The sequence below is a fragment of the Lissotriton vulgaris genome, chromosome 3_1 (genome assembly GCF_964263255.1).
Source record: "Lissotriton vulgaris chromosome 3_1, aLisVul1.2, whole genome shotgun sequence".
NCBI classification, from domain to species: domain Eukaryota; kingdom Metazoa; phylum Chordata; class Amphibia; order Caudata; family Salamandridae; genus Lissotriton; species Lissotriton vulgaris.
The window spans coordinates 567,119,151-567,695,866 of NC_141689.1; positions in this window are offsets into that span (position 1 = coordinate 567,119,151).

Sequence of the window (576,716 nt, forward strand, 5' to 3'; positions counted from 1 at the left end):
TCCGTCTCGAGCTCACGTGCAGCGAGGAGGTGCAGCTTCTGAGCACAGGAACAAGAGGATGCTTTCTTGGCTTGTTGCTCCTTTTATCCGTCTTCAGGGCGGGCGTAAACCCGCCCCTGCCTGCCCCAAGGGCGTGGCCGGCCGCGTCAGTGTCTAGGCCAGCCCACTCCAGGGCGGGAAAAAGGCGCGCCCTGGCTACGCCGCTACGGGCATACCAGCCGAGACTCGCCTCCCGCCCAAGATGGCTTCCCGGGGGGATCGTGGTACTCCGCCATACGTTCGGGGGGACCGAATGGTCGCCCCTTTCCATAAGAACAATACACTATTGGGATATAGACTGAGAACTCTATTTCCCATGAACATCAGCGCCTGGGCGACTGGATGAAGCACAGTTTGTGCGTGCAACAAGAAACAACAATAAAACAGCAGAGCAGTGTCCGCGTCAGTACCTCCACTCCTGCTCAACTTTTTGTGGCTGGGTACCGACGGACAGGTGAGTTCTCTTTTGCGTCTCTTTCACAATATGCTAGTATAGTTTTATAAATGGAGATTACCATTCGTGAAGAGCGATTGTTCACGCTCTGACTGTGTGGATGGGACTAGAGTATCTAGCAAAGCATATTACCGCTGCAGCGTGACCGCTACTTTGGTAATTATAAATAAACTAAAAGGAAAATGGTATGCTTATAACGATACTTTTCAGACAAACATATAATCAATTAGAGCAGATCAATACTATCGTTGTAAATTTACAAACACGGACGTGAGTCTTCGCTAATGTTTCCTCAATAATAGCTTGTGCACAAGAACACAAGAGTTCTCTCGAATAATCGCACGTTTATTTAATAGATACACGCAGCAATGAGCTTTCTTTAATCTGTGATAGCATGAATAAATCAGAACATGCTATCCAGTCAACCTTTATCTTTTATAACTGGGGGTCGTTCAGACTTCATTGCAAAGTATGGTTCTTGGACATTTTATTAAGAAACCAACTTGAATATATTGGTGATTCGATAACACCAACGTTTTTCTGTATAAACCAACAACATTTGGTTGTTCCTTGTTTTACAGATCGGGGCCTCATAAATACTTAACTTGACCCGGTGCCGAGTGAGGTGAGGCTTATCCATAATCAAGTAATGGTAAGCATATTACAATTAAAGTCCATATGACAAATGTAATTTAATACTAGATATGTGAATATTGGTGAGTAATGGCTCCCATAAATATGTATTTATGTATTTTTTCATAGAGGGAGTTCACCCTTCATACTTTCACAAGGAGATTGGACTCGACGATCATAACAGTAAAACTGTATGTATGATCTTCTCTGTGTATATATATTATTTATAAAGGCAGTGACAACAGAAATACTTTGGTCCTGAAGAAAGCTGGGGAGAGTTGTCCCCTAAGGCTAAAACATGTTGACCGCCAATGCAGCAATTAGTTTTAAGCTGCAACATTCTTAAATTTGCCTTGCACTTTTCACCTTGTTTTTAAGAGGAGAACTATGAGAGAGTGTTATAACAATCTGCATTAAGAAAGATATAGGATCTCATTAGTTCATTCTTTTTAACATTCACACTATATTCACATTGAATAATTACTTGCACTGCACCTCAAAGATTACCCTAACCTTGACAAACACATTCAAATTGTTTTTCCTTCTGGAGAGAAGTATCGCACAGAAGGATACAGTTTAATTCTTTGTCCTCTCTGAGTCATAAGAGAGACAGGTAGAGAACTGTTTGGATTCCCATATGATGACACTGGGCAAAGAATGTGTATTGATGGGATACCAGCTATCCTGAGGCGATCCTGAGTACCATGATCTTTTGTGTTGCTTTTTCTTTCTCTTTTCACATTTCACATTGAGCGAACTAGTACAGTTCAAGAGATATATATTGTAATACTCTCTTTGATAGTCCTTTGGATTCTGATTGTTTTGCATTAGCACCAGTGTCAGCCAGAAATGAAATGGGGTGGCCATTTACTTCACTATCTATAAATGGACCACCTCCAAGACTACACCAAGCACGCATATTTCCTCCCCCCTCAGGCACCATCAGTCAGACTGATAGGAGCCATAATTGTCAACCGTATCAAACATGGGAAACTACTGACAGGCATTGTTATTCTGGAACCATTCTGTTTCATTTTGAGACCTTTGTCTCTGCACATTTTGTGAATGTACAGGGCTATTATTCTGAGTCTGTGCAAACCCTGAAATTTGACCCTGATTAGCAGGTATAAAATGATATTCTTAATTGCAATTCCCCAAATTATTGCAATAATGGCGGGGTTGGACTTCTTCAAGGTAGCTACATCTATTCCAAAAACTTGGGTCAATTGGGACACCACGACCTATACTTTGTGGCTGGAATCTACATCCACCTTGCAATTTCATCATTACAGTACTTTGCATATTTCAAAATCTCATCAACCAACTTATTTTGCCAACAAATCAAATACTGCTGAATCATAATTCCAACATCAGGCCCCTATCCTGTCACAAACCTGGACACAAAATGTCCCATATCCTTGAGCTCCAGCATCGCCATCTCACTATACTGCTTGAATGCCTGCAGTAATCTTTAATAATATGCATGAATGGAATCCTTTGGTTTTTGGGTCATCCTGTCAATCCTGACCCAGTCAATATCTTGGGATGATACATTAGATTTCAACCATGTCATCACCTGGTTAAACTTTCACATTACTGTGGGTGATGGACCATTATTCAATGGAGCTCAGCTCTGTTTCGGGCCATTCCGTGGCTATTTTACATTCTATACACAAATCACTTGGAACTACAACATCAAACAAGGTATTCAGACAAGTCCACGCCTTTAAGATTTTTACAACCCACTCAACTTGTTTGTACCATTCAACAGGATTCTCTCCTAATTTTGGGAAATCATTTGTGAATGACGCAAGATCACTCCTACTCCAAGATGCACGGACACAGGTTTCACTGGGAGCATCCCGTAAAGGGAAACTTGTCATACCCGCTCCCTCTCCTACTGGCGGAGGTGGTTCTCCCATAGACCTCTTTGGACCTTTCCTCCTTGCTCATTTATCTTCCAATGTATCTAGTGCACTCCAGATTCAAATGTTTTTAATCAATTCCTGGATTTTCAATTTAATTCCTAGTATTCTCATACACTCCAGGACCGTATCACTAAATCAGAGTCAGTGGCTTTTCTGTAAGGGTTTAGCCTGATTCAGATCTACCTCATATTTCTGGGATGATTTAGATAATTAATCATTGACTTGCCTCCCCGTCTGGTCACATCCATACTCTTAAACAAAAGTTCATTTTCTTGGAAAGTATCTAATTGGGCCAATTCAAGACTTCCATTTATCATTTCATCTAATTCTAGTTTCAATTTAGCTACAGCCACTAAATTCACCCTCAATGATGACTGAATCATTCCTTGACTCAAATCTGAGCTTTCACTTTCATTTGAAGAGGCCTTGATAACCTTCAACCCTTCATCTATTTCTTGAGCGCTAAAACTAGGCTGCACTCCAGTGGTTTGAGGTACTGCCCTCTCTTTGGGAGTGCTACTATGTGCATTTGGGGTGACTCCCAGGTAAGCTTACCCAGATTTGGGAATTACCTTAAAGCTCCAAATCCTGTCTTGTTAATCATGGGGTCTGCACTCGCACCAAAAGGGGAATTCGTTAGATTTAAAGGAACAAATCTTCCCACATTTGAACTTGTAGGAGCATTCTTTTGGGCTGTTAACCTGGCAGTGACAGCCAAATTGTGATTTCTACTTCCTTCAGATCTAGGGTTGTATATAGGAACCACATGACCAATGGTAACCAGGACAATAAGAGCATCTGGAGCATTATGAGCTGTAGAGATCCAGAGGCACAAATATATGGACTCCCTCCCATCTGATTTTTATTTGTATAAACAGGGATGGGTCCCAGAGCATTAAAACTCACATTTACTGGTGCAGTAGCTACTCTAGAATCTCCATTACCATTAGCGCCTCAACAGCCCATTAATTTGGTCCCATTAAATGTAGGTCTGAGTTTTGACAACAACTCATTAAGAAGACCATTGCTAGAGTTACTGTCACTGTTTTTGATTCTCTCATCTGTTTCCTTTGACTTGTCTATTTTTCATTCCCTTTTCCTCACCTTCCCTTTCTCAAATTCTCACTTGTTAATGTGGGTTAAAATGTGTCTCCCTCTATGTCAGTCTCTACTTTCTTTGTTCTGCATTCCACTTTGCATCAGTGTAAGTACACACTACCTTTCTAGTTCTTTCCTGATACCTTTATTTTTCCCTTACATGAGCCGCATGCTCCTAAGCATTTAGAGCTTCAAACAGTGCAGTTCTCGGCTGTTGTTTTATCTCATATAATATTCTCCTCAAATGTTCAATGATTCTCGTTTCTATAGCGTGGAAAAGTCAGTGTACCTTCTTTCTCTGCGATCTTGTGCCATTGTTTAAGCCAAATACATGTGCAAAGCCCTACATTTATTGCCATATAATCACCTGAGGTATCTTCCGCTGGTGCCTCTTCTTCCTCTGTAACAGGTATTGTCACATCTCCCCTCAGCAAATCTCATATAGCTTTAAAACATTTCATTTTCCTAGCCAAATGTCAATAAACACAAATAAAATTTTGTTTCAGAGCAGGAAATAATGGTTTACCCACAATCTTCATTCAGAATTAATAACCAATACCAGTGCAACATTCTATGACCAATAACAGCGCAGCGTTACACCAACCGACCAATCTCAGTGCTGCACACCATGAGCTGAATCTTACTCCTTGCTGCAGTTCACCCTCCTTTATACTTTTCACGAACACACTCGTCTCAGCAATACACATGCAAAACAAATACAAAGCAATTGAAATAAATTCCTTTGTCTTTGCCACTAAAAACATTTGCAGTATTGACTCATACAAGAAATGGTTTGGAAAAACGCTTTCCAAACCTACTCAGACACACTCGAATGAGATCTCAGCCTGTGGGGAATCACCCAATAGTACTGCATCTCCCTGGCAAAAAGGGTCCACCCCACAAATCAGACTTCACTTTCACACACACAAAATGCATGTCCCTATCTCAGTTATGCTGTCCACAACGTCTCATAACAAGCACAACAAAGTTTTAGCAGACGATTACAATACAATGTCTTCTACACTGCTTAGTATCATGCAGGGATCTTAGGCCACAACAAACCTGATAAAAACTTCACCTTCTCTGTGCTAAACACCACATTCACATGACATTCGAAACATCTCTGCAAAACATCACGCAATCTCCATTAACACCACAAACTAAGCATAAGCCATTAGAATGTGCAACTCTATTAATACTCACACCTCTGCAGTTGCAACTCTTTCTCTAACTGCTGGAACTCCGCCAAACCTCCAAACCAAAACGTAGGCTCTATGGCTGGGGATTGGATCTGAACGACTCTAAAAAAGTATTATAAGTTCCCTATTCCAGGATCTAACCATCCTCATTTTGCTACTATCTAACAGAGCACTGAGCCAAATTTCCAAATTTTCTTGCTATGAACCTTTTTAGATGCCTGAGAAATAAAGAGGAGATAACATCATCCAAGAGTTCACTTTACAGTGTAACCCATTTGGCTACACATTGAGGACCTAAAAGTCAACTAATGGGATTAAATGTAGGTATATAAAAAAAATCTAATTCAAAGGCAAACTAATGTATTCAAACTTAAAGAATATATTGTAACAATACAGACTCACTACTGGCAGTCCAAATCGTCGGACAAAGTGTAACCTCAGTAGCATAAAGCATTCAAGGAATTCAGTAATAACAATACAGAAAATAAGGAACAACGGGGCATATTACCAAGCAATAGCGATAATTATCGCTATTGCTTGGTTAGAGACAAAAATTTACAGCTGAGCTGCGGCGATTTTTACCGCAAATAAAACTTGGTATTACCAAGGTTTATCGCAAATGCGATAAAAATCGCCGCAATGCATGAATATCGCTGAAAAGTCAGCGATATTCATGCATTATCGAGCTAATGCTCTTAGCCATGTTATCCACCTCCCATTGGATAACATGGCTAAGAACTGCTCAGGGCAGGTGTTAGCTTTCGGAGATATTCACGCTTAGCGCGAATATCCCCAAAAGTTGGTAATAGGAGATAGCGATGTTAGCGACTGTTTTCAGTCGCTAACATCTTGGCACGCCCACTTTGCATGTCATTAGTGATAAATATCACTGACATGCAAAGCGGGGCCCAAGATGGTCGCTATCTCCTACTAGGTAATAGGGAGATCATTTTATCTCCGCTTTCTTGGCTTTTAAAGCCAAAAAAGCGGAGATAAACCCCCTTGATATTATGCCCCAACATTTGGTGGTCAGTGTATAAACATGAGTAAATCTAAGTTACCTGACTATGCCTGAGCTAATTAGAATTTGTTGTGGAAGCTATAAATAGATCCAGTAAAGCAGGAAAGTGTAAGCATTGTAAAGACTTCTGTAGAAGTTGTCCAAAATCAGGAATATTGCATAGCATAAAGCCACACAACAGAAATATAGAAAAGAGGCATGTACTCCTCTCAGTCTATCTAGATCCAGTAAAGCAGGAAGGTGTAAGCATTGTAAAGACTTCTGTAGAAGTTGTCCAAAATCAAGAGTATTGCATAGCATAAAGCCACACAACAGAAATATAGAAAAGAGTTCTGTACCCCTCTCAGTCTAAAAGTAATCAGTCTAAAGCTAAAGTGTGACCACCAACTAAAACCCAACAGAACAGTCAAGAATCCCACATCATGAGTTTCAGTACTTTTCCACCATCTCACAGTAGAACTTGGCAACTGAATTCAATACTCCCATCTCCAGGTCCAAACATCAGAACTTGCTTGGATCCTTCCCGTCGCTAGACATAAAATGAATCTGGGTCTTCCCTTTGTTCGGTAGCACCTCTCATCCATGCCAACAGTTATCCTCCAGAGTCTCACTATTTCTCATTCACATTGTACTTTTCACTAAATATGAGATCATATCAACGCATCAGCAAAAAAGAAGAAAACCGCGCAAACTTTCATGTTGAAGTGTATACATTCGTGGACAAATACTTAATGCCTTTGGTCAAGCTAACGTAGCAGCTTTAACGGCTTAGCTGCGGCCGAAATTCCCCCGCGGTGCTGAAAAAATTGATGTGTGTGCGGTTCGGACGGCCCCCGGCCATCCTCCGCACACGCCCACCGTGACGTCCCACAGCTGGAGACCGTCCAACGCACGGAAGTGGTTAAATGCTACGGTTATTGATACACATACAGTTATAAAATAAATACAGCATACTATTCAAATTAATATGTGAATATATATAGAGTTAACGAATGTACTCAAACTACACAAATGCAGATGGATATGAAATCTGTAATTAGGTATCACTGCAAGGAAGCATAAGTATGCACACTCATGTACATGTATTAATAATATAGCAAAAGCACCTTCAGTATTTCAGTCAAGTACACCACTTTACATTAATTATTAAAGCACACAAATATATGGTAGTACATGCATATGACATAGTCGAGACATGAAAGGGCAAAGTCCAAATTACGCTGCTCCAAGGCTTATGATTATTGTAAACATGAACATCTTTATATCAGCTTGAAAGCACAGCTTTCTGCAACCCATATTGTTAACAAATCTTTAAACTAAAGGTAGAGTGGGTTGTGGCTCCTTGGAGAAGCTCCACTTGTTCACCTAATGATATTGGTGATTTGGGGTGTCTGTCTGATTTCCAGGAAGTGCTTTCATTGGAAGACATGTGGGTCTATTTTCCATCTGAGCAGTGCATTCAAACATCATGCTACCTATAACATTTAATGCTGTACCTCCTATGTGCATTTTATATGGAAAACAAAACCTTTATTCTACTTTTTCAGCATTGGCAAAGCTAAAAGGATAAGATTTAAAACAGCATTGGGACATACTTCTTTTATCTGCTCAATAATAATGGTGCTTAGAGTAGTTTCATCTGTGATTTGAGTTTGGAATGAAATGTTTTTAGGGATGTATGTATCCCATTTGTTTGTTGGGTGTATGTTATGTGTTGGGATAGGTTACCTCAGGCATTGCTTAAACTGTATTGCTAAGCGAGATGGATCTTTCATTCTCTATTGTTTTCTTTTTTTAGGTTCTTTTTGTTCCTTTTTGGGATCTTATTTAGTATAGTATTTACACTGGGGTGGTGTACTTTGTGGATTCCTTTATATTTCATTACAGTTGTTTTTCATGTATTATGAACATTTAAAAAAAGAAATGTATAAAAAAAATAGCATTTCTGTAAAAATCGTCACTGAACAATTATACTTTAACTGATGGACCATTGACTTTTTATTGAAGATGTGATGTGTAATTTTCTTGTTATACTGTTTTGAAGTAAAAAGAAGATATCACTTACCTGAATTTTTATTATTATTTATGTGTCATTGTCGCTATACTAGCTAAACAATATGAATGTTGTACATTTGATGCATTAACAAACACACAAATAGACTCATAACAATAATGGTCTCAGATATCTATATATGTTGAGTGCTCCACTATTCAGTTGTGTCTGAAGTTATGTTATGTGTTTTTGTAAACCGCATTACCTGTTACCTTTTTTTTGCTAAAGTTGCAGAATCACATGTCAACCAGCAGTTGATGAGATATATCGATGAGAAAGAGATCCTGCATGAAACTCCATCAGGGTTCTGGTCACATTTTAGTACAGAATCTGCAATTCTGTTGGCTTCAGAGTCTCTGAGACCTACTGCTAATAAGGACAAGACAGCAGCCCTGATCATGTTATACCTAAGTGCGGCCTTCAATACCATGTTGCATGGCCTCCTATTAGACCAACTGCAGCATCACGGCATGGGGTTGTGTTATTGAGTTCAGATTATCTCCGGAAACGCACCTTTTAAGTGCTAGAGCAGCCATGCACCTCTGACATTCTTCCTCTGCAGCAGTGAGTGCCACAGGCTTTCGCCCTGAGTTTGACCCTATTCAACCTCTATATGCGTCCTCTTACTGAGGTGATTGAGCATCATCGGTTTAAGATGGTGTCATATGATGATGACACTCACTTAATCATCACTGGCGCAGGATGAAGACAATGCAACAGCCAGCTTTAGATCTTGCCTAGTGTATCTAGCCGAATGGATGGATCTCTGCTACCTTAAATTCAATGCTGAAAAAACTGAAGTCATAGTGGTGGGGAAATAACCCTCAATATGGTCTAAACCGCGGTGGCCAGACGATCTTGGCCCAATGTCGACACCCAAACTAAAAGTTAAAAATGTGGTTATTGTATTTGACTGCACCTGTTTTGGCATTCTAACACTCCTTAGGAAGATACTCGGTTTCTTACCTAAATCAGTTAAAGGTTTCCAAGGATAGACTGAAAATGCTTCAGAGAATTCAAAATGTGGCCGCACAGCTGCTCTTGAACATTCCCAGATACTCTTTCACAGGTTCAGCTCTACGCAGGCTCCACTTGCTACTGATAAAGGAGTCTCATTCAAACCGTTTTACTTTTGTCAGAAGATCCTGAATCAGAAAGGTCAGTGATATCTTCTTCCCTTGATTAAGTAATACCTTCCCAATAGGTGCCTCAGATTATTGGGGTCAGCACTGGCTGAGGTCCCCAAGGTAAAGAAAGCACACCTGGGTGCAAGTTTCTTTAGATATGTGACTGCTAAACTTTGGAACTCTCTCCCGCTGGAGATGAGACTGGAATGTCCAGAAATCGCCTTGTGTTAAAAAACTTGAAACCTGGGGGCATATTATCAAGAAGCTCGTTAATATTATAGCAGTATTAGCGGTAGGAAACTGACGCTTAAACAGCGATAATGGGCTTGCTAATATGCGTTATAGCATTCCAATAGAAGCCCAGGTTAGATGTCGTGCACATCTAACCTGGGCTTCCATTGGAATTCTAAGAAGCATATTAGCAAGCCCATTATCGCTGTTTTAGCAGCAGTTTCCTGTCGCTAAAGTGGCGATAATTTTAATGAGGTTCTTGCTAATATGCCCCCTGGTTTTTCTCACAAGTTGAGTGAATAGAGAACAGTATGGTTGACCTGCAGGTTTCTTGGAAGCCTACCATGGGGGCACTCTGACTGGAGTAATGATGTGCTCTACAAATTCCTAGCATAACTCATAATATGACATTATCACCCGCGAGGGAATCCTGACACTGAGTGGGGTGAGCTGTGAAAACCTGACAGTTATTTTGTACCTGATCTTTTAGATGTTATAAAGCTATAATATACTGATATGTGCTTTCTGCAGGGAGGGTGCTCTACTCGGCGTGGCATCACCTCTGTTGTATCATTTTATTTTCAGTGCAGTAATAATACTCATTAACCTTACATAGCACTCTTTAAAATTTGTTACAGCTCTAAGAGCCGATAACAGGTAGCAAGTACTAATTCTTTCAAGTGGTAATTGTTACTCAATTCAATAAAAGTCTGGACAACCCCACAGGATTTATGTGACCTTTATTTTACACTCAGATCTACACAGTGAATGCCTTACCTCACGGAGCCATCTTTCGGGCTAATGTTGACTCCACTGCAATAGTAAAATACTGAAATATAGAAACGAGATATTTGATGAATGCACGTTAGAATGTTAATTCACACTTGTGTCTATTTTCTAAGTCAATGGTGCTCTGGGTGTTCCATGAATATGACTGATTTCACTTTGATAACTTTATTTCGGTCAATGACCATAAAAATGCAATAAAATATGTACAGGCACAGAAATAAAACATAAATACATTGAAATTAAAAAGTTATTAAACTTTGGTTATCAAAGATAAGAAAAAAGTGAGAAGCAATAGTCAGTTATTTCTTATTAATAAAAACAGTTCTTCTCCGCCACATGCTAAGTAAAAATCGAGAGACAGCAAAAACAATGGGAGGGGCGGTATCGTAAGTTAAAACTCTGCAAGCTTGTACAGAATGTCTGAAACCCAGGTTTTTGCATAGTGGGATAATCCAACATTTCCGAATTTCACTATATGCCGGACAAAAAAAGAAGATATGTACAATGTCTTCCCTACAGTATTTACAAGCAGGGCAGTTAGCCTCCATCGTTTTTGCCCATCTGGATGTCAATACCCCAATCGGTATAGAGCCGTGCCTCAGTTGGATGTATAGTTTTCTTGCAAGTGGAGGCTGCACTAGGTCCAGAAACACCTGATGCCTGTGTACACTATTGTTACAGTGCCTGCTTTGTCATTCCACCTGTGACACACTCACTCAACAGAAAAACTCTCATCCCTCCCACCGTTGCCATTTGGGGCTAGTGCCTTCTCACCTTTGGAGTCCTGTGCTTTCTGCCAACTGTTGCACATTGAGTTCTGCCTAGAGCCCAGGGTGCCTCAGCTAACCCTATTTTCAAACAGAAACATGACCAGAAGAAAGACACTTCCATGGGTGGGGTGTGGAAAGAATGGAGAACACAATTGATAGTGTAACAACTTCAGCACCTAATACCGCTCTGATTACAAGTTGTAAATCAGTGGGGAACAGACATTCTAGTTAATAGAGCTCCTGCAACAATGCGATATGTATGGTTTCAGGGTGAAGAAATAATACTGCAGTCATAACATTATGGGGAAGTCTACTTGTGTTGCTGATGAGATAGCTGTATAAATTGATTTGTGGATTTACCAGGAGAATTAACATAAAACAAATGCAAGATTCATTGTGTTTAAATATCTGAGCACAAGGTTCAATGAATTTTGTAAATGTTCCATTGGTAGGCATGGAATATTTACTCTGGTGCGAAGATTGATATTTTGGAAGCTACAACATAGAGTACCAACATATATTGAGTCATAAATGCATAAAAGCCAATACATCGACTAGAAAGAAATTTGCAAACTACATACATAATGTAATTTGTGAATATATCAGCACTAATATGTTCACATCACATCTACATTGATCCTCAAAATTAACATTAAAACTTTGTGTTACCCTAAGACTGAGAGAAACACAAAAACTGACCCTAGCCCTTGTACATCTTCACTCTGTCACTCATTGCCTCCCTTAACCTTACTCCTAACCTATGTCTAAACCTAGACATTACCATGATACCAAACTTACACATAACTGGAATCCTATTCTTAAACCTAACCACAACCTAAATCTTAAATTAACATTAACCCTAAACCTTAGCTTATGCCTAACACAAAAAATTACTATACTCTAACATCAATCCAAGCCTAAACTACGCCTCATCCTACCTCTTGTACTTACTCTAAATCTCACTCTAACCTGATCAGTGTTAGCGTTGTTGAGGTAGTGGTATCCAGATGTCTTGTAAAGTAAAATCGGTTAATGCTGTGGTTTCTATTTAATCAACATGTGGTACAGAAGTTGATATTTTGAGAGTGCTTAGACCAATCTACTTGAACAACACGGTGAAAGAAAGGATTTGTTCCGGGCAGAGGAGTTGATTGGGGTTTGCTGACTAATTAGATGTGTCTGTAAACATTTTTTATAAGTGTATTCAGTTCATCATAGCTTTTAATTCTACGATGTTTGAAATATTTGTTTACTTTTATTCTACAGATCAGAGTTTTGAATCCGAGTATCTTTTTAGGTCTCGCATCAGCGAAAGACCTATTGCTGCCGGCTTGCCGGGAATGTTGGAAAGGGGAAGGGCACGCGCTTTCCCTCTGTGACTTCATCGCCTGTACGCGCATGCCCATCATGGCACCGTGCACATCCCCTGTCCCACATTCAGAGAGCAAGTCAGCCTTTCGAAATCATGCGCACACGCACACAGAGACACACACACATACACACGCACAGCTACACACATGCACACGCACACCACCTCCCACCCCCCCTACAACTAAGCCCCACCCTCCCCACTCACCAGGCTACAGGATCTGTCACGCGGGGCTTCCGATTTAGAAGGCTCTGTCCAGCACTTAGAGCAACCAGTTGCCGCATGCGCAGTGACCAGACGCTTAAGCAAAAGCAGCTCTGCGCCTCCTCGCACCTGGCCCATACAAAACTTGGGAGGCTACAATAACCTTTCCCAGTCTCCCCTGGCACCCCCTATATTCACCCGTTGGTGCTGCTTGAACTGTACCACGGCCCTCAGGCCTCGCGAAAGTGCCTTGACTACCTACGCTCAGAGCACACACTGGACCTGCAATGGCCCAGCTCAATCCAAGATCCACATTGTAAGCAAAAATCCCCTATGCCCTCTTTCCAATTACAGATGAAAAGAAGAGCAACAGAAACAGGAGCTAGCCCTTGTTACATATCAGGCCACGCAGTACAAAGGGACGGAACTCAACCAACAAACCCATGCAAAAGCAAGCGACCGACAACACGCTATCATTATTGTAAAAACAGCAAACAGACAGCGCGAACACCGGAACCTGCGGGGAAAGAAGTACGCCGAAACTAGCTTCCTTACCCCGCTGTAAATTAATAACCCGGTTACCTGACGGATGGGCAACAACCACAATACTGCCCCCCCACCCCCTCCCTCATCCAGCACCCTAGAAACGGCTCCGAACTTAATAAGAGAGACCCACAGCCAGGGCTGGACTGGCCGTAGGGTGCACCGGGCGTTTCCCTGGAATGTTCCACACCGCTTTTTTATTTGTTCATTTTTTTTGTTTCTGCTGCATGGTGGTGGGCACGCCCAAGGGGTTACGTAAAAAAAGACCATGCCCTTCCAGAACCCTAACTATTGGAGCTGTCTTATAAGTAACAGCGACAGGGTTTCACGTTTTATTTGAAATGTCTCCTTAGAAAAAAAAACACATCTGTAGTGGATCAGAGGCGTGATACGCCCACTGCGGAGATCTTTGTGGTCACACCTCCAGGCTCCAAACCTTTAAAACACATGTGCGGGGGACTTTCAGCGACAGGTTCCAACGCAGGTAAAACATCTGAGTCGGTAGCCCCTCCTACAGTGTGTAAGTAGCATGTTACAATGCGAGCCACTGCTCAAAGTTTCATCTTTCCTCAGTTGATAAAATAAACACTACTGCGTTGATTGTTAGAACCGGTGGCTATACACTATTTACAAAGGTTAGGTAGGAAACTGCGAAATCGGCGGCAGTGGCTCGCGCAGAATCAGTTTTTGAGGTGTATCTATATTATTTTGATATATTTTATTGAGTCAAAAAAACGAAAATAAATACTTGTTCCTATAAATGCATTTCTCTACCTACCAGCAAGCAAGCAGTTGTTTTCCCGTCTCTGTCACCGTGTTCATAAAGGGCAGTCGTAACCTATGTAAAACCATTGATTTTATTTTTGTTTAAATGTAAATCATTCCATATCAAGCCGTGTGGTTCCAGCCTGCAGGCGGCTGCACCGCTCTGCGACCAGACGTTTGAAGCCCATGTTTTGGGCCAAGCAGTACCCCGTCACATATAAACACAGCCACGTGTATTGAAAATAGATAAAACAACAGAATGCGTCTTGTGACACTAGAACTGGATGTACAGACGATTCAAGGGCTTCCAAGGGGATTATAATCCTGCAGTGCCGGTCTAAATCTAGCTGCTATGAAGTGCAGGTGCGTCATTCATGCTGAAGTAACCAGGAACTTCCACACATTGGACACTGCGCTGCCTCACACACACTGTGCTGCCTCACACACACTGTGCTGCCTCACACACTGCGCTGCCTCACATACACACTGCCCTCCCTCACACACACTGCACTGCCTCAAACACACTGCGCTGCCTCACACACACTGCGCTGCCACACACACACACTGCGCTGCCACACACACACTGCGCTGCCTCACACACACACTGCGCTGCCTCACACACACTGCGCTGCCTCACATACACACTGCCCTCCCTCACACACACTGCGCTGCCTCACACACACTGCGCTGCCTCACACACACTGCGCTGCCTCACACACACTGCGCTGCCTCACACACACTGTGCTGCCTCACACACACTGCACTGCCTCACACACACTGCGCTGCCTCACACACACTGCGCTGCCTTACATACACACTGCCCTCCCTCACACACACTGCGCTGCCTCACACACACACTGCGCTGCCTCACACACACAGTGCACTGCTTCACACACACACTGTGCTGCCTCACACACACACTGCGCTGCCTCAAACACACACTGCGCTGCCCTCCCTCACACACACCACGCTGCCTCTCACACACACACACCGCTGCCTCTCACACACACACTGCACTGCCTCACACACACACACACTGCGCTGCCTCACACACACACACTGCGCTGCCTCACACACACACACTGCGCTGCCTCATACACACACTGCACTGCCTCACACACACACACTGCGCTGCCTCACACACACACACTGCACTGCCTCACACACACACACTGCGCTGCCTCACACACACACACTGCGCTGCCTCACACACACACTGCACTGCCTCACACACACACACACTGCGCTGCCTCACAAACACAAACACACACACCGCTGCCTCTCACACACACACTGCACTGCCTCACACACACACACGCTGCGCTGCCTCACACACACACACTGCGCTGCCTCACACACACACACTGCGCTGCCTCATACACACACTGCACTGCCTCACACACACACACTGCGCTGCCTCACACACACACACTGCACTGCCTCACACACACACACTGCACTGCCTCACACACACACACTGCGCTGCCTCACACACACACTGCGCTGCCTCACACACACACACACTGCGCTGCCTCACAAACACAGTATGTAGTCACACACTGCTGTGTGTCACTCACACTGTCCTATCACACACTGCGCTGTTACACACACACTGCCCTGTGACACACACACTGCACTGCCTCACACACACACTGCACTGCATCACGCACACACTGCCCTGCTACACAATGCGCTGTCTCACACACACTGCGCTGCCTCAACACAGTGCGCTGCCTCAACACACACTGCGCTGCCTCACACACACTGCGCTGCCTCACACATTGCGCTGCCTCACACACACTGTGCTGCCTCACACACACTGCGCTGCCTCACACACACTGTGCTACCTCACACACACACACACTGCGCAGCCTCACACACACTGTGCTGCCTCACACACAGCGCTGCCTCACACACTACGTAGTCACACACTGCTGTGTGTCACTCACACTGTCCTATCACACACACTGCACTGCATCACACACACTGCCCAGCTACACACTACACTGCCTCACACACACACTGTGCTGCCTCACACACGCACTGCGCTGCATCACACATGCACTGCCTCACACACTGCGCTGCCACAAAACACACTTTGGACTGGGTAAGAGTGGTCTGCTTAATTCAGACACTCTGTTCATCACCACCCCCTTTTCTGAATCGTTTTTGGCCACTATAGGTGTGGCAGGGTATACTCAGACATGAGTCCCTTTCTCACTGCACCATCAGGATTCAAGTAAGCCGGGCCGAAGAAGGCTGAAATGCCAGAAACCGGTCCCCGGTAGCTTGTCTCCTTTCTGGTGAAGAATTGGCTTGGTAGTTTAGTCTGCCCTGTTCCCATGATGCACTGGGCCAGGGACAGACTGATTTGCATATAGCCAGGTTCTGAGCTGGGATGGTGCAGTGAGATAAATAACGGTGATGGATCAAGCCCTGATCTTTGGACTGGGTAAGAGTGGTCTGCTTAATTCAGACACTCTGTTCATCACCACCCCCTTTTCTGAATCGTTTTTGGCCACTATAGGTGTGGCAGGGTATACTCAGACATGAGTCCCTTTCTCACTGCACCATCAGGATTCAAGTAAGCCGGGCCGAAGAAGGCTGAAATGCCAGAAACCGGTCCCCGGTAGCTTGTCTCCTTTCTGGTGAAGAATTGGCTTGGTAGTTTAGTCTGCCCTGTTCCCATGATGCACTGGGCCAGGGACAGACTGATTTGCATATAGCCAGGTTCTGAGCTGGGATGGTGCAGTGAGATAAATAACGGTGATGGATCAAGCCCTGATCTTTGGACTGGGTAAGAGTGGTCTGCTTAATTCAGACACTCTGTTCATCACGACCCCCTTTTCTGAATCGTTTTTGGCCACTATAGGTGTGGCAGGGTATACTCAGACATGAGTCCCTTTCTCACTGCACCATCAGGATTCAAGTAAGCCGGGCCGAAGAAGGCTGAAATGCCAGAAACCGGTCCCCGGTAGCTTGTCTCCTTTCTGGTGAAGAATTGGCTTGGTAGTTTAGTCTGCCCTGTTCCCATGATGCACTGGGCCAGGGACAGACTGATTTGCATATAGCCAGGTTCTGAGCTGGGATGGTGCAGTGAGATAAATAACGGTGATGGATCAAGCCCTGATCTTTGGACTGGGTAAGAGTGGTCTGCTTAATTCAGACACTCTGTTCATCACCACCCCCTTTTCTGAATCGTTTTTGGCCACTATAGGTGTGGCAGGGTATACTCAGACATGAGTTCCTTCCTCACTGCACCATCAGGATTCAAGTGAGCCGGGTCGAAGAAGGCTGAAATGCCAGAAACCGGTCCCCGGTAGCTTGTCTCCTTTCTGGTGAAGAATTGGCTTGGTAATTTAGTCTGCCCTGTTCCCATGATGCACTGGGCCAGGGACAGACTGATTTGCATATAGTCAGGTTCTGAGCTGGGATGGTGCAGTGAGATAAATAACGGTGATGGATCAAGCCCTGATCTTTGGACTGGGTAAGAGTGGTCTGCTTAATTCAGACACTCTGTTCATCACCACCCCCTTTTCTGAATCGTTTTTGGCCACTATAGGTGTGGCAGGGTATACTCAGACATGAGTCCCTTTCTCACTGCACCATCAGGATTCAAGTAAGCCGGGCCGAAGAAGGCTGAAATGCCAGAAACCGGTCCCCGGTAGCTTGTCTCCTTTCTGGTGAAGAATTGGCTTGGTAGTTTAGTCTGCCCTGTTCCCATGATGCACTGGGCCAGGGACAGACTGATTTGCATATAGCCAGGTTCTGAGCTGGGATGGTGCAGTGAGATAAATAACGGTGATGGATCAAGCCCTGATCTTTAGACTGGGTAAGAGTGGTCTGCTTAATTCAGACACTCTGTTCATCACCACCCCCTTTTCTGAATCGCCACAAAACACACTGCGCTGCCACACACACTGCCTCACACACACACTGCACTGCCTCACACACACACTGCGCTGCCTCACACACACACACACTGCGCTGCCTCACACACACACACACACACTGCGCTACCTCACACACACACACACGCTGCCTCACACACACACACACTGCGCTGCCTCACACACACGCTGCCTCACACACACACACTGCCTCACACACACAATGCGCTGCTTCGCACACACACACACTGCGCTGCCTCACACACACACATACACACACTGCGATGCCTCACACACTGCGCTGCCTCACACACACTGCACTGCCACATAATTACACAGCTCTCAATGCAACATACACTCCAAATACCACTCAGTGCCACATAATTATATGCTACATAATTACACTGCACTCAATGCAACATACACTCCAAACAATACGACTCAGTGCCACAAAAATGACATGCTACATAATTACACTGCACTCAATGCAACATACACTCCAAATACCACTCAGTGCCACATAATTACAAGCCGCATAATTACACTGCACTCAATGCAACATACACTCCAAACAATACGACTCAGTGCCACAAAATTAAACACAACACAAGTACACTCTACTGAATACAACATACACTCCACACAATACCACTCAATGCCACATAATTACATGCTACATATACCACTCAGTGCCACATAATTACACTGCACTCAATGCAAAATACACTCCAAATACCACTCAGTGCCACATAATTACACGCCACATAATTACACTACGCTCAATGCAACATACACTCCAAATACCACTCAGTGCCACATAATTACACACCACATATTTACACTGCACTCCATGCAACATACACTCCAAATACCACTCAGTGCCGCATAATTACACACCACATAATTACACTGCACTCAATGCAACATTCACTCCAAATCCCACTCAGTGCCACATAAGTACACTCTACTGAATGGAACACACACTCCACACAATACCACTCAGTGCCACATAATATGCTACATAATTACACTGCACTCAATGCAACATACACTCCAAATACCACTCAGTGCCACGAATTACTCTACTGAATACAACATACACTCCCCATATTACCACTCAGTGCCACATAATAACACCCCATATAATTACTCTTCTCAATGCAATGTAAATACACTCCACATAATACCACTCAGTGCCGTATAATTACACAACTCATACTTACACTACTCAGTGCAACATAAATACACTCTATCTATCTATCTATCGCACTCACTCTATCTATAGCCATCACTCTATCTATGTATCGCCCTCACTCTATCTATCTATCGCTTCCCCACAGCATCACTCAGCACCACCACAGCATCACTCATGGGAAATACAACATCACTAGGCGCTACCACAGCATCAATGAACGCCACAGCATCACTCGTCGCCACCACAACATCACTCAGCGCCACCACAGCATCAATCTGTGCAACCATTCAACAACTGGTTCACATATGTTCTCTCAATGTTTCAAGCTTTATTACAAATATCACAAAAAGATGCTAATATTTCACTTCTGTTCTTGGATTTTCGTCACAATAAAATACAATTAACATAATCTTCCCAATTTTTTTTACAAAAGTTTAAGCTATTGCTATTATAAATTACAATAACTTTTATTTAAGTATTAATTATTAAAAAATGTAAAAGCCATTGTTATTTCAAATATCAATACATCTAAGTCACGTAAATACAACACATATTGCATTACAAATGCTATAGGTGTCACATTTGCAAAAGTTAAAACTATTGGCATTGTAAATGACAAAGCTATTAAGTTTGCTATTTTCAAAACCAACACATAAATAGAAAAATGTGTCATTTACAATACCAATAGCTCAAACTTTGCTAATGGGAGACCTATTGCATTGAAAATGCTTGTCTAAGTTGTACTGAGTACTACCTGGTTTGTAAGTGTAACACTTGACATGTACAGCATTATCAACAGGTGAACACCTTGTTGTATGCTTTATGTAGAAAACATGCATGAAAATAATTTGTTAAAGAGATAAATTCATAATATTTGCTTATTGATGTCAGCCATTTTTCTCTTCACAACTAGCTAGGTTACACCTAGATAAAATACCTTGCTTTCACTGATTCAAAAACTACATTTATTTGTTATTTAGAACTTGTACTTCACTAAATGCCTACAGTCCTCTAGTTGATAATGCAAAGCAGTTATGGTCTCATAATGCAACACGGAGTTCACATATACTTGTCATTCCGGTAGGTTACACATATAGACACCCAGATGCCACAGTGGCAAAAGTAGTTTACCACTGCAGTGCTCAGGTTGGCTGAAAAAAAGAACCTGTATCTAGAACACATCAAAGTTTTGGGAAATGAATATTTAAATTGTTATTTGTAAATCTTTATTTCCTAGGTGGAATTATACTTAAGCCGATACTAGATCAAAGCTCTGTTTCATGTGCATGGGCAAGGTGATTTAAATTGATAGTGAGGTGTCCCATCAACCCTTTTGCAAGAGACTGGATTGCGGTTTACTGAACCTCAGGGTGACAACAAGGATGGGATATTATGTAAAACCTGAGACCCGAAGAACATGAGTGCCACATGTGTCTCAGTCAAAGTGAAAATTTACAATTGGCATATGTGGAGTCGAAGCATAACTCCAGTCAGTGCAAGGTATGTGAAGAATGTGAAGGCCTTACAGTAAGATTTTGTTTGTCGTTGGCTGGAAAATTTGTAAGTAAGGTTAAGACAAGAAATACTGTCCCACAACATAACACAGCAGAGCTGTCATTCATTCAGTACAACAACGTTAAAGGCAGCAACAACCAGGTACAGTGAAGAGGCGAAGGCAGCGATTGTGGAGTGCAAGGAAGAATTAAAACCAGAACACATTTCTAAAGCACAGTAATGCTAAAAGCCGGAGAAAACAAATACTGTACAAAAAGGCGAGAAAGGTGAAGAACCCGTGCAAGAAACAAAGCCGCTACTCACTGCCAAAGAAGAAGACAGCCCCTCACAGCCTCAGAGCAGACACGATGACCCAGGTGGTAGCATGTGGACAATGCTTGACAAAGGTGCCAGTACAAGCAGGCAGAAAACACTGCCGGAGAGAGCTCAACTCCACAGGTTATGATGCTGCCCCATTCCTACAACCACCGCCTCCCTTCAATACCTCCAAAAAGCTGAATATTGGTGACAGATTGACTACCTGAATAGAAACGTTTGATGATTTCATCAATGCACTGGGACAAACGGGTAACAAAAAGATTGCCAAATACCTCAAAAATCTTGCCAGCGAAGGAGTAAAAGAGGTAACAGAGAAATCACAGTATACTGACAAAATCAAATACAGTCAAATCAAAGAAGCATTAAAGAGAGACTTGATATGCTCATCAGACATTGTAAGTTCTATGAATTCAATGATGATGAAGATACAGGTCTACGAGTTATCAACGGATGTCCGTCAGATTCATTTGTAGGACAAAAGTTGAGTGAAAACCTTCTTCTGGAGCGAGTTTTCATGGCTGCCAGAGCTGAGGAATGTGCAGATCAACAAGCTGCTGATATGGAGGCCGAAGGTGCCCAGAGTAAGGGTGGGCGTAAAAACGGTTTCGCGGGCTAATTTGCGGATTTTCCGCGATTTCGCGATCCGCGAATCTCGCGAAATCGCGGTAAAATCCACGAATCAGCGGGGACGAATTTTCAGCCAAGCAAGGGTTACAGTAGCAGATGCAAAAGTTGAACCTAATTTCTTTGTAACCTTTTACAAAAGGGTTGCAAACAAATTAACTTCAACTTGGACACCTGCTGCTAATTGCTTCCTGGCGCCTCGTTGCCTACTTGTAACTATTCTCTGACCCTGCTCTGACCCTTGAAGCAGGGTCAGAGAATAGTTACAAGTAGGCAACGAGGCACCTGTCCATGGAATTAAACCTCATCAGGAAGCACTTACAGATATAAAAAACAGGAAGAAGGGAGAGGATGGCAAATACACCCATTTTGAGTTGTCAGGAGGGGTTAAACTAAAAGAGACCTTTACAGCACAATTTTCATATGCATTTTGCTAAAAATAAAAATCTGTATGTTCTGTAGGGGCAGCTCAGGAATCTGGCCCTTCAGAGATCCGGCCTCTCTTTCTTTCTCTTGTTCTCTCTCTTCCTCTCTCTTCCTCTCTCTTTCCCTCTCTTTCTCTATCTATCTATCTATCTATCTATCTATCTATCTATCTATCTATCTATCTATCTATCTATCTATCTATCTATCTCTATCTATCTATCTATCTATCTATCTATCTATCTATCTATCTATCTATCTATCTATCTATCTATCTATCTATCTATCTATCTATCTATCTATCTATCTATCTATCTATCTATCTATCTATCTATCTATCTATCTATCTATCTCTCTCTCCCTCTCCCATAAACGACTGCATGGGTAACTTCGCTATGCAAGCGGCTCGCGAAGACGCAAAAAGCCCCGCGAACACGCAAAAAACCCCGCAAACACGCAAAAAAACAAAAATCTGCAAATTCGCACAAATTCGTGAATTTTGCGGATCGCGAATTCGCAAATCCGCAAATTCGCAAATCGCGAATTCGCAAAATTCGCCCATGCTTAGCCCAGAGTGAATCAGTCATGAATATGAAAAGTAAGCAGAAGCACATATCTGAAGGATACAAAGTGAAGTACTCAAAGCAAAAGAAACTGTGCCTCAAATGTTGATTTTCATTTCCACATGAAGGGAAATGTTCCACCATTAGACAAGTATGCAAAGACTATGGGCATGAGAACCATTTTGCAACTGTGTGTCACAGCGAGAAAACAAAATGGATGCCTGGTCGTTCCAGAAGCGACTTCCTACGCATGCCCACAAGGCCAAGTGGCAACATCATCTGAGGCAAATAGTCACTAAACAAAGTTGATCGTCCTCTAAATCTTTGTCCAAGAGTTATTCCTTTTCATTGTCAAGTGACAGTGAGGAAGATGGATGCACAATGTCGATGTTTACATCAGAAAAGCGTGTGAGTGCAGAGAAGAATATAAGTCAAAGAAAGGTTGATTGGTAAAATCAGAAAAGTCATTCAAACATTGTCTGAAAATTACCCTTAAATAAACAGTTTCTCCACACCTTTTATTATTGACAGTGGTGCATCAACACACGTTCTGCCTAAGGAGAAATACAATGAACTGTCTCCACTGCCTCGTCTTATACATGGGTCACTTCGACACCCTTAAAGATTCAAGGTTCATTTGTAGCAACCTTGGTCACATAAAGACAAAAGTACAAGCACACATTCATGTAGTTAAAGGTACTGCATCAAGTGCCTCTTTACTCAGTTTTAGTACTGCTGCTGATAAGAGACTGATATATGTAAACTACAATATGAATGCTCCACATGAAAAAGTAAGTCAGTTCTGGTTTTTGTTTTATAGATTAGGAAAACTTAAGATCATGAAAGTGCAGCTATATAAAGAATGGGAACCAGGAGTGTTAAAAACCCAGCGCATTTCCTCCTTGCAATAATGAAAATATAAATGAGGTGTGCATTTCCTCATCAAAGAAGACTATTCCAGGGAAATTATTCCAGGAAAAGGACTATGCTCTAGTTGGAGCATATGCCCTAACACACCCAAATGGGTGTCATGATTCATCATTGGGCTAGCTCTTCATCGGGCTAGCACTGTGTCGTGTCGGTCAACCCAGGAAACCACGCAGAACGAGGTCTTGGTAAACAGGTACTCCTTTATTCTTTCTGTTACATCATGTCCAGAGCGCGACCTCTTCCCCCGAGGTCCAACAGCCGAGTGTTCCCTCTCCCCACCCCTTGACCGGATGTGGTGTCCGGTGTCCCCTCGCCCATGCGCTGTCCCAGGGTCCTAGTGCCCTTGTCCTGGACAGGACATCTCCCCCCTTGTTGCAAAACAAACATTTTTTTTTTTGAAAAAAAAGAGAGAGAGAGAGAGAGAGAGAGAGAGAGAGAGAGAGATGTTGTTCGATGGCCCATAGGCCTCTTCATTTACACCTCCTCAATTAGTCTCTTTGGTTCCATGTGTTTCCTTCTTGATCGCTGTTTTCTGATATCCGCTTGAGCTTCTTCCTTTGATGTGTCTTTCTAAAGTTCTTGCTTTGACCTTTCCGCTTCTCTTGCTTCTGCCTTGCTGACATGTGAAAAGTGCCCTGTGACGTGACACTGGCCAAACTGCCGCCTTTGCCATCCGTTCTTTTTCTTTTGTCATCTTCAACTTGCCTCCTGAGATCTCGTTGCTCCATTTCCTCGCTTGTCCTTCTTTGACCATCGCGATGCCTCCTTTCTTTCTTTTTCGTTTCGTCGCATGTCTTCCTTTCTTTTCATGGACCTTTGTTGTTGCGTTTGCTGTTTGGGCTCTTGCAGCAGTATCTTCTTGTTCCACTCTTTTTACCCTTCTTGTGTGTGACAGTCTCACTCTTCTTGATATCCTCATCGCCGTTCCATTTCTGCTTTCTTGTTCCACCACTTGTCTTCGGTGATTTTTTTTTGTTGATGTTGTGTCACCTTTGCTACCAGTTCCATTTTGTTGCCATCCGAATTTGGCTCTCTGCGCAGCCTCCGGTCAGCGTGTGCTGGGTCGTCCACAGCCGTCATGGCAAATCTGATCTCTTTCAATTCTTTGTGGTGGTCTTCGGTCCCTGTGAAACGTTTTCCTTTGTTTGTTAGCACCCTCAGTGGGGTGCTTGTGGCAGCATCATCTTCTTCCAGTCTTTCAGTTGCCATGAGACCCATCATTTGCGTTGTGATGTTGCTCAACAGGCACGGCGCTGTTTCTTCTGTGAACTTTCCTCGCTCCATTTCCTTTGCGTCTGCTGTCGCTCTAGCCTCCGCTCTTGCTAGGGCCAGGATGTTTTCTAGTGACATTGGCTCTTTTAGTATTTTTGCACGGAACCCCGTGTCACGGCAGCCTTCTATGATTCGCAGTCTTATTGCTTGGGTGTTGTCAAATTTGTCAAATTCACAATGTGTTACAAGTTTCCTCAGTCTGGTCGCAAAGTCATCTGGTGTTTCGTCTATTTGTTGAGACGCAGTTGCGAAAGCGTATCGTTCAAGATCAATATTTCTTTGCTGGCCAAATTTCGCTGTTAAACATTTCTTTAGTTTTTTATAAGTGGTTGTTTCCTTTGTTGGTAACATCACTAGGAGGTCCTCAATGTCATCGCCTGCACAATCTAGTAATATACCCAGTTTCTTTGCCTCTGTCACATCAGTCTCTTCCATGTATCTCTCCAGACGTCTGATCCAATTCTCCCACCTTATTCCTACTTGTGGCTCCGACAAGTTGAATGGTGGTGGTTTTCTGTATTGTGCACTTTGTCTTTCTGGCTTGGGGTCTGTCATTTCTTCTTTTCTGTCTTCTGTGCTCTCCCTGGCACTCTTCTATTCTCCATGCTCTTTCGGCACTCTTCTATTCTCTGTGCTCTTTCTGGCACTCTTCTTTTTTTTTTCCTATTGTCTTTTTCTTTTGTCCTCTTTTCTTTATTCTCTTCTGTCTTCTGTGCTCTTCCTGGCACTCTTCTATTCTCTGTGCTCTTTCTGGCACTCTTCTCTTTTATTCTATTGTCTTTTTCTTTTGTCCTCTTTTCTTTATTGCCTGTGCTTGTTTCTTTTCCTGGTGCTCAACTCAGCACTTTTTCTTTTTAGTCAGCACTTTGCCGTCTTTATTTCCTCTTATGTGTCTTTATTTTCTTTTCTTTCCTTTTATTTGTTGTCCTTTTCCTCTTATGTACTGTTTTTGTCTTTGCTTGTGCTTTATTGGCACTAAATTCCCTTAGTTCTATTCTCTTATTCGTCCTTGTCACCCTTTGTTCTTTCTTTGTTTTACTTTATTTGGCCTCTTCTGGGCTTTCTTAGTCCTTTTTCCTTATATTATCTTTTTCTCTTTGTGATCTTTTGTCCCTTTTTCTTCCTTTGTTTTACTTTATTTGGCCTCTTCTGGGCTTCCTTGGTCCTTGTTTCTTTTATTCTCTTCTTATTATTTCTTTGTCTCTTTGTTTTATTTCTTTGTCTTCTCCTTTACTTATTTCTGCGACACCACGTGTCCTTGGTGCTGTTTCTGTACCTCTTTTGTCCTTTTGGGTCACTTCTGTGACTTATTTCCCTTTAAATTTACTTTAAATCACTCTTTTTGTCACTTCTTTTTCACTTTTCTTTTGTCACCACTTGTTGTTCTTGTCTTCTTTCTTTTCCACTTCTTTTGTCTCTTTATGTTTTTGTGCCCCCTTTTTGCCTTTACTTGTGCTTATTTATTCCTTTATCTTTGGTTTCCTTGTGTCTTTTCTTTCTTGTTTCTTCTTCCTTTTATTTGCCCCTTTTTCCTTTACATATTCTTCTTATGTCCACTGTTGCCACTTATTTGCCTTTATTTGTCCTTATGTGTGCCTTTTTCTCTTTAATCGGCACTTTCTTATCCTTTTCCCCTTTGCCTGACTCCAAAATGGCCGCCGCGCTGTTCCTCGTTCCTTATTGGTCACTTTGCCTGACTCCAAGATGGCCGCCGCTACTCTCGCGGGATTTTGCAGCCAATCGGGACGCTGCCTGATTTCAAAATGGCCGCCTCTCTATTCTTCGCTCTTATTGGCTTTCGCGCCTGATTTCAAAATGGCCGCCGAGACTCTCGCGAGAGCTCGCGCCAATTCTTCAAACTTCGCGCCTGTAAACAGCTTCTTACCGGCACTCGTCTATTTCGTTTGCAGCGATCGGGGTGGGCTCCCACGTCGCTGTTCTTCTCTTTTGGGTCAATTTTTCCTTCAGTTGTCCTTTTGTGGGCAGGATGCGATCCAGGGTGGGCTCCTCTTTTAAATTGCCATTATTTCTTCTCGTCGATCGTCGATGGCCACACACGATGAGATCGTCGCCGCCCTCGTCGCCAGATGTCGTGTCAGTCAACCCAGGAAACCACGCAGAACGAGGTCTTGGTAAACAGGTACTCCTTTATTCTTTCTGTTACATCATGTCCAGAGCGCGACCTCTTCCGCCGAGGTCCAACAGCCGAGTGTTCCCTCTCCCCACCCCTTGACCGGATGTGGTGTCCGGTGTCCCCTCGCCCATGCGCTGTCCCAGGGTCCTAGTGCCCTTGTCCTGGACAGGACACACTGCAATGCTGAGATGGGCACCCAAAAGGGGGCACTTTGCTGGAGATCTTTTAATTAGCGATATGGTGAAGTGAGAGTATGTGGGCTAAAAAAGGGCAGTGTAGAATAGTGACACAAGTGAATTACAATGTTATGTTATGTTATGTTATTATGTTTTTATAAAGCGCCTTATCACCCAGAGGTATCTAAGCGCTGACAGTGGACACACAACACCAGTAAGACCGCCACGTCACCCACTACAGTGGCCCCCATGCTTCCAGAAAGAGCACCGTCTTCAGTTTCTTTCTGAAGATAAGAAGATTAGTTTCTTTCCTTAGTGTGACTGGAAGAGAATTCCATGCTCGGGGGGCCGTGCTTGAAAAAGCTCTGCCACCCTTGGACACCAGGTTGAACCTAGGGCACATCAGATTGCATGCCTCAGTAGACCGAAGGGTCCTGTTTGGTGCATATTTAGTCAGTTGTTCCTTAATATAAGTGGGAGCTGAACCATGGACCGCTTTATGCACAATACAGAGGCTCTTGAACGTGACTCTCTGAGCAATTGGCAGCCAGTGTAGGCCCTGAAGTAAAGGCGTTACCCTGGTACACCGAGGCTTATTAAAAATGAGTCCGGCCGCATCATTCATTACTACCTGGAGTCTGGCTAAGAGATTATTTGGTAGACCCAAATATAGGGAGTTACCGTAATCCAGCCGCGCCAAAATCAAAGCGCAGACAGTCAGCCTAAGAGTGGAGACGGACAGCAGTAGGGAAAGTTTCCGGAGCTGGCGTAGTAGACAAACACAAGTGCCTACCACCGCCAACACCTGCTGTGTCATGGATAACAGGGCATCAATTTTGATTCCCAGGCTTTTTACTGCTACCGCAGATTGTGGACATGGCCCCAATTCGGGTGGCCAAAACAGGTCATTCTATGGCTTGGTTGCTGTGGTAACTGCAAGGACTTCCGTCTTTTCTGGGTTGATTTTCAAACAATTATCCGACATCCAGTTAATTGTAAATTTGAGAATGTCTTGCATTCTCAAATAGGCCGTCGATGAGTGTTCAAACTGGATTAAGATCTGGGTGTCGTCGGCATAATTATAGACCATGCAGTCCAACTTGTTCAGGGCTGAAATCAAAGGATGAAGATATATATTAAAAAGCAAGGGCGAAAGGGCTGAACCCTGGGGCACTCCACATGTCAATTTGGCTGGATTTGACATGAGGTCAGACAGTTGGACTCGCTGCGAGCGATCCTTCAGAAAGGAGGTCAACCAGGCTAGGGCTGTACCCTGAATCCCTAAGTCCTCAACCCGCGACAGAAGTTGACAGTGGTTCATGGTATCAAGTGCCGCGGATAAGTGTAGAAGGACCAGGGCACATGGATTTCTTTTGTTGGCCTTCAGTCTCAGGTCATTCAGCACGGAGAGCATCACTAATTCCGTGCTGTGATGAGCTCTGAAACCTGCCTGATTAGACTCAAAAAGATGGTAGTTTTCTACGAAACATGTAAGAGAGTGCAATACATGTTGCTCCAAGATCTTAGAAAGAAAGGGTAGCTGTGAAATTGGCCTAAAGTTCTTTAGGTTTTTAGGGTCGGCACCAGGTTTCTTTAGGAGGGGGATCACCCGCGCTTCATTGAAGTTAGAGGGGACAAGTCCCTCTTCTAAGGAGCAGTTCAACAGGGTGAGAACTTTGTCCTCCATACCAGACCAACCCAGTTTGAAGATCTTGGGCGGGCAGGGGTCTGCTGGGGATCCTGACTTCACTCAGTTCATTATAGTAAATAGTGACTCCATTGTGAGGGCTGACAGCTCCGTCAGGGAGCCCAGTATTGGTCTCGGGGATATAGGGGGTGACTCAATAGAGCAAAGGAAATGCTAGGTGAGGTGATACTCAGGATCAGCCAATTTAATGAATGAGGACTTAGAACCGACCCTTAACTACACAGTGCCTGGTTTCAGTAAGTGTAACTACTCTGACCAAGATAGCTAGTCATGCAACAACTAATGTGGTAAATAATGTGCCTTCAAAGAAGCAGAGCTGGTGTAGGTCTTGTGGTAGAGGCCATTCTATGCCTCATTCCTCATTTATATTTTCATGAAAGTGCAACCTCATATCATGACCTGCTGCTCAAAGACATAGATGAATTGCATTTCATCTGCAAGAAGCTGTTGAGAAAGAGCTTGAGACATTACTAAAGCATGATATCATTGAGCAATCTGTTGTTCCGACTCTGTGATTTCGCCCATAGTAGTATGGCCCACAAAGGGCAGTGAAGGAGCTGTATGCACCTGTGTTGATATACGTCAAGCTAGCAAGGCAATTGAAAGAGAACAACATCCCGGTTCGCACATTGACGACATGATCACACAGCTAAATGGTGTCAAATTCTTCTCTTGCCTTGATCTGACCAAGGAATGTCATCATTTGGAGCTCAAAGAAAATTGCAGGCACATTGCCACCTTTTGTACTCATATTGGATTGTTCAGCTATAGACGATTATGTTTCAGTGTGTCATCAGCTGCAGAACTTTCTCAAAATCTCATTTGACATATCATACAACCTGAAATAAATGATTTCAATTACAGTGATTACATATTTTTCGGAGCCACACAAAAGGAATATGATAACGCTCTTATACAAGTGTGTTGTTTACTTGCTGCTACAGGTTTAACTTTGAATGCTGAGGAATGTAAGCTTCACTAAACAAAACTCAAATTCTTTGGCCATATCAATCCGTCAATTCACTTTATTCGATACTTATATTATGCGATCATAAAAGTACAGATAAACACAATTGAAAAACATCCATGCAAAGAAAAATGATTTACAAAGCCAGTTAAAAATTGTAAAAAGCTTCATAGCAATCATAGTTAAGAGACAATTGGGAAAAACCCAGCTAATAGAAACAAAGGTTTAAAATTCATTCTCGGATATTATACAATCGTCTGATCTTTCATGATTGATTTAAAAAACACGCCACAGAGTAACAAACCATGGGGTTAAGCAAAGATTGTAAAAAGTAAATTGCTACACATTTGCCCATATCTTTTCTGATGGGGGTATGATGTCGGATCCAGCTAAAGTATAAGCTTTGTCAGTCAACAATCTCCCACAGGATGTTACCATGTTACTTTCATTTTTTGACATTGTAGGTTACTGTTCCAGATACATATGTGACTTTTCCAAAGTAAGTGCTCCCTTAAGAAGCTTAAGAAACGTAACAAAAAAAAACGCTTCATTTTACTGGCCACATAAATATCAACAAAGTTTTAAGTAAATCAAGTATGCAATTGAGAATGCAACTGAAATGGCCTACTTTGATCTGAAGCTTCACACAGAGGTTGTTGTTGATGAAAGCCTGGTTGGGTTGGGCACGATCCTTGCCCAACAGAGTGGATGCTGAAATGCTCAAAGGCATATTGTGGCTTATGCAAGTAGAACTTTGTGCCTATTCACAATTTGTAAAAGGAAGTGTAGCAGTGGTGGGGAATTTTGACCATTTCCTGGTTTTCATAAATGGAAAATCTTTCACTCATGTGATAGATCATCAAGCACTGCTTACCATCTTTGCCAATACAAAAGTCAAGATGCCTCCTAGATTTGAATGCTGGGGTTTATGACTAAAGGAGTATGACTACACTATCGCACTAGGATTAGGGAAAGATCAAAACACTGCTGACTACTTTTCAAAAGTGCCAGCAGTGTGATGGTACCCCTTCCAAAGCCGATGAAGACTTCATTAACTGAATTCATTGCAAAGTCCATTACACCTGCTGCTATTTCAATGGAACAAATCATTACTACAATCAGCAAAGATAGTGACATTTGATACTAAAAGACATTATTGCACATCAATACTGGAAATAGCTAATTCGACCTCTCACATTTGACAGTGAATATCAGAAGTTTAAAAATATGAAAGATGAACGGTCCATTACTCAAAAATGTATTATCTTATGAGGTTTGAGAATTGGTATAACAGAGAACCTGCGACAAGAAGTATTTGAAGTAGCCCATGAAGGACGTTGTGAGATGGGTGTCACCAAACGAGCTCTCCGAGACAAAGTTTGGTTTCCTCATTTTGACGAGATAGTTGAAAGATATTTGAACATTGGAGAAGCTTGATCTGGAATCAGCTGTTCATGCTGCTATTCGAGCTTACCAGTTAACTCCTCATTCAACTACAGGTGAAAGTCCTGCTACCCTAATGTTCAGGAGAGATATGACAACCAAGTTACCACAATGGACCAACAGAAGATCTACAACAGATGGTGTACTTCGTCAAACAGACTTGTGCCAATGAAAGATGAAAGTATATGACGAAAAGTGTCAATTTGCCAAGAACCTTACTTTCAATGAAGTAGATTAAGTATTGAAGCGACATCAGAGAAAACGTGAATCCGATGCTTCCTTTGATGCTGAACTCTTCAAAGTTGTGACTAGTAAAGGATACATGGTGACTGCTCACAATCCTGGAAGTCCATATGCAAGATTCTTCACACTTCAGCGATCTTTCTCTTTATTTTCTACTCCCTTATGTCAGAGGGGAGACTGGTTTGATTGAAACTGTAGAAAGTCGCCTGACTGCATCTGTCCCTACATCACCAGTGGAAGACATGGAGGCTTCGCTTGTCTCTTCTCAGCCTCAGAGGACACAAGCACAGGAACCTTGGGTGCACACTGCATTGTGAGACAGGTTTATAAATCTGGGCCAATGAATTCAGTGATATCAGATCTGGTGATGAGCTTACCAATTATTCTAGCCCCTCAGAGGGTTTCAGCACATGGATCCTCTATCTAATCAGAGATTACATAGAGCATTTGTAACACCTATTTTCATGTCTATCAAAAGAGACATCATGTGGTTATCGGTTACATAATTTCTGAACAAATCTAGTTTATTGGCAAAAGTTATAAAAAAATTCTACTGAAGACATACACTAACCTCTAGAACATTATTATACTTAAATGATAGCAGCTTTACACTTAGAGTACATTATTAATTTGTATATCCATAATTATTTAATTTGCCTGCACTTGTTATTCTATTGAAACAATATTGAAGTATTTTTATATTTCTATATTTCATTAACCTTATATGTTATCTTTTATTTATATGTTCTTACCATTTTTATTATTAGATAATTGCATTTCTCTCACTGTTTTCTTTCTCTCTATACACATCTTTCTTTATCTGTGAACTTATTCTTCTGTAGGCTTTAATATGTTATAAAATCTTTGTTAAATCTTCCTTTCATTCCTTTTCATTCCAGTATTCCATTTTATCAATCCCCAGCATGATTTACTGCATGTTTACTATATATTCTTGTAATTGATACCATGGTCTTTCTTTATCGTGTTTCCATAATTATGAATCCCTCATAAGCTTCAAATGTAAATGAAAAAAATTGGGAATGAAGGCAGCTTGAATTAACTGAAATGCATGACAAATTAAAAGTTGTTTCAGTTGGGGGCCCAAAATACGTCTTAAGATTACACTAATTCTCCAGCTACTGTTATATATTACTCGATCATGAAAACATAAGCGTTGTACCAAAACAACACTGACAAACTCTAACGAGTCATTGTCTTAGATGACGTCTACCATGTTACATACCATTAACCATGACTTTCAATAGTCTCTAGTGGATGCACTTTAGCAGAGATCTCCTTCAAAATAACCTGTGCCATGCCTTGGGCACTCATAAAACAGAACCTGGACAGTATGTGCAGCCAGCAGATTAAAAGAACAAGCTACACATGCAAACAAAGGATGTATAGGAAGCAAGATGAAGGATCGGAATCAAAAACTCAACCTGTGGCTGTGGGTTTTTATCTGATAAAGGATCACTTTTGACAATGCCCAGCCTGGGAGTATCACAAAATGCAAGCATGTTTGTTAACCATGATTTTTTGCATTATTCTCGGTTGGACTTGATTATTTTTGTTTGCACTATGTGTGATATGCGCATCTGTGCTAACTTCAATAGATGGCTCTGGAAAAAGATGATAATAAGGGGCAGTATCATGATGGTCTTGTGTGACACAGTGGAGAGCCGGCCACCTGTTTAAGGCGTCTGCATGGTGTAAACTGAAACCATTTGATTGGAAGTATGACTCTGGCAGTATGGCACACAGTTTATTATGCCTAGAAGTACAGATATGACCATGAGCACCTTAACCCTTAACCAAGTGACAGTTCACAGCAGAAGAAGAACACACTGTATTGCGTTTTCCCTAAACTGCATGATACAGTAATCCCAACAATATCTTAAAACAAAACAAACACAGAACAGAATTCAACAAATATAAATAATACGAAGAATACATTGATCAATACCAGGAAACAAGAAGATAAAATTATAACTTTACAGTTTACCGCCACATAATCTTTAAATCTGAGAAGATGTGGCGTAGCAACCAGAGCGGTCGACATTTGAAACTAGGGAACCTGGTTCGAGTCTCAACGTCAGCTCAACATTCTGTAATTCTGGGCAAATCTCCCCATGCCTTCAACAAAGGAATGCGTCTTTGTGTAATTTAACTAGTGCTCATGTACAGCGCTCCAAAACCTTTGGGTTGAGTTTGCCCTATAAATAAAAACAAAACACCTTGAAAATGAGAAACGTATTGGATCAGGGGCTTCATGGCAAATGGATGTAGACTGGGTCCCACAGAATCAGTGTGTCTCATCTGCATTATCACCATTCCAACTTTGTCAGAAAGAACCACGACAATCCTGTTTTGGTTCCAGACACAACTGTCATTTTTACACACCACAATAGAAAAAACTTGCACAACCTGCACTGGGGAAAAAACCTGTATTCACCTTTTACCATGTGCCCAGGTTTTTTCATTCTGACCCAACTTCCTTTTCTCACATCCACCCTGTTGACCCTTTAAAGTATGGTTAAAGCGTTCACTAAACTGTTACTCCTGCAGTGAGTTATGGATGCGGAAAATTTCATACTCAGATAGAAATGTCTTCATTTCTTCAGAAACCAATTGCGTACCATTATCGCTCACCAACTCACTGATATAACCTTTTGTAGCGACCACATTCTGTAAAAATTCAGTTACAGTGTGAGTCTCAGTATTAGTCACAATTACCACTTCAGGCCACTTGACCACTTGGACACATGGTCAATTAATACCAATACATATTTAGGAAGCTCACTAAGGATCATGAGTGGATCAGCAATATCAAATCTCTAATTGGACAATGGAGACATGTCTCGCTCAATAGGAATTACTGGAGGTGGTTTAGTTAAATTGACTTTTGTCACTCATCATACAACTTTCAAAACCACTAAAAAAGATTCAACAGCCTTGTTGACCCCAGGACAATAATATTGGCCAGTGGTTTGCGATCTACCCAAATGTTATGATTTACGTCACACAAATCCATGCACAACCTCATGGTTTTGTTAATCTTACGAACTAACACAACTGGAGACAATCATGCTAAACCTTGAATGGGTTTAATGATGTCAAGACTACACAAGTGGTTTACCTCATTCTGTAACTCACCCCTCAAACATAGTGAAACTCTAAGAAGCCTGTAAACCACAGGTTTGGCATTATCTTTCAGCACAAAATCCCTATCATTTTCCAAGATTACTACTAAATACTTCATAACATTTTTCATCCAGTGGTCACCAACTAAGACACTCATGAAATGTGCATATTTTCCTGGGTTTAACTGCCATCTTGGTTTAACTCTATTTGGATGACTGGAGTCTATGAGCCCGTCTAGTCCCCCTTGATCGTTCCACCCTAAAAAATGTATCTGGCTACTTATACTACAAACAAAACCATCTTCTCCTCAAACTCACAACATCTGTCCAATTCACCTTCAACCTCAATCTTTGTCCCCCCATAAGCAAACATTTCCAAACTTGAAGGTCTTAATTCAAGAGGGTGAAGTTATTTTAACACTTCTGGTCCAATGATAGTAAACTGTGTCCCTGAAACAGTTTCTATTTGAACAAATATGCCATTCACATGCATGTCACAATTTTTTTTTTTTTTTTTAGTGTATCTTATATAGCGCACGGCTACCCCAACGGGGTGTCCCGGCACTTGCATTGGGAACCCGTCCTGGCTTTTCCCTGTGAGATAACCCATACTGGGCATCCCCAAGGTGAAAGCCAGGCATCCCGCCGCAGGGGGCCGTAGTGGAGATTAAGCAAGCTATTGCCCAGAGTTGCAGAGTGAGAACCCGTGATTCGAGTAGGCACCGAAGTGAGAATTATCGAGTCCGTGGACACTTGGTCTCAAACCCTGCCGCGTCGGGAATTGAACCCTGGTCCCGGGTCTGACCTCAGCTTCCGGGTATGCCTCCTCTAACCATTGAGCCACACTTCTCCCTTGGAGGTTTCCTCCTTGCATTACATACTATATTTTTGGCAGCATCACTTTAAACAATATTTATATTTCCTTGAGCATCTAAAACTGCAGTACACTAAACAACATCCTTATCATCCTCACTGTTGTCATCGTACTCAATATTGGATATCATTTCCTTACGTGCCCCAGGCAAGATGACACTTTTTGTTTCATTTAAAACCCTTTGGATAAAGGATGGCAATTTTTAGCTGACAATGTGTGGTTTTTGCTACCAAACCTAAAACACAATGTGATATTTTTGGATTGCATATAGCCATATTTCGAGTCATGTTGAAGTTCAGCTCTGGGTCCTACCATGCTTTTGTGGTCTTTGATCGGACCCGTCCGTTGACGACTTAAACTTTCATCACGCAGAGCTGTATCACTAGTGGCAGAGAGTCCCTTAAAAGACGCATCAGCATTTTCTATTGCCATTTCAAGATCAGGATTGTCAGAACAAAGTAAGCATTCCTGAAAATTCTTATTACAAGTTATCTCAAACAACTGGCCTCTAATATTTAGGATGAATATAATGCTAGTTGCATGTGAGGGCTTATATTCTAAAGGCCATGTATTATTGAAACATTGTTTCAAGTTCTGCAGGCCAAATGCTGTGTAATGCCTTGTGAACAATGCATAGAGCTTTGAAGACAATACATTTGTTTACAGGTAGCCATTGGAGCTCAGATATCCCTTCCGAGACGGATTGATATTTAGGAATGCCGAGAATTAGTCTTGCTGCCATATTTTGTACCAGTTGGAAATTGGCCACAGCAGTCTTTTTGATATCCAAATAGAGTGCATTACAGTAGTCCAGCCTGAATGACATCAACCCAAGAGGGATATAGGGAAACCCGTGCCTGAGAGTTCTGATAACCCAAGAGCAGATTAAGACAGTTTGATTGGCCTACTGGCCAAACAACAGATTGATGTCAATCAGCCCTCCAAGATTTTCTGCTGAATCAGAGGGAGTGGGTAACATGCCCAGCTTTTTTGGTGAACAGAAGTATTTCAGATGTATGGTTGGTTCCCAAAGATCAAGACCTCAGTCTTAGCTTCATTGAGTCTGAGATAGTTTTTGCCCATCCAGATGGATAGTACCTGCATGCAGTTTCTGAAGTTGGTGGAAATTGCCTCTGTATCTTTGGGGATTGACCCGATGATTTGCTTGCCATCGGCATACGAGAGACCCTAAAACCCAAAATACCTTATGAGCTTACCCAGTGGGGAGACATATATATTGAACAACATCAAGCTCAAAGAGGAACCCCACATGGCAAGATGATAGGTTCAGTATGTTAGACCTGGCCTCTCTGGCGTGTTTCCCCTTTCTTTTTTACTTTCTGACCTCCTGTTTTTGATAGTATTCTGGACCGCATTTTTGCTGGTTTAGTGTCTCTGTGCACTTTTTACTGCTATTCAGTGCTAACGTGCAAGTGCTCCTACTGTAAATTGTGTTATGATTAGTTTCGATGATTGGCATATTTGATTTACGAGTAAGTCCCTAGGACAGTGCACTGTGTGTGCCCAGGGCCTGTAAATCAAATGCTACTAGTGGGCCTCCAGCAGTGGTTGTACCACCCACACAAGAAGCCTTTCAGAGCTACCTCAGACCTGCCACTGCAGTGTCTGTGTACAGTTTTTACTGCCATGTCAACCTGGCAAGTGCACCCATTTGCCAGGTCTTAACCTGCCCTTTTCTTACATTTAAGTCACCCCTGAGGTAGGACCAATGTATCCACATGGGCAGGGTACAGTGTAGGTGAAAGGTAGGACATATACTGAAATGTGCTACATGTCCAGATTGTGAAATACTGTGTATTTCGTTTTTCACTCTTTAAAAGCTGTCTGCCCCATGGGATATCATGGGAGCTACACTTTAACATTTTACATGTATAACTTTCAATTGGGACAAGGTAGAGTTTGGGCTCTCTAAACTCAGAATTCGATAATGCATCTTTTAGCAAAGATATATTTTATATTGTGTGTTTGAAAATGTCCCTTTTAGAAAGTGGGCATTTTCTTGCTTAACTTTCCTGTCTGCTTCTGCCTGCATGTCTCTTCACCGTCTGGTTTTGGAGTGGCAGGAGATGGAGATGTGCATTCCAACTAGAAAGTCACAAGGGGAGTTGAGGTGTGTCCTGCCAGTGATGGGTGACTCGTAGCCAGGCTGAATGTACCTTTTCCTCATATAGAGTGGAGGAAGCAGTTTTCACTAGCACCTGAATAGGCTGTGTCTGATCGGTACAATGCTGTCTCCACCTCCAGTAGTGAAGTTGGACTAGCGAGGACAGAACACTGTTTTACTGAGCTCAGAGACTTTCTGACAAAAACTTCAAAGGGAAAATGAGCATAAATATTGGGGCTCTGACCCCAAACCTTTAGAACTATTTTGGACTAAGGAACCTACCAAGAAGAAGAGCTGGAGAAGCTGTGTGGTAGAACTACCACTTTGCTGTGTGCTTTGTTCTTTTGGCCTGCAGTGGCTGCTTCTGTCTTGGGCAGTGAAAGGACTGACTGGACTTTCTGCAACTTATTTTCCTGAGTTTCTCCAAGGGCTAAAGGTAGATCTTTCCCCTGTTCAAGAAGTCTCAGGAACAGCAAAGACTTCAATTTCATCTGCTACCAGCACTGAGAACTGTGTGATTTGTGCTGCAACAGAGGAAAATGAAGGGAGGGTATGTGAAGAGCACTCCTATTATGTAGTCTTTTTAGAACTCCTTATAAATGGTGCAATGATTGTAGAGGGTTGTCACTCCTAGGTTCAACAGTAGTTAAGACTAGCCCAACGGGGGAGGAGCTTAGTGCGCATCCAAGATGGTCGCGTGAGCACAGGGCCCCCCGGACCCTCGCCACCCTTCGCAATCTATCCTGCAATAATCCTGATTTCTTGGACGGATTCTTTGAGATGAACCTCGGCTGAGTTCATAACTCTTTTCAAATCTTAAATTGGACTTGGGCAACCGAAACTGTGATGATCTGAACTTCTTGGGCCCACCGGGAGGCAAGCCGGGGACTGGGCGACTCGTGGATCCGGGACGGAATCGAACAACAACGGCAGTGGGGTCTCCTCAGTTGCCCCCTCATCACTTTCGGTTTCGTTTCTGGATCCCGACACGGTCTGATTGTGAGACCGTATCCCTCGGCTCAGGCCATTCCAGCTTCTAGTTAATGCTAACACTGCCTTAACTCTACAGTCATTTGGATCACTTTTGTACTTTTGTTTTGGCAGTACGAGCCGGCCTTTGGGGTCTATTGGTGCCCAGCCTGACGGCAGCCATTTTCACCAGATCTCGCGGGCCCCTCTGGGGCGCATCTTCCACCATGGCTGGTAAGGGTGACGCTGAGAAGCGGAAGACGAAGGCACCTTTTCGTGGGGGACTGGTCCAGACTAATGTCATCGATCGCTACACTCAGCCCAAAGGATCCCCTGGACTCTCCAGTCATACCCCAGAGGATGCCAAAGAAGACCCTTCCGCCCCTGTTGATCTGTCCCTGCAGGACATCATAGGCGCCATCTCTAATATGAAGGAGATCATCGGTCAGCAATACGAGGCACTGGCTCGTTAAAACGACACAGTCGCCATCGATGTTACCCTGATCAGGGCCGACCTGTCCAAGACCAACAAAAAAGTGAAGTCATTGGATCTGAAGACTTCCAGCCTCACGACCGATGTGTCGGAACTTCAGACAGAAGTTGGTAACTTGAAATCGGCCAATGATTTGTTGTCCCATCGGCTTGAGGATTTTGAGAACAGGGCGCGATGCAACAACATTCACCTCATAGGTGTGGCAGAAAATCCCGAGCCTCACTCGGTGGATCTCCTGGTCGAGGATCTTGTCCTGAAACACCTTTCTCCCTCTGGACTCAGCAAGTTTTTCGCTGTGGAGCGTGCACATCGTGTGCCGGGTGGAAAGCCCAAGCCGGGCGCTCCTCCGCGGCCCATCATTGCGAAACTCTTCCACTTCAGAGATCGGGACGCGATCTTACAGGCTTCGAGAGTACATGGCCCGGTAAACTTCGAGAACTCCTCTGTCAACTTCTTCCCGGACTTTACCCAACATGTCCAGAGACAAAGAATCGCCTTCCAGGGGGTAAAACGACGGCTTCGGGTCCTTGGTATGAAGTACGCTATGCTCTTTCCTACTAGGCTTCGAGTGGAGTATGAGGAGCGGACTTTCTTTTTTGATCGGCCGGACAATGTAAACAACTGGCTGGACACCCTACCTGGCCGAGGTGATCGGACGGAGCACCCTGGCGGTGCCGAAGGTGGTGAGCCTACACGGAATTGACTTTTTTGGTCCCTGACCTCCGAACATTAGACTATTTTCAGCTGGGTTCTGTTTCTTTCCTAATATGTTTCATTGCGGTCCACGTCTGGGTGGCAAGGTGGCGACAGGCCTCTTTCCTCCTCCGGGGTCTTTTTGTAGAGTGGGGTTCTTAGGGCGACAGGCACACTGCATGTTGGGGTGGCATTTTGGTCTATTGCAGGGATGCAGGGAGCGGGGAGTTGTAACGGGTGTTGGTTGGGGGTGGTTTGGGAGTGTGTTTTTTCCTTTCAAGGCGACAAATTGATCTTTTCCTTGCTTCAGGTGTCCGGCTCTTTGTGGGGTGACCCATGCTTCACTTGTGGGGATGGGGGGTAGTGGGTTGAGGTTGGTATCATGGAACGTCAATGGATTGGGGGATCGTATCAAATGGGGTGTTGTGTTGCAATATTTGCGTCGTTTGTTTCCTGATGTGGTACTCTTGCAGGAAACGCATTTGGTGGGAAATGTGTGTCATGCTTTAAACAGGTGGGGTTACCGACTGGTTGCACACTCGGGGTTTACGACTGGTTCTAGAGGGGTTGGTATCTTGATCCGGTCTTCTCTACCCATCGAGATAGATAGTGTTATCCTTGATGATAGAGGGCGCTACGCCGCTATCACCGGTAGGTGGGAGGGTAAAACTCTTTCCTTGGTTACAGTATACATTCCCCCAGGTCTCCAAACCTCTACTTTCTCTGATGTTGGCCGGATGATGCTGGGCCTCCCTGACAGTCTCCTTCTTATGGGTGGGGATTTTAATTCTGTGCTTTCAGGCAGGTTGGATCGCCACCCTCCCAGGACGCTTCCCACTTCCCAATCTTGGCTTGGTGGGTTCATAGACACTTTTGGCCTGGTGGACTGCTGGAGGTTAATGCACCCGACGCAATGTCAGTACACCTTCCATTCCGGGGCTCATGGGAGTCTATCCAGGCTCGATTATGTCTTTATGCCTGCGGTCCAGTCCTCTTATGTCGGGGAGATCAGACATTTGGCCCGAGGTATTTCTGATCATTCTCCTTTGTGGCTTAGTTTTGACACAGGGACACACGCCGCGGGGCGAATTGCCCCTATCAATCCATGGTATTTGCGCAACCCCAAGACCCGTAGTAGTCTGATAAAGTCCCTAGACTCTTACTTCCTGGAAAATGAGGGGTCGGTCTCGTCCTCTGTGTCCCTGTGGGAGGCATTCAAAACTGTCATTCGTGGTCAGGCCCTATCCTTAGTAGCTGAGACCAAGAAGGCTCGAAATATGGAGGTTGAGATACTTGAATTACAGGCCGACCTGGAATTAGGCGTCACCCGGGAGACACTCCACGCCCTTAGTTTGAAGCAGTTTGATTATAAATCCCATGTTACTGATGCTGCCAAGACAATGTTCAGGGAACAGCAGGGTAGATGTTGGTGATAAGGCGGGCAAATTGATTGCATTGCTTGATAGAAAGGAAAGAGCGAATCGTGTGGTTCCCGTGATATTGACTTCGGATGGTGTGTGCGTGACTGACCCTGGCGAGATTGAGGAATGTTTTGCCGATTATTTTCGTGGGGTTTACTCCCCGGTGTCCGACAGAGATGAAGATGACTCTCATTTGCTGCTGAGGGACATTGCTTTGCCTTGTCTGTCTGAGGAGGACCGAGAGTGCATGGAGGCCCCGTTGTCGGTTGATGAGATTGCTGCCGCAATCCGCTCCCTCCGTTCTGGTAAGGCCATGGGCCCTAATGGCCTCCCTGTCGAACTGTATAAACTACGCCCGGACAAAGTTGCGTCCTACCTTGTGATTCCTAAGGAGGGCAAGCCTCATGAACGCTGTGCGTCGTATCGGCCTATTTCCCTACTGAATGCCGAGCCTAAGATCCTTGCCAAGGTCCTCGCCAATCGCTTAATCACTGTAATTTGTGACCTGATCCACCCGGATCAATCCGGTTTCATTCCGCACCGAAACACTGCTCTCAACCTGCGGCGCCTACACGGTGTTCTCGCTAGGGCGGAGTTTCTATCGGAGTCGGCCATCTTGGCTTCCTTGGACGCCACGATGGCCTTTGATACGATCGAATGGCCATATCTTTGGGCCACTCTGGCGAAATTCGGTTTCGGTGCGGACTTTATCAGTTGGGTTAAGCTTTTGTATACGGATCCGTTAGCTCAGGTCATCGTCAATGGCAGAGTGTCCCGGCCCTTTGCTCTCGGGAGGGGTACGCGGCAGGGATGCCCGCTGTCCCCCTTGCAGTTTGCTCTTGCTCTCGAACTGCTTGCTGCCTGGCTCCATTGGGAGTCTTCGATAAAGGGCAGCTAGTGGTCCCCCGATTTTGAAGATCGTGTTTCGTGGTATGCCGACGATATCCTTTTATACCTTACCTCCGCTCGTAAATCCCTTAACGTCCTGTTTGATGTTCTCACTTCCTTTGGCAAAAACTCCGGCCTGATTATCAATTGGTCCAAATCGTGTGTTTATGTCATCTCGGGCGACCTTCCCCCCTTGCCGAGTAGGTTTCCCATTCAAATCTCGCAATCAGGCTTCAAGTACCTGGGAGTCTATATATCGTTGGACCCGGTTGCCTGCTATGAGCACAATATCCTCCCTCCTCTCCGACGACTTAAGGTGGGCGTTGCTCGGTGGCGTAAACTGCCGTTGTCGCCACTTGGTCGAGCGGCACTCTTTAAAATGATGTCGCTACCTCGCTTTCTCTATGCGCTTCAAAATTCCTTTGACGCTATTCCGGCGGCGTACTTTCGGGAAGTGGAAGGTTTGCAGAGGAGGCTCGTGTGGGACGGTCGTGCTCGCATTGCTCTTGCAAAACTCACTCTCCCCTGGTATGACGGGGGCATTGCGCTCCCGGACATCAGGAGGTATTACTGGGCCTCTAAGTTGTCCGCCATCAACCATGCTAAGTATGAACCCGGTCCGGCTCCTGCATTCGAGATGGACAAGCATCAGTTGCCCGGCGGTAACTTCAATAGAGCACTCTACTCTCGGACCGCGGGGAGGAACCTCACGGGACCCACTAAGGTAGCGGTGCGCGTGTGGAGAGATGCGAATGCGGCTATGGGATGGAATGATCGATTGACGCAAGCGACCCCATTGTATGCATCGGAACAGCTGGGATGCCTCTGGACAACGAAAGGTTTTGAGAACTGGGACATGATTGGTATCAGCAGAGTGGGTGATCTTTGGGTGAGGGGAGCAGTGAAGACCTTTGCGATGCTTCAAAGTGAGTACGAGTTGGGAGAACGAGAGTTCTTCAGGTATGTACAGGTTCGCCACGCTTTGCTGTCTGTCTTCACAGATGGTGAATCGGTTCCTGAGTCATCCCCACTCGAGGACCGTATACTTGATGGTCATCTGCCCGATAGTACGATCTCCTTGATCTACAAGAAATTAATTAACAATCGGGCAGACCTTCTTGTGCGTCTCAGAGAGGTCTGGTCCGGAGACGGGTTGGAATTGGATGACGAGGACTGGCAGGCAGCCTTGTCCTCTCCCAAAGAAGTCGCCATTCCGGACCATCTCCGTCTTGTCCAACTCAAGATTCTCCACCGTGTATATGTTATTGGTCCTCGTTTGGTTCCGATGGGTTTTTCCCTGGATGGGCTGTGTAGGCGTGGATGTGGTATGAGTGCTACCTTCCTTCACATCCTCTGGGAGTGCCGGGAAGTGGCGACGTATTGGCAGCGGGTGCATGCGGTCATGGAGGGTGTTACCGGGGTTGCTTTGCTGCCTGAGGCCTGTAGATGTCTGTTGAATGTGTGGGAGCCGAATGATTATAATATTGCGCAGGCCCGGTGGGCGGCACTGGGGAACATGATTGCGAAAAGAGATATTGCGCAGTTGTGGGGTTCCCCGCGGCCTCCCACCGTGTCGGCATGGAAGGAGAATATGGACTGGTGTATGTTTAGAGAGAAGACGGTGTATGTGGCAAGGGGCAAACCTAGGCCGTGGAGCAAGATCTGGGGTCAGTGGAACGCCTACCGAGGGAACATTTGCACCCCCCCCTCGTGGACGCTCTGGACATTCCATCCTCCCCCTGATCCGGAGGTTCCTGTAACGATTTATTCCCTTTTTTTCCTATTTGTCTGACTTCCCCACTGCCTCCCCCCTTACCGATTGTATTTCATGCCCTCCTGATCTGTTATTTTGTACTGTGGGTCCCCCCCATCGGAGCTTGACAGCGTCTATAATGTTCTTCGCCTTGAGTCTTTTTCCTTTGTTTTCTTTCTTCTTTTTCTAAAAAATTAAACATTTCTATATCCTGCCTGCATCCTGTGTTGCCGAAAAGGTATCCTGTGTTACTTTGGACCACAGTAGAGCGGTCGCTGCTTTGTGAACCACATACATTGCCTTACATGTCCTAGTGGCTGGCCCCTGTAGTTGTAGGCCCATACTTGTAATGCTATTTTTTGCACAATAAAGTTTTTCAAAAAAGACTAGCCCAAGGGTTAGTCCAATCAAACACTGTTCACTCGGTGTTTTCCCACACCTAGTCTGCTTATCACTTTGAATTAATGCATAATACCATAATTCTTCATCCTTTTTAATTGTCCTTAGTTTCAACAAAATTCATATTCAATAGCACAAATCACTTTGCTTCACAGCGCCACCCTGGTATTACTGACAACAACGCTTTCCGCCAACACCAATGCCTACACTGTGGCCTGAGGACACCACTCGTAAGTTACTCAATACGCCTCACTTACTGATGTATGCGCCATCAACTCCAGATAATCTAATGACGAAAGTGCTTCAGCCACAACACTGCCGCTGCTTGCACTGTGGCCTGCCAGCAACCGCAATGAGCATTGCCCTACTTCGCATCACAGCCCTGGTCCCACCAGCGCAACTGGCTGCCGTCACCGAGCCGCTGGACCGCTCCACTACACACCGCAGCAGCGACATCTGCAGGTGTTCCTGCTCCTGACTTCAACGTCATGGAGTTTGATCTGCAATGCATGTGACTTCAAGAGCCCAATGACTCCTACACCAGTCTCCAGAACCCACAACACTTATTCAGAGCTCATTGCAGAGTTCACAACGCCCTGCAATTCCAAGGTACTGTTTGCAGGTCTTCCCGACACTGTATCTGGCCCACAACACCGTAGCCGGCCTGGACTTCTGGATTTGTTTATTCATGATGTTGTGATAGCATAGAACGGAGCTATCAACTTCACGGAACTCTATTTTAAGTCTATTTTTGTAATATTCATATTTTGATTACTGTATGCTGGATCCTTATAATTTTGGTCTTGTTTTACATAGATAAATATTGGCTATTTTTCTAAAACTGATGTGGTGTCCTTTTGTAGCGTTTTCACTGTATTACCTTGTGTTATGTGCAAATGCTTTACACATTGCCTCTAAGATAAGCCAGGCTGCTCATGTCACTTGGACAAGGTGCATACCACCGCCAACTAGAGGCCCCGTTTTTAACAGAAGAGAATTGATCTAAGATTACCATCTGCACATGTCACTGAGGAAAAAAAAAAGTTACAACTTGAGTGCTGAGTCCATGAGCCCCAGCTCCTTCAGCCATTCTGCGAGCAGGGTCAGACAGATGGTATCGAAGGCTACAGAGAGACCTAAAAGGATCAGTGTCACAGCCTGCCCTTCATCACGCTCCCAAACGCCACCTCCGATCAGCCAGCCACGCCCTCGCCGCCGTCCCACGCATCCGTAGAGCGACAACAGGAGGAAGGTCCTTCTCCTACTTGGCCGCCAAGACCTGGAACTCCCTCCCGACCGACCTGCGCCTGACCCAAGACCACCTCTCCTTCAGGAAGAAGCTCAAGACCTGGCTGTTCGAGCAGTAACGGCACCCCCCCCCTCCCCCAGTGCCCTGAGACCCGACGGGTAAGTGGTGCGCTCTATAAATGTCTTTGATTGATTGATTGATCAACCATGGTTCAAATGTTATTAACTGCCAAAACCAGAGTACTTTTGGTCCCACAGTTCTCCTGAACCTGCATCCAGTAGTTCATGTTATTCCATCAGCTGGGATTTCAGGTGTTTTTCCAGGATTTTGGATGGTATGGGCAACAGGAGATAGGATTGTAACTTTTTAAGTCAGAGTGGAATAAATTGTTGTTGTTTTTTTTAAGAAGAGGCTTCACCGCAGCTTTTTTCCATAGTTGTGGGTAACATCCTGAAATGATGGACCTATTACGTTTTGCTGTCAGATGAGGGGCAATGGTTGTGGCTGCCAGCTGCCAAATCTTGGGAGGGCAAGTTTCAAAGGTTGAGCCCAACTTCATTCTCAGTAGATGAGATTCCATCTGCTCAGGTGTCAACATGGTAAAGCAGATTATCCTGTTTACAATAGCCTCCGAAGGACGTGCCTCTGCAAAGGTGTCCCCCTGTCAGAGAATTAGGAGAGTCTGCAATAGGGAGAACAAGTTCCACATTTGGATATGAAAAAATGGTGTCAATCGGTTACAGAAATCCTGAGATAAGTCCATGCTAGAGGAGCCTGAGGGTGTGGAAAACTGATTGACCATGGTGCAAGGTTCCCTACATTGAAATTCAGTTGTTTTCATGGAAGAAGGGACACCTTTCATCACAGAAACAATCATTACGCCAGCCCTTGGGGGGCGTAGGCTTTTGACTCACTCCCAGGTTTACAGCATGTTGTAAATCTGAGAATGTGTCAAGTGTCTTGGGTGTTATCTGGAAACACCCACCATAGTGCGCCTCTGGAGCATCATTAACTTGTCGTTACGTTGACACATTCGGCTTGTAAATGAGCCCCTGTGAATGGTACAATACATGGGGGGCCTGGGTTTCATTTTGGGAGACCCCGGCCTGCATGATGAAAAATGAGGAGAGGAGGTAGAGGAATTCCCCCTGACAGATTTGTGTAATGCTGCATTCCTGTAAGCTGGGTGGGACACACACTGGAGAGGGGAGAGATAGACATCCCCCTCTTTCATTCAGAGAGTGATCACAAGGAAGTGGCCTAGGAACAGCTCCAGAAGGAGATGGGGCTGCAACCATAAGGAGTAGGGCGGAGGCCCTGGGCTAACCTTTTGATAAATTTATCAATATGACTGTCATTCAAGTGTGAACTCTAGTCCCTCCCAAGTGTTGTGAGGCTATCAGTTATGGAGTCACTCCTGCTGTGACTGACTGCTTCCAAGAGGAAGAGAGGGTGAAGGAGTGAGCACTTCAAAAGAAGCAAACCCCCAATATAAACTTCAAAGACTCAGACTATAAATTACATTTGGTGTCTTTAAATGGACCATAAGAAGGGGAGTTGAGATACTAAAAATTGTCATCTGTCAAGCAACCAGATGAGCTGTCTGAGAAGGAAAAGCATTGAAGACTTATGCCTGTGACCAGAACTAGAGGCCAAGACCTGCTAGTCTCCGTCTTGGGTGAAGGGACACCACCCGGGGAATCCAAGACCTCCTGCCTTTGAGCCTGTATTACCAACACCTGTCTGCTTGCCACAACCAGTGTGCCCTATGAGAAAAAGGAGAGTAGTGGAGGGAACAAGGTCCTGTGGAGAGCCTTGTTTTGTGGACTCCCGTTGCAAAGGATGAGAAGATGACTGCTGCACTGATCGTGAGAAAGTCAGCAACTCTCATATGCCAGAGGAGGGCCACCGAGAATTGAAGCATGTGCATTACTACCCCGATTGGACCAGTAAGCCCGGCTGTAGCCTTTGTGCAGTGGTTAGTTGTGACCTCTTATTCCAGGAGGAGCCGCCGCAAGGAGACTGCTGTGCTGTCAAGGCCTTAGCTCTTGTGCAGTGGTAAGCTGTGGTCCAGTATGCCACTAGGCGGACTATGCTGGGCCTAACAGGTTGCTGCCTGTGTAGAAGGAGGATACGGTGACCCGGTATGCCAAAGGAGGTCACTAGGAGCAACAACATTACAAAAGGGGGTTGAACCCATGCAGTCACGGGGACCTTGGCGTTGTGTGGTAAATGTAAAGGAAGGGTCCCCGTGAGGAGAACGTGTAAACACACAATATCACAATTGCAAAATTCAAAATAAAGATCAAAAGTAATTCTTGTAAGAATGTTGTCATTTATTTAACAACACTACCTTTGATTTTAGTGAAGCATTTTACAATCACTATTTGAGAGAGTGAAAAATTTAAAAATTGAAATAGCCCCAAGTTGGGAAGGGAAGGGAAGAGAGGGATGGTGCTCAAGGGCTGTGAAAAAGTTAGGGAAAGTACACAGACTTAAACAGGAAATAGATATATACAAAAATCAAATCAGGAATTGGAATTATTCCAAAAACCAACAGCCTATATAAATTATGGCAAAGGTTGAAATCACAATTCAACTGAGGACATTCTACTGTCACATATATAGTTTAGTGTAATCCTGGGGATGAGCCGGATGTCCAAAAGTTAAAAGTCGTCGACGTTTCGACCCCTATGTGTAGGCTAAGTTAAGTCCTTTTCCGGGGCCTTCATCAGGACAATTACAGTGGGGGAAGGGACGAAGTGGGCCGTCCTATCTGTAAGATTAAAAACCAATATCAAAAACTTTAAATTAACTGGACATCACAGTCACTGTCCTGTAAACCATAATGGTTGAATAATCAAGACCAAATTGTACAAATGGAGTCCGGGTCACTAGGGCCTCTGGACAAAAGGAACAAGGAGCGGAGTACGCAATACATCATGCTCAAGCTCAATAGTATAAATCTTAATTGCCGAGGAAAACAGTAGCCAACAGGAATTTTAAAGAAGACATATACAATAAACAATAAACAACATTGTCTGAGGGAAAGACTCACTTGGAGTGGAGGAGAGACAGTGCAATAGACAATCCAATTGATGTACTGCTCCCAGTAGGAAAAAACTTCTTCGAGAAGGCTGTCAACTATGGAATGAACCACAAGTGTTCATTAGTACAGGTATGGGTGTATAGTGGTAAAATACCATTACACGGACAAGATATAATTGGCTGCAAGGCCAAATTATAAATTCCGAATTCCAAATGTAGGAGCAAGTAGGGGGAGCTAAAATAAGGTGACAAATTACCTTAATTTTAACTGACACCATGAAGATATATGTCAGCGGAGACAAATGCTGCCACGACTTGTGGGCGGCGTACTGGTCTGCTGCAGATGTATCTGGCAACCCTAGATGGAACCATACAGGTCTAGATATTAGAATTTATACGTGATGGTGCAAGATAGAGGCCAATATTAATGTTGAGGGCATACGCGGTCCAGCTAGACCTAAACGTCATACATTAAATGGGCACTAAAAGCACAATGGATATATCCCCAAAAAAACGGGAGAGTTGCAGTTAATAGTACCATACGTGCGCTATGGGGCACAGAGGGCATTTAATACAACTGACAGTTTCGCACAAAAAATAAGATGTAAGACAAAGTTACTAACTTGTATAGGTCTACTCAGCTCTTAGGTGGAAAGAAACCGGCAGGTCCCGGCGGCGACCGCCATGATAAAATTGGCCGACTGGGTGCTGTCACGAACGAATCCTAGAGATCAAAGAATATCGAAATGAGCGAACGTATTCCTGTTTCTACCAGAGTTAGTGTGGTCGGGGCGCAGGGAAATGGACACTTACTTGCAGCAATTGAACCGAGGCGTAATCCTTCAATACGACTCAGGTACACAGAACTCCGTCTACCGCTACGCGGAGTTTGGGGCGGAGCCTCCACATAACATGGGTAGTGGAAATAGAAAAAATACTACAGCGTGTCGCCGGAGAAGACAACCTTCTTCTGAATGACAACAAAAACAGTGAAGTCGATCTAATTGCAGCGGTAGTGTGGACCCACTTAAAATGACGGATAATGCAAGTTAAAATTATTTGATACTTGCATCGGATATTTGGACAAAAAGGAGAGGGGGTGTCAGATAATGCCACAAAAGCTTGCATGCCTCAACCATGAAATGTGTACGGGCACAATGCAGTGTGTGATAATCATATCATACATCAGTTAGAATGTTTGGTAAACAAGCACACGGCATGTGAATATGATATTGAATTAAATCTCATGCATGTGTTAGGCTGGGTGACATGATCAAAAAGTCATAGTATATAGCGCTCACGCACTACCCAAACATGGGAGTGTAGGCGAGCAAGCACATCATAAACCGGGATCATTTAATATGAGAGAGCCATATTTGTTAAACTCGTCACCTACCAAACATGGTGGTGTAAACGAGTGAGCCATGGGGGTAACAGATCCAAAAGTGCTAGTACATAGTGATCACGCACATGGGAGTGTAGGTGAGCTAACAAAAGGGATAACTCATACATATCTCAAGCATAAGGGTACAGACAGTTGAACCTAGGATGCAGGGAGTTACATCATCTTAGTGCTGCCAATTGCGCAAGACTGCCGTCCTGCTCATTCAAACCATTTCTAATTGAATCCAGGAGGGACATCCATTTACATTCTCGTAAGTTCAGGACAGATGCTAGGTTCCCACCTCTCCTACCCAGGGACACCTTCTCAATTACCAACCACTTTAAATCTGACACTGTGTGTCCAGTGCTCTGCCAGTGGTCCACCAAAGGGGCACCTAGGACCTTGCAACGTAGCCTGCTACAATGTGAAAAAATCCGAGATTTTATCTTTTGCTGGGTTTGTCCAACATACACTTTGTTGCACGGACATGTTATAATGTAGATAACACTATTTGTGTTGCAGTTGGAAGGTTTGACGGTTTTAGTCTGAATGGTGGCCTCACAAGCTGTACAAGTGCCACATCTGAAGTGACCTATCACTGGTGGTAGATTCCATAGGCTTGTAAGTGTGGGAGGGTTCTCAGGTTCCAAATAGGAATGTACCACCATGTCTCGAATATTTTTAGACCTCCTAAAGGAATGGAGGGGAAGCTGTGGTTGGTCAATCTCATCAGCTATAAGAGGCCAATTCTTGTTAATGACTTGTTTCACTTCGTTACTTCTTGTGGTGAACGTGGTGACACAAATCATCCGATTCAACTCAGTGGCATCACGGGCTTCAGGATTCAACAAATTCACTCGCGGGTTGTACCATGCTCGTTTTCTAGCACGTCTAACCATACGAGCAGGGTAGCCACGTGATATGAGGCGCTCTTGTAAAATCTCTGACTCATTGATGTAATTGGTGCGTGTGGAACAGTTTCTTCTAATTCTGAGAAACTGGCCTACAGGTAGGTTGTCTCTAAGGCCCCTCGGATGGTGGCTTCCATACTGTAACAGAGAGTTCCGCTCTGTCGGCTTTCTGTAAAGTGTGGTCAGGAGGTGATCGTTCTCCACATAAATGGAGATGTCCAAAAAGGGTATGGATTTGTTGCTTGATTCCAAGGTAAATTGGATGTTGGGGTTCCGCTGGTTCAGCCAAACATGGTAATCCTTAAGTCGGTCGCTGTTACCTTGCCAAATGCATAGAACATCATCGATGTATCTGACCCAAAGGGTCAACATTGATGAGAAGGGATTGTTTGGCGAAAAAACATGTTCCTGTTCGAAATGGTCCATGTAGATGATGGCTAAATTGGGGGCAAAGGTTGCGCCCATGGCCACGCCCTTGGTCTGTACATAGAATTTTGCTTGGAAGATGAAGAAATTTTTCTTCATGGCAATGCACAATAAATCAATTATAAAATCAGTAGGAACTTGGAACGGCACTGGTCTTTGGTTTAATACCGCTTCCATCACATCCAAAGCATCCTGTTGTGGGATGCTAGTATAGAGTGATATAATATCACAAGTTACCAAAAGTGTGGTCTTTGGATCGAATGGTCTTTCATCGATCAGTTGAATCACTTGAGTGGTGTCACGGAGATAGGCTCTTGTGTTGAGGGCAATGGGCTTCAGGAAGAAATCTATGTATTTACATAGCGGCTCTAGCATGGACCCACAACCAGACACTATAGGACGTCCTGGGGGGGTGTCAAGATTCTTGTGAACCTTGGGTAAGGTGTAAATAGTTGCCAATGTGGAGAACGATCACCTCCTGACCACACTTTACAGAAAGCCGACAGAGCGGAACTCTCTGTTACAGTATGGAAGCCACCATCCGAGGGGCCTTAGAGACAACCTACCTGTAGGCCAGTTTCTCAGAATTAGAAGAAACTGTTCCACACGCACCAATTACATCAATGAGTCTGAGATTTTACAAGAGCGCCTCATATCACGTGGCTACCCTGCTCGTATGGTTAGACGTGCTAGAAAACGAGCATGGTACAACCCGCGAGTGAATTTGTTGAATCCTGAAGCCCGTGATGTCACTGAGTTGAATCGGATGATTTGTGTCACCACGTTCACCACAAGAAGTAACGAAGTGAAACAAGTCATTAACAAGAATTGGCCTCTTATAGCTGATGAGATTGACCAACCACAGCTTCCCCTCCATTCCTTTAGGAGGTCTAAAAATATTCGAGACATGGTGGTACATTCCTATTTGGAACCTGAGAACCCTCCCACACTTACAAGCCTATGGAATCTACCACCAGTGATAGGTCACTTCAGATGTGGCACTTGTACAGCTTGTGAGGCCACCATTCAGACTAAAACCTTCACACATGGCGACCAGGTCTTTACATTAAAACACCATACCAACTGCAACACAAATAGTGTTATCTACATTATAACATGTCCGTGCAACAAAGTGTATGTTGGACAAACCCAGCAAAAGATAAAATCTCGGATTTTTTCACATTGTAGCAGGCTACGTTGCAAGGTCCTAGGTGCCCCTTTGGTGGACCACTGGCAGAGCACTGGACACACAGTGTCAGATTTAAAGTGGTTGGTAATTGAGAAGGTGTCCCTGGGTAGGAGAGGTGGGAACCTAGCATCTGTCCTGAACTTACGAGAATGTAAATGGATGTCCCTCCTGGATTCAATTAGAAATGGTTTGAATGAGCAGGACGGCAGTCTTGCGCAATTGGCAGCACTAAGATGATGTAACTCCCTGCATCCTAGGTTCAACTGTCTGTACCCTTATGCTTGAGATGTGTATGAGTTATCCCTTTTTTAACAAGTTGTTAGCTCACCTACACTCCCATGTGCGTGATCACTATGTACTAGCACTTTTGGATCTGTTACCCCCATGGCTCACTCGTTTACACCACCATGTTTGGTAGGTGCACGAGTTTAACAAATATGGCTCTCTCATATTAAATGATCCCGGTTTATGATGTGCTTGCTCGCCTACACTCCCATGTTTGGGTAGTGCGTGAGCGCTATATACTATGACTTTTTGATCATGTCACCCAGCCTAACACATGCATGAGATTTAATTCAATATCATATTCACATGCCGTGTGCTTGTTTACCAAACATTCTAACTGATGTATGATATGATTATCACACACTGCATTGTGCCCGTACACATTTCATGGTTGAGGCATGCAAGCTTTTGTGGCATTATCTGACACCCCCTCTCCTTTTTGTCCAAATATCCGATGCAAGTATCAAATAATTTTAACTTGCATTATCCGTCATTTTAAGTGGGTCCACACTACCGCTGCAATTAGATCGACTTCACTGTTTTTGTTGTCATTCAGAAGAAGGTTGTCTTCTCCGGCGACACGCTGTAGTATTTTTTCTATTTCCACTACCCATGTTATGTGGAGGCTCCGCCCCAAACTCCGCGTAGCGGTAGACGGAGTTCTGTGTACCTGAGTCGTATTGAAGGATTACGCCTCGGTTCAATTGCTGCAAGTAAGTGTCCATTTCCCTGCGCCCCGACCACACTAACTCTGGTAGAAACAGGAATACGTTCGCTCATTTCGATATTCTTTGATCTCTAGGATTCGTTCGTGACAGCACCCAGTCGGCCAATTTTATCATGGCGGTCGCCGCCGGGACCTGCCGGTTTCTTTCCACCTAAGAGCTGAGTAGACCTATACAAGTTAGTAACTTTGTCTTACATCTTATTTTTTGTGCGAAACTGTCAGTTGTATTAAATGCCCTCTGTGCCCCATAGCGCACATATGGTACTATTAACTGCATCTCTCCCGTTTTTTTGGGGATATATCCATTGTGCTTTTAGTGCCCATTTAATGTATGACGTTTAGGTCTAGCTGGACCGCGTATGCCCTCAACATTAATATTGGCCTCTATCTTGCACCATCATGTATAAATTCTAATATCTAGACCTGTATGGTTCCATCTAGGGTTGCCAGATACATCTGCAGCAGACCAGTACGCCGCCCACAAGTCGTGGCAGCATTTGTCTCCGCTGACATATATCTTCATGGTGTCAGTTAAAATTAAGGTAATTTGTCACCTTATTTTAGCTCCCCCTACTTGCTCCTACATTTGGAATTCGGAATTTATAATTTGGCCTTGCAGCCAATTATATCTTGTCCGTGTAATGGTATTTTACCACTATACACCCATACCTGTACTAATGAACACTTGTGGTTCATTCCATAGTTGACAGCCTTTTTGAAGAAGTTTTTTCCTACTGGGAGCAGTACATCAATTGGATTGTCTATTGCACTGTCTCTCCTCCACTCCAAGTGAGTCTTTCCCTCAGACAATGTTGTTTATTGTTTATTGTATATGTCTTCTTTAAAATTCCTGTTGGCTACTGTTTTCCTCAGCAATTAAGATTTATACTATTGAGCTTGAGCATGATGTATTGCGTACTCCGCTCCTTGTTCCTTTTGTCCAGAGGCCCTAGTGACCCGGACTCCATGGTACAATTTGGTCTTGATTAATCAACCATTATGGTTTACAGGACAGTGACTGTGATGTCCAGTTAATTTAAAGTTTTTGATATTGGTTTTTAATCTTACAGATAGGACGGCCCCACTTCGTCCCTTCCCCCACTGTAATTGTCCTGATGAAGACCCCGGAAAAGGACTTAACTTAGCCTACACATAGGGGTCGAAACGTCGACGACTTTTAACTTTTGGACATCCGGCTCATCCCCAGGATTACACTAAACTATATATGTGACCGTAGAATGTCCTCAGTTGAATTGTGATTTCAACCTTTGCCATAATTTATATAGGCTGTTGGTTTTTGGAATAATTCCAATTCCTGATTTGATTTTTGTATATATCTATTTCCTGTTTAAGTCTGTGTACTTTCCCTAACTTTTTCACAGCCCTTGAGCACCATCCCTCTCTTCCCTTCCCTTCCCAACTTGGGGCTATTTCAATTTTTCAATTTTTCACTCTCTCAAATAGTGATTGTAAAATGCTTCACTAAAATCAAACGTAGTGCTGTTAAATAAATGACAACATTCTTACAAGAATTACTTTTGATCTTTATTTTGAACTTTGCAATTGTGATATTGTGTGTTTACACGTTCTCCTCACGGGGACCCTTCCTTTACATTTACCACTAGGAGCAACAAGACATGTGATCTGATCGACCTCCCTCTGCCAGTGAAGTGAGGCTGCCATAGAAGTACCTATGCACCATCACCAAGACAAGGGACCCTCTTCAGGATTATTGAAGCCCTTTCCCCCACCGTAGAATTGATCAGATGCTTACCTTGCTAGGAGAAATTGTAAAGAAACTCCCATTGCTTAGGTGGTGCAACTGCATGTGAGGACATCTGCGCCCGCTGAGTGCAACCTGCCAGGGGCCACATGTGGCAAAGTCAACTGTTTAAGTTGCTGCTGCTCCAAGTGCCCATTGGATGGGGCACATTCAGGAACTTCAGACACTCCAAGCCTGAAGATGCAGGTAAGACTGACTTTGAGCTAATAGGCCTCGGGGAAACTTGATTGCCAGTTAGCGCTGCAGCCCAACAACACTGTTGACTTTTAGAGAGAGTCAGAGTGGACTCTTGAGACTCAGACTACTAGTGGGGCCTGCCCTGGATGTTGCCTATAGTGAATGGTAGACTAACCAATATCGCTAAGCATGAGGAGGGAGTGGTACCGGGATACACTATAGCCGTGACCGCATGGCGACTGTGTAGTTGTTTGTGAATGTTGTATTTTTCCTTTGCATTTTTAGCGGTAGAATTAAAATACTTCTCTTTTTTTTTTATAAAAGTGAGTATGTGGCTCTACAACTATATATTGCTGCTGCTGCATGCATTTTGAGTTATGAGCCTGTATTCCCTCCGCTGTATCCACCTTCCACCAAGCTGAAGGGGTAGTTGGTCCTCTTGCTCGGAATCCATAGTATGCCAGGCCCTGGGACATCAGGAGTAAATGGTCTCAGCCCCCACGTTTGTGCCCAGTAGCCCCTGCTTGCCCCGTGCCCCCATGAAAAGAGTTCTGACATTCAAAAAAATATTAGGTTTGATGAATTCACTTTACAGCCAGCAGGTGCATAAAAAAGGTACTCAGCTCTGCGCTGTCATGTAAGCCTATCATGCTCTGGCACAAGGTGTATATGTGACAGAAATATGACTTTAAATCGGCTAATCAATTTCTGCTCAGGAGCATGTGCTCATGGTACAATGTCTAGAGCATTAAAACCACGATTCACCCTTGTAATTCAGTTATTTTGCATAAGTATATGCCTAACATTTCCTTCTACTTAGATTCTAAATTCACATTGTTAACAAATTGTTTGAAATCAGAGCATTCTGTTGAGATTGGATTTACAAAGCTGGACAGCAACGTTGCTGCAAAGCATTGCGTCAATGGGAGAAACCAGAAGTGTGCCATATAGAAGAAAAAAAAAGTGGTGCAGTTCTGTTCTCTCTCTCTGCTAGTGCACTTACAGCAGCCACGCTCCAATGCAGGCATTCTTGCACCATGGTGCAAGGGTGTATGGGTGGGGTAAGCATAGTTTTGTGTGTTCCTTGCTGTACAAAAACTATGCTCAAAATAAATTCCTCTTTTTATATGTACTGCAGAATGAAAATCAAAGTTTACAAGCATTTGTAGATATGGATTTGCATCAAAGTCCATGCGTGGATGCACAGGAACACCCAAGACACACCCATCTCCTTGAGTGAAACTAATCAAGGCAGTGCATTGCGCTGTGTTGTGTTACTTTTGGTTACATACCGATGCAATTCGCCATTTGCATTGGTTTGAAAATACCAGTCACAAAATCTTTGCAAATCATAGCCTTGTTTTTCGGGAGTGAGTTTCTTTTGTCAATGTTCTATCACTTTATGGTTAATCTAATGCGTTTTGTGCACCGTTGGTGTATAATCTTTAGACAAAAGTGTCTCCATGGGTATTAATTGATGGTTACTTGCAGCAGTAAGAAATATAAATGTTCTCATTATGGCCCTCCTTCGGCCCAGCTTGAGAAGTTAAACTCCAATCAAAGGTAATGTGTAGTCTGTCTACTGGGAGCATTGAATAAAATCAGATGTGAGCTTGGCAGTAGTCCCCTGGAAAGACACTTCATTTGGTCGATGAAACATGAACACTGAGGTCTAAAATGAATGAATCATTCAGAAGAAAATGTCCCAAGATATGATATCTGGTGCCAGGAGGAAAAATAAGCTTTTTTCTGGGATACAGCATGGCATGTACAGTAGTTGCTTTTGACTATGAAAGATGTAATTTAAACCAGTGCTAACTCAGCACAAAAGATCTTGCGTCATCAGTTTAAGTTCCATTATCAGTGCAACAAACCCAGATTGTTAGTCTTGGAGTGCAAAACAGCAGTCAAATAATGTGAAATGTAGATTCCATTTCCTATATGCCATGATTTTGCCTGATTCATGTTCCCTTGGCACAGGCTGCAGCGGGGACCATTCAAACCATCACAATGTATATAAAACATGTTCATTAGCCAGATTTAAGACAGAGCTAATTCTGCATGCTTCCAAACTGTCATTTTAGAACAGTCAGCATTACGCCTTAGCAGCAGATTCTAACAGCCTTGCATCGAAGTTGGAGTTTTCATAAAAACTGGGGTGAATCCATCTCCACCATGTTTACCTATTGTGTAATAAGTGAAGGAGCACATTGTATTTGTCGAAAGCGAAACTTTCTCGACAGGACGAATTATGGAGTGAAGAGATTTGACACCACTTTAACAGCGTATGTATGTTAGGAAATTTAGAAAACAAATGTTTTCCACTATTCAAATTAGGAAGTTGTGACTACGGGCCAGATGTAGGTAATTCATATTTACCGACTCTTAAATACCGAATTTTACCGATTCTGTATTTAAGAGTCGGTAAATATGAAGGGGGGAGATGTAGGTATTACAGATTCTGTAAATACCGAATCGTTAAGATTCGGTATTTACCGAATCTGTAAATACCAATTCGGTAATGCCCATTGATTCCTATGGGCATTGAAGCCCATAGGAATCAATGGGCATTACTGAATCGGTATTTACCGATTCGGTAAATACCGAATCCTGCAAGGGTGCAGGGGGTGTCACTTTGACACCCTCTAGCACCCCAATTCCGGACTTGTGTGCCATGTGGCACACAGACATGCCCTAAGGGCATGTCTGTGTGTCACATGGCACAGGTGTGCATGCACAGATGTGCATGCATACCTGAATTCGGTATTTTACCACCCAATTAAATTGGGTGGTAAAATACCAAATCTGTAAGGCCTTTGGGACTCAGAAGAGTCCCACCTACATATAGAAGTTACCGAATCGGTAAAAATACTGATTCAGTATTTTACCGATTCGGTAAATTTACCGATTCGGTAAATTTACTGAATCAGTAAAATTGGCCCCCTACATACCAAACACCCATTTACCGGTCGGTAACGGCCGAAATCGGCCATTACCGGCCGGTAAATGGCCACCTATATCTGGCCCTACGTGCGGAAAATTCATCTTCTCCTATTTTGTAATACATAGCAAAATCTACTAAACGACATTAATCTCTTTTTTAAAGAAGGTTCTTTTAAGAGCTAGAATTTCTTCCTCAAAATGTCTGTTACACACGTGAAATGGTTTATAAACTATACAGGCGTCACTTTTGTTTAACAATGGTGTCAAAATAATTTTCCTCCATTTTCGTGATATCGTGCAAATTTTGTTTCTGTAGTATAGACTGGAGTAAAAACTCATTGTGCCATTTTATAAGAAATAATTAGCAAAAATTGTGCAAATTGGTTGCCGTTTTTTTTTCTACTAGTGCTGTATCATAATCATATGCGTAAGTGTACTAAGAGCACTGATGGTGTTTTTCCGAAAATTGGTCTGTCAACATTGCATGTGTTGCTGTCGACGACATAGGAGGGATATATACACAATGCAGGCAGATGCCCGTTTGTTTAAGAATGAAAAATTTCCTAGCTATGGTGACGAAGAGTTTCAATTCTATTAAGGACTCAGAGGCGAGGATTATGCCTTCTTTCTCCACTTTTATTATACAGTACCCACATTTTTTAAAAACAGTATTTTTAAAAGTACAAACTACATTTTCCAGAAACCAATGGGAAAATGTAAGGATAAAGAAAAAAATAGCATTGTCCAATGAGCACATCCGTGGACCATCCAATAAGGATACTGTTCCCTTGATGTAGTCTGCCCTCACTGGCCCATCGTCCTCTTTCGGCGCGCAAAGTTAGCAGTTAGATAATATTCACGCGTCTTGTTTGGAGGTATCAGCACCTACAAGAACAGAGGATAAATCATCATACCGAACAAGGCTATCATCACAAAGCTAGAACATCAAAACAGTGAGGCAGATTGTATAAGCAAGACACAAAGCAATTTCTCACAGATTTCAATCATAAAAAGAAACATTCTCAAAGAAGAGCTACTTTCTCCAATTAGTGGTGGGTCGTTATTCAGAAACCTAGGGGGGATAATCCTCACCTCCGAGTCCTTAATAGAATTGAACATTTCTGTTACGAAAGCTAGGAAATTTTTCATTCTATGTCAGGACTGGAGGCGAGGATTACCCTAGTTCAAAGCCTGCTCACCACGAGGTGAACCATATCTAAGACTGGCTTGAAGTAGAACCTCTTAAAGGTAGAGTCCGAAGACCAGTCAGGCTTGTTGAGTATATCCTCTAAATGGACACCCAAGCCAAAAGCTTTCAAAGCCATAGAACCAATGCTGAATGTGCTCCAGAGATCCTGAGGTTAATGCCTGCTTCCTGCATTACCCACCTGACCCGCCTAGCAAGGTGGAGGAAGACACAGCCCTAAAAACTTTGCATAGAGCATTAAGAAGTTGGCGCTATCCAGGGGAGGGTACTCCTCTGTCATCTCCTCATATGCCTTGAGGCACTGAACCACACACAACTTTGGAGAGTCTGGAAATTCTGGGTCTTTTGTGACACTTCGTCCTTCTTTGAAGGGTAAAGGTGACTCCAGTCGGCGTGAACATTCTAGATGTCACATCTAAAGCCCGTACGTCTGAAACTCGTCTACTGGAAATAAGACAAAGCAACATCACTAATTTCGCTGACAACTCTTTCCTAGTCAAAAACCAATTAGGTTGCCATGACAAAAACACATTAAGGACCTGGTTTACAACCCATAAAGAGGAGTAACAAGGCTCCGGAGGAAGGGATAGTCTGATCCCACGAAGAAGTTTATAGACGAGCGGGTGTTCACCCACCGCTAACTTGATTGGGAGGTGACCCGTTGAGATGGCCGACCAAAAGGTATTGTTGGACCTGTAGGCCAACCTGCTCGATATTAGGTTAGCCAAAAAAATTCAAGATATGAACAACATTGGTGTCCATGGGATTGAGACTCCGTCGCACACACCAGCGGCACCATCTGCCCCAAGCGGACTTGTAACGCTTGGTGGTGCTGTCTGCCCAAGCCTTAGATATGAGCTCCTCAGCCTTTGCTGATATACCTGGGACATCCCAGCATCCCCCGTCATCCTCCACGCCATGAGACACAACAAGCCCTCCAGAACTAGAGGGTGAGGAGACCCATTGGGATCCAGGAGCAGATCTGGAAAGAGGGGGAGCAGGATTGGAGAATCCCAGGAAAGTTCCAGAAGAACCGGAAACCATACTTGCGACCTCCAAAATGAGGTGAGAGCCACCATTTCTGCTCACTGCCTTCTGATCAGGGCTGTCACTCTCATGATCATTGCAAATGGGGAAAATGAAAATCCCCTCTCCTGCCTTAAGTCCTGGAGGAAGGAGTCTGTTGCCTCTGCCCATGGTCCGGTCTCCAGCTGAAGAACCGGGGAAGCTAGTGGTCTAACCTTGAGGCAAAAAGATTAATCGAAAATGGACCCCAGAAGGAGTTCAACCTCCGGAAAATCTCCAGATTCAATTTTCATAGGTTGGAGTCGCTGATGTGGTGGGTCTGAAAATCCGCCACCGAATCCTCCCGGACGGGAAGATATTCTGCCATCACAGAGATGTGGTTGTCCAAGTAGTACTACCAAAACCCGGCGGCTAAGTTGGAGAGGGCTTTGGACCTCATGCCTCCCAAATGATTGATATGTTGTCTGTTTTAAAAATGACCGAAGATTGAATGGATTACCTTGTCCAGCAACGAATGGCGAACAAGCCTGTCAAATCTGGTGTGGAGCCAAAAAATCGCCCAACCGTTCCAGGCCTCCATGTGTTGTAACCACCAAAGAATCTCTTCCCGGGCCTCCTCAGAAAGTAAAACTTTGTAAGAATAAGGGCACCCTCTGCGCAAGAGAAGTGCCTTGAGGCCTTGCAGCGCCAGATAATGAAGTGACCCCGGGAAGATTGCCTGTTTGGAAGCTGAAAGTAGACCTACCAGACGGGCGATGTCCCTGAGAGAGACTTGACACTTTGTCAGGGACCGTCGCAACTCATGCTTGATCTTGGAGATCTTCCTGGTCTGTAAACTAAGGGCACCCTCTGCGCAGGAAAAGTGCCTTGAGGCATTGCAGCGCCAGATAATGAAGTGACCCCGGGAAGATTGCCTGGATGGAAGCTGAAAGTAGACCTACCAGATGAGCGATGTCCCGGAGAGAGACTTGACACTTCGCCAGGGACCGTCGCAACTCATGCTTGATCTTGGAGATCTTCCTGGTCTGTAAACTGAGGGTGGATGTTGTGGAATCTATCACGAAGCCTAGAAAGGTAAGAGACTGAGAGGGCTTGAGCGAAACCCAGGCTTTGGAGAAGGTCCACAGTCATTCAAAGATGACAAAGAAGCAGAAGAGGACACAAATCCATCAAAAGAAGATCGTCTAAGTAGACAATCATCCGAACGCCCCGGGACCTCAAAAATTCCACTACCAGCCTGAGGACCTTGGTGAAACACCAAGGGGCCGAGGGTAGACCGAATGGAAGGGGTGCAAACTCGTAGATCCGCTACCGCCATAGGAACTGAAAATAACACCTGTGGGGAGGAAAAATTGGGACGACTAAGTAAGCGTCCTTTAAATTCAGACGTACCATCCAGTCGGAGGGGCATAAGACATCCCTACGGAGATGGATTCCTTCCATCTTGAAGTGGTGGTAAACCACCCATTTGTTGAACCCACTGAGATTTATAACGGGACGCTTGCCACCATCCAGAAAAATTTTGCGACAAAACTGTTGGGGTGAAGAGAAGAGGGAACAATAGCCCCTTTGGACAGTAGGGAATCGACCTCTAAATCCACGAGGTAAGAGTCTTGAAGAGATAAATGAATGGAATGTGGTCTGTAGAGTTAGACGGGATCGCTAAGTAACTCTATGTGAAAACCCTGGACTGTTTGTAACACCCATGGAACCCTGTTGATAGAAACCCAGGTCTGGAAAAAAATAATCCGGTCTCCCCCCTACTTTTAGTTGGGAAGTGTGGAAACTTGGCAGAGATTACTGTTAGCATGAGCTGAAGCCATTTTGTTTTTAGCATCCATTTTGGTTAAGTCATGTGCTTGCCATGTCCTTTCCCGTCTTCGCTGTTGCCTGCTTCTTTATTGCGCCTGAGTCATCATCTATAGTTAGCTCCTGCAGCACTGAGCCCGAGAACTGCGCATGCTCAGAGAGGTTTTAGTTGCTGGAATGCACCTATTACAGATTTAACTGTTAGGATATTTTAAATAATGTCGGCAAATTGTAACTCCTCTCACTCTGTTGACTGAGCAATTCTGATTTATCCTTGTATTTAAAGTCTATTTGTGTGTACAGTTGTACTGCCTCTTTTTGAGGTCCATCCTTACACTGCACTTACTACAATATATAAGGCCCATGGTTTCTGTACTCCATGTGCTGACTCATACATTGCCTGAGGGTTCTGTATCGATGTAATTCCACTCATGAGTCCTAATAAACAATTTTCTTGATATTACAGCTTCCGTGCCAATCTCTACTTTGTCAGTCCAAAGGACCAGTGTGCAAAAGGGCGAACCCCTGCACCAGGTGGCCCCTGAGTAGGCTCATCCCCACAAATTGACCCCCGTTACGCGGGGCTCATCAGCGATGAGGATACCCGACGGAGTAGTCTTGACGGAGGTTTGGAATCTTGATAAGGATGTACACTGCATGAGGAGGCTCTTGTCTTTGCAGTCCGGAGTGCTTTTCCGGTTTTCCCGATTTAACCCTCAGGTGGTGCCGGACTCCGACTGAGATCCCTTTAGGCGTTCATCTTACAGTGACTATTTGGTCGATTCAGAGCTTGGCAGTTGGAGGCTGGAGACTTTTGCTTGTTAAGGTCACTCAATGCGACACTTTTTGTTTGGATTTGCTTGTCCAAGATACTGGTTTGGTTTGGGCCTATATAAATTGCAATTTATAAAGACAGGCAATGTGGAGATTTTTCTCTAATTTTTGAATTCTTGTATGGTACAATATTTGTGTTAAGTACTACTTTCTTGTAATATTATATATACAATAATACTTTTGTCATGCCTGTTTCAAGCACACTTCGAAGGATGTGTTGCTTTCTTGGAGGTACCAATATGATTTAGAACGAAATCAGCCGGCTCCCCCAGAGGGGACACCAAATAGGGATATGTACATTAAAAATGGTATTTCTTCCGTAATGTATAGTGCACTACGGAATAAATATACTAGAAAGGATCCTGATTTACGATGGCCAATACATGGGTCATTCGATATTAGAAAAATTCAGTATGTGGAACAATGTGTGTTTAAGCGTAAAAGTAGACCAGATATGTTTGATTGTGTACGAATGTGGGTGAAAGAAGCGCATGAGAGAGTGAGGAAAGCGCAAGCTTTAGCAGACAAAGAACAGCGAAAAAACATCTATCTAAAAGCGCAGGAAATGAAAAATAAAGAAATGGAGGAAATAAAAGAAGAAAAGGATAGGAAGCGCTGTCTACAGGTAGATGGCCAATACTCTCTATCCTCTACTTAATAAACCACAGGATGATTCAATCTTGTTAGATCGCTCTCCACAACCTTATACTTTCCCTCTGCTCACAAGGTAGATTCTGATGATGATAAATCTTACCCAGATCAGAAAGGGACAGCGTTAGACCCTAAACGACATACTCGCTCCTTTTTGACCGCTGACCATGCAGCCACTCTCAGATCTGCTGCTCGTAAGGCAGCTCGTGGTGACGCCTCTGCTCCAGACTTTTTAGCGGATGTTCATCAATGGCCGGAGTCAGGGCTGTTATATTTTACAGAGTTGTTTACTGGAGAAGTAATTGCAAATTTTAGGAAACATTCCAACAAATTAGAGCCTGCTGATATACAACATGATCATAAGCAATTGAGCGGCAGTCTTTTTCACCCTTCCCAAGTGACCAATTTAATTAGATGTGTGGTTTAACTAGGAACTGATGCGTTCCGTTTGTGAGAGGAGAAATAGGCAGCTGCTGCAGCTGAACAAACAGCTCAGACCCTGTTTTGCAGGAGGTAGTTCCAGGGACAGATAAGGATACTGTAGTTCATGGGAAACTAATGCGTAAAGCTGAGCCTTTATATGTCCCTCATACGGTGCCGGAACAAGTGATAATAAATATTCAGCAGATGTGAAAGGATATTTTGTTTACAATTGGGTTATACTCCTTGGAGTAGAGCGGATGTCATGGCTCTTAAAGCTGCTCTGCCTGACCCGCAGAAAGATATGGCTGATTTTTATGAAGAAGTTGAAGGAACTATTAGTTCTTGAAGTATGACTTTTCCCTGATATTGACAAGGTTCTGGGCTTATTTTACCCCTGATATGTGGAGATTGATTCGGAAAGTAGATGATCGGACAACATTTGGAGATATGTGGACAGAAATAGAGAGAAAAGATGCAGAAAAGGCACCCGCACAGAAACCACAACAAGACATATTAGACCTCCCAAAGGCTATCATAATTAAGATGAAAACCATTATACCTCCTAAAAAGATAGGCTGGACTATGTTAGCATCCTGTAAGCAAAAGGCGGATGAGTCGGTTTCTGATTTGTTTGCACGGTTTGAGGAGACATTCCATGATTTTAGTGGGCAGGCATTGACAGATGACATGGGCAAGCATCTGTTCGTTGACAAATTTGTTGCCAACATGTTGTCAGGAATAGCTAGTCGCCTAAAGGCCAGTGAGAGTTCATGGACAACGTTTTCCCCAGTTTCCCTTTTGACTATGGCCCAGTATTATGAACATCAGGTATTGGAAGAAAAAGGCAAGGAGGATAAATAGACTAAGGATTAAAAAACAAAAGTGATGTTAGCTGAGGTTTATGGTCCATCTTATAGAGGTGGTGAAAGAGGCGAACGTGCAATGTTTCGTCCTGGTGCACCCTCTATTCCTCGAGCTACTTTGTCTTCTGATCATTGTGCTTATTGTAAGGAGATAGGGCATTGGTGCTCTGAGTGCCCACTTTTGTGAGGTCAGCAGTATCAGCGTGGTATAGGACAAATGAGAAGCTGCAGAGGGAACTCAGGAAATAGAGGAGGTATGGATAATTGCGCAAGGTTTGAGGCAGTAGAGCATACTCAAAATTCTTCTAATACTTTTGACAGGCGTAATCAATACCAAATGTCTGATTATTCAACTGATGATTTGAAGGATTCTAACTATGCATAGGAATGCCTAGGATGGGGTAAGGAATCAGTTGAAGTCCCAGTTGATCAGAAGGGTCCCTATGTTAATGTAAACATTTTGGGTTCTACTGATCGGTTTTTGGTTGATACAGGAGCTACTCATAGTGCCCTGTCTAAACAATTGGTTCCTAGGGCTCCCCTGTCTGTATTCTCAATAACATTGATAGGATATGATGAGATACCTTCCCGTAGCCCATTGTCACAACCACTTGCATTCCATGTTGATAAATTAACTGCTGCATGTCCATTCTTGCTTTCCCCTAACACCGGATAATATTGTGGGTCTCGATATGTTCAAACATTTTCGTGTCACAATACGATGTTCCCCAGGAGGTGTGCATGTTATTTTGAATGATAATTACCCTTTTGCTGAAAGATCTTGTCTCCTTAGAGAACATATTGCTTTGGTTTCACTACCTAGTACTTTGTGAGCTACATCAGACACTGATGTGGGGCAAATGGTTATCCCACCGTGCACATTCAAGTAAAGGAAGGTGCTTAACTACCACGACTGCCTCCAATATAAAATATCTCGAGAAGGTGAAGAGGCACTGGTACGTATTGTTCAAGATTTGATTGCAGTCGGAGTTGTAGAAGAAGTCCCTTACAATATTTGTAATAGTCCCATCCTTCCGATTTAAAAAAAAAGACACTGATAGTAAAATATACAGGTTTAATATTGATTTGCGAGAGGTTAACAAGATTGTGGTGCCCCAATATCCAGTAGTGTCTGACATCACGACGCTTCTTACCATGCTTTCTCTAACCGCTAATACATTCAGTGTGATCGACTTGAAGAACTCTTTCTTCTCGATACCTATTCATCCTGACAGCTGCTATTTGTTCGGCTTCACTTTGAATAATCGATCCTTTAGATTCTATAGAGCTCCACAAGGGTATACAGGGAGTCTTGTTGGCTGCAGATTGCCCTGAATGGTGTGAAGAAGGAACACTGTCATTGCTTTCCTTTCTTGCATCTCACCATCATAAGATTTTCCGGAAGAAATTGCAATATTGTAGACAGCAGGTTACCTATGTAGGTTACCTCCTGTCTAAGGAGGGACGTGCACACACACCTGATCGCATTTCAGCTATTTTGGACATGCCTGTGCCCCATATTCAGACTGATCGGCCTTACTTCTTTCTGTAGGCAGTGGATCCCTAGCTTTTCGCATATAGTTAAACCCTTGTTGGTCGTTTTCACTAAAGACACTCCAATGCCTCTCTCATGGACTAGTGAATGCCAGAATGCTTTCCAACAGTTTCGTCAAGCTCTATGTTCTATACCAGTATTAGGCACTACAGACTACTCCAAGGCCTTCACACTCTATGTACACAATAGGGATGGCTGCGCTCTCTCAGTTGTAACTCAGACGCACGGTGATAAGCAGCGTCCCTGTGCATATTTTTCAGCTATTTTCGATCTAGTCTCTCGTGCGTTGCCTGGGTGCTATCACTCTGTGGCAGCGGCAGTTGTGTCCATACATCAGTATGAGGGGATAGTCTTGTCACATAAATTGCTCGTGTAAGTACCCCATGCAGTTGATGCCCTTTTAAATCAGACAAAAATACAGCATTTAACTAGTGCTCGCTTGACAGGATATGAATTGACACTTTTGGCCCCTTATATCACCTTGAAAGGATGTTCGACTATTAATCCGTCTACTCTATTGCCATTCCCAGCTACTCAGTCCCAGTCACCAGAGTCCCATGACTGTATATTCCTTACTGAGGAACAGACAAAGGGTTGTGTTGAGCTTCAAGATACGCCCCTTTCAAGTATTGATTGGGAATTGTGGGTTGTTGGGTCCTGTTTGAAATTGCCAGACGGCACAACATCAGCTGCATATGCAATCACAACACTTCAGATAGTAGTTGAGATAGCTCGCATTCCACAGAAATTAGCTCAGGCAGCTGAGTTGATAGCATTAAGGAGGTCATGGGAACTTAGCACTGACTTGTCTGTTAACATCTACACCGATAGCCGATAAGCCTTTGGAGTGGCTCACAATTTTGGGCTACTCTGGAAGGAAAGAGTCTTCCTTACATCACATGGGATACAAATAGTGCATGGTGAATTAGTGCATAATCTCCTTACTGCCTTGACATATCCTAAGAAAATAGTGATTGTTAAATGTAGTGCACACAAGAAAGTGACCGGAAAAAAAGGACAGGGCAATGCCTTCGTATATCACTCAGCCCATGAGACTGAAATACAGCAAAGCACTACATCTTTGTATGTGGTGAAATCACTGGCCGAACGTTGGCATGATGCCAGGCAAGAAGTGCTGGACATGCAGCGATCTGCCTCTGCTGAAGAATTGGACCAATGGTCTAAGGAGGGAACATTGGATGGTGAGGGTTGTTGGAGAAATAAAGACATGACCACATGGGAATTGCCCACAGCCTATTTACACCCCATGATTAATATGTCACATGGGCCGGCACATGTTGGAGCATCCTCAATAGCGAAGCTACTTACACAAGTTTGGGATCATCCTGAAATTGCTGGCACAGCTAAAAAGATAATACAGGCTTGTCTGATTTGTCTCCGGTATAATCCTGGAAAGGGAACACGAACTCCAATAGGAGGGTTTGCCACACCAACTGTAACTTTTGAGGTTCTGCAAAAGGATTACATCCAGCTAGAACACTGTAAAAAGCTGAAGTGTGTTCTAGTAGTGGTATGTGCCTTTAGTAAGTGGATCGAGGCATATGCTACAAAGGATAATACGATTCAGAAAAGGGGGTGGTGATGAACAGTCTTTGTTTCCTTCCCAGTATAAGAATTGGCTTGGTAATTTGGTTTGCCCTGTTCCCATCATGCACTGGGACAGGAACAGGCTAATTAGCATGTAGCCAGGTTCTGAGCTGGGATGGTGCAGTGAGCTAAAAAACGTTGATGGATCAAGCCCTGATCTTTGGACTGGGTAAGAGTGGTCTGCTTAATTCAGACACTCTGTTCATCACCACCCCCTTTTCTGAATCATTTTGTCCACCATAAGCGTGGAAGGGTGTACTCAGATGTGAGTCCCTTGCTCATTGCACCATCAGGATTCAAGCAAGCCGGGCCGACGATGGCTGAAATGCCAGAAACCGGTCCCCGGAAGCTTGTTTCCTTCCCAGTATAAGAATTGGCTTGGTAGTTTGGTTTGTCCTGTTCTCATCATGCACTGGGACAGGAACAGACTAATTTGCATGTAGCCAGGTTCTGAGCTGGGATGGTGCAGTGAGCTAAAAAACGGTGATGGATCAAGCCCTGATCTTTGGACTGGGTAAGAGTGGTCTGCTTAATTCAGACACTCTGTTCATCACCACCCCCTTTTCTGAATCATTTTGTCCACCATAAGCGTGGAAGGGTATACTCAGATGTGAGTCCCTTGCTCATTGCACCATCAGGATTCAAGCAAACCGGGCCGACGACGGCTGAAATGCCAGAAACCGGTCCCCGGGAGCTTGAATAAGAATTGGCTTGGTAGTTTGGTTTGCCATGTTCCCATCATGCACTGGGACAGGAACAGACTAATTTGCATGTAGCCAGGTTCTGAGCTGGGATGGTGCAGTGAGCTAAAAAACGGTGATGGATCAAGCCCTGATCTTTGGACTGGGTAAGAGTGGTCTGCTTAATTCAGACACTCTGTTCATCACCACCCCCTTTTCTGAATCATTTTGTCCACCATAAGCGTGGAAGGGTATACTCAGATGTGAGTCCCTTGCTCATTGCACCATCAGGATTCAAGCAAACCGGGCCGACGACGGCTGAAATGCCAGAAACCGGTCCCCGGGAGCTTGAATAAGAATTGGCTTGGTAGTTTGGTTTGCCATGTTCCCATCATGCACTGGGACAGGAACAGACTAATTTGCATGTAGCCAGGTTCTGAGCTGGGATGGTGCAGTGAGCTAAAAAACGGTGATGGATCAAGCCCTGATCTTTGGACTGGGTAAGAGTGGTCTGCTTAATTCAGACACTCTGTTCATCACCACCCCCTTTTCTGAATCATTTTGTCCACCATAAGCGTGGAAGGGTATACTCAGATGTGAGTCCCTTGCTCATTGCACCATCAGGATTCGAGCAAACCGGGCCGACGACGGCTGAAATGCCAGAAACCGGTCCCCGGGAGCTTGAATAAGAATTGGCTTGGTAGTTTGGTTTGCCATGTTCCCATCATGCACTGGGACAGGAACAGACTAATTTGCATGTAGCCAGGTTCTGAGCTGGGATGGTGCAGTGAGCTAAAAAACGGTGATGGATCAAGCCCTGATCTTTGGACTGGGTAAGAGTGGTCTGCTTAATTCAGACACTCTGTTCATCACCACCCCCTTTTCTGAATCACAAAGGATAATACAGCTCTTTTGTACAGCAAAGGTGCTCCTAAAGGAGTTTTTTCCCTGATTCGGCTTTTGCCGACTTTTGTGGAGTGTCAACGGACCTCATTTTATGGGGCAAGTTGTTGAGTATGTACTGAAAGGATTGGGAATCAAACAGAAGATCCATGCTGCTTTTTACCCACAATCAGCAGGGCTAGTAGAATGATATAATTCTACTCTCAAGCTTAAATTGGCTAAAATCCAGGCTTCCACATCTCGGAAAGGCCTGATGCATTACCCCTTGCTCCGCTTTCCATTAGATCAGCGCCACATACACGATCTGGCCTCACACCGTATGAGGTAGTATTTGGCAGGCCCATGAATATCTGGGGGATTCCTAAGCCACACCCTATACATGATATACCTTGTGTCTTGATGAGTGACTATCTGTCACAGTTGACTGACAGCTTGCCTTCTATTCACCAACAGGTTCGATAAGCTCTTCCTGACATGTCGAAAGGTGATGGCCATGATCTACGACCCGGCGATCAAGTTATGGTGAAAGTTTTTATGGGGTCGAAAAGTCTAGAACCAAGGTGGTGCTGCCCTGAGCAGGTGCTTCTGGCGACCAGAGCTGCAGCCCGGGTGACCAATCGGAAGAATTGGATCCATTTCACCCACTGCAAAAAGGTGCCATCAACCCTGGTGGAGCCCGCTGCACTCACGATCATCGAGACATCCTGGTCACAGAGAGAGGCCAAGCCATATCACCTGGAGGACCTGAGGAAGTCTTCCCGGACCACACGACCTCTGGTGCATCTCGATATCAGTTGCGACCGCAGAGAGAAACTGCACTGTTGAGAAAGACTGGTTGAGCAACTGTTCTGGGTTAGTGAAAGGCTGAGCCGAGGAGGGGGGGGTCCTTTTCTTAGTGACACCTGTCTAAACTGTTAGTGAAGAAACCAACAGCTGCCCATGACATTAGAGCTCCATCTGCTTTGTTATTTCAAAGTCTAGATAAAAATGCCTATGGAGAAGACATCAACTGCTGCAAAAGTTTGTGACAGAAAGGTCATGTTTATTGTTCGGCTCACTTCTGTTGTCATCATCATTGCTATGATAACTTGGGTTGCAGAGGAAGCAGCTTCTGTTCGACAAACACTGATTGCCACTTCTCCAGCCTTCATTGAGCACCAGTATTTCTCCCTTCCCTATCATGAGCAGCAGCATAGAATGTCCTATCTCAATAGAACGTTCATTCAGATGTTGCACCACACCCATAATGCTACGAACGTCACCAACTGTTGGATGTGTGGAATGATGCCAGCTCATAAGAAAAAGGGAGGAACACCTTTCATTCCTCTTCCGTTTTCACACAATGGTTCTTGTAAGGCTTGGTTTGCATTGCTGTGGGCTTCTGTAGTCGCTAATATCGCCTATGCTGATGTAGGGAGACTGGATTTTCAGATAAATAAAGTGTGTTACCCTGATGAGGATGGAGATCCACGGGCAAACGGAACTGTATAGGAGATACAGGAGTATCGCCGAGGAAACTCCTCCATGCGCTATGTTTTCTCAAATACCCGAACAGCCAAGGGAAATTACCCTCCTGTTATAGCTATTACTAGAGCCAGAGCAGACTTGTGTGTAAACAGTGTTGGAAGAATTCCTGTGGTGAAGAGCGACTGTACCTTGGTACTGAATATTACTGGGGGATTAACAGTAGCTTAATGTCATCCCACAATACTTTCTACATCTGTTGGAGTAAAGGATACTACCATCTACCCATTGGATGGCCAGGAACATGCTATGGGTCCTTTTTGATGCCACCTGTGTTTTTGGCTCCTGCATCCTATCACAGGGACTATAGACTGTTTAATGACATTTCCAAGAACCGGTATGAGACGACAATAAATCATGATGAGGTGGATCAGACTGACACTGCTTTGCAGCAATATGTTGACTTTAATTTGGTATTGTTCTTCTTTGTTGGTGCTCCCTTAAACAGTCAGAAAATCAGATGCTTAACACCTGTTGTAGAGGCTGTGACCAACCAGACAGCTATGGCACTTGGACACATCACGGAAGAAATACAAATTGCGAGATTGTAGTGCCCCGAAGTAGAATGGTCCTCGATGTTGTGTTAGCTGATCGCGGTGGTGCATGTCGCATCATCGGGAGCAGTCGCTGTGTTTATGCTCCTGATCATGCCCCTTCTGTTTTTGATGCAATCTCTAAACTGCATAAAATTGCTGCTGAGATTCACTATGGGCAGTATTTGTTACCTGGGGCTGGAAACTATTGACGATTCTATGGTTCTTCTTTGCAATTCTACTATTATGTTGCTTATGTCTACAGTGTGGCCCTATGCTTTGTTGCCTCTGTATCACTGCTTGTATACCTACTAAGTGCAACGTTACGAATGTAAATGTCCCATATGTATTAGACCAAGAAGTTAAATCAAATGATGTTGATTGACATACAAGATGTTTTGTTTGCTCCTTCTAAATCATAGATGTCTTCAGCTAATGCTAATAGGGTCGTCTGTGGAAACTTGCCAGAGATTAATGTTAGCATGCGCTGAAGCCATTTTGTTTATAGCATCCATTTTGGTTAAGCCATGTGCTTGCCATGTGCTTCCCCGTCTTTGCTGTTGCCTGCTTCTCTATTATGCCTGAGTCATCATCTATAGTTAGCTCCTGCAGCACTGAGCCTGAGCACTGCACATGCTCAGAGAGGTTTTAGTTGCTTGAATGCACCTTTTACAGATTTAACTGTCAGGCTATTTTAACTAATGCCAGCAAATTGTAACTCCTACCACTCTGTTGAATAAGGAATTCTGATGTATCCTTGTATGTAAAAGTCAATTTGTGTGTACACTTGTACTGCCTCTTTTTGAGCCTCCATGCTTAGACTGCACTTACTACAGCATATAAGACCCATGTTTTCTGTACTCCATGTGCTGCCTCGTACATTCATACACACAAGAAGGGGTGGAGAGACTCAAAAAGACATATAACACCACAAAACAGAGAAAATATAACTGTTTTGAAAATACTGCCCTCACTCACACACCGATGTGTGTGACATGCTTCATCATCAGGTGTGCTTACAATGCGCCCAGGTGTAGCAACACTCAGGACGGAGCATAAGGGAGAGGATAAACATAAAAGACCAAAAGACACAAAACAAAACCGAACAACATATATATATATATTCACAGAAAAAACCACAGGTTATAGTCCATATATAGTTACGAATTTGCATTTACAAAACCTTGAAAATTCAATGAAAAAACCATAGGTTATAGACCATATATAGTTGGGGATTAGCATTTACAAAACCTTATTTTACTCGCATAAAACCATTGAAATGCGCATATATAGTTAGTTGCGCTAACTATATATCGCGCACCCGCAATCCACTGCTGATGATGTCACATATTACATCATTCATGACATGGTCAGTGACATCACTGATGACATCACTGATGGCATCTCAAATGACATCCCTGATGACATCACTGATGACATTATCCAGTGACTGTATGTTTCTGTAAAGTTAAAATATGTATTACATATTGAAGAATGAGTGGATGTATAAGTGTCTGGATGAAGGATTTAGTAGGTGCATGACTGACTGTATAAGTGAGTGATTAAATGTGTCTCACTGAGTGCATGGGTTAGTGACTATTAAATGTGCATCATTATGTCTGTTGTTCTGTAAACTGCTGCATGTGTTGATCAGTAGCTATATGAGTAACTATATGGGTTATTGATTGGTTGCCCACGTATTTGTATGGGAGACTGAGTGTGTGTGGGGGTGGCTGGGAGGTGTATGACTGTGCATAGATGTGTGAGCAGTTGATTCACTAGATGTATGGGTTCAAAAGTGCATGTGGAAACAGCTGTATGGGCGGTTGACTGTGTGCATGAGTGTATTGGTGAGTGAATGGATATCTCAGTGCTACATGTCAAAGTAAGTACATATGTAAAACACAGTACATGTGAGAGTTGACATATATAAATAACTGTGCATAAGAGCCAGTGAATGTGTGAGTGGCTGTATGGATCATTGTGAACTTGTATCAGGGATTGTATAAGGGAGTAAATATGTGTTAGTATATGTTTGAATAAGTAAGATGTGTATAACTGTATAGTTGAGGAAATGGAGGTGTGATTGATTCTTTGCATGACTGACTAGGTGTGTGAGTAACTCCATGGATGAGTGACAGTCTGTGAGTGTCTGTTTACACTGAGTGTATCTAAGGTTATATCAGAGTCTGAAGAGGTTCATTGTATAATCACATGAATGATGTCATCAGTGATGCGATCAGTAATATCAAATGAGATGTCATCAGTGATGTCATCAGTGATGTCATTTAAGATGTCATCATTGATGTCATTAGTGATGTCATTTGAGATGTCATCAGTGATGTCATCAGTGATGTCATTTGAGATGTCATCAGTGATGTCATCAGTGATGTCACTGACCATGTCATGAATGATGTAATATGTGACATCATCAGCAGTGGATTGCGGGTGCGCGATATATAGTTAGCGCAACTAACTATATATGCGAATTTCAATGGTTTTATGCGAGTAAAATAAGGTTTTGTAAATGCTAATCCCTAACTATATATGGTCTATAACCTATGGTTTTTTCATTGAATTTTCAAGGTTTTGTAAATGCAAATTCCTAACTATATATGGACTATAACCTATGGTTTTTTCTGTGAATTTCAATGGTTTTTTAATAGCAAATATCAAAAGCTGTCAAATGTCAAGTACGTGATAGGTAAAAACGTTTTCGTGTTTATGCACACTGATGTGCTTTGAACGCTGCCCCCCCCCCTCCCCTCTTTACTCTTAGTAGTACTCTCTCTTTGCAGATAGTGAAGGGTAGTTAACGCAGACCTTTAACCCCGTTGTAATCCGTCGTGCCTGCTTGTCTCTCCATTTGATTGATTGTTATCCAAGCATTTACTGTTTTAGAATTGGTTCTCTTTGGTTCATTCTCTATTTACAAACAAGCACAAAGTCGCAATACTCTGTTTAGTCTTTGCAGATACTGAAAAATCGTGTAAAAAAAATAAAAGTAATCGAGCAAAATCAGTAGGCCACTAATTGGATCTCTTTTTGACGTTGCTAAAATAGAAACATTAGGAACAACCCTTCATGAAAAATACGAAAATAGTGAGATGAATTGAGCTCCACACCATGAGGGCTGCAAGACAGCTCAGCTCCGTCACCCACCCCGCCCAAAATAACGACAAACCCTATGCAAATTTTTTAAAATATATACAACACAGCAGAAAAGTAACAGGGAAAAACATTTTATTAAATAACTATTTACATAACTATTTTATACTTTTTGTTGCCCGATCCGGCTAGCTCAATCGATCGAGCATGAAACTCATGCACTCTGATAGCAAGCGTTGCTGCTGATGCTATGCAGACCAAAACTGGTTTTCAGTTTGTACATTTTTCTAGATTTTTCCATCCGAGGTTGGTTGAGTTTGTAGAACAATGGCTTCAGATTTTCCACATACGGTGTGGTGGCGCGGACTGGGAGGGGGCGCTTCGCTCCTGCCCCCTCCCCAAGTAAGATTTTCATACGTGAAAGTACGTTAATGGTTTTGGTCCCTGAGTTGCTTCGATGTCACTGCCATTCTCAAATGGCATAAGTTCTGGATGTTGGGTGCCATAGTTCAGAGTTCTGAGCAGCGCTTGTAACACTGTCTGAAGCTGAATTCCACCTACTGCAGCTTCACTATTCTCAAAGTAAGTGAGGGTCGTTTGTGGACCTGACTGCATTTGAAAACAATGTGATATAGTACCTCCCTAAACCGCTTGACGGAGGCCCCCGAGGGGCGGTGTGATGGGACGGACTCGGAGAAGATGCTTGGCTCCGACCCCCTCCCCAAGTCTTATAGCACTGGTGTAGCCTGAGATCGCCCCCGACATAGGCGGCCGGCTCCTGGGGTCCGGCGGAACTTTTTGCCTTTTGATGACTCTTCTATTCTGGACCTTGTCCCACAATCCATTTGACCTGAAGACACGCTGTAGTGGGGCGCCCCTTTACCGTTTTAGTTGCCATTCCGCTCGCTTTTGCTACACTGTGCCTCTTCCGCCATTCAGCTGTTTACCGCCCGCTCTTGCGACTACAGCGTCTCGCTCACCATGTAGTTGAGTTGCTTCCGCTCTTGCGATGCAACGATAAGCGGCTGCCACAGGACTCTCAAAATGGCGGCCGGCTCTTCAGATTTGGGCGTGGTCCACTAAAATGGCCCTGGGACACCTTGGAACTCGGACGCTTCCCTGATAGGGCTTGGGTCCCATTCTCGAAAGCGTCCCCTCAGCCGTGAAGATACTACAAAAGTCTTGGGGGCCCCCGACTCCCGCAGGCTTCTGGTGGGGAGCGGCTGCCATGTTTGCTCGTGGAATGGCCACGACGGAGCTACGAGATGGTGGTGCTCTCATGCTGACGCCAGCTTTAGTCTGAAACATCCAGAAACACTGTAGACTACCAATTCGATCAGTTCCGGTAGTGCCCCAACATGACCCGGTAGAAAAGAACTTGCCCTCCCCTCTTTGACTGATGGTTCTTGTTGCCTGTCCCCTCTGTTGTCATTTAACAGAACTTTTTGGACTGCTGAAAGGGGTTGTGTTCCGAACGCTGGTTGGTGGAGACATTTTGACTATATTCTTGACCTACATTGTCGCGTAATGCGTTATATGACACGCCGCGTTAGCGCACCTGGAAGTGATCCGGGGCGCGGCGCGCAGCGCGTAACGTAAGCATAACAGGTCATGTGACTTGTTAATAAAACTTTTCATTGGTTCATTTTACTTTTGTTATTCTAATGATGGAAGGCTTGGTCATATGACCTAAAAATTACGCTTTTTATTGGTTTCGAACATTATTTTTTCTTAAACATATATGTTATAATGTTCCAGGCTAATGTACCGTCCCGGAAAATTTACAACTGTCCTGCAAGTAAAATATATTCCTTTTTCGAGAAAAAGGGCGTTTCTTCGTCCCATGACGGAGCCGTTGAGTAAAAGAGGCTCGGCCTGCTGTCTTAGTCGCCGATACGCCTGATTATCAGATTCTTATCGATCACTTTATGTTGCATGAGTGGAAAACACAACTGCCCTTGACCATTTATCTTTACTGCGTTCCTGCGTATTATACCTTTTATCCGTCATGTTATTGGACTGCTTTATTTCACTTGCCTTTTACTGATTCGAAAACAGTGACTAAAAGTAAAAACTTTACCAATGTAAATACTACTACCATGTTTTGTTTTAAAAAACTTTATTGTGAAAATGTCAGTATACAAATACGGGCCTATAACCACGTGGGCCGGCCACGGAGCAAACTGAAATCGTATATGATGGGGATACATTTACACTGTAGAGGAACGTAACGAGCGGGCCATTAGGTTGCAAGAACTAAGGTGTCTAACAGTTGCGGAATCGGTGGACGTACATTTTGTAATTAAAATACGACAAAGCCACTTACAAAAAAATCATCTAGATATACATTTGCGGGCAAGTACCATGGGTGACGTTAATTCGAACTTTTAATAGTACAGTAATCAATAACACATCAGAACTTAATATCAATAGGGATGTCGAAATATTCAATCAATTCTCGTCCCCGCCCGCCATGAGCATCAACACTACATTCATATCTCGTGATATCAAGGTTGTTCAATCAGTACACAACAAGGAGTTACGAGTCCCATTTATACCGGCGCCATTTTGGGCGAGGCCGGGCAGGTCCAAGATATAGTCAAAATGTCTCCACCAACCATCGGCCAGACCAGAACCCCTTTCGGCCCTTTATGCTACAAGATGGTGTCTTCCATTTAGAAAATATTGTTGGCAGCATTTTGAAAGGAAAGATAAACAGCCGTTCTCCTAGTGAGTCTCAAATTGTTACATTTAGGAAGAATGTTGAAGAGTAGTATGTTGAAAATCTGAAGACATTGTTCTACAAACTCTCAACCAGCCTTGGATGGAAAAAAAAATCCTGAAGAATGTACAAACTGAAAACCAATTTTTGTCTGTATAGCATCAACAGCAACGCTTGAGTCAGCTTTGTGTGAAGCCGCCATTTTGATTCAATCAATAGCGTCCCCCTGCACACATTCAGGGACCTGGTCGTGTCTTCAGGTCAAACGGATTGTGGGACAAGATGCAGAATGGAAAAGGGAAAAAGTTCCGCCGGACCCCGGGAGCCGGCCGCCTATGTCATGGGCGATCTTTGGCCACACCAGGACAATAGTGAAGCTGCAGCAGGTGCAAATCAGCTTAAGACAGTGTTACAAACACTGCTCAGAACTCTCAACGATGGCACTCAACATCCAGGACTTGCCATCCGGATCTTGGCGCCTTGTGCTGGTTCCGACCTATTCACACATCGGTCCACTACTGACATCACCTTATAAGCCAACGGGGCACCCCACACCGACTTTCGGCGCAGCATTGTAGGATGGCCACACCAGTCCGGCAACTTGCTGGACACAACCTCGGTGCCATCCGGATCTCGGCGCGTTCGAGTCACTGTACCGCAAGAGTGACCGGAACTCAGCTGGACACGCCGTCTTTCGGTGCAGCATTGTAGGATGGCCACACCAGTGCGGCAATTTGCTGGACACCACCTCGGGCAATAGTGAAGCTGCAGCAGGTGCAAATAAGCTTCAGATAGTCTTACAAGCACTGCTCAGAACTCTCAACTATGGCACTCAACATCCAGGACTTGCCATTCGGATCTTGGCGCCTTGTGCTGGTTCCGACCTATTCACACATCGGTCCACTACTGACATCACCTCATAAGCCAACGGGGCACCCCACGCCGACTTTCGGCGCAGCATTGTAGGATGGCCACACCAGTGCGGCAACTTGCTGGACACAACCTCGGTGCCATCCGGATCTCGGCGCGTTCGAGTCACTGTACCGCAAGAGTGACCGGAACTCAGCTGGACACGCCGTCTTTCGGCGCAGCATTGTAGGATGGCCACACCAGTGCGGCAATTTGCTGAACACCACCTCGGTGCCATCCAGATCTCGGCGCGCTGTGATGCCTTCGGCCTACTGTAGCCGCAAGTGCGGACGCAACTCAGTTGGACGGCGAGTGAAAAGATAAGGGGCGCCGCACTGCAGCCGAGGAGCCTCCATCTTGGGGGAGACGCACAGCCCCCACTGACTGACGCGACCTCACAGGCCAACGGGGCGCCCCACGCCGACTTTCGGCGCAGCATTGTAGGATAGCCACACCAGTGCAGCAACTTGCTGGACACCAACACGGTGCCATCCGGATCTCGGCGCGTTGTGCTGCCTTCGGCCTATTCGCACATCGGTCCGCTACTGACGCCGCCTCACGTGCCAACGGATTTTCTACGCTTTTTGTAGCCCTATGCCGCGTAACAGGTCATGTGATTTGTTTATAAAACTTTTCATTGGTTCATTTTACTTTTGGTTTCCTAAAGATGGAAGGCTTGGTCATATGACCTAAAAATAACACTTTTCATTGGTTTAGAACATTTTTTTTTCCCAAACGATGAAAGCCCCACCTTGTTTCTGGATGTTTCAGACTGAAGCTGGCGTCAGCATGAGAGCACCACCATCTCGTGGCTCCGTCGTGGTCATTCCGCGAGCAATCATGGCCGCCGCTCCCAACCGGAAGCCTGCAGGAGTCGAGGGCCCCCAAGACTTTTGTAGAATCTTCACGGCTGAGGGGACGCTTTCGAGGATGGAGCCCAAGCCCTAGCAGGCAACCGTCCGAGTTCCAAGGTGTCCCAGGGCCATTTTAGTGGACCAGGCCCAAATCCGAAGAGCCGTCCGCCATTTTAAGAATCCAATGGCAGCCGCCTATCGCTGCACCGCAAGAGTGGGTGCAACTCAACTACATGGTGAGCAAGATGCTGTAGCCGCAAGAGCGGGCGATAAACAGCTGAATGGAGGACGAGGCACAGTGTAGCAAAAGCGGGCGGAATGGCAACTGAAACGGTAAAGGGGCGCCCCAGTACAGCAGACGAGCCTCCACCTGGGGACGCCCGTTCACGCCGCCTCCCCCACGCCTCCCACCCCCCCCGGGGCGCCCCACGCCGTTTTTTGGAGCAGCATTGTAGGATACCAAAACCAGTGCGGCAAGTTACTGGACATCACCTGGGTGCCATCCACATCTCAGCGCGTTCTGCTGCCTTGGGACTATTCGCACAACAGACCGCTACTGACGAGGCCTCCCCACGCACCACCCGGGACGCCCCACGCTGTTTTTCTGAGCTGCATTGTAGGAAACCAAAAACCAGTGCGGCACCCAGGTAACATCACCTGGGTGCCGTCCATAACTCAGCACGTTATGCTGCCTTGGGACTATTCGCACAAAAGACAGCTACTGACCATTGTTGCTTCTTTTTGCAAAAAAATGTTTAAATGTATTTACAGTTTTTGTTGCGTTCGATATATTTATAAAGTTAATAAAGTTTTATAATCCTACTTTGTTGGAGTACTATATATTTTTAAAAAATCGGGTGAATGGGGCCTTGAATCGGGTTATTGTCATGTATGGGGTAGTGAATAGGGTGAAAGGGAGGTGTCGGGCGGGCACAGGGTGTGATTCTCACGGAAGAGCAGCGCAGATGGGGGGAAGTTTATGGCCCATGCATGAGAGAGAGAGCGGGGGTGACCAGTGCGTGGGGGAGATGCTTGCGAGGGTGGGGAGCCGTGCTGAGGATCGGCGGCGTGCAGAGAGTGGGTCTGGTCAAGGCATCTAAAATGGCTGCCGTGCACGACAAAATTGTGGCATTGGAAAAAAGGCAAGATGGCGCAGACAATGTTTATCAATAAGGATTCATTTATAACAAAATATTTTATCGCAGTGACAAATTGGCGGTCAACACTTCCTGATTTCCATCGAATCGAACGTTAACAGACGTCACGCAGCAAAAAAAAAAAACGCTCACGCACAGCCGCTGGAAGACATGTATCAACATATATGAGCCTCCTCAGCCACCCTCAGAAAACATAAGGGATCAGGATACGTCTCCCGCACCCCCTTATACCTAGTAATTTAATTAAAACGAAACACAAAATGGCGAATTCCCGTTTCGCTACCAGTTTGTGGCCCAGTTCGCGGCCCGAGAAGCGCTTCTACCGTGAAAAATCAATTTTTTTTATTTTCCCCACGGGACCCTTTAATAACCCCAACATCATTCCTAGGGGGTCAAGAGGGGTCTACCTTGCCCCCTTTCATTAAATTCCCCCTTCGTTTTTCTCCTCCTCTTGTCTCTCGATCCTACCGAGAGACAAGATGGCGGCCGCACCGGACTGTTTAGAATGTTGACAGACACCGGAGAGCCAATCAGCTTCGCTACGCAAAGCTCCGTTACGCGAAAAGTAAGCGGACCGGAGCGCAGCCCGGAGCGCTGTTACAGATATATACCTTGTTTTGAACGTTAATTTCTCAAAATCCACTGGAGCACATATATTGAGACTTAGCAAAGGCACATCAGGCTAACAGTCCCTACAATTTTGCCAAGTTTCGTGCAAATCCATTCAGCCGTTCGAGCTAAAAGTGAGGCCAACCGCCCTATGGAAATTAACATGGGGAAAACGCGTTTTGGGACCCCCCTTTTTTCTCGGCCCCCCCTTGACGAAACCCCCCCAAATTTTAAAGGGCTGCTCAGAAACAAAATGTGCCATTTTCCTGAAATTTTCAGCCGATTCCGTCCACAAACGCCAAAGTTATTAGACATAAAATTTTCAAAAATCCCATAGGGAAAAAATCCTAACTATATATACCTACTGGCGAGACGACAGTAGGTAATATATATATATATATATATATATATATATATATATATATATATATATATATATATATATATATATATATATATATATATATATATATATATATATATATATATTCACTGAATAAACCATAGGTTATAGACCATATATAGTTAGGGATTAGCATTTTAAAAACCTTATTTTATTTGCACAAAACCATTGAAATTCCATATATAGTTAGTTGCACTAACTATATATCGCGGACCCGCAATCCACTGCTAATGATGTCACATATTACATCATTCATGACATGGTCAGTGACATCACTGATGACATCTCAAATGACATCACTGATGACATCACTGATGACATCACTGATGACAACACCCAGTGACTGTATGTTTCTGTAAAGTTAAAATATGTCTTACATATTGAAGAATGAGTGGATGTATAAGTGTCTGGATGAAGGATTTAGTAGGTGCATGACTGACTGTATGAGAGAATGATTAAATGTGTCTCACTGAGTGTATGGGTTAGTGATTAAAGTGTCTTAATTTGGCAATCATTATTTATGTTGTTCTGTAAACTGCTGCATGTTTAAATCAGTAGCTATATCAGTAACTATATGGGTTATTGAATGGTTGCCCAAGTATTTGTATGGGAGACTGAGTATGTGTGTGGGTGGCTGGGAGGTGTATAACTCTGTGCATAGATGTGTGAGCAGTTGATTCCCTAGGTGTATGGGTTCAAAAGTGCATGTAGAAACAGCTGTATGGACAGTTGACTGTGTGCATGAGTATATTGGTGAGTGAATGGATATCTCAGTGCTACATGTCAAAGTAAGTACATATGTAAAACACACTCCATGTGAGAGTTGACATATATAAATAACTGAACATAAGAGCCAGTGAATGTGTGAGTGGCTGTATGAATCATTGTGAACTTGTATCAAGGATTGTATAAGAGACTAAATATGTGTTACTATATGTTTGAATAAGTAAGGTGTGTATAACTGTATAGTTGAGGAAATGGAGATGTGATTGATTCTTTGCATGACTGACTAGGTGTGTGAGTAACTACATGGATGTGTGACAGTCTGTGAGTGCCTGTTTACACTGAGTGTATCTAAGGATATATTAGAGTCTGAAGATGTATTATCACATAAATGATATCATCAGTGATGTAATCAGTAATGTCAAATGAGATGTCAGTGATGTCATCAGTGATGTCATTTGAGATGTCATCAGTGATGTCATCAGTGATGTCATTTGAGATGTCATCAGTGATGTCATCAGTGATGTCACTGACCATGTCATGAATGATGTAATATGTGACATCATTAGCAGTGGATTGCAGGTCCGCGATATATAGTTAGTGCAACTAACTATATATGGAATTTCAATGGTTTTGTGCAAATAAAATAAGGTTTTTTAAATGCTAATCCCTAACTATATATGGTCTATAACCTATGGTTTTTTCAGTGAATTTTCAAGGTTTTGTAAATGCAAATTCCTAACTATATATGGTCTATAACCTATGGTTTTTTCTGTGAATTTCATTGGTTTTTTAAAAGCTAATATCTATAGCTGTAAAATATATTCTTTATTAAGTGACGTATCACGTAGCCCGTGAGACGCCTCATGATGCATCGCATAACCGTGACGTATCGTCTCTGCAGCGCAAACCAAACCCAAAACGTAAGCGCGCCAGAACACGCTTAAAGATATATATATATTTTTTTAACCTTAATTAGACAAAATCCACACGTGCACATATCACAAACGTTCAAAAAACACAATATGTCGGACTCCCGTTACGCTGCCGGTTAGCTGCCCGGTTAACGTACCAGGAAGCACCTTTACCGCGAAAAATCGCAATTTTTTTTTTCTTTTGCCCCGCAGGGAACTTTAATAGCCCCCTCATCAATCCTAGGGGTTCAGGAGGGGTCTGCCTTACCCCTTTCATTCATTTACACCTTTTTTTTCCCACCTCTTGTCTCTAGATCCTACCGAGAGACAAGATGGCGGCCGCTCCGGACTGTTTACAATGTTGACAGCCAATCAGCTACTCCTCAGACTCCCGTTACACTGCCGGTTAGCTTCCCGGTTAGCTGTCCGGTTAGCTGCCCGGTTCGCTTACCAAGACGCGTCTCTACGGCGAAAAAATCAGATTTTTTTTTTTTTTGGGGGCCCCGCGTGGCTCTATAATATCCCCCTCATCAATCCTATGGGGTCAGAAGGGGTCTACCTTGCCCTCTTTCCTTCATTTCCCCCTTTGTTTTGGTCTCCTCTTGTCTCTCGATCCTACCGAGAGACAAGATGTTGGCCGCTCCGGACTGTTTACAATGTTGACAGCCAATCAGCTACTCCTCAGACTCCCGTTAAACTGCCGGTTAGCTTCCCGGTTAGCTGCCCGGTTCGCTTACCAAGACGCGTCTCTACGGCGAAAAAATCGGAATTTTTTTTTTTTTTTTGGGGGGCCCCGCGTGGCTCTATAATATCCCCCTCATCAATCCTAGGGGGTCAGAAGGGGTCTACCTTGCCCCCTTTCCTTCATTTCCCCCTTTGTTTTGGCCTCCTCTTGTCTCTCGATCCTACCGAGAGACAAGATGGCGGCCGCTCCGGACTGTTTAGAATGTTGACAGACACCGGAGAGCCAATCAGCTTCGCTTCGCAAAGTTCCGATACGCGAAAAGTTTGCTAACCGGATCGCTGCCCGGAGCGCTGTTACAGATATATATCTTGATTTAAACGTTAATTTCTCAAAATCCACTGAAGCACATATATTGAGACCTAGCAAAGGCACATCGGGCTAACAGTCCCTACAATTTTGCCAAGTTTCGTGGAAATCCATTCAGCCGTTCGGGCTAAAAGTGAGTCCAACCGCCCTATGGAAATTAACATGGGAAAAACGCGTTTTGGGACACCCCTTTTTTCTCAGCCCCCCCTTGACGAACCCCCCCCAAATTTCAAGGAGCTGCTCAGAAACAAAATGTGCCATTTTCCTGAAAATTTCAGCCGATTCCGTCCACAAACGCCAAAGTTATTAGACATAGAATTTTCAGAAATCCCATAGGGAAAAAATCCTAACTATATATACCTACTGGCGACCGCCAGTAGGTAATATATATATATATATATATATATATATATATATATATATATATATATATATATATATATATATATATATATATATATATATATATATATATATATATATACATATATATGTATATATATATATATAAATAAACGCTCCAGGCGCACCATTTACGAGTCATTCCAGCAGCGGGTGCCGTTTTTCGCGGTGGTGCTCCGCGATGGTAAATTATTGCTCGACTTCTTCCCAGAAATATCCCAGCCGGGATTAAGACAAAGTACAGCACTCACGGGGTTCTTTGTGTTCAGCAGCGGGGTTTATTAGTTTCCAGACGCGTTTCGGGAGAAAGCTCCCTTCGTCAGTGTTATATATATATATTTTTTTAATAATGAGCACATCCAAATACAAATGGGAAAGGCTATGATGCCAATGTGAAATTTGTATTCCTCTTAGGTTTCCCCCAAAACAAAGAGTGTTGTACATATGATCAATATCAATTATTATAATATTCTGGACAACCCAATGTTTTTAAATTGCACGAGTACTTTTTATACACCATTTATTCCCCCATGTATATTTTTTATAAAGGATATTCAAACTAAATGTTGCACGTTATAAGATGGCCGCCGATCTGGCGTGATTCAGTCCTCTTTCTATGTTGGGGAGGAGGTGGGGATATAATGGCGTTTTTTATCACAATCAGGTTGACACTGACGAAGCCCTAGTGGCGAAACGCGTTTGTCGAGGGGGCAGGGGGTCTGCCAAATAAAATTCTTTTCTTGGATGAAAGACTTGGAGTGCCGTCTATTCTTTCGTTGGAAAACGAAGCGTGACGAACATATATATATATATATATATTCACAGAAAAAACCATAGGTTATAGACCATATATAGTTAGGAATTTGCATTTACAAAACCTTGAAAATTCACTGAAAAAACCATAGGTTATAGACCATATATAGTTAGGGATTAGCATTTAAAAAACCTTATTTTATTTGCACAAAACCATTGAAATTCCATATATAGTTAGTTGCACTAACTATATATCGCGGACCCGCAATCCACTGCTAATGATGTCACATATTACATCATTCATGACATGGTCAGTGACATCACTGATGACATCACTGATGACATCTCAAATGACATCACTGATGACATCACTGATGACATCACTGATGACAACACCCAGTGACTGTATGTTTCTGTAAAGTTAAAATATGTCTTACATATTGAAGAATGAGTGGATGTATAAGTGTCTGGATGAAGGATTTAGTAGGTGCATGACTGACTGTATGAGAGAATGATTAAATGTGTCTCACTGAGTGTATGGGTTAGTGATTAAAGTGTCTTAATTTGGCAATCATTATTTATGTTGTTCTGTAAACTGCTGCATGTTTAAATCAGTAGCTATATCAGTAACTATATGGGTTATTGAATGGTTGCCCAAGTATTTGTATGGGAGACTGAGTATGTGTGTGGGTGGCTGGGAGGTGTATAACTCTGTGCATAGATGTGTGAGCAGTTGATTCCCTAGGTGTATGGGTTCAAAAGTGCATGTAGAAACAGCTGTATGGACAGTTGACTGTGTGCATGAGTATATTGGTGAGTGAATGGATATCTCAGTGCTACATGTCAAAGTAAGTACATATGTAAAACACACTCCATGTGAGAGTTGACATATATAAATAACTGAACATAAGAGCCAGTGAATGTGTGAGTGGCTGTATGAATCATTGTGAACTTGTATCAAGGATTGTATAAGAGAGTAAATATGTGTTACTATATGTTTGAATAAGTAAGGTGTGTATAACTGTATAGTTGAGGAAATGGAGATGTGATTGATTCTTTGCATGACTGACTAGGTGTGTGAGTAACTCCATGGATGTGTGACAGTCTGTGAGTGCCTGTTTACACTGAGTGTATCTAAGGTTATATTAGAGTCTGAAGATGTATTATCACATAAATGATATCATCAGATATGTAATCAGTAATGTCAAATGAGATGTCAGTGATGTCATCAGTGATGTCATTTGAGATGTCATCAGTGATGTCATCAGTGATGTCATTTGAGATGTCATCAGTGATGTCATCAGTGATGTCACTGACCATGTCATGAATGATGTAATATGTGACATCATTAGCAGTGGATTGCGGGTCCGCGATATATAGTTAGTGCAACTAACTATATATGGAATTTCAATGGTTTTGTGCAAATAAAATAAGGTTTTTTAAATGCTAATCCCTAACTATATATGGTCTATAACCTATGGTTTTTTCAGTGAATTTTCAAGGTTTTGTAAATGCAAATTCCTAACTATATATGGTCTATAACCTATGGTTTTTTCTGTGAATTTCATTGGTTTTTTAAAAGCTAATATCTATAGCTGTAAAATATATTCTTTATTAAGTAACGTATCACGTAGCCCGTGAGACGCCTCATGATGCATCGCATAACTGTGACGTATCGTCTCTGCAGCGCAAACCAAACCCAAAACGTAAGCGCGCCAGAACACGCTTAAAGATATATATATATTTTTTAACCTTAATTAGACAAAATCCACACGTGCACATATCACAAACGTTCAAAAAACATAATATGTCGGACTCCCGTTACGCTGCCGGTTAGCTGCCCGGTTAACGTACCAGGAAGCACCTGCCACTTGCCCCAAGAGGAACGCTTTCCATTTAAAAAGGTAAACATAACATCAAAGACACTAAAATGCCTTCTAAATATGACCCCAAACAACCTATGAAGCTCTAAAAGTACATATCAAGAAATGTAATTGTTTATCACAAATGCGATTAAAAACAGCCGCAATGCATGAATATCGCTGAAAAGTCAACGATATTCATGCATTATCCAGCAAATGCTCTTAGCCATGTTATCCACCTCCCATTGGATAACATGGCTAAGAACTGCTCGCAAATGCAAAAAAAAAAAGCCGCAATGCATGAATATCGCAGAAAAGTCAGCGATATTCATGCATTTTCCAGCAAATGCTCTTAGCCATGTTATCCACTTCCTATTAAATAACATGGCTAAGAACTGCTCAGGGCCCCATGAGGAACGCTTTCCATTTAAAAAGGGAAAAATAACATCAAAGACACTAAAATGCCTTCTAAATATGACCCCAAACAACCTATGAAGCTCTAACAGTACATATCCTGAAATTTAATTGATTTCAAAATTCGTTTTTAAACACAGCATATAAATCAATTGTATACCTGCATTCATGAAGAAATGACTAAAAATGTCCTTGAGACACATGAAAGTGTTTTCTGGAATGCCCTAGCACCATTTTTGGGACACTATTAACATGGCTAGGTAACTCCCATAATCAAAATCTAAATTTGCCAAGCACAAGTGGGAGCGTATTTACAAGACACTTGCCCCATGAGGAACACTTTACATTTTAAAAGGAAAACATAACATCTTAGACACTCAAATACCTTATAAATATGGCTCAAAACAACCTATGAAGCTCTAGCAGTACATATCCAGAAATGTAATTGATTTCTTAAATCGTTTTTAAAAACAACATATCTGTTTCAGCTTACATAACAGACCATGGAATGGGCTCCATGTACCACAATAACTTGTGTTACTGCATGCCAGAATGTTACACCAAATATGCAATTACAATTTCTCTATGAAACTAATTCTATTAGTATATCACTAGAGACAAAACCACATTTTAAAAACACAGCTTTCTTCATCATTTTCTCCTTAAATCATACTATTCTCTATCTAAATTAAATAAATCTTTTCTCACCTTAGCAAATATTTTTTGAGTTTTGAAAACAGTCTCAGAAATACACCAAATTGTCTTCAGCAGAAGAAAAAGGATGCACTCCAAAGGCTGCAGCTATTGAAAGCACAGAAATACAGATATTCATTTCACATATCTCTCATATTAGCCAATCATACCTCTTCCCTCACTTTTTTCAAATCAAAACCCTTCCCCCCTCTGCCCTCTCTGCCTTGTTTCCATAGCAACCACCTCCTGGAAGACCTCTCATGTTTGCAAATTCACACAACAATGTTTCAATTGAACTCTGAACTCTCAGTGCACCTGCGTATCCAGAGCAATCTTTCATTAAATGTTTCTTCCTTGACCATTCAAATTACATGTTTCAAAGAACACATCCATGCACCCTAACTTTCTGTTTTCAGAAATGGAAATGCACCAATCACTGCTAATGAATCATTAGCATTGTAAATCCACAGTTTTTTTTCTTTAGAAACTCCTACTGTTTCAACTGCCCTTTCATTACCACACTTCATCTGACTGCAGAACAACCTTCTCCCACCATGTTTAAGGTCTGGATTGTTGGACATAGTTACATCCACTGGGCTCAAAGGTATGCTGAGAGCAGAAATTTACCTAACCTCAATTTACAAGATGTGGAAATTAAGTGGTTGGGCCAAAGAGGATTAAAATGTCACCAATTGATACCATTGGTGAAAACCTTTATGCATTTGCCAAAACCTGACCTGTTAATAGTGCACTGTGGAGGTAATGATTTGGGCACTTTGACAGGGGTAGGTCTGGAAATGCTTTTAAAGGACACCTTTGAGCAATTAATGGCACTTTTTCCTCAAACTGCCTTGGTATATTCCAATATATGCCAAAGACAGAAATGGAGGTGGTCCAACCAATTTTGTCCACAAATTGAGAAAGCGAGGAAGCATGTAAACAAATCTGTTTCAGCTTACATGAGAGACCATGGAATGGGCTCTCTGTACAACAATAACTTGCGTTACTACATGCAAGATATCTACAGAGGAGATGGAGTTCACTTCTCAGATGAGGGCAGCAGAATTTTCATTCTGAATTTAAGACTGTGCATTGATACCTACTTATAAGTACCTAAACGTACCATAAACCCAAAAGCTCTTCTCAGAGCTACCCTACATCTGATCACTCACAATTATTATTTTTCTCTAACTTTTTTCACTAATTTTCCACAAAATTCGCTCCCCGGAGCGCTACCCGGTTCGCTAACCGAAAGCTAACCTCGCGGATTTTTTTAAAAAATGTTTTTTTTCCGCACATATAAGCCTCCTCAGCCACGCTCAGAAAACCTAGGGGGTCAAGATAAGTCTACCATGACCCCTTCTACCCATTCTAAACATTATTTGCCCTCCATCTTGTATCTTAATGCGACCGAAACACAAAATGGTGGACTCCCGTGACGCTTAAGGTTCGCTAACCGGGCCGCTTTCCGGAAAGCGGTCCTAAAAAAAGGTGGGAAAGTAATTTACAGAAAAACGACTAGAGACACTCTCACCAAATATAGATTAGCTCATACTACATAACAATCCCTTCCATTCTCACAAATTTCATTGAAATTTCATTGAGCCATTTAGCCTGTAGACCTCTCCAAGTACCGTGAGGTAAATTACTTCACAAAACACATCTGAATTGTTGGAATTGACAACCAATGAAAATGTTACTTTCATTTTCTACTTTTATTACCTGACATTTGATTGGTTATATACCTGTATATATATAAAGGGAGAGAAGGAAACACAGCCATTTTGACTACTACTTCTTGTTGTACCTCCTATTTCAATAGCTTCAAAAAACTTCAACTTCTTTGTGAAGGTAAGTTATAATTTAATATATTGTGCACTATAACTTAATATAGTAGACTTTTTCTGCTAGATATACACTATCCCTCTGTAGTAGTAATGTATTTAGATAGACTTCTCTGTTATAGTTATGAATGGAGTAAGGCTTGTCTTGGTTAAATCACATACACTTTTTTATAGTCCTATTTCCACTCTCATACTATACACTGCCAAAAGATAAATTCACTGATAAAAACTGCCTATCTAAAATTAATCCCAACAGTGCCCTATCTCTACTAATATATATTTTTTTAATCCAAATTTCAGGCAAAATGGAAGGCGAGCAGCAAGTTTCTTTTGAGATGGACCTGCAAGAGAGCAGCCAGGAATTAATTGAACAAATTGACATGGAATTTATGGATGAAAGCTTGGATAATGAACTGCTGCAATGTGTCCAAGCAGTAGATGTCCTCCTTGCAAATGAGGACATTTTGCAACCTCACAGATTGCAAACAATATTTCAAGAAAATAATGACATTTCAGACACTGAAATGTTAGAAAGTTTAATAAATTATGAAAAAGAATCAAAATAAAAAAAACACTTTAAAAAAAAGAAAACAAAAAAAAACAAGAAAAACAACAAACAATTAACATACAGTATTAGAAAAGTCTTTCATTCTTTTATCCATAAAGTTCGCTGCCCAGAACGCTTTCCGGTTCGCGAACTTGGCGCTTACCACGCAAAAAAAAATTTTTTTTTTTTTTTTTGGACCCTCCTAGGCCCTTTTAAAACCTCCACATAAAACCTAGGGGGTCAACGAGGATCTACTATGCCCCCTTATGGTAATTTCCCCCTTTGTTTTGGCCTCCTCTTGTCTCTCGATCCTACCGAGAGACAAGATGGCGGCCCCTCCGGACTGTTTAGAATGTTGACAGACACCGGAGGGCCAATCAGCTTCGCATCGCAAAGTTCCGATACGCGAAAGGTTCGCTAACCGGATCGCTGCCCGGAGCGCTGTTACAGATATATATCTTGATTTAAACGTTAATTTCTCAAAATCCACTGAAGCACATATATTGAGACCTAGCAAAGGCACATCGGGCTAACAGTCCCTACAATTTTGCCAAGTTTCGTGAAAATCCATTCAGCCGTTCGGGCTAAAAGTGAGTCCAACCGCCCTATGGAAATTAACATGGGAAAAAGGCGTTTTGGGACCCCCCTTTTTTCTCGGCCCCCCCTCCACAAAACCCCCCCAAATTTTCAAGGGCTGCTCAGAAACAAAATGTGCCATTTTCCTGAAAATTTCAGCCAATTCCGTCCACAAACGCAAAAGTTATTAGGCATAGAATTTTCAGAAATCCCATAGGGAAAAAATCCTAACTATATATACCTACTGGCGACCGCCAGTAGGTAATATATATATATATATATATATATATATATATATATATATATATATATATATATATATATATATATATATATATATATATATATATATTATACATGTGACCAAGGCCTCTGGGAGCCGAAACGTTATGCTTCCATTTGTTGCAGAATAAATTAACTTTTACTCACGGAAATACTTGGTCTCCTGTTCTTTGGCGGCGCTGCGGTGAGATTAAGACTACGGCGTTTTTTGTGAGAACCTGTGTGGATATATATATATATATATATATATATATATATCCAACCTGAGTTGCCCTGCAGCTCGAAGACGCCACTCCACACAGGATGGTTCACAGAACCCTTTTATTCCAAAAACCGGCATTCACTTTACAAAGTAGTTTTAGAAGTTTTCTGTCTCTTACGCGTTTCGGAGCTGCCTGCTCCTTCATCTGAGAGAAAAACCTGGCAGTCATGTGACTCCGCATTTTCACCAATTTACATAGTTCTTTCCTTGATTAGTCACGTGTCTTTAGCCTGCTGGGATTTGTAGTTCGCTGCTATCCCATGACTGCGTGCTGGTTAAATATTTACATTTTTAGCCCTCCAGTGGGCATTGGAAAGTGAACCCAGTTTGCAATTAGGAAATCCTTTGCGCTGATGACAAGATTCACATACTTTGAACCCTGCAGACCCACACTTCTGACACGTGACTATGTTTACTAATGCCTTAAGTGGGAGTGACTATTTAATGTGAAAATGAACTGGCGCCAAATAGATTGACAAAGGCTTCATTGAAGCCGAAACGCGTCTCTTTGGTCTGGGGGTTGAAGGTGACCTGATACAATAAAAGAAGCCGTATACCATCAACCTGATGTCCGTGCCTTCTTCATTTGGAAATTCCTGTTGAAGTTAGGTGTTCTGTTCATATATATATATATATATATATATATATATATATATATATATATATATATATATATCGAAAGAAACCCGACCGCCTCTAACTGCGGTCACAAGCGGGGGCAGACCTCCTCTCCTCCAGTAAATTTAACACAATGTCACCAACGCCATCACACAATTAGAGTGTCAGCAGTGCAGATTTCATTGCTGTTCATGTCAGAGCAAGTGCCCTCCCTGACGCGTTTCGCTCCGCAGACGGATCTTGGTCACATGACGCGTCAGGAGTAGGCAGAGCAATATAAAGTGAATAAAAGCCCATGCGCCTAAAGAAACAGGACGCATGGGTAAACAACGATACAATACAAGCATTAAAGTGACTATTTGCATGAATTAAAGGGCAAAATGAAACAAGAAAAAGAATTATAGCATAGTGCTCATGAATACTCATTTAGAATCATTATCATATAATCATAAATGGTTTCCAAAATCCAAATAGTAAATGTATATGAGAGTGCTCAATAGAATATTAAACAGTTCGTATCAAAAAGTGCTAAAGTGCTGATGCATTAATGTATACAATATTGCACATATTTATAGCTTGATAAAGTCAAATGCAAGTGCATGGAAGTTTATAATGAATTGCACCACTCATATTAGATTCAATCCTGCTTGTTCATATATATCATGCCTACTTTTCAATGCTTGGTTATATAAAGTGCAAGTGCTACAAAACGTGAAATGAAATTCATAATCTAACAAAATTATTAAAAATTCACAAGGCTGATAACCCTTCTTGAACCTATAACATGGCTTTTACTGTGTTCCTGGAACAACATCTTGATTATAAAATTCATTATTGTCATTGAAATCTAATTATTCAGCAATGTTTCAAACAGACAATGTTTACCTCAATAAAGAATAGCCCAATAGATTACCACATTACAGATAGTGATGTAACTCATCAACAGCATTCAAACCATTGGGGATCTTGTGTCAAGCAACAAAATGAAATATGCTTCCCTCTGCCTAAGAAGTCTTTCTCGGTCACCACCACGTCCAGGGTTAGGGACTGAGCACAATAAAGTGTATTTCAAATCCTTTAGTTTTTTATCATGCACTGCCTTAAAGTGGCGAGCCACCGGATAATTCATATCTGAGTTCACTATTGCCTGTATATGCTGCAGAATACGCTGGTTGGCTGGCAACTTAGTGCTCCCAATATATGAAAGTAAGCATGTGCAGGTGAGTTGGTAAATGACAAAATTGCTGCGGCAAGTTAGATGTTCATTGATTTTTATGGGTTTATCGCTAAAGGCTGATGTATAATGAGTACCATTGACCGCAAAAGTGCATGCCCGGCAAGACGTGCATCTGAAAAAACCTGGTTTGGCAAACCAAGGACTTTTAAGAGTAAGCTCCGGTTGAGTTTTGTCCAATGCATCTTTCATGGACGGGGCCCTCCTAAATGTGATTGCTGGTGTCTTAGGTAACATGGGGCCTAGAATAACATCCGTTAACATAATCGGCCACTCTGCCTTGATAATTTGTCTTAGTTTACGCACCTGAGAACAAAAGGTGGTGATCAATTGGACAGATCCCCCAGATATTGATTCCGAGGTTACATTGGATCTGGGGGTCAAAAGTTCATCTCTCGAACGTCTTACTGCTTTCGAGAGTGCGCGGTTTAAAAGAAAAGAATGCTGCCTGTTCCTGTGTACCTTTCCAGATGATAAAAATATCATCTATAAATCTCCAATAGTGGGCTAGATGTTGGAGCCAGTGACCGTGGGCCCCATGGAGAACGTGCTCCTCCCACCAGCCAACATGAAGACATGAATAACTGGGGGAGAAGCATGAACCCATAGCGACCCCACGTTCTTGATGGAAAATGTATATATACACCAAAAAGTGATCAGTGAGTGTCACCCTGTGACTAGAACTGGTGTACAACAAGTGCAGTTGAATAAGGAAGTGCTTTAAAACTGGTTTGAGGATACCAAACAAACCTTTATTAATAGGTTCCACAATCAGGATTAAAAAGAGAAAGAAGGATGGGTAGTGTTTCCAAGAGAAAATTAGAGTTCTCAAAACAACCTTCCTAATACCGCTTGTGTCAACATGTTTCGACCGACTTACTGCGCCTTAAAGGTCACCCCGGTCTTCTTCAGGACGTATGTCGGTACCAGTCCTGATGTTGGTCTGACCGTAGTTCGGTCAAAGTACCAAATGGCTGATCATAAAAGATTCCAATTGAATCATCACGTGTGGAGGGGATCCCAACAACACGGGACACAAAAACAAGTTTATCCTAGTCGTAAACTCGACATGGCGCCCTGCAGGAAGGTGTACCAAGAACACAACTGTTCCGAGGGGAAGACCTCGCACAACTGCCTGCTTCCGGATCGCCGCGTAGTCAAAAAACCTCATACATTGCCTGAGGGTTCTGTATCGATGTAGTTCCACTCATGAGTCCTAATAAACAATTTTCTTGTTATTACACCTTCTGTGCAAATCTCTACTTTTTCAGTCCAAAGGACCAGTGCACAAAAGGGCTAACCCCTGCACCAGGTGGGCCCCTGAAAAAGCTCATACCCACAGAAGAAGGGAGAATACTCACCAGCATTGTTTGATGATGCCGCTCCTCTGTATCCTTTGCCTTTTCCACAACGGCCTTTGGTCGGGTAGAAGTTACCAAAACAGGACTGATTCTGGTATTGTCCCTGTCTGGAGCCTTGCCCTCTTGGGTGTTGGTTGGAATCACGGCTGGCCGAGAGGCCCTTACCTCGGCCGGCCTCTCTGAAAACCCGGGGAAAAACCTTCTTTATTGTCTATTGTGCCCTGTCCAGGGAGGTAAAGGTGTTAACAAACTTGCCTGCTTCTCGATCAAACGGCTCTTCAAAGAGACCTCACTGGGCCACATGGCCCACCTCAGAATCAGCAAGATCTCCCAACTTCGGGTCAACTTTAATAAGCAAGGAGCAACAGCGCTCCATTGAAAGGGCACAATTGGCATTGCCCAAAAAGATTATTGTTCTCTGAGCCAACCCAGAAAGGGACTCAGGGGAGATAAGGGACCTGAAGTTTAGGCTTCTTCAGCCATATCTAATATTTTGGTGAGAGGCCCTAAGACATCCAGGAGAAAGTCCTGGCATGTGCGCCAAGATCTATCAATCCCCTTCTTTGGGTCCGCACACATTTCTGGAAGAAGGTAGCCATGCAGGTATCTATTTCTGGGGTGAGAGCCACTCTGTCGTCCAGAGAGGGACGAGGGCATTCTGCCCTAAGGCAGTTGTGGGCATCCTTATCAAAGGGCTTCCTAATCGGCTGGAGCCCAGACAGATGAACGGAAATTAATAATGTCATCAGGATTAAACATATCAGCCGAGGCATCCAACACAGTCGAAGGGCCTGGATTGGAAGGGTCAGGGTCAGAGTCAGCGTTCACTGTGGCGTTCTGAGGAGTCGGAGGACCAACACCAGAAGATGGTAGACCAGGTTGTGTGGCTAAGAAAGCTTGCTTTAATCTTTCAAAGGCGGAGGTATCCACCGCAGTCTCATGGGTGCGTTTAGTGGGGGAGGGGTAAGATTGGAGGGCAGGGAAGGAGCGGGGTGCTCAGTCTGGAGAGGAGCCAAACTGGGGTAAGTCGAGTGAGAGCTTTATCAAACTTGCGGGACAGTCTGTCCTCTAAGGGGGCCATAGCTTCGCCCACAGCCTTTTAAATTGATGCGTCCACAGCATCATAAAAGTCGTTGTCCCAGGGAAGGTCAGCAAAGGCATTCTATTCCCCCTGAAAATCATCCTCGTAGTCCATATCCATGCCTGGACAAAGGGACGCCATTAACACAGAAGGTTCTGTTAGGAAATAGGACTGGGTTCACTCACTGCAATTTAGTGAGGGCTGGGTGTCAGCCTGTGCTATAAGTACAAAGGACAGCCGAAAATTCAAGAGGCTGAAGCCAGAAGGCTGAAGCCTCAGGCACAGTAAAATCTGGTGCAGAAAAATATACACAAGAAACGGCCTGGGAAGTGCCAACATAAGGCTTAGAAGCATTGATACAGACCCACACAGGGCGTGCAAATGAGGGAAATAATTGGTACAGACTCCAACTGCAATGTGTGCCAGAAGCAGCGAAGTGTGGGATAATTAGTTCTACAACCTCAGTGAGGCGTACATCAAGGCCGGAGCTCGAGAGGAAACTCTGGAGTGCCGTTCAACCCCTCAGGCAATGAACGCGCGTGCCGATTTCCAGAGTCCGCCCTCTAGCGAGCGCACCAGAAACGGCAGCGTAGGAACGATAGAACGTTCCTGCGGTCAAGTAACCTGTGGCACAACAGGAAAAGATAAACTGCTCCGAAAGAATGTAAGTGGGAGATGTAAAGAAAGCTGCAGTTGCCATTAGCCGCACCATATGAAAGGCACGCTGAAGCAGTGACAGAAACTAAACGCATACGCAATAGAGCTCACAGCAACGACAAAGAGTGCGCGAGCACTACAAGCTAGATAAGGCCCCAATGCACAGTGCAACTGTCATAAAACGACTAAGCCATAATCAATATAACAGTAAACATGGGGGCAATAAAGCACACTTCACAAGATTATGAGATAAACGCTCAAGCAGAAAAGAACACTTAACTTGGCTGCGCAGCAGTGAAGAAAGAGGACGATGGGCCAGTGAGGGCAGACTACATAAAGGGAACTGTGTACTGATTGGCTAGTCCACGGATATGCTCATTGGACAATGCTATTTTGTTCTTTATCCTTACATTTTCACATTGGTTTCTGGGAAATATAGTTTGCACTTTTAAAAATACCATTTAAAAAAAAATGTGGCTGCTATATAATGAAAGTGGAGAAAGAAGGCATAGTCCTCGCCTCCAGTCCTGACATAGAAATGTCTTTACTGAAGTGCAGAGTAATTGATTGAAAACTTCATGAATACAGATCACTTTTACTTTACTAGTTCATTCATGAGAATCTTTTCTGAGAGATTTGAGAGAACTTTTTAGTCCTAAGAGAGGAAGTGAAAAAAAGATATCCAAAACCTCAAGCAAGACAAACTGGGAAACAGGGTCTCTGCACCAAAACAAACATGGGGGACACAAAGAATTAGGAAGTTGAGGATCTATGATAGGGGGTCCTCTCCCTGAAAGAGTAAGCAATAGATCTGCCTCCTAGAAGATGTATCTAAAAGACATTCAAAAGCATTTGAGGATGCAAAACACGCAGATTAAAGCAGTCCCAAGGAAAGGACATGGAAGCATGCTCTTTAAGTACATCCTACAGCACCATAAGGCTGAAGTCCTTCTGCTGGACCTCACACATTGGGTGGGTTGAGGAAGAGAGGACAACCTGAACCCTGACATCCTGACCTGTGTCCACTACTTCCGGCAAAATGAAGACATCATGGGAGGGGCCAGAAAAATTGGTCAAGTCATCTTTAAGGGCAACAGGATTGGAGACTTTCAGACTCTCTTGGTTGTCACCCTTTAAATGCTCCACAAGTTTTGACTGGTTAAAGACATTTTGAGGGATAGGGTAATCAAATCCAGAGACACCCCTTTTTTATTATATTCGTATGGGAGGGAATACTGTGCAATTTGAGGTCCCTGATGGAGACCTGTCAGGTTCTGGGACTTAGGGATCCTCTGTGGCGAGTCAGGCTCCCACAAGAACAATACAGATGAGTGGCAGCAGACCTACCAGACCTGGCAGGTGGAAGAAAGTTCAAAATGCCCATATGTTCAAAATGCAAGAGCAGTGCAGGGTTTTTAGGATATGGAAGGTAGGGAGGCCTGACAAGCAAAAGTGTAGCAGTTTGTGGCCAAATGGGGGGGCATGTAGGTATTTGATATCGTGGTTCCTGTTTAAGTTAGGGAAGATCACGAAAGAGCTGAGGAAGGGTCTATCTGCACCCTTAATAATGTATATCAGGTCATGCTTCTCATACACCATGGGAAATATGAATATTGGGGTTAGCAACAGCAGGGACAGACAGTGTGATCTCCAAAACAATACTTCAATGGTGCTCTATGGGGGAGATTAAAATTACTTGTCTAAATGTCAGAGGGTTGAACAAATCAGTAAAGGACACCAACTGTTAGATATGTCTTCTACAGGACACCCATTTGCTCAGGAAAGATTGACATACAGTGAGATCAAAATAGAATTCCAGGCTCTTTTTTCCTCAGAACTGACAAAAAAGGTTGGTGTACTATTCTGCTGGTGAGCTAATTAAAAGGTAGGTGAGTGTAGGAGAGTAGGGTCTGCTTCCTATGGTCACCCCGCTTTTTGCTGTGATTCTCTGGTTTTTCGACTTTAGTGTGGCTGTGGGCCTGCTAATGTGTGTGTGTGTAGGCATTTATATAGCGCACTGCTACCCGTAGGCGTCCTGGCGCTTCGACCGCCGCGAAACCCTTCCTGGCTTCCCTGAGAGATGGTCCCTTAATGGGTATCTCCAGGGTGAGACCAGGCATCCCCGGCGGTCTGGGGGGCCGTTAGTGAAGATGAGGCAAGCTAATGCCCAGAGTTGCCGAGTGTGATCGCTGATCAGAGTGGGCACCGAGGCGAGAGAATTATCGAGTCCGCTGACCCTGGTCCAGAAACCTGCCGCGCCGGGAATCGAACCCTGGTCCCGGGCCGTCCTCTGCTCTCGGGTCTGCCGCCTCTAACCAGTGAGCCACACTACTTCACACTAATCAGACCGACAGCCCAGCTGTTCTCTCTCTAAATTGATACCATGTACTTTAGGTACATACCAGATTGGTTACTGGGACACCCTTGTGAGCCCCTGTATAGTGTACCCTAGGTACCCAGGGCATAGGTGCCCCCTAGGCCTACCAGGGGCTGCAGCATGTATTGTGCCACCCCTGGTTTGCCTTCCAAACTGACACCACAGGTCTGTTCACACAGCCTGGGTAAGGTAGTGTAATCACCCCTTACTTAGCTATACTATACCTATATCTACCTTTACATAGAGACACATATACACCTATAAGTCACTCCTATGGTAGGCCTCGACAATCCTGGAGGCAGAGTGCTTGGTTTTATGTAAGCGGGTGCCCTAGCATGAGCTGAGCCCCTCTACAGCTTTTGAAACCATCTCCTTATAGCTGTTCTATGATATAGCCATATCATATACTCTTACGTGCATTATAATCCTCATGGTTAATGCTAACTTTGGTTTGGCTTTATGAAAACATGTCCTGTAAGGTGTCAAACACTTTGGAATACTTGCCCCCCCACCGCCAATTCTGGCAGCCGGGGTAGCATTTCACCCTTCTAGAGGGAGAAGACATGTAGTTACTGCTTTACCCGGTTAAAGTTAAACAGAGCCTCAGCATCACAAAATGGATGATGCTGCCACAGATATGAGTCTGACCTCCTGTTGCTGGACAAAACTCCAGCAGGGGAGGCCTGGACAATAGGTTTCCTGTCCAGGGAGGTGCCAGCACCTCCTCAGACAGGGCTTTGTGTATTGGGGCAGGGAGGGCTGCATCAGCAGATGCTTTTTCAGACACTGCCTGGGGCACACAAGGTGCTCCATGCATAGCCCGGTTCAAACCAGTTGCTGGGGCACTCCAGCCCTGCTCTGGTGCAAAACTGGACAAAGGGAAAGGGGTGTAACCACCCCCTTCTCAGGTCCACCCATAGGAGGGACCTAGTCAGGTAATCCAGCCCCATTCCTAGTATAAGTATAGGAGCTGTGTCCCCAGGACTTTAGATTATCCTGTACGAATATTTGAAAGACCTATCTTGGACCTTCGACATTCCATTCAGACTGGAAGATGGAATACATCTCCCTTGTGGTCAAGGAGTGACCACCCTGTGCAAATAGGCACCAACAGCAACTTCGCCAGTCTGCAGTTTCAAGGCACCTGTCGGAACCTGAAGACTCTGCGACTCAAGAACTAGAATTCCAGACTTCTCTGACCCCGACCCACATCCACAGCAAAGCTGAGACCCGTGGCAGACACGAGAGACGTAGGACCAGACATCTTGGACATCCTGCATTTTGCTACCTGCACTCTTTTCCTGAAGACTCAATAAGTTGTGCATTGGGGTACGAGAAGCCCCAGCCCCGAACACCATTTGCACTGAAGCCCAGGCCCCCAAACTCCGCGAGCTTCCCGTGGGCCCCGCCTTTGCATTTGAGCTTGATGCATCTTCCTGGTTCCTTGCCCTTGCTGGTCTGCAATAGAGCTAATCTTGACATCCTACATGGGTTGCTGTTGCCAAGGCTTGTTGGGTTTAATCCGGATACCAACACCACAGTCATCTAGATCCATTGTGGGATAGCTCGAATCCAGTGCCTTGTCATTGTCGATGCCGCCTGGACCTCGTGGCTGAAGAGACAAACTCACCTTCTTCACCTTCAAGCACCCAACATCGCCTGGTTCCTTCCTGGTACCTTCCTGTTCACTGGCTAGTGACCCTGACTCTGTCCCCTCTGCTTTCAGGTTCTTCACATCACCGATCCACCCTTGGATCCATCAGGACACTTTTCCTCTGGTCGCCTGCAGCACTTCTTTGCAGCTCTCCATAGAAAATGATGACGAAACCCGACACGAAAAGATACCTATGCACCCGGCTTCCCTGGGTGAGGTAACACGAGTACTCCGGTGCTCCAGTGGTAAGCATGGGCGGAAAATCCGTTTCGCTCGCGGATTTTGCGGATTTTCGGTAAATTCGCAATCCGCGAGATTCGCGAATCTCCCGCAAAATCCACAAATCCGCGAGCAGCGGATTTCATGGCTTGCTCGCACTGTTCGCGTGAGTTCGCGGCTTCCCAGTACAACTTCGCGCCCCGCGAATAAGCGCAAAATTGCAGAAATACGATCTTAGCAAAACTGAAACTACTTACCAGGTTCAAAAGTTCAGGCTCATCATTAGTAGCCATTTCCTGTAGTGCTTCCTGAGGGGCCCCTCCAGAGTTCAGTTGCCAGTTGCAACTATTATGTGACCCTGCTCTGAACCTCAGAATAGTTACACTGTAAACAAGCAGAACGCACATGGAGGAAAGGGTATTCAGAGCAGGACAGGGCTATCTATAAAGGCATCTTACTGGAATATAAGCTCCAGTTAAGAAATGCCAAAGCCAAATTCTTGGAAGAGACATTGGCAAAGGCATCGAATAAATCACAGACCCTGTTCAAATTGGTAAAGAGCTTAGCCAACCCTACATGTGCCATACCATCTCCACCGGTGTCACAGGAGCTTTGTGACTCTTTAGCCACAGCTTTTGATGACAAAATTAGGAACATTCTGAAGGGCCTTGAGGGTTCTATGCAGCCTATGCCACCTGGTTCTTGTCCCTCTGTGTCCCCAGGCCACCCGGCTTCTGAGTCAAGTATGAACAAGGAGCCTGCCTGTCAGTTGCCGAGTTTTCCAATACCCTCGCTGGAGGAGTTTTGTGCTCTGGCTAACTGTGTATCATCTGGCTCTCCTCTTGATCCCATGCCGCACAAGATCTGGAAGGCCTTTCAGGGCGAGCTGTTTCCCCCGCTCCACTCAATCTGTTGCCAATCGTTAGCTACTGCATCTGTACCAGACTGCTGGAAATTGGCTATTGTAACACCTTTGCTAAAAAAGGCTACTTTGGACCCCCTCTGCCCAGCCAATTATAGGCCTATTTCGCTGCTACCATTCGCGATAAAGATCTTAGAGAAGTGGGTTACGAGAGCCTTGGCCAACTTCCTGGAATCCAACTCCAGTCTGGATGTAGCTCAATTTGGCTTCAGACTGGGCCACGGTACTGAGACTGCTCTGGTTACCGTGTTGAATGATCTGCGAACGCGTGTCGACAGGGACAAGTCAGCATTTTTAGTACTGCTTGACATGTCGGCCGCGTTCGACACGGTGAACCATGAGGTCCTTCTGGGCCGTCTCGGTAAGGCGGGAATAACGGGCTCAGCACTAGCCTGGTTATCATCATATCTGGATAACAGACAACAGGCAGTAACATTACCACCGTTCCGCTCTGCCATACGCCAGGTGAACCAGGGTGTCCCCCAGGGTTCGGCGATAAGTCCGATTCTTTTTAATCTGTACCTCCGCCCCCTGATACAACTTATAAGATCTTTCGGTATTCAAGTCATCAACTATGCCGATGATACCCAATTGATTTTTTCTTTTGAGGGTTCAGAGGCAGTGTCGAGGGAACAGGACTGTTGGGACATGTATGGGCCTGATCCGTGCTCTACGGAAGATACTGCCGCTTCTCCCGCGGGAAGCCAGAGTAGAAGTAGTGCGTAGTACCATCCTCAGTAGGTTAGACTACTGCAACGCACTACTTCTAGGAGCCCCAAAGGTTTTGATCCATAAATTACAGAGGGTTCAAAACATGGCGGCTAAACTAGCCCTATCCCTGCCTCGCTCGGCTTCTTCTGTCGGAGCCCTGGCAATCTTACATTGGTTACCGGTCCAGCAGAGGATCTCCTATAAGGCTTTGTGCCTGGTTTTTGGAGCACTGCATGGTCAAGGACCAATACCATTGCAAAATCTCTTTTCGTGGTATCAGGCTGCCAGACCTCTGAGATCTGCCTCAGCGTTCTTAGTGAAAGTCCCAAGAATAAACAGAGTGAGAATGGGCGGCCGCGCCTTCAGTTTTACGGCCGCCACAATGTGGAACACTCTACCTCTAACACCGAGGAGCAGTCAAAATTTGATTCTATTTAAAAAGGACCTTAAAACCTTTCTCTTCCCTAGAGCAGAATAAATTGTAGAACTGATGGTGGAACTGATCTCAGCGCCAGGATACCCGCTGGGTGACAGCTGCGCTTAATAAGCATTAAAATACATACATACATACATACATACATACACATATGCCACAAAGGTCCTGAATTACAGCTAAGGGAGACAAGCAGGAGCCAGGCTGGAAGTTCAAATCCATTAATCAGCCCCTAATTCATTATTGTCAGTTAGGGCAGGGCAGGTGTTGTAACTAATTTTGCAACAATGAAAGCACTTAGCAAGTGCAAAAGATCACTAATCAGGAAGCACTAAGGAAGAAGGTGCCAGCTAAAAAAATATTCTGTGACACATTAATCAGCCCCAAATTAATTCAGGTCACTTGAGGCAGGGAAGGTGTGCTTGCGTTGCCACAATAATGTACACTGACTGGACAACCAGAGGGTGCTGTGATGAAACAGAGGGTGGCATGGGTGGGCCAGAGGGTGGCATGAGTAGTCAGAGAGTGGCAGTGGTGACAGAGAGTGGCAGTGATGAAGAAGAGTGTCCCAAACAGGCTGGACACGTAGAAACAACAAGATCGCGAAACTTGCGACCCGACAGGTAAGTTCGCGTTTTGTGAAATTGTACAAAACCCTCGCGAACTGGCAGAAACCCGCGCGAACACAAAAAAAAAAATCCGCAAATTCGCGAGAATTCGCGGATTTTGCGGATTGCGAGTTCGCAAATCCGCAAAATTCGCGAACGCGAGATTCGCAAAATTCGCCCATGCTTATCCAGTGGGTCTTGACTCTGGAAGTGTCCTAGTTTAAAAGGGTTCCATCCTAGTCCATCCGGAAGTGTCCTTAAATTGCATATTTGTTACTTCTTCTTTTCCCATAGAAAGTCAATGGTAACCCGCGTCTGTGTTTAGACACTGCACGCGTCTCCCGTGGGCCTCCTACTTCCTCACCTTTGCTTGTTTAGTGTAGCTCCAGCGATTCCACAGGCCCCAGACCTGCTACCTAACTCTCATGTGGTACTTATACCACTTTCTTAGTGTATGGTTTGTGAGGCCCCTAGGTCATAATGGATACTGTGCAACTTATCATATATTAACTGTGTGACTTGTATTGTATTTTTACCTCTGAACTCATAAAGAGTGCAGAGGGGTCTTGTTTAGATTAAATACATATATATTTGATATATACCTTTTGTGGTGTCCTTTCATTTGGTATTCAAGGGATTATATATGGTAAAACTACTTGCTTAACTCGCCTACTGAATTCTTAGCATGAAGACTGCTGGTTCATGCTACCACTAGGATAGCTTTCTATAAGGTTGACTTTACAACCACCATCAATAAGGGTCGATTATACTGGTGCAAGGTGCCCACTAGAACTAGTGGACATCATATGCCAGGCTAACTTCTCATAGTGAGGAAGACAATAATGGATGTCAGAGGTAGGTTGCTAGCCTGATAGATGTCTCCTTCACGGTGGTGACAGTGTGTGCACCGAACATAGGACAAGAAGAATTTCTAGTATCAGTCATTCTGAACGTTATACAAGCATCAGACAAAGACATTATAATTAGAGAGTATCTCAACATCTTTCATGTGTAATGAGATGGGCATATCAACACATAGGTCTGGGCTGGTGGCTCTGTGGACTATTGCGTCCACTGCAGGGGCCTGTGTTCGACCTCATGGTCACAGGTTCAAATCCCGGCGGGTCCACTCAGCCTTTCATCCATCTGAGGTCGATAAAATGAGTACCATTGAGTTGGGTAACAATAAACATCTGTTATTCAGCGCCAAGAAACCGCTGGGTGAACGTGCGCTTTACAAATACACATGTTATGTTATGTTTATGAAGAGATGTCTCCAAATGGCATGGACTGGCTTGTAGACCGCGGCCTAGTAAGCACATGGCATACCAAATATCCTGATGCTAAGGACTTCACACATTTTTCAGCATCACGCAAAACAGGTTAGATTACTTCTTCAGTTCTTCTCACTTGATAGGTGAAATAGTAGCTTTCGAAGCAGGGGTGCTATATTTGTCTGATCATGCGCTGATTCAGGTGATAATACAAGTTCATAAACCACCAAAATGCCTCACCAACAAGTGACGACTGTACATATCACAGAACAAATCAGAATTGCCATGACACTATGCCCCACATGCATCAATGCAAAAACTGTTAGCAAACGGGCAAATTCTCAGAATCTGCCCCTTTGCGACCGGTATTGTTGCATTTGGGATGCATCATCCCAAATGCAAAAATGGCAGTTTAAGTAATCTCTAAATTGCGATTACTTAAATTGCCATTTCATTTAAGGAATCACAAATTGAGATTCCTTAAATGCAATGCATTAAAGTAAAAAAACTAGCAATTTCGCTAATAGGGGGAGCATATTACCATGAAGTTGAACTTCATGGTAATTTGCAAAAACTTTGAAAAATGCACTATAGTGCATTTTTCAAAGTTCCATTTTACACACACACACATGCCCTTGGGGCACGTGTGTGTGCAAGATGTACTCATATGCAGATTTCAGGGGTGCAACAGTGTATCCTTTTGACACCCGGGCACCCTTGAAATTTTATTCTCAATTTTCAATTCTCTAATTGAGAATCGCAAATTGTGAATGTCTTCCCATTCATTCCTATGGGCCTCTAGGCCCATAGGAATGGGCAACTCGCAATTTGAAAGTCGCAATTAAGGAATGTTAAGAAATCACTGTTTTAAAAAAGATTTCTACATGCATAGCCTTTTGCTATTCCTTATTAGCGAATCCTTATTTTTCGCTATTAAGGAATCGCAAATGGCATTGTTGATGCATATGCCAGTTAGTCTCTAGTTTCAAACTCCTTCAAATTCATTGAACATTTCAAAATGTAAATTTTTAGATTTTGCTTCTTTATTTATATGCACTTTAGTAATATTTTATTATCATTTAATGTTGTCAGCAATCGTGGATGCCTTAGGTAGGCGTTGTATATCCCCCCGGGGTCTCTGGGGACACCAGGGTGACAGGTTGAGAACCACTGATCAAGAGAGATACTTTTTTCTTTTTAGCAAAGAGAGACTTCTCTATTAATAAGATATTGTGCACATCACTCTCACGGCGCTTACCACTAAGCTCCATTCGTATTTCGCAAGACTTAAATTTCTATTTTACACATGATCGGTACAACAAATGCAAATAAGAGACATGAAAGTTTATTCTTTTCTTGTCAGTCCAAACTTTAATTTCTAGCAGAGATGAAAGATCCAAACCCTCATTTTTCCATCACTTGTAAAATGCTGTCAGAATGAATAGGACAAGTTGAAATATATATCTTGTAATTGTAACTTGCATTTATATACAGCTTACAACCCCTGATGAGGTATTGAAGCACTTTGTGGGAAGTATCACGGTACTCAGAAACCCAAGGGTAGAGGTAAAAAGGCAGTAGATTAGTAACAGTACTTTTTTCTTTCTTTGTGGATTAGTTGTGGTATGTGTGTTAAGTGTGGGCTCTTGAAAGCTCATGCATTAATGTATTGTTTTGAAAGTGACTGACTGAAGTGGATTAGTAAAAGAAAAATGTGAATTGTTATTGGGAACGTCGTGCGCCTGTTGAAAGAATTGGATAAAGAAGAGAAGAGTTTGGGGAGGATGTATGGGAGTCGATAGTAGTCAGAAAGGTTTGTAATGAGTTGAAGAGTGTAGGGATAGGCAAAGGTTGAAAGGAAAAAATATATAGTTCCTTTCTCGCAATAAGTAAAAATCAATATATAAAAGAATAGAGAAAGTTCTTCCTTTCTGTATTCACAGTCTTTAACTGAAATTAGATTGTTCTTAATGGAAGGATATGTTTCAGTTGTTAATTAAGCTCTAAATGAAATGTAACCTATACCTTGAAAAAATATGAGATAATCTATTAACATAGAAATACAGCAGGATTGATGTTATTTTTTTTGTTCATCTTGCAGATGAAGTCAGAAAAAGTCCAGAGGTTTCCTCTATATATTTAAAAAGCTTTAGGCAGGCTGAGCTTCACTTATGTTTCAGCGGCCCTGGATAAAATACATGTTTAATTGTGATGTTAAAGGATGGAGCAACATTGGCAGTAACATTGGCAATAATTATTTTTAATAGGAAAACTCAAAGAGTCCTACATGGGACCCTATCTACACACAATTATTGTATTTATGGAGCCTTTAAGAAAACTTATAAATGATATTTAGACGGATGTACAAAGCCCTTTTGGGGGTTGCAAGCCCTGCAGTTCACAAATTCACAGACTTTCTGACCGCAAGAGTGCTTTATACAATATAAACAAGACCTTTATGAGTTAAAAAAAGTCTTTGTGGTTTGGAAAAGGGCTTACTATCAATTGAAAGTATCTCTTCTTCAATTGGTAACACTTTCTCTATAGCTGTCATGCCTGGAGCTAAGTAAACTTTGATTATAATTATACCAATCACATCCCATTCTTCAAAAGAGAGTGAACTGTCAGACTTAGGCCATTACGATAGCAGGAGACCGCCCGAGAAGCAGGCGGCAGTCCGACTGCCGCATTATGATGCGACTGCCATGCTGCAGTCGAGAAAGTGCTCTGTTTCACAGCAGCTTGTGCTGCGGGTCAGGAAAAGGGAAGCAGCAGAAGCCACCATGAAAAGCAGCACTTCCTGCATGTCCATGGACAATATGCCAGTCACCATTTTGGTCTGGCACACACACAGTACCTGGAGGTGTGTGGGGGCACCACATGTGCCCCCAAGGTCACTTTCACAGTGGCTCTTGAAACAATGTGGGCCTTGTCTGGGGCCCAGCAAATTATGTTTCCAACAGCCTTTTCATAGCCTTCTTCCAGCCAAGAAAAAGGCTGCCGGGAAGGGCTATCATATTCCCGACACTGTGCCTGACTCGGCACTGACACTATTCAGGACTACGAATCCGACCACTGCCCGCAAGCTCACTGATCCTGCTCGAGGGTGCGGTCTTCCCCCGATCGCTGTGGGTGCCACTGTCGGAATTGCAACCAGGCGGTCAGATCGAGGGCTGTCAGTGGGTGGTCTACCACTGATGGCTTGTCAGTGGCGGTCCGCCCCATATCTTAGTTAGCTCCTTAGTCTCAATATGAGTGAAGGAGCAAATGTTTTAGGTTAACAAAAGAGACGAGCTCCCAACTGATCTATCCTATAAAGACATAATAATAGCATGATAGAAAATTCGAACACTATATAAAGAAGGAGCATGTATAGAGATCCTGTTTCTCAGCCACCCACATTAGTTAAGTTGCAAAACCCATTGATATAATTGCAGAATTTTTTTCACTATCTGGCATATATGCTGGACAAATTATGGAGCCCAGTACTCCAACACATGGCGGTGTGGTCCCAAGTGAAGAGAATTCCTGAAAGATCTTGAGATATTCCCCTTTGGTAGGATCCCAGAGAACTTGTCTTGGATGCACAAGACAGAAAACTAATAACTCAATTGTTGATAACTAAAATGCCTCAAAGTATTGTTTGGGGAACAGTACAGTGTGAAAAGAAGCTATAACTCATACTTTCACCATGTACTGCTAATTGCCCAACATATTGCATCACTCATGACATGTTTTATGACATCTGAATTGACATAATTGATAACAACACTGAGCATGGCGAAGACATGAGTTATAGTTGCTTTCGGGCACAAATTAAAGTTAATTGAAATAACTATAATTGGTGAATTTCAGTGGTTTTGTTCGCTTAAAAGGCTACGTTTTAAATGGCATTTTCTTCTTTTGACTTAACTACAAGGCCTCTTTAACCTTTTCAGTGAATATATTTATATATATATATATATATATATATATATATATATATATATATATATATATATATATATATATATATATACATATATATATATATATGTGTGTATACACACACACATATATATATATATATATATATATATATATATATATATATATATATATATATATATATTACCTACTGGCAATAGCCAGTAGGTATATATAGTTAGGATTAATTCCCTATGGGATTTCTGAAAATTCTATGTCTAATAACTTTTGCGTTTGTGCACGGAATCGGCTGAAATTTTCAGGAAAATGGCACATTTTGTTACTGAGCAGCCCCTGAAAATTTGGTGGGGTTTCGTCAAGGGGGGGCTGAGAAAAAAGGGGGGTCCCAAAACGCGTTTTTTGCATTGAGTTTTCCATAGGGCGGTTGGACTCACTTTTAGCTCGAACGGCTGAATGGATTTGCACGAAACTTGGCAAAATTGTAGGGACTGTTAGCCCGATGTGCCTTTGCTAGGTCTCAATATATGTGCTTCAGTGGATTTTGAGAAATTAACGTTTAAATCAAGATATATATCTGTAACAGCGCTCCGGGCAGCGATCCGGTCCGCTTACTTTTCGCTTATCGGAACTTTGCGCGCAGAAAGCTGATTGGCTCTCCGGTGTCTGTCAACATTCTAAACAGTCCGGAGCGGACGCCATCTTGTCTCTCGGTAGGATCGAGAGAGAAGAAGAGGTGAAAAACGAAAGGGGAATTTAATGAAAGGGGGCAAGGTATCCCCCTCTTGACCCCCTAGGAATGTTGTTGGGGTTATTAAAGGGTCCCGTGGGGAAAATAAAAAAAAAATGATTTTTCACGGTAGAAGCGCGGCCGCGAACTGGTAGCGAAACGGGAATTCGCCATTTTGTGCTTCGTTAATTAAATTACTAGTTATAAGTGGGTGCGGGAGACGTATCCTAATCCCCTATGTTTCCTGAGGGTGGCTGAGGAGGCTGATATATGTTGATACATCTCTTCCAGCGGCTGTGCGTGAGCTTTTTTTTTTTTTTGCTGCGTGACAGTCCGGAGCGGCCGCCATCTTGTCTCTCGGTAGGATCGAGAGAGAAGAAAAGGTGAAAAACTAAGGGGGAATTTAATGAAAGGGGGCAAGGTATCCCCCTCTTGACCCCCTAGGAATGTTGTTGGGGTTATTAAAGGGTCCCGTGGGGAAAATAAAAAAAAAATGATTTTTCACGGTAGAAGCGCTTCACGGGCCGCGAACTGGGCCGCAAACTGGTAGCGAAACGGGAATTCGCCATTTTGTGCTTCGTTAATTAAAGTACTAGGTATAAGGGGGTGCGGGAGACGTATCCTAATCCCCTATGTTTCCTGAGGGTGGCTGAGGAGGCTGATATATGTTGATACATCTCTTCCAGCGGCTGCGCCATCTTGCCTTTTTTCGAATGCCACAATTTTGTCGTGCACGGCAGCCATTTTAGTTGCCAGGCTGGTCCCAGTCTATCACCTAACCCTGCGGATGTAGTTTATGGCCCCAGCTGTAGAGAATTCAGACATGCCAATCCTCCTGATTCAGGCGTGTGACTACTGATTTCAGTGCTAGTCTCCCGCCTCCCGATTTCTGCAAGCAAAAACCTGGGGGCATATTACGAACAACTAGCGATAATTTTTGTCTCTAACTTGTTTAGAGACAAAAATTATCGCCGCACATCGGCGATTTTTATCGCAGATAAACCTTGCTATTATCGCAGAAAAGTCAGCGATATTCATGTATTATCGACCTAATACTCTTAGCCATGTTATCCACCTCCCATTGGATAACATGGCTAAGAACTGCTCAGGGCAGGTGTTAGATTTTGGAGATATTCGCGCTTAGCGCGAATATCTCCAAAAGTTGGTAATAGAGGGTAGCGATGTTAGGGACTGTTTCCAGTCGCTAACATCTTGGCACGCCACTTTGCATGTCATTAGTGATAAGTATCACTGACATGCAAAGCGGGGCCCAAGATGGTCGCTATCTCCTTTTAGCTGTCACTAACTGGTGTTAGCGACAGCTTGGTAATAGGGAAATAATTTTATCTCCGCTTTCATGGCTTTTAAAGCCAAAAAAGCGGAGATAAACCCCCTTGATAATATGCCCCACGATTCCTTGGGGGTTTCAGCTGACAGGGCTTGGTATTGTGTTACATGGTAATTTTTCCATGAAACGTCAGAGGGTCGATGCAGGGGTTCTAGAAGAGGTGATAAACCATTTAAGCCTCATGAACAAGCGCATGGTCTTTTAAAGATTTGTGAAGTACTCGGGGCGGCGGTGTGTGTGTGCCCTCTTTCAGGAGCGGGCGGGGGGGCACTGCCAGCAACTTGCCAGGTCAGGTAGTGTTCAACACGTGCATCACCCTTTCTCTGCCTGCTATTGCGCTCCATGCTTCGGAAAGGTAAGAAAAAGAACGTGCATTTGAGTTTGAAATGTCCGATCCTGCAGCAGCACACTTCCAAAGCCCACACATGACAATAACCCGATTCAAGGCCCCATTCACCCGTTTTAAAAAAAATAGATAACACCCCCACAAAGTAAGGTTATAAAACTTTATTAACTACTAACTTTAACGAACGGAACAAAAACTAAAAACATTTAAACATTTCTCAACACAAAAAGCAACAATGGTTAGAAGCTGTCTTTTGTGCGAATAGTCCCAAGGCAGCACAACGTGCAGAGTTCTGGACGGCACCCAGGTGATGTCGCCTGGGTGCCGCACTGGTTTAGGGATCCTACAATGCTGCTCCGAAAATTGGCGTGGGGCGTCCCGGGTGGGGCGGGGGGAGGCCTCGTCAGTAGCGGTCTGTTGTGTGAATAGTCCCAAGGCAGCACAACGTGCAGAGTTCTGGACGGCACCCAGGTGATGTCGCCTGGGTGCCGCACTGGTTTAGGGATCCTACAATGCAGCACAGAAAAACAGCGTGGGGCGTCCCGGGTGGTGCGGGGGGAGGCCTCGTCAGTAGCGGTCTGTGTCCAGTGTCACATGGCTGACACAACATGTACGACAGGCACCCAGGTGATGTCCAGTAAACTGCCGCACTGGTTTTGGTATCCTCCAATGCTGCTCCGAAAATTGGCGTGCGGCGGCCCGGGGGGGGGCGTGGGGGAGCCGGCGTGAACGGGCCTCCCCAGGTGGCGGCCATCTAGCTGAGTTGCGCTCGCTCTTGCGGCCACAGCGTCTCGCTCACCATGTTGTTGAGTTGCTCCCACTCTTGCAGTGCAGCGATAGGCGGCTGCCACATGGCTCTTAAAATGGCGGACGGCTCTTCGGTTTTGGGCCTGGTGCACTGAAATGGCCCTGGGACACTTTGGAACTCGGACGCTTGCCTGCTAGGGCTTGGGCTCCATTCTCGAAAAGCGTCCCCTCAGCCGTGAAGATTGTATAAAAGTCTTGGGGGCCCCCGACTCCCGCAGGCTTCCGGTGGGGAGCGGCTGCCATGATTGCTCGCGGAATGACCACGACGGAGCCACGAGATGGTGGTGCTCTCATGCTGACGCCAGCTTCAGTCTGAATGATCCAGAAACAAGGTGGGGCTTTCATCGTTTGGGAAAAAAAAATGTTCTAAACCAATGAAAAGTGTTATTTTTAGGTCATATGACCAAGCCTTCCATCTTTAGGAAACCAAAAGTAAAATGAACCAATGAAAAGTTTTATAAACAAGTCACATGACCTGTTATGCGGCATAGGGCTACAAAAAGCGTAGAAAATCCGTTGGCACGTGAGGCGGCGTCAGTAGCGGACCGATGTGCGAATAGGCCGAAGGCAGCACAACGGGCCGAGATCCGGATGGTACCGAGGTGGTGTCCAGCAAATTGCCGCACTGGTGTGGCCATCCTACAATGCTGCGCCGAAAGACGGCGTGTCCAGCTGAGTTGCGGTCACTGTTGCGGTACAGTGACTCGAACGCGCCGAGATCCGGATGGCACCGAGGTGGTGTCCAGCAAATTGCCGCACTGGTGTGGCCATCCTACAATGCTGCGCCGAAAGACGGCGTGTCCAGCTGAATTGCGGTCACTGTTGCGGTACAGTGACTCGAACGCGCCGAGATCCGGATGGCACCGAGGTGGTGTCCAGCAAATTGCCGCACTGGTGTGGCCATCCTACAATGCTGCGCCGAAAGACGGCGTGTCCAGCTGAATTGCGGTCACTGTTGCGGTACAGTGACTCGAACGCGACGAGATCCGGATGGCACCGAGGTGGTGTCCAGCAAATTGCCGCACTGGTGTGGCCATCCTACAATGCTGCGCCGAAAGACGGCGTGTCCAGCTGAGTTGCGGTCACTGTTGCGGTACAGTGAGTCGAACGCGCCGAGATCTGGATGGCCCCGATGTTGTGTCCAGCAAGTTGCCGCACTGGTGTGGCCATCCTACAATGCTGCGCCGAAAGTCGGCGTGGGGTGCCCCGTTGGCTTATGAGGTGATGTCAGTAGTGGACCGATGTGTGAATAGGTCGGAACCAGCACAAGGCACCAAGATCCGAATGGCAAGTCCTGGATGTTGAGTGCCTCAGTTGAGAGTTCTGAGCAGTGCTTGTAAGACTGTCTGAAGCTTATTTGCACCTGCTGCAGCTTCACTAGGTCCGGCGGAACTTTTTTCCTTTTCCTTTCTGCTTCTTTTCCTACAATGCGTTTCATCTGAAGACACGACCAGGTCCCTGAATGTGTGCAGGGGGACGCTATTGATTGAATGAAAATGGCGGCTTGACACAAAGCTGACTCAAGCGTTACTGTTGGTGCTATACAGACAAAAATTGGTTTTCAGTTTGTACATTCTTCAGGTTTTTTTTTTCCATCCAAGTCTGATTGAGAGTTTGTAGAAAAATGGCTTCAGATTTTCCACATACTACTCTTCAACATTCTTCCTAAATGTAACAATGTGAAACTCACTAGGAGAACGGCTGTTTCTGTTTCCTTTCAAAATGCTGCCACCAATATTTTCTGAATGGAAGACACCATCTTGTAGCATAAAGGGCCGAAAGGGGTTCTGGTCTGGCCGATGGTTGGTGGAGACATTTTGACTATATCTTGGACCTGCCCGGCCTCGCCCAAAATGGCGCCGGTATAAATGGGACTCGTAACTCCTTGCCCGCAAATGTATATCTAGAAAATGTTATTGTAAGTGGCCCTGTCGTATTTTAATTACAAAATGTACGTCCACCGATTCCGCAACTGTTAGACACCTTTGTTCTTGTCACCTAATGGCCCGCTCGTTACGTTCTTCTACAGTGTAAATGTCTCCTCATCATATACGATTTCAGTTTGCTCCATGGCCGGCCCACGTGGTTATAGGCCCGTATTTGTATACTGACATTTTCACAATAAAGGTTTTTAAAACAAAACACGGTAGTAGTATTTACATTTGTAAAGTTTTTACTTTTAGTGACTGTTTTCGAATCAGTAAAAGGCAAGTGAAATAAAGCAGTCCAATTACATGACGGATAAAAGGTATAATATGTAGGAACGCAGTAAAGATAAATGGTCAAGGGCAGTTGTGTTTTTCATGTCTGCAACATAAAGTGATCGATAAGAATCTGATAATCAGGCGTATCGGCGACTAAGACAGCAGGCCGAATCTCTTTTACTCAACGGCTCCGTCATGGAAGGAAGAAACGCCCTTTTTCTCGAAAAAGGAATATATTTTACTTGCAAGACAGTTGTAAATTTTCCGGGAAAGTACATTAGCCTGGAATATTATAACATATGTTTGAAAAAAAAATATTGTTCGAAAATAATAAAAAGCGTAATTTTTAGGTCATATGACCAAGCTTTTCATCATTAAATTAACAAAAGTAAAATGAACCAATGAAAAGTTTTATTAACAAGTCACATGACCTGTTATGCTTACGTTACGCACTGCGCGCCGCGCCTCGGATCACTTCCGGGTGCGCTAACGCGGCGTGTCATAAAACGCATTACGCGACAACGTAGGTCAAGAATATAGTCTACTTGTCTCCACCAACCAGCGTTCAGAACACAACCCCTTTCAGCAGTCCAAAAAGTTCTGTTAAATGACAACAGAGGGGACAGGCAACAAGAACCATCAGTCAAAGAGGGGAGGGCAAGTTCTTCTCTTCCGGGTCATGTTGGGGCGCTACCGGAACTGATCGAATTGGTAGTCTATAGTGTTTCTGGATGTTTCAGACTAAAGCTGGCGTCAGCATGAGACCACTACCATCTCGTAGCTCCGTCGTGGCCATTCCACGAGCAATCATGGCAGCCGCTCCCCACCAGAAGCCTGCGGGAGTCGGAGGCCCCCAAGACTTTTGTAGAATCTTCACGGCTGAGGGGACGCTTTTCGAGAATGGGACCCAAGCCCTAGCAGACAAGCGTCCGAGTTCCAAGGTGTCCCAGGGCCATTTTAGTGGACCAGGCCCAAAACCGAAGAGCCGGCCGCCATTTTGAGAGTCCTGTGGCAGCCGCCTATCGCTGCACCGCAAGAGCGGGCGCATCTCAACTACATGGTGAGCGAGACGCTGTAGTCGCAAGAGCGGGCGGTAAACAGCTGAATGGCGGAAGAGGCACAGTGTAGCAAAAGCGGGCGGAATGGCAACTAAAACGATAAAGGGGCGCCCCACTACAGCTTGTCTTCAGGTCAAACGGATTGTGGGACAAGGTCCAGAATTGAAGAGTCATCAAAAGGCAAAAAGTTCCGCCGGACCCCGGGAGCCGGCCGCCTATGTCGGGGGCGATCTCAGGCTACACCAGTGCTATAAGACTTGGGGAGGGTGTCGGAGCCAAGCGTCTTCTCCGAGTCCATGGCCATCACACCGCCCCTCAGGGGCCTCCGTCAAGCTGTTTAGGAAGGTAACATATCACATTGTTTTCTAATGCAGTCAGGTCCACAAACGACACTCACTTACTTTGAGAATAGTGAAGCTGCAGTAGGTGGAAATAAGCTTCAGACAGTGTTACAAGCACTGCTCAGAACTCTTAACTATGGCACCCAACATCCAGAACTTATGCTATTTGAGAATGGTAGTGACATCGAAGCATCTCAGGGACCAAAACCATTAACGTACTTTCACGTATGAAAATCTTACTTGGGGAGGGGGCAGGAGCGAAGCGCCCCCTCCCAGTCAGCGCCACCACACCGTATGTTGAAAATCTGAAGCCATCGTTCTACAAAGTCAACCAAACTTGGATTGAAAAATCTAGAAAAATGTACAAACTGAAAACCAGTTTTGGTCTGCATAGCATCAGTAGCAACGCTTGAGTCAGCTTTGTGTCAAGCCGCCATTTTGATTCAACAAAGCACAGGCATTGAAAAAGGCTGAAATTCAGAACTCTAAACTATGGCACCCAACATCCAGGAGCTTGCCATCCGGATCTTGGAGCCTTGTGCTGTTTTCGATCTATTCACACATCGGTCCACTACTGACATCATCTTATAAACCAACGTTATGTAAATAGTTTTTTAATAAAATGTTTTACCCTGTTTCTTTGCTGGTGTGTTGTCTATATTTTTAATATTTGCATAGGGTTTGTCGTTATTTTGTGCGGGATGGGTGATGGAGCCGAGCTGTCTTGCAGCCCTCATGGTGTGGAGCTCAGTTCATCTCACTATTTTCGTATTTCTCATGAAGGGTTGTTCCTAATATTTCTATTTTAGCGAGGTCAAAAAGAGATCCAATTAGTGACCTACTGATTTTGCTCGATTACTTTTATTTTTTTACACGATTTTTCACTATCTGCAAAGACTAAACAGAGTATTGCGACTTTGTGCTTGTTTGTAAATAGAGAATGATCCAAAGAGAACCAATTCTAAAACAGTAAATGCTTGGACAACAATCAATCAAATGGAGAGACAAGGAGGCACGACGGATTACAACGGGGGTAAAGGCCTGCGTTAACTACCCTTCAGTATCTGCAAAGAGAGAGTACTACTAAGACAAAAGAGGGGAGGGGGGGGGGGGTGCAGCGTTCAAAGCACATCAGCGTGCATAAATACGAAAATGTTTTTATCTATCACGTACTTGACATTTTAAAGCTTTTCATATTTGCTATTAAAAAACCAATGAAATTCACAGAAAAAACCATAGGTTATAGTGGATATATAGTTAGGAATTTGCATTTACAAAACCTTGAAAATTCAATGAAAAAACCATTGGTTTTAGGCCATATATAGTTAGGAATTAGCATTTACAAAACCTTATTTTACTCGCATAAAACCATTGAAATTCCATATATAGTTAGAAGCGCTAACTATATATCGCGCACCCGCAATCCACTGCTGATGATGTCACATATTACATCATTCATGACATGGTCAGTGACATCACTGATGACATCACTGATGACATCTCAAATGACATCACTGATGACAACTCAAATGACATCACTGATGACATCTCAAATGACATCACTGATGACATCACTGATGACAACTCAAATGACATCACTGATGACATCTCATTTGTCATCACTGATCACATCACTCATGTGATAATACAATGAACCTCTTCAGACTCTAATATAACCTTACATACACTCAGTATAAACAGACACTCAAAGACTGTCACTCATCCATGGAGTTACTCACACACCTAGTCAGTCATGCAAAGAATCAATCACACCTCCATTTCCTCAACTATAAAGTTATACACATCTTACTTATTCAAACATATAATAACACATATTTATTCTCTTATATAATCCCTGATACAAGCTCACAGTGATCGATACAGCCACTCACACATTCACTGGCTCTTATGTTCAGTTATTTATATATCTCAACTCTCACATGTATTGTGTTTTACATACGTACTTACTTGCACATGTAGCAATGAGAAATCCATTCACTCACCAACACACCCATGCATAGTCAACCGCCCATATAGCTGTTTCCACATGCACTCTTGAACTCATACTCCTAGTGAATCAACTGCTTACACATCTATGCACAGAGTCACGCACCTCCCAGCCACCCACACACACACTCAGCCTCCCATTCAAATACTTGGGCAACCAATCAATAACCCATATGGCCACTCTTATAGCTACTGATCAACACATGCAGCAGCTTACACAACAACAAACATACTGATGCACAAATTAAGACAGTTTAGTCACTAACCCATGCACTCAGTGAGACACATTTAATCACTCACTCATACAGTCAGTCATGCACCTACTAAATTCTTCATCCAGACACTTATACATCCACTCATTCTTCAATATGTGAAACATATTTAAACTTTACAGACACATACAATCACTGGATGTTGTGATCAGTGATGTCATCAGTGATGTCATTTGAGATGTCATCAGTGATGTCATCAGTGATGTCACTGACCATGTCATGAATGATGTAATATGTGACATCATCAGCAGTGGATTGCGGGGTGCGCGATATATAGTTAGCGCTTCTAACTATATATGGAATTTCAATGGTTTTATGCGAGTAAAATAAGGTTTTGTAAATGCTAATTCCTAACTATATATGGCCTAAAACCAATGGTTTTTTCATTGAATTTTCAAGGTTTTGTAAATGCAAATTCCTAACTATATATCCACTATAACCTATGGTTTTTTCTGTGAATATATATATATATATATATGAAAAACAAATTGCCCTTCAGCAGCGGGAGGGCACTCAAGTCCCAGCATACTATTGGGCTCAATGTTGCCACGCCCACTATTGAATGCGATGATATAAAATAAAGTAAATAACAATGGTGAGCCCACAGTGTTTCTGAAGTCTACCTAAGAAGAAGAGGCGCAATGCCTCGAAACGCGTCGGCTTTATTCATGAATTTAAGGGGCACAGAGAGGCGAGCTGCAGTGAGGCTGACACTGACAGAGAGCGCCGTTGAGTGCCCTCCCGCTGCTGAAGGGCAATTTGTTTTTCATTAATTTCACGGCGGCCCGTGCCGTGGGGATTGAGCACCATTTTCTCTCACGGAAGAAAAGGCTGTGGAGTGGAACTTTCTTCAAACCACGAGGCACGACGCTCCCATGCACAAAAAGAAGCCTGCATCTCTGTATCCCGTCCTACCAAGGAACAAACGGACTGAATTTGACTTTTGAAACTATGTACCCACTAAAGGTCAGTTACTAGCACTCACCATTTGGACTATAAGTCCCAGCATACTATTGGGCTCAATGTTGCCACGCCCACTATTGAATGCGATGATATAAAATAAAGTAAATAACAATGGTGAGCCCACAGTGTTTCTGAAGTCTGCCTAAGAAGAAGAGGCGCAATGCCTCGAAACGCGTCGGCTTTATTCATGAATTTAAGGGGCACAGAGAGGCGAGCTGTAGCGAGGCTGACACTGACAGAGAGCGCCGTTGAGTGCCCTCCCGCTGCTGAAGGGCAATTTGTTTTTCATTAATTTCACGGCGGCCCGTGCCGTGGGGATTGAGCACCATTTTCTCTCACGGAAGAAAAGGCTGTGGAGTGGAACTTTCTCCAAACCACGAGGCACGACGCTCCCATGCACAAAAAGAAGCCTGCATCTCTGTATCCCGTCCTACCAAGGAACAAACGGACTGAATTTGACTTTTGAAACTATGTACCCACTAAAGGTCAGTTACTAGCACTCACCATTTGGACTAAAAGTCCCAGCATACTATTGGGCTCAATGTTGCCACGCCCACTATTGAATGCGATGATATAAAATAAAGTAAATAACAATGGTGAGCCCACAGTGTTTCTGAAGTCTGCCTAAGAAGAAGAGGCGCAATGCCTCGAAACGCGTCGGCTTTATTCATGAATTTAAGGGGCACAGAGAGGCGAGCTGCAGCGAGGCTGACACTGACAGAGAGCGCCGTTGAGTGCCCTCCCACTGCTGAAGGGCAATTTGTTTTTCATATATATATATATATATATATATTACCTACTGGCGGCCGCCAGTAGGTAGTTATAGTTAGGACCTAGTTTCCATAGGAAATCCTCAACATTCTATTTGGAATAACTTTGGCCCTGGTTGAAGAATCTTAGCGAATTTCTCAAAGAAGATGGCTCGGTCCGCTGTGCTCCTTCCCTAAAAGTTTGGGGGGGATTGGTCAAGTGGGGGCTGAGATAAAAGGGGGGTCCCAAAACGTGTTTTCTCCTTGTTATTTTCCATAGGACCTTTAGACTCGGCTACAGGTCGAACGGGTGAATGGATTTATAAGAAATTTGGCAAAACTGTACAGTCCGGCTCGCCGATTACGCTTTTTTTGGAATGGTGTAAATCCGTTCAGTAGTTGCTGAGGAAATTAAAGTTAAAGTCAATTATATATCTATACGCGCGCACATGTGCGCGCACCCAAACGGCTGCGCGCACGAGCGGAATTTTGTTGCGTGACGTCTGTTAACGTTCGATTCGAAGGAAATCAGGAAGTGTTGACCGCCATTTTGTCATTGCGAGTAAATATATTGTTGATTTCAAAGCGTTGGAATATGGAAAGGGGAGAAGGTAGAGATTGTTTTGCTGCGTAGGTTTTCTCAGGGTGTGCAGTAAGGCCCTTAAAGGCGAAAATATATATATATATTTTTTTTTTAAAGTTGCGTGGTGCGCGCACTCTGTCGCGCACACCTTTTTACAAGAGTGTGAAAATGGAGATAAATCAGAAGTTTGAGTGCTTAGATATAAGGTGGCTCTGAAAAGAGCCATTGTGTTAATTGAGTGTTTTCTGCATTTATAAGTAAGTACCGATGCAGAGCCTGATGTTGCAGAGGAAGATTCTGTTTCCCTCATTCGTGAAATGAACACCGTCTCTCCTATAGACGTCTTGCATGTGGTATCGCAAGTTGTTGTGGTAAATAGAACCCATGCTATAATCTCTGAGGAACGCAGAAACAGATTTATTTACATGTCTCCTTGCTTTCTCAAATTGTGCACAATGGTGATTGGACCAATTCCATTTCTGTCTTTGGCATATATTGGAATATACCAAGGCAGATCGAGGAAAAAGTGTCATCAATTGTCGAAAGGTGTCTTTTAGAAGCATTTCCAGACCTACCCAAGTGATTGTGCCTAGATCGTTCCCACCAAAGTGCACAATTATAAGGTCTGGTTCTGGGAGATGCATAAAAGTTTTCACCAATGGAATCATTTGGTGACATTTCAATCCTCTTTTGGAAATCCATGTTATGTGTACATTTGGTAAGCTGAGGTTGCAAATTCGTCTGCTTACTGCATATTTTTCACTCCAGTGAATATAACTGTGTCCTATTAGCCAGACCTTCATTTTCAAGGGATTTGTAGTCGTCCTCCGATCGGTTCTGGAAGTGGAATGGTAGTTAGAAGTTGAAATTCTAAATAAAGAAAAAGGAAGAGGCTGGGTGTGGTTTAAAAAATAAAAATGATTGGTTGATTGTAAGAAGTGGAGATTGAACAGTACGTTGCATGTTAATGTTTATGTTAAACGAAAAGTACTATTGGGTGTGAAAAAAAAAGACATGTAACAGAGCTGTGGATTGGCAGGTGTTTCTGGAGGGAAAACAGTGTTGTTACTTTGCTGTAGAACGTTGAGATATGAACTTTTGACCTGTGCCTTCAGCCAGGTGCAGAATGAGGTGTTACCATGGAAACAGCCAGAGATGGCAGTGGGTGATGGGTGACTTTTATGTGACATTGAAAATATTGTGAGGGAGAACCAACTGAAATGTAATTGCTTACGTTACGCGCTCCGCATTGCTTCCGGGAAGCTGCGCTTCGCGCCTCGCGCACCGGAGCACTTCCGGGTGCGCTAACGCGGCGCGTCATATGACGGATTACGCAAGAACGCGATACGTCGTTGGGGCTCCACCGGAACTGATCGAATTGGTAGTCTACAGTGTTTCTGGATGTTTCAGACTGAAGCTGGCGTCAGCATGAGAGCACCCCGTGGCTACGTCGTGGCCATTCCGTGAGCAATCATGGCAGTCGCTCCCCACCGGAAGTCTGCAGGAGTCGGGGGCCTCAGTGACTCTTGTAGAATCTTCAAGGCTGACGGGACGCTTTTGGGAATGGGGCTCATGCCCTAGCAGTCAAGCATCCGAGTTCCAGGGTTGCCCAGAGCCATCCTTGCAGGCCAGGCCCAAGTCTGTGGAGCCGACCGCCATTTCCTGAACTCCGTGGCAGCCGCCTGTCGCTGTATCGGAAGAGTGGGTGCAATTCAGCCGATGGCGGGTGAGACGGTGTAAATGTGATGGTTGGACCAGGGCACCGCAGGACGTGTCTTCAGGTCAAACGGATTGTGGGACAAGGTCCAGAATGGAAGAGGCATCAAAAGGCAAGAAGTTCCGCCTGAACCCGGGAGCCGGCCGCCTATGTCGGGGGCGATCTTAGGCCATACCAGGGGAACAAGACTTGGGGAGGGGGCAGGAGCCAAGAGCCCCCTCTGAGTCCGCGTTTCTTGGACCCTGAAGTATGGCACTCAACATTCAGAACTTATGACATTTGTGCAAGGCAGGGACATCGAAGCCTCTCAGGGACCAAGTATATCCAGAGTCCTTCCTACAGAAGGTGGTGGGGGAGGCGGCATTAGCAAGGCATCCCCCCACACAACTTGTCGGACCCTGAAGTATGGCTCTCAACATCCAGAACTTATGACATTTGTGCAAGGCAGGGACATCGAAGCCTCTCAGGGACCAAGGATATCCAGAGTCCTTCCTACAGAAGGTGGTGGGGGTGGCGGCATTAGCAAGGCATCCCCCCACACAACTTGTCGGACATGACCTCTGGATGTACTGGGTGTTCAATTTCAGAATTGAAACTACTAAGAAGCAATTAGAAGTGTTGTTTTCATGTTGCAGTAGGTTCCATGTAAATAGTTATTTAATAAAACGTTTTATCCTGTTACTTTGCTGGTGTGTTGTATATATTTATAATATTTGCATAGTGTTTGCCGTTATTTTGGGCGGGGTGGGTGGCGGAGCCGAGCTGTCTTGCAGCCATCATGGCGTCGAGCTCGGTTCCTCTCTCTAGTTTCATGTTTTTTCTAACGATTTATATGTTATAGTTTGCTAGCACGATACAGCGGATAGTCCGCATTTTATATATATGTCCTTTTTATTAGGGGGGTCCTCCAGTGGAGTCGGACGATCTACCTCTAATAAACGGTCCGGGTTGAACCAACTACCAACAAATGGGGCAGAGATAGGCATGACGGGTTACAAAGGGGACAAAAGTGTGCACTACCTATCCTTCACTATCTGCAAAAACTAAATAGAGTATTGCGACTTTATGCTTATTTGTGAACAGAGAATGACCCAAAGAGAACCAATTTCGAACAATCATAGGCTATTGGCAGTGGGCAGAGAGGCCATGACACAGAAAATGGCTGTTACTTACGTGCATGATGGGGCCTAAAAGGGACTAGATAGCGTGGCCACTGTTTCGCGACTTTCACTTTACTTTTAACAATGTCTGTGGTGAACATAAATGAACGCCGCTTATGTATACCTAATTTTAGTCATTTTCCACAAAAAAGCTTTTGATATTTGCTATTAAAAAAACAAAGAAAATCACTCAAAAAACCATAGGTTATAGACCATATATAGTTAAATATCTGAAGTCCATCTCTGCACTCCATGGAGATACAGGTCGTCGATCAGAAGATGTGCTGGCCACCTCTAATGGTAATAGCGTGGCCAGGGCTCTTGTCGTTGCCTCTGCAAATTGCAGAGGGTGCACTTGTTTGACATGCCGCACCATGGTATGTATGGAAAAGAAATATTTTTTTGCTGGATTTCTTCTTGAGAGAACCAAGTCACATATCGTGCAGGTTACTTTTGGTGCATTCACTTTCTTTTGATCTTCAGGATAAGTGAAAAATTGCCAGATGAAAGATTTATTTTTTCTTATTAAAGGTAGTGGATCATTTTGGTCAGATTCGGAAGATGAATGAGATACGGTAGCCATTTCACCAAAGTCTTCTGAAAGATGTAGGACGTTGTTGTCTCTTGAGAGTAGAAAAGATAGTGAGGGAAGTGGGTGGAGTGCTGCGTGTAAATTCCAGAATTGAAACTATTAAGAACCAATTGAAAGTGTTGTTTTCATGTTGCAGTAGGCTGCCATGTAAATAGTTATTTAATAAAACGTTTTACCCTGTTACTTTGCTGGTGTGTTGTGTATCTTTATAATATTTGTCGTTATTTTGGGTGGGGTGGGCGGCGGAGCCGAGCTGTCTTGCAGCCATCATGGCGTCGAGCTCGGTTTCTCTCACTAGTTTCATATTTCTCATGAGGGGTTGTTCCTAATTTTTCTATTTTAGCGAGGTCAAAAAAAGATCTCATCAGTGGCCTACTGATTTTGCTCGATTCCTTTTGTTTTTTCTAACGATTTATATGTTATAGTTTGCTAGCACGATACAGCGGCTAGTCCGCATTTTATATGTATGTCCTTTTTATTAGGGGTGTCTTCCGGTGGAGTCGGATGATCTACCTCTAATAAACGGTCCGGGTTGAACCAACTACCATCCTGATTTTGTATATCTTCTGAGCTGGATTTAAGCACACAATTGTTAAAGTATGAAACGTTTTATATTTCTAAAAAAAATACCAAGGTGTGTACATCTGGTAACGCACGAAAGTTTAAAAAGACATTCGGCTCCATTTACTGAAAAGTTTCATAAGAATAAAAAAGAAGTCTAGGTACAGTCTCTTTGACGTACTATAAGTTCTTTGAGGGGTGTATAAAGAAATTCAATAAGTTCAAATCGCAAGGTTTTTACGAAATCTATAGGCTTGTGCGCGCACACGGTCGCGCACGAAAGCCTGGAAATGCGATATCCATTTTATTGACAACTGTTGCCGAGAGTGCGCAAACCGGGTCGCGCACGAAAGTTTAGTAAGGCTATTTTTATTTACAGACAAATTTTAATGTGTTTAAAAAAAGGCAAGGTACAGACTTTCGAATTCTGTATTGCTTTACAAGGAGTCTCTATGCAACTTGAACAGTGAAGAAAACGGCTTGTTTTCGAAAAAAATATTGCCAGAACTTTATTGCCAAAAGTATAGGTTGCATACACGACATTTTTCTGAATTAGCATTTTAAAAACCAATGAAATTCACAGAAAAAACATAGGTTTTACACACGTTATAGTTAGGAAGTAGCATTTAAAAAACCTATGAAATTCACTGAAAAAACCATAGGTTTGACACATGTTATAGTTAGCTGGAAATTTTACTGACATAAAACCAATGAAATTCCACGTTATAGTTAGTTGGACTCACTATAACTTGCGCGTGCAATGCACTGCTGATGACGTCACATATTACATCACTCATGACATGGTCAGTGACATCACTGATGACACCATCCTTGTGACATAGTGACAGACCTCCTTTCACTGTAATGTAACCCTTGAAACACATATTCAAAAATAGAAACTGAAATTTAAAAAAAAATGCAGATACCCATATCAGTTACAACAAGTAATTCAGTAATTCCACCATCTATATACACATCCACTCATACATATACTCACTCATCATATGAAATGATACACCTATACATCCTGTTACACACCGACAATCATCGAAAAGTTACTCACAGACATACTCACACGTGCAAATAAACTATTGAACATCCATTTATTTGAATATAGAGTTATACACACACTTCCACCTTACTTCTATTGAAAATTACACATATTTATTCTCTTAAACAATCACTTATAGAAACACATACTTATTTAAACAGGAACTCTTTCAATCTCTTACTCTCACATATACTCACTTATATACATCAATATTCACATATACTAGATTAAAACATATGTCGTTACTGATGAAGACACTAGTGAGACAGTCATTCACTCACTAACAAACACATATACACACTCATCCACCCATACAGTCCTGCACATATGCTGTCTTCAAAACACATACAAACAGAGAGTCAGTCACTCATGCATCTATGTGCTAAGTAATACCCCCACCAAACCATATAGACACTCATACTGATACTAAGAGAAACATCTAATAACCCATATACATACGCATGTAGCTACTTACCAACACATGTAGCCACTTATACACAAAGTGAAACACTAATATATATATTTAAATATTTAAACATTACTCACTAATATTTATTTTTCAAAAAGACACATATTCACTGGATGGTGTCATCAGTGATGTCATGAGTGATGTCACTGACCATGTCATGAGTGATGTAATATGTGACGTCATCAGCAGTGCATTGCACACGCAAGTTATAGTGAGTCCAACTAACTATAACGTGGAATTTCATTGGTTTTATGTCAGTAAACTTTCCAGCTAACTATAACATGTGTCAAACCTATGGTTTTTTCAGTGAATTTCATAGGTTTTTTAAATGCTACTTCCTAACTATAACGTGTGTAAAACCTATGGTTTTTTCTGTGAATATATATATATTTATATATATTTATATATATTACCTACTGGCGGTCGCCAGTAGGTAGTAATAGTTAGGACCTAGTTTCCATAGGAAAATCCGCAACATTCTATTTGGAGTAACTTTGGCACCGGTCGACAAATCTTTGCGAAATTCTCCAAGAAAATGGCCTGCTCCGCTCTGCACGAATTTGGGGTGATTCATGAACCGGGAGCCAAGAAAAAAGGGGGGTCCCAAAACGTGTTTTCCCCATGCAATTTTCCATAGGGACTTTTAGCCAGGGCTACAGCTTGAACGGCTGAACGGAATTACACCAAATCTGGCAGAGAGGTAGAGTTTGGTTCGCAGATTGTGCTTTTTGTTAAATAGTGTAAATCCGTTCAGTAGTTTCTGAGAAAATTACAAGTAAAATCATAGCGATATCTAGAGACAGAGTTCTACACGCGGACTGAGATCCGTTCAATTACGAGCACGAGCGGCATGCTGATTGACTGTCGGATGTCTGTCAACACTCGAAACCAGGAAGTGTCAGTGGCCATCTTGTGCCTCGGTAGACCTGAGTCACAAGAAAACAGTAAAACAATGTTGAGAAATAAGGGAAGTGGGCAGGCTACAAACATTCTGACCCTCTAGGCTTGCTCAGGGGGTCGTACATGGATGGTTAGGCTCTATTTATTTATTTTTTTTTTTAAAAAAATAGCGGTGTATGCGTGCGGAAATATGTACAATTTCGAGCATGAGCTGCATGCTGATTGGCTGTCAACACTCCAAACCAAGAAGTATTGGCAGCCATCTTGTTTGTCGCGAGAACCGAGTCACAAGAAAACAGTAAAACAAAGTTGAGAAATTAGGAAAGGGGCAGGGTAGAAACATTCTGACCCTATAGGCTTGCTCAGGGGGTGGTACATGGATCTTTAGGCTCAATTTTTATTTATTTTTTTAAATAAAAAATCGTGGGGTACTCGTGCAGTACTCGTACACGGTGGAAAAGGTGAAAAAAAAACTAGAAGTCTGTTTTATTCAATAGGTCCCGGGGGGGGCAAATTACGGGGGCATTTTCTTTCCATAATGGGGGGCTTGTAAGGTGCCCCGAGCACTGGGGAACGCCACTCGTCTGATTTTATTTTGAAGTATGCAAGGAGATGTACGGTTTTACTCCCCGCAGTCTCGGGGAGCGTCACCCCTCGGGCTTTTTAAAAAAAATATGTTTTGAGCTCTCCCTCCCTCTCACCCAATACACGTGGCGGGGAACGCCACCTTTCTCGGGCAGTAATATGTAAAATGACCTTCCAGCTCCGGGTACCTGCACTGTCTGGGTTTTATTAATAATGTTGGGAGGGTGTCGTGCGGCCACCTTAGTGGAACCATTGATGGTCCTGGGGAGCACCATTTCACCATTTCTCACTCTTGCAGTGTGTCGGGGTGCGTACTCCCGGGACACTGCTGTTGGTATGGTAGTGCGGTACCGTCGCCGCTCCCACTTTACTACAGCAAACCGTTTTTCTATTTGAAAGAGAGAGCAAGTTAATCTGCTCTCTCTTTCAAGTAGGAAAGGAGATTGGTAGGAAGTGGGGAGCCGTCTGGGATCGTGGGGGCATTTTGGCAAAAAGAAAAAAAAAGGGCTATATTATCAAGCAAGGGCAATACATTATTGCCGCTGTTATCGGCAGGAATCTGCCGCTAAAACAGTGATAATGGGCTTGATAATATGGCCTTGTAAATTCCCATAGAAGCCTAGGTTAACAGATTTGATGAGATCATAGTCTCATTGAATCAAATCAAAGAAGAACTCCAAGCACTCAAGGATCGTCTCTCGAAACAACCTTGGGGAATTAGAGCAACAAGACATCTCAAAACTAGTTAGGCCAGAATTCAACCTACAACGAACATGAATCCCTACCACCCCAATTGGCCCTCCATCCCTTTCTACAACAATTCATGTCGGCCAATTAGAAGCACCAATCCGCTTTCAGAGAGTGATTCACTCGCCCTGTTGAACTCATATGCCTCTGCCCCAATGAAGCCTACCACACCGGCTTCATCGCTGATTCCTACTATCGCCACCAATCCCCATAGAACCAGCAAACCAAACTCTAGAGGCATCATTAACAACAACCTTAGAAGAATTTCTATGACTCAGGAACCTTCCTCAAGCATCAGTATGCTCAAACTCAAATGTATACTCCTAAACTGCAGATCGGCTGCCAGACATGCAGCAGACATAGCTGACCTCATCCTCACACATGAGCCAGACCCGGTAATGTTAACCGAAACCTGGCTAAAAGAATCCTCCACACCAATCATTGACATTTTAGTCCCACCTAATTACAACATCATCAGGCTAGATAGAGACAGATCTGATAAGTCCGGTGGAGGTATATCCTGCATACATCATATGAGTATCTCAGTAAACAGAGCCATTTCCCCTTCTTTCCAGTCATGCGAATACATGTACCTCAACATCACTAGCAAGGGCAAACCTGTCTGTTCTCTGCACATCATCTATCACCCGCCAGGTGAAAAACTCACCTTCATTGAACATTTCATGGACATGGTATCTGCAAACACAGGGCGACAAAATACCCAAATATTCCTTGGAGACCTCAATCTCCATTGGGACGACCCTAATGATACATGCAGTAAACAGTCTCAAGAATTTCCTTATTGACCTTGACTTAACGCAATTCTGCAACAGCCCAACACACGACAAAGGTTCTATTCTGGACTTGGTAATCTCTAAACTTGACTCCATTCAGCTAGAATCGACCCAACCATGTGACTGGTCAAACCACCATATCATCACTTTCACCATTAAGGAACAGGTGAAATTGAACTCGGTGCAATCCACAAGACCTAAAGTGTGGAAAAGAGACCTGAGAAAACTCAACCTCAACTCCCTGCCTTCCTCCTGCCCCAACCTTCTGCTGCCGCCCGTAGGATCGTCCAAAGTACACGATCTAACCAACCACTACCTCTCTACCATGACATCGATAATAGAAGAGGGGGCACCTCTTCAACTATAAAGAACCTCTTTGAAAGACTCAAAACCTTGGTACAACGGTATACTCAATGAGGACAGGCGTTCGCTCAGAACATTGGAACGGGCCTGGAGATCTATACCATTCCCCAACCCCCTCAAGATCCTCAGGACAAAAAGAAACGCATATTTCCGAAAGATCAAGCGCACCAAAGCCGACTTTTTCAGCCTTCAACTTGACCAGGCAAGAAATCGTCCCAAAAAACTCTTTGATCTGATCAAAACTCAAACTAAGGAGGCCCCTCATCGTCCACAAGAGTTACAATCCCGGCAGCCAAACTGTGTAGAATTCTCCACCTTCTTTACCTTGAAATCAGACACTATCAAGAAAGGCCTCCTAAATGATCTATCCTTATACGCAAGACCCAATACACAAACCCCCCCCTGTTCCCCAAACCGCTCCAAGCCAACTCCTATCAAAGCCCAACCCAAAAAATAAAGCAGCCTGGTCATCATTTACCTCCTACTCTGAAGAGGCCATAGGCAAAATTCTCAGTGCACTGAAACCAGCCAACCACCTCTCTGACCCGCTTCCAGCAAACGCAGTTAAAGACCTCATTCCACTGCTTTTACCTCTTTGGTCCAAGATCATAAACAGCTCTCTTCAACAAGGATGCATTCCAGATACCCTCAAAGTAAGTCAGGTTTCACCGATTCTAAAGAAGCCCACGGCAGACCCCACGGACCTTTCCAACTATCACCTTATCTCCAATATCCCCACCTTAGCCAAGCTGCTGGAAAGATGTGTGCACCTACAGCTAATATTGATCACTTCAATCTTCTCAACAATCACCAATCAGGCTTCCGTGCAGGCCACAGCACAGAATTAGCCATGACTCACATCATTGACGACGCACTGCAAATACTCAACCAACATAGCTCCTGCCTACTCATCCTACTGGACCTCTCATCGGCCTTTGATACGGTCAAACATGAGAACTTGTTAGACCTCTTGAAACACAGAATGGGTTTGTCTGGGACAGGTTCACTTCATTTCTCCAAAATCGGACACAACAATTCAAAGTGAATAACACTCTCTCCAAACCCGTCCCAGTATCTTTAGGTGTCCCACAAGGATCCGCACTATCCCCAACACTATTTAATCTCTTCCTAGAACCGCTCACTGAAATCCTACAAGCTTCTAACGTGCAATTCCACATGTACGCCGACGATACTCAACTCTACCTCAAGATACACACCCTAGAGGACGTTAAACTACTTAATACAGCGCTTAGGAGCACCCAAACTTGGCTTGCAGAAAATCATCTCAAACTGAACGCCCTAAAGACTGAATTCCTACTAATAGCGCCCCCTGCTCAAATCCCCAAAATGCAAGATTGGATCAAACATATTACGGCTTTTAACGTTAAACCTACCATCGTAGACTCTGTGAAATCACTAGGAATCACTCTGGACAGTAACCTCAACATGCAAAAACATATCAGCAATGCTACAAAGGGAGCCAACTTTCATATAAACGCCTTGAGGAAAATGAAACCCTACTTACCACACAATGACTTCACACAGGCAGTACAAGCCCTGGTTATACCCAGAGTGGAATATGGATGTGTCTCTCTCTGTGGCCTACCCAAAACATCAACTGCACCACTCATAGCATCCATCAACGCTGCAGCAAGACTCATAACTGGATCTAAACGTACCTCCCACATTTCCCTGGACCTTCAATGCTTGAACTGGCTACCCCTGAAGGCTAGAATCCAGCTGAAAATTGCCTGCATGACACACAGAGCCATGCATCACAAGTCACCCAGCTATTTGGCACAGAAATTGACGATCTCAGGTGGTCCCAGATCCTCAAAAAGTGCGGCAAAACTACTACTAAAACCACAAAAATTCCATAAGAAAAAAACCTATAACAGATCCTTCTCTGGGATGGCACCCAGAATTTGGAATGCCCTACCCCCAGAAACCAGACTCAACCCATCCACTACCTTTTTAAAAAAGGAAGTTAAAGCCATTCTCATGGTCAAGTTCACATGATGCTACTGAACCTACTGAAGTCCTGTGACGAAACGCACATGTGCCCCCAACCCCCAAGACACTTTCTTTCCTTTGATGTTACACCTAACTAGGCAGTTTTTTACTATTTCCCTGTACATATGTTTCTGATCTGCTTTGGTTTTCTGTTTAAGTAACATTTACTGTATGTACAGCGCTCTGATATCCGCTAGGATCTTGTTCGCGCTTTATAAAACTTTCAAAATAAATAAATAACCTGGGCTTCTATGGGAATTCACAAGGGCATACTATCAAGCCCATTATTGCCGCTTTATCGGCTGTTTCCTGCTGATAAAACGGCGGTAATGTATCGCCTTTGCTTGATAATATTGCTCATGGTTCTTTTTGAGAATAGGGGGCATATTATCAAGGACCGGTGATAAAATTATCGCCGTTTTATCTGCATGAAACTGCCGATAAAACGGCGAAAATGGGCTTGATAATACGTCCTTGTTAATTCCCATAGAAGCTCGTGTTCTGGTGTTAACATAGGCTTCTATGGGAAATAACAAGGCCTTATTATCAAGCTCATTATCGCCGTTTTATCGGCAGTTTCCTGCTGATAAAAGCGGTGATAATTTTAACACCGGTCCTTGATAATATGCACTTAAGTTTACTCATCAAAAAAGAGGTATATTTCTATGATAGTATGTAAAAACTTTCCGTTTGTTGTTTTGTGCAGCAGTTGTACTCTCAATTTTTTTTCTTTTTCTTCAAGTTCAACAAGCAAACCTTTCTTTATTTCTGGTATTAAATTTGCTGCTTTCTTTTCCCGGGTCGTGTGTGTCATCTGCTGCTGTACTTTATTAATATACTAATAATCATACTTTATCTATATTTATTTGAAACGTAGTGCCGAGGCACCAAACGCTGATTACGTACTCCGCCCATCACCATTTTAGTAGTTTTTCACCGTTATTTTTACTATATCTGTTACTTTCATTTAGCCGTCCTCCTATTTTCTCTGTGATCGATGAGATTTCCTGCCACAGACACCATGGTGTTTGTCCTTGGCCTCTGATGTTATACTCCGTCCACCGCCATTTTAGTAGTTTTCCTCCTTGCTTTTTATTATATCTGTTACTTTCATTTTACCGTCCTCCTATTTTCTCTGTGATCAATGAGATTTCCTGCCACAGACAACACGGTGTTTGTCCTTGGCCTCTGACGTTATCAAACTTGGTCACACGTATACGTAAAAACTAATTTGAAAGACGTAAGCCACAGCCATTACAACACATGTCAGTCAACATAAAGACATTATTAGGATTATGTGTTTATCATGCGTGGTAAATGCATAGTAGTTTTAAAAGTTTGTGTGGTAAAGGCATGCGTGGTAAAGCTATATGCGTGCTAATGGCTAATGTGGTGATGATCACGCGTGCTTATGACCGCATTGTAATGGCTGTTTCCCCCAGGACACTGCAGCAACCAAGTCTGGGTGTCGAGGACTCCAGGGCAGTAGGCGGAGTGTCACGCAGCTCCTCATACAGTATAGAAATCTTTGTGGGGTGATTGTTTCTGTGGTTTGAGGGGCGTGATTGAGGTCCACACATTTTGTAGTGGGGTAAGTTTTGCACGGGAAAATGTGGCATGAGGTTTGTAAATGTGGTACACATTGTTTCGTATTTTTTTTATTTATTTTGTAAGTTGTAGTCTATCCAGAGGAAATATAACTCAGTAGTTTTCAATCCTAGTCTTGAACATCTTACAATAGTATTTCAAAATTATTTTTATTGTGGACCGTCATACCCCCCCCAAAATAAAAGAAGTATATAGTTTTTTTATGAACTATTATTAAACCAATAACTGTAAACGAAACTTAATTATAACTATTAGAAGCAACTAGAAAAATAACTTTAAAAAAAAATATTATAAACAAATTGTGAAATGGACTCCAAAATATGTCCGATTGGTAATCTGCAAAACAAAAAAGAAAATTAGAGTTTAGAATTATGTAGATGTGAGTAAATGAGCTAAAGCATTACAAGTCAAGGTAACTCTATGCTTTTACGTGTGCAGTGTGCCTGGTAAAATTCACTTCTGTTATAATGCCGCCATTAATTAGTGTCCCTATGGAATTGCCTACTGTGTTACTGACAGAAAAGTGGCACAACGGGATTGTAAAGATGCCGACTTATTTCTAAGGCATTGCTATGAAGGCATTGTATATGTAGGCTGCTGTGCTTACCTTGTATAAACAGTGAAGACATCGGACTTCACAACTTGACTTGAACTCTTCTGCTATACGTAAAAGTATATTCAATACGTTGCAGAGAATTCCATTGCTGCTGCTCGATAGGCCATGATTGTTTCTTAAGGATGTTTGGTGAAGGAAACAAAAGGACATTTTGATTAATCATTGTAAACTGAGTTGCGAAACTACTGTCAAGAGTGAATTTTAATGTGGGTTCTTAATATCCGTACTTAGACTGTTGCAGCCCATTGAGTCGCAGAGTTATGGAGTTGAGAGTTTTTCTTGAAAAGTCAGACGCAGATTTACAAGCTCCTTGCGTCACTTTCCCCATGTTAAAAGTAACAGAAAAGTGGCGTAATAAGCTTGTAGATCTATTTGTCAGACTGTTGTAACCTATCTGTTGTCACTTGTCAGAGGTAATTATACATTTCCACACTGTGAAACTGCTGTAGACTACCTAGTCTTTCCTTTCACCAAATATTTTGTTTTTGTTTTGGAAAGAAAGGGCCACATTATCAAGCAAGGGCGATACATTATCGCCTCTTTTATCGGGAGGAAACTGTTGATAAAGCGGCGATAATGGGCTTGGTGATATGCCCTTGTGAATTCCCAAAGCAGCCCAGGTTAACACAAGAACCTAGTCTGCTATGGGTATTCACAAGGGCATAATATCAAGCCCATTATCGCCGCTTTATCAGCAGTTTCCTGATGATAAAAGTGGCGATAATGTATCACCATTGCTTGATAATATGGCCCTCAATTCTTTGTCACCTAGCGCCATCGAGGTGATTGAAAGATGGTGCTATATGTCTGGAAGAAGTATTCACTGTAATCAAGATAGTTAACCACGTTATTTCAGATAAGGTTGTATTCGGCAGAGTGGAGATAGTATTGTCGAAAACTTTAAAAAAGGAAGAGAAACAATGTGAGAGAGTAAGAAAGAGAAAGTGAAAAGGGGACTTAAAAACGTGGGAGACACACGCACACGACAGGGGGGTGTACGTGAAGCCAGAGGCGCAACCACAGTAAAAAAAAATTTGGGGGGGGCTTAAGTTCAAACAAAAAGAAGAGTGGAGCTGCAGGGGCTTTAAGCGGGGGGGTCATCAAAGCCTCATTAACAAGCAAAATGTCTTTAAAAGACCTGTGACGTACTCTGTGCGACTGTGTGTGGGTGCAGGAAGGTTTGTCATCCTGACAGGGGGGTGTACGTAAAGCCAGAGGCGCAACCACAGTCAAAATTTTGGGGGGGGCTTAAGCTCAAACAAAAAGAAGAGTGGAGCTGCAGGGGCTGTAAGCGGGGGAGGGATCCTCAAAGCCTCATTAACAAGCAAAATGTCCTCAAAAGACCTGAGACGTACTCGGGTGCGAGTGTGTGTGGGCGCAGGAAGGTGTGTCATCCTAGCTGAAGCCTTGTTAGCCCAATGTGTGTTTTGCACGCCTGCTGCATACTATAGATTGTCTCCTTTTACAGATAAATTGTTGTTTCAGAAACACGCTTTTTTGCTCACCTTGTGCTATTGCCGTCGTCATTGTTACATGATCCATCGTGAAGTTGTACATCTAAAAGGAATTAAAAGAAAGATGTTATGATTGTTAATTGTTGCTATATTAATTTGGAGATAGATAATAGCTCCGTTTTATAGACGTTCGTTGTCATATTTGTACGTACCAGGGGGCATATTATCAAGGACCGGTGACAAAATTATCGCTGTTTTATTGGCAGAAAACTGCTGATAAAACGGCAATATTGGGCTTGATAATTCGCCCTTGTTAATTCCCATCGAAGCCCATGTTCTGGTGTTAACATGGGCTTCTATGGGAATCAACAAGGGCCGAATTATCAAGCCGATTATTGCAGATTTATCGGCAGTTTCCTGCCGATAAAACACCGATAATTTTAACACAGGTTCTTGATAATATGTCCCTGTTTGTATTGTGCCTATATTCCGGACATTTCAGTGATTATAAAAACGTTAGTGCTATTGCGAAAAAAAATTATACATGTAAATTGATACATTATATAGGAGTGCGTTCATCTAAAATATTAAGTCGCATTTTTGTATGTAGTCAGCTACAACCCTTTGACTCCTTCTGATGCGTACTTAAGTGTCACTACTCACCTTTTGGGGAAAAGACAGTTTCTTCATGATGTAGTCACGATCTCCAACAAAGAAGTGTCATATATGGGCCCAAGTCTTGATATCTCTATGGCTAACGACATACTCATGCTCCCATCATCATCATCATCGCAGGTTCTTGACCCGCTCAGTGCTTCGGGCACTACTAACTCAGTGACCAAAGAGGCCACGCATGTAGTAGTGGGCCCCTTGTTCGGTGCTTTGGGAACAACTCTAAAATGGCGTACAACACGTGCGCTCTGTCTTTTTTATAGATAGGGTCACATGTGTAGTGACAAATGCGCTGGATGGGTGTGGTGTGGGTGTATACTAGCCATGAGGGAGTGTGTGTGTCGATCTGACAACTAGACCTGCAACTAAGAAATCACTACAATGGAAGTTTGGGACTTGTACTTTTGTTGTGTTTTCCGAGTAGCGTAAGAGTGGCCTTCTTTTTTCTATGTGACGTTATAGAGCCAGCATGCATGTAGCCTATTTTGTGACGCATTTTATTGTACAATGCGTTTCAAAAACTAGTTGTGGTAGGTTGCTTTTAAATTAAACTGTGTACTCTGCTTACGAGTTTGTTGAGTGTAGAAGTATATATATTTTTTTCTATTTTGTATTCTATCATAATTGTGCTGACATATAAGCTGCTCTCTGTGAGGAATAGCAATGCCGGCTCCCGCAGGAAGTGGGGAGCCGGCTGGGATCGTGGAGGCCTTGGGGCTGTTTCCACGGTCCGCAACGTTAGATTTGAGCCCCGGGAGATGGGGTCCTCGTGAATTATAGAAAATGAGTGATAAAGGCTATTTTTTTATATGGTAGATTTATCGTACGCGTACCAAGCACGTTTGGACGATGTGCAGCTGGAATATTGGAAGTCGTCCAGTAAGCGTACGTAAGCAAGAAAAATAAAAATAATTTAAGATATTTATGAAGTGTATTTCTTTATGTGTTATGCGGCTCTAAAAAGAGCCCTTGTGTTTATTGGGAGATTTTAGTACCTACAAGTAAGTACTGATGCAGAGTCTTAAGTTTATGAGGAAGACTCTGTTCCCCTCATCCGTAAAATGTACACCATCTCTCCTATAGATGTCATACATATTGAAACGCAGATTGTTGTGGTAGATGGACCCCATTCGATAGTCTCTGAGAAAGTCAGAAACAGATTTATTCACATGTTTCCTAGCTTTTTCAATCTGTTGACAATAGTGGTTGCACCAGTTCCATTACTGCCTTTGGCATATATTAGAATAGAAAAAGGCAGTTTGGGGGAAAAGTGCCATGAATTCTCTAAAGGTGTCCTTCATAAGCATTTCCAGACCTACCCCAGTCAAAGTGCTTAGGTCATTGCCACCACAGTACACAATTATGAGGTCAGGGTGTTGGAGATGTAAAAAGGACTTCACCAATGGCATCAATTGATGCCACTTTAAGCCTCTCTGTCCAATCCATTTAATGTCTACATTTGGTAAACGTAGGTCTTTGTGAATTATTTTCTGTTGTGTGTACCTTTGACTCCAGAAAATATAGCTGTGTCCCACAATCCACAATGTAAGCATTGTGAAGAGAGGTCTGGATGCACTCTGATGGTCCATGTAAATAAAATGGCAGTTTGAAAAGTAACATTTTTCTAAAATGGTGGACAACATGCAGTTTTGAAAAAAGAAAAGAAATGATTGGCTGTTTGACAACATTTTACAAAAAACTAGGGTGCATGTTTCTGTTTTTTAAAAGCCTTATTTTAATTGGTTAAGAAAAACTGATAGAACAGAACGTTACATAAGATAAGCTGGTATATTCTCAAGCCAAGCAAACTTGCTGTTTCAATTTGCAACAATGTATGATGAACTTTTCACCTGTGTGCTGAGTCAGGTGTTCCATGAAGTGTTTCTATGGTAACTGGCAGATTGTGGAATGGGGGAAGGGTTGAAAGTTTTGTCTGTTGGAAAGGGTGCAAAAGTTCAAGCAATATAAAAGTGTGTTTCTTTTTTAATTTAATGTGGGAATAAATTAGATTTTTTATTTATTTCTGTATGTGTGTAGATTGAGTGTGTAGATTGATCGGAAAAGTTTGCTATTTGCAATAGGACTTCCTGATCCCGTAGGACTGCTTAGGGGGATTTACAATGATCTCCAAGGTCACAATCTTTGATGGCCTTTGTTGAGCCTTTGATGCAGGGCACGGAACGAAATTCATTTTATTAATTTAATTGTTTACTTACCTGCAATCATCCAAATTTCATTGATTATCACCACCCACCCTGCCCTTCCCCCGCCCCGCCTGCCTGCCCCACCGCAACTCCCTCCACGGGCCGCGGCTGAAAGACGCGGTAGTGATCTAGTCATTTACCACAGATTTGTGGGGAATCCTTGGTGAGGCGCGCGCTCACTAATGAGTGCGCACTTCACCGAAGACGTTCCAGAGTTCAGACTCATTTTCAATTGCTCCTTAGACATTCCTGAAGAGAAAGTGCAAATATTTCTGAGAGAGTTAAAGAACGTTGTATGACAAGTTAGTGAGTAAGTAAACTTACCTGACATTATAGACAATATTGAATGTATTGAGTCAATGTATTTTCTATAACTTAAAATAAGAAACAATAACATTCGTGTTAAGCAAGGTCTTAAGGGAAAAGAACACATTGAGTAAGAAATACTAGACAGACTTTTGAATTAGGTAGGAACATTAGTGAAAAACACAAAATATTCAAGGATTGATAGAATAGATGGCAAGAAACTGCATAAAGAAAGGTTAGTAGAAGAACACAAGGAAATTAATAGTATAAAAATTATACAATAAACTGAGAGGGCTAGGTTAATGAATGTTAGGTAATTATAGGTTATAAGCAGTGAGAAAAATAAAGATCCGCAAGCTACAAGGTTGCAGATAAATACTAGAGGGGAGGCTAGTTTGGAAGTTGAAGGGGTAGGTAATTAGTAGGGTTAGACTAAGTTATAGATGAGGAATAGAGATAGAGTAAACACAAAGTAGTGTGATAATGATGTCTAAATATACACATATACACAGTGTTATTCTGGACAATGAATAGTATCTTTTGCATTTTAGTAAAACATATTTAGTATTTTGGAATGGGTAAGGTGAATAGACATATTCTACAATATTTAGTTGTGTATTTTACTATAACAGCCTGAGTCTTTTCCTATAGTCCTATGGATTGATATGTTTCAAAATTTAAGAAAAGCTAAGAACAGGATATCTTTATAAGTAATTATATTTATATAACTTTGCAAAGGACTAAAACTCTACTAATGGAATGTTATTAGATAATAGTATTTATATAGTATTTTTTGGAGGACAAAATAGGTGAAAATAGTAGTTTTGTATTATACATTACGAAAAGTGATACAATTAACTGTTTATATTTTTATACAAGGAGCAAGAACATAAAGGAGAAATTATGGAAGGAGAGCAGCCTCATACTCAGGAGATTTTGAATATTATCTTAAGTATAAATGAAGAAGTAATCGTATCTGTCACAGGCAATGACAGTGAAAAAGGAGAAATTAGTGCTGCAGACGTGAGGTGTGATTTTGAAAATAAAAGCTTTGATGGAGATTTTCTGGAAGTATCAAATTATGTTGAAAGTTTAGAACAAATTAATTCAGAAACTGCTAACGAGGGAATTGATCTGAATGCCATACCTGATGAACTTCTATTGGAATGTTTGTTAAATTATGAGATGTTAATAGAATAAATGTATTGTTTAAAAATAATACAAGTTTGAGCATTCCCTATGAATGTATTTATTGTACTAAAAGTGAAGCACTTATAGATTCAGTTATATATTCTTTAAATTTTTGTATTGATTTAAAATATGCAAAGTCGGTCTGAGGGAATGGATTGCTTAAAATCGGTATGGAGTATACATGCAGTCTTGTATGCACCCACAAACTTGTTTTTTGTGCCTTCAATTCCCCAGTCTGTATCCTTAGACTTCCTCCAAACACTCTGACACTGCTGTTTTAGTATTGTTTTGAGCCAGTCAGCAGTATGTTCTTTTCCATTGTACCATGGTAAAACTGAAGCTGCAATAAATTTAGTGAGGAACTTTCTTTGCAGTAGTGTAATGATCCAGTTAGTATCTAGATACTCATGGATTAAAAGATTAAAAAGAGGCTTTAGTCCATAGGTTGTTTCAAACCTCTATAGACTGTGCATGCACTGTTCTATGCACCAGGAAACTTATGTTTCATATGTTCAATTCCTCAATGTGTTTCCTTATACTTGCAGCAAACATTCTCACACAACTGTATGAATATTGTAGTGAGCCATTCAGCAGTATGTGTTTATCTGTATACTGTGGTAAAACTGAGGCTGTTATAAATTCAATCAGGTTCTTTCCTTGCAGAACTGTAACCATCCACTCACTACCTAAGTACTCATGCATTAAAATAGGCCTCAGTGCATAGACTGCTTAAAACCCTTATAGACGATGTATGCAGTCTTCTATGTACTTGTAAATTTGTCTTTTAATACGTTCAATTTACCAGTTTGTATCCTTACACTTCCACCAAACACTCTGTCACTGTTGTTTTAGTTTTGTAGTGACTCATTCATCGGTATGTAGTAATCTATTCACTATATTAAAACACTAATGGGCACATATACAATAACTGGCATATCCCCAGGAATATGTCAGTTATTGTGCTCCGTGACACCACCACCATGGATGTGCCGTATTTATAATGCGGTGCACCATGAGACAAAAATGGCACACATATGTGATGTATCTGTGCTGTAAAGGTGGTGCATTGTTTGAGTTATGTTGCAAGTGCAACGCATCTGCAGCAATGCTCTGGGGGCCCTATGCTCAGACTGTTGTGTCAATCCTTACAGCTGCTTCAAGGTAGTGCAGTGACAAAGTGAAATCTTGCAGATTTCAGTCAGCCACTTTTAGGAGGTGTTCCTGTGCCGGAACAGCCCCCCCTCCCCCGTGTAGGAATGTCCTCTTCTGGTACAGGGATTTACAATGTGACGCACCTCCCAGATACGTCACATTCTAAATACCTTCATCAGAAAAGTGATGCAACGGCGGTGTAAAAGAGGTGCAAGGGTGTTGTTAATCTGCCTCTAACAAACACTTAGAAATTCACCCAGGCAGTTTCACTAGCAGTGCATTCTTTTTGAATTTACTTTTGCTATTATTTTACATTGAAAATATGAAATGCAACTTTAATAATAAAATATATATAAGTATTTATAGTAAAAATGTAGGAAATTACTATAAAAAGAAAGAAATATAATAATTAGCACATTTTAAAATTATCATTTACAAAACCTTAGAAATTCACTGAAAAAACGATAGGTTTCAGCCACGTTATAGTTAGGAATTCGCATTTAAAAAACCTTTGAAATTCGCTGAAAAAACCACAGGTTTCACACACGTTATAGTTAGAAATTAGCATTTAAAAAACCTTAGAAATTCACTAATAAACCATAGGTTTCACACATGTTATAGTTAGCACTTTAACACTGGGTGTATCAAAGGTTATATTAGAGTGTGAGGAGGTGCATCGTATTATCACATGAATAATATCATCAGTGATGTGATCAGTGATGTCAGTCATGTCAGTCATGCAAAGAATCAATCACACTTCCATTTCCTCAACTATACAGTTATACACACAACACCTTACTTATTCAAACATATACTAACACATACTTACTCTCTTATACAATCATTGATACAAGTGCACAATGATCCATACAGCCACTCGCACATTCACTGGCTCTCATGTATAGTCATTTATATATGCCAACTCTCACATGTACTGTGTTTTGCATATGTACTTACTTGGACATGTACTGAGATATGCATTCACTCACCAACACACCCATGCACACAGTCAACCGCCAATATAGCTGTTTCCACATGCAATCTTGAACTCATACACCTAGTGAATCAACTGCTCACACATCTATGCACAGTCACACACCTCCCAGCCACCCACACACACACTCAGTTTCCCATTCAAATACTTGGGCAACCAATCAATAACCCATATAGCCACTCATATAGCTACTGATCAACACATGCAGCAGCTTACACAACAACAGACATACTGATGCACACATTCAGACAGTTTAGTCACTAACCCATGCATTTAGTAAGACACATTTAATAACTCACTCATACAGTCAGTCACGCACCTACTAAATCCTTCATCCAGACACTTATACATCCACTCATTCTTCAATATGTAAAACATATTTAAACTTTACAGAAACACACAGTCACTGGATGATGCCATCAGTGATGTCATCAGTGATGTCAAATGAGATGTCATCAGTGATGTCATCAGTGATGTCACTGACCATGTCATGAATGATGTAATATGTGACATCATCAGCAGTGGATTGCGGGTGCGCGAAATATAGTTAGTACAACTAACTATATAGGAGCAATTTCAATGGTTTTTTAAATGCTAACTCCTAACTATATAAGGCCTGAAACCTATGGTTTTTTAAGTGAATATATATATATATATATATATATATATATATATATATATATATATATATTACCTACTGGCGATAGCCAGTAGGTATATATAGTTAGGATTTTTTGTCTATGGGACTTTTGAAAATTCTATGTCTGATAACTTTGGCGGTTGTGGACGGAATCGCTGAAATTTTCAGGAAAATGGCACATTTTGTTTCTGAGCAGCCCCTGAAAATTTGGTTGGATTTCGTCAGGGGGGGCCGAGAAGAAAGGGGGGTCCCAAAACACGTTTTTCCCATGTTAATTTCCATAGGGCCTTTTGCCTCACTTTTAGCTCGAACGGATTTGCACGAAACTTGGCAAAATTGTAGGGACTGTTAGCCCGATGTGCCTTTGCTAGGTCTCAATATATGTGCTCCAGTGGATTTTGAGAAATTAACGTTCAAAACAAGATATATATCTGTAACAGCGCTCCGGGCTGCGCTCCGGTCCGCTTACTTTTCGCGAAACGGAACTTTGCGATGCGAAGCTGATTGGCTCCCCGGTGTCTGTCAACATTCTAAACAGTCCGGAGCGGCCGCCATCTTATCTCTTTGTAGGATCGAGAGAGAAGAAGAGGTGAAAAACGAAGGGGGAATTTAATGAAAGGGGGCAAGGTATACCCCTCTTGACCCCCTAGGAATGTTGTTGGGGTTATTAAAGGGTCCCGTGGGGAAAATAAAAAAAAAAATATTTTTCACGGTAGAAGCGCTTCACGGGCCGCGAACTGGGCCGCAAACTGGTAGCGAAACGGGAATTCGCCATTTTGTGCTTCGTTTTAATTAAATTACTAGGTATAAGGGGGTGCGGGAGACGTATCCTAATCCCCTATGTTTTCTGAGGGTGGCTGAGGAGGCTCATATATGTTGATACATCTCTTCCAGCGGCTGTGCGTGAGCTTTTTTTTTTTTTGCTGCGTGACGTCTGTTAACGTTCGATTCGATGGAAATCAGGAAGTGTTGACCGCCAATTTGTCAGTGCGATAAAATATTTTGTTATAAATGAATCCTTATTGATAAACATTGTCTGCGCCATCTTGCCTTTTTTCCAATGCCACAATTTTGTCGTGCACGGCAGCCATTTTAGATGCCAGGCCGGTCCCAGGCTATCACCTAGCCCTGCGGATGTAGTTTATGGCCCCAGCTGTAGAGAATCCAGACATGCCAACCCTCCCGATTCAGGCGTGAGACTACTGATTTCAGTGCTAGTCTCCCGCCTCCCGATTTCTGCAAGCAAAAACCCGGGGGCATATTACCAACAACTAGCGATAATTTTTGTCTCTAACTTGTTTAGAGACAAAAATTATCGCCGCACATCGGCGATTTTATCGCAGATAAACCTTGCTATTAGCAAGGTTTATCGCAAATGCGAAAAAAAATGGCCGCAATGCATGACTATCGCTGAAAAGTCAGCGATATTCATGCATTATCGAGCAAATGCTCTTAGCCATGTTATCCACCGCCCATTGGATAACATGGCTAAGAACTGCTCAGGTCAGGTGTTAGCTTTTGGAGATATTCGCGCTTAGCGCGAATATCTCCAAAAGTTGGTAATAGGAGATAGCGATGTTAGGGACTGTTTCCAGTCGCTAACATCTTGGCACGCCCACTTTGCATGTCATTAGTGATAAATATCACTGACATGCAAAGCGGGGCCCAAGATGGTCGCTATCTCCTTTTAGCTGTCACTAACTGGTGTTAGCGACAGCTTGGTAATAGGGAGATAATTTTATCTCCGCTTTCTTGGCTTTTAAAGCCAAAAAAGCGGAGATAAACCCCCTTGATAATATGCCCCACGATTCCTCGGGGGTTTCAGCTGACAAGGCTTGGTATTGTGTTACGTGGTAATTCTTCCAGGAAACGTCAGAGGGTCGATGCAGGGGTTCTAGAAGGGGTGATAAACCATTTAAGCCTCATGAACAAGCGCATGGTCTTTTAAAGATCTGTGAAGTACTCGGGGCGGCGGTGTGTGTGTGTCCTCTTTCAGGAGCGGGCGGGGGGGGGGGCACTGCCAGCAACTTGCCAGGCCAGGCAGTGTTCAACACTTGCATCACCCTTTCTCTGCCTGCTATTGCGCTCCATGCTTCGGAAAGGTAAGAAAAAGAACGTGCATTTGAGTTTGAAATGTCCGATCCTGTAGCAGTACACTTGCAAAGCCCACACATGACAATAACCCGATTCAAGGCCCCATTCACTCGATTTTTTAAAAATATATAGCACTCCAACAAAGTAGGATTATAAAACTTTATTAACTTTTAAATATAATGAACGGAACAAAAACTGTAACAAACATTTAAACATTTTTGACAAAAAAAGCAACAATGGTCAGAAGCTGTCTTTTGTGCGAATAGTCCCAAGGCAGCACAACGTGCTGAGTTCTGGACGGCACCCAGGTGATGTCACCTGGGTGCCGCACTGTTTTTTGGTTTCCTACAATGCAGCTCAGAAAAACAGCGTGGGGCGTCCCGGGTGGTGCGGGGGGAGGCCTCGTCAGCAGCGGTCTGTTGTGCGAGTAGTCCCAAGGCAGCAGAACGCGCTGAGATGTGGATGGCACCCAGGTGATGTCCAGTAAACTGCCGCACTGGTTTTGATATCCTACAATGCTGCTCCGAAAATTGGCATGGGGCGGCCCGGGGGGGGGCGTGGGGGAGGCGGCGTGAACGGGCCTCCCCAGGTGGCAACCATCCAGCTGAGTTGCGCCCGCTCTTGCGGCTGCAGCGTCTCGCTCACCATGTAGTTGAGGTGCTCCCACTATTGCAGTGCAGCGATAGGTGGCTGCCACAGGACTCTTAAATTGGCGGCCGGCTCTTCGGTTTTGGGCCTGGTACACTAAAATGGCCCTGGGACACCTTGGAACTCGGACGCTTGCCTGCTAGGGCTTGGGCTCCATTCTCGAAAGCGTCCCCTCAGCCGTGAAGATTCTACAAAAGTCTTGGGGGCCCTCGACTCCTGCAGGCTTCCGGTGGGGAGCGGCTGCCATGATTGCTCGCGGAATGACCACGACGGAGCCACGAGATGGTGGTGCTCTCATGGTGACGCCAGCTTCAGTCTGAATCATCCAGAAACAAGGTGGGGCTTTCATCGTTTGGGAAAAAAAAATGTTCTAAACCAATGAAAAGTGTTATTTTTAGGTCATATGACCAAGCCTTCCATCTTTAGGAAACCAAAAGTAAAATGAACCAATGAAAAGTTTTATAAACAAGTCACATGACCTGTTATGCGGCATAGGGCTACAAAAAGCGTAGAAAATCCGTTGGCACGTGAGGCGGCGTCAGTAGAGGACCGGTGTGCGAATAGGCCGAAGCTAGCACAACGCGCCGAGATCCGGATGGCACCGAGTTAGTGTCCAGCAAGTTGCTGCACTGGTGTGGCTATCCTACAATGCTGCGCCGAAAGTCGGCGTGGGGCGCCCCATTGGCCTGTGAGGTCGCGTCAGTCAGTGGGGGCTGTGCGTCTCCCCCAAGATGGAGGCTCCTCGGCTGCAGTGCGGCGCCCCTTATCTTTTCACTCGCCGTCCAACTGAGTTGCGTCGCACTTGCGGCTACAGTAGGCCGAAGGCAGCACAACGCGCTGAGATCCGGATGGCACCGAGGTGGTGTCCAGCAAATTGCCGTACTGGTGTGGCCATCCTACAATGCTGCGCCGAAAGACGGCGTGTCCAGCTGAGTTTCGGTCACTCTTGCGGTACAGTGACTCGAACGCGCCGAGATCCGGATGGCACCGAGGTTGTGTCCAGCAAGTTGCCGCACTGCTGTGGCCATCCTACAATGCTGCGCCGAAAGTCGGTGTGGGGTGCCCCGTTGGCTTATGAGGTGATGTCAGTAGTGGACCGATGTGTGAATAGGTCGGAACCAGCACAAGGCGCCAAGATCCGAATGGCAAGTCCTGGATGTTGAGTGCCATAGTTGAGAGTTCTGAGCAGTGCTTGTAAGACTATCTGAAGCTTATTTGCACCTGCTGCAGCTTCACTATTGCCCGAGGTGGTGTCCAGCAAATTTCCGCACTGGTGTGGCCATCCTACAATGCTGCGCCGAAAGACGGCGTGTTCAGCTGAGTTCCGGTCACTTTTGCGGTACAGTGACTCGAACGCGCCGAGATCCGGATGGCACCGAGGTTGTGTCCAGCAAGTTGCCGCACTGGTGTGGCCATCCTACAATGCTGCGCCGAAAGTCGGTGTGGGGTGCCCCGTTGGCTTATGAGGTGATGTCAGTAGTGGACCGATGTGTGAATAGGTCGGAAGCAGCACAAGGCGCCAAGATCCGGATGGCAAGTCCTGGATGTTGAGTGCCATCGTTGAGAGTTCTGAGCAGTGCTTGTAAGACTGTCTGAAGCTTATTTACACCTGCTGCAGCTTCACTATTGCCCTGGTGTGGCCAAAGATCGCCCATGACATAGGCGGCCGGCTCCCGAGGTCCGGCGGAACTTTTTTCCTTTTCCTTTCTGCTTCTTGTCCCACAATCCGTTTCACCTGAAGACACGACCAGGTCCCTGAATGTGTGCAGGGGGACGCTATTGATTGAATGAAAATGGCGGCTTGACACAAAGCTGACTCAAGCGTTGCTGTTGATGCTATACAGACAAAAATTGGTTTTCAGTTTGTACATTCTTCAGGATTTTTTTTTCCATCCAAGGCTGATTGAGAGTTTGTAGAAAAATGGCTTCAGATTTTCCACATATTACTCTTCAACATTCTTCCTAAATGTAACAATGTGAGACTCACTAGGAGAACGGCTGTTTATCTTTCCTTTCAAAATGCTGCCAACAATATTTTCTGAATGGAAGACACCATCTTGTAGCATAAAGGGCCGAAAGGGGTTCTGGTCTGGCCGATGGTTGGTGGAGACATTTTGACTATATCTTGGACCTGCCCGGCCTCGCCCAAAATGGCGCCGGTATAAATGGGACTCGTAACTCCTTGTTGTGTACTGGTTGAACAACGTTGATATCACGAGATATAAATGCAGTTTTGATGCTCATGGCGGGCGGGGACGAGAATTGATTGAATATTTCGACATCCCTATTGATATTAAGTTCTGATGTGTTATTGATTACTGTACTATTGAAAGTTCGAATTAACGTCACCCATGGTACTTGCACGCAAATGTATATCTAGATAACTTTTTTGTAAGTGGCCCTGTCGTATTTTAATTACAAAATGTACGTCCACCGATTCCGCAACTGTTAGACACCTTAGTTCTTGCAACCTAATGGCTCGTTCGTTACGTTCCTCTATAATGTAAATGTCTCCTCATCATATACGATTTCAGTTTGCTCCGTGGCCGGCCCTCGTGGTTATAGGCCCGTATTTGTATACTGACATTTTCACAATAAAGGTTTTTAAAACAAAACATGGTAGTAGTATTTACATTGGTAAAGTTTTTACTTTTAGTCACTGTTTTAGAATCAGTAAAAGGCAAGTGAAATAAAGCAGTCCAATTACATGACGGATAAAAGGTATAATATGTAGGAACGCAGTAAAGATAAATGGTCAAGGGCAGTTGTGTTTTCCACTCCTGCAACATAAAGTGATCGATAAGAATCTGATAATCAGGCGTATCGGCGAGTAAGACAGCAGGCCGAGTCTCTTTTACTCAACGGCTCCGTCATGGAACGAAGAAACGCCCTTTTTCTCGAAAAAGGAATATATTTTACTTGCAGGACAGTTGTAAATTTTCCGGGAAAGTACATTAGCCTGGAATATTATAACATATATGTTATAAAAAAAAAAGTTCGAAATCAATAAAAAGCGTATTTTTAGGTCATATGACCAAGCTTTTCATTATTAAAATAACAAAAGTAAAATGAACCAATAAAAAGTTTTATTAACAAGTCACATGACCTGTTATGCTTACGTTACGCGCTGCGCGCCGCGCCCCGTATCACTTCCGGGTGCGCTAACGCGGCGTGTCATATAACGCATTACGCGACAACGTAGGTCAAGAATATAGTCAAAATGTCTCCACCAACCAGCGTTCGGAACACAACCCCTTTCAGCAGTCCAAAAAGTTCTGTAACATGACAACAGAGGGGACAGGCAACAAGAACCATCAGTCAAAGAGGGGAGGGCAAGTTCTTCTCTACCGGGTCATGTTGGGGCGCTACCGGAACTGATCAAATTGGTAGTCTACAGTGTTTCTGGATGTTTCAGACTAAAGCTGGCGTCAGCATGAGAGCACCACCATCTCGTAGCTCTGTCGTGGCCATTCCACGAGCAGACATGGCAGCCGCTCCCCACCAGAAGCCTGCGGGAGTCGGGGGCCCCCAAGACTTTTGTAGAATCTTCACGGCTGAGGGGACGCTTTCGAGAATGGGACCCAAGCCCTATCAGGGAAGCGTCCGAGTTCCAAGGTGTCCCAGGGCCATTTTAGTGGACCACGCCCAAATCTGAAGAGCCGGCCGCCATTTTGAGAGTCCTGTGGCAGTCGGCTATCGTTGCATCGCAAGAGCGGGAGCAACTCAACTACATGGTGAGCGAGACGCTGTAGTCGCAAGAGCGGGCGGTAAACAGCTGAATGGCGGAAGAGGCACAGTGTAGCAAAAGCGGGCGGAATGGCAACTAAAACGGTAAAGGGGCGCCCCACTACAGCGTGTCTTCAGGTCAAACGGATTGTGGGACAAGGTCCAGAATAGAAGAGTCATCAAAAGGCAAAAAGTTCCGCCGGACCCCGGGAGCCGGCCGCCTATGTCGGGGGCGATCTCAGGCTAAACCGGTGCTATAAGACTTGGGGAGGGGGTCGGAGCCAAGCGTCTTCTCCGAGTCCGTGCCATCACACCGCCCCTCGGGGGCCTCCGTCAAGCGGTTTAGGGAGGTACCATATCACATTGTTTTCAAATGCAGTCAGGTCCACAAACGACACTCACTTACTTTGAGAATAGTGAAGCTGCAGTAGGTGGAAATAAGCTTCAGACAGTGTTACAAGCGCTGCTCAGAACTCTGAACTATGGCACCCAACATCCAGAACTTATGCCATTTGAGAATGGCAGTGACATTGAAGCAACTCAGGGACCAAAACCATTAACGTACTTTCAGGTATGAAAATCTTACTTGGGAAGGGGGCAGGAGCGAAGCGCCCCCTCCCAGTCCGCGCCACCACACCGTATGTTGAAAATCTGAAGCCATTGTTCTACAAACTCAACCAACCTTGGATGGAAAAATCTAGAAAAATGTACAAACTGGAAACCAGTTTTGGTCATCAGTGATGTCATTTGAGATGTCATCAGTGATGTCATCAGTGATGTCACTAACCATGTCATGAATGATGTAATATGTGACATCATCAGCAGTGGATTGCGGGTGCGCGATATATAGTTAGTGGAACTAACTATATATGAAATTTCAATGGTTTTGTGTGAGTAAAATAAGGTTTTGAAAAGGCTAATCCCTAACTATATATGGTCTATAACCAATGTTTTTTTCAGTGAATATATATATATATATATATATAAGACCTAGTTAACATAGGAAAATCTCAACATTCTATTCCCAATAATTTTGACGCCGATTTACAAATCTATGCAAAATTTTCAAAACTCGTGGGATGCTCCGGTCCGCTCCTATCTTGAAAGTTTCGGGGTGATTTGGCAAGCGGAGGCCTAGAAAAAAGGGGCTCCCAAAACATGTTTACTCCATGTATTTTCCTTAGGAAAATTTAAACAAGGCTACAGCCCAAACTGCTGAACGGAATTACACCAAATTTGGCAAAAAGGTAGCCCTTGGTTCAGAAAGAACTGTTTTTGCCAAATGGTGTAAATCCATTCTGTAGCTCCTGATAAATTGATTGGCTGTAAGCACTGGGGGGCATATTACCAAGCAATAGCGATAATTATCGCTATTGCTTGGTCAGAGACAAAAATTTACAGCTGAGCTGCGGCGATTTTTATCGCAGATAAACCTTGGTATTACCAAGGTTTATCACAATGCGATAAAAATCGGCCGCAATGCATGAATATCGCTGAAAAGTCCGCGATATTCATGCATTACCGAGTTAATGCTCTTAGCTATGTTATCCACCTCCCATTGGATAACATGGCTAAGAACTGCTCAGTTGGTAATAGGAGATAGCGATGTTAGCGACTGTTTCCAGTCGCTAACATCTTGGCACGCACACTTTGCATGTCATTAGTGATAAATATCACTGACATGCAAAGTGGGGCCCAAGATGGTCGCTATCTCCTACTAGCTGTCGCTAACTGGTGTTAGCGACAGCTAGGTAATCGGGAGATAATTTTATCTCCGCTTTCTTGGCTTTTAAAGCCAAAAAAGCGGAGATAAACCCCCTTGATAATATGCCCCTTCATCCTGGATTTTCTGGCAGCCATCTTGGGACCAATATACATGATATTACCCCATTGAAATGCATTGTAGTGAATCGAAGATTTTGAGGGTCACTAAAAGGAGAACTATAAAGGGTGATAACAGACTTTAGTTACATTAGAATTCATTTGTTGATGGTACCATACCATACTAATTTCAGGAATTGTGGTGTGTTCTAAGGTGATTTTACCCAGTGAAAAACCTTTGGCTGGGATATCAAGAATCATGTTTGAGAGAAAACTATTTTCACATGCTTGTCCCATGGAGTTTTGGAAGGTGCTCCAGAAGCTAAAATGGGAGCATATTTTCTGTAAATTCACATTATCTTTCTCAGTCATGTGAGAATGAAGTTTGACATTCTCTTTAAAACATGTACATCCAAAAGGGCAGAGACTGTCAGTTGATTCCTTTGTGTTCTACTGCAGCTTCCCAGAGTGTTCTAAAGAACAACTAGAGCGCTAACAGCCTTACTTATGACAAAAGTATTGCACACCTAAAACCATCTTGATTGGAATAAACTAGTAACACTTAAAACATTTAATTTGAAAAGGAACAAAAGGAGGGGGTTCATTTTGCCATAGAAATTATGGTTAGTGCTGCAGAAAGAAAACGTAGGGCATGTTTTAAGTGAGATCTCAAATCCTCTTCTATTTCATTAGAAAAATCTGACATGCAGACTGAAACAATCACTTTCAATACCGGCAGTAGACTTCCAGTTAACTGGTGAGCAGTAGCTTTACTACAGTGATCTAATGAACAACTAGAGTGCTAACATTCTGAATTTATGGCAAATGTGTGACACATCTGAATGCCTTCTTGATGGAATCAAAGTAAAAAATGAAAGCATTTCCTACTGAGGAGACTGCAGTAAATGAGGAAATTAGGAAACATCATAACAAATAAGTCTCGCAAGATCGCCACCAGAGAAAAAAAACCACAAATATAGCACAAATATCACCCAGATGTAGCCCACATATAGCCCAATGACAGAAGTATGCAAAACACTTTTTATTTTTAGTTTTTCTGCAGTTTTATATAGTGCAGACTGGTCAGGTATTGGACCGTTACATCTTATTTGGACCCCTTATTGATATTTTGCACGAAGTACATGAGATTGATCCTGCGAAACATTGAACTTTATGATTTTGTTAACCTGAAGTTGCTCTGAACCGGGCTTTGTAACACCTGTTTTTACTTACTGAGGTTAATTAATTGTCACTGTATTGTATTAGGAAAGAGGATTTAATGTTTTTATGTACACTTTTATGATCTATGTTTCTAAATCAGATCGAATAAAGTTTAATGAATTCTATGGCAGGACGGAGGCGAGGATTATGCATATCTTTCCTCACTTTATTTGCTTAGCAGTTCAAATAAAAAGTAACACAACAATCATTAAACAAAAGACTAAACAACCCATGAACCATTAGGGGTGTAGTCTCAAATGCAACTATAGTCCAATCATATCACTGTCCATTGTCCGATTGTGGACAGTGTCCACTCGGACATGTTCGAGCCTATCCAAATTTACCATCCTAGGTCGGCGGAGTGGACACCTGAGTATGTGGTGGGGAAAATCCATCAACCCCTTGAAAGGGAGGTTAGGAATAGGATGAGAGGAGTATGCCCCAGGCCCTCACTGAAGGGGAAGGTGGCACACATGCCTGAATTTGATGAGAAATTATGTACCTTTTTCTCCAAGTATATGAGGGATCCCAAGAAAGGAATTGATAGGTCTTGGATGTGATAGGGCCCTTGACCCAATTTATTCAAATCGTGGAGCACTCAAAAGAGTCAGGATCCCCTTTGTCCACAGATAGTGTGGCTGGTTGGGCGTACTACCCTAAACCCTAAAACACTACCCCCTCCACTACCCAAACACCACTGCACTACCCTAAACCCAAAACACTACCTCAAGCATGACACCCTACACTACCCAAACATAACTGCACTACCCTAAACCCTAAAACACTACCACCAGCACAACTCCCTACACTACCTAAACACCACTGCACTACCCTAAACCCTACATCTACCCCCAGCACAACCCCCTACACTACACAAACACCACTGCACTATCCTAAACCCTAAAACACTACCCCGAGCATGACCCCCTACACTACACAAACACCACTGCACTACCCTAAACCCTAAATATACCCCCAGATTGACCCCCCACACTACACAAACAACACTGCACTACCCTAAACCCTAAAACACTATACCCAGCACGGCCGCCTTCACTTCCTAAACACAACTGCACTACCCTAAACTCTAAAACACTACCCCCAGGATGACCCCCTTCACTACCCAAAAACAACGACACTACCCTAAACCCAAAAACTCTACCCCCAGCACGACCCCCTACACTACCCAAACACCACTGCAAAACCCTAAACCCTAAAACACTAGAACCCAGCACAACCCCCTACAGAACACAAACACCACTGAACTACCCTAAACCCTAAAAACTACTCCCTACACTACACAAACACCACTCCACTACCCTACACCCTAAAACACTACTCCTTGCACGGCCCCCTACACTACCCAAACACCACTGCACTACCGTAAACCCAAAACACTACCCCCAGCAGGACCCCCTACACTACCCAAACACCACTGCACTGCCCTAAACCCTAAAACACTACCCCCAGCATGACTCCCTACACCACACAAACACCACTGGACTACCCTAAACCCTAAAACACTATCCCCAGCACGACTCCCTACACTACCCAACCACCACTGCACTACACTAAACCCTAGATCTACCCCCAGTATGACCTCTCACACTACACAAATGCCACTGCACTACCCTAAACCCTAAAACACTACCCCCAGCACAACCCCCTACACTACCCAAACAACACTGCACTACCCTAAACCATAAAATGCTACCCCAGCATGAACCCCTACACTACACAAACACCACTGCACTATCCTAAACCCTAAAACACTACCACCAGCATGACCCCCTCACTACTCAAACACCACAGCATGACCCTAAACCCTAAAGCACTACCCCAGCACACCCCCTACCCTACCCATACACCACTGCACTACCCTAAACCCTAAAGCACTACCCCCAGCATGACCCCCTACACTACACAAACACCACAGCACTACCGTAAACCCAAAATACTACCCCAGCACTGCCCCTACACTACCCAAACACCACTGCACTACCCTAAATCCTAAAACACTACCCCTAGCACGACTCCCTACACTACCATTACACCACTGCACTACCCTAACCCCTAAAACACTACCACCAGCATGACCCCTCACTACTCAAACACCACTGCACTACCCTAAACCCTAGAACACTATCCCCAGCACGACTCCCTACACTACCCAAACACCACTGCACTACACTAAACCCTAGATCAACCCCCAGTATGACCTCTCACACTACACAAACGCCACTGCACTACCCTAAACCCTAAAACACTAAACACCCGGCACGACCCCCTACACTACCCAAACACCACTGCACTACCCTAAACCATAAAATACTGCCCCCAACATGACCCCGAAGCGTGTCTACTCACGTGCGCACTAGGTTCAAGTCACGTTTTTTTCAAATCCTGCTTCGAATTGATTTAATTGTCTGAGTCAGATACCTAGGGATAGGCATTTTTGACACTCGTATGAATAAAGCTTGTTTGTTTTTTTGAAAAAAATCAGGACTTGAAAAAAACGCGACTTGAACCTAGTGCGCACGCGCGTAAACACGCTTTGCTTAAATACCCAGCTCACACCAGTTCCGTAAAATTAATTGAACGGAAACCGCGAGGAGAGTAGAAGCCACATCACTCGCACGCGCAAGGTAAGACACGCTATAGAATTGCTTAGAAAGTGGAGTGGCAGCACCACTTAGAAGCCTTTGTAGAGCGTTAGTAGCAAGCTGTCAGCGGCCCGTTAAAAGGCATTCTCTAGTAAGAACAAACGTGTGTGTACCGTGATAGAATCCCTGGGAGCGAACTGGGTGGAGTAGCCCACATTAGTATTATCTTGTAAGCAAAGGAGTACGCGCAGCGAGCAGCGGAGCCTAAACATGGGAATCCCAGAGCTTAATTAGCAGCTAACAAACAAGCGATAAGCAACAGCGCGTCACACACTGATAGTAGCATTTCACTGGGACTGTCATTAAACACATTTCTAAGAATGTTTATTTGTATATTCCAGATTTCCCTGATGAAGGTGATTTTTGCACCGAAATGCATTGGAATTCTACAAAAATGCAAGATATGAAAACGCTTTTTTGGAACATGTGATTATAACATGCTAAGATGGAATGAATAAGCCAATAAATTGAACTTTGATGAAATGATACACGAAGCTTAAGGTGAAATTATTTAAATTAAACCTTCATGCTGAATATTATTCAACCACAACACCAGTGCCTAGGGTGAGAGACCTATGGAGTAATAGGTCTGCTACACTATGAGTTATCAGACACACTCCTGGAGGTGAGTGATACCCCAGAGCACAGATTAATTAGAACTTAAGACAAGGCGGTGCACATCCCAAGACCTTGAGCCATGTCATCAGTGATGTCATGAGTGATGTCACTGACCATGTCATGAGTGATGTAATATGTGATGTTATCAGCAGTTTATTGCGGGCAGGCAAGTTATACTTAGCTGAACTAACTATAACGGTGGAATTTCTATGGTTTTGTACGAGTGAATTGTCCATCTATATATATATATATATATATATATATATATATATATATATACATATTCATATATATATATATATATATATATATATATATATATATATATATATATATATATATATATATATGTGTATGTATATTACCTACTGGCGGTCGCCAGTAGGTAGTTATAGTTAGGATTTTTTTCAATGTTAAATCTCAAAATTCTATTTGGAATAACTTTGGCGCCGGTTGATGAATCTGCCTGAAAATTTCCTCAAAATGGCCTCGTCAAGCTCCGGTCCTTCCCTGAAAGTTTGGGGGGATGCGTCAAGCGGGGGCCGAGATAAAAGGGGGGTCCCAAAACGCGTGTTCACCATGTTAATTTCCATAGGGCGGTCGACCTCACTTTTAGCCCGAACGGCTAAATGGATTTACACCAAATTTGGCAAAATTGTAGGGACTGGTAGCCCGATGTGCCTTTGCTATGTCTCAAGATATGTGCTACAGTGGATTTTGAGTAATTTAGGTTAAAAAAAAATATATATCTATAAGCGCGCCCCGGTACGCGCTCCGGGGAGCGCTCCGGGGAGCGCTCCGGGCGCGACATGCGACTTGCGCGCAGAAAGCTGATTGGTTCTTGGGTGACTGTAAACATTCGAAACAGTCCGGAGCGGCCGCCATCTTGTGTCTCGGTAGGATCAAGACACAAGAGGTGGCCAAAACAAAGGGGGAATTGACCATAAGGGGGCAGGTTAGACCCCCCTGACCCCCTAGGTTTGATGTGGGGGCTATAAAAGGGTCCCGCTGGGCACCAGGGAAAAAAGAGAATGGCAGAGTTTAAAAATGTAAGTCATTTTATATAAATGGGAGGTAGTTCTGAAAAGAACTGTTTTTTTTCTTTTTGTTGTTTTATATATTTTTGTTGTTTTTTTGAACATTTTTTTGGGGGGGATTTTCAGAACAATTTTATATTTTTTTTTGTTTTTCTGGGGTGAAACAAAAGGCAGGGAATTGCAAACAGCTCAACTGGAGCAAACAAATAGAAACAAATTAAGGTTGTTGCTGCAGTGATGGTTGTCTGCAGCTCAATTAAGTAAAGTGATGCTCTGCTCACCATAAGATATAGTTTTGTTGCAATATATGCAAACAAATTTAAATTTGGAAAACTTAGTTTGAACATTAGGGACCATCTCCCTAGCCTCTGCACCCGATGGAGTGGGTTGGTTGGAGGTGCCTGAAGTTGAAGGTTGGGGAGGTTTCTTGCTCAGTTGCCTGACTTCTGCTCTTGAGTAATTGTTTGGGTGCTTCCTCTGCATGTGCCTTATCATTGTGTGGTTCCCAAACGAATATTTCCTGTTTGGGTTCCCTCTTGACAGTTCTTGGTCACAGATCAGGCAAGTCACCTTTGCTGCATTTACTTTTTTGGCAGCCCTTGGCATTTTGAAAAACTCCCAAATAAAATGTTCTTTGGGTTTGTATGGGGGAGTGTCCTCAGGCAGATATTGCCTCTCCTCCTGCTCCTCTTCGTCCTCCTCTTCTTCATGACCACCAATGTGGTCTTGTGGTGGTCTTTGTGGTGGTGGAGGAGGTGGTGGTGGTCCAGATGCACCTGCAGCTGCTACTACTGAAGCCATTTTTCACAGTCCTCTTCACTCAAACAACAAAGTGAAAATGAGGAAAAAAGGTGGGGTCTTTCATCATTTGGAAAACAAAACTGTTGTGAACCAATCAAAAGTGTTATTTTCAGGTCACATGACCCGGCACGCTTACGCTACACACCCCGGGGCGCGCCCAGGGGCGCGTCGCGTAAGTGCGTCGAATGCTTCCGGGTGCGTTTACGCCGTGCATATCACGCGGACGCGGCTACGCGATACGTCACGATCATGTTTTCGTTCGCGTCATTGGCGCTAACTGGACGTTTCCCGGTTCGCGCACCGGGGCGCTTCAAATGAGTACGCTCTCCGGGTCGCTCACCGTGGCGCGCACCGGGAGTGCTCCGAGGCAAAAATAAAATAAAAAATAAATAAATAATTTTTTTTTTAAAAAGGGAAAAATTGTAGGGACTGGGAGCCCGATGTGCCTTTGCTATACTCAAGTGGTTTTTATGAAATGTAACTTTGAAAAAAATATATATTGTGCTACATTGGGCTATATATATGTTAGAGCCCAAATGTAGCCCAAATGTAGCCCAATGTAGCCCAAAGATGGCCACCAGAGACAAAAAAAAACAAATGTAGCCCAAATATCAGCCATATGTAGCCCAACTATAGCTCAATGATAGAATGTACCAGAGTGTTCTAAAGAACAACTAGAGCGTTAACAGTCTTACTTATAAAGTGAGACTTATAGTTAGGAATTAGCATTTAAAAAACCTATGAAATTCACTGAAAAAACCATAGGTTTCACACCAGTTATAGTTAGGAATTAGCATTTAAAAAACCTATTAAATTCACTGAAAAAAACATAGGTTTCACACCAGTTATAGTTACCTGTAAATTTTAGTGACATAAAATCATTGAAATTCCACGTTATAGTTAGTTGGACTCACTTTAACTTGCGCGCCTGCAATGCACTGCTGATGACGTCACATATTACATCACTGGTGTGGTAAATGCATAAAGGATTTTACCAATGGTATCAGTTGGTGACTCCTCAATCCTCTCTGTCCAATCCATACAATGTTCACATTTGGTAAATCAAGATTGTAAATACCTCTGGTAGCAGTGTATTTTTGACTCCAGTAGACATAGCTATGACCTATAAACCAGACTTTTTTCATGTTGGAGGTAGATGTGCTTCTAGTTTTAGTTGTGGAAATGAAATGGCAGTTTGATTATGACAAAAAGTGTTTGAGAATCAGTGCAGTTGAATAACCAGAAATGATTGGAGCTTTCTTAAAAATCTCCACTGAAAATTAGGGTGCATGCTTTTTTTTGTTGTAAGAAGTCATTTCAATGGTTGAGAAAAAGTCATTTAAACAAACATTGCATTTCATTATCTAGTAGATTGAGAGGTCAAACAGCCTTGATGGATTTTTTGCAACATAGTATGATGAACTTGTGAACTGTGGGGTGGTTTATGAGGGAGTTACCATGGTTACTTGGTGAATGAGCACTGGGGAGAGGGGTGAATGTTATGTGAGTTTCAAAGTCTTGAAATGTACAACCAATTAAAATGTGCAGTTTGATTTTGAATTTGTGTGGAAATAATTTTGATAGGTTATGTACAAGTATATGGCTGTGAAATGAGAAAGAATCTATACCATTACTCTCTGGCTCAAGTGAAGGAAGCATTGTTCAGACATTCTGCTTAAGAATATCTGTTGACTGTGACTGACACTGTTTTTCATCTTCCAAAGCATTTTTAAGGTGAGTAATGATTCTTTTAGAAAAGATAGACAGCATAAAGATTTTTGACAAGTATCACAGTGAGTGTCTGTGTGAATTAAGGAATTATATTTTTACCATTTTCCATAATGTTAGCTGTGTGTTTATAAGGTAGAATTCTTTTTAAATTGTTTTTTATGCTTGGATTCAATGCTGGTTTAGAAATTGTGTAATGGCTTCATTAGACTTGTAAATATGCTCCTTTTTTTGAAGCACCTTGTGCAACCTTTAACATGGGTGGAAGCAGTGAATGTATGGAGAGGGATAGGAATAGCAGATAGAAAACCATATGAAATGGTGTGGGAGATGCATAAAGTATTTCAGTAATGGTATCAATTGAGTTGGAATATAAGGTATAGAGGGGCATATTTACAAGCCACGTGCACAATGTTTAACATTAATGCTGGTCCAGAGATACTGTATTGGTTTCATTGGCCTATTTATAAGCCACGTGCACAATGTTTAATATTAATGCTGGTTCAGAGATACTGTATTGGTTTCATTGGCCTATTTACAAGCCGCGTGCGCAATGTTTAACATTAATGCTGGTCCAGAGATACTGTATTGGTTTCATTGGCCTATTTACAAGCCGCGTGCGCAATGTTTAACATTAATGCTGGTCCAGAGATACTCTATTGGTTTCATTGGCCTATTTACAAGCCGTGTGCGCAATGTCTAACATAAATGCTGGTCCAGAGATACTGTATTGGTTTCATTGGCCTATTTACAAGCCGCGTGCGCAATGTTTGACATTAATGCTGGTCCGGAGATACTGAATTGGTTTCATTGGCCTATTTACAAGCCGTGCGCGCAATGTTTGACATTAATGCTGGTCCAGAGATACTGTATTGGTTTACTCCCCTTTTACACACTCTTCTCTTACACTCACCTTCTTTCAGACCTTCTCCTTTATTTTCTTTCCTTTCTCTTTTCTTACTTCATTCTTTTACTCTTTTACCTTCCTTTACTCTCCTACTCCACTTCACTTACTCCTTCTCTTTCCTTTCCTTGAGTTAGTACGCCCCCTTTGCATACATTATACGTGACGCAGGTATATTGTGGCACAGGGGTTTACAAAGTGACGCATCTACCTAGATGTGTCACTTTGTAAATATGACTCAACAAGGTACAATTTTTACACCACTGGTGCGTCACAAAAAGTGACGCACAGGCGGCGTAAAAGTGACGCATAGCCTCATAAATGAGGCCCTGAAGCGCACCACAGGGAAAAACAGTGTAAAAAATTGTAGTAAAAAAATAATTTCCAGCAGTGTATCCTTTCACATGGGGCAAGCCCCATGTGAAAGGGCCTGCGTCAGTCTTATGCGTGCTGTGAGGCAGGCGCAAGATTTTGGCACAACAGTGTCGTAAATGTGACGCAGTAAAATGTGATAGATTTCACTGCGTCACTTTTACAACCCTTCCTTGCGTCAATACGCCCCCTTTGCATACATTATACCTGGCGCAGGTAAAATGTGGCACAGGAGTTTACAAAATGACACACCTACCTAGATGTCTCAGTATGTAAATATGACTCAAAAAGGTCCTTTTTTACACCACTGGTGCGTCACAAAAAGTGACGCACCGGCGGAGTAAAAGTGACGCATGGCCTTATAAATGAGGCCCTCAGTCTTCTACTCTCACTTTTTCTTTCACTTTCCCTGTCTCTTTACTCCCTTACTCACCTTGTCTCATAGTAGAATTACCAAAACTGTACTTCCTTCTGGGGTCTCCTCTGGAAAGTACAGTATGGCAGATCTTGCACTCCACCTTTGGAGCATTAAATTTCACTGTCTTCTGAAAGTACACAAAATGGCGGCGATAGTGTACATTAGAGAAAGACAGTGAGAGAAAGAAGGCATGAGATGAAGAAGAGATGTGAAATACACATTGGAGAAAATATAGTGGGAGAAGGGAAGTAACTGTGAGTAAACTTACTATGTAACAAAGAAATGTTACACTCTATACTATAAGTCTCAATTTATAGCGCAATCATTTCGCTATTATCTCATAAATTACAAATAGAATAATAAAAAATGTCTCAAACAATTTATAATTTCTAAATATAAATTTATTCTTCTGAATTTTCATAATTTAAAAGAACTTCTAACATTAACTGATCAGGAATCTCCTCATCAGAAGTCTCCATACATGAGTCCTGGAACTCAATATAGTCCAAACATTCGATTAATTCAGCATCCAAAGTCTCATCATTAAAATCCCCCATTCCATCTCCTCTCATAAAAAGGTCTTCTTCATGGATAGTGTTATCAACAGGATCATTCAAGACCTCAATAAAACTCGCCTCAACAAAAGTCGCAGAAATTTCAATATTAATATCAACGGTGTCCTCATTCAGATCCATATTCTTTTCAAATTTTTTGCTGTAAATTGTAGAAAAAAAATCACTTTAATTTATAGTTTTTAGTAATAGATAATATAAAACTAGCTTTATCAAGTATTAAATTCCCCTTACAAATTAACAACTCACCTTTTAGAAAGCAGTAGAAGAGTTAGTACTGTGTAAATTTCACACCAGAAATAGAACACCAAAAATTCCTCAGAAATGTACCTCAAAGAGTACTATCACAAAATGGCTGTGTTTCCTTCTCATTTGTCATGTATATTCATGTAGAAAAACAATGAAACTTCATCACACGCAAATTCAAAGTCAAAGAAACATTTTAATTGGTTCTAAATTTCAAAAGCTAATTGGCTCTTGGGTGTCTGTAAAAATTCTAAATGGTCTGCATAGTCCGCCATCTTGTGACTCTGTAGAACAGAGACACAAGAGGTGAAAAATAAAAGTGGAAAACATTGATAGGGGGCAGGGTAGAGACACCCTGCCCCCCTTATGTTTGATCAGGGGGGTCTTGGAGAACTCAAAAGAGTAAAAAAAGTTTTAGTTTTTTAAAAATAAATTCGCGGAGTAAGCTCACGGTGCGCGCACTTGGGCGCTTACCGTTTATGCGTACCCTGAGCGCACCACGGGGAAAAAAAGAATTGTAAAATATGTAAAGAATGCACTTAAAAATTGTAGTTTTCAAACTCGTTAAAGTTACGAATTAGCTTTTTAAAAAAGTTGCAAATTCACTAAAAAACATAGGTTTCACACACGTTAAAGTTAGGAATTAGCTTTTAAAAAACCTTTGAAATTCACAGAAAAAAACCTAGGTTTCACACATTTTATAGTTAGTAATTAGCTTTTCAAAAAACCATAGAAATTCACAGAAAAAAAACATAGATTTCACAATCGTTATAGTTAGGAATTAGAATTTAAAAAACCTTTGAAATTCACTGAAAAAAACCATAGGTTTCACATTCGTTTAAGTTAGGAATTAGCATTTAAAAAACCTTTGAAATTCACAGAAAAAACCATAGGTTTCACACCAGTTATAGTTAGCTGAACCTTTTACTCACACAAAACCATTGAAATTCCCACGATATAGTTTGTTGGACTCACTATAAATTGCGCGCCCACAATCCACTGCTGATGATGTCACATATTACATCATTCATGACATGGTCAGGGACATCACTGATGACATCACTGATGACATCTCAAATGACATCACTGATGACATCACATGTTACTGTTGATTTCAGCGCCAAGAAACCAATCGGTGATAGTGCGCTTAATAAATGCCTTATTAACATAACATAACATAACTGATGACATCTCAAATGACATCACTGATGACATCACTGATGACATCATCCAGTGAATGTGTGTTTCTGAAAAGTAAATATATGTTTAATATATTGAGGAATAAGTGGATGTATGAGTGTCTGGATGAAGGATTCAGTAGGTGCGTGACTGACTGTATGAGTGAGTGCTTCAATTTGTCTTACTAAATGCATTGGTTAGTGACTAAACTGTCTGAATGTGTGCATCACTATGTCTGTTGTTGTGTGAGCTGCTGCATGTGTTGATCAGTAGCTATATGAGGGGCTATACGGGTTATTGATTGGTTGTCCAAGTATTTGTATGTGAGGGTGAGAGTGTGTGTGGGTGGCTGGGAGGTGTGTGACTCTGTGCATATATGTGTGAATAGTTGATTCACTTGGAATTTGGGTTCAACAGTGCATGTGGAAAGAGCTGTAAGGGTGGTTGACTGTCTGCATGGGTGTGTTGGTGAGTGAATAGCTATTTCTCTGCTCCATGTCCAATTAATTACATATGTAAAACACAGTGCATGTGAGAGTTGGCATATATAAATGACTATACATGAGAGCCTGTGATTGCGTAAGTGACTGTATGGATCAATGTGTACTTGTATCAGTGATTGTAAAAGAGAGTAAGTATGTGTTAGTATATGTTTGAATAAGTAAGGTTTAGTGTGTTTAACTGTGTAGTTGAGGAAATGGGAGTGTGATTGATTCTTTGCATTACTGATTAGGTGTGTGAGTAATTCTGTGGATGAGTGTCAGCGTGTGTGAGTGTCTGTATAGGTGTATGAGTGGATATGATAGTGTTCTATTGATGAGTGACTGTATGTATGAGTGACTGTATAGGTGAATGAGTGGATGTTTGTTTAAACCTAGGAAACAGTGAGTGCGTATGTAGTTACGGGTATTGGTGTGTCAATAATTTCAGGAATGGTAGTTTGTATTTAACACTGGAAGTATCAAAGGTTAGATTAGAGTGTGAGGAGGTGCATCGTATTATCACATGGATGATGTCATCAGTGATGTCATTTGAGATGTCATCAGTGATGTCATCAGTGATGTCATTTGAGATGTCGTCAGTGATGTCACTGACCATGTCATGAATGATGTAATATGTGACATCATCAGTGGATTGCGGGCGCGCGAGTTATAGTGAGTCCAACTAACTATAACATGGGAATTTCAATGGTTTTGTGTGAGTAAAATGTTCAGCTAACTATAACTGGTGTGAAACCTATGGTTTTTTCAGTGAATATATATATATATATATATATATATATATATATATATATATATATATATATATATATATATATATATATATATATATATATATATATATATATATATAAATCCAAGCAATCCTGGCAGCTATCAACGCGGACTCGAGCACGCGCGACCTCTTCTCCTTGAATTCAGCTTACTTAATAAAGCGCCATCACACCGTCAATCGTGTTAGCAGTAATTTTAATGTTAGCAATCATGGAGCAAGTGCTCTCCTCGACGCGTTTCGCTCCACAGGAGGAGCTTGGTCACATGACGCGCCAAAAGTAGGTGTTGCATTATAAAGTGTTTTAAAAGCTCAATCACCCATAAAAAAGGATGAAATGCAAACATAAGCAAGATGACATAGTCGCAGCTGTACAAATAATCATGACAGGTAGTATAAAATACAAACAGGATAAAGTGCAAAACAGCAATGAGAGCAAAGTGCTCCTATCTCAATTTGATAGTGTGGCCAGTAAGAGTTCTCGCATGATGGCAAGTGCCTGATCGCAGAGATTTAGCAAAAGCAAAATTATCCATACCTGGTTAATAGCAGTACAAACAAATTCCCACCATATATATTCACTGAAAAAACCATAGGTTTTAGCCTCGTTATAGTTAGGAATTAGCATTTAAAAAACCTTAGAAATTCACTGAAAAAACCATAGGTTTCACACATGTTATAGTTAGGAATTAGCATTTAAAAAACCTACCAGGTTAGTTTAGAACTACAGAAGGTCTCATGGGATTACATGGACGGTCCCATACCTCTGGTACTCAGCAGTAGTGGATCACATTGAGTTCTGCACAAACTGTCAGGATACCCATGTTCTCCAACTGTGTCTAATTATGCCTCCACAATGCATTATTAAACGTACCAGTATCAGACGTGGCCACACCTGCACATGTGTGAACGTGCGAGGATCATTCCGAATAACAGACACAGTATCCAAGATAACCTTGATGTTCCATGCTCTCACTATACACACTAAACTAGCGAGGCAGTCTAGAAATGTAGCATAATACATTTTTCTCATGTGAAAGAAAATACTCAGTCTTCTCTAAACAATATCAAAATTGCGTGTTGTGGTCAAAGCAGAGCAGGAAAGCAAAAATGACATTTAAGCTTCTAATGAACCCATGCTAACATAACACGGTGTGAGTGCAAGGCTCAGCCCACGACACCCTCCCTCGATGGAACCACGTGATATAAATGTGGGCGAACTAGGAACGCAGAGTCCAAGGCTGAAAAGCAGAGTCAAGTTCAAATTTGCATAAAAACTTATTCGCTGTTTGATAGAAAACAGTAACTAAATAATAAAGAATAGGTAGAAAAATCAAAGAGTCTTATTCCAACAGCGTATAAGCACAGTATGTAGCAACAGCCTCCAAGAGGAAGTCATTGTTCTCATCTGAAAACATTGCAGCCATCCAATTCAATAGTGAGAATGAACATACATGTTCCTCAACGACCGGGGCCTCTATCACCATCGGAGGAAAACTTGGGTCATCTTCAATGTAACAGAGTGCCAAGAAGTCATGCACCACTGCAAAAACATTCCAACGTCCCATTATTCCATGTATTGCTGCTAAGGCCATAATCCCGCCGCCAGAACAGAGCAAGTCATGAACAACTAAGGGGCTCATCAGCTGGTCATAATCTGCGTTGGGAGACACTGTACTTCAGAGACACAAATCCAGGGCCCAGTCGAAATTGCAGCTCAAGCAATGGAAGACAGGTTGAATGCATGTGAAAAAGGAAAATCGAAACGATAATTCATAAGCTGCACTCAATGTAGCCAGAGGCAGCGCTCTGTAATAACTAAGCATTCGGTTGCGGAGGAGCAACAGCCGAGAAATATTGTCGTGTTCTGGAGTATGTGCATCCATATTTAAGTAAACAAATTAATAGAAGCATACCTGCAACTAATGCAACTATTAAGGGGAATCCACCAAAGGTGCTGAAAAAAATTCTAATGAAAAAATGCTGAAAAGACACCAAATACAGTTTGAAAAGAAGTCACAAGACCACTGCTTCTAACTTTAAAAAATTAAGGTAACCCCGTAGTCAAGGACGCATTAAAGATACTCTGAATTAACTTCCCAAAATACAAAGGCAAGTCTGTATTTAAAAAATCATACACTTCTGTGTGGATGTTTACTACATGAAGGACAAATGTTTCTCTGGCAGATGTAAGAGCGACCTCTTTTTGAGACAATAGTGCTCTTATACGGCTCACTTGGTTGACTCTTCTTTCAAGGTCGGTATCGACGGCCAGATGGAAACATCCAGCTTCCCATTCAGAGGAGTAAACACAACTTCTTTTTAGCAAACCACACGCTCAGTTACCGTAATCATGTAACCGATGCCTGGTAACATTGCACAAAAATCTGCATTATTTCAAATTAAATAACTCACGTTTCCAGTAAACTGAACGATGGTTTGATAGCAGGTGTCGCAGTGCCTTTCAAAACTCACACCAAATTAGGCGCATCTTGATTACAAGAGCCATGCAATTGTATGTGTCAACAAATTAAGGAGTGATGTAGTGCTATTGTGCAATCCTTGTCATTCACATAGACTTCTTTTCCCTCCCTCAGGCACCTATATGCAAATGATAATAACCAATCTTCATGGAGATAAGCGCTGCCTAAACATCCATATCTGCCTATTGCATAATATTACATGCAAACCTCAAACTTAAACAGGCTAAAAAGTAATGTTATGATACCGTGGATAAGCCACACAGCTGAATCGGATTTCCAATGAGTGACCACTTCTAACCATTCTCATAGCGCGCCCTGTGCTCTGATTTGACAGTGAGAGAGTGATCGCACCATAGTTTGTACTGCTAATCATTCTCAGCATACGCTACGAATACACTTTCACGTTACACGTCACATGAAAGCTTCCATGTGACGCCATGTACAGCGCCCCATACACAAAGATGCAAATGTTTTTAATTGTTTAAAAACATATATTTATGTATTTATTGAACATACTAACAGAACTCATTATCTAGGATAATTATGAAAAAATATTTTTTTAAGTTCCAATAATCCTACATTACTTTTAAAAGCAATTACACCAATCGCGGTGAAAAGTCATGTGTACTCACATCCTAAGAACACCGTAATAACAGCGTAATTGTATGCAAAGCCATGTGACTTTAAAAGAAGAAACTTCATTGGTTCATATCACTTCCTATTACAACTGTTGAAACTTCCGTCCCATTTTAAAAATTCTTCTTTGACTTTCTAAAAAAAAACATCTCTTCTGAGAATCTTGTCAAATAGAACGAAGTTTACCATGTTAACAGCAATGAACTCATCTTCCAGCCATTCTTCAGAAGAATATTTCATTCCTAAAGAAACTCCAAAGAAGAGGAAAGAAGATCTAATTTGGCAGTTTGTTACTTTTCCAGAAGGGCAAAAAAAGGTTAATGCTCCAAAAGTAACCTGTAAAATTTTCCAAACTCTTTCAAGGGGTGATCCATCACAAAAATACTCCTTTAGCACAGCAAATATGGAGCGACATGTAAAGAACTTACACCCCAACAACTTTGCTCGAGCTGCAACACAGAGGTTGAAGGACAACCAACTTGCTACTGCACCAAGCACATCAAGTGCTGCACCAGCATTTTCAGCAAACTGTCCACACAGACAAATTCATCCTGATTTTGCTCAAGTTAAAATTCGATGCATTTATTGCAATAAACCTTTGTGTTATGGGAAGCAGTCTATTGACCTGATAAAACGCTGGAAGCAGGAGCATCACTGTCCTCGATATTACTTTTTTTTCATTCTTTTCTTCATGTTGGACACTTCCAAGCCCCCCATTATAGAAAAAAATTCACCCCCGGGAGCTAATTAGGAATAAAACAAACTTCTAGTTTTTTTTCCTTTTCCACCGCGTATGAGTACAATACGTGTTCAACATGTTTTTTATTTAAAAAAAAAAATGTTTGCACCTAAACATCAATGTGAGACCGCCTGAGCAGGCCTAGAGGGTCAACATGTTTCTGCCCTACCCCCTTTCCATATTTTTCAACTTTGTTGTACTGTTTTCTTGTGACTCAGTGCTACGTGGCACAAGATGGCTGTCAACACTTCCTGGTTTTGAGTGTTGACAGACAGTTGACATCCAATCAGCATGCAGCTCGTGCTGGTAATTGTACGGATTTCCGTACAGTAATTCGTCTCTAGATATCACTATGATTTTACTTTTGATTTTCTCAGGAACTACTGAACAGATTTATACCATTTAACAGAAAGCACAATCTGCGAGCACAATCCCGGGGTGACGAAAAGCAATGTCGGCTCCCGAAGGACGCGGGGAGCAGGATGTGACCGTGGGGGCTTTGGGGCTCATAAAAAACAGTTCTTTTCAGAACTAACTTTACTGGTCAAAAAAAGAGCTATATTTTTATGATAGTATGTAAAACTTTCCTAGTTTTTTTTGCACCAGTTGTACTCTCTACGTATGCGTAGCCTCGTTTCCAAACCCACGTTTCTTTGTTTTTCTTCAAGTTCGCCTAGCAAACCTCTCCTCATTTCAGGTATTACATTTTCCGCTTTCTTCTGCCAGGTCGTGTGCCTCATCCGCTGCTATATTTTTGTAATATATTAATAATCATATTCTATCTATATTTATTTGAAACGTATTGCTGTATGGGTGAATGAGTGGATGTTTGTGTAAACCTAGGAAACAGTGAGTACGTATGTAGTTACGGGTATTGGTGTGTCAATAATTTCAGGAATGGTAGTTTGTATTTAACACTGGAAGTATCAAAGGTTAGATTAGAGTGTGAGGAGGTGCATCGTATTATCACATGGATGATGTCATCAGTTATGTCATTTGAGATGTCATCAGTGATGTCACTGACCATGTCATGAATGATCTATTATGTGACATCATCAGCAGTGGATTTTGGGGGCGCGAGTTATAGTGAGTCCAACTAACTATAACGTGGGAATTTCAATGGTTTTGTGTGAGTAAAATGTTCAGCTAGCTATAACTGGTGTGAAACCTATGGTTTTTTCAGTGAATATATATATATATATATATATATATATATATATATATATATATATATATATATATATATATATATATATCCAAGCAATCCTGGCCGCTATCAACTCGGACTCAAGCACGCGCGACCTCTTCTCCTTGAATTCAGCTTACTTAATAAAGCGCCATCACACCGTCAATCGTGTTAGCAGTAATTTTAATGTTAGCAATCATGGAGCAAGTGCTCTCCTCAACGCGTTTCGCTCCACAGGAGGAGCTTGGTCACATGACACGCCAAAAGTAGGTGTTGCATTATAAAGTGTTTTAAAAGCTCAATCACCCATAAAAAAAGGATGAAATGCAAACATAAGCAAGATGACATAGTCGCAGCTGTACAAACAATCATGACAGGTAGTATAAAATACAAACAGGATAAAGTGCAAAACAGCAATCAGAGCAAAGTGCTCCTATCTCAATTTGATAGTGTGGCCAGTAAGAGTTCTCGCATGATGGCAAGTGCCTGATCGCAGAGATTTAGCAAAAGCAAAATTATCCATACCTGGTTAATAGCAGTACAAACAAATTCCCACCATATATATTCACTGAAAAAACCATAGGTTTTAGCCTCGTTATAGTTAGGAATTAGCATTTAAAAAACCTTAGAAATTCACTGAAAAACCATAGGTTTCACACATGTCATAGTTAGGAATTAGCATTTAAAAAACCTACCAGGTTAGTTTAGAACTACTGAAGGTCTCATGGGATTACATGGATGGTCCCATACCTCTGGTACTCAGCAGTAGTGGATCACATTGAGTTCTGCACAAACTGTCAGGATACCCATGTTCTCCAACTGTGTCTAATTATGCCTCCACAATGCATTATTAAACGTACCAGTAGCAGACGTGGCCACACCTGCACATGTGTGAACGTGCGAGGATCATTCCGAATAACAGACACAGTATCCAAGATAACCTTGATGTTCCATGCTCTCACTATACACACTAAACTAGCGAGGCAGTCTAGAAATGTAGCATAATAAATTTTTCTCATGTGAAACAAAATACTCAGCCTTCTCTAAACAATATCAAAATTGCGTTTCGTGGGCAAAGCAGAGCAGGAAAGCAAAAATGACACTTAAGCTTCTAATGAACCCATGCTAACAAAACACGGTGTGAGTGCAAGGCTCAGCCCACGACACCCTCCCTCGATGGAACCACGTGATATAAATGTGGGCGAACTAGGAACGCAGAGTCCAAGGCTGAAAAGCAGAGTCAAGTTCAAATTTGCATAAAAACTTATTCGCTGTTTGATAGAAAACAGTAACTAAATAATAAAGAGTAGGTATAAAAATCAAAGAGTCTTATTCCAACAGCGTATAAGCACGGTATGTAGCAACAGCCTCCAAGAGGAAGTCATTGTTCTCATCTGAAAACATTTCAGCCATCCAATTCAATAGTGAGAATGAACATACATGTTCCTCAACGACCGGGGCCTCTATCACCATCGGAGGAAAACTTGGGTCATCTTCAATGTAACAGAGTGCCAAGAAGTCATGCACCACTGCAAAAACATTCCAACGTCCCATTATTCCATGTATTGCTGCTAAGGCCATAATCCCGCCGCCAGAACAGAGCAAGTCATGAACAACTAAGGGGCTCATCAGCTGGTCACAATCCGCGTTGGGAGACACTGTACTTCAGAGACACAAATCCAGGGCCCAGTCGAAATTGCAGCTCAAGCAATGGAAGACAGGTTGAATGCATGTGAAAAAGGAAAATCGAAACGATAATTCATAAGCTGCACTCAATGTAGCCAGAGGCAGCGCTCTGTAATAACTAAGCATTCGGTTGCGGAGGAGCAACAGCCGAGAAATATTGTCGTGTTCTGGAGTATGTGCATCCATATTTAAGTAAAAAAATTAATAGAAGCATACCTGCAACTAATGCAACTATTAAGGGGAATCCACCAAAGGTGCTGAAAAAATTCTAATGAAAAAATGCTCAAAAGACACCAAATACAGTTTGAAAAGAAGTCACAAGACCACTGCTTCTAACTTTAAAAAAGTAAGGTAACCCCGTAGTCAAGGACGCATTAAAGATACTCTGAATTACCTTCCCAAAATACAAAGGCAAGTCTGTATTTAATAAATCATACACTTCTGTGTGGATGTTTACTACATGAAGGACAAATGTTTCTCTGGCAGATGTAAGAGCGACCTCTTTTTGAGACAATAGTGCTCTTATACGGCTCACTTGGTTGACTCTTCTTTCAAGGTCGGTATCGACGGCCAGATGGAAACATCCAGCTTCCCATTCAGAGGAGTAAACACAACTTCTTTTTAGCAAACCACACGCTCAGTTACCGTAATCATGTAACCGATGCCTGGTAACATTGCACAACAATCTGCATTATTTCAAATTAAATAACTCACGTTTCCAGTAAACTGAAAAATGGTTTGATAACAGGTGTCGCAGTGCCTTTCAAAACTCACACCAAATTAGGCGCATCTTGATTACAAGAGCCATGCAATTGTATGTGTCAACAAATTAAGGAGTGATGTGGTGCTATTGTGCAATCCTTGTCATTCACATAGACTTCTTTTCCCTCCCTCAGACACCTACATGCAAATGATAATAACCAAGCTTCATGGAGATAAGCGCTGCCTAAACATCCATATCTGCCTATAGCATAATATTACATGCAAACCTCAAACTTAAAAAGGCTAAAAAGTAATGTTATGATACCGTGGATAAGCCACACAGCTGAATCGGATTTCCAATGAGTGACCACTTCTAACCATTCTCATAGCGCGCCCTGTGCTCTGATTTGACAGTGAGAAAGTGATCGCACCATAGTTTGTACTGCTAATCATTCTCAGCATACGCTACGAATACACTTTCACGTTACACGTCACATGAAAGCTTCAATGTGACGTCATGTACGGCGCCCCATACGCAAAGATGCAAATGTTTTTAATTGTTTAAAAACATATATTTATGTATTTATTGAACATACTAACAGAACACATTATCTAGGATAATTATGAAAATATATTTTTTTAAGTTCCAATAATCCTACATTACTTTTAAAAGCAATTACAACAATCTCGGTGAAAAGTCATGTGTTCTCACATCCTAAGAACACCGTAATAACAGCGTAATTGTATGCAAAGCCATGTGACTTTAAAAGAGGAAACTTCATTGGTTCATATCACTTCCTATTACAACTGTTGAAACTTCCCTCCCATTTTAAAAATTCTTCTTTGACTTTCTAAAAAGAAAGATCTCTTCCGAGAATCTTGTCAAATAGAACGAAGTTTACCATATTAACAGCAATGAACTCATCTTCCAGCCATTCTTCAGAAGAATATTTCATTCCTAAAGAAACTCCAAAGAAGAGGAAAGAAGATCTAATTTGGCAGTTTTTTACTTTTCCAGAAGGGCAAAAAAAGGTTAATGCTCCAAAAGTAACCTGTAAAATTTTCCAAACTCTTTCAAGGGGTGATCCATCACAAAAATACTCCTTTAGCAAAGCAAATATGGAGCGACATGTAAAGAACTTACACCCCAACAACTTTGCTCGAGCTGCAACACAGAGGTTGAAGGACAACCCACTTGCTACTGCACCAAGCACATCAAGTGCTGCACCAGCATTTTCAGCAAACTGTCCACACAGACAAATTCATCCTGATTTTGCTCAAGTTAAAATTCGATGCATTTATTGCAATAAACCTTTGTGTTATGGGAAACAGTCTATTGACCTGATAAAACGCAGGAAGCAGGAGCATCACTGTCCTCGATATTACTTTTTTTTCATTCTTTTCTTCATGTTGGACACTTCCAAGCCCTCCATTATAGAAAAAAATTCCCCCCCGGGAGCTAATTAGGAATAAAACAAACTTCTAGTTTTTTTCCCTTTTCCACCGCGTATGAGTACAATACGTGTACAACATGTTTTTTATTTTTAAAAAAAAACGTTTGCACCTAAACATCCATGTGAGACCGCCTGAGCAGGCCTAGAGGGTCAACATGTTTCTACCCTACCCCCTTTCCTTATTTTTCAACTTTGTTGTACTGTTTTCTTGTGACTCAGTGCTACCGTGGCACAAGATGGCTGTCAACACTTCCTGGTTTGGAGTGTTGACAGACAGTTGACATCCAATCAGCATGCAGCTCGTGCTGGTAATTGTACGGATTTCCGTACAGTAATTCGTCTCTAGATATCACTATGATTTTACTTTTCATTTTCTCAGGAACTACTGAACAGATTTACACCATTTAACAAAAAGCACAATCTGCGAGTACAATCCCGGGGTGACGAAAAACAAGGTCGGCTCCCGAAGGACGCGGGGAGCAGGATGGGACCGTGGGGGCTTTGGGGCTCATAAAAAACAGTTCTTTTCAGAACTAACTTTACTGGTCAAAAAAAGAGCTATATTTTTATGATAGTATGTAAAACTTTCCTGTTTTTTTTTCCACCAGTTGTAGTCTCTACGTATGCGTAGCCTCGTTTCCAAACCCACGTTTCTTTGTTTTTCTTCAAGTTCTTCAAGTTCGCCTAGCAAACCTCTCCTCATTTCAGGTATTACATTTTCTTCTTTCTTCTGCCAGGTCGTGTGCTTCATCCGCTGCTATACTTTTGTAATATATTAATACACATATTCTATCTATATTTATTTGAAACGTATTGCTGAGGCGTCAAACATTAATTACATACTCCTTCGTCCGCCATTTTAGTAGTGTTCCTCTGTTATTTTTACTATACCTGCTACTTTCAATTTCCTGCCACAGACACCACGGTGTTTGTCCTTGGCTTCGGATCATATCAGACTTGGTCACACGCATACCTAAAAACTAAATTGAAACAGGAAAGGCACAGCCATTAGAACGTGTGACCATCAGCACAAGCCATTACCGTGCTTATGCCTTTATCATGCATTATGCCCTATTGCCTTCCACTGACAATTTAGCCTTGCTTCGCACAGCAAGATCCAAATACCACAAGCACATCTTCCTTGAGAAAGCGACGCACTTCAAAACCCTCCTTGATTCCGCCAAAAATAGACCCAAAAATCTATTCGATCTCATCAAGACTCCAAGCTGCTCTCCCCCAACTTCCAAGGTGGAGGATTCTACAAAGAGAGCAGAGGTTTTCGCTATTTTCTTCAATGGAAAGGTGAAATCACTTGTGGATCAGGTTGCTCATCCTACACCTCCAGAGGAGCGCAAATCCTTAGCCATTTGGCAGAGCTTTGACCCCATATCTGAAGATGCCCTTCTCAAGTGCATACGCGAAACAAAGCCCTCCAACCATTCTCTTGACCCTATCCCCAGTGCCATTGCCTTTGACTTCTATACCCATTCCCTCTCCTATTGGACCACTCTGATCAACATCTGCCTCTGGCAAGGCTCCCTTCCTGTCTCCTTCAAAACTGGGCAGGTCACCCCTCTGCTGAAAAAGCCCACTGCTGATGCGAATGACATCAACAACTTCCGCCCCATCACCAACCTTCCCTTTCTTGCGAAGATCACGGAAAGATGTGTAGCCAAACAACTCTCTCGTCATATCAAGGGCAATGATCTTCTTGACAATTGTCAGTCCGGCTTCATCCAAAACTGCAGCACTGAAACAGCCCTACTGCAAGTGGTTGATGATGCGCTGAGGATACTCGACTCAGGGGGGTCCTGTCTGCTAATTCTCCTTGACCTTTCCGCAGCCTTCGACACTGTTAATCACAACACCCTCCTCAATATTCTCCAACAGAGAATGGGCTTGGAGGGCACTGTGCTTAAATGGTTTGCATCCTTCCTCTCTGACAGATCTCAAATGATCAAAATAGCGAACAGTCTTTCTTCTCCTGTGGCGGTGGGTCAAGGTGTTCCCCAAGGCGCTATACTTGCACCCACATTGTTCAATCTCTACTTAGAACCACTGGGAAACCTCCAAAGCAAATCCGGGATTCACTATCATCTCTATGCAGATGACACTCAACTCTACCTCAAGGTTGCCTCCACTCATGACCTCTCCATCCTAAGCTCCACTCTCGACTCCATTCAAAACTGGATGTCATCTCATCAATTGATTCTGAATCCCTCCAAAACTGAATTCCTCCTCTTCTCCTCCTCACTCTCTCCTCCCCCGGTTCAATCATGGATGGATCAGATGAATCTACTCAACAATAAACCCATCATTGTCGACAGCGCAAAATCCCTTGGTGTCATTCTAGACAAAAAACTCAATCTAACTCACCACATCAATTCTATTGCAAAATCTGCTCGCTACCAACTGCGCCTTCTTTGGGGAATCTGTCGCTTCTTCCCGGGGCAGGACCTTATAACCCTGGTGCAATCGCTGGTCCTCTCCAGACTAGACTACTGCAATTCTCTTCTTACTGGCTCCCCAAATCTCACCTGTCCCACTTAAGTCTGTCTTCCATTCAGCAGCTCGTTTCATTTATGGGGCCAAAAGAAGCGATCACATCACACCGATGTTATCCACCCTCCGCTGGCTTCCCTTCGAGGCTAGAGCTATCTACAAGACCGCTTGTATCACCCACAAAGCCTTGCACTGCTCCTCTCCCTGCTACCTGGCAAATAAACTGAAACTCTCTGGAGGCTCTAGACCTTCACGCAATGCGGAGAATCTACTGCTTGAACCTCCCACTTTCAAGAAGGAAAGAACAATGGCCCAATCCTTTTCAGGCAACGCAGTGAGAATCTGGAACTCGTTTCCGCCTCAGCTCCGGACCACCTACTCCTCCCAGGCCTTCAAAAGGGACCTCAAAGTTCTCCTCCTCCAGAGACACCTCCAAAAGTAATTCACGTCCTCTTGCTATTTGGAGGAAGACTCCCCACTACTGATATTTTCTACTTTCCATGACAATGGAAGTGCCTTCCCGGTGTTTGTCCTGTGGTTGGAGTGTCTGCCTTTTTGCAGTATTCTCCATGTACTTGTGTTCGGTGCCCTTTTGTAACATGCACACACCACTTTGCCCTTGTAACACACGGTTGCTACCTCTCACATGTTTTTACCTTTGATACTTGCACAAGTGCCACCTTGCCTACGTAACGCTTGTTCTTCTGCCTAGCACTTATTGCAGTATTATACCTCAAATTATACTCTGTTTTCTCTTATAACTACACACTTGTCACTTTTCCTCTTGTGCACTTTTGACTACCTCATGTATTTTTGGTTGCTCACAATTTTTACTACCTCAAGTATTTTGTTTGCTCACAATTATCACTATTACTTTTAATACCTCATGTATTTTTGGTTGCTCACAATTTTTACTACCTCAAGTATTTTGTTTGCTCACAATTGTCACTTTTACCTTTACTACCTCATGTATTTTTGGTTGCTCACAATTTTTACTACCTCATGTATTTTGTTTGCTCACAATTGTCACTATTACCTTATGTAAGTAACGTATGCTTTTGTAATCTGCTCTTTTGTAATGTTTCTCATTATGTTTCATTTCTGTTCCTAATGTGAAGCGCTCTGACGCCTTCGGGTAAAGTCTGCGCTATATAAAAATGCATAAATAAAATAAATAAATAATGCATGGTAAATGTATAGTAGTTGTATAAGCATGCGTAGTAAAGGCATGCGTGGTAAAGGCATATACGTGCTAATGAATTTGTGGTGACGGTCATGCGTGTTTATGATCACGTTGTAATGGCTGGTTCTTCCCAGGACACTGCAGCAACTGGGTCTGGGCGTGGCGGACTCCAGGGTATCAGGTGGTGGGCCACGCAGCCTCCCTCACACAATATAGAAATCTCTGCAGGGTGGTTGTCTACATGGTTTGAGAGGCGTCATTGAGGCCCATACAGTTAAGTTTGTAAGGGGGTAGGTTTGCAAGCGAAAATGTCGCAAGAGGTTTGTAAATGTGGTACACATTGTTTTGTTTTACTTTGATTTCCTTTCTATGTTGTAGTCCATCCAGAGAAAATATAACTTATTGTACAGCCAGTACTTTTCAACCCTACTGTCAAACATCTTACCATAGTACTTCAAATTATAAATATTATTTTTGTTGTGGACCGTTACCCCCACCAAAAAAAAAATCAAGTATATAGTTTTTTTAAATAACTTTTATTAAAACAACAATAACTGTAAATGTAACTTAAAGATAATATAATAAACAACTAGAAAAATAACTTTTATAAAACAGTAATATACACAAATTGTGATTTGGACTCCAAAAGATTTAGGATAGGTAATCTGCAAAACAAAAAAGAAAATTAGATGTTAAAGTTATGCAGATGTGACTAAATAAGGTGAAGCATTACAAGTGAAGGTAACACTACGATTTTACATCTGTAATGTGCCTAGTACATTTCACTTCTGTTATAGTCCCAAGTTCAAGTGGTGTCTATATGGAAGTGCCTTCTGCGTTACTGACACAAAAGTGGCGCAACAGGATTGCAAATACGCCGATTTATTTCTAATGCATTGCAATGGAGGCATTGTATATCTAGGCCGCTGTGCTTACCTTGTATAAACACTGCGGTCACCAGAATTCCCACCTTGAATTCAACTCTGCTTCTATACATCAAAGTATATTCAATACGTGGCAGACAATTCCATTGCTGTTGCTCGATATGTCGTGATTGCTTCTAAAGAATGTTTAGTGAAGGCAAAGAAAAGAACATTTGATTAATTACCATAAACTGAGTTGCGAAACTTCTGACAAAAGTAATTTTTAATGTAAGTTCTTAAACTTCCGTACCTATACTATTGCACCCCATTAACTTGCAGAGTCTGGAGTTGAGAGTTTTTCTTGAAAAGTCAGATGTAGATTTACAAGCTTCTTGCGCCACATGTTAAAAGTGTCACAAAAGTGGCGCAATAAGCTTATAGATATGTTCCTCAGACTGTTGTAACCTATCTGTTGTCACTGTTCGGAGGTACACACTCTCTCCTTTCACAGATAACTTGTTGTTTTTTCGGAAACAAGCTTCTTTGCTCACCTTGAGCCGTTGCTGTCATTCAAAGAGGGTGCGCCATGTCAGTCATTGTTGCAATGGCCATGCATCATCGCAGAATACACGAACGTAGAGCTTTGTAGGTTTCTTTTTGCAGGGGGTTCGTCAATTTGTACTACACAACCTATAAGATAAAAAGGTAGATAACATTGTGTGTAATTTTTTTATGAAACGAGAGAAGAAATAAGAGAGTGACTGAAAACAATACTCGCAGCTCACCTTTCTTGCACCGGTGTTTTTTTTACCACGTGCCGGACATAATGCACTCTGAAGCTCTACATCTAAAAGACAATAAAAGAAAGATAATATGATTGGTAATTGTTACTATATTAGTTTGGAGTTAGATAACATTGCGTTTTTATACACGTTCCTTCTCACATTTCTACAAACTAGTTGTATTGGTAATTTTCCGGACATTTCAGCGAGTATAAAAACGTTCCTGCTATTGAGAAAAAATGTTATACATGTAAATTAAACACTATATAGGAGTGCGTTCGTCAAAAATAGTAAGCCGTGTTTTTGTATCTAGTCTGCTACAACCCTGACTCCTTCCGATGCGTACTCAAGCCTCACTGCGCACCTTTTCGTGGATAAGACACCTTCTGCATGATGTAGTCCCGATCTCCAACAAAGAAGTCTCATATATGGTGCTGAGTCTTTATATCTCTATGGCTAACGACATACTCGTGTTCCCATCATCATCATCATCGCAAGTTCTTCACCCGCTCAGTGCTTTGGGCACCACTAATTTAGTGACCAAAGAGGCCGCGCATGTAGTAGTGGGCCCCCTTGTTCGGTACTTTGGGAACAACTCTAAAATGGAGTACAACACGTGGGCTCTGTCTTTTTTATACATAGGGTCACCTATGTAGTGATGGATGCGCTGAATGGGTGTGGCGTGGGTACATACCAGCCATGAGGGAGTGTGTGTGTCAATCTGTCAACTAGACCTGCAACTAAGAAATCACTACAATGGAAATTTGGGACTTATACTGTTGTTGTGTTTTCCTGGTAGCATAAGAGTGGCATGTACTAACGTATTCAGTATTAATTTACCATCTCCCCCCGGGGCTTTTAAATGTTGGGAGAGGGGCCGCGCGGCTCGGGGACACTGCAGGAGCTGGCTGTGGGGCGTGGCAGTCTGTAGAACCTTTGAGGGCTCTGGGCATAGGGTCACGCATTTTACCTCATACAATACACTAAAAAAGAAGACAAAGTGATGAGAGATGATTTGTGACATGTTTAAGTGGAGAGTCTGGATAATCATTGAATGGGGTCTGGCAAAAAAGTGTGTACTTTTTTGGGAACAAGCCTTTCGGGGCTTGCGAAAGCAAGTCATCTTTAATAGTTCCCTCTCGCTTCGTGTACATGCCAAAATATCTGATTTACTCGTATGTTAAAAACAAAAACTTTTTACACCTGTTTTTTGATTGGTTGTGAAGGATTATAAGAGAACGTACTAGCGATCAATCCCTTTCCTTTCGCAGATTTTGAAAAAAATGTGATTGGCTGTTGTCTACTTCCGTCTATGTTCTTCATGCTAATTTTGATTGGCTTTCTTTTTTCTATGTGACATTACGATACAGTCACCATGTAAGTAGCCTATTTTGTGACGTATTTTATTGTACAATGCGTTTCAAAAACTAGTTGTGGTAGGGTGCTTTTAACTTAAACTGTGTACTCTGCTTACGAGTTTGTTGAATGTAAAAGTGTTAGATCTGGGGGTCTCTAATTGGTAGAGGTAAGTACCTTAGACCAAGTAGGGACCCTTGCTTCTTGTCAGGGTGAAGGAATACACACAGTAGATAACCTCCGCTCTCCCTCTAGGTAGCTTGGCGCGAGCAGACAGGCTTATCCCCAAGGCAAAGTGTATAATAAATGCACTTAACACAACAGTAATCCCCAATCCACCACAAACTGAGACCACACAGGTAAGTATATATAAAAATATAACTTTATCTAGTTTCAGCAAGGTAAATAAAGCAGTTGCACGATAATCACTTCTTCAGGAATATGTTGCACTTAATCTTAATGGTTGCTTTTGTCATTAGGAAGTTTTTATATCATTAACTGTCTCAAGTCTCTTAAATCAGTACAGCAAAATGCTGATACCAGTTTATCTCTTATTTGCCCCAAAAACGAGTGGTTGCATTAATGCCAATGTACTGGGTTATCCAACAATCGGCCTTGTAGAAGTAATGAGCCCCCAAGCGCTGCCAGAGCGCCTCACCAGTGGTCTTCTGGGACTCCTTTGTGATGATCAGCGTGGCCTCGCACCCCAAGGACTTCAGGTGCACCGCGCCGCACAGAGCACACTCGCTCCCAGCCCCAGCCGGTCCCGGCAGCCCACCGCCCGCTCTCTGATCCTCGAGGAGCGGCGGGGAGGTGCTCCGAGCAGGGACAGGCAGGCCGGGGGCTGGGGGGCACTCACGGCGTTCCCTCGGCGAGGTCGGGTCGAACAGCTGACTCCCCGGCTTCGTTACAGCACACGGCTCTCGCGGAGATCGTAGTCACGTGGGCCAATCCGGTCGCGGCACACAGGCAAGACTCCACAGATGCCCGGGAGTCAGCCAATGATAGCACGGCTCCCGGGACAGGCCTGCGATGACGTTCTTGGCAACACCCAATCACCGTACAGCAACAGTGATGACGCTACGCCGCACGGGCCAATCCCGTTGCGGCGTTTGTGAGGGGCTCGGCTCCTTCCACCAATGGGAGCGCGGCGTCTTCGATATTCGGCCCCGCAGCTCCGATCAGGACGGCAGATGGGAAAGAGGTTTTCTGGCCCTGGGCAGCAGCAGTGAACAGGCGGCAGATGATTTTCGAGGGCGCAGGTCACGAATAGACCACCCCTCGGCCTCACAACCACTTTGGAGCAGATTTCACGAGGGGGGCACCACAGACCTCCGACCCTCGCTGGGAGTGTGCCGATGAGCACACCGTTCCCTTACTCACGCTCCGCAGTCGGGCACCACACGCTCCAGGTCACAACAGCACGGTCTTGCAGCAATTCTTGGCAAAGCTTTAGGAACCTTTAACCCTGGGTTCCAAACAGGAGGCCAGCTCTTCTCAGGCCCTTGGAGATTCAGTTCAGGAGGCACAGCACACAGCAAAGTCTCTGTAGTTTCAAGCAGGCAGGGTCACAGCACGCAGCAAAGTCCCTTTCTTCTCTTCGGCTTTCAGTTGAAACAGCAGAACAGGTCAGCCCTTAAAGCCCACAGCAAGGCAGTCTTCCTTCATTTCTCCAACCGTCCTTCTTCCAGCAGAGGTTCCTCTTGATTGTAGAATCTGATTTTGTATTGTATTGTATTGTATATGGATTTGTTAAGCGCGATTGCTGCCCAAGGGCGTCCAAGCGCTGAGTAAGTAGACAGAGATGGGCGGTGCAGAAGAGATTAGAACTCGGTGGATTTGGCAAACAGTAAGGTTTTCAGCTGTTTGCAGAATGAGAGCAGGTTCGAGTTGGACCGGAGTTTTAGAGGAAGTGCATTCCATAGCTTTGAGGTGTTCAAGGAGAACATCCTGCCTCCGGCCCTGGCTCTCCTTACTCTGGGAATCACCGCCAGGAAAGCCTCTGTGGAGCGAAGGTTTCTATTTGGGTGGTAAGGAATGACTAGATTGTCATTGATTGCTGGGCCTGTCTTCCAGAAGGCCCGGTGCGCAATACATAGTGCCTTAAATGCCACTCTCTGCCTTACTGGCAACCAATGAAGACTTTTTAGTCCGGGTCTAGCTGACTGGGTTCGCGGGATCTGTAGCAGGGTACGGGCTGCACAGTTCTGTACCACCTGCAACTTCCGAAGAGTCATCTCAGGGGCCCCCACATATAGGGCATTGTTTGAGTCTAGACGGGACTGGATCAGGCCTTGTACTGCCACCTGTTTGGCTTCCAATGGTAGAAGCGGGAGAACCTTCCTCAGGGTTCTGAGTAAGCCAAAACATATGGCGGACAACTTGGTGGCCTGGGTGGAGAAGGAGAGATTTTTGTCCAGCCATACTCCTAGGCTCTTTACACTTTCCTTAGACAAATTTTCCATTGTCAGGGGTCCTTCTCTTATACCCCAAAAAGTCTTTGAAGTCCTTTGAAGTCTTTGTGCAAGTGGGCCCTGAGCCTGGTCCAAACCAGTTCTGGGTGTTGCTGGGGCTCTGGGGGTTTCCTGGCTTCCTTCTCTCTCGCAGTATCAGGGACAGAGGTGACAGTCGCCCAGCGGGGGGTGGAGCCAGAATTGTGGTCAGGCAGGCACAGCCCTTCACTATCAGGTGCTATCTCCTCCCACTTCCCTGGCAGCAGATGCTGCCTTTCATCCACGGCCCGGCTCAGATAACCCCCTGGGAGCTCTGCAGCCCCTGTCATCCTCAACCCAGACAGTCAATCCACAAACAGTCCCAGGCACACAGAAAGGTTAGACAAGAGAACAGCCACTTTCTAAAAGTACTATTCTCAAACACAGAATTTAAAAACCACCTTTCCTAAAAGATGTGTTATTAAATTCTGAGTTCAGGGATATCACTCACTTATGTCCCATCTTGTTCCTATGGGAAGATAGGCTGGTATCCATTGGGACCAGCCTCCCCCATGTTAATCTATGGAGCAAGATAACCTTGCAGCAGTGAGCACACAAAATGGCTGCTGCTCACTACCAGAGCATGTTACCTGCACTAGTACATGCTCTACCTTACCCATACACTGCACCCTGCCCAGGGGGGTACCTTGAGCCTTCCAGAGGGGTGACTGATGTGCACAGACAGGGAAGGGTTGGGCCCAGCCAGTGGGGACACTGGCCAGGCGGACATGGCAGTCCACTGACTGCACACAGGCCCTGCGCTGGCAGGCCTGAGACACTATTTTAGGGCTACTTATGTGGGTGGCGCAATCTGCGCTGCACGCCCACTAGTAGCATCTGACATCGCCAGCCCTGGCACACACAGTGCACTTTACTAGGGACTTCATGGAGATACAAATATGCCAATCAGGTATACCCAATCAATATGACAATTTACAGAGGGAGCACTTACACTCTGGCACTGATCAGCAGTGGCAGAGGGTCCAAAGCATCTAAACCAGCAAAAACGAAATCCAGCACAGCATCAAAAATACAGGAGGCAGAGGCAAAAAGATGGGGGAAAATCACGCCAAGAATGTCAGGTCTAACAAAAAGTATTTAATTTTTTTTATTTTCTATTCTACCATATTTGTGCTGACTTTTCTCCTTTAGCGTGCAGTACTATATTATTTTATAAAATGTATACCTCTTGAAATCATCTTTGAAAGAAAAATGTAAGCATGTAAGCTGCTCTCAGTGACGAAAAGCAATGCCGGCTCTCGAAGGAAGTGAGGAGCCGGCTGGGACCGAGGGGGCCTTGGGGCTCCTCTCACGGTCCCAACGGTTATATTTGAGCCCCGGGGGATGGGGTCCTCGGGGATTATAAAAAAATAGTGATAGAGGCTATTTTTTATGGTAGATTCATCATACGCGTACCATGCACGTATGGACTACGTACAATGCGAAGATTCAAAGTCGTCCCATAAGCGTACTGAAGGAAGAAAAATAAAAATATTTTTCAGATATTTATGATGTGTATGTGTTTAGATGTTGGGTGCACTTGTGTTTATTGGGAGATTTTAGTACCTACAAGTAAGTACCAATGCAGAGTCTAAAGTGCAAGAGGAAGACTCTGTTTCCCTCATCTGTAAAATGTACACCGTCTCTCCTATAGATGTCATATATTTAAACGGAGATTGTTGTGGTAGATGGACACCATTCTATAGTCTCAGAGAAAGGCAGAAACAGATTTATCCACATGTTTTCTAGCTTTTTCAATCTGTGGACAATAGTGGTTGGACCAGTTCAATTTCTGCCTATGGTATATATTAGAATAGACAAAGACAGTTTTAGGGAAAAGTGTCATCAAGTGTCCAAAGGTATCTTACATAAGCATTCCCAGTCAAAGTGCCTAGGTCATTGCCACCACAATTATGAGGTCAGGGTGTTGGAGATGTAAAAATGATTTCACCAATGGCATCAATTGGTGCCACTTTAATCCTCTCTGTTCAATCCATTTAATGTGTACATTTGGTAAACCTAGGTCTTTGTGAATTCCTTTCTGTTCTGCGTACCTTTGGCTCCAGAAAATATAGCTGTGTCCCACAATCCACACTCTAAGCATCTCGAAGAGAGGTCTGGATGCACTCTGATGGTCTCTAAAATTGTGGACAACATGCAATTTTGAAAAAAGAAAAGAAATGATTGGTTGTTTGACAATATTCTACACAAAACTAGGATGCATGTTTCTGTTTTTTAAAAGCTTGATTTTTATTGGTTAAGAAAAACTGATAGAAAAGAATGTTACATAAGATAAGCTGGTATATTCTCAAGTCAAGCACACTTGCTGTTTTAATTTGCAACAATGTATGATGAACGTTTCACCTGTTTGCTCAGTTAGGTGTTCCCTGAAGTGTTTCTTTGTTAACTGGTAGAATGTGAAATGGGGGAAGGGTTGAAAGTTTTGTTAGTTGGGAAGGGTTCAAAAGTTCAAGCAATATAAAAGTGCGTTTCGTTTTGATTTAATGTGGGAATAAATGTGATTTTTTATTTATTTGTATATGTGTGTAGATTGAGTGTGTAGATTGATATGAAAAGTTTGCTATTTGCTATAGGACTTCCTGACCCCCTAGGACTGCTTAGGGGGTTTTACAATGATCCCCAAGGTTAAAATCTTTGATGGACTTTGTTGAGCCTTTGATGGCCCTGGGGACCACCACCTCCCAGGGCCGGCTACTGTAGAGTTACGGGGTGCCTATCCCCGGGACACTGCTGTTTGCTATGGTAGTGCAGGAGCTTACTTTCAAGTAGGAAAGCAGATTGCTTTTCATCAGAGAGAGCAGCATGTAATCTGCTCTATCTAACGAAAAGCAATGCCGGCTCCCGAAGGACGCAAGGAGCTGACTGGGATGGTGGGGGTTTTGGGGCTCCCCCACAGTCCTGAACGTTATATTTGAGCCCCGGGGATTTGGTCCCCGGGGATTGTAAAAAAATAAGTGATGGAGGCTATTATTTTTTACGGTAGATTTACCGTAAGCGTATCATGCACGTACGGACGACGTACACTGCAAATTCTTTAAGTCGTTCCATAAGCGAACGGAAGCAAGAAAAAAACAATTAAAAATATATATTTTACAGATATCTATCAAGTTTATGTGTTTATATGTTGATTGGTTCTAATGAGACCTTTTCTCTTTATTGGTACTTATAAGTAAGTGATTATACATAGTCTAAATTTGTTGAGGATCAGTGATTTATAGAGTGCTGAACTTTTGACGTTTGTTGATAGTTGACGTTTGCATGATCTGTTGGGGGTAGGGTGGCACGTTATGTCAGTTGGAAAGGTTTGAAATGTTGAACCAATAGAAATGTGTGTTTCATTTTGAATTAATGTGTGAAGGATTTTATTTTGTTATTGACATGTATATATGTGTAAATCAAGAGAGAAAATGTACCATTTCTTGGTTCTGCTGCAAACACTAAACTAGAGAGATTCTGTATACGAATATCTACTGTGTGAGTGGCATTCTTCTTAATCTAGAAATCAATTTCAAAGGTGAGTTGATAAGTTGTATGGGAATGTATGTGGTTCATTTTTTTTAGTTAGAGTAATGTATTCTCTGTATTTGGATAAATATTGTGATAAAATCATTTGGTAATTTATTTTGTTTAGTGAGTCACCTTTGTGCAATAAAGTGCAGTACTAAAAAATGTAGAATGTGTGTAGTCACTTTTTCAGTTGTAGAGTAGTTAATAGTGTTGCTTCTCCTCATATTCCTTCTATCTCCTCATTTTCCCGCCTCTCTGTTCATACTTCATCTTTCTCTTCATACTCCCTGATCTGTCCTCTTACTCTTCCCTCGCTCCCTTCATATACTTTGGGGCAGATTTACAAGCCCCTTATGTGTCTTTGTTGTTATATTGTGTCACATTTTTTGATGTGATGTTGGCAAAAGTAATGTAGTAAATTGCATATGTATTTGCAAAATGAGTCAGGGTTGTTCACTGAAATGTAGTAATTATATACATGTAATGTGTACAGTTACTTAACCGTTTTACAGTAGTAAATGTGTTTTGGTAAAATGCATGGTCTCATATTTTTTTCTCTAATATCACAGTGTGCATCTGTGTACATTAGGGAATTATATTTGTCCCTTTTTCCATATTTTCTACCCTCTCTTGTCATACTTCCCCCTCTCTCCTCTTACTCCTTTTTCTCTCCTGGTACTACCCTCCTTTTCTTAGATTCTCCTCTGTCCTCATACTGCCCTTCTTTGTGTTTATATTTCCCTGTCTCTCGTCATATTCTAGCTAGCTCCTCATTTTCTTACCTCTCTCTTCATACTTCATTTTTCTGTTCATACTCTCTGTTCTCTCCTCTTTCTCCTTTCTCTCTCTCTATATATAGTCTGGGCATATTTACAAGCCCCTTGTGCATTTTGGTTGTTTTATTGTGTCACTTTTTTTGATGTAATGTTGGCAAAAATATTGTAAATTGCATATGTGTTTGCAAAATGATTCAGGGTTGTTCACTGAAATATAGTAGTTATATACATGGAATGTGTATAGATACTTAAACGTTTTACATTCGTAAATGTGTTTTGGTGAAATGCATGGTCTCATATTTTTTTGTCTAATATCACACTGTGCATCTGTGTACATTAGGGAATTATATTTGTCCCTTTTTCCATATTTTCTACCCTCTCTTGTCATACTTCCCCCTCTCTCCTCTTACTCCTTTTTCTCTCCTGGTACTACCCTCCTTTTCTTAGATTCTCCTCTGTCCTCATACTGCCCTTCTTTGTGTTTATATTTCCCTGTCTCTCGTCATATTCCAGCTGGCTCCTCATTTTCTTACATCTCTTTTCATACTTCATTTTTCTGTTCATACTCTCTGTTCTCTCCTCTTTCTCCTTTCTCTCTCTCTCTATATACTCTGGGCAGATTTACAAGCCCCTTGTGCATTTTGGTTGTTTTATTTTGTCACTTTTTTGATGTAATGTTGGCAAAATAATGTAAATTGCATATGTATTTGCAAAATGATTCAGGGTTGTTCACTGAAATGTAGTAGTTATATACATGGAATGGGTATAGATACTTAAACGTTTTACATTCGTAAATGTGTTTTTGTATAATGCATGGTCTCATATTTTGTTGTCTAATATCACACTGTGTGCCTGTGTACAATAAGGAATTATATTTGCCCCTTTTTCCATATTTTCTAACCTCTCTTGTCATACATCCCCCTCTCTACTCTTACTCCTTCCTCTCTTTGGTACTACCCTCTTTTTCTTATAATCTCCTCTGTTCTCATACTGCCATTCTTTGTTTTTATATTTCCCTGTCTCTCACCATATTCCAGCTGTCTTCTCATTTTCCCCCTCTTAGTTCATTCTTCATTTTTCTGTTCATACTCTCTGTTCTTTCCTCTTTCTCCTTTCTCTCTATCTCTGTATACACTCTGTGGAGATTTACAAGCCCCTCGTGCGTTTTTGTTGTTTTATTGTGTCACTTTTCTTTAATGTAATGTTGGCATAAATAATGTTGTAATTTGCATATGTGTTTTTAAAATGAGTCAGTGTCGTTTACTGAAATGTAGTAATTATATACATGTAATGTGTACAGTCACTTAACCGTTTTACAGTAGTAAATGTGTTTTGGTAAAATGCATGGTCTCATATTTTTTGTCTAATATCACATTGTGCATCTGTGTACATTAAGGAATTATATTCGCCTCTTTTTAAATGTTTTATAGTAGTGAATGTGTTTTGGTACAATGAATGGTGTTATATTTTTTTGTTTAATATCACATTGTGCTTCTGTGTACATTAAGGAATTATATTTGTCCCTTTTTCCATAATTTCTACCCTCTCTTGTCATACTCCCCTCTCTCTCCTCTTACTCCTTCCTCTTTCCTGGTACTACCCTCTTTTTCTTATATTGTCCTCTGTCCTCATATTGCCCTTCTTTGTCTTTATATTTCCCTGTCTCTTCTCTTATTCCTTCTATCTCCTCATTTTCTTCCCTCTCTCTTCATATTTAAATGTTTGTCTTGATGCTCCCTGTTCTGTCCTCTTTCTCCTTTCTCTCACTCTGTATATACTCTGGGAAGATTTACAAGCCCCTTGTGCGTCTTTGTTGTTTTATTGCGTCAGTTTTTTTGATGTATTGTTGGCTGAAATAATGTACTAAATTGCACATGTATTTTGAAAATGAGTCAGGGTTGTTCACTGAAATGTAATAATTATATACGAGGAATATGTATAGTCACTTAAACGTTTTTCAGTAACATACACAGTCTCATATTTTTTTGTCTAATATCACACTGTGCATGTGTGTACATTAAGGAATTATATTCGCCCCTTTTTAAACGTTTTACAGTAGTAAATGTGTTTTAGTAAAATGCATGGTCTTATATTTTTTTGTCTAATATCACACTGTGCATCTGTGTACATTAAGGAATTATAATCGCCTTTTTCAATATTTTCTACACTCTCTTGTCATACTTCCTCCACTCTCATCTTACTCCTTCCTCTCTCATTGTACTATCTTCTTTTTCTTATATTCTCCTCTCTTTTATACTTTTTTCTCTTCATACTTGCTCCTGTTTTTGCATATTTCTCCTACTCTTTATATTCTCTCTTGTCTTTATATGCACCACTGTCCTCATAGTTCTTACTGTCTCCTCATAGTACTCGCTCTCTCTTTATACACTCAGTCTTCTCTTATCTTTGTCTTTTCTCCACATTTTTTGTGTCTGTCTCTCTTTATATTTATTTTTGTAATGTTATATATATTTTTTATAATAGATTCTGTTTATCAACACTGAAAAAAATTCACCATGCCTACAAAAGCTCAAAAGAGGAAACAACAAAAGAAAGGTGTTTATTAAGTCATCCACAAGATTTACATGAAGAACAATGTGTTAACAAAAAGAAAAAAAGTCCTGGTAAGAGAACGAATACTTTTCTGAGGATAAGACTAAGAGTAGTGTGCACAAAGAGAAAAATACTATTAGTATATCTACAACGAAAAAGAAAAAGAAGAATGAAGAGAACAATCATGGAAAATCAACTTCAGAAAAAACAGTGTATAGTAAAAGAAGGAAAAACCTATTTATGGAAATTAGGAAAAAAAATGTTATAATAGAGTTGTGTCAAATTTGATAAAGGAAGTTAAGAAATTAAAAAAAAACAGCATTTTATAAGAAGAAGAAACGTATAGAAAATGTAGTTGAGAAAGCTTTGGAATTGAAAAAGAAATTATTTGTTTTAGTAATCAATAGAATTCGATCACTAGATAAGCCAATCCATTTAAGAAAGGCCAAAAGTAAGTGGAGAATAGTAATTAACAGAAGTAATTTTTCAGAGGTTTTTTTGGGTGAATGGAAACTATGAGGCCTATTAGGATGGCGGACGGAAACAGGTTCCGTCCGCCATGGTCGCGGCAAAAATACTCCCGACCGCACCGCAGATAATTTGCGGTAGCGATTAGGATATTTCTGTCATCACACACCGACCGCGGCGGACGGATCATATCAAAAACCGCCGCAAGCGGACGGTACCACAGAAACTCTGTCTGCCGCGGATGCATTGACCACGGAAACAGGCCCAACCGCCGCCAGACCTGCGGAAGGTCGGGACGCACGATAAGGATAACCCCGCCATCCCAACGGAACTCATCACCCTCCTCGACCGCCGCGGAAAAAAAGCACCAACAAACGGAGCATGACTGCGGAAGGACCAAACGAACATCACCCCTGCCGTCAAACCGATTAAAAAATGGTGGACGGAAGTAAATATAAAACACAAAAAACAGGACACAACCCTCCTGAAACACCCACCCCCAACAACTACACGCCCCAATGCCACCCCCCTAATTACAAACAAGAGCACCCAAGTCACCACATCCGCAGAACACCTGACTGGCAACATCCATTGGGACACAACCACCACACAGAGTATAAAAAGAATCCCTCCCATTACCACAATCCTTTGCATCTCAGCACAGCTGGAAGAAAGAGGCATAATAGCACAAACAGCAGACACACAAAAACACACATACAACTTGCACACCAACACACCCACCACACACGCCCCCACAACACCATCCCTAAATACCACACACCTGCATACCCCACCCCACCCCACTAAAACTTTGCACATCACACACCATGGCACCCAAGAAAAACCCCAAGTTCTCAGAGGGTGAGTTGAAGGTCATGGTGGATGAAATCATCCGTGTCGAACCACATCTGTTCGGTACCCTAGTCCAGCAGACCACCTTGGCAACTAAAACCACCATGTTGGACAGGATAGTGATCAGAGTGAATGCTTCAGGGACCGTGCCACGCACCAAACACGAAATCCAGAGGCGGTGGCACGACCTCAAGGCAAGGGTGAAAGGCATCAGGGCCAAGAACCACCTGCGGGCACAACACACTGGCGGCGGCACTCCCTCGGAGCCTATACCATTTTCCGAATGGGAGGAGATGGTGCTGGGCATACTGCACCCTGAGAGCCTGGAAGGAATAGAAGAGGGACTTGAGGCTGGTAAGTAAAAACCAATGACCACTATTACACTGTTGTGGTCTGCCTTGCACAACTGCCAATACACATCTCTCAGGCTTCAATCCATGCATGTGGACCACACAGTCACCCAAATGTGAAGTCCAGGGCTCAAATGCATCCACCATGATCAACTACAAATGTTGCCTCCTACGTTCCCATGCTTGCATGTTGTCAAAGCAGCTAACACCACAACTCCCAACATGCCCCCATGTCCACAGGGAGGGTGGGGGTGGGTGGGTGAGAGTCCAGCACTACAACTCCCAACAGGCCCACATGTCCACAGGGAGGGTGGGGTTGGTGGCTGGCTTGCGTCCAGCACTACAACTCCCAACAGGCCCCCATGTCCACAGGGAGGGTAGGGGTGGGTGGGGGGTGGGTCCAGCACTACAACTACCAACAGGCCCCCATGTCCACATGGAGTGTGGGGGTGGGTAGGTGAGAGTCCAGCACTACAACTCCCAACAGGCCCCCATGTCTACAGGGAGGGTGGCGGTGGGTGGGGGGTGTTTCCAGCACTACAACTCCCGACAGGCCCCCATGTCCACAGGGAGGGTGGGGGTGGGTGGGTGAGAGTCCAGAAATACAACTCCCAACAGGCCCCCATGTCCACAGGGAGGGTGGGGGGGTGGGTCCAGCACTACAACTCCCAACAGGCCCCCATGTCCACATGGAGGGTGGGGGTGGGTGGGTGAGAGTCCAGCACTACAACTCCCAACAAGCCCCCATGTCTACAGGGAGGGTGGGGGTGGGTCCAGCACTACAACTTCCAGAAGGCTCCCATGTCCACAGGGAGGGTGGGGGTGGGTGGGTGAGAGTCCAGCACTACAACTCCCAACAGGCCCCCATATCTACAGGGAGGGTGGGGGTGGGTGGGTGAGAGTCCAGCACTACAACTCCCAACAGGCCCCGATGTCGACAGGGAGGGTGGGGGTGGGTGGGGGGGATGGGTCCAGCACTACAAGTCCTAACCGGCCCCTATGTCCCATCCCAGAGCAAGATGGAGTCCGCCCACCATTTGCTGACCAGTGCATCTACCCCTTCAAACTTACAGGTAGTTAGCCATCTTCACAGGGGCACCATCCAATAGCAGGACCAGACCACACATATCCAAGTATTGTCTCCCCCCTCCACACCACTATAATGCCCAGTACTGTCTACCACACCAACATGACTCCCTAGAAATTTGTAATGTAACAACAAGAAACCTGTCATGTCCACAGCATTGATTCTTAAATTCTTGTCCCTCAGGTGATCGCAACTTGACAGGCGAAACCAGCAACCGCCAGCACCACTCGCCCCCTCACAGTCAGGACTCTCCGGTGAAGATTCCATGGACACCTCGGGTGCAGAGGATGATGCTGGCCCAAGCACACTCCCAGGGCCATCAGGATCCAAGGGCATCCCTGCCTCCACCACCTTGGCCAGTGTAACAACACCAACACCTGCCATTGTGAGCTGTGCAGCTACCACCAACACCACCACCACCAACACCACCACCACCACTCCTGCCAGTGCCACCCTGCCTGACCCATCGTCCGATGATGGGCCATCAACTTCTCAGGCTAGCAGGGAGAGTGGACGGGGAGGACACAGGTGAGGCCACAGCTCACAAACAGGAGTGCAGGTGCAAGGCGAGGTCGGGAACAACACCCAGCCCATCCTGGGACCAAGACCCTGGATGCCATTGCCAGAGTGCAAGCCTCCTACGAGCGGTCGCAGGCACAGGCGGATCGGGCACACCAAGACTCGAATGGGACAAATTGTTGACCTCATGGGGCAGCAAACAGCTCTTTGGATGGAGTGGTTATCCCGCGCAACACCACCTCCCCCTCCCCCAAGTGGCCAGCGGGACAGGGCACCAACACCACCTCCCCCTCCCCCAAGTGGCCTGAAGGACAGGGCACCAACACCACCGCCACCATCACCTGAGGCCACTGACAGGGAGGTGGTCCCAGAACAACCTGCCCCCATAGCTGGCTCCGCTCCGGCTCCGATACGTAGGGGCCGTCCGAGGCTGGATCCAGCACAAAGCAGTGGAAATGCACCATCCACCCGCTCGAAGAGGGGCCGCCAATGACTTAACCCTTCCTTGAGCCTGGCATTCACTCTGCGGACTATCTTGCCCCCCAATGCCAAGCATTGGCACACGTCTGTTGGACTAGGTGTACATCACACAATGTGGTGTCCCCACAGTGCTGTCATCTGACATGAACTTCAACTCACACTTCCCCCCAACACCTATTTGTAAATATGCACTAACAGTAATGCACACCCGGTCAATAAAAATCACGGAAACACTCAAGGCTGTGTGATCTCCATGTTGAAACACAGATTTGTCTCAGTTGTTGTCATCACCAGGTGCAGGCATTAATGTTGTCTGGAATCATGGCTCTGTGTGAGTGACCTATGGACAATCAGAGAACAACAAGCACAGGTCAGGAAACTGAATCACACCCATCACGCAACAACGTACTGCAACATCCCACATCCGACAATCATCTCAAAGTAAGCGGATCACAGGAAACACATCAGGGAGCATTGCTCGTGCACCATGTCCCACACCCATGTGCAAACAGAACATAACAGGCAGCATTCACACACCAAATCCACCCATCACCAGCAGACATACGTCACGCATTGAACAGCAGCACAAGAGGTAGTTACTCACAGTCAAGGAAAGTAGCGAGCAATGAGCTGACGCCTCTGGTCCACACCTTCTTTCTCCCCACTATCCTCATCACTGAACATGGGTGGTATGGGAAGCAGAGCAACCTGTTGGTCTGCAGGGTCCATGATCAGTTCAATGTTCTTGCGTAAGCCTAGGTTGTGGAGCATGCAGCAGGCAATCAGTATTTTGCATACTTTGCTTAGCAGCCACGGGCTGTTTGGGTACGCAGAGTTGCCTAGGTGGGGGGATGACAGACACATACATCATTACCAGGATTGGTGGGAACAGCATTGCACACATACAACACAGTAGTCATCACAACACAATCACCTACAAGCCACGCACATTCTTAACGCACATTAGCCATCAGTTGGGGAACAATGCTGCTCCGCAGGATGTGGGCGTCATGTGCGGACCCGGGAAATCTGGCACACACATGGGAGATGATGTTGTCAGCCAGGCATACCACTTGCACATTGATGGAATGGTAGTGCTTCTGATTGCGATAGATGGGTTCACGTGCATGGGGTGGAATCAGACCACTATGTGTGCCATCAATGGAACCTACTACGTGTGGAATCTGGCCCAGGGCATAGAAGTCACCTATCACTGCAGCCAGCTCTGCCGGACGTGGGAAATGGATATAATCATCCTTGAAACGCATCATGGCTTGCAGCACATCCCGCAGGACCATGCTGAATATGGAGTGGGACATCCCCCCGGCATGACCAACTGTGTACTGGAAAGTGCCTGTGGCGAAGAAGTGAAGTGCCGCCATCACCTTTGCTGTGGGTGTAATTGCTCCTGGATATGACTTGCGTGGCTGCAGATGAGGTGCCAATTGGGCTACAAGGTCCTGCAATGTCGGTCAGTCAAGCCGGAATTTGCGGATTACCTCCTCTTCAACCATGTCCTCCAGCACAGTGTGTGGTCGATGCACATTTGGAGCCCTCCTGTGTGGGAGTAGTTGGGAGCAGATGTCAATTGACCAACACCACACAGCTGTGCCACACTATCACATCTTGACAAACACAATACAAATAATACATGTTGCAGACACTGATTGTATGTGTGACATGACCGAAATATGAGGACACGGGCCATTGACATGACATAATGATTCTTGACGCATTCCGGACATGGCCTGACACACATGTACACCTATGAACATTACATGTGTGCGGAGTTATGCAGTGTGTGTACACAATGCATCCGGGTACGCCTTCCGCCAACACAGAAGATGATCCTTGATACTGCAATTGTGCGTAATATTTGCTGCATGGTCAAGGACCATCAGGGTCACACCCCGCCAACCGCATGTTCGCACTACCGCGATGTTGCATCATTTGAAAATCACCACTCACTGGTTTTGCAATGGCGGAGCACGCATTCCAGCGGTGTGGGGCAGGCTATCACATACACTTGAATATTCAAGTGGAAATGGCAGTTGGTATCCCCACTTTCAGTCACATAGCAGCACCCACCGCAGACCGCTGGGTGCGGGTGGTCACCCACCGCCGGGTACGGGCAGTCACCCACTACTGGGTGCGGGCGGTGGGTGACCGCCCTGTGTATTGATGTTACCCTGGCATGGATGGCCATGGCCGGTCACCCACCGCCGGGTGCGGGCGGTGGATGGCCTCCCTGTGTATTGAGGTTACCCTGGCATGGATGGCCATGGCCGGTCACCCACCGTCGGGTGTGGGCGGTCACCCACCGCTGGGTGCGGGCGGTCACCCCCTGCTGGGTGCGGGTGGTAGGTGACCACTCACACCTGGCGGTGGGTGACCGGCCACGGCCATCCATGCCAGGGTAACCTCAATACACAGGGCAGTCACCCACCGCCTGCACCCGGCGGTGGGTGACCGCCCGCACCCGACGGTGGGTGGCAACCGGCACCCGGCGGTGGGTGAATGCCCGCACCCAGCGGTGGGTGACCGGCCATGGCCATCCATGCCAGGGTAACCTCAATACACAGGGCAGTCACCCACCACCCTCACCCAGCGGTGGATGACCGCCCGCACCCGGCGGTGGGTGATCAGCCATGGCCATCCATGCCAGGGTAACCTCAATACACAGGGTGGTCACCCATCGCCCGCACCCGGTGGTGGGTGACCGCCTGCACCTGGCGGTGGGTGACTGACCGCACCCAGCAGTGGGTGACCAGCCATGGCCATCCATGCCAGGGTAACATCAATACACAGGGCGGTCACCCACCGCCCGCACCCGGCGTTTAGGTAGGGTGCACTGGTGTTGTAGAGTACTTTGTAAGTGAGGGTGAGGAGCTTGAAGATGATCCTCTTGTTGATGTCGACGTGGTGCCAGTGTAGGTGTCTGAGGTGGTGGGAGATGTGGCTGCGGCAGGGGACATTGTTGATCAGTCGGGCAGAGGTGTTCTGGAGTCGTTGGACTCGTTGTAGGTGTTTGTCCGATTTCAGAATTAGAAAGTTGATTCTTATGCAGTTGGTTATGTCTTTCGGTGGTATGTGGCCCCTTGGTGAGGGAGAAGATGAGTTGGGTTTCGCTGTCTTAGTAGATAATGTTGAGGTTGTGATAGTGGGCCGCTTGTGTAAGGATGCCATGTAGATGTTGAATAGCGTCAAGTTAAGGGATGAGCCCTGGAGGACGTTGCAAATGACGTCAGTGGTTTTGGATCTGAAAGGTGGGAGAAGGATGCGGAGGATTACTATTGAGGAACTTCTTTACTAAGAATTTGAGATATACTATTTGGCCATGTGGAAAAGTATATAACACCATTAAAGACTATTTGTTGTATATTTTCTCAGCATATATTTAAAAGTAACTTTGTTTACAGTGTATGAAAATTAATGATAGTGTTTTGGTATTTTAAGATTCTTTGAGATATCTCATAGATACGTAAGAAATTGTTGTTTGAAAAAAACATTTAACATATGTTTTATTTCAATTTTTTCGATTGTTATTGAGAATGTTGAATGTCAAAGTCAAAAAAAACTTTATTCGAATGTTCATAGTAACATCCATAAAAGCACATTTCAGTAAACATACATTAACACATAAAATCCAGATATTATTAAAAACGACATAGAATAGAGGATCACAAGCAGAATATACAGTAAAGCATTTTTTAGATATAAATAATTATGTTAGTTACAATATTTCTCCCAGCAACACAGTTACCCCTCCATGCTTTTCCTAAATGTAATTGCAAGTTTTAAAAAGCTACATACAAATAAAGTGCAATCACAGCTTAAAAGTTGGAGGTAATAAAGTGCTGGTCTGATTTGTGCAAAATTCATTTGTTTGAGGCATGGTTTTAAATATAGCTTCCGTGGTACAATATAGAAGGGACAGATGAATAAAAAGTGTGCCAGATCTTGCGGAGACTTTTCGTCGCAGCCGCAAGCTGGCAACACTTGGCCTCGATGGGCCCCCCTCTGTACGGCCAATAATAGATGGATTAAATCTAGACGAAACCTCGTGAGCAGAAAGCGATCATAACCTGACAGGGGCCATGACAGGTACGGTTCCATGCGCAGAGAGGTTTTTAATAGCAAATTGTTTCCGGACGCTGTCTTTCTTTAGTTCGACCTCCTCCCGAGCTAAGTACCTGGATGCAATGAAGGTCTTCTTCACAAAAATAACATCAGATTTAGTGATAAGCTCTGGGGTTGCAAAAAGATTGGGACGCCCTAGTTCAGAAAAACATTTACTGATATATGTATTCCAGGGGACTTTGAACCCGTTTTCCCATGTTAGTGCTTCTTTCAAGATTTGTTGGGTGAGGGGTATGTCAGTATTTATCCAACAGTTTAGCCAACAAAGTAAGGGATTTACGGCTATCCTATCACATAAATAGGGCATGCCCAACTCTTCATGGGCAGAAAAGTTTGCTGTTCCCCTCGGAACCCTCAAAACCCGTTTTAAAAAACTATTTTCTGCAACCTCCAGGCCTCTAGAGGAGGTGTACCCCCATAGCTCACTTCCATAGCATGCAATAGCAGTGCTCTTAGCTTGATAAAGTTGGAGCAATGCGGCCACCGGACTATTACCCATTTTTCTTGCGAAGTCAAGTATTGCTGCGTTGGCTCTAGTTACCTCTCCCATTTTCCTCTGTACTGCGGGTCCCCAATTTAGCTGGTGGTCAAAGAGGACACTGAGGTAGGAGAATGTTTTGGCTACAGGAATTTTTTCCCCATTAACATTAAATGAGTTTGGCTTTTTTTTCCCTAGGCCTACCTTCATGACATAAGATTTTGAGTTGTTGATACTCAGGTCCCGGGACTTCATAAAAACATGGAAAGAATTTAGCAGGGCTTGTAGGCCTGTTGCAGTCCTAGATATCAGGACTGCGTCGTCCGCATAGAGCAGAACCGGCAGGCCTTTCCGGCCGACATAGGGGTAATCCACTCCTGTGCTTAAAAGATGCTCTTCTAGATCATTGATGTATAGGTTGAAGAGGAATGGGGCTAGAATACACCCTTGGCGGACGCCCCGACGTATTCCAAAATCCCTCATTACTTTTAAGCCTTGTGTATATCTGACATTTGCTCTTGTGTCAGAGTGCATGTCGGCTAGTAAGTTAATCAGGTTCTGCTCTACACCCATTTTTGCCATGGCATCCCATAGCCTACCTTGGTCTACACAGTCGAAAGCCGACGATAGGTCCATGAATGCCATGTGAATTGTACCTTGTCGGGCCATGGTGTATTTTCCTATGATCATGTACAGGTTCAAACACTGGATAACCGTTGAGTGTCCAGGCCTGAAGCCGTATTGAATTGGAGAGATTACATTATTTTCATCTGCCCATGCTACTAACCTGTTTAAAATTACACCCCCCACTACTTTTACTACAGAGTTAATTAGAGATATTGGTCTGTAGCAGAGTGGGCTACTGCGGTCTCCTTTTTTAAATACGGGTACTATAGTGTAAATCCCCCACGACTTTGGGCAACCAGAAGCTGCTGCTGCATTAACTACAGCGGTAAGAACAGGGGTCTATAGTGATGGACAAGATTTAAAAAGATCTGGTGGAAGGCCGTCAGGCCCTGGTGCCTTAGTATAGGTTAGGCCTTGAATTCCTTTTTCAACCTCATTAATTGAAAAATGCAGGAGATTCTCCATAGGAGTGATAGAGTTATACTCAGCTTGTGGCTCGTTACTTTTAAAAATAGTACTGAAATGGGTGACCCACTCTTCCTCTGGGATATTTGTGCCAAGAACAATGTTACTTGGATGATCAAACAGAGGTTTATTGATGATTTCCCAGAACTTGGCACTGTTACCCAAACTTTTAGGATCTAAAAGGGTGCCTTTACCTCTTTTTTCCGTGTCGCAAGGGATTTATTATAGTTGGCGCGCATAGCCTTGATACGTGCCGAGTTTCTGGGTCTAGCTTTTAGGGCCGTCTTAAGGTCTCGGCTGGCTTTGGAGCTGGAGTGGTCAAACCATTTTGGGTTATTGCCAGCATGCCCATTTGCTGGCACCATCAACAAGGACCCTACTGTTGCTACGAACCCTTCAAATGCAGACAAAGTTTGTCCAGGAGATGATGTAGATGACACACAGATTGAAAGTTTGGAGGTACATAGATTATTGATTGAGGTATACAAATTATCACAATTCACCATTGTCCATTTCAGGCGGCGCTTTCCATTTGTGTACTTCATGGTTCCCCGGCCTTCACAGCGCTTTCGCAGTTCAAAGATGCCTCCACCCAGTTTGATGGAGATGGGGTTATGATCACTATGGACGTTCATTTGAATGCGAAAATCTGAGGCAAAGTTGGCAAGGTCCGTAGATAATAGGATATGGTCTATATATGATCCGTTTGAATTACCTTTATGGAACATGGAAAAGTGTGTGCTCCGCCGTCTCAGACATGGCTACAACTAAGTTGTTTTCATTCATCAAAATGTTAAGTTGAGTTCCACGCCGAGAATGGTCAAAGTGAAAGCCTTTCATGCTATTACACCCTAGATATCCCATGGGCGTCACTCCTGGATTCCCACAGGGATGGGTATTAAAATCACCATCAATCAGCAATTTGCTTGACAAGTTCCCCACATTGTCTCTCAGAAAGTCACAAAGCTGCAGTAAATTACATTCTCCATATTGGTTTACTGCATTATAAAAATTGAACAGGGTCAAGGTATGTTCACCCCTCTTTAGCTCTAGGACTTGGATATTCCTATTGCCTGAGTGACGGATGTTTTTATGACAGATAAGAGCCAAATCTATGTAGATTGCCAGACCCCCCTTTGCTCTTCCACTACTCGAAGGTTCGGCTGGGGTGAGGAAGCTTTGATATCCCTCGATGTGAACATATTATTTTTCTGCCAGCCATGTTTCTTGGAGGCATATCACTGCGTATTGTTTGACAAAAGACAGCCAAGTAGGATCGCAAGCTTTATCGGCCAAGCCTGCCGTGTTCCAGGAGACCAGGCTTGTGCTACATGATGGTGTTGTGTCTGCATCTGTTGCTATATATATATGTTTACATTGTTAGATATATTTGAGTCAATAAACTCTGTTCGTGTAACTACCTGTCCTTCCATGGTATTGTGGTTATGTTCTATATTGGTTAGGTCACGGCTAAAGGCCTCTAAATAGTCTGTGGGCGAACTTCACCAATTTTGTAGAAGCAAACTCTCTGATGAGGTTCTTGTTTCTGGGCCCGTCTGGTCAATTAATATTAATTTCTCTGAGGTAATATGAATTTTTATGGTCAATTGTGTCCCCTAACGTAGACCCCAACGGCTCCATGTACGTGCTTCAAGTACATGTATGTTCCCTCCACAACCAGCTATGAAGACGAAAATACATTTGCGTCCAACGTTAACATGTCCTCTTTCAGATCCACCATGAATGGGTCGAATATTCAGTTCCTAAGTATGCCTTGCCACCGTCTTTACATGGTGCACTTTCACGTTTTCCTGGCTCTGGCGAGTTAGGCCCTGATTCCTGCCATCGAGCCCTTTCTGCCTTCTGTCTCTGAAAGCTGCAGCCTGCCGCTTCCATGACCCTTGCCTTACTCCCTGTGCGGCGAGCGGTGCCTGGCTCGACCTGCTTGCCTGCCAAGACTGTATTTTGCCTTCAAGTTATCTGCTCCGCTCCTCGAAAATACATTCCTGTTTAGTGATTTAGGAAAACATCTCCCCAGCTGCAGAGCAAAGGGCCCGGCCTTTCTGTCTCCATGCAAGTAATTCATAGCTCCCGTTACCATGGTAGGCCCATGGACCCTTGCTTTACACGTAGACACGTAGTCGCATATGCACGCACTAGCAGTCAGTATAGAATAGCCTCTGCCCGAGAGACCTTTTCTTCTAGATAATACAGTTCCTCAAACACAAGATATTAGATATGATTTGGGTTTAGGTTGTTCTGACACACCAGACTTCTGTCTCCTAATGTAGGGCTAAATGTCAAGTCCCCTTCACCCTCCAGTTCCACGTCAATCACACGTCATGCTGCTGCGCGCGCATCTCTGCCATGTATTTCTGCTGCCACTGCAGGATTCCTCTATGGATCCACCTACCTGTGACACTTTCATATGACGTTGTCCAGCACACACCTCCGTGTACGCCCTAATGCACGCCTTCTGTTACGTACATGTGTTCTTATCTCTTTTCTCTCAGCTGTTACGCCTTCTGTATCCATCGCCATTAAAATGCATTTACTATATATATTGTAACCTGTTAATAAAGCATTGTCTATCCCTTCCTGAACCCTTGTGGTGATGGAACATGATACCTGGTTCGAACCAATTCCATTTTATGGAATAAAACCCTTATAAACTCAGATGCCACGGACTCTGCCTCTCATTTTTGACTGAGCTATTCTTATTGAACTTTACCGCATAGAAATTCCGTATAGGTAATTTAAATTTACCACATAATTGGCGCCCGAATAGGGACCCCTCCCCCACCTTACGCGCCGGCGGTGCGTTGCAGGCCTGGTCCCCTGCCACAGCCGTGACGGACAACTACGCGTACCCGCAGGATTTCCTGTATCTCCCTCAGGCCAACGGAGGTGACTGAGGCTGCGATCGACACCCAGACGAGGCGGTGAGGAGTGCGGAGGATCCCGACCAGAGCCCAGCTGAGAGAGCAAGGTCCCAGGTGTTCAGAGGCCCACCAGTTCCGAAGTTCCGAAGTACCTACGTCACGAGTCGAGTCCAGTCCGGTCCAGTCCAGTGTCGAGTTTCCGAGGCCTTCCGTTCCGTGCTTCCCGGTGAGTACCGTTGCTGGGGACGCATCTAGACGGGTGCATTAATTTGTGTCCGGTCAAGACGGGTTTGGGTACACAGATCCGGTCTGCACTGTTTAGCAGTGTATCTGTACTGTTTAGCAGTATATCCAGTATTCCGCTATCAAGTTATTGTTCGTTTTCCGAAATGTTTTTATGTGTTTTTAATGTCGTGGTATGAGTGATTGTTTGATTTTCATTACTGTGTTTATTGTATTAGTGTCCAAATACGAGTAAGTATCAAGTACCAAGCATCACGGCTAAAAAATGCCGCTGTTTTCGAAACTGAAACAGATAGGAACTAGGAAAGGAATACTCGAGGAAGCTGTTCCCATCCCACCCAGGGACACTCCGGGGTATTTTATGTACCACAAACACGGCTTAGATGCTGTATTATATCTCGACTTGTGGGTGGACTACACCAAAGATCTGGCAGAGAATCAGAGATGGCCCGTTACAGGGACATGGGATGCCGAGTGCATCTTGAGAGTAGAAGAAGCATTATGGAAAAAGAAAGCCAGACAGTCACAGAAAGATGCCATTGAATTATGGTGTAAAGAATCACACAGACGGACAGAGAAAGCACTCAGAAAAGCAGAGAGAAGTAAAGAGGATTCCGAAAAAGCCAAAGAAAAAGAACTACTAGAAGAAGGAGAACGAGTTAGGATAGAACAACACGATAGACGTAGTAATGCTTTTATGACAGGATTGTATCCAGTCCTGGCCGAGGGCCTGCCCAAGGCGACCCCGGAAGTACCGAAAGATCAGCCCCCTCCATTGGTTCCGACTAAATTACGTCACAAGACCGCAGCAGAGATTTTCCTTTCTTCTTATTTAGACGATGTAGCACCCGCATACACCAATGTTCCACCTGCACCTATACCACCCACTAATAACCTTCCCCAACGACAGACCACTCCTCCACCACTTCCTGCACCCCCTACTAATCCGCTTAATCCTTTTGGAATTCCGTTGCAGCCGCCACCGACCCTACAGACAGATCATGCTCAAGCCTCTGCCACAGGAGGTGCAACAGGGGGTTACCATACCCCGCCACCAGTACGCCGATTAACGGTTAGAGAACTAGCGATGGAACGCACTCCGAAACCAGCCACAATGGAAAAACTTAAAGAGCTTCTTACAGACTGTAGATATGACCCATTTCCAGGCAAAGACGATTGCATGATATTAGCCTCAATACGTATAAGACGTGCTGCAAACTTTTTGGTTTTATTTCCAGGAATGCAAGATTACCTAGACAGGATATATCATTTTCTTCAGACAGGGGAGGGTCAGGAATGTATTCACGAGGCTATGGCCCATCAGAAAGTAGACCTTCAAAGTGTACTATTAAGATTCCTCATAAACTGTTTCATAAGAGAACGAGACCGGCCTGGTGTAAATAAAGAAGAGATGGAGGTACTAACTACGTGGGGTCAGAATATTTCAGAGGGAAAACATGATAGAAAGGCATGTATAGCGACCATGTACAGGAAAATTCGTAAAGAAATAATAGTATTTCATGCAAAAGAGAAAGCTGAAAGAGAATCAGACGAATCAGACACGAATAAATCCTCAGGGGAGGAAGAGCCAGAAGATAGAGGAACGATAGCATATGTAGGAAAGGGTAGATCCTTTAATAAACCGATACGCCCAGAAAGCAAGAGACTTTTTCACTCCGCTATGTCAAACCTGAAGTCTCCTGAACATCTATTTCAGGCTACCGATAAAATACTTCAAGAACGAATGGGGTACCATGTAGGATGAACAAGAATTAGCCAGGTCAGCAGTACAATGGGCTGACAATTCTGATAAATATAGTGATGACGCATTAGCGCAGACCTTTTTGAATCTTTCCCCAGACGAACAACGATTAGCTAGTATGTATATGATACAACACCTTCTTATATTGTATAAGAGCAACATTCTGATCCAGGTCCCTTACCTGATGTATTAATAGAGTTACTCATGAATAAATGGAGGGGCCTGGGTACCGATTTAATTAAGGTAATTCTAGAACATCGACACAGATATTTAGGGCCCGATGTAGGTAGGGCTTTACCGATCGGTATCGGCCGAAAATACCGATTTTTGGCCCTTACCGATCGGTAAACAGCCATCGAGATGTAGGGAACCAAAAACAGAACGAATCGGATAGAAAACCGATTCGGAATGAGTACCGAATGGGAAAGAATCCGATACGTACATACCGAAAATCGGATATGTAACGAATCGGAAAAACACCGAATCGGTTACAAGGACCGAATCGGTCCTTGTACCGATTCGTTAGTGACACCGAATCGGAAAATCACCGATTCGGTCCATGTACCGAATCGTTAGTGACACCGAATCGGAAAATCACCGATTCGGTCCATGTACCGAATCGTTAGTGACACCGAATCGGAAAATCACCGATTCGGTCCATGTACCGAATCGTTAGTGACACCGAATCGGAAAATCACCGATTCGGTCCATGTACCGAATCGGAAAAAATACCGATTCGGACATGAGCCGAATCGGAAAACATGCCGATTCGTATGAATCTCCGATCGGGAAATTCCCCGATTCCGACAGTTGGGGAGATGTAGGGAGGCACAGAAACACCGAAATCGGCTCAAAATCGGTAGAATTCACTCGGTATTTACCATGGATTGCAATCAGGTGGTAACCAACTCCAACCCATATAAACAGTCCCAAAATGCATTGCAACTTGCAGGATGGCAGCTTTCTATGTCATTGCGAGGCGGCTACGGCTACAGCAGGAAGGACAGAGGGAATGGCTAAGAAATTAACAGGTCTACAGACAGAGGATAACCCTGTTCATGCTCACTGAGGCTGAGATCCTACAGAGATACAGGCTGGACTCTGACACCATACTTGAGCTCATCAGGGACCTTAAGCCATACTTGGACCACCACACCCCAAGGGCACACGCCATCCCTGCGCACGTCCAGGCGCTATGCAGCCTACACCTGGTAGCGTCTGGTAGCTATCAAAGTGGAGCAGCAGCAGCAGGAGGGGTGAGCCAGAGCAGCCTGTCAAGGTTCTTCCACATATTCCTTGACGCCATGATAGACAGGATGGACCAATACATCTCATTCCCTGCAACCCACGCAGAACTGCTACAAACCAAAGCAGACTTCTACCAGATGGCACAATTTCCCCAAATCATCGGGTGCATAGATGGCACGCATATTCCGATTTGCCCACCAGCGGACACCGAATACATATACCGCAATCGGAAATCTACACACACCATCAACGTGCAGGTGATCTGCAATGCCAAGTGCACCATCACAGACCTGGTAGCAAAATTTCCAGGAAGTACCCATGACTCCTATATATTCCAACAGAGCGGCATATATGCACGGCTGATGGCTGGCGATTTTGGAGAAGGATACCTCCTAGGTGAGCCACATCATCAGACCCCCATAACACATAGTAGGTAGGTGTAATACATGTATGCATGTGTCTAATGTGACCCCTTTCTCTTCCAGGCGACAGTGCATATGCCCTCCGCTCATTCATACTCACCCCCTACCTCAACCCCTCCACACCCAGCCAAAGGAGGTATAACCGGGCCCACATACGCACCAGGAATGTTGTTGAACGGACCTTTGGCATCTAGAAAAGTAGATTCAGATGCCTGCACAAGAGTGGAGGTGCAAGGCAGTATACCCCCATCACCTGCTGCAAGATCATAGCTGTATGTGCAATGTTACACAACCTTGCGGTCAAGAAGGGCACTGAGGTGGAGTTGTCTGACTACGAGGACTATGACGACGACGAAGCTGTGCCACTGACACAGCCAGCTGGGGTGTGTACGCCAAGTGATGGCAGATACAGACGTGAGGAGATCACTGAGAACTATTTCTGACTGAGTACAGATGCAAAGACAGCTAAATGTTGCTTGGAAAATTTTTTTTTAATAGTGATGTACCACAGTTACAGCACTGATGTGCATCAAAAAATGGAGATTGTAAACTCAAATAAAGTCCAGGGTTCTGGTTTGCTCATCCCCCCTTGCCAGCCTATTTTTTGGCCCGCTTTCCAGACCCACTGGGGTGTCCCTCGGCCCCCTCCGAATGGCCAGCAGCATCAGCGGATCGCCTGGTGCTCCTCCTTGGCTCTGATGCAGCGCTGGCCGGGCTGCTGCGGCTGCTGCTGTCTCCAGCATCACCCAGGTCCAGGGCAGGATTGGAGGCGGCGTTTGATATTAACATGGCCTCCATGGCCGTGGTGATCCTGGCCATCCCCCTAGTCAGCTCAGCTGTATGCTGACTGAGCACCGATTCCTGATTTGAGCTGCGATGGCACAGCTGTGCGGTCGCCGCTGCAAGGCGGGCCATGGCCCGGTTGAGCACCCGGGCATCCCTCCTGCGCGCAACCTCATGCTCCTCCTGCCTGGCAGAGGAGTGGGTGATGGCAGTGGTCAGCCTGCCCAACCCTGCTGCCACCTCCTTGTTGCTGTCCACAACAGCCTGGAAACCCTTCACCAACTCCCCCATCTGCATGTTGTGCTGCAGGAGCTGGCGTTGGCAGGCCATGGTGGATCTGGCCTGTTGGCGCTGGATTTTGACCATCTGGCCCTCCAGGCCCAGGAACACACTGCCCTCCCGTGCAGGTGCAGCAGTGGTGGTGGTGGTGGTGGTGGCACGGCGTCTGGCACTGCTGCCTCCGGCCTGCTGAGTGGGCAGGGGTGCCACTGGTGGGGGTGTGGTGCTGGCCGGTCCCGGAGCCCCTGCTCCCAGGACAGGTTGGATGGGTGGCAAGGCCACGGTTGTGGCAGGGGCTGGTGTCGGCGGAATGGTCTGCCTTGTAGGGGAGTTTTCCGGTGAAAATTGCAAGGGGGGTGTGCTGGCCAGTACTGGGGAGTGCACTGCTTGGTAATCAATCACCAGGACTCCCTCCATTCCAAGCCCTGGGGTGTCTCCTTCCTCATCCTCATCCTCCTCCTCCTGGCCAGCCTGGCTGGTGCTCGGCCCTGCGACTGCAGTGTCTGACGTTGATGCTCCCTCTGCTGTCACAGTGTTGCCGCCTGATGGTGCCCCTAGGTACAAAGAAGCATTAGTAAACTGAGTGCCGATGTATTACAGTCAGTACAATTATGGCATTCCACATGTCCTTGCATCTCCTTACACCGTGTCACACTGTTTCCTGTCTTGTGATTCTGCACTGACATATTTGGCTAACTTCTGCTGACTACATGTACCATGATGCTTGTCTCTTGTATGTTGGTGACAGTACAGTGCTGGTGTTTGCCTATGCATTGTGTCTAATGGGGAGGTGTCTGGTAGGGTGTGTCATGATGCGCATGCTTCTTACCTGTAGCTGTGGCTCTCGCAGTGCTGTCCAGGGTCCCGATCCCTACGATGCTCTCCCTCTCGATGGTGCTGGAGACAATTTCCTCCAGCTCGGTGAGGGGTGGCGCCGGGTTCTTGCCTCCTCCGGTGAGATCAGCCTGCCTTTGAAGGTCAGCCAGCTTCCTCTTCGTGAGGCTGCGGAGGTCGTAAAACCTTTTCTTCAGTTCCTCAATGGACCTGGGGGTGACACCAGCAGCATTGACCTTCTGGGCGATGTCGGCCCACAATCTCCTCTTGGTGCTGTCTGGCACGTTGAGGGACAGCTTGCCAAAGAGCTGGCGGTGCACCCTCACCACCTCCTCAACCAGCACCTGAAGTTCGGTGGTGGTGAACTTGGGCTTCCTCTTTTGGGAGGACTTCTGGCTTCCTGCCTGATCTGCCATTTTCTCCTGCTCAGTTTGCAACCTCCTTCTCCCACTGCTGCTAACTGTGTGTTGGGCTCAGGCAGGCTTTCCAGAAACTTCTAGAAACTTCTTAATTGGCTGCACCTGCCAGGGTTGCCACTCCCTGTTTGGGTGGGGGAGGGGGAGCCACCTCATTGGCTGAATCGCCTATTGCCGAATCGGCTTTTACCGATTCGGTAATATCCGATTCGGTAAAATCCGATTCGGTATTATCCGATTCGGTAAAAGCCGAATCGGTTCATGCAATGCATTCCTATGGGCTTTTTCGCCATGGGTCTATGATTGCCGATTCGGTTTTTACCGAATCGGCTTTTACCGAATCGGTATTCGCCGAATCGGAAATATCCGATTCGGTGGTAGCCGATTCGGTGTTTTCCGATTCGTTGTTGGCCGATTCGGTAATTTCCGATTCGGACCGAGCTGAATCGGAACGTACCGAATCTCATTACCGATGCCGACCGAATCGGTTTTCATTCGGTATTTTTTTCCTACATCTCGTTTTCCGATTTCAGAATACCGATTCGGCCCGCCTCGGTATTTTGAAATCGGAAAATCGCGTTTACCTACATCGGGCCCCTAGTGCTTTCCTGAATCCACAGTTTGTTTCAGCTCCACCCCCAGAAAGAAAAATGTTTTACATAGACAGACAAAATCCCTTGCGAGAAGTGCATCCAGTCAGGAATGCTGATAATACCTTTAGACGTGTGTTTGTGTACACGCCCATAACTAAAATGGAATTATTGGAAATGAAGAAACTAGTGCCCAGTCACGATAAAGACCCTGCAGGTTTCCACCGTGAAATAAAAGACATGTTACTTATGGGTGATTATACCTATCCCGACATCATGAAAATATTGAAAGTATTATTGCCTGCCGGTATTTACGAGAAACTCGAAGAAAAAGAATGGGAGGTGGGAGAGCAAAAGATTGATTGGGCTGCATTAGAGAACGAAGAAAATACTCGAACCCCAGGCCTAGGGCTTGGGGATAAAACTAAAGCATTACCAGGATTGTTAGTACAAGTATTGCCACGTTTATTAGCAAAGAAAAAGGAGGACTGGGATGCAATCTCAGCCTGCAAACAGAAACCCGATGAAGACACTAGTGATTTTTATTCCCGATTTGAGAAATGTTTTATTATTAATAGTGGCCTGAAAGCAAGTAGCGAGTCATATCCACACCTTTTTGTATCCAAGTTAGTCGAAAATTCCCTGCCCAAAGTTAAGAATCGTGTACTGAAAGTCGAGAGCACCTGGCAAGCAAACACGCCTTCCCAAATGTTACAAATGTTACAGTACCACCAGAACAGAATTAGAGAAGAACATGATCACGAACAAAGACGTATGAAAGATACGAAAATGAAAATGTTAGTAGCCCAGTCAGTTCCAGCTGACGGTCAGAAAAAGGGCATGACACAGTCCAATAATTCAGTAGCTCCTGTTAAAGGGACATGCAACTATTGTAAACAGCCAGGTCACTATATAAACGATTGTGCAGTTTTGAAACACAATATAGCTACAGGTAAAACTAAAGAAAGACCGCGTCAACCTAGACAGGATCAGGTCCAACAACAAGTACCACAGAATATCCAGCCTATGCAGGCTCCACAACAGACAGTACAGACCGTAGCGGTACCACAGCCACAACCGATTGCCGCAACACAACATGCAACTCAGCAGATGTACCAGTATGCCCAAACAGATTATCCTGACTATCAGCGATACACATGAAACAGCCTAGAGAGGGAAGTTGGCTTGCCTCTTATTGAGGTTCCTGTAGATCAAGAGGGTCCTTACGTACATAGCCAAGTGTTAGGAAAAGATAGAAAGTTTTTGATTGATACAGGGGCAAGCAGGACGACAATAAGTCACGACGAGGTTCCAGGGGCACCCCTCTCAGGCTCCCAGAATGTTTCCCTTGGATTTTCAGGCAAACCTATTGTAAATGAAGTATCGAAACCAGTACCTCTTTTAGTTGGTCCGTTGTCTCGCACTACAGATTTGATATTAACGAAATCATGTCCAGAAAACTTGTTAGGTATCAAGACACTGAAAGCTCTAGGAGCTGTGATTTGCTGTTCTCCGGAAGGAGTAAGACTGTTTTTGCGTGACTTCAAGGGTCACTATGTGTTGAGAGATATTGATCCCAGATTACAGAATGTTCCTGCACATTTATGGGCACAAGGCCCCACTGATGTAGGTTGTATGCACATCACTCCATACCGTGTCACACTCAAGCCAGGAGTAGTACTACCACGAATCCGACAATACAAGTTACCCCCAGATGCTGTAGTGGCTTTACTGAAAATCATTGACGAGCTCATTGCACAAGGAGTGGTTGTCGAAACAGACTCGAGTCTATGTAACTCCCCTATCATTCCAATTCTTAAACGTACTGATCCAAATGCACCCCAGTTTATCGATTAGTGATCGATCTACGAGAATTGAATAAATGCATTATACCACAGTATCTTGTGGTCCCAGACATCTCGTCTCTATTGACTGCCATTGATTCCGAAGCAACGTTCTTTACTGTAATTGATCTGAAGAACGCCTTCTTTAGTGTCCCAATCGATCCGGAAAGCCAATATCTCTTCGGATTCTGTTTAAGTGGTCGAAGCTTCAAATTTGCACGGGCACCTCAAGGATTCACAGAAAGCCCCAGCATCTATAGCCAAGCACTGAAAAGACAACTTAACAGTATACACATGTCTGACAACACTGCCCTGCTACAGTATGTCGATGATCTACTGATCACCGCCCGCAGCAAACCTGAATGTGAGCAAGCATCACTGACGGTTTTGCATTTCTTGGCTGACAAGGGGCACAAGGTGTCCCCTTCGAAGCTGCAATTCTGTGTTCAACAAGTGGTTTACCTTGGGCACTTGCTGTCCAAAGGGGGGAGACAGCTAACACCTGACCGTATCCAGTTAATTGTAAACATGTCACAACCCAAGACACAAAAGGAGGTACGGGCTTTCATAGGCCTCACTTCTTACTGTAGACAATGGATCCCTCAGTATGCATTTCTAGCGAAACCACTCATACAGTTGACAACCCAGGAGGCAGCGACATCGACTGTCCTCCCTTGGACTCAGGAACATACACAAGCTTTTGACGAATTAAAGAAAGCCTTATGTCAAGCACCTGTTTTAGCGACACCATGTTACAGCAAGCCTTTTACACTTTTTGTCACAGAACGTGAAGGTACCGCATTGTCAGTACTCACTCAGGATCAAGCAGGTTCATACAAACCGTGTGCTTATTTTTCTAGTACATTGGATCCAGTAGCCCAGGCGCTGCCTGCGTGCTTGAAATCTTTAGCAGCAACAGCTCTAGCAATCAGACAAAGCGATTCCATAGTGTTAGGACATCAATTGACAGTACAAGTTCCACATTCCATGGAAGTTCTTTTAAATCGAACACAGACTCAGCACTTGACTATAGCACGACTTACAGGTTATGAATTGACATTGTTTCAGCCACACATAGAAATCAGACGTTGTAATACATTGAACCCTGCTACACTTCTGCCATTAAGTGAGACAGGTCCATTGGCACATGATTGTATTGAAGTCATTACCATTACGACGAAACCCAGACAAGACTTGACAGACACTGCATTACCAGATCCAGACCTGACACTTTATGTGGATGGTTCATGTATGAGAACAAGTACAGGGGAATTAGTGGCTGCCTACGCAGTCACGACAGAAACTGAAGTCATAGAAACGAATTGTATTGACACCCTGTCAGCTCAAGCAGCAGAGCTCATCGCTCTGACACAAGCCTGTATTCGAGCAAAGAACAAGAGAGTTAACATATACACAGATTCACGTTATGCTTTCGGAGTCGTACACGACTTCGGAGTACTCTGGCGAGAGAGAGGTTTTTTGACTTCTCACGGGGCCAAAATTCAGCACGGTCCACTCATTCAAGCTCTGTTAGACGCAATACATCTGCCTACAGCGATATCCATCATGAAGTGCAAGGCACATACGAAAGTCACAGATACAATTTCCCAGGGTAACGACCTGGCAGACCGAACAGCCAAGCATACAGCTCAGACTCAGACCCACACAACTGATCTGACAAAGACAATAGTCCCGACACCGACACATTGTATGACAGTTAAGGATCCCGCCCTAGATGTAATTGACATACAGACACATGCTACACCAGACGAAATCAAGAAATGGATTGAACTAGGAGGGATCCAGACAGAACAGGGATGGATGACGAAGGGAAAATCTACATGGTTTCTCCCCGACTCTATGGTTCAAGTTATCATTAACACAGTACACAGTCCTGCACATTTAGGAGAAAAAGCCATGTTAGACAGTATTCAAAACCTCTGGTTCAATAAACATTTACGAGCAGCAGCCAAACAGAAAGTGCGTACTTGCATGATCTGTTGTCAGTTCAACCCAGGTAATAGCATTCCCGTAGAGCAAGGTGGATTTCATCCTCCCGATCATCCTTTTGAAGTCCTCCAGATGGATTATATCCAGATGGAACGTTGTCGAGGATTCAAATATGTCCTCGTAGTTGTATGTGCACTCTCCCGTTGGACAGAAGCATATCTTGTCCCAGATTACACTGCTCCGACCACTGCCAAACAGCTGGTTCGTGAATTCTTCCCCAGGTATGGCTTGCCCCGTATCGTATACTCAGATAACGGTCAGCCATTCTCGTCCGAGCTTATGAAGCAGGTATCACTCCTGCTAGGCTATCAATGGAAATTCCACTGTGTCCGACATCCCGAGGCAGCAGGTCTTGTGGAACGTCATAATCAGACTCTGAAAATTCGTCTTGCCAAGATCTGTAGAGAGAAAGGCGTCGACTGGATAGTAGCTTTACCAGTTGCACTCTTTTATATGAGAATGGTCGCACACTCTAGAACAGGGCTATCCCCGTACGAGGTGGTCTTTGGTAGGCCACCGAATATGTGGGGGACGCCTCTGCCGAGAAAAATTACTGATGTTGACTGTAACATGCTGACAGATTACCTTGCTTCCTTGATGTCTGCACTACAATCATGTCGTTCACAGGTTGCTGCAGCCTTTCCCGACAACACCGAGGTGAAGCCACATGAGGTTGTTCCGGGGGACCTGGTGTTCGTGAGGAACTTCGACAGGAGAAGTCCGCTGGAGCCCCGTTGGCAGGCGCCGAAGCTAGTACTATTGACTACAAGGACTGCGATTAAAGTCGAGGGCCGTAAGGGCTGGCTTCACTCGAGTCATGTTAAAAAATGCCATGGACTGCCGCCAGACTTAGACTCCCAGCCCTGCCCACCTCCACAGACTGACTCAAAACTCCCCCTGGTAGAGAAAACTTCTTCTCAGGAGTATAAATTAAAGTTGAGGTCTAGCAAGTCAGACAGTTTAATTGTTTAAGTCCTCCCCTAGGTGAATCGGTTAGACAAGTTTCTGACATGTATCCCCTAGACCCCAATAGAGAGAGAGATAGACAGAAACAGCTCAAGAAACGTGAATATTGTAAATCACTTCGTAGTCACTGTATTGTGACACTATTGATTATGTTTTTTCTGAGTCTTTTGATTATTGCTGCAAGTATACTGTTACATATATAATATCCTATTTTCAAGCATGCACATTCTTCCTTAAATGTCACTGCCGAGCACACTTTCAGTGAACTGCCCCCGCATGAGTTATCTTACTGACTTGCGCTGCGCAACAATACATTCATTAGTATGTTACATCATTCCCATCAGACCAGCAATGCTACTAATTGTTGGATATGTGGCCGACTCCCTCCCTATCAGAAATACAAGGGAGTTCTGCCCCTCTTTCCGTACCCGTTCACACACAATGGTTCCTGTGGTGCATGGTTTAGTTTAATGAACTCCTTAGATTCCAATTCCGTAGTTTACCAGGGCAATTGGGTATGGGGAAATTTGAACACAGTTCTGCATAAAGTATGTTTCCCTGACAAGGAGGGTCTTCCCAAAAGGACAGGGACTGATCTAGAAAACGAAGTATATGGATTAGGTAACTTTACACTTAACCTCATGATTCTGAATGTTGAATCCGAAACCGAACCAGTCTTGCCCGCTATGTCCGTATTACCAGTCAAAGGTGAATTATGTGTCAGAAAGAATGGTTCAGTACACCTGGATCATAGTAGATGTACTACTGTGATCGAATTCAGTGATAAAGGCAAGTCTACATTTAAAGCTTCCCGTCATTCCTATTTCATTTGTGGTCATACCGCATATATACGCTTACCTCTAGATTGGGATGGTACCTGCTACATTGCATTCCTTCTGCCACCTGTTTTCCTATCCCCTCCTGATTATCATAGGGACTCCCATCTAGTACACGTTAGACCCAAGAGAGATCTCCCGATTGTCGACTACACTGAAACGGCATGGGAGCAGTATACAGACTTCAATAAAGGTTTCTTTCCCTATTTAGGTGCTGTCTTTAATAGTAAACTGATACGTAAATTAACTAGAACCCTCGAAGCAGTAGTGAATGAGACTACTTCCGCCCTAGGCAACTTAACGGAGGAGCAGTCTGCTATGCGGATTGTTGTTCTTCAAAATCGTCTTGTCCTTGACGTCATCCTGGCCGATAGGGGCGGAGCTTGTAGAGTCATCGGATCGAGTTGCTGTGTTTTCATTCCAGAAAACGCGCCATCAGTATATAGAGCCATAACCCGTCTTCACAAGATTGCAAGTCAGATACACCAGAATCCAGGCACCTGGACTTGGTCCGGTTGGTTCTGGAGCGTGTTATCAGCCTGGGGATGGAAAGTCCTATCCTTCCTAGGAATAGCCCTTCTCATAGTATTCAGTTGTTGCCTATGTCTGCAACGTGGGCCAGCGATTTGCGGCTTGTGCGCCACATCATGTATTCCTCATTCAAGTCCACGTTCAAAATACCGTAAGAAGAAAGAAGAGCAAATGATGTTACATGAACAGATTGATAGATTAATGAGGATTGATATATCATGAAGGGTCCGTAGGGGACAAGGAGGGAATGAGGTAATATGAATTTTTATGGTCAATTGTGTCCGCTAACGTAGACCCCAACGGCTCCATGTACGTGCTTCAAGTACATGTATGTTCCCTCCACAACCAGCTATGAAGACGCAAATACATTTGCGTCCAACGTTAACATGTCCTCTTTCAGATCCACCATGAATGGGTCGAATATTCAGTTTCTAAGTATGCCTTGCCACCATCTTTACATGGTGCACTTTCATGTTTTCCTGGCTCTGGCGAGTTAGGCCCTGATTCCTGCCATCGAGCCCTTTCTGCCTTCTGTCTCTGAAAGCTGCAGCCTGCCGCTTCCATGACCCTTGCCTTACTCCCTGTGCGGCGAGCGGTGCCTGGCTCGACCTGCTTGCCTGCCAAGACTGTATTTTGCCTTCAAGTTATCTGCTCCGCTCCTCGAAAATACATTCCTGTCTAGTGATTTAGGAAAACATCTCCCCAGCTGCAGAGCAAAGGGCCCGGCCTTTCTGTCTCCATGCAAGTAATTCATAGCTCCCGTTACCATGGTAGGCCCATGGCCCCTTGCTTTACACGTAGACACGTAGTCGCATATGCACGCACTAGCAGTCAGTATAGAATAGCCTCTGCCTGAGAGACCTTTTCTTCTAGATAATACAGTTCCTCAAACACGAGATATTAGATATGATTTGGGTTTAGGTTGTTCTGACACACCAGACTTCTGTCTCCTCATGTAGGGCTAAATGTCAAGTCCCCTTCACCCTCCAGTTCCACGTCAATCACACGTCATGCTGCTGCGCGCGCATCTCTGCCATGTATTTCTGCTGACATTGCAGGATTCCTCTATGGATCCACCTACCTGTGACACTTTCATATGACGTTGTCCAGCACACACCTCCGTGTACGCCCTCATGCACGCCTTCTGTTAGGTACATGTGTTCTTATCTCTTTTCTCTCAGCTGTTACGCCTTCTGTATCCATCGCCATTAAAATGCATTTACTATATATATTGTAACCTGTTAATAAAGCATTGTCTATCCCTTCCTGAACCCTTGTGGTGATGGAACATGATACCTGGTTCGAACCAATTCCATTTTATGGAATAAAACCCTTATAAACTCAGATGCCACGGACTCTGCCTCTCATTTTTGACTGAGTTATTCTTATTGAACTTTACCGCATAGAAATTCCGTATAGGTAATTTAAATTTACCACATCTCAGTAATGGTAAGTTCATTCAGGCCCTTTGTATCAACGTCTATGCCGGGTGTTATATCATGGTTTACGTAATCATTATGTACAGGGGGGATTTGCTTTACGGGTAGTCAGTCGACCCCCTCCAGGCCACACTGTTCATAGAAGGCATTAAACCTGTTTGAAATAGGAACATTGTACTGGTTATTCAGGTAGGTTGAATAGGGATATTCGAGTTGGAGTACTTGGTATGAATCTTCCCTCCTCTCTGGGTACATTGCAAGGTGATTTATGGTTTTGTAATCCCTGGGTATGGCCCGACCTGAATATAATCGGTCGTCTGGGGTGCAGTGGCCATAATTACCTATAGTATCCCAGTTTTGGTGTTGGTTAGTGAGGGTATAAAGTTTCCCCTGTTCCAGTACAAGATGTGTGTGCATGTTATTTGACCCGGAACCGTTTGAGGGATAGAAGTAGCTGAGGTCCATAGTACGAATCAGACTATTAGTGGGGCCATCCCTCCATCTGCTAATATGACTTGCCACGCGAATGTCTCTAAAAGTTACAATAATGCACTCGCCCTTGGTAGACTTAAACCTATGACCCACCCAATCTACCCTCCTGACATGGGATATTTGCCCATTGAAATGTGAGGGAAGCGGCCTATGTGTAGTTAGCCAATGGCTCACTTTATTTTTTAGTTCCCCATATATTTCTGTTTTCCCCTCTTCCAGTTTCGGGAAACCTATCATTACTATTGTGTAGGGATGAGACTCAGGGGGAAGGTTGATGTGGATTGGCTTTTTAGCTGGTATCCGGTTTGAGGGTTTCTCAGGGTGGTCGTTTGTGGGCATATTTTGGGATACTGTGGGCCTTACAGTTCCGGGCTGGTCGTTTTGTTTGTCAGTACATAGACCCTCTGCCGCCCATTCGCTCTCATCATTTTCAGTTGGAGGGGACTCAGAAGCTATATTGGGGTCTAGAACTACTACTGGTGAAGTATTTTCGCGAGCGCGCTGGAGTTTTTGTTTGAGACGTTTGGGGCTAATGCTGCAGATAGAGGGGGTAGTGTCTGTTTGATGTTACCGTTGTAAGGTGGGTTCTTTGATCGTACGGTCTTATTATTAGTCGGTTTTGATGGACATTTAACCAATGTGGGGTTCTCTTTTGATGGCGGTGATCTGAGTATTTTTAACATTGTTGCAGTGTTTTTATTTTGTGTAACTTCAAATTTCTCAATGGTTTCCTCCAGCTTAATAATTCTTTCTCGTATAGGCAACAGGAGGGACCTTATTAAGTGTTCCAGTTGGGTCAAAAGTGTGTTATCACTTAAAGTTAATAAATCAGTCTGGCATGACTGGTCTATGCTAACTGTTATGTTTTCTGCCCATGGCTCTATTGGCTGTTGGGATGCCATCAGACTAGGTGGTAGTGGGGTCTGGTGGTTAGGTATATTACTTATCAGTTTGGCCGATCTGAAATTGGACCAAGTGTCCTTCGCTGAGAGCTTGTGTTTACAAAGGGGTCGGGAGATTATCCTCACGTTTGATTTTAATTTTTTCCTATTCCGCCTTTTTGGCTTAGTTGTCGGGCTGCCTTTATCGCGGGCGGAATTATTTATAGGTGGTGGTCTCCCCGAGTATTCTTCACATGGTAAAACTAAAGACATAGCTCTAGAAGGAGGAGGAGGGCCCCAATTGTCCTGTGGGCTACAAGTCGGCAGCGGACTGCTTTCCCCGCTGTTACAAATTAATGGTGTACTTGTATCTGGTAATGAGGTTTCTCTGACTTGGGTGTTAGGCAACCCTGTAAAGGATTGCCTTAAAAGTGATTCCTGGGAATTTATAGTGATGTCAGAGGTATTAATGGTGGTGGTGTTATGTAGTGAAAGATTAGGGAAACACAAATTAGGAGTTAGCGAAAGACGTCTCTCTGTATTTTGGATAGCGTCTGCCACAACGCCTAAAGTTTTCTGCAGCATTATGTCAATAGCAGTGAGGGTAGGAAGAGGTGTAGTAGGGGCCACTTTATTCCTAGTGGAGGATCTTGTGGCGATGGGTGTTTTTTTGACTTTCATCATGTTATTGGTGATTAACGTTAATTATTGAATTTGTCTGCTTTGATACAGTTGCCTCTACTTAGATGCATAACATTAATCAAAGTTAAAATACCACTGTGCATTCAACCAAAAAGAGAGGTATTTGTTTTTAGTGTACAGTCACCTTGTGCCGTAGTTCAAGTAGCTGGCTGAAAGGGGGGTGGCCAGTCCCGTCCTCATTGGGCCTCTGAGGGCCTCAGAGGACCCGCCCTTTCCCAGGGCTTCGCCCGGCGCTCCCGCGCTGCAGGGGCTTCTGTCAGATATGTAGTGAGCGTGGTGGGCGGGTCCGAGCTGGGGAACGCTGACCAGGTGTTACAGGTCACGCAGGGACTCCTGGATGTTGGAGTCCCTGCAGCGCTCACAGTCGCCGGCTCTGCCCCCTTCCGCAGCCCACAGCACTGCGCCCGACTCCCTAAGCTTCCCCCGGTGTCTTAGCTTCTGAAGCGGCACCTACGCAGCGGGTGCGGCGAAGTGTGGGCTCATTCCCTTTAAAATCCTTCGGCGAAGACCTTCTCACTCAAGGGTCCATGACAGTCAAGAGGTGCAACAGATTCCCACAAGAGTTCAGGAAGCACCTGCTTTTCAGCAGCGTGGTGGGCGGGTCCGAGCTGGGGAACGCTGACCAGGTGTTACAGGCCACGCAGGGACTCCTGGATGTTGAAGTCCCTGCAGCGCTCACAGTTGCCGGCTCTGCCCCCTTCCGCAGCCCACAGCACTGCGCCCGGACTCCCAAAGCTTCCCCCGGTGTCTTAGCTTCTGAAGCGGCACCCACACAGCGGGTGCGGCAAAGTGTGGGCTCAGTCCCTTTAAAATCCTTCGGCGAAGACCTTCTCACTCAAGGGTCCACGACAGTCAAGAGGTGCAACAGAATGTTGAATGGGTTTTTTAAGATAATGTTATTGATTGTCTCTTTTTTTGCCCGCTGTTATGTGATGAGTACTATTGAACTCACTATTTCTAGTGAAATTCAATACATTCTGAGAACAGCAAAAGAGACAAAAGAAATGCTCTACAAATTATTTGGTGTTGTAAAGGATATATTGTAACTGTATTTTTTTTTGTCTTCCACAGATGCTTATTTTATAATATATCATTTTATTATTATATGTATTATGTTTAAGGTAAGTATAATTAACTGTTAAGAATGACTAATGGAGTGTGCTTCTACAGAGGTGAAATAACAAAACATGGATGGAGTACATAAGTGTTCAAAGATGGTTTGTATTTTTTGTATACATTTGAAAACCCTAAAATATAAATATACTGAGTGTACCAGTATTCTTTGCATTTTACTACAACACATCTGCTACTTTCGACCAGGTATGGTAAATAGACATATTTTACTTTTTTTAGTACCGCATTTTAGAATAACAGCCTGGGTTTTTTTTCCATAATTTAAGAAACTTTAAAAACTGAACATTCATATAATGTTATAAAATAGTTGACATTGGTATCTGTATAATATTTTTTAGAGGGAAATTAGTCGATAAAGCTAGTTTTGTGTTCTGTATTAGGAAACCTGCTCTCTCTTCCAAATAGAAAAGCATACTACTTTTCATCAGGGAGAGCAGCATGTAAGCTGCTCTCTCTGATGAAAAGCAATGCCGGCTCCCGAACGACGGGGAGAGCCAGCTGGGACTGTGGGGGCGTTGGAGCTCCCTCCATGGTCCCCAACATTTTATTTGAGCCCCGCGGGATGGGGTCCCCGAGGATAAAAAAAATTAGTGATGGGGGCTATTTTTTTTAACATTAAATTTACAGTGTGCGTACCAAGCGCATCTGGATAACGTATGGTGCAAGGTTCCTAAGTCGTCCCTCCCGTACGCGTACCTAAGTAAGAAAAAAAGAATTTAAAAAATGGTTTACAGATATCTATCAAGGTTATTTGTTTAGATATTGGTCGGTTCTTAGAAGACCTTTTCTCTTTATTGGTACTTATAAGTAAGTACCTTTTCCAGAGTCTAAACTTGTTGAGGAGGAGTGTTTTACAGTGTGCTGAACTTTCGACCTCTGTGGACAGTTGACTTTTGCATGATGTGTTGGGCGTAGGGTTGAAAGTTTTTTCAGTTGGAAAGGGTTCAAATGTTCAACCAATAGAAATGTGTGTTTGGTTTTGAATTAATGTGTGAAGCAATTTGATTTGTTATTAATATGTATATATTTGTAAATTGAGAGGGAAAATGTGCCATTTTTGGTTTTGCTGTGAACACTGAAGTAGAGAGATTCTGTATAAGAATATCTACTGTGTGACTGGCATTTTTCTTAATCTACAAATCAATTTGAAAGGTGAGTTGATAACTTGTAAGGGAATGTATGTGGTGCATTTTGTTTTTAGTAATAATAATGTGTTTATCCTTCTAAAGTATGTAGAATCATATTCTGAGTTTGTCTGCATTTGGATAACTATTGTGATAAAACCATTTGGTAAGTTAATGTGTTTAGTGAGTAAGGTTTGTGCAATAAAGTGCAGTACTAAAAAATGTAGAATGTGTGCAATCACTTTTTCAGTTGTAGAGTAGTTAATAGTGTTGCTTGTTTAGAATTAGGCTTGTGTTTTAAATCTACAATTTTCCTGTCAGTAAACATACACTATTGTAAATTCTCTGGGATATATTTACAAGCCTCTTGTGCGTCTTTTTGCTGCCATTGCGTTACTTTTTTGATGCAATGTTCGCACAAATAATGCAGCAAATTGTTTATGTATTTGCAAAATGACTCGTGGTTGTACAGTAAAATGCAGTAATTAGATTTCTGAAATGTGTGCACCCATATTAACCCTTTAAGAGTAATTAATTGTGTTTGTTTACTAGAATCAGACTTTTGTTTAAAATCTACAATTTCACAGTTAGTATACATACACTGCTGCATATACTCTGGTGCAGATTTACAAGCCCCCTTGTGCCTCTTTGTTGTTGTATTGTGTCACATTTTTGATGTAATGTTGGCATAAAAATGCATCAATATGTTTAAGTACTTGAAAAAGGAGTCAGGATTGACCACTGAAATGTAGTGGTTATATAAATGGAATGTGTGCAGTCACTTAACTGTTTCTAGACTAGTAAATGTGTTTTGGTAAAATGCAAGGTCCTATATATTGTTCTGAGAGAAGCATTTGTACATGTTTTGATGTTTTCAGATACATAAGTGCTTATAAAGCGATCCTTTTTTCTAGTTTTGATAGAATTAAACACCGGTTATTGGTTTTGTATTTGCAAAATTACTCATGGTTGTACAGTAAAATGGAATAATTATATTTCTGTAATGTGTGCAGTGATATTAGCCCTCCAACAGTAATTAGTAGTGTTGTTTTTTTCTGGAATCAGACTTGTGTTCTAAATGTATAATTTCCCATGTAGTAGTTATATACATGGAATATGTGCAGTCACTTAACCGTTTCTAGACTAGTAAATGTGTTTTGGTAAAATGCAAGGTCTTATATTTTTTGTCTAGAATCACACTGTGCGTTTGTGTGCATTTAGCAATTATATTTGCTCCTTTTTCCACATTCTCCCCTCTTTCTCCTTATACCTCCTCCTCTTTCCTCATGCACACCCCTTTCTCCTTATACTCCCTCTCACTCCTCATACTCCCCCACTCTCTCATTATACCACAAGCTATCTGGTAAAGCTTGTTGTGAAGTTTCAAAAGTCTTGAAGAAAATGAAACTTCTCATTATAGATGAGGTAAGAATGGTATCAAACTTAATGCTTGCCTTTGTGCATTTAAGAATGCAGCAAATTCTTAAGACAGAGTATGACGTATTATCTGGAGGAAAACACATCATAGTTTTTGGAGATCTACTACAACTTCGTCCTGTAAAAGGACAACTAGTGTTTAAAACACTGATGCATGAAGATACCAGAAAGTCTTTGGGGAGCATTGGAAATGCTAATATTTGGTCATATTTTGAGTATAAGGAACTTATTACAAATATGCGACAGGCAAATGATGCTGATTATGGAACTATTCTTCAAGATATAAGAATTGGAAAAGTGCCTGAACATGGCAAACAAGCGTTACAGAGAAGATTACTTTCCAATTTGTTTCCGAATGAAAATATTGTTCCTGAGAAAATATATATGAGAATAGAAGAAAACAAATCTGTAATCTGCTTAATGCCAACACTGTGTGAATGTTCTATATTCAATGAAGAAATTTTAAAGTTGGAAAATGAAGAAATTATAAAATTGGAAGCTATTGATAAAATAGAGCATGAAGGAATCACTAATATTTTGACAGAAAAGTTGAAGAGGAAATTGGATTCTTTAGAAAAATCGATAAGTAAAACTGCTGGTTTAGAAAAGAATTTATATGCATGTTTAAACTGTAGGGTAATTTTACGACATAATTTGAATGTGAAAAAAAGGTTTAGTAAATGGAGCATGGGTAAAGTTGTTGATTTAGTTAATTACGTAAATAGAGATGGTATTGAATTTTTGAAAATCAAATTTGATCAAATTGAAGAAGTACAACAATTTAGTCATTGTTCACATCGTTTTTGCTTGTGAAAGATTTGTATGTTCGCAGAAAACAGTTTCCTGTTACTTTGGTGTATACAGATTCATAAATCTCAAGGTTTAAGTGTAGATAGTGCTTTAGTGGATATTGGAAGTACTGTGTTTAAAGAGGGTATGGCATATGTTGCTTTGTCTCGAGTCAGAACTTTATCTGGTTTGTACTTAATTGATTTTGATGAGAGAAAGATTAGTGCAGATGCAAATTGTGTGAACGAGTATAATAGGTTAAGAAGAGAATATGCTCCCAATTTAGGTCAATATCCAGTATTTGAAAAGCGTGTGGTAGGTAGAAAAAGAAGATATGAGAATATCTGTAGTAAAGCTGTAGAGAAAGAAAAAAAAGATGAATTTGTGATTGCAAGCAAAAAGAAAAAGGACACTGTTAAAGAGAGTGTTGGTTATCAGTTTGAAAATAGTTCTGTTGTCAACTGCTATGCTAATGTAGTTGTTAATGTTGTTTTTTTTCTTGAAAGTTTGCAACAGCAAATTGTTGAAAATGAAAAAAAAAGATTTTGTTCGTTGCTGTATTTTGTTTATGAGAAATGTAGTAGTGATAAAAGTAAAATACAAAGTGTTTCTGATATTCTAAATGTTTTGGACATATGTTCTGGTTCTACTCAATTTACGAGGAATAATCAGCAAGATTGTCAGGAATTTCTAATGTATATGCTTGTTGTATTGGAAGATGAAGGTATAGATATTAAAAATCTTTTTGGCCTTTCTTATAAATGGCAACATGACTGTGAAAATTGTTTGTTTATATGTAGTACTAACATAGACACTGAAAGATTTATATATTTGACTTTACAAGACTGTGAATCAGTGTCTTTTTACAATCTAGTTAGAGGAGCAAGTCAAAACATGGGGTGTAGCCAATGTAAATCACAAATGTCATCAAGATTAGTTATACAAAGATGTGGACAGTATGTAATTTTAATGCTGCATCGTTGTAGAGCTGATTGAAGAAAATTGCAACTTTAATAAAAAAAATTGTAGCTACTCAAGTATCAATATAAAGGAGAACATTTGTAGCTGTAGCAATTATTTTTCATGATGGTCCTTCTACAACATCTGGACATTACACAGTTTATTTAAAATGCCCGAAAGGTTGGATATATTGTAATGATAGTCAATTGTTCATTAAACAACGTTTGAGTTAAGAGTTACCAAATTCTTACTTAATATTTTTAAAGCCAAAATTTTAGGAACAAAATTTGGCCTTTCAGGATTACTGTTGTTAAGGTAGGCTAGTCTTGTGTTGTATAGTACTTTGTGAGTGAGGGTGAGGTGCTTGAAAATGATTCTCTTGTTGATGTTGAGGCAGTGCAGGTGTATCAGGTGGTGGGTGATGTGGCTGCAGCAGGAGGTATTTTGGATTTGTTGTAGTCGTTGTAGGTGTTTGGCTGGAATTCCTGTGTAGAGTGTGTTGCCATAGTGTAGTCTGCTGCTGATAAGGGCATGTGTCATTGTTCTTCTTTTGGTTAGGATCCACGTGTAAATGTTGCGGAGCATGCGTCGGGTGTTGTAGCAGTATGAGGAGACAGTGTAGACTTGCTTACACATGGAGAGGAAGGAGTTGAGGATGAATCCTAGGTTGTGTACATGGTCAGTAGGTGCTGGTACTGTTCACAGTGTAGTCGGCCACTAGGAATCATCCCAGGCTGAGGGGGTGGGTCCGAGAATCAGTATTTCTGTCATGTCCGAGTTGAGGTTTAGAGAGCTGATCCTTATGCAGTTGGCGACGTCTTTCATTCTCTCTTGTAGGTTGCTTTTGGTGGTATGCGGGTCCTTGGTGAGGGAGAGGATGTGCTGGGTGTCATCGGCTTAGGAGATAATGTTGAGGTTGTGATGGTGGGCCACTTGTGTGAGGGTGGCCATGTAGATGTTGAATAGCGTCGGGCTGAGGGATGAGCACTGGGGGACGCCGCAAATGATGTCCGTGGTTTTGCATCAGAAGGCTGGGAGGCGGATGCTCAGGATTACTATTAAACAACTTCCAAACTAAGAATTTGACACGAACTATTTGAGGAAAAGTATCTGAAAACATTAAGGACTGTTTGTTGTATATTTTATCAGCATATATTTACAGTGTATGAAAATTAATCATAATGTTTTGTAATTTTATGATTGTTTGAGATGTCTCATATTTACGTAAGAAATTGCAATTAGAAAAAAACATTTAACATATGTTTTTTTTCCATTTTTTAGATTGTTATTGAGAATGTTGAATGTTTTTTTTAAAGATTATCTTATTGATTGTCTTTTTTTTGCCCGCTGTTATGTGATGAGTACTATTGAACTCACTCTTTCTAGTGAAATTCAATATATTCTGCGAACAGCAAAAAAGGCAAATGAAATGCTTTACAAATTATTTTGTGTTTCCACAGATGCTAAATTAATAATATATACTTTTTTTTATTATTTATTATTTTTAAGGTAAGTGTAAGTAACTTTAAAAAATAGTCAATGGGATGTGGTTCTACAGAGCTGAAGGAACAAGAGATGGACGGAGTACATATCTGTGCAAAGATGGCTTGTATCTTTTAAAGACATTTGAGAAAGTTAACATATATACTAAGTGTACCTGAGGGCCTACTATCTTTGAACATATATTTAAAAAATGCCAGAGACTTTTTTTATAGAGATGTATAAAAGGGAACATGGCTTCAGAAGAGCTTTCTGCAACGTACCAGTATGGTATTGAATAGAAAGACATCTTTTGCTAGTACAGACCAGAGAGTTTCAGGATTAAAAGAGATCAAATTGTTCTACATAAAATATGACACAGAGAGTGTTTTCAAATACTCTTATATGTTTAGAAGGACAGGATAAGGTATTGTGTGTAGTTTTACTTCTCTATATAAATATGTCTTCATCATACACAATACTTTGTGTTGAAGTGGCGTTCTATACCTGTTGCTGTGAGTATTTTCAACTTATATAAGGAATCACTACTTTCTTATTAGGTTAAAAGGTGAGTACTGGATAGGTCTTTAAGAATTGATGTGTGGTACAGGGTATATTTATAGGGTTAAGATGGGTTAGTGTTTAAGGGTGTTGGGGTATTTTAAGGAGTAAGGGTGGGTTATGATTATGGGGTGCAGTGGTATTTAAAGGGAGAAGGGAGGGATTAGCACACAATATGAGACATGGCATGAAGGGCGGAATGTACCACATGCCCCCAGCGTTTGTCACACCCCCAGCACACGCCCACAGCACAATGCAGACACGCCCACAAGGGACTACTTTGCTGGCACGGTTCTTTTACCTTTTAAATGCATATGGTGGGAGTCTGCATAGCCTATGTCCTTCTGTTGCAACTGCCCTTTCCAATGCTGTATTGGGTGTTGTGATTGGTGCTGTGGTTCCTGAGATTACCCACCTCAAAGGTTTGGGCTCTCTATTATATTAGTATAGATATGCTGGTATATAGGTACAGTGTCTGCTTCCCTTTTCTCTGCCTTTTTCTGTTCTTCCTGTTATGTTATGAGTTTGGTGCGCAATTCAAAGCGTCGGGACACTCTTCCAAGTAGCCGTACGCTATATAAAACCCCGGTATAACATAACATAACATAACATAACATAACATAACATAACAGTGTATAGTGTACTCCTACTATGCGCTCCCTAACCAAGGAGCCTATTAGGATGACGGGCGGACTTTGTCTGCCCACCATCCTGTCGGACAATGGGACAGACCTCCATAAGGGCGGGGGTCCCTTCCTTGGAATTAGGATGCACCCGCCACAGTGACGGGTGCATCCCGCATTTTTAACATTGCAGCGGACGGTGCTGAAAGCACCGCCCGCCGCAATGCTAAAAAAGCATGTTGTGCGTTTCAGAGCACATTATGACAGGCACCGCATGGTGCCTGCCATGTTGCACTTTGAATTGCGGGGGTACCATAGGTACCCCCCATGTGCACCCCCCCCACACCCCCGGAGTGCCAGGGGTCCCGCAACGGGCACCTGCAGGGAGTCTCCGCATGCCTTGGAGAGTCGCATTGCCTTGCCGCCACGGAAAGGCACTCCCCAAAGCCCAACCTAATGTGGCTGGCGGTGTCTGATAGACACGCCACCATATTAGACCTTTCTGTCCGTCCGTCGCGGAGTCCGCCCGCCATCCTGTCGGACAATGGGACCGCCCGCCATAAGGGCGGGGGTCTCGTCCTTGGACTTAGGATGCACCCGCCACAGTGGTGGTGCATCCCGCATTTTTTACATTGCAGCGGGCGGTGCCTAAAGCACCGCCCGCCGCAATGCTAAAAAAGCATGTTGTGCATTTCAAAGCACAACATGACAGGCACTGCCATGTTGCACTTTGAAATGCGGGGTACCATAGGTACCCCCCATGTGCACCCCCACGCCCCCTAAGTCCCAGGGGTTCTGCAACGGGCACCCACAGGGAGTCTCCGCATGCCTTGGAGAGTCGCATTGCCTTGCCGCCACGGAAAGGCACTCCCCAAAGCCCATCCTAATATGGCTGGCGGTGTCTTATAGACACGCCACCATATTAGACCTTTTCCGTCCGCCGCGGAGCCCCCAGCCATCCTAATGTAGCGGGGGGTCATTTCTGTGCAGATGGCTTGCGGATTGCCCCCGCCAGGCCGGCAGTGGCTATCGCCAGCCTGGCGGGGGCGACTTGCCCGCCATCCTAATGGGCCCCTAGTTACCTAGGGGATGCGATCTGCCAAAATCTTACTTGTGGGGGAATGTGTTGAGGTCACAGGTTGGACATCCCTCCTCGCTGAGGGAAAACAGGAATCAGTTGGGCTGAGACTCCAAAAAACAGTGACCTCACAGTGACAGCTGAGTGCTCCTCTGATTATAAAACAGAATGCATGTGTATACATAAGAGCAACAAGCATGCTTCCGTGCCGAGATCTAACCCAGACTGACAGTGTTTATCCTTTTGTGATAGCTATGTCGCCCTACGGATGAACAACAAACAACAATATTTGAACAATCTACAATTTGGCCTTGTACCAAATGTTTAAGGTGTAACGATAGTGTGCCTACGAACATGGACATCAAATCTCCGAAATGCCAGTGGTAGCGAAGTGACATTGCATGCCCATTTACCTCCATTTTCTCTCACAAATACATACTTGCACATACACACAAATTAACACATATACACTCCCTCACACATAAATACAGTCTCTCACCCAAGCGGGCACACAACATACATTTAAATGCATTTTTTACTTACCTCAGATGCCATGGAAGGGCATGTTCAAGCTTATTCTACTCCACTTTTATTACATTATTAGTGAATAATATATTTTGTTTATTCACTATTAGTGTAATAAAATAATTGACAGAAAGAAAGCGGAGTCCCAGATGTCTCTGTGTTCCTAGCACTGAATTTGTCACCTCTGAGGCCAGGGGTAGCAAAGGCAATGCTAGGGGTAGGAAAGGGAAAGCCAGGGGTTGCAGCTGTGAGCCCTGGTGAGCCCTAAATGACCTCCCTGCCTACAAAATGGGAATGTAAGCATTGTGGTTTCAGAGAAACTAATCCTGTACTGTCAGCAAGCAAATGTGTGACAAACATCATCATGTAGAAATAAAGGCTACTTAAGAAACGTGTGTTTGTAAAATGGCACTTTTTCTTCTCAGGCGTAACCCAGCCAGGAGACAGTAGTTATCTCAACCTTGTTTCACACTGTGAAGCTCACCTTCGCCCCTAACTTGGCCAAGGGAGGCCTGCACCTCAGTGAGATTGCTGGGGTGTTTGCTACCCCAACAGTTGTTGTAAAGAGAATCCTGTTCCAGTTCTACGTAGTTGTAGTTAGTATTTATAAACAGAACTTTTGTCTTTACCGTGTAAGAACAGGCATTAGGGATGTTGTGTCTTCCATCACTCCACGTAAATTTTGAGACTTTGAATTATGCTGGCCAGATAGCCATCTTTCTATACACTGGAGCTGTGCAGCCAAGTAATATATTCCATGTTGGGTGCACCGTATCCCCTTCTCATGCTCAGTAGTTGGAGCATGCTGAGGGACACCCTGTGTCTTTTCCTTTGCCATACAAATTCAGATAGCACAAGGTCTATTTCTTTAAAGAAACAATGGGGAAAGGACAGCGGCAGTGGCAAACTAGAGAAAAAACAGATAAATCTCAATAGGAATCCCTTTTTAGCAACGGAAAACCCAGCTTTCGCCTAGAGAGTGGTCAATTGTTCCAGATAATCTTCGCCTGAGTCTTAAGTAATTTACCCCCAATTAGATCCTCATCCTAGTGGTATACTTAGATCACTAGCTATTTAAATGTGGTGTGATGCCAAGTCAATGGGAGGATAGGCAGTTTCTGCTTTTCGAGATCAGACATTATTTGTAATGGGAAAAGACAGGATTTGCCTAGATTCAGTCTAAGGCTTGATAAATCTCTGAAACGATTGTTGAGATAGAGCAGTAGGTCATTTGCAAATAATGATATTGTATGGACATAACTCCTTTGCGTAATTAATCAAGGGGCAAAGATCTCCAGCTGAGGATAGTAGCCAGCGCAACCAGGAATGCTTCCTACGGCTGGCAGGAAGCCTACCTGACCCCTGTTGCATTAAAGCAGGAATGGTTCAGATGTAATTCAGACTGTATTTACTCTAGTTTTCCGGGCTGAATATAGTAACTGTATCCAACCCATGATCTCAGTGTGAAAGCTCATCAGTTGAAGAACCACAAAAAGAGAGATCCCAGTTGAGTGTGTCAAAGGCATTCTCGTCAGATGCCTTCTGTTTGTCAATTGAAACTGCTGTTAGGTTACCAGCTGTGTGGCCCCTTTTGACATAGAGAACTGACTGTGCAGGTGTTTGCAACGGTGCATCTCTGTAGCATAAGGGAACCCCATGCAGTTGAACCTGGGGTGGAAAGATAATTTTATAGAACAATGGTTCGGAGTAGGCCTTATGTGGTCCTTAAAGGAAAACAGGGTAACAGCGAGTATTTAATAAATCGCTAGGGAGCATTGGTAGTAGGAAAAATGAGTTATTTATTTCTACTTTTTACTCTTTTCTTATATCAAAACACAAAATATTAAAAAATATATATACACTGTATTTCAGGTGCTCAGGTGAGTAGTACGGTGCAGGACGTGACATAAGTGAGCAAAGTGAACGAACTGTCACACACAACAAGGATAAACACACACAACAATTATCTACAATGATACACGTGAAATTCCTTGGGTAGGTCGACGGCGTTTCGATCTATATTATTTTAGATCTTCATCAGGACAGTTGAGCCTCCTGAAACTACAGAAATTTCGATTATACTCTCTTTCTTATATGTGTTTTACTGGTTTTCCTACAATTTTAAGTATAGCATTGTTTTTGGTGCTCCCAGAGAAAATTAAAAATAAAATTAAACATAACAATGAATTCTCAAGCATGCACATGTTCAAATTAACAAGCATGCATTTGTTCCGTAAACCTACGGAACGCAATACCCTCCTGCAATACCATAGTGCACACCCCAGGGCTCTGAGGGATGGTTTGCCCTATGGACAGTTCCTGAGAATCAGGAGAAACTGTAAATACAAAGGAGACTTCTTCACTGAAGCAGAAATCCTCTGTAAAAAATTAACTACAAGAGGTTACCCACGCAAATTGGTACGAAGAGCTATGAAAAGGGCCTGGTACACACATAGAGAATGTTTACTTGAACCGCAGCCAAAGAAAACTTTATGTAAGATCACATGTGTCACCACCTTTAACACGGCCAGCAATAAACTTACCAAAATGATTAAAAAACATTGGAATGTACTAGATCCCCTAGAATTGAATACCGGTCTCCCACTGTTCTCATTTAAACGTGGTCGCAATCTAAAAGACCATCTGGTAAGAGCAGCCACTAACCCACCAGCTAGTAATACTATTGAAACTAGGTTGAATCTTCCACCAGTACTAGGACATTTCAAGTGTAGTAAATGCATGGCATGCAAATTCACCACCAACACAAAAGTGTTCGAGTATGGATGTATTAGGCACAATCTCAATTTTTTCACTAATTGCAATTCTAAGAATGTGATTTATTGTATTGAATGTCCATGCAAACTACTATACATCGGACAAACAACGCAACAGATAAAGACCAGAATATCGCAACACCGAAGCAGGATCCGATGTAAGGTAACAACAGCCCCCCTAGTGGAACACTATCTTGAACTAGGACACTCGGAAAACGAGATGAAATGGCAGGTGATTGATAAACTGATGCCCAATGCCAGAGGTGGCAATCAACAAACAATATTAAATCGCCTGGAATGCAAATGGATTTTTCTGTGTAAAACAATCGAGAAAGGACTGAACACCCTCGACGAATGGAATATGTGTACTTGACTCAACGGGCACTACCATGGAACATTGTCACGAGAACCCATTTAAAGTAATGTACACACATTAATGTATAATTACTTGCCAATGCCAAGTTTTGTCCCACAAAACAAATATTGTTCCTAATATTGTGTTAAATTGTGCATTAAGAATGTGTAATTTTTCTAATTACTCAAATTTCACTTTTGTACAAATCGTTGTTTGCTTAAACTTCCTCCCAGTTAAATTGCCTAAAGTACTGCGTGATCGGGCATTCCACGCATGCACTCAGCCAAGACACTAACCAGGAACACATGCGTAGAGCAACCCCCACCGCGCATGCTCGGCCCGGACACGCTTCCTTGTCTGCGCGCGCACCGCCCCCGGCACGCTTGTAATGGAGTCCGGGACGCTCACTCAGTTGTGAGCTGCTAGGAAGAGGTACTCTGACCCCCCGCCTGCTGCACCGTCCTGATAAAATTAAGTAAGTGAATCACCCACCCCCTAGCTACTCGGTCATCGCGCTAACATTATTAGACTTGTATTCACCGCGCTTTAACCGGTAACGTTCTTTTAGTTTTCAGGCTTCTACAAAAGCGACGAATGCGCTGTGTCAAAAAAACCCCGATTAATTACGTAAGTGTATCGCCGATACAGTGGCAGCAACCACCTGTATCTTTAAATAAACTTAACCATTTACTGAACAGCCTTGTCTTTTAGTTTCAGACAATTTTTCCTACCATAGCGGCGAACGCGCCTTGGCAGCGATTTTGATTATGTATTAAAACCCAATTTTCAGTAAGTAATAAAAAATCCCCCTTCTACTCGAAAAATGACTATGAACACTCATAGAGCTCTAATAACTTTTATTCCTCTGGTTTTATTTTTCCATAAATCCAAGTAATTTCCACGCACTGGAAGAAACAGCTACCACCAGAATCCCCAAGTAGAGCTTGGAATCTAACTTAATTTAATGTGAGTCTTCGGTTTATAAATAACTATGGCTATTCCTTAGCCTCTCCTCTAGCGATAATCTATTGAATATTCACAGCTACTGAGCCCTAACCACGGTCATTACACTACCTACAGATTCCTTGAGAAGCTGCGACATGCGCCCAGCTGCTCTGCACAAGTGACCATCCTTGCCCTTTCCCTTGGCAAGGTATAGGAAGCATATTAATTTATAACATCCATTCGCTTTACATGCATGTGCGCATCACCTAAGCCTTAAAAAGCGCAGCGCACCTGGGTGAAATTAGATCATCAGCCCCCCAACTATTCCATCTCACAAATGCATGCTTGTTAATTTGAACATGTGCATGCTTGAGAATTCATTGTTATGTTTAATTTTATTTTTAATTTTCTCTGGGAGCACCAAAAACAATGCTATACTTAAAATTGTAGGAAAACCAGTAAAACACATATAAGAAAGAGAGTATAATCGAAATTTCTGTAGTTTCAGGAGGCTCAACTGTCCTGATGAAGATCTAAAATAATATAGATCGAAACGCCGTCGACCTACCCAAGGAATTTCACGTGTATCATTGTAGATAATTGTTGTGTGTGTTTATCCTTGTTGTGTGTGACAGTTCGTTCACTTTGCTCACTTATGTCACGTCCTGCACCGTACTACTCACCTGAGCACCTGAAATACAGTGTATATATATTTTTTAATATTTTGTGTTTTGATATAAGAAAAGAGTAAAAAGTAGAAATAAATAACTCATTTTTTCTACTACCAATGCTCCCTAGCGATTTATTAAATACTCGCTGTTACCCTGTTTTCCTTTAAGGACCACATAAGGCCTACTCCGAACCATTGTTCTATAAAATTATCTTTCCACCCCAGGTTCAACTGCATGGGGTTCCCTTGTATATAACAAACATTGTATGCGCAGTGGCTACACTGCAAGGGTATCACTCATTGAGTGGTTTTTCTTCTCCATTATATAAAAAACCAAAAAAAAACCAGATCCTTCTCCTAGATAATGTCTACAAACACAGCTGGCACATACACAGAAGAATATATTGCCTCAAAACTTGCAGGTCCATCATTGTTTAAAGGTCCTGTAACCAACTCTAGGGCCCCCACAGATACAGCCAGCGAGAAACTAGCTCAACTAGAACATTTAAGAAAAAAACATATTCGCACGGAACTCCATGCCCGCATGTTAACAGATTACTTAAGAGCAGAAGTTATCCCAATAGGGCTCCAAGTACGCAACGTACCAGCCATCTTTATCCAAGATCCCAAATTCAAATTGGGTTTCTCACACATAGGAACAACGTGCTCAAGACACTGGATGGTGTTAGGCATCGACACCGCCCTTGAACATAGCAAAAAAGAGCTAGAGGAAATTGCGGCTTTGGAACAGGCAATCCGAGACCTAGACAGTTTGGCAGACGCTAAATCGGCTTTAGAAAAAATAGACCGCACTATTAAGGATTTTGAGAGTTTTGAACACCATAAAAAAACAACTAAAGTTACCAAAGATATCAATCAATACAATAAAGAAAAAACCTACCCATACCTTCGGGAAGATTTTTTCACTGCAGGTCCCCAAGACCAGCAAAAGGTTCCCACTGGTTCGTGGGGCAGGTTCAGAAACCGTGCACCAGTGACTTTTTCCGAATCCTCAGCAGAATCGGAAGACTCTGAAGGTACGGAGGGACCTGGTACCTCCGCTGGCACTAACCCCCTTTTTTTAGGGAGAGGCCAGTTGAGGCACACAGACCCTCCCAGGGGGAGAGGGAGAGGGAGAACACGACCCAAACCCAGGTACAACTTCCCCCCGGGGGAACGTCAAACCCGGAACAGGTTCTACCAATGGGGCTACCAATACTAGACAGGGAACTAGCCTTGAATACCAACACAATGGGGCTACCAATACTAGACAGGGAACTAGCCTTGAATACCGACACAGAAACAATACCGATATTTAACCTGTCCCAGCACCAGCTAAATTCTACTGACGTAGCCCTTTTAAGTAGAGGTCTCTCATTTGTGATAGCTGAAAAACCCAACTGGTTCAATATCCAAGCAGAAATGATGCAGTTTTTCAGGAAAATAAGACTTCAGACTTTCTTTAAAAATCGAGATGGTCAAAATAAGAATGACATTACAGGCCTACGCCCACCGTCCACTTTCCGTCCATCTAGTGGAACCATGCCACCAGAAGTAATCACTTTTGAACACTTAGTGTTACGTGATCTGAACAAAATAAAAGAAAATTATAGATTCACACCCTACAACATCAGCAAGGAAGAGAGGAACAGTTTGAATTCCCTTAAACAGAACCAAGACATCGTCATAAAACCATGTGACAAGGGCGGCGGTATAGCCATACAAGACCGCGCCTCCTATGACAATGAAATTTTACGCCAGATCAACAATAAAGACCACTACGAAAAACTAAGAGGCAACCCCATTAAAGATATAAGTGAGACAATCCTCAATGTCACCCAAGAAGCACTTGAATCAGGTTTTCTGAGTAAAAACGAATTCCTATTCCTAAATAATAAGAACCCACGTACCCCTGTGCTTTACACATTGCCTAAAGTCCACAAGGACACCGAACACCCCCCAGGAAGACCAATACTTTCAGGTTGCGGGTCCATTGTGGAACCCTTGGGTAAATATATTGATTTCTTCATTCGCGATATGGTCCAAGACACGATATCATATGTCAAAGATACCACACACCTGATCAATCTCATCGAGGCACATTCATTCGACCCAGATAATGAGATCCTAGTGACTCTAGACATAGAGTCACTTTATACCAATATTCCCCAAGAAAAAGGTATCAACGTAATTAAGAAACACCTAGATAACCGCCCGGCTCCACACCAAGTCCCTACAGCATTCATAATCAAGCTTCTGGAAATAGCCCTGTCTAAGAACTACTTTCTATTCAAAGACACCTTTTATAGACAGTGTAAGGGCACCTCCATGGGAGCCATTTTTGCTCCCAATTTTGCGATTCTTTTCGTGGATGACTTAGAAACTAACATCATCCTTAACAACACAAACCCATTCCGCAATCAAATAAAATCCTGGCATCGATACATCGATGATGTCCTAATGATCTGGAGGGGTACAGAAGAGTCACTAAATGACTTCTGTATTTGGCTAAATACTAACCAAACTGACCTCAAATTCACTTACTCATATAATAGACACCAAATTGACTATCTTGATGTAACCATTAAATGTGAGGAAAACCAACTGTACACCACCCTGTTCCGTAAACCTACGGAACGCAATACCCTCCTGCAATACCATAGTGCACACCCCAGGGCTCTGAGGGATGGTTTGCCCTATGGACAGTTCCTGAGAATCAGGAGAAACTGTAAATACAAAGGAGACTTCTTCACTGAAGCAGAAATCCTCTGTAAAAAATTAACTACAAGAGGTTACCCACGCAAATTGGTACGAAGAGCTATGAAAAGGGCCTGGTACACACATAGAGAATGTTTACTTGAACCGCAGCCAAAGAAAACTTTATGTAAGATCACATGTGTCACCACCTTTAACACGGCCAGCAATAAACTTACCAAAATGATTAAAAAACATTGGAATGTACTAGATCCCCTAGAATTGAATACCGGTCTCCCACTGTTCTCATTTAAACGTGGTCGCAATCTAAAAGACCATCTGGTAAGAGCAGCCACTAACCCACCAGCTAGTAATACTATTGAAACTAGGTTGAATCTTCCACCAGTACTAGGACATTTCAAGTGTAGTAAATGCATGGTATGCGAATTCACCACCAACACAAAAGTGTTCGAGTATGGATGTATTAGGCACAATCTCAATTTTTTCACTAATTGCAATTCTAAGAATGTGATTTATTGTATTGAATGTCCATGCAAACTACTATACATCGGACAAACAACGCAACAGATAAAGACCAGAATATCGCAACACCGAAGCAGGATCCGATGTAAGGTAACAACAGCCCCCCTAGTGGAACACTATCTTGAACTAGGACACTCGGAAAACGAGATGAAATGGCAGGTGATTGATAAACTGATGCCCAATGCCAGAGGTGGCAATCAACAAACAATATTAAATCGCCTGGAATGCAAATGGATTTTTCTGTGTAAAACAATCGAGAAAGGACTGAACACCCTCGACGAATGGAATATGTGTACTTGACTCAACGGGCACTACCATGGAACATTGTCACGAGAACCCATTTAAAGTAATGTACACACATTAATGTATAATTACTTGCCAATGCCAAGTTTTGTCCCACAAAACAAATATTGTTCCTAATATTGTGTTAAATTGTGCATTAAGAATGTGTAATTTTTCTAATTACTCAAATTTCACTTTTGTACAAATCGTTGTTTGCTTAAACTTCCTCCCAGTTAAATTGCCTAAAGTACTGCGTGATCGGGCATTCCACGCATGCACTCAGCCAAGACACTAACCAGGAACACATGCGTAGAGCAACCCCCACCGCGCATGCTCGGCCCGGACACGCTTCCTTGTCTGCGCGCGCACCGCCCCCGGCACGCTTGTAATGGAGTCCGGGACGCTCACTCAGTTGTGAGCTGCTAGGAAGAGGTACTCTGACCCCCCGCCTGCTGCACCGTCCTGATAAAATTAAGTAAGTGAATCACCCACCCCCTAGCTACTCGGTCATCGCGCTAACATTATTAGACTTGTATTCACCGCGCTTTAACCGGTAACGTTCTTTTAGTTTTCAGGCTTCTACAAAAGCGACGAATGCGCTGTGTCAAAAAAACCCCGATTAATTACGTAAGTGTATCGCCGATACAGTGGCAGCAACCACCTGTATCTTTAACTAAACTTAACCATTTACTGAACAGCCTTGTCTTTTAGTTTCAGACAATTTTTCCTACCATAGCGGCGAACGCGCCTTGGCAGCGATTTTGATTATGTATTAAAACCCAATTTTCAGTAAGTAATAAAAAATCCCCCTTCTACTCGAAAAATGACTATGAACACTCATAGAGCTCTAATAACTTTTATTCCTCTGGTTTTATTTTTCCATAAATCCAAGTAATTTCCACGCACTGGAAGAAACAGCTACCACCAGAATCCCCAAGTAGAGCTTGGAATCTAACTTAATTTAATGTGAGTCTTCGGTTTATAAATAACTATGGCTATTCCTTAGCCTCTCCTCTAGCGATAATCTATTGAATATTCACAGCTACTGAGCCCTAACCACGCTCATTACACTACCTACAGATTCCTTGAAAAGCTGCGACATGCGCCCAGCTGCTCTGCACAAGTGACCATCCTTGCCCTTTCCCTTGGCAAGGTATAGGAAGCATATTAATTTATAACATCCATTCGCTTTACATGCATGTGCGCATCACCTAAGCCTTAAAAAGCGCAGCGCACCTGGGTGAAATTAGATCATCAGCCCCCCAACTATTCCATCTCACAAATGCATGCTTGTTAATTTGAACATGTGCATGCTTGAGAATTCATTGTTATGTTTAATTTTATTTTTAATTTTCTCTGGGAGCACCAAAAACAATGCTATACTTAAAATTGTAGGAAAACCAGTAAAACACATATAAGAAAGAGAGTATAATCGAAATTTCTGTAGTTTCAGGAGGCTCAACTGTCCTGATGAAGATCTAAAATAATATAGATCGAAACGCCGTCGACCTACCCAAGGAATTTCACGTGTATCATTGTAGATAATTGTTGTGTGTGTTTATCCTTGTTGTGTGTGACAGTTCGTTCACTTTGCTCACTTATGTCACGTCCTGCACCGTACTACTCACCTGAGCACCTGAAATACAGTGTATATATATTTTTTAATATTTTGTGTTTTGATATAAGAAAAGAGTAAAAAGTAGAAATAAATAACTCATTTTTCCTACTACCAATGCTCCCTAGCGATTTATTAAATACTCGCTGTTACCCTGTTTTCCTTTAAGGACCACATAAGGCCTACTCCGAACCATTGTTCTATAAAATTATTCTCTGTAGCATAAAACATGATTGATCAGGATGGACCAATGAACAATAAAGAGGAGATTCAATTGGCTTATGCATTGCCCAAGAGCATGCAGTCTACAATAAACATGCTCTGCAGCTGATATGATGCCCCCTCTAGAGGATCACAGTTTTTTGGACAACATCTCTATTATGGCTTCACTTTTGGAATGTGGCAGGGAGCCCCATTCCCTGGTCTCAGCATCAGTATAGAGCTCTAAAAGTCTTGGAACTGGTAAGGCACTGTTAATGGCATAGAATTATTCTGATAATAAAGCATCATTCTCTGGAGTCCTATACTTTGCCAATGCTTTATTTGCTGCCCTTATCTCATTAAGTGTTTGCAGTGTATCCAAGTCCAATTTATTCTGGGGTTAGTGTCTCCACTCTTGTCTCATTGACATAATGTTCTGGATTACTGCCTCATTTCAGTTTAGCATATGGGTGATGATAGCATGCGAACACAACCTTGTTTATGTCACTCTGCATTATAGCCACTTTACCATGCAGGGTGTCTAAGTGACCAGTTTTGTCACCCTCTCTGTGCTGTTGGGTAACAAATTCCCTATGCTCAATGTAGTTGTTCTGCTGCCTCCGTGTACTCTGCCCTTGCCTGCTTGATGGTAGCTTTGACTCACTCAGGGGCGGCTCATTCGCAATATTCTATCATTGTTTTATTTTTCACCTGCTGGCTGAGCCAGAGTGTGTGGGGAGGGGTGGGGCCGGGCCATGGGGGTGGAGGATGGAAGTGCACTTCAAGGTGCGCATGTCTGTTAAGCCGGCCATCTTAGGAATGTCAAACAGACATACTCAGTTAGGTTTCTCGAACACAGCTGTATTGGAAGCTGGGTTAGAGAAACAGAATAGACCTGAGTGGAGCATCAAACCAGCCCGCCCAGGCCAATCTCTGCACTGCTCTCATAGTATAAAAGCAGAGCGGGGATTGCACAGGGAGTCTCTGCTGCTGTTCCAGTGTCTGCTGGTAGCAGGAAGCAGCAGAACATCGTGGCACGAGGAGCAATGCGACTGGCAGCTTCAGGTAAGTGGTTTTAAAAAAAATTATTATTAACTCCTATGCTCCCCCAACCACGCCTCCTCCAACCGCCTCACCACCTCTTCATTGTGTCGGCCGCCACTGGACTCACTGCTCCGATATTGCCTTTACTTCCAGGACCCTAGAGTGGATCCTGACAAACAGTGTCAGAATAGCCCACGAGGCAATCAAGCAGTGCCTAACGGGCTTGTCTGACAGGTCAGTGTGTGGGACGTTTTTTGGCTGTTTGTGGGCCTGTTTTATGGTCTAATGGGTTTATGGTTTACTATTGATTTCTTTGATATTCACACAAACATTGCCTGCAACATGCTCAAATGCATTCAGTCTCCGCGACTTTGCAACACACCTATAACTCGTGGCTTTACAAGTGCAAAATGTCCCCAATAAGCTAATGTGGACCACTTTTTTAGCTATTTTATTCAGTAATAGAGGTTACCTTCATTTTCGTGCCTTGGCCCATTTTCTATCCTGGACCGACCCTGCGGGCAAACCAGTGTGGAATCTCCATAGAGCACAGAACTCGTACTACGCCTCATCCCAGGTCTGAAAAGAGGTCATGGTGACAGGCTTGAAGGACCTGGACCTACATCAAGAGGCTTCTGCTTCAGTACCCTCCAAGCAAGCACACAACATCTCCAGAACACTACTGTATTTTGCTTCGTTCAGTTACAAATGGTTTCAGAAAAGGTTATTGCAAGACTCCAGTCTTGACATGTCTGTCTCTCTACATCTCTGACGAAAAGCATCGTGCAGAAAATTCTAAAACGGATGGAATTTCCAGGTAGCATAGGGGCATGTTCCCATGCTTGCACGAAGGATCTTAGCATCCATGCCTGCTCCACCGCCCAGATCAATACATATTTCACATACAGGGACAATGAAATTGAACACCATGCCATCAATTACTCTTTTAAAACAAATATAGGAATTTGATTTGGTATATTGCACACCAGAATTCAGGTCTCTGGCTCTGCACGTTTTTAACATCAGTCCACAGTATGAACACCATGATGGAATAGTGAATGTATTTTCATTTAGAATAAAGTAAGCATTGAATGTTTGCTTTGAATGTTTTAGACAAAGCATGGTGGTCTCCACGGTTGCTTAGCAGAAACGGCATCCGCACAGGAGGAGAAGGGTGTGGCGCAGCGGTGCAACCACAGCACTCGTGATCTGCAGGGGCATGAGATCACACAGGGAAGTTGTGGTCTTCGGCCAACTGTTTTCAAACGCGCATCAACATGGAAAGAAGGATATTAAAAAGGCGCACTCCTTATGTAAACCCTAGCATTAGTTTGGAGTTATCCTTAGACAGTATTGTTTTGTCAACTCTATATGTACAAATGAGTTGTAGTATAGTAAACTGGGACTATACTTTCTGTAGGAACTGGTCAAACCAGTCAGTGATTTAAAAACGTGCTGCTGAGATTTATATGCCAGATAAAAGGAGCACGTTCGAATTCTGGCATGGCAGAGCACAGCATTCATCCTTCTAGCGCTGATAAATGCAGTACTCTACAGGTCATGCTTGCTGTTTACTGCTGCAGCGCTAGGAAACCTGATAGCAGGAGCTACGTGATAAAGGCCCACATGCATCAATATCGGCTTTTGCGATTTCTAAATTGGAAAAATAGCGATTCGCAATTTAGAAATCGCAAAAGCCTATGCATGAATATTTTTTCATTTTTTATGCAATTCGGTAAAATGCGATTTTCAAATTGCGAACTCGCAATTCCCATTCATTCCTATGGGCCAAAAGGCCCATAGGGATCAATGGGAATTGCGAATTCGCACTTTGAAAATCGAAAATCCTGATTGCATTTCAAGGGTGGTGAGGGGGGTTCAAATGAACCCCCCCTGCACCCATGAAATGTTGTTTTCGCATCATGTTGCACACACACATGTCCTACGGACATGTGTGTCCGTAACATGAATGTTAAAAAAATGCTTTTGCTGCATTTTTAACACTTTTTGCAAATTTACCGAGTGGTTCAACCACTCGGTAAATTTGACACCCTAATTGCGAATTCGCAATTTTAAAACTAATCATGCATTGCTTTTAAGAAATCGCAAATTTGCGATTTCTTAAAAGCAATCGCAATTTCAGAAATCGCAAAAATGTTGCGATTTCTAAAATTGCTTGATGCATCTCAAAAAGCATTTTTGGAATCGCAAACGGCCGATTTTAAGGAATCGCACCATTTGCGACTCCAAAAATGCTTGATGCATGTGGGCCTAAGTGTTATTGTCCACTGTTCAACTATTGGTGGTGAGCACCATGCTTAAGAGGGCCTCGCTGTACGGGACAGGCACGAAGTGGAAAAATCATTAAAGAATGGTGCAGTTACAGTGCTTAGTATCATAAAAAAGCTATGATCACATAAGTGAATGTTTATTACACCTAACTCGCCAAGTGTCACGAACAGATGCGATAGGCTGAAATTTAGTCTTTGATGATAAACGACAGCAGCAGGTGTTTGCATGTATTAATGCAAGCAAAACAATAAAACACGCTTGATGATTGTGCAAAATGAATTGTACGCAAAGGGAAACGTGGAGCAATAATTATGCACCTGGCAGCATGCACAAGGGTTGTGCCAGGCTCTGTGCTTTCCGTGGGCTCCCTTCCCATTAGCACATCCTAACGGTGCTGGGTGAAAAGGGGACAAATACACGCCTTGTGTGCGGAGTGTATCACTGTACCCTAGCTCTCGTGGAGGGTAAGAGTGGATATCCCTTCTCTTGTGGAGGGTAAGAGTGGCATCCCTCCTCTCATGGAGGGTAAGCGTGGCATCCCTCCTCTCATGGAGGGTAAGCGTGGCATCCCTTCTCTCATGGAGGATAAGCGTGGCATCCCTTCTCTCATGGAGGGTAAGCGTGGCATCCCTTCTCTCATGGAGGGTAAGCCTGTATCCCTTCTCTCATGGAGGGTAAGAGTAATATCCCTTCTCTCATGGTTGGGTAAGAGTGGCATCTCTTCTCTCATGGAGGGTAAGCATGGTATCCCTTCTCTCGTGGAGGGTAAGAGTGGCATCCCTTCTCTCATGGTTGGGTAAGAGTGGCATCTCTTCTCTCATGGAGGGTAAGCATGGTATCCCTTCTCTCATGGAGGGTAAGCGTTGTATCCCTTCTCTCGTGGAGGGTAAGAGTAGTATCCCTTCTCTCGTGGTGGGTAAGAGTGGTATCTCTTCTCTCATGAAGGGTAAGCATGGTATCCCTTCTCTCATGGAGGGTAAGAGTGGCATCCCTTCTCTCATGGAAGGTAAGCATGGTATCCCTTCTCTCATGGAGGGTAAGCGTTGTATCCCTTCTCTCGTGGAGGGTAAGAGTAGTATCCCTTCTCTCGTGGTGGGTAAGAGTGGTATCTCTTCTCTCATGAAGGGTAAGCATGGTATCCCTTCTCTCATGGAGGGTAAGAGTGGCATCCCTTCTCTCATGGAAGGTAAGCGTTGTATCCCTTCTCTCATGGTGGGTAAGAGTGGCATCTCTTCTCTCATGGAGGGTAAGCATGGTATCCCTTCTCTCATGGAGGGTAAGCGTTGTATCCCTTCTCTTGTGGAGGGTAAGAGTAGTATCCCTTCTCTCGTGGTGGGTAAGAGTGGTATCCCATCTCTCGTGGAGGGTAAAAGTGGTATCCTTCTCCTAACCGAAGGCTATGAAAAAAATTCTCATTTTTGTACCTCTACAAAGGTTACCTTGAAAATATGCTCCACAATCCAGATGGACCAACAGACGTGTGTCTGTTGACATTAGCATGCCTTTTCCACTGTCCTCTGGTTAGGGGCATCCAATGAATACCAATGCAATGCATTTAAGGATTGAAGGACATTATTGCCAAAAAGAACTTACACAGCAAATCAAGACATTCGGCGTGATGGCTCCCTATGGAAATTGGGACTGCAAACAGGTATAGTAAATTCATTGACCTTGAAAGACCAGTTGGAGAAAGCATAGGTCTATCTGCTGGTGGAGGCTAAGGGACTTATTTAGAGTTTGGCATATAAGGGGCATCCACCAAAAAGTGGCAGAGGTCCCGTCTGCCCTGTGCAGAGGTCCAATGCACAAAAACTAAATAAGCTGCTGTAAGTATGTTCCAGTTCTATCGTTTACAAGATGAAAAGTTAAACAGAGACATTCTGGCCCAGTTTCACTCAAATATTTGCATCTGATTGTGTCACTTATTTGACGCAACTTCAAAGCTGTATTTATTTTGGGATTTACAAAGCCACACAAAGCCTAATTTACGTGGATTTATAAAACAATAGTAATGTAAGGCAGCGTTTTGCATTACCCCGCGTAGAGTAAGTGTTAAATGGTTGCACCATGGGTGTTCATGTGCATCCACCCAAGTATTTTGATGTATTTTGATGCAAACCATTGTCAGAATTCCTTTCATAGGGCTACGGGGCACACAGGAGCTACTGAGTCCGATCGTGTTGGTTGAGGCCTATTACTACTGAAGTTCAGGGGCCTAACTCACTATGGATCCTGCTCAATTGGGCTAAGTACACCTTGGGAAATTGATTTGAGTGCCAGCTTTGGTCAAGAAGTCAAGGCTCCATCGGGGAGGGAAGTAGATAATGGTAAGTGAACACGACTCATAACTCAAAACGCAAACAGTGCAAATAATTAATCAATGGCCAGCCAAACAATTGCTTTTATAAGAACAAGTAGGATTTTATTTCTAATTCTACACATGCAAATAGATGCAACATTAAAATGGAATAACACACTCCCCCTTCAGGTGGGGCTCTAGTAGTTGTCAGATGAATCCCTGTCCCACCTTCCTTTGTGTAACATGTTCAGGGTTATTCCCCATTCACTGGTGGCCACATCAGAGGATGCAAACTATTAGACCATACTCAAGACTTCTTCCTTCTGACCTTTTAGGAATTTATTCAAATGTGTCTATGGTGCCACAGCACCATTAGTAGCAAGTACACTTGGACGCCAAAGGTCCGGTTTCAGTCTTAACCACTCTGGTAGTAAGGCAGTGTTCAGTGGTGCAGCGAGTGCCCTGTCCTCAGGCGCTCCTAAGCCTGGATCCTGTATGGCAAAGTCAGGCCACTTGGGAATGTATGTGGCAGCAACTGGCTGGTCAGACTCTTCCTGTCACGCAGGTTTCCAGTGATCAGAGCTGTCCTGCTCAGCAGACTCAAAAGGTAATTTCCTCTTCCCCCTAGCAGAGGCAGGGCTGATGTGAACCTCCGGCACTGACTACAGGTCCGACGATGGTGTGATGTCCTTACGGCGTCTCAGTGAATGTCAGGGACTACGACAGGTGCAGATCATGGGATGTTGAACCACCTTCACTTCTACTTAGATCCAGGCGACTGTCTGAACTCTAGACCAAAGTGGTACCTGCAGCCCCTCCCAACATACAGGGTTACTGCTGAAATCATGATCTGTGGGCAGACTCTCCTTATGCGATTGCACTCACTATGGCGGACGCTCCTGGTATATGGGGTCACCAACCTCGGCAGTCATAGGTCTTGTGCACATGGCTCAAACTCAGTTCATCTTTGAGGCCCCGCTGGTATACAGGATTATTCTAGTGCGGTGGTGCAGCTAGGTGTTTTCTGCCCAGTGCTTCCGATATGGCTCAGGACAATGCAGCCCTCTCCTGGCATATGAGGGTCAAAGAGCTGATACTTCACATGGCCAACGTTCTGATCGGTGCACAACCTCACACTTCACTAAGGGAATTCTTGTACAGGGTTTCTTAATTGACCTTGCTCCTCCCAACACTCTCCTCTCCCTAACAGGGCACTCTGGACTTGGCAAGCAGGCAGGCGATGATGCTCCAGGTTCAGGTCAGGTCATCTTTTGTGTCCTGGGTGATGCCCCCTCAACGAACAGGGAGACTAGAAATCCTTTGTCCCATCCTGGTCACAGCAAGTAGCCTTGCAGAGCGTCCCCTTCTCACACAGCCCATCTGGCTTCTTGGCAGATGACAATTTTTGGGGACTAAACCTCCCCTTTTTATAGTCCTTTTCCACACACCAAATGTAATTTAAGGTCTGGGTCTTTGAAGTTTTGTGTTAGGGTTCTGCTTCTTTTGAAGTGGGCACTTTTCATCTTCCTTCATGAAAGACGTCTGTCACAGCAGGCACGACTCCGAAGCTGAATGTACCCAACATAGTTCATGGGAGGGGCCAGATGTTACACCTGGATGTCAGGCACAGTGATATGTGCATGAAAGGGTTAATCCCAGACCTCAGGCCCTGAGATGTGTGTAGGTGCCTTTCGTCTGATCTATCACTGAATTACAGAGCAATCTTTTGTAATATAAGGAAAGTCTCTTCTTTCCCCCCAGTGTGTCCTCACCCAGCTCACAGGAATGCAGCAATACACAAATCTTCCTGATGGAATTCCTCTCCAACTTGTGCCTCTCCCAGGCAGGTCTGGGCTTCCCAAAATGGAACTCAGGGTCCTCCGTACAATGTACCATTGCAGGCACATTTGCTCAGTGTCCATTGATAGCACACTTCTGTTCAGCACTAATACTTCTATGCATTGTACCCTTACGTGTACACTTGAATTCTGGAGAAGTGCGGCTCAATGATTAGAGCGGCAGACCCTGATGCAGAGGTCTAGCCCGGGACCAGGGTTCATGGAGTCCCACTCTGCAACTGTATGACAAAAAATCAGCATTAGGGATCCAGACAACAGTACATTTGGGCACTGGTGGCAGGGGTACACGACTTCAGCCATGTAGAGGACTTTTACGTTCTAACACTCATATTTACAAGTCAGTAAACATGGGTTTGAGCCAAAATGGTGCACCTACTAGAGGCTGGAGTAATGAGGATAAATATCTACATTTCTCCTTATTTCTTCCTTTTTGCATATGTAATACATTCTGTCAGTGTGTCTCCTGAAGACAGCCCTTTAGGGGAGGGAAGGGGAGTTCTGTAGTTCCCTAGAAATCCCCTTGCAGGGGGATCTCTGTCCCCCCTTGAAATGCAGGAGGGTATTGTCTGCACAGTAAGTTGGAGCGGTTGCTTCAATCAGTCACTCTGCCTTTCAGTACTGTGCTGTCGCTAGAGCAGGTGAGAGTTCAGAGCTGCCCTGGGGGCAGCACATTAACTGCAATAGAGTGCACTGAACCTGTTTGTGCGTGGTATACCTGTTTAACGGTACACGTGGCGCAAACAGGGACAGTGCTCCAATCACATAATTCTGGCCGGATGCCCAGGGTTGGCCTCCTTGAACTGGATTGTATTAAACCCAACTGAAATAAAAGAGTGTGGAGGTAAATCTATGCCCCATTAAACTTCCTCCCCCTGGAGTTCTCTCTGTCTATTTCTATGCAATTACCTCACATCACCTCTATCTAAAACAGCGGAAGACACCTCTTCCTGCAAGTGTTTAATCCTCAACCACTATTAATGCATCTGTCAATACACTCTCACTCTTCAGGTTTCTAGGGCTGTGTAGCAGCCTTCATTCATAGAGTCATCTTTTAAAACCTTTCAAATAAAACAAGATTAATGAAACCATATGTTCACGGCAAACTCCTGGTAACCTCGTGGCCATTCTATGCCATTCATTTGGAAAGGTACGTTATCATTAGGTAATTTGTCCTCATGAAGACCCTGGTGTTAAGCCTTTCAAAGGCTGCAATGTACGGATGACAAGGAGTAGCACATTTCTAAAATCTCACCAATGTTTGCCTTATGAATATGGACTCAAAATATGTAAATGTGTTGTGCACTCGAGGCAGAAATAAACAGGCAGCATTAAAGCAGAGACGTTGTAAGGTATGGGCAAAGTGGGCTCTGGCCGAGGGCCACAGAATGTTGGTGGCCTCCTGAGCCAGCCAGCTATGTTGTGCAGAGTCTTTCCCTGATGACCTTGAATAATTCTTAAACAAATTGTTTCAAATACCTTTTTTGCTGAATTTATTTTAATGTGGGTGACCATGATAGTCTATTACAGACATTTTTCAGAGAAATGTTGTGTTTATGTTTCATGCAACATCCATAAAATGTTTATTTTAGTTCAAAACAAGTTCTGGGTGTCACTTAGAATATTTGCAGTAATATTAGTAGGCTGTTGCTGTGTTACAATATTACAATATTACAAAAAAAGTCACCACCTCTGAATATTAGATGTGAACATATTTAGAATTTGGACCAGTGTGCCTGTGCACTGTCAGTAACCTGGACATTGAGAGCATGAAAAAGCTGAAATTGATTGATATATTCAAAGCGGATCTGAACAGGGTTCCTCCAAATCCGTTTGGCCAAGGGCCCCCAAAATCCTTGAAATGTCCCAGATTTAAAGAGCACGTGTTCCAAACCTACAGCTTCTTGATACCCATATGATAGAAAAGCCAACTTTGTTTTTCTTGAAATATTAAAAATGAAAGGGGATTCTTGACGTAGGCCCAGCAGTTTCTGTTAAGGCAATTTCACTTAAATGAGATCTCAATTTGCTTTGCCGTTCTTCTTTAGCTGCAGTGTTATAGTTCTAGGGAGATGTTACAGGTACTCCGAGTAACTCTTACATGGCTTGTAATAGGGATTCATGATTGTCTTGGCCCCTTTTGATGGGTGGTCTATGACTTAAAACTGAGTGAGCTTTTGTTAGCTATAATGTATACAGTTGCAAATGTTCTTTTATGACCTGAGTGTCACAAAAGCTGCTCTTTAAAAGGCTGTAAATGGTTCAATACCACATCTAGCTGATTTAATACAAATAATATACCCTTGCTGCTTTTAGTACAATGTCTGAGACATGGAAACCTCACCCTTTTTCGGCCGAACCTGGCTAGAGCATGTGCTGCTCTGCGAGGCATGCTGTATTTAAGTATAGAGTTGAAGCTCCGCCCATATTTTTAATTGGCTTGTGTCATTGTCCTTTGCAAATGCTGGCTTCTTATTCTTTAATAGGCTTGTTAGTCCCTCCTCTTTGTAAATGCTGGCTTCTGATTCGTTAATAGGCTTGTTAGTCCCTCCTTCGTACCACCTTGTCTCCATTTGTAACCTCCCCTATCAGGACTGGCCCTTTTACTTCTGTTGTCACACAGTATGTCTTATTTACTCAGTAAGCACTATTTTCTTAAATGAGTTCCTCCTGTTGAAGGCACGACGTGCCTTCCTACAACATTCAAAGCTCCATGCGCTCTTTTACTTTCTGAGCAGCCCGGGACAATGGCGCCCGCTTCATTAAATATGTCTTGCATTTACAAAAGTTTGAACTATTGGCATTGTAAATGACAATACCTTTTATTTATGTGTTCATTTTGCAATGCCAATAGCTTAAACTGTCGCAAATGTGTGACCTATTGCATTGCAAATGCTTCTTTCGTCACTGCACATGGTACTTGAGAGGTGAAAGTAAATATCTTTTATTTCGTTTAGAATGTTTCCGTTTTGGGTACCAGGGGATTGTACCAGGAAATATGTAGCATAGGATAAAGTTTAAAATTGGCACCCATCTCTTTTTTAGCTGTAATTTTACCAGTGATTTGTGGCATGCATTTATGTGTAAGCTATCATGTGTTGGTCGAACCACATATGCAGCCAACTGTATGGACTTAATTGACTTTGGTGTATTGTAATTTATTGTTTACTTCTTTTCTTTTTGCATGATTTTTAAACTGTAGTGAGAAATTGCCAATGCATTCATAGAGACAATTGTTCTAAAAAAAAAACATCAAATCCACATCTCCTTTGTTTATTTTTGGGTAAAATTATTCCCTTACTTAGAAACCCCTCCTTCATTAGCTCTAGATCTGCCACTTATGTCCTGTATTCCCTCATATATCCCGGACACTACTTTAAAGTCCCGTGAACTAATAAACCGTACTGATTGTTTGTTAGTATGTATTGCAGATTCTCTCAGCTGGTTGATAACATAGTCTGTTACAAGCCTCATTATCTATTCCATCAAAAAAGTGTGAGTGATGCATGTCTTGTATTTCACAAACAGGCGAGTTAATCAATCAATCAATCACCAATCAATCAGGATTTATATAGAGTGGCTAATCACTCTACAGGGTATCCAGTATCCAGGTCACGAGTGACTGGCAAATCTTCTCTAAATGCTTAAGATGGCTACAGACGAAATGACTCAATATACTTTTGATTGTTCATGAGGCCATTTTTGGTAATTCATCAAAGTATCTGACAAGCCTGGCAAATATCTACCAGCAGTCCTTACTGAAGACATCATTCTGTATAGACATTACCAACTCGTTCAGTGTTCTCAAAATATTATATGATCCAATTTACAGGTGACACCTTACCTCTGTGTAGCTGTCGGGCAAATTTACAAATTTTTCATGTAACGCATTGTAGCAGCCTTATTTGTGGCATTGTGATGTGGAAGAGGGAAAAACAGCAAAGGTCCATGGCTACTAAGACTGAAGGTTGTTTTTATATAGTGCGAACTCGACCTGAAGGTGTTGGAGCACTTTACATGATCACATGTTACATTACACAAGGATGTATAGGCATTTATATAGGCATTTATATAGCGCACTACATACCCGGAGGGTCCCAAGGCGCTTCGACCGCTGCGAAACCCTTCCTGGCTTCCCTGAGAGATGGTCCCTTAATGGGTATCTCCAGGGTGAGACCAGGCATCCCCGGCGGTCTGGTGGGGCCGTTAGTGAAGATGAGGCAAGCTAATGCCCAGAGTTGCCGAGTGTGATCGCTGATCAGAGTGGGCACCGAGGCGAGAGAATTATCGAGTCCGCTGACCCTGGTCCAGAAACCTGCCGCGCCGGGAATCGAACCCTGGTCCCGGGCCGTCCTCTGCTCTCGGGTCTGCCGCCTCTAACCAGTGAGCCACACTACTTCATGTTATTTGGTTGGCATGGAGAGATTAAGTGATTTGCCCAGAATCATAGGATGTTGAGCGGACACCGAGACGCAAACCTGGCTCCCCAGCTCCAAGGTAGGCAGCATGTGCTGGTAGTCAAACTAGGCTGCCTTTGGTGACACACATCATCACACCATGGATTAATAACTAGTATGAGTAGCACCAGTATCTTCCAGGAACTCATGTTTCCCCCCACTAGCTGTACAGTAACATAGGGGTCAGCTTTATTAACTTGTTAATGAACCTTCTTCTGCCCTTCCTAGATGGCCCTATGGAGGGTATTCAAAGGTATTATAATCAAATGTTAGTAGCCATCATTGTACAAGCTTCTGTCTGTTTGTATGCTTATAGTCCAGAAATCTCTGCTATCATATTTTGACCGTATAAGTACTTTCATAAACATAGGCAAGTAATCGCCTCAAATTGTAAAGCGCTCTGATATCCTTCGGGATCAAGTTTGCGCTATATAAAACGTTATCAATAAAAAATAAATAAATGGTGCAGAGGAGAGGGAGTGTTTTCTACCATAGGATCTGTTCTAGAAGCATATAACACAAACTCATATGTCCAGACAAATATAGAATGATTTCGTTTTATTTACAATCCAAAGACCCCCAACAGATGAGAAAGGTAAAGTATTTCACTACTTTTAAACAGTCTGTAATTTGGGGTCCCACGTTGTCCCCTACATAAAGGACATGAGCCCTCACCCACAAACCTTGGTGGCATGCTACATCATCAGGCATGCTCCTCATTCCGACCCCTTCTATTACCTTCGAAAGCAAATTGGAGATCTTTTGTAGGGGTTACATTAGTAGTGTATGTAAGCTTGTCTTCAGATATCCCTATTTACTTTCATTTGATGTTACTTATGACAAAAATAAAAATTGAAAGGTCAATGTAGAAACTGTAAATGATTCCCCATTCTTTACCTACATCAAAGTTTTAAAACACTTTATGAATGTATTGGATAAAATCTTGCACTTATCGAACTTACGATTTTATAGAAGCGGGACATATAGTGTGTTTAAAAAACAAGTTATTATTATCATTAGTAGTAGTATTAATATTATTGTTAGTATTATTATTATTATTATCATTATCATTATGAAAAAGAAAATCAGAAAAGGCCATAGAAAAAACTGTGGCTAAGACTTCTCCTACCTAATTTATGCACAAATACACAGAAGTACCTTATTGTATGTCTTTCCGCGCACCAACTGCGTATTATTTCCAAGAACAAGCCCAGACACCTTTGTCTGGGCAATCTAGCAATGTTAAGAAGCAAAGGGCAACCAGCATGCAACATATGAATTGCAAAGCATAGAAAATGAACCGAGTTTGAATTCTACACCATACATGCCATGGAAACAGACACATTTTCACTTCAAAACTATCCTCCCACCGCGGACTGGCATCTCGATTAGGGAGCAAAGCTAAAAGTAAGCATTGTCTTTTGAGAATATATCTTGAAGAATCAAATTAGGTACTATGTTCACCAATGTCTGCCTTCAGTTCCACGCTTTGCTCCTGATGCTGTTAGTGGGATGTAAACAAGCGGCTCTTACTTTTTAGAATCCCTGCAAGATTGTTTACAGAGTTTGTAAATGCAAGGTCTAGAAATGGCACTGAATAGGTCTAGTTCACATAAGCCAATGATGAAAGGTAGATGGTCCAGTGTCCACTCTCTGCGTATTGTACATAAGAGGTTGGTTTCCGGGATCTAACAATGGAAAAGGTCTAGCTGCCCAGTGGAGCACCAAAAAGAATATATCTGAAATCAGTATTTTCACAATGAAATTAAGTTCTGCTCCTGAGTAAGGCTTATTGCCACAAAGTTATCAAATCAATGAATTGAAGAAAATTGTATAGCACTTCAATCAAATGCGCCTTTAATTAGTAAAGATACCCCTGCATTTTTTATATTTTGAAGTCTAACTATAATAAAAAATTTTAATGTTATGTAAAAGAAAAGCTAAATGGGCGGCTACATCAATTATGCTCAGAGCAGTTTACGCTTCCTTGAGGGGTACCGCAGGGCTCCTCGTTGAGTCCCACATTGTTCAACTTGTATGTGACCCCCTTGGCTGATATAATTATGCAGTTTGGCTTTTCGTTGGTCTCCTACGCGGACGACACTCAAATAGTGGCGTCCATTTCAAGCAGTGTGTAGGAAACTGTGGATCGTTTTAGCCCATGCATGTCCCGCATAGACAATTGGATAAGTGCGAACTATCTAAAGATTAACGGAGGAAAAACAGAGTGTAAAGATGTTATCTTTACTGATGTTCTGTGTGCCAGCGCGCACAGGACATTACTTGTGTATTCTATGTTCTGTGCTGGAATGTCTGCTTTGGATTTGTCGGCAGTTGCTACCGAAAGAGCTACGCATCGACATCAATAAAGAAGAGCTCTACTCCTACCTGGTATCCTCTTCTTTTCACAGAGGTTCTCCTGTTGGGCTCTGAAACATCTTACTGGTCTCAGGACTGGTGACCTCCACCATTCACTTGTTACTGCCGGCGGCACACAGAATAATAAAATAGTAATGGCCATTTTATTATTCTTTGTTTACTGCTGTGCTCGCAGCCAGTGGACGATGCTCTTCTGCCTATGAAGAGAAACCACCCCAGAATTAGTTCATAGCCCGTAGAATCAGTATTTTAACAATGGATTCCAATTCCTGAAAGCTAAATGTGAATCCAGCATAAGAGATGTCGAGGCCTTTGAGGTGCATTGTTACATGTCATGGACCATTTACTGGTTTTGTCTGCTTAAGCATCCTGGCCTCTCAGCCAGTTCTGCAATGCATATTGGGCTAAGAGGACTACAGCCCTTTGGCCCATGGCGCTCCAAAGGCTGGATTTTCTAGATTGGGGCTGTCAGAGTAACTTGCATGACAGTCACATTAAAGTATTTCTCCTATCTTCCTCGGGACATTTAACCTGGACTATCAGTCATTTGGTTTATACATCTCTTTCAGAACATAACAAGTTCCTGCCGGCTACCCAACTCTGCTTCATGGTTTCCTTTAGTGAAATATCACAAGCGGAGACATGGGCAGGTGTGAAAGCAGTGCCAGAGACATAAGCTGCTACTAGTTCCCGCCCAATCCACAAATACCCATCAGGGTACCCTCCAATGGTTCCTGCAATAAAAGACAGGCAGGGAACTCCCCTCACGTGGCATTTAATGGACAGAGATAGTGATATGCCTTAAGAATGATGCCTTCTAAGGGAAGAATGACTTTATCATATAAATATTAGTGGTAGTTTATTTTAACTTCTTAGTGTTGTGAGACGACTCATAACATAAAAAGCTACATAAGTATTAAATACATTTAGGTTCATTGACATCTGGCTAAATGAAGAATGTTTTGTCATCATTCTACTTAATAAATATAGAGATATTAAGCGCTATATAAAGGAAATTGGGAAGCATGCACAAAATATGCATCCATAGGTAAGCTTATGTGCCTTCTTCCAATATCTAAAAACCACAGGAAATGGGTTGCATTCCAACAGGCACATCGCAGGACTTCATCATTCTAAAATTGATAAATAGGTTTCACTACAGAAAATTTACAAAACAGCTACAAAACTGTAAAGTCTGCAGCAGAATGCTGCTATGTAGAAAAATAATTATATATGTTAAATAAAGAATGTTTTTGCAAACATTAGATCGCATAACTTACTACAACCCCTACACAGAGACAAAGTCAAAACTAATGAAATGCATCATTTAAGTTGCTATTCAAAAGCGTTGCCCTTTACACATATATTAATCCTTCCTTAATATAGCCTTATAGCCCGCCGTAGCGGGCTATACCGGCTATTAAAGGCCCTCTGAATCGTTAAAGGCCCGAGCCGAAAGCGAGGGACTTTAACGAGACAGGGGGACTTTTATTGCCAGTATAGCCCTGCTACGAAGGGCTATAAGGCTATTAGAACATTCTGCCACAGGGTAAAATGGTTCTGTTCGCTACTCCTGCCTTCCACCATTATGAGGGTAGCACTTTGGGCATCCCTCCCAGTCCAACAAGACCAGAATCTGTGAGACAGGCATATATCATGGCGCACACACATGATCTGTGTTCGCCTATGACAAACCAAATCCACAATAGGGATCCCGACAACAGTACAATTGGGCACTTAGGGCAGGGGTACACATCTCTTACCATGCAGAGAACCTTTCCATCCCAACATGCTCAAATGTTCTATGTTGATTAAAATGTACATTGGTTACTTTAAAAGTGCATCCTTTGAAGCCAATCCACATTAGATTAGGCTCAGTTTGACATGTAACAGTTACTTTCTATTGTTGCATGGTTGGCATAAAGTATTTGTTGTGCTGAAACAGATCTACAATTTTTAATCCACTCTTGGCTGTATGTTGTGATCTGAGTGTGCTGAGTATGCCAACACTAATCTTTGTGACATTACTATGATTTTTCACCATTACTACCACTGATATTCAAGCACTGGTGGGTTTGGACTTGGCACTCTTCTGCTAAGACACAGTAGGATTGACCTTGGGACAAGAAAGTCAAACACCCATAGATCCCACAGCTGAGGCCCAGTAGCCCAGGCCTTCCTTGTGGTTACCCCCAAAAGCCATATTACAATACAAAACATACAAAGCTGTGACGTATATGTAATGTTACAAACAACATAAACAAGCTTCATCAAAACAGTTACAAGATGCTTTCTTTGACACATTCAAGCAACTAATAACACATATCAACTTTAAAAAAAAGTATAAATGTATTAAAGTGTATGTGCCTAAGAAATTGGCTTCATAAACTCATTGGTGGACAGTCCCTGAAAATCAGTTGTCCATTCTTGTTGTAACACAACATGCACACGTAGGTCGGTAAATGTATGGAGCACAAAAAGCCACTATTGACACATAACCAAAATACTCTTCTGGTAAAAAAAGAAACGCATTTTCCCTAAAAATATGCTAAAAATAAACATCAGGAATTTGCACAACTGATAGATTTATAAAATCACTAACAGGATACATCAAATAAAAAATGTTAGCCAATCTCAAATACTCAGTTCAATGTTGCAAGATAATAAGGCCGTCACTTAAACCTTGAATGAACATGTAAGTGTGAACACACTTGGATTAACATAATATCTCCAAACTCCATATCACACTGACTGTATGTCCTTCTACAAAGAATAAAGAGATATTGTAAGGGACATTCATTCACAAGCCTTCACTATGTATCAATAGGCCATTCTATGTATATGACTTCAAATAAAACCAGGACCCTACATTACATCGGCATGGAGAAGAAAATTAGTGATGAGGTGCCGGAATATACAAGCGTCAATAAAAGGGTCAATACTCATATCATATGAATTTATATAAAAACAACTATAATTTTACAATATGTATGACCTCTTTTTATTAAGGTGGCACTTCAAGATCACAGTAATCTGCCTTAACAGCATTGTTGACTCTGCTTTCCGATACAAGATCCCTAGCCTTTAGTGGGTACAGAACTCTTCCCAATGAGGAAGATATGGGTGACCAGCCTGGCTCGTTAGGTTTGACTCGCAGGTGTCCATATCCTCTCCCTGTACCTGACGTTACAAGACCGGGGAACATCCAGCAGAGTCCTGTCCCCAATACCAATGTCAGTGCTCAATCAATCAGGGGCATTGTAAGCAGGCTACTCACTCGTGAGGGTCTCAAGGTGCTGAGGGGGGGGGGGGGGGGGGTGCGGGGATACGCAGATCTGTTAGTCGAAGAGCCAGGTCTTGAGAGTCTTCCTGAAGGTGTTCAGGGAGGGGGCGCGTCAGATGTCGGCCGGTAGCTCATTCCAGTTCTATGCTGCAATGTGAGAGAAGGATCTTCTGCCTGCTGCTGCCCTGTGGATGCGTGGGGTTTAGGCCAGTGCAAGTTTGGCAGATCTGAGGTTTTGAGTCCGTGGTTGTGTAGGCATTTGTAGGCATGAGTGAGGGTTTTGAAGGTGACTCTTTTCTCCACAGGGAGCCACTGGTGACTACATAGCTGTTGGTTGATGTATTTGTGCCGTGGGATGCCGAGGACGAGTCTGGCGGTGGTGTTCGGTATAGTCTGGAGTTTGTGGAGTAGAGACTTGTTGATGCAGGCATAGAGGGCGTTTCCGTAGTCCAGTCTGCTGGTGATGAATGTGTGGGTGGCTGTCTTCCTTGACTCACAAATGTGGATCCATTTGAAGGTCTTGCGAAGGATGCGGAGGATATTGAAGCAGCTGGAGGTGACAGCGTTGATCTGTCGGTTCATGGTGAGTGATGAGTTGACTACGATGCCGAGGTTTTAGGCGTGATCTTTTTATGTTTCATATAGGTACCCTTATATAGGTCTGTGTAACATCATACCCTTTCACCTGCCTTACCTCCCCTACACTACACTATAACAAGCCTTTTTAGGATTTAACTTTTTACCTAGTTCTAGTCCTGGGTGCAGAAGGAGGGTTTCTCCTAAACAATAGAGTCCTATAACTCCATCAATACACTCACACAGTATGAATGAATATTGAGAAGGCTGGGGCTGCACCACCTTCCTGCCCATATCTACGTTCACAGTTCATCCCATATGTCATACTCAAATCCAACAATTGGCTAATACAAGCAACAAGGGACAAAGGAGCCCTAGATTCTTTCTGTAAAAATATAGCACCTCCTGCTAGTGTTAGTTAGAGAGAACCAAGATTTCCAGGCCGACACATTAACCAGAGACGCTGAGGCTCCTGCATGCAGATGATCCAGCTGACAGTGGTCTGAACATCCCTCGCAGGGTGTCCAATTCGAGACCAAGAAGGGCTCCTACATCCTCACACTTCAGGTAATGGGGTTCGACTAACATCCGAGGTACACTTAGGTACAACTAGATAGGCATTGTAGGAGTACGAGCACTTTTGTCATGCATTTTATATTCATGTATTTATTCATGCTTATTGCAAGATGGTAGAACTTTAATATCCTTTTATATTCACTTTTCTGCTAATCAGATATCTCTGCTACTGTCTAATAGTTGTTGCAGCTCATATATTTTACACAAGTATAACAACTGTTCAATAAACCCTTATTGAAGCGCCCTGACTTTTTATTCTGTGTGTCTCTGAGATAAACTAAAAGAGCACAAGTGAAAAGTAGTACACTGTTTCCACGATCTTGAGGGTTCAGGGTTGTCATATTCTAAGGTTACTAGAAACGAATCTCTCCCGATAAGATGAGACACTAGTGGCACTGTCAGCTAGCTTAAATGCAAACAGGCTAACATTTCTCGGTAGGGGTGTACGGAACCAGTCTGCTACCAATCCCACAGTTTATGTTATCTAAACGTGCAAATCCTGCATGGGTACTATTGGAACTACACGACAGTCTGAGGGGGTATGTGAGCTTCCGAGGCGGTCGGCCACCAGGTTTGTTCCATGCTGAAGGAGTCTCTGTGTTGAGATTCAGGCAGCTGTTGGTCATGCAGACTGCGACGTCTTACATTCCTTTCTGGAAGTTGAGTTTGACGGTGGTGGGATCTCTGGTGAGGGAGAGGATGAGCTGGGTGTTGTTAGCATAAGATACGATGTTGAGACCGTGTTGTCAGACGATGGCTGTGAGGGGGGCCATGTAGAGGTTGAAGACCGTCAGGATCAGAGATGACCCCTGTGGGACTCCACAGGTGATTTTCATGGGATTGGAGAGGAAGGGTGATAGTCTTATTCTTTGGCTTCTTCCGGTGAGGAGAGATCGGATCCAGTCCAGGGCTGTTCCTTGTATGCTGGCATTGTGAAGTATGGCGACTGAAGTGCGGAGGGAGACGGTGTCAAATGCCGCTGACAGGTCGAGTAGGATGAGGGCTGTTGAGTGGCCTTAGTCCAGAAGGGTGCGGATGTCATCTGTGGCGGCAAGTAGGGCGGTCTTGCTGCTGTGGGTGCTTCAGAATCCGGATTGGGATGAGTCGAGGACAGCGTTCTCAGTGATGTATCAAGTTAGTTCCCTGTTGACTGTTTTCTCTGCAACTTTGGCTGCGAAGGGGAGGAGTGAGATGGGCTGGTAGTTCTTGAGGTCGGTGGGGTCAGCTGGGGGCTTCTTGAGCAGGGGCCTGACTACTGCACGCTTCCAGTTGTCGGAGAAGATGCCTGTTTTGAAGGTGGTGTTGATAGTGCATTGGAGTTTGGGTGCGATGGCGGTCGGGGCTCTGTGGTAGATGTGTGGGGGGCAGGGGGCAGTGGGGGCCCCTGAGTGGATGCTTATCATAGTTGAGGCGGTGTCTTCGGTCAAGATCGGTGTCCAGGTGGAGATGGTGGGCTGGCTGGTGCCTTCGGAGGGCAGGGGACCGGCTGTGGCTTCTGGGGGATGGTCGGCGAAGTTGTCGTAGAGGGTTTTGATCTTGAGGTGGAAGTAGGTTCCAAGCTTGTCGCAGAGGTCTTGGGACGGGGTGATGTCTATGGCTTTGCTGCATGGGTTGGTGAATTCCTGAATGACACTGAAGAGTTCTTTGGAGTTGGTGGAGTTGGCGAGGATTTTGTTGTGGATGAAGTTCCTCTTGGTGGTTCTGATTTTGTTGTGGTAGTCCATCATGGCGTTCTTGTAGGTGGAGTAGTTTTCAGTTGTCTTGATGTTTCTCCAGTTCTTCTCCAAGTGTCTGCAGGTGCGGCTGGCCTCTTGAAAACTGGCGGTGAACAAGGCAGCTTTCCTGGGGCATTGTTTGTCAGGATTGCATAGCGATGTAAGCTCATCTGCTCAGTTGGAGATCCAAGTGTGGAGTCTCTGGCTGCGATGTTTGCGCCGGATGCCCAGGTGCAGTTGTCTCGGTTGAGGGTGGAGTTAAGTTGCTCGTCAGTAACCTTACTTTAGTTTCTTCGTGGTGGACGTGGGGCTGGTTTGGGTGCCTTGGGTTTGTCGATGGTGAATTGTACGCAGTGGTGGTCGGTCCATGGTGGTTGCGTTGTGTGGCTGAAGTGAACGCTGTTCCCTGCAGCAAAGATGGGGTCAAGGGTGTGTCCTGCTCTGTGGGTAGGCGTGGTGACAAGTTGTTTAAGACCTATGTAGGTGAGGTTGTCATGAATGATGATGGAGTTGGGGTCGTTGGGGTTGTCGAAGTGGAAGTTCAGGCCTCCTATGAGTATGTAGTACATTGATGCGATGGAGTGGAGTGCGCTGAAGTTGGTGATGGTGGTGGCAAAGTGCGTCCGGCGGGTCGGAGGGTCGGAGGGTCTGTAGACAAGGGTTTCTCGGAGTTCGGCATTGGGGCTAGTCTGGATATGGAAGTGCAGGTGTTCGGTGGAGGGGAAGGTTTCACTGGAGGTGGTGAGGCGGAGGGTGCTCTTGTGAGCAATGGCAAGGCCTCCTCCCAGGTGTTGGGGAGTGTTCCCATAAGTCTCCTTTGCCCCCCCAACAACTGTGGTCAACCCTGTCCTAACTCCGATAACAACCACAGGCATCTGTGTGCAGCCAGGAAACACTACGCATGTGGCCAAAGAGTCAAACTCAGAGAGTGGTTTGTAAAGGGCTTGGGCGTGACCTGCTGTGAGAAGGAAGGCTCAGGTTGCTGTCACCAATATCAGCACTATGAAGAGAGACATGATGGGTACTGCTACACAGCAGGAGGATCAGCTGGGTCAGAATCCTGAACTCCTAAGGCCCCAGAATGATATCCTAGAGCTTCACCTGAGTATACAAATGCTCTGGAGTGGTGCATGATGCTTTCAAAAGACTGACTACGGTAGTGTCCTATGTAGATGCTGCTTTCTGTGGTCAACCACTCTATGCTGCAAGCTCTGTTAGTTAAATATCTCCAGGTGGCAGCACCCAAGAAAGTGGGGCACTGCTCCCTGCAGAGCCACCTGTCACAATCCCCCTGTTCACACTGAGGCTTTTTCAATGGTCTTAAGGAGGAGCTGCTCATCAGGCCCAGTTGAAGACTATGAAACACAACTACTGACAATCACCCACCCAGAAGGATTTTAAGAGGTCTAAATGAGGATCCTAGTATACCAACACCGAGGGCTGACCCACACAAATATTTAAAAAAAATTCAAAAGACCATTTATTTGTCACAATTATTTTTCTTTTATTTTCATAATATCAGACAAAGTTATTATATTTAAAAAAATATATACAAATAAAACATACAAAATCATCTATGGATGTATAGATAAATATGTCCCACACAGAAAACAATCATAAACATCAAACATACTTGCACTCACTCAAAATGATATGCACATTTATTCCTCAATACACACGCATTCCTACAACATAGCAAAGCACTCCAGATGGTAGAGTTGCCATTTAGTGATAAGGTGGAGCATTCTCGTGTATCCTCCAAGTGGTAAATGGAAGCTGGATCCAAGTACACGAGAAGAGAAGAACGCCAAAGCGCATTTCGGTGTAATGCCCTCAAAGAGGCGACACCTTCATCAGAGCGGGAGTAAATAGGTCGCGTGGGACACATACACACATACCTAAAAATAAAAAAAAATGATATCAACAATTTGCACACATAGGCTATCAAATACAGAAAATATATACCCTCCTTGGTATTAACATATACTAGAACATTTTGGTAACAAGGGTCAGCCCAGCAGTGAGACTTAATGAATAATTCAAGTTTTAAATAGCATAATCTCACAAGCAGAATAGAGTGCATCAAAAACCATTGAAAAACAGAAGCGGGTGAAAAAACAATGAGACAAAAAAGATATGCCTGTGCTTTTAACATTATTATACTTGATGAATCGGGTGTCAGGACTATTCTCTTTAGAGATCAGTTGACTGGGGGTGAGTGCTTGCAATGTTCAGCACTCCGTCCATCATCCCCTTTGGTTTTGCTTTGTTCGCCCTAAGTTGGCAGGGTATGCCCGGACGTGGGTCCCTTGGTCACTTTGCACTGGATTCAAGCTAGCCTGGCTGATTAGCCAGAAACCGGTCCCAGGATGCTTGTTTCCAGTCCAGGGAAGACATAGCTAGGCAGTTCGAGCTGGACTGTTCCCATGAGGCACAGGGTCAGACTGATTTGCATATGGCCATGTCAGAACTGGGGAGGCTGAGTGAGCTAAAGAATTATGATGGATTAAACCCAGATCAGTTGACTGGGGTGAGTGCTTACAATGTTCAGCACTCCGTCCATCATCCCCCCTTTGGTTTTGCTTTGTTTGCCCTAAATTGGCAGGGTATGCCCAGACGTGGGTTCCTTGCTCACTTTGCCAATGGATTCAAGCTAGCCTGGCTGATGATGGCTGATTAGCCAGAAATCGGTCCCAGGATGCTTGTTTCCAGTCCAGGGAAGACATGACTTGGCAGTTCGGGCTGGACTGTTCCCATGAGGCACAGGGTCAGACTGATTTGCATATGGCCATATCTGAACTGGCGTGGCGGAGTGAGCTAAAGAATGATGATGGATTAAAGTCAGATCAGTTAACTGGGGGTGAGTGCTTGCAATGTTCAGCACTCCGTCCATCATCCCGTTTGGTTTTGCTCTATTCTCTTTATCGACATAATGGCCACCCATTTTGTATCTGTTCATGTACTATTATCAGGAAAAGGACTCTAAACAACTGTCGTCTAATCCTAATTTCCTCATCCTACATGCAACTTTCCTTATTGTTTCAAGAATCTTACAGCTGCTAAACTTCAAACTGTTTTCAAACCTAAATATTTGAATATTAATAACATAAATTCTGAATTCAAATAATATCTGTAAGCACCCCGTTCTTCGAATTCATGTGGCAAAAAATATATTTGGACTCATTCCAAAAATACTTCCCATCAAATGAATATGTTTGTGAATCATGCAGTCTATGCAGACAATAGGCCTTTCATGACCACAATGATAGTAATAATGTTGTTGGTAATTAAAATAGTTAGGTAACATGTTATGGATATCCAAAAGCCCACCAAAGGAGAAGGACACATCAACAATTTTAAAGTACATTTGTCTCAATACAGATCTTGCAGAGAATACACAACATTAGTAAGTGTAGATCTGACTCCTTTGATAAAAAATGTACATTAGTAATGCTCCACGATTGAGTGGCAGTGTACAGCAAACTGAATCACCACCATTCCAACAATGGTCGGGCAATAAACTAACAGTGGCCGCTGCTCTTCTAAGGCGGAGGAGCGTCGCCCCAATGCTCCACAGCAGGAAACATAAAATGATAATTACTCTTGTTATTATCATTTTATGTTTCTTTCTTCTGTGGCAGATTTTTGCTGCAGCAGCTTTCTGGGTGGTGCGAGCGGGCTGGCGGGCGGAGCTGCTCCAAGGCCAGAGGTGCAGGGGAATAGTGGTTTGCCTACTCCTAGGTGCACATGACTGTTTGGTCAGCCCTCTCTGGCCACCCAAAACAGTCATGCGCACTTCGCATATTCTCCATGCAGGCTGCATTACAGCCTGCATGGAGAACATGCCTAGGCCCCCATTCCCTGGCTGAGTGCTAATCCACGGAACTCAGACCTGCAGTGTTATGATTGGCTATCAGGAGCCTGGGAGCCAGGTGCCTCCTGCTGCAGGACCAGAGCAGGAACAAGAGGATGGAGGAGAGGTTGCGGCCCACCTGTCCACTGGCCATCACACGTAAGTGGGTTTTTTAAAAGTTCCCCCCCCCCCACGCCCTGCACTTGCCCCACCACCCGAGAACGGTAGCAGCCGATATTGCTAACTAATATCTGTGCAGCGTTCCAACGTATCTACCAATGACTTTTCAGTGCCCCAGCAGATGACAGAATGACATGTTTTAAGTAGGATTACAAAGATTAAAGAATAAGTATTAGGCTAACAATGTCTTTGATTTTGTTGAAGATACCAGCATTTGTTTGGCAAGGCAACCTGAACTGCTGAACTGTGGAACTCGTTATCATACATTGTCATGATGGTTTTGTTTTTGTAAAATATAATTGTCTACATTGAAAAACTGTATGCATCTCAATTTTGCATTCACAGCACAAAAGAAATCACATTCTGAAAGACATTTATTTTTGATTTTAGTTACCATTGTGTTGTAACTTGCCACATCTCTGGACCATTTTCTGTTCACCTTAATAGGATTACCCTCTTCAAGACTTCACATTATCCACAATTTTAGGTCGAGAGGTTAACAGCTATATATTTGCCACTCAAAGAGACCCCTTTTATTTATTTTTTTATGGGTTTGTACCGCGCTAGAATCGACTCCAGAAGGAGTATCTCTGCACCGAAAGCAAGTGACAGACCAAGAGTGGAAGAACTAGAGAACTAGGGAAGGTGCTGGGAATGGAACAAAAATGTTTTTAGCAGTTTCCTGAATACCAGATGGTCCGTGCAATGCCTGAGGGAATCGGGAAGTTTGTTCCAGAGGCATGGGCCAAGATAGGAAAGTGCCTTTCCACCCTGTCTTGCCCTTCTGACAGTGGGGATTTGAAGAAGGGGCTGATAACTGGAACGGAGTGTACGTACTGGGTTGTAGGGAACAAACTTTTCAGCCAGATACATAGGACCCAGGCCTTGTATGCCCTTGTGGACAACACAGCAGGTCTTAAATTTGATCCGTTGACGGATCGGCAACCAATGGAGTTTTACCAGCAACGGGCGTGAAGGGGATCTAGGAGGAGCATTTAGGACTAACCTTGCGGCAGTATTTTGTACCACCTGGAGCCTACTAAGTAGGCTGTCATTTGCTGAGATCAACAGTCCGTTACAATAATCCAGGCGACTGAGCACCAGGGCTTGAACAAGGGTTTTCCTAGTTGTGTCCGGTAGTAGGGGGAACACTCTTCGGAGTAGTCCTATTACATGAAAACAGGACTCGGCTGTTTGGTTTACATGTTCTTTTAGAGAAAGACCATGGTCCATCCGCACACCCAGGTTTTTCACCACCTGTTTAGGGCTAGGGACGGGGCCTAGATCTGTGGGCCACCAGTCCGGAGTCCACAGCAGTGTGGCTTCCCCAAAGAGTATTACCTCCGTCTTTCCCACATTGCACTGTAGAATATTCCAGGCCATCCATTGCGAAACAGCTTTCATGCCTTCTGAAAAGGACTGTTTAACCACCGAGCTAAGTGACTTAAATGGGAAGATGAGCTGAGTGTCATCAGCATATGACACTGGGATAAATCCGTATGATCTCATCAGGCTAGCCAGGGGGGCCACATAGATGTTAAAAAGTGTAGGGTTCAAACAAGAGCCCTGTGGCACCCCCTTAGTAAGCTCTACAGGGGCAGATTGAAATGAGCCCATGCTAACACACTGTGTACGGCCGGATAGAAAGCTCCTCATCCAGGACAGCGCCGAAACCTCAAGCCCCACCTCTTCCAAGCGGCTGAGCAGAATGTCATGGGATATCGTATCGAACGCTGCTGACAGGTCCAAGAGCACCAAAATCATCGAGTTCCCCTTGTCCTAGGACATTCGGATGTCATCTGTCAACGAGAGGAACACTGATTCGGTGCTATAATTTGTCCTGAAACTGGACTGGGAGTAATCCAGGCCTCCTGTTCGCTCGATAAAGCTCGACAGATGGATGTTGACGTGCTTTTCCGTTATTTTGCTCAGATACGGGAGGAAAGATATGGGTCGAAGGTTGGACAGTTCCGAACAAGGGATGGTAGAGTTTTTTCGAATGGGTCTCACCTGAGCCATCTTCCACTCCTGTGGTACCCAACCCTGGGGAAGGGAGAGGTTGACAAGGGACTGGATCATGGGACCGAGTGACTTGCTTAAAGATGGCACAACTCTTGCAGGAATAAGATCTAAAGGGGATCCACTCTTGATTTGACCAATGAGGGCCTCTACCTCACCCAGGGAGGCTGCAGGAAACTCAGTGAACGAGATGGAATTAGGGGCCCCACTATTCTGAGATGGGAACAAGGGGCAGCTCGTGGAGAGACTCGTATTGATGATTTTATCGTAAATCATATCTATCTTTTTGGTGAGTATAAGGAGATGTCATCGCATAATTGTTGTGATGACAAATCAAGACTCTCAAAGGCCATGGGTTTAGTAAAAGATTGAAGAATCCGATACAACACCTTGGGGGCGTTGCCCCCCTCAGTAAGTTGCGAGGCAATATAGTTCTTTCGGGCCAATCTGATGTTCTTATGACATAAGGCCAAGGCTGTGTAGTAACGGTTTTTATCATCCTCAGAATGGGATGATCTCCAAGTCTTTTCTAGCTTCCTGCAAGCCTGTTTGTGGGAACGTAGTTGGTCTGTAAACCAGACTTCCTGCCGTTGTGCGGGGTGCAGCTTGCATAGTTTCATGGGAGCTATGGCGTCCACCGCGGTGGAGATGGCATGATTGTATTTAGATAAGGCCTGCTAAATATTTTCAGAAGCTGTAATTCGGGGTTCAACAAGTGTCTCCTGAAAAACTCCCTGAGATATTTTATACCACTGTCTGCGCAACAGGGGTGGAGGTGAAGGCCGTTTGCTGAGTTTGGACATGCCAAGCATGGCAAATTCTATAGCAAAATGGTCGGTTCAGTTCACCTGTATAGGAGGATTGCATACAATCTTGGAGGAGTTGGATAGAATCATGTCTAATGTGTGGCCCGCTAGCGTGGGGGGGGCCCTTATTATGCTGTGTTAGTCCTAGTAGGGATAGATCGGCTAGAAGGGACTGAGCCTCTGCGTTATCCATCAAATCACTATGTATATTAAAGTCCCCCAGCAATACAAAAACATTGCCAGATTTGATGTGCAGGCCAATGCTTTGACTAATGAGATGGCAAAAGTCGTACAAGGGCCCAGTGGGCGGTAGACCAAAGCCCCTTTCCAGACAGCCTTTGTGGGGGTATTGATTCTAAAGATCATTAATTACATATTGGCAGTACAACTATGATCCAGTATAGGAAACGGTTATCCCACTTTTATAAACTATGGCAATACTTCCGCCAGTTTTAGTAGGTCTGTCCAACCTCGCCATTTTAAATCCTTTTGGAATACCCAGGGTGATTGCATGGACCGAGTGGGGCTTCAACCACGTCTCCGTCAGAAAGCACAGCTCAGGCTGCGCAGTGAAGATAAGATCCCAAACCTCTGTATGATGTTTTGGCAGGGATCTAACATTGCAGAGCAGGTTCTTCCACTCATTTGGTGTATGTGTAGCAACCAGAGGGGGCAGTGAAGACTGATTGACATAGGAGGCCTGAAACTGACAATGTTGGCAGGAAAACGACCTTCCAGGCATGGCCAAGCCTCCCCAGCGCAGCCTTGCAAAGGGGCAGTCCGTAAATCTAATAGTTTCTGGGTTGAATAGCTGACATGCCTAGATGCGCTAAAATCCCATTCTGGAGGATCAGGGTTCATGGCCCTTGGCCCTGTCTAGTCGTGATCGGGCGGAGACGGGCTTCTCTTTGGCGTGTCTTCGGCACGTCTCTGCCCCTTCCCCATACGCGCGAATGCCGCACGGTCGTGAAGACAAGAGGGCTAAATAGCCCTTTACTTGCAGCAACTAGAGCGCTAACCGCTCCAGTGGTAGGGCGGAAGTACTTGGCTCTCCCTGTCCCGCCCTCCGCTCAACGGTACTGGCTACCGAGTCGGACTGGGGCGGGCAGGAGCAAACACTGAGCACAGGCTTCCCTTTAATTTTCCCGTATGGCACAGAGGTCTATCTAAAAGCAAATGAAGTAAACACACAAAAATTGTCACCTTTGCAGTTAGCGATTTTAAAATATTAAAAATGTAGCACCAACGAGTAGAGCTCTTAGTTGTCTGTGTGTTGCGAGAAGCGGATCAGGAGAGACACTACCACCGTCCTCCCTACCGCAACGCGCCCGCAATTCCTCGCAGCCTAAATAGCCCTTCACTTGCAGCAACTAGAGCGCTAACCGCTCCAGTGGTAGGGCGGAAGGACCTGTCTCTCCCTGTCCCGCCCACCGCTCAATGGAGGTCCTATGTACAACCATCCATTATTTACTACATATCACACATTAAAGCCCTGCTCCAATGTTATTGGCACCTGCTTTTGGAATGGGTAATATATTATAATACCTGCTTAAATCCATTCGCAAGATACTTCCATTCATCCCTAACAGTGACAGGAAAACAGTGGTCACAACGCTGGTCATGGCAAAGTTGGATTATTGCAATGGTTTATTTCTTGGTGCCCAACAGGGGGGACTTAACAAATTGCAGGTACTTCAAAATGCGGCGGCAAGGCTTATTTTGGGGATCCCTAAATTTGTCTCCGTGTCTCAGAAGCTGGTCAAGCTGCACTGGCTTTCAATGCGAAAGAGAATTCTTTTCAAAGCCCTATGGCTAGTATTCAAGTCCTTACAAGGCAAGGGACCTTTATTCTTTTGGCGGCACTTTTATTGGTACCGTCCGACGAGAAATCTTAGATCAGCTGACATGGGGTTGATCGTGATGCCTCGTTTTAGGAGGGCACGGTTTGGAGGCAGAAGCTTTGTGCTGGGTGCAGCCAAAGCTTGGAACACCTTTCCCCATGCCCTCAGAAAACTGACAGACCTCATGGCCTTTAGGAAAGCATTAAAGACTTGGTTGTTCACCATCTGATTCCCTAACCTGCCTCTATCTCAGGAGTGACACTTAGCGCCAGGACACCTACGGGTAACAGAGCGCTGTACAAATGCCAAAAAAAAAATAATAATAAATCTCACCAAGGCAGCCTTTGAGGCTGCTGTATTTGCTTCACTTTAAAGACGCTAATGCAGATGATGATGCTGAATGTAAGTGTGCCATGTGTTTTTATATACGATCATGAGGACTTCTGGCAAATGGTCCTATCAAAATGTGCACCATCATTTAATCTGTAAACCAATCCCTAAATCAAGTTCTAAAAGTGCAACATTTAAAATCATGGAAGATGCTGCAGGAAGGGGTAAAAAGATAAGGGGCAAGGTCAGTCATTTTAGAGGAAGTCCCAGCCCGATGTGATAATCCGTCATGTAAGAGATTTTGCCACAGTAATCAATGTTCAGATGATGGGAGTTACCCTCTTCTCTTAGTAGCTTTTTTCTGTCTAGACAACAGCTGTTATCATGGTGAAAAGAGAGTCTAAAAAAAATATTAAAGAGAAGTGAGTTGTGCAATTGTCTGAGGAAATGTTCGAATCATAGCGAGGAAATCAGAGTCACTTTTAGTTTTGCCAATTATGCGAAACTAATCTGAGAAAGATTGATTCATGTCTTCGAGAAATAGGAAAATTACTGATGGGGTGCACTGACTTTAAATCATGCATTTGTAGCACAACTAAGGAGTTCATAAATGGGAATTCTATTCATTAAAATGTACATCCTAATCTAGAGATCGGGATTTTAGGATATTTAATAATGTAAATCTACTTACACTTGAAGAAAAGCACAACTTGTTGACGGATTTTCCACAATAGTAAGACTGCATCAGGGGGGGAGAAGGGGGACTGTAAAAGGAGAGAAGGCATGCAGTCTTTAAAACACTCAGAAAGTCAGAACTTCATAGGTACGCAAAAAGCTTTCCATCGTGTTTCCTACCAAGAAAGTATAAGAAATAAGTACTGTAAAAGTTGAATTTCAAGGATATGAAAGGGAAAAGAGCAGACCCATATTTAATGAGGATTAAAGAAACAAAGAAACATGGAATTCCATGTAGAAATGGACATTTCTGTTGCAAATATCCATGCACATTGTATTCCCTGAGGACAATGGTCTGGACTCAGTATGAGGCAGTGGGATCATTTATATATGCAACTCCAACATTTCCATGAGTGTGTCATTTTTTTGAATCCTAGACATAATCCCAAGCTTTCTGGATCCCATACAAAATACCAATGGTATCAAATTAAGGCTTGAAAAACGTATTAGTATGCTACACAATGGAATACAGACAAGGGTGTGCGCATCGGGTGGTTGACAGAATATGCTAAAAAAGAGAAATTCTATGAAAAATCCATAATTAGGTGTTTAGGTGTTGAAATAAGATAACAAAACAATGTTTAAAAACAAACAAAAAATGGATTTCACCAATTCTAATTTGCTGAGAAAACTATGACATGCAACTCGCAATTCACTGCTTATGGCCTCACATACTACCTCACTCATGACAAGTTAAATTACATAATTTATGACATCACCAATGACATCTCCAGTGAAATAATTGATGACATCACTGATGATATATTCCAGTCATCGTGACACCATCTCACACTGCTTGAAGTAATTCAACACGCTACACCTCTGGAACCTTTTCTGTTCACCTGAATAGGATTACCCTGTTCAAGACTTCACATGATCCACAATTTTAGGTCATGAGGTTGACAGGTATATATTTGCCACTCATATAGACCCTTGTTTTCATGTCCATTGTTTCCTACATATTACACATTAAAGCCCTGCTCCTATTTTATTGGCGCTTGCCTTTAACTTGGGTAATATCTTTCAATAGCAGTATAGCCCACTGAAGCATCCTATGAGGCTGCTGTATTTGCTTCACTTTGAAAGATGCTAATGCAGATACTGATGCTCAATGTAAGTGTGCCATGTGTTTTTCTTTACCATCGTGAGGACTTCCGGCAAATGGTCCTATTAAAACCTGCACCATAATTTAATCTGTAAACCAATCCCTAAATCAAGTTCTAAAAGTGCAACATTTAAAATCATGGAAGCTGCTGCAGCAAGAAGGAACAAGAACAGAGGAAAGGGCACTCACATTACTCACATTAGAGGAAGTCCCAGCACAATGTGATAATCCGTCATGCAAGAGATTTTGCCACAGTAATCAATGTTCAGATGATGGGAGTCACACCCTAATCTCTTAGTAACTTTGTTCTGTCTAGACAACAGCTGTTATCATGGTGAAAAGAGTATCTAAAACAAATATTAAAGAGAAGGGAGTTGTGCAATTGTCTGAGAAAATGTTCTAATCATAGAGAGGAAATCAGAGTCACTTCTAGTTTTGCCAATTATGCGATACAAATCTGAAAAAGATTGATAAATGTCTGTGAAAAATAGGGGAATAAAACTGAGGGGGTATATTGACTGTAAGTCATACAATTGTAGCACAACTTAGGTGTTCAAAAAAGGGAAGCTTATTCATAAAATGTAAATCCTGATCCGGAGATTCAGGATTTCTATTAATGTAAATCCACTTACATTTGAAAAAAAGAACAACTTGTTTGTGGATTTTCCAAAATAGAAAGACTGCATCAGGAGTGGGAGAAGGGGGCTGTAAAAGAAGGGAAGCCATGCAGTCTTTGAAGCATTCAAAAGTCAGAACTTTATAGGTACGCAAAAAGCTTTCCATCGTGTTTCCCACCCAGAAAGCCTAAGAAATAAGTACTGTAAAAGTAGAGTTTCAAGGTTGTGAAAGGGAAGAGAACATAGCCATATTTAATGAGGATTAAAGAAATAAAGAAAAATGGAATTGCATGTAGAAATGGCAATTTCTGTTGTTTATATCCATGCACACTGTATTCCGTGAGGACAATGTTCAGGACTCAGTATGAGTCAGTGGGATCGCTCATATATGCAACTTGCTTAAATATCCATGAGTGTGTCATTTTTGTAAATCCCATACAAAATCACAATTTTTCTGGATACCATACAAAACCCCAAGCATAACAAATTAAGGCCTGAAAACATGATGGTTTACAATCATAATTGTGTGAGCAGCAGGGGGGGTGGGGTTGAAAGGATATGATAAAAAGCAGAACTGGGATTATAGTTAGGTCTTTAGGTGTTAAAATAAGAAAAAAACGAATGTTTAAAAACGATAAAGCACTGATATTGACCAATTATAATGTGCTCATAAAACTATAACATTCACCTTGCCATTCACTGCTTATGATCTCACATATTACCTCACTCATGGCAAGCTATATGACATAATTGATGACATCACCAATGACATATTAAGTCATATAATTGATGAGAACTAAGCAAAAGCAGTGTAGTCCTATTAGGTGTTGCATCAGTGTATTATTTCAATAATATACATATGCCTGCACTTAACGTTTTGTGACCCCACTGCTTAGGAGCCACAGTTAATCGAAAAAAACAGATACAAGAGTTGAAAAGGAGTGTTGAATCAATAAAACATATTTCTCAATTAGAGCATTGCAAAAGTTCCATGTCTTAAGAAACCACTGGGTATCCCATGAGGGCAGTTCAAGTGACTTCAAATTTTCTGGGAGTCTTGTATGTGTAGTAGAATCCAGCTTAATTCAATCGACCTGAGGGCTCCCCAAATGGATACCCACCCCCTCTTTATTCGAACATTGTTATCTCAATCTAGCTGGACTCCCTGAGTGAACATGAACATTTCTATTTATGTTGCAGCCAGCCATTTAGCCAGGCCAAGCCCTGCACCCAACCTCTTGCAGCAGCCCCTTCTGACTAGGTCATGTAACCATATAAATGTCATTTTAAGGAAGGCTGGCATTGTCAAAGGGTCAGAACATCAAAATATAAAAAGTGGGGCAATTGGTAGTTTCAAGGGGTCAGCACATGAGCATATATTAAACAGACCTATTGGGTTTATTATGAAGTCAACAATCACTATAATCCAATGTATATTTCATTGTTATTGTCACAGACTATTTTCAATAAAGCATCCCTTTAAAAAAACAATTAACACGTCTACACAAGGGGTCCCTGCACTCCTGTTGAAGAGCATACAACTCCAATTTGGAGTGCTTTGAAAAAAATCGTAAGCCCTACTGGGGTCATGGACACAATGACTCAGAAGACTTTCTGTGTTTTTTAATTGATGTTGCGGGGGTTGCTGTACTCCACAATATTTACAAAAAGCTTGGTGGTGCCCCTGCCCTTTCTAGAGGCACCACCATCATCAAACAAAATTGGAAAAAAATCCTTGCAGGGCATTATATGGCACTCAGTAGCTCAAGTAGTACATATAAAACGAGTGAGTACTCTGCTCATTTCACATTTACTGCTGTTTGATGGATGCACACGGGAGACATAAAGGGCCACAGGGACCATGAGGCTCCCCCATGGCTCCAAAGGTTGAAATTGCTGTGTGTGTCCAAGATGGGACTGGGATTGGGACACCCATGCAATTTCCAATGGATTACAGCCCAGAGAATGGCTTTCCTTGGGTCACATGTCCCCTGGGGAGTGGTGCTGGATACCAATCCTTCCGGGTAAATGAAGGTGCATCCCCAGGTAATACTGTGCACAAGGCCTCAAAATGGCACTGGGAGGGATGTTGAATGCGCCCCTCCTTTTAATGTGATGCAGCGGGGATCAGTTCCTGGTTGCTCCAAATGGCTCAGATAGGGAGACATCCTAAAAGAATAATTGAATACAACTGCTTTGACCCTGACCCACCCGGCGGGATTAAAAGTGCCCATGTGACCATCAAGGGACCACAGACCCACTGATCCATAGATCTACAGCAGTCCCCATAAATAAAATGATTTGCCCCAGAGGGAATCTCTAAGGGATTCCCCCTACCAGGCCTAAGAGTGCAGGATATCCCTCTCCTGCCCCCTTAATGTTTTCTTTTAAATAATTTTCATAGAAGAGGGGACTAAGTCCTTATGTTCTAAAATGGCTGCTGCTGCATCTTTATTGATCTGTCAGATCTGAAGATCATCCGCAGTGTGATATATACATCAATTTTGAACTTAATATATCAAAAACTACTGAATAGGTTTACACCATCTCACTAAACGCACACATTCTGTCCCAAGATCTTGCTTTCTGCCAAATTCCGTTGAAGTCCATTCAGCTATTTTTGCAGGAAAACTGATTTATTTTCTTATGGAAAATTGTTGAGGGAAAATGCATTTTGGGACCCACACTAATTCTCTGCCCTGCTTGATAGATCACACCAAAACTTTCTAGGAAGGAGCTGAAGTGGACGTACTTTTTTTCTGAAAGTTTTGAGACGAATTGCACCAAAGTTATTAGCCAACCAAAAAATGCATCTCCTATGGAAAGAGGGTCCTAACTATAACTACCCAGCCCAGTGGTGACTGCCTCTGGGTAATAAATCCACGTATATATGGATGGAGAGAGTAGCAGTGCAGTAGAGGGGTCAGTCTTTTATCCCCATGATGCATTTCGGCCTCAAAGGGCCTTGATCACATATCAACAATAGTGGTGTACAGATTTAAATAATACCATGTTCATCAACATAGTAAATGGACTAAAACAAATTCCACAATAAGCACAATTTTGTAACAGGTTAAAGTCAGTGAAGGTAATAATGTATAATAACAAAACATGAAAAGTAAAGAAAAAAACTAAAATGAATCATAACAATAATACATTACACTAAGTACCAAGGATAAATAAAGTTTGAAATCTCTTATTCAAATATAAAAATAAAATCACATGCATCATAACAAAAGTATGAATTATCACAAATATTTGTTCTTTATTAAAGACCTTTTCCATGGCCCGTAAGCTCTGTTATATACTTAATTTTATGAATGTAACTTGAACATCATATTTCATCCTCCCTACTATGTGCATGATGTAAGTCACATATGACAACCCAGTGAGTTAAAAGTGATAGGAAGTAACAATACCCTTACTCTGGTGACAGGAAATTTGCTCATTCATTTAGCCAGGATTCATGGCATTCAGTTATTGAACACAGTTTCTATGAACAGTCTCAAACCAAAACAGGTTCAAACACTAAAGGCCTGATTTAGATCTTGGCAGATCGGGTCCCTCCATTGCTTTTTTGATGGTCTTCCCGACCCCCGACTTAGCTGTTCACCTGACGTATTTAGATGTTGTGAGGAGACTGTCTGAGTCCTGCGGACAACACCAGAATCATCCTCCTGACGTGACGACATCATAGGCTGAGGGAGGGAGTCCTGCAAGGAACATCGCTGATTACGATGTGCCTTGCTGTTGAAGCAACTGTACCACCATACTCGAGTTGGCAGAATGGAAGATAAAGAGGTGAAAATGTACTTTATTGGGGTTCCTACTACCGATTTCATCTTGAACCCCATCGTCCAGGTCCTTCCTGTGCTGCTACTGCTTAGCCACATCTCTAGGTCACCCAGTTGTCACTGGAATCTGTGGGTGTACATTCAACAGTGTGTGCATGTTTTTGGTGTGCAATGTTATATGTTAATAAAAGGTGCATTACACATTACCTACATGTACATATTGGCAGATCCATAACATATATGTGCACTGAGATAATGATGACTGGTACTTGCCTGTCTCCACACCCTCATGGGTCTTGGCCATCAGGACACTGCCAGCATAGCGGGGACATCTAAATTGACTCAGCCTAATCCCATCGGCCTGATGGTGATTGAATACTGTCAGCCAACAGAGAAGACTGCCAAAACTGATGACGAAGGCAGTTGTTGTCACAACTAAATATGGTAGAAGGAACACCATCAGCTCAACGGAGTACTCAAATGACACTGTGTATTATGGGAAGTGTGGTGCGGAAAGCACACAATCAAGTCCTATATGGACCCGCAAGTGGGCCCATCCTCGATCCCGTGCACGGCTGCTGTTTTACTTCTGTGACCCCCAAGGATGACGGGGTGGTGCATACTCCGCGGCTGGACGGCCGCGTATAAATTGTTGCTCCAAGGTTGTCCACCTTTGAGTAGCATACGAGCAGCAGCTTAAGAAAAGCATATGGAGCTTCGAAATGCGTCGGGCAGATCCATTACGGAGCGGCGTCTACAAGCGGATCCCCGTCCTCACCTACACATAAATCAAGCTGCTGCTCGTGTGCTACTCAAAGGTGGACAACCTTGGAGCGACAATATATATATACTTTTTTTTCTGAAGAAACCATAGGTTTCAGGCCTTATATAGTTAGGAATTAGCATTTAAAAAACTTTGCAAATTCACTGAAAAAAACCATAGGTTTCAGGCCTTATATAGTTTTTATTTTTTGCCCTTGGGGGTCCACTCTTGTTTTGGGCTCTCTTGTGCCTCAGTTCTCCTGAGAAACAAGATAGTGGCCAACTCTTCCTGGTTTGTCATCAGTGATGTCATCAGTGATATCACTGACCATATCATGAATGATGTAATATGTGACATCATCAGCAGTGGATTGCCGGTGCGCGATATATAGTTAGTGCAACTAACCATATATGCGAATTTCAATGGTTTTGTGTGAGTAAAATAAGTTTTTGTAAATGCTAATTCCTAACTATATATGGTCTATAACCTATGGTTTTTTCAGTGAATTTTCAAGGTTTTGTAAATGCTAATTCCTAACTATATATGGTCCATAACCTATGTTTTTTTCAGTGAATTTTAAAGGTTTTGTAAATGCTAATTCCTAACTATATATGGTATATAACCTATGGTTTTTTCAGTGAATTTCAAAGGTTTTTTAATAGCAAATATCAAAAGCTGTAAAATGTATTCTTCTTTAAAAGGAAAAATATATTTTATATGTATTTAATATAATTTTTTTATGTATACAGTTTTTTATAGTTACATCCACTGGGCTCACAGGTATGCTGATAACAGAAATGTACACAACCTCAATTTACAAAATGTGGAAATCAACTGGATTGGCCAGAGAAGATTGAGATGCCACCAATTGATTCCAACATGCGTTACAACATGCAGGACATCTACAGAGGAGATGGTGTGCACTTCTCAGATGAGGGTAATAGAATATTCCTCCTGAATTTAAGACTGTGCATTGGAACCTACTTGTAGGTACCTAAATCAGCCACAGAACCCAAAAGCTCTTTTCAGAGCTACCCTACCTCTGATCATTCAAAACGTTTATCTTTTTCTAACTTTTTTCACCAAAGTACGCTCCCCGGTACGCTTACCGGTGCGCGTACCGGGCGCTCCCCCCGCAAATTATTATTTTTTTTGCCTATATTAGCGTCGTAAGCCCCCCTCAGAAAACCTAGGGGGTCAGGAAGTGTCTACCGTGCCCCCTTCTACCCATTCCCAACATTGTTTGCCCTCCATCTTGTGTCTCGATTCTACGGAAACACAAAATGGAGGACTCCCGTAACGCTGCCGGTATGGGTACCGGGGCGAGCACCGGTAAGCGCTCGCTAAAAAAAGGTGGGAAAGTAATTTACAGAAAAACCACTGGAGACACATTCATCAAATATAGACTAGGCCCTACTACATAGCAGTCCCTACCATTTACCCAAATTTGGTGGTATTCCATTGAGCCATTTGGGCTGTAGCCCTGTCTAAATATCCTGAGGTAAATTACATGACAAAAACACATATGAAACTGTTTGAATTTTCAACCAATTAAAATGTTACTTTCATTTTGTACTTTTATGTGCTGACATTTGATTGGTTAAGTACATGAATATATATATAAAAAATGAGAGAGAAACACAGCCATTTTGACTAACACTACCTAAGGTACATTTGGAAAAGAATTTGACAGAAAACTTCAACTACTTTGAAGAAGGTAAGTTGTTAATTTGAAAGGAGAACTATGTTATGCACTTTAAGATAATTTGGGAAAACATTTTCAGATAGTTATATACTGTCCCTCAATAAGAGTTAGACATTGAGAAAGACTTATTTATTTAAATTATTGATTGAGTTAGGCTTCTGTGGTGTTATTATGAATTTACTTAGGCTTCATCATAAACAATTTTTAATAGTTCTACTTCCTGCCTGAAACCATACACTGCCCAAAGATAACTTCACTGTTAAAAACTCACAAGTACCTGTCTGAACTTAAACCCAACAGTGCCCTATCTCTACTGATATATTTATTTTTTATGCAATTTACAGCAAGAAAATGGAAGCACAACAAAATAAAAATAATATTTCATTTCAAATAAATATGGAAAACAATCCTACAGAAGACAAACAAGAAATAGACTTTTTGGATGACACTGTAGACCAAGACTTGATTAAATGTGTTGAAGAAATTGAAGAATGGAATGAAAAGGAGGACATACCAGATGAATTAATGTTGACAAATTCTTTTAGATTTTGAAAAATCGCAACAATAAATTTTAATTTAAAAAGTTAAAATTTTTGAGACATTATTCTTTTTTATATGAAAATTATGAAATAGTACCCAAAAAGATATAATATAAAGTGAGACTTAAAATATACTGTGCAACTTTTTTGTGTTACATAGTAAGTTTGCTCATAGTTACTTCCTTTCTCCAACTATATTATCTCCAATGTGTATTTAGCATCTCTTTATCATCTCCTGCCTCCATATTGTTTCTGCTTTCCTGACAGACTATGGTATGAATTCCATATACCACAGTAGCTCCTGAAACAACATGAAAGATATCTACAAATGAGACGGTATATATTAAATTTTAGACTCTGCATTGGTACCTACATGTTGCTACTTAAATAAAAAAAAAAACAACAAAAAGAACAATCAATAAACATACAATATTTGAAAAGTCTATCATTCTTTTTTCCCCATAGTTCGCTCCCCGGTCCGCTTCCCGGTGCGCGTACCGGGTGCTCCCCCCGCTCCCCCCGTATCAAACCTAGGGGGTCAGGGAGGATCTACTCTGCCCCCTTATAGTCATTTCCCCCTTTGTTTTCGCCATCTCTTGTGTCTCGATCCTACCGAGACACAAGATGGCGGCCGCTCTGGACTGTTTAGAATGTTTACAGTCACCCGAGAGCCAATCAGCTTTCCGTGCGCAACTCGCGTGGCGCGCCCGGTGCGCTCCCCGGTGCGCGTACCGGGGCGCGCTAACAGATATATATATTTTTTTTAACCTAAATTACTCAAAATCCACTAGAGCACATATCTTGAGACCTAGTAAAGGCACATCGGACCACCAGTCCCTACAATTTTGCCAAGTTTCATAGAAATCCATTCAGCCGTTCGAGCTAAAAGTGAGTCCAACCGCCCTATGGAAAACTCAATGTTAAAAACACGTTTTGGGACCCCCCTTTTTTCTCAGCCCCCACTTCACGAAACCCCCCCAAACTTTCAGGGGACGCTCAGAAACAAAATGTGCCATTTTCCTGAAAATTTCAGCCAATTCCATTAATCAACGCCAAAGTTATTCAACATAGAATTTGCAGAAATCCCTATTCAAAAAAATCCTAACTATATATACCTACTGGCGACCGCCAGTAGGTAATATATATGTATATATATTTTTTTTTTACGGAAAAAAGCATAGGTTTCAGGCCTGATATAGGAAATACCTTTGAAAAAACATAAGACATTCACTGAAAAACCATAGGTTTTAGGGGTGTCATAGTTAGCTGGACATTTCACTCGTACAAAACCATTGAAATTCCTCCTATATAGTTAGTTGTACTCACTATATCTCGTGCGCCCACAATCCACTGCTGATGATGTCACATGACATGGTCAGTGACATCACTGATGACATCATCCAGTGAATGTGGTTTGGTTCGTTATTTGAAGATGTTTTATATATATAGCAATTTGCATTGAAGAATGAGTGGATATATAAATATAAATATCTGGATGGAGGATTTAGTAGCTGTGTGATTGACTGTTTACTTGACTAATTTAAAGTGTCAGACTAAATATATTGGATAGTGACTAAACTGTGTGAACATCTGTGTCACTTTGTCAGTTGTTGTGTAAACTGCTTCTCCAGTTGGTTACTAGCTATTTGAAAGTCTATATTAGTTATTGATTAGTTAACTGAGTATTTGTATGGGAGAGTGAATGTATGTGTGGTACGGTGGGGGGTGTGTGACTGCCCAAAGATGTGTGGATACTTGATTCAGTAGGTAAATGAAGTTAAAAATACATGTTATAACAGTTGTTTGGGTGAGTGAATATCTTTATGGGTGTAGTGATGAGCAAATATGTCTCTCAATATTTCATGTCCAACAAACTAGAAAAATAAATGGCAGTGTATGTGTCAGTTGGTGTTTATAAATAAGTATACATAAGACTCAGTAATTGTATGAGTGACTATATGGATAACTGTGTACTTGTAATAGTGATTTTATAACACACTAAGGGGCTCATTATGATCGCGGACGGACTTGAGTCCGTCCGCGACCATAGAGGAGGAGGGAACCTCCGCATGGCCTGCGGAGTTCCCTCCTGTGCAATTAGGATGTGACCACCACCCTGGCGGTCACATCCTCTATTTTTAACATTGCGATGGGTGCTGCTTCAAGCAGCACCCCCCGCAATGTTAAAAATGAAAGCTGTGCATTTGCATGCACAAAGCAGCAGGCACCGCGCGGGGGGTACCATAGGTAACCCCCATGTGCACCCCCACACCCCCCTGCACCCCTGGGGGCCCACAACAGGCCCCCAAACAAGAATCTGTATGCCTTTGCACGGCGGACATGCCGCCGTGTAATGCATTGAAAATCAGACATCCTAATATGCCTGGCCGTGTCTGAGAGACACCGCCACCATATTAGGCCTTTTCCGCCGCGGTTGTAAGCCAACCGCGGCAGAAAAGCAGCGGACCTAAACCAGGACCCACCGGCCATCCTAATGTGGCAGTGGGTCTTTGGTGGGTCCGCAGAGGATTTTCCGCATCCGCTGGGCCGGCGGTGGCTTCCGCCGGCCCGGGGGATGAGGAAAATCCTCCATCATAATGTGCCCCATAGTATGAGTTACTATCTATATGAATAGATAAAGTGATGTTTGTATAAGTGTATAGCTCAGTAAATGTAAGTGTGATCCATTGTTTGCATAAGTGAATAGGATGTGTGCTGGTGTGTAATGTCGATATAGGTGTATAAGTATATTTGATAGTGTTCTATTGATCATTGACTGCATGCATGAGTGAATCTATAGGTAAGTGATTAGATGTGTGGATAGATCTAGGAATCACTGAGTGGGTTTTTAGAAACTTGTATTGGTGTGTCAATGGATTCAAAATGGTACTCTATTTTACAGTGAGTGATGAAAGGTTATACTATTGTATGATGAGGTGTATCTCATAGTCACATGGATGATGTCATCAGTGATGTGGAGAAGTGTGGCTCAATGGTTAAAGCGGTAGACCTTGATGCAGAGATCTGGCCCGGGACCAGGGTTCAATTCCCGCCTCGGCGGGTTTTGGGCTCAATTACCTCGGACCTGATAATCCTCACCTCGGTGCCTATTCTAATCATGGGTCCCACTCTGCAACTCTGGGCAATAGCTTGCTTAATCTCCACAACGGCCGCAACAGTGCTGGGATGCCTCGCTTTACCTTGGGGGTGCCCAGGAGTGGACATTTCACAGGGAAAAGCCAGGAAGGGTTCCACAGTGGTATTCGTTACAGCGCCAGGACACCCCAGTTGGGGTATTAGTGCGCTTTACAAGTACAAATTACATTAAATTACATTACATCAGTGATGCAATTTGAGATGTCATCAGTGATGTCACTGACCATGTCATGAATGATGTAATATGTGACATCATCAGCGGGGGATTGCGGGCACGCGAGATATAGTAAGTACAACTAACTATATTGGAGGAATTTCAATGGTTTTGTAAGAGTGAAATGTCCAGCTAACTATAAAAACCCTTAAAACCTTTGGCTTTCTTTAGTGAATTTCTAAGTTTTTTTAAATGCTAATTCCTAACTATATCAGGCCTGAAACCTATGTTTTTTTTCATTGAATTTTGAAGGTTTTGTAAATTACAATTCCTAACTATATCAGGCCTGAAACCTATGGTTTTTTCAGTGAATTTTGAAGGTTTTCTAAATGACAATTTTTAAATGTATTAATTGTTATATTTATTTTTTGATACTGTTTTACTACATTTTTTAAAACTATTTATTTTTAGATATTTTATTTTTTAAATTACAGTATAATTACATTATACATTACATTACAAAATATACTTTCTCAGAATGAAGTACTTTAGTTTAAATACTTTGCAAATAGGCAATAGACTTTTAAGTACAGTAGTTACAGTTGTTGCAATGGACAACACAATTTCAAACACAGTGCAACATTGACCTCAATGTGAATTTCTAGTTAAATGCAATTAGTTACTTTATGGATTACTTTTCTAACCACAGGACTGGATCCTCGATTTAGTACTTGGACATCTCCTATAAACGTTTGAGTAATTATTATTATTATTATGTTTCTTATATAGCGCCAGAATTGACCCCCAAAGGGGTATCTCCGCGCTTGCCTTGGGAACCCGTCCTGGCTTTTCCCTGTGAGATAGCCCCTACAGGGCATCCCCAAGGTGAAAGCCAGGCATCCCGCCGCGTGTGGGCCGTTGTGGAGATTCAGCAAGCTTAATGCCCAGAGTTGCAGAGTGTGAACCCATGATTAGGTCAGGCACCGAAGCGAGAATTATCGAGTCCATGGACATTTGAGCTCAAGACCCTGCCGCGTCGGGAATTGAACCCTGGTCCCGGGTCTGACCTCTGCTTCAGGGTCTGCCTGCTCTAACCAGTGAGCCACACTTCTCCACTGTAAAAGCGTTTTAGTTACAGAAGTGATTTTTAAGGAATATTATTGTATTTTAAAAGTTGACACATAAATGTTCTCACATAGAATCACCAATGCTATCCTATGGCGGGAAATTCCTTTAGCAGGTAAGTAGTATTATCGTCACTTTTTCTTACTCAGTGGAGGATCCTGGATCCAGCACTGGTGCATCTCCTGTAAACAGTTGAAAGAATGCTATTCATACCGGCAATTTTTTAGGAATAATTTTAGTTTGTGAAAATAGACACTTAGAAACTTTTCTGGTGAAAACCAGACAATGGATTCCCATGAAAGGAAATACAAGTTACTGGTAAGTATGGTTAGAATTACTTTTCCGGGTCAGTGCTGAGCCAAAAGATGCAGCACTGGGTTCTCTCCTGATAACAGGTGAGTAAATTGGAATTCGATGTTCGTATGATTTTAGGTGAATATTTTAAAGTTCCAAAACTCCAAACGTAGAAGAATTTCCAAGCGAAACCAGTCAATGTTAGCCTATGGAAGGAATTTCAAGTTACTGGTCAGTATGGTTAGAATTACTTTTCATGATTAGTACTGGGCTCAAAGATGCAGCACGGAGGTCTCTCCTGATAACAGGTGAGTACATCGGAATTGGTAGTTCTGCTGCTTTTATAGGAATATTTTAAAGTTACAAAACTCCGCACTTTTTTAAAATATTTATTTTTATTGGAGCAAGGCATCAATAAATACACCGGTGCATAGTACAGAAGAGGGTCATTCACAAATACAACATGTGATACAATAAATATTGGCGAGGGGGGTATGGAGTACAAATGTCAAGCAGAATCACATGCAAGGGTCATGGGGAAAGTGGAGCATCAAAGACAACAGTTGCAGTTGGTACAAAAATAATTCCTCTGTACTGATTCCAAGGACCCCAGACACTGTTCCACTTCCGAGGGCGACCCCTTGCCATATAAAAAGTTTTTTCACGGAACATACACCAATCCATACTTTCTTCCACCCCTCTATCATAGGCGGCCTTGCAGATCCCCACTGCTGTGCTATATTTCGCTTAGCTATCATGGCCCCTAGAGTAATCCATCGAGTTTGTGCAGTATTCAGGTCTGTAGGCTCCCAAATATTCAATAGACATCTCCTAGCTTCCGGCAAGAGAGCCACACCCGTTACTTCCTGCATAACATCATGGACTATGTTCCAGTAGTCTACCATATATCGACATTCCCACAGGATATGAAGAAATGTCCCCAACTGACCACATCCACGCTTACACAGACCTTCCTCCGTTAAACCCATTCTAATCAGACGTGGACCTGTGACATAAGCCCTGTGCAGTATTTTCAACTGGACGAGCCTCAATCTTGCCGGAATCGCAACTTCTTTAGGGGAAGAAACTGCAGATTTCCAATCTTCGTCGTCAATTTCAATACCATCGTGCGTCCACTTGTCCCTTAAATCTGCTAAAAGATCTGCTCTTTGATTTATCAGTTTTTTATAAATGAGAGAAATGATGCTATCAGGTAGATGCCCATCTAGTATTCGGTCTTCTAATGGGGACGCCTCCGGTATCTCTTCCCCCTCGGGGAATACCGACCTCAATACATGCCTCACTTGCGCATAGCGAAAGTACTCCCACTCAGCTCATATTCAGTTTGTAGTTGAGCAAACGACTCAACCCTTCTCTTTGCCCAAATATCTCCCACAGTAGTAATCCCTATCAAGTCCCATTTGTCAAAACCCTTCGTATTCCATAACCTGCCCAACATATCCCATCCAAATAGTGGGGTAGCCAAAGTCATACGATTTTTCCATCCCAGTGAACTAGTAACATCGTGCTGTATACGTACCGCCACTCTGGTTGGTCCCGTCAGACTATTCTCTATTGACCTGGTATACAACGCTCTGCTATAATTACCACCAGGGAGCATCCATCTATCCATTGCATAAGCCAGATCCATAATGGACCCATAGGTACTATGATTTATAGCTCCCAACTGCGATGCCCATTAGTATCTTTTGATATCAGGGAGGGCAATTCCTCCGTCATACCACAAAACTCCATACTTAAAAGAATTTCCAAGTGAAACCAGTCAATGTTATGCTTTGGAATGAAATTAACTTAGCAAGTAAGTAGTGTTATCGTTACCTTTTTGCACTAGGTGGTGGATTCTGGATCCAGCACTGCTGCATCTCCTGTAAACAGTTGAAAGAATGTGTTTAAGTCATACTGGCAATTTTTTAGAGAATATTTTTAGTTTTTGAAAATAGACAGAAACTTTTCTGGTGAAAACCAGACAATGGGTTCCTATGGAAGGAAATACAAGTTACTGGTAAGTATGGTTAGAATTACTTTTCAGGGTCATTGCTGGGCTAAAAGATACAGCACTGGCTTCTCTCCTGATAACAGGTGAGTAACTCGGAATTCGTAGTTCGGCTGATTTTAGAGGAATATTTGTACGTTTGAACAACCGACACTTAGAAACTTTTCTGCTGAAAACCACACAATGGATTTCTATGGAAGGAAATACAAGTTACTGGTAAGTACGCTTAGAATTAGTTTTCAGTGTCAGTGCTGGGCTAAAAGATGCGATACAAAAGGGGATGATGGACGGAGCGTTTGAGCAAATCAAACACTCACCCCCAGTCAAATGATCTGGGTTTAATCCATCACCATTCTTTAGCTCACTCAGCCACCCCAGTTCAGACATGGCCATATGCAAATCAGTCTGACCCTGTGCCTCATGGGAACAGTCCAGCCTAAACTGCCAAGCCATGTCTTCCCTGGACCGGAAACAAGCATCCTGGTACCGGTTTCGGATTCATAATCCTCATCAGCCAGGCTATCTTGAATCCAGTGGCCACGTGAGCAAGGGACTCACGTCTGAGCATACCCTGCCAACTTAGGGCGAACAAAGCGATACAAAAGGGGATGATGGACGGAGCGTTTGAGCAAATCAAAGACTCACCCCTAGTCAAATGATCTGGGTTTAATCCATCACCATTCTTTAGCTCACTCAGTCACCCCAGTTCAGACATGGCCATATGCAAATCAGTCTGACCCTGTGCCTCATGGGAACAGTCCAGCCCGAACTGCCAAGCCATGTCTTCCCTGGACTGGAAACAAGCTTCCGAGAACCGGTTTCTGGCATTCCAGCCGTCTTCAGCCCGGCTTGCTTGAATCCAGTGGCAAAGTGAGCAAGGGACTCACGTCTGAGCATCTCTCCTGATAACACGTGAGTAAATCGGAATTCGTAGTTTGACTGATTTTAGAGGAATATTTGTACAATGGTGAAGGAAGGGGGCAGGGCCTGCGGTGACATGTGTGCAAACACACCCTGTGGCACGTTTTAAGTTGGGGAATTAATTCCTCTTCAATGATGCGGTCCCCTGGGGGCCAACTAGCCCACCAGGTACCTCCAGTATGCGCCAGGGAACTGCGTTGCAGAGAGGTATTCAGAGCCCACCCCCCTCTTTACAACACTCTGCAACACAGCTCCGTGGCGCTTATTGGAGGTTCCTGGTGTGCTATTTGACTCCTAGGGGACCTCTGGATTGAAGAGGAATTAGGGGCATATTACCAACAACTAGCGATATTTTTTGTCTCTAACTTGTTTAGAGAGAAAAATTATCGCCGCACATCGGCGATTTTTATCGCAGATAAACCTTGCTATTAGCAAGGTTTATCGCAAATGCGATAAAAAACGGCCGAAATGCATGAATATCGCTGAAAAGTCAGCGATATTCATGCATTATCGAGCAAATGCTCTTAGCCATGTTATCCACCTCCCATTGGATAACATGGCTAAGAACTGCTCAGGGCAGGTGTTAGCTTTTGGAGATATTCGCGCTTAGCGCGAATATCTCCAAAAGTTGGTAATAGGAGATAGCAATGTTAGGGACTGTTTCCAGTCGCTAACATCTTGGCACGCCCACTTTGCATGTCATTAGTGATAAATATCACTGACATGCAAAGCGGGGGCCAAGTTGGTCGCTATCTCCTATTAGCTGTCACTAACTGGTGTTAGCGACAGCTTGGTAATAGGGAGATAATTTTATCTCCGCTTTCTTGGCTTTTCAAGCCAAAAAAGCGGAGATAAACCCCCTTGATAATATGCCCCTTAGTTTCCCAAATGAAACACCCCACAGGGCATGTTTGCACACATATCACCTTAAGCCCCGCCCCCTACCTTCACCACTGTACAAACGGCCCCGTGGCGCGTTTGAAGTTGGGGGATTAAGTCCCCTTGAATCATGAGGTCCCCTGGTGGCCAACTAGCCCACCAGGTACCACCAGTAAGCGCAACAGAGGTGTGTTGCAGAGAGGTGTAAAAAGGGGAGTGGCCTCAGAACCCTTTTCGCGTTTTGCGGTGTTTGTTTTGGGTTTTTTGTGCCTTGGTTCTACCGAGGCACAAGATGGCTGCCAACATTTTCTGATTTTGACTGTTGACAGCCAATCAGCATGCTGCTCGTGCACGGCAGGGTGTGTGCAGGCTGCGCTTTGGGTACGCGGGTAGATACGCGGATCCACCGCGCCCATTGATGTATAAATGACTTTAACCGTCATTTCCTCAGGAACTACTTAACAGATTGACACCATATCAGCAAAAGGCACAAGTCGGAACTGAGGACTACCTCTTTGCCAAATTTGGTGTAATACCGTTCAGCCGTTCGGGCTGTAGCTGTGTCGTGTCTAAAGGTCCTATGGGATATTGCATGGGGAAAACACGTTTTGGGACCCCCCCTTTTTTCTCCACCCGCACTTGACCAATCACCCCCAAACTTTCAGGGAAGTAGCGAAACTGAGCGGGCCAAACGTTTGGAAAATTTTGCGAAGATTCCTCAATCGGCGCCAAAGTTATCCCAAATAGAATGTTGCAGATTTCCTATGGATAATAAGTCCTAACTATATCTACCTAATATATATATATATATATATATATATATATATATATATATATATATATATATATATACACACAACACACACACACACACACACACACATACTTCCACCTCCTGCCCACATGACAAAATAGGTACATGGGTGTGTGAGTGGGTGTGTGAGTGGCTGTATAGGTGAATAAATCTGTGTGTGAGTAGCTGTATGGGTAAGTGTATGGCTGTGTGAGTGGCTGTGAGGGTGCATGACTAGTTGTATGAGTGGCTGTATGGGTGAGGGAATGGTTGTATGAATAGCTGTATGAGTGAGTGAGTGTGCGTGTGTGAAGGTCTCTATAGAGGAGTGAGGGGGTCTGTGAGTACTGCTATGAGTCAGTGAATCTGTATGTGAGTGGTTGTGTGGCTGTGGGAGTGAGCATACAAAACGTTGTATGGGGTGTGAATGGGTGTATGAGTGGTTCTGTGGATGATGTAATGAGTGGTGTCCTTTGAAATGTTATCATTTATGTCACTGACCATGTCATGAGTGATGTAATAAGTGAGGTCATAAGCAGTGGCCACATAGAGCTTCCGTCATGCTCCATGAGTAAGCTAATTTCTGGAGGCAGCATGATGGCAGGTGGACGTGGAAAAGGCTACCCGAATACATTAGGACAAGTGGTAACCGGCTTAGTGACTTAGTGGCAGACTAAGGAGGCTGAGATGGGGGAGAATCTGTCAAGCTTGAAGCAGTGCAGAACAACACCTTTGTGCTGGCAAATTCAGGTGGCCCCCAACCAGTGAGTTGTGTCTTCTTGGAAGTGGGCATTCTGGCTCACGCTGAGCGTATGCATTGGCTCTCCGCACTTGGCACACCAGGAATTACTGAGGCGCTGAAGAGGTCTAATGCCAAACATTTGTAAAGCAACTCGTCCAGAGCAACTAGTTTAAAACACAGCAGGCAACAAGGGGTGAAAGTGGATCAGAGAAAGGCTAGATAGCCTGCTTGGAAAACCGCAGTTGTTTTCATTTCTTTCCGGCCAGCACAATCCTGCATAAACAAGCTGCTACACCCTGTATACTCTATCTGGTTTAATAAATTAGAACTCTTGCTATTGACTTCCTGTATTCCCTTTTGCAGGATTCTGAAAAGGAAAAAGGTTTAACATCAATTGGCAACAATTGAATTAAGGGAACGCCTACTGAAGAGACATAGCCCCCTGTAAGCCAGGAATGGTGTTTTGTGGGATAGCTGGCCCAAATCTTTAACGGCAAACCACGAAAAATGAAAAATAATATAGACCCGCTCTTGATTAAGAGAGTGGAAGTAAGGAGGGGTTGAAGCAACTTGTGGTGGGACATTAGGTCCTGTTTCAGGTGGAGGGACAGCAGAGTCACCGGAGAAGTAGTCTGTTTAGCTCCGATGCGGCTTGCGGTTACTTTTTTTTTTTTTTTTTAAACTTTATTTATGAAATGCACGATACACAGCGTCTGCCTACAACCCCTCAGGGCCGGCCGCTATGACACTTTTTGAAAGAATAAAGCAGGACAGTACACTTTTGAGACGATCACTGAGCACACATTATAGTGTGGAGCATAAAACAGTACTTAAAGGATATCAAAGGTTTGATTTTATGATTTTGTCGAAGAAAAACAACAAACACAAACACATGGCATCATACTGGCAAGGGTCATAAGAGGGGGGGAAAAGGGAAGAAGTACATATAGGAAGGAACGAATCTGACGAGGGGGGGCGATCATGAAGGAAGAAAGGATACAGGTGATATGGGAAACAAAAACGGAACGCCAATCATGGGGAGGAGGGGACAGGAACCTCATAATCGAGTGGAGGGGAACAAATATCACCACAGTACGAATTCCACTGTGCCCAAACCCTGGACCATTTTCTGGGGCGACCCCGTGCCTCGTACACCGTCTTTTCTCGAAACATGCACCAGTCCATGTTATCTTTCCAGGCACTGAGCCGTGGTGGCCTGGCGGAGCCCCAGAGCTGAGCTATGTCCCTCTTGGCAACCATGTTGCCCAGAGTGACCCAGAATGTCTGAGCAGCAGTACAGTCCGTAGGCTCCCACACATTGAGCAAGCAGCGCCGTGCCTCAGGAAGGAGGGGGACTCCAGTGACACGTCCCATCACATCATGCACCCTGGACCAGAAGGCCGAGACAACCGGACATTCCCACACCCACGCCTACACCGTCCATCCGTCGCAAGCCCCATTCGCACCAGGCGCATACCAGTTACATACACACGGTGGAGGATCTTTAGCTGGACAAAACGAAGTCGGGCCGGAATAGCCACTTCCTTAGGGGAAGAAACAGCCGACTGCCAATCCTCATCGTCTAATTCAAGCCCGTCCTCCGTCCATGAAGCACGAAGTTTCCCCAGCTGGTCAGCCCTGTTGTTAATGAGCTTCTTATATATTAAGGAAATCGTACTATCGGGGACGTGGCCGTCCAGGATACGATCCTCAAGTGGAGAGGATTGCGGAATATCAGTCCCGGGGGGAAAGGCTGAGGACAAGGCATGTCAAACCTGCATATACCGAAAATGCTCCCTATCGGCAAGCTGGTATTCCAGTTTTAGGGCTTCAAAGGACTTCACAGTGCCCCTGGCCCAAAGATCCTCCACCTTACTGATCCCAATCACGTCCCACCTGTCAAACCCTTTCGTCTGCCAAAGGTTGCCCAATCGATCAGAGTCGTACAGTGGGGTCATACGTGTCAGCTTGCCACTCCAGCCCGTAGCCACAGTTGCATCCCTCCAGGCCCGCACCGCACACTTCGTAGGACCCGTATGGAGACGGATTGGTGACTTCGAGTACAAAGCCCTATTGAAGTTGCCACCGGGCAGCAAAAATCTGTCCAGGGCAAAGGCAGGAGCGCGTTCCGATGAATACGTTACGTGATTAATGGCGCTCAGGTGCGAGGCCCAGTAGTATCGTTTAATATCTGGCAAAGCAATACCGCTGTCGTACCAGGGGAGGGTGAGCTTAGACAGCGCAATATGGGCACGACCGTCCCAGATCAATTGCCGCTGTAGACTTTCGATCTCGCGGAAGTAGCGAGCAGGGACCGGGTCGAAGAAATTCTGCAACGCATAGAGAAATCGAGGGAGCGACATCATTTTAAAGAGCGCCGCTCGGCCCAGCGGAGACAAGGGCAATTCACGCCATCGCCTCACATCCTGTTTAAGACGACGGAGCGGAGCATAAAGATTCCGTTCATAACGCACCGCAGAAACCGTAGAGACATAGATCCCCAAATATTTAAAACCGTCATCCGCTACCAGAATTGGAAACCTACGGGGCAACGGAGGCAGAACCCCGGCTATGACATAAACACAGGATTTGGTCCGATTGATGACCAATCCGGAATTCTTACCGAAGGATGTAAGAACATCGAAGAGCACGTTTAAGGACTTTTGAGGGGAAGTAAAATAAAGGAGGATGTCGTCGGCATACAGTGAGACGCGATCTTCCAGATCTGGCGCCCATCGGATCCCTTTAATCGAGGGTTCCTACCGGAGCCATGCCGCAAGGGGTTCAAGCGCCAGCGCAAACAGAAGCGGGGAAAGCGGACATCCCTGACGGGTGCCGCGTCCCAATGGGAAGGGGTCAGAACGTCTGCCATTCACCACGACCTGGGCCAGCGGTTGTTCATAAAGAAGCTTTACCCACGCAATAAAGTTAGGGCCAAAGCCGAACTTAGAGAGGGCCGCCCAAAGATAAGGCCATTCAATGGTGTCAAAAGCCATAGTAGCATCCAGGGAGGCCACCACCGCAGGCTCCGTGAGAGTAGCAGCTCTCGCGAGAACACCATGAAGCCTACGCAGATTAAGGGCCGTGTTCCTATGTGGTATGAAGCCGGATTGATCCGGATGGATCAGGTCACAAATCACCGTCAACAAACGATTGGCCAGAACCTTGGCAAGGATTTTAGGTTCTGCGTTTAACAGGGAAATGGGGCGGTAGGAGGTACAGCGATCACGAGGCTTGCCATCCTTATAAATGACCACTATAGTGGCTAGGCGCTGTTCAAGCGGAAGGACTCCTGCCTCGAACGCATCTAGAAACATGTTGCGCAGATGGGCAGCCATCTTGTCTGGACGAAGTTTGAAAAGCTCGATAGGCAAACCATTGGGCCCCATCGCCTTGCCCGAACGCAGGGATCTGATAGCAAGGGCAATCTCATCCACCGTAAAGGGAGCCTCCAGAGCCAGACCCTCCTCCTCCGAGACACAAGGAAGGGCTATATCACGCAACAGTAAACGGGAATCAGCCTCATCACGATCACTCACCGGGGTATAAACCTTCCGGAAATGATCAACAAAACAGTCAACAATCTCACCGGGGTCAGACACACATTCACCAGACTCACGAACAATGACGGGTACAACACGATTCGCTCTTTCAGCCTTATCCAGCCACGCTAGGAGTTTGCTAGCCTTGTCACCCATGTCATACAGCCGGCCCAACTGATTCGCTCGCATTAACTTCGCTGCATCGGTCACACAAGCCTTGTAATCCGCCTGTTTCAACTCCAGAGTATGTAAAAGCGCAGGCATGTCATCCCCACCCAGCTCACTTTCAAGTGCTGTAATTTCAGTCTCAAGGGCCAGCACGGCCTCCCTCTTAGCCCTCCGCTCAGCAGCAATAAGAGACAGTGCGGATCCCCGAATGACAGTTTTAAAGGCCTCCCAGAGAACCGTAGGGGAGGTCACCGAACCCACATTTTCACCGAAATAACAGTCAATAGCCTTCACCAAGTCTGAGCGGAGTCGGGGGTTCCGAAAGTGCCAGGGGGAAACAGGGGGAACTCTGTTACCAAAAAGACCACCCACAGAGATCTTAATCAGCAAGGGGGAATGGTCCGAGATACCCCGGGGGAGATGACGAACTTCCCGTACCAAGGATAGGGTAGAAGCCAGCATAAAGAAGTAGTCTATCCGAGAGAGGCTGCCATGCGCGCCAGAGTGGAAGGTATACTGCGTCTGGGTGGGGTGCAGTGAATGCCAAACATCCACCAGACCAAAAGTTTTAGTCATATCATTGAGCCACATCTGGGACTGCGGCAGAACTCTAGGGGGCAGTCGATCACATTCACCAGGCATCACGGAATTAAAGTCTTCACCCATGATCAGCAAACCATCGGGGAGACCAAGAAGAGTCTTGCCAAGATCGGCGTACGTGGTGGCCTGCAGCCCCGGGGGGATATAAATAACCACTAACACAATTGGCTTCCCTTCCCATCTCCCCGAGACAGCAGCATATCGTCCCCGATCATCTAGGACAACATCATCAATCTCAAGGGCCAGGGAGGATTTAACCATTATACCCACTCCCCGGGAGCCGGAGGTGAAACCAGCGTGGGCGGCCAATCGGTAGCCCCGACGGTCAAGAGCTTTACAGGCATTACCAATCAAGTGGGTTTCTTGGAGGAAAACAACATCAGGGGCATGACGCCTTATAAATTGTAACACAATGCCGCGTTTAATCCTGTCACCCAAACCATTGACGTTCCAAGAAAGAACCTGCATATCCCCCCCCCCCCCATCCCAGGAAGAACGACCCAACCCAACCCCCTCCCATAACCACAGATCCAGAATGCTTGCAATCAGTAATATACCATGAAAAGAGAAGGATAACAGAAAACACACAACACAACCAAGGCCCCACCAACCACCCCCCAACCAAGAACCCGTTACAACGCCCCCCACCCTGCACCCCTGCTGACTAGAAAGCCACCCCAAACTGCAGAGTGCCTGTTGCCCCATCTGATCTACACAAGGATCTACACAAGAAACCCCCGAGGAGGAAGGGAGAAACCCCCGAGAAACCCCCTAGGAGGAAGGGAGAAACCACCCGTACCCGCACCACCACGGGCACAATCATAAGGCACAATCATAAGGCACACAATATAAGCAAAGTTCACAGTCTCAAGTCGGACCTCTGGGGCCCCAAGTTAAACCTGGGCCGTCGCACCACCTTCCGCGCCGCCGGGGCCTCCGCTCTCGGTGTCATCTTTTGGCAACGAGTCCAACCAGTCACTAGCACGATCAAGCTGATCGAAAAAATAGGCACGTTCTCCGTACTCAATCCGCAAACGAGCAGGAAACAGCATTGCGTATTTCAGTCCCAAATCCCTCAGGCGACGCTTCACTCCAAGGAAACCAGAACGTTGCCGTTGCACTTGGGGGGTGAAATCAGGATAAATCGAGACAGAGTTATTATCGTACTTCAACGGGCCGTGTTTACAAGCGGCCTGAAGGATAGCGTCTCTGTCCCGAAAGTGGAACAGTCTAGCGATGATAGGCCTCAGAGGGCCCCATGGCTTCACCTGACCACCTGGGAAGCGATAGGCACGCTTGACCGCAAAAAACTTGCTGAGACCTGCGGGAGCGAGTTTAGCGACAATGAGTTCCTCGACCAGTAGATCGATCGAGGCGGCACCATTGTCTTCCGGCACTCCGACCAAGCGTATGTTGTTCCGCAGGGCCCTATTATCGTAGTCTTCCATGCGTTTGAGCAAAAGGTTGTGCGAGGAACGCAAATTCCCTATCTCAGACTGTGCCTCCGCCATGTCCGTCACCAAACTCGATGCCTTTAAGTCCAATGCCTTGACCCTCTCGTTCGTCTTGGCCAAATCGGCGCGAATAAGAGTAACATCCACCGCCACCGTGTCTATCTTGGACACGATGGCCTCGTATTGTTGACTCATATCGGCCTTGAGGCCTGCAATGGCGGCCAACAGGTCTTGAAGGGATACTTCTGAGGAAGACAACATGTCTGTCTTCGGGTCCTCCAAGCCACGACTGGCAGCGTAGGGGGAACCTCTTGGTTGGGTATAGCGCTCGATCATGTTGGACTGGATCGACCCCCCCGCGAGTATTGGTTTTCCTGCGTTTCTCCGCCTCGGGCTTCGTCGCCATGTTGTATTCAGCACCGGCCAGGGACACCCGGGTGCCGCTGAGTGGTGACGAGTCTCGAACCCCAAAAGTCTAGTTTCACGAGAAAATGTCACGGGCCACCTAGCCGGCACCGAGAGAGAAAGCGTTCACAGTGAGAGCAGTAGACCAGGATGAAGTAGCAGGTCCCAAGGAGTCAGAGACGAGAGGGCTGGAAACCGAAAGTGAAAGTGGCACACCACCGGTGGAGCAGATGCCAGGCAGCGGTTGTTGTTGCATTACAGCTCGGCCATACTAGGCAGCAGAGACCCCGGTCTCGTCAGGGGTTAGGCCAGAAAGTTGGAGACGATGCAAAAATGGTCCCCGAGGTCCGATCTCATCCAAAAAAGGATTGATAGTATCAGTGAGAGTAGCACTTCAAAGGCCCGTCGAAGTGACCAGGATAACTGCAGGATAAATCAAGAAGGGCGGCGCGGGTCTCAGGAGCTCTCTGCTCACGCGACCATCTTGGATGCCCGCGTAGCTCCTCCTCCGGCTTGCGGTTACTTGGCATTAAATCTGGCCTCCTTAATTCAACAACTGGATTTCAAGTGCTCATTTGCATACATTGCACTATACCTGGCACTTCAAAGAAACACATTTCAAGGGAACACCTCAGTGAAACCTCATATGGCCAGAAAAAACTTTAAAGGGGATAAGGGCCTCAGCTTAGAGGTGAAAGAACAGACCAGCAAAAACAGGCCACAGATCTCAAGCCAGCAGCCTCTCTCCCCTCACAGATTTTGGCACGACCTCTCGCAAGAAGTGGGTGATAGAATGGAGTCCACCTTAAGCTCATATGCCATTTCTCCTCCCACCCCAGCTATAGTGGATCCCCCAGCTACTCGGACGACCACTCCATACAGAGCTCAGAGATCTGCACCATGGTACTTGGATGCCTTGAGAGTAGCAAAAGCTGGGTGTAGACGGCTGGAAAGGCAGTGGAGGGCTGATTTCTCTGAACAGAGGAAATAGTGTTATAAAGCAGAACTTGAGAAATATCATACACTTATCAGAACGGCCAAAGCTGCTCACTAACTGGAGAGAATTGACTCAGCCAGTAACTCTACTTGGGAGCTATTTAAGGTTTATAAGGAGGTATCCTCCCTTACAGCCTTATTGGCACCGGCTATGGGTTCGGAGGAGCTCTGTAATCGGATAGCAGAGTTCTTTCCCGATAAAGTGGAAAAAATGAATGCCACCTTCCCGGAATCGGCCAGAATAGGAGTTGAAGGGAATGAGGAGAGCGAACCTGAGGAGGAGGGAGAAGGGCTGATCACTATTCCAGAGTCATCGGGCTGAGGCAGGGAGTGCCGCAGGAATCGACCTTGTCCCCGACCTTGTTCAATCTCTATGTTGCCCCTGTAGCGTAGATTGCTGTTGGGTTTGGGATCAGGGTTGTGTCCTATGCGGACGGTACTCAGATGCTGGTGTTGCTGACTCAGGCTCCTGAGATGGCGGCATCCAACTTCACGGCCTGTCTGCAAGAACTGGCCACATGGATGGCAATGAATTGTCTGAAGATGAATGGCAGCAAAACAGAGGTACTGGTGGTGGGTAGGGCTCCAACAGTGTGGTCCTCGTCATGGTGGCCCCAGGATCTGGGCCCAACACCTACGCCCTGTGTCCAGCCAAAAAATCTGGGAGTCTGGCTAGACTCAGACCTCTCTTTTGACTATCATACCAGGCGGGTGGCAGGCGCTTGTTTTGGGGTTTTGAAGGTATTGCGGGAAAACGCTCTGCCTTCTACCCGCGGCTGCCAGAAAGACCATGGTCCATGCCCTGGTGACGGTGTGCCTGGATTATGGCAACATTCTCTATCTAGGTGTGACGACCAAGAGTATCCTCCGTCTTCAGGGAGTTCAGAATGCTGCAGCCCGCTTAATTCTGAGACGACCTAGAAAGTCCTCTGCAAATGCAGCTCGGGCGGCACTACACTGGCTCCCTATTAAAGAGGGAGTCACATTTAAGGCACTGTGTGTCTGTCACCGAATCCTTCAGGGGAGAGCTCCACCTTATCTATCTGAGCTTCTGATCCCCTATGTCCCTACTCATCAGTTAAGATCAGGTGGGGTAGGTCTGGTGTGTGTACCTGCCACCAAGAAAGCAAGGATGGGGGTCGGTCCTTCCGCCTATTGGCAGCCAAACAATGGAATGCGCTCCCGGTGGATCTCCGGATGGAGGTCCAGGAGAGCTGCTTTAGGAAAAATTAAAAAACGTACCTCTTCCCTCGTGACATGTAGGGCAGTGGGGGCGGCTAGCACCACTTTGGCTACTGTACCGCAACGCGAGGACACACTGTTCCTAGTGTAACCATTGCGCTTTATAAATGAGCTAAATAAAAATAAAAATAAAATACGAAAAGCTAACTACAGAGGAGGAAAGCAGGCATATCCATTATTCACGATTGGGATCCCAAGGGGTTCAGACAGAAAACAGGTTGGATCCGAGCTGTACAAGGGCAGATCTACAAGTTTGAACTGAACTATCTATAGCTGTGGATTAAGAATCTTTGGCGACTAACAGTCTCAATCACCTTGGATGCTCAGCCACTCGACTCCCAACTCTTCTCAGCCTCTTTCAATTGAGACAATTCTAAATCATATTTTAAGTCATCTTTGCGAAATGAAGCTCTCTCAAGAAAAAGCTCATCGTAAAACCAATGAACAGCTTGGTCAAATCAACGAAAACATTGAACAACTCGCCTCTCATATGATCCGGGTGGAAATGAAAGTATCCACTCTGGAAGACACATGCAACAAACAGGAAGGAATTTATGTAAGAATGCAAACGGAGCTTGAAGATCTTCAACTAAAGATCGACAATGTTTGTTGGCATATGAGGACCAGGAGGCAGGCCAATCGGCCCGTAAGTTGATAATGGATTTGAGCCACAAATATGTGCTTCCCGAAAGAGCAGCCGAAGGGGGGGGTTCTTACTATTGCTCGGGCACATAGGTTTCCAGCAGTCGGGCCCACCAATGCCAAGTACCCCCGAACAATTCTGGTAAATGTTGGCATTGTTGGGATTAAAGAACAGATTTTAACTCAAGCAATTAGAAAGACTTCCTTCTCCACATCGGAAACCTTCACATTTCGAATTTACTTGGACATCTCGATCCTACAGCACGAGGACGTTGAGAATTTGTTGGATTAATTGACAAATTCAAACATGCACCAATTGATTGAAAAATTCAAACATGCACCTATCCAAATTGAAAGTTCTTTATAAGGGCTAGTCACACATATTTTGTCAGCTGAACGGGCTAAAGAATCCCTGCTTTCGGATAAGGAGGAGGGGGGGGCACAGAGGCAATCCTTTTCTGAGATGAGTCTTTCCACTATACAATGATAATTGCAATACCAAACAAAATTTGCTAAATCGAAATCATGTGGAATTCAACAGATACTAATTTTTATTTTTTGAATATTGTGTTAAACAAGTTGCTTAATATACCACTGCCATCTTACTGTTCCTCACGGGAAAGAGTTCAGAGAGTACCATACCAAGGTAATCACTAAGGGGGAAGGTGGGATGTGGTGGGCAAAGGGTTGGGGTGAGGGTGGGGGTGATCCCTTGCTGGGTAGAGTTCTGGAGTCCTGCAGGCCATTAGAGAGCCTCGAGCAAGATGGATAGTAGTAAGCTTAAAAGATGATAACCAGATCCTTCCGATAGCTAGCTTCTGCAGCCCAATAGAAGATGACATAATCATCCTTGAAGAGCTCGAGAGCCCGCTGTGCTTACTTCAAGGTCAAATGGTCATGGGGGGATTGCAACATTTTAGAGAATATACATTTAGATTAGTCTCATAAGGACAGAGCTCAAAATAAAACCAGAGCAGCCTGGAGTCTGGCCACATTGAGTTGAGAGCTTGCGTTAATTGATCCCTGGAGAGTGCAACACCCACAGTCACAGATGTATACTTGTTTCTTCAAGAGAATTAACTAAGCCTCAAGGATAGATTTTTTAAATCTCTTACCAATGGGACAGAGGGAAGTCTTTCATCCTTTCAAATCCATTCTCGGACCACTCCGTCCCAGTGACTGAAATAATAATTAAGACTACTGAGCGTCCACAATGGGCTTTAGAGAGCACTCTCCTAACTGAGGACAGGTGGATCACGATTATGAGAGCCAATCTAAATGAATTTCTTGAAAGGATTATTGGATTAGCTTCAACTTTTTCTGTCTGGGAATCATGTAAGGCCTTTATCAGGGGAAGTATATCTTTTAAAGCTGTCCGGGTCTGTTTACCCCATTTATTTGACAATGTATGACTTAGCTACACCCTCTGTACAAGGGTGTTGTAGTTACTCATGCTCTCGCCAAATCTGTACAGCGTTCTGATAACCGTAAGGGTCTTGTTCGCGCTTTAGAAAACTTTTCAAATAAATATATCTTAGCTAAGGAAGGATAACATATTGGCACTCAGCGCGATCTACACCAAGCAACCCAGATGCATCTAGTTCACTATTCTCAAGTGACTGAATCCAAATTGAGAAAAGTTAGAAAAAACTTAAAGGAACATTATGACTTCCAGACAATAGTTAATCAGAACACATGCTTCTAACAAATGTATGAGAAAAGCGAGCATGCTGGGAGATATTTGGCCCGGTCAGTTAAAAAAAGACATAATAATAGCAATATTAATTCCATTCACAATGAAGACAGGGGAAATGGTAGACTAAATGGAAGATATAGATAGGGTATTTCTCAAACTTTATAAAAATGATATACTTTGCCGTCTCCCACTTTTTCAGAATTCATCAAGGACAATCTCAGAACAATAGATCTACCACTATTTAGTAGCAGTGGCTCCCATTATGAATAATGAGATTCAGGAGGCCATTAAAAGCCCCCAATGGGAAAGCTTATGGTTGCAATGGATTGCCAATAGAACTGTATAACACGTTCAAGCCTCAATTAGCTAGTTTACTAGTGCAATTATTGAATGGAATCCTGGAGGGTTGCCAGATACTCAAATCCTTTTCAGAAGCAGTTATATAGTAAGCTTCTTGAAAAAAGACAAGACTACTGATAAGCTGGGCTCTTATCGACCAGTTAGCTTACTTAATAATGACTATTAGTTATTTACTAAAATTATGGCCCGTAGACTAACCCCCTTGCACAAGCAGTGGTACACAGAGATCAATGTGGCTTCTTGCCAAGCAGAACCGTTGCAAACAATGCTAATTTCTTAATTCAGGCGATCGATTATTTTACGAACAAAGAGGTAGAAGCTGCAATTATGATGATCAGCGCTGAAAAAGCCTTTGATCTAGTCCAGTGGGACATTCACTGAGGGTGAATGTCCTTGAGCTCTGCCCAGAGAAGCCCAGTGGCAGAGGATCACATGCCAACATGGAACTCTGTGAGTGCATGTCGATAGTCAAAGAGAAATAGCATGGTTTAACTATGGAAAATATGCTGATGAAATCATAGGAAAATATGACGATACATGATTGTGTCATTTTAATTACCAAGGATGTTCTTCTTTTTCATTGTATTCAATGCACTTATGAGTTACTCTTGGCATAGTGGTTAAAACCACTTCAAATTGTGAAATTAGAAAATGCGATGCTGAGCTGAAACAAAATGAAATGCCCCTATTACCATAAATATAAGCACACATAATGTATTTGAAAAAGAAATGTAAAATGAAATGAAATTCAATTGTATGAGGGTTTTAGACATGTGTGCCTAGTTAGGCAAGCTGAACAGAATAAGTCATGCGGTTGTCTGTCTTTTACCACAACTAAATCGTCTTTGATATATACATTTTTAATGTTGTAGTTAGAAATCCAGCGGGAAACATAATCATAATTTGAGCATTTGATTAATGGTTTAAAACATGCACATATTTCTGCAAATACAGCATTTAGGCTCTGATGTACTAGTTCCATTCGCAACCCACAAATGTTAAATTTGCAAACTGACCAGTTCCTAAATGGTAATGAAATCTGCGATGTGACCCATTAGTAGATTGTGGCACAAACTATTGACACATCCCTTACATTTCCGACTCGTAAGAGGGCTTATTAAAATAGGAAGAAGGTATTTTCAACACAAACCCTGGAATTTTCCAAATCGCAGTCTTTGAGAGCACAACATACATTTGACCATCAGGCCCATAAGAGTTTATGGATTGATCATTTAGAGCAAGTCACTGAATCATTAGTATGTTTTGAACCAGTAAAGTAATTAGTGGAAACTTGCGGTTTTCTATAAAATACATTTTGTGAATAATGTGAAATGAAAATACTGAATTTTGATTCAACCAAAACTCAGTCAGCTTTTGTGGGCCAGCGTATATGTCCACTCGAGTGCATCCCTGAATGGAAGAGAGTTATGAAAATAAAATTCCACAATATCTACACTGTGCTATATGTATTGAAACGGCACTTGTAGTGTTGTAATAACATGGAAACATTTCGTTTCTGATTTTTTTTTTGCCTAAAAATCAGCAAAACATTTGCAGATGCACAACTACCAATGGAACATGTTTGGGCTCATTCCGAGCAGGAACACTTGACCTGGTGCACAAGTTGAAGACTCAGGCCCTTTTTTATGAGAGCCTGTGTCACTTTTGCACCTCATACAGTGGTGCATGTGTGACGCAGGGCTCTCAATCCGAAGTATGAGGCCACGCAAAGCCACCCTGTGTGGCTTTCAGAGGCCTCAAAAATCTTAAGTAAGGTGATGCAGCGCAAATCGCTGTGTCATCTTTCTCTGTGGCTGGGAGGCGTTCCATGGGCATTGTGGTGGAATGTATGACGTTACATGCATACATTTACAACGCATGCACTTACAACACAGTTTTTACATCGCAACATCCACTACAACGCATTCCATTACATCGCTTGACACTACATCTCATATTAAAAAACTACCTTTACAACGCATTCCATTACAACGCATACTAGGGATAAAAATTACTATTTTAACTCCAGGGGGTGCAACAGTAGGGTAATTGTTGGATAGTGTTGGGGGTAAAAATTACTATTATAACTCCAGGGGATGCAACAGTATGGTAGGTGTTGGATAGTGTAGGGGTTAAAATTACTATTCTAAATCCAGGGGGTTCAATAGTAGGGTAAGTGTTGGATAGTGTAGGGGTACTATGCGTGTTTCCCATTGTGGTGGACTTTCTCACACAACACCAATGGATATTAACACTGCCCCACATTTACAAAATCATGTAAACCTGGGGAAGTGCCAAATCTGTACCTCTCCCGAGGTAAGGCTAAACAAGAGAAATATGTTTATTTCTCTTCGTTTTTTCTCTTGCTATGTGTGATGCACTCTGCAGCACACATAGGAAGAAGAACACACCTTTTAGGATTGTTTTTGCGCATGAAGGTGTTCCTTCCTGCACAAAAACAATTCTGCATGTAATGGAGGTACCCTTGTACCATGATGCAAGGATGCCTAAGTTGGTGCTAGAGACCCTCCTTTTTTCTTGCATTTTTTTTAATGGGGGGCAACGCAGCTCTTCAGTCCTGGAGACTGCCACCTCCTTCAGGCTATAATGAAATAAGATGCATGGGGGTGCTCCGGCCCGCCCACACAGACCCAGGGATTGCCAACTCCCTGGGGCTAGTATAGAAAAATGCAAGCCCCCACCCTCCACTGCCCTGGGGACCACCACCTCCCTGGGGCTATTTTAAAAATGGGTGGGGGTGTGTGGCCCCCCTCCTTGAGCCTGGAATGTCCATGGGGACCACCACCCCCAGGGCCGGTTCCAGCAATGTCCCGGGCTGCCCACCTCCTGGACATTGCCGTTTGATATGGGATGCAGGAGCAATGCTCCCACCATCCCATAGCAAACAAGTGCTCCTGTTTGAACAAGCAAGAGCATTTTGCTCTCGCTTGTCCAAAGTGGAGCACTTTGCATTTTGCACCCAGGCAGCTGCATCTTATTAGCTCCCTGGGGGTAAAAAGCAATGTCGGCTCCCACAGGGGCCTTCAGGCATCCCCGCTAGTCCCAAGGAGATGGCCATGCCCCGGGGATTGGGGTCCCCGGGGCCGAAATCGCCCTGGGAAGTGGTCTTCTTCCCCAATGAGTATTGTTCCAGGAGGTGCATTTGCAGAGTGGTAGAAAAAAGAGGATGTGACCTCTGACCACTTCTCATCAATCAACCTGTGTGGGTCTTACTGGTGGTAACAGGAGGGCTAATTGGCCCCCAAGGACTCACAAGAGCCAAAGGGACTTCATCCCCAACTAGCAGTGTGCCAGGAGGTGCGTTTGCAGAGTGGTGGTGAAAGGGGGCGTGGCCTCTGACCAGGTCTCAGCAATCCTGCTTTGTGGACTTACTGGAGGTAACAGGAGGGGTAGTTGGCCCCTAAGGAGTCTAAGGGGCCAATAAGTCCCACACAGAGGGATTGCTAAGAGATCTTTAGAGGCCATGCCCCCTTTCTCCAGCACTCTGCAAATGTGGCTCATGGTGCACCACTGGTTGGGGGATGAAGTCCACTTTACTCCTGAGGGATTTTAGGGGCCAAGAAGCCCTCCTGGTGCCTCCTGTGGCTCTAACAGAGCAGGATTCCTGAAAGGTGTTCAGAGGCCCAGCCCACTTGCATCACCATTATGCAGACATGACTACTAGTTAAAAAGCCATGGAAATTCAATGAGAAACCCAAACATTATAGGAACAGTATAGTTAGGAAAGATAACTTAAGAAAGCTTATAAATTCACCAAAAAAGCCAAAGGTTACAGAGACATTATGGTTAGGCTGATATTGCACTTGTACAAAACCAGAGAAATTCAGCAGTTATAGTAGATGAGATAAATATATCTCACTCCCCAGATATTATTGCTAATGGCTCTCAAATGTTGGAGCACCCTTTTATGAACTTGTAGTTTGGTGCTCCCCACATATTGCAATTTACAATCAATCACATTGAAACACATAAACTGCAAAATCCATGCTGCAATTGTGCACTCCTGATATACGTTGTGGTTTCTTACAGAATGGGGTAATATATTCACTCATGTGTCTCCCAAATTTACAAGCCCTGCAGAAGTGACATTTGTAGAACCCATGCTTCAGCTTTAACCAGCAACTGACACTCACCACTTCAGTGCTGGACTTCACTAAGGCATCCCTCCGCAAGGGAGCTTAATGGAAAGTAATGGAGGGTCTCTTGTAGGCATGGGAGGATTTCGCGGATCCACGATCCGCGAATTTGCGGATTCGCGGATCCGCAAAATCCGCGAATTTGCGTATTCACGGATTTTGCAGATTTCCTTAATGGGGGGGCTCTTCTGTGCGGCCACGATGACGCTCACAATTGTTTTTGGGCTGATGAATGAGTCACTGAATTTGAGCTTCAACTAGTTCCCAGCGACCATGTGTGTGTTACTATACAAATGGCCCCGAAGGGCGCAGGGGTCCCTTGAGTTAGCTGTCCATCATAGTGGGTAAATGGCGGTAGTCAAGGATGCAAAGGCCTCTATCCAGCATCACAGTAGATTTGGGAAGAAGGCACACCTGCCCAGCCTCGACGACACTCACGATTGTTTTTGGGCTGATGAATGAATAACTGACTTTGAGCTTCAACTAGTTCCAGCGACCATGTGTGTGTTACTATGCAATCGCCCCAAAGGGCGCAGGGGTCCCTTGAGTGAGCTGTCACTGTCTCAATCCTGTAGCTATTTTGGGATGGCGCCGGCAAGCTGCCAGCGCCATCCTAAAATAGTTACTAAATTAGCTTCACCAGGAAGTATTATTAGATAAAATAAAGCAGGTGCAGGAGCCGTCATGAGCATTGAAGAGGTTAAGTATTACCAGTTTATTCCAATCAAGATGGCTTCAGGTGTGCCATACTTTTGTCATAAGTTAGGCTGTTAGCGCTCTAGTTGTTCTTTAGCAAAAATTCAGAGTTCCTTCTCCTGGATTCACTATTTATCAAATCTTTAATTAGTCATGGGGTCTTCCCTAGAGAAGCAAGGGGGTTTGTAGTGTTACAGTAGTTACCAAATTTACACTTCAATGAAAATGGTGCCCACAAGTATCAGCAAAAACATGAAACAATAGTGTTGTTGTATAAAAATATTGATCAATTATTTATTTAAAAAACATAATGCAAACAATTTATAATAAGTCACAACATTTACAAAATTACAAATTTATTCTAGGTTTTTACAAACGCAAAAAACATTCATTTTAAAACAATTATTAAAACATCATACTGTCAATTATACAATGGTTTTTGTTAAAAATTACTGGGACATAGGAACGAAAAAGTGTCGACGCGGCGTTTCGGTGCCTCTTTATTTTGCACCTTCTTCAAGGACTCGTTCACGATTCAGTTATTCTACTCTGAAAACATACAGTGATACATAATGTTAGGCCCATATTTTCGTACATTTGCACATAGATATTTAATAACATTTCTAGACTTAGCTAATATTTGGTAACTATGAACATCAATACAAGCGCCCTGCGGTTTCTTAGCATTCATTTTGTTAACAGAACGCCAAGGATGGAATACATCCCTTGTGTTATGGGGGGTCTAATTGTTATTATTTAGACACCTAGTGTTCTACTCCTTACAGGTTCTCACTTTCAGGGTAGATATATCGCCTTGGTGGGTTCTTTGATTTTTTTAAATTTCAAACTGAACCCTTTAACTTACCCAGGTGCGAACATCCTGGTGATCTTTCTTGTATTTCAGATTGAACACGTTTCTTCTTGTGCTCGCTGTCTTTCCTTATCACTTATTTCTAAGGAAAATTGTATCGTAGGTCATGATCGATAACTGTGCTTGTTTTTTACTTTAACTGTTGTTTTTGCACTATAATGAACTTATTCCCAAAATTTTTTTACCTTGTGCAAGTGTCTTTGGTTGAGCGTCACTTGTTTTGGTAAAGATTGGGGACACGCTTCAGTCCTGTTAAGAGGTTATGTTCTGGTTATCTAGTGTATTTGCTCTAACATTCAACATATTTTTGCAACTAAAACAGCATGTTACTGGCTGTCTAGAGTCTCTATTTAGTCTAAATTTAACGTGACATTTCTTACCGGTCCGCTTTACTCTTGGTCTTTTGAGAGTGATGGAGGACGCCTCTGGGAGCTACCTTCTGATAATTTCATCCACCATTAACTCTGTGAATTACATTTTGTTATATTTATTACTCTAATGTCCTAACTTCTGTCACTCAATTCTACTTTACAGGGGAAATTTATTACCTGTATGGTTAGAATGAATACATCTTAAGTTTATTTCTTTCTCCTTATAGCTTCTTCTTTGTGGGGCTTTTTTATCACATTAGCGGTCCACTCTATCAGGGAGAATCAGAAAATACTCACATTTAGTCAAGCATTGCCTTGCTATACTCTACTCTTAAGTTAACTTTAACTGTTATAAATTATTTTAGCTTAGTTCAACTCTTAGGGAGTGCCTAAGTATAGCCATGTTGTTAGTAGTCAGAGGGGTCCTTTCTCATTTGCTCACCTGTCAAGGATAGCTGAACTGCACGGCGTCCTCCACCTTCCTGGGCTCGTTTGGAATGAATGATTGCTGTTCTAAACCCTCATTTTTATACTACATCTTGTTGGGTAATTACTTGCACCTGTGGTTAATCATTCCATCTGTTGCATTCGATGGATGTTTTTGGTTGGTGTGCCCAACCAAAAACATCCATCGAATGCAACAGATGGAATGATTAACCACAGGTGCAAGTAATTACCCAACAAGATGTAGTATAAAAATGAGGGTTTAGAACAGCAATCATTCATTCCAAACGAGCCCAGGAAGGTGGAGGACGCCGTGCAGTTCAGCTATCCTTGACAGGTGAGCAAATGAGAAAGGACCCCTCTGACTACTAACAACATGGCTATACTTAGGCACTCCCTAAGAGTTGAACTAAGCTAAAATAATTTATAACAGTTAAAGTTAACTTAAGAGTAGAGTATAGCAAGGCAATGCTTGACTAAATGTGAGTATTTTCTGATTCTCCCTGATAGAGTGGACCGCTAATGTGATAAAAAAGCCACACAAAGAAGAAGCTATAAGGAGAAAGAAATAAACTTAAGATGTATTCATTCTAACCATACAGGTAATAAATTTCCCCTGTAAAGTAGAATTGAGTGACAGAAGTTAGGACATTAGAGTAATAAATATAACAAAATGTAATTCACAGAGTTAATGGTGGATGAAATTATCAGAAGGTAGCTCCCAGAGGCGTCCTCCATCACTCTCAAAAGACCAAGAGTAAAGCGGACCGGTAAGAAATGTCACGTTAAATTTAGACTAAATAGAGACTCTAGACAGCCAGTAACATGCTGTTTTAGTTGCAAAAATATGTTGAATGTTAGAGCAAATACACTAGATAACCAGAACATAACCTCTTAACAGGACTGAAGCGTGTCCCCAATCTTTACCAAAACAAGTGACGCTCAACCAAAGACACTTGCACAAGGTAAAAAATTTTGGGAATAAGTTCATTATAGTGCAAAAACAACAGTTAAAGTAAAAAACAAGCACAGTTATCGATCATGACCTACGATACAATTTTCCTTAGAAATAAGTGATAAGGAAAGACAGCGAGCACAAGAAGAAACGTGTTCAATCTGAAATACAAGAAAGATCACCAGGATGTTCGCACCTGGGTAAGTTAAAGGGTTCAGTTTGAAATTTAAAAAAATCAAAGAACCCACCAAGGCGATATATCTACCCTGAAAGTGAGAACCTGTAAGGAGTAGAACACTAGGTGTCTAAATAATAACAATTAGACCCCCCATAACACAAGGGATGTATTCCATCCTTGGCGTTCTGTTAACAAAATGAATGCTAAGAAACCGCAGGGCGCTTGTATTGATGTTCATAGTTACCAAATATTAGCTAAGTCTAGAAATGTTATTAAATATCTATGTGCAAATGTACGAAAATATGGGCCTAACATTATGTATCACTGTATGTTTTCAGAGTAGAATAACTGAATCGTGAACGAGTCCTTGAAGAAGGTGCAAAATAAAGAGGCACCGAAACGCCGCGTCGACACTTTTTCGTTCCTATGTCCCAGTAATTTTTAACAAAAACCATTGTATAATTGACAGTATGATGTTTTAATAATTGTTTTAAAATGAATGTTTTTTGCGTTTGTAAAAACCTAGAATAAATTTGTAATTTTGTAAATGTTGTGACTTATTATAAATTGTTTGCATTATGTTTTTTAAATAAATAATTGATCAATATTTTTATACAACAACACTATTGTTTCATGTTTTTGCTGATACTTGTGGGCACCATTTTCATTGAAGTGTAAATTTGGTAACTACTGTAACACTACAAACCCCCTTGCTTCTCTAGGGAAGACCCCATGACTAATTAAAGATTTGATAAATAGTGAATCCAGGAGAAGGAACTCTGAATTTTTGCTATTGTTGACCCAATCCTTTTCCTGATAGAAAGGGTAGCTCCCAGACAACCTATTTTGTTTATATGCACTAGTTGTTCTTTAGAACACTCTGGGAAGCTGCAGTAGAACACAAAGGAATCAACTGACAGTCTCTGACCTTTTTTGGATGTACATGTTTTACTGAGAATGTCAGACTTCATTCTCACATGACTAAGAAAGATAATGTGAATTTACAGAAAATATGCTCTCATTTTAGCTTTTGGAGCACCTTCCAAAACTCTATGGGACAAGCATGTGAAAATAGTTTTCTCTCAAACATGATTCAGGATATCCCAGCAGAAGTTTTTTCACAGGGTAAAATCACCTAACCACAATTCCTGAAATTAGTACAGTACCATCAACACATGAATTCTAATGTAACTAAAGTCTGTTATAATTCTCCTTTTGGTAAACCTCAAAATCTTTGATTCACTACAATGCATTTCAATAGAGTACTATTGTGTATATTGGTCCCAAGATGGCTGCCAGCAATTCTAGGATGAAGTGCTGGCAGCCAATCAGATCTCATGATAACATGTGTGGTTAGGCTCCGCCCAGATATCGATATTTTTCTTTTTCAAATTTCTCAGGAACTACTGAACGGATTTACACCATTTGACAACAAGAGTTCTTTCTGAACCAAGGGCTACCTTTTTGCCAAATTTGGTGTAATTCCGTCAGCAGTTCGAGCTGTAACCGTGTCTAAAGTTTCCTATGGGAATTAACATGGAGAAAACAGATTTTTTTCTCAGCCCCCGCTTGCCGAATCACCCCAAAACTTTTAAGATAGGAGCTGACCGGAGCGCCCCACGAGTTTTGAAGATTTTGCGAAGATTCGTCAACCGGCACCAAAGTTATTGGGAAAAAAATATTACGACTTTCCTATGGATAATAGGTCTTAATTATAACTACCTACCGTCGACCTCCAGTAGGTAATATAGATAGATAGATAGATAGATAGATAGATAGATAGATAGATAGATAGATAGATAGATAGATAGATAGATAGATAGATAGATAGATAGATAGATAGATAGATAGATAGATAGATAGATAGATAGATAGATAGATAGATAGATAGATAGATAGACAGACAGACAGATAGGTTACAGGGACGTTATAAGTTGGAAAGTGGAAATTCACAGAAAAAAACTGTGGTTTCAGGGACGCTTTAGTTAGACTCAGATTTCATTCGTACAAAACCATTGAAATTCTGCAGTTAAAGTTACGTAAGCTAACTATATTTTATGCCCCCACAATGCACTGCTTATGACCTCACATATTGCATCACTCATTACATGGTCAGTAACATCAGTAAAATCTGAGGGTAACTATAACGTCTCTGTAACCTTTATTTTTTCACTGAACATATCTGTATATATTCACTGAAAAAAACAAAGGTTACAGGGACGTTAAAGTCAGGAAATAGAATTTTTAAAAACATAGAAATTCATTGAAAAAAACAAAGGTTACAGAGACGTTATAACTAGGCTCAGATTTTACTTCTACAAAACCATAGAAATTCAGCAGTTATAGTTAGTTACCTGAGCTAACTATAACTTAGACCCCCGCAATGCACTGCTTATGACCTCATATATTACATCACTCATGACATGGTAAGTGACATCACTGATAAAATCTCAAATGACATTACTCATGACATCATCAAGTGAGTCTGTTTTTAAGCGTTTATGTGCTAAACATATACATTACCTGTTACAGAAGCTAGAATACTATATTAGTTGTGCTACTAATAAGTGATACTATCTCTAACATGTGTTGTCTGAGTAGTTGTGCGAATGGCTCTGTAGGTGTGTGAGTATGTGCATGAGTAACTGTATGGGTGGATTTCTTACTAGGTCTGTAGGTGTGTGAGTGGTTGTGTCAGTGATTGTCTGGGTATGTAAGAGGTTATATCAGTGTGTGAGTGGTTTCGTTCGGGTGTGAGCAGGTATGTTAGTGGCTGTAAGGGTGTGTGATTGATTTCTGAATGGCTGCATGGGTATATAAGTAAGTGTGTGAGTAGCTGTGTTGGTGAGTGAGTGGTATTGTGGGGGGGTGAGCAAGTGTGTTAATGGTTGTATGAGTGTGTGTTTGGGTTTTTGAGTGCCTGCATGGGTGTATAAGTAAGTATGTGAGAAGCTGTGTTGGTGAGTGATTGGCTGTGTGAGTAACTATGTTAGTGAGTGAGGGATTGTCTCAGTGGCTGTGTGGCTGAGTGAGTGAGTATCTGTGTCAGTGACTGTATGGGTGCCTGAATGGCTGTATGATTTAGTGACTGGATATGTAAGTTACTGTATAGGTGAGTGAGTGACTGCTTGAGGAAGTGTTTGGCTAAGTGAGTTGGTGTGCGAGTGACAATATTGGAAATTGAGTAGCTGTGAGATTGGTTGTATGGGTGAGTGAATGGCTGTGAGTGGTGGATGGATGCGAGAATAGGTATGTAAGTGGTTGTGTGGGTGTATGAGTGTGTGAGTGGTTGTATGGGTGAGTGAGTGGCTCTGTTCTGAGGCTGTATGGGTGTGTGGGTGGGTGTGCAAGTGGCTATGTAGCTGAATAAGTCTATGTGTGAGTGGCTGTATAGGTGAGTGGCTGAGTAGGTGAGTGAGTGTGTGTCTGAGTGGCTCTATGAATGGGTATGAGTACTGATATGGGTCGGTGAATGGATATGTGAGGGGTTGTGTGGAATTGGGTGCATGAGAGGTTATATGGAGGTTGTTTGGGGTGTGATTGGGCATGTGAGAGCTTCTGTGCATGATGTAATTAGTGAGGTCAGACTGAAAGGTTAGCCTAACCATAAAGTCCCTGTAACCTTTGATTATTCCATTGAACTTCTACGGTTTTAAAAATTATAATTTCCTAACATTAACATCCCTGTAACCTTAGCTTTTTTCAGTGAATTACTACAGTTTCTTTTAAATTTTGTTTCCTAACAATAACTTGCAAGCAGTGAGAGTGAGTGTGTGATTGACTGCATTAGTGTCTTTGTGGGTGTGTTAGTGAGTATGTGACTGTTTCAGTTTGTGTATAAGTGGGTGGTTGTTTCTTTGTGGCTGTATACGTTTCACACTGGGTGTGTTACTTGGTGCATGAGAGTCTAAGTGGGTTGGTGAGTGCATATGTCAGTCTTTGAGTTGGTCTGAGAGTGAATGTATGAGTGTTTGTAACTGAGTAACTGAGTGAGCAGTAACTTTCTTTGTGTCTTTGTGAGTGGGTGTGTGAGTTTATAAGTATATCTCCAGATGTGTGTATGAGAGTCTGAGTGGATATATAACTGGCTAAATCAGTTTCTACATTTCGTCTGTGACCGGGTGCATCAGTGTCAGTGTGTGAGTAGGTGTGTGCGTCTGTGAATGGGTGTATCACTCTGAATGTATGGATAAGTGAATGCATAAGTGTATGTGGATTTTAAATTAGTTATTTTACAATGCTACTCAATAGCTTTAAAAACACAGTTTATTGTAAATTGTGTATAGTGAGATTATAGCTAAATCCATTGTTTTGAAAGTAAAAAATAGGTGTTGCTCACCTATCCTGACCACTTGCGTACAGTACACGACTCCCACATACTTTAGGCAGTAATAATACACTTATATATAGAGAGAGAGTTCTATAGTTTACTTTTAGGTTAGAGGTTTAGTAATATAGTAAAGAGAGTAGTGTAGTAAGAAATAAAAATCATTTTATAGTTATTTTAGTAGATTTTATTGAGTTGCAATGCCCTTGTGCGTCAATGCAACCCATTTTTCCAGGTTTGTGCTAGAGACATGACTACAATGTAGTTATGGAAGTAGTAATACATATATCTGGACACTTCCATGATCTACTTTTACATTAGAGTTATACTAATGCTACTAATGCAGTAAAAATAGTAATATAATAAGAAATGAAAACCGTTTTTATGGTTGTCTTACTGGTTTTGAAGGAGTTGCAACATGTTTGCGCACTGGTGCGTCACATATTTCAAGAGTCGCGCTGGAGTTGTGACGCCGGCATTTTTTTTTACAATAGTTAAATATCTATTTAAAAACTTTTTCAGTTTACTTTAGGGAAAGATGTATACTAATAGTAAAAAGAAAATATTATAATTTTGGAGATCATTTACTATATATACGATTTTCATAGATTTTACAGAGTCAAGTTCCAGGCAGGACAGAACCACATAGCGGTCTTGCATCCCATGTCACACAGAAATAAAGAGATTTGATAGGTTAAACACCTTTCCATCATCAAGAGAGAGAGATTCCCCCCATTTTCTTCTTCATGTGAGTGTGGCTGTCAATTTTCAGTCTTTCAGGCAACTTTCATTTTAAAGATCACTTGGTGTTTTGGGGGGATTTTCTTAGCATCTGCAGGAGACTTTCAGGAGGAGGAAGAAGATAATCTGCAGAAGAACCACCTAGAACAAAGAAAGAAAATATGGTGTGGGAATGTTTTACCATGCAAGAGAGGCAGAAGGTCAATGCACAGAAGGTGATTTGCACCATCTGTCACAAGGTCCTCTAACATCGCAACAAGAAGAAGTATTCATGTGGTACATCTTTGATGTATAAACATCTCCATACTATCCATCGTACTCTCCTCGCAAAAGCAGAAATGAGAAGACTGAAGGAGCAGGAAAGAACATCTGATGCTGCACAAAATCAGGCAGGGACATCTGCTGCAGGATGACAAATGTTGAACATCCCTCTTACTCTTCCAGATTTTGCTAAAGCTTGCATCTTCTCCCCAAAATGCAAAACAATTCTTAGTGTTGGAGAGCAAGTTGTGGCTAAAATGCTTGACACCATCAATAGTCACACTTGCTAATTTCTTTTTTAGTTAAAGTGCTGTTTTTTATGCCTGTTGTTCAGTTATTTTTGGAGAAAAAACAAAAGAAACACCAATTAAAATACAAAATGTTTAGAAAAAACAAAAAAATCCCAAAATTGTAAAAGAAAAAAAGTTTCTTCTAGAACCACCTATTCTGATTAAAGAAATAATAATTACATGGTATATGTATGTTTGTAACAGTCTGAATATGTCTTGTTCTATGTTTTGTTGTGTGAGTTAGTGTACATATAATTGACTCTTTGTGAGTAACTGTATTTGTGTTTAAGTGTATGTGTGACAGGGTGTACGAATGTTGCATTTTTAAGGGACTGACTGTGAGAATGGGAATTTATATGAATGAGAGAGTGCATAACTGCCTCAATTGGTAAGTAAATGGATGTTGAGTATGTGTATGGTTGAATAAGTGGGTGTCTCAGTGTTTTGGTGGCTGAGTGACATGAGTATATGTATGAGTTAATAGTGGCTATATGGTTGAATGTCAGGATGTGTGAGTACATGCATGACTAAGTGAGTGAGTGTGAGAGTAATTCAATGGTGAGTGAGCGGCTGTATAAGTGAATGTAAGAGTCAGTGAGTGGGTGCATATGTGCTGTATGGGTGAGTGAGAGACTGAGTAATTGGTGCATGGGAAAATAAGTAGTGTGTGAGTAACTAAATTATTGAGGGAAATGTTGTATGAATTAATGTATGGGTGAAAAGATCTGTGAGTGGCTGTTAAGCATGAGCGAATTTTGCGAATCTGGCGTTCACGAATTTTGCGAATTTGCGAACTCGCAATCCGCAAAATCCGCGAATTCTCGCGAATTTGCAGATTTTTTTTTTGTGTTCGCAAGGATTTCTGCCAGTTCGCGAGGGTTTTGTACCAGTTCGCAATTGTGAACTTACATGTCGGCTCGCAACGGTCGCGATTATGTTGTTTCTACGTCTGGTTCATCATCACAGGTTCCCAGCACCCTCTGTTTCACCCCTGCCACCCTCTGTTTCACCCATGCCACCCTCTGGTACATCAATGCCACCCTTTGGTTCATCATCACTGTAGATTATGGGGGGAAAAAGCAAGCACACCTGCCCTGCTTCAACTGACATGAATTAATTTGGGGTTGATTTATTAATGTGTCACTGTTTTAAAATTCCAGTCTGGCACCTGCTTCCTTATCTGTAATTTGCTTTCTGTTGCAGTGCAAATTTTTTTCCAGGACCTTTGTGGCCTACTTGTAGCTATTCTATGAGCCTGCTGTGAGGGTCAGAGCAGGGTCATACAATTGTTGAAACTAGCAACTGAACTCTGGAGGGGCCCCAGTCAGGAAGCACTACAGGGAATGGTTACTAATGATGAGTTTGAACTTTTGAACCTGCTGAATGCTTTCACTTTTGCAAAACTCGTTTTTCTGCAGAACAGCATTACAGCAACTGTAATGCCCCAAACAAGCTTACTTGTGAAATTTGATTTCTAATCCAAAAGTGATCCAAAGAAAGTCAAAAGGCCTCAAATCCAAAAAAGTGCAGGCAAATGTCAACCTGAGGAGTTATTCTGATAAAAATCATCATTTTCAGAAGGTCTATGCTGCTTGCTAGTGGATTTCTTGTGCAGAATTGCAATTTTTGTAATTTCGCGAGTGCAAGATTGTTGCTGCCCGCCGCACCTACATGTTCGCAATTGCGAACTTACACCGCACGCCGCAAAATTGTATCACCAGGAAAAAAAAATCCGCTGCGTGCAAATTTGCGGATTTTCGGTAAATTCGCGAGCGTTCGCGGATTGCGAATTTACCGAAAATCCGCAAAATTCGCGAGCGGAACGGATTTTCCGCCCATGCTTAGTGGCTGTATAGATGAATAATTGGATGTATGAGTGGTCATATGGGTGAGTGAAGGTACAAGAGTGGCTCTATACATGAGAGGCTGAGTGTGTGAGTAACTAAAGAACTGTATGAAAGGGTGCCTAAATTATTATATTTGTAAGTGAGAGAGTGGAAATACTTATTGTATGCATGAACGAATAGATGTGTGACTAACTAAATGTGTTCATGAGTACCTGTATGAGTGGCTGTAGGACTGCTTCTTTGCAAATTTAAGGAAGTGTGTTACTAAACAAATAATCATTTTCAGAGACTCTATAGTGTCTAAATCTGTATCTAAGGGGTGTATGGGCTGCTTTGAGGCTGTGTTAGTGCGTATACAGGTGTGCAACTGTGTATTCAGAACGGCCCCTAGTAGGACTCTATACATATGATGTACTTGTATATCTGAGTAAATGCTTAGGATTTATTGTAAGTGAGTCGCTGGGTATATTAGTGGTTCTTTCCCTTTTACAGATAGGTATGTGAGTTGCAATCTGAATGTCAGACTGAATGAACAACTGGGCAGAAGGGTCTGTAAGTGCAGTTGTCAGTGAATGAAATTTGAAACCATATGTCTATATTTTAATGAGATAGATCACTGCCTATGTCCAAGGTACTGTCTACCCATGGATGAGTTATATGTAATAGAAGAGGAGTTTAAGGATTGGCAACCAGTTTCTAAAGTCAATTTGGCCTCCTATTAAACTGCACACACTTTTGTTCTGCAAAAGCAGGTCTGAGACATGTTTGAAGTGGCAGTTCTCTATATTGGTGACTTGTTAGTGCTAGTGTCTGCGTAGATATGTACATGTGCGTCTCAGTTCCTATTTGGGTGTTTATTTCCATATTTAAAGAAGTATGATGGTTTACGATTATTACTCATATTGACTCTATGACTGTCTAAATGTGCATCTAAGGAGCTGCATCAATTTTTTTCAGGCTTTGTTCGTGAGTATTGGTGTATGCAACTGTGTGTGCAGAATTGCTCCCAGTAAGGCTAGATACATATGATGTATTAGTATGTCTGAGTGGATGCTTAGATGTTAATGTAACTGAGTGAATAAGTGTATTAGTGACTCTCTGTAGGACTACATACGTATGATATATCTCTATTTATGAGCACTGAATCATTAAGTGAGAGTGTGGGTGTGAGTACAGTATGAGTGAGTAAATTGGTGTATTATTGACGCTTTCAATAAAGAAGTGATGGTGTGATACATTGCATGAATGAAGTAGTAGGGTTGTTAGTGATTGTAACAATAACTGAACGAAATGTTGTGTAAGCGACTGTGATTGTGCAATTTTACACAAAAAATGTTTACTCACAATTTTAGGTGAAAGAAACTTATGAGAAGCTATCACAAGACTACTTTATATATAAAAAACGCTCTTCATGGATTTATTCAATCAATATATATGTGGTAAAAACATATTTTGAGACATCTTAGAACATTGAACTGTAGCCACTATTAAAAAGAAAATGACGACAAAATATATTATGTGAAGTTGAAAATTACAGCATTATAACAATACATATTTCTTATACAGTCATAAAAGCACATCATGCAATATATAATATAAATATGATGAAAAAAGTTCCTAAATACAGATAAAATCCAACTCATTGTGCTACAGTCAGTAGTCATATGATCATAAATACTTCAGATATTCATAGTTAAAAAAACAATTGATGATCAAGGTGAGGGAAGTGAGGATAATAAAAAGGTGCTGGAAGGGAGGATAAGGAAAGGCAATCAATCATTAACATCCAGGGTCTGAACGTGAGTTGCACAACATATCCCATCTGTACATCTGCTGTGATTACTTTTCAGATAGGGCATAAATCTTTGCCCTGGCTCTCCACATACGCAACAAATAATGGGTACATGCACACATCAGTGGCTTACTAGGATCAATGTTAACTATCCTAAGTGCAACTTTTTACTCTGTAGTGCCCAGAGAATGACACAACAGTAATATCCAACATCACGTACTGCTCTCATAAGCCGAACAGAATAACAGAACATGTTCTAATGTCTCTTTGGGGTCGCCACAGGCTGGGAATTGCCAGTCGTCGGCTCTATGGACTTTAAACCATTTGGCTGTAAAGGACCGGAGGGTTAAGGCCCCATAACCTAGCTGTAAGAACAAGTGCCTAGGCAGGGGAGGTTCAATGTCATCCAAGAAATGTTCTCTACTACAGAAATCTTTGACTATGATAACAGCATTGTTCATAGAACCTCTACTTTCCTGGGAGTTTATTGCAAGACCTTTATACTGCCATAAGCTGTTTTAATGGAATTCTTAGATATCTCTTTTATCTCATCGGAAGCGCTCCCCAAGGTTGGGAGCCCAAATTCTCCCAGAATAGTTTTTATGTACTTAACCCAGGGTATATTGCGGGAACCCGTAACACTGAGTATATCTGCTAAACCCGCACTATAATGTTGGAGCTTTAGGGTGACCCAGATTCTCCTCCAATATACGATAGGGAGTATACCGATTTTGTCTGATAATACTCTCTGTCCAAGGTCAATTTGAGGGGAAGTAGTGGAGTGTTTATGGGAACACCTACCCTTTGCCTGATACCCCGTTTTTCCATCAAATCAAGCATAAACCCCACAGCTCTTTACCATTGAATGCTGACCCCAGGGCCTGCAATTGATACACTTTCAAGGCTGGGCAGACACTGCAAAACTTTGATCTATATACCAACTTTGATATCCCCTTGACTTGCTCTAATTTAAGCCTACGCTGGGTAACGTGTGCCTGCCACTCGAGATTTTCAGTTGATACAATAACCAGATATGTGAAGAAATTGACTCTTTCTAAGGGGGTCCGTGCTAGGACTGGGTACACCCTAGAAAAGTGCCCTGGATTTAAAATCATGTTCATGTTCATCTTGCCTACACTATTTTCAAGCAATCCTTGAAATATGTGTTCACATGGTACTCATTCGAAAGCAAATTATGAATATTACTGATATTTCTGTGTGGATTAAATCCCAAACATGTCCATGTACAGTTAAAGACAGTTAGAAGGAGCAATGATAACTCAGCCAGTATGTAACACGCTTCAGCCAAACCAACATTTATTCAAAAACAAACATAATACTAAACAATTATTTGGTAGTGTATAGTGAGAGAATAGTAGCAAACATACCCCAGGTGTGTAATCAAACCAACACCGAAGAAATATTAAGAAAAGTGAAATTCAGAATCAGCCAAATGAGGTGATTGGTTGATACAAATACGAGACAGCAGTTTAAGTCAAAAACACTCATGGATACATACATTCAATTATTGGATCAGCAACATGGGATCATTGTCTACAGAGGTCAATTCTTTCTTCCACACATACAAGCTTGAATAATGAGTTTCTACTAGACCAGACCCTTCCCTAGTGCCACAGGAAAATATATTCCAGAAAGAATGAGGGGCTTTATAATTGGCAGCTTGTAGTAGGCTCTCCCATCTTTCCTTTGCCCAATCTTTTTTTGTATCCGTAAGGCTCTTTTTGTGAGTACGCCTAGCCGCATGGATCAGGAATTTGTCTTGCTCTTTGATTGCTTTGACGAAATTAGACTTGGCATCCTTACAACATTTATCATACTAGGTCGTTGGAGCTTCCTCTCAAGTGGTCACATGGTTTCAACAAAGAAGAGGGCCCTTAGTTTCCTGAACAACCCGATAAGGATCTCGGAAATAGTACCCAGTGATTCTTCTGAGCACTCTTCCAAAGAAAAAAGAACAACTGATGGACGGAATGCTGAACCAATCAAACATTTGGCCCAGCACAGATCTTGGGTTAACCGATCGTTTTTGCACAGCACGCCACCCAAGTTTGGACCCAGCCATATGTAAATCACCCTTGACCTTGCCCTGAATGTTTGATTTGTTTAGCATTCCGTCCATCATTTGTTCTTTTTGCATTTGTCATGCTAAATGAGAAGGGCATGCCCAGACATGGATCCCGTGCTCACTATGCCACTAGATTAAAGTTTGGCTGGCTGATGAGGGGTGATACTCGGAAACTGGTCCCAGGATGCTTGTTTTCAGTCCAGGGAGAACCTGGCCTGGCAATTCGGGCTGGACTGTTCCCATAGGGAGCAGGGTCAAGACTGATTTGTAAATGGTTGGGTCCAAACTGGGGTGGCATGGTGAGCAAACAAAACAATGGATTAAACCTAGTTCTGTGATGGAGGGAATGTTTGATTTGTTCAGTAATTCATCCATCATTTGTTCTATTTACCTTATAAATAAACGGCCAACTGGCTGTAAGGAGCAGGGAGAGCATCATGGATGGCTGTCAATGTAACACAAGGAGCAGACCAGGTGTCGCGGACATAGTTGCTGTAGCACGAAGATCAGGTCGGCCGTTGCAGAAATTCACTGGGGGTTGTCAATGCTGTAGTGTGAAGTGCAGTTGTGTTCCTGGTCATCGCTGGCAGTCGTGATGGCAGAAAGAGTTAAGTTCACTGAAGATATGCGTTGGCAGTCCCGACGGGTCATGGGATCTTGGCGCAAATGTGCCTGTTCATGTCAGGAAGAGCTCAAAATTTCAGCATTCATCCTTTTCCTCCAGAAGGATCTCAACTGATGCCACACCAAGGGGCCTGGACCCGGGAGGCACTGCTTGGTGGTCAGCGGCTCACTCCAGCAGAGGCCAGCAGTGCTCAGGCAGGTCCAGTTGCAGAAGTCTGGGGGTACAATAAGCTAGTGTGAAGTCCTTTGTGTTTGATCTGGGGAAGTGCCTTTGAAGGTCAAGTGTGGTAGGTGACAGCTCCACTCCCCTCCCCCATCAAGCCAGGAAGGCCCGTTCTGAAATTACCCAATCCCTCTATTGTGATACAGTCGGGGGAATACACAAAGGTCAACTGCCAAGCACACCCAGTCATATGACGCAGAAAAAGGATTTAGGCACCTAATGGTTAGGATAAGAAAATGGAAACTTTCTAAACGTGGCATCTTCAGAATTGTAACATAAAATCCAAATTCACCATTAAAGAGAGTTTTAAATTACAATTCCGCATTCCGCAGGCACCAAACATGTCATTCCTACCTGCTCCTAAACAAACGTTATCACTTATTAAATGCAATATGGTAACCCAAAGTTATCCTACGGAAGAGTTCGTACTTGCTATAAACCAATTTGAGAGTTTTTCACTACCAGGACATGAAAAACTTACAATTAAATCTCCAACATTTTAAATACAACTCACCCTCGGAAGAGACATTGCTGTGGGGTCACCTACCCAGACATCGCTGCCCTGCTTGCCCTGCTGTTGGCCGTTCTGTCCCCTCCACCGCTGCTGCAGCCTCTCCTTAACACAGCGTGGCCTGCAGGGAGTGGGGGGACTCCAAGTCCCGTGATCCTCTGCTGCTCCGGAACCTGAGACCGCCCTCAAAAGCGACCAGAGGCACATACAACCGAGCTGTGCCCTGGTGGAGCGGGAGCTCGGAAGAGACATTGCTGTGGGGTCACCTACCCGGACACCGCTGCCCTGCTTGCCCTGCTGTTGGCTGTTCTGTCGCCCCCGCCGCTGCTGCAGCCTCTCCTTAACACAGCGCAGCCTGCGGGGAGCGGGGGGACTCCAAGTCCCGTGATCCTCTGCTGCTCCGGAACCTGAGACCGCCCTCAAACGCAACCAGAGGCACATAAAACCGAGCTGTGCCCCGGTGGAGTGGGAGCTCGGAAGAGACATTGCTGTGGGGTCACCCACCTGGACATCGCTGCCCTGCTTGCCCTGCTGTTGGCCGTTCTGTCCCCCTGCCGCTGCTGCAACCTCTCCTTAACACAGCGCGGCCTGCGGGGAGTAGGGGGACTCCAAGTCCCGTGATCCTCTGCTGCTCCGGAACCTGAGACCGCCCTCAAACGCGACCAGAGGCGCATAAAACCGAGCTGTGCCCCCGCGTCGCGGAATCGCGCGCGGATCGCGCCGGGCGAAGCCCGGGCAAAGGGCGGGCCATCTAAGGCCGTCAGGGGCTGCAGGAGGCCGGGCCGGGCCCCCCCTCTGATGTCATTTTGCTGAAGCGACCCGACCAAGTAAAAGGTGAGAATCTGCCTAAGTACCTTGAAAGCCATCCCTGGAACACACTGCGTGGATCTTCTAGCCAGTGGTATATAAACTACTTGGTAATCCCGTTCATCAGACTCACTGGAGCGGGACTATGGGCAAAAGGAAGAGCATGGAAGGAGCGGGGGAGCTGGAGATCTGGCTAATCCTACAAAGCAGAGAAAGGGAAAGAAAGTCAAGCGGATGCCAAGACATGCTGACACAAACTGTATTATTGACCGCATAGACACTTGTATTAAGGAATGTCAAGCTATTTTGACTGATGATGTGAATATAGATCAGGGCGGGAGAACCAAGCACTACAAGAAAGGGCTTGATCAAAGTGGGCTCTCTGAAAATCCTCTTCCTACTAATCCTGCCATGTTTCGGTCAAAACAAATGATCCCAGATACAAACACCAAGGCAGGTGGGGAGGCAGGACCTCTACCGGCAAAGCAAAATACAACCGAGGCCTGCGATAAGGTCTGTAATGAGTGTGTGTCAACCCACAGTACCCGGGGAAGTGATGATGCTCGAGTAATATGCTTGAACAGATTCTCGGTTCGAGCAAACACCCCTGTGGAGGTTAAGGTATCAGAGCCAATACAAAACCCCAGGGCTGAATCCATAACTGAGTAAAATTTCTCTTCAAGCCAAGGTCTAGATGCTTGGAGTGATAGGGACAGAATGGCCCCTAAAAACATCAAGGATCTAGTAATCTTGGTCTCCCTCTTGAGAGACGAAATTGATGTCATGAAGCACATGATCTCAAACTTAGTAGGTATAATAAAACATGACACGGCTAGGGGGACAGTTAGTGCCAGGAGTGCTAGCTTAGGCAACAAGAATTGATTCCCATTGATAACTGGCAACGGAATAGACAAGGGTATAAGAAATACAAGCATTGGTGAGTGCCGTACAAACCGGCTCAGCAGCAACACACAGTACAGATAGTTTACACAAAAAATATGAAACCCCTGCCCTAAAATTGAACACAGATATAGACAAGCGACCACCATATTTAAACCAGGGACTGAACTAGGAGCCTCGATCTGCTCCCAGAACACAGGGTTCTACACAGGCATTAGGTGGTATGAAGTCCATCCCATCACCAGGCTCCTTGGGTAACCATCAGTATCAGAAAGGAGATTCTAGCCCAAATAAAATCTACATGACCAATGTCCCCAAGATAGAGACAGGGAGAAATAGTAAATTGGAGGGAGCGAACTCTCTGACAAACAAGGCCATTCATTGGCTGCGGCACATCAGAGGCTGCCGCTGAATTATTAGGGAAGACATCATCAAGGTTAAGAGGTTAAGCTCCCCTCTAGAAACATTTGATGCAATCGAATTAACTCTCTGCTCTGAGTCCTTGGCTGAGAACTTATTCTCCCTAGAATTTAGATCTAGCCCTGCAGTCCATTCTAAAATTCAGCTGAGGAATACTTACTCCTTATCATGGGCCTCTCTGGCACCCCAGGCACACAGGAATGACAGGTGGAGGGAGACGGGGAAGGCAGCATGGAGGGAGTCGAATGACTTCAGCAGGATCTTCCCAAAAGCCTCGACATTGCCACTGCGGGTGCACCCAGTAGCAACGCTGTGCCGGCAGTGGCAAATGACGATCCTGGTAAAGGAAGTGGAAGTGGGCAAAGGGCCAAAAAAAATGCTAACAACAAGAATCTATTATGCCATGTATATAGTATGGCTCCCCTTGTACCATGTGTAATGACATATCCTGACCAGAGCTGGGTTGGGCAATCGATATCAAATCAATCAATGGACAGAAGTCCCCTTTTTACAACTGATCTAGATACTGAGGTGGGCTCATTTATTCCATGAAATATGGCTGGCATGAAACCTAGGTTGGAATCACCAGAGTGGCTTAAATTCATCAACAACTATGATGTCTGTGTCTTTCAAGAGACCTGGTTATATGAAGCCCAGTTCGCATTGGGCTATCTGAATTTTTATGTCCCTGCAGTAAGAGGGGCTAAAGGGCGCCCAATAGGTGGTATTACGATCTGGATTCGACAAAATCTTTTTCCTAAAATTAATGAATTGCCTACTAGGAGTAATGATATCCAGCTTGTCAGATTACCTCTGGGCCCACGGAGGAACCTTGACATTTACAACATATATGTCAGGGGGACTAGAGGGGCTAAATCCCAGGTTTTAGCGAAATTGGGCTCCCTCCTTGATCAGTACTCGAACGAGAACGCTGTGATCATTGCTGGGGATTTAAACTTAACTTTTGAACCCCTTACGATTTCTGTGTGTAGGTTGGATGATGAAGAAGACCAACATTAGGGGATTCCGTTTCTGGACCTAAAGCCCATAGTAAGGTGGACCGAAAGTATCATCCAGGTCAATGCTCTTTGCTATGAAAAGGGTCTGAGGGCATTGAATGGCAGAACCCTGGGTGACAAGACTGGGTCAGTCACATTTGATAATGGGCGTCATGCAAGCAGGTTCTATATAGTCTGAAGCTCTGGCATGAAATAGTGGACATGGTAGTCAAGGGGAGAGCAGAAAGTGATCATAATTTGTGTAACACATAAATTGTGGAAGGCCAATCACCCAGGGTACTGCCCCTCAGATGTAGTTCCTTCCAACGACACCCGCAGGCTCAAATGGCCGCACATAGTGAATAGACCAGAGGTGAAGGGCACTATTAGTGATAAACGTGACACTCATATAAAGGATGCTGTGTGCCTGTCCTCATCGGACAAGGACTTGGCGCTTATACCCAGGCTACATGAGGATTTTTTTGAGGGCATTAGACCCCTTTTCTTCAAGTCAGTGAAAAAGGGTAAGCATCTACCGCCAAAGCAGCTAAGTTGGTACAATGCAGAATGCAGGACTGCTAGAATATGTCTGAGTGCTGCCATTAGGAAAGGTGAACGCGAAGGTGTTAGTTCAGCCAGGCGAGAGTATAAAAAATCCATACACCACGCTAAGAAGCAGTGGGACGAACTCCATTGGCAGGATCTTAAGGCAGCAAGCGATAGCAAGGACACAAGATCATTTTGGAGAATTGTCAAATGGGGCAGAGGGGGTGGGGTTGATTCCCCAGCAAATTATGTTTCCCAGGATGAGTGGATAAATTATTTTAAACCTCAATACGCGTGCAACCCCAATGGTATTCCTGAGGAAGCAGTAAAGAATGTCGTACATTTGTATGCCCCTTTTGATGACAATGATGCTCTGATTGCTCTTAATTTTCCGAAGGGGGGGGAGAGCAACAGGCCCCGACGGGGTTCCTTCGGATGTCTTCTTGCATGATAAAGATCGTTGGGCCATGTACATTACATTGTTGGCCAATGCGGTGGCCCTGGGAGCTCCAGTCCCAAAAACATGGGGGGCTGTAATAATCCCTGTTTACAAAAAAGGGGACAGAACGCAGCCAGACAATTACAGGCCCATTAGCCTCATAAACACAATCCAAAAGGTGGTTGGGAGGATGACCCTAAACAAAATATTGGATTGGATTTAAGAAAACAACATATTGTCGACCTTCCAAGCGGGCTTCCGTAAATTCACCAGCACAATTGACCAGGTCTTCCGATTTACGTTTCTCCATTGGAAGACAGTGCTTTTGGGTAAGGGTAGTATTTATGCTGCATTCGTGGATTTACGTGCCGCTTTCGATCTTGTCCCACGTTCAAGTTATGGACAGTCTTAAACAAACTGGGTATGCCTGATGAAATCCTGACCCTGGTAATGAGGCTCCACGAGGCCAATTATGCCAAAATCCAGTGAGGTGGCCAGGGGAATATCACGTCTGAATTTCCGGTTGAACGTGGAGTGTGCCGAGGCTGCGCAATGGCCCCTACACTCTTCTCATTGTATGTCAATGGAGTGGTGGACCGTATGACATCAGTCAATACAGATGCACCTTAGTTGGCAGGTGTCAGGACGCCATTGCTATTGTTTGCGGACGACACGCTCATTCTATCTAAAACTCAACGTGGATTACAACGTGCTCTGGTAGTGTTTGAGGAATTCTGTTTTGACCCGGCTTGGAGGTTAATGTAGCAAAATCCAAGCTCATGGTATTCAATCTGCACTCGAACTTTAGAGGGAAGCTCTATATGAGTGGGCAAGTTTTGGAAAGGGTCAATGATTTTGTGTACCTGGGTATGCATATAGAAATAGGCAGCAAATGCTATCTTTAGTCCTGCTGTGTACATCGAGGACACGAGACCTACCAAAACGCTTCACGGCGTCTCGCTGAGCAGAGGCGCGCTTTCTGGCTGCAATATAGCGGCGCTTTTTTAAAAATCCTTTTGCTCATTTACTTTATTATTATTTGTTTATCCCCTGCTTTTAGCTCACCTCCACTCACTTGCACTATAATCGGCTCCTCCACCGCGCTTTTGCGGGTCCCGGTTCCTGTGGGCAGGCTGTGTGTGGTAGAGTGCTTCGTGGAGGCCATATTGTGTGAGGGCTGGGCGCTCTAGTGGCTCAGGCGACGGACTCCTCATAAGGGAGTCATGCTTACGCGCAGCGGTCACGTGCAGCGGGTACGCCGGATCACCGCTGGAGTCACGCCAGAGTCCAGCCCGTCTGCGCCTGTCAGCGTCCCGGAGGCGGATGGGGCGACGGGCTGGGCTCTGTCTCAGGCCACTCATACCCCTGGTCCCACCATGCTCCGATATACTTCTGAGGAGCTACGCTCACTTCTTGATTGAGCGGAGGGCTGCCGCACTGTCTTTCCTGGTCGCCACAGAGGTAAGTCACGCTGCCCCGGATGTGGATGGCGTCCCAACCGTGCCTTACCATTGTCTCCCACCAAGAAGTGCGATAGTGTTGGGTATCTCTGCATGCTGTTAAATACTAGATCTGCATGCAGACACGCACAAGACATTTTCGAGCTTCTTGATCTGGAAAAGCCACTTTGTCTCATGCTGCACCGAGACTTGGTTTGGAGAATTGTCTAATCCTGATGTCGCCATGGCAATTCCGCCCGACTACAATATCTTCAGGAAGGACAGAGCCAAGGGAAGGGGTGGTGGAGTGGCACTGGTGGTTAAGAAGGGCGTGCCATGTGCTATTCTGCCAGTGGATGAGATCCGCGGTTCCGAGACCCTTGCTTTTTCCATCACCCTGGCTCCTCACCAATCCGTTAAAGGATTATTAGTATACAGACCGCCTGGCCCACCTGGAACCTTCTTTGAGGACTTCGATTCTGTTTTGTTGGGACTGGCCCTGAAAGCGGAACACTGTATAGTAGCCGGGGATTTCAACTTCTGTATGGATGATCCGTCGGACCCGGATGCTATCAAATTATTGGAGGCTACGGCCCCGCTGGGCCTGATCCCCCACCTTCAGGGACCAACGCATGATAAGGGACATACTCTCGACCAGGTCTTTTCTACATCCCCTCTCGAGGTGAAGGAAATTATCCCGGTGCTATGGTCAGACCATCGGCTTGCCAAATTCCTGGTTAGAGGTACAACTAAACCGTCTACGTCTGTATCCCAGCAGCGGGGTCGAGTCCCTAGGGCATACCACCGAGTGACCCCTGCGATGCTGGCCCAGGCCGCTCTGGATCACCCTTGTCCCCTCTCTGGCGACCTGGATAAGGATTTGGAGTCCCTGCAAGCATGGCTTCTAGAGAGGCTGAACGATCTGGCCCCGGTGTTGGCTCCCCGCCTAACTCCGAAACGGGTTTCGGCTCCCTGGTTCACCGCAGCACTGTCGGCTAAGCGGCAGCAGTGCAAAGTGGCCGAAAGAGCCTGGCGGTCACAATACGACTCTGTGGCTAGGCTTAACTATAAGACGGCGCTTAAGGCCTATCACCGGGACATTCGCCTTGGAAAAAAAGCCTACCTTGCAGGGAGGATAGAAGCCGCCTCCAACTCCTGTAAGGAGATTTTCACCATAGTGAGAGAATTCATGGCGCCGCGGTCTAATACATCTGAAGAGATGCCCTCTGTATCTTGGGCGTCTGATCTCGCTAACTTCTTCACCAGCAAGATCAAACTTATACAAGACTCCTTTCCACCGGTGGTGCCCGCAGGGTTGTCCATCCTAGAGGATGACTTGCACCCTCTGACCCCGCCTGGTCCGATGTTGGCTGTGTTTAAACCTATCTCAGCCCCTGCTTCCTTAGCGCTGATGGGCAATCTCAAATCTGGGTCACCTTTAGACCCGTGCCCGGCCAAATTTTTGGCAAAATTCGCGGAAGTGATAAACCCACTGGCAAACCCTCTCCTGAACCTCTCGCTGAGTCAGGGAGTGGTTCCGCAGGCCTGGAAGCAGGCAATGGTCATCCCTTTACTTAAGAAGCCTGTTCTTGACCCTAGGGCCCCAATCAACTATAGGCCTATCTCTCTGTTGCCGGCTCTCACAAAAATTTTGGAGAAGCATGTTCAGACGGTGCTCTCCAATTTTTTGGAAACACACGAGATTCTGCATGCCACCCAATCTGGCTTCCGCCCAAACCTCAGCACAGAGACCGCGCTCCTAGAGGTTTCAGAAACCATTAAAGGGGTTCTGGACACTGGGGGCAAAGCCATGCTGGTGATGTTGGACTTGTCGGCAGCTTTTGACACCGTCCCCCATGACGGCCTTCTCGCAAGACTCTATGAGATTGGCCTACGGGGGACGGTGCTCAGCTGGTTTTCCTCCTTTCTAGCCGGCCGCCGGCAAACGGTCTGGGCCTCCCCATATTCCGCCGTGATGCCGCCTCTGGGAGTCGGGGTCCCACAGGGCTCTATATTGAGCCCGACCCTTTTTAACGTCTTCATGACCCCTTTGGCGGCGCTGGCGGAGTCGTTCGGGGCCCAGATCATATCCTATGCCGACGACACCCAGCTCCTCTTCTCTTGTAAGAGAGGAGGAGACTTCGATGGGGAGAGTATCCGGGATTGCCTTGGGGCTGTTTTTAAATGGTTCCAACTGAACAGCCTCAAGTGCAATTCCGATAAGTCCGAGGTACTCTTCTTCGGGTGTGCGACGGAGCCAGACTGGCAAGCTTGGTGGCCCATTGACATGTTCCCTCCTTCTTGTTCATCCCATACTGCTAAGAACTTGGGGGTCAAGATGGACAAGGGTCTCACACTGAAATCCCAGATCCTCGGTGTGACGGGTACCTGCTTCGGCCTCCTTAAGATGCTGCGAAGGTTTTTACCTCTTTTGTCTGAGGCCCATAGGAAGCTGACTGTGCAGGCTCTGATAGGCTCTAGGTTAGATTATTCCAACATTCTGTACCTGGGCCTGCCAGAGTACCTGCTACAGCGGCTTCAAGTTGCGCAGAATGCTGCTGCGAGGGCCATTTTTGGTCTGAACAGACGAGCCAGTGCCACGGGCTTGCTGCAGACGTTACACTGGCTTCCCATCCGCAAACGGATTGCTTTTAAGGCATTAACTTTGGCCTATAAAGCTCTCCATGCGGTGGGAGCAAAGTACCTCCAGAAGAGACTTGCCTTTTATCATCCGGCTCGCTCTCTGAGGTCTGAATCTTTGTTCCTGGCGGTCGTACCGCGAGTGAAGAGAGCTCGCACTGGAGGCCGCTCCTTTGGGCTGCTGGCGCCACAGTTGTGGAATTCATTGCCGCTCACACTCCGTGGAGCCACCAACCTACTTGCATTTAGGAAAGGCCTCAAAACCTGGCTATTTACCCAGTAGGCTGTCCCGCTGTTTCTTCTGTTTTCTTTCGCAGTATCCTTCTCCCTGTTTTTTAATGTGTTGTGTTATTGTGCGGTAGGTCTCCTTTTCAAAAGCGCCGGGACACTCTTTTTGAGTAGCCGTGCGCTATACAAAAATAAACATAACATAACATAACATAACATAAACATATAAGTATGGCTGCCCTAAAACACCAAAAACACAACGGTGTGGTAGGACCCAGGGGAATATTTAAAGACCTGTCTCTGAATACAGTCCCCAATACAGAACAACTACAAAAAAGTATCAGAGGGTCTAGAAAAGGGAAGAGTTTATAGATGACAGACACCAGACCGACAATACAAAACCCTTTGACTGACTGAGCAAGAGCGTGGTGTGCAAAAACATCTCAATGGATGAGGAAAATACCCATCAGTCACCACTCGGATCCGCCCTTCATCATTTGGGATTTGTCCAGACCATCCGTGTGAGTATGTTTTATCACAGGCATAAGGAGACCAGATGGTAAATAGGTCTTCTTCGCTGTACCAACAACAGTATGGTCTACCACCCTCTGATACTTTTTTGTAGTTGCCCTAAAACACAGTCAAGTCTCGGGGGTCTTGAACCGGGAACACAGAAAGTCATCAACCAAGCCAATTAAGGCAGTCCTCCAGGTCCACGAAGCAAAAGCTCTGAGCTCAGCGCTTTACGGCGCTGAGCTGTGGTGCTTCGAAAAATGTACTCCGCTATCTCTTTCTGAAAATAGATTGTTGAGAAATGTTATTGGTCTCCCGCAGAGTACTCCATTGACCCCATTAAGATATGACTTGGGAAGAAGGGCTGTTGCAGATATAGCGAGGCTATGCCCTGTTCTATACTGGCGAAGAATTTGGACCACGCCGGAGCTCTCACACTATGCCGAAGGCCTTATGGACGTCATTAAATTGGATGTCTTCCATAAGATTGGCTGGCTAAAAAAACCTTGTGAGACCCTGACGGGAATGGGTATGCGAGTGCTCTGGGAAGACCCTGTGGCAGCATTGTTCCCATCAAAACAGTCATTAAAAGAGATATATTGGGAACGGGTGGCGTTCCGTGTCTGGAGTAATGCAGATTCCTCCGGAATCGGGGTGTTTTTTAGAGGCAAAAGTTATTCCTAAATTAGAACCATACTGGGATTCCATCACTAAACCCGGAGATAGGAAGCTTTACTTCCAGCTTAGAGCTGCTGGATCATTGCCACTAAAATCTTTTACTGAAAGGTGGGCTGTGGCAAGTGTGGACACTTGCCCGGCTTGCCAGAGACACCCGGAAACAGTTGCCCATTTTATGTTCACTTGCCCTGCCTAGGAAGGTCCCAGATGAGTCTGGCTAACCCCAATGTGTAGAACTATGGGTACAAACAGCAGTGGAGTGGCATTAAGAATAATACGCACCAGCAGAAGTCCATGTTGTGATCATTTTGTGTTTTTTTTTAGGCTGAGTCGAAACTGGAAATAGGCTCCAAGGGTGAATCTTATATTAATGCATTTTAACTGTAGTGTGATGGTTTTTAAAAAAATGTATTGTGTACAATGTCTTTTTATCATGATCTTTTAGAATGTATATATTAATTAGTTGTAACATTTTTTAATGTGTAGACCAGGAGACAATTATTCTTTTTACTGTATGCTTTTATGAGTGTAACTCGAATAAAGCTGATATTGATTGATTGATTGATTGTTTATACTCACCCTGCCCTATGGGCTGCTTACAGCCTAACCTAAGTGTGATGTATATGTAATAAAAAAGAAGGTTAAGACCTCACAAAAGCTTTATTTTAAAGTTTAAAAAGGCATGGACAGGCTGCAATGGCAGGCCGGAGACATGTTTTTAAAGGGTTACTTAAGTGGGTGGCACAATAAGGGCTTCAGGCCCACTAGTAGCATTTAATTGGCCAGTCCCCTTTTATTGGGGACTTACGCGTAAATGAAATACGCTAAGTGGGTGGAAGTCAATTTAACCATGTTTACACGAGTGAACACAAGCACTTTAGCACTGGTTGACAGTGGTAACATGTGCAGAGTTCCTGAGCCAACAAAAACAAATTCAGCTAAACAAGAGCATTGAAGGCATAAAGTATGGGTGACCCTGCAGACAGGACCAGCTCTTACATGACCCCCCTCCAGCCTAAAGCCTGAGTAGACTAATCAATACCTTGATGGGTGTCCCTGCTCAGGCGATAGATTGTGCACAATGGTCCTCTATTGCAGAGGTACTTGTAGTTCTACTCTTTTATGAACTCAGTTGGATCCCTCTGTCAACACTCTCCTGAGCCACTGGACTGACCCATGGGGATCCATTCTCCTTACTTGTGGGCTGTGTCTGTAGAGCTCGTAACCATAACTTGCTCATATTGGTATTGGTATTGGTATTTGGTATTTGTAGAGCGCAACTATCGCTCCGGAAGGAGCATCCTGGCGCTAGCTGGAAAGTATGCATACAGTTGTAGTTACAGAGGCAGGATTAGATGGCAGCCAAGACATACTCGTCTGAGAGACTGAAGATCCATGTTTTTAGTTGTTTCCTAAAATGAGTTTCTTTGGTCTGTGACCTCAGGTGGTGGGGCATGGAGTTCCATGCTCTGGAGGATAGATGGGTCAGGGTTTTACCCCCTTTGGTTTTTAGGTTGAATTTGGCGAGTTTTAGCAGGTTGTTGTTGGAGGATCTCAGGGTCCTCTGGGGGTTGTAGTGTGGGTAGCGTTTAATTAGGTATTTGGGGCCAGTGTAGTTAAATGCCCGGAAAGCAACGATTAGGATCTTAAAAAGAATCCTTTTGTGCAGAGGCAACCAGTGGAGGGTTCTCAGAGCAGTTGATGCTGAGGACCTCCTGGGGAGTTTAAGCACCAGTCTGGCGGCGGAATGCTGGACGCTCTGCAGTTTTTTGAGTGTGGTTTTTTTCACACCTGCCATTAGACCGTTGCAATAGTCAAGGCGCGAAAGGATTAGCGCGACCGCTACCGCCTTTCTAGCATCCGTTGGTAGGAAATCAAAGAATTTTTTAAGGGATTTGATAATCCCGAAGCAGCTTCCTGCCACATTCCTGACGTGTTGGTCAAAGGATAGGTCAGTATCGAATATGACTCCGAGGTTTCTTGCTGTTGTAACGGTCTGGGGGGGAGCGGTGGAGTCCTCTGGCCACCAAATATTAGGACAGAAGTTGACATTTTTCCCCATGGGGAGGATTTCTGTCTTGCTTGTATTGCACTTAAGGTGGTTTGTTTCCATCCACAGGAAGACGTCTTTCAAGCAGTTTTTGAGATTTTGTTCGGCATTCGTTGAGTTTTCATCTAACGGGACTATGAGTTGGGTGTCGTCGGCGTATGTAGTAACAGTAATGCCGAATGATTTGATCAGGGAAATGAGGGGGATAAGGTAGACGTTAAAAAGCAGGGGGCTTAAAATGGAGCCTTGTGGGACTCCAGATCGAATCTTTTTCTCTGCAGAGCTGAAAGGTCCTAGTGTGATGCATTGTGATCTTTCTGTTAGGAAGGATGTTATCCAGTCCAGTGCCATGTCGGAGATACCAATGTCCTTAAGTCTGTCCAGGAGTATAGAGTGAGAGATTGTGTCGAACGCTGCTGTGAGGTCCAATAAAATCAGCACGGCGTTCTTTCTTTGGTCCTGTAGTAGTTTTATGGAATCAGTCAATTCAATCAGAGCTGTTTCCGTCGAGTGCTGGGGGCGAAAACCTGATTGTTGGGGGTGGAGGATATTGTTAGTTTCTAGATGGTTTTTGAGTTCCCTGTAGACTATCTGTTCCGTAATTTTTCCCAGAACTGGGAGAAGTGAGATTGGGCGGAGATTGGTAAGGTCTGAGGGGGATTTATTCGGTTTTGTCATTAAGGGCTTTACGATGCCTTGTTTCCATTCTCTAGGAACAATGCCTGTGCTGAGGGAGGTATTTACTATTTTGTTTATGATGGGATTAACAACTTCAATCAGCTGGTGAAGAATTCTAGGAGGGCAGGAGTCGGAGGGGGCACCTGACTTGCACGCTAGAATTACTTCCCGGGTTTGGGCTAGACTGACCTGTGAGAACGTTTTTAGATTTCCAGTTATTTTTCCTGCTTGTTCCGAGAGGGTGGGGGACTGGGAGATTTGGTATGGGGGAAAGTCTTTCTGAATGAGGTTGATTTTCTCTTCAAAGAAGTCTGCTATTTGATCGCAGAAATCTTGGGAGGGAGGTATTTCGGGCTGTAACGCTTTGGTATGAGTGAAGGTTTTAACTATTGCGAACAGAGTTTTTTGTTTTTGCTTAGCCTCATTGATGGCTTTGATGTAGAAATCTTTTTTGGCGCTTTTTATAATGGAGTGGTAGCTTTTCCTTAGTTGGACATAGGAGTTTCTGTCCGTACTGTCGTTTGTTTTACGCCATTTGCGTTCACCTTTTTTGCAGAGTAGATGGGCCTTAGCTAATTCTGGCGTGAACCAGGGGGCGTTTATTTTGCCTTTTTTATCTGTTTTCCTGGTGCGTTTGGGTGGGGCGCGTACTCTGATTTCATGTTGTATCCAGTTATGGAAGAGTTTGGAGTCCTGTTCTACGTTACCCGTCAGGCTAGGGATCTGAGTCTCGATGGTAGGCTTGAGTTTGAAGGTGTCTTCTACCGTTTTCCAGTTGACGTGGTTCTCTGGAAGTGGGCTGGGTTGGATTGAGTTTTTAGGGCGCGGGGTTCTGATGAAGAACGGGATCAGGTTATGGTCTGTCCAGATTTGTGGGACAGGGGTTTGGGTTTCTAGAGGGGGAAAGTAAGTACAGACCCCATCTAGTGTGTGTCCGGCTTGATGAGTGGGTTGCTTGACCCTTTGTTGAAGGTTAAAAATTTCCAAAGTTTGGTGGAAATTTAGTGCCTGAGCGTCCTCTGTGGAGTCGAGGTGCAGATTAAAGTCGCCCAGGAGGGTGACGTGTGGGTATCGGGTTAGGAGCTGACCAAGGGCATCACTGAGAGTTTCTAGAAATCTGGTAGCAGTACCTGGGGGGCGGTATATAAGTCCTCCTGAGAAGGAAGTGGACTCATTAAGTTTAATAGAGAACCCAAGGGATTCGGCTCCTTTTAGGGAGTCAAGGGTGAAGGTATGGCATTTGAAGGAGTTGCATAGCAACAGGGCTACTCCTCCGCCTCTCCCCTTCAGTCTGTCTTGCCTGAAAATAGTATAGCCTTGTGGGAGGGCAGTGATTAAGTCAGGATTACTCTTGTCCGTAAGCCAGGTTTCGGTTATGAGAAGGCAGTCAAGGTCTAATTCCTGGATGAGATCTTTTATATCTTGGTTATGGCAGCACATAGAGCGTGCATTGATCAACCCTCCTTTAAAAAGTGGACTGTAGTCCCTAGGGTTTGTTTGGGGGACTGTGGTCTTGACCGGGGAAGAGGTCCATCTGCATAGCCTGCAGCTGAATGGCCCCTTGATGGTATTCATGTCAACTTTACAAGCACAATTGTTACCGGTGCGTAGGTTTAGAAGAAAGTTGGCCTGGTAACTTACAGTGGGGAGTCCGGGTCCAGAGTCTCCTGCGCCTGTCGCGGTCTTGGCGCGGACGGGTGCAGACGGGCTTGCCTTAGGTGCGCCTTCGGCGCGCAAACGGCGCTCCCGCTGCGCTTGCGTGGGAGGCACATTTAGGGAGAGGGGGTGTGGGCGTGGCCTGTCAGGTGGGCGTGGCCTCACGTCTGCAGCGATGGCGGCCGTGAACAAACAATGTCACAAAACAGCGCTAGTTCCGCTGAATGTGGTAAGCCTGCTTGGCGATTTGGCCCAGAAAAGAGCTCTGGTGAGGATACAAAGTTTTAAAATATGCAACAACAAAGGATAAACAATTTTTTAAAAAACGAGTAGCTCCTCCGGCTTCCGCCTCGGAGGTTTAGGTTTCAGTGGGCGCGCTAATAATCAGCGCTTTTTTATAGGCGGGGGTGTGGGCGTGGCCTGTCAGGTGGGCGTGGCCTCGCGTCTGTAGCGATGGCGGCCGTGAACAAACAATGTCACAAAACAGCGCTAGTTCCGCTGAATGTGGTAAGCCTGCTTGGCGATTTGGCCCAGAAAAGAGCTCTGGTGAGGATACAAAGTTTTAAAATATGCAACAACAAAGGATAAAAAAAAATTTTTAAAACGAGTAGCTCCTCCGGCTTCCGCCTCAGAGGTTTAGGTTCCAGTGGGCGCGCTAATAATCAGCGCTTTTTTATAGGCGGGGGTGTGGGCGTGGCCTGTCAGGTGGGCGTAGCCTCGCGTCTGCAGCGATGGCGGCCGTGAACAAACAATGTCACAAAACAGCGCTAGTTCCGCTGAATGTGGTAAGCCTGCTTGGCGATTTGGCCCAGAAAAGAGCTCTGGTGAGGATACAAAGTTTTAAAATATGCAACAACAAAGGATAAACAATTTTTTAAAAAATAGTAGCTCCTCCGGCTTCCGCCTCAGAGGTTTAGGTTCCAGTGGGCGTGCTAATAATCAGCGCTTTTTTATAGGCGGGGGTGTGGGCGTGGTCTGTCAGGTGGGCGTGGCCTCGCGTCTGCAGCGATGGCGGCCGTGAACAAACAATGTCACAAAACAGCGCTAGTTCCGCTGAATGTGGTAAGCCTGCTTGGCGATTTGGCCCAGAAAAGAGCCCTGTTGAGGATACAAAGTTTTAAAATATGCAACAACAAAGGATAAACAATTTTTTAAAAAACGAGTAGCTCCTCCGGCTTCCGCCTCAGAGGTTTAGGTTCCAGTGGGCGCGCTAATAATCAGCGCTTTTTTATAGGCGGGGGGTGTGGGAGTGGCCTGTCATGTGGGCGTGGCCTCGCGTCTGCAGCGATGGCGGCCGTGAACAAACAATGTCACAAAACAGCGCTAGTTCCACTTAATGTAGTAAGCCTGCTTGGCGATTTGGCCCAGAAAAGAGCTCAGGTGAGGATACAAAGTTTTAAAATATGCAACAACAAAGGATAAACAATTTTTTAAAAAACGAGTAGCTCCTCCGGCTTCCGCCTCAGAGGTTTAGGTTCCAGTGGGCACGCTAATAATCAGCGCTTTTTTATAGGCGGGGGGTGTGGGCGTGGCCTGTCAGGTGGGCGTGGCCTCGCGTCTGCAGCGATGGCGGCCGTGAACAAACAATGTCACAAAACAGCGCTAGTTCCGCTGAATGTGGTAAGCCTGCTTAGCGATTTGGCCCAGAAAAGAGCTCTGGTGAGGATACAAAGTTTTAAAATATGCAACAACAAAGGATAAACAATTTTAAAAAAAACGAGTAGCTCCTCCGGCTTCTGCCTCAGAGGTTTAGGTTCCAGTGGGCGCGCTAATAATCAGCGCTTTTTTATAGGCGGGGGTGTGGGCGTGGCCTGTCAGGTGGGCGTGGCCTTGCATCTGCAGCGATGGCGGCCGTGAACAAACAATGTCACTAAACAGCGCTAGTTCCGCTGAATGTGGTAAGCCTGCTTGGCGATTTGGCCCAGAAAAGAGCTCTGGTGAGGATACAAAGTTTTAAAATATGCAACAACAAAGGATAAACAATTTTTTTAAAAACGAGTAGCTCCTCCGGCTTCCGCCTCAGAGGTTTAGGTTCCAGTGGGCGCGCTAATAATCAGCGCTTTTTTATAGGCGGGGGGTGTGGGCGTGGCCTGTCAGGTGGGCGTGGCCTCGCGTCTGCAGCGATGGCGGCTGTGAACAAACAATGTCACAAAACAGCGCTAGTTCCGCTGAATGTGGTGAGCCTGCTTGGCAATTTGGCCCAGAAAAGAGCTCTGGTGAGGATGCAAAGTTTTAAAATATGCAACAACAAAGGATAAACAATTTTTTAAAAAATGAGTAGCTCCTCCGGCTTCCGCCTCGGAGGTTTAGGTTCCAGTGCAGAAGCAGAACAGTAGGCAGACAGTACGACCATTGTCAAAAAAGTTATGTGGGCCATTCTGCACTTTGGATCAGTGCTGTCCCCAACCCCAGGTAAACTCTGATCAGGACGACAACAAACAACAGAGGCCACTGATAGGTGTCAGTGCCATGAGCCAGGCCCAATGCCATCCATGGTTTTCTGACCTCTGAGGTTTCTCAGAGTGGGAGTGCAATAGCTCTGGATTGTTGTCACCTTCTTCCACTCTCCTTCCCACCATTTCAGTGGTGGTAGCCTGAGACTAGTTCACCAGCCCAGGGTCAGTACCCTGACTCTTTCTTCCCCCGTCCCTAACATCTAGGCATATGTACCCAATGTTTGGGAGTGGTACCCCCAGAAGCCTGAGCTTTCAGGGTGTCTTGGGCGGCCACACTTCGAAGCTCTTTTGAGACTGGTGGCAACTCATTTCCTGTGTTTCAGTCAACGGGCATCTGGAGAATAACTATGGCCATCCCTGGGTCAACTCCCTACACCATTTCAGTGATAGCAGGGCCCTGGGGTAGAAAATGTCCTGCCCCTGGGCCGGAGGTAACCAACTCACCTGTCTGGTGTACTGCTCTAGGGAAAACAGCCTTTCCTCTAGCATGGTCTGACTGGTCCGGTGTCCCTCGGAGCAGTGACAAGTATCCCATTCACTTTCACCTGGTAAAAGTGATGACTCCCACTCTCAGAGATCACCAGCTCACCCTCTGAGTCTATACCCCAACTAAGGGAGATTAGGCAGTGCTTAATTTGCAAAATATTAAGAGCTAGGGCCCTGACCAGGAGGCCACTGCAGGTTGCACCATCCAGTATTCCTGCCTTTACTGCCAATGTAGGTACCCTATCAACTATTAACCATCTCTCTCATCTACAAATGTGACATTTCAGATTATTTCAGGTCCCCAATGATGAAGGAATGACTGAGGAGGCAGGTATTAGCAATTTTCAATGTATATTGTATTTAGAAACAACCGTTGTTTTGCGCATCATTAAAGTAGAAGAGCAGTGCCACCACGAGGCAGGCTAAGTGCTGGGTCGAGCACTGGAAACCACCTGCTCAAATTAAGCACTTGGATTATGGCATTGTCTAACAGGTGCCCATGGGGATTATTTACCCCTAAGGCAACATTGCTTCTCCTGTAGCATTCCCACTAGTGGGTGGTTTGTTATGACAGGCAGAGTCCTCCCGCTTCTGTCCTCACTCAGAGCAATCAAAGCACTGGGGCTGGAAATAGGGCATCCTGGGCCACTGCCCACAAGGACCTCCTCCCTGTTTTAAAGAAAGGGAATGGGAACTCTTCCCCCTTGCCCCTTCACACACCCCTACACCTCACTCAGGGACTTGACTCTGTCTCCCAGCCCTATGGGCTGTTTGGGGCTACTCTATGGGTGAATTATATGTAATAAAATGGAATGATTAGGCCTGACAAAATGTTTATTTTGCCAGTCAAATTGGCAGTTTAAGACTGTACATACGTAGTGCAGTGGCAGTCCGGAGATGTGTTTTTAAAGGACTACATAACTAAGTGGCACAATAGTAGCATTTATTTTACCAGCCCTGGCTATATGTATACCATTTTACTAGGAACTTACAAGTAAATTAAATATACTAATTGGGTGTAAGACAACTTTACGCTGTTTACAAGAGTGAGCAAAACACTTTAGCACTGGCTGGTGAAGTGTGCAGAGTCCCAGAGCCAACACAAACGAGTTCAGTAAAACAGGAGGAGAGAGAGCAAAAGGTTTGGGGGTGACCATGTAGAGAGGTCCAGGCCCAAAAAACAAAAAGTGTTGGTCAAGCCAATAAGGTTCCACAGCTGAGAGCTCGCACTCTTGCCAATTGTTGTTTTAAAATCATGCTTGGTTTGTATTTTTAGCCATGGAATCCCGATTCTCAACTATGAAAATGTCAGTGAAAGAGCAGCTGAAATTCTCTTTAAATCTCAGAAAGAGACTTGCAGATAGGAGTGTAAGTGAAAACAAATTTAAAAGACACACGGACAAAAGAAGAAATCAATGATGTAATGTCCCTGACAGGAGAACGCTGGAGGAAAATATTTTGTCCAATAATCCCCAAGGCTTAGAGGTGTTTGAAGTATGAAAAATCGCATAACATTCAACGTGACGCGACCAACAAGTAGCAGCAAAATTCTAGGATTTCGAAACATACAATATATAAATATATACAGTTACATTCATTTGTTTACATTCGGTGTTCATTTGCTTGAAAGTAAAAACAAAAGAAATATGTGACTCGTGATTAAATATGTCTGCCTCTCAGTTTTGAACGGACTGTACCATCACACTAATGCCCTGAATCTCATTTTGGCAACACCTGGTTTCTATCCCAATATGCCTGCTTCAATTTAGCTCTCTATGTGGTGCAGAATGTTGAAAAATGGCATGAGTGTAAACATGTGCATGCAGAGCTATTATTGTTTAAAATGATCCGTATGCAAATAGTATTTAAATATTTACAGCTTGTACAACTTTTCTGTGAATGTGATGTGCTGGAATTACACATTCACAAAGACTTTACGTTGTGCAAATTTTAAAATCACGCATGCATGAATTAGAATTGATTCTTGCAGTATGACTTGAGAAATTTCATATAAGGATGTGCTTATTACATGGACAAATGTTGTCTATGACTGCGAGACTTCCATAAAGAATGCAAAATGAAACGAAGTGAACGCTCCCTTAATGAGACAATTGTGGTTACACAGAAACATAATATGGATTTCTCACTTAAAGGTATTTCTAAACTTACCCTTGAAGGAGTCAGATGCATGTGGGTCTGATCGTATAGCAAATGGATCCCTTATAGCCATATTTCACAGGGTTCCCATGGGAAAGAAAGGAGTTTTAAGGAAAATAAATGTAAATGATATTTGATTAAGCTATGCCAAGAAGATCTCTAATACGAATACACAGAGTTTGGGAAAACAGGTTTATGTAAAGAATAAAAGTAAATAGTGAATTTCTATTTCCTATACCTAGAAGGTTGACGAATCAGGTGAGCAGACACATATCTTCAAAACCTAGGTCTGGGACTGTGCATACAGCACCGAGGATAAAGCTTTTTTGTGAATTGGGCCCAGCATGGATGTGGTATATAAATGCCCTGTGGTTTGAAGTCCACTATAAGTCATGTCCCACTCTAGCTCGTTTCCAGTTGAAACATGTTTGATGGTTATAAGTGCACTACTCTTTCATGTAACTCCAGAAAGTTCACAGAGCCCAGGCTGATACAGCTCCATTGTTCTTCTTCAGTCGCATTTCTAAACCCCTGCTGGTCTGAGCATGCTCTTTTTTGGGCCCTAATTCCCAACAACTCCAAAGTATGTTCATTGATTGGCAGCTGATGCAATCACTCTGAATCCCAGCTTCCTTGTATTGAAAACCGACCCGAGTTAATCTAAGACAGTGAATTTTCCAAGAGGTGTTGAAAGATAATGTACACATTTAACTTCTGAGTGCTTCAAAGTCTTGACCTCAGCCTAACGCGAAAGAAAAATCACTTGCTTGCTTTTTGCTAAATAGCAGTTTCTTCCGTTATCACAGACATTATGGTTACAGGTGCTGCACTGCAAACACACTTTTACACCCGCAGTCAGACCCACTCTGCATAGAAGGAAATGAATCAAACCGTCCATATTGGTCTTGTATATATAAGCACAAACTTTAACTAAAACATAACTGTTGAAGAAATTTGTGCTGCAAAAAGAAGAAGCAAGGAATCTATTTCAGTTTTCTTTTTAATAAAAATCTTTTGAATCTGCATACTCTAGCAAACCATTGACATTTAAGTCAGAAAAGAATATATATTAAAGAATCTGTGATAGCTTCTTTGTAGTGTTTCTTACATTGCACTCCACACAGGAAATGTATTTTGTGAATTATGAATAACTTGTGCACCGGTTGACAAAATTATATGAAACTTTAATATAGTCCTTGTTTAGCTACGTCGACTCCATCCTGGATATTTTTGTGAAAATCTATCAAGGGGAGAATGATGATGTGGATGTTCCATACATTGATTGCAAAGATACTTGTTATTTCTGTGGGGAAAAACGCTTGCCTGTAATGCAAAAACTCCTGGGCAGATTTTCACGAGACATTGAAGCAGTGAATCGATCTTATCGAACTCATCATTCAGTTGTGGTTTGTTCAAAATTAACTCAGCAGTTTTTTACAGAAAAGCCCACACTGGTGGTAAAAAGAGGAACACATGAGGCCCGATGTAGGTGGCAAATACCGGTCGGAAACGGCCGAATTCGGCCGTTTCCGACCGGTATTTGCCATCTTGAGATGTAGGGGGCCAGATTTTACAGATTTTGTAAATTTACAGAATCGGTAAATTTACAGAATCTGTAAAATATCGAATCGGTATTTTTACCGATTCGGTAATTCCCAGATGTAGGTGGGACTCTTCTGAGTCCCAAAGGCCCTACAAATTCGGTATTTTACCACCCAATCCAATTGGGTGTTAAAATACCAAATTCAGGTGTGCATGCACATCTGTGCATGCACACCTAGCCATGTGACAGACAGACATGCCCTTAGGGCATGTCTGTGTGCCACATGGCGCACATGCCTATTTTTGGGGTGCCAGAGGGTGTCAAAGTGACATCCCCTGCACCCTTGTGAAATTCGGTATTTACCGATTCGGTATTCCTATGGACTTCAAAGCCCATAGGAATGAATGGGCATTACCGATTCGGTACTTACCGAATCGGTAAATACCGAATTCTTCCGATTCGGTATTCCAGCACATCTGGAATACCTACATACCCACCCCTTAGATTTACGGATTTTTAATTACCGAATCGGTAAAATTCGGTAATTAAAAATCTGTAAATCTATTCTACCTACATCTAGCCCATAGTTACTGTCTTGACAGTAGCTATTTGGTCGATGGAACATGTTCCTCCTTGCTGAACGTGGTAGCTGCAGATCTTTAAGAAACAGTGGATTCTCACAATTTTGCCGCAACCTAAAATTACTCACATCACCCCTGCTAGATGCATAGGATCCATTTTTAGAAATGGGGGGCTCTAGTTGGCAGAGGTAGGCACCTTTGCCCAAATAAGGGCCCTTGCTTCTAGTCAGAGTAAGGGGGATCCACTTCCAAAATAACCCCTGCTCACACCTTTGGTAGCTTGGCACGAGCAGACAGGCTTATCTCATAGGCAGTGTGTAAAGCATTTGTGAAAACACTACAAATGGATACCACACCAGTTTAGAAAAATTAGTAATCTTTATCTAAACCAAAACAAGACCAAACAACAAAAATCCACAGTAAAGTTATCGAGATATCCTCAAAACTAGCTTATTCACTCAATTACATTTTGTAGCAACAACTAACTCTACCTGGAGTTATTACGACATTGTGACAGATAAAAATCCCAAAGTACGGCACCGACTGAGAGGTGTGCGGCGTCATGTGCGGAGTCAAGCAGACCCACAAAGAACAGTACTTTGGAAACGGTAAAAGAAAAAGCGGTGAACGGCATTGGGAGGTGATGCTTCGTTGGCACCGAGCGGCGTTGGTTACTTATGACCCCAGTGGAGGTGAGGCCTCGGTTCCTTATGGCGGTGCAGAGGAGGAGAGACGTCGGTTCCTTGCTGTGTCAGGGAAGTGACCTCACGGTGGTGGTGAGGTGGCGGTTCCTTACGATGGTGCGGTTTTGATGGATTCAGGAGTCACCCACATCCAGTATCGGCTCTCCGCATTGATGAAGCACCGGCATTGGTGAAGTCGCGGCTGCCGTGCGAGTCGGTATGTTGTGTTGTGGACATCACGAGCAGTGTCCTCGGACCCGGTACAGGCAGCGGCCTCTGCGCCGGCTGGGAAGTCAATGCGGCATGGCGTCAGCAGGCGTCGGGCCTATGGTGCAAGTCGGGCGGTGCATCGTGCTCTTCAAAAGCGGTGCCCATAGCTTTGGTGCAGGTTCCGGCGTCGCTCACCAGCGCCGAAGTAGCAATTTCCTTCTGTGACAGCTGAAATAGCAGTTCCAGATGCAGAGATACAGAAGAAATTACGTTTTTGTGTTCCTGAGACTTCAGAGCAGGCAAGCTCAATTTCAAGCCCTTAGAGATCTTTTCCTCGCAATGCTAACAGCAAAGTCCTTTTCTTCTTTCCTTAGCAGCAAGTAGTCACTGCAGGCAAACCACAGACAGCAAACAGCACAGGTTAAGTATTCCTCCTCAGATTCTACACTCTTCTCCTTGGCAAAGGCTCATCTTGATTTCCAAAAGTGATCTAAAAATCTGGGGTCTGGGCCTCTCTTTTTATATACAAAAACCAAAAATATTTTGGTCTCTGAAGACAGAAAGTGTCTGTACCCATCAAAAACGAGTTCTGTCCTCCCTTGTGCAGCTTCCTGGTAGGAGGTGGAGACAGCATTGTTGAAGGCAGACCAGGTCCATGCAGGTGAAAAGAAATCTCCTTCCCCTACTCTAACTGCAGTCCAGGGCTACTCTGCCCAGCCCTGACTCATCAGACTGTTGGAGCCACTGCCCATCTCCAGCCCCTGTCATCCAAAAGCCAGACATGCAATACACCAAACCTAGCAGAGGCACACTGGATGATTAGGCAAGAAAAGACCTACTTTCTAAAAGTGGTATTTTCAAACACAGAACGTAAAATTCCCCACTAAAAGATGCATTTTATCATTCTGAGTTCAGGCACACTAAACAATATTTTCCTACATTGTTCCCAGGGGGAGTTAGGTATAGTAGATGTTATAAACAAACTCCCTGGTCTATCCTATGGTAACAGGTGTCCTTGCAATAGTGGAAAACGAAATTGACAGTAATTCTCTAGCAGGACATGCCACACACATCAGGACATGCCCTACCTTTCACATACACTTCACCCTGCCCACGGGGGTATCTTGGGCCTAGATTAGGGGTGACTGACATGTAAGAAAAGGGAAGGTTAGGACCTGGCAATTGGGTTTACTTGCCGAATCAACTTAATGTATCTCCCAGGCCTCTTACAGAGATAGAACTAAGAGTCCTACAAAAAGCTTTGGGGTTTGTGCCTATCCCTAAGGTGGATAAGTTCCAACAACAATGTGAACTACAAAAATTATTTTGTAAAGTGCGCCTAAAAGCCTTCTTTAACGAGACTCCTGCTCCCGAAATGACCAACTCAGGCCTACATAATCCCTCCATATTCACCCCCAATACCAGCATGGTACCCCACGAGGTTGTGACCTTTGAGGAGGCAGTTCTCAAAGACCTACATAGGGAGTCTAATTCTATACATTTCTGCAACATCCCCACAGGAGAATTGACGACTGTCACATCCCTGGTGAATGATACTTCAATCACCATCAAACAAGCGGATAAAGGTGGGGCCACAGTAATCATGGCCACCACTGACTATGACAATACTGCACTCCCATTACCAGTAGTCCTGTAACACGCGTAACCAGGACTATAACTGTGCTGATTTTCTCAGCTGAAATTCCGGGCTGGTTAAGCAAGAAGGAAGCAGACTTCCTCATCAAAAAAGACCCTAGGAACCCATATTTTTACATTTTACCTAAAATACATAAGGGCACCAGTCCAGTACCTGGTCGCCCCAATGTGTCGGGTACCGATTCAATACTCGTACCACTGTCACAATTTTGTGACCATTTCTTACAACCACTAGTCAGGCAAACACCATCTTACATACAGGATACCATTAATGTGCTATGCTTGCTGACTGAATTCCAGCCCACGAATGACATCAATTTCCTAATCACTTTAGATGTGGAGGCGCTCTATACCAACATCCCACAAAGAGCAACTCTAGATGTGATAGAAGAGGCCTTGAGCTTGGCTGCCTGAAATTCCCCCAGACCACCTAGCTTTGATCTGGAATGCGCTACCCTAGTGCTCACTGAAAACTTCTTCGAGTTCAAACGGCAAATATATCATCAAACACAAGGTACTTCCATGGAGAGTACCTTTGCCCCGAGCACAGCTTGTCTGTACATGGTGGCTTTTGAGGGGCAGTTCATCCTCAATGACTCCAATCCTTATAGCTCGAACATACGCCCATGGAAAAGATTCATAGACAATATTCTCATCTTTTGGTCAGGTGACTTAACATCATGTGATGAATATTGTGTCTGGATAAATACTCTGAATCCATATCTGAGATTTACTAGCACTGTCTCTCACAACCAGATACCATTCCTAGACCTTACGATTAAACTTTAACAGGGCAACTTGTCTACTACTATGTACAGAAAAGCAACAGATCGCAATAGTCTGTTGCTCTTCAGTAGCCACCACCCACACTCCCTAAAAGAGAATCTCCCCTTTGGGCAATTTTTGAGGGTGAGAATAAATTGCAGCAATCTTCAGGACTACAAAATCGAGTCAGAAACATTGGCAAAAAACCTGGCTGTACGCCAGTATCCTCCACGTAGTATAGCACTGTCCAGAAAGAGGGCAAGGAACAATAATCGTAAAGCGCTTCTAGAGAGTAAAAATCCTCACAGATACCCTCACCTGTGTCACAACATTTACACCTGCTTCTAACATACTCACAAAAGTGATCAGGAAACATTGGGGCATACTAAACACTGCTCCATGGAATTGGAGCTACCACGCTTTGCTTTTAAACGTTCATGAAATCTGAAGGATATAATAATTCACACTAGGCCCAAGGCACCGACAGTAGGTGTCCAAAGAACGTTATGGGACCTGCCATCAATTAAAGGCCATTACCCCTGTGGGTCTTGTACGGCTTGCACATTCACCTCAGTACACAAGACCATAGCCTTCTCTAATTCCTTTACTTGGGAACTGCGGTCACACACCAACTGCAATACGCCAAACCCCATTTATATGATCACTTGCCCCTGCAATTTAAAATATGTAGGGATGACCACCCGTCCAATCAAGATACGCATTTCTGAACATTGCAGCAACTTTTGCTGCCAGAAAGTGAACACGAAAATGTGCACTTATTTCCTGGAATTGAGCCATTCACCTGATTCACTGAAATGGGTTATCCTGGAAGCATCAACCACAATTACCAAAAACACTCTTTTTTTGAAGGAGCAGAGATGAGTACATTGATTATCTTCACATACCCAAGGATTAAATGAAGACATACCTTGTGTGCGTTGAGGACATAACCTACTTCAGATTACATTCTTACTGCTGTGCACATATGGGGCACATTCTTTTGACACAAGTACCTGCATATAATTAAGTTCCTTGTTCATTGTGGGAATAATTGCTTAACAATCACGGGTATAGGCATTGGGTGCTCATGGGTACACATATAATGCATGAACCATAACTTTTTACACCACTTAGTAATGGCGCCTACATTGCTTGTCATTACACCAATCCCTCCGACATGGTCGCCAACTCGGATTAGCTTCATGCGCAACAAGTCCCGGTGTAGGCATTGGGTAGCTACTGCTACACATACAATACACCAACTATAACCTTTACACCACTTAGTAACGGCCCCCGTATTGTTTTTCATCCCCCTCATCCCTCAAACACGACTGTAAATTATTATCCAAGGACAGTAATGTAAATCCAGCATCCACATTCATCCCTGTACATCTCTTGAATGCCTCCTGAACATTCCCCTAGCTTTGACATTCCATTTCATCTAACATTATGATGTCATTTATACATCATTACAATGAGCGTCAATTAGGATTAGCTCCATGCGCACTAGTGCTCATCATAACTTGCACCCCACCTCCCGGAAGCACTGAGCCACATAGATATATACGGTGCAGGCTCATAACACCACACCACCCGGACCCGGTAGAAGTGGGTAGATCTCCAGGCAACATGCAATTGGCACACACGTGAGTACCTGGGCAAAGGGGTTTTTGCAAGGAACCTTTTTATTGAGAGGCGCGATGATACATATCCACACCTTCGGGAATGTATTAAATTACTACACCGCTCCATTCTATCTTCTCGTTGCATTGGATGCCTTCATTGGGCGCTGCTAACATTTAGTAAAGTAGATGCCATGGCACACATATGGGGTAGTAACTAGGTTGGAGCTATCATAACTCAAAAACCTTCGGGAATGAATTCCCTTCCCTCCTCCCGCTATTTGCACTGCTGAACTTCATGCCTCCATGTCGCATGGCTAACACTGAGCAGCGCGTAGCCACAACACACATACGGGGTGGTGGCCACGTTTTGACCACCATAACTTAACAAAACTCTTAGACGGATCCTCTATAGTGAGCAGCCTCTAGCACACACGAGGCAACAACATTGACAAAAGGAAGTTCCCCGTAGAGTGGCGTCTAGCATACATATGAGATCAGGCGTTGGATGCTTGGTGGTGAATGGGCCAATTAAGTTTAATACAGAGGCTTTAATGTGAAGTAAATAATTATTAATATATTGGCTGTTATACAAGAAGTGTGAACTGGTTCCTTTTGTACTGTTCTATGGCTGTTTGATGTTTCCACCTTTCATTAATGCTAACAAACTTTTTTCCTCTACTCACTCACTCCAGTACATGAGGAACTCCTTGTGCATTACCTACCGGGTACTACTGAAACCTGCTAATTCCAATGATTAGGGTGAGTTCTAAGTCTCTCTGTAACTTTAAACCGTTTTTATGATCACCACTGAGTTTTGAGAGTCAGATTCACAGGGAATGTGAGAGAATACACACCGCAAATATTGTACTTTCCTAACTAGTGTGATATTTTCTCTCCCGGCAGGTAGTTCCAGTACTACCAGGTACTCAAATAGTTAGTTGAATGGCTTGGTGTGAGTGTTAAGCCACATCACCATCTTAGTTTTAGTTGTAGATAGAATACTCCTTGTTCCTGACGAATCACCCGCAGACTTTTCACTTGGCGAGAAACACGTTGACCTCTTACTAACAAGAGCGCTTGAACCTGAGGCATGACCTCAGCCCAGCGCCTAATTAATTGTTTTTACTTAGGATAGGAAACCCATTGATTAAAGTTGTCTCTGGTACTCCCAACTCTATTATATACTCACCTAACATATACATTTATCTACACTCACTAGGCCCCTCACCCCCACGGCACCACATGGCTGTTGGAAAAAGACCTCCGCTAAAGTGCCCCTATTATAGGGAGCCCCTTGGGTATTGCACCGCCGACCCGAGGAGGAGCAGCCCGATGATGAAGCATGACACCCTACTGGGTGTGTGAGGGAGTTATAATCCAATACAATGGATTCCCAACTTTGAACCACTCTGGTCAGGTTGGCTTATATTCCTTTTGTCTGGCTCTCACTTTGTAGGAACAGCATAACACCTTTTTCTTGACTTGTCCTGTGGCATTTATGCTGCACCTTCCTCAAAAGACCACTGTCCATCCTTTGGTAACTAGACTTCACACAGGCTCTGCACGTCCTCAGGACACCCCCTCGCCGCACGCCCCTCCAGTCGTGTGTGCGCCCCACCGCTGCTGCTCGCTGCGCCGATCTGCTGTTTTTTTCTGTTATTTGTTTCCTGTTCATTGCCTTGCTGTTGTTTCTTGTTACTCTGTTGTATTTTGTCCAAATTATACCTCTGTGTCTAGGTTCACTGCCCCCCCCTGGTGTATCCCCCGCTCCCCGCTTCCCCCTGCCATGAGATCGCGGCCCGCCCCCTTTTCTTTTGTGCCCTCCCCGCTCCCGCCTCCCAGCTGCTCCTCCCTCCCACTTGGCCTTAAATGGGGACCGCGCAGCGCAGGCGAGTGTGACCTGTCCTCAGGACACCCCCGCGCCGCACGGCCCTCCAGTCATGTATGTGCCCCCCTGCTGCTGCTCGCTGCGCCGATCTGCCGTTTTTTTTCTGTTATTTGTTTCCTGTTCATTGCCTTGCTGTTGTTTCTTGTTACCTGTTGTATTTTGTCCAAATTGTATCTCTGTGCCTAGGTTCGCTGTCCCCCCCTGGTGTATCCCCCGCTCCATGCTTCCCGCCGCTGTGAGATCGTGGCCCCGCCCCCTTTTCTTCTGTGTCCTCCCTGCTCCCGCCTCCCAGATGCTCCTCCCTCCCACTTGGCCTTAAATGGGGACCGCGCGGCACAGGTGAGTGTGACCTGTCCTCAGGACACACCCACGCCGCACGGCCCTCCAGTCGTGTGTGTGCCCCCCCCCCCCGCTGCTGCTTGCTGCGCCGATCTGCCATTTTTTTTCTGTTATTTGTTTCCTGTTCATTGCCTTGCTGTTGTTTCTTGTTACCTGTTGTATTTTGTCCAAATTGTACCTCTGTGCCTAGGTTCGCTGTCCCCCCCTGGTGTATTCCCCGCTCCCCACTTCCCGCCGCCGTGAGATCGCGGCCCCGCCCCCTTTTCTTCTGTGCCCTCCCCGCTCCCGCCTCCCAGCTGCTCCTTCCTCCCACTTCGCCTTAAATGGGGACCGCACAGACGCGCAGCGGCCACGCGCAGCGGGCGCGCCGATTGTGCGCCGAAGGCGCGCCAAAGGCAAGCCCGTCTGCGCCCGTCCGTGCCTGGACCGTGCCCTGCGCCAGGATCCCTGGCCCCCGACGATGCCTGCCCACACGACGGACCTATGATGCCGCCACCCTCATCGCACTCAAACCCGACCGAACCAGAGCCTGCCACCGAGCCACCCCGAGATGCACCCACGGACCCTTCACCTGTCAAGCCTGCAAGTTCACCTGCCTCCGGACCTGCACCACTGCCACCAAGCCGAGCACCAACAACAGCCACCTCAAGTGCATCCTGCTCAACACCCGCTCCATCCACAGACACGCCATCGAACTTTGGAACCTGCTCGACACAACTTCACCAGACGTCGCCTTCCTCACAGAAACCTGGATGAACGCCTCCTCTGCACATGACATCGCCATCGCCATCCCAGACGGATACAAGATCACCCGGAGGGACCGCGTCAACCAGACTGGAGGAGGCATCGCCATTGTACACAAGAAAACCATCCGCATCATGACCGACTCCAACGACACCTTCTCCGCCGCAGAGCACCTCCACTTCCAGATACACACCGACCCAAAGACGACCCTCAGAGGCACCCTCGTCTATAGACCCCCGGGACCACGCACACAATTCAGCGAAGACATCGCAGACTTCATCAGCCCACACACCCTCCCCTCCGCTGACTACCTCCTCCTAGGGGACCTCATCTTCCACCTGGAGAACAACAAGGACCGCAACACCGCCGCCCTGCTGGACAACCTCGCCAACCTCGGACTCAAGCAACTGGTCAACACCCCCACCCACTACGACGGCCACACTCTTGATCCGGTCTTCTCATCCAGCAAGCACATCACCTTCAGCCACTCCACCGGACTCCACTGGACCGACCACAGCTGCGTCCACTTCAGCTTCAGAAGAACCACGGCCCACCACCACCCGCAACAGGTTCCTCACAGGAGCTGGAGCAAGATCACCGCTGAGCAGCTCACCACCTCCCTCAGTCAGAACCCACCCGCCAGCACAATGGACCCCAACGAAGCAGCCCGCAACTTCACACAGTGGCTGACCGCCTGCGCCGATGACTTCGCGCCACTGAAGAACCCTCCCAGCAGACCCAGAAGCAAGAAAGCCTCCTGGTTCACCGACGAACTCAAGGACTCCAAGAAGAACTGCCACACCCTCGAGAAAGCCTGGCTCCTCGACCAGACCACAGACAACATGACCGCCCTCAAACACGCCACCCGCAAGCACCCCCAGCTTATCCGCACCACCAAGAAGAAATCCCTGAAGGAACGACTGGACAACAACGCCCACGACAGCAAGGAACTCTTCAGCATCATCAAGGAGTTCTCCAACCCCAGCACCGGCAACAACGACATCACTCCTTCACAAGATCTCTGCGACTCTCTCGCCTCGTTCTTCCACCGCAAGGTCGCCGACATCCACAACAGCTTCGGCGCACCATCCACGCACCCAACCATCGAACCAACGCCCTCCACCGCCACCCTCCGCACCTGGACCACGGTGACCACCGAAGACACAGCCCGCACGATGAACACCATCCACTCCGGATCTCCAACCGACCCCTGCCCCCACCACGTCTTCAACAAGGCTGACTCCACCATCGCACCCCAACTCCGGAACATCATAAACATCTCCTTCAACACCGCCACCTTCCCGGAGAGCTGGAAGCATGCCAAGCTCAGCGCCCTACTGAGGAAAAATACAGCGGACCCCACCGACCTCAAGAACTTCCGCCCCATCTCGCTCCTCCCTTATCCTGCCAAAGTCATCGAGAAGACCGTCAACAGACAGCTTGCCGCCTTCCTCGAGACGAACAGATCCCTCGACCCCTCCGGCTTCCGAGCCAACCACAGCACGAGACCGCCCTCGTCGCAGCCACCGACGACATCAGAACCCTCTCGACAACGGGGAAACAGCAGCCCTCATCCTCCTAGACCTCTGCGCAGCGTTCGACACTGTCTGCCACCGCACCCTAGTTCAACGCCTCAGCAACATCAGTATCCAAGAGAAGGCACTGGAGTGGATCATCTCGTTCCTCGCCGGAAGAACACAGAGAGTCCGCCTCCCCCGTTTCGATCCGAAGCCACCGAAGTCATCTGCGGTGTACCGCAAGGATCATCACTCAGCCCCACCCTCTTTAATGTCTACATGAGACCTCTTGCAGCCATCGCATGCCAACACAGCCTCAACATCATCTCCTACGCCGACGACACCCAACTGATCCTCTCCCTCACCAGAGACCCCGCCACCGCCAGAGCTAGCCTACACGAAGGGATGAAAGACGTCGCCGAGTGGATGAAGAACAGCCGCCTGAAACTGAACTCAGACAAGACGGAAGTCCTCATCATGGGACCATCGCCCTCCGCCTAGGACAACTCCTGGTGTCCCCCCGCCCTGGGCACCACTCCCAAGCCAACAGACCATGCAGGCAACCTGGGCTTTATCCTGGACTCCTCCCTCTCGATGACCAGACAAGTCAACGCCGACTCCTCATCATGCTTCAACACCCTACGCATGCTCCGCAAGATCTTCCGATGGATCCCGACCAAAACCAGGAAGACGGTCACCCAGGCACTCGTCACGAGCCGACTGAACTACGGAAACACCCTGTACGCTGGAACCACAGCCAAGCTACAGAAAAGACTCCAACGCATCCAGAACGCCTCCGCCCGACTCATCCTGGACATCCCCCGACGCAGCCACATCTCCGGCCACCTGAGGGACCTGAACTGGCTTCCCATCTGCAAGAGGATCACGTTCAGGCTCCTCTCCCACGCACACAAGTCTCTCCACGACCTGGGCCCCAAGTACCTCAACGACCGCCTGACCTTCTACACGCCCACCCGCCAGCTGCGCTCTACAAGCCTCGCCTTCCCTGCCGTACCACGCATCCGAAGAGACACCGCCGGAGGGAGATCCTTCTCCTACCTGGCGGCCAAGACATGGAACTCCCTCCCCATCCTAACAAAAACCAAGCGAAACCACTTGACCTAATGCGCACTGTTGCACTTCCCGCTGGAGTGCTACTATTCAATTTATCAACATAAATCTTTCAATTGTTAAATAACAGAACCATTACATAATCCAAACAATCATTACATAGTTTTTTTCATTGTTGTTTACTTGTTTCTTTTCCAAAAAGTAAATCACTTAATAACCAATTATGAGTTTCATTGGATTACATGGTTACATTCCTAGTTATGGCATTAACATTTTTAAACTTGCTTTCGACGCCCTATGCATTTCGGGGCCCTTGGCCCTTCCTCAGGGGCTGTAGCTAGAAAAAATCAAAATAATTCATTTTGTTTGTTGTGGTCCTTCAACAATGTGGAGTATGCAGTCAAAGTTTTTTAAATAGAATTAATCTGTGTGCAACTGTTTATATGCATGCCATTCTTATGAGTGAAATGACTGAAGTAAAGGAATAAAAAGGATGAAAGTAGAGGAAAGTGAATAACTAGCAATATTGTGTTATAATGTGCCTGATGAGAAAAGAAAGAAAACCTTAAGCCATACATTATGCCCTCGGCACCCAAGAGGAACTGTGTACTACCCGTGTCACACACTCTAAACCAAATTAGTACCCTTGCACTCGTGTTACCTGTAGGAAGGTACATCCTGACTATGGTTGCCCCCAACTTTTTGCCCTGTGTTTTAGCTGGTTTTGGACATAGTCGACCTGGGACCCGGCCAATCAGGACCCCAGGCCTACTGCTCTCTCTTTAAAATGGATTCCATGTACCCTAGGTGCATTTCCAATTGGTACTGGGCCACCCTATCAGACCCTGTAACCCAGGGCAAGGGTGTACCCAGGGCCGCCAGGGGCTGCAGCATGTATTATGCCACCCCTGGCTGGCCTCCTAAATTTGACACAACTGGCTGCATGACAGCTGGGGCAAAGTCGTGTAATCACCCTTTGCTTTAGGTATAGTAGCTCTATATCTAACCATACAATGGACACCCGAGTTCCTATCAGTCACTCCTATGGCAGGCCTTGACAATCCTGAAGGCAGAGTGCGTGGGCTCGTGTGAACTAGGTTCTGGCCCGAGCCAAGCCCGGTTGCAGCTTGCGGAATCAAGACCCAAGGGCTGTTCCATGATAACGCGTACCACATCGGTAACTTCAGTGTCGCGTTATCAAGGCATGTCGAGTAAGGTGTCATACGAATTGGGATGCTGCCCTCTCACCAATTCTGGCGACGAGGTTAGCATTCCGCCCTTCTAGAGGGACACGACATGTACGTAACTGTGAACCCCGGTTAAAGTTAACCAAAGCCTCAGCTCCACAAAATGGATGCTGCCACCACAGACACGAGTCTGACCTCCTGCTGCTGGGAGTCCTTCCAGCGAGGAGAGCTTGGACAAAGGGTTTCCTGTCGAGGGCGGTGTTCGCACCGCCCCAGACAGGGTTTGTGTATTCTGGGTAGGTAGGGCTTTTGCGAGAAGGTGACTGCGGAGTGGCACCCCGGTGCTCACTACGCATCTGCCGGTCAGAACCAGTTCCAGGGGCGCCAGCCCTGGCCTGGGGAAAGTCCGGCAGGGGAGAGGGGTGTAACTACCCCCCTTCCTGGTCCCACCCTTAGGGCCGGACCTAGTCATGTACCCACCCCTTTCTTTAGGATAAAGACCGGAGCGGGGACCCTTCCAAATTAGATCATCTTTGAATCAAGAATACTTTCTACGAAAGGACTTCGAGACTCTTCTCAAGATTTCTCCCTTGTGACTAAGGAGTAGTCACCCTGCATCAGCGGGCACCATCTAAGAACTCTGCGGTTTGCTGTAAGTCCTTCCTCAAGGAATCCGACGGCCCAGCTCGACGAGAACCGGCTTCCCTGGCACCTCTGACCTCTACCCACGTCATCAGCTCAGCTGTGATCTGTGGGTGCGACGAGACCTCGAGGGACCGGCCATCATCAGAACCTGCACGCTCTTAACCAGCACGACCATCGAAGCAATTCTCTGGTGAGTGCTCTGGGGTCCGAGAAGCCCCGACCCTGAGCCGCTCCAGCACCGAAGTGCAGTCTCCCAGCATCTCCACGATCTGCGTGGGGCCCTTCTGCTCGCTGCTCAGCACGTTGTCTGGTCACTAGCCGCTGGCTTGTGCCCTTCTGTGACGACATCCGACAATCAACACTGCTGGTCTGGTTGCTCCAGACTGGCCCTTGCTTCCATCTTTGCGAGAAGCACCCCGGGCCCTCCTGGTCCACTCAAGACGCCATCTTAGGCCCACCACGTGGCCCTGAGATCTGCCAAGGCTTGTTGCCCCATCCTGGGCCCAGCGACGCCGACAGCATCATCCTCCGTGGGACAGCTCGCACCTCCACCGTGGTCGCCGACAACGCCTCCTGGTCCGTGAGACTGCAGAGCCTAGCGTCGCCCACTCACCTAGTCGAGGTGACGGCCAACCGGTGCCTTCCTGGTACCCTCTGACTACTGGCTAGTAGTACGAACTTGGTCCCCTCTGCTTTCAGGTATCATCAATCTCTGATCCAGGCTTGGATCTCTACGAACTTTTCATCACTGGTCGCCGGCCAGCAACTCCTTTTCTTCCGGCTCCTGGCTCGTCAGCGAAGACCCCGACGCCTGTAAGACTTGTGCAGCCGCAGCCCTCGTGGCTAGGTAACTCGGCATTTCGGTGCCTGCATAGCCTCTTTACTCTAGGGTCCCGAGTCCCTCGCTTCCGACTTGCCTTATCGGGTCCGCCCGAGACCTTAAACTTGCCGTGTCCTCGGACACTTGTTTTAATTGTGCACTTGAAGTATTTTCCTAAGAGATTTGGTTTGTGCTTAGTACCCTGTCCTCATAAAGAGTACAGGGCTGTTGTGATTCTTAATAAATATACTGTTTATTTTCATAACACTTGTGTGGTGTCCTTTTGGAACGATACATAGCGGTCGCTAGAATAGCGAACGCTGCATATCGGGCCAACTTCTCACATTGGTGAGCAGCGGTTGGGATTTGAGCTTGCTGTTGTTTTACCACACGTATCCTAAGAATATCTTGTTGAAAGATCACATAAGTACTGTCAGTACATATAACTAAAGCTTAGAATACTCTGAGTTCTACTGAACCAGCTGTTGTAGCTCCTCAAGGCTTAGCACACCTTGGCTGCAACTCTTAGCAAGGGATCAGTAGGTAAACACATAGTGTAGGTAGGTGCATCACTTACACCACACTAGAAACAGTATGTCGGACAAAGGAGGAAACCTTGAGTCTCCCCTTGTGTCAGTTGACCCTCCACAGGTCATCCCTTCAAGATATACTGTGCTGAGCTTCAAGGAGTTAAGACAGGTGTGTCACTCCCGGAAGATCAAGCAGGGGTCTAACCCCACCACGTCCTTTCTGATTGGTCTCTTGGAGACTTATGATGCCAGAAAAGCTGAGACCCGTCTTAGCTCTTCTAATCCAGAAGGAGACATGCCTCCCCTCGAGGGAACCAGAGACGATCCTGACCTCATCCACCTCGCAACTGAGAACGAAGATGTGGAGGATGATGAGGATGAGGATCCCTCTGGGGATGAGGCAGATAAGGGACAGGTAGAAGTCGTTAGACTAACCCGGTCCAACTTAAGCAAACATGATAGTGGTACGGGGGGACCCCCGGCGCTACTATCAGGTCAGCTTAACATTGGGAATGGACGAGCCAGATCTCTGTCAAGAGACTCTGGCAGATCCCTTCAAACCAATGGCTCTCACAACTCTTCTCAAAGAGGGATGACGTCCCCTCAGAGGAGAGTGTACGAAGCTAAGGAAAGGGCAGCTAATCTGAGGATTGAAAGGGAAGAACTTGCCCTGGCCAAAGAAAGGCTTGCCTTTGCTAGAGAGCAACAGTTAAGTGGGGTAGTCCCCACTGGTGGCAGCAATGTACCTAGCAATAGGGAAAAGAGTTTCGATACGAAACACCTTGGTAAGATAGTGCCCCCCTTTAAACAAGGGGACGACATCCACAAATGGATTACTGCTTTGGAGAGGGCCTGCACTGTGCAAGGTGTTCCCCAGAGTCAGTGGGCAGCTATCTTGTGGCTCTCCTTTGATGGTAAAGGTAGAGATAAGCTCCTCACCACAAGGGTGGAGGATGCTAACAATTACCAGATCTTGAAGAATGTACTGGTTGATGGGTTCGGTTTAACCACGGAACAATACAGGATGCTGTTCAGAGACACCCAGAAAACTCAGTCTCAAGATTGGACTGACTTTGTTGATTGTGCCACTAAGGCTTTTGAAGGCTGGCTACTGGGTAGTAAGGTTACTGATTTTAAAGGATTGTATAATCTAATTATGAGGGAGCAAATCTTAAATAATTGTCAGAACCAGTTATTACACCAGCACCTGGTAGACTCTGATCTGACCTCTCCACAGGAATTGGGTAAGAGGGCAGACAAATGGGTCAGAACCAGGGTTAGGCCTAAAAACCAGGGTGGTGACCAGAAAAAGGAATCAACCAAGCCTCAAGAGAAGGGTGGGGATAAATCCACAGAGAAGACTTCCCAAGGGCCCCAAAACTCCAACAAGGGTGGTGGGTCCCAGAACACTCCTTCAGAACAGAAGAAACCTTATTGCCATACCTGTAAACAGGTGGGCCATTACAAAAGTGATGCCAAGTGCCCTAAAAATAGCAATAAGGAAAACATACCCCCAAGTAACACTCCCAGACCTCCTGTTACCACTAGTGGTAATCCCCCAGGTGGTGGGAGTGCCCCCAAGAATGTGGTGGGCATTACTTTGGGCAATCAGGAGGACTATGGCCTAGCCAGGTTCCCTGACCACACTCTTGTCTGTGAGACTGGCATGGGGTTTGCCAACTTCACTACTGGACCCCACATTCTGGGGAAGTATAGACAAGAAGTTTTAGTGAATGGTCAGAAAGTTGAGGCATTCAGAGACACAGGGGCCAGCCTCACCATGGTGAGTGACCATCTGGTCCCCTCTGCTCAACTGACCCCTGGTTTTACTTATCAGGTGACAGACATTCATGGAGTGAAGAGAAGGCATCCCATGGCAGTAGTCAAGCTCAGCTGGGGTAATGTCACAGGGCCCATGAGAGTGGCAGTGACAGATAACCTACCTGTAGATTGCTTACTGGGGAATGACCTGGAACTCTCAGCATGGGCTGAGGTGGAGCAAGAAACTCATTCCAGAATGATAGGCCTATCCAGACGGGTTAGTGGGGCAGTAATAGCTACAGCCCCAGTCCAAGCACCATTCCTCCCTGAAAAGGTTGGAAGGGCAGTGGTAGCCACTGCCCAGGCTCAGACAGACTTTCCAGAGCAGGATAGGAGGGCTGTGACAGTCACAGCCCAAACACAGACTGAGTGCCCTCCTGAAAAGGTTGGCAAGGTTGAAATGGTCTCAGCCTCTACTCAGACAGATAGTGAGGTTGTGTAGCCTGAAACAATGGATCACTCCACTCAAACAGAGAGCATTGAAGAGGAAGAAGAGTCTTCCCCCTCCCAGACACTAGGTGAGAGCCAGCCTCCTCAGGGAACTGACTCTACCCCTGTTGAAGGAACTGCCCCAGAGGTAGTCAGGCCTAGCCTGGCAGAGCCCCTGATGGCAGTGGACCCTTCCCAGGTGGGACCCAGTCTGGAGCAGGTAACCTGCACCTCTCTACCCTGTCTCAGTCAGCCCAGGGCTGAAGAGATCAGGGAGGCCAGTGGTGGACCCCAAAGGGCCCCCTGTCCAAAAGAACCCCTTAATCAGCAGATTAGGATCACTGAAGCTGGTAAACCTAGCCAAGTGAAAATAGAACAGACTCCTGAGGGATCCCCCTTAAAAGTAGTTAGGGAACTCCCACAGCTGGACACTGTTGGGCGCAGCCAAACATGGGGCCTAAAAACCCCAGACCTGACCTGGCCCTCCAGTAAGCCAAACAGAGGGACTCAGCCTCCAGCTTTAGGTAGCCAGAGGCTGACCCTGAGAGCTCAGTGCATCTCAGCTAAAGAAAGAAAGGCACGCATGATGAATGGTGATTGGAGGAAGTTGAGCCCAAAGGTAGAGGAGCCTCACTTCAGTACTCCATCCCAGCATCAGCCTTCTTCTTTCCCAAGACACACCAGAGACAGAGATTCCCTATGGTGGAGACCCTCAGATACCCTTAGGGTGAGGGGTTGCCTAGTGGACCATGACACAGGGGGAAACCAAGCCAGGGCTGGTCCTTCCTTATATGGCCACTTAGGTAATAGAGGCTTACCTGGACAAGGATAGCCGTATCTCCTTTCGTTTGGGGGGGGGTTGTGTAGGAAGGTACATCCTGACTATGGTTGCCCCCAACTTTTTGCCCTGTGTTTTAGCTGGTTTTGGACATAGTCGACCTGGGACCCTGCCAATCAGGACCCCAGGCCTACTGCTCTCTCTTTAAAATGGATTCCATGTACCCTAGGTGCATTTCCAATTGGTACTGGGCCACCCTATCAGACCCTGTAACCCAGGGCAAGGGTGTACCCAGGGCCGCCAGGGGCTGCAGCATGTATTATGCCACCCCTGGCTGGCCTCCTAAATTTGACACAACTGGCTGCATGACAGCTGGGGCAAAGTTGTGTAATCACCCTTTGCTTTAGGTATAGTAGCTCTATATCTAACCATACAATGGACACCCGAGTTCCTATCAGTCACTCCTATGGCAGGCCTTGACAATCCTGAAGGCAGAGTGCGTGGGCTCGTGTGAACTAGGTTCTGGCCCGAGCCTAGCCCGGTTGCAGCTTGCGGAATCAAGACCCAAGGGCTGTTCCATGATAACGCGTACCACATCGGTAACTTCGGTGTCGCGTTATCAAGGCATGTCGAGTAAGGTGTCATACGAATCGGGATGCTGCCCTCTCACCAATTCTGGCGACGAGGTTAGCATTCCGCCCTTCTAGAGGGACACGACATGTACGTAACTGTGAACCCCGGTTAAAGTTAACCAAAGCCTCAGCTCCACAAAATGGATGCTGCCACCACAGACACGAGTCTGACTTCCTGCTGCTGGGAGTCCTTCCAGCGAGGAGAGCTTGGACAAAGGGTTTCCTGTCGAGGGCGGTGTTCGCACCGCCCCAGACAGGGTTTGTGTATTCTGGGTAGGTAGGGCTTTTGCGAGAAGGTGACTGCGGAGTGGCACCCCGGTGCTCACTACGCATCTGCCGGTCAGAACCAGTTCCAGGGGCGCCAGCCCTGGCCTGGGGAAAGTCCGGCAGGGGAGAGGGGTGTAACTACCCCCCTTCCTGGTCCCACCCTTAGGGCCGGACCTAGTCATGTACCCACCCCTTTCTTTAGGATAAAGACCGGAGCGGGGACCCTTCCAAATTAGATCATCTTTGAATCAAGAATACTTTCTACGAAAGGACTTCGAGACTCTTCTCAAGATTTCTCCCTTGTGACTAAGGAGTAGTCACCCTGCATCAGCGGGCACCATCTAAGAACTCTGCGGTTTGCTGTAAGTCCTTCCTCAAGGAATCCGACGGCCCAGCTCGACGAGAACCGGCTTCCCTGGCACCTCTGACCTCTACCCACGTCATCAGCTCAGCTGTGATCTGTGGGTGCGACGAGACCTCGAGGGACCGGCCATCATCAGAACCTGCACGCTCTTAACCAGCACGACCATCGAAGCAATTCTCTGGTGAGTGCTCTGGGGTCCGAGAAGCCCCGACCCTGAGCCGCTCCAGCACCGAAGTGCAGTCTCCCAGCATCTCCACGATCTGCGTGGGGCCCTTCTGCTCGCTGCTCAGCACGTTGTCTGGTCACTAGCCGCTGGCTTGTGCCCTTCTGTGACGACATCCGACAATCAACACTGCTGGTCTGGTTGATCCAGACTGGCCCTTGCTTCCATCTTTGCGAGAAGCACCCCGGGCCCTCCTGGTCCACTCAAGACGCCATCTTAGGCCCACCACGTGGCCCTGAGATCTGCCAAGGCTTGTTGCCCCATCCTGGGCCCAGCGACGCCGACAGCATCATCCTCCGTGAGACAGCTCGCACCTCCACCGTGGTCGCCGACAACGCCTCCTGGTCCGTGAGACTGCAGAGCCTAGCGTCGCCCACTCACCTAGTCGAGGTGACGGCCAACCGGTGCCTTCCTGGTACCCTCTGACTACTGGCTAGTAGTACGAACTTGGTCCCCTCTGCTTTCAGGTATCATCAATCTCTGATCCAGGCTTGGATCTCTACGAACTTTTCATCACTGGTCGCCGGCCAGCAACTCCTTTTCTTCCGGCTCCTGGCTCGTCAGCGAAGACCCCGACGCCTGTAAGACTTGTGCAGCCGCAGCCCTCGTGGCTAGGTAACTCGGCATTTCGGTGCCTGCATAGCCTCTTTACTCTAGGGTCCCGAGTCCCTCGCTTCCGACTTGCCTTATCGGGTCCGCCCGAGACCTTAAACTTGCCGTGTCCTCGGACACTTGTTTTAATTGTGCACTTGAAGTATTTTCCTAAGAGATTTGGTTTGTGCTTAGTACCCTGTCCTCATAAAGAGTACAGGGCTGTTGTGATTCTTAATAAATATACTGTTTATTTTCATAACACTTGTGTGGTGTCCTTTCACTTGGTGTTCAAGGGGTACGTGATGGTATAACAGCTGGCTTAACACGCCCTCTCGAGTCTTTAGCCTTAGACTGCTCGTATCCACGCTACTAGGATAGCTGGTCTATAGGTTGACTTACAACTAAACACCATAAGGGTCGTTGGAACGATACATAGCGGTCGCTAGAATAGCGAACGCTGCATATCGGGCCAACTTCTCACATTACCAACCTCAACTCTATGATAGCCTGAAGTCAATAGTACTTCACTGGGCGCGTTCTAATATCAGAGCTGATTCTGAAATGCACAGAAAATACCACTAAGTTGTCACTTCTCAGTAACGTACAAATGTTTCTACGGAGGTGTTACAAACCAGTCGTACCTTCGTGTTTACGTGTTAATCTCAGTCAGTCGTGATGAGATTGCCGTATTGCATCTAGGGGCACTTCGACGGCTTGATCCTCGTGCTAAAAAATGCAGAGGACAAAGTTCAATAACTGCTCTGGAGAAGGCTACGGACTCTAACAACTAATGGGATGTGGCTTACCTTGCACTAATCCGAGAACTCCGCGTAACTCCGCTGTGAGACACCGGAGTTCGTGCTAACTTCTTGGTGAGCAGTCACTCATGCGTGTGCGGTACATATAATTCTGATACTAAAAACGGACTTAGACTAATGCTGCAGGGTTCTTGTGTGTATACGCCCGCCATTTGTAAGCAGGCGAGCTAACTTCAGAAGTAGTGTATGACTGATAAAAGGTGGATAAGGGTTGAAAATAGAAAGAAAAAATAGCCAGAGGGTGTGTACTTTATGTTGTGGTTTACATGAATTGTGAATAAACATTCAATGCCATGCATAAAAATTCAATACCATGCATAAAAATATTTTAGAACTAATGACATTTTAACATGATTACATTCTCGTCTGTTCCCTACATATAGAACACAAGTTGCACGCAGGCGATGATGGAGCAATTATTACAGATAACATCCTAAATCTACTCGATCATTGATCCCTTTTGGATCTTGAGAGTCTAGCTTCCTTATCCAAAATACTTCCCTTTGCAATAATAATCTCGTCAAATCCTTACCAGGGGTGGAATTAACTACCTCGAGCAACTGGAATTTAAGCTGTGCTATAGTGTGCCTGTGATTGGTCCAATGTACTGCTAAACTGCTATTAGTATTGTTATTACGTATAGTACTCTTATGTTCTGATATACGTGTTTTTATCTTACTTTCAGTTTTGCCTATGTACAGAAGCCCGCAGGGGCATTTTATGGCATATATCAGATTCATTGAGTTGCAGTCTGCATTGTGCCTTGTTTTGATAGTTTCCCCTGTGTGGGGATGCTTTACAGTGTCACTTACTATTACGTTATTGCACTGTACACAGTTATGACATTTCCTTGTGCCTCTATAAGTTTCTTGGGGGTTCAATGTTGGTGATTTGAGCATTTCTTTGATGTTTCGAGTCCTTTTATAGGCAAAAATGGGTCTTTCTTTGAATTGTCCTTGAAAATCACTTTCATTGCTGAGCAACTCCCAGTGCTGATTGATGCTCTTTTTAATTTCTCGGGAACTGGTAGAATATTTTGATACAAAGACTTGGCGTGTCTTCTCAGGTTTGGTTGTTGATATTAGTAATGATTCCCTGTTTTTTTCTGCTACTTTATGTTTAGTGTTCTCCAGGATTTGAAGTACCCATGGTGAAGGCAGAAATGTAAAAGTTCCAATAGAAATAGTTTGTTGGCTCTAAGGGGCATATTATCAAGGGGTTTTATCTCCGCTTTTTTGGCTTTAAAAGCCAAGAAAGCGGAGATAAAATTATCTCCCTATTACCAAGCTGTCGCTAACACCAGTTAGTGACAGCTAATAGGAGATAGCGACCATCTTGGGCCTTGCTTTGCATGTCAGTGATATTTATCACTAATGACATGCAAAGTGGGCGTGCCAAGATGTTAGCGACTGGAAACAGTCCCTAACATCGCTATCTCCTATTACCAACTTTTGGAGATATTCGCGCTAAGCGCGAATATCTCCAAAAGCTAACACCTGCCCTGAGCAGTTCTTAGCCATGTTATCCAATGGGAGGTGGATAACATGGCTAAGAGCATTTGCTCGATAATGCATGAATATCGCTGACTTTTCAGCGATATTCATGCATTTCGGCCGTTTTTTATCGCATTTGCGATAAACCTTGTTAATAGCAAGGTTTATCTGCGATAAAAATCGCCGATGTGCGGCGATAATTTTTGTCTCTAAACAAGTTAGAGACAAAAATTATCGCTAGTTGTTGGTAATATGCCCCTAAGTTCTTCTTGTTTTAAAAGAGCCCATTCGACCGCTTCAATTCCTCCAATGTGAGGAATAGAGGTGTACAACGCTCTTACATCAAGAGTGCACATTAACGGACCTTCTTTGAATTGAACTGTAGCTAGTCTTTGTAGAAAATGAGTCGTATCTTTGGTGTACGAAACCAGGTCTGTACAAAGGGTTGCAGAAAGTGATCCAAGTACTTGCCCAGGGGTTCGAAAATGGTACCACACCCTGCGACTATAGGACGAAAAGGTGGTTTCTGAAGGTCTTTATGGATCTTAGGCAGCATGTATATGCTTGGTTGTTTGGGGTGCTGCACTGTTAAAAATTGTCTGGTTTTGGCTGAAATCCATTTCATGTTTTCGGCTTGATCCAGTAACTGGTTGAGGGTCATTTTGAGGTCTTCTATTGGATCTTAATCCCGTTTCAAATAGATTTCGGTGTCATTGATGTGCTCCGTGATACTGTTTTCATAGAACTTTTGATCCATAATGACAATGGCTCCTCCTTTATCAGCTCTCTCAATCCGTATGTTAGAGTCTTCAGCTAGTTCTTTCAAAATTTGTCTTTCTTGTTTAGAAAAGTTCATGGGTCTTTTCTTCCATGTATTGATCTTCTTTATATCGTTCAGTACTAGGTTTTCAAAAGCGTCTAGTATCTTATGTGATGTGGGGGCTGTAAAGGAAGATTAAGGTTTGAATTCCTCAAATTCAGTTCCTCCGTGAGTTGTTCCAGGATCCGGAATGTTCATAAAGAAATATTTCAGGCGTAATACTCTCATAAATTTAAAGAAATCAATTTCGGTTTCAAGTTGATTGGTGTGATATGTGGGTACAAAATTGAAACCTTTGTTGCGTACTTTGATTTGTTGGTTAGTTATAGCCTGAGTGGAGATGTTCACCACTATGTTTGTTTTGTACACCTCAAGTTTGGTTTTGATATTTCTTTTCCCTCGCCTGGTTTTCCTTTGTATTTTCCTGGTGGTTGGCTTGTATCCCCGTCCTGTGGAGAAAAAGACGGTTTGCCGCCTGATGCTCCTCCTGTGCTAGGTTTTCCTACGGCTCCAGTGGTTTTTTCTGTTGTTTGTACGGTTGGGGGTGCCCTGTTGGTATGAGTTTCACTCTCTGAGGTCACACTTTCTTGGGATGAAGTATTGGTTGTTTTCTTGAAGTATGTTCTCCTTTGGTCGTAAACTTCTGCCCACGTATACACCTCGTTCAACTTGTAATCAAGAGTGTCTCGTTTATACTTCCTCAGTTTACCTTCTTGTATGTCTTTGGTGTATACGTCTAGTCTTGAGTTCATGTCCTCTAGAAATTTTGCCCAGTCTGTAGGGTCCATCCGACTTTCTAAATCAGTTTCTATCAGAGCAATCTCTTCCGTGATTTCTTTAATCACCACTGCTAGTTCTTCAATTAGTAGGAGTAACAAATCTAAGGAGCACTTATTTAGTACAGCGTACCATTTGTCCATAAAGTCCTTTTTCATATGAAACCTAAATAGCATCGGTTTGATGGGCATCCTCAGTCCTCTCGGGATCCTTTTGACTCGGTAATATTGCACCAAAGTCGGCTGACCCAGGACCATTCTCGCCTTCAGGAGACAACTCAAGACCTCGCTGTTCGAGCAATAGCGGACCCCTTCCTTCAAGCGCCTTGAGTCCCTGCCGGGTGAGTAGCGCGCTATACAAATGTTATGATTGATTGATTGATTGATTGATTGCAATGAGAGGCCAGAGTTACATTTTACAGGCTGCTTCTGTGGATAGCACAATCAGTGCTGCAGCCCACTAGTAGCATTTGATTTACAGGCCCTGGTCACACATAGTGCACTGTACTAGGGTCTGACTGGCAAATCAGATATGCCAATCATGGGATTACTAATCCATAAAAATACAATTTACAAAGGGATCCCATGCACTTTGGCACTGAACAGCCGTGGCAAAGTGCCCAAAGCATCAAGACCAGCAAAATTGAGTCCAACACACAGCAAAAACACAGGAGGCAAAAGCATAACATGCAGGGGAGACCCACGCCAATGGTGCCAGGTCTAACATCCATGAATAGCAGCAAATCTCACACCAGAGAAAATGATTGATGGATTTGACCTAGAATTGTAAATCCCTGAAGCTATAAACTTTTACATATGTGCGCCATGATTCACAATCTCTGACTTTCAACAGCTGATCAAATAATGTGTGTGGGGGGCAAGGGCGTTAAAATGGAGTGGGGAATGCCTCCATGGACTTGAGAAGGGTATGGAGGGTTTCAGATGAGGAGCTACTGATCTCTATTAATGGAAAAAGTATACCATTTGTACCATGGGATTCATGGCTAAACCTACGGACTTGGACATCTCCAGAGCTGCCATTTGGACGTAAGCAGCTAGGGTATTTGAAGTTGATCCACTGAGCTCAAGAAGCCCCCAGTAGGGACCAACACCCACAGGTCCACAGCATTAACTTGGAACATGGTTGTAGATGAGTGTTTGAAAATAATAGAGAAACCCACAGTGTTGTTGTGCAAATTCATAGGCTATGTAGAGGGGCCAGGACAAAGGGCCTGGGAACGGGTACTAACCCTGCTGCCCACAGCTAAGGTGTGCATGAAGTGGGCTATATCCATGTAGCACTTGGGCATTGAAGTTTACTCAAAGGCAGGCTCAGTGCTCAAATTGGAGGACATAGAGGTGCATGATGGCAGGCTCTGTGCTCAATCTCCATTAAAATAGATGAAGCTATGCACAGAGGTTTATATCCACATGGGGCTTGGTGTAGGATTTATTCTGGGGCCGACCCTGCACTCAGTCCCTTTTGGTGCAGGGGTGAAGGACGTGCACAGTGGGAACTAAAACTAGAGACTAACTAAAGGCTAGGCCCTCAGCTCAATCCAAGCTGCAGACAGATGAAGCTCATTCATAGTGGATTGTGTTCACACAGGATGTGCATCACTGGAGGCTGTCCAAAGTGGGTTGTGTTCTTATGAGGTCTAGGCGCAGTCATCCAGGCCATGTGCCCTACCCTTCTTGTGCATGGAGAACAGTGAACACAGTGGTTATATTGGCAAGAGAGCTTTGCACAGCCTCTGCCCCAAAAGCTGAAGACACAGTGGGTAGGTGGAGTTTTGGCCAGGCACTAACTCACATGCACAGCCAAAACATAAGTGCTGTGGTTTATGTTCACATGAGAGCTGGTAAGAGGGTCTAGTGAATGGACAGGACCTGGGATCAACCTGCACTGAATATGTTCAAAAGGCCTGTCCAAATGCCAGACCCCAGGCTCAAACCTTCCTTTGAGGGTTATGCACAATGAGTTATGTCCACACCAGGGTGTGGACGAAAAATTGAGAACTAAAAGTCAATGGGTGTATGCGCACAACCTCTAGTTAATCACAGTTGTGTATCACTGATCAGTTTGCAGATGCTCTTGGGGTAATGCTCTCCGGTCAACAGCGCTAAAAGCTTTTATCATAAGGTAGCGCACCCACAAACTGGGGTGGGTCCCCCTGGGAACAATCAGAACCCAACACTGGGTTTAATTCGATATCCAAGTTCTTTTCGGTAAAACATGTATCACTCCAAAGGAAATGGTATGAGTTCCACGAATATATTTTGAGCATTAAATGGATTTCAACATTCAAATCATAGTGAACTCATGATAAACATCAATGGCTGTACATGGAATGATAACAAAAAATCAAATGATGTTCATCAATAGTGTGTTCCAATGCATTTCGGGCTCAGCGCCCTTCATCAGGGAATAAAGCTATAAAAGCAAACAGGAAATGAAGTGTAGTGAGGAAACTGTCCTAACAACAACAGGAACCGTAATATCAGCATGAGCATGCTCAGAAATGTGCTGTGGAAGTTAAACCTTGATGTGAATAGTGCAGTTATAAGAAATGTAGTAAAAATCACTATATAGGTGGTAAAATCATCAAATTAACGAAAAACGGTGGATTAGCCCATGTGATGGTCATCGGTATTAAACCATGACGTGAATTTGAAACGGTACAAGTGTGTGAAAACAAAAATAGCTGGTCACGTGGTGAAGTCACCAAACTGCTGAGTGCAAAGGATTAACCTGTGTGGTAGTCATCAGTTTTAACGCAAGACGTCCAGTAATCTACATTTGCTTAAACGCTTGAAGTGCCAACAGACCCAAGTTAAAAGCGGGATTAACACTACGATACTTCTCGGACGCATATCCATGAGCTTCCGAGATATTAGTAGTGGAAAAACACGCATCTGCAGCAGGTGCGGCTAATGTATGGAAGCACTCACAATTCTAAAGATAACCAGGTGTTCTACAGCGAGCAGTCTTCCTGAATTTGTGGCAAACAGGAAGTGTTATGCATCGGCATACGAATAGGTGCATTCTGGGTTTAGTGATGAAAAAGCAGACTCACTGGTGCATTAGAGTATGGTGGCCATATTAAAATGGTAAATAAATCTTCCGTTACAGCTCAAAATACGAGTGTCTGCAAGTCAAAACAAAGTCTACCAAGTATCTGAAAGGTTAATAATTATATAAGCGTGGCTTCAAAAATAAATGAAAATAGCATAGCTTACAAAAATAAGAGACAAGCATTACCGAAAGTAGCGTAACTGTCTCAACACTATGTCTAATGCCAGACATATTGTAGTATACATGTTCAACTTGAATGAAACCCAAACTAACTAAAAAGGAGTCAGAAAAAAAGGATGAAATGATTTGGAAAAGGGTGAAATTGAAAGTAGCGAAAAGTGAAAGCAACAAACATGAACCAAAAGCGAGAGAACATACTCTAACAGTACAACCCAGTCTTTAAGTCACAAAGCCAAGGGAGCAAAAAGATTAATCCTGAACTCAAAATAGTGATGGCTGGTTCGTGAACTAAAATGTGAGGCAGAGGGTGAAAAAATCAATCTGTTATGTCAAGTCATATGCGCAAATATAGAGTACAAGACAGACAGTAGCCAAGGGGAGTGGTGACCAAGAGTCAACTCTGAAACAAGCAATGATTACAGATAGCACAAGAATTCCATGCGCTCATTTAACCTGTGTGGTTTAAGGGCATCCAAGTGTTTAATCCAAAAGTTCTCTCTTTGCAAGGCATATTTATTGTTTTCTCTTCCTTCAGTTTTTGTGATCACCTCAAGAACCAAAAATTTCAACTGACTTATGTTGTGGTGAGCATCACTGAAATGACTGGAGACCACGGATTTCATATTGCAAGATCTAATGTTACTTTTATGTTTGTTAATCCGTATTTGGATTTTGTGTTCCGTCTTCCAGATGTAAACTTTGCTAAACTGGCATTTCAGAAAGTAAACAACGTTCATCGTGTCACAGGTGGCTGTGACCCTCAGGTTGATGTTCATACCTTTCCGACGATGTGTCAAAACTGGACCTTGAATCACGTTGTTGCAATTGTTGCAGTTATGGCACGGTATGGTGCCTTTGTGTTGGGATTGTTTGATGACTTCTGCAGTTTTCAATATTTCACCTACATTTGTACCTCTTTTATGAGCAAATATTGGCATCTCGTTAAACAGATGATTAAAATCAGGCTAAACAGACAAGATAGGCAAATGCCTTCTGATGATACGTTTAATGCGCCACTCATGGAAGAAAATCTGGATACCACCACCATGCGTTTTTTTGTAACTTTGTTTTTGCTCACCATCATTCACTTTGTTGACAACGGAGTTTCGCCTGATCTAAAACTGGTTTGGGGTATCTGCATTATGTGAATCTTTGCATCATATCATCCATCCGTACAAGCGCTGTCTGTGGATTCAAGACGATTTTTTTCACTTTCAGTAACTGAGAGAAAGGTAAATAGCGTTTTAAAGAAAGCTGTTAAAGTGGAGTGTGTTATTTCGATCAGTTTTCTTTCTGAAAATATAGTTTCAAAGCCAAATTCAAAGTTTTTGGTCTCCACGTCCAGGAAGGTGATGCAGTTGTGTTGTATGTCAAATATAAACTGGTTTCTGTTGTTTATTTGGTTAAGTTCATTGAGGGCGGTTGTCAATTCTTTATGGGTACCATTCCATAGAATGAAAATATCATCAGTGTATCTCAAAAGCAGTTTATTATGAGTTTTCCAGTCTGTTTGAGATAAAATATGATCTTCTTCAAATGCAATCATAAAGAGATTGGCATAAGATGGTGCTGCACAGATCCCCATAGATATGCCAGATAACTGTAGGAAACACTGGTCCCTCCATTTAAAATAGCTCTGGCAGAGTGTGAAATGTAAAAGTTCCATAAGAAAAACTTGTAAGTCAACCTTCAAATCAGTCTGAAGCAAGGTATGTTCCATTGCTTCAATGCCAAGTTGGTGAGGAATCGAGGTGTATAGGTACTTAACATCCACTGTGCACAATAAAATGGATTCATCAGGTTGAAAACTAATTTGGTGAATTTTTGTCAATAAGTCAGTGGTGTCCTTAACGTAAGTCCTCATTTGTATCACACTAGGTTGTAAATACCGATCAAAGAACTGATCTATAGGTTCATGTATGCTACCTTTTGTGGACACGATAGGTCGTAAGGGTGGATGCCGTAGGTCTTTGTGAATTTTTGGTAGCATGTATATTGAAGTACTTTTCGGGTTGTTTTGTATCAAAAATCGCTTGGTTCTTTCACTTATGACACCATTCTCAAAAGCCTTGTTAACAATGTTGTGTAACATTGCTGAGAAGGTTTCAGTAGGATTGGTGCCAAGCTTCATGTATGTGAGTTCATCAGATATATGTGCCTCTACTCCCGTTGCATAAAAGTCAGTGTTCATGACGAGTGCACCACCCTTTTCAGCTTTTTGACATGAGATGTAGGTGTTGTTGGCAATCTTTTTAAGTATCCCAAGTTCCTTATTTGTTAGGTTCCGTAGTTTAGTCTTTCTTGAGAAGTTCAATTTCGATACATCCTGTTCGACCAAGGTTTCAAAGGTGTCTAAACTTTTATGGCTCACTGGTGTTATGTAAGAGCTCTGAATTATTAAGCCCCCTTAATTGATCTTCTTCTTTGGTCTGACGATTCTCAAGAATGTTTTCAAAGAAATGCCTCAACCTGAGGTTGCGCATTAGTTTAAATAGGCTGACTTCCAACTCCAGCCTGTTAGTATATGTCGTTGGAACAGAAGATGTTCCTTTTTGTAGTGTTTTCAATTCTAAGTCAGCAAAAGTATAATCCGAGATGTTTATCACTAGTTTTGTTTTGAAGTTGTTTTCTTCCCTTTCTCCTTCTTCCCTGTGGCCGAGGTACTCCGTGTATGTGGATGATTTTTTTCTTTTACCCCACGGGGGTTGTCTTTGTCTCCTTGACCTGCCTCTAAAAACGAGATACCAGAGGTTTGAGGTAATTCTGTTGGTAGATGTGACAATGCCAATTGTGACGGTGCCTCAACTCTACTGGGCAAATTCAATGACCTAGAAGAATCGCTTCCGGAGGACGATGTTTGGGTGCGTTGTGAGTATGGTTTGTTTTCCCTGCATCTGGCGTATACCTCCACCCAGCTGTATACCTCCCCCAGTTTATAATCCGCAGTGTCTTTGCGAAACTTTTGGATCCTTCATTAATCTCTGGTGAATGTTTGGTAAGCTGGATATTGATGTCTTCTAATACTTTTGACCATTCTTCAGTGGCTCCGAACTCTGCCTGAGCGTTTTTCGACCCCTGGCGGTACCCGGATGTTTACCGGGACCGCACTGCACCTGGGGGGACCGCACTGCACCTGGGGTTGACGCTCTAGTCTTTCTCTTTGCCCTACTATATAACACGCGATGCAGAGTCCACGCAGCATGTAAGGGGTAAGATTATTGCCTGTCTGCGCAGTGAGAGTGTTTCTTTGCTCAACGCTGGCTTTTACAGTAGCATAGTTGCGGCCACTGTATTTTTAATGAATGTGTGATACATTATTTTAATTTTGCGTTAAAACCGGAACTACACCTGGAAGTAAATGGTTTTTATGAAATCTACTTTTTAAACATGTCCTAGGCTGCTTTGACATCACCCAAAAGCTCTAGCTTTTAAAAAACGAATTCCTACCTGGCTCCCAACTCTGCCTGAGCGTTTTTCGGCCCCTGGCTGTACATGGATGTTTACCGGGACCGCACGCACCTGGGGTTGATGCTCTAGTCTTTCTCTTTGCCCTACTATATAACACGCGATGCAGCGTCCACGCAGCGTGTAAGGGGTACGATTATTGCCTGTCTGCACAGTGAGAGTGTTTCTTTGCTCGACACTAGCTTTTGCAGTAGCATAGTTGCGGCCACTGTATTTTTAATTAATATGTGATACATTATTTTAATCTTGCGTTAAAACCTGGAAGTACCCCCTGGAAGTAAATGGTTTTTATGAAATCTACTTTTTAAACATTTCTTAGGCTGCTCTGACATCACCAAAAGCTCTAGCTTTTAAAAAACGAATACCTACCTGGCTACCAACTCTGCCTGAGCGTTTTTCGACCCTGGCGGTACCCGGATGTTTACTGGGACCGCACTGCACCTGGGGTTGATGCTCTAGTCTTTCTCTTTACCTACTCTATAACACGCGATGCAGCATCCGCATAGCATGTAAGGGGTAAGATTATTGCCTGTCTGCACAGTGAGAGTGTTTCTTTGCTCAACGCTAGCTTTTGAAGTAGCATAGTTGCGGCCACTGTATTTTTAATGAATGTGTCATACATTGTTTTAATCTTGCGTTAAAACCGGAAGTATACCTGGAAGTAAATGGTTTTTATGAAATCTACTTTTTAAACATTTCCTAGGCTGCTCTGACATCACCCGAAAGCTCTAGCTTTTAAAAAACGAATTCCTACCTGACTCCCAACTCTGCCTGGCCTTTTTTCGGCCCCTGGCGGTACCCGGATGTTTACCTGGACCGCACTGCACCTGGGGTTGACGCTCTAGTCTTTCTCTCTGCCCTACTATATAACATGCGATGCAGCGTCCGCGCAGCGTCCGCGCAGAGGGCGCACAGAAGGCGCGCCAAAGGCAAGCCCGTCTGCGCCCGTCAGCGCCTGGAACGCGACCAGCGCCAGGACCCCTACACAAATCACGCCAAAAACCTATGGTAAGCAACAGTTACTAGATATCAGAATGGATCTGTGTGCCCCACACAGCTGGTGCCTACAGAGCATCAGTAAAAACATAACTGAATGTTTTTCCTGTGCCTTTAAACTGCTGATGAGCACGGGAGTGAAGGTTCAGAATATAAGAAACCTAAGTCTAGAACAGGATGAGAATAAGCTTTGGAGAGATAGAGCCAGAGGTCAAAAAGATGACAAAAAAACTAGAAATTAGAGGGAACCCATAAGCAAAGAAACACAGCAAGTGAAATGCCTGCTAGTTAATGTCCGCTCAATGCCAAAACATAAATACGAATTGGAAGAGCTAATTCAGCTCTCCAGACCAAATGTAATCTTCCTAACTGAAACCTGGGCGGATGACACATTAGCCCTTGACTGGAATAGTGCTATTCCAGAAGGGTATGTTCTCTCTGCACAAAATAGATTGTCAGGCAAAGGGGGAGGAATAGCAATTATATATTGTAACTATTTCAAAGTGCATTTTGAAACAATATCAAACCTTCCAGCAGAACCAATTCATTTTTTTTGTATTAAAGTAAACAACTTCCAAATCCTTCAGGGTACATTGATCTATTGACCTCCCGGAAACAGAGCAACTTTCTCCCAGGCCATATTAACAATCTTGGAACGTTATACTGACTCGCTCCCTCTTACTATTTTAGGGGATTTAAACTACCATCTAGAAGCATATAACACCACTGACACGGCCAGACGGATTGATAACCTGGACGCGTTCAATCTTAAACAATTAGTAATGGAACCCACGCATCAGGCAGGTCACACGCTGGACGGAATTTTTTCCAGTGATCCGGAAGTGAAAGTCCTCAATATACAGCCTTTATCATGGACAGATCATAATGCGATCCATTTTAATTTTAAAGTAGTTAAATCACAGTCTGGAACACAAGCGATACTTCTCAAAACACTAATCAGATGATGGGACAAAATTAAAAAAGAGGACTTGGAGGTAGCACTTGACTCTTTTCAGATCTCTCAGGAATGTGACAATAATAAGGCCGTTCAACAGATAGAGGACTGGCTAACGGCAGCGGCGGACAAGATCGCGCCAAAAAGATTCATGGCCAAAAAACAAAGTAAAAACATCCTCTCCTTGGTATACCCCAGAATTAAACATTTTAAAAACAGAATGTAGGAGAGCAGAGCGCCGATGGCGGCGGGAACTATGACATCTTAAAAAAAGACACCTACAATGCGATCATGACACACTATAAAGAAGCAATTGTTTCTACAAAGAACCAATTCTTTACTGCAAAAATAGAAGAGGCAGGCAATTCTGCTAGGGAATTGTTTAAAACGGTCAATCTGCTAGCTAAACAACAGCAAGATAAGAGACTTAAGACCGATCAAAATTTATGTAATACAGTGGCAAAATACATCCAAGAGAGGATGCGCGAGATTTATTATAACTTCCCAAACTTGCCAACCTCACAAAATAAATTAACATCTAACATTAGCTCACAATGTAGACTATCTGAGTTCCAGTCCATGAATAACAATGAGGTGCAAAAGTTACTTCTGTCCATAAAATCAGGTGCACCCACGGACCCATGCCCCCCTCCATTTTACATCAAGTAGCTCAGAAAATTGGTGAAAAACTTACACCTATTCTGAACCAAGTCATAACCAGCGGTATATATCCAACTGTCTGGAAAAAGGCCGCTATTCTCCCTTTATTGAAAAAATCAAATTCAGAGCCGAACGAGCCCAACAATTATAGACCTATAGCTGGCCTACCGATTTTGGCATTATACTGGAAAAACAACTCAGTAGAGAATTAACAGAGTACTTTGATGCAAATAACATACTTGATAGTTCGCAGCATGGGTTTCATCCACGTCATTCTACAGAGTCAGCACTGATTCTTGCAGCTGAGGAGATCCGTGGAACAGTGGACGGTGGGAAAAGGGCGGTCTTAGTGCTTCTTCATCTCTCTGCCGCTTTTGATACCGTAAACCATGTGGTTCTGTTGCAGCGGCTGAGGGAGGCAGGAGTGGAAGGGACTGCACTGTCCCTAATGTCCTCTTTCCTGGAGACGAGAGAACAAAAGGTGTTTTGGGATGGCATACAGTCTGAGAGTTTCCATCTGCCTTGTGGAGTGCCACAAGGATCTGCGCTGTCTCCAATCCTTTTTATTTTGTACATCGCCCCCTTGGCCAGTTTAGTTAAGAAACATGGTTTTGGACTTCTATCATATGCTGACGACTCTCAGCTTATCATCTCCATCACTGACGAGTCAGAAGTCACAGCAGGCAGATTTCATGCCTGCCTTACTGACATCATGAGATGGATGACCGAGAACTATTTAAAAATAAATACAGAAAAAACGGAGGTGATGGAGTTTGGCACAGGGCCATCAATCTGGAATCAAACTTGGTGGCCGGTGGAGGCTGGAGAATGTCCTCATCCTATTGAGAAAGTCAGAAATCTGGGAGTTATTTTTGATAACAAATTGAACTTCGGGCCCAGGTAAATAGCCTTGTCTCCTATTGCTTCTTTATTTTAAAAGTATTGCGAAAAATGTTCCCTTTTATCCACCAAGTACTCCAGAAAACTGTGATGGTAGCACTTTTCCTATCAAAGCTGGACTACGCAAATGCATTGTTCCTGGATATCGATAAATTTCAGCTACAAAAATTGCAATAGTTGCAAAATGCAGCTGCCAGACTTCTTCGGGGGCTGCATAGAGGACAATCGACATCGGCTGGAATAAGATCATTACATTGGCTCCCCATTAAACAACGGATTGAATTTAATGCATTAACACTGGTGCATAGAGCACTCAATGGAGGAAGTCCAATTGAGTTTCAAAGCTTTTTAAAGCCTTTGCACCCTCACAAGCATTGAGATCGGCTATTCAAGGATTAATAAACGCTGTAAAAACCAAAAGAGCCAGATGGGGCGGTCGAGCCATAACACACTGTGCAACTACACTCTGGAATAAACTACCAATATCCTTGGGATGTCAGCCAAATCTCCAGATTTTCAGGAACATTTTAAAAACCAGTTTTTTACATCTACGTAGGTCACAAATCTTCTCACTGTAATCATATTCCTAACACTTTTCAGCGCCAAGACACTTCGGTATTCGTACGCTTTATAAGAAAAATCAACATAAACATCGAGTTGGTGAGTTCAGTTGTAATGGTGATAATTTCCTTCGTTAAATCATCCAAAATATTGGATAACTCCTCAATAATTAGGAGGATCAAATCAAGTGAACATTTGTTTAAGATTGCGTACCAGGGGTCCTTGAACTTTTGGGCATTCTTACACAGGGCTGGTTTAAAAGACGGAAATCATAAAATATGATTTCCGACATTTGGGAGGAGGTGTTCGTGCATAGAATACCAGATTCTCACACACTTTATGTACTCGGTCATGATAGCTCGCTTAATCTATCTAGAAGCGAAGAAAGAATTGTATTTATTGGTACAGCAGTATTAAGAATTATTTTGTCCGCACGATGGAAGGACACTGATCCCCCACGCTTCCAGATGTGGTTGGCGCGATTCCTTGCTGTTTATAGTTTTGAAAAGGCGATATAAGCCACAAGAGGCCAGAAAACAAAGAAAGTTGGGGAGGCAATTTGGCTTCCAATAACTTCTTGGAAAATTGGGTTTAGATCGAGCACCAGTAACAACAACTGTAGCTAACTTTATACTGTGCCGCTACATGCAATGCTTTAGGCAGTGATCAATGTACTATGTAATGAATAATAGCTGTTCTGCCCGATGTCTTAATTTTTTTATCTTTTGCAATATGTTGTTCATATTTGAGATTTTGTAATTATCCATTGGTATATTGACTTCTGCTTGTACTGGTTTAATAAAAAAATAATAAAAAAAAGGGATGGTTTAAAAGAAATCCTCAGGCTCCTTGGGATTCCTTGGACTCTGTAGTATTTAATTAAAGTGCTAGCATGTAGCCATTGGTTGATTTCCCTTTTTGATAGATATAGTAATTGTTTGATATTCACTTCAAGCGTTTAAGCGACCGGGCTGAATGTAGACTACTGGACGTTTTGCGTTAAAACTGATGACTACCACACAGGTTAATCCATTGCACTCAGTAGTTTGGTGACTTCACTAAATGACCAGCTATTTTTGTTTCCACACACTCACACTGTTTTAAATTCACGTCATGGTTTAATACGGATGACCATCACATGGACTAATCCACAGTTTTTCATTAATTTTATGATTTCACCACGTGTCTCGTTATTTTTGTGACATTTCTTATAAATATACTGTTCACGTCAAGGATTAACTTCCACAGCGCATTTCTGAGCATGCTCATGCTGATATTACTGTTACTCTTGTTGTTAGGACCGTTTCCTCATTACACTTCGTTTCCTGTTTGCTTCATAGCTTTGTTCCCTGATCAAGGGCGTTGATCACGAAATGCATTGGAACACACGATTGATGAACATCATTGGATTTTTTGTTATCGTTCCATATACAACCATTGATGATTATCATGGGTTCACTTTGGATTGTATGTTGAAATCCATTTAATGCTCAAAATATATTTGTAAAACTCAATCCATTTCTAACCATTTCATTTGGAGTGATACATTTTTTACCGAAAAGAACTTGGATATCGAATTAAACCCAGTGTTGGGTTCTGATTGTGCCCAGGGGAATCCACCCCAGTTTGTGGGTGCGCTGCCTTATTACGAAAAATTGAGGACATTGGGGAAACTGTATGAGTTGGACAAAGGCCAGGCTATATTCCCAACTGTAAAAGGTAACTACTGGGTGCAAGGCGTGTAAACAACCTTGCTATGTGCTGCTTTCACTCACAGCCCTAAATCCCTTCACGATGTTCAAACGAACATAGAAAACAACAAAATCTCAAAATGACATTATCAGTGACATCTCATGTAATGAAATATGATGCAAAAAAGGACATCACAGATGCAATCAAATCCTCTTGTGTTGACTGTTTTAATACATTATTTGTCCTTTGCATGTATGTTAGCCTACTTCCTTCCATGTGTCTTTATGCTCTGAATATTTTGAGGTTGCTGAAACTGCACATGCACCGTCTGAGGTAAAGTATACATGCTAGAACTGCGGGTCTTATAACTCCTTTCAGGCTTTGGAAGAGGCTCATGTTCTATCCAGGTCTTAATCCCATGTCCTCTGGCAGCATTAGACCATGATTACAGCAGTGCCTGTGGCAAGTCTGGGGAATAACGGCCATTGGCAGACATTAGCAAGCAGTGCAACCACCAACAAGTTGAGGTCTCTTATTTCCCTCTTCCCGCCTTGACGCTGCAGGGCTGCCTCACAGGCATGCCGGCCCTGTGAGTCCTTGGGAAATCCCTTGTCAAAAGTAGACCTACGTGGACTAAACAAAAGGAAAAATCCAGCAACTTACCATTTTGCGTGTGCACTGGTATCCCCATTGATTACTTTCATGTAGAATATCATGGAGCAATATTCACTCTGTACCCCAAAGTTGTAATGGTGCCTGCCTTTCAATTATGATTGAAAACAATACTAAGGATATCTTGCAGTAACGTTATTCCAATAACTCCAATACCATTTTCTATAAATCCCATAGTTTTGGACAGTCATGCCATAGGTACAGGAAAACCTTTTTAATGTCTGAACTCTCTCCATGCTCTTGTGAGACTAAAGCTCTTCATCATGATCAGAAATCTGTACCAGTGGTCAAGCTACAGATGAAAGACACCTTACACTGGGGTCCCATTTAAATTGGCCCTCAGATACTTGTTCACAATATTTGTGACATACCAAGTCTGGAAGGCCCATTATTGCCTTTGCCACATAACTGTTGGATTTACAATCATGCCAGATTGCATATGTGTGTCCTGAAATAGCACCAGGCCGCTCTTTTGGTGAGGTGATATCATAAGAAACAGATTTCCCATAATTCAGATAAAGCACAACTGTATAAAAATCCTCTCCATTATAGTCTGGTATTTTGTGGAGGATCTTTCTCAGTGTAATGATTTAAATTAGCAAACAGTCAGAAATCGTAAATATTATGAAAACAATATATGTGTTAACATAATCCACATTTCTTCTTCTTACAATTTAATTAAAAATGTGGGGCATTTATAGTGAACTAAGGGCTACCAGCAATTCGTTGTCAGTGCAATATGGTGTATGTGCTGAGAAGCATTAAAAAAGTTACTACTCAGCGCTATTCCCTTTTGAATATAGCATCCATGATATATAGAGTCAAGAAAATCCTAGCTATGGAAACGTCTTACTAAGTCTCAGTACTAGGGAACAGGGGCCTGCCACTTGTGAACAGCGAGATGCAAGCTTCAGTGGTGGCACATTTCGTACAGGATTCTGAAATATGCAGTGTACTCAGAAAGATGCACTCTGCTTCGAGGTAGCTGTACTCCACCCCTCACTCCTCCTTCACACTGCACTTTACAGTTGCTGCCTTTCCACAGCTGCAGTGCCGCCCAACAAGACCAAAAGAGATTCGGACTCCATCTTTGTGAGCAGAAAGAGGTGAATGCACCACTCTTTGCAGCTGAGTTGTAAAACTGGTACTTTCATGCCCTGGCACTGCAGAGCACTCCCTATTAGCACACCTCCTCTCCAACTCCCCCATGGCAAGTTTGCCAAGCCACCAACACCATGCTCCTGTCTCTACGTCCCTTAGTGCCCACTACAGTGTTGCCACTGAGAGACCTACTGACAGGAACTGGAAAGAGGGTGCACTGCGTCCCCCAGCTATGTGGTCAACTAATGCCTGTCTCAAAGACACAAACATAAAACAAAAGTACTAAATTGTGCAGGTTTATTTTTTCAACTCAAAAGACTGAAAAAGCTGCTAATATATAGCTGTTTGGCTACCACATGTAAAACAACAAACTTTGTGTTTGTCTCGAACAGTGCATAACAACAAACATTTGCAATGCAACAGGGCTTGCATTTGCAAGAGTTTAAGCTATTGCCACTGTAAATGACAATGCCTTTTATGTATCTCTTTTGATAATTAAGTAATGAATAAAAGGCATTGTCATTTACAATGCCAACAGCTGAAACTATTGTAAATGCTGGACCTCTTTCATTTCGAAGAAGCAGCCGCCATTGTCCCAGGCTGCTTGGAAAGTGAAAACATGTCATGCCTGCAGTAGGAAAAACTGTTTGAGTGTTGTCCACACCTTGACATGCACATGTTGTTAGTTAGTTTAATATTTATTCGACTATCAGACTTTTTTCCTTTCCTTTCCCCCATGTGATTCACCCTGTACCATGTAAATATGCTCTTTATTTTCAATAAAAAATTACTGAAATAAAAAGAAATAGCCATAAAAGAGCAATCATTATAAAATGTTAAATCCAATACAATCAAGATAATATAATAAAAAAATCATGACATCTTATATATCATTACCATAACGTTCGCATATTAATTACATCATGAATGAGCTATGTTGAACACTCTAGTTAGGATGGGTCCCCATAAAGTAGGGGCTGATTTATACACATCAACTGGGACACCGCCCGGCCCTGGGGCCCGACCCCTGGCACTCACATGGATTGCCTGGATGACTTCCTTGTTACTGATGTTCAAGGGGAGATTAATTCCCTCTCCTGGTAACCCATTCTGCACCGTTCTCAGCTCCCTATTACTATCAAAAACTTCTGAAAAATGATTCTCCCATTTGTCCTCAGAGACAAATGAGCAAAATTCTGGGATATTATCATTCTTCAGAAATGGGAAATTTACGGTCTCCCAGAAGAGTTTATTATTTTTAGTTTTTGCAGAGATGGGCAAGTTATCCCAGGCCTCTTCCTGAAGTATCTTTTTCCGGGCCGCTAAGACTGCATTGTATGCACGCCGTAAGGTTTGGATGGTGGGTAAATCCTGTTGTGATTGAGACAGGGCATGCTTCAAGCCCCTTTGCGCTTTAGTACAGGCCCCGTCAAACCACCCCTTTTACTACCTAATGGCCCAGGGATCTTTGTTAAAATTGATTTAATCGATTTTGTAATGGTGCAAAACTTCTCGGTCAGTACAGGGGCTGCGATTTCCTCCTGAAGATGATATATAATTTCACTTTGGTTGGAGACCACTATTTTCCTCGTTGTCACACGAGGGTCAACACCTGGCCTTTTAATTCTAAATTCATTTGTCCCGACCGGTTTAATAAAATATACTGTATCATATACACTGATCTTTTTGCCCCCCCCACCCCCAAAAAAGGAGAGTTTTAACATGTTATGGTCACTAAGTAATGAGGGTACAACGATAAGATTACCACACAAGCAGCTGGCGGAGACAGATACCAGTACATGATCAATAATAGAATGTGAATTTCTTCCTATGAAGGTTGGGTTAGGTGCCCCATTTGGGCTATTAAACCCTCTAAGAGTTGGAGAGCATAGTTGACAATCATCTGGTTAAGTGCTTCCCCATAATCATTATGACAAAAGTGGTCAAATTCCTCATCTCCGTTTATGAGACCACAAGACTTCGTATTGGGTGCCCAGATTAGGACGTACTCTATATTAACTAGGGACAAAAGGGCTTCCAAATCCTGATTGATGGCTCCTACCACGCTACCTCGTGTGGAGTTGAAGACATTATTATAAAAGTTTACGATTATCAAGTCTTTCACCCCCTTTTTACTAAGCCACAACAGCTGTGCATAAGAACCCACAGTAGCAGCCTTCCTAACATTAACAGAGATTATGTTAGAGATAAAAATTTGCAGGCCCCCCTTTGCTCGGCCAGCTTGTGATATAGTAGCTGCTAAAAAATGAGAGGAGTATCCTTCTATGTGGACCGGGCTAATACACCAAGGGCCCGATGTAGGTCGGTCGGTAACGGACGAAAATCGGTATTTTCGGCCGTTACCGATCGGTAAATAGGCGAATGGTATGTAGGGGGCATTATTTTACCGAATCGGTAAAATTACCGATTCAGTAATATTACCGATTCTGTAAAATAAGTAATCGGTAAATTTACCGATTCTGAGCCACCCATATGTAGCTGGGACTCTTCAGAGTCCCAGGAGCCTTAACGAATCGGTATTTTACCATCAAATCCAATTTGATGGTAAAATACTGATTCCGGTGTGCATGCACATGTGTGCATGCACACCTATGCCATGTGACAGGCAGACCTGCCCTTAGGGCAGGTATGCCTGCCACATGGCACCCGTGCCTGTTTTGGGGGTGCCAGAGGGTGTCAAAGTGACACCCCTTGCACCCTTGTGTGAATCGGTATTTACCGATTCGGTAAATACCGAATCGGTAATGCCCATTCATTCCTATGGGCTTCAAAGCCCATAGGAATGAATGGGCATTACCGATTCGGTATTTACCGAATCGGTAAATACCGAATTCATCCGATTCGGTATTCCAGGACATCTGGAATACCTACATGTCGGACCCATAGATTTACCGATTTTAAATTACCGAATCTGTAAAATTCAGTAATTTAAAATCGGTAAATCTTTCCTACCTACATCTAGCCCTTAGTCTCTAGAAGACATATGATGTCATAACTAGAAATAAAATTAGCCTAGTCAGTTATTATTACCTTGCCTGCAAGCCCGTTCACTTTCCAGGTAGCAAACTCGTACGGGATGTCTTTTATCTGATACGGTAGCATGCTCAATTATTATTTTATTTGTGAAATTTGGTATCTGCAGTTTTGCCATTTTAGCACCTCAACTAAAGCTGCAAGTGCAAGTCAAGTACATTAAAGTGAAGACGACAGGATGAACCACTCAATTCTAAAATGAGGTACGCATATCTTGCTGATGCCTGTACTGTACCTGTTAATGGAGCTTGATTACTGATGTCTTTAACTACTATGCCTGAGTGACACATTTACTGCTCCTTCCTTCTAAGGCCCATATTTATCAATATTTCACTCCAAGCAGCAAGCCAACGTGCTGCACCGCGCTGCATGAAAGGGAGAGGGCAGGAATGTACTGTCTTTAAAATGATACTGTACATTCCTGTTCTCTGCCTGCACTGGCGCAATAATTACTACCTAACACCTACGCAAGCACTCTTGTACCATGGTGCAAGGGGACCTGCTTTGTAGGCAGGATTTGTTTTGTGCAGGAAGGAGCACCTTCCTGCATGAAAACAATCCTCAAGGGCATTTCCAAGAGTAAAGATTGAGAAGAAATAAAGGTATTTCTCCTCGTTGCACCTCTGTTGGGAAGGTGTACAATTCAATCACATTCCCAAGTCTACCAGCATTGGTAAATCTGCACATGTGTTACTATCCATGTGTGGATGCTTTGGAACACCCGTTCTCCACCCATGGCACGTCTACCTGTCGCAATTAACTTAAGGCAGTGACTTGGGCTGCCTTGCGTGACACTATGAAGCCACTCATGGCTATGCAAGGAGGCTTGCTAAATCTCATTTAGGGGTTGCATTGCCCTTGCAACCCTTAGCATGGTACAGGGGCAACACAAAACCTTGATAAATTATGCCCTAAGTACCTACTGTGTGTGTGTTATGGAAGCTTTCACAGCTGCTGACTTGGTGTATTGCCTCTCTTTCTGGTTGAAGCTTGCACAGCTGCTGCTTGTGCATTACCTGGTCTGTGTGCGCATGTGTATCTGGGTGTGAGTGTGTGTATAATACTTTCACTGCTGATGTATTGTGTACATCATTCTTTTACCATCACACCTGGTAAGAACTCTAAAATAGGAATTCATTGTACGTCTCCCTTTAAACATCTGTCCCTTTGAAGAGACTAAGAGCTATCAATATTGTTCTACTGAAAGTATAGCAACACTGTTCAGGCATTCTGGTACTGACACATTATCATTCATGCTGAGAGCTTCTTGTCCCATTAAGAATCTCTGCTGAGATGCCCAGGCACTGGCCGGTGTTTGTAGTGGGCCACTAAATATATATTAGTTCTGCTTCAAAATATTGAACTGCCCTGACATCTTGTTGTGTAGTTTCCACTAATCAGTAGGAACTGGGAGTTTGTGGACGACATCAACTTACGATGGTGCCAGAATGATTCCATGCACCTTCGCATGGTATGCTGTCCCATGGAGCAGCTACTTCACAGTGCCACCATTAACCCCCCTAAACCTAGACAGGGAGCAAACAGTTATGGCAACTACTAAACATGACAACTCTATTCCCTCAGTAACAATGCTGAGACAGACCTAGAACCTTTCGCTCAGACACTCGTGCTCTCTTTCGCTCAGAGAAATTTACAATGAATGCACAAAGGGACGTTTTCAATAATTATTGAACAAATGTGATTCTTGTATAGAAAAAATGTGCTGCAATGATCAATAGACAGACGCAGACGAAGGTTATAATAACTGTCAAGACAGTGAACAAAACAAAGAGTTCCATCATCTTGCTGAGACAACTTATATATGCAGGCATATGCAATATTATAACAGTCTAGCATACTACTAAGATGTAAATCCTAACCTACGTGTCCAAGGTATGAATTATGTTCTGCCAAGAAACCCCCTTCTAGATCAAATAACCCCGTTACCTGGTGGGTAAGAGTGTAGGACGCCGTCTTGGTCACAAACTGGTCATCCCTCATGTAGATCTCAGTCAGCTGCTGGGTGAAAGCTTCAGGATGCAGGGACCTCGCGAGGTCAGTAGAAGTGTCTCTTCTGATTATACTTTGGAAACAAAAGGTTATCTAGAGGAAAAAGGCATTCTTGCCTTCGGACGAGACTGTGATCACGCTGACATTATTTGTATTCCACAAATAGCTGTGTTGGCACATGGACGTAATAACAAACACATTTGTATTACACACGTGAGGGCCTTGAACACAATCTCAAGGCAGTGTGATAGTGTTCTCACAAAGTTCTCCATGTTAGCAAGGTCTGTGTTTCCAAGAAACTAATCCAAGTATCACGGATGGAAATGTGTGTTGAAAGTCAATGTGACAAAGTGGAAGCAACTTTAAGGAAAGAACTGTGTACATGTAAAATGCCACTAATTCATACCAGGCCTAGCTTGGGCACATGACATATAGCAACACTGTTGAGGCATTCTGGTACTGACACAATATCAGTCATACTGAGAGCCTCTTGTCCCATTAAGAATGTATCGCCTCTGCTGAGATGCCCTGGCACTGGAGTTTATAGTGGGTCACTAAACATATATCAGTTCTGCTTCAAAATATTGAACTGTCCTGACATCTCTACTCAGAACAGCTACAGTTGCTCATTAAAGGCATAGCAGCCAAGCGGACAGTTACAGATGCTACACAATTACATGTATTTTAGACCTTCTGAGAAGTGTAGATATTGTTCCAATTAAAATGGAATAGTCCTGATAAGAGGTGCAACTATTGCTCTACATTTAACATGAGATGTTCAAGAGCTACCCCAAACTACCCCATGGAATATATATCTAGCATAGTGAGGGATGCTAATAATAATATGTACACTAATAGTCCATTTTCTAGAAGCTGCAATGGTAACCTATGGGAGGATAAACAAGTCCGGCATTCAGGTAGAGTGCAGTGACTTATGAGACCAATCTCCTGGACTTAAGTTAAGTATGCGGCAAGGTCCAAAGCAGCACTAGCAGGACACTTCCAGCGGCTCTAGGGCCGCCGGGCGCAATGGTGCAATACACTGTTGTGCACCCAATGTTAGTCAATGGAGATTGGTTTTCGTGAAAAGAGGCTGAGGGTTTTGACTGAGCTGCCAGTTCAGTTGAACCAAGCAAAGGGCTCAAGTTATGTGATGCTAGGGGACATGGGGAAACTGGTCATGCTCTTTTCTTCAGGCCCGGGAGGCCAGGTGCAGAGGGTCTTTGGGGTGTCAGGTTTCTTTGTACAGGAGCACTTGCGGTTGAGGGAGCCTGCAAACAGAGGTGGCAGGAGACATCGGAGAGTTCAAAAGGGGTGAACCCAAGGTGTACTCCTTCTCTTGAGGGCTTGGGGACAACATTGACACCATTGGCCCACTTCGACCTGGGCTGAGGAGCTTCGGGTGCAGTGGTGCCTTGCCTGCAAGATGTAGTGGAGCATTTTACTGTTCCATGGGAGTTCTTGAGTCTTTATTAAAGGCAGGCCATCCTCTCAGGCTTTGAAGGCATGGCAGCTGCAGCACGAGACATCTTTGGTGCGGGTTCGACGGGGATCAATAAACAGGCCTGGCAGGGCTGGTGCCAAGTCAGTTGCTCCTCAGTCTTCTGCTTTTGTGGCTCTTCTCTATCCTTCTTCTTAGGAGGTCATCAGAATATGCAGTTTTGGGTCCAGGGACTCCCCTAATGAATTTAGGTGCATTAGGAAAGAGTAGGGTAGTAGGGAATGGGATACTTCCTGTGGGGATTGAGCATAATCCTGTCCCCGAGATCCTAAGCTTGCCATCGCCAAAATGATTAACTCTGAAAAGTCGCCTCCACTTCAGGAAGCCCACCTTAGGGGTCGCACTGGCCTGTGGGTGGACAAATCAATCTGACTACCTAATTTATCCGCCTGTCCAGGAGCCGAAGGGGGTTGGCTTCCTCTCCTGTGACAGAAACCAGATTTGCATACTAAAGGCGCTAGTGTCTTTGAAGCTCTCTGCCTTGGAACAGTAATCTGTCAGACATCCTGTGGGAGGGGGTGTAAGCACCCCCGGCCAAAGCAGGCTTGATTCCTGGCCGTCAACAAAAGGAGAGACAGGGTTCAAGGGCACTCTTAGTCCCCAATCAGTAAGTACATAAACAAAGGAAGAGTGTCCGTCAGTATGGCGTTTTATATATTGGAGATAGCACGTAAGTATATGTGGCCAGCTGTGGTTGGTCAAAGGACTGGACCTCCTGAGAGCAAGGACCTTCACCCTTGGGGGTCAGACAATTGTCTCTGGTGGCAGGCTGACAAAAAACAATAGACGAGGAGCTGGTAGATGGTCGAGGGGCACTTCTATGGTGCCCTCTGGGTGTATGTATCAATACATCCAGCAATAGCATCAGTGGGGGCTCATTAATACGAGATGTTTGATACCAAACAACCCTATTTTCAGTTAAGCCATCACGAAGCTGGGGAACTCTTTTTCACCAGTATCCAGCATATAAACTCAAAATGGCTTCCCTGTTCACTTGTACTGGCCTCACTAGAGCTGACCAGCACAGGTGCATATCTGCTTGTGCAGATGTGTCCTCACATATAGTATAGTGCACCCTGCCTTAAGGCTATAAGGCCTGCTGTAGGGGTGACTTACCTATACTGCATACAGTGTCTGTTGGCATGGCACACAGCGATGTATGCAATGTAATGTTTTCACTTTTGGCTGCACCAAGACGTGCATCCTACAGTGGCAGTCTGTATGTGAGGGGTCATTTAGGGTGGCAAAATGTGTGCTGCAGCCCTTAGGGTCCCTCTTTAGCCTCCTTGCCATAGGTACCAGGGTTACCACTTAGTAGGGACTTACAGGGAGTGTTAAAGTTTTTGCCAATCGGGGTACAAATGCACTGTTTTTGGAAAAGAGATCTAGCACTGGGAACCCTGCTGGCAGGAACCCATTGCTCTTCTAGTTGAAATCACATACCAGGCAAAAAGTGGGGGTGACCATGTCAAAAAAGCACTCTCTTACATCAAGGGAGAATAACCAGGGATTCTGTCAGCCTGTATGGAGGAAGGCATGCTGCTGTCACCCAAACATTGCCTGCTACAATGGTAACACCAAGTATTACCTTCCGGAGGGTGTGCCAGCCCACCACATGACACAAGGCAAATGCTAAGGGTTCCCTTGCTGACACTTCATGTGGAATTGAATATTGCACTATATGGTCAATTATAATGGCAAGTTCTTTTTTCTAACATAGTCCTTTAATCTTTTTTCCAGCTTTTTATTTATAGTTCCTAAAACGTACAAATGAACAATTATTTTTCTTGTTTGTCTACACGCATAGAGGTCTTTTCACAAAGGTAAATTTACATGTGAGTAAATCTGCAAGCGTTCATTTACACTTTTTAGTAAGTATACTACTTTTGGCTATTCATCCTTTCAGAATGTAAAGTTATTACAGAGAGTAGATTTACATGTCTCCACCCCTTAAATTCAGGCAAGTGGAGCATTAATTGGGAGTGTAAAGTCATTGCTAACAACTTTTCACATGTAGAGGGAGATTTCCACCATTGGATTATGGTGAAATATTTAAGAAGTTATTAAACTAATTAAAAGTAAAATATATTTATGTAGCATAATAATATAAATTACCCTGAGGAGGCCTGGACATGGGTAAGGGAAGAGCATCCCACAAGACTCAACACCTGGAATCGATCGCCCCAGGATGGTGCCGTAGGCTCCTGCTGAGGCATGCCTATCCCGCAACCACAGCGTAACCGCTCATGCAGGGGGCGGGGCCAGAGACGGGCCCGCTCAGACTCACCATTGGGTGACTCTCGTCATCATACCCTCGGAACGCTCCCCGGGGATCCCTACGCTGGGCAGAAGGCTGGCTCTTCAGGCCGCTTGGATCCCGGGATCACACCACTCATAGCTGTTGGACTGGCACACACAGAACTCTCCCGTAGCGCGATGCTTCCCCTGGGGCCTTCCGGAGCCCAATACGATCTTCCAGCCACAGCCAGTTCTGCAATACTGAGGCTGCACTTCAACTTGTAATACTCTCCCTCTCGATGGACATTGCCACTGAACATCCTGCTATGAGGAGGGGTCCTCCACGATTCCCCATTCCCAAGCATTTCAGTTTGGTCTTTCTTGTGTTTCCTAGTTAGGGCAATAGATGCTCCCGTTCCTGGAGTATAGGGAGGCATTAGGGGATTCGATTTGGGTCAGACCGTTGTCCCCGTTCTTTTGTTGTTTATCTGTTTACTGCAGTAGCATTCCTTCCCAGCTGCAGAGCAAGCGTGTCAAAACCCAACACTATAGAGCTGCACCCAGTACCTCGTGCAACTATGCCAATTTGCTCACACCTATCACCCACACTGGGTGCCCGGTCAATTGCCCGCTTTCCCTATGAATGACCACTATGCCGGGGCAGAGTTGCTCCATATAATGTCCTGGAATGTTAATGGCCAGCTAGATAAGGTCAAGCGCATGGCAGTCCTACGATATGCCTAGGAAACTCACCTGGTAGGCAACCACTTTCCTTTCCTGGCACAATACAGTTATGGTGGAGTCTGGCACTCTAGTTTTAATTGAGAGGGGCGGCTGTCTTGGTGTGCCGCCCCTTCCATATGTGGTGCGTAAGGTGACACAAGACCTTCAAGGCTGCTTTGTCATGTTGGAGGGTAGCCTTGGAGACTAGCTTCTAAACCTGCTCTCTGTATACTCCCCCCCTCCCTGCTGATCTCCACACTTCAGCGTCTCGCCACCCTGGTCGCTGCTTTGCCTCAGGGGATGACCATCATTGGGGGAGATTTCAATGCAGTTATGGACCCCAACCTTGACACTGCCAGGGCCCTCTCAACCTCCAGAATTGCTCACTCCAATCACCTGTCGAACTGGGCTGCCACTCTAGGTTTCAGGAATGTTTGGAGGCTCTGGCACCTGATGACCCAACTGTACACCCACACATCGGCAGCCTGTCATACGCATGCGTGAATAGATTATGTTTTCGTGCCAGCCTTGGACTGTCCAGCAATTCGAGACATCACCATCCTCCCCAGCGGTTTATCGGACCACTACCCAGTCACAATACGGTTGGCTACCTCCCTGAATCTTTGTGCCCCTTCTGGCAGTTAAACACCTGGTTTCTCCAGGACAAGGAATTCAGGGGCCAAGTGGGCGATGAGCTTCGCCAGTACTTTACCACCAATCAGGGCTCGGTTCCCTCTCCTGGTACCCTATGGGAGGCTGGTAAGGCCACCATTCGGGGCTTTGTCAAAGGCCAGCTCAAACTCCAACGTACGAAGCGGGACTCCCAACTCACGTTCTTGGAGACCCAGGCTGTCCTAATTGAAGCTCACCCGCTGGAGGAGAGAACTGAAGCCCAAGATAGGAGACTAGCGTTTCTACGGGACGAGATTAAGCAGGCCTCCCTGGAAGCCGCCAAGCTATTGTGGAGATCCTCTGTGGCACAAGTATACACGTGGGGAGATAAAAATGGGAAACTCCTCCACCGTCTAGCCACGTACCTGAGGTGATTGACTCGGATGGAGTAATCCAGCGAGCCCCAGTGGTGGTGGCCCACTGCTTTGCCACATACTACGCCACTCTTTATTTGGCACGGCCTTCCAGTCTCTCACTCCTGGAGCTCCTTTGTCACGAACGGTTCTCTCTTCCGCACCTCAGTGACTCTGAAGCAGAGGCACTGGCCGTCCCTGTCACTTAAGAGATCAACGATACCATACCCCGTATGGCTGCTGGTAAGACTCTGGGGCCAGACGGACTCCCGCAGGAGTGTTACTTGTCCTACCAGGATACACTGGTCCCTCACCTCCTAGAAGTATATAATGAGGCGGCTGATTATGGCTCATTCTGTCCTGAGATGGACACAGCCACCATCGTGGTGATCTCTAAGTCTCAGCCTCCCTCGAGGCATTGACCCGATTACCTCCCTATTTCTCTTATTATTTTGGAGCTCAAAAATTTGCCTCTGCCTTAGTCTACCTCATAAGACCGTACCTGCCCAAACTGGTCCACCCAGACCAGTACGGATTTATGCCCCTCCGGGGAACCAGGCACTGCCTTATCAGCCTCCACCTTGCTTTGGCAAACCGACAACAGCTGACCTCATATTTATTCCTTAATCTTGTGGATTTCGAGAAGGCATTTGATTCAGTGGATTGGCGATATCAGGAGGTGACCCTGACGGAAATGAGGTTTGGTGCTCCCTTCAGCAGCCTGGTCAAGATGTTATACTGTAAGCCGCAGGCCCAGATGCTAGTCAATGGAGCTCCGGCGTGCCCTTTTCCCATCTGGAGAGGCCCGAGGCAAGGATGCCCCTTCTAGCCCCTCCTCTTTGCTTTGGCGATGGAGCCCTTCACCAGTCTTATCCGGTCTGACAAGCTCATCGCAGGGTGGAGGTGGCCAGGCTCAGAAGGGGACAAGATCGCCCTCTACACCTCTACACAGATGACGTTCGGATATTTTTCTCAGACCCAGCTCAGTCGGGACCCCGGTGCCCTCGGGCCCTGAGTCTTTTTGGTGTTCGACTGAATTCAGCTAAATCTCTACTGGTCCCCCTTCATCCCTCGAGAGAGTGCTTTGACTGGCAGTCGGCGATACCTCTTCGACGATAGTCCTTTAAATACCTGGGGATCTGGCTGGCCCTCCTCCCTGACCTCGCTTGGCCACTCAACGTAAACCCGCTAGTGAAAAAGGTTTGTCCTGACCTCCTCAAATAGCAGGTGCTGCCGTTGAAACCATGGGCAGGATAGCTTTATTCAAAATGATGGTTCTGACCAGATTCCTTTACATACTCCAGAACTCAAACCTCTCCTTCTCACGTTCGTGGTTCCGAGAGATGGACAGCTAGGCCACCAAGTTCTTATGGGGTGGTCGACAGCCTCGGCTGGCCCTCACCCAGTGCCGGATCCCACCCTTCAATGGTGGATTGGGGTTGACCAACCTATATCTTTACTATGTATCTTTACTATGTGATATGAGCTACTCGGCTCCTTATCCTGCATGACTGGTTTAATGAGGGTTGGTCTGACCCGGTGTACCGCTTGGAACTACACACCCTGGGCCTGTATAACGCTCAAGGGATGCTATATGGAGACACCATTTCCCAAACTCTGCCTGAGGTCATGCTTGGGGTGCTTTTAGCCTGGCAGGCTTCCCTGCACCAAAGCCGCTGGTCGACTAAACTGACCCAATATACCCAATTGTGGTGGGGCACATGGCTACGGGAGGTCGCCAACCTCTCTGGTTTTAGGATATGGGATCTCATTGGGATTTCACAACTGGGGAATGTTTGGGGTGGGAACCACATACGTACCCCCCCAAGATTTGCAGACATGGTACCCCCGTCACACATCCTAGTTTTATCGCTACCTGCAGTTACGCCACGCCCTCAATTCTCCTATCTCAGAAGGCACCTCCCTGCCTGAATATAGCCCGCCCGAAGCCCAGATCATGACCGGTAACTTGGGGAAGGGGGGGATCTCCCGTATTTATCGCTTCCTTAGCAACAACACCCCCACCACACTATTCCAACTCAGGGACATATGAGAGGGGTGGCTTGGGTCCTTGGATGACGCAGACTGGAGGGGCACATTGATGGCTCTCAAAACAGTCACAGTCTTGGCAAGACTCTGCCTAGTTCAAGTATACTACCTCCACGTCCCCTACCTCACACCACTGCGCCTCCACCGTTGCTGGGCTCCGGCCCGATGCTTCCTGTCCCCACTGCAATCACCCACAAGCCAATTTTTATTACATGGTATGGCTTTGCTCCGCAATCACGTGCTACTGGGAATCAGTGACTGGGAACTTACTGAGATTCTGGGCTGGGAGGTTCCCCTTAACCCAATGAATGTACTTCTGGGTATTACTGATGGGTTAGATGGCTCCAGAGCTGAAAAATAATTTCTAAACACGGTACTGATGGTGGCTAAAAGGTACATTGCGGCCAACTGTCTGAACTCGGGAAATACAATCATTCTTCCGCAAAATCAGGTTGAAAGCCTTTTTCGAGGGGAGACCAAGTGATCGAACGGAAGATTCTGGCCTCCACAATCCTTCCACCTTCACCCCCCACAATGGGATGATTCCGAATGAAATCCTCACCTATGAGCAGGCTGTGCTCAAAGACATTAGGACACTAGATCAGCAGGGAAACTACCACAACATCTCCAAAAACGAGATGTGTACACTCAAGTCACTCGCTGAAGACCCCCTGATTACCATCAAACAGGCGGATAAGGGTGGCGCTACAGTCCTCATGAACACGGTTGACTATGACCTTGAGTGCACAAGGCAACTAAGTGACACACGATATTACACACCAATCCCGTGTGATCTGACACCACGCCTACAGACCATAATAACAGGCCTGGTAGACAGCGCAGAATGTGAACAGTGGATCAGTAAGAAAGAGGCGGACTTCCTGATGAAAAAAGATCCCAGGGTCCCCTACTTTTACATTCTGCCCAAGATCCATAAAGAGTCAAGACCAGTACCTGGGCGACCCATCGTCTCAGGGATTGATTCCGTCCTGGAACAACTTTCACAATTTTGTGATCACTTCTTGCAGCCTCTAGTGAGGCGCATTCCCTCGTTAATCCAAGATACCTCTGATGTCCTGCGCATACTGGATACTTTCCAGGATACCGGGCAGATCAATCTCTTGATTACCCTCGATGTGGAGGCCCTCTATACAAATATTCCTCAGAGGGCCACACTAGGAGTAATAGAGGAAAGACTTGGGCTTGCAACCTGGAACTCAGCCACCCCACCTGCATTCATTATGGAGTGTGCCACTCTAGCGTTAACTGAGAATTACTTTGAATTCAAGGGGAACTACTACCATCAAACCCAAGGTACATCGATGGGCAGTACTTTTGCCCCGTCAGTGGCATGCCTCTACATGGCTGACTTTGAAGGCAGACACATACAACATCAATCCAATCCCTTCATCAATAACATCAAGATGTGGAGGCGATTTATAGATGACATCCTGATCCTGTGGACGGGACCACCGACCTCACACGAGGCCTTCTTTGAGTGGGTCAACACTCTTAACCCCTACCTACGCTTTACGATGTCTGTATCACCTACTGAAATTGCCTTCCTTGATCTGACAATAAAACTGAAAGAGGGATCACTCAGTACCACGATGTACAGAAAGCCCACTGACCGCAACAGCCTGCTCCATTACACCAGCCACCACCCCAAAGCTTTACGTACCAATCTCCCCTTTGGACAATTTCTCCGAATCCGGCGAAATTGTAGTGATTTAACTGACTACAAGAAAGAATCAGCAATCCTATCCAGGAATTTACTGGACAGAGGATACCCCGTGAGGGATGTCTCTAAAGCACAAAAACGAGCTAGAAATAACCACCGAGAGGCTCTCTTCGAACAACGGGAGTTGGAACCGGTTGAGAACCAACCCATAACCTGTGTCACAACATTCACCCCTGTGTCAACTAGAATCAAAAGTGTGATCAAACGCCACTGGGCTATTCTGAACACAGGCAACCTAACTTTTGAACAACCAAGGTTTGCGTTCAAATTATCCCAGAACGTGAAAGACATCTTGATCAGCACGAGACCCAAAGTAACCAAGAAGGTGGTTCAGCAGACACTCTGGCATTTACCTCCTGTGAAGGGTCATTATCCATGTGGCTCCTGTGTGGCATGTACTTACACAGCCGTGCACAAGACAATACAACTCACTGACACCTTCAACTGGGAGCTCAGGGGATACACTAATTGTAATACCTCACACTGTATCTACATGCTTACCTGCCCATGCGGATTACAATACATTGGAATGACGACACGTCTGATCAAAACCCGCATTACTGAACACTGCAGTAACTTTCGCTGTAGAAAGACAAACACCAAGATGTGCAAACATTATGTAGAGTCTAATCACACCGCAGACTCGCTCAAATGGCTCATACTGAATCTAGCCCCAATTGCCCAAAACAAGCCTTGTTTCACAAAGAACAAAGGTGGGTCCACCGATTATCATCAGACAGCCGGGGCCTAAATGAGGACATTCCGTGGCACTCATTATAAAATTGTAGTACTAGACCTCCTCATATACATGTATTTATACTGAACTAAATACAAGTAGCTGAGACCTGCATATTGCGCATGAATCCATTCTCGGTCCGCTCACTCACCTTTTACATTTATAGTCGCGACCACTACAATGCATTAAACATGCCATTTCCACCAGGGGTTAAATACGGTGCTTAACATACCATATGTTAATTCACCCCTTAAGGCAAATACGAGTAGGTTACACACACTTCGCCTCCCTCCTCTTTTTAACCAAGCACTCACTATCTAGCTTGGCTTGATCCCTGGTTAAGCACGTCTCCAAACCCCAGTCTGCAATGGCCGCCACAATAACCAGGTAAACCACCTGACCTTACGTGGGGGGCGGGGCTAGGCACTGAGTCCTGACGCTTCCACCTAGAAATGGCGACCGCCACTGAGCTCCAGCATCTATCCGAGCTCGGCTGCGATGGGTAGGTGAAGAAGTAAGGACACGGGAGTAGAGAGGTAAGGAGAACTCCCGAGGGGCGCATTGGGATTCTTGAATAGAATTATTTCCCTTTAGGCAGTATCGGAGGATCCGAACCCGATCCTGCAGAGGGCTTTGGTAATCCTGACCAAAGCCACAATCTGACATTATATACGTCTCTTTCCCCCAGCAACACCTTATGGGTTCCACCCTGATGTACCAACCCGCCGAGCCTTGTTGTGGAATTTAATCCCTGACCATTAGGTGAGTCGGTATTCCGTCCTTAACGGCACAATGCACATTTAGTGGTAAGAATTACACCACACACTGAACCTTTTATCAAACGAGAAAGAGAGTGTTTCTCCTGAAGGACTGCTGTAGTTGTTTTTATACTCTTGTTTTTAAACCTTCCTTTCACTTACAAAGTGTTGGTGTGACGGTAACACTTCACGTTGTCACAAAACGGTCACGTTAACTTGGAGCTAGTAGAAACTCACTATCACTAGCATGACACTGTGTGTAAGTTTGATCCCGGACCATGCATAACTTCTGGCGATTACTATATGCTATTAACCCTGTACTCTTATTCCCTATTCAGGCATAGGAAAAAGCTACAGAGGTAACATATATCCGCATTTTTGGTACTAGGCCCATAACACTAGCATGTTGTTGAATGTTTGTAGACCTTGTCTTTATCCATCATAGGTCCTGATGAATCGCGGGTAAATTGCCCAGGCGAGAAACATGTTGACCAATTCCTTTCCAAATCTAATCTAGGGCCACTATACCTAACCTGTTGGCACCTAGAGAGTTAGATTCACGCTTTTAATTACAGTAGGGGCCCCCAGAATAAAGGAGTTTCCGGCACCCTCTACTACATTTTCATCACCACCCAGTCTACATACTGCATCCCCCGCACACCCGCACTTCACCATAAGGCAGTTGGATTAAAAGATCTCCGCCAAAGAGCCCCTCTTAGAGTTGAGCCCGTCGGGGATTGCACCGCCTCCCCGACGAGGAGCAACGCCGATGATGAAGCATGACACCTGTAAGGGTGTGTGAGGCAAATACATCCAACAAAATTGATGCCCAAAGGTGTTACATCTTCACCTCCGGTCACGCCAGATACCCCCTTCTCTAAGGAACAGTCCAGCACTCTACATTGTTGACCTGAACTCGGATGCTCCCACCATATCACGTTGGCGCAGGGGGGTGGATTGGTGCGCTGCACAGGAACGACCACTGTATGAGGCCAGAGGATGCCCGAAAAAGTTTAGCAGAATGTGGGGCAAATGGGTCGGGTAATAGAGGGATGAAACTTCCGCTGAACAACCGAGGGCTGGGATGGGTGCAGCGATATCTTCTCCTTACCTGTCAACTCATGTATGCTGGTGTAATAATATTTCATTTTCGCTTTGCACTGATAACTGTACACATTGGTGGGATCGTTTCCTCTTGGTGGTCTTTCACAAAATCAATAAAATTGGTTAGCCAAAAAAATAATATAAATTAATGTTATATATTCATTTTAAATACAGTACAAAATAAAAATATGCTACAGCATTATTACTTTAGTTTGAATTTAATATTTAATTAAACTAATCATAATAAATTGTTAAAATAATTATTGAGTTTATATTTATTTATGATGAACTAAAATCTACTAAATTTCATATATAGAAGTAATATAAATTAACTGACTTATTCTTCAAAAGAAATAAAGTTCTATTTATTTTTTAATATAAAAGGGTATTAACATATTTTAAAATAGCATAATATTTTATATGTCAATACATGTGTAATATCAAATTAAATGTACATATATTTTTAAAGGCAGAAATAAATTACTTTATTCCAGCGTTAGTTCTAATGGGGTTCTTTTTTAATTTCCTGACTCCATTATTTTCCAAGGGAAGGAATTGCAGTACCAGCGGTTTGCCATATGTGGCGCCAGACTTACTCCAAGTCAAAGCTGGAATACACTTACAATTGTTTAGGGACCTTTCTGGTGGTAGTAACTCTATAAGTATGTTTCATGAATACCAATGGGATTCTTTGTGTGGGTTCATGTCACTGCCTAAACCTACGCTTAACCCTCCAAAAATATCCTTATTTTTCCCTAAATTCTTACCATTTGCAGTAAGTATTATACATTTCTTCATCCCTTCCCCCAAACGTTCCATAATTACTTCTAATATATGCAGTTGGTGCAGAGAGCTTCACTGGGAAAAAGAATGGAGAGGCGGAGGTGGAGACCTCCTTTTGTAGGTTAATGAATACTATTTTTAGTACATGAGTAGATCTATTGTAGTACTTCTAAACATACTACAAAAAGTTTGTGAATAGGCCTCATTGAGTTTTCTGTTTTTCACCTTGTTTCTGACACTGAAGTAATTGGCAGAGGCCATTTCATACTTCTCTATGCTTTGTCTTTTTCATTTGGGAGCACATAGCAAACATTGATGGTTACTAGGGTCCCTCGTGCTCAACCTTATTGGTGAACAATCTCCTACATCTGTAATTGCTGTCTCCTATTCAACATTTGCAATGAGAACACTAAACAGATAGTTTTAATTTCTGTTTAAATAATTATGTTAATTTGTTGCATGTTTTCAATTCTAATGGCAGTTTAATATAACCGTCAGTCCTATTATATAAGGAAACATCTTTTACCTGAATTATGGTCGTTATTTGAGGTGTCCCATTCCAGTGGTACAGTGGGAGGTCCAATTATTCATATTTTGTTGGTTTTGTTACTTAGGGTTCAAGTGGCAGGTTCAGTTTCATTAAGTTATTTGTTTTTTATTCCTTCATCTGCACATTTTAACTCGGTCAGTTCATTTTTATTTTCTGTCCTGATGATGACCTGCTCATTGTTATAATAAGATGAACCATCGACAATGTGCAAGTAGCCACTATAGCTAGTTGGATCTGATATAAAATGTTATGTTACATACTTTGGGCCAAAGTTACTCATCAGAACCGAGCACTATGCCACCTACATCCTTCAAAGTAAACTAAGTACTTTGATTCTGTGGTGTATATACTCTAACTTAAAGTTGTTGCTCATGTTGACACCTTTCTACTTTTCTCTTGTTTGTAAGAGGAACGGATGCTATCTTGATGTAAACCTGTGATTTGAAATGTCAAACACTTTGCAAAACAGTTTAGCAAATCGCAATGTACAAAGGAATACTTGGAAGTGTGAAATGACTTTCTGACTAGCAAAATGCCCTTTAAGACTAAGCAAGAAGAGAGGACGTAAAGGAGAAGCTCCCCCCACCCCCTACACAATTACAACTGAATGCATCAATGGTTTGAAACTGCATTTGTGATTGCAAAATGCTAGCATTCTTTATAGTGCACTAAAACAAAGCACACTATGTGGAGAGTCCATTGAGACCCAGCTTGACTACAGCGGCAAAAGGTAGATAAAACGAATGCGTTATTTGTGGTAATGTGGGCGAGCTCTTAGGCTTATCCAAGGGTAGTGCTAAGTATTTGTTGTACTCACTTAGGAAACAAATGTGACAATCACTCAAGAATAAATGCAAGACCAATTTCTGAGAATAATACAGATTTTTCAGACCAAGAACTTCATTCTACAGTAATTGCTTTCTACAATAGCAGTTTTCAAAGTTTGCAAAATGAATTTCTTTTGTGCGCAGTTATGCACCATTGAAGTCTATGATAGAAAATAGAAAAATGCATATCAAATCATACATTTGGATGTCAAGGTTCACCTTCGGAATTTAGGTAGGTAGTAAGACCAGGCCCAATGTTCCACCAGTGGTTTCTCAGGAGCATCCTGGATTCAGCCGGGAGCATGGTGCTGAGGCTGTTGGCAGCTGGTGCACTACGAAGAAGAGGGCCAGTTGAAAACACCTTGTACAAAGGGTCTTAAAGGTAAGTCTAAGGAGTTCCACTCAAAGGAGCAGGTTGCAAGGTCATGAGGACCACGGGAGCACAGTTAGATCATCGTTACCAAGGCTTGTCAGTCCGGTTGCAGAACAGATATGTCAGCAGGGTGGTGAGCTTCAAGATGCTCTCACAATCTGGAACAGGCAGCTTGGAGAGGTAATTGTGGGACAGCTGGGCCACTCATGAAGTGGGTCTTAGGGTTCTTGATGTCCCTCAATGGGTGCTTGCTTCCTAGATAGTTGGAGTCCAGATTGGACCGTATGCATTAGGGGTTCTGGTAGCCGGGGTATTGGTGCCGTACAGCTCTGGTAGATCCTGGTGTGTCTCCAAACTTGGTGGGGAGACGGATCTTATCCTCCGTATAATATATACCACTTTTGGTTTAGGTGCTGTTTTGGAGTTGCTGGGGAGCAGCAAGTTGACAAACGGGACTTTTTGGGTTAGGTGCCTTCAGATTGCAGGAGAGTCGTACCACTACTCCAAGAGGGTTCTTTATTAATCTGTAGAAGGCTGGAGGAGCCCTGGGATTCTTAAAGGCATTACAGTTGCAGAAAGAGACCGCACACAACGATTGCCAAGTCCTTAAGGCAACAGGCACAATTTGGCGCCAACGTTCTGCAGCGGGGCTTCAGTCTTCGGGTCAGCAGCTCTTCTTTGTCCTTTTCTTCACTGTGTCCATTGAATCTGAGTGAAGGGTCCAGGAATGAAATGAAATGAAATGAAATTAAATTTGATTTGTAGAGCGCATGGCTTCCCGAAAGCGTCCCAGCGCTTGCTTAGGGAACCCGTCCTGGTATTCCCCTGTGAGATAATCCATTACTGGGCATCCCCAAGGTGAAAGCCAGGCATCCCGCTGCGAGGGGCCGTTGTGGAGATTAAGCAAGCTATTGCCCAGAGTTACAGAGTAGGACTCCATGATTGGAATAGGCACCAAGGCGAGAATTGTCAGGTCTGGGGAAATTTGAGCCCAAGACCCGCCAAGGCGGGGAATTGAACCCTGGTCCGGGCCAGACCTCTGCATCAGGGTCTGCCGCTCCAACCACTTGAGCCACACTTCTCCACTAAATGCCACCTAAATACTACCTTTAAGGGTGCTAAAGGGAGTGAAGGTAGGAGCCAATTGGCTACCTAACTTCAGAGTGTCTACACCCGCTAAGCGACAACTTTCTTTGGGAAGAGGCAATACCCTGACCCTAATTGGCTAATTCCCTCACCACCCAAGATGGAGGGAAATGAAAAGTGGCACCATATCATCTACCCCACCTTAGAGGTGGTGCTGGCTGAATGGGGACCCACCTCCTAATTAACTATTTTTTTACTGTGTCCTCATGCCAAATGTGGAACAGGAAAGGGGGGTTTGGCATTCTCCACTATCTGAAGATGCCTATATTGCATTTCAAAGGCAGCCTTGCCTTTGAAGCTTCCTGCTCCCTCCAGGCTATCACGGCCTGGAGGAGATGTGAAGGACCTCCCCCCAGAGCAGGCTTTGTTCCTGGCAGAGCACAGGCTCTCACCCCATGAAGTCAGAAACATGTCTGGTGATGGCAGGCTGGCTAAGACTAGTAAGAGACCACGCCAGTGCTTGGCAGATTTTCAGGGAACCCTCTAAAGGGTCTCCTGTGTGCATTTATTAACAAACCCAACACTTGCATCAGTGAGGATTTCTTAAGACAAGATGTTTGGTACCAAACGTTTTAGGGTACAGTGAAGCCTTCACAGAGCAAGGAAACTCATAATGACAAGTATTCAGCACTCCACTCTCTATGGCTTTCCTGTGAACTTACAATATACAAGAATGGACTTGATATTGTAGGGTCATATCTGTTCATGCCGATATGTCCACGCATGGGATATGGTGCACCCTGCCTTAGGTCTATAAGGCCTGTAGTAGGAGTGACTTACCTATACCTTATGCAGTGTCTGTAGGCATGGCATACAGGGCTCTGTGCCATGTCGACTCTTCGGTTTTCTCTGCACCAAGACACACATCCTGCAATGGCAGTTTGCACGGTCTTGGTGAGGGGTCTCTGGGTGGCACAATTGGTGTTGCAGCCCTATTGGACCTTTTTCAATACCAATAAAGCCCTAGGTACCAGAGGTGCCATTTACTACCATGTACTGGGGACGTACAGGGGATACTGAAGTTGTTCCATTCAGGGTTCAGTTTTGGGACAGAGATCTGGCACTGGGAACCTGGTTGGCAAGGAGCCAGTGCACTTGCAATCAATTCAAAATCACATCATACACCAGGCAAAAAGTCGGGCTAAGCTTGTCAAAAGAGACATCTTTTTACAATCTGGTACTGATTTTCTGACTTTCAGGAAAGAACTAAAATCCTTCCGCTTCTCCAGTCACCTACTCCACTGCAGATACCTTAAGTTTGCTTACAGGTACGCCCCCTCCCCAAGCTTCTTGAAATTGTCAATCTATGCCACTCTTTATTGTTGGCTTCATTAATTATGTTTCTTGTGTAGACATTTCATTTTTATTAAGTTATTTGTTTTTTATACCTTCACCTGGAAAACATTTTAACTTGCCACCTTAAAAGTAATTTTATAGACATAGTTGCTTCAGATACCAGTTGTTTATTTGCTGTCCTAATGATGACTCGCTCACTGGTTCAACTAAGTCAAAACGCCAATAGTGTACAAGTATCTACCACATCTAAGTGGGGATGATTTACAATTATATGTTACAAATATTGTCTGAATATTTCACAAACAAATATTGTACCAAATGTACTCATCAGAATGTATTCCTACTCAATTTTTTTATGTACTGCAGTTTGTACACTTAGATCTATGCCACCCACATCTTTCAAAGTAAAATAAGCCATTGGATATCATTCTGTAGTGCGTAGTCCAACTTAAAAGCTTTGTTCATGTTGAAATCTTCTATTTTGTTCTCGTTTATAAGAGGAACGGGTGGAATCTTGTTGTAAAACTGTGATTGGAAATGTCAAAGACTTTGCAACCACTGGCTAGCAGCGAAGACAAGGAACTAGCTACCCCTTCATCTACGGACCTTCCCATCTCTTTCAGAGTTCTGACAATCCCCGAAGACTTGGCTATTCATCTATTACACTGGACCCTGGCAGTGCCTGGATACCCTCATTGGTGACAAGAAGCGCTGTACAAATCTACTGATTGATTAAGACTAGCAAGTCGCATTGTACAAAGGACAAATTGCAATTCTGAAATAACTTTCTGACTGGCAAAATGCCCTTAATGACTAATAATGATTCGGTACAAAGAGTCTACTTGAACTAGAAACACCCTCTCCTTTCACAGAATTACAATTGAGTGCATCAATGGTTTGCAACCACATTTGTGAATACAAAATGTTTATCTGATGCTAATTCTCAGACTTTTAGGAAAGAACTAGAATGCTTCTTCTTCTCCAATCCCCTAGTCCACTCCAGATACCTAGAGTTTGCTTACAGGTATATGTTTATGCCTGTTCTAGCATGTTGTACTGATCTAAGAGCTTCTTGAAAGGTGCATTGTTAATGGAAAATACAGTGAATGGTAGTTTGTATTTGTAGGGGTTACAAGACATAGGTCTGCAGCCGGGAAGAGAAACTCTGTGATCTGATTACAGTAACTAATTAGGAAAATATAAACATATTTATATTTCACCATGGTTTGTGAATATGGTGTGCATGTTTTCACATGCAATTCAGTTAGATGTATGATATTTAGATTTCTGTGCGGCAAGTTCAAAACATCTTGAGGATCACCTACGGACATCCTAGAGTTCCGTAATCCTCACAGGCTCATTATGACCAATTTTGAAGAATTAGGGAGCGAGCAACCTGGGAGCAAATAGCTAGAAAAGTCTCCTCCGCTTTTGTCAATTTTGTCCAAGAACTCGTAATACTGAAAATTGCCGCCACAGCAGCTGGAACTATCCCCTTCTGGGTTGCCTGACTAATAGATGCAAAAATCATGCCCCAGAATACCCCTAACCTTGGAAAGTGAAGAATATAAGTAGGTAGTCCCCTTTCCCCTTCTGCCTGACAATGAAAACCTCTATTCTCCACTTCTGGATATTTCTTATTAAGGGCTTCAGGAGTGAGGTAAGCCATCCATCCGGACAGGAAAGCCATTCTCTTAAAGTTAGCAGCTATTAAAGTCTTACACCCCAACAGGGATACGGCCTGCCACTCCTGGCTAGAAAAAGTACATTGGGTTTCCTGCGTTACTCTCTCTAAGAATTTCTCAACCAGTGGTGAATAGTTTTGGGCAAGCAAAAGACGGTACCTGTTGCCCATCCCTTAACTTTTACTCCAAATAGAGAGGCCGCCAAATCAACTGGGGCATGACTAGATGAAAGATTGTATCTATTTAAAAAGTATACAATTTGTAGATGTTAAAAAAACAGGCTTTTTCCGATCCCCACATATATCCTGAATCTCTTGTCAGGTGATAACTCTATTCTGAGTTAAAAACGCCCCAATTCCTCTAGACCACAATCCTTCCACTTACTGAGATGGCTAGAATGAATTTGGAGACTCAAGCTTTTACATTCGCTTAATTTCAAATAATGAAACTCAGAGAAACCAATTTGCTGAAAGAAAAACTGTAGTCTAGAGGAGTATTCCTGAGGATTTTTATATCTAGTCCTTTTGGGGAGTTTTAGAGTTTTATGAAATGTCGGAATCTGCAAGACACATTCTTGTATCATTTTATCTAGAAAGAAGTTATCTGATAACATATTAGAAGACAATAAGCGAGATGTTAAATCTAAAATTGCCAATTTGTAATATGTACTGATATGCGGTAATGCTAACATACCTTGAATAATATCAAGTTGTAACACCGAAGGTTTAACCCTGTGAGCTTTCTTACTCCATACTAATGCTATGAACATAGATTCAAGCTCTTTGAAGTAGCAAATATTGATTTTTATAGGGATATTAATAAACAAGAAATTTGGAAGAGGGAGTATGGACATCCTGATAATGGCTACCCGACCTATCAAGGTTAGGGGCAAACGTGACCAGTTTTCCGACAATTTCTTAATTTTGCCCTGCTATGCCTCATAATTCTATGCCCAAATTGATTTGAGACATAAATCCCCAGATACCGTGTAGCATCCGACTTTAGGGCCTGTTGTTTAGGATTTGCCAGGAGTAAATCTGTGTTGATGTTCAAAGGTAAAATCTCAGTTTTATTTCGATTGATTTTATATCCCCCGATCAATTGGAATTCACTGATTCAATTCAGACCTGGTTCATATTCTGACTCTCTGGACTAGGATATAAAGTAATGTTGTCTGCAAACAACTTTAATTTAGACATGCCCGGGATCGGGGCATTAATTGCTATATTACCATGAATTTCAAAAGCCAGGGGTTCGATTTAAAAAGTAAATAATAAGGGGGAAAGCGGGCCCCCTTGGCTGTTCCTGCAATTTATATTTACTAACCCTACTTGATTTGCGTTTATCACCAACTGGGCCTGGGCCCCCTGATAAATATACCTAAGCATTATTATGACCTGGAAGTGAACACCAAACCTACAGAGACCATAGAAAAGGGCTTCCCAGTTGACCAGGTTGAACACCTTTTCGGCATCCACCATCATAATGCATGCTGGAGTCTTGTTAAATACTAAAGAAGTTGAGTGCCTGCATCAAGAACCCTCTATTAGATGACATCAACCTCCCGGCGACAAACCCCGACTGGTCTCTGTGGATCACTTCCTTGGCTAATGGGATGAAGCGCTGCACCCACGTTTTCATTAAAATCTTATAATGAGCATTAAGAAGACAGATTGGTCTGTAAGAGTTAACATCCTTAGGGTTCTTTCACTTCTTCACAAAACTGACAACAATGGCCTTCTTGAAGTCTGAGGGAACAGCACCTCCGACTTTTACATAATTAAAAAGCTTAGTCAAGAAGGGAATCAGCTCCTTAGCGAATACTTTATATAAAATTCTGTGGGCAGCCCATCGTCTCCGCAAGCTTTCGCTCCAGCAATTAAATTTAGGACTGCCAAGATCTCTGCACTTGATATATCTTGTTGAACCTGGTCCACAAGGGTGTTAGATAACTTCGGGAGTTCTACCCATCAAAATAATTTTGTATCACCTCCTGGCTAACCACATATTTAGTAGTGTAAAGCTGTTAATAGTGTTCCGCAAAAACTTGGGCAATCGCCTCCCTATCTGTCACTGCTAGTCTGGTCTTAGGAGCTATGACCTCTGTAATTAGCGCCGCTTCCTGTCGCGTCTTAGTAGAGCCAGCTAGTAATTTACCCAGCATTTGGCTTTCCTCATACACACGTTGTTGATAGGTCCGTGAGCTATTGATTTCTTCTACCATAAATAAATCCCTTAGCACCTTCTTAGCCTTTTCCAGCTGACCCTGTAAAGGGGAGTTTCTCTGACTTGAAGCTCTTTCAACAGATTGCTGTAGTTCAGCTATTTCCCTGCATCGGATTTTCGACTGTGCAGCTGAAGAGTCAATCATTTGTCACCGAACAGCCGCCTTAAATCCACCCCACACTAAGAATGGTTCTGCCATACCCTCATTTATTTTGAAATAATCAAGTGTCCATTCTCTTATTCCTTCTACCCATTAGAGATCCTGGAGAAGGAGGCGGTCCATCTGCCACCTGGATCTCGTCCTCCTCCCATTCTCAATTTCTAAATCCAGCCTGACAAAAGAGTGGTCCGAGAATGCATTGGCACCAATTTCTGCCTCTATGAGGTGCAGGGATCATTTTTTTAAATAAAATCTATATGTGATGCTGTCTGAAATTGATGAGAGAAGTAGGTATAATCACGAATTCCCTGATTGGTTTTTCGCCATGAATCGATAAGCTGAAAATCTTGTATTAAGGCATCAAATACTTTTTTTGGTTTTTGGCTTCAGTTGTTTCTTGTTTTTATTTGAGGTGTCCTCTCTCAGATCATGGATGTAATTAAAATCCCCTCCCAGAATAATCTGTCCAGAGACCCCTCTAAGAAGTTCATGTAACGTCGACAATACAGAGGGATCATCCATAATTGGACCATAATAATTCATAAAATTTAAAATATTCCCGTTCATCTAAACCATAACCCATAACCATCTTCCCTGAGGATCTCTCTGGACTTGACCAAATTCCCAGGCCATGTTTCTGCAAAAATAAATAGCTACCCCTCTCATTGCCACCCCAGCTGAGGCAAAAAAAGCCTTAGAGAAGGCCCCAGGGATAAAAAGCTTCAGTGAATTCGTTTTAGGTGGGTTTCTTGGAGAAAGAGGACTTGAGGCATAAAAGTGGTCAACTATCTCATAAGCTCTCTATATGTTTGTCTGTTCAGCATACCATTTGCATTTACTGACATAATACAACATGTTTTAGCCATAATTGTGTTTCAAGTGGTTATAATGCTCATTTTGGTTCAAACCCCGATTCCCCTCATGTAAGTCCCTTTTGCTATTGCCCTTTTTGTTGCAAGCCCAATCCCCACCATGCAGAACCCCGTGAAACCCCACCCCAGGAAATGTATTGAGCCCCGCTAACCACACCTCACCCCCCTTGTAATGGGGGCTGCCCTGGACCTGCACCCTGAGTGACCTGCGCCCCCCCCCCCCCCGCTCAGCAATGGAGACCCTAAACATCAGATTAACTGCAAATTAATTTTGAAGAAGAAATCCCTTTCAATAAATCCTGGGCTTCTTCTATGCTATGTGAAATTTCCCTCTCACTAGAACTCCGAGCTTAGATTGCTGAGTGAAAGATGCCTGCGCACCTTGGGCTTTAAAGAGATATAAAAGTTTCACAAACTATTTACTTCTGCGTGCAGCTACCACAGACTTGTCCGGAAAGATCCGGCATTTAGACACCTCATTGATAGAAAACTGTCTCTGCGGCATTGCCTTCACCAGAATTCTTTCTTTAATGTGGTAGTCTGCAAAGTTTGTCAAGATAGTACGTGGAAACTTGCGATTGGGTAAGGGATGGGAGGGGACACGATGTGCCCTTGTTATCATTAAATCTCCAATGCATTCGGGTAAAACCTTTGTTTGATAAAATATTCATCCTATTGAGGAGTGTTCGCTCCATCACTTCCCTCGGGTAGCCCAACAATCTCAAGATTCGATCAGCAAGAGTGTTTCTTCAGTTCCTCAAGTTTGTTCTTGAAAACTATTTTATCCTTCGCTGCCTCGTTTACTTACCAGAGCATGGAGTTCATTTGATCCTCTAACAAGGCAATCCTGGATTTGGCTTCTTGCATTCTTTCCAGGAAACACGCCACTGCTTCTTCAATTTTCCCTAGTCACTGGTGCAAGGCAGCTATCTCATTCTCTTGAGATTGCTTCATTTCCCTTATCTCATCTAATATTAGATTCAACATTGTCTTTATTTCAATCTGTTACATAAAGGCTCCTTTGGTTAGTGTTTTGGACTTGGACTTGTCCTGTTGAGATTTTCCATCCTGTTTATGATTGCTAGCTGGCTGGCTTGGCCGTTCCGAACCACCCTTACTAGGCATTTGAGGCGATGCCTGAGGCTGTGCCTAGGCCTCCAACTGCTGTTCTAAGATATCTTCAGAGGAAGGCCGGTCCACAGCCGGGCTCTGAGATGATGATGTTGGTGAACTCAACTGGGAGTGCACTGGCTGGTCGGTCTTTTGACAAGTTAGGGTGACTGCAGGAGATGTCAAGGCCCGGGGAGATGTAATGCAAGTCTGCGAAGGGCTGGAAGACGCTTCTTCTGGTGCTCCTCCTGGCGCCTGGCGCCACGTTTGATTGCCGCAGATCTACCATAGACTTGGCTGAGACTGGCTGCGATGCTTAAAAAAAAAATAATGGAAAGTCTTCAGAACTTTTTATCTCGCCTTTATTTATCGCAGTTGCTGACTCGCTAGTCGGCTCCTTCTCCCCAGCAGTGAAACCACCTATTTGTTACGGTACAGTAGGAAACTCCTCGCCTATAAGGGGCTCAGGCGGCTCTTCTTCAGAGCTCTCAAAGCTAGAGTTCATGCCCGGCCGGTTTGAAGTATTTCCTGCTCTGGCCACTGATGACGCCGCTTTTGCTTGAGCTAAACACGTTTTGGCTTTAAGCCCTGCTGCAGAGTCGACTTTAGCAATCGCTATTGTCTGTTTAAGATGTTTCCCCATCCTTCCTTGACTCCTAGAACCTGTATGCCAGGTACGCAAAGTCCAATTAGTGAGAACAAATCTTGCTTTACTTGCCACGAGCCGGGACCTTGAAAAGGGAAATCTGCTGTTTCTACTGCTTACTGCTGCTTCTGCTACCCTAAGCCCCCCTTGAAATATGACAATTATACAGGCTGCCCGAGTCCTTTCAGCTAGGAAACTTGGGCCCGATGTAGGTGCAATAATACCGGTCGGAAACGGCCGAATTCGGCCGTTTCCGACCGGTATTACGCTTTCCAGATGTAGGGCATGCATTTACAGAATCGGTATTTTACCGATTCTGTATTTACCGATTCGGTAAAATTACCGAATCGGTAAATACAGACTCGGTAAAATACCGATTCTGTAAATGCAGATGTAGCTGGCACATGTCAGAGTGCCACAGGGCTTTAAGAATCGGTATTTTACCACCCAATCCTATTGGGTGGTAAAATACCGAATACAGGTGTGCAGGCACATGTGTGCATGCACACCAGTGCCATGTGACACACAGACATGCCCTTAGGGCATGTCTATGTGCCACATGGCACACATGCCTGAATTCAGGGTGCTAGAGGGTGTTAAAGTGACACCCCCTGCACCCTTGCAAAAATCGGTATTTACCGAATCGGTAAATACCGATTCGGTAATGACCATTGATTCCTATTGGCTGCAATGCCCATAGGAATCAATGGGCTTTACCGATTCGGTATTTACAGAATCGGTAAATACCGAATCTTAACGATTCGGTATTTACCGATTCTGAAATACCTACATTTCCCCCCTTCTAATTTACCACTTCTTAAATACCGAATCGGTATGATTCGGTATTTTAGAAGTGGTAATTTAGAATTACCTACATCGGGCCCCTTGACTTTAAATGTTGATTACTGGCTCACCTCTCCTTTTCCATTGAAAATGCCCTGTTGCCAAATTCCAGGTTACTAGATTCCAGGTGTCCAAGGCCAAGACTTGTCACGAGCACCAAACACCCAGCATCGCCTTGCCTGCCTTGTACCGACGTTCATTGGCCTCCTGATTCAGCCTCGGCGGTCAGATCGCCTCTTTAGATCCTTATCTCACCGCGAAATGTGCCCTCCGCTGTGAGCCACAAGCTGTGCTCTGAAACCGCCAAAAAGCCTCGCCAAAAAGCCAAGAGAGAAAATCACACAAAGCTCCAGTGGCGTTCACCTCCGAATCACAAACGCCCAGGTACTGGAATTTGTGTGCTCCATTGCCGGGTGAGTTGCAACAGTCCCCTAAGGCTAGGCGGAGGTAGGGATCTTCGCAGCCATCCTCCGATTTATATGATTTAGACATAATGGCGAGACTACGTAAGCACCTGCTCGGAATTATTAGAGTCCCTCCATGGCTGTGCCACCACTAGCGGTGTACAAGCACATATTGTCACTCTTACCTTAAGGCACTGTCTATTCTCTCACCAGGATTTAAAATTATATAAATTATTTGGAAATGACTCTTTTCTACCATATTTACTACCACAATTTTATCCAATCAGACAGGAAATTTTCATTTTATTTTTATTTCTCTTTTTTCTTTCTCTAAGAAGCCCTGACATTACCTATACTACCCTGAGTCAATTTTCTAACGCACCCGTCACCTTTTCACATTACGTAGGCCCTTTACAAAAGGAACACGATAGCAGGATAGATTATGGTAATACAATTCATTTTAGCTATTCGCCTGACTAACCATCCATCCAATGTTCTAATCTTGAGCTCACATCACTATCTTCCTCATTGCCATGTCTCCTTTTTGACTACTTTTAGATTTGGAGTCAAACACTCTTATTAACTATTGATTAGAGTACGACTACGCTCTCTGCCATCCAGAAACTCCTCTAGGTATTCTTTTTTAAATCCTTTTCCAACTTGCAAGTATAATGCTTGATTGACTGGTGCCTCTGTTATTGCATATCATTTTAAAAACACCTTTCAAACCTTACATCACAAGACATCTGGGTGGTGTTTTGATCGATCCCACACCATCCTATCCTGTAACGAATTTTATGACGAGTTTCGCACTATCTGGCATAAATGAATCTACAATTTTAATGTGCCGTTTTTTACACAGAGTGTGATAACTGCACAACAGTTGGATACAAATAATCATATCACTTCATTCATTTGGTTCACTTTGATATTTGTTGTTTTGTTGTGCTTTTTTTAATGTTCCGTTATAAATGTTTCATGCTGTCTCTGATCATTTGTTTAATGGTTTTTGTTCGAATATTACTTGTAATGTGGAACTAATATGATTATAGCTTTAAGAGCCAAAGGATAGGTCGAAACATACTCTGGCTGAGCCAGGGGTACCTGTACATAGGGGACTGAAGCTTGATATGTATTAAAGAAGAGAGACCAACAGTGCTTGTCTTGGGAGCATGTTTAAACTTGTGTACCATTATTGAAGCATTCACCAATTTATGAATATATTTCTGTAGTAAATGTATCTTTTGTGCTATCAATATGGTCTCTACCTAGGTTCAAGGGATTTAGATTAGGTTGAATGCATAGCCAAACACGAAAGCAAAATAATTGTAACTGGGTACTTTTTTGTCAATGTGCCCTTTGGTCAATAGCCCTTCTCTCTGCACACACTAAGCTGTACTTTCACTCAGACCAACAACTTACAGCCACATATTTGCCTGCATCCTTTGATCAAAAAAAGTAGAGTCATTTTGGTTTAAAAATACTAATTAGATCAATGAAGGCTTCTCAGGAAATGATAGCACACGGCCTTTGATTTGATAAAAGTATATCACATGACTGGGGCACTGGAAGCGCCATGGCTGCGCTTCCGTAAACCTGTATTTCTTTAGAAATCTTTAGAAATGTTTAGAAATATTTCAGTGAGAGCCGTTACCATCTGGGTACCACGTTGCGCTAAGCGAGCAAGAGTAGTGAGTGACTGTCGGCTATTTTTAAAGGTCTTGGGGGCGTCATTCCATAAGCAAGATTTTGGGGAAAGTGGTCGAACAATTTATTTGCTGCACCATTATCCGAATCTATTGCTTAGAAAGCAAGTAATTTCATTTACAGACAGTTCTACAGGGAACAATGAATTATTGCATTGCGTCAGGGTTGGTCCGACATATAGGGCCTTATTTATGAAGGCCTTGCGCCACCGGTGCGTCACTTTTTCCCATGTTAAAAGTGACGCACCGGCGGCGCAAGACCTTCATAAATAAGGCCCATAGTACCCACGACAAACATGCATACAATACAAGCGCATAAATTATTCATTTCTGCCAGATACAAAAATAAGGGGCAGATTTACAATAAGTGGCGCATCCCTGCATATCAGCAGGGATGCACCACGTATTGTGCGCCATGCCTCCGCCACCATTGATGCGCTGCATTTACAATGCCGCGCACCAATGGGCAAAAACGGCACAGATGCGTGACTCATCTGTGCCGTAAAAGCGGCACATTGCTGGAGTTGTGTCGCAAGCGCAACATAGCTCCAGCAAAGCTCTGGGGGCCCTATCTTGTTAATGCTGCGTCAATCCTTACGCCTGCTTCAAGCAGGCGCAGGGTTTTGACGCAGCATGGGCCCCAAAGTGACTGAGTGAAATCTTGTAGATTTCACTCAGCCACTTTTAGGACGCGTTCCTGCGCTGGAACGCCCCCCCCCCCCCCCCCCCCCCCCCCGCGCAGGAACGCCTCCTTCTGGCGCAGAGCGTTACAACGTGACGCATCTCCCAGATGGGTCACGTTGTAAGTACCCCGCACCATGGGCCTTATTTATGAAGGACTTTCTCCGCCGGTGCGTCACTTTTAACATGGGAAAAAGTGACGCACCGGCGGCGCAAGTCCTTCATAAATAAGGCCCCATGGTGCTTCTTTTGCGCCGCCGCTGCGTCACAAAAGTGACACAACGGCGGCCTACAAGGGGTGCAAGAGGCTTGTAAATCTGCCCCTAAATGCACAGCAGACATATATTAGTGCCACGCGAGAAGGTATGCTAATTAATACAGTGAACCCCGTTTGAGACCGCGATGCAATGGCAGATAAAATACGACAGGCACTAAATACTGCGCCAGGGTGTGGATTCCATCTCTGCTCATCTCCCAATTGTTAGCTAGGAAAAAAGAGTATTATCAGAATTGTAACTATATGTGCCAGAGTACTACGGTCGCATGTTTAATAAATATCCGACGGTTGTTTTAATATCCGTTGGCCTTGCTATTAACATGATATTCAACGCTCCAGCCTGTCATCTGTGGTGATCAAACAGGCCAAATACTGGTTCACAGGTTCAGATTCCAGCGGGTTCACTCTGCCTTTCATCCGTCGGAGGTGAATAACATGAGTACCCTTGACTGTTAGGTAACAATAGACGTTTGTTCTGTTTAAAGCCCGAAGTTGCCCGATGACGTGCGTGCGTTTTACACGTGCACACGTTATGTAAATGGGTCTGTCCTCAGTCTGTGTCATCTCTTTTGTTCTGAGCGCCACTGGGCCATCATCCCGCATCAGACATACTGCAGCTTCTTGACTGTGGAATTTCGCCAAAGGGGTGTAATTTTGTGAATTTTCACTGGGAAGGCATGTGACCTCTGACACGCTTACCTTTTAAAGTTAAAAGTAATGTGACCTTGCCGTTGACTATGCATATTTCTCCAGAAAAAAACTCATCTTTTTGTAAACGTTTTGCTCAGACCACGGCTGTGGTGGAGCCAGTGGGTAAACTTTTGCAAAAAATATTTAATGATTCTCTGACAGTCTCAGTGTAGATTTTGGTCATCTCTGCGTGTTATGTTTCAGTATTTGAATGGAAATGTGCTGGCCAGTTACAAAGTAGGCGAAGATGTAGGTACTTCTCTCTGGAGTTAGAGTCTGTGCAATGTCAATTAACTTCTAACACTGATAGGCACAGATAGACTTGGAGTGCAAAGGTCTGATTTTGAGACGGGTTTTAACGTAAAATCTGTCGATATTGTCAATCTGACACCAGTAGGCTTGCTTCCAGCCGGAATGCCCGTGCGCCTGACATTACAACATGGTGGAGGTAATCCTGTATGCAGTCATTTCACAGGTAGGATTTTTCCCATATATCTAAAGAAGTGGTGGATTTTGCATTGCTACAACTTGATGGAACACCCCCAGCATAGTGCCATCTATTTGACCTTAACCCTGCCCCCACGGAGGACCCCTGCCTGCCCACCTCCCCTACCACTGCGGAGGAGGCGGGGGCCTGCCATGTATGACAGCCTCCTCCCTAGACGGTGAGCACAGGGACCCAGAGCAGCTAGCAGCAGGAACTCCTGTAAGCATGAGTAGATGCATCTTCTCAGTGTGGGACGGGTGGCCTCAAGCTCCTAGACACCCCCAGACACACACAAAGGAGGTGCGGCACTGGTAGTGATGCACTTGGTGTCTTCCTGGAGGCTCCCAATGTCCAGGCTCGGTGGTCATTGTTGAGGCGAGAGAAGCAGCTTTGACAGGCATGAGGGGGCCATGGCTTGGGCAAAACAGATACTCCCCAATGTGGTCTAATGGCTAGGTAGGTCTATCTCGAATCTGGGGAACCGGGTTCGAGTCTCGGAAATGACGCTCAACATCCGGTGATTCTGGGCAAATCACTTAATCTCCCCATGCCTAACAAAAAATGAGTGTGTCCTTGTGTAACGCAACTGGTGCTCATGTAAAGTGCTCTGATACCTGATACCTTCAGGTCAAATACGCGCTTTATATAATTCCAAGAAAAAAAAAGCAGAGATCCACTGACAGGATTAAGGAGTGTTGTGCTGGGCCAGAGGGACTCCATAGCCCACAGTTAAGCTGGACTCCGACAAGCACAGGAGTGCAAAGAAAATCCACTAGGCACTATTTTTTTTTTTTAGTTCAAAATAATTTTATTAAAGTTTAAGAGAAGCATAACACAAAAAGAAGAAAGAAAATAAAAATAACATGAGCAATGCTTGATATACAGCATGATAACTGTAATCAGGAGAACAAATATGGTTCAAAATGTATAAGAAAAAACATTATTTAAACAGAGTAACATCATATGAAGAAAAATAAGAGTATGCAGAAATAATGCAAAAACTATAATACAAGATATGATATCAAATGCAATAACAAATAAGAACAATGTCATGGAGGTTTAGCTACTTCTTGCTGTAAAGGAGGTATAAGTGAGAATCGCTGAGCGCTAGTATCAAGAAAGAGTGTGACACGTGACCATAAGTGTAGACGTTTGGATGCCATGTGCAATGGATATACCAAGGAAGTGTCCAGTCTATGATTCTAACAAACTGCATACCACCACGCCTGAAAGGACAGTTTAGTAAAATCCTTCCAATTTTTGGTGATTTGCTGGAAGGCGACTGCCACCAGTAGATCAATGATTTTCACCGGTGAATCACAATTTTCCCAAATAGGGGATAAGTTACATAAGAAGATATGTAGAGAGGCAAAAGGATGGTTGGTGTTGAAGATAGAGTTTATCTGGGTCCATACCTTGGTCCAGAAATCACGGACAGGAGGGCACGAAAAAAACATGTGAAGGAGATCCGCTTGTGATGCGGAGCAGGACCAACAAGTGTCAGGGATGTGTGCATGCCTAGTATGAAGTATAGATGGAGAGAAAAGGAGTCTGTTATAAATGTAAAAAAGTGTATGTATAGTATTAGCCGCCCTTGAAGATTTACGAATCTTGAGCCAACTTTCCCCCCAAAAATCTATCAACCAGGAAGTTCCCAAATCAGTCTCCCATGCTAATTCTACTTTAGTTTTTTCTCTCTGTGCAAGGCCACGTATATAACGGAGCTTTGGAAGCATTGAGTGCCAAACTCCTAACGTTGCCCGCAGATATAGGAGTGGGCATATGAATTGGCTGATAGGAATCGAATTTTCCCTTCCTGCCAAAAAGGCAGGAAGGGAAACTTGTGAGAGAGATAACAACATAAGGACATCATCAGCATACGCTGCCATCTTTACAGTATTATCCTTAAAAGTAAAACCATGTATATCAATGTTTTGGCGAATACGTAGAAAAAAGGGTTGTAATGCAAGGTTAAAAAGAAAAGGAGAGAACGGACAACCCTGTCTGACACACCTATGTAGGGGAAATAGGAAGAAAGATCTCCATTTGCTGATACCGCTGCCCTAGGGTTAGAATATAAGAAAGAGATTAGGGCAATAATCTTTGGACCAAAACCAAACCAGTGAACGACACAAAAAAGATAGATCCATTCGACTCTATAAAAAGTTTTTTCAGCATCCAATGCAATGGCCGCTAAAGAGTGTGAAGAGTGAGAAGCCTTAGACAAGATATCAAAAAACAAACGTGTATTATCTGAAATGAAACAACCTTTAACGAAACCAGATTGTTCTGCCCCTAATTAGTCAGGTAAGTATGATTCCAATCGCAAAGCTAAAGCTTTTGAGAATATCTTATAATCAATATTGACTAGGGAAATGGGCCGGTAATTCTTGCAGTGCTGAGGATCCTAACCGTCTTTAGGAATAAGGCAAATAAGGGCATCTGCAAATGAACCAGAGCAATGACCCGAATGTACAAAATCAGAGAAAAGTACACATAGTTTAGGAAGAAGGAAACTTGAAATGTGAGTAAAACATTCTACAGTGAAGCCATCTGGGTCCGGAGCCTTATCCTTCTTAAGTGTTTGCAGGGCCTTCAGAAGTTCCTTTTGCGAAATGTCTAACTCCAGTGACGAGAAATCCAAATTGGAGGAAGAAGTGTATTGTATTGATGAAAGAAATTGGGTAATATCATCGTCGCAAGATGATGTTTCGGACGTATAGAGTGATTTGTAAAATTGGAGAAATTCAGTCAGGATCTCTTCATGCTTGAAGTTTAGTTGAGCATCCCGAACAAAAAAAGACACAATATTAAGTTTATTTTGTTTGACCTTTAAATAATTCGCTCATAATTTACCTGCTTTATTCTGTCCCCTGTAGTATTTGGCACTAGCTTTAAGTAAAATATTAGAAGCATTGTTGGTTGTGAGCTGATTGAACTGAAATTTGGCTTTGAGGAGATCTGACAGACAATCTTTGGATTTGGATTTGGAAGAATAATAGGAGTGCTCCAATGCTTTAATGTTAGCTAAAAGAGCGTGGGTACTTTGTCGTGCCTTTCGTCTTTTATAGGTAACATATCTGATAATGAAATCCCCAGCTGAGGCTTTGAATGTATCCCAGACTACAGGAAAGGATATAGAATCTGTGTGAATAAAAAAGAAAAATTCATGGAAAAAAGAAGTAAATGAAGATGTGAAGACGGGATCCAAAAGTAAAGAATTATTAAAATGCCATGCACGATTTTGTTTGGGTGTACTCAGGACGTCAAGATGCACAGAGACTGGTGCATGGTCAGAAATTAGTATGGAGCCTATGTCCGCATTCACGAGTGACTGAGCTACATTGTGAGAGATAAAAAAAATAGTCTAATCTGGATTGGGTTTGGTGTAATGGAGAGTAGAAGGAGTATTCTCTCACTGTAGGATTTGAAAGTCGCCAAGCATCTATTAGTTTGTGTTGTTTCCTTATTTGTGTGAAAAGTTTATGAGACCTGTGGGGCATATAGGAAGATGAGGAATGACGGTCATGGAAAGGGTCAAAAACTTCATTACAGTCACCTGCAAGGATACAATTATCATCTTAATATTGTTTGATAAGTGTAGCTAAAGATGACCAGAAGGAGGGATCACCTGTTGTAGGCGCATATACATTCAGTAGGGAGAGAGGGACATTATCTATCAAATATTTGACAAACACCTATCTACCATTAGGGTCAGAGGAATGGGAAAGTATCTTAATGGGAATGGACTTACGAAAAAGAATGAGAACACCATTCCGCTTACCATCCCCTGGAGAAAAGAACACTTTCTGCACCCAGCTCCTCTTTAACTTTACAGTTTCTTCAGATGTTAGATGGGAATCCTGTACACATGCAAAGTCTGCATCTAATTTAGTTAAGTGCGTTAAAACTCTTTGTCTTTTAATGGGCGAGTGTAAACCCCTGACATTCCATGAAACAATTCTTAAAGGCATATAGGAAAACTGTAATACATTGATGCATGCAAAGATATACCATATTTTGAACAAGAAGAACCATTTTGAACTGTGAACCAATAAAATATGAAAAGAGATAAGACTGTTAAAGAAGAGAAAAAAGAGAGAAAGAGGAAGTAATGTGTAAAAATGACGTGAGATAGAATAGAAAAAAGAGAGAAGATGATAAAGAAGTTTAAGATGAGCAAGAAGAGGAACCAAAGGAAAGAGAGAGGTAGAAAAGAAAAGATGAGCAAAAAGTGGAGAAAGAGATAGATTGAGAAAACAAAAGACTTACAACTAATCCAAGACATACGAGGAGTGGGAGGATGGAAGGCCACAACGAATGATGACGCTCTCAGGACTCATGAGGAGGAAAGGAGTGGAGGACATACAACCAACCAGCAGGCAACAAAAACAAGAGGGAAAGGATGAGGAACGGTCAGGTAATCTGTGGAGAGAAAAATAAGTACATAAATAAAAGAAGTAAGTACACTTGTACGCATAAAGATATACAACAACCGGGAACATACAATAAACAATAAACAATAGACTGAAGGAAAAAAATACTGAGTTATATGAAACTCAATCTATTGTATACAATTTATAACCATCATGCAGACTTAAAGGGACAAAAAAACAAAAACTTGTTGGTCATGAACACAGACGAGGACAGTCATTTGGAGTGTGATGTAGAAGCTGTTTCCATTGGTTGAGACTGAAATGAGTACAGGAAACTCTTGAGCTGCAAAGGATCTTCATAAGTATTGGTTTTGTTATTTATGGTGACCTTAAAAAGGCAAGGATGAAACAACCCATAGTGTGCCCCTATTGAACGCAACTGGGGTCGTAATGACAAGAATTCCTTGCGGCCGTCTGCTGTTGACTTGGGGTAGTCCTGCGTGAAAAACAAAGAGTTACCAGACCAAGTTATTCTATTCAGTGCTCTAGCCGCAGAGAGGACCTGTACCAAGTCAGTATATTCCAGGAAGTATATTATCACTCCTCTTGGCCTACTGTTAGAAGGCAATGAAGATGCGGATGGCCTGGAACCCAGACGATGAGCCCTCTGAATATTAAGAGTGATATCCTCCGGGAGCTTGAGAAGTTGTGGAAGAAATGATTTAAAGAAGGTGATGGGGTCAGAACCTTCTGTTTGCTCAGGCAGACCGTAAATGCGAAGGTTGTTCCTTCTACTTCTATTTTCCAAATTTTCCACTTGCCTGTGAAGCAGTATCACCTGGGAAGACAAAGACTCCATTTTGCTTGCAGAAGAAGAAAGATTGTCTACAGTCCGCTCTAAAGTGACGACGCGTTCCTCTATATTTGAACATTAGTCAGTGAGCGTCTGAATCGCAGAGTTGGTTTCTTCAATGAACGGTCTTAGAGCTCGAATCTCTTCCAACAACAAGTCCATAGTAACTGAGGAGTTTCGTTTTGTAGGCGACGGAGGGTCTTTCTTTAATCGCTTAGAGGATGATTTGGTAGTGTTAGCAGAAGCAGTAGGTGCTGGTATTGTGGACATTGTTGAGGATTTGGAGGAGGTACTGGCCGAGTCCTCCATTGCTAGGCACTGATAACGTGAGCTGGTCAGGAGCATAAACTTGCGTGATGGGGCTTAGTTTGAGATAAGGCCTTTAGCTGTTTATCCATGAAGAAATCATGTAACTGTGTGGTCAAACAAAACCAAGTTGGGAGGAGAAAGCAGGGAAAAGCAAAGTATCCTGTACGTAGAAAAATATACCAAAAAGTCACCAGAATATAAACAGTATTCTTAAGGACAGAAAGCTTGCGAATACATATCCAAAGAACATGAGATTGAGCATAAATTATACTGTACTATATAAATGAGAAAAGAAGTCTCCACAGACTAAGAAAAAACACCTAAAGAATAATTTTATAGTGGAAATAAAAAATTCACAGGCGACATAGGCGGAAAGCAGAATCTGATAGACGCGTCATGGTGAAAAATCCGTGTCAATAGGTGCCATGAGGAAAAAGAGAAACAAAACCATTTTCTGAGTCAGTCACAAGCACCTAAAAGTAATGATGCGCAGAAGTTGGAGCCAAACAATATGAGAAACATAACCCCATAAAGAAATAAAAGATTGCTGAGCAGTGGTTGATGGGAAAATGTCAGTTAAAAGCACAGAAATACCACATTGGAGAAGGCTCCATCGGTGGATGGGAGAAGATGGCAGGCTTCCGCTTCATACAAGCATTGCGTTTTGCAGGATATGCTGAGAGCTTAGAAACAGCCTTTAAAGTAGACTGAGGGCTGAAGAAGCAAGCAAAACAGAGTATGGATATTCACGCACCTCCTTATTGCAGTCTTTACAGCCCAAGCATCGAGGAAAAAATTGCGCTAAAATCCGCGATCTCCTCAGCCGCTGATTCAAAATGGCGGACGCGGCATTCAGGATGCCGCGTCAGCGCTCTGTCTTGAAAGAAACACACCGGCAAACCTGCAGGAAGGCTAAAAACATCTTCTTTCAAGCTGCAGCAAGCTCATGATCCGATGCCCGCAGTTTGAAGCATTCCAGGTGCCGCAGGTGTCACATGGAGCCATCCTCAGGTCCGTCCGAACCGGAGAGTCACGGAGCTGCGGCCATCTCCATCGGGTGAAGCCACGCCCCCTACTCCACTAGCCACTCCTGCTGTGTGTGATGTGCTCGGGCTGTGCTAGGATGAAGACCAGGCCAAGAGCTGGCCCGTCTGCGCCCGACCCCCTTTCACCCAGAACTTCTGTTGATACTCTCCTGAAATACGCTCAAAATGGTAAGCATAAAATAATCAGTAATCCAAGCCTCTTCATCGAAAGTCTCCACGAATGGCAACTCATTTGAGAAGTTCAATGTGAGGACGTTGGGGGTCTGGAGGTTTTAAATAAAGAAATAGAACTAGCTGAGAGGAGGCTCTCAAACCAGGTGCTCACACAACTAAGCCGTCTGAACTTGGCATGCAACATACACTTGGTAGCACCTAGAATGGGGGTGGTTAGCCTAAGCACCTCCTCTGCCCACCAGAAATTGTAGCCCACCACAGGTTGAGGCTGTAGTGAAAAGAAAGTGAACAAAATTGATTACCGCATGTGAAATAAGCCATAACGCAATAGAACTGGAATCATTTGCGAGTTTAGGTGAACATGTGTTTATTAATCAGCTAAGCAATAGGCTAGCCACCTTAATTAGTGAGCTTATAGACCCCCTTAAATTAATGCTTTCACATATAGAAATCTGCCTAAAAAGCTTGAGGAGTCAAATTCAGCTTCAAAGATAAGGTGAGCTTACACAACCCTCTTAGAAAAGAAGTCAATAGAAAAGCTGCAGGAATGCGCTACTGGTATTACAATGTCACCCACCACTTGTCACATTCCCATCTGATCAACCCGGACCTACAAGTATCCACAGTGCCTGGCATGCACCATTAAATGTGCCATCTCAAGCCGCATTAGAGGCTATAACTCCAAGGAAAGCAAACACAAGGAGATGATGGACGAAGCGCTGAAACTTTTCAGACACACAACTCCAGTCACAGATCTGGGTTGAATCCATCATTGGTCTTTAGCTCACTTCACCACCTGTGTTCAGACCCAGCTATATGCAAATCAGTCTTGACCCTGTGTCTCATGGGAACAGTCCATCCCGAACTGCCAAGCCAGGTCTTCCCTGGAAGGGAAAAAAGCATCCTGGGACCGGTTTTGGGGTGATACCCCATATCAGCCAGGCTAGCTTGAATCCAGTGGCAAAGTGAGCAAGGGACCCACGTCTGGGCATACCCTGCCAACTTAGGGCGAACAAGGCAGTCGATGCCCCAATGAGTACCCATAGTCAACCTCCCTCCAGATGTCTCCCTATACAGCTTTACCCTAGCCTATGCACCTTCACTTAAAAAAGGCACAAAAGACTCCCATTTTCAGCATAAGAATAATCTTATGCATTGGCTTTCAAAACATCTCGATTATAGTCCCACACTAGTAGTTCAAATGTTATTTGTAAGTTGTGTTTCATGCATCGACTGATCCAAAAAATTATTTGATGGAGAGGTTATTAATTTTAAGCATCCCCAGCTTATGAAGAATCTGCTATCTTAACTCTGTTATCTACTCCAGTGACGTATTGATTCTCCCACTTGGTTTTTATTATGAACCTTTGTGTCCAAAACTATAACAACTCAAACATTTAATAACCTTTTACCCTCAGCGTCATGGTTTGATGATCCAGAACAGAACCGTTTCCTGCTCTCCGCAAGATGCTACAGATATTGACTGGTAGCACCAAACCCAAATCTAATTTCAGGACAATCGCTTCTACTTGTGGCATCCCTGAAATAGGGAGCAGTAACTCAATAAATGTAACAATTTGGAACATTGCAGGTTTTGCCTTAAGGGAAGATTGTAATGTGTGGCACATGTTTGATATCGTTTTGCCACAAGAGCCATGGGAAACTTTAGAGATGCATTACTATAGATACAGTTGGTATTCCATTGCAGTCCAACCATCTACATCAGAGAGAGCTAAAGCTGGTTATCAATATGAATTAAGCGGTCTTTGAATTGTGGAACAACAGTTGTTCCTTGGCAAATAAGGGGATCCAGGACTTAGGGACTGAATATGACTTTGGTGGTGCTGCACCGACTTTGCGCCGGCACAGCACCGCCAAAGCCACGCAAAGATGGACGGCCTGATTATGAGTTGAACTCATACAGGCAGGCAGTCTTTTTGCCATTACCACGGCAGTGCCTGAAAAAGGCACTGCAATGGAAATGGCAAAAATGGCCAGCACGGCATGAACTGTGAAGTCCATTCCATGCTGGAACTTGGGGTGCAAGCAGACAGTGGGGGACATGTTGTGTCCCCCTGAATGCATCACCATGGCTGTGGGGGCATGGGAGCCTTGTAGGGTCCCCTTTGTTTCCCCACCACCAGTCTTTTCATGGCGGGACCACCACCATGAAAAAGCTAGAGGTGAAGGAACTCAAAATATGCTTGGCTGGATTGTGCCAGTCCCGCTCTGCATATTGTATTGGCCCTCCGCCGTGCCAGAGCAAGAGAACAGCGGTTCCCTGGCACAGGTGGTGGTCCACCGCCAGTAAGACGGGGAAAGTCGGAATCCAGCAGACGGTGGACAGCCACTGCTGCGCCGACCACTACACTCGAAATCAGGCCCTTAGGGATCAAATGTAGCAACAACTTTAAATTGTGTGTATTACATTTCTACATTGAGAACTTTCCATATTTAAATATTGATATTTTAACAACGTATTTATAGTATTGGATGAGAACACTAAGCAGCAGAGTGGGGGACTGAGTTGTGTAAATGCAATAGTCGGAGGTGATTTCAAGGCAGTCTCAAGTATTCATACATTTGAATAGGATCTTAAATCTGATTGCATTATACATGACCCAACAATATGCACTAACCTTAGAGGCACCAAACTTGGCAATTTAATATGATAAAGATATCTAATATGTTCCCAAGATTTGTATCACCCACTAAAACCTACTGTCCCTACCTTTTTAGGCCATGAACACAGCTTCGTTATTGATCATATTTGTTTGTCCTGATCTCGAACTGTTTGTGTTATGAACTGTGAGACAGTTAAAATGGTAATTGGAGCTCATAATCCATTCACCCTGCCCCTTGATCTCCAGTTGTGTCATTGTGTCCCAGATGCAAGTGCTCCCTTGCGAATTTGTAGCAATAATTGTAACTTGTGCCTGGTTTGAAAACTAGCAACCCCTGCTTCCTTTTGAGGAGAAATAATAAAAGGAAATTACGGTGCTTTCCTTGATAGCATCACAGCTCAGAGAGATTTTGAGGCAAACATCAAGTTCTTGTTCAAATTTTTGGGATAGTAAAAAAACTGCTCATGAAACCCTTGCAGTGAGCAAGTGCTCAAAAGCCAAAAGGTTTGACTCAGCTTGTTTCCTGTTTACTTGCCACATGTAACTCAAGACTCGCACTGGGAAAAAATCCAAGGGCTATCAAAAGAGTAGAGCTGCAGGGACATCTATAAGAACACTCTGAAAGCAGGAAAATATTTTTTGCAATACGATAAATTGATTAAGAGATGGCACAATGTCTAAGGCACCATTAAGTTTGCATATTACTACAGCAAACTGGGCTAGTCACTTCTCAAATGTCAATAGTAGTAACCAAAAAGAGAAACCACCCTGGTGATTTTGGGGGACCACTTACAGTGTGGCCTGGAAGAGGTGATGACTGTTCTTCATGACTGCCCCTGAAATAAAGCCCAGGGACTTGATGAAGCTCTGAGCAACTTACTTAAATGTAATTTGGACATATGGGCTCCTTCGCTAACCAATATTTTCAGCCACTTGAATTACATATCCTTACCTTGATAGTGGGCATCTTCCCTTATCGTACTGATATTTAAAAATGGAGATCGTTTGGACCTCCCATACAATCTCCCAATCTCATTGATAAATTCCACTGCTGAAATCTTGGGGAGGGTGATTTTTAATCGGACCTGTACTTCGCCTAATAATCAAAATATTTTATGCTTTTGTCTTCAGGGAGGGCCTCGGAACTATTGATAGGTAAATATGTAGGTGCTAGGAACAGCCCATTGTACCTGGCCTTCATGGATCTTTCTAGTGCTTTTGACCTCGTCAACAGGTCTGGACTTTAGCCCATGCTAATTGAGGAGAGAATGAATACAAATCTTGTAATTTTTTTGGCCTCCTTTCTCTTTTTAAATATAGCCAGAGTAGTCAGTCAGGGTTGTAGCCTGACATCCATTTTATTCATATTATACCTAAACCATCTCAGTAACCATCTTACTGACTGCTGGTAGGATGTTCTGCAGATTGGTAATTTGAAAGTGCCTGCGCTACTCTACAATGTTGTACTCATTGCACACACACTTAAGATTCTCTCACATTTGCTACAGAATTTGGCTAATTTTATGAGGGGGCTTGACATGGCGATTAATTAGTCCAAATCCCATATAATGCCCAGTGGAACTAGGTGACATTGAAAGAGCTCTGTATCTATCAACTGAACTAAGGTGAATGCGGATCTACCTTCCCTGATTTAGGGGTTTATTTTGACGCATCAAGCTCAAGGCATACCAATGTGATAGCCAGATGGAAAAAATTCACCCAGCTCATTGGGGCACTTTTTAACTTGATTCCCATGATTGGAGGTAAGCCTGGGTCACCATTTTTAGAAAGATAAAAACGTCAATGTGTCCCCAATGCCGGGTATGAGGCTAGGGTTTGGGGTTATGCAAATGTCAACACTATTCAGATGGAAGAGAATCATTTTTGTCAAAGATTCTTATCCTTACTCCCCCATTGTCCTAATTTTGCATGAAATGAGGAACTTGGACTTACTTATCTGGAGGACCGCATCAAACTGGCACCAGTGATGGGGTGTATGACGGAACCCCGCATGCCTTTACAAAGCAGCCACTTTCCTAACTGTGACATTACCACAAATTACTTTACCATGCAAGTAGTTATGACGACTTGACTTAGGAGGGCGATGGACTTTGGAATAGTATAAATTACTATCCCAACTCCAGTCTACGCAACATTAGGGAAGATGTTGAACTTAAAATCCAACACCAGTCCAACAACGTGCCCTGTAAAGCAAGTCATTGTAACAACTTGTGGGGTAAACCAACACGTGGTCATGTCACAGTCGAGGTAGTGACTGCCTTGTAAAGGCAGGTCACTGTTCTGACTCCTGGGTAAAGGATGTTTCCCCCATGATGTAATGGTTGCCAATATCCAGAGGCAACATTTAATCAGCAAGTGATTACAGACTGTTTAAGCTGTGATCTGTGGCAGAGTATTTCCTCGTTAGCATATATCAAAAAATGTCTCGCACACCACTGTAGGCTTTCACCCATGTGACTCAATCAGAAAACAGCAATTGCAATTGTTAGTTCTTCTGAGTGGAATCTGTGCTCAAACCTAATGAATTTGCATACATATTGATGCACATTAAATGATTGTGAATAATTGCCAGGCATATCAGTGGGCAACCAGCCGCAAGCACTTGCTGCATTTTACACCTAAACAATAAAAGTTTACAGCCCGCATAAAGAAATCCTCTTCTACATGCACAGAAACAATTTGGAAGAAAGCACATTTTGTTTATCAGAAAATGGCATTTTACTAATGCTTTCACTTAGAAAGTTTGAGGCATTGCCTGGGGCACATGTGTAAGGGGATGGCCTTCCTCTGTGGTAGTTCTGATCTAGCATGGATGGGAGCAATGCAATCACGGAGCACAAATATCTTACTCATAAATGTGCAACTTCGTTATAATGAGGAGGGCCCAAGTGAATTAGGGGAGGGGAGTTGCGACCGAGCTGTTTGCCTGGACTGGTTTCGGCTGATTTTGCTACAGGGGGCAATATTGCAACTATGCTGCAAAGCCGGCCCCCTAGTAACAAATACGGCCCCCCAGAGGCCGTTTGCCAGGGCCGGTTTCGGTTCCCAGTTCAGCCCTAAGCAAGCACATTTGAGATGTTCTACTTTGTGTATTTCTATCACGGTGAAGTTAACATTTCAAATTCCTGATCTTCAGAAAGGAATAGAACCTCGCCCCACTTCAAGTAACACTGCATCCACAGGTAATGTGACAATTGGATCCTTGCTGGTACCACCCTTGTGTCCTACCTCTGCATATCTTGCCCCTGCTTACCCTTGTTCCATGCTCCTCCACTTCTTTTTAGCTAGGTATGCTGCACATCAGGGCAGAAGATAAGAGTACATGTGGGTAGATGCCGTCTAGCCTGCCAAGAAGATGGGCTCCACAGAAATATGCTGAACTCATCCCAGAGTAATTTTTAGACATCAAGAAATGTTCAGCAAAGCCTGCACGTTGCTTGCTTTCATTCCGAGCAGTAACGTGCAGGCAGCAACGACGCTTGGTTATTTTAAATTCCACCTGTACCCAAGTCATAGTCATCAGGTCTACTTTTTTGGGAGTACCCTGGCTGGGAGATATCTGGAGCCTCACATCTAGATGCAAAAGCAATGGAGGGGAAACAAAGACACCCAGCTTGTTATTACTTCACAAGCACTTAAGAGAGGCATGCCTTAGATTATTTTTGTCCCTGTATATAGGAGATATGCATGATCTGTAAGAATGTCAGATGTGTTGGTCTGTCCCAGTATTTACACAAATAAGGATTGAAGTGCTACTATTTTGTTTTATTTCTTTTTTAATGATAAAGTGCTACTTGTCCCAATGCGCTTTACATCACACATACAAAATATACAGTCATAATAAATTATATGTGCGTAAATGAATGTACAGGATTTGTTACATAAGATAGTGAGGGTACAAGGTGTCGGAATCACATGTCCTTAATAGCTGTGCAATATTAGAAGGATTACATTTTTTAAATTGCAAGCAACAAAAGGATCTCTGTGTTAGAAGCAGCAACCCACTTCACCATTTACATAAAATAAAAATCTTTCATCTGTGTGCTACATGATGTGCTTTTCAGGAGACATTATAAGCCACTATGCAACTTTGATTCAAAACTGAGACCAGAAAAAACACAGATCTCTCCAGTAAATACATCAACTTTCAGAGTTATCTTACCATTATTATTATTTGCTGTGCTTTAGCGGGCACACAAAGGTTTCTGCAGCAGGTTCTTTCATATCATAAGAAATTTTAAAATGCAGACTTTGCAACCAATTAAGCAGAACAGATATACTGCCTCATTTCTCATTGTTGCCAATTTCTTTGTGGAAGAGCTTTACCAAAAAAAATGTAGAAGTAGAGACCCAGATTTTGCATCGCCCCGCCCCCTCGGATCGAGATAAAGTGCCCCGCTTGGCTTCAGAACGCGGGACACATACCTACTATGCCTGCCTGTGACTGGGTCGGATTGCTGCTTGACCCCAACTGCCGTTTTTCCTGCAGCTGCTAGCGGAACCTGCTTCGCGGGTCCCGCGCCGCCCTGGGACTTGGGCAGAAGCACTTTGGAACACCTGTGGCCGTGGACTGGGACAGGAGGGCTGCGAGCGAAGGGGTGTGGACTCACTCTCCCAGGAGTCCAAGGGAAACCCCGCCCCCGTTACACCTGAGCTGCTCTCCCTCATCGCCCCGCCCCCTTGGATCGAGATAAAGTGCCCCGCTTGGCTTCAGAACGCGGGACACATACCTACTTTGCCTGCCTGTGACGGGGTCGGATTGCTGCTTGACCCCAACTGCCGTTTTTCCTGCAGCTGCTAGCGGAACCCGCTTCGCGGGTCCCGCGTCGCCCTGGGACTTGGGCAGAAGCACTTTGGAACACCTGTGGCCGTGGACTGGGACAGGAGGGCTGCGAGCGAAGGGGTGTGGACTCACTCTCCCAGGAGTCCAAGGGAAACCCCGCGCCCGTTACACCTGGGCTGCTCTCCCTCATCGCCCCGCCCCCTCGGATCGAGATAAAGTGCCCCGCTTGGCTTCAGAACGCGGGACACATACCTACTTTGCCTGCCTGTGACTGGGTCGGATTGCTGCTTGACCCCAACTGCCGTTTTTCCTGCAGCTGCTAGCGGAACCCGCTTCGCGGGTCCCGCGTCGCCCTGGGACTTGGGCAGAAGCACTTTGGAACACCTGTGGCCGTGGACTGGGACAGGAGGGCTGCGAGCGAAGGGGTGTGGACTCACTCTCCCAGGAGTCCAAGGGAAACCCCGCGCCCGTTACACCTGGGCTGCTCTCCCTCATCGCCCCGCCCCCTCGGATCGAGATAAAGTGCCCCGCTTGGCTTCAGAACGCGGGACACATACCTACTTTGCCTGCCTGTGACTGGGTCGGATTGCTGCTTGACCCCAACTGCCGTTTTTCCTGCAGCTGCTAGCGGAACCCGCTTCGCGGGTCCCGCGTCGCCCTGGGACTTGGGCAGAAGCACTTTGGAACACCTGTGGCCGTGGACTGGGACAGGAGGGCTGCGAGCGAAGGGGTGTGGACTCACTCTCCCAGGAGTCCAAGGTAAACCCCGTGCCCGTTACACCTGGGCTGCTCTCCCTCATCGCCCCGCCCCCTCATCTAACTGGAGTAATTGCCCTATAAGAATTGCTGCATCCTGCTGCGCGGGAGCGCGTGGGAGTGCCCGGGGCTAAGCCCGGGCAAAGGGCGGGCCCTCTGTGGGCCTCAGAGGCCCGAAGAGACTGGACTGGGCCAGAATCCCTGGTCGACCATTGAACTGCCCAGGACTATTGTGTAAGTGCCTGGGGGTATATTATATCTTCAACAATTATGTCCATTGAAATATTAACTCCGGAGCTGGTTGGCCCTGAGAAACCTGTGAGCCTGATTAATGGGAAATTAGATAATTATTTCAAGAAATCTCTCATGGATTCTCCAACTACCCCTACCCTTGCAGAACTTCGGGCTGAGCGTCGGCGCTCGGTTGAAAGCCTAAAAAATAGACCATTACCTGTTTCACCAGTGTTAATTAGTTCTACGGGGGAAGGTACCCTTATTGAGAATGTCTGTACCCCCTCGCAGGACAGCGTTCCTCTAATATTTAGAGAGGGAACATCTACGAGTGAAATTGAACCCCTAGACACAACTAGTATATTGACAACTAATGTTACTCATCCAAGCACAACTAAATCTATAGTTATAACTAAGGCACAAATAACCCCCATTCCTAAGCAAACTAAAGCAGTAAAAAGTGGGCAAAGAAAGTCACGCCAGTTAAAATGTATGGCCCTCCTCCTACAAAAAGGCGTAAAAAATCTGACTTACCTAAGAGGAAAATTAATCATGCTGATTTTGGCATTAAAAATGATGACAGTAGTAGGGGAGGACGGGTAAAAATAACAGATAAAGGAAGGATAGTTATATCACCTACACATCCATGCGTAATCCCCATAATAGATCCGGTCATCTCTACCTCTGACAGCCCTCCTGCTGTTGTGACGTTACAGGAACCTCCAAACGGTGCCTTGATCGATAGCATAGAGTCTATAATAAGGGCCTATACTCTGGCTATCGTAGAAAGACTTAATAAATTGGATGATAGACTTGGGAAGATAGAGCATGAACTGGGAATCAAGATAGCAATTAATAAAGTATTGCCTAATCCCACTATACAAATTCCAACTTTACCTACCTCATCAGGTATTCCAGCTATAACTACTATACCTACCCTTGTCCAGACTACCATCTTGCCTCAATCCTTACATATTGTGAGTGAAATTACATCGGAGGGTAACTCTGTTATATCTAAGAGTAAATCCACTTTGCCCCCGGCTGTAACGATTAATGGACCGACGAATAATCCAGGTCAAGCCCTAGGGAATAATAAGAGAGACAGGGGAAACGAGCGATCTGCTCGAGGTAACTATAATAAGGGCCCCCTTCCAGAACTTCCACCAGAAGCTGTACCCTTTGTGGTAGTCCTTACTGGGGTACCTGAGTTGGAGAAGAACAAACGGGAGGGCTTTGCCCAGTTAAAAAACAAAATATCGCATTGGTTAAGCCTATATAGACCCATTGCAAATAATATCAATGGAGAAATTGACCATGTTCGCCGTCTCCCCTGGCTGGGAGGAAGACCCAAAGATATTGAGGGAGACATAGTGGTCATAAATTTTAGAGACCAGAATGCCGTTCATTTTATACTTAACTGGCCCTCTGATCACGGTAGTAAATCTATTACCCCCCGCCCTCTTACATATTTTTATCCTCGTTCAGTGGTGTTCCCACCCAATCATCAATCTCAGCGAGCCCCTCCCCCCCCATTATTGAGGCAAATGTTCTCAAATCCATACCGCCCACCCGTCTACAATAACGGCCCTACATTTAATGGTAATCATTCATCTATAGCAGTAGACTCGTATGGGTGGAATATTGTAGCCCCAAGGTATAATTCCCTAACACATAGGAGAATGGATCATCTTAAACCCTTTACGCCCCTAGAGACCACCAATAGGTTTGACGTGTTTAGTGGCCTGGAAGACTGTGACTGATGCCAACAAGCCACAGGGGAGGTGGGTGAGGGATTTTGTGGAGACACAGGGAGAGATATGGGCGCATGCACGGGGGAAAAAGGCCCCATTGAAGTTAACTCACCCAAAGGGTATAATGTTACTTGTAACTCTGGTTGTGATATACGTAATATTGGCCAGCTTCAATGCAACCCAGACTCTCCTACCCTGGGCAATGGAAGTATAACACCCACTCGACTATTTGATGACCCCGTGCTTGGGGAAGTAACCTACATCCATACGCCCCCACTATCTATTGAGGCCGTTAGTTTAACAGAAAGGGGCTATAAGATGGCGAGTTGGAATATTGCAGGGTGGAATAATAAGATAGATCGTCTAGGATGGTTAGAATTTATAACCCAATTTGACATCTTGTGTCTCCAGGAGACCTGGGTGACCGAAGATGTCTATCTTGATGGGTATGCTGCCTATAACTGTCATGCACAGCCATCCAACATGGGGAGAGCCAGTGGTGGGATGGTGATACTGCTCTCTGTGAGGTTACTGGTTCAAGTGAAAATCCACCGGACTGTTGGTCTGCACTCTCAGTTGTTATGGTTACAACATAGGAATGGGCGAAATGTCCTAGTAATAAATCACTATAACAATGTCTTTAACCACTCTAAAACAGTTATGGTTGATGAACTTGATGCGGAGGTGGAAAGGCTATGCGGTTGTAGTGGTGTGTCCTTTGATATTTTGTGGGGTGGAGATTTCAACATTCACATGTGCCCCTTCGTTGGCAAAAGGGTGTGTGGGTATGGTGGGGAGGTTGGGGAAGATCAGACCCACTTTTTACATTCGGCTTATGGGGAATCTCTAAACACTTTTATGCTTAAAATGGATTTATGCATTATGTTACCTGGCGTAGACAGTGAGGGAAATTCGGTACCGACCTTTATTGGTAGGAACTGTGCCACGGTTATCGATTACCTCATCGCCTCCTCCAGCATTATGGCTTTGTGTACCTCACCTGTAATAGTCGACCCAGCCCTTAGTGACCACAACTGTTTAACAATGTATCTTTCTTTGTGGGGGGATAAGGTAAAGGCGTTGCATGGTGCAGTGACAGATGTAGTCCCACATAGATCCAATGGCCCAAGAATTAAATGGGGTAGGCAAAATGAGGAACGTTTACTATGTACCATAGTGTCAGCCTGTATAGATGAGGTGGAATGCTGTCTTGAACCCGATAAGGATAATGCCGATATTTTAGCTAGTTTTGATATTATTAATAAAAACATTGCACAAATCTTAACTGGTATAAAACCGAAAGGCCCTAGGAACACCGGGGGATGGTTTAACAAGGAATGCACAAAATCCTTACAAAGACTTAAAGCCGCTCTTAAGTGTAAACCCAGGGATAAGGAAGCAGTTAGGGCCCTGAGAAGGGAATACACAATTCATCTGAAGGACAGGAAACAGGAACTAAGGGAAGAGGCCTGGAACAACCTGACCATGGCAGTGGATCTTAAGGATGCTAAGCTTTTTTGGTCCACTGTCAACAGTCCCTTTCTTCAAAATGATGAAGCCCCGGTAATGTCTGCTCAGGTGACTGAGGAACAATGGGTGGCTCATTTTTCTAGTATTTTTAACCCTGAAGGACTAGTTGTAGGGGGTGATAGGGAGGCTGTAGCTACCACCCCCCTACCTCTTAACATCACAGTCTCCGAGGTGGATGCTGCCATCCGGGTCAGTAAGGGGGGAAAGGCACCGGGCCCTGATGGGGTACCCGTTGATCTTTATAAAGCTGAGGTTTCCATCTGGAGCCCATTGTTAACCAAGGTTTTTAACGCAGCTGCAATGACTGCGGCCCCACAGACCTGGGGGGAATCAATCATTATCCCGGTTTACAAAAAAGGGGCGAGGGGTGAGGCAAAAAACTATCGCCCGATTTCTCTCCTCACTGCTTCCCTAAAAATTATGAGTAGGGTATTACTGAGTCGTCTGGAGGAATGGGTTGAAGGTAAAGGGGTCCTTGCGGACTCCCAGTTTGGATTCCGTAAGGGGTTAGGCACTATAGAACAGTGCATAAATTTGGACCTCATTATAGGCAAATATACACGGGCTAAACAAGGCTCGCTGTTTCTTTGCTTTGCTGACTTGACCAGCGCCTTCGACCTGGTTGACCATGGTCTTCTGTGGTCAACCTTATTGGATATGGGCGCTCCACAGGATATTATTTATTTCTTGGCCCAATTATACAGGAATTTGACGGCTAAGATACGTTATGGGCAATCGGGGGAGTGTACACCTAGTATTAAGGTAGGCTCTGGAATTAGGCAGGGATGTGTCCTTGCTCCTCTTCTTTTCTCCCTTTTTATTAATGCAATTGAGTCTGAACTACGGACCGTCAATGCAGATGCACCGACCGCTGACGGCCTTTCCATCCCAATATTGCTTTATGCGGATGACGCGGTTCTGCTCTCACAAACTCCCCTTGGGCTACAAAAACTCATGAACAAAATTGCTGATTTTATTAATGGGAGAAAATTAAAAATCAATAATTCAAAAACTTTTATAATGCCCTGCGGTAAGAAAATCAAAAATTTAAGGCCCTTTACAGTTATGGACCAAACTATACAAGTGGTTGACAAATTCTGTTATTTGGGTATCACTTTTAACAGTGGGGGGATGTGGGCGCCAGAAATGATTAATGTAAGAGCTAATATGGCCAAGTGTTCTTTTGGCATATTTAAGTTTGCATCCAAGTTAGGCTCTAGGCGGATACCTGACATGCTGTACTTATACCGCCATAAATGTGTTGCTCTGGCCCTTTATGGCTCAGGTGTGTGGGGCCATTGTAATAACAATATGCTCCAGGTGGAGGAAAACAAATTTGTCAAAAAACTCTTGTGTTTACCATCTTCTGCTTCAACAAAACTGATCCATCAGGAGGTTGGCCTGGAACATCTTTCTGACTTGATCAGATTAAGACCTCTGTTAGTATGGAGATCTATATGGACTAAGGAGCAGACGGGTTTCACAAGAAAGATTATTTTAGACTGTCTCCACATGGATAAATGTTCCCGTATCCCCTGGCTTAACTATATTATTCAAGCATTTAAAGATGTCTTTAATCTTACTGTGCGTGATAACCCTTTCTGTGCTTTAGATATCCCGAAGACTGAGCTTAAACATGAATTTTTGAGGGTTAGTATGGTGAAGCGAAATGTAGCTACTGCTCAGTTTTCCACACATGTTTTTTACGATAGGTATAAAAAGGTAGAAATGGGATTCTCAGGATAACTTAAAATGGTTACTATCCGATCCCACCAATATGTATTAACAAGATTACGGATGGGGATTGTTCATTTGCTTGTCGCGTATCCTGATATGAAGACCTATACTACTGCCCCCTGTCCATGTGACGGGACCACAAAGCAAAGCACAGAGCACTTTTTATTGTTATGCCCTCTTTATCTTCACCTTCGAAAAATATATTTGAAACCGCTTTTTAAAAAATATAATGTATCCACTATTGTATCGGCCATGGGGCTTTTATTTGGACTTGATTCGCAGGACATCTGTTTTTTTACTGCTGTATTCATTTTAAAGGCGATACGCTTGAGGAATAACATGCTCCTTGATACGTGATTATTCTTAAATTTGTTGTATCCTTATGTTTTTATTACTTATGTATGTATGTACTTTTATGATTATTAACTAATGATCGAATAAAGTTTTTGAATTGAATTGAATTGCATCTGGTTTTGATTTGATTTGATTTGTAAACATATAAAGCGCACGATTGCCCGAAGGCTCGGGTTGCCTCACTTGTTTGTCACAACCTTGATGCAAAATCAGATTTGTTAAAAATTGTAATGCGCTCAAATATACTCATGATAGACCTTCTGAACATATGTGTGAAGCCTTAATATATGATGTCACTTCTTGTTATGTCACTACCTGTGAGGTCATGGACTGTGATGCAACTTCCTGTGATGCGCCATTTTGTCACGCACTATGATCTTACTTGCTTACTGCCTAACTTGGTTAGTACCCCACTTCTTTTTTAAGGACTTGTGCCCTGCTCCACATACATGCTCACACCCAGGGCTTTAAGAGGGATGAAAAAACTGTGGGGTCTCTCAAAGGGGCGTGTCCAATGTAAGTAAGGCTGTGGCTTAAAAACACCAAACTGAAAATCTGTTATTAGCATAGTGTGCCGCCAGATTTGTATTTTGCTGTTTCTGTCATTGCACCCTGCTATATGATACAAGTAACACCATACCTACAACAAGACAAGTAATACCATACCTACAACAAGTCAGGACTATTTGCTTTGTCAAAGGTTGTTAGTTGCCTAACATAAATAAGCAGTAACTATGGCTTGTATATAATATTGAAAAAGCTTCCACTTAAAGCCCTGGTGACACCACAACAATGTTGCTGCTCCTGAGTTTCAAAAAGAGAAGGCAAATCCAGAGAGAAAATGACTCTCTTTACAGGATTTCCCATCCCCTACAAGGCTCACCTAACATGACCTCATGCTGTAACATACACTACTGAGAAGTGAGCAGTGGGAGCATGTGCATATGGATGTGCCTGTAGTCACGGAAAAAACGGACCGCCTGCTCCAGGGCACAAAACAGAGCTGGGTAGAGACCCGTTTCGAGGCTTCCTTTTAAAAACTGTTGGTGCTCAACACCGGCGGGACCCGGCCCACTTAAAGCCCTGCCCACACCTATTTACAAACTGAGAGCGACCGTGCATCCGGCCTCGTGCTGAAGACCAGAGCGCAGAGTGACAGGAAGAGAATAGGCTAGAGCTGGTTTTGCAGCAGGAGGTAGCCGCCTTAGGTAGCTTCATGTCATCCAAAAATAAAATTGGCAGTGACGAAACTTGCATGCGTGGCCTCCACCAATGTATAAGTAGGCACGGATTTCGCTATCTATGAACAAGAGTGTTCCCTGCTCACCAGCGCTGTATACATCTAAACGTGAACCTTTGATAGTCAGTGCGTGCCCCCGAAGCTGGAAACCAGTTAAAAGCATGTGGCTGGGAGCAATTTTAACAGGATTCTTTCCCTGTAATCTAGTTGCCATAACCCTCGCCCTTTCCTCTGACCTGAAGTAAGAAGTTGGACATTCATAAAGAAAAGCTAAGATCAAAGGCCGCTTTAAAATCTTTCTTAAGTCATAATGAAAGGTATATATATGCTCAGGCGTTGTAAAGACCAGAAAACAGACGCTGTGTCTGGGCCATAAAGACTCCCGTGCACTTCTTGCCTTTTCCATTTTAACAAACCGATTGCTGTTCGTTTTATCTGAGGCCCCGAGACCCGTGGTGAAGAGTTGTAATTGCTCAGTCTCCTCTTTGCATCCAGGGGCCTTTATCTTCATTGCTAAATTTAATTTTCTTCGCAGGGTTCCACGCATTAAATTAGTATAATTGCCTCTTTGTAATTTTTAAAGATATACAATGGAGACTTCATAGGCCCTACTAAAGTCATTTAGCAGTGACGCAGTAACGGGATTCAACTTTGCGAATAATGACATTTTCAACTTTTGGGTCTGCCATAGACACCTTTAGCCTCATGCATTTATAGCAAAGGGGGCTTTTTGTACAAACGTTTGAAAATGCTTACAAAAAAATAAATAAAAAAAATAGCTGCTATGGGATTCGGATATGTATTCTCGAGTGTCAATTGCTATCACTGCCTTACAGTAGTTAGAGTCAGTGCTACAGCTCAAAAATAATGTTTTCATTCAAAGGTAGTTTTGTTAGACAAAAGCCCACATAAGCAAAATCTAAACAAAGCAGGCTCATATCGAAGCATTACAGAGCAGAGGTATTCACCAATTCTTTTCAAAAACTGCTACAGCTCTTGCAGCAATTGTGTCCTCTAAAAACAAATTGAAATTCAGGCACGTTGCATAGAGTATGCATCCCAGTCAATCCCAATTTCTGAAATGAAAGTCTTGGCAATTATGTGGAGAGGGGGAGTATCAATAATGTGTTGAAGTAAATACATTTACACTAGAGGAAGTAGAAATAGTAATAGATGAGCTAACCAAATATGAACATAAGTAGATTCAAAACTACCTCAATAAAAGAAAACACATTATGGAACTCTATCGTAGCCAAAATAAATGCAGTAGCACCTACCTTCATAATGGTTGAAGAGTGCAAAAAGTCTTGACATGACAACAAACGTTGTACTAAAGAGAAGTTAGCACATAATCGCTATGTTGCCCTGACAACTGGAGGTGGACCTGGGAGCAACATTGAGCTCACACCAATGGAGGAACAAGCTGCACCTGTAATAGGATGTGAGTTGTCTTGTAGGAGAGAAGGTCCAGACACTGCTGAATTGAGAAAATGCAGATCACAGTAAAGTATTTTATCATTCTTAGTTGTATGGATGCAAAAAAGGTCATGGTTCTTGCGTTTATTTTATAAATGTGTACTGATCATAGTAGTTGTATATTTGCATACTACATGTGTTGTGTTCTAGAATGTACGATATGTAACAGTAAAGGTTCCAAAATAATATATATGTACATAGATATAGATATAGATATATAGATATATAGATATATATATATATATAGATAAATCATTGTAGTAAACAATATTAGAAGTAGTTGGAGGCCACCATGGTATAAATTTGGGTGGCCTTGCTGTGTCTCTGAAGTGTGTATCACATGTTGTGCTGGTGTTCACAGTTGATAAGTTACAAACATGTCTAGGTAACAGATTGCACAACATTGTAGAGTGTTTGTTCTAAGTTCATCAAGCAAATCATGAGCGATTCAAGGTCATAATGTTTAATAGGTGAGCAGAGCCACTTTACTCCTGGTTATCATGCTTTAAATGGACAGAGTCTGATGTTCAGCATAACAGCCATGGCATACATGCTGTGGCATTGAAATACAGATTTAAACGCATGGGCCAAGTGAAGGTATGCTTTTGATTGTCATTCAAGATGTACAGACCACATTACCAACCCTTTTAAACAATGCAGCATAGCGCCCAACTTGTTCGACAGTGCTGCTCTGCGTGACAGGGAGATTGGAGGAAAGGGCCATAGCTACACAGATATGACACTCTCATCCCCTCTCCATGGCATCAGTGCACAATCAGGCAGCTGAGCACCACCTAAACACATTTGCACCATAGCTCAAGGGTATCTCCGTGAGACTAGAATAGAATATCATAGAAGGGTACTCTTCTACTACAAACGACAAAGCCCAGAGAAACTATAAGAATTGTCCTACTTTGGATGTGTGGGGTACAGTGCATCACGCATGCAAATTTAGTGAATAAAGGGTAAATAAAAGTATGGAAGCTGTTAACCCCTTCGGTGCTCATGACGAGCTCAGCTCGTCATGAGGCACAGTGCTCCTGTGCTCATGACGAGCTGAGAGTGTGGACCAACATATGTGTCATTTTATATATATGTTCAATCATAAATTACATATGTAAAGTTCATTGTTCATAAGCATTAGCAGATATGCTCACAAATAAAATATATAAAATATATCCCACCAGCTCCCCTCTACTCCTGGTTGTGGTGCTGGCCGCTGCTCCCTCTTCTGGCCTCTGCTCTGGCTAGCTGCCCCAGCTCTGCCTGGTTCACCACTAGGCTAAGGTTGTGCTCCCTTCTGCCTCTGTTGTGATTGCCTTACTGAGTGGTATCTGTTTCTGTGCTTTGCCTTGCTTGCGTTTTACTTCACTTTTTTTATATCATATTGTCCCCCCCAGCCCCTGGCTAGTCAGCTTGTGCTTTTTCTTGCCTACTATTATTTTTTATTCTTGCTCGGATTGTATTGAGCCCCCTGCTAGTGAGCCTTTTTTTCTTTCTGTATTAGGTAGTTGTTTGCGCCTCCCACCTTTCCTGCTGATTTCTCTTACCGCTGGATCCCAGCGCCCCTTTCACCCCAGGAACAACTTAATTGAGGTAGCTGTGCAGCAGGCATGCCAAAGGCAAGCCTGTCTGCACACATCTGTGCCTGGACCATGCCCAGCGCCTGTACCCCTGGTCCCCACGCCTCCCACAATACACTGCTGAGGACCTGAAGTCACTGGACCCCAAGAGAACCAACAACTGCTGCTCCACCTCACCCAGAGCCACAGAGGGACCCTTCACCTGCCGGAACTGATGCTTCACCTGCAACACCCTCACCCCAGCGACGCCCTGCACGTGAACACCCAACCAGAGCAATCGGCTCCCCGACCCTGTGCAGGCAACACCTGACCCTGAGCTCTACTGCATCCTCCTCAATCTCCTATACCTCGGCAAGCAAACCATGGAAATCTGGAGCACCAAAAACACCCTCACCCCTGACGTGCTGTTCATCACCGAAACTTGGCTCACCCCATCATCAGCCGCCGACATCGCCACACCTCCAGGCTAAATGATGATACACTGCTATCGCCTCAGCATTCACAAGGAAACCCTCTAGTGCTCCGCCACTGAAGACGACACCACGTCGATGATTGAGCTCCTCAATTTCCACATCAAACCCGATGCAAGGTCCATCTTTGGCCATCAACACTGAATACTACATTCTCCTGGGAGACCTACATTTCCATTAGAAGACCCCAAAGAAACCAACTCTACCATACTCCTGGAAAAGCTGGACAACTTTGGACTATCATAGCTGGTTTCCACTCCCATGCACACTGCTGGACACACCCTGGACCCGACCTTCTCCTCCAGCAATAGAGTCAAAATCTACCACACCACCAAATTAACCTGGATGAACCACAGCAGCATTCACTTCACCCGCACTGGCACCACACACCCCCAACCAATCGCCCCTCCCAACCTTGCCAGAAATTGATAGGAATCCCCTAACCCATTTGGATCTCTGCCCTCAAAGCTACCTCACCCGCCCTGCCAACAACATTGAACTCAAAGATCAAAACCTTTAAAAGTGGATCTCCTCCTCTACAGACACCCTCGCCCACCAGAAAAACTTCCACGAAGACAGACTCACCAAACAAGCGACCTGGTTCACCATTGCGCTCAGAACCTTAAATGCTGTTGCAGAACACTGGAGAGATGCTGGTGATTCAGCAGGAACCCCGAACACAACACGTTCAGATCAGCCCTCAGCAAATACCACCAGCAAGTGAAGGAAGCCAAGAAGACCAGACTCAGTGACCACATCAAAGCCAGCCCCAACTACACCAAAGAGATTTTCTCCATTGTCAGAGAGTTCCCCTGCCCTTCAGTCACTGAGAATTCCATCCATCCCTCCCAGGTACTCTGAGACTTCCTAGTTGACTACTTCCACCAGAAGATCTCAGACATCAACGGTAACTTCGAACCCCAGCCTACCAACCTCAACCATCTTCACGCCTACACTGATGCTACCAACTCTTTGACTGGAATTAGCTCTCCACCAAAGACACCGCCACCATCCGTGCTGCCTAGAAACACACAGAAGTCAAGACTTTCTGAAGAAGCCCTCTGCCAACCCCAGCAAACTCAAGAACTACCGACAACATCTCTTCCACCCTTCCCAGCCAAAGTCCAGCTCACGGCATACATCGGCACAACAACGTCTCAACGCCTCAAAGTCAGGATTCCGGACCAACCACAGCGCCAAGACCGCCCTGATGGCAGCCACTGATGACATCAGACCCTTTCACGACCAAGGGGAAACAGCGGCCCTCATCCTCCTTGACCACTCTGCTGCACTCAACACCATCTCCCATCAAACCCTCATCATCAGTCTTTGCCACCTAGGAATCCAACATAACACTCTCAACTGGATCCACTCCTTCCTCTCTGACTCAACCCAGAGAATCCACCTTCCTCCATTTTCCTCGGACCTCAAGAATATCATCTGTGGGGTCCTATAGGGCTCGTCCCTCAGCCCCACTTTCTTCATCACATACATGACACTGCTCGCCAACATCGCCTGCACTCATGGACTCAACATCATCTCATACAGCAACAACACTCAGCTCATCCTCTCCCTCATGAACCAAAACGACCCCACCAAAACCAACTTCTAGAACATCATGTCTGACATCGCAGACTGCATGAGGGCCAACTGCCTGAAGCTCAACTCAGACAAGGTTTTCATTTCGGACACAATCCCACCCCCTGGAACGATTCTTGGTGGCCTGCTGTCCTCCGGCCAGCACCTACACCTTCGAACTACGCACCTCATCATCCTTGACAGTCAGCTAACTATAAATAAGCAAGTCAACGCCATCTTCGCCTCATTCCGCTCGATCCCCACCTACACCAGGAAAACAGTGACCCAGGCCCTCGTCACCAGCTGCCTTGACTATGACAATGCACTCTTCCCAGGACCACCAATCAACTACTCAAACGCCTCCAGACCATCCATAACTCTGTGATGAGGCACATCCTCAACCTCAAAGTATGTTGAAGTTAGGGTCACTAACTTCTAGACTGGGCTCTCCAAATTCACACGAAAACACTGTTTTCTCATTGCATTATTTACTTTTAATTGCAGTTCATATTGTTTTCAATTTTGATTCTTAGATTAAATCTTTACTGTTGATGTATATTTCCAACATAATAACATCTTATGCTGTCTGCACAATAGTTGAATTCATCCAAAGTTTTCAACGTTTCACAATACCCAATGCATTTCGGGTCAAACCATAGCCAAGACCCTTCGTCGGGGGTCTGAATAAGGGAAAACAAACAGGACCAAATTAGACACCCTGCCACATCAACAAACATATAAACGCCTAGCTGAGACTGGCACTGACAAAGAAAACGGAAAAAGAGGGTGCCTTGGAAACCCAGTACAGCCCAAGCTTCAACTCTAAATAGGTTGACTCGATGCAAAACCAACGAGCCCAAGGAGGCTCCACCATACGAAAAGTGAGAAGATCTTACGCATTACTGTTAGGCTGGAATATACACGCGCTCACATAACAGTTCACAGTAAAAAACTTACAGGTTTGAACGCGCGTGGACGCTTCTATGGGAGTCTGCTGAATAACCATAGTCTAACAAGCTGCGTGCTAATAGGGAAACTGCATATCACATGATCGCGGTAGTAACCAATAGCGTTGCAGCTAAACGGTCACATGTACTGAGTGCGAAGGCTTCAAAACAACCATGAGCAACTGGCGCGATGCCAGGACTGAAGTGAAGGCATAACAAATTAAAATTAAAAACGTAAACATAACGTGCATTATCAAACCCGAGTGGGCTGATGAAATAACCAAAATCAAAGAAAAAGATATTAATATACGAAATTTCAAGGCAATTGAACAAGTTCAAAGGGGAAACCAGGATTTGGAGAACAAGTCGATGCATTATAGGACCCACGCATATTCTATGCGATCGTTCAACCCGATGGGCTGGGCTGAGTTCAGTTTTTTCATCCAAAAGTACTCTGCTTTAAGTCTTTGTTTAACGGGATCCATGTCGGGGCGCTGATGGATGACTTCAAGAACCGTGAATTTCAACTGTGATATCTGGTGATGACATTCATTCCAATGACATGCTATGGCTGACTTAAGGTTGCTAAGCCTGATGTTGCTTTTGTGTTCTGTGATTCTGATTTTAACTTTCCGCTCAGTTTGACCAACATAAACTTTGCCGCATGGGCATTTTATTAAGTATATGCAGTTCGAGGTGTCACAATTGCCGGAATGCTCTAGTTTGATGGGAAAACCTTTGGTGGGGTGCATTAAAGTGTTGCCACAGATGACATTGTTGCAGTGGATGCAGTTAAAACATTTAGTCATTCCTTTCCAGTTCTTTTTCTCTTTGTTGGGAGTGTTTAGCAATTCCTTCAGGTTTTTTGATCTTTGATATGCGAAAGTTACACGATCACTGTATACGTTCTTCAAATCTGGCTCATTTTGTACCAAGTGCCAATGTTTATTGATAATTCTTTTGATTTTAGAAGCATCTGTAGAATATTTCAATACGCACACTGTTTTTTGCATGGTCGATTTGTTTTTTGGTGTCAATAAATCAATTCTCTTGATTTTATCAACTTTAGATAAAGCTTGAATGAGAATGTCGTTAGGATACCCTCGTTTTTTGTACTTGACTGATTGTTGCAAGATAGCTTGTTTCGCTTGTTCTCCATCAGAGGTTATACGTTTTAGTCGAGTGTACTGCGAGAATGGCAAGTGTTTTTTCAATGGCTCCGGATGGAAGCTTTGAAAAAGTAAACTTGAGTTTCTATCCGTGGGTTTTTGGAACACTCTAGTGGTGATCTCATGGTTAGAGATGTTGATGAATACATCCAGATAAGATATTGCATCCTGAGATATGGTGTGAGTAAATTTAATCCTTTCATTTTGAACATTTAGTACCCTGATGTTTTCTTCCAATGTTTCTCTTGGACCGCACCAAATTAGGAAAATATCGTCAATGAATCTTTTGAACATGGTAAGCCCTTCAATCCAAGTGCGGTTGCACAGTATGTAATCATTTTCAAACTTCTGCATAAAGATGTTCGCATATGAGGGGGCCCCCCCAAAACCCATGGATGTTCCATTAGATTGATTATAAAAAACACCATTCCATTCGAAATAACTGTGATACAGTGCATACTGCATCAATTCCAATATCAAAACTCTCTGATAGTCTTCCAAGTTGCTGTTCAATAAGCTCCATTCCAGAGCTTCAATGCCCTCTTTGTGTGGAATTGAGGTGTATAATGCTACAACGTCAATTGTGCATAGCCAATATGTCTCGTTAGGTGATAATTTGACACTGTTTAACATATTCAAAAACGCAGTGGTATCTTTGATATATGTGACGCCTTTCTGGACCAATGGTTGTAAAAACTTGTCGACAAACTTGCCAATCGGTTCTGATATCGACCCGCAGGCCGAGACAATGGGTCTGAAAGGAGGTCTCCAGGGATCCTTATGTATTTTGGGCAACATGTAGAGTTGCGGTCTCCTGGGAAATTTAAGGTGAAAAAAGGCATGAGTCTTCTGGCTTATCCATTTCATGTTCAAAGCGTGGTCCACAATATTATACAAAATTTTTTGATATTCAATTGTAGGATCAGATGTAAGTGGTAAATAAATGTTAGCGTTCTGAACATGCTCATTCACACTGGATGTGTAGAATTTGGTGTCCATAACAATAAGGGCGCCGCCCTTATCGGCTTTTTGGAATGTGAGATCTTTGTCATTACAGAGGTTTTTGAGCGTGTTCCATTCTTTCGTGCTTAAGTTGGGCTTATTGACTTTGCTGAAGGAAATTTTCTGAATTTCAGACATCACTGACCTCTCGAATGCCTCAAGTGTTTTGTGAGTGGTTGGAGCACAGAAGGTGCTAGGTGGTTTGAATTCCTGATCCCACACTGGGATGAGATCTGTTTGGCTGGTGTCTTTGAAGAAATATTTGAGTTTTATGCTCCTGAAAAATTTAAAGAGAGAGAGTTCAGTCTCACCAATGTTAGACCTATAAGTAGGTACGAATGTGGTTCCTTTGTTGAGTACTGCCAGCTGCATGGAGGTCAACGGTTTCTCCGAGATATTAATGACTAGGTTGTCTTCTGTACTTGACTGCAAGCCGATGCTTTGCTCGAACAATAAAAAATTTTTGGAAAAGTGGTATCAGATTTTGAACAAGTGCTCGCTAGACTTGATACTTTTGATAGTTGAGGAACTATCGAAAGTGTTGACAGAAGTTGAAGAAGAAATTAAAACTGTGAAAGAGCAATTGAACACCATTCCCGACCTAGAAAAATTACTGGAGGAAACAAATTTGAAACTCGACAGATACGCAAAGGAAGTGAACGAAAGAAAAATCCGCAAGTATCGTCGTGATACATTAGATTATAAATTGGAAGAGGTTTATTCTTGGGCTGAAATTTACAACAGAAGGAAATGGCAACCACAAGCTCAACAAAAACAATCAGCAACCACCTCCTCTCAAGAAAGTGTAGTATCCGATGGGGATATTGCGCAAAACAGACTACCCTTAAAGAAATCCACCAAACCAGTGGAAACAACATCAGCCGGTTCAACAGACGTGTCACAAACATCTTTTTTAGACATAAGTCCAGCAGCAAACGCCCCTCCAACCACGTCGCAACAAGAAGGGCAAAAAGGAAAAGAAACAGCAGAGGAAATCGCGAAGCGAACACGCAGTCAAGTACAGAAGACAACCTAGTCATTAATATCTCGGAGAAACCGTTGACCTCCATGCAGCTGGCAGTACTCAACAAAGGAACCACATTCGTACCTACTTATAGGTCTAACATTGGTGAGACTGAACTCTCTCTCTTTAAATTTTTCAGGAGCATAAAACTCAAATATTTCTTCAAAGACACCAGCCAAACAGATCTCATCCCAGTGTGGGATCAGGAATTCAAACCACCTAGCACCTTCTGTGCTCCAACCACTCACAAAACACTTGAGGCATTCGAGAGGTCAGTGATGTCTGAAATTCAGAAAATTTCCTTCAGCAAAGTCAATAAGCCCAACTTAAGCACGAAAGAATGGAACACGCTCAAAAACCTCTGTAATGACAAAGATCTCACATTCCAAAAAGCCGATAAGGGCGGCGCCCTTATTGTTATGGACACCAAATTCTACACATCCAGTGTGAATGAGCATGTTCAGAACGCTAACATTTATTTACCACTTACATCTGATCCTACAATTGAATATCAAAAAATTTTGTATAATATTGTGGACCACGCTTTGAACATGAAATGGATAAGCCAGAAGACTCATGCCTTTTTTCACCTTAAATTTCCCAGGAGACCGCAACTCTACATGTTGCCCAAAATACATAAGGATCCCTGGAGACCTCCTTTCAGACCCATTGTCTCGGCCTGCGGGTCGATATCAGAACCAATTGGCAAGTTTGTCGACAAGTTTTTACAACCATTTGTCCAGAAAGGCGTCACATATATCAAAGATACCACTGCGTTTTTGAATATGTTAAACAGTGTCAAATTATCACCTAACGAGACATATTGGCTATGCACAATTGACGTTGTAGCATTATACACCTCAATTCCACACAAAGAGGGCATTGAAGCTCTGGAATGGAGCTTATTGAACAGCAACTTGGAAGACTATCAGAGAGTTTTGATATTGGAATTGATGCAGTATGCACTGTATCACAGTTATTTCGAATGGAATGGTGTTTTTTATAATCAATCTAATGGAACATCCATGGGTTTTGGGGGGGCCCCCTCATATGCGAACATCTTTATGCAGAAGTTTGAAAATGATTACATACTGTGCAACCGCACTTGGATTGAAGGGCTTACCATGTTCAAAAGATTCATTGACGATATTTTCCTAATTTGGTGCGGTCCAAGAGAAACATTGGAAGAAAACATCAGGGTACTAAATGTTCAAAATGAAAGGATTAAATTTACTCACACCATATCTCAGGATGCAATATCTTATCTGGATGCATTCATCAACATCTCTAACCATGAGATCACCACTAGAGTGTTCCAAAAACCCACGGATAGAAACTCAAGTTTACTTTTTCAAAGCTTCCATCCGGAGCCATTGAAAAAACACTTGCCATTCTCGCAGTACACTCGACTAAAACGTATAACCTCTGATGGAGAACAAGCGAAACAAGCTATCTTGCAACAATCAGTCAAGTACAAAAAACGAGGGTATCCTAACGACATTCTCATTCAAGCTTTATCTAAAGTTGATAAAATCAAGAGAATTGATTTATTGACACCAAAAAACAAATCGACCATGCAAAAAACAGTGTGCGTATTGAAATATTCTACAGATGCTTCTAAAATCAAAAGAATTATCAATAAACATTGGCACTTGGTACAAAATGAGCCAGATTTGAAGAACGTATACAGTGATCGTGTAACTTTCGCATATCAAAGATCAAAAAACCTGAAGGAATTGCTAAACACTCCCAACAAAGAGAAAAAGAACTGGAAAGGAATGACTAAATGTTTTAACTGCATCCACTGCAACAATGTCATCTGTGGCAACACTTTAATGCACCCCACCAAAGGTTTTCCCATCAAACTAGAGCATTCCGGCAATTGTGACACCTCGAACTGCATATACTTAATAAAATGCCCATGCGGCAAAGTTTATGTTGGTCAAACTGAGCGGAAAGTTAAAATCAGAATCACAGAACACAAAAGCAACATCAGGCTTAGCAACCTTAAGTCAGCCATAGCATGTCATTGGAATGAATGTCATCACCAGATATCACAGTTGAAATTCACGGTTCTTGAAGTCATCCATCAGCGCCCCGACATGGATCCCGTTAAACAAAGACTTAAAGCACAGTACTTTTGGATGAAAAAACTGAACTCAGCCCAGCCCATCGGGTTGAACGATCGCATAGAATATGCGTGGGTCCTATAATGCATCGACTTGTTCTCCAAATCCTGGTTTCCCCTTTGAACTTGTTCAATTGCCTTGAAATTTCGTATATTAATATCTTTTTCTTTGATTTTGGTTATTTCATCAGCCCACTCGGGTTTGATAATGCACGTTATGTTTACGTTTTTAATTTTAATTTGTTATGCCTTCACTTCAGTCCTGGCATCGCGCCAGTTGCTCATGGTTGTTTTGAAGCCTTCGCACTCAGTACATGTGACCGTTTAGCTGCAACGCTATTGGTTACTACCGCGATCATGTGATATGCAGTTTCCCTATTAGCACGCAGCTTGTTAGACTATGGTTATTCAGCAGACTCCCATAGAAGCGTCCACGCGCGTTCAAACCTGTAAGTTTTTTACTGTGAACTGTTATGTGAGCGCGTGTATATTCCAGCCTAACAGTAATGCGTAAGATCTTCTCACTTTTCGTATGGTGGAGCCTCCTTGGGCTCGTTGGTTTTGCATCGAGTCAACCTATTTAGAGTTGAAGCTTGGGCTGTACTGGGTTTCCAAGGCACCCTCTTTTTCCGTTTTCTTTGTCAGTGCCAGTCTCAGCTAGGCGTTTATATGTTTGTTGATGTGGCAGGGTGTCTAATTTGGTCCTGTTTGTTTTCCCTTATTCAGACCCCCGACGAAGGGTCTTGGCTATGGTTTGACCCGAAATGCATTGGGTATTGTGAAACGTTGAAAACTTTGGATGAATTCAACTATTGTGCAGACAGCATAAGATGTTATTATGTTGGAAATATACATCAACAGTAAAGATTTAATCTAAGAATCAAAATTGAAAACAATATGAACTGCAATTAAAAGTAAATAATGCAATGAGAAAACAGTGTTTTCGTGTGAATTTGGAGAGCCCAGTCTAGAAGTTAGTGACCCTAACTTCAACATACTTTGCAGTTTCCAAGGCACGTTAAGGCTACGTGCGACGACCAGGGCACCCACCTGAAGAGTTAAAGTTACATTCATTGAATAGATTTACAGAGTGCTCAGGATAACATATATCGTTTGTCACATCCTCAACCTCACCAGAAGAACCAGAATCTGATCCCACCTCAGATCCCACCACTGGCTCTGCATACACAAAAGATGCCCCTTCAAGCTCCTCACCTATGCCCACAAAGCCCTCAACAACTTCAGACCTGCATACCTTAACCACCACCTGATGTTCCACCAGCCTACCAGAGAGTTCCACTCCGCCTCCCTCACCCTGGCCAAAAACCCTACATCCATCAGAGCTGCTGTGGCAGTCGTTCCTTCTCCTACATCACCACCAAGTCCTGGAGCGACCTCCCCCTTCACCTGCACACCTGCCTGTCTCTCCCAGATTCCAGGAGGAGGTTCAAGACCTTCAACCGAGGGCAGTAGAAACCCAACACCCGAAGACCCCTCCGAGGTGACAAGTCACGCTTTATTAGAACTTCCTGATTGATTGACACTTTTCTATCAAACCGCTCATGTATATCTATGTTAAAGAAACAATATTGTACTGGCATTATGTTTGCAAACAACAGCTGAAAAACAGATTATAACAATAATGTTCATACTAGACAACTAAAATTTAGTTTTCAACAGTTGGGTTACAAAATGGATAGTGTATCAAAGGACTCACTTCCCTTACGTTTTTTGAAGAGTGCATGCCTTAATTGTTGCTTATGCACTCACATGGAACCAGCCATATGTAAAATTCAGCAAACTTACCACTGCCTCCTCACTTCTTGAGGTAGTGTTCAATCACCAATCACTCTAGGATACATCCAGGGTACTCCCCACTAGTAATCAGAGTTGCAATACATCCCTTTAACTCTATTTTATAAGGCAAAATATGTTTCAGAGCCGAAAAAATATCTAGATTCAGGTTTCAATGGGGACAACAGGCCCATAATCACTCTTATAAATCAGTTGATTTGTAGAGCGCAAATGTTTCATTTAAGGGTATACACACCTCACGCTAATCAAGTCATGGGTACTCAAGTGAGGGAAATAGTTCCAGGTGAGTATGGTGCTTGCAATCCAGGCAGGTTGCTGTCAGCGGTCATGGATTTCCTCACACAGTGTTGTATGCCCTGCAGCAACCAAAATACATGATTGCCTCCTCATTCCGGTATGAGTGTCTGGTTTACCCCACAAGGGCATGGGAGGGGTTGTTGATGGTGCAAGACTCTTCTTCTGAGTCATTTGTCTCAGCCAGGTGGGCAGGGTCCCATACTGGGCACACTCCACCCCCTATAAGTATGTGGCTGGTCTGAGGGATACCTTGGCATACAGGTTTACCTTATCCTCATTGTATATGTCCTTTGGCAATATAGCCATATTGAAGTTATTGATGGTGTGCTTTCCAGCCATATGTTTTTCAGGCACACTCACAAGAATATGGCCATTACCATATACTACACAGCGTCTGTCTCCTAACAGCTCGCAAAACAGGAGTGTACCCAACAGAACTCCTTACTGGATCTCCCTCCCTCTAACACTCTCCTCCTACTCACAGGGCACACTAGGCTTTGCAAGCAGATAGGCCCTGGTGCTCTAGGCTCAAGAGCAGCATAGCAGAGCAAAATAGTAGAACTAAGTTTCACAACGGGGCACCTGCAAAGAACCATAGAACAACTTTACTATTGCACATTCACGTAAGAGGTTTAACGAAGAGTCCCTCTTGAACATGATGAAATTGTATCATTTAAAATATCTATTTTCACCAGAAAGAGAATGAAAAGTAAAATCATTTGTATGCCTCGTATGGCCTTTGCAAAGATAACTTGTCATACAAAAATTACTGAAGGCATATGAGTCAATAATGAAGGGCAAATCTCATTCAGGTTAGGAGCTACCACACATCTCTATATCTGTTCTGGTCTCTGAAATTGTATCTGACATTGATTTTAAAAGGAGAGAAACCCTCACCCACTAAAAGTGGCACGCCTCATCACCGGGTTCCTCACCATTACATTTTCTTTTTGGTAAATGGTGGGTTCCAATTGAAGATCTTTAGCGGGGTTAGAAAAAGTCACTAATAGGCTATTTTTTTGTGTGAAACTCCCTTCATAAATCTCCTTGCAAGTAAAAACGTATGTCGGACCATTGGTTAACAAGCATTGGCAAAGCCAAAAGTTCTTGCCTATGTGAGCTATTGGCTTTGTCAATGATTTAAGTCATGTTGCACAGCAAGGCGGCTGCTATGTGGCATGGCTGAAAGTTTACAGAAAAGGGCTATGATGTGGCCAGCGCTGCCTGCATCAAAGCACTTTTTAATGCTGGTGGGAGTACGGAACAGGAGGCTTCTTCACCCTCTGTGTTTCATTCCCTTCCTCCATTTGAAATGCCTCTAGGCTGCCCCCTCTGTAGCAGGTTTAGAAAATAGCGATATGAAGGCCAATACTGGCAACGTCATAGCCCTTTTTATTTTCTTTCAGCCATGCTGCACACCAGCTATCCTGCTGTGCAACATGGCTAAAAAATTGACAAGGCAAAATAGCTCACATAGACGAGACCTCTTGACTTTCCCAATGAGTATTTTCCTTCACATCAAGTCAATCCTGGCCCTTCCCTGATCCTAGATGATTTTGTGGGTGGTAGAGCAGAAGAAATCAATTGTAGGTACTTACTGTTCACTCTGTGCAGGAACACACCAAGTGTGTAAGAGGAAAGGTAAGACCCAATGTTTCGGGCTAGAGTTGTGGTGATGGGCAATGACATGTCAATCATATGGAAGACTCCTCCCTTAATAATGGTTAATTCAGACAAGCATCTACACCTTGGAGTGTGCCTTTTGCACATCCCCAGTCTTTGCAGTGAACCTTCCACTGTGTCGGCCAGTCCAAAATCACATACCTCTCCTTACACAACCACAGAGATATAACATAATAGAGCAGTGAATCTAGCTATGTTATAGTTTGTTGTGTTGTGTGTTTTTTTGTATTTATAAAGTGACTTGTTGATCAATTAATAGGCTTTACTTAATTAAAAGTGCCCTTCAGCCTTCAGGGACTTTGGCAGCCTAAGAAAGTCAGCAGATGAAGCGTACTTTAACGTAATAAAAGGTTTTCAATCTATGCATAATGTGTGTTGAAACATATTATCGTGCCTAATATATGATTAACATGTATGTAATTGTTGATGAAAACTAAAAGTTTTAAAAAAAAAAAGGTCTTCAATGACATTTCCAGGAAGAAGATTTAAAAAATATTCCTGCAGGATCAAAGAAGCTGACTAAAACAGCGCTATGAAGCGGTCAGCTTTTGCCACGTCATGGTGATTTTTTGTATTACTGGGGCAGGGTGAAGGGCAAAGTGGAGGGTGGATAGGGATGGTTCACAGAGGGTGGAGAAAAAAATCACTATGATAAAGCCAGTGGTGTCCGCATCATAGTGCTTTTTAGGTCGAGCCTGGAGCAGTGTACATGCACCACTCTAGGAAAACGACCTTTTGGAATCGCTCTGGCCTTTTCACAGCTTGTGCGTGTGAAAAGGCCTAGGGCTTGCGATTACGAGCAGCTGCGTGCAGTGTGCAATCTGTCAGATTTCACACACGCGCGCAGCTGCTTTCACTGGCCTTGGTAGTGTCGTCGTCCAGGAATGAATGGACAGTGTATGGTATTTTGGATAGTGCCTTGGCATTATCGGAAAGTTCCAGAACAAAGGTGCAGAGTTGCTCACACCACCTCCTTAGGATCCGTAGCATCTTGGTGCATCTCGGACATCTCATTTGCACTTTTCAAGCGCTTGGCACTTTAACTGCGTGGCTCCCCACCCTTATCACACCAACACTGCAACAGCCAAACGGCTGCGATGCCCCCCTACACGCAAATCAGTCGGCAGAGTTGTCGTTGAACATTTCACTTGAGTGCACTTTAATCTTTCAGTTCACATCTGAGTGCATTTTAAGACCGAGCTAAGATCCTCAGCGAGCCCCTGTGGCCACGCCACATTGCACCTTTCAAGCACTTGGCGCTTTCTGTGTCCACCGCACCAACTGTTTGATGGTTGCAGTGTCCACTTTTCTGACGTTGAGTCGGTTATGAACGCAGTTACTATGCCCCTCGATTTCATGTGAGTGCACCTCAGACTTGAACTATAGCTATGTTAGGTACTTTGCGCTTCGCTAGTTTCACTCTTTAAGAATTGGTCTTCTTGTGTCATGGCGCTGCACTGTTACAGGCCTTTCACTGCTGTGGCACAGTGGAAATCGGAAATTGTTGGAATGCATAATCATCTGGCAGACGAGCCAATTGGGGAGTGAGTAGGTGAGTAAATTACACTTGAGGACAGATGTGAGTTCAGCTCAAAATAGTGTACTTGGAATTCTAGAGCTCTAATGCAGGTAGCCCAATGCTGGTTTAGGGGTAGTATTACTCGAACAGCATTAAAATGGTGAACATTGCAAGGAGCCCCCATATAATTGTGTGATGTACGAAATTAGTGTAATCTGCTTTTGTGAAACTATGCAAAGATTGCACAAAATTATGCAAAACTAACACTAAGCACTATATTTAAGCATGACATGCAAAAATGAACATGAGTATTTATTTGTTGCTTAAAAGGCGCAAAAAAGACAAGTGCTGTGAGCAACAGCCATCTGAGTTCTGGTCATTCACATTCTATTGCCACATGCGTGGCATAACATGGAATTGTACCTAACAATCTCAATCTGAAATTAACGAATTATGCGAGATTACGCTGATATAATAGAAATGTTCTCTGGGCCTACTCTATCATAACATTCTGTAACAAAAATGGCTGCTGATCGAGAAGCGATACTTAATCTCAATTGTGGACTAGCAGAAGATGCATAAACCCGAAGTTGCTCCACTAAACCCTTCCTAACATAAATTCTCATTTTCTAAGAGAACCCTGTTTTGTTCTTCTTTGTCTTGTTGGAGCCGGCAATCCTACTTCATTGTCAAGTACTACTTCAGTCATGCCATGGGCGGCTTCTATTGCTTTGGGGGCCCTCTCTTCTAAAGGTAAAAATGTATAGATCGTCTTATCTCTTGGGCCATGTACATTCTCTGGCTCTTATGCAGCTTCTCTTTGGTGGCGCTTGTGTTAGAGGATTACACATTCTTTGGCTATGACTTTAGGATAGCAGCATCCTCTACTTTATGCTAAGTATCCAAGGTTTTCCTTAATTGTCTCTTGAAGGTGCTCCCGCATTCACTTGTGTGTGTGCGGTGAATACCTACTTCTTAGAGCTGTCCTTGGTGGCAAGTACTGTCCTACACCTCTTGCATTTGTGTTGGAAGTGAACCCATTCTGCCAGTCTCTTTCGTGTTGCTAACAGATAGCAGTCCAGGTTAACTGTCTCTGAGGGCACTAACCTCCATATTATTTATAGGCACATTTAACCACTACCCTAGTGTGCACATCACATGTGTGCTTTAGTTTGCATTTTCTTGTTTGCCCAACTACATTCTACGGCATTTAATAATTTTTGATCTTTATAAGTTACTAAATTGGAAGTGCCCTTACATAGGAATATGTCCTTTGTACAGCATTTTGTACCTACTGAAAATACATGCAAAAGTAAAATTCACACCGTAAGGCTGTGCGAACGATCCAGCCAACCCTTCAGGCTGTTTTGTGGAGAGCTGTTGCGCCTGAGAAGCAGAATGCCCTACAACATAGTAGGGCATTCTGCTTCTCAGGCGCTAATGGAAGGTCATACTGGTTGTTTAAGCTATTGAGGTGTGCACCCTCACATTGGAGTTGCCTTCCCTCTATTGGAATTGTTGCCTCGGATATTGACCCATTATTTATGACTGTGTATTATATGGAAATGGCTGGAACAAAGTATTGTGTAGGGCTTGGGAAAGAGGGCTCCCCTGCCCGGTTTTATGAGTTTACAAGAGTAAAACACAGTGTACTGGAAAGAAACTATCTGCAAGTCTCCTGATTGGGCTGCAAATTTCAACATTGCATTTGTCAGCAGAACTAGACTTTCTTCTTGGGCTACACCTAAAGTGTCCATCAAACTCAGCGAAGGGGACTAATTGCTTCCACCAGTGTTAATTGGTTATTGAGTTTGGTGGAGTAAGATACATTTCAGATAATGGGGCTCTTTACCTTCGCCACAGTTGGGGAAATTGCCCTCAGTTCTGCCCTGTAAAAGCCTGTTCAACCATTCTGGGTCCCTTACCTATCATAATGGATAATTGTCTGTCTGTGTGGATACAGGTGAGTATATGGGTGTGTGATTTGTTTGTGTGCATGCGTTCTCTACAGTTATATTGAATGCAAGGTGTCAATTCTGGATACGTGCATGCTTGCACACGTTTGGTAGTCTCTTTGCAGACTTCATCTAAATATGGCAGCCTTCTTTTATCTATCTATGTGAGTACAGGTTAGGTTGTCACTTTTTCTTTGTTCACAGTAGTATTTCCCCTAACTCAGTGAAAATCCTTCCTTGGTGTATTGACATTTCCCCTTCGTAAAAGTGACCTCCTGTTTGTTTTGCTTTTGTGCCATAATACATAATCACCTTGACTAGTTCAGTTTGATCTGACCTCTGGAACTAAAGAGGGAGTCTCATGACACCTTATGCTTTCTTCATTAATGTAAGTTGGATTGCATTACTATGTGAGTGGTGTGTTTTTGGGTGAAGCAACTTTCAGTTTTTTTAAACAAGTTTTAAATTGAATCTTTTAGGGTTTTGAGCTAGACGAGATAATAATGAGGCATAATACTTGCTCTGTTATTGCACAATCGTTACCCCACCTTCATTGTGTACAAGCAGCTATTCCTGACATGTAGAGCCATTTTGTTCAGCAAGGTGTTAGTTTTCTTTCAATCCTTGGAGAGTGAGGCTTCCTTGGTGTAATACTTTGTGGGTTCAGCGTCTCTTAAATAATCTAATATCTGTCTACAGTGCTGCTTAAATAATGCCAATAACTAGAGAAAAAGTGGAAAGAATATGTAGCAAAGATGGAATTTACGAGATACAGCAGAATGCAGGAGAGAGAAAGTGAAGTGTAGCGCATTAGAACTAGAGAGGGGCCCAGTACACCTAGCCAGTGTCCTCTTTCAGGCCTCTCCACCCTCTAGTGCTTCGCATACTTATCTAATGTTGCCTGCAAAGCTTAGAACACTCGTATGTCTGTCCGTTCTGGATACTCCCCTGGGTTATTTCTCTTCATACCATCGACTCTGCCCTGTATCCCAGGTCACGTTCCCACTCAACCACTATTAATAGCCAGAGAAGCAAATGAGCATGGCGGCAGGTTTGTGCAATGAGTAGAGAGCGCTGGTCTGTCGGTCCAAGGGCAGTGGACGGATAGAATTCTTTTTTCGTAGGGCGTTAACTTCTCTGCGGTGCGCATGACGCACCTTATGCAGCCATTGCAGTTTTTCTCAAGTGTTGTGCTCTTAAAATAAGGTGCCAATTGGCACAAGCATCAAATATTTTTTGTGAATTTATGGATCTATATTTCTGTTGATGGGAACTCGAATTAACTTAATCTCATCAAGGGGAACGTGAGCAACGACAGAATATATGTTTCCATCCTAGGACATTCCCACACTAATTCTACATTATACCCAGAGCTCCACATACTACAGTAATGTCTCCTTCAGTCCTCCGCCTCTCGGGCAGGATTCATGGACCCATCCAACATCTTTGATATACACCAGAGAAGCATAGTTCACTTAGAGACCACTCCCAGGCTTGCGTGTGCACCACTCCCTGGCTTGTTTGCACTCTGTTTACTTGACTTCCTTCCTCCTCGCCATTGTTTTGAAGTGCGCAAGTTTGTACTTGTGGGCTTGAAACACCAATGGAAGACTGTCATAAATGCACAAGTGGGTCCCAACCCAAGTGCTCAAGTGTTTTTGAATTGAGGTTCATTGGCTTGCCGACAGAGCTGCTCACAGACCTCACCCTAAACACAAAGCTGCATTATTTCAAGAGGGCCCAGAGACTTTAGAAACATCTCAAATGTGTTGCGCCCCTTTAAGTGTTACCTTTTGATTCCCTGAGTTACTCCTATTGAGACATATTGACATTAAATGTGTAAGGTTCCACACTTCAGAGAAGTTTCTTAATGGAAAGTGGTGTTTCCGGGGTCCTGGAGTGTGCATAGACAGATAACCCGGAAGTGTCTCATACCTGGAATATGCTAAATAAATGAGACATGTAGATAAAGGGTTGTTCAGGGGAGATATTCCGATCTTGGCACACGGAGTATAATACCTAAAGCTCCGCGTCCATTTCTTGTCTTGCTTGTTGGTCATAGTACCTTTGTTGACACAAAGCCGATGAAAGACCTCGTGTGAAGAGGGAAACGGCCACTACAATGTGGCCGTTTCCACGAAAGCCTTTACCAAGCATGCATTGGAACGCATGCATGGTTACCACGAAAGCCTTTACCACGCATACCTTTACTATGATATCCGTAGTAAAGGCATGTGTGGTAAAGGCAAAAGAACAAAAAAGAAGGGCTTGGGGGCCTCCCCCCCCAAAAAAGCGTGAGAATAAAAAGGGTGGTTGGGGGATCCCCCACCCCCAAAAAAAACGAAAATGAAGTGACGAAGCGAAGTGGAGGCAATCGGCGTCGTTAGAGAGGAAACGGAAAGAAACTTCTGCTTCCTCTTTACGATGTAGGACGTCATCAAGGAAGATTATGGAGAACAGACGACAACGTGAAGAGGTAAGGGGAATTTTACTGAAAAAAAAAAAGATTGAGGGTTAAGGGCAGGGGTAATTAGACGAAGGTTTTGGGCTGGGGGACACGTAAGGGTACAGGGGAGGGTATAACCTTTCCCAAGAGTATGCCCTTACCATGCATAAATTTAAGACGAAAATCATTGTAAACCTATGTGTGGTAAAGGAATATTCGTGGAAAAGGTTATGCATGAAAAAAGCATTCCGTTGTAACCCATGCGTGGTAAAGGCATGCGTTGCAACGGAATGCGTTGTAACGACATACAACTGTGTGAAGGCGGCCATCGGTCGGTATGTGTCTCACTCACTGATGAACCTGGAGCTTCATCAGGGCTCTCTCAAAGGCTTCATGCACACAGAATTTCTCCCAGTAGAAGGTGTCCCGTGGGAATGTTGTCTGCAAAACGGTATGTCTGTGCAAATGTAATGGCCGTTCCATCAGAAAAGTCACTGTCTGTAAATAACATTGCACTGCCGCACGATGCTTTAGTTACATAAAAAGTAAAAAAAAATGCCCACCTCATATCTATTAAAGGTGGGCTGTGAATGGTTGTCGTTCTAAAAAAATGGTTGCGTTTCTGACACATTTGGGAAGGACTGTTGTACATTCTGAAAGCTGTCCTTGTTTCACACATATGTTCAATTATTTTACACATTAATTTCCATCGGGCATCAAAATGAATATTGCTCGTGCCAGTTGTTTGTGCTAAGAGGTGCCAATCTGTGACAGAAAGCACAGTGAACATGTACATCATTATTTTAAACTTGCATCACACACAGTGCATCACATTTTTTTGCCCAGAATAGGCTAAAAGGTTTAAGATAAAATGCAGATATAAGTAATACCGAGACTGTACATGGTGCATCTTTTTTATAATTGTATTTTAAAAGCACACACTTCGCAGCTTAGCCAGTGGGTCCCTTATAATACCAACAAAAAAAAAATACGTCACCCGAAAGCTTCAAGGGATTCCATATAATTAAAGCCAGTAGGGCTTCCGAGGGCCCTTTACGTTTGCAGATTAACCAGTTGTGCACGTTCACAGTTTGATCAGGCAGCGGCACCCAGGCAAGAAGGCTCTTTCTGTGCCTCTCACAGGAGACCCTCTCCATGCCTTACACTGCAGCTGAAGCGTTACACTCGTGGAATTAACCGCCCCGGGCGGTTGCCTTTTCATTAAAAATAAAAAAAGCATTGGCTTAGCCAATAGGTCTTACATTTGGGACCTTATAAGTGTTTAGTTATCCAGTACAATATCCTTGGTGTCACAACATCAACTGTTGCATGGCTAAAAAATTGTAAGGTCCCAAAGGCGAGACCTATTGGCAATGCCAATGCTTGTTTTTAAGGTGGGCGCGGGGCAACTCAGACAGTTGGGTGCATTGTAACATAGACAGCAAGAGGGAGGTAGCAAAAGGTAACACAGACATTGGGAGGGAGGGGGCAAAGGCACACAAATAGTGGGAGAGGCAGAGGTAACATGGGCAGTGGGAGGGGGCGAAGGCGAAAAGCAGCAGCAGGGAGTGAAGGAGGATCAAATGCAAAACGGACAACAGGCAGCAGATGCAACATGGACAGCAGGAGGGAGGAGACAAAGACAACATGGATGAGGGAGGATTGGGCAAAGACAGCAGAGGCAGCTGGAGAGAGGTGGCAAAGGCAATACTGAGACAGGAGGGGTAAAACACAACATGGGTAGCCGGAGGCAGGAGCCCGATTGAGGGGGGAGAAGCAACATGGACAGAGAGGGAGCAAATGTAACAGGGGAGGAACAGGGGGTTGGTAATGGGAACACAGAGGGGGGAGAAGTACGCGAGGGAGCCTGCTGAAAAGAATGCACTCCGATAGAGTGCTTGAGCACAACCAAAAAAGTAGCACCTAAAAAAAAAGGAACTGTGGAAAGACACATGAAATGCATCCAAGCTCCATGGGAGGGGTAAACACATGAAAAGGAAGCAACCTTACAGCCAAGAAGAAGCAAGGAAATGACAATGACAATGAAAGTAACTAATGGTAAGTAATGGGCAGGTACTGTATGGAAAACAAAAGATCTCACAAGCTATAGTACATGACCTGTATTAGGCAAGACTAAAGATGAGTTGGGTGCACTAACCAATCATTCATTTATTATGCCTACCTCCTTTACACATGATTAAAACCTAATCAACCAATGGAAGTTAGAATGTGAAGATATATTTCTTCCCTCCCTCGATCATGGCATTCATTCAAGGACAGGTCTTTGTTCGTCAGGTGGCTAACCACTGGACTACCAAATCTTTAGTTGAGTGAGGTGCTAGGAAATTCATCAAATTAGCTGAAATTTGCAAATTGCAGGCATAACATTTTCCCCAGATCTACCTAACATTTCTCTAATAGGCGTTTGTGATTTACTAATCTATTCTGTGGCATACTTCAACTGAAAATGTTAGTGGAATCTCACTACATTTAGCAGAAGGTGCTGGGTGTGCTCCTCATTTCAAAACGTGCTGTGTGGAAGCAACCTTATGTATCATAATCCTCAGCTCTCAGTTTACTGCAGAAATCATCAGTCTGTGAATGTATTTGGCAATTGGGACTAAATCTGGTCTACTTTAGGCTGTTTTATTGGCTGCCTTTGTTGACTGTTGTCAATGTTTTGCTTTCAATTCGATCCTTTCTTCAATATTGTATTCACATCCTGCTTTTTTGGGTGGAAACCTACGCAGACAGCGCAGCTGTCTGGTTTGCTAACTACATTTTGGGGACATTCAGAAAGCTTCCCTGGGAATCTGCCCATTGCTTACCATTGGCTTTGTGGTTTGCATTCGAATTTGCTTGCCTTCTATTTGCTGGCTTTATTTGTTTCAGGCTGTCAATCTTGCCCAAACCTTATTTACTGTATTTTTCCACCAGGACTGTATTTCTAAAACAGGCTTTCAAATCTTGTTTTTATCTTGTCACATTTGCTGTGCAGTCAAAGACAGAGGCCGAATGTCAGGCTCTCTGTTTCAGGGACCTTGGTGCTTACTCTTATTTCTCTGACATCAAAGTGAGAGGATTTATATAACAACCATGCTGGCTACTGAGGGTGTTCTGGCTGCTCGAATGATGTAGGGTGTAATTTTTCTAGCACACAAAAATATCTAAATGTCTGTGACTGAACTGTATAGATACTTCAGAATATATCAGAATCAGGACATCACAAATAAAGCACATTTTTGGGAAATTCTTAAATGTGGTGGAACAAATATTATATTTGTTTAAAGCAATCAATGCACTCGGTGATGACTTTTCCACACATTATCGTTTGTGTGCTCTGTACTTTCATCAGTAAAACTGTATGCCTGTGCAAATGGATCAGTCATTTCAGGTGAAGATGTGTTGTCTGTAATGGCAGTACGCTACTACACCATGCGCCGCTCCATGCCACTGCACTCTACTTTGCACCACTACACACTGTGCCACTCCAGTCCATGCTGTACCACTGCACTCAACTCTGCACCACTCAATGTATCTCTGCGCTACACCACACTACTCTATGCCAATTAACTCTACTCCAAACTACTCTGCTATGCATCCCTGCATGTGTTGCCACTGCACTGTACACCACTTCACTCTGCAATACTCAAATCTACGCCTTTGCACTGAGCACTTGGTGCCATAGCACTCTGCACCACAGTACTCTATGCCACTATACTCTACTCTGAAACACTCTACACCACTGCACTCTAAGCCAACTGCATTCCACTCCACTGTAGTCTAAGCCACTGCTCTCTACATCACTCTACTCTGCACCACTCTACTCTATGCCATTGCACTCCATGTCAATGCACTCTACGACACTCTACTATTCTCCACTGTACTCTACGACAGTCTGATTTGCAACACTGAACTCTACTTTGCCCCACTCTACTCTCCGCCACTCTACTCTACATCACTCCTCTCTACTCAGCTGTGCTCTACCCTGCAACACAGAACTCTACTCTGCACCACTCCATTCAATGCCTCTTCACTCTATGCCACGGAACTCTGCAACATTGCAGTATCTGCTACTGAACTCTATTCTGCACCACTCTACTCTATGCCACTCTACACCAATGCACTATACGCCACAAAACAATACATTGCTCCCCTCTACACCACTGCTTTCTACACCAATGCACTCAAAGCCACACTAGTCTGCAGTACTGCACTCTTTAACACCCTACAACACTGCACTCTCTGCCACTGAACTCTCTGCCACTCTAACCTGTACCACTTTACTCTGCACCACTGCTCTCAATGCCACTGTACTCAATGACACCTAACTCTACTCTGCACCACTCTACTCTAAGCCACTCTATTACATCCTACGCCAGTGCACTCTAATGCCAATGCACTCTATGCCACAACACTCTACCCCACTACACTCTATGCCAATCCAATCTACCCCACTCTTCTATGCACCAATGCACTCTTTGCTACTGCACTCTACACTACTCCAGTCTACTCCATTCTACTATGCACGACTCCACTCTATGCCACTCTGCTCTGCAAAACTGCACTTTATGTCATTGCAATCTAGGCCATTACTCTATGCCACTGCACTCTACTCTGTACTTCTCCACTCTATGCCACTTCCCTCTACTCTACACCAATGAATTCTATGTCAGTCTACTCCACTTTGCGCCTTCCCACTCTACGCCTCTGCACTCCATGCTGTGCCACTCTGCACCACTCTACTCGACTGCACCACTCTACTCTATGCACTCTATGACACTGCACTCTTCCACAACTATTCTTCATGACAGTACTCTATGCCACTATACTCTACTCTGCCGCACTCTATGCCACTGCATGCTATGCCACTGCACACAATGCCACTGTACACCATTGTGCTGTACGTCACTGCATTCAATGCCACTCTTCTCTGGACCACTCTACTCTGCATCCCTATACTCTGCACCCCTGTACTGGTTTGAATGAAATTCACGGAAGAGAGCGGTATGAAGAGAGGTTAGGTTGAATATTGTGGCCTGATTCTTGTCTTTTGATTGGGATTATAATTTTCTATGGGGATTGTTGAAGCTATTGGACTGGACATATGGTAGTTCTTAGGGACTCACCAATATTGTGAATTGTAGAGTGAAAGTGCACTGATAACTATGTGGACAACAGGAATATGTTTATTTCTGCTTTTTGTTCACCGGATATCTGGTGGGAGCTTATATTTAGATCGCGCACACAATTGGCAGGTAATAAGCCATCATTTAACCACACACTCGTATTAATTGGGCACGAGTAAATAGTGAATGGATTTTTCTCTTTTTAATTGAATGATTGAGGTTTTTGAACTGAGGCAGGAAAGATATATATTTAAAAATATACTCATTGGAGACACTGGGGAGTTTCTGATTAGTGGTAATACAAGCGGAAGTATTAGATGAGGGTTTCCATTCTGGTCCAACCCTCATCTTGATTGGTTGGCTTTGCAACAGCGAACTGACAGCACTGTGGGCAATAAAAACATATTTATTTTAGTTCTTTTTAGGTCTCGCTGGGGTAGACTGCGCACATGCGCAGTCTCGCTCATGAGATTTTATGTTTTTGAGGAGCTTACACTAACAGGCTTTAAGCCCCGCCTCTCTTTCCCATTGGCCGGCGTCACCATTTATGCTAAATGGTGGCCAGCCATTGGGAAAGAGCATTCTCTGACGTACACTTTTCTCTTTTTGAAACGGCCAACTTGAACAGGATCGTCTGACTTCCTTTTGCCGTAAAGGGTTTCTTATCTTCATGGGGCCAAATATATGGCCTCATAAAGATAACAAACCTTTTACTTCAGTAGGAAGGCAGACTAGCCCGTCCAAGTGGGATGGCTCAAAAAGAGAAAATTTTACGTCATGGTGTCATGTCGAGCGCTTGGTTTCTTTCCCATGTTAGCAGTTTTTGTTTCATATTCCCGGCCGACAGACTTCACATTCTAGCTTATTTCTCCTATTTTTGATGTTCCACGCTCCTGAAAGCCACCCCCCTTCTGGTAAAGTGCATCATTTCATACAACCCTGCGTGCAGGTAAAACAAATAACTAAAACTCAGGCTTTAGAAGGAGCAGCTTCAGTGCAATTCATGACTTTTGGATGTAATAGCAATGAAGAGGGCGATTATTTCCAAGATACGGGGCTGTATAATCTATACCATCGATTTTGCAGTGCAGGGCACCCCAGTACCCAGCCACCTCCCCTGGCAGTCTATATGTGCCCAGGAATACACATCTCCCTGCCCAGTCTCGTTCTCTGGGGGCTTTGTTTCGAAGCCGGACTGTAGCATGCAGAGCTCAATGCTCGGTCCAATTCAGGATATTCATGAACTTCAACACTCGCTACCCTGAAGCAGCATATCTTTCAGCTTCAAAGAGACCCAGGGGTAGAGGTGCTGGGGGATGTGAGGAGGAGGAGAGCCGGGAGTATTAATAGTGCCAAGTCTTCAGAAGTCCCACAGCATGTATGCGTCTGCATTTACATGTACCTGTGTGTACACTTACCTTTGCACATGTAGGTCTAAATGTGTGCTTGTGGTGGTACCAGTCTCTCCACGCGTGCTAGTGTCTGTGCCCAAACATGTATGTGACTGTGCATCTGCGTGTGCATGTGTGTGCAGCTGCACTAGTCTATCCATACGTGTGCACGTGCGTGCGTGCCTGCGGCGTGGGATATGTGTCCATGCCTCTCTGTCTGTCTGTTGTGCGAACACTCCTGTAACTGTGTGCCTGTGCATGCACATCTCAGAGTGTGCATGTCTGTGTGTGAATATTTCTGTCTTCATGTGTGTATCTTTGCATCTGTGTTTGTCTGTATCTCTATAATCCTGGGGTTGTGTCTGTGTGTCTACATGTGTGCACGTACGTGTCATCTTGTCAGAGTGCATGTTTTACGCCGAGCCTCTAAGTCCAACGACAGTCTCTATGCGCCCAAGAGCACACATCGCGCTGCGCAGTATCGTTCTCTGGGGGCTTCGTTTCGAAGCCTGAATGTAGCATGCGGCGCTCAATGCTCGGTGCAATACGGGATATCCATGAACTCCAACACTCGCTGCCCTGAAGCAGCATATCTTTCAGCTTCAAAGAGACCCCTGGGGTGACTGTGCTGAGGGATATGAGGAGGAGAGCCGGGAGTATAAATAGTGTCAAGTCCTCGGCTGTCCCACAACATGTATGCGTCTGTATTTACATGTACCTGTGTGTACACTCACCTTTGCACATGTAGGTCTAAATGTGTGCGTGTGGTTGTACCAGTCCCTCCACATGTGCCAGTGTCTGTGCCCAAACGTGCATGTGACTGTGCATCTGCGTGTGCACATGTGTGTGTGTGTGCAGTTGCACTAGTCTATCCATACCTGTGCCTGTGCATGCGTGCCTGCGGTGTGGCATATGTGCCCATGCCTCTGTGCCTATCTGTTGTGCAAACACTCCTGTAACTGTGTGCTTGTGCGTGCACGTCTCAGAGTGTGCACGTCTGTGTGTGAATATTTCTGTCTTCATGTGTATATCTTTGCGCCTGTGTTTGTCTGTATCTCTATAATACTGGAGTTGTGTCTGTGTGTCTACATGTGTGCACCTGCGTGTCGTCTTGTCATAGTGCATGTTTTACGCCGAGCCTCTAAGTCTGTGGCATTCTCTATGTGCCCAGGAGCACGCATCGCGCTGCGCAGTGTCATTCTCTGGGGGCTTTGTTTCGAAGCCGGACTGTAGCATACAGCGCTCAATGCTCGGTCCAATTTGGGATATCCATGAACTCCAACACTCGCTGCCCTGAATCAGCATATCTTTCAACTTCAAAGAGACCCCTGGACGGCTGTGGTGGGGGATGTGAGGAGGAGGAGAGCCGGGAGCATTAATAGTGTTAACTCCTCAGATGTCCCACAGCTTGTATGCTTCTGTATTTACATGTACCTGTGTGTACACGCGCCTCTGCACATGTAGGTCTAAATGTGTGCGTGTGGTTGTACCAGTCTCTCCACTCGTGCCAGTGTCTGTGCCCAAATGTGTGTGTGACTGTGCATCTAGGTGTGCACTTGTGAGTGTGGAGCTGCATTAGTCTATCCATACGTGTGTGCCTGTGTGTGCGTGCCTACGCCGAGCCTCTAAGTCCGAAGTCTAATGCAGATTCGAGGAGCCCCTCCGGAACCCTGTAACTATTAGGCAGCGCCTAGAAGGCTGAGCTGCCAAGCACTCACCAACACTTCCTCTAATGAGCACGTTTACCCACCCCGGCCCTGCTGAGTTGTGAGAGCACGATCTGTGCGCGAGCAATACCCCCCCCCCCCATTAGTCATTTTTGACCCGTTCTTAATTTGTTGGCATTGGAGTTTTTATAGCGCCAACTACACCAAAACCCTCAAACCCTCTGCTCTCAGTGTAGGTATACGTATGTGGTCACCTCTTATTTAACTCGTTTGTCTCCTCTACACCCCCTCTTTTCTTCCCCGGGTGCATGCATGTGTAGCTCCTTGCAGCCTGTTACTGTGAGGTCAGAGGAGGCTGCTCATTCTCTACTACTCTCTACTCTGTACTACTCTCTCTAACTACTACTCACTCTCTACTGCTCTCTACTACTCACTCTCTACTACTCTCTACTACTTACTCTCTACTTCTCTCTACTACACACTCTCTACTACTCACTCATTACTCTCTATTACTCATTACTACTCACTCAATTCTCTCTACTACTCATTCTCTACTACTCACTCACTACTCTCTACTACTCACTCTCTACTACTCTCTCTACTACTCACTCTCTACTACTCTACTACTCACTCTCTACTTCTTTCTACTACTTACTCTCTACTAATTCTCTATTACTCACTCTATACTACTCACTCTCTACTACTCTCTCTACTACTTACTCTTTACTACTCACTCTCTACTACTCTATCTACTACTCACTCACTCCTGCTCACTCTCTACTTCTCTTTACTACTCTCTACTACTTACTCTCTACTACTCACTCTCTACTACTGACTCACTACGCTCTACTACTCATTCTCACCTACTCACTCACTACTCTCTAAAACTCATTCTACTACTCACTCTACTACTCACTCTCTACTACTCACTCACTATTCACTCTCTACTACTCACTCTCTACTACTCTCTACTACCTACTCTCTACTACTCTCTACTACTCACTCACTACTCTCTACTACTCATTCTCTACTACTCACTCACTACTCATTCTCTACTACTCACTCACTACTCTCTACTACTCACTCTCTACCACTCACTCTACTACTCTCTCTACTACTCACTCTCTACTACTCTCTACTTCTCACTCTCTGCTACTCTCTACTACTCACTCTCTACTTCTCTCTACTACTTACTCTCTAGTACTCTCTACTACTCACTCATTACTCTCTACTGCTCATTCTCTACTACTCACTACTCTCTACTACTCACTCTCTACTACTCACTCTCTATTATTTACTCTCTACTACTCACTCTCTACTACACTCTCTACTACTCACTCTCAAACACTCTCTTCCACTCTCTCTCTCTACTAGAGGAAGAGGATTGTCTCACGAAGATGATGATGGCCATAGTAAACATTTTGTTTTAAAAGATTCCTGAAGGAAACGTGTCAATAACTTGTTTCAGGAACATAAGCCTGTATGTAACAGGACGGTTTTCATTCTGGTCCGACGCTTGTGTGATTGGACAGGATGACGAAGCATTCTACTAAGGGAGATTGAGCGTAGATGGGCTATTCTATAATCCTAGTGAAATTTTAACAGAATCAACACCGAGCTTTCACCGGAATTCACGCGAAGGATTCAGGAATACCCACATTAAAACGGGTCTCTGATTAGAATAATGAAGTACTGTCGTTGAGCGATTGAGCGGTTTTAGGGATCTTCTTTTTTATTTTATTTATTTGATTTAATGCAATTTTCTATAGCGCGAACATTACCCGAAGGTGCCAGAGCGCTTTACAAAATAACCAGTTGCGATACATAAGGACTTAGGATTACATGAGTTACATAAAAGATACAAAAAGGAAAAAAAATGCAAATGTACAAGTTGTAAAGTCACACAGGGATGAGATACGGATAGAAAAAATTGCAAATGTACAAGTTGTAAAGTCACTCAAGGAGGAGATACAAATGGATAAACTCTAAGAATCACATAGGAATGGTAGTGAGTACAAAGGTCTACTATGTATACTAGTGGTTAGAGTTATCTCTATATACATATATATATACAAATAGTAGATTTTCTCAGGATTCCATTTTACCAGCAATCCGGCTTGGACAAGTATATATCACATATTTACAGAGTGAAAAGAGAAATAAAAATAAATAAAGTAAAATTTAAATAAAAAGGGGTAGAGAGCAGTATGTGGGGGAGAAGAGTCGGAGGCTGAGATTGGTGAGAGGAGAGAGGGGGACCTGAGTGGGAGAAAGAGATAAGGCAGTCCAGCGTAAGTGAAATGTCTGAAGGTCAGCAGGATGGAATCCAAGGGACCAAAGGAACGGACAAGAATCAACAAAATGGCGGACCCGGGTCGTGGGCATAGATGGAAACCATCTCAACATGGCAATATGCACCCAGAGCAAGAGCGACAACAGGAGAGGGTCCCAAAAGGGGCACACACTATGGCATTACTAACAATGGGTTAAGCATGCTCACAGTAAAACTCAGGCGATGTTAGTGGTTTGATTTGTGCCTAGATAGGAGGACCAGAGAGGGAACAGGTGGCAACACGGAGACTCAAGTGTTGTGATTGGTTGACAACCGAGTATAAGTGATGGCGGTCCGAGATGAACTAAGGTAGGCGTGAACTTGATGGGCACTTTGACCAGAAAGCATCAGTACGGTGAGGCTGAGTACATTATTCGGACAATGGAGTTATGGTATAATGGGAGGGATGGCTATTTTTTGTGGTCAGGAGATTGAGAATTAGTAGAAGGGTTTCTTGTGGTTGAAATGCAAGTGGGTTAAAAGTTAAATGTCTGGGAAGGAATTCGGGAGTATATATAGGATGAGAAGGTAGTGGATTTGGACATTTTCCTTGCAACTGCATTGTAGTGAGGGTTACATTAAATTGAAATTGAAGTGGGAGGAGACTGAATATGTGCCATTGCATTTACAGATGAGACTGGAAACAGTATGCCACCCTTTAACAGGAATTTCCTTTTATGAAGAATGATATATTAAGAAGAGGATCGAATATCGATAAAAATTGAAACAGGATTTGACAAGTGAGTGAAATAACTCTCAGTCTTAGGCTGAGGCATTCAATCACAGGGGAGTGAGAGTGGTTTGCTTGTTACAATCCTAGGAGAAAGGTTAATGTTGGATAGTGGGAATGATCATGTTTCTCAAATAGACATCATATGGTCTACATGACTTCACCTGGATAAAACGTATTAGGAAAGCATCAATAATTTTGGGTGTTTTTGATTCTGCTATTGGAAGGAGAGACTAAAATTGTCGATTTTATAAATATTCAGAACAATGGTAGAGTTAGTTTGTATATAAGAAGGGAGTCTTGTTGGGAGGCCTTTTTGAGGTTTTACTCTTAAATGTAAATATCGGGTTATGGTGTGGATTTGTGTATTGTTGATATAATATCAAATGTGTGACATGTATGTTTTACATGTGCACCCTTGACGAAGTTCCATTAGGGACGAAATGCATTGGCTGAGCTGTATGGGTTACTTCAGTCAAATTGCATTATGGAAAAAAAATGGGTGCAAAAATATATAGAGGACTCCTGAATTTCTACTTTGAACTGGATCATGACTATTGGATGAAGTGTTGGAGAAGATTATAATCTTTGGGATTATTGAAAGGACAATCATTGATTGAATTTAATGCTCATTTTCCTTTTTTATTTTTGTCTGGACCTTTAGTTTTAGGGGCTTCAGGGCAATAGGGTCACAAAAAGTAGAGCTTTTGAATAAGCAAACATTTTAACCAATAACACTCCAGTGCACCTTTTCTAGCCCACACTGCCAATGTGCTTTTTTCTCCCCTGTACTGCATTATACACCAACGCACTCTATGCCACTGCACTCTTTACCACTGCACTCTACGGCGTTCGATTCTGGAAGACTGCACTCTCCGCCACTGAACTCACTGCCACTCAACTCTGCACCACTTCACTCTATGCCACTGCTCTCTACTCTGCACCATTTAACTCTATGCCACTCCACTGCACTCTAGGCCATAGCACTCTACACCACTGAACTCTATATCACCCCACTCTACTCTGCTGTAATCTTTTCTGCTCCACTGCACTCCTCGTCATTTCACTCTACACCACTCTACTCTACACCACTGCACTCTACGCAACTCTACACCTCTGCACTCTACCCTACAGCATTCCACTCTACCCTGTACCACTCCACTTTAGGTCACTTCACTCTACTCTGAAACAATCTACTCTATTCCACTGCACTTTACACCACTGCACCCCATGCCACTATACGCTGGGCCACTCCTCCCTATGCCATTGAAATCTACACTACTGCAATATACTCTGCACCACTCTATGCTATGTCACTGCACTCTACACCAATTCAGTCTATACCTCTTTACACAAAACCAATGCTTTCTGCGCCACTGCACTCTACGCCAATCTACTCTACACCGCTATAGTTTATGTTACTTCACTCTAGGCCACTCTACTACACTCTATGACACTCCACTCTACAACACTACACTCCAGGGAACTCTACTCCATTAAACTCTACTACACTCTATGCCATGCCACTCTAAAACACTCTACTTAACTCTATGCCACTCTACAACACAACTCAACTCTCTCTATGCCACTCCATGCCACTTTACTCCTCTCTATTCTATGACATACTACTCCACTCAGCTTCACTCCACTACTTTACTCCTTGCCACTCAACTCTATGGAATAGGCACTCCACTCTACGTCACTCCACTCTTCAACCCTCTACTCCACTCTGTGCCATTCCACTCACTACTCCACTCTACGTCAACCTATTCCGCTCTATGCCACTCTACTCTACAACACCCTACTCCACTCTACACATCACCCTCTATGCCGTTCCACTCTGTTCTACACCACTCAATGACACTTTGTGGCACTCCACTCTAAGCCCTTCCACTCTACAGCATTCTACTTCCTCCACCACACTCTACATGACTCCTTGCCACTCCACGACACTCTAAGCCACTCCATAATACTCCCCTCTACTCCACTTTATGACACTACACTCCATGCCACTCTCCTTTACTCCATAGCATTTAGCCATGCTGAACAGCTGGTGTACAGCATGGCTAAAGCATACTATTAAAGCCAATAGCTCTTGCATCAACGAGTCCTATTGGCTTTGCCATGGCTTGTCTGCATTGGATGTTCATCCTTATACAGCAGACATGCTGGGAATATTTGTTTTTTCCTGCGTTGCCTCTTCATAGCCTCTGTTAATGCAGTTACATTGCTCAGGTGTACAATTCTCACCACTTTTCTCTGCTATTATCTACAGAAACTCTATTGCTCGGCTTCTGTCATGGACTTTATTTTGCCTGATTCCACACGTTGGAGCAGTCACGGGCGGGCTTGCTTTAGTTTCTAGCAATTCCGGCTCGTGGCTCTTGTGCTTACATTATTTTCTTTGCATACCTACGTCGGCTTCGTATGTCTATGCCACAGCTAAATGTAACGACTTTCATGCCTATTGTTACACGTTCATTTTATTTTCCTGTACCTGCGCCTTTTATCTCAGAATTAAGAATGACATACTAATTAAGCAAAATTAAAATAAATGAATGTTTTGGGTATCAGTAAATCCCTTGCGTAACTGCATTAAGGCTTCGGTAATTTAAATTATAACATAAAGTTATTTTAAAAGTTTTTACACCGAATAGGATAATAATGTAGGCTGAAGGCTGAAGGCTGAAGCTGACATGTTAAGAAATTGGGAAGAGTGCTCAACTCGTAGCTTCGGCTCAATATCCTGTTATTCTAGGCAATGTATGTATTCTCCTCTTGCCTAGATGTTTAACTAGTTAAGTCTTTTTAAAAAGCGTTCTAACGCCCTTGAGTCAAGTTCACGCTGTATAAAAATGCAAACTTTTCAGATTATGGCTTTATTTTCATGTGTGTGCTTACATCCTTTTTTAGGTTTCGACTGGGGAACGGAGCTTTTAGCTCCGCCCCCAGAGAAATCTGTAGTTTCCAGTATGGGTGCCTTGAATACGCCCCTCTGTTTCATTGGCTAGCTCCATAAATGGAGGCTAGCCATTGGAACAGAGAGGTGTCCGTCATGGCCGGACCAGATTCGGGGGCGTTCCCGAGAATTTTTGGCTTTTGGCTACGTCATTTTACGTCAGCCAAAAGCCAGGAACGCCCCCGAATCTGGTCCGGCCGGGCCGTGCTTGCTGCTGTCCTGCCTTCCTCCGTGTCCCTCCTCCCGCCGTCCCCCCTCCCCCCTCCTCGCTGTCCTGTGCACGTTTCCCGCCGTCCGTGTCCTCTCCCGCCGTTCGTGTCCTCTCCCACCCCCCTCGTCCTCTCCCGCCCCCCTCCCGCCGATGAGCAAGGCAGAACTGCCGCGAGGACGTGAGATCTTTATGTGTGGGGAGCAGGGCTCGAGCTCAATAGAATTACAACCGTTTTGCTTGGAGTAGTACTGGTCAGTCCCACATCATGCACTGCCCTCTGCTGAGAAATGCCGGTACTGTGACTTTGCAGCAGTGGCCGAAACGTGTGCTATCTTGGTCACTGCATGTACTGTCAAATAGCATTGTGAGCACAGAGGACTTGGGAGGGTCTCCGGAGGTTATGATGATCAACAAGGTAGGTTCAAGAAGCACCGCCTATTACGAGACGCTAAGTTTCCACTACTCCCTTCAAATACGGCACAATCTGCACCTTCAAAGCAAGTGTCAAGTGCAATTATCTCTTCTCCTAAAGATGTCACGCGGCTCGAGCCGCAGAGGCCGACGCCGGTGGCAGCACTTTGTGTCACCTCAGACAGCCTAATCGATAGTTTTCATATCTCGTTGTTCGTGTCTCTTTACTGCAGAGTAGAGGCGGCCCCTTCCGTCCTCCCACGGGACAGCTTCACACAGAAATAGAAATCGCTTACATCAACAATAAATGCTAACACGGACGGGAGGGAAAGCCCTCTTCAGCGCGCTGTCAACCACACAAGCCTGGGCCTTGTTAACACCGTTCACACAGCCTCTCGTTACACAGGGTCTGAAACATTCAGTTACGCCTTGCCTGCAGCCTCTCGTTACACAGGGGCTGAAACATTCTATTGCACCAAAACGGCAGCCTCTTGTTACACGGGGTCTGAAACATTCCGTTACACCTAGACTGCACTGCAGCCTTTTGTTACACGGGGTCTGAAATATTCCGTTACGCCTAGCCTGTAGCCTCTCGTTGCACAGGGGCTGAAACATTCCCTTAGGCTTAGCCTGCAGCTTATGTTTAAACGGGGTCTGAAACCTTCCTCTTAATCTAACCGCTGCCTCTAGTCACATGGACTTTGAAACATCCGCTTATTTGGAGACCGCAGTCTCTTCGTATCCTGGGTCTGAAACGTTCCTTACACCTACCTTGCAGCCTCGCGTTACAGAGGGTCTGAAACATTTAAGCTAGGTTTCAAGTACGGCATACATGTGGCCCGGGGCCCGCTGCCTTTCAGTTGGATAAGGCCAGCAGTTTTTCACAACAGCCCACAAACATCTGGTTACATATTACGGGGAGTAAAAGGGCCCGGGGAAACTGTAAACAATAAGCCTGCACTGGTTTTTAGAAGGTGCGCGCAAAGGTCCCAAATAAAATTTTACTCTACCGAAAATAATCCTGGGGACAGGTACTTAATATGGGTAAATTGTGTCAGACCGTAATGACTAATTTGTAAAGAAAAAAATTATCTAGGGCCGATGCCACCCACTTCTTTCACTGGAGTAGCCAACTTCCACCACTCCTGCTGCAACAACTAGAGGCCTTCGCAGCAACAAATGACCAGGTCTGGTCTGGCCAGTGCCGAAAGTGCCGCACTTCAAACTGAGCTTCAAGTGGCCCGGAGGACAGAAAGGGCGGTCCGCCATTTTAAAAACCTGTCGAGAAATAAACGGTTGAGCCAGGTGAGATACAGCCCATCGCTCTCAAGGGCGTTCCCAGGGAAAAGGGGGTCTCCACTCTAGAACTTTTCATACAAAAACCAAAAGGGTCAAATGGCGCACGTGAAGGACGATTTTTCACATTAATTTTCTAAACAAGCATTGGCAAAGCCAATAGGTCTGGCAATGCAAAGGGTGACCAGGCGCCCTGGGTTTGTCGGGGCAGTCCCGGATTTTTCAAAAGCTATCACGTAGATTTTGGGAAATGTAACCCCTGGCCCCGTTATTAAAGAGGGTTAACTGAAAACGGTGGGCGGTGACTTTGTTTTCGAAAGCAGGGATAATTCGCAGCTGTTATATGAAATGAATTTAATGAACAGGCATGCTACTGGCTTTAAAAATTGCATTCCATTTATGTTCTTGCTGCCTCTTCTCTAATTCTCTGGTGAGGAGCACGGCCATTCTCTACAGTCGGTTGACACAAAATTGTACTCCTATTTTTGTGCAATGTCCTGTTTTTGTACTTTTTTTCACCCTACAATGCGAGAGCTATTGTTTATGTCAATGTTAATGTTTTTTAACCGTCTTTGATCTGAAAGGGGGAGGGGGGTGGGGCATCGCCAGCAGCCGTGGGGGAAGTGGTGATGTAGCAGGGGCAGTCTGAACTGGGAGCAGGATTCGCAGCCGTCGAGCTCGGAGGTAAAGTGACAGGGCGGGGCCAGCCGGCATATAGAATTAGATATACACTTCTTTATAGACACCTTAACAAAAACACGTAAAGCCAACTTACCAAAAAACGCACCCATGCACAGATAGAGGCAGTGTTGCGCAGTATCAGAATTAGGAGTGTTTATTTTATAGACCTTAGAAGGCTAAAGGGCCGAATCGGCCCTGCGAGGAGCATGTCTCATTGGTATCATAACAGAGTGCGGTTTTTAGCGACGACTCAATGCGCAGTAACTCTCCAACACCACCCCTTTACCTCTCTCGGGAGGATAAGAGCCTGAGCAGTTCTGCTTGGAAGTTAATTTTCTGACTCATGTATCGCATACTTCTCTGCAGTGAGGACATTAGTCATTGAGCTATCTTGCAAGGCTGCACTGGTTCTAGCACGGCCATGTCCAGTTAAGAGGGAGACCGAAGGAGAACAGCAGAGACAGCCTGAGAGTGTATGAGCGAGAGAAATCGAGAAAGACAGAAAAAAGTGAAGCGCAAGAGAAATAAACAAAATGAAGAAAGTGACGGGACAGAAAGAGCGAAGCAGATAGTGTCAGAAAGAGAGAACTAGACAGCCTGAGAGTGTATGAGTGAGAGTAATAGAGAAAGACAGAAAAAAGTGGAGCGCAAGAGAAATAAACAAAATGAAGAAAGTGACGGGACAGAAAGAGCGAAGCAGATAGTGTGAGAAAGAGAACTAGCGGGAGACAGAGGATGCAACAACAGACAGCGAAAGAACAGGGAGTGAGAAAGCAACAGAGGTATTGCGAAAGGCTGAGAAAAAAAAAAGATGGAGGGAAACTAAGGGTTTTGAGGGCGGTGAGAGCTGTGTGGGCTGTGAGAGCTGTGTGGGCTGTGAGAGCTGTGTGGGCTGTGAGAGCTGTTGGCAATGTAAATAACAATGCCATTTATTTATAAGTAAAAAAAAAAAAGAAATGTCATGAGCAATGCCAATAGCTCTAACTTTTCCAAAGGCGAAACCATTGCATTGTAAATGCTTGTCTTAGATTTCTCAATTGTTGCTGCATCTGTTTCCTACACTTCTTTGAATGGCAGCATTCAGATGAACACTCTTAGGCAGGGCTCTTGGGCTACATTCATTTCTTTGTCAGTGCTTGACTAGGCACCTCTGCTTGGCCAAGTCTCTTTACATCCTTTTGTTTGTATTTGTTTGTTTGCCAGAGTTATCATACAGGCTTTCCTGCACTGTTTTTTGTTTAAAATTCCCTTACTTTTTGCATTATCGTGCCATGTTAATTCATAATTTGGATGACATATAAATGAAGAAATTCGATGGTGCCCTTTTTGATTCAAACTTGGTAACAGAAGTGTCAAAGGAGAACCTTTATAGCAGCAGCTGGCTGTCTGCCTCCAAACGTTATTTTTTTAGCATAGAAATTTCAGCACTATGTATTAATTTCTTGTTTGTCACTTTCAACTTGAGCTCAAAAGAAACTTACATATGCAAAAGAAAAAGATATAGGGTAGCTGCTAACTTTCCCAGGTAAAAATTACTTGGTTAACCTTATTAGCTTAAGAAATTCCGAGTGGAACTCTTCAAACCCAAGCAGACTGATTAACGTTGCCAATGCTTGTTTCTATTTGACTTTTAAGCACTCCATGGGAGCATATGTTGTCCATGCTCTCTTCCCTGTTTCTGTGCTACCCCTGCAAATCCTGCTGTATTTTTTTTTATACTTATTTTTTTTAATAAACATTTTTTTAGCGAGTGCCTGGATGTTGCACGTTGCTTGTGGACTCCTCATTTTCTGCTCCTCTCCCTTTGCTTAGTGGTTTATTGGTTGCGCCTCTGCCGCTCACAGACAGCATTGGACTTGAAAAGAAAATCAGCCCTAGCAAAAATATTCAAAGTACCTCCTCATTGCAAGATGCTGTGACTGGAATGTGGACTTGGACGCATCTTTGGGTCATGACACATCATACTGCTTTGAAAGCAGCCAGTAGCCGGCAGCCCACCAGGTTAAGGTCAATGTGGCCAAATAAACAGGCCAGCCTTGCTTCCTAATCAATTTTTCATTCATATGTTTATTTGTTTATTTAATTATTTTAAAATAGTCGTTATTGGCATGGGCCCACATCTGCACACTGTTTCTGGGTAAATTGCTTTTTGTTTGCTTTCACGTCTACTTTTTTCTAATGTACAGGCCAGCCTTGCTGCCTGATCAATTTTTGATTAATTTGTTTATTTAATTATTTTAAAATAATCATTATTGCCATGGTTCCACAGCTGCACACTGTTTCTGGGTAAATTGCTTTTTTTACATTCACACATCTACTTGTTTTTCTCACTTACCCTATTAAAATGGCCATAGGTCACCATCAAAGCGTAAATGGTGGTTCTTGGCACATACGCATACACTGCCAGCCTTGCAGGGAACGTATTTAAGAAAATACCATCCAAGTGGTAGAATGGCATTTTCTCAGAAAAGAAACCCTTTCTAAAATGGCTACAGTTGTGTGCGCACGTGCCGTGATACTGCTGCACATACGAATGCCACAGCAGCAATCTTTGAGTGGTGTTTTCCTTGCAAGGCCTGGTCGGTGAACTCTGATTCGTTCGCAGAGTTTGCAGGGATTCCTGCATTCTGCACTCCGTGGACTGCAGATAACTCTGCTTCGCATAGCTCAGCAGAGTTGTTTCCCCGTTTGCCCTTGCAAATGGTAGAATTTCTACCCGAGTGGCAAGAAGAACAGCGCGAACGGCAGTTCCACTGCAGAACTCCACTGAGTTTTTCTGGAACTTTTAGGAGTTCCACGTAGCAAAACTCCGCGAACTACGCCCAGGCCCATCGCTGTGATGTGCACATGCATCATGTCATTGATTTGTTTTTTTTTTACTTTTTTGCCTCAGCCAAATCAAACAAGCATTGTCAACGACTATAGCTTGGCACTTGCTTTCAAATGGCGATACTGATTGGCTTTGCAATGCTTATTATACATTTGATGGAAAACTAGTCCCTTTGCAACACAGATGCGTATGGCTCAACAGGACTGTGATAGTTACTTAAGACAATGTGAACCATTGTTTTCTGCCTGAATTAGGTGGTACTCCATAGTCTGTTTCCTGTAAAGAAGTAAGATTATCAATAGTAATTACTATGCTGCTGTGTAAACAACTAGCAAAAAATAGCATAGTGAAATAGAATATGTCATTTAGTTCAGACTTCTGTATAAAATCTGCTGTACACGGAGGAAGGTCCATTGACAAAGTTGCGCTGTCCCGTAAACTAAGGCTATCTAATAAAATGTGTGTTACAACCTTTCATCTGGTCTAGTTTATGTCTCTACAGCAGGAAATGGTACAAAAGTGAGAATTGTGTTAGATCAGAGAGATGAGTCAGGAGTGGCCTATTATTGTCGGTGTGATACACATGGCTTACTGTTACACAAACTAGGCCCACGCTGTGGCAGCAGAACAGCTGCGTCATTTCCTTTTTATCTAGATATCACAGCATATCACATCCACAATACCGATTAGCTTGCTTAGCTACCAAATATACACTCTGAATATGATAGTGCACAGATTGCTTTTAAAATGTTTTCATTCCAAAGATTGCAGATTCATAAACATCAGAACTAGTTCTGCAGTAAACCCTTCAGTCGCTGAAATCCCCAACAAAGCGACACATGTTTTCAGTTAGGGGCTCTGCCATTACTAGGTGTCTATTACCTTATCTGCAGCCATCCGTTTTACTTTCACTCTTTATTCCTGCTGCCCAGGAGTTGGGCGTTTATTGCCCCCCTGCAATAGATATAGGCCGTGCTTGTAAAATCTGTCACATTAAATCATGTATTGCTCAAGTTTCCGAACTTCAAAGGAAAGTCCCTAATGTCTTGGGGCTCTCGAATGTCAGGAAGTTTTAGTTCCAAGGGCTTAAACTATTAGCACACCATCTACACCCTGGGCCACACTTACGAGCCGGAGGGTGAGACAATTTGCGCCCCTCACACTTGACCTGCAAAAACGTTAGTCCTGCAAGCGTGCTGGAATGCCCTGGACGGAATTTACCAGTCGGCTGCTGGACGGAGAGGGTCAAGGACAAGAGCAAAGATGGCTCAGAACCAGGCAGCGGCCACCGGCCAGGCATACCTCTCCTTCACAATGGTGCGTTGAAATTTTAGTTTACAGTGCCACACAAAATCTGCAATCAAACAAAGGCTAAAGACGCTCCTGCTGACACATTGCACCAGTTTTTACCAATATTTCTTTCATAACCGTTCACTCTATACATCATTGTGTACCGGATCAAATTCGTGATAAATAAAATTCATAAATTATGAGAAATAGAATTCTCAAACCTAAAAAGAAGCATCAAATAATGGTCTGAGTGGAAATTCCATTTGACCAGTTACAAATAATCTGACAGAATGTGTGTTTTTTTAACGTAATGAATCAGTATGTTGGCTTGATTACAATTCAAACTGGTTGTATTGCTGAGCTTTTTGGTGTTGTTTGCGTTGCAGTGTCCCAAAAACGCAAACTTCTGATAAAAATAAATGATAAACAACTTTTAAAAATTATGATATAAGATCTTGTGGAGTTCACGTCTCAAATGGTGGTATTTCTCGTGCTCCCATAACAAGATTTGATTAGCTTTCCTCTTTTTCACCCTCTTGTTGAATTGATTGTACAAAAACAGTCCCTTCCAATTCAAATACAGGAGACAGCTGTTCTCAAACCTCAAAGCAGCTGAGACTTACGAAGGGCAGTCACCCACTTCCATCCACAAAATAAATAGCAAGGTTTGAAATTAAGTAATAAACACTATTTATTGGTGCGTCCAATCAAACCAATGTGTTTATGCATTAATCACCCAGACTCACTACTAAAGTCAGAAATTTGCATTTTCCAATACCCCCACATTATTAAAATACTATAAGGTGAATGTGTGTGAATTCTTTTTATAAATGAGGGAAAACGCTTCAAATGTAAGTAAATAGTTCTGAAAATGTATGGATAGTTAGTGCTCAAACCTCAGGTTATTTAGATGTATGTAGACAATGTAATATCATACGTCCGGGATATTCACAGCGATCTGCAGGAGAGGAGTTTGGCAGGATCTCTGGGCTCAGAGTGAATTATAATGAATCCCTGGTCTTCTCGTTTGGAGATACTCTTCCTGATGAGACGTTTTGATGGGAATGGAGATATCTCCTGGACCCGCCATACTTTCAAACACTTCTTTGTCCAAATTGATCACAGTCCAGTGGACATTCTCAAGGGAAACCTAGGTAGGGCAAATTTCTTTCTGGGTTACCCTCTCTTTGTCTACGATGGGCCGCATTGCCATATATAAAATGGTTTCTTTACCCAGGCCTCTATATTTCTTTATGAACCTCTCAATTAAATTTCCCCTTCGAGTGTTTCCTGAACTGGACTCCCTACTGGAGGACCTGATTTGGGCACTAGGCAGGAGAGGAGTGGCATTGTCCATGTTGAGGGTGCAACCAAAGAGGGTGGGGGGAATGGACACACTGAACTCTTCTCTTTTCTCAATACTGTCTTGAGGCACAGGTCTAGTGAGTGGCTTTTTGGTTAACCATGGGCAGCTACGGGAGGAATATTTACATAACCTTCTATTCCTGTGTGCGCCTGGAGGTGAGTACCATTCACCCTAGAATACCCATGCAGGGTCTCCAGAAATGGCTGCTTCAAATGTATCCAGTCTGTGTCCTACACAGGGCGTATCTGACTCCCCCCTAAACCCAGAGGTTACAACTTTTGTATCCGACTGCTGCAGATGCGCGCCCCCCATTGCCGGGCGATGCCTGCCGATATGCTCTATATGCTTCAGACATGTGTGTCATCTGACATTACTCAGGCAACAGAACACTCTGAAGCCTCTCCTGCCTCACAGTGCCTCCTGGGTTGATACACAACTCCAAAGATAAAAAAATGCACACCGAGATTTATCAGCTTTACTTTGCTTTTGGTTATATGAGCAGGGGCAATTAAATGGAATTCATGCCCTCGTGGAGGGCAGATGTCATTAGGTGGGCACAAGCAGAGAGCATGGTGCTTTCCAGAGAGAAAAGTGAGGATTGAGAAAACACCCCCGATGACATACTGGAGTTTGATCCTCCAGGATTTCGTGAAGTACAATAACCAGGCCACCCTGAACCTCTGTCTTGCTGATTAAGCACATTCAGCATGTTTCCAGGGGCTGTGACAGTCCTGGATCACGTGTCCCCAGATACACAGTGCCCAACTCGATGTGCTAGTCCACTGAATTAGGCATTTCTCTCATTCCCAGTATGGTAGAGCTTTGCAGCCCTTTAAGGACTAAAATGTCCTCCTCACCGGGATCACTAATAACTGCATCATTTCTGTGCTGAGTTTTCTCAGAAGGTGGGGCGGCTGGGAGATCTATTGGTTTTTACTCTTTTCTTTTGAGTACAATATATTTCCATGTATTTGGGGGTTGCCCTTCCTTTTCTCGCGATGGAGGGTATCAATTATCAATAGAACCATGACACAAAGTTATGTTACTTACCTGATAGGCCTGGGCGGAGTTCGTAGAGTTCTGCTACTTGGAACTTTGCGAAGTGACTAAAAAACTCAGCCACGCTACGTGGAGTTCTGCAAGCAACAGAGTGCATTTGATCATGCCGTTTGCATAGATTTTCAGCACCGAATGTTTGGCCCGCTTTGTAAAATCAGCGCAAACAGCACCATGTGCAGCACAAGGTGATGCTGTTTCCTTTCTTGCAGCGCCCGTAGATTTTCTACCCGAGCACCAGTCTTTTCAACTAGAACGTAAGGTTACACAACGGGAGTGGTCACGACCATCCACGATCGCCCGCGTTGAGAAATCTGACCACCCTCATTGAGAAATTTCGCCAGGAGGTGCATTTTCTTCGCTCGTACACACCAACATCAAAGATGTTGGTAAGTGCAAGCGAGGAAGAAAGTCCACTATGCTGCACAGGGCAGATTTTTTCAGAACACTGCGTGCCCCGCAGAGAGCGCTGTTGAAACTTGAAAATTGTCAGTAAAATATATATATTTATTTAGTAGTTAATTCACAAAACATTTGTAGAAAAGAAGTATATCTACACATCACAGATTTAAACCTACAATTCTTGCAGACATTCATTTATTGGTCCTCACAAAGAATCATTGGATTGTCCATGGACATCTATGTAACTCACAAACGTCAATCATGAGTACTCCTGTCACACAGTGCTTGGACTCACAGTATGGTGCGCAGTGTCAGCAGTGTGCTCAATGTTTCCATCCATCTGTCCCTCTGCTGTTACCAGTGTCGTGTCCCCACCATTAACACACGGACACGACTGGTATTTTCCTTGAGCTCTTTATTGGTGCCATTACACGAGTCCCCGTCCCTACTCTAACTGTCCCCGTGGTTCCTCTTCCCCGGCTCCTCCCGTTCCTGCTCCTCCCTCTGTCTCCACCCCTCAACCACTAGACTGCGTCTCACCATACTACATCTCCCCCTTTCTTAACAAAATGAGCTTAATGTCCTTAGTGTTCGCAGTTCTTCAATCCGCCACACAGGTTGGCGAACAGCCTGCTCTTCGAACCTCAGTAATGTCGAATCCGAGGTGGGCTTGACTTTGGTCAATTTTTCGGTTGTCTTAATCAGGGCATTCTTGATCACGTTGCGTGTGAACTGTCTGCTCTCACATTCCGCAGTCGTCATGTCTCTTTCCCGTGGTGTAACTTCTGGTGGTGTAGGTGCTCGATCTCTTTCATGGGTGGATAGTGTTCTGGTCCTCTTCCGAGCGCCCGTATCCACTTCTGCTTCCGTTTGTCTTGTCCGGTTGAAGGCAACACTATCCTCCAGTTCAGGATCATGTATGCCAGACAGTATGGTGCTATCTGATGAGACTGTCTTGGCTTGGTTCAGTAATTCATTCACCGCCTTTATCTTTACTGCCTTTTGCTTCGTCAGGTCACAAACAATACTGTCTTCCTGTTTCGAGTCTGGGATGCCGGCCGGTGAGGTATGAACGGTGGAGGTCAGTTTATGACTTGGAGATTGATTTGCTGTCTCGGGTTGTTTCTCCCACGCCTGCACACGCCTGGAACAGGTAGACCCTGGGGTCGGCTGAATGTTGGTGTGTCTTGTTCTCCTCCGATGATGACTTAGTTCTCCCGCCGTGTCTGGCTTCTTTTGCGGATTGACTGGTTGGTCCATTTTTATTTGGGTGCTATTGGCCACGTTGCTGACCTCCGCTTTATAGGACCAGGACCAGGGCCTTCGAGTCAACCTTGCTGCCCCTACCCGGGGTGACGGTGTGGTATTGGTGTCACGATGCACCTGTGCTCGATGCGACAGGTTGTCTGGTGGAGGGATCAATTGTGTATTGACATTGGTGTGGGATACGTGGCTCTCGACGTGAGGAGTGTCTCTTGGTTTGCTGATGTGTTCAGGTGCTTGGCGCCATGGCCAGTGTCGGGACCACGACTCTGTCGACTCAAAGGATCGGACCGAAATGCTGTCCGAATCAGAGGAGTTCTCCCTCACTTCCCTCTGAGAATGTTTCTTTAAGAATGTTGTACGTGGTCGTTGTCGGGACCATGACTCGGCCGACTCAAACGATCGGACCGACATGTTGTCTGAATCAAAGGAATTTTCCCTCACTTCCCTCTGGGAATGTTTCTTTAAGAATGTTGCACGTGGTCGTTGTCGGGACCATGACTCTGCCGACTCAAAAGATCGGGCCGACGTGCTTTCTGAATCAGAGGGGTGTTCCGTCAGTTCCCTCTGTGAGTGTTCATTTGGGATTGTCCTTCTAGGTGGTCTTCGGAACCGGGTGGTCCGTGACGAGCTGCTTTCCCCTTCGGAATTGTGTTTGAAAGGCTTCTCCATGTGTCTTTGTTGGAATATCTTCAATGCTGCCTCATTTGGGAGATTGTTTGAAGATTCCGTGCTTGTTCCTTGTGCTTGATCCCAAGCTTTCGCCTCTTCGTCCTTCTCGTCTGATGTTACCCATCTACGCTCTGTTTCGTCGTTTTCACGGGGCCTATGGATGCTTCGGGGCCCATGAAAGCATGGATCTTTTCTTGCTGGTTCTCCTTCCCACTTGCTTGATGTTCCAACACCTCTGACTTGGGGTTTATGTGTTCTCCGGCCAGATGTTTCCTTGGACTCGTCTTCACTGCTTGTCGACTGATGTCCCTGCGCCGACCTTCGGTGTTGACCAGTGCGACCCTTTCTTCTAGGGTTAGTCTTTCTCTCCCACTTGCTGTGTGGGATGCCTTCCTGTCCAGGAGTGCGATCTGTCCCACTTGATGCTCTTTCCTCCTCCTTTGAATGACTCTTTGAGGAACTCCTGGGGGTGAATAACTTTTTGGAATTGTCTTTTGGATGGGTGACTCTGGGTCATCTGACTCCGAGCAGTCCTTGGTTGACCTTGAGTAGTCGGATGCTGAGTAGTCCGACTCTGAGTGATCCGTTGTATTTTCTTTGTCACTGCGTCTTTCCCGTTGTCTTTTTGCTGGTCTGTCTTCCCTCTCTCTCCTTTCAGTTCCGTTTGTTTTCTGAGGGTTATCTGTCCGGGCGTCTTGATAATTTGCTTTCAGATTCGGGGCCTTTGATTTGTCTCTTACATTGACGTGCAGTCCAATTTCAGCCTTCCTGATGATTTCTTCCAGTGACCACTTTCCTCGCAAGATCTTGAGTTTCGTGTCGGGGTTTGCGCAGCCTTCTATTATCCGGAGTCGGACTGCGTCCTCATTCGTGAAGGTGTTGAAGTGGCAGCCTTGTACCAGGTTTGTTAACCGAGTGATGAAGGTTGGCAGTGGTTCACCGGGTTCCTGCCGAGCTGTGTTGAAAGCGATGCGCTCTCGATCCACTTCCGTTTGTGCGGAGAGACGGGCACATAGCTTCTCTTGGAGTCTTTTATAGATGTCTGTGTCTTCGTCGGAAAATGTTTCGATTGGGCATCGGCCCTCTGGACCTACCAAATGGAGGAGCAGCATTAGGCATTTCCTCTCTCTTTGCTCTCCATTGGCATCCAGGAAATCACTCAATGTGGCCAGCCATTGGTTCCGTTTGAGACACAAACTCCAGGTATCCGTCTGCATCCCTGGGGGTGGTGCGTCAAAGCAGGGATTGAACTGTCGTGAGATTTCTTCTCCCGCCATAAGAGGAGGATTTTGATGGATCATGTTCACAGAGCACGGGCTGTTCATTTGTCTTCTCGTCTTCGTAGTTGATCTGTGCTTAGTCGAAACCTGCGGTCTGGTCATGTGCTGGGACGTTAGCAATGCTTGTTTGGCCTTCGCCAATGCTCGCTTGGTCTTTGCTAATGCTTGATTCTGTTATGTTCGCCAGTGCTCGTTTGGTTTTCAGCAACACTTGTTTTCTTTCTTTGCTGCGATTTGTCCAATGCTTGTTGATCTGCGTGTCTCAATGCTTGTGTCTCTTTGCGTGGATCAGTGCTTGTTGATTTGCACGTATCAGCGTTTGTCTAGTTGCATGCGTCACTGCTCACTTATTTACTTATTTGCATGTATCAATGTTTGCTTATTTGCATGTACCAATGCTTGTTGCTTCACTTGTCTTTGCATGCACCAATGCTCGTTGATTTGCATGTATCAATGCTTGTTTACTTGCGTGTACCAATGCTCGTTGATTCACTTGTCTTTGCATGTACCAATGCTTGTTTATTTGCATGTACCACTGCTTGTACTGGTCTTCGCATGTACCAATGCTCGCTGATTTGCATGTATCAATGTTTGTTTATTTGCATGTACCAATGCTTGTTGATTCACTTGTCCTTGCATGTACCAATGCTTGTTGATTTGCATGTACCAATGCTTGTTTGGATGTCTGTTGCCTTTGCCAATGATTGTTTGGTCTTTGCCAATGTTTGTCCTTTACCAATGCTTATTCCCACTGTTCGCCTGACTTAAAGATGGCCGCCGCTAAATTTCACAGGGATGTCCTTCCAGCTGCCTGACTCTAAGATGGCCGCCCCACTGGAACTCTCATTCACCACGAGATTTGGGTTCCATGCATTCTTCAGCTCACTCGGTCTCACGGAGCACTCACCGGCAGCCAGCCTCTTCATGCAGCTCGCCCTCCGCACCTCTTCAGACGCTCCTCAGGCACTGGAGCAATCAGACGCGATCCAGGCGAGCTCCCTGTTTACCGCGCGTCAGGTAGGCGATGTCTCACGCATCGGGGGTGAGGTTTTCTTCCGTTTTGGCGCGAACAGCGCTCGGTCAGCACCGCTTGGCAGGCGGTCTCCGTGGGGCGCCGTCCTCCACGCGAGGGCACTTTCTCTTCTCTCTTGGGGTCTGGCAGAGTCAGGGTAGGCTCCTGGCTTCTGCTCCTGCAGCGCTGGCTGCCCTTTTCACTGCGTTTACTCGCAGCGCGCCACACTCTACAACTACGGAGCTTCAGGGGTGATTGGGCAATGTCGGGGTGGGCTCCCGACCTTCACTTACGTCCTTGTTGCATCTTCGCGCCCATGGGACACTCGCGTCCAGCGCAACCGGCTCTTTCTCTGCTGGTGTTCTGGCGCTTTCACTCGGCGCTTCACCTTCTGGCGCTTTCTTCCTCTGCTCTTCAGCGCCCACACTCAGCGCTCCTTCCAGTGGCGCTTCGGCGCTTGCACACTTCGCCGCTTTCTTTTCTCGTCCCTCTTCACTGCCGAGGGGAGACCGGCTGCTCCTGGGGGGGCTCGCTATCGGCGCCGCAGGGTCTCGGTTGCAGCGGAGCTCGCTCCACGCTGCAGGACGGGGCACTCTTGAGGTGGGGTCTGCCTGATCCCACCCTCGTCGCCAGCTGTCGTGTCCCCACCATTAACACATGGACATGACTGGTATTTTCCTTGAGCTCTTTATTGGTGCCATTACACGAGTCCCCGTCCCTACTCTAACTGTCCCCGTGGTTCCTCTTCCCCGGCTCCTCCCGTTCCTGCTCCTCCCTCTGTCTCCACCCCTCAACCACTAGACTGCGTCTCACCATACTACAACCAGTTGAGAAGTTAGCCTGGCAAATGATGTCCACTAGTTCTAGTGGGCACCTTGCACCAGTCTAATCGACCCTTATTGATGGTGGTTGTAAAGTCAACCTTATAGAAAGCTATCCTAGTGGTAGCATGGACCAGCAGTCATCAGGCTAAGACTTCAGAGACCGTATTTAGCAAGTTGTTTTACCAATTATAATCCCTTGAGTACCAAATGAAAGGACACCACACAAGGTATATATCAAATATATATGTATTTATTCCAAACGCAACCCCTCTGCACTCTTTATGAGGTCAGAGGTAAAAGTACAATACAAGTTACTCAATTACTATACGATAAGTTGCACAGTATACGTATGCTCTAGGGGCCTCACAAACGATATACTAAAATAGTGGTATAAGAACCATGAGAGAGATTGGAAAGCAGGCTTGGGGCCTGTGGAATCGCTGGGGCTACTCTAAACAACCAAAGGTTAGGAAGTAGGAGGACCACGAGAGACGCGTGCAGTATCTAACCACAGCCGCGGGTTACCATTCACTTTCTATGGGAAACGTAGAAGTTACAAATATACAATTTACGGACACTTCCGGATGGACTACGATGGAACCCTTTTAAACTAGGACACTTTGAGAGTCAAGACCCACGGGAGCGCTGGAGTACTCGTGTTACCTCACCCAGGCAAACCAGGTGCATAGGTGTCTTTTTGTGTCAGGTTTCGTCGTTGTTTTCAATGGAGAGCTGCAAAGAAGTGCTGCAGGCGACCAGAGGAAAAGTGTCCAGGTGGATCCAAGGGTGGATCAAAGATCTGTAGAACCTGAAATCAGAAGGGACAGAGTCTGGGTCACTTGCCAGTGACCAGGGTGGCGATAGGAAGATGCCACCAAATGTTGGGTGATTTCAGTTGAAGATGTGAAGTTTGTCTCTTCAGCCACGAGGACCAGGAGGTGTTGATGACAACCAGAAGCTGGATTCGAGCTGTCCCACAAAGGAGCTAGTTGACTGCGGGGTCAGTATCCAGACTGGACCCAACATGCCTTGGCAAATGCAACCCATGCAGGATGTCAAGATTTGCTTTGGAGCAGACCAGCAAGCTCTGAGGAACTTCTCCTTTACAGGGAAGTTGGAGCAAGCCTAGATAAACCAGAAAATTAAGTTATATTCAAAATGGAGTCTTCCAGGGGCTCACTAGCTAACAGACTAGGAACCAGGAAGGCACATCAAGCTGAAATGCAAAAGTGGGGCCCACAGGTCACTCATGGAGTGGGGGCCTCTGGGCTTTAGTGCAAATGTTGCTCTGGTCTGGGGCTTCAATTACCCCAATGCATGACTTCAAGTTACCTTGTGAAGTGAGTGCAGCGTGCAAAATGCAGTATGTCCAGGAGTTCCAGTCCCACGTCTCTCGTGTACCACGGGTCTCAGCTTTGCTGTGAGCAAAGGTCGGGGTCAGAGATGTCTGGAAGTTTGTGTCCTGTGTTGCAGATTCTTCTGGATCCGGCGGGAGCCTCTAAAATGAAGACCAGCAAAGTTGCTGTTGGTGCCTGTTTGAACAGGGTGGTCAGTCCTTGACCACAAGGGAGATGTCTTCCGGATTCCAGTCGAAATGGAATGTCGAAGGTCCCGGATTTATGTTTCAGAGTTTCGTCTAGGGTAATCTAAAGTCCTAGTGACTGGGCTCCTATACTTATACTAAGTTTAGGAGCTGGACAACCCTTAAGGTCCCTCCTATGGGTGGACCTGGGAAGGGGGTGGATACACCCCTTTCCCTTTGTCCAGTTTCATGCCAGAGCTGGGGCAGAGTGCCCCAGCAACCGGTTTGAACTGGGAAATACATGGAGCACCTAGTGTGCCCCCCTGAGTTTCTGGAAAGCATTCACTGAATGCTGCCCTCCCTACCCCAATACACTAAAGCCTGTCTGGGGAGGTGCTGGCACCTCCCTGGACAGGAAACCTATTGTCCAGGCCTCCCCTGCCGGAGTTTCGTCCAGCAACAGGAGGTCAGACTCGTGTCTGTGGCAGCAGCATCCATTTTATGATGCTGAGGCTCTGTTTAACTTTAACCGGGTAAACCAGTAACTACTTTTCTTCTCCCTCTAGAAGGGTGGAATGCTACCCAGCCACCAGGACTGGTGGGGGGTAGTATTTCAAAGTGTTTGGCACCTTACACAACATGTTTTGATAAAGCCAAACCAAAGTTAGCATTAACCGTGAGGATTATATTGCACTTAAGAGTATATGGTCACATCATAGAACAGCTATAAGGAGATGGTTCCGAAAGCTGCAGAGGAGCTCAGCTCCTGCTAGGGCACCCTCTCACATAAAACCAAGCACTCTGCCTCCAAGATTGTTAAGGCCTGCCATAGGAGTGACTTTTAGGTGTATATGTGTCTATATGTATATATATATAGATATAGGTATACCATATCTAAGTAAGGGGTGATTATACCAACTTACCCAGGCTCTATGAACAGACCTGTGGTGTCAGTTTGGAAGGCAAACCAGGGGTGGCACAATACATGCTGCATCTCCTGGTAGGCCTATGGTGCACCTATGCCCTGGGTACCTATGGCACAAAATACAGGGGCTCACAAGGGTGACCAAGTAACCACTCTGGTATGTACCTAAAGTACATGGTATCAATTTAGAAAGAGAACAGCTGGACTGTGGGCCTGATTAGCAGGTCCACAGCCACACTAAAGTCGAAAAAACAGAGAATCACAGCAAAAGTGGGGGTTACCATAGGAAGCAAACCCTACCCTCCTACATCAGTTTTTGTGCATTCTCATGGAGTATTGTATCCTTTGTCTTGGCAAATATATAGTCTTCATGCTCCTGTGCTGTGACAGCCTTCTTGGTTATGTGATCCCTGTTTCCAGAAATGAAGGTGCAAGTACAGTCTTGAAGGCTACCTATAAGTGTAAAGGAAATCTGCATTTCCACTTCCTAGTTGAAATTCATATTTACAGAAGCATTTCAAATAGAACTGTGCATCACCAGGTAGAAATATCTGTATAATACGTGATATTTACATGTGGAAAGGGAAGAACCAAGGGGTGGGACAGGGCTGGAGGGATCCTCTTGCAAACATTTTGTGTACACACAAAAGTTACAACCTTTCTATGTAGTTTTTCACACACGGTGGTCACATGTAATCTATGGGGGGTTTAGGGGAACAGGCTCCTCCACAAGGAAAATAGTAAAAGGTAAACAAAAAAGCAAATCACCCTTTCACACTAATACTTAAGCAGGCTAATTTTCATTAGTGGAAAATCCATCCAGCCTTGTAGAAAGTCCAGACAGACTCCTGGAAACATACACCTGGTGTTGATTTCTAGGACCTATGCCTGGACAAAAAGTGTTCATGAATGTTCAATCACCATCCATCACGATGCCACATAGTCTGCATGTTTGGAGATGCTCATAGGGAGGTATTTGTCCACCCACAGTGAAACAACACAGCACAAACAGCCTTCAACATCAAAAGACCAGCCCCAAATACTTTACACAAGTGTGGACCTTCCAGCATTAGCACAGTCAAATTATAGCTAGTCTGCCCTTTGTCATATAGAGCATGGCATCTGTCTTCTTGGGTATGTACAGGCCTACAAACCTCTAGTTAGGAGTATTTAAGGGCAGATTTATAAGCCCCTTGCGACACTTTTGCGCCGCTTTTTTTTTGTGACGCAGCAGTGGCACAATGCGACACGTTGCAGCCGATTTACAATGTGACGCATCTAGGGAGATGCGTTAACTTGTAAAGCCTTGCATCACATTATATCATGCGAGCGTTCCCATGCAGGAAAGCCTCGTAGAAGTGATACAGTGAAATCTACAAGATTTCAGTGCGTCACTTCTAGGATGCCACTGCATCAAAACCCTACACCTGCTTGGAGCAGGCGTAAAGAGTTACAGAGTGTTTTGGGAATAGGCATCCCTGTGCATTGCTGGAGTTGCGTTGTGCTGCAACACAACTCCAGAAATGCGAAACTTTTGCGCAAACAGATGCGTCAGAATTTCTGACACATCTGTCAATCCTTGGGACTTGGTGTGCCCTATTGTAAATACGACGCATCCATGGTGGCGCAAGGGTTTCGCATGGAGGCTCAGGGAAACTGACGGATCTGTATTAACCCTGGGCGGTGAACTACGCTCGGCTCATAGAGTTTGCTCGCGGAGTGGAGTTATTTTCCTCGCTCGCGATCGTCAACGGCAAGCTGGCGACCGCGATCGAGGAAAATCAACCTCCCGGCGAGATTTTTCCTCATTCGCGATTGTCAACATCAAGTTGGCGAGCGCGAGCATGGAAAACCTCCCGGCAAACTTTCTCAATGCGGGGTGGTCAGGTTTCTCATTGCAAGTTGTTGCGTATGCTTGCGACCGCTCACGATAAGAAACTGCTTGTTCATGTTGAGGAAGCTGCTGCTCGAGTAAAAATCTACTCAAGCGTCAGAAAAGGGATAAAAGGGACTGCTTGCGCTGTGCAAGGTGCCGTTCGTAATGATTGTACAGTGCGGACAAACATCCACACTGTGCAATCACGGCAAACAGCATTTTTCTATGGAATTCCAACACTTGCGGAGCTCAGCGTAGCGCAGTGGAGTTTTTTTGCCACTTCACAGAATTCCACGTAGTGCAACTCTGCATACTCCGCCCAGGGTTAATCTGTATAGATGCGTCAGTTTCTTGTAAATCCGCCCCTTAGTGTGTATTCATTTTGAGCACTTGCAAGGCTGTGTATTAGAATGCACAGCTTGGTGTAAATGTATAAATGTAAATGTATAGGCATTTATATAGCGCACTACTTACCCGGAGGGTCCCAAGGCGCTTCGACCGCTGCGAAACCCTTCCTGGCTTCCCTGAGAGATGGTCCCTTAATGGGTATCTCCAGGGTGAGACCAGGCATCCCCGGTGGTCTGGTGGGGCCGTTAGTGAAGATGAGGCAAGCTAATGCCCAGAGTTGCCGAGTGTGATCGCTGATCAGAGTGGGCACCGAGGCGAGAGAATTATCGAGTCCGCTGACCCTGGTCCAGAAACCTGCCGCGCCGGGAATCGAACCCTGATCCCGGGCCGTCCTCTGCTCTCGGGTCTGCCGCCTCTAACCAGTGAGCCACTGTCAGAGGTGAGCTTGTCCAGTGGTTTTCCAACACGCCACTGGATCTGAAAAGCCAGTAGAAATACGTCACAGTCAGTCACTTGTCTGAAAGAGCTATTCACCAAGCAAAGTTTACCTGGGATTTTATATATTTGGTTATTGAATGTGTATGATCTCTCTTTGTTATGGATAATTACTTATATATGGTTTCTGTGCTAAGGGAAGTGGCTGAATACCAGGTGAATTCTTGTTTAATTTTGAATGAAAAGGGCACTCACAAATCTATGTTCCCTCCAATCCTGTATCTCTCATACGTATTTCATTTTAGTGGGTTACAATACAACGCCCTTCATTCGCTGCAAGCTAACCCGGGGCAGCTAGAACACATCTCCATTCCTGACTTTGTTTAAGGGTGAAGAAAACAGTTTCTTATTGACTTGTCCAGAATAAAGCGTGGAACAACAAAAGTATCTTGTCCTGTGTTTCTGGTTTGAACAATTAACGAGGCGGTAGGTTTGCAAAACAGTTTCAGAAACTTTCGAAACTGCTAATTTAAACTAATCATTCTTACAACATACCCTTGACCATTCAGGCTAGAATTCATGCTTTCACTGTCACCTTTGAATGCGATTAGTTGCATAAATTAGCACGTGGCAATATGCCTAGTTTAAATATATCCATTTCAAATGGAAATAAATTCTCCACATGTTTGACTGAGCGCTGAAAATAAAAGCTACAAAATAAATCGCATTGCAATTTGTGTTTTAAGAAGGAGTTGCCTCATTCTCTAAATAAACTGCCATGGTTCTGTCCCCTGCAACACAGAAGCCAATAAGATGCGACCTTAGAAAGCGATCTGCTGTTTTAGGAAGTAATGAACTGGCTCAAACACATGTGAAGCAATCTTCATATCATTAGCAAACTGTGAACCAGTGGGCAGTAAAATATGCCCCAAAGGTTGTATATGAATCGATAAATTGGTCTGTAGTGATGTAGGAACCTCTCTTCCAAGCAGTGACTTTTATAACTCTTTTGTTCACCTACCTCTCAGTGAATTGTCTCTGTTTTCTGCTGTTCACTGTTTGCTTCTCTACCTCTAACATGCCCATCACTTCAGAGGCCAGGGGATACTGATGTTTGGCTCTGCAGTGTTCAATAGTGTTCCCTTTTATGTGTAATCCACTCATGTGTCTCCTCATACAACTCCCCTCATTATCCAGGATCCAGTTTATCTAGTAACATTTTAGATACAGGCTGATGATTCCCAGCTGCTCTTCGGTTGTCCTAAGTAAGGCTCAGCATCGGAAGAGAGCGCCACAGACCCCACCACTTTGTCCAATTGTCTCTTTTACTTGCGGTGGTGGATGTTGACAAATCTTCTTAGGCTCAATCCAGCTAAAAATGAGATTCATCTCACTATCCAGATGTTCCCATCTGGAAGGAGGTGCCTTGACCTCCACGTGTCCGTTGCATCTGCCAGTGAAAACAGTTTAGAATCTGGGAATCTATATTGACTCATATTATCTTTGGATACTGAGGATGACAAAGTATTTCCTACAGCTCAAGAATCTGAAGAGAGTGCTTCCAGGCACTCAAAAACAGATTCATATTGCGGTGACTTGTGTCCAAGAGTTCAGTCATGCCTAGGGAATGACAGCTCCCTTTGTCCACTTGCCCGTTTGGAGCTTTTTCTATCTCTTCCGCTTGGAGCAAAAGGAAGATGAATGACTAGTTAAATATCAGCCCAGATGGGGGCATGGTCCTCACATGAAGAGGTTTCTTCATTTATTGCAGGGTCTGTTTTAAGTTCCTCGGATATAAAGCTATTTATCAGAGCACTCCCACTTCACTCATCAAGCTCTTGTGTGCGTTCCCAAATCCACAGCTATTAGGAAAACAGAGAGTTCTACATTTGGCTGCTCTTTGTTGGTATTTTCTTACATCATGCTTGCATGTCTGCTATGATTCAGAGAATCCCACATAACTAACTTGACTGTGTGACTCCTAATCACTTGTCACTCTTACCTTTTTGCTTTATCTTTCTTTGGGTTCAATTTCACTTTTTTTATTGGTCAAGTGATTATGTTATGGTAGTTATACGCTTTTTCTATAGCACCACGATCCTCTAAATATGTGTGTTTTATAAATAAATGCAACATTACATTTCCTCATAACCTCTGCTTTAATTGCTCATTCTGTCTGGCTGTCACCTCTTTCTCTTTAACACTTTCTCCTCCGTTTCTAAAATGTTTTTCTCCTGTATTCAAATTTGCTCATAATCTTGCTCTCTTCTCGTTTTCCCCTTCATTTACTCTCCATTTTACCACCCTTGTCACGCTTGCTCTTCGCCGTCTGTTCCTCGTTCTGCCTCTGCTTTTCCCTTTCACCTTAAAGCATACATGCATTCATTTTTTCTATTTCCATTCCATCTGTCTCCTTTCTCATACATTATCTTTCTCACTCACACTCTTCCCAGATTCTCATCCTTTCTCCACTCTCTAGCCATCTCCTACTCTTCCGCCTCTGTTTCTAAAATATCATCTCAAGTTCTCTCCAACTAATCCTTTAACTCCATTGCCATTTTACTTCCTTCTTTTTTCTCTCCCTCTTTTGTTTGTATTGTTCAACACTTCCTCCTTTTTGTCATTCTGTTCCTTCAACTGTCATCATTTTCCGTACCCTTCACTCCCTGTCCTTTCAGTCCCAGCAGCAATTGATGCTTCTCCCCATGTTGAGAACCCTTCCCAAGCGCCCCTTCCTGTCAGCAGCAGGGTTCTCTGTGGAGGCAGATGGCAGCCAGGGTGGCCAGAGTTGAGACGTGCTCTCTCTAGTCGTTTGTGGCTGTGACACAGGCATGCTGATGCCTCTGTAAGAGTTCTTCTCCCAGGAGAGAATTAGTAATGACTCTCAAGTGATCCTCATCTACGGTGTGCCTTGGTGCCCACAATTCCACTTTAAAAAGGACAAGCCAAATGTTCCCCGCTTAGATCAATGCATTTTAATAGATACTCTAGATGTGTGATCTAAAGGAAGTGGTCTGCTGGCTAGACTGCCGACTTTGGAGCTGGGAAACCAAGGTTCGAGCCTCGGGGTTGACTCCACATCCTGTGATTCTGGGCAAATCACTTGATCTCCCTGTGCCTACCAAAAAAACATAAAAGAAATGAATGAATGTGTCCTTGTGTAATGTAACTGGTGCTCATGTAACGCGCTCCAATACCTTCGGGTCGAGTTCACGCTATATACAACTGCAAAAAAAAACTCTGAGTTGAACTAGCTGTACATTATCAGCGGTGGGTCACAACATTGCCAGGAGAGAACTAATGGCATCCATGAAGCTGGCACTAGCCGTAGGTGTAGGTGCTCAGGGGTCCAAACTAAGATATTCCTTGCATTACACTCAAATATTTTACTAGGAAAAAACCCAAAACTTCCAGCTTTAGCAGTGCTTATTTAGAATTGGCAAATATAATAATCTGGAAATAGTGAGGAGCCATTTTTCAGTAAGAATGTATGCAGCATCAACCAATCCATGCTGACAAGTGCCTTTTTTAGGATCAAATGTAACGGGGGAAATAAGTGTGTTCTGTACCTCAGCAGTGTCTACGAAGTTGATCCGCAATATATCATCATACACGTACCTGTCATAATTGGAAGCTTCGTTTGCAGAAACGGTGCCCAGCTGATTGGCTAAAATGTTCATTTATCTCTAGGCATATGTATTTAACGGGGAGCCGAGCCTGTCAGGAGCACAATCTAAGGAAGTGATCGCAGCATCCAAAACAGTATTAGATTTACTCCTTCCTTGCATTGTTCATTCTCTCTGTTAGTAGGAAAAATATAAATATTCCAGCGAACATACCAGGTAGGTGTTTAGCACAATACATATAAAATGAGGCTGTGGCGCAATGGAGGACTGATACTGGAGTGTACGGCTACAGAAAAGAAAAAGCTCCTTTTTTACTTTCGCATTTATTGTTGTAATTCAATAGTGTCTATGCGATGGGAATGTCTATCAGCGAGGATTTAAGAGCTTGAGAGTTTATAGAATGCTTGAAGCTACTTTCTGCTTATCCTTCATTATGACAGAGTTGATGGTAATCCTCTTTTGTGCCGCTTTATTCTTGTGGGCAGGTATAGATATGTTTTTCCTGCTATATTTGTAACAGCTGTTTAGTTGTCACAAGGGCATAGGCTACCCTATGGGTACTCGCAAAAATGTTCTTAGTGGCCAGAATGCTTGGACTCTGATGTGATCTCGTACCGCATTAATGCCAGCAGTGGCAGTCGGGAGGGACAGTGGGGGTTTCCGGTAAGGTGGGTGTAGGGGAAGTGGAGCATATACATTTAGTAGCTGAATTGCACAATGAGAAACCAGAAAACCTAGCATAAATCCTGGCTTCCTCACTTTATCAAATTGTGCGAGCCTAGGCAATTGTTTTATTTCGCTGTCCCTCCTTTTTTAGGTCTCGCCTGTCGATGCGCATGCGCATCGAGCAAGCGAGACTATGGTGGCTTATCCACTCTTTATCCAACTTGCAAGGAATCGTGGCGATTCCTTGCAGTGCACGAGAAATTTAAGCTCAATGCGCATGCGCATTGAGCTTAAAAGCGCGTGCACATGCCCCCAGCCGCCTGCCTTGCCTACTCTCCCAGCTGGTGCCGCTCCACCCCCTGCGGCATCAAAGGCTTTCCCGGCCGGCCGGCCATGCTTTCAGTTTCACGACCGGCCGGCCGTGTGAAGTACATTTCAAAGCCCGCTCTCCCTGCTCCGCCCCCTGCTCCGGCCGAGACGCATTTCTCCTCCCTCCTCCCCCCTCATGGGTCAGGTTACCCTGCTTTCTCTTTCGCTTTTTTTTCACCCGGTGACATTGTTGCCTTTAGCCCTTCCCTCACCTCCTCAAGCCGTTACTCGTTGCCTCTTACTCTCTCTCTCACACATGCACACTCTTTTCCCCTCTCTCTCGTCCCTCACTTTATGCCTCTCTCCCTCCTTCTCGTTTTGTCTCTCTAAATCTCTCCTCTGTTCTCTCTCTCATCTACTTCTTCTCTGTTCACCTCTCTCCTTGCCGTCTCCTTTGTCTCACACTCTAATATCCTTCACGATAAAGTCTCCTATGCCAGATGCACTTCTCTTTCCCCTTCAGACTGCAAGGGCTCTTTCCCAACACCCCACCCCCACACCTTTACCCCCCACCCTCACCTGTCTTAACTCACTCTCTATTTGATCTTCTTCCTCGTACTCATACACTCGCGTTCAGGAGTCTCACCTTCTCTACACCGCGGAGCTTTCTGTGTCAGTCCAGCCGCTTCTTTCTGTCTTCATTTACTGTCTCCTGCACAAAACGGCTTTCCTCTCATTGGCATTGCTTTTCTGCTCTTTTCAACCTTGGTGGTGCTAATAACTAAGATGGTTGGGGAGAGGGGGTGCGTGAGGAGCACGGCATGCATTTTTTCCCCTTTGAGAGCAAAACCTCTGTGCTGACACTGTGTATGCAACGCATGTTATTTCTAAAGACATTATCAGCCGTAAGCTAACGAATGCCAGCGTAAAGTAAACGCCTCCCTTGTGTGTTCTGTTCACAGTAATCTCTGTTGTATTGATGTAAATATTTAAATAATGGAGAGGGAAGGAAGTCCTAGCCCTACCCCCCAACCACCCCTCCCCCCGCCCCACCCCCGAAGAGCATTTCTAGACTCAGTCCGCCTAACACTAATGCGCCTTTAATTAATCCAACTCAGTTGTAAATTATATAAAATCTACTTCAAATCCTGCCCAAATCGCACTATTTGCATATTTATTGCCTAATGGGGGTAGAAACTCTAGTTATAGTGAGTGAATGGTAAAAAAAAATGCATGATTGACCTAATACTGGCGGGCATTTTACTCTCAATAGGTAGGATATTTTACATTATACACCACTACCTGTAAACAAATGTGACAGAAAGGTAAAATTAAGTCACGTTCCAACTAGGAAAAACATTAGCTGTGTGCAGCCAAAAATCAGTGTTGGCAGGACCTAGGTCACATACTTAAATCTTAGGCTGAACATGTCATCAAGACTCTGTTTTCCCAGTTATGGGCTTTTTTTTAACCAGTACTAACGTTCAGATGTATTAGTGCAACCGGCTTACTAGTATCAAATCCCAAGAGTGGAAAAAGTGTTCGGGTGACAAGGAGTCACAAAGGAGCTACTCTGCTATAAAACTCACCCACCCTCACCCTCACTCACCCTCAACCCCTCACTCACCCTCACTCACCCTCAACACCTCACAATGACTCACACTCACCCTCACACACCCTCACCCTCACACACCGTCACACACCCTCTGCATAACAACACCTCTCACACCCTCACTCACCCTCACACACACTCACGCAACGTCACACACCCGAAGCCTCACACCCCCTCACTCACACTCACCCTCACACCCCCTAACCCGCACACCGCCTAACGCTCACACCCCCTAACGCTCACACCCCCTAACGCTCACACCCCCTAACAATCACCCCCTAACCCTCACCCCCTAACCCTCACCCCCTCACTCTCACCCTCACCCCCTCACCCCTCACCCTCACCCCTCACCCCCTCACCCCTCACCCCCTCACCCTCACCCCCTCACCCTCACCCCCTCACCCTCACCCCCTCACCCTCCACCCTCACTCACCCTCAACCCCTCACCCTCACACCCTCAACCCTTCGCCCTCAACCTCTCACTCACCCTCACTCACCCTCACTCACCCTCACTCACCCTCAACACCTCAGCCTCAGCCTCACTCACCCTCACCCTCACTCACCCTCAACCCCTCACACTCACTCACCCTCACCCTCACTCACCCTCAACTCCTCACCCTCACTCACCCTCACTCACCCTCACCCTCACCCTCACTCACCCTCAACCCCTCACCCTCACCCTCAAACCTTCACCCTCAACCCCTCACTCACCCTCACTCTCACTCACCCTCACTCAGCCTCAACTACTCTCACTCACCCTCAACCCCTCACCCTAACTCACCCTCACTCACCCTCAACACCTCACTCACCCTCACCCTCACTCACCCTCAACACCTCACCCTCAACCTCAACCCCTCACCCTCACTCACCCTCACTCACCCTCACTCACTCTCACTCACCCTCAACCCCTCACCCTCACTCACCCTCACTCACCCTCACTCACCCTCACTCTCACTCACCCTCAACCCCTCACCCTCACTCACCCTCACTCACCCTCAACCCCTCACCCTCACTCACCCTCACCCACCCTCACCCTCACCCTCACTCACCCTCAACCCCTCACCCTCATACAGTGCAATAGGTCTCAGACCATTTCAGTTAGAGCTTTAAGAAATGTTTATGGCTTTTTTTATTTGTAATTCTTTAGCGTTGGCTACAGGAAACAAAAATGCTAAACATTTACAAAAAAAACCCATAAACAATTCTAAAAGCACTAACTCTAATGGTGCGAGACCTATTGCATTTCCAATGCTTGTTCTTTATTATCACATATAAGAGGATCTCAAAATACATGACTGCACGATGGGTGCCATACAAATATTTTCCTGTGTTTGATTGAATAAAGAATAGTGTTGTTCATGTACAATAATAATTCAGGCCATCAAAAGAGTGCATATAAGCATTGGCTTGCCGCTTATTTCACTATTGTCATTGATGTCTGGATGGGGGGGGGGGGAATTAATGTTTCTAAATTCATGTTTAAAGCTATCACTTTTAAAAAATACTTCTCAATGCATTGATACAATCTAATGTACTGAGGTGAAAGGTTCTGCATGTCAATGAATTACAATTTTGGAATTCTGAAGCGACTTTATCATATTTTTACACTTTTGTTGCAAATTGTCTTCAAAAATGTGTGTTCCTAATGTTAAGTGTTACTTCCATTACCTCTACTTACTTCAGTTTTCTGAACATCAATTAACCCTTTAAATAAATGCTTGCCTGTTTATTTAACTTTTAATTTCTTTTTATTCCTGAGTCGATTAATAAGCATTCCAGTGCTGCTGTTGACCAGGGGGGCACCTGTAAAGGTCAGGAGGGCCGCATGTCTCCCCCTTGCCTTGATTATGATTGGCCTACCCTATTGATTAATAGTGTACCTAACTGTCCACATGTTTTTATAATTGTTCAATTTTTCGTGAGGGCTTTATTATTTTTTTCCAGATAATTCTTAACACTTTATATTATGTATTTAAAAGTTATATGAGTTCACAATTTAGCTTTTATAGGGGGCAAAGAGTAAGGCTATGCATGTGCCTATTAACAACATTTGACATGTTTGCAAATTCAGCCATTCTACTAATTTGTCATGTAATTATGTATATCTTTTTTTTTTTTACTATGGCTGTATTATTGGCCCTGGTAAAAAACCATGACTTGATTTTCAATGAGTATTTTTTCATTTATGGCTGGAGTTTTGGGTCTTGTAAAAAATCCTAAATTCATTCTCAATGTGCAGCCTTATTTTAAATTTAGTCTGATTCAATGTCCAGGGTAAAGCCATGATCAACACTTGGTATATGCCTAGATTAGCAATCCCAAATCTTTTGGAACTGTGCTTCATTGGGACTACGGAGAAAGCATGACACCACAACAGCAAGGGTATTTATATTTCCAACTACATTGCCTGGATTTTTGCAAATGTCATGTTTGCTTTGGTCCATAAATCCAGAGAAGCACAAAGTCATGACTGGCACTCTTGCCCTGTATATGTTCTTATTACATTTGAAATTCAGGCAGCCACTGCCACAGCTCTTCCCCTTCATGAAAGCATTAATGACCTCTATGGCATTTCGCCAAGTGATTTCAGCTTCGGGAACTGGATTAAAGACTATTGAAATTATGCTTCCCGTATGTCATAACAATTCACCAGCATTTGGTGAGAGATATGGAAATTTGTTTAGTATTGAAAGAAACCCTACCTCATGCTCTATAACTTCGAGGCTGCATTCAAAATCACCTTTATATTACATATAGATATCAGCAACACACTCCTCTCATGTCCCCAAAGCACCACTTTATCCTCCTGAAAGCAGATCTTCATCGAGCGCCCTGCATCACCTTAAGTTCCTGTGTACACGTCTGTATCACTCTACCAATGATCACCCTCCACTAGCTTCTATTCACATCCCAAATTTTTTAACAAAGGTTACCAATTCATATTAAAGACCACCACAGTAAAACAAAATGTCCTTACATCTCTCCAATAAATTTAGGGCCTCATTTAAGAACTTTTCTGATATTCTGGTGCCACTAACATATTTATGAGGCAACGTAAACTCACGTTAAGTGGCTTTTCGTGGCCTTATAAATATGTGCACCTTTCACAGGGCATTCCAGGGGTGTTGCTCGGGGCGTTCCCAGCAACATCCACAGCTTTTTGATACTGTCCCAGATTTACGAGAAATCGTAAGTCTGAGGCAGTGCTAAAAACATACGCCTCTCCAGGGGAGGCATATGGGAGGCACAACAAGGAGAAATATCATGGGGCCCTGGGATAACCTTTTGATGCAAATATCTCTATGGCTGACATTTAGCAGTGAACCTCTAGTCACTACCATGGCCTGTGTGTACGACTATCAGATTTGCAGTCACTCCTTTTGTGATAGACTGCTTTTAGGGGGAAGGGCAGGACAGAAGAGTGGGCACTTCACGAGGAAGTAAACCACTAACACAAAGACTCAGACCTAAATCACATTTGATGTCTGGAAATGGCCAATAAGAAGAGAAGCTCCATGACACCAACATTGTCAATTGCTGAGTAGCCAGTCAGGCAGTATGCCGAGGAGTAGAAGCTCTGTAAGACTTGTGTCTGAGACAAAGACTTGGTCCTAAGGTCTGACAGTCTTCTAGTTGGGTAAGTGAACATTAACTAGGGAAATCCAAGACTCCCTGCTCCTGGAGTATGGAGCACCAGAGCCTTCCTGCTTACCAAGACTGGTGTGCCCTGTGAGGAAGAGGAGAGTGATTGAAGGGAGCGGGATGCAGTAGGGGATCCTGCAAGTGGACCCCCTTAGCGAAATGTTTAGGAGATGGCTGCTGCACCGATGGGGTTGTCGCCCGTGTACAGATTCAAGTTGGTGACCCCATATGCCAGTGGGGGCACCATTATGTTAGCTGTGGTTGCACTGATCAGGCTATCGCACATGGGCAGGGTAAAGTTGGCAACCCTGTATGGCAGTGAGGGCCACCATGAAGATTGCATGAGTGATATGCTGATTGGGCCTAGCCCGTGTGTGGAGTGAATTCACCAATACCGTGTGCCAGAGGGGGTTACAGTGGCAATGAGGTCACTGCTGTGTGTGCTGATCGGGCTATCACCCTTGTGCGGAGTAAGGTTGATGACCTTGTATGCGAAGGGAGCCACAGTGAAGAACAAGGAATGTTGCCAAGTCCTGTCATTGTTGAGAGGAGGGGACACCATGGTGACCTGTGCTTGCCTGGGCTCGGAGTGACAATCGGAATCTAACCAATCTCACCCCCACCTGTGAGATAGATCAAAAAAAATTACTATCTCACCAAAGAAAGCACCATTGAAGCCACTGCGACCATATAGAGCTGAGAGTGCTACTCACCATCTGCAGCCCTCTGTGATATCTGAGAGTGAAACACTTCCAGGGACTCTGGTGGTGCAACCTCTGCAGGAATGGGTAATACTGATGGCTTGTCCAGAACTGAAGGCCCCACTGGAACATGTTCTACTGCATAGCACTTCTGTCACTTGAACACTTTAATCTTTGGAAGAGTCGGAATTGGACTCAAACTGATAGTGAGGCTTAACATGAATATCCCCTTTAGTGAATAGGGAATAACCACTGAATGAAAGGGAAGGGGAAAAAGGGAAGTGGGACTCAGATGTTGTGTGCATTGTCTGTGTATTATGTGTTCAGCCCCCTGAATCTACCTCCCCCGAGAAACTTTTGACAGTTAGACCAACGCTACTACTGAGAGTTAAGCGCTGATGTGGTACTTGGCCCAGTTGCTCAAGAACCCTAGTAAGTCAGGCCCCAGGACTTTAGGAGTTAAAGGCTTCAACCTCCCATGGTTGGGCCAAGTATCTCCTGCTTGTTCCGTGACACTCTGAAAAAAGGTTCTGACAACTTGTTTTATATTTAGCTTTTTACTGTAATATTGTTATTTGTAAGCATTGTAAAAAATGTGGTTCTATTACGCAATATAATGGTACCAAATTGATGGACTTATGAATAGTGTAAAGCTGACTAAAACTTGCCGGGATTGTAACTTGTAACCTCCACATCACTCAGCCATCTTGTTGACTTTTATTGGATTGTCTTGAATGACTGCTCAACACAAAAATTGTGATTTGGTCATGAAACGCTGCACAAGAGTACAACGATTTAAAATGACATTGGTGAAAAAATATAAATATATTTATATCTTACCCACTGGTGGTCGCCAGTAGGTAGTTATAGTTAGCACTAGTTTCCACAGGAAAAGCATTTTTAGTTTTGCTAATAACTTTGGCACCATTTGACGAATCTTCACAAATTTTTAAAACTAGTTTGCCACTCACTTCAGCTGCTGTCTGGAAAGTTTTGCAGTGATTCGTCAAGCGGGGGCAGAGAAAAAGGGGGGTCACAAAATACATTTTCCAAATTTACTTTCTTATAGGAATTCTACAGGCGACTACTGTCCGAACCGCTAAACGGAATTACTCCAAACTTGACAGATATCTAGATCTTGTTCCAAAAAGAGTGCTTTTTGTAATTTGGTGTACATCTGTTCAGTAGTTTTGGAGTTATTAAAAAAAAAAGATTTATGTATATCTAAAGACACAGACCACAGCAGTGGATCCACAGATCCATGTGCCAACCGCAATGTCATGATTGGTTTGGCCGCAAACTGAGAGAAAATTTGCGGCAGCAATTTTGACAAATGGAACACCGTTCCTGAGGGCGGAAATTTAGTCTCAATTGGATGTAAGGGGTCAGGATAGAAGTATTAAGACCCCATGGGACTGATGGAGGGGTCTGTGACGGACCTCTCATGGGCAATAATTTGTCCAAAACTATTTTTGGGGGGCTTGTGAGGATCCGCAGATCCACCACGGCATTCAGCACGGTCATCAATGTGAATCTGCAATGATTTAGTGGGTCCTGATCCCAATTAAAAAAATACACCCACTCACAGACCTACTCACACACACTCACACACCCACTTACACACCCACACAACCACTCACATACCCACTCACACATCCAAACATCCACTCCAACACCCAATCAAAGACCGCGAATAGCACTCACATACCCAAAAGTCTCCCACACACCCACTCAGAGACCCAGGGAACCACTCACACACCCACTCACAGACCCACACAGGCACTCACATACTCACTTACACACCTGTACAACCACTCACACACCCACTCACAGACCCACAAAACCACTCACATACACACACAGCCACTCATACATGCACTCATACACTCACAAACACACCCACTTACAGACCCACACAACCACTCACTCACACTCAAGCACCCACTCCAAATGTGCCACTCAGACCCAGAAAACCACTCACACTCATACAGCCACTGACACACTCACTCAGAGACCCTGAAAACCACTCACACACTTACAGCACTCACACACCCACTTGCACACTCACACACCCATGTACACACCCATACAGCCACTCACACACCCACTCAGATCCACACAGCCACTCACACACCCACTCATAGACACACACAGGTAGTCACACATCCACTGACACACCCACCACACACTCACATGCCCACACAACCACTCACACACCCAGGTTACATGAATGTTAAAGGTAGGAAATAGCATTAACGAACCGTAGAAATACACTGGAAAAAAACAAAGGTTACAGGGACAATATACTTAGAAACTAGAATTAAAAAACCTTTGAAATGTACTAAAAAAACAAAGGGTATAGGGATGTTATAGCTAGGCTCAGATCTTACACGCATAAAACCATAGAAATTCAGTAGCTACTGTTATCTCAAGTAAACATAACTCGTGCCCTATAACTAGCGACCTCACCATGCACTACTAATTTCCTCACATAATATACCACTCATGACATCTTCTATGACATCATAGATAGTATCATTGCTACATTTGCAGTGAAATTATTGATGAGAAAACTGTGCATGGCAGGGGAGCGAGTTATAGTTACCTTAGGGCATAAGCTGCCATCAGTGATGCCACTGACCATGTCATGAGTTGTAGTATTTGAGGTTTTATGCAGTACATTGCGGGCCTGAGTTCTAGTTAGCTCAAGTAACTATAACAGGTGAATTTAACTGGTTTTGTACAAGTGAAATGTGAGCCTCACTATATCAATTCTGTCACCTTTGTTTTTTTCAGTGAACTTCTAAGGTTTAAAAAAAATTCTATTTCCTAATTATAACATCCCTGTAACCTCGTCAATTTCATTGGTGTCAATTTGATGATACTTAAATCTTCAACTTGATCTATTTTCTCGATACCCTCTTGCTTCGTGTTTGTAGGGCCACCCCTTGATTTTGGTTTGCAGTAGCCCCCAAGTCACGTCTTTCTTGTCTTCTTTGCAGTGCGTATTCTGGGGGGTTGCATCTTCCTCCCCTTTGCCAGGTTTGCCTTATAAGTTGAAACTCCTCGTAAAAAAGGAATCTTGCTGACAGTTGTGCTTGGGGACAAATGCTGTCCTCCTCTGATTGTTCGTTATCGGTGGTTATATCTGACTCTGTGGTCTCTCTTTGATCTATGATTCTTCTATTTGCACTACTTCTCAGAGCTCTAGGTGGAGCAACAAATTTACGGGCAAATGTGAGGACTCTGCCCTGCTCGTAATCATGGGCATCTTTATTAAACTTGGTGTGTTTCCGTTGTTTAATTTTTTTCCTCATGTGCTGAGGCGTTTTTTTCATTGCTTCTCTCAGTTCATCTCTGGACTTTGAATCTTGATCTTGCAAGATAAGGGCTTCTAATTCTTCTATCTCATTTAAACCGTTATCTCTATGTATATAATTATCGATCATGTGATCAAGGCCACAGGAAGTGGCCGAAACGCGTCATGAGCAGCACGCTGTTACATCAATAAACAACTAAGGAATCTTGCACCACAATTTATGGAGTCCGTGCCTGTTTTGTGGGCGGTATGCACTAAGGAATTGTTTAGATATACATTAATTGTTTTAATTTTTACCTATGCCATAGGTTAAAAAAACACTTCAAAAGTGTGCTCACAATGATATTTGAAAAATGATAACAGACAATACATACCCCAGTAAACATTGTAATTAAAATGAACCTATCTGCATAGAGGACTGAATAGAATATTGGTTGTCATTTTTCGACAGCACGTTGTTCTTTAATTACACAGGTACTTAATTCACAAAGGAGCTCTCTTATCAGTAAGAAACCTTCTCCTATATACTTCTTCCTAAGCTTGGAACAATTTCAAAATCTCTTGAAATTCTCAAAGAATTGCAGGAGTGGTGCTAAAATTATGTGGCCATTGTCGATTTTCAGGAGTACTTGAATGCATAGCCATTACATATATGGAAATCTAGCAAGTCTGCATTTCTGCATTCATAATTGTGACACAGAAGTGACTTGCACTAAGTCAGGTACAAGCTTTGATGGGCCCCTGAAGGTCTGTTGGAAGGTGAGAGCTGTCACAGACAAAACCCAGATAATGGAGTCCTTCAGGTCTCCTCACAGGGGCCAGTGGAAGACGTCACTGCAAAGATCAGGAAAAGTGGGGTTCCTGTGTGGTCATTGTCTTTGCATTGACATCCCCGTCTTTATTTATTTATTTATTTTAAAAGTTTTATATAGCGCTAGCTTGACCCATAGGTATCAAAGCGCTTTACATACACACTGTAAAAACAAGCACTGGCGTTGCCAATAGGTCTCGCAGTAGGAAAGTTGGAGCTATTACAATTGCAAATAGCAATGCCTTTTATTTTTGTTTTCATTTTAAAAACATAAAGGGCTTTGTCATTTACAAAACCAATAGCTCCAACTTTCCTACTGCGAGACCTATTGTGCACTGCACAGTGTGGGTGAAAGTGGCACTGCGTGGGTGTGAGTGCCTTTGAGTGAGTGGCGTTGCGTGGGTGAGTGGCGTTGCGTGTGTGATTGTTGTTGAGTGGGTGAGTGGCGTTGCGTGGGTGAGTGGCGTTGCGTGGGTGAGTGGCGTTGCGTGGGTGCGTTGCGTGTGTGAGTGGCGTTGCGTGTGTGAGTGGCATTGCATGGGTAAGTGGCATTGCATGGGTGAGTGTGGCGTTGCGTGTGTGAGAGTGGGCTTGCGTGGGTGTGAGTGGCGTTGTGTGTCTGAAAGTGGTGCTGTGTGGGTAAAAGTGACACTGCGTGGGTGTGAGTGTATTTGCGTGAGTGAGTGGCGTTGCGTGGGTGAGTGAGGTTGCGTGGGTGAGTGGCATTGCGTGGGTGAGTGGCGTTGCGTGGGTGAGTGGCGTTGCGTGGGTGAGTGGCGTTGCGTGTGTGAGTGGCATTGCGTGTGTGAGTGGCGTTGCATGTGTGAGTGGCGTTGCATGTGTGAGTGGCGTTGCATGTGTGAGTGGCATTGCATGTGTGAGTGGCGTTGCATGTGTGAGTGGCGTTGCATGTGTGAGTGGCGTTGCATGTGTGAGTGGCGTTGCATGTGTGAGTGGCGTTGCATGTGTGAGTGGCGTTGCGTGGATGAGTGGCGTTGCGTGGATGAGTGGTGTTGCGTGGGTGCGTGGCGTTGCATGTGTGTGTGGCGTTGCATGTGTGTGTGGCGTTGCATGTGTGAGTGGCGTTGCATGTGTGAGTGGCGTTGCATGTGTGAGTGGCGTTGCATGTGTGAGTGGCGCTGCGTGGATGAGTGGTGTTGCGTGGATGAGTAGTGTTGCATGTGTGAGTGGCGTTGCATGTGTGAGTGGCGTCGCATGTGTGAGTGGCGTTGCGTGGGTGAGTGGCGTTGCGCGGGTGAGTGGCGTTGCGTGTGTGAGTGGCGTTGCGTGGGGGAGTGGCGTTGCGTGTGTGAGTGGCGTTGCGTGGGTGAGTGGCGTTGCGTGTGTGAGTGGCGTTGCGTGGGTGAGTGGCGTTGCATGTGTGAGTGGCGTTGCATGTGTGAGTGGCGTTGCATGTGTGAGTGGCGTTGCATGTGTGAGTGGCGTTGCGTGTGTGAGTGGTGTTGCGTGTGTGAGTGGCGTTGCGTGTGTGAGTGGCGTTGCGTGTGTGAGAGTGGGCTTGCGTGTGTGAGAGTGGGCTTGCGTGTGTGTGAGTGGCGTTGCGTGTGTGAGTGGCGTTGCGTGTGTGAGTGGCGTTGCGTGTGTGAGTGGCGTTGCGTGTGTGAGTGGCGTTGCGTGTGTGAGTGGCGTTGCGTGTGCTGCCTTCATTGAAAGGGATAATCTAACTCCTGAAATGTTCTTGATTATATAACCCAAGATCAAACAAAAACTAATTAACTATTGGAAGAAAAGCACGAGACCTTTAAAAAACACTTTCCTCCTTCACTAAAACATGAAGGTATACACCAAATTCAATAAACTGGGTTCTAGAATATTAATTTAATGTAAATATAACTGGTGTGGCTCTGATTTTATACTTTGCTTATACTTTTTTGTTAAACAACTGTGTAAACTAAGTGTTCTGGCATCTAGATGCGACGGACCACACTGTAGAAAACCTCAAATCCAAAACCGTGGCATAATGTAAAGAACAGGAATTATTACCACGATAGCCCATTTTATTGGCTTTATAGCTAAAACAAGCAACTGTAAGATCAGTCAAAGCTAAAAACACATTGGGATTTTGACGAGAACAAAACATTAAGTGCCCACATTTTGAAAATCACTGGGATTGTTCTCGCTATACTAATGTTTAAGAGGAAAAAAGGTCAATGAAACTCAACTGCGTGTACCAGAGATGAGGAAGAAGAACTGTTAAACTAAAGTCATGTAAATAATTACAAGGAAGGACGGGTGAGAGACGCACGGAGAGCAGCAGCCTTTGATGTGCTGGCCGGCCGACAAGTGAATAATTAGGGGAGGAGAAATGCTGGCATGAGGCCGAGCGCACGCTGGGGTTTTAGGAAAAAAACAGAGGAGGTGGTCTTAGGATACGTGAAAGGAGAGACTGAGGTGGAGTGGACTGGAGGGGAAGGAGACCTGGCCCGGAAGTTGCTTAAAGAAGAGACACGTGAACACTATAAAAGGCCTAGTTATTTATTATAGATTTTACATTTTAAAATATTAAAATCAAACATAAGAGAGGTTTTTGAACAGCGCACACCCCGAACTCACACATTCAAAGGTTCTGTCATATGTGATGTACACAAAGGCGGCTTGGTGAAAAAGATTTTGCCCAGGATCACACACATTAGTGAAGCAGGGATGCCGGGATTAATCTTAGACGTTTCAAATTCACGCTGCATTTCAGCCATCTTTCATTTATAACGTGGTTTCACTTCAATAAAAGACCATAAACAATGAAGAAAACGTTGTTATAATAATAATCTACAACTTAAATTAAACACATTACTGAAGCTTCCTAACAGTTTGTGCCGATCAAAGATGATTTTCTTTGGAAGAGTGAGGTGTATGGAAGCCGATGGGCAATGAAAGTCGGTGCGCTTACTGCCCTGGTGCGGGTGCAGCATGCAGTATTGTTGTAGGGCTCCACATCATATATAACACCACACACCCTGAAAATGGCGAGGAGGGGGGGCAAGGGAGGTGGTGAACTCAGACAACGGGAGGGGGCGGGAGCAAAGTTAACTTGGACAATGGTATCGCACAGAGAAGACCTTGAAACGCAAGCAGGAGGACGGGACGGGCTGAACAAGAAGTAAAAGCAAACTTCCAGATTAATACTTTCTTCCCCCAACACGTGTCCCTATCAAAACGAATGTAACCCACTTACTCGGGATACATCCTCATCCATGGACGTCCACAGAAACTGAACAGATCGCACAAGAATGAGATTCCAAAGGCAGGGGAGAGGGGCTGCCCCAGGACCAGGGGAGCCTAAGATAGCAGGGGGAAGGAGAGCGAGCTGTGAGGAGAGGGTAGAACGAAACCAAATTAAACAGACAAGCGGAAAACGAAAGCCGTGCAAAACTAGATGGGCCGGCCAGCAGTGAAAAAAGTAATGTTTCGGGAGAGCCTGGTGCGGGAATGCGAGCGAGGGGAGGCAGGCAGATTACGAGGGAAGCCGGATGGGGCGGGAAAGCCTGGTGGGAGGCGTGAACGCCGGATGGGGGCGGGAAAGCCTGGTGGGAGGCGTGAATGCGCGAGGGGAGGCAGGCGGGAGGCAGGCAGATTGGGAGAGAAGCCTGATGGGGGCGGGAGAGCCTGGTGGGTGGGCGTGAATGAGGGGAGGACTGGGCTGGGCTTGCATGCGATGCGCGTGCATGTACACGGGCACTGCATGAAAACCGCGGGGCTGAAAGCCCTTTGGTTTGAAGATGTTTTCGCCGACATGAATTCTCGCTACGCTCGATGCGCTTGCGCGCATCGATAGGTCGCGAGACCTAAAACAGAAGGAAATTACATTACATAGTAGACCGGCAGTAAGGAAGCAAACCAGAGATAAAAAAACAGCATGAAAAAATAAATAAACGGTGCATTGGAGGGGGAGAGAACAATAAAAAGAAAAAGTTGATTAACATAGTCTGGTCAAAAACTATCCTTGAATGACAGAGAGCATCCCATAATGAAATGGAGACTTCATACTTCCATGGTTTGTGGGTACTTTTCAGGTACATGTCAACTTCCAAAGTAGGCGCGAGCAGGTTCTTCTACTTTTTTGGAGTGGTACTCTAACTGCATGCACCTTATGGGTGGCATACAAGTATTACACTACTCAAGATCCCTTTTCTGCCTATGCCTGCATCTGCATCCTTGTTCACAAGGACAAAGGCATTGCCTTATTTACAGGGTAACAGCCCCTTTGCAACTTAGAGATGCCCACTTTGCATTGCACGGTTGCTAACCTAGCGTTCATGCAATGAGCATTACAGATGGATCTGCAGGAAGAGATGAAAATCAGTAATTCCAAATACTGCATAGGGCAGCTAAGCAAAGGCCCAGACTATCTCTACACTTCAGGAGCAGGTTGGTAACCTCATCGATGCTTGAAATATTCTTCTCCTGTGCTGGGCCATAATAGAACTGGGTGTGGTCTTGACGAGCTCAGCTCGTCATGAGCACACGAGCACCGTGCCTCATGACGAGCTGAGCTCGTCATGAGCATCGAAGGGGGTAAGATAGATATGGCCAACACAAACACTAAAGCACATCAAATGGTTGTAACTTTCATCCACAGTCAACGATCTGTGGTTTAGTCAGTCATGATGAATGTTCTTCAGAGAAATGTCGAACAATTGTTGACTCAGGTCCCTTTAATTGATTAGTTCCATTTCATTAAAGATAGAGAATAGCAGCAGCCGACGTACGTTTCGCCCCCCTGGGCTTTCTCAAGGCTTAAATGTTATTTACTGCGTTCGAATCCTGTTTCTCGAATCTGTGAAATGCAGTCACTTCTCAGGTGATCAATACAACGTTTCAGTCCAATATAATAGATTGTAATTAGTTCAATATATAGGGTAAATTACAAGCCTGGTTAGCAACCATGTTAATGTTTATAGTATCCCTGTTACGCAGCTCTCGTCATGAACTTTGGAGGACTCTTGTCTCCTCCACAAAGTGGGACCCTGATAAGTCCTCTTTTCATTTTAGAAGTAATGAGTGCCCCTCGTATTGGCAAATGCTACCTATTATATTGGACTGAAACTTTCAACAATTGTTTGAAATTTCTATGAAGAACATTCATCATGACTGACTAAACCACAGATCGTTGACTGTGGATGAAAGTTACGACCATTTGGTGTGCTCTAGTGCTTGTGTTGGACATTGGTCGCGGCTGGCTTCAGCCCTAGTTGATTTATCCCCTGGTGGGTGGGTATTGTGACACTTTGAGAGCACCCTGAAGCATTGTGGATATATAGATATGGGCAATATAAACTGAATATTGGTATTAATAGATGTGTAGGTTATGTAGTATACCCACAGATGTTGAAAGTGGTAAGATAGGTATGCATGTGCCCTGATGTAACATTACAGCATTGCACACCGGCTATTGTCTTTCGAAATATATAAAGGCTGTGAACAGCAAACTGTGTCAGTCGTTAAAGTTGTCCTTTCCTTTTTGTGGCTCAGTAAGCAATATTTCATGTTAATACAGCCTCATACTCCAAATGCGAAATTTGTAAATGAATAAGTGCAGGGACCCAAAGTTTTGCTCAGAAGCCCCTTTCCAGCTCTATGGATGGTTGGTCAGACACCAAGACCGCTAGCATTGATTTGACCTCCTTACTCTCTAATGCACCACCAGACACTCCCTGCCTCTTTATGGCACTCTTGCATGTTTGTCTTTTACCCTTGCTTTCTTTCTTTGTTACTGGTTTTATTTAGTCTTTCTCTAGCTCCTTCTGCCCCCTCTCCTTCCCCCCGCCTCTTGTGTGTTTTGCTCTTATGCTTTGGACAATTCTCTGGGGGTAGGGTGGGGTGGCCAGAGGGAAAAATAAGAGCTCAAAGCAAGCACTGCGTGCTCCCCTTCATGAGGAATCCCAGCCCAGGACACATTTATATGCAGGATTGCTGCCGTGCACATTTTCACTTGGGATTTTTAGGCATGTAAGGATTTGCTGCTTTAGTAGTTACCTAGATGGAAATGAGATGGAATGGGGTTAAATCGTTCAAGGGAAGTATTAATTCCTCTTCTCCTGTAGTTACTCCTTAAAACTGCAATGCAAATAGTTTAGCGGGGACGGCTGGTGGTGCATTCAGAAGTGCTGCTCCGTGTCTTTCCGCAGCACTGCTGGGATCTTCAGCCCATTAACTGCCCCACAGAGAGGACCCCCTCAAGCTGGGAGCTGCGCATTACTCCTCGCTGCTCCCATTCATCACGAGGATTATGCTTCACTCTGGTTTATGGCATCTCTCCCAGGCTTCAAAGGGCCCGTCCCCTCCAGGCGCAGGAGTGATGCGAACAGGAAGCAGGAGGCATTAAAATGTGTGGAAGTTATGGCTGATGGTAGGAAGCACAAGGCATGGGTCAGTGCAAGGGTCTGCTGGGTTTCATTCCCATTGCTCCTTTCTTCATTTCCCAGTCGCAGCGGGGTGCGCATCCAATTACCCAGATTACACTGTACTTCAGGGGATGCTTAAGATGGCTATCTGCTCTCTGGAACTATTTCAGTCTCATGGTAGTGGGGGTGGGTGGGAGGGGGGGTTGGGGGTACACAATCAGGAGCAGTATTTGTTATTGTGTAACTGGCTTAAAAAAGACTTTGGTGCAATCAATGCGGCCCACTCCCTGATCGGAAACAGAAGCGCTGTGCGCAAAAGGGAAGAATTATGGTTGGTATTAAAACCAGGTTAAGCTTCGGTTTTTACAGCATGAATAAGCAGTCCTGCAAATGTTGACCAGCCACCGCATCCATATTTAATAGCATGCGCGAGGACAGATTTACGTGCCATGACTCCCGTGCGCCATTGCGCCAGCTCGTGCACGCAGAACGACTGAGGGAATCTGCTCGTTTGCAGTCCGCAGGGTGGATGCGTGAGACTCGTTTTAACGACAAGGAATTTATTTGAGCCGCTCTTGTTATTAATAGAGCTGGAGGGTGAGACCAATGCCTCCCAGAGGGGGCGTTAACAGATAAGACAACACTGCCGATTAATGACCCCTTACAAAGAGTAATGTTTCCGCCCAAGAGTCTGAGGTGATGCGTTTTTGAGCCACGATGATTTTTTTATTACAGAATACACCTGACCAAAAAGGGAAATTCTATAATACAGTTTGGAAAAGAGCATTAGCTGACACATAGTTGCCTCTTAATTCACCGCAAAGGTAGGGGAAAAAAGAGCACTTTTTTGAGCCACAGCCCCTGCATGGATGAAGTCTGCAAATACATATGGATTTATTATAAACGTTTTATTTTTATTTTACAATAAGCAAGAGCATGCTACTTACAAAGTAAACTATAAACACTCGTATCCCCTAAATTGATATCAGATAAAGTTGGTCAATTATAACTTATTTGTTGATATATGAAATCATACCATATCTTTACGTTTCCAAATAGTATGCTTTCGATGTGGTACCATTGCTGAATTTTGATATTCAATTTAGTGAGGTGAGAAGGATGAAAATGTGAAGTGCCCCTGTTGGAATTGACATTTATCTCCTGATGTTACCATTACTTGATTAAATCAATTGCTTAAATCATGGATTTGATTTACCGACAATGTTCCCCCACAAATTGTTTAAGAGAGAAGACAAAAGACACTACCCATAAAATAGATGCCTATAAATATTTGAAGACTACAGCACATTCTCAAGAAAATGTGTGCTACATATGCATTTGTATTGTATTGCATTCATTGTGAATGCTTTAATATAGAGCTTACTACCCCTGACAAGGTGTCCAAATGCTTTTTCGGCAAGTAGCACACTACTACGAAACCCATAAAGTATTTGTGGTGATTAGCATCGTGAAATATGACACTAATTTTAGCGGTGACCTATAAAGGCCTTCAGGGAACACATGAAAGTTTTTTATTTATTTATTTTCATATACTGCGAAAATGACCTTTCAGGGTATCAGAGCACTGTACAACTTGGAGGCAAACAGATAAGCACATACAAGTGACTCATTCGGGATCAGAGTGCTGAACATCAGGAAAAGTAAACAGAAGGGAGTATACCAGTGCAGGGGAACAGCAAAAGTGCATTAAAGAACAAACGTAGGTTGACATACATAGATTCTTGATTCAGAATGATAATTTAGATAATATGTAGAGTGTCATCGTACAAAAAACGCAGGGTATGTAAAGTGACCAAATAGTCTTGCCGGAGGGCAGAGCATAGAGGGAGAAAGACTGGGAAAGGTTTTAACTTCATTGGAGAAGGAATCTGTTCAGTAGTATTTGTTTTGCTCTTCGTTTGAAGAGGGCAGTTGTGGGGTTGGATCTGGTCTCAGGGTCAAGTGAGTTCCAAATTTTGGGGGCAATTCTGGATGAAGCGCTTGCAGGTTCTTTCTTTTCTTTGAATTTGCAGGGCTTCAGTAGAAGGAAAGTTCTATTCTGACCTGATAGAACGAGTTTCTTGGACAGGTAAATTGTAGTGTTGTGATGAACAGCTTTATGAGTCATGCAGCCAATTTGCAGGTGGATCTTTGCCTCATAGGATAGCCAGCTCAGCGTCTTGAGTATTGGGGTGATTTGATTACTTTTTTGGAGCGTGTGATGAGTCAAAGTGAAGGTTGGCTTCATAGGGTTTTGCTTTTGATACACTCACAAGGGTAGCACTACCACAATCTAGTTTGGAGATCACTGGCGCTTGAACTACTGTCTTGAGTTCTGCAGTCGGAACAAAAGGTTTTAATTTCCTTAGTACCTGCAGTTGGGTTGGTAGTTGGCACTTCTGGTTGTGGCCCTGCTGTGTGATACTGGGTAGAGAGGAAAATTAAAGAAAACAGAGGTCCAAAGCAGTCTCAAAATTAAAGAGCGATGATATATAGACCATGGTAGGCTACTATATATTTATCCGTGTCCAGCCGGACAGGGAGTTTATTTTGACAATAATCATGAGATTTTTAACAATACATGAACAATAATTCATAAACGTAGGGCACAATCCTGTACCGTACTCAGAAACAGAAGCACAGTGGAAGAAAAAGGATAGTTTAAGGAGAGAGAAGGGAATTTTTTAGGCAAAAGAAGAGTGAGCATATATGACTACTTTAAAAAGGTCGACGTTTCGATCCCGTCGACCTTTTTAAAGTAGTCAGACAAGTTTAACCAATGTGTATTATTTTGTGTAAGCACTACCCTGGCAAACACTTCTAACACTGATTTGAAAATTGTCCAGATTGCTCACTCTTTTTTCTTTAATTAACGTATACCCTTGGTCCACTGCCACCTTTAGGGTCCCCCTTGTTTTCTTTAAAAACTGGATAGAGAGGTGGCATCATTATATGAAAATAAATCTTTTTATTATCCTATCCCACACTTTCTTATTTTAAAAAAGTATACGGGCACCATTCACAACGCTATTGGCATTTCCTCTTTTTACTGTTGCAACCACTGACCACATACACAGAGTCATGAGAGTCAGTGGCAGAAGCATGGAAAGGGAATGAGACAAAAGAGCAGAGAGCCATGGGACTCCACACTTGTCACTTCTGGGAATCACAAGGTCTGCTGGTTGTAATGAACTCTATAAGACAAAGAAATGCCTTAAGCAACTTCTCATTTTAAATACCTAACATGATATAACATCCTTAAAGCGAAACATAATGAAACATTACCATCTTACTAAATATAGATAGTTTTACACATTTCTCCATGTTTAAATTAGCAGCCAAAGCTGTGACATTGTACAGTCTTTTGTGGAACACTATACACTCGTTTGTGGAAGATGAGTACATTTTCTACTTGATGTCTATAGAACTAGAAAATAGGGATCAATAACATCCTATGATTAGGATAACCACCTCCGTCTTGGTAATTACAGACACTGTTTCCAATCCAGGACTTTTGTGTGATAACCTAATGCATTGTAGGTGTTGTCATCTTGTTTTGCTTCCAATGAATTAATTAGACTCACACTTGAAATCATTGATTTGTAGTAGAAAGGTTCAGTACTGGAAAACGTGTCTGTAATTACCAGGATTGAAGTTGTCACCCTACATAATTCCTTATACGTAGCTATATATTCACAGACTATAATTTTAATAGCTGAACACTGAAGTAACTAACATTTATATACATGTGAAAAGCCCTTTTAAACTGTCATCCTGTTTCAACACGGGAACACTTAGTAGAACATCCAACCCCAGTCGTTAGAGTTCAAAGAAGCACGCAAGGAAAAGTTCAACGTTCAATGTCATAGGACTCTAAGATACTTTTCTGTAAACCATAATGTCAAGAATCTAAACATTATGGGACTTGAGGTCTGGATGCCTGAAAACCAATATCTATGTAGCAAAGTCAGGCTACACCAACATTGCTGCACATTTCCTAGGAAGTATGGCAAGCACCATAAAGAAATGTATAATTAAAGATTCAAGATGGCTGCTATCTCTCCAGACATGTAAGAATCCGTGGCCCATTGAAAAAGATTGTTCGCTAATGGTGATCTACTGTGCAGTGCATTCCTAATACTGGCATAGCCTGAATCCGGTAAACGCTTAAACACTGTGAGGACTACCAGCCTTACCTTCACTGTAAGGCCTTCAGAGTGAATAGCCGGAATGTATTGATTCTTTGCACAAACCAGACTTGACAGTGAGCAGCATCTCCAGCCCCACTTTCTGGCAAGACTGTCATTCTGGTGGTAAGCTCCTGATTTATCAGAATATCGTACAGACAATTTTAACAACAATTGTTGCGGATGAAGATTGGATGCTTGTTACCATGATCTTTTTTCAGGGCCAGACCTTTCCAATGCACCAAATAATGCAGATTTCCTCATACAATTCATGCATCCAAAATTCTATGCATCTCATATTAATCTTCAAAATAAAATAAATTCACATAGGACATGAAGTAAAATGTGTTTATGTAGGACAAGGCTTTTAACACAGATCTATAAAAGAGTAGGTGTATTTTCCCAGCATGAGACCGTTTTAATTTACAGTAACTGGATTCACAATTTGTTCCATCACAAATGGTAATGACCACCAGGTATGAGAAGGAGTACCCTCCACTGTTGCTATGGTGGATGCGGGTGTGTGAGCGAGAGAGAAAGTAGGTGGATCACAGGAGTCTGGAGGGTTGGTGGAAACCCTGGCGGTGGTTAATGTATGCTGAATTGAATTGGCATCTCTTGTGGATGGGGAACCAGTGGAGTTTCTGCAGGTGAGAGGTGATATGGGTTAGTTTGGGGAGGTCGAGGATGAGTCTGGCTCCTGAGTTCTGAATGGTCTGCGGTCTCTTCAGGAGGTGTGTGATAATTCTTGGATAGAGTGTGTTGCTGTCGTCCGAGCGGCTGGTGATGAGAGCATGAGTGATGGTGCATCTTGTGGAGACTAGGAGTCATTTGACGATCTTTCGAAGCATGCACAGAGTGAGGTAGCAGGCAGAGGAGACTGCATAGAGCTGGTACTTTATGGTGAGTTTGCTGTCCAGCATTATACAGAGGTTCTGGACGCAGTCTGTAGAGGTGGGAGAGGGTCCCAGTTCAGCAGTCCACCATGACATGTTCTACGGGAAGGTGTTGATCCGGGTGATCAGTGCTTCTGTCTTGTCTGAGCTTGAGGCAGTGGTTTTGCATCCAGTTGGAGATGCTAGTCATGCAAAGGTGGAAGCTGGCCCTTGTGGTAAATGGGTCTTGGGCTGCATGTCATCGACAATAAGAGATAATGTTCAGTCCGTGGTTTCTGATGATATTGGCCAGGGTGGTCCTGTAGGTGTTGAACAGAGTAAGACTGAATGATAAACCTTGAGGGATGCAGCAGATGATGTTTTTGAGGTCATTCTCTTGGATTCCGATCTGATGAATCCTCTTGATCAGGGTGTGGTGAGACACAGTATTGAAGGCTGCTGAGAGGTCTAGGAGGATTAGGGCAGTCGCTTCTCCACAGTTTAGGAGGTGTCTGATGTCATCAGTGGCTGAGATCAAGGCAGTTTTGGTGCTGTAGTTCGTACAAAATCCAGATTGGGATGAGTCCAGAAGATCTTTATTCACAAGGTATTTCTTGAGTTGGTGGTTGATGGCCTTTTCAAGGACCTTGGTGGGAAAGGGGAGTAGGGAGATGGGCTGGTAGTTTTTGAGCTTGTCAGGATAGGTGGATGGTTTCTTAAGAGGGGTTTGACTTCAGTGTGTTTCCACTCATCTGGGAAGGTGGCCGAGGTGATGGATGTGTTGAAGATGGTTGTGACTTGTTGCTGATGGTCTTGCTGCAAAGGTTGAAAATATGATGGGCTCACAGGTTAATGGGTGCTCCTGAGTGGATGGAATGCATGATGTCAGTGGTGTTCTGTGGGGTGAGTGGGTACCAAGTGGTTATCCAGTGGATGGAGGTTGTGACTGTGGGAGCGAGGCAGCTGAGGGTGTCATCAGTGGTGAGCTGATGTTCAAAGCTTTTGAAGATGGTGGAGATCTTATCTTGCATTAAAACCCCTAGAAATTCCACAGTTATGGTTTTCTATCTAACTCTAACTCTTTAGTGCCTAACTAATGTCCCACACATGATATTGCAAGCGACATCACAAGAATTATTAATTACATTCACACATTACATCACCTTTGAATTTGATGAGGCTAGATGTTAAACATGAAACTGATAAAATGCCACTTGCTAATATAGACAATGTTTTAGCAAATATACTTACAATGATGAGGGTTAATTTTAGTAATCAAAACAGCAAATGTGTTTTGCTACAAATGATCACCTCAAATGCTTCAGAAAAGCGCTTGTGCAAGTGGAATTTGATCAGAGTTTTGATGTGTAGTGACAACCCACAAGGCTGTTCACTGCTGCAGAAGAGACAACAAATACTCACTGTTGTTACTGTGGGTTGTTTAAATGCAGACATGCATGATTTTTGGCAAAAAAGAGTGGTTCACACAACCCACAATCTTTAAGTCATAGTGCATTCTTACACATTTTCAGGTTGCTGAATAGACAATAATGTTAAGACCATTCCTTTTGGCACTGATTCCCATGGATTGAAAAACTTGGCTCCACGTCTTATTTCACTTCAGTTTGTTGTGTTCAGTTATGACTAATGCGAAGACTTTGGGGCACCACATGAGGAATATTTGGTTGCTCCTTATTATTCGATGTATGGACGTGTGATTGGTGAGGATGGATGTGCTTGTGGAAGCTGAAGTGCTCGCACCTGTCATTCAGCACAACAAGAGCTACGTTATGCTGAGCCACACTGAGCGGTGCTAGGACTGGACCCAAAGCGGAGAGACCGCTAGCACACCAAGGATTGCACCTGGTGAGCACAGGTTCTGTGGGAGGGGGGGGGGGGACAAGGCTAGTCTGAAATCAGAGCCCTTGCAAGTCTGTGGCCCAGCCTGGTGGTGTGGTGCGATACTGGTAGGTCACAGTGCGTCAGCGTCTCAGCTGCCTTTGCGGATCAGAATTCAAGTGGTGCCACAGCCTGCTGGAGGATTAGTCTGGCAAAAATGCATTACGCACCTGCAGTCCTTGTGGTGCATGGAGGCGGATGGCGTTAGGCCAGTGCAGCTTTTGCCCCAGTGGAAGCAGTCTCAATCACTGAGGCACACAACAGCCCCCACACCAAGCAAAGAGTGTTCCTGTGGTGAGCTATCGGCTATAACACAAGGCTACCCGGATTGTTACCAGGACTACTACCTGTTCACAGGGAGTGACAGGAGCATACAGCTCTGTAGCTGAGGAGAGGTGGTTGCCGGGGGGTGTTGTTGCAAGTGGCTGAACCCAGGTTTCAGTAAGTAAGGCTGTCTGTTTCACTTTTGGGATTTTGCTTATCTTGGGTATAACACTTTAAGTACCTATCTGCCGCCCCTGCTCTCCTATTTCTCTTCCTGTTTAACATCTGCTGGCCTGTGCTTGGCTGCACTGCTTGTGTTACAGCAATCAAATGATGGACGGAACACTGACAATGCAAACATTCTCCCCAGTCAAAAGATCTGGGTTAAATCCATTGTTCTTTTGCCAATTACGCCACCCCAGTTTGGATGCAGCCATATAGAATAAGTCTTGACCTTGTGCCCCAAGGAAACAGTCCAGACCGAACTGCCAGGCCCTCCCTGGACCAGAAACAAGCATCTTGGGACTGGTTTCAGGGTATGTCACCCTTCTTCAGCCAGGCTAGCTTAAATCCAGTGGCACAGTGAGCAAGGGACCCAAGTCTGGGCATGCCCATTCCACTTAGGCAGAAAACAGCAAACAAATGATTGACGGAATGCTGACAATGCAAACATTCTCCCCAGTCAAAAGAATCTGGTTAAATCCATCATTCTTTTGCCCACTACACCAGCCCAGTTTGTACCCAGCCATATGCAAATCAATCTTGATCCTGTGCCCCATGGGAACAGTCCAAACGAAACTGCCAGGTCAGGTCCTCCCTGGACCGGAAACAAGCATCCTGGGACCGGTTTCAAGGTATGTCACCCTTCTTCAACCAGGCTAGCTTGAATCCAGTGGCACAGTGAGCAAGGGGCCCACTTCATCCCGCTGATACTGCCTCTTTGGACCGAGATTATAAATAGCTTTGTCCTTCAAGGAACCATCCCTGATATCCTCAATTCCTAGCAGGTATCCCCCATCCTTAAGAAACCAACGGTTGACCCAACGGACTTAAATAACTACCGCCCAATATCCAACATCCCTACCCTGGCCAAACTCTTAGAAAAATGTGTACACCTCCAGCTTGTAAGACACATAAACCATTTCTACCTGCTCAACAAATTCCAATCTGGTTTCCGTGCAGGACACAGCACTGAATCAGCTATGACCCACATTATTGACAATGCGCTACAAATGCTAGACCAGAACGAAGCCTGCTTACTTATCTTGCTCGGCCTTTCCTCTGCCTTTGATACCGTCAAACATGACAACCTGCTAGAGCTTCTGAAACACAGACTGGGTCTATCTGGATCAGTTCTAAACTGGTTTACCTCATTCCTCCAAAACAGATCGCAACCTTTCAAAGTTAACCATTCCCTGTCCAAACCCGTCCCAGTCACCTTAGGAGTCCTACAAGGATCACCCCTCTCTCCGACACTTTTCAATCTATTCATGGAACCACTAACTGAAACCCTTAACTCTTCTATCATACAATTACATATGTACGCAGATGATACACAACTATACCTAAAGAGCCATTCACTAGAAGACATCAAATCTCTCAACACAACTCTCGGAAAAACTCAGACCTGGCAGGCCGAAAACAATCTAAAGCTGAGTACCCTCAAAACTGAATTCCTTCTAATCGCTCCTCCCACCCAAGTACCCATAATTCAATACTGGATCAAAAATTTAACAGCACTCAACTGCCAACCTCTTATCCTTGACTCAGCAAAATCGGTGAGAGTAACGCTGAACAGAAACCTCAATATGCAGAAACACATCAGCACCGCAACAAAAGGAGCAAACTTTCAGATGAATACCTCGAGAAAACTTAAACCTTTCCTGCATGAAAAGGACTTCAAACTGACAGTACAAGCTCTAGCTATCCCAAGATTGAAATATGGGAGTGTCTTTCTCTGCTGCCTTCCCAGATCCTCAATGGCCCCTCTTAGAGCTTCAATCAACGCAGCAGCGAGGCTTATTACTGGCTCCAAAAGAAACTCCCACATATCCCCCGACCTAAGATCCCTTAAATAGTTACCCTTTGAAGCCAGAATTCAACTAAAAATAGTAGGCATGATGCATAAAGCCATTCATCACAACACTCCCAGCTATCTGACACAGAAATTGGTACCCTCATGTGGCAACAGAGCTTTCAGAAGTGCCAATAACCTTTATTGAAACCACAAAGATACAAGAAGAAAACATACAACTGTGCCTTCTCTGGGATGGCACCCAGGATCTGGAAGGCTTTGACCCCAGAAACTAGACTTAATCACTCTACTGCATCCTTAAAAAAGAAGTGAAATCCCTTCTTATGGCTAAGCTGACTTGAACATGGGTTACTGTGATTATACGACTCTATTCTTGATCTATATGGAACTATATATTTTTCACTACCTCTCTATGTATCATCGGTACTGTGATTTGTATGGAACTACGCATAATTTGCCATATGTCTATATATCTGCAATATGTTGATTCTATTATCCGTGATTTTTATTGAACTATATGTTACTTACAATATGCCTATGTATCTGTGATATTTACCTTGTAAAGCGATCTGATACCTTCAAAATAAATAAATAAATCAAAATAAATGTCACCCTTACTCAGCCGGGCTAGCTTGAATCCAGTGGCACAGTGAGCCAGGGACCCATATCTGGGCATACCCATCCCACTTAGGGCAAACAATGTTACAGCAAACAAATGATGGATGGAATGCTGACAATGCAAACATTCTCCCCAGTCAAAAGATCTGGGGTAAATCCATCGTTCTTTTACCCACTACGCCACCCCAGTTTGGACCAAGCTTTATGCAAATCAGTTTTGACCCTGTGTCCCATGGGAACAGTCCAGACCGAACTGCCAGGCCAGGGCCTCCCTGGACCAGAAATAAGCATTCTGGGACAGGTTTCAGGGTATGTCACCCTTCTTTAGCCAAGCTAGCTTGAATCCAGTGGCACCGTGAGCAAGGGACCCACATCTGGGCAAACCCATCCCACTTAGGGCAAAAAGTGTTAAAGCAAACAAATGATGGATGGAATGCTGACTATGCAAATATTCTCCCACAGTCAAATTAAATCTATCATTCTTTTGCCCACTACACCACCCCAGTTTGGACCCAGCCATATGCAAATCAATCTTGACCCTCTGCCCCATGGGAACAGTCCAGATGGAACTGCCAGGCCAGGTCCTCCCTGGAGCGGAAACAAGCATCCTGGGACCGGTTTCAGTTTATGTCACCCTTCTTCAGCCAGGCTAGCTTGAATCCAGTGGCACAGCGAGCAATAAACCCATGTCTGAGCATACCCATCCCACTTTGGGTGAAAAGTGTTACAGCAAACAAAAGATGGACAGAATGCTGACAATGTAAACTTTCTCCCCAGTCAAAAGATCTGGGTTAAACCCATTGTTCTTTTGCCCACTGTGCTACCCCAGGTCAGACCCAGCCATATGCAAATCAGTCTTGACCTCGTCTCCCATGGGAACAGTCCAGACCGAACTGGATTAACTGTAATCTCCTACTGGATCACTCCAACAGTAATTATTCAGTGTGCAGAATAGTGTAAAAGTAAAAGCTGCAAAATCTTAAGAACAATCAAAAGTCTTGCTGTGAGACTTGCTGCTTTGTTGTTAAAACTCATTAGCCTCATCAGCTTTATTAGCTTCAACTGGCTCTAAGTAAGTAAGTAAGTAAGTAATCTTTATTTAGCATAGTTACTTAAAACCATTGCAGTATAAAAATGAGTTAAGAACAGAGAAGATAAAACTACAGTTTTAAAAGACTCAAAATTTAAAATGTTCACAACTGGCTCTAGGCACCAGACCATGCAACTAATACCACCTGCCCTTCCAAGCACTGTTTGTTCTAGACACTACTCGATACATTCTCTGATTAATAACACCCACATTCAGTCAGTCAAACAACTTTATTCGATTATTTAAAATCACAAAAAGTACAATACACATTAAAAAAATTAGCACAATCATATCAAATATAAAACATTTTGGGCAGATGTAGGAGGCGTAATTCCGGTCGGTAACGGCTGAAATTACCGAATTTCAGCCGTTACCGACCGGAATTAGGCTACTGAGATGTAGGTGCCCAAATTGCTAATTCGGTAATTTACTGATTCGGTATTTTAAGGAATCGGTAAATTACCGATTCCTTAACATACCGAATCGGTAAATTACCGAATTAGCAATGTAGTGAGCACTCAAATGATGGCTTTCCCCTTTTTGGGATTCGTTAAATATAGAAAAAACTCCAAAAAGCAATTTTATGCAAATTGCTTCAGTGCCATGTTGCAGACATACATGCCCTTAGGGCATGTATGTCTGCAACATGTGCACTCATACACAATTGAGGGGTGCAACAGGGTGTCAAAGTGACACCCTGCCACCCTTCAATGTTTACCCCAATTACCGAATCAGTATTTACCGATTCGGTAACCATAGGAATGAATGGTAATTACTGAATCAGTAAATACTGATTCAGTAATTACCGAAACTTACTGATTCGGTAATTTTTTCGGTAAAATTACCTACATCCCATTTGCCTGTTCTTAAATACCGAATCGGTATGATTTGGTATTTAAGAATCGGTAATCTGGGATTACCTACATCTGGCCCTATGGGTGTTTAAGACAATAAAAAGAGCATTTTTAGATAGATATTTCATTAAAGTTAAAAGCAGTCAGGTAAATATAAAATTCATTGAATGTAAAAATCGATAATTTCAAACAAGATTTATCGATGAGAATCTTTATTTCTTAAGTCTTACAGCTGCAACCAGAAAGCTAGCAATATTACAAATATCCCAGGTATTACTAAGCATTTGCAAGTAGAGGAGAGCTGGCCTGACCTGTAAAAAACCCTTGCCCCTCAGAAGAGGAACTATAAACCTCCTTCGAATTTCTGTGTAAAAATCACAAAACATCAAATAGTGTAATGTATCCTGCAGTGAAAAATTATCACACTGACATGGGCCTAGATTTCCAGGTTTACTCCACCCCAAGATGTCACCCAGGGAAAAATGAATTAAATTAAAGCGGAATCTAGTCTGGAGCCAACAATGTAAGGGCTTGGTCACTAAACTCAAATAGGGCTCAATTGAAGGAGAGGATATTATCAGATAATGGGCCCTGAGAAGGGGTTTCTGTAGCTCCCGCTCCTCACGCTCCAACATCAATATATTCAAGAGTTGTGATTTAGTCCATTTTACATCTTCCTTTCTGATGCCTTCCGGAAGGTCAAAAAGATCAGGGCGTCCTAATTTAAAAAACATGTGCTTAACATAGGCCAACCACGGGATGCTACTGGCTTTATCCAGGGAAACGCAATCCCATAAGATCCGATGGTTCAGGGTTGAATCTGGATTAGGCCAGGTTTTGAGCCTACATACCAACGGGGCAATTCTCATTAAATCAGATATATAGCCCATTCTAAGTTCCTGATGGATGGCAAAAGTAGAGGTAGATTGAGGGACGGACAAAAGGGTTCCTAAAAATCTATTTTCCACCTTCTGTACCCCTTCCTGCTGCTTATAGCCCCAGATCATTGAGCCATACGTGGCAATAGCTAAACATTTGGATCTATAAATGCCAAGCATGGCTTCAAAAGGTCTAGCACCCAGTCATTGAGCAAACCCTAGGAGGGCTGTCGTTGACATGACAACAGCATTCTTTTTTGCCTTCTGGTGGGGTACCCAGGAACCTCTTTCATCAGATAGCACCCCCAAATAAGTAAAAGAGGGCACCTTAGATACCTCTACTCCATTACAATAAAACGGTTTAATTTTCCTATTTCTTTTACCCGTTATCGTAACATGGGATTTCTTGATATTAACTATCAGATACAAGAATTTCATTAAATCACCAAAGGCATTCAATAGCCTCTGAAGGCCTATAGCAGTACGAGCTAATAGTACTGCATCATGCGCGTAAAGGAGAACCGGGATAATCAGTTCTCATACACGCGTGATATCCAAACAAGCCTCAGTCAAAGATTTTTCTTAAGCATTAATATGAAGGGTGAAAAGAAGTGGGGCCAAAATACATCCCTGTCAGACGCCCCTCTCTGACTTAAAATGCCTTGTACAGTTGCCATCCTGCGTAACCCTGACTGTTGCAGAAAGATCACGATGCAGATCAGCCAGAAAATGAACTAGAGAAGGATCAATGCCCATATCTAGCAAAATGATCCACAGCTTCGACCTGTTAACCAGGTCCACGCAGAAGAAAGGTCCATAAAACCAATATAGAAAGAACCTTCTTTAGCTATCATATATTTGTTTATTATGAGATGTAGATTCAGACACTGATCCAAAGTACTTCTTCCCTGTCTAAATCCATATTGAAGGTTAGAGAGGACCTTATTGTCATTAAACCAGTCCATGATTTTGGCCAAAATAACTTTGCCCAACATTTTAACAGCAGAATCAATCAAGGATATGGGTCTATAACAACGAAGATCCCCTCTCTGACGCTTTTTAAAAACTGGGATGATTGTTGATAGGGCCCAGGATGCAGGAAACCCTTGAGTACCCGAGGCATTATAGACATTAATTAATATCCTTGCCCAGAATTTGGGGTCACATTTATACAGATCTGCCGGGACACAATCAGGGCCAGGTGCTTTATTATTGGAAGTCTCTACGATTGCCTTTTCTACAACCACCTCCTCAAATATCAGTGGGAGCGAGGCCCGGCAAGTTACTAAACTCAGAGGGGAGTCCCCATCCACATTGTGCCCCTAAATTGCCTCAAAATGCAAAAACCGCTGCTCCTCAGTGATGTTGCTCTCCATGGGATCATTCTCTACACCGAAAAAAAGGTGGGTTAACAATGGCCCAAAATCTCGCACTATCCTTTAAGACCTCTACTGATAAAAGTTCATTCCAAGCTTCTTCTTTAATCTTCTATTTACGTGAATGAACCGCCAACTTATACAAACACTTATAATTGCACTTCCTGACTAAAGAGACCCTGCACAAAAGGACAAAGGGAAAAAAGCCAACTAGAGGAGAGATATGCGGTCAGGGCAGGTCAGGGCCCAACAGCCAACAGTTAGAAAGAAGAAGAAATTGCAAGCTCTCTCCACATAAAAAAGTACTAAGTCTAACATAGCTCGTGAGAGTATGTAATCTCTCTCCTGGCTTTGCATTTCCGAAAAATGCACAAACTTGCCAAAAATATTGAGGGGCATATTATCCAGAATGGCGTTAAAATTATCGCGGGTTTAGCGGCAGAAAACTGCTGCTAAAGCAGCGATAATGAGCTTGATAATGTGCCCTGGATAATTCCTATAGAAGCGCATGTTCACACCAGAACATGGACTTTTATTGGAATTCTCAAGGGCATATTATCAAGCCCATTATCGCCGCTAAACCGGCAATAATTTTAACACCGTTCTTGATAATAAGTTCTTAAAAGATCCTGCTGGGATTATTCTTTCCCCAATGGATGGCACAGTGGGCCTCCCCGCAACAATATCCCTGCCTGTAAAGCCAATCAGCCCAATTCATAAGATAAACCAGGACACAGGGGCCACTGAAGGAAAAGAGGTTATGAAAGATAATAAGTTGCAGACAGAATCAGTTTGTGGCTCCATAACTGATATGGAGCTGCTTTCTTTCAAATAATTACCACTTCCTTTGTTCATGTAGCTCCTTTTATAAAACAGAGCTTGGCTGCCAATTGGGGCAAAGACTGTGGATTTCGCAGATCCAAAAGCTATGAAAAACTGCAAAGGCCAACAGTTCATCTCCCAAGACATATGGCCCCAAGTGGCACATGGGACACTTGAAAAAGAGATTTTCAACTCTAAACCTACACGAGATACCACCTTAATTGATCAAGAGAAAATAGAACAAGGATGGGTGGATACCCCAGGGCCCAAGGTGAAAGGTGCAGTGGGATAAACCTTTGGTCAATATGCCCATAGCTTTAAGGAACAATGAAAGAAACAATGGCAATGAACAAATAAGCATCGAGACTCTGCTTCCACTCGAGGAAGATTGTCCTAGTGACAACCAGAACGTGTGTAATAGGCAGAATTTCAACTTCTCCGCAACCAAGGGCTCTGCTGAGTCAGAGCCTCAACTAGGAGTTGCAAGGGAGAAACAATCACATGCAACAGGTATTCCAAACAAACCATATTAAATGTGTCAAGACTCGCATAACCTTAAGGGGTGCAATCCACCTAATGCATCAAGGGACTTATGGAAACTGGTCTTAAAAACATCACAGTTGACAACAGATACATTGTCTTACAAATCAAACAAGATGGACTTGCAAGTGGAACTTCTAAATACATTAGCAGTATTTGTCTCGGGTATTGATCACTAACTGGCAGAACTTAATAAATTAATAAACCGGCACAAAATTATGGAGCAGTAACCATGTGGGAATGCACCTATGCACCAGTGATTGATAAACCTGGCACATTACCATCTAATTTTGGCATTTTAATACAAGATTTAAAAGCAAATCTAACATCTTCATGCTCTATCTGCAACCTGGGTCATTTGGAGCATAGCAGCCTGCTCAATGAAGCTCCTAAAATTGAAGCAAAGCCGTCCTGCAAAAATGAAACATACGCCCCTATCGAGCTAAACCAGGAGCTGCATGAGGTCTGCACAAACTGGGACAGACTCTCAGACACTGACTATGACTAAAGCAACGGTGACATCTTAGGAAATGAGTACAAACATGGAATTAGTGCCCTCTGGAAACTTTAAAGGCCAGGGTGAGATTAATTAAGTGGATGCCTATAAAACTCTGCCAGAGCGTACAATGAGCAAAAAACAGAAGAGAAAAACTATAAGGCCAGAAAAAAATAAGAAGTTGTTCATTTTCACCAGCACTAGAATCCTGTGCTAAGACAAACCCGTCCTCAATTCTCAAAAATTTGGCAAGATGAAGAATTTCTTCACTTATCACCTTCTGCCAGTAATAACACATGGGCGAAAAGGAAGCCGTGGGGCTGCTTGTTCCAGACCTCTACTTCCTGTTATCTTACTTATGGACAGGATAAACCTACTACTTATCTCAGCTATGTCTGCCTTGGCTACTTTATTACCTGAACATGTGGACTAGCTTACTACGCATTCCCTATATTTGACATGGAGCCACAGGAAAACGCATCAAAACAAAACACCTTTGCCCCCATCTTCTCTGGAAATATTTCCCGCAAGCAGTCACCCACCAAATGTGCCCACTTTACACCTTGTGTAGCTTCTGTAGATACAAAAATACCATCAGTATTGGTGAATCTGAAGTCACCTGAGAATATGGAATTGAAAGGGGTCTCCTCACTTTCTTGTGTGTCTATGACCCTTGAATTCGGAAAAATGTGAGTGGTTTCTACAAACTCTCTAGGAAAAACATCTGTTAAGATTACCCCATTAAAATCAGGGGGACAGCTGTTAGAAGAAACGTTCACAACGGGAGTACAGGAAATAAGACCACACATGTTCAACAAGTCTAACACTGAAAGGCTGGCTGTGACTCTGGCTGGCTCAATGTCCACTCACGCTGATGACTGTATTCAAACCACCAAGTAAAATAAAAATGTCCTACTCACCGAACCTTCTGAGTTCGATCTTCAAGCCAAAGAATTCTCAGCATATGCTGACACAAGAGCCTCCCACATGCCCAGGACTGATTCTCCCACACTTACAAAGTGTGCAGGCTCAATCTAGAATATCATTCTGGGACAGGAGTGTCCAACCTTTTCTGTAACAAGAGCTTTTTACATTCAATGAAAATCCGAAAGAGCTATTAATATATCAGCGATGTAACAGTTATCATGTCACACAAAATTACATTAGCGGCCATCCTATCCAAAGATTACCAACAGTGATCGCCATAGTGCATGAAGCATATTTGCCAGCAGTAGTGTAAACATGGTTTGTCTCCACAACACATTTTGATTTGTATCATTCTATTAGCAACTTTAAATATATTTTGCAAATTCAACCATTAATCTCTAAACATCAGCTTATGAGCTCCGAAAAAACACACATTTTCACCTGGGCTTCACGTTTTTAAATTCTGGTATGAATATATGTCAACTAAAGAAAAGCTTCTAATTTTGTAGACTTGGCTGCACACAGCAGAGCTACTAATAGGTAGCTGGAGAGCCACCAGTAGGTAACGAGCTACTTGTCGGAGAAGCCTGTTCTAGGGGCATGTATTATGTTGTAAACCGTGGCAACATTTTAAAGCTTTTACATGCTGTGCCAACGCTAGTGAGCCTGTCCTCAATAGACATTGAATCTGTTCAATTCCTACACTCCTTGGGGAGCAACATGCAGGAGACAACCCTTCTAACCTGGGCTTTGAGCTCGACAGCAAGACAAATCCTCCAGTAAAGAGTACGTTTTTTTTAGTTATGGGGAATCATGGCCCAACGACATATACCGCACAAAAGGTGAAGCACGGCGCACTGCTTCGGTGAGATGTGGAGTTTGTTGAAGGGTCGAGGGAGGTTAAACAATTTAAGGTGCTCCTTACAGGTAACGCAACTGTTCTGGTGCGTCCAATGGGTTTATGGGGTTGAGTGCGCTACTGGGGTGTAAGCGCATCCCTGTGGTGGGCACACTTGTATGGACCTGTGTGTATGACAACAACACAGTGTGTTCCAAAAGATTCAAAAATTCCAAAAGTTTAGATAGTTTTCAAAATTTAATTCAGATTTCATAGGTGTGTATCATATTGTCATCATATGAATTTGTTAACGAGCGTTGCTCTCATCATTACACATAGAAGAAGCTCCAATGCATTTCGGACCCACCGTCCTTTTTCAAGGAGCACTGCAACAAAGAATATACAAAAGGACCAATCAACATAATGACTTCCTATCTTACTCAGAAATCAAGGTAACTGCGTGCCAATATACAAGTTACGTGAAAAAACCTCATGCGCCCAAAACGGAAAACAGTCGGATCAAGTAAAGGAAGAGTAATCCATGTGTTGAAAAGGATTAATAAACGGGTGAAGAGCGTATCGGAAAACAAATATAAAACTGAAGGGTGAACGTAAGTTGAAAATAAAATGAGGTTCCAGGAGTGGAACGAGTGGTTTTCTTAAAAACGAGTGAGTTAAATCAAGTGAAGCGCCGCTAGCAGGAGCATGCAAAGTGTTACCGGAGTTGCCGGAGTAACACGGGAACGGGTGATTTTAAAACGGGTAAGTGGAGTCGAGTGAAACGCGCCTGAACAGGAGCGTGCAAAGTGTTACCGGAGTTACAAGAGTAACGCGGTGGCTTTTTGGAAAGGGCAGACTTACTTGGTGAAAACGAAAGATAGTGCGTATCGGTCTCCGGATCAAGTGATGGCAAACTACGCGGAGTGTGAGCGGAGTTAAGAAGAGCTGGTGGTGAAGTGATAGAAACGGAAAAGGGGTTAAGGTGAAGGGAGTGTAAAACGTGGCCATCTTGGAATGGTGTGTCGTGAAACAACATGTAGTTACAACAGGCAACAACAAAACGGGATCGGGTGCATCAAGAGATGCCCAAGAGGGCATATTATAAATAACAGCTTAGTTCTGTACGGTCATTGAGACCGAAGGGTTTCTGAGATTGCAGTCTATACGTCCAAGATGTTTCACGCTGTAAAAGGGCTTTGTTGTTATCTCTCCCTTCAGTCTTGGGGACGATTTCAAGCACTAGGTATTTAAGTTGTGCCACACTGTGGTTGGCGTCGGTGAAATGAATGGCGATGTTAGATTTCATGTTCTTGGTGCGAATATTTGACTTATGTTCGTTAAGTCTGGTTTTAATCTTCCTGCTGGTTTTTCCCACGTAGATCTTACCACATGGACATTTAAGGAGGTAGATCAGATTAGCAGAATCGCATGTTGCATCAACGTTGAGCTTGATATTAAAACCTCTCATGGGGTGGCTGACAGTGTTCCCTTTGATTGCATTATTGCAGTTGCTGCAATGATGACATGGTCGTGTACCCGTGTGGTGTGTTGATGTCTGCTCAGTGTCGTGTTTAGACAGGATCTCCTTGAAGTTCATTGGTCTAGTGTAAGCGAAAATGGGAGGATCTTTGAATAGTTCACCAAAGTCTGGTTCAGATGACAGTATTCGCCAATGTTTTAAGATGATCCTCTTGTATTTGTTACTAGAGGTGGAATACCTTGAAACGAGTACCATTCTCTCGCTATTGGTTTTAGGTTTGTTTTGCAAAGCCTCCGTCCGGGAAATTGCTGAAGTTCGGTCAATGGCTTCTTTGAGAATTGCTTCGGGATAGTCTCTATCACGAAATCTGGATGCCATGGATGAAATTTGATTGGTTCTGGTGTCGGGGTCTGATACAATCCTGGTGACCCTTAACATCTGGCTGTAGGGTAAGTGTCTCTTGAGGGAATTCTGATGGAAGCTGCTGAACAGCAGAGCGTTGTTGCGGTCTGTGTTCTTGCGGAACAGATCTGTTTGTATACCGTGAGGCGTGATTTTAATGAGAACATCCAAAAATGCAATTTCATTGTGGTTAATGTTCCAAGTCAAATCAATTCGGTCGTCTTTAGAGTTGAGTTCAATGAGTGCCAATTTTAAGGTGTCTTCGGTGTTCTTCCAAATGAAAAGCAAATCATCAATGTAGCGAACGTAAAGTTTAAGGTTGTCCGTCCAGGTGCTGTTTTGATGGATGTGGTTGAGTTCAAAGTTCCCCATATACAGGTTAGCGTAGGTCGGTGCTGCGCAATTGCCCATGGCCATCCCGGACAATTGCAGGTACCAGTTCTCCTCAAATTTAAAGTAACTATGATATAGGGTATATATCATCAGTTCGAGGATGAAGGGTTTCAAGGAATCATCAATATTGGATTGGAGTAAAGCCTGTTCTACCGCGTTGATTCCACCTTCGTGGGGGATTGAAGTATATAGGCTTCTTACGTCGGCCGTGCACAGAATGAGTTTCTCATTTTCCAAAAGTTGAAGCTCAGACAGCTTATTAAGTAGTTCAGTTGTGTCCTTAATATAGCTGGGTAGACATGATACCATGGGTTGAAGATACCGGTCGATGAATTTCCCGGTTGGCTCGTGGATGGAACCTCTGGTGGATACGATTGGACGGAACGGAGGGTCCGTCAAATTTTTGTGAATTTTAGGCAACATAGTGATTGAAGGGCTACGGGGATATTCTGTAGTAAGGTATTTCCTAGTGCGGTCGTCAATGATTCCCTCGGTGGTAGCCTTTTCAATAATCAGGGATAGTTCCCTTTTGAATTCGCCAGTTGGATTTCCATCTAGTGCTGAATAGACGTTAGAGTCCATGACATGTTCTGTCGTGCGTCGATTGTATAATTCAGTGTTTAGAATGACAAGGGCGCCTCCCTTGTCGGCTTTTAGGCACTTAATGGTTGGGTTCCTAGCAATATTTTTCAGGGTATCCAAGTCTTTATTGGTGACATTCTTGTGGGTTTGCTTGCGGAAGTTTAGTTTGGAAATGTCCTGTTTCACCAGGGTCTCAAACGTGTCTATGCTTTTGTGACTGACGTGTGGTATGAACGTACTTGAGGGTCGCAAGCCCTTAAGTTGGTCAGGTTTAGGATCAACTGCTGGATCTAAAATGTTTTCAAAGAAGTGTCTCAATTTTAGCTTTCTCGTGAGTTTGAACGTGCTTACGTCCAATTCCAATAGGTTGGTATCGCTGGTCGGTACAAAGGATAATCCCTTTTGTAAGATGTTGATCTCATGGTTAGTCAACCGGACATCAGAGATGTTGATGACTAACGATTTCTCCTGGTTTTCTTGTTGTTCTTCGGTGGTTGTTGGGTACCTGTGTTGTTTTTTGCCTGCCCTTTTGCCCCGTCTGGGTCTGCGGTTTTGTCTGGGCCTAATTCTAAAAAAGGCTCCGAGGTAGTTAAGTCTACACGGCTCGTTGAAGGAGTTCCGTTTGGTGGAGGTGTCGGAGTTGATTCTTCGGTAGGTGTTCTCCTGGGTGGACGGTTGGTGCTATCACTCTCGGATGAAGAGGTATCAGTATTGGGATTATAAGGTTTATTCCTACGGCGTTGGGCGTAGACATCCGCCCATGTATAAACCTCTCCGAGTTTATAGTCCAAGGTGTCCCGGCGGAATTTCCGCAGTTTGCGTTCATTAATTTCTTTAGTATGCCGGTCTAATTGAACTTGGATTTCCTCAAGAGTAGTGGTTAACTCCTCTGCTGTTATTAAATCCTTCAGTTCATTTTCAATGGCGGAATTTCAATAGTGAGCTCAGTTAGGATGCCTGACAATTCCTCCACTATTAATAGAATTAGGTCCAGACTGCACTTATTCAAGATTGCATTCCATCGTTCAATGAAGGTCTTAGAATTTTTGCAGAGCGACGGTTTTAAAGCAATCCGTAGGCCACGGGGGATGCGGAGCACCTTATGATATTTTATCAGAGTATTGGCATGTAGTTTCTGATTTATGCGGCGTCTTGACAGGTATAAAAGTTGTTTGATGCACTGTTCCTTTGTTTTGTTGGATGCCGTTTGAGTGAGATCTTCATTTATGAGGGCGTATATTCTTTCTGTTGCATCTGTGTCAAAGGCTAGGGTTTCAGCTCGGGCTTCAGTGGATTTTGAAATTTCTTCGTACTGCATTCTTGGTTAAGTGCGTGCTGCCTGCTAGGAGAACAGTGGTAGAGTATGAAGCACAAAAGGTGAAGCACGGCGCACTGCTTCGGTGAGATGTGGAGTTTGTTGAAGGGTCGAGGGAGGTTAAACAATTTAAGGTGCTCCTTACAGGTAATGCAACTGTTCTGGTGCGTCCAATGGGTTTATGGGGTTGAGTGCGCTACTGGGGTGTAAGCGCATCCCTGTGGTGGGCACACTTGTATGGACCTGTGTGTATGACAACAACACAGTGTGTTCCAAAAGATTCAAAAATTCCAAAAGTTTAGATAGTTTTCAAAATTTAATTCAGATTTCATAGGTGTGTATCATATTGTCATCATATGAATTTGTTAACGAGCGTTGCTCTCATCATTACACATAGAAGCAGCTCCAATGCATTTCGGACCCACTGTCCTTTTTCAAGGAGCACTGCAACAAAGAATATACAAAAGGACCAATCAACATAATGACTTCCTATCTTACTCAGAAATCAAGGTAACTGCGTGCCAATATACAAGTTACGTGAAAAAACCTCATGCGCCCAAAACGGAAAACAGTCGGATCAAGTAAAGGAAGAGTAATCCATGTGTTGAAAAGGATTAATAAACGGGTGAAGAGCGTGTCGGAAAACGAATATAAAACTGAAGGGTGAACGTAAGTTGAAAATAAAATGAGGTTCCAGGAGTGGAACGAGTGGTTTTCTTAAAAACGAGTGAGTTAAATCAAGTGAAGCGCCGCTAGCAGGAGCATGCAAAGTGTTACCGGAGTTACCGGAGTAACACGGGAACGGGTGATTTTAAAACGGGTAAGTGGAGTCGAGTGAAACGCGCCTGAACAGGAGCGTGCAAAGTGTTACCGGAGTTACAAGAGTAACGCGGTGGCTTTTTGGAAAGGGCAGACTTACTTGGTGAAAACGAAAGATAGTGCGTATCGGTCTCCGGATCAAGTGATGACAAACTACGCGGAGTGTGAGCGGAGTTAAGAAGAGCTGGTGGTGAAGTGATAGAAACGGAAAAGGGGTTAAGGTGAAGGGAGTGTAAAACGTGGCCATCTTGGAATGGTGTGTCGTGAAACAACATGTAGTTACAACAGGCAACAACAAAACGGGATCGGGTGCATCAAGAGATGCCCAAGAGGGCATATTATAAATAACAGCTTAGTTCTGTACGGTCATTGAGACCGAAGGGTTTCTGAGATTGCAGTCTATACATCCAAGATGTTTCACGCTGTAAAAGGGCTTTGTTGTTATCTCTCCCTTCAGTCTTGGGGACGATTTCAAGCACTAGGTATTTAAGTTGTGCCACACTGTGGTTGGCTTCGGTGAAATGAATGGCGATGTTAGATTTCATGTTCTTGGTGCGAATATTTGACTTATGTTCGTTAAGTCTGGTTTTAATCTTCCTGCTGGTTTTTCCCACGTAGATCTTACCACATGGACATTTAAGGAGGTAGATCAGATTAGCAGAATCGCATGTTGCATCAACGTTGAGCTTGATATTAAAACCTCTCATGGGGTGGCTGACAGTGTTCCCTTTGATTACATTATTGCAGTTGCTGCAATGATGACATGGTCGTGTACCCGTGTGGTGTGTTGATGTCTGCTCAGTGTCGTGTTTAGACAGGATCTCCTTGAAGTTCATTGGTCTAGTGTAAGCGAAAATGGGAGGATCTTTGAATAGTTCACCAAAGTCTGGTTCAGATGACAGTATTCGCCAATGTTTTAAGATGATCCTCTTGTATTTGTTACTAGAGGTGGAATACCTTGAAACGAGTACCATTCTCTCGCTATTGGTTTTAGGTTTGTTTTGCAAAGCCTCCGTCCGGGAAATTGCTGAAGTTCGGTCAATGGCTTCTTTGAGAATTGCTTCGGGATAGTCTCTATCACGAAATCTGGATGCCATGGATGAAATTTGATTGGTTCTAGTGTCGGGGTCTGATACAATCCTGGTGACCCTTAACATCTGGCTGTAGGGTAAGTGTCTCTTGAGGGAATTCTGATGGAAGCTGCTGAACAGCAGAGCGTTGTTGCGGTCTGTGTTCTTGCGGAACAGATCTGTTTGTATACCGTGAGGCGTGATTTTAATGAGAACATCCAAAAATGCAATTTCATTGTGGTTAATGTTCCAAGTCAAATCAATTCGGTCGTCTTTAGAGTTGAGTTCAATGAGTGCCAATTTTAAGGTGTCTTCGGTGTTCTTCCAAATGAAAAGCAAATCATCAATGTAGCGAACGTAAAGTTTAAGGTTGTCCGTCCAGGTGCTGTTTTGATGGATGTGGTTGAGTTCAAAGTTCCCCATATACAGGTTAGCGTAGGTCGGTGCTGCGCAATTGCCCATGGCCATCCCGGACAATTGCAGGTACCAGTTCTCCTCAAATTTAAAGTAACTATGATATAGGGTATATATCATCAGTTCGAGGATGAAGGGTTTCAAGGAATCATCAATATTGGATTGGAGTAAAGCCTGTTCTACCGCGTTGATTCCACCTTCGTGGGGGATTGAAGTATATAGGCTTCTTACGTCGGCCGTGCACAGAATGAGTTTCTCATTTTCCAAAAGTTGAAGCTCAGACAGCTTATTAAGTAGTTCAGTTGTGTCCTTAATATAGCTGGGTAGACATGATACCATGGGTTGAAGATACCGGTCGATGAATTTCCCGGTTGGCTCGTGGATGGAACCTCTGGTGGATACGATTGGACGGAACGGAGGGTCCGTCAAATTTTTGTGAATTTTAGGCAACATAGTGATTGAAGGGCTACGGGGATATTCTGTAGTAAGGTATTTCCTAGTGCGGTCGTCAATGATTCCCTCGGTGGTAGCCTTTTCAATAATCAGGGACAGTTCCCTTTTGAATTCGCCAGTTGGATTTCCATCTAGTGCTGAATAGACGTTAGAGTCCATGACATGTTCTGTCGTGCGTCGATTGTATAATTCAGTGTTTAGAATGACAAGGGCGCCTCCCTTGTCGGCTTTTAGGCACTTAATGGTTGGGTTCCTAGCAATGTTTTTCAGGGTATCCAAGTCTTTATTGGTGACATTCTTGTGGGTTTGCTTGCGGAAGTTTAGTTTGGAAATGTCCTGTTTCACCAGGGTCTCAAACGTGCCTATGCTTTTGTGACTGACGGGTGGTATGAACGTACTTGAGGGTCGCAAGCCCTTAAGTTGGTCAGGTTTAGGATCAACTGCTGGATCTAAAATGTTTTCAAAGAAGTGTCTCAATTTTAGCTTTCTCGTGAGTTTGAACGTGCTTACGTCCAATTCCAATAGGTTGGTATCGCTGGTCGGTACAAAGGATAATCCCTTTTGTAAGATGTTGATCTCATGGTTAGTCAACCGGACATCAGAGATGTTGATGACTAACGATTTCTCCTGGTTTTCTTGTTGTTCTTCGGTGGTTGTTGGGTACCTGTGTTGTTTTTTGCCTGCCCTTTTGCCCCGTCTGGGTCTGCGGTTTTGTCTGGGCCTAATTCTAAAAAAGGCTCCGAGGTAGTTAAGTCTACACGGCTCGTTGAAGGAGTTCCGTTTGGTGGAGGTGTCGGAGTTGATTCTTCGGTAGGTGTTCTCCTGGGTGGACGGTTGGTGCTATCACTCTCGGATGAAGAGGTATCAGTATTGGGATTATAAGGTTTATTCCTACGGCGTTGGGCGTAGACATCCGCCCATGTATAAACCTCTCCGAGTTTATAGTCCAAGGTGTCCCGGCGGAATTTCCGCAGTTTGCGTTCATTAATTTCTTTAGTATGCCGGTCTAATTGAACTTGGATTTCCTCAAGAGTAGTGGTTAACTCCTCTGCTGTTATTAAATCCTTCAGTTCATTTTCAATGGCGGTAATTTCAATAGTGAGCTCAGTTAAGATGCCTGACAATTCCTCCACTATTAATAGAATTAGGTCCAGACTGCACTTATTCAAGATTGCATTCCATCGTTCAATGAAGGTCTTAGAATTTTTGCAGAGCGACGGTTTTAAAGCAATCCGTAGGCCACGGGGGATGCGGAGCACCTTATGATATTTTATCAGAGTATTGGCATGTAGTTTCTGATTTATGCGGCGTCTTGACAGGTATAAAAGTTGTTTGATGCACTGTTCCTTTGTTTTGTTGGATGCCGTTTGAGTGAGATCTTCATTTATGAGGGCGTATATTCTTTCTGTTGCATCTGTGTCGAAGGCTAGGGTTTCAGCTCGGGCTTCAGTGGATTTTGAAATTTCTTCGTACTGCATTCTTGGTTAAGTGCGTGCTGCCTGCTAGGAGAACAGTGGTAGAGTATGAAGCACAAAAGGTGAAGCACGGCGCACTGCTTCGGTGAGATGTGGAGTTTGTTGAAGGGTCGAGGGAGGTTAAACAATTTAAGGTGCTCCTTACAGGTAACGCAACTGTTCTGGTGCGTCCAATGGGTTTATGGGGTTGAGTGCGCTACTGGGGTGTAAGCGCATCCCTGTGGTGGGCACACTTGTATGGACCTGTGTGTATGACAACAACACAGTGTGTTCCAAAAGATTCAAAAATTCCAAAAGTTTAGATAGTTTTCAAAATTTAATTCAGATTTCATAGGTGTGTATCATATTGTCATCATATGAATTTGTTAACGAGCGTTGCTCTCATCATTACACATAGAAGAAGCTCCAATGCATTTCGGACCCACCGTCCTTTTTCAAGGAGCACTGCAACAAAGAATATACAAAAGGACCAATCAACATAATGACTTCCTATCTTACTCAGAAATCAAGGTAACTGCGTGCCAATATACAAGTTACGTGAAAAAACCTCATGCGCCCAAAACGGAAAACAGTCGGATCAAGTAAAGGAAGAGTAATCCATGTGTTGAAAAGGATTAATAAATGGGTGAAGAGCGTGTCGGAAAACAAATATAAAACTGAAGGGTGAACGTAAGTTGAAAATAAAATGAGGTTCCAGGAGTGGAACGAGTGGTTTTCTTAAAAACGAGTGAGTTAAATCAAGTGAAGCGCCGCTAGCAGGAGCATGCAAAGTGTTACCGGAGTTACCGGAGTAACACGGGAACGGGTGATTTTAAAACGGGTAAGGCATGCAAAGTGTTACCGGACAACACTTTGCATGCCTTTCCGGTAACACTTTGCATGCTCCTGCTAGCGGCGCTTCACTTGATTTAACTCACTCGTTTTTAAGAAAACCACTCGTTCCACTCCTGGAACCTCATTTTATTTTCAACTTACGTTCACCCTTCAGTTTTATATTTGTTTTCCGACACGCTCTTCACCCGTTTATTAATCCTTTTCAACACATGGATTACTCTTCCTTTACTTGATCCGACTGTTTTCCGTTTTGGGCGCATGAGGTTTTTTCACGTAACTTGTATATTGGCACGCAGTTACCTTGATTTCTGAGTAAGATAGGAAGTCATTATGTTGATTGGTCCTTTTGTATATTCTTTGTTGCAGTGCTCCTTGAAAAAGGACGGTGGGTCCGAAATGCATTGGAGCTTCTTCTATGTGTAATGATTAGAGCAACGCTCGTTAACAAATTCATATGATGACAATATGATACACACCTATGAAATTTGAATTAAATTTTGAAAACTATCTAAACTTTTGGAATTTTTGAATCTTTTGGAACACACTGTGTTGTTGTCATACACACAGGTCCATACAAGTGTGCCCACCACAGGGATGCGCTTACACCCCAGTAGCGCACTCAACCCCATAAACCCAACGACATATACCTACACCATATCCCGTTCCACTCTCCCAGCAAAATGAACTCTGAACACCATAAAACAGGAAAAGCATGGACCAAGTGTACTCCATTCTTAGAACTCCAATTGGTAAATCCTGTAAGGAATCATTTAACTCTAAATGTACTGGTTGTTCTACATTTGAAAAAGGCAACGACAAAGACTTGCAACTACATTTAAGCTGGTTATCAGCAACATTCATGGAGGAAAAAATTACTGACACACCATGCCTTTTTTTGCCTAGCACTGACCAAACACTTGATGTTATGAAAATCTGCTCCTGGAATATCAATGGCCTGCAAAACAACAGCTCTGACAAGGACTTGAACTCTTTCCAAATAATCCTCCTGCAAGAAACATGGACTATCAGCCTGATTCATCAATCATATTTGCGCTCGCAAAGGGCCAGATTCTGAGAATCTGGCTCTTTGCGAATGAAATTTTTGCATTTGGGATTCATCATCCCAAATGCAAAAATCGATATTTAGAAACTCGCAAATTTGCGAGGAATAGCATTTAAGGAATCTCTATTAGAGATTCCTTAAATGCTATTCTTGAAACATTTTAAAATTGCGAAATCGCAAATTTCGGCCGCTATTTACCGCGAGGTCAAACCTCGTGGTAAATAGCGAAAACTTAGAAAAATGCTCTTAAAAGCATTTTTCTAAGTTGCGTGTTACACACACACATGTCCTTAGGACATGTGTGTGCGCAACACCTGTTGAAATGTGCATTTAAGGGGTGCTACAGGGTGTCCTTTGGACACCCCTGGCACCCTTCAAATCGCTATCTTATTTGCGATTAGCAAATTGCTAATCGCAAATAAGGAATACTCCCCATTCATTCCTATGGGCCTTTTGGCTAATCGCAAATAAGGAATCTGTAGGAATCGTATTTAATTTTGCGATTCCTACATGAATCCCGTTTTGCGAGTCTGTAATAGCGATTCCTTATGAATCGCTATTTCAGACTCGCAAAACGGGTCTTTCATGAATCTGGCCGAATGTTGCTACTCCTGCTTGAGAGCTTAGATTTAGATTTAGGAGGAAGGAATGCCTGAAAGGGGGCAAAACAACTTATGAATCAGTATCATTAAAGATAGAAAGAGTAATGGTGGAGTATGGAGGCGAAAGTATACTAATAGTGAAGCTGAGGAAGTGGCATTCAAAATTTGGCACATCTCTCTTGGTAATCAACATATATATTCATCCAGATTGCAGATCAAGGAAAGTCCTATCACAGAAGTTGTGTACAATGTTCTCAAGCAACCTATATGACCATCCCCATCTTAACATCATAGTAATAGGGTACTTTAACATTAACTTGTTCTCGTCCTCCCCCCAAAACAACTACTTAATCTTGCAGGATCATCACTGGTACATCCCGAATCAGGTAGAATCGACCAACAGCCAAGGTGACTCAAAGAGTGCCTATATTGCAAAAGATATTGAAATTTTGGCTTGGGAGTATTAAATGGGAGGTATCAGTGGACACCCCCTGACATGGACCTGCCATTCATCAAATGAGCACTCCATTATCAACTTTACTATAGGCACCCTCCCCTTATTCCAATTAAGACAATCATTAAATATTGAGGAAAAAGTGGAAAGCGGTCACTAGCCACAAACTACTGTGTTTAACGTCAATTGCCATTTACACAAGCATACAAGTAATCTGCTGGGGAAGTTAGAATCAGTAAATTACAAGAAGTTAAGATGGACCGAACATACAATAGAGGCCATCGAAAATTCAGCAGCTCGGCTCATGAAAGATTCCTATGATAAAGATCTATCATTGATCTCTAATTGGGAATTGTTCACTAACCGCTTACTAAACAAATATCTGCCTAATAATTGGCCTATCCCACCTAGATCTGCAACTGTTTATCTAGAGCAGGGGTCTCCAAACCGATCCTGGAGTGCCGGATCCATGCCAGATTTTTGGGATATATCCATTGAGATACATGTAGTAATTTTAAAAATCTGGCATGGATCCGGCCCTCCAGGACCGGTTTGGAGACCCCTGATCTAGAGCCTGAAAAGAATGCAAAGTCCGCCTCATGCCTAATCACAAGCAGGTAACTCAACAAAGCATTGAGAACGCTGTGGCTGCACCCAACTAATTCTGTGCATCAAAGTAAACTGAAAAGTACAAAGCAAAGGCTATATTAAGATTTTGTGGGAGGAAAGACGACTGTTAGAACACACTTTGGAGAAGTGTGGCTCCGGGGTTAGAGGCGGCAGACCCGGAAGCTGAGATCAGCCCTGGACCAGGGTTCAATTCCCCGCTTCGATGGGTCTTGGGCTCAAAAATTCCACGGACTCGATAATTCTCGCTCCGGTGCCTCCTCGACTCACAGGTTCACACTCTGCGACTCTGGGCAATAGCTTGCTTAATCTCCACAACGGCCCCTCGCGGCGGGATGCCTGGCTTTCACCTTGTGGATACCCTGCCGGGGTTATCTCACAGAGAAATACGAGGACGGGTTCCCTAAGCAAGCGCTTAGATACCTACCACGGTGGGTGATTTGCGCTATATAAATACATGTACATTTACATTTACATTTACATTTACTTTCTGTGCAAAGTCCTTGTATCTTATCAGGAAGAGAAATTCAAGGGACTTTTGGAAACTGGTGAAAGGCCTAAATAGAGCCCCAAATGGCATACATAAATCAAACATTACTGAATCAAGATGAGCTCATTTCTTAACTGTGCACTTAAATCTAACAATAGAGAGTCAACACCAGACCAGTAATACAGAAACAGCTGTGAGGCTGCCCGCTAATACACAAGAAGTCTGTAATAAGTCAGCAAAGGAAAAGAACTTCAGGAAGAACCAAATTTGCCAAAAGTAGGGCATATTCTTAATATTATCAAAGGACAAATACTTTGGGAAACAAAACGCAGACAGAGGATCACTTATTAATTACTAGGGTGAAACAGTGTGAAGAAGGGCTCAGTGTGACCTATGTTGTCCCCCCCACCCCAGGATGATCCATCACAGGATCCAGAAGAAAAATTTCAATATTGGACTAGTAAGTGCAAACTTGTCAAGCCAACTTAAAGGTGACGATGTGCTCATTTGAGCAAACATGCAAAGTCATAAAGAAGTGTCGACGAGATAGAGCACCTGGCCAAACGACAATCCTCTGGCACTGTATAAAGTCAACGCCACCTTTTGGGCAAATAAACTGATATGGATTTTCAACAGTGCCTTGCAGGTTCAAACTATTCCCAAATCCGGAAAGGGCTCTATTATCAACCTGGTCTTGAAAGGAGGGGATCGGTAACAACCTGATAATTACCGGCTCATCACCCTCCTAGACAATGAGTCTAAGGGCCAGATGTCAGACCGTTTTTTATGGTCGCAAATGGGAAATCAGCTTGTTTGGGACCTCAAAAAAATGTGATGGTAATAGTACTGATGAAAATATTTGAATTGTAACAACTTGTGCCTGTAGTGTAAAGGAGTGCTCTTTACTTGAGCACAGAAGAATTCCCAGGATTTATCCACACGCTTATATCCCAATGACTCCTCCCATTTCTGCCTAGCCTCAGGGAGTGTGTCTATCATATCTGTAATATAACTGGCTCATAAATATGTAATAGATTGCCCCATGTAATAGATTGCCCCATTATCACCATGCTGCCAATCTAGAATCTAAGATAAGACTTGTCTGGCGTCTCTGTGGGAAATGGCTATGAAGAGAGAGAGTTTTCCCAACTAAACCGAGAAAGGACCGGGAAATGTCAAAATCAAAAAAGAATTCCTTTCTGTGTGTTTCAATTTAGGTACTAGCATATATTTTGCACAGCATCATTTGTTTAGACAATTTCATCCTCATAACCCCATACAGTATATTTAAATCAAAACATAAAATTGTATGTTTCTAAGTAGTTTTTTTATTTAAAAGATTTTCTTATAGTAAGTATAAGCAATTCATTAAAAACAAAATCATACAATTTTTCAAAACAACATAATAAACACATTTCCTACATTTCACAATAAATCAATACATGTTTCTCAATACATCATTTAAAAATCCCCAAAATTATACAGTTAAAAATCTGTGTGTCGACGCGATCCGGTGCTTCGTTTTTTTAGAACACCTTCCTCAGGACAGATTTAAAAACATCTTCTTTCTAAAATAAATGTATACAATTAGTCAACTTGTATTATATGGGGAGGTTATTTTTTACTCATGAACTATTCGAGTAAAAGGTCTTAAACATGTCTTACATTCGTAATAATTTGTCTTTTAGGTACCAGATATATCCCGGGGGTTATAGTGAATGTAGAACCGCCACTTCCACTCTGTATTTCATCAGAGCATATGTACATAAGATAACATAGTTTTAGATTTTGACAGACAAATGCTGGATTTAATGTCTGGTGGATGTGGAAATTTTTCTTTGTTGTCACTTACTTATTAATTGCATGTGGGCACTACGCTCCGTAGCAAGAGCTGCGTTTCAACAGACTTTTAGAATTTGTTCGTTCTGTATTTAACTTGGCCGGTGGAGTTCCTTTCTTTTGCTCCTCCTGGGGTCATGCAATAATCCAGCCTCTTTATTATTTGAGGGGATGTTCAGCGTCTAAATATACAATATATGGTATCAGGAAAGATGTTATATAATCCTGCTTGGTGGTACATACTGATTACTCCCTGGTCACACTTATTGGTATAGAGTATTATTTACATTTACATCCAACCCACCTAGACATGAAGCTTAGCGAGAGAATTCCCTGCTCATTCCCTTTTGAAAATATATAGTAGGTCTATATAGTGGCTTAGTTACACAGTTTTTATACTATAACCAATTCAGCAACCCCTAACTCAGTTTACTTAAATTATTCAGCCTTCCACTTATGGTGTAAACTGCCCAGGTTGTAAACAGGATTCGAGGTGATGAAAAGAATTTTCAAAGCGAGTTAACCTTCCTCCTAGCGTTCCAGACAGAGTATGCCTTACCTCTCATCAGAAACGTAGCGGTCCGCCTGCCCGGTCTTCCTGGTTGCCCGTGTCAGATAAACTGCTTAACTGAGCCCTCTCTTTTTATACCCGGCAAGTTTGTGATTATTTAACGATAACAAACAGCTGAGTCGCATTGAGCGATACTTGTTAGCTTTAACCGCCATTATTGTAGTTTTTATGTGTAGTTTTCAGAGCGAAAATAGAAAAAGGACTTCCGACTACAACATAGCGCGAACGCGAACCTTCCGCGATACCTCTTCCCTTACATCTGTCATATTTTGCCAATTTATACATACATGTTCATTCAAACGAATGAACCAGATTTAATTAATTTGTTTGAAAAATACTGCATTTGTATTTGTTAGATTGTTTACGGCGGCCGCTCACACCACAGAAAACTGTCCACCATTTTAGTAGTTTTTGGGTTGAACTATAGTTCTGATATTTTCGAACTACCGGGAAATAGAGATGGAAAATGGGCTCCCTTATCCGTACTCGTACATCCAACTAATTTAGTTTATGCAATATGTTAACCTTTTTATATAAATTTTAGGACTACCTCCAACTTGACCAAATTATTAACAAGGAGTTTCATTTCTATTACATTGCATACAACCTATACATTGAGTACTAAATTTCTTTGTATAAACTGGAGAATGTTCCCTCAATGCTAACAAATCATCGCACTCAGTATAGACATTCAACATAGAATCAAAAGACCACAATTTCATCTTCTTATGATCACACAGTTGACAATGAAAGAATTCCATTTCAGTTTATACGATACCATATTATTGACAAATCAACTTACTACCTAGCTTTTTGGGGAATTATCAACTTCCTGTATTCATCGTATCACATATTCAAGATTATATGCATGGATTTCATATTATTCACAAATATACAATAGGTCTCTGGATAAATGCTTGTATATGCCTATATCACAAATCACTCTGTTACACATATAAGTTTTTATATACATAGACATTATCGCATGTTATTTGCCACTACCAGGGCTCTCATATTTCTAGGTTCTATACTATTCATCTGTACATAAGAATGGTAACATCGCTATTTGGTAAGACAATTGTACATTCCTACATCTTATCCCCCTAATAAATCATTTAGGTCGATCTCAATGTCCTAATCTTAAGCCTCATCAGTTAACTGATTAAAGTTCTTCTAGTGTGTGTATTCGAAAGGCAACTACTTTTACCTGACCATTCTTTCCCATTCTTCCCTACTGTTCAGGCCATGGGTATAAGTTCTGAATTTTGACATAAAAAATTGTTCTCTTTGCTTGCGTCTTTTTTCAGTGTCCCCTCCTCTCATGGATGCTTTAAGTTTTTTCCACAATGAACCATTTAAGTTCATCTTCTTTGAGGTTTTCTGCCACCCAATGTTCGACTAATGTGGCATTTTTCTTTTGATTTTTAAGGGCAGATCTATGTTCTGATAGACGTAGCCGCACCTCTCGACCTGTTTCCCCAATATAACCCTTTTGGCAGGGGCATATTAACAGGTATATAACATTGGACGTTCTACAGTTTACATGTTCATTCATCCAATGTGTGGTGCCGTTCAGTTCAATCTTATCAGATTTGATAATGGATTTACAATGAGAGCATGTTCCACATGGTAGATTACCACAGATGGGTTTACCCTGATCTGTACTAAGTTGGGACCCTTTCTTAGGCTCTCTGTATGATTGAACCAAACAGTTGCGGATAGTTCTACTTCTTCTATAGGAAAAGGTGGATTTGGGTAGAGTTTTCTGTCCCACTTTATTCAAAATTGACCAATTTTGTTGATAAGGTTTGTAAGTTTGTATCTCATACCATTGTAGTCAGATACCATTACGATGTTGGATTCTTGTTGTTGCGCCCTAATTTTAGGTTCAAAAAGGGTTTCTCTATTTTGGTATTTGGCTCGTTTATAGCTTTCTCTTATTAATCTTTTAGGATAACCCCTTTGGAGCAGTTTAGCTTTCAAGTTCTCTGCATGTTTCTCAAAGGTGGTCTTATCCGTACAATTTTCGTCGGATCCTTATAAACTGACTATAAGGAATACCATCCTTTTGACTTTTAGGATGATAACTGGTATGATGGAGTAGCGTGTTCCTCTCCGAGGGTTTTACGAACAGTTCCACACATAGCTTCCCTTCTTGCGCCATGATCTTAATATCCAAGAAGTCAACTGCCACTTGACTCTTGTTGGCTGTAAATTTAAGATTTAGGGGCAGATTTATGTTAAGTGGCGCATCCCCAGGGATGCGCCAGTTATCGTGCGCCACAGTGCGCCACAGCTCCGCCACCCATGGTGCGCCGCATTTATAATGCGGCGCACCATGGTGCAAAAACGGCACAGATGCGTGACGCATCTGTCCCGGAAATGTGGCGCATTGCTGGAGTTGCGTCGCAAGCGCAACGCAGCTCCAGCAAGGCTCGGGGGTGCCCCATCTACACAATGCTGCATCAAGACCTACGCCTGCTTCAAGCAGGCGCAGGGTTTTGACGCAGCATTGGCCTGAAAGTAACTGAGTGAAATCTCATAGATTTCACTCAGCCACTTTCAGGAGGCGTTCCTGCGCAGGAACGCCTCCTTATGGCGCAGGGCTTTACAATGTGACGCATCTCCTAGATGCGTCACATTGTAAATAGGGCGCATTGTTTGAGCCGCAGTTGCGTCAAATAAAGTGACGCAATTGCGGCGCAAGGGCATCATAAATCTGCCCCAATGTCCCCGCAATTAAGCCAGTTTAAGAAAGCATTTAGGTCATTCTCACTTCCTTCCCAGATAAAAAACACATTGTCTATAAATCTAGACCAGTATTTGATGTTTTCATAGAAAGGGCTGACCTCATTGTAAATATGTTGCTCCTCAAATTTTCCAACATAAAGGCAGGCTAGGCTAGAAGCACATGTAGCTCCCATGCTCGTGCCTTTTATCTGGCAAAAGAAATCCTTATTGAATAGAAAAATGTTGTTCATCAGGACAATCTCATTACATTCAACAATGAAGGTATTCTGTGCCGTGAGGTCGCCCTCTTCATCATACAGGATATTTTTCATCATGGTTATTGTGTCTCGCTGGGGTATGTTAGTGTGCAAGGACTCAATGTCCAAGCACACTAACCATTGAGTTTCATTGTTGAAATCAATACCTTCAATTTTCGAAATCATGTCCGTGGTGTCTTTTATGTGGGAAGGTAATTTTTCAACTAGAGGACGAATGAAGTGATCTACATATTTGCTAAGCGGCTCAGTAATCGAATCTATTCCAGATACTATTGGCCGCACTGGCGGGTCCCTCATGTCCTTGTGGACTTTTGGTAGCCCATAAAGAGCTGGTATTTTCGGGTGATCATTGATAAGAAATCTAAATTCTTCCTCACATATGATTGAATCTTCCTTTGCTAGGGTTACCACATCTCTTAGTTTCTTTTTCAGTCTGTTCCACTCTCCTACATTGGACTTCCTATAGTGAGATTTTTTGTTGAGGAGGGAGTGAATCTTCATATTATAATCTTTGGTGTTAAGGATCACAACACTCCCACCCTTATCTCCAGGCTTTATTGTTATTTCTTCACAGTCTGATAGGCTTTTTAGTGCTTCCCTCTCACTTTTTGATAAATTATTATCAGTCCAGGTTTTTTCTGCTATTAGCTTTTCTAGTCCTATGGATACCACTTATTTCAAATGTATCGACTTCCTGACTAACCATTGTAATATCAGGAGTCCAGGTGGAAGGAGGTTTCAGACCGGATTTATTCTCTTTAGGCCTGTTTTCCTTATTTTCGAAGAATTTCTTTATTCTAATTTTTCGAAAAAGGTCACGTACATCCTTTTCAACTGAGTACCTACAACCTAAGGTGCTTGGAGCAAAGCCTAACTCTCTTTCTAAAATAGCCACCTCTACTTTAGTTAGTGTCTTATCTGATAAATTTATTATTGGTGCTTTCTGGATATTGTTATATACTCCTAGTCCTTGTGACTGCGAGTCCTCATGTAAGGTCTTCTCATTATACCCTTCTTTTGGCGGAAGCCCTGACGGCCCCTCCCCCGCGTCCTGAAGCCACAAGCCTGTCTCTTTTGTTGTTGACCTAAAAAAAACTTGGTAATCATGGAAATCTTCTACACTCTCTTCTCTAGAGTCATTGCGTTTAGTGTTTTCCAGTACCCTCTCTGGTTCTGAGTCACTGGTATTTTATGAGGTGTCTGAAAAGGTCACATTTTTCTTAAAGAATCTATTTCTGTTATATTTGTAAGGACAATTAATATATTCACTAGGAACAGGTTGATCATAATAGTCTTTCTGTAGATATGGATATACCAATTCAAACCTGAAGTTAGCTATATCTTTTCTCAGTTTTTTTTTTTATTTATTTATCATATATTTTTGGTATCCACTAATATCTTGTTTTATTTCGACTAGTTTTTTTATAGCATCATCAAGAGCTGTAATTCATTAAGCTCTTTCTCTAGCTTTTCTATTTCTTCGCGTTCTATTATTAAGATTCCTTGTGCAGTGTTAATTATTAGTAACATCCAATCGCGACTGCATCGGTTCGCGATTAGTGTCCAATTTTCTTTAAACTTATCATCTTTAACAAATAACCCAGGTTCATTAGAAATTTGCAAACCTTTTGGGATAACCCCCTTTCTGCAGTACTGGATAATGAATTCTGCATGAAGTTCGGTTCGAATCATTTTTTTCTTTAGATTCCACAGTTTATTTCACCTATCATCATCTCCTTTTGATAGGGTTACTGTATTGATGGTTTTAGAAGACCCCCCTATGAGTTTTTTACATTGGTCTTCTGAGAACCCAAAGGTTCGTAATGTATCCATAGTGTTAATTATAACTCTCCAGCTACAGGAGCTGAGATATGGCTATGAAGAGAGAGAGTTTTCCCAACTAAACCCAGAAAGGACCCGGAAATGTCAGGATCAAAAAAGAATTTCTTTCTGTGTGTTTCAATTTAGGTACTAGCATATATATTGCACAGCAACATTTGTTTAGACCAATTTCATACTCATAACCCCATACACTATATTTAAATCAAAACATAAAATTGTATGTCTCTAAGTAGTTTTTTATTAAAAAGATTTTCTTATAGTAAGTATAAGCAATTTATTAAAAACAAAATCATACAATTTTTCAAAACAACATATTAAACACATTTCCTAAATTTCACAATAAATCAATACATGTTTCTCAATACATCATTTAAAAAAACCAAAAATTATACAGTTAAAAATCCGTATGTCGACGCGTTTCGGTGCTTCGTTTTTTTAGAACACCTTCCTCAGGGCAGATTTAAAAACATCTTCTTTCTAAAATAAATGCATACAATTAGTCAACTTGTATTATATGGGGAGGTTATTTTTTACTCATGAACTATTCGTGTAAAAGTTCTTAAACATGTCTTACATTCGTAATAACTTGTCTTTTAGGTACCAGATATATCCCGGGGGTTATAGTGAATGTAGAACCTCCACTTCCACTCTGTATTTCGCCAGAGGAGCTGTACATAAGATATCAGTTTTAGATTTTGACAGACAAATGCTGGATTTAATGTCTGGTGGATATGGACATTTTTCTTTGTTGTCACTTACTTATTAATTGGATTTGGGCACTACGCTCCGTAGCAAGAGCTGCGTTTCAACAGACTTTTAGAATTTGTTCGTTCTGTATTTAACTTGGCCGGTGGAGTTCCTTTTAGTCCCTGATTACTTAACTGAGCCCTCTCTTTTTATACCCAGCAAGTTTGTGATTATTTAACGATAACAAACAGCTGAGTCCCATTGAGCGATACTTGTCAGCTTTAACCGCCATTATTGTAGATTTTATATGTAGTTTTCAGAGTGAAAATAGAAAAAGGACTTCCGACTACAACATTGCGCGAACACGAACCTTCCGCGATAACTCTTCCCTTACATCTGTCGTATTTTGGCAATTTATACAAACATGTTTATTCAAACGAATGAACCAGATGTAATTAATTTGTTTGAAAAATACTGCATTCGTATACCCATAAGTGTGACCAGGGAGTAATCAGTATGTACCACCAAGTAGGATTACATAACATCTTTCCTGATACCATATATTGTATATTTAGACGCTGAACATCCCCTCAAATAATAAAGAGGCTGGATTATTGCGTGACCCCAGGCGGAGCAAAAGAAAGGAACTCCACCGGCCAAGTAAATATGAGTCGGTAATTTTACCGAGGCGGAATATACCGAATTCATATTTACCGATTTCTTATTTTCCGAATCGGTAAATAAGAAACGGTAAAAAATGGTCATGGAGATGTAGGAAAGCTCAAAAATACAGAATTCATGGAAATTCGGTATTTATTAGTCGGTATTTACCATGGATTAAATGCAGGTGGTAACCAGGTGAAGGCCATAAAAAGAGGCCCAAAATGCACCTGTGGAACCATAATGGCGGCTTTCTACGTCATTGCAAGGCGGCAAAGCCTACAGGCAGCAGAAGAGAGAGAATGGCAAAGGGAGGAACAAGTGTACAGGCAGAGGATAACACTGTTCCAACTGACAGAGCCTGAAATACTCCAGAGGTACAGGCTACATCCCCAAACCATCAAGGACTTGATCAGGGACCTACACCCACTCCTGGAGTACCCAACACCCAGGGCCCGCGCCATCCCACCCCATGTGCAGGTGCTGTGTAGCTTACACCTGCTTGCCTCCGGGAGCTACCAGAGTGTGATAGCTGCAGTGGGTGGTGTGTCCCAGAGCTGCCTGTCCCGCTTCTTCAGGAGGTTTCTTGACGCCATGATGCAGAGGATGGAGCATTACACTTCATTCCATGATGCACCAGCGGAACTAGCAAAAACCAAGACTGACTTCTATCAACTGGCACACTTCCCTCACGTGATAGGCTGCATTGATGGCACCCACGTACCACTCTGTCCACCTGCAGCCACAGAACACATATACAGAAACCGCAAGTCAACGCACTCCATCAACGTACAGGTCATATGCAACGCAGGGAACATCATCACAGACATCGTTGCGAAGTTCCCTGGAAGTACCCATGATTCGTACATATTCCAGAATAGTGGAATATACACACGCCTACTTGCCAGAGAATTTGGAAACGGATACCTGCTAGGTAAATGACATTGATACACCATTATTATTATTATTATTATTATTATTATATTCTTATATAGCGCCAGATTCGACCCCCGAAGGGGTATCTCCGCGCTTGCCTTGGGAACCCGTCCTGGCTTTTCCCTGTGAGATAGCCCCTACAGGGCTTCCCCAAGGTGAAAGCCAGGCATCCCGCCGCGGGGGGCCGTTGTGGAGATTAAGCAAGCTTAATGCCCAGAGTTGCAGAGTGTGAACCCATGATTAGGTCAGGCACCGAAGCAAGAATTATCGAGTCCATGGACATTTGAGCTCAAGACCCTGCCGCGTCGGGAATTGAACCCTGGTCCCGGGTCTGACCTCTGCTTCAGGGTCTGCCTGCTCTAACCAGTGAGCCCACTTCTCCATGACACTCACAGCAGATCAATGTATCATGTGCAATTAATGTCATTTTTTCTACCCCCTAGGCGACAGTGCATATGCCCTGCGGTCCTTTGTGCTCACCCCCTACCTCAACCCATCCACTAGGAGTGAAAGGCGGTACAATGTGGCTCACAGATCAACACACAACGTTGTGGAGCGCACATTTGGACTCCTAAAGAGCAGGTTTTGCTGCCTCCACAAGAGTGGAGGGGCACGCCAGTACACCCCAATCCTGTGCTGCAAAATCATTGCGACCTGTGCAATGTTACACAATCTCGCCACCAAGGAAGGCACAGAGGTGGAGATCACACATCATGAGGACATTGATGATGACACAGAACTGGCAGAGCCCCATGGTACAGTAGCAGCAGCAGCTACAGATGGGAGACTGAGACGGGCAGAGGTCACACAGCAATATTTCTGAGTGAGTAATGAGACACAGACAGGCAAAGTTCATGACGTACGTAGTTTCACTACGCAAGTGCAATGATAGCACACATTGGTTACACAATATATAAATGTCAATGACTGTGTTGTCACGGTTAACACCACCGTGACCTGTTCCTTGGGTGGAGGGCATAGTCAATGTTTACGGCCACGGACCACAGGGTGGGACTGCTGTGTCTGTGTGTCAATGTTCTTGGTGTGGCCTGTCTCAGTTGCATGACGCCTGCCACTCCTACGTAATTATTGTACAGGAGTGCTTGCTCCACTCCTGCTGGTGGACTCCTCACTTTCCCCCACACATGTGTTGCCTCAAGTGGCAGTCTGTTGTGCCAGCATGAGCTCCATTACAGAGGTCACTCTGGCCATTCCCACTGATAAATTGGTGCAGCACTGCACAATGGCATCCTGCATCGCCACTGACTGTCTGCACAGCACGGTGGTAGCAGTAGCAAATCTGTTCAGGGCTTTTGTCTGCTGCCGCACATCGACACGAGCCTTGCGTCTCTCCAAATGGTCCCTGTCCAACTTGTCGCACAGGACAGTCATGCACTGTGTCATGTCGGAAATGCCAGATGCCATTGACTGCATGCTCTCGGATATGTCTCCAATGCCCTTGCCTATTTCATCAAGCTTGTTGTTGGTTGTGCGTGCCTGCCTCTGAACCCCCATCATTGCTCTTGCCTGCAGGCACTGAACTTTGACCATGGTGGCCTCCAGTCCGCAGAAGACCCCCTGATCCTGACGCACATCATCTGCCTCCCGTGGCCTTCGTCCTCGGACACTGGCCCGCACAGCTCTGGGAGTGGGCAGCTGCTCAGTGTTGGCTGAATCCTGTGGGTTGATGGCCATGTCACCCTCATCCTCCTCCTCCTCAGATGTTTCCTGTATGCGGCGAGGGGGCACATCAAGGCGCTTTGCACTTTCCAGCACTGGGGATGGAGTTGTGGGGGTGGGTGGCTGTGCAGCCGCTCCTGACTCCTGACTCCCAAATAACAGAGGGGACTGTGGCTGTGGTGGTGTTGGCTCCTCAGGTGACTTGGCTGCCTGCTCTTTGTCCTTCCCTCCGTGTAATGTGCTGGGTCCAGCTTCTTCCCTCCTCTTCTCCCTATCCTTTGCTGTGCTGTGCATTGACTCTCCTGTGGACAGACATGGACATTGTGTCAGTGGAGTGGTTCACCTGTGTCTCCTGATTAAACACACTACTATAGCACATTTGCCTGTCTCTCATTTGCCTATGCTAGTAGTCTGTTGCTTCCCTTGCTTCATGGCATGCTGACCGCTTAGAGGTATCTACCCATGACTACATTTCCCATGATGCATTGCAGGACATTGGTAAAACCTGTTCTGGAGTATGATGTAGGCACACAGAGTGTGTGAGGGGAATAGGTAAATAGGTTAATGACAATATACTTGCATCTTACCTTGTTTCTTTGCAGCTCTTGCAGAGCTGTTAGCGTCCCCGATGCCGTGGATGGATTCAGGCTCAAGGGTAGATTCCACCAGCTCCTCTATGTCGGTGAGTCGTGGGGCTCGGTTTCTTCCTCCCCCTGTTGCAGCACATTCCTTGCGGTGGGCAGCTAGTTTCTTCTTGGTGATGATGCGGAGATCATACCACCGTTTTTTCAAATCGTCAATTTCACGGTGGGTGACACCAATGGCATTTACCTTGCCTTGTATGTCAATCTAGGTGGTGCGCTTGATGGACTCAGCTACATGCAGTCATTGCTTCCCAAAGATCTGGCTGTAATGTCTGACAACCTCTGCAACAAGCACCTGCAGTTCTTCAGGGTTAACTTCATCTTCTTTTTGCGCTCAGCAGCATCCCTCTGTGCATCCTGACTCTCCATGGTGCTGTACAGGTTAGCTCAGGGAAGCCTGCTCCTCAGTCTGTCCTCCTGCTCTCCTGACTGTTGGTTTCTGCACCTGCATGGGCGTGGCCAGTCCCAGGTACTGGGGAGGGGTGCTTGATTCTGATTGGTTGATTCCCCAGTACCTTTGGGATTGGGTGTGGTTGGAGTTTCTGATTGGTTCACAGGCTCAAATGTTTGTCAGTTTCAAATTTCCGATTCTGTATTTACCGTTTCGGTATTTACCGATTCAGTAACTACCGATTCGGTAATACCCATTCATTCCTATGGACCATGGGCCCGTTGGAATGTATGGGTTTTACCGAATCGGATTTTACCGATTTCAGATACCGAATGATTCCGAATCGGTAATTTTTACCGATTTATTATCTACATCTCATTTTCCGATTCTAAAATACCGATTCGGTATGACTCGGTATTTTCAAATCGGTAAATTACATTTACCTACATCTGGCCCTATGACTCTAGGGAAGAGACTGTAGAAGATTTCCATGATTACCAAGTTTTTTTAGGTCAACAACAAAAGAGACAGACCCGTGGCTTCAGGACGCGGGGGAGGGGCCATCAGGGCCTCCGCCAAAAGGAGGGTATAATGAGAAGACCTTACATGAGGACTCGCAGTCACAAGGACTGGGAGTAGATAACAATATCCAGAAAGCACCAATAATAAATTTATCCGATAAGACACTAACTAAAGAAGAGGTGGCTATTTTAGAAAGAGGGTTAGGCTTTGCTCCAAGCACCTTAGGTTGTAGGTATCAATTGAAAAGGATGTACGTGACCTTTTTTGAAAAATTAGAATAAAGAAATTCTTTGAAAATAATGAAAACAGGCCTAAAGAGAATAAATCCGGTCTGAAACCTCCTTCCACCTGGACTCCTGATATTACAATGGTTAGTCAGGAAGTCGATACATTTGAAAACGTGGTATCCATAGGACTAGAAAAGCTATTAGCAGAAAAAAACCTGGACTGATAATAATTTATCAAAAATTGAGAGGGAAGCACTAAAAAACTGTGAAGAAATAACAATAACGCCTGGAGATAAGGGTGGGAGTGTTGTGATCCTTAACACCAAAGACTATAATATGAAGATTCACTCCCTCCTCAACAATAAATCTCACTATAGGAAGTCCAATGTAGGAGAGTGGAACAGACTAAAAAAGAAAGTAAGAGATGTGGTAACCCTAGCAAAGGAAGATTCAATCATATGTGAGGAAGAATGTAGATTTCTTATCAATGATCACCCGAAAATACCAGCTCTTTATGGGCTACCAAAAGTCCACAAGGATATGAGGGACCCGCCAATACGGCCAATAGTATCTGGAATAGATTCGATTACTGAGCCGCTTAGCAAATATGTAGATCACTTCATTCGTCCTCTAGTTGAAAAAATACCTTCCTACATAAAAGACACCACGGACATGATTTCGAAAGTTGAAGGCATCGATTTCAACAATGAAACTCAATGGTTAGTGTGCTTGGACATTGAGTCCTTGCACACTAACATACCCCAGCAAGACACAATAACCATGATGAAAAATATCCTGTGTGATGAAGAGGGCGACCTCATGGCACAGAATACCTTCATTGTTGAATGGATTGAGATTGTCCTTATGAACAACATTTTTCTATTCAATGAGGATTTCTTTTGCCAGATAAAAGGCACGAGCATGGGAGCTACTTGTGCTCCTAGCCTAGCCTAGCCTGCCTATATGTTGGAAAATTTGAGGAGCAACATATTTACAATGAGGTCAGCCCTTTCTATGAAAACATCAAACACTTGTCTAGATTTATAGACAATGTGTTTTTTATCTGGGAAGGAAGTGAGAATGACCTAAATGCTTTCTTAAACTGGCTTAATTGCAGAGACTTAAATCTTAAATTTACAGCCAACAAGAGTCAAGTGGCAGTTGACTTCTTGGATATTAAGATCATGGCGCAAGAAGGGAAGCTATGTGTGGAACTGTTCGTAAAACCCTCGGACAGGAACACGCTACTCCATCATACCAGTTATCATCCTAAAAGTCAAAAGTCAAAAGGATGGTATTCCTTATAGTCAGTTAATAAGGATCCAACGAAATTGTATGGATAAGACCACCTTTGAGAATTATGCAGAGAACTTGAAAGCTAAACTGCTCCAAATGGGTTATCGTAAAAGATTAATAAGAGAAAGCTATGAACGAGCCAAATACCAAAATAGAGAAACCCTTTTTGAACCTAAAATTAGGGCGCAACAACAAGAATCCAACATTGTAATGGTATCTGACTACAATGGTATGAGCCACAAACTTAAAAACCTTATCAACAAAAATTGGTCAATTTTGAATAAAGTGGGACAGAAAACTCTACCAAAACCCACCTTTTCCTATAGAAGAAATAGAACTATACGCAACTGTTTGGTTCAATCATACAGAGAGCCTAAGAAAGGGTCCCAACTTAGTATAGAGCAAGGTAAACCCATCCGTGGTAATCTACCATGTGGAACATGCTCTCATTGTAAATCCATTATCAAATCTGATAAGATTGAACTGAACGGCACCACACATTGGATCTGCCCTTAAAAATCAAAAGAAAAATGCCCAGTTAGTCGAACATTGGGTGGCAGAAAACCACAAAGAAGATGAACTTAAATGGTTCATTGTGGAAAAAATTCAGACATCCATGAGAGGAGGGGACAGTGAAAAAAGACGTAAGCAAAGAGAACAATTTTTTATGTCAAAATTCAGAACATATACCCATGGCCTGAACAGTAGGGAAGAATGGGAAAGAATGGTCAGGTAAAAGTAGTTGCCTTTCAAATACACACACTAGAGGAACTTTAATCCGTTAACTGATGAGGCTTAAGATTAGGACATTGAGATCGACCTAAATGATTTATTAGGGGGATAAGATGTAGGAATGTACAATTGTCTTACCAAATAGCGATGTTACCATTTTTATGTACAGATGAATAGTATAGAACGTAGAAATATGAGAGCCCTGGTAGTGGCAAATAACATGCGATAATGTCTTTGTATATAAAAACTTATATGTGTAACAGAGTGATTTGTGATATAGGCATTTACAAGCATTTATCCAGAGACCTATTGTATATTTGTGAATAATATGAAATCCATGCATATAATCTTGATTATGTGATACGATGAATACAGGAAGTTGATAATTCCCAAAAAAGCTAGGTAGTGAGTTGATTTGTCAATAATATGGTATCGTATAAACTGAAATGGAATTCTTTCATTGTCAACTGTGTGATTATAAGAAGATGAAATTGTGGTCTGTTGATTCTATGTTGAATGTCTTACTGAGTGCGATGATTTGTTAACATTGAGGAAACATTCTCCAGTTTATACTAAGAGATCTAGTACTCAATGTATAGGTTGTATGCAATGTAATAGAAATGAAACTCCTTGTTAATAATTTGTTCAAGTTGGAGGTAGTCCTAAAATTTATATAAAAAGGTTAACATATTGCATAAACTAAATTAGTTGGATGTACGAGTAGGGATATGGGAGTCCATTTTCCATCTCTAGTTCCCGGTAGTTCAAAAATATCGCAACTATAGTTCAACCCAAGAACTACTAAAATGGTGGACAGTTTTCTGCGGTGTGAGCGGCCGCCGTAAACAATCCAACAAATACAGTATTTTTCAAACAAATTAAATAAATCTGGTTCATTCGTTTGAATAAACATGTATGTATAAATTGCCAAAATACGACAGATGTAAGGGAAGAGTTATCGCGGAAGGTTCGCGTTTGCGCGATGTTGTAGTCGGAAGTCCTTTTTCTATTTTCGCTCTGAAAACTACACATAAAAACTACAATAATGGCGGTTAAAGCTAACAAGTATCGCTCAATGGGACTCAGCTGTTTGTTATCGTTAAATAATCACAAACTTGCCGGGTATAAAAAGAGAGGGCTCAGTTAAGCAGTTTATCTGACACGGGCAACCAGGGAGAACGGGCAGGCGGACCGCTACGTTTCTGATGAGAAGTAAGGCATACTCTGTCTGGAACGCTAGGAGAGAGGTTAACTCGCTTTGAAAATTCTTTTCATCACCTCGAATCCCGTTTACATCCTGGGCAGTTTACACCATAAGTGGAAGGCTGAATAATTTAAGTAAACTGAGTTAGGGGTTGCTGAATTGGTTATAGTATAAAAACTGTGTAACTAAGCCACTATATAGACCTACTATATATTTTCAAAAGGGAATGAGCAGGGAATTCTCTCGCTAAGCTTCATGTCTAGGTGGGTTGGATGTAAATGTAAATAATACTCTATACCAATAAGTGTGACCAGGGAGTAATCAGTATGTACCACCAAGCAGGATTATATAACATCTTTCCTGATACCATATATTGCAGAGGTCTTCAAACTTTTGTAGGTTGAGCCCCCCAGCTGAATTTCTTTAGATGTTGGGCCCCCCCCCCCACCCCCCCACCACCTGACAGAAATTTCTGGACTCGACCGCCAAGCGCACATTCCGGGCATATTCAGCGAATAACATTCAATACAATAAGTTTTTTATGGTTGTTGCATGAAGCAAACATTTCTATACAAATAGTAATAGACTCCCTCACATCAATTACATTAAAAAGACATTAAACAAAACGGTATTTACAAGAATTTGTTTAGGAATTATTCCAGTCCATCAGGGAAAAAACAGAACTGTCTCTATCAAGGGCCCCCTGGAAGGCTGAATTGTAGTGCATTTAGATGTCTCCTTTTGTAATTTAGGACGAAAACCTTAATGGGGCACGACATGCCCATACTTGTGTACAGGGGTGAGTGAGGCGACCATATGAATTTGGGTACGCATGTTAGTGCAGAGTAGGACGAATAAATGTATGGTTAGTGGTGGGCTTATTCGAGTGAGATTGCAGATTTAACAGAGCGGGGGACAGGTGAGTGAAGTGTCACGAGTGCAGGTTGAGTAGTGTGCTCGTGTGACTGCAGGGTGAGGTACAGGGTGAACAGCGCAAGTTCATTGTGAGTGCAGAGTGATCACTGTGAGTGGAGGGTAAAGGGGTGAACGGTGTGAAAACATGGTGATCAGTGTGAGTGCAAGGTGAGAAGGTGAGTGGGTGAATAGTGTGAGTGCATGGTGATCAGTGTGAGCGCATTGTGATCACTGTGAGTGCAGAGTGATCACTGTGAGTGGAGGGTAAGTGGGTGAATGGTGTGAGTGCATCGTGGTCAGTGTGAGTGCTGGGTGAGAGTGAAAGTGAAGGGCTAGAATGAGGAGTGAGTGGTCTGAATGCAGGGTGCATTCCTAGACACTTAAAGTAACTCGGCATGTTATTGACAGCAGTGTTGGGTTTCAAATGTGGGTTTGGTTTTAAACTATTGCTATTATGGCAGTAATCAGGGATCAGGGTGTCGGAAAGAAATAATGTGCTCATTCCTCAACAAACTTCCAGTCTTATGATTAGGGTTGCCAGCTCATTATTTTGATGTCACAGATGGTATAAAAATAATCAGTCACCTAAAGATGTACAAGCTACACTAAGTGGGGTTGTTAGTGCCGGTTTTATTCTCCCTGCAGATTACATCTAGCAATGTCTACTCCCACAACATTAGGCACATTTGATCTGCAAATGAGATAAAAGAACCATCTGTAGTTGTAACAGTAGGTAGCTTTGTACTGACCCCATTTGTGCTGCAGAGAAGACAGCACAGCAGTTAGAAAGGAATAGATTTTGACTTTTTTCTCCAGCTTATTTGCGGAGTTTTTTTGAAGGAGCTGCTTATCCGGTCATTTTACCTGAAAACTTAACGTTACCTCCCACTCATCATTGTTTTTTACAGTTTTTAACTTTTATTTAGTAGGAGCTTGACCCAAAGGGGTCTTATGGCTTTTTACATGAGCGCCAGTTATGTTACACAAGCACATTTGTGTTGTTTTTTTTAGGCAGCGTTGACTAAGTGATTAGCCCAGAATTACAGAATGTTAATTAAGCTGACCCCATGACCCTAACTAGGCTCTCCAGTTCCACAGTCTTTACATCACACCTTTATTAATATTTCCAAAATGTACAGCTTTTTCTGTGGCTCGATATAAAGATGAAAAACGGTTTCAAGCCTGATAAACTTCACTATACCAAGACGTCCAGAATGCAGGTTTGGACATATCTCACCTCAGACAAACCTGTTCTACTTAGTGAGGCCCATTCCTACTTGTATAATAATGTTTCCAGTGCCTTTCCTGTTTCATAAGTGAAACTGAACTCCCCTCAATGTGCTGTGATTCTTGCACTGTCTGTCCCGCTGTATGTTCCGTTTCTTTATGTGACGCAGCTCCCTCATTTATTTGCCTCCGTTATTTATGGTGTTCAGGCAGCTCGCAGTGCAGTATCGGATGAATTCTCAAATATGCAGCGCTGCCACTAAGTATGAAAGAGCCCGTCCTGGGATGGCCGTAAACACAATAACTCAAGCCTAAATTGAAGCCACAGACTGACGTAATAGCTTGGTCTGTGGCGCCTTTTGCATGCTTCCTAAACCGACCCTTTCACAGATCGTCACAGGGTGAGGTGTGGTCTGTGAGAAAGTGTCACTCGTATTTATTGATATGTCACTCGAAATAACACTGAAATTATGAAAATGTCACACATAGCATTCTGACGCCTTGGCAGCTATGGATAGATAAGGAGCTACAGTATAACAATTACTTACCCAGCATTATCTCGCACATTCCCTGTACCCCAGGTTGTAATTATTCCCAGTAAAAGAACTGTGTTCCCAGAAGCACCTCACACGTACCTTGTTCTCCTGGGCACAGTCAGTCAAGCAGAGCAGTTTGTAGTGAAAGCTGCGATCCCAGCAGTGCCTCACACATACCTTGTACTCTTGGGCAGCCTCCTCTACAGTTTCGTTTCTGCTGCTTTGCATCTGGCGCAGCCGCCTCTAAAATTGTGCCGCCCGGGGCGGACTGCCCCCCCCTCCCCCCGCACCCTCAAAGCTACGCTTGCCTCCCACTGCACATCGAGCATGTCACCTACAAATTAACGCCCTCCTGGGAGATTTAGCAACACAAAAGATGCAATCGAACTCCCCTCCCTCCCCCTTTCAAATACCGGAGTCCTCCAAGTAGACAGGGAACAAAGGTCAGAGTGGAGTTCGCACTCCCCCTGGGAAGGTGTCGCGCCCCCCCCTGGGAAGGTGTCGCGCCCCCCCAGTGGGGCGCGCCCCACAGATTGAAGAACACTGATATATTGTATATTTAGACGCTGAACATCCCCTCAAATAATAAAGAGGCTGGATTATTGCGTGACCCCAGGAGGAGCAAAAGAAAGGAACTCCACCGGCCAAGTTAAATACAGAACGAACAAATTCTAAAAGTCTGTTGAAACGCAGCTCTTGCTACGGAGCGTAGTGCCCACATGCAATTAATAAGTAAGTGACAACAAAGAAAAATGTCCATATCCACCAGACATTAAATCCAGCATTAGTCTGTCAAAATCTAAAACTATGTTATCTTATGTACAGATCCTCTGACGAAATTCAGAGTGGAAGTGGAGGTTCTATATTCACTATAACCCCCGGGATATATCTGATACCTAAAAGACAAATTATTACGAATGTAAGACATGTTTAAGACCTTTTACTCAAATAGTTCATGAGTAAAAAATAACCTCCCCATATAATACAAGTTGACTAATTGTATGCATTTATTTTAGAAAGAAGATGTTTTTAAATCTGTCCTGAGGAAGGTGTTCTAAAAAAACGAAGCACCAAAACGCGCCGACACACGGATTTTTAACTGTATAATTTTTGGGTTTTTTTAAATGATGTATTGAGAAACGTATTGATTTATTGTTAAATTTAGGAAATGTGTTTAATATGTTGTTTTGAAAAATTGTATGATTTTGTTTTTAATGAATTTCTTATACTTACTATAAGAAAATCCTTTTAATAAAAAAACTACCTAGAGACATACAATTTTATGTTTTGATTTAAATATACTGTATGGGGTTATGAGGATGAAATTGGTCTAAACAAATGATGCTGTGCAAAATATATGCTAGTACCTAAATTGAAACACACAGAACGGAATTCTTTTTTGATTGTCTCTGTGGGAAACTCAGGGTGACCCGCTCTAGCCGCAGAGCACAGCCTAAGGTAACAAAAAAATAGAAGAGGCATTGCACCATGATGAGCACAGAAGGCGTGAGATAAAAGTACCATCACACACAACAACAAGAAGCGAGATAGGGAGAATAAGGAACACTCTTAGTCCCCGGTTAAGTTTTGATAAACAAGAAAAGAGTCACCAACCAGGTTGGTGAGTGAGGGCTTCCAAAACTAACATGAGTGGGGTTAGTTTCATTCCCCCAGCTGCCCCATTTGCATTTTTGAATTGTGTGTGCCCTTTGGTCACTCTTTTCTTGTTTATCATAAAAGTACCATCCTCAAAAAGCCTGACTAATATCGACAGACCCTCGCATTGCAGCATGGCCTTCACAGACTGCTCCCTTGTGTGAGCGAGCAAAAGGTTAATAGCCAGGGATAACAATGGTGAGTATGGCAACTTGACTTGCATTCCTCTCACCAATTCCCACTGCACTGGCATCTTGTTGTCAGTACATCCATATGTCCATGAGCCATGCATATAGCCGTTGACTTGCCCCAGGAGGGAACTGCCATTAGGCAATGTCCTGCTGCGCCTGGTCATGCATCCGAACCACCAGGGCAAGGACCTGTATTTTAAGTAGTGGGCTTATGTAATTAAATAGAATGCATAAAATATGGCCGAGCCAGGCCACCCATATGAAGAGGTTTAGTAACACATCCCACCGGAACCTGGGCTGACCCCAGCTCCAAATCAATCGAAGAGGGATCTCACACAACTGTTGAAAGAGGTGTAGTGGTATCATAACCAGTAGGGCAGTGAAAAATTATAGAAACTGTGGTAAAACAATCATTTTAATCTGGGAGATCCTCCCTACCAGAGAGAGGGGGAGTCGGTTCCACTGTTCTATATAAATTCTTATGTTTTCAAGGGATGTACTGAAATGACTGCATACTAAAACATCATAATCACAAGTTACACACACCACCATATAGTGCATGCCCTCCAGACTCTGCTGGACTGGGTAGTCCAATACAGGGGCGGCGTGGAACTCCGTGCTTGGGAAGAATTCAGACTTGTGCCAATTTATCTGCAATCCAGAGTAGTCACCAAAGCGTATTATATCCCAAATGATAGGAGAGGGATTGCTACCTGGACATTGTACATACAGAATGACACTGACTACAAACAGTGATATTATCAGAGAGTGATTTTCATGACTCAGCCCACAATGAGACTGTAATTTCCTCACATAGCAGGCCAGGGGCTCTATTGCAAAAGCAAAGACTAGTGGAGAGAGGGGGAATCCCTGATCCATACCCCTGCAGATGTTAAACAGCTGAGAGTAAAATCTATGCAAGTGAAACCTTGCTATTGGGTTAGTGTATAGTAGTTTTAATAATGACAACACACAATTGCCCAGTCCAAGCCTGAGACGTTCTTCCAGCATAAACTTCTATTCCAACTAATCAAACGCTTCCTCAAGAAGAAACCTAAGGGAGCAGAGCGTCCTCTCGGTGAAGAATAGCTATCAATGTCCGGAGGTTTAAGACTGTAGAAAGCTGCAGTATAAAGCCAAACTGATCTGGCAATACCAGAAACTGCTGAAGGGGCTGTAAACGTTGTGCCAACATTTTGGCCAGTATTTTATTATCAGTGTTGAGTAATGATAAAGGTCTATAAGAGGGACATTTAGATTTTTTTTAGATTCCAGTATTACAATGATTACAGTCTCCCTGGTCATGGAAGCGAGCTGTCCCTTCGTCATCGCTTCAGAACTCATATCCAAAAGTCAAGGGCAAGTATATCTATGTATGCTTTGTAGAATTTGATTGGCAATCCATCCCCTCCTGGAGCTTTGCCACAATGGGAAGACTCATAATGGCTTGCCTAATGTCCTCTATTGTTAGGGGGGAGTTTTCCAACTCACCATCCAGACAAGCCAGGCCTACCCCATCCATGTATTCAGCTAGTTCTGTCCCCATTCTGTGGATCTTAGGGGTATATAGGTACTCATAGTACTTCCTGAACTCTTTCAGCACTAGAACAGGATCAGGATTGACACCCGTACTATCACAGTTAAGATTAGTTATCTTGCTAGACATGCTTTGCTTCTAGCTATCCAGGCTAGAGTTTTGCCCAGTCTACCACCATCCCCAAACATTCTCACCCATGCCCCCCATCCTAGGTATACAACACTGCAGGCTGCCTCCTTCCTATATTCAAGCAATGTCTCCTGGAGCCCGTCCAGGAGTACAGTATTGTTGGAGATGGTGCACCTAGTTTCTAACTGCCAAAATACACTTGAAAGAGACAGGTATGAATAGATTTAAGCACCCCAGAACCTTTAGACATACAAAAACCCTGATTGTACACTTTAAAGGCCTCCCAAAGTGTTGAGACATCTGCAACTGTATGCTCATTTAAACAATATTATTACAGTATGGCTTCCCTCACCTCCCCCAGAAACACCTCACCATGCAGTTCCAAGCCTTGCAGCTGCCCACTGTGGAAGGGCAGCGGTGAGTTGGGATCAGGTAGTATCAATGTAACAGGAGAGTTGTCAGAGAGTGCAAGTCCGCTGTTAGTACCTTATGCAAGTGTGCCTGAAGTCAGCCAGCGAGAGGAAATATAGTGCACGAGGGAATAGAAATTGTAGTCAACAATTGAGGGATGGTTGTATCTCCTGACATCTCTCCAACCCCATAGTTGCTTAATATGTAAGAGTACAGACGTGGCTCTAGAGGGGGTCCAAGCAATCGTGGACAATCTGTCATTGAGTGTAGAGAACATGAGATTGAAGGCTCCACCACAAGTCACCAGCCACTCCCTGTATTTAGTGCATAGCTGTATGGTATCATTGAAGAAGATGTGGTCATCCACATTTGGACCGCATATATTCATTAAAAAAATACTTTGTCTTTCTAAGATAGCTGCTGGGGCCAGGACCCTCCCTGCTAGTTGTTTTCTACCAACTGAAATTATACAGCCTTCCTGATGAGTGTAACTACACCTTGGGAGTAGATATAATAGGAGGAGATGTATTGATGTGTAGCCCAAGAAGATGCAAATGTAGAAGGGCTCATTGTGAAGCACTGTGTTTTCTCTAGCATAGCAATATCGATCATGGGTCGATCCAAATAACCAAGCACTTGATGTGCCTTACGCCGATTATTCATACCACAAATGTTTCAGGGCAGCAATCTAACCACACAGATCCATGTGAGGTTCTACTACTGTAGCAATATATCTACACAGAGTATGCAACGTGTCACACATGTAGTGAGTTGTATGCAGTCTAGTCAGAGTACCCAGAATAGCGATAACAATCATAACAAAAAACATCAACAGTAAAAGAACAAGTACCCTTTCCCGCCCCATTGCACCAATTCCAAGCATCAGCGAAAACACCAAATTTACCGGCCCTGTGACGGGGGACCACACAGAAGTAACCCTTCAACAAAAAAAGTGCAATCTTCACATGTGGGCTGGAGAACGCAGCATAGCTCGAGAACGGCAGCTCCTCAAAATCACAAATGTAATAGAAAATGATTCTACCTAACACCATGTACTGCACTGGAGATGTCTTCTCAACACATACATTGCGAAACATGTAAGTGGAAAACGTGCATGAGACAATAAACTGGCGGAATAGGATAAGAGACATATCTTGGTATACAGTTATGCTAATACCATCTGGTAAAAGTTAACAAGAGACCCTAAAACTTCATCAGATATGAGGTACTAGTAGTAGGTGCGAGCATCAAACCAGGCTAAGAGTAAATAATATGCATTCAGTCATATCTCCGCAGTCAGCCACCCCAGGATGAGGCTAGGCTTGTGGTGCCCGATGCACCCGAAACAGCAGGTGAAATGCGCTGTAAAATAAATTTGAGAGTTGTGTTCACTGAAAGAAAAAGTTTTACCCCTGTGTTCAATCCAAGGTTTTGCTGAGAAGAGTGTGGACTATTTTACCACTCCGGCATGGAGAACTGCTTTCCCTTCCCTGAAGGAGCATCTAGCCTCCTGCACTGCAGAGCTGAAGTCCCGATAGATAGAGATACTGCAGGTCTGGAGCAATTTAAGAATAGGACTGTATCTCAGTCTCTATAGTCAAGGATGCTAGGCAGAATGGAGTATGCATTCCTTGATCCTAAACAAAGATACTACAGAGAGGCTAACAAGTCTGGGTACCTGCTTGCATGTAAACTCCTTAAAAGCAGGATTGTAGTGATTGTAACAGGGGATGACTGCAGAACCCACACTTATGAAGGCAGTATATAAGCATTAAAACGCTTCTATGCATACTTCTACACAGAGGAAGAGACAGACCGAAGGAGAAAAGCATGCCCCTCTCTGAGGTGCGAGCTTAAGACTGCCCCCACAAGAGGACATTGCTAGTATAGCTAGACTCCTACACAATGATGAATACATTGAGCTAACTCTCTCACTGCAACAGATGTAGACTAGAGATTTGATTATACATTACAAACACAAGAATTCCTGCAGCATGAATGAAATAATGCATCTAGGATGATATGAATACATCATTTATACCGATGGAACTGTTTCACCTGCTGTAGAGACACAACACCTATTCTCGACATGTGGAATCATAAAGGGGCACATGCATGATGGAAATTCCATCCTGAACAACACACACGCAGTCCCTTTGGGACTCTACAGCGCAGCTGGCACAGCTCAAAGCCCGCTTACTGGCACTAAAAAGTATGCAGCCTGAATTCCCCCACACTCCTAGTGTGTAACTCATACTACTGTGTCCTGTCCTATAATGAATATCATCATTATTGGGGCCAAAATGGATTTTGCGATTTCAAGGGTTGCACAATCAAGCAGAAGATGCTTTCAGAACAGGAGGCAAAGCCGAAAGAATGATTACAAAGGGTTCATATTATCCAAACATTGAATCATCAACATGTTGGTGTTCAAGTTTATGGTAATTCCATGGCTTTTTAAGTTCGCACTGCTGCTGTTGCTGCAATCACTCGTTCAAGCATGAGGTTAGACAGAGACATCATGGTGGCTGCCAATGCTGCCCGCAACCACCCCCACCTGTTGAAAGGTTTTCCACTTAAGTAATCCTACAAGTTAGAGGCGCAAAACACTCTTTATACTCAAATTCCAAGAGTGGGGGATAGAGTAATACCAAATACTGATCACAGATAAGAACTAATACTATCCACACATGAGGGTCTGGGTTAGGCCTGACTAAATTTGCTGAACGTGGCAACATTACTCATCCAATACCACTTACTTGTTGAAGACATCCATTGTTGACAGTGTGATACCATTTTAATGTACTATATGAACAGCATATGAGCCTGCACATTCTGCATGTTCTTTATATATGATGTTGATGAAGTGTATTAGTGACAATATATAAACTGTAATAAAAAATCTAATAAAGAAATTCAAACAAAAAAATGAGGGTCTGGTCTAGGCACACACATGGGTAACTGCTACAGTCTCGTTACAGAAGCAGCGCTATAGGTGGCCAGGTCTATCAAAACAGACCAAGGACTTTGTTCTTAATGGTGACATCTGTCAACAGATGAAAGGCTCAACCATAGCACATCCATCTTGGACAACTAGATTGATCTCAGACAGGCCTCTGGCAGTTGTTTATTTGGATCACTGTGGCCCCTTACACTCAGATGGGGCTTACAAGTATATCTTGGTGGCAGTGGATTCATGCTCCAGATTCCTGTGGGTTTAGCTGCAGCGCTCAGCTGACGCTCAAACTGTTATAGAGGATTTGTGCCTCTTCATCAGGACAAAAGCGGTACAAAAGGTTTTTTTTTCCGGTCCAGGGAAGGCATGGCTTGGCAGTTCGGGCTGACTGTTCCCATGAGGCACAGGGTTAGACTGATTTGCATATAGCCATGTCTGAACTGGGGTGGCAGAGTGGGCTAAAGAACGGTGATGGATTAAACCCAGATCTTTTGACTGGGTGTGAGTGTTTGATTGGTTCAGATGCTCCCTCCATTACCACCCCCTTTTGTACCTCTTCATCAGGACATACGCAATTGGCACACTACATTCCGTTAGGGCCCGGCATTTAGTTCTTGGGCTTACAAAGAAGCCATGGGAAGTTTGGGTTTGGCCTTGTCCCCCTACTATCCCAAGGGAAATTCAGTAGTTGAGAGGAAAAAGCGTAACTTAAAGCAGTCCTTAACAGCAAGTATATTAGGCTCGGGTGACAGTTGGATCAATCACCTATATGGGATCCAGATGGCACTCAGTAACATACAAAGAAAATTCCTTGGGGTTGTACTCTTTATGATGTGGGTACCAGACCTCGATAATATTAGCACAGTGGCGGTGGAAACACCATTTGACATCAATGAACATTTGGCTGTTTTACAGGAACTCAATGAATTCTTGAGCGTTCAAAGCAATGTCCAAGTAAAATGCACTGCTGCGCCACTGAAATAGTGAAGGTTGTACCGGCAAGACCTGCCTGTGTCCCCAAGATTGGGGATTTGTTCAGAGAAAAAATTGTGGACAAGAAAGAATTTGGGCCATCTTACAGAGCAACGAATAAAATTATCCTCACAGTACCGGTGGAGTAGTTTTAACACTCTAGCACTAACCCCTTTAGGCCCACACACCAACAATCACAACTGCAGCGTTTCCTAAAAAGATCTCTGATAAAGAGCCCTCTCGCGCGGTCCGTGGGGGACAGCAGCGCCAACTCCAGGAGGAGCAACGCCCGATGTTGAAGCATGACACTCGCAAGGGTGTTTGAGGGCAATAATTCCTAAAGTAAAAATTCCCCCACCTCCATCCATTGGAAACCACATATAGAGACTTCCTTTTCTTTCCTCCCTTCCTTCTGCCAACATAACCAAATTGGTTATGTTTATGAACTTTAGGAACAGTTTCCACACAGTGATTCCGTCTTACAGAGCACCTATAACTGCCCTGGCTGTCAAAGACACAAGAATGGTACTTCTTCCACCCCTTGCTGGTCGCAGAGACAAAAGGTTTGTCTCTATTGATCTGATCAAACCACACTATGTGGCTGATTCTCAACACTAGGCCGCATGGACTCCTGGGTAGCCACCGCACTCCGCTCGCTACCATTCTGGAAGTTCAGATGGAAGCTTTAATAACTGCAGAAGATTTCCCTCTCCAATGAGAAACTGCAAATAACAATGAACTGTTAATACTTCCTGTTGAAACAACTACAACTGTACAGTCAACGAGTACAGAAATATCAATATGAAAAATTGACGACGTCTTTGTGAATATGCCACAGATTGAGTCATCTCTCAGTTCTACAAAACCTGATGAGGTGGCAAAAATATGACACATCAGCGTCTGGCTACTTCATGCATTATAATGACTTAACATCCGACTCAAGTGAACCTAAGTTGCCACCTCCGCCTCTCCCTTTCAAGCTACGAGTGTATGCTTTGGCTGAAAAATACATACTTTGTTGTTCCATGGATACATCTCTGGATTACGACTATTGTTTTCCTACTTATAAATGGACACTATCTCCCAGGATGCTCTGCAGTACAACTTGTGAACTTGGTTCTGAAACTGCACCATGAACTAAGGGACCTGTCCCTGATGAACATTGCAGCAGGTCCAGTTCCGGAAGGAATAGTATGGGACAGGGTATCGTATGATGTGTATGGTCCTTGTTAGAAATGGGTTTCTCTGGTAGTCAAGAGTTTGCGCCTTTGTTCAAGTAGGGACCCTTCCTTTTAGTCAGGATAAGGGAGTTACACTCATAAAATAACCCCTGCTCACCCCCTTGGTAGCTTGGCACGAGCAGTCAGGCTTATCTTAGAGGCAGTGTGTGAAGCATTTGCACATAACCAACCGTAATACAGTGAGACACTACAAAAGGACACCACACCAGTTTAGAAAAATATCCAATATGTTATATGTCCAAAACAAGACCAAAAACAATACAAATCCACCACACAGTTCTCAGAAATCTTCAGTAACCAAAATAGACTTGAAATACAGTTCCTTGAAGTCGATAGCTCTGTCTGGGGCTATCACAGCGTCGTGAGCAACTAGTCCAAACTGTTCTGGCGGATCACAGCATCGCGTGCCAGCTACGGAGTCGGAGAGACCTGCAAAACTGTACTTTTAGAAATGTAAGGCATTGGTGACCACTTGATGAGCCCCGAAGGGCCAGAGTCCATAGGGTCAGTTCCGGAGTCATTATGCCCTTGAAGTCACACATTTTGCAGATGGAACGAGGTTGAAGTCTGGAGCTCCGGCCGGCGTCGGGGCTGCGGTGCAAAGTGTAGTGGTGCGACGTGCGGTGCCATTAGGTCACGGTGCAGACAGCAGCTCAGTGATGGTCGTCCAGTGGTGTCGGTAAGACTAGGGCTGTGGTACGAAGTGATGAGGTACAGAGTGCGGTGCCCACAGGTGGTGGTGCAAGTAGCGGCTCGTGGTGGCGTCAGGTGGCATCGTCAGTGAGGCCAGGGTTGCGGTGCATCGTGCGGCGGTTCATGTTGCTCTTCTTCTGTTATAGCACAAAACACACAGTCCCCAGTGCTGGTAACAGATGAACTTAAAGCCTTTGCTGTTCCTGAGACTTCTTGAACAGGGGACAAGCTCTACCTCAAGCTCTTGGAGAAACTCACAAAAAGAAAATTGAGCAGAGACTTTACGAATTGCATTGGACCAAGGGAAGAAGGCCGTCCTGATTTTACTCGATCTATCGGCGGCCTTCGATACGGTCTCACACTCCATCTTGATTGACTGTTTGGAAAACGCAGGTATAGGAGGAATGGTGCTGGCATGGCTTACTAACTTTCTCTCTCAGCGACGTCAGGTAATAGTACTAGGTGACCACAAATCTGAAGAAAAGGTTATCAGCTCAGGGGTCCCACAGGGTGCCAGTTTGAGTCCTGTTCTTTTTAATCTTTACATGGTTCCCCTGATTGAGCTGATTGCATCCTATTGATTGAAGTCATATCGTACGCTGACGATACGCAGCTGATCCTAGTGTTGGATAGGGAGCTGCCTGGGGCTGAAGAAAATTATATGAACTGTCTCGCGGCTACATTTGAGTGGATGAATAACAATCACCTCAAATGTAACTCAGGGAAGACAGAAATATTGCCCTTTGGACCCCAAAATCTGTTTTCCCCTAAACAATGGTGGCCGGAGGATGCAGAAGCTCCTCCTAATACTATCTCTTCTGCGCGAAATCTGGGTATTAAATTTGATGACCAACTTTCATTCAAGCAGCAAGCGGTAGGCGTAGCTAGCTCATGTTTCCAGATCATCAAATCATTGAGGAAGTTTTTTGATCTTCTTCCTCTGGCAGCCAGGAAGACGGTAGCAGTAGCACTGATAACATCTAGATTGGACTACTGCAACAGTCTTTATACAGGCACCAATAAAGCAGTGATGCACAGGCTGCAGATGGTCCAGCATGCTGCTGCTCGCCTGGTACTTCGCTGGCCGAGAAGGTCATCGGCCTCGGCGGCGCTTAAGATCTTACACTGGCTGCCCATCCACAAGCGTGTCCTATTTAAGGTCCTTGTTATCACCTTTAGAGCCTTTCAGTCACAAGGTCCGAGATATCTGTTGAATGGCTTTAAACGCTATGTGCCAGTACGCTGCTTGAGGTCTGCCATTCAAAATCTTTTGGTGATTCCCAGATTCAGATTGGGCCCCAAAGTGGGGAAATCTCTTTTTGTACTAGGCTCAAGAGCTTGGAATAAATTGCCAGCTCAACTTTGGCGTATAGTCAAGGAGAGCAAATTTAGGAAGTCTCTGAAGACATGGATCTTCTCACTCTCCGACGCGGCTTGAAGAGCATTAGTGTAAAGCTTGTAATGCGTGAAATTGCCTTCTGTCCACCAACTTTTTCCAGTGGGTTGGGTGTTGAGCGCCAAGATGCTCCTTGGAGCGATAGTAGCGCTATATAATTGTGTGCTTACATTACATTACATTACATTAAAGTTTAGTCCAGTCCTTTCACTTCCCAAGACAGAAGAAACCACTGCAGGCCAACACATCAAATCACATAGCAAAGTGGTAGTCTCTAATCACAGCTTCTCCAGCTCTTCTTCTTGGCATCCTTCTTGGTACCAAAAGAGTCCTAAAGTTCTTAGGTCTGAACCCCAATATTTATACTCCAAATTCCTTTGTCCTCTTTGGCAGAGAGTGTGCTTAGTCCAAACCAGTTTGGTCCTCTCTGGCCCAGCTTCCCAGCAAGAGGCGGAGACAGCATTGTCTACAGCAGACTAGGCCCATTCCGGTGCAGTGAAATCTCCTCCCTCTATTCTAAATGCAGCCCAGGTGTATTCAGCTCAGCCCTGTCACTCCAAAGCCAGACAGTCAATACACATCCTAGCAAAGGCACACAGAACGGCTAAGCAAGAAAATACCTACTTTCTAAAAGTGGTATTTTCAAACACAGAATGTAAAAATCACCTTTACTAAAAGATGCATCTTTAGATTCTATGTTCAGGCATACAGAACTTTATTTTACTATCTGGTCCCAATAGGCAATATATTTATAGGATGTTATTAATTGTCTCCAATGCTTTCCTATATGCCAGATAGCCTTTTGATTGTGAAAAACGAAATTGGCAGTATTTCACTGTCAGGACATGTCACACACGTCAGGGCATGTCCTTAGGCCCACCTTAGGGGGTGACTCACATGTAGGAAAAGGGCCGGTTAGGGCCTGGCAAGTGGGTGGACTTGCCAAGTCAACATGGCAGTACTAGACTGCACACAGACACACACAGACACTACAGTGACAGGTCTGAGTTACCTTTGAAGGGCTGCTGTGTGGGCGCACAAACCACTAGCAGCATTTGATTTACAGGCCCTGGGCAAACACAGTGCACTGTACTAGGGACTGACTAGTAAATCAAATAACCAATCATGGAATCACCAATCCATAACAACAATTTACAACAAAGTGCTCTTTAACACTGAACAGAATGAGAAAGTGCACAGAGACACTAAACCAGCAAACATAGAGTCAAACTGGGAGATCAGACTTGGCCTACTATTATTTTAGGCATGTACCTATATATGCAAAGTAAAACATGCTAACAAACACCAAGCTGATGTACTCTGCTTCCTTTATTTCCTAAATGTCTATACTGGGTTTTGACAAATAATCTGTCTGGGGGACAAACGATTGGCAGCTTCATGGAACTGAGACCTTATTCAGAGCATGCCTCATACCACATAAAAAAAAAATCCTGAATAAAACAGTGCAACAAAAATCCTGTCTGAGAATAGCAAAAATGAAGGATTTGAACACACCTTGTATTCCTGCATTCTCAAGCTTTGAGAACTGTCAGCATCTAACACACTTTAGTGAGGATACACCAGATACCATGATACATAATGCTTCCTTTAATTCATCAGACCCCCAATTGGAAGAGTTGGTTGGTATGGACTGTGGACACAAATGGTTGTCAATCTAGATTTCTGGGCAGCACCGTAGGGTTTAGGATCAACAGGCTTGATCAGCGATATGTACAAACAGAACACTTGGGGTGGTGACATCATATAGTGTTGGGAAGTTATGTCTTGATTTGCTAGAAACCTCAACACTCTCTCAGGTGAAGCAACACTTGTACCCTCTTTCTGATGACATGGATCTCAGGGATTTTCTATTAGATCCCCAGAACTCACTTTAAAAGTGCTTCTTGTATGGAATATACAACGAGCTGCGGAAAACGTCAAAACAGGATGCTGCTGAGAGATTGTGCAAGATCTAGAGGGTTAATTTGGAAAAGGCTTTGGCTGTGTTTGACAACGGTATCAATCAATCAAATGTTTATAAGGAGCGGCTCCTCATCCGTAAGGGTCTCAAGATGCTGGGGGGGGGACTGCCAATCAGTCTGGGTGCAGGGGTTCTGTCGAAGAGCCAGGTCTTGATATCCTTCCTGAATTGGGTAAGCAACAGGCATTGCCTGAGGTAGAGCGGCAGGGTGTTTCAGGTCTTGGCAGCGCAATGGGAAAAGGATCTTCCTCCAGTTTTAGTCTTGTGGATCCGTGAGACGGTGTCCAGGGCAAGTTGAAAGAAGTGAAGGTGTTTGGCAGGTACGTGGAATGAGAGGCAGTGGGAGAAGAGGGTGGTGCTCAGAGAAGAGACCTGGGGTACTCCACAGCTGATCTCTGTAGCTTCTGAGAGGAACGGAGGTAGTCTAACTTGATGTGGTCAGCTGGTAAGGAAGGAGTGGATCCAGTCCGGGGCCTTGTCATGGATGCCGGCATCATGGAATCTCATGATTAGGGCGTGGTGGTAGATGGTATAGAAGATGGCCAAGAGGTCCAGGAGGATGAGGACTGTGATTTTCCCTTGGTTGAGGAGGGATTGGATGTCATTGGTGGCAGTGAGGAATGCGGTCATGTGGTTGCTTCGGAAGCTGGATTGGGAGATGTCCAGGACGTGGTTCCCTTTCGATGAACTTGATGGTCTTCTTGATGGCCTTGGCTGGGAATGGGAGCAGGGAGGTGGGTCTGAAGTTCTTGAGGTCTGTCAGGCTGGCAAACGGCTTCTTTAGAAGGGAGTTGATCTCTGCATGTTTCCAGTCATCGGGGAAGGTGGCGGTCTCGATTGAGCAGTGGATTGTGCGGTGAAGCTCAGGGATGATGGAGGTGGCTGCACTATGGATGGTGTGATACGGGCATGGGTCTGAAGGGGCTGCAGAAGAGATGTTCTTCATGGTCTTGAGTATGTCATCTGTGGTGAGTGGAGTCCAGTTGAGTGGGATCTGTTGGCATGGTTGCGTGCGCTGGTGTTGGGCATGATGGGAGGGTCTTGGGCGTCAAAGCTGTCACAGATTTGCCTGATCTTGTGGTGGAGAAAGGTACAGAGGTCTTGGAAGGGAGGTATGTTTGTGGGCCTCGAAAGCTCTTTGACGATGGTGAAGAGTTCTTTGCTGTTGTGTGCTTTGGAATTGATTCTGTCTTGGAGGGCCATTTTCTTTGTGGTTTTGAGGGGGGGGTGCATTTACAGTAGGTTTGAAAGTTGCATGGGTCGGAGAGGTGACTAGCTGCTTGAATCAGATGTTGGTAAGATTCTCCAGAAGGGATGCAGTGTTCTGGTCACTGGGTTATCCATGTGAAAGTTGAGGTTTCCAAGAAGGATGTAATCTGTGGATGCGAGATGAAGTCAAAAATGGTGTCGGTGAAGGGCAGGCGGGGGCCGGGAGGCCTGTAGACAAGGGTGTTGTGGAGAGTGGTTTTGGGTTTGGTCTGGATCTGAAAGTGGAGGTGGAGGTTTTCCATGGTTGTCATTTGGTCATCCTAGTGAGTCGTTAGACAGAGGGTGTTCTTGTGGATGATGGCGATGCCTCCTCCTGGTCAATCCGTGTGATCCCTGCGAGTGATTATGTAGTCATCAGGGATGGCGGTGGCGATGTCCAGGCCAGAGCTGGGGTTAGTCCAGTTTTCTGTGAGGAACGCAATATCCGGAGAGGCGGCATCGAGGAGGTCCCAGAATTTTGTGGTGTGTTTGTGGAGGCAGCGTGTGTTGAGGAGGATGGAGCTGAGCCAGTCAAGTGCCCTGTTGTTCTTCTGGACTGTGAGAGGAGCTGACGTGTGGAGGTGCGCGAGAGTGTACCTGGTGTTTTATTAGGAGAAGAGTCCTTGGGGGTCCCTGACGCTAGCTGGCAAGTGGCAATGCGTCCTGTGTTGAGGGTGAAGAAGGTGCTGGCTATGTGTCGGTTAGCGGTCCAAGAACCAGGGTCCATGATGCTTGGCACAGTCCAGGCACAGACAAAGCAGACAGGCCTTCCTTTAGCCTTTAAGTAGTGTGCTGGGGGGCTGGGGAGCAGTCTACCGTCAGACCACCAGGGATGAGGCACAGCTGGAAGCCTGCAGGTAGAGCAGGGCCTCGAACTCCTTATTGGAGGGTCAGCAGCAAGGGCAGCAGCTACCAAGGGGCGCTGTGCAGGGAAGGGAGCAGTCCACTAGTGAGGTCAGTGAACTGCACTTTCACCGCCCAGCGGCTGCCATTCAGTAGTGGGCATGGGAGATAGACAGCTGGGAGGTGGGAAATGCAGGGAGCTGGAAAAGGCCACCAGAGGGGGTGCGGCGCCGGGGGATCACAGCGGAAAGGGCGATGAGGTAAAAGAAAAAGTGCAAAAAGGGATAGAAAAGAGTAAAAGCAGAAAAAAGAGAGACAGAAGGGCAGCCCATCAGCAGACCAGTGATGCTCTACACCACCAGGAATAAGGCACAGGCAGGAGCTTCCTGGTGGAGGAGGGCCTCCAACTCCTGACCAGACGGTCAGCAGCAGCAATGGGGCAACAGCTACCAGACGGAGCTCTGCAGGGAAGGGAGCGTCCACTAGTAAGGCCACATTATCATCCAGAATTTATTCACTGGGCAGCATAGTATCATCTGAAATTAACATAGTTCTGCAATATATATCTATTTTACAGCATGGACAGTCACAACTATGGTCCATTACAAAACCTATCTGGACATTGCAAACATTACGTTCTTGCCATATGTCATAGTATTACATAAATAGTACAAGTCTGTTTTCTGCGTATGGTCCAACGGAAAGGCATATAGTAATGGCATGAAGAGATGCAAAATATGCTATTTTGCACATTGAAACATTAGACCAATTACATATTATCATGACTAAGACACCATCCGCAGACTGGAAAAACCATGGTTATATCACCCTGACGAACATGACTTTTCAATTCCAATATTGTCTACAATACCTACAACTTGGCAGATACGAAGCGCTAGGGAAAGGCTATGTGCACGAGTATTAGGAATTACCATTCAGGTTTTTTAGATGCAGGAATGAGGACAAAGACGTTTTCCTTAGTGGATCTGACTGAGGATGCTTTAATCAAGGCCTTAGTTTGCAAGGACATTTGTCTTCATGGGGCATGCAATGCTTCAGTTGCAAACTTGTCCTGTTAGCCAAAGGGTTCCCCGGCTGCCGTGATTCATCCTGTCTTCAAGGTAAATGAGAACTATTTGTTGCTGAATGATCAGGGATGCTGTGGAATGGAACTGGGCATCACTTATATGATAACGGTTAATTCCATAGTCTCATGTTTCACACAAGTACTGTTTCCACCTTCCAGCAGAGTTAGGGAGGCAATGCTATGGCCTTTGATAAATGTTTCCAACACACGCTTTGATTCGCTGAGCAAACTAAAAGCCATGCTTTTTCAAAAGGATGTGGCCTTAATTTCAGCCAGAGAGACTTTTGATATCCAGGTGGCAAGGTTCTTCTGTGATATACAGACACTACCCCACACTAACTTCACACTGCATTTTGGGGAGCTGGTTCACAGTATCTTTAATAAGTTTGAATCAAAGGAATAGTGCACTTTTTTAAAATGTTTCAGCTCTAGACTGGTTAACAACTTTCTGATAATTTTTGGAGTAATACCAAGGAGTAATATCATCTTTCATACACTGTGTGTTGGAAAGTTTATTTGGAGAGCTCCCGCTTGTTCTGCTACTTGTGGCACGAATCCTGATTTAATTTTTTCAGCTCCGCAATGGACATTCCTGTTCAACCCGGAATGGAAAACAGCACTGCTGGTGCTGGGATGTTGTGAGCGCATTGTACACTGCTTGGCACACTGCAGTTTTGAGAACTAAATAAGCACTGGTTCTTGTCCTTCCGGCCTGTTTGGCTTCACTGCGTACAACCTGTATTCCACTGCCTCCTTTGCAGCCATGAATGCATATTGGATCTTTGCCTAGGATCTCAATTGGTTGCGCCACTGGGCATGAAAGTTCTAATGGACCCCTAATGGATATTGTTGTCCCCAGTGTATTCCATTGCTGATAAATGCAGTCTTCGAGTCACCCTGGGATGCTTTGGCTCCCACTGAAATGGACACAGGCTCTATGATACGCTTACAGGTTGCAGTCCCTCCCTCAGCGACTGCAGTCGGAACTGGATGGAATCACCTTTGCTTCATAAACCTGCTTCGAAGTGCGTCTCTGGGACAATCGTTTCAGGTTGTGGGCAAAAGCAATGTTTTGTCTACCACTCTAAACATATAAACATTTGGCTTTTCCGTGTGGTGGGAACGTTTTGGCCTGTTTTTTTAACAACATGAATCAATCTACCTTTTTGCTCAATTTTTGCTTGGGATTTCAAATTGTATATTGACTTTCCAAGGCTTTTAGATCAATGATTTTAACTGTAGTTTTAAACCTTTTTGATATTTGCGTCATTTTGGCCTGTTGGCTTTTAGGTAGCTTTTATATATCGACCCTTAGTATGAGCAGTGGGTGTTATTTGCCCGAGTTTGGCCCATGCAGTGAAGCTGCTCATTTCTTACATTGTCCTCTTTTTCACAATAAAATTTCTGCTGTGACCTTTTGCATATATTTGCATGCACGACAATGTTGGATTTGTTTCTCTGGAACTACTTTGCTTACATATCTAGCTTCACACAACATTATCACAATGCCTAGAACATCATGTACAAGGCCCTTCTACGCACCATGTACAAATGTCATTCTAGCTTCATCCACGGGGTGACAGGGCTATCTACCATCCATAACATTGCTAATTTTTACGCATGTCACAAGGCTGCTTTCAAATATAAATAAAGAGCAGCCCTAAAGATTAGTAGAGGAGGCGCTTCAGCTGACACTGAGGGTCTCTGCATGATGAGACTTCATCACACAGCGGTCTGACATCTCCGTGAAGAGGTATCCAGTTCATGACCAAGAAGGGCTCCTACATTCTCTCTACCAGGAAATGGGGTTGGATCGTCCCTTGGGGAGATTCTTGGCTTCACATCTACGCACACTCTAGGTACACTTGGAGTAAGGTTTTGCATAGTAGGAATACGCCTGATCACTACCTTTTTTTATATCCCCGTATATATTCACTGTTTTAGCACCATGGTAGAAATATATATATTATTTACGCTTCTGGTTCTTGTAATCACTTTCATCTGCTTCTGTCTACTGATAATCGCAGCACATGTATTCTACACCAGAAAAATGTTGGTTCAATAAATATATTGAAAACGCCCCACTGTGTATTCTGGATATTTCTCTCAGTAAAAGTAAGCAGGAGTGAGTGAGCGAAAGGTTCTGATCTGTTTCCACGATTCCTGAGGGGTCATGGTTGTCATGTTTAGTGGTTGCACGAAACCATCGGTTCTCTGGGAAGGAAACGGGAGCTTATGGTGGTACTGTGAGCTAGCTGGTCTCTACGCTAACATATCCTACAGGATGCCTGGAGTCAGTCTCAGCACCTCACCTAAAGTTTATGTTGTCCAACAAACATGCAGGTCCTACAGGTTAGTGGGAACTACACGGCATTTCCATTGTGCTGATTGGTTTTTATTAGCTTATTCCTCAGCACTGCCATATATAACTCTTTGTGTTTGCTTATTGCTCTCAACTGAGTGGATTGCAGGATGGTGGGGGTGCAGGTATGGGTAAATAAGAGGAAGGGCAGGGACACAGAGCTTAGTCAGTTGTTATGCTGTCCCACCTTGCCAAGGGATTTCTCTTGAGGTGAACAGTCTGCTAAACTTGCAACAAGCCCTAGACCGGTTCCCCCTGAGTCAGACAGCAGTCAACCCCTTCAACAGGTCCCCCTGGTTCCCTTATAGCTTCAAATGAGTACAGCGAGGTCTTGCGAGTGTTGGGATAAATTAGGCAATACCTCAAGATTCTATCCCATGGCCCTGAAAACACCATTGCTAACACTCTTCTGGCAGTGCAGCCCATATTTGCTACTTTAACTGGACAGCCATCTCCTGTGGGTGGCAGGCATGGTTTGGGAGTTCTGTGCCCTCCTACAGTGTCCCAGCCACCTGTCTGTCGGACAAAACCAGTACCCTTGACCCTACCGGGGTCGCTTTGTTATCTATTGCCCAGTTATTGTACCGGCTGGGAGGAATCATGGGAACCCCTCAGGTAGTTCCTTTTTAACTACTCCATGGGCTCCATAAAACATTGTGCTTGTGGCCACAGCAGAGTTGAAAACCCAGGTGGAGACCATGGCAGCTGACAGGGAAAATATGGCTGCTAGTAAGAGGGATAATCTGAAGGTTAGAAGGGTGATTCTTTGAGGGGGTAGGTGGGCAAGAAAGAAAGAATCCTGTCCAAACTGGAGAAAGTGGCCTCACATGTACCACTTGAAGTGAAAGAAAAGATCTGGAGGGGTGATTTTGTGGAGGCCTTCTCTCTAGTTTGCAAACAGGGATTTTTGTAAATACAAAATATTTCTTTCCTAATTTTCTCTTATGTACAAATTCCGTTTTAGGAGTCTGGCCATTTTAGGAGCCAGTAAACTTTTAACAACACTAAAAAGTGATTTTGAATGATTAACAATCATAATGTGAAAGGGGGATGTTGTGGGTAGCCGTTCCAAATTGCAAATTAGTAAAAAATGCATCAATAACTTGTGACCACAATTTTGGTTGCAAAACATTGCAAAGGACCGATTCCAGAGATGGAGTGGTAACTTATTCTTAGGCGGGAAGGGCTTCCGTTAGGACTCATTCACCTCTATGAATTGTGGTAAACATTTATGAGAGAGCATGCAAGGGACTACTGCCCTCTTTTTTTTTTTTTTTTTAATATATTTTTATTGCAGGAATTGGTTCAAGTTACATGCCGGTACCAGGATGTAGAAACAGTAACAATGGAATTAAAGAGACCCCAATAGGAAGATCTCCATCTACACAGCCTTTCAGCCCACATCCCGGAGGCTGGGCGGCGCTTACGGTGATCCCATGTAGAATGGTCTGGCAGTCTCCCGGTATCGGCCAGGAGAAATGTAAAGTCTTCGTCTGCTTTTCTAAACAACTATAAAACATTCACCCCCTCCCACCTAATCCAACCCCCCCAGAGGACCAAGAGCCAAGCAAATAGTATATTAACAACTTCTATTGTGGTGAAAGGTTACCTCGTTGCCCCCCCTGCCTCTATCCACCACCCTCCCACCCACCCCGCCATTGGTGTGTTGCGTGTGTATCAAGAGCTTGCGGTAGGAAACCGATCCTATCGTCAAGGAGAAACGTGGTGATACAAAGTTATTGGGTTGGAAGTTGTACATCCTCATCACTA